The 434,437-nt window shown below is 50.4% G+C and overlaps 13 protein-coding genes, 5 long non-coding RNA genes and 1 pseudogene across 50 annotated transcripts; 9 read left to right on the top strand and 10 right to left on the bottom strand.

Moving 5' to 3' along the window:
- The first annotated feature begins 11,150 nt into the window (after positions 1–11,150).
- Positions 11,151–30,235, top strand: LOC122672955 (annotated as a pseudogene).
- A 4,822-nt stretch (positions 30,236–35,057) lies between these two features.
- Positions 35,058–50,629, bottom strand: LOC122710048 (liprin-alpha-1-like). The gene is made up of 8 exons (XM_043927492.1): positions 50,589–50,629; positions 44,572–44,673; positions 43,937–44,101; positions 43,118–43,287; positions 41,092–41,323; positions 36,219–36,370; positions 35,211–35,380; positions 35,058–35,098 (listed from the first exon to the last, which is right to left on the bottom strand). The coding sequence occupies exons 3-8, from the start codon at positions 44,045–44,047 to the stop codon at positions 35,058–35,060; spliced, it is 876 nt and encodes a 291-aa protein (XP_043783427.1). The 5' UTR covers positions 44,048–44,101; positions 44,572–44,673; positions 50,589–50,629.
- Positions 50,630–50,654: 25 nt separating this feature from the next.
- On the bottom strand, positions 50,655–68,538 carry LOC122672970. The gene is made up of 4 exons (XR_006334548.1): positions 68,402–68,538; positions 55,142–55,194; positions 53,922–53,973; positions 50,655–50,687 (listed from the first exon to the last, which is right to left on the bottom strand). It is a non-coding gene; the product is annotated as an uncharacterized LOC122672970 (long non-coding RNA).
- Positions 68,539–96,363: 27,825 nt separating this feature from the next.
- On the bottom strand, positions 96,364–108,281 carry LOC122710271 (tumor necrosis factor receptor superfamily member 10A-like). Of its 13 annotated transcripts, none has more exons than XR_006345893.1 (10): positions 107,934–108,277; positions 103,779–103,878; positions 103,089–103,202; positions 101,967–102,078; positions 101,059–101,132; positions 100,873–100,971; positions 100,443–100,579; positions 99,808–99,868; positions 98,592–98,658; positions 96,364–96,704 (listed from the first exon to the last, which is right to left on the bottom strand). XR_006345893.1 is itself a non-coding variant. In XM_043927960.1 (10 exons), the coding sequence occupies exons 1-10, from the start codon at positions 108,114–108,116 to the stop codon at positions 96,658–96,660; spliced, it is 1,122 nt and encodes a 373-aa protein (XP_043783895.1). In that variant the 5' UTR covers positions 108,117–108,277; the 3' UTR covers positions 96,364–96,657. The 13 variants fall into 13 exon arrangements, 7 of the variants coding, with proteins under 7 accessions (XP_043783895.1, XP_043783896.1, XP_043783901.1 ...); XR_006345896.1 differs by having other exon boundaries at positions 100,426–100,451; positions 107,934–108,275; XM_043927960.1 differs by having other exon boundaries at positions 98,592–98,786.
- A 14,651-nt stretch (positions 108,282–122,932) lies between these two features.
- On the top strand, positions 122,933–129,012 carry LOC122672947 (translation initiation factor IF-2-like). Of its 2 annotated transcripts, XM_043870458.1 has the most exons (4): positions 122,933–123,555; positions 126,658–126,720; positions 128,739–128,826; positions 128,962–129,012. In XM_043870458.1, coding segments are annotated over exons 1-4 (663 nt in total). In that variant the 5' UTR covers positions 122,933–123,044; the 3' UTR covers positions 128,963–129,012. The 2 variants fall into 2 exon arrangements, with proteins under 2 accessions (XP_043726393.1, XP_043726394.1); XM_043870459.1 differs by lacking the exons at positions 128,739–128,826; positions 128,962–129,012 and adding an exon at positions 128,698–128,726.
- Positions 129,013–140,053: 11,041 nt separating this feature from the next.
- On the bottom strand, positions 140,054–162,738 carry LOC122672949 (liprin-alpha-1-like). Its single transcript, XM_043870462.1, has 10 exons — positions 162,689–162,738; positions 161,469–161,520; positions 158,135–158,233; positions 152,072–152,173; positions 151,437–151,601; positions 150,620–150,789; positions 148,587–148,818; positions 143,738–143,889; positions 142,750–142,898; positions 140,054–141,369 (listed from the first exon to the last, which is right to left on the bottom strand). Exons 5-10 carry the CDS (start codon positions 151,545–151,547, stop codon positions 141,317–141,319), a joined length of 867 nt encoding a protein of 288 aa, XP_043726397.1. The 5' UTR covers positions 151,548–151,601; positions 152,072–152,173; positions 158,135–158,233; positions 161,469–161,520; positions 162,689–162,738; the 3' UTR covers positions 140,054–141,316.
- A 14,012-nt stretch (positions 162,739–176,750) lies between these two features.
- On the top strand, positions 176,751–264,585 carry LOC122710277. Its single transcript, XM_043927986.1, has 8 exons — positions 176,751–177,034; positions 179,385–179,547; positions 182,926–183,022; positions 255,214–255,299; positions 255,435–255,508; positions 256,821–256,950; positions 259,376–259,486; positions 263,179–264,585. The coding sequence occupies exons 1-8, from the start codon at positions 176,751–176,753 to the stop codon at positions 263,206–263,208; spliced, it is 975 nt and encodes a 324-aa protein (XP_043783921.1). The 3' UTR covers positions 263,209–264,585.
- LOC122710280 (tumor necrosis factor receptor superfamily member 10A-like) lies at positions 202,837–227,227 on the bottom strand. 10 transcript variants are annotated; one of them, XM_043927995.1, is made up of 10 exons: positions 226,961–227,227; positions 211,971–212,070; positions 211,281–211,394; positions 210,159–210,270; positions 209,265–209,338; positions 209,079–209,177; positions 208,632–208,785; positions 208,013–208,073; positions 206,798–206,864; positions 202,837–204,917 (listed from the first exon to the last, which is right to left on the bottom strand). In XM_043927995.1, the coding sequence occupies exons 1-8, from the start codon at positions 227,129–227,131 to the stop codon at positions 208,061–208,063; spliced, it is 837 nt and encodes a 278-aa protein (XP_043783930.1). In that variant the 5' UTR covers positions 227,132–227,227; the 3' UTR covers positions 202,837–204,917; positions 206,798–206,864; positions 208,013–208,060. The 10 variants fall into 10 exon arrangements, with proteins under 10 accessions (XP_043783930.1, XP_043783926.1, XP_043783925.1 ...); XM_043927991.1 differs by having other exon boundaries at positions 208,649–208,785; XM_043927990.1 differs by having other exon boundaries at positions 208,632–208,777.
- LOC122672967 lies at positions 211,071–217,212 on the top strand. Its single transcript, XR_006334545.1, has 3 exons — positions 211,071–211,301; positions 214,897–215,050; positions 217,159–217,212. It is a non-coding gene; the product is annotated as an uncharacterized LOC122672967 (long non-coding RNA).
- LOC122672948 lies at positions 230,657–246,447 on the top strand. Its single transcript, XM_043870461.1, has 5 exons — positions 230,657–230,804; positions 237,173–237,260; positions 237,399–237,472; positions 241,298–241,408; positions 245,041–246,447. Exons 1-5 carry the CDS (start codon positions 230,686–230,688, stop codon positions 245,300–245,302), a joined length of 654 nt encoding a protein of 217 aa, XP_043726396.1. The 5' UTR covers positions 230,657–230,685; the 3' UTR covers positions 245,303–246,447.
- LOC122672941 lies at positions 247,975–249,206 on the top strand. Its single transcript, XM_043870453.1, has 2 exons — positions 247,975–248,093; positions 248,621–249,206. Exons 1-2 carry the CDS (start codon positions 247,975–247,977, stop codon positions 249,204–249,206), a joined length of 705 nt encoding a protein of 234 aa, XP_043726388.1.
- Positions 249,457–252,113, bottom strand: LOC122672956 (liprin-alpha-1-like). The gene is made up of 3 exons (XM_043870476.1): positions 251,927–252,113; positions 250,918–251,087; positions 249,457–249,569 (listed from the first exon to the last, which is right to left on the bottom strand). Exons 1-3 carry the CDS (start codon positions 252,076–252,078, stop codon positions 249,514–249,516), a joined length of 378 nt encoding a protein of 125 aa, XP_043726411.1. The 5' UTR covers positions 252,079–252,113; the 3' UTR covers positions 249,457–249,513.
- Positions 264,586–265,706: 1,121 nt separating the features above from the next.
- Positions 265,707–287,994, bottom strand: LOC122672953 (liprin-alpha-1-like). Its single transcript, XM_043870474.1, has 9 exons — positions 287,947–287,994; positions 286,734–286,785; positions 277,378–277,479; positions 276,746–276,910; positions 275,898–276,091; positions 273,870–274,098; positions 269,015–269,166; positions 268,006–268,175; positions 265,707–266,633 (listed from the first exon to the last, which is right to left on the bottom strand). Exons 4-9 carry the CDS (start codon positions 276,854–276,856, stop codon positions 266,578–266,580), a joined length of 912 nt encoding a protein of 303 aa, XP_043726409.1. The 5' UTR covers positions 276,857–276,910; positions 277,378–277,479; positions 286,734–286,785; positions 287,947–287,994; the 3' UTR covers positions 265,707–266,577.
- Positions 287,995–292,328: 4,334 nt separating this feature from the next.
- On the top strand, positions 292,329–375,593 carry LOC122710047. The gene is made up of 10 exons (XM_043927491.1): positions 292,329–292,387; positions 293,606–293,737; positions 294,596–294,659; positions 304,163–304,533; positions 306,891–307,053; positions 312,461–312,589; positions 366,450–366,523; positions 367,833–367,962; positions 370,465–370,575; positions 374,190–375,593. The coding sequence occupies exons 1-10, from the start codon at positions 292,329–292,331 to the stop codon at positions 374,217–374,219; spliced, it is 1,263 nt and encodes a 420-aa protein (XP_043783426.1). The 3' UTR covers positions 374,220–375,593.
- On the bottom strand, positions 331,224–356,610 carry LOC122710276 (tumor necrosis factor receptor superfamily member 10A-like). 11 transcript variants are annotated; one of them, XM_043927979.1, is made up of 10 exons: positions 356,120–356,610; positions 339,624–339,723; positions 338,934–339,047; positions 337,812–337,920; positions 336,917–336,990; positions 336,733–336,831; positions 336,286–336,311; positions 335,667–335,727; positions 334,443–334,637; positions 331,224–332,560 (listed from the first exon to the last, which is right to left on the bottom strand). In XM_043927979.1, exons 1-10 carry the CDS (start codon positions 356,288–356,290, stop codon positions 332,514–332,516), a joined length of 996 nt encoding a protein of 331 aa, XP_043783914.1. In that variant the 5' UTR covers positions 356,291–356,610; the 3' UTR covers positions 331,224–332,513. The 11 variants fall into 11 exon arrangements, 7 of the variants coding, with proteins under 7 accessions (XP_043783914.1, XP_043783913.1, XP_043783917.1 ...); XM_043927978.1 differs by having other exon boundaries at positions 337,812–337,923; positions 356,120–356,595; XM_043927982.1 differs by having other exon boundaries at positions 334,443–334,553; positions 337,812–337,923; positions 356,120–356,577.
- Positions 338,726–343,010, top strand: LOC122672968. The gene is made up of 2 exons (XR_006334546.1): positions 338,726–338,954; positions 342,541–343,010. It is a non-coding gene; the product is annotated as an uncharacterized LOC122672968 (long non-coding RNA).
- Positions 359,942–366,272, top strand: LOC122672961. The gene is made up of 3 exons (XR_006334539.1): positions 359,942–360,106; positions 364,157–364,263; positions 366,193–366,272. It is a non-coding gene; the product is annotated as an uncharacterized LOC122672961 (long non-coding RNA).
- A 2,440-nt stretch (positions 375,594–378,033) lies between the features above and the next one.
- LOC122710279 (liprin-alpha-1-like) lies at positions 378,034–395,782 on the bottom strand. The gene is made up of 9 exons (XM_043927989.1): positions 395,742–395,782; positions 389,699–389,800; positions 389,064–389,228; positions 388,243–388,412; positions 386,196–386,427; positions 384,105–384,134; positions 381,345–381,496; positions 380,357–380,505; positions 378,034–378,977 (listed from the first exon to the last, which is right to left on the bottom strand). The coding sequence occupies exons 3-9, from the start codon at positions 389,172–389,174 to the stop codon at positions 378,925–378,927; spliced, it is 897 nt and encodes a 298-aa protein (XP_043783924.1). The 5' UTR covers positions 389,175–389,228; positions 389,699–389,800; positions 395,742–395,782; the 3' UTR covers positions 378,034–378,924.
- Positions 395,783–395,805: 23 nt separating this feature from the next.
- Positions 395,806–416,708, bottom strand: LOC122672964. The gene is made up of 4 exons (XR_006334543.1): positions 416,528–416,708; positions 400,280–400,333; positions 399,064–399,115; positions 395,806–395,840 (listed from the first exon to the last, which is right to left on the bottom strand). It is a non-coding gene; the product is annotated as an uncharacterized LOC122672964 (long non-coding RNA).
- Positions 416,709–434,437: the final 17,729 nt, after the last annotated feature.

Genomic DNA, 434,437 nt, shown 5'->3' with positions numbered 1-434,437 from the left:
GAGGCCCGAGGGTGCTGGGGGCCTCCACGGCATCCTGTGTGCACCCCTCCCCGGCTCACGGTCCAGCTGTGGGGAGCGTGTGTACACGGCAGGGACACACAGACGGCTCCAGAGCACCGTTGGGAGGCCTGGGCTGGACATCTGACCACTTCCCCCTCTGTGCCCTCGGCTTCCTCAGCACCAAGGATAACCCCACCGCAGGAGGGCCTCTGAGGCCACGGCTGCTCTGTGGGAGGGGTCGTGTTCGCCTCGAATGTGCTCAAGGCACGTGATGCCCAGTCAGTCCCTAATGACCGGGCGCACTCTTGGCAGCCCTGGGGCCTGCCTGCTCTTCCTGTTGGCACCGGGGTCCCGTGTGGGTGTGACCTGGAAGGCTGGTTCCAGGCTGGATCGGTCTGCTCAGGTGACCGACGTGCCCTCAGGAGGGACAGCATCTGGCGCGGGGTGAGCCTCATCCTCCTTCTCCTGATCGGCACCAGGACCGCCCTCTGTCCAGTCTCCGAGGTGGAAGACAGCGACCCTTTCTCGGTCACCTGAACGTGTCATCTCACGAGAGTCTGGCTTGATGATATCTGCTGAGTGATCCAGGAGGGCCGGGGGGACAGTCCCCCTGCGGTCTTTCCCCGACCTCTGGCCGCATCACCGGGTTCACTTTAATACTCGTGGACGAGGGGGCAGGCTGGGACCACCACTGGGGTCTGACCCTGCCTTGCTCACGTCCTCCCTCCACCTGGACGGCTCCCAGAGGGGACAGGAAAGTGCTCAGTCCCTGGGCAAGGGTCGGCAGGGAGGCATTTCTGCACCGTGGTTCCTGCTGACCACATCTGCACCGCCCGGGAGGAGCTGCTGCAGTTACTCGGGCGCGGTCACATGGGGCGCTGGCATAAGCATGCCTTCGACACATCCTGGACATGGTACCCTGACTGTCTCCAGTGAGCCTGGACGCAGAACGTGCTGTCTGAACGAGCTGGGGCCGCAGGACTGGTTGGGGCGGATTTACCCCTCAGCTCTTGGCACAGGGTCTGGCTCCCAAGGCCTGGCTTGTTGAAGGAATAAAAGACATGTATTCATTCACAGGCCTACATTGATGATGAGTTGGTAGATTACTCAGATCCAGCCTCTCGTGGAAAACAATTAAAAAAAAAAAATAGTGTCACTCACTAAAGTTGCCGAAGACCTGAGAAGACCCAGAGGAGCAACTGCCCAAGATAGGGAGTCTAACAGAAGACCCTTCCCTCCAGATGGATTTGGACTCCCAGGAGACGACACTTTCAGGTGACTCAGAAAGGGCCTCCCTCCTCCAGACCCGGGAATTACAAGGAAGGTGGTGCTGGTGCCAAGTAGGACAAGGAACGGGTGAGGACCCCAGTGAGTCCAGGCATGTCAGCCTGTGACCTTGGCTCAATGTGTTCCTATCCATAACGCCCTCAGATGAGTGGAGAATGCAAGTGCCAAGTCTTTCTGGATAAGGGCACCTTCTTCCCAGGGTTGCGAACTACCCCACGGGTTGTGGAAGGGTGGTGGCCAGTGGGGAAAGTGTCAGGACCACCAGGATGAAAGACGGCTAGAGGAGAACCAGCAGAAGTGACCCCTTCAACTTTGGGATCCTGAGAGGATTAGATGGATAATAAATCTAATAAACTGGTTAAGCTCTCCTCGTTTACAGAAATAAACCTCAAGATAGAAAGGTCCTTCAAAGGACAGGAAACCATTAAAAAAAAATGACACAGCCAACTTAGAAAAGAACCAAACAGAACGTGCAGAAATAAAAAAGTGTCATAACGAGAAGCAAAAATAGTAGACACTTTAGAAGACCCTTGACCTCTTCAGGAAAGGGAGACACGTGGGCACAGAGCAGGAGCAAGCTGATAACGTATGCAGCCCCCTGCCCACCCCCTGCTCTCCAGGAAGAAAACCCAACCCTGATCTGTAGCTGGATCATGTGCCAATTTCCACGGTGTAAATACTCCCGCCGTGGCCTGATTCATGTACTAAAGGGTTTACACCTGGCTGGCAGAGTTCCCGAGGAGCCAGAAAGAGCTGACTCTGGCACACAGCCGGCCTAGAGACATGGGAGGACATCAGAACCGCAACCTGAAGGGCACAGATTTCAGCCCGACTACCTGGGACCCGGGCGGAGCTGTCCTTGACGAACTTTAAAGACAACAGTCTTAAAACATGTCCAGAATTCACTTTATAACAAGTACACTTCCATAAAACCAAGAGAGGCCCAAAGGAAGCCAGGTGGGGTGTATAAAAGCCTTAGTGCTTAAGACTCAAGAGACATAAAAACTTTAGGGCCAAAGAAGTGAATGTGTAATGGTGCAATTATGAATATAAATATGAATAGCTTTGGGACTAGACAACGGCCCCTGACACCTCACTGTAGAAGAGGCTCATGGCAGAGGCACTGAGCCTGGGGGTAGGAGTGAGATGGGGGCTGAAGACCACATTTTGTTGTTGTTCAGTCACTAAGTCACGTCCGACTCTTTGAGACTCCATCGATGCAACACACCAGGCTTCCCTGTCCTTCACCATCTCCCAGAGCTTACTCAAATTCATGTCCATGGAGTCAGTGATGCCATCCAACCATCTCATCCTCTGATGCCCCCTTTTCCTCCTGCCCTCAATCTTTCCCAGCATCAGGGTCTTTTCCAATGAGTCAGCTCTTCACATCAGTTGGTCAAAGTATTGGAGCTTCAGCTTCAGGCATCAGTCCTTCCAGTGAATATTCAGGGTTGATTTCCTTTAGGATTGACTGGTTTGATGTCCTTGCAGTCCAAGAGACTCTCAAGAGTCTTCTCCAACACCACAGTTCAAAAGCATCAATTCTTTGGCACTCAGCCCTCTCTACAGTCCAGTTTTCACGGTTCAGGGCAGAGTCTCACGTGAGGACCCAGCACCCAGGTTCAAGTGCTGGCTCTGCCCCTGTGGGGCCCAAGGCCCTGGATCTCCTTGCCCCGCCTCTCAGAGCCTCAGTTCCTTCCCTCGGTAAAGGGATCTGACCCCTGTACCACAATCCGGGTCAGGATGCCCACACAGGGTGGGGTGGGGATGGGGGTCTGCGTCCGGGACGACAAGTCCCTGAGAACATCTGGTGCTGCACTGTCCTTACATATGGAGCTGCTGAAATTAGACTTCAGGTGCCTCAAAGTCGAGAACCCCCACCCCGATGTCCAGGCTATGAGGAGGGACCACCGCCCCCCAACTCCATGCTCATCACCACACTGAGCCAAGTCTGGGAACACACTCAGACACCAGCTCATGCCCACAAGGCCTCAACTGGAAACGGCAAGAAACATGCCCTTCCCCCCACCCCGTGTCCACGGCAGCCCTGCCCACCCCCAGCAGGGAGGATGTGCCATCACCTCCATTCCTCAGACAGAAAAACTGAGGTCCCGAGTGGGGAAACCACTTGCCTGAGGCTGCTCAGCCCCCAGGAAGTGGCCGGGCTGGGTCTGGACCCACACCCGTGGCCTCAGAGTGGCTGGGCGGGGTCTGAGCCGGCCTGGGAGCTCAGGTACCCTCACCGCCTACCCGGCGGTCCTAGAGTCTGGTGTTGAGGCAGCTCCCATCCTCCAACAGGCAGCTCCTCGCTTGCTTTTCTAAAACCAACATCCACAAAACCAGGAAAGAGATGCCGCTGTGGCTCACACCATCTCCGGGGAGGAACGGGGAGAAACTGCAGCCCGCCAGCCTTGAGGTATGGTGGCGAGCCCCGAACGGCCACATGAAAGCAAACTGACCTTGTACGGTTCACGTGTCTGCAGCCTTAACAATTCTGCCAAAACCGGAGTCAAGCTCAACATCAGGGCAGTGCGGGCCTCTGTCACCTCTGGTACGCAGCTGGGATTTTCCTGTGTGGCCTTCTCGGCAATGACCAATGGACATAAATAATGCCCTGGCTTTGAGGTTGGACTTGAAAAATGCTGATGGATTTCAGGTACAAGGAAACATGTTGGCCCACAAGCTGCTCTTGTCCGTTTCCTGGGAACCCTGGCCATCGGAGGGACAGGGCAGTGGGGGATGGGCGGAAGAGGCGCTCCTGCAGAAGGAAGGCCTGGGCCGCCTGCCTCCAGGACCCTTCTCCCACCATTTCCATCCTCTCTGCTGTCCCAGGGGTCTCTGACATGACACCCCTCCTGGACCCTCATGTGTGAAACTGACTTAGGGGGCCGTCTTCTGGATCAAGCTGTCAGATCATAATTCGATAACGAGGGCGCCTCTTGTGGGTGGCTGGGGAAGCAGTTTTTAAGCTGAGTTCCTCTGGGCCCACGGTGCCTGGCAGAGGGTGGGGGCAAGTGGGTCACCTCTGGTCACAGCCAGTCGGACAGGCTCAGCCTCCATCCGTTCTGTATGCGAAGTTATGAGCACGATTCTTCCAGACCCACCAGTCCCCGCTCTGCTGGGTGCCTGGCCCGGGGCACCCAGTGTGTGTGCGGGTCTCTGTCTGGGCTACCTCTGGGGCACCAGACAGGGGATCGGGGACTTGTGTGGACACTGCAGGGGCGGGGGGGCTTCCTTGGGGAAGCTTCTGACGGCTCCTGGGAAACAGGCCTGCACGCTCCTTGCACCTCCAAGCATGGACCAGGGTCAGCAGTTTATACACCCTGGGAGCAGGTGAGAAGCCCAGTGTGGGGCACTCCTAGACCTGCTAACTCAGAACCTGCATCCTGATGACCTCAGGGGCTTCCATGCACAACCCGGAACCCTCTACCGAGGCAGCCAGGTCAAGGCTTGGTCCCCGCCAGAGCACCTGCCCTGCTCAGCCCTCCAACCACGAGCCATGCCTCCCCTACCCAAGGCTGTACTCGAGGGTTCCTGCATGAACTTCCCCCACTCCTGGGATAACCGCTCATGTGTAATGTCTCAGCTTTGTTGCGGGATGAATGGTGCCCTCCAAAAGAGACACCCACACCTCAATTCCTCATATCTGCGAGGAGGGCTTTATTCGGAAATGGGGTCTTTGCAGATGAAATCAAGTTAGATAAGGTTACAGAGGATTAGGTGGGCCTTATGCAGAGTGACGGGTGTCTTTATAAGAGGCTGAAGAAACACAGAGAGGAGGCCGTGTGAGGGGGAAGTGGATGCTGGGGGGCTGTGGCCACAAAGCCAGGAATGCCTGGAGCCCCCGAAACTGGAAGAGCCGGGAGTGACGCTCCCCCAGAGCCCGGGTCGGGGTCCTGGTCCTGTTGACCCTCGGCTTTAGACTTCTGGCCCCCAGAACTGGGAGAGAGTCGATTCGTATTGTTTTAAGCCTCCCCGTCAACCCAGTTTGTGGATGTCGGTATCAGAAGCCCCACCTGGGGCACTCAATGTTCCGTGTCCCTAAAATCCACCAATTGATCACGACCTCAGCCAGGCTGGTCTTCCCCCGGTCATCACGGGATGTCTTCTCAACAACAAACCTCCTGACTCAGGAGAAAGGCTCGTGCTGCACACAGGGGCCTCACCTGTGTGGGGCTCACAGCCCATGTTGCCCCGGAGTGGCTCAGCCTCACACACTCGCTGGCCCAGGGGGAGCAAAGGGGGTCACACACCTCTGCGCCCCTGTGACCTCCACACCCTGCCTGGTCACAACTGCAGACGACCAGGCCAGCAGACATCTCAGGAGGACGGACTTCACCTGCCCCCATTCCTCTTGCTTCACTGTCCTTTTGCATCCCCCCATCCCTGCTCCTGGGCTTCCCTGGGGCCTCTCTTGCGATTTAGCCGGTAAAGAATCTGCCTGCAATGCCGGAGACCTGGGTCTGATCCTTGTGTTGGCAAGATCCCCTGGTGAAGGGAAAGGCAACCCACTCCAGTATTCTGGCCTGGAGAATTCCATCGACTCTATAAGTATAGTCTATGGGGTTGCAGAGTTGGACATGACCGAGCAACTTTCATTTCATTCATCCCTGCTCCTGGTCAAGCCTGTCCAGCTGTCCCTCACGTTGGGGTCCAAGGAACACTGGTGAAATCTGAGGACATTTTTGGTTGTATTTAGGAATGCTGCAAGATATCAAATGCCAGCAATCCCAAAGCTGAGAAATCCCACTTTAAGACTCTTCATCTTTTGGGGGTCATTGCTCGAGTATCCAATTGGAGTCCATGGATTTCTTTCTCCCTGGGGAAGACGCATAAGCCCCAAATTTGTTTCAAAATGGGCAAGGTGATGTGGCTGGGCTCTCTCCTAGACTATCTTGTTCTCCAAACCCTCTCATTTCTTGTAATCAGAGCACCCCAGGAATGAGTCATCCCGGGCATCTGTCCGCTAATGGTGCTGGCTGGACCTGCTCACACCCCGCACGCTGCCTGTGCCCGGCAGCCCCTGAATAGAGCAGGGGAAGGCAACAGGCTTCCTGGGGCCTGACTCATCTCAGGGGAAAGCTTGGGGCTGCAGCGGCCATGGAAAAGTCAGTTATGATCTGAAGACACCACAGGAAGGTGGCCCATGCTCAGCGCCCGCTTTTTGAAATCTTGAACCATTTAGTTGATGCCACGGTAACAGTTTTATCTAAAAAAGGCCCAATCAGGGACTTCCCTGGTGGCCCAGCAGTTAACACTCTGCCTTCCTATGTAGGGAGTGTGGGTTCAGTCCCTGGTTGGGGAACTAAGATCCCTGCAAGCCTCGAGGTGTGGCCCCCCCAATTTTTGTTTAAAAAAGGTCCAATCAACTGCTGAGAAAATTTTAAGGCTATAGAACCAAATTATCACTGAAATTTGGGGTCACTGTGATGTTGTGATCTGTACTAATAATAAGAAATGTATTTTTGGTCTTTGTCCCCCACTCCTGGCACAGAGCTCCTCACTCTGGGAATTTCCTAAGTGGGGAGAGCAGTCAAGGTGTCTCTTGGTAGGTGAATGAGGTGACTGTTCCGAGAGTGCCTCCTTTCGAAAGGCGGGCATTGCTTGCCAGGGTAACGAAGCACATGGTTAGAGGATTGGAACTTCCAGTTCCTCCCCCACACCACCTCCCCCCACCATGTCTGGGAAAGCCAGAAGGGCTTCTGCTTGAAGCGATCACCACCAGCCAGTGATTTAATCAATTGTGCCTGTGTGATGACTCCTCCATAAAATCCCCCAAACAGGGTTTGGACAGCTTCTGGGTTGATGAACACATGCAGATTTGGGGAAAGCGGGGCTTGGAGAGCTTGAAGTTCCGTGCCTCCCCTCCACAGAGCCTGTCCTGCGCATCCCCTTCCATCTGCTGTTCCTGAGTTTATTACCTTTAACATTAAAGCTGTGACCTAGTAGGCAACATGTTTCTCTGAGTTCCCTGACCACTCGACAAATGAATAGAACCCAAAGACGTCAGAACCTCTGAATGGGTAGCCGGTGGGTCTAGGTGCAGGTGACAATCTGGGCTTGCAAATGATGGCTGGAGTGGTGGGAGGGTCTTGTAGGGCTGGGCCTTTAACCTGTGGGGTCTGGCACTACCCCCAGATAGGCAGTGTCCACATTGAGTTAAGTTGCAGGACCCCCAGCTGCTGTCAGAGAAGTGCTGGGTCGTGCCGGGGAAACAATGCATGCATGTTGGAACCGGGAGAAGCCTCGTCACTTATTAGGACGACTCGATCTTTTCTGGTGGCCATAACCAATGTCTTTATGCTTCATGTTTATTTCAAAGTCAGAAGTTTTAAAAAAGATATGTGTGGCGAAGGATTTGATTGGACTTGGAAAGGCTCTTCTTTCTCCTTTGTGAGCACGGCCATTCCATTATTTTATGAGCAATAATGATAGATGACTGAATATTCACATCACCAGTGAGAATTTCCCAAGTACCAGATGCTAAGTGAAGCACTTTAGCATAAGCCAGGGATGTAATGACTTGTTTCCCAGGTGGCTCAGCAGAAAAGAACCTGCCAGGCAATGTAGGACCTGGAGGGGACCTGGGTTCAAACCTGGGTCGGGAAGATCCCCTGGCGGAGGAAATGGCAACCCATTTCAGTATTCTTGCCTGAAAAATTCCACGGATAGAGGATCTTGGGGGCTACAGTCCACAGGGCTGCAAAGAGTCGGACACGAATGAGCACCTGAACACGCACAGAGTCATGCAAATAGTGTTGGTGTCTCTGTTTGACAAATGCTGAAGCTTCACTGCTGTTGTAGTTCAGTCCTCCGATTCTGTCTGATTCTTTGCGACCCCATGGACTATATACTCCATGGAATTCTCTAGGCCAGAATATTGGAGTGGGTAGTGTTTCCCTTCTCCAGGGGATTTTCCTGACTCCCCACATATTGTAAGACTAAACTTAAGAATTCTTGTTTTTTATTTCATTTCTGAAAGGACCGTGTAGGTACTTTCAAGAGGTCTTCTGCAAAACAAAGCCCTTTCGGCAAATGTGGTCATGATATCCAGGTAGGCTTTGCTGTTGTCAGTGTCACATCTCAGCCAGAAGGCAGATTCTGAGCTATTCCTCTGGCAGAAACAAATTCACAAAATAAACCAAGAAAGACAGCGGGAAAAACAAACCACACCAACAACTGGAAACGCGTTCCTCCTGAGACAAAGCTAGAGAAAATCCCAATATCCTTGTGGCCCAAAAACCCTCTTGGAAATGAATATTCAGTAAGGAAGGGATGAAACATCTCAAGTTGGAAGGAGAGGCAATGCCCATGGCCAGTCTTGTCTAGAGACAGCCTGAGCGCTCAGATGAAGACACACGCCAATGTAAACCCTTTGCACACAGCAGTGATGGTCATCACCATAGTTAGTGTTTAGTCTGATGACAACCTTCCCCGGGCACCACATAAGGGAGCAGACCTGGTTCTCTTCCTCTGCCCCCACACCATTCACTCATGAAGTCAGATCAGGTGCTATCGTGCCCTGCCTGCCTAGCTGGCTCGTCCATGAGCTGTGACCACCTCCAGGGCAGGACTCCGCCTTCTCTTCTCTGTGCGCCGTGAACCTACACACAGTGGGCCTTCAAAACCTCAGGACACTCACCCCACCCCCACTATAGCCAGAACCCTCCCCAGGCATTAAAACAGCTGTGGAGTCACTTTGGCCCAAGCCCTGGTTACGGATCCCTGGAGCCTACTATAGCCTCTACAGCGTGAATAATCAGGTCCTTTATACACAGATTCCCAGCTGTCAGAGCTGAGCTTTGGATTCATTGTCAGCTCTGTCCCTCCTGTGGCAGCCAGGTGGGCCGCGAAGCAGACAACGGAGCTCATGAGCTGAATTTCAAGGGAGGCATTGAATGGACAGCGATGGATGCAACCTGTTGCAAACTGAGGGAGGTTCCCTGCATGTCTCAGAAAAGGCCTCTGGTGTGCAAGTGTGGAGCAGGGCCCCCACAGTGCAAAGGAAACAGAGGTACTCAGGGGCAAAGGCTCTTGGCCTCTCCTGTAGCAGCTCCAGTTGGTACCTCGTGAACAGTGGACAGCCAATGTGGTCACCTGAGCGTGACACTTATTCCCTCACAAAGCAAGAGAAAGGGGGCAGGGTGTGGGAGTACCCAGAGGGTGTGGTGGGGAGGATGAAGGGACGTGTTCTTCCTCTCTTCAGTGCAAACTGCTTCTGTGAGTCTCGGAGCTGCCAGAGGGCAGTTACCAAATCGGGTCCCCACAGCATCCAGGGTGGGCTGGGAGCCTTAGCCCTTGTCACATGAACAAGCCACACCACATGGCTTCCCTGAGTTCTCACAGCAGAATCTGGGGGTTTTGTCTGGGTACACACTTCCTTGCTGTAGCTGTGTTACCCACTGCTTTGAGCCCCACTTTTCTTTTCTAGAAAAAGGGCATCAATTGCGACCTTAGCAGGTTGCTACCTTACTCCTGTGAAGACTAATTAGGGAAATCCTACAAAGAATAGCTGGCCTTCAGAGATATCAATGAATAGCTGGCCTTAAGACATACTGGGCTTCTCTGATAGCTCAGCTGGTAAAGAATCCTCCTGCCATGCAGGAGACCCGGTGTGATTTCTGGGTCGGGAATCCTGATTGGCTGCAGAAGGGACAGGCTACCCACTCCAGTATTCATGGGCATCTCTGGTGGCTTCATGGTGGCTCAGCTGGTAAAGAATCTGATTGCAATGCGGGGGACCTGGGTTCATTCCCTGGACTGGGAAGATCCCCTGAAGAAGGGAAAGGCTACCCACTCCAGTATTCTGGCCTGGAGAATTCCATGGATTGTATAGCCCATGAGGTCGCAAGAGTCGGACACGAATGACGGACTTCCACTTCACTTTCAAGAGATATGACCTTGGAGAAGGAAATGGCACCACACTCCAGTAGTCTTGCTGGGAAATCCCATGGACAGGAGCCTGGCGGGCTATGGTCCGTGGGGTCGCAAAGGGTCAGACACGACTGAGGGAAGAGCAGGCGCTTGCCAGAGGCCCCGGCGCTTTTGATGGCAGAGCCAGGACTGTGGCTGAGGACTGCCAGCTCCCAGGCCTCTCTCACCAGATAGGAGCGTGGAAAACTAGAATCTAAAATAGCCTGAGGGCTTTCCTGGCAGCTCAGTGGTAAAGAATCGCCCCCCTGCCAAAGCAGGGGACACGAGTTCCACCCCTGGTCTGGGAAGACCCCAGATGGCAGGCCAGCTGAGTCCATGCATCACAGCCTCTGGGTCGGTGCTCTGGAGCGTGGGAGCCACAGTACTGAGGTCTGTGGGCACCAGAACCCGTGCTCTGCAACAAGAGGAGCCACCGCAGTGAGAAGCCTACGCCCCCCTAACTGGAGAGCAGCCCCTGCTCGCATCAGCTAGAGAAAAGCCCACACAGCATGAAGACCCTGCACAACCACAAATAAATAAACTCATTGAAAAAACGCAAAAAAAAAAAAAAGAGAGAGATATGACCTGAATTCAGATTAAACTGGAGTCTCCAAGTGTCATCTGGCATTTCTTCCCTGAATCAGCCAAAACCCACACAGTTGCATTTCCAGGGTCAACACTTAGCCAGCGGGGCAGAAAACCCAGCGTGGTTCAAACAAGCTGACAGACAAGCAGCAGAGGACTCACGGGCAGATGGCTTCCCTCCGGTTTCAGGTGGAGTTCTGGGACCACAGCAGGAACCAGCGCTGTCAACCCCTGGGCTCAGCAGCGCCCTCATTCTCAGGCCGGCGGCTCTGCCCTGACCTGCGCAGGAAGGCCACCAACTGCCCCAGGCTGACCTCACGCCCCTCCCACTGCTGTAGCCAGACCTCACCCAGCCCCATCCCTTCCGGCAGAATTAGAGCTCGTCTTCCGGAGCGGCGGGCGCAGCGGGCGCGGCTGGTGCGGCGGTGGCTGGGCAGTGTCGAGCCGGGCCAGATGGACCCTGGGCGTCGGTGAGTGACCTCGGCCTCCGCCGGGTGGAGGGACGGGCTTGTTCCTCAGCTGCGGTCCCTGGGCGCCCCCAGGTCCCGAAATGGAAAGAAAGCGGCGGTTTCTTCGCATTTCCGCTGGCGGTTTAGCGCGCGGGTGGGGAGCGGGGGCGAGGCTTCCCCGGGCTGGGGGCGGAGGTCAGAGAAGGGGCTGGGCGGGCCGGGGGCTGAGGGAAGGGCCCGGGCTTGAGGGAGCGGGCCGGGATTGAGGGACGGGGGCCCAGGGCTCTGGGGAAGGGACCGGGGGGCTAAGGGGAAGGGGCCGGGCCTGAGGGAAGGGGACCGAGGGACTGAGGGAAGTGGAGGAACAAGGGCCTGAGCGAAGGGGCCGGGGGCTGAGAGAAGAGTAGGGGAACGAGGAGCTGAGGGGAAGGGAAGGAGCCGGGGGCTGAGGGAAGGGGAGGAGCCGGGGGCTGAGAGAAGGGGACTGGGGGGCTGAGGGACGTGGATGGGCCGGGAACTGAGGGGACGGGACCAGGCCTGAAGGAAGTCCTGGGGAGGGGAATGAGGTCGGAGAAAGGGGGGCGGGCTGGGGGAACGGAAAGGGGCAGGGCCTGAGGGGTCAGGGTGCGCGGTCCTTAGGTGGCTGGGGTGGAGGGTCCGGGGTCTGAGGGGAGGATGCCCGGGCTCCTGAGAGGAAGGGGCCAGAGAGTTGAGGAGGGCGTCTAGGATAGGAGAGGGGCCCTCCAGGAGGGGTGCAGGACCCGGGATTCGGAAGGAAGGGGTGGGGGAGAGGCCGGGCCCTAAGTGTTCGGGGAAGGGGGCCAAGGGCCCAGAGGGTCCCGGGAAGAACGGGGAGCCCTGGGGAGGGGGTCCAGAACCTGGAGGGTTAGAGGGAGGGGGCGGAGCGCCTAGAGGGTCTAGGGAAAGAGAGGAGCCCTCCGGGAAGGAGAGGGTCACGACTTGGGAGGTCAAGAGGCGGACGGCCGAGGGGGAGGGGCCGGGGTCTCACGAAGGCCGGGCGGGCGGCTCCCTCCCAGCTCTGGGGCCCACACCAGCGGGGAGATGTTGCAGCCAGGTCAGTGGAAAGGCAGCGACCGACGCGGCTGCAGAGTGGAGCGGCTCTGGTTGGGAACAGCCCCTCAGGGTGCGGGATGGGAGTCACCTGGAAGGGAATCACTCTCATTGGAGCTTGGTGCCCCTAGAGAGGGTCTGTGTCAAGGGGGACACGGCTTCCTCCCCCTGGAATCTGTTCGAGTCTGGCCCGGAGGAGCGAGTGTGAGGAACGCACTTCCCACTGGGCAGAGCTCTGAGGTGTCACGGGCCAGCGCGCCCCGCTGGGCTCTTCAGCGACCTGGCCCCCTAACTCGGTAGGGGCTTAACCTGCGGGGGCCGACCACGTGATTCGCCCCGCCGCCCCGCTGGCCGGCGCTGGGCAGAGCCTGACAGCGGGTGAGTCGGGGAGCTGGTGCCTGAGGCTGGCCCGCGCCTCTCTGGGTGGAAAGTGTTCCCAGACCCGAGATGGCAAGGGTGTGCGGGGTTGTCTTTGATGCTCTGCTCCATACCCCCCTCAGTAACTGGCAGTGTGTCCCCCATGACCTTTTCCTTGAAGCATTGTGAGAAGCAGACTGTCAAAAAGTTCACTTGCATGGAGTCCTTGGTGATTCTGATCTTTGGTCGGTGCAGTGCAGCAGGGGCTGGGCAAGCGCCTGGCTGAGAGAGAACGTTGGGAGCCCTGGGGTCTGCCCTGTATTGCAGTGGGCTGCGTCCTGGGGCCCTTGTCCATCAGAGGTCCTGTCTTTGACTGTGCAGGAGGCAGGGGTGGGAGGGGAGTCCTCTGGGTCACGGTGGTGTGGAGAGTGGGCCGTGTGAGACCTGTTTCCTCTGCTACACTGGAGAGGGTGGACACGTGGACGGCTAACTCGGTGTTGGTGGTTTCATCACCTCAGAAACCTTATCGTGTTCCTTATCGTAGAAATGGGCCTGTAGAATGTATGGTCTTGTGTGTCCGGCTTATTCACTTAGCGTGGACGATTTGTAAAGCGTTGTCCGTGTTGTAGTGAATGTCAGTACTTCACTCCTTTTGTCGTCAGATGTTAGTAACATTCCATGGATTGGATAGACCACCTGCTGCGTGTCCATCACTTCACAAGGACATTGGGTTCTTTTCACTTTGGGCTGTTGGGAGTGATGCTCTGTGAACAAGTTTTCTCTATACCTAGGAATGGAGTTGCTGGGATCTGTGGCACCTCTGTGTTTTAACCTTTTGAAGAACTGCCCGATTCTTTGATTTTCCATTTCCACCACCAGCCTAAGAGCCTTCTGATTTCTGCACACCCTCACCAAACTTGTTTTCTGTTTTTTGGACTATAGCCACCCTGGAACATGTGGAGTGGTGGAAGACACCGATTGGCCAGGTCCCGGTCATGTGACCATACGCTCTAGAGCACGTGTGAGCTGCTCCTGGTGGGTCAGCGGTGGAGATAGCAGCAGCACACCGCACTGGAGCCTGGACCAGAGAGAAGGTTCTTGCCAGGTAGGCTCCATTCCTGCTGTGGGGGGTTCGTAGTTATCACTTGTGATTCTGCATCCCCCGGGCCCTCCGTGCAGGCCCCGCTGTGAGATCTGGAAAGGTGGTGGCTTCCCTCGTTGACACAGAACTAGTGTTTTGTTGTCCTGGTCCTCGTCCTTGTCCAGTCCCATTTGACCCCCAGGCTGTACCGTTGAGCCTCACCCACGGGATCGGGAGAGCCCAGTTCTAAAGGAGTTTCATGCAAGGAGAGGCTCCCTGGACCCGAGTGCGGCCCGCCACATTCGTGGAAGTGGAAGTGGAGCCGGGCCCCTAGGAGCTGAGGGCGCGGTGGTGGCTGGGCAGTGTGGAGCCTGGCCAGACCAACCCTGGGCGTCTGCGAGCGGTTTCCTGGCATTTGCGCTGGTGGTTTCGCGCAGCTTCCCCGGGCTGGGGGCGGAGGTCAGAGAAGGGGATGGGCGGGCCCGGGGCTGAGGCAAGGGCCCGGGCTTGAGGAAGCAGGCCAGGCCGGGATTGAGGGAAGGGGGCCTGGGGCTCTGGGGAAGGGACTGGGGTGGGGGCGGTGGGGGGGGGCTGAGGGGAAGGGGCCGGGCCTCAGGGAAGTGGAGGAGCCTGCGCTTGGGCAGAGCCTGAAGGCGGCTGAGTCAGGGAGCGGGTGCAGGAGGCTGGCCCGCGCCTCTCGGGGTGGAAAGTGTTCCCAGACCCAAGATGGCAAGGGTGTGCGGGGTTGTCTTTGATGCTCTGCTCCATACCCCCGTCAGTAACTGGCAGTGTGTCCCCCATGACCTTTTCCTTGAAGCATTGTGAGAAACAGACTGTAAAAAAAAAGTTCACTTGCATGGAGTCCTTGGTGATTCTGATCTTTGGTCCGTGCAGTGCAGCAGGGGCTGGGCAAGCGCCTGGCTGAGAGAGAACGTTGGGAGCCCTGGGGTCTGCCCTGTGTTGCAGTGGGCTGCGTCCTGGGGCCCTTGTCCATCAGAGGTCTTGTGTTTGACTGTGCAGGAGGCAGGGGTGGGAGGGGAGTCCTCTGGGTAACGGTAGTGTGGAGAGTGGGCCGTGTGAGACCTGTTTCCTCTGCTACACTGGAGAGGGTGGGCACGTGGACGGCTAACTCGGTGTTGGTGGTTTCATCACCTCAGAAACCTTATCGTGTTCCTTATCGTAGAAATGGGCCTGTAGAATGTATGGTCTTGTGTGTCCGGCTTATTCACTTAGCGTGGACGATTTGTAAAGCGTTGTCCGTGTTGTAGTGAATGTCAGTACTTCACTCCTTTTGTCGTCAGATGTTAGTAACATTCCATGGATTGGATAGACCACCTGCTGCGTGTCCATCACTTCACAAGGACATTGGGTTCTTTTCACTTTGGGCTGTTGGGAGTGATGCTCTGTGAACAAGTTTTCTCTATACCTAGGAATGGAGTTGCTGGGATCTGTGGCACCTCTGTGTTTTAACCTTTTGAAGAACTGCCCGATTCTTTGATTTTCCATTTCCACCACCAGCCTAAGAGCCTTCTGATTTCTGCACACCCTCACCAAACTTGTTTTCTGTTTTTTGGACTATAGCCACCCTGGAACATGTGGAGTGGTGGAAGACACCGATTGGCCAGGTCCCGGTCATGTGACCATACGCTCTAGAGCACGTGTGAGCTGCTCCTGGTGGGTCAGCGGTGGAGATAGCAGCAGCACACCGCACTGGAGCCTGGACCAGAGAGAAGGTTCTTGCCAGGTAGGCTCCATTCCTGCTGTGGGGGGTTCGTAGTTATCACTTGTGATTCTGCATCCCCCGGGCCCTCCGTGCAGGCCCCGCTGTGAGATCTGGAAAGGTGGTGGCTTCCCTCGTTGACACAGAACTAGTGTTTTGTTGTCCTGGTCCTCGTCCTTGTCCAGTCCCATTTGACCCCCAGGCTGTACCGTTGAGCCTCACCCACGGGATCGGGAGAGCCCAGTTCTAAAGGAGTTTCATGCAAGGAGAGGCTCCCTGGACCCGAGTGCGGCCCGCCACATTCGTGGAAGTGGAAGTGGAGCCGGGCCCCTAGGAGCTGAGGGCGCGGTGGTGGCTGGGCAGTGTGGAGCCTGGCCAGACCAACCCTGGGCGTCTGCGAGCGGTTTCCTGGCATTTGCGCTGGTGGTTTCGCGCAGCTTCCCCGGGCTGGGGGCGGAGGTCAGAGAAGGGGATGGGCGGGCCCGGGGCTGAGGCAAGGGCCCGGGCTTGAGGAAGCAGGCCAGGCCGGGATTGAGGGAAGGGGGCCTGGGGCTCTGGGGAAGGGACTGGGGTGGGGGCGGTGGGGGGGGGCTGAGGGGAAGGGGCCGGGCCTCAGGGAAGTGGAGGAGCCTGCGCTTGGGCAGAGCCTGAAGGCGGCTGAGTCAGGGAGCGGGTGCAGGAGGCTGGCCCGCGCCTCTCGGGGTGGAAAGTGTTCCCAGACCCAAGATGGCAAGGGTGTGCGGGGTTGTCTTTGATGCTCTGCTCCATACCCCCGTCAGTAACTGGCAGTGTGTCCCCCATGACCTTTTCCTTGAAGCATTGTGAGAAACAGACTGTAAAAAAAAAGTTCACTTGCATGGAGTCCTTGGTGATTCTGATCTTTGGTCCGTGCAGTGCAGCAGGGGCTGGGCAAGCGCCTGGCTGAGAGAGAACGTTGGGAGCCCTGGGGTCTGCCCTGTGTTGCAGTGGGCTGCGTCCTGGGGCCCTTGTCCATCAGAGGTCTTGTGTTTGACTGTGCAGGAGGCAGGGGTGGGAGGGGAGTCCTCTGGGTAACGGTAGTGTGGAGAGTGGGCCGTGTGAGACCTGTTTCCTCTGCTACACTGGAGAGGGTGGGCACGTGGACGGTCCGCTAACTCGGTGTTGGTGGTTTCATCACCTCAGAAACCTTATCATATTCCCTCACCCCCCAACACTAGGCAACACTATCTACTTTGTCTCGCTGTAGACTTACCAGATCTGGCCACTGATAGAAATGGGCCTGTGTAATGTATGGTCTTCTGTGTCCGGCTTCTTCACTTAGCGTGGACGATTTGCAAAGCCTTGTCCCTGTTGTAGTGGATGTCAGTACTTCACTCCGTTTATCGTCAGATATTAGTAACATTCCTTTGAATGGATAGACCACCTGCTGCGTGTCCATCACTTCACAAGGACATTGGGTTCTTTTCACTTTGGGCTGTTGGGAGTGATGCTCTGTGAACAAGTTTTTTATATTCCTAGGAATGGAGTTGCTGGGATCTGTGGTACCTCTGTGTGTTAACCCTTTGAAGAACTGCCAGATTCTTTGATTTTCCATTTCCACCACCAGCATAAGAGCCTTCTGATTTCTGCATACCCTCACCAAACTTGTTTTCTGTTTTTTGAAAGGTAGCTACCCTAAAACGTGTGCAGTGGTATCTCAAAAGTCGGCTTTGATTTGCATTCCCTTGATGGTTAGTGATACTGTCTGTTCACAAGCTTATCATCCATTTATATGTCTTTGGAAAAATGTCTGTTCAGATCCTTTCCCCTTTTCAAAATGTGGTTAACTGTCCCTTTTATTATTGACTAGTAAGAATTCTTTATATATTCTGGGTAGATGATTTGAAAATATTTTCTCTCATTCTGTAAATAGTGTTGATTTTGATGGGTATCTTTTGAAGCCAAAAGTTTAAAATTTTGTCCAGTTTGTTTTTTTCTGTTTTCACTTGTGCTTTTAGTGACGGCAAAGCATCTAAGGTCTGTTGTCGAATTCAAGGTGATGAAAATCTGTGCTTATGTTTTTTTTTTCTAAGAATATAATAGTTTTACTTCAGACACTTAGGTTTTTTGCTCCATTTTTTTCCAGTTAATTTTTGTGTGTGGTGTGAGGTAGGGTTCTAGAGGCATTATCTTCAGATTTGAAAAAAAACAAAACCAAAACAGGCCTTTAATTTTTCAAAGAGTTGTTTTCATGATTTTTTTAATTAAAAATATTGAGAGGGAATAGATTATTATAGATTTGAGCCTATCACTAGCTACCCTTGCAAGATTTTCATAGATGCTGGATGATAACTGCAGTACCCAGAATGTACTAAGCAACCTACACAAGTTAAGATTTCTAAAGGCAGAGTTGAGGAAGGCCAGCAGAGCATCTTCTGTCTGGTTGCTAATGCATGCCAGGCCACACGTCAGCACATACGGTGTATGCCTGTGACGAGTCTGGTCCTGGGGAACAAGGGGATTCTAGGCATCTGTCATGTCTAGCAGTGCAGTGTCTAGTCAGGGCTATCCTGTGGTCTTAGGGAAGAGGTGCTTAGCTGGTGGCTCGGAGAATTGGAGTGTTGGTCTTTTGAAGTAACCGTACCTGTTCATTAGAGACACAGCTTGCTGCTCTTTTGCTCCCCGAGTCACCATTCTTCACATTCCGGTAGCAGTCACTGCTCTGAGTTCTAGCTCAGTCATGTCACCATCCCTTTCGGGAGTGCTTCTCATACGTACATCTATATGAAAGTGTGAGAATGGTAGTCACTCAGTCATGTCCGAATCTGTGGCCCCATGGACTGTAGCCCGCGAGGCTCCTCTATCCATGGAATTTTGCCTGCAAAAATATTGGAGTGGGTTGCCTTCATTTTTCTGGGGACTCTTCCCCATCCAGGGATTGAACCTGGGTCTCCTGCATTGCAGGCAGCTTCTTTACTGTCTGAGGCACCAAGGAAGCCATATATGTATATATATATATATACACACACACACACACACACATACACACATATACACATACACCCAGAGTAATAGAATTGTATCGCAGAATAAATTAGGATGAACCAGAAATGGAAAGCTCTCAGCATTTTAGCAAACAAATATGTACACTAGCCATTGAAGCAATGATTTCTGTTTGCATTAAGAAGAAACTTCATACAGTTGTAAATCTTATGGAACTTCTTTATTTCCTGTAGTTTCTCACTGTGGCTGAAAGTTAGTTGAAGTCTTTGGTTAGGGAAATGCAAATTTCTTTACAAAACCTTGTTATGTTAGGGAGGATTTCAGAGGTATTCTAAAAGGATCTCAACCCACAAAGATTTGCCCAGGGTGCCTGTCAGCACATATCCTTCTGAGCTTTTTACTCTTAATCGTCTTACAGACAGAAACTCTCCCCAGTGCCTGGGAATTCCTCATTGGATTACTGAGTTTTCAGCAGAGTTTTGTGAGTGTCTGACATCTGCACCTGGAGAAGAAAGGTTTGTGCACCGTGAGCGTGCTCATAATGCTCCACTGGGCAGGCAGGGAAACGCCTTTGACAAGGAACGTAACGGGTGTTTCTCACTGGGTTTGCAGAGATAGGGACGATAACTTTCTGGGAGGAAATTTTCTTGTTTGAAAGATAAAGTCAATTTTGGTGTTGCCTGTGGTCTAGAAAGCAGAGGGGATTCCACAGGACTCTGGAGTGGAGGACTCGGGGCACCTCCCCCCGGGCAACCACCTGGCCCCTTCTTCCTGTTCCATGGGGGAGTGGAGAGCCTGTGGCCATGACGCGGGGGAAAACCGGCCAGTGCTCAGCTGCCCATGAGTGAGGCTGGCTTCTGGAGGGACGGGTGGAGAGTGGACCCTGGGACTTCTGTGCCGCCAGCATGGAGAAGACACAGGCCAGGACGCGGGTTTCACCTTGTCCTTGGGTGGGGAGTGCATCTCGCTGGAGACCCTGTCCTTCTGCATGACCGACCGTCCCCTCACTGGCTGAGGAGACCACTAGGCCACCGGAGTCCTGTGGGTGGGCAGCCCCTTCTCAGGCCAGTGTGGTACCATGGGCAGTCTTGACTTGGGGAGGCAGAGGCTTAGGGCAGAGCACTTGGCTTTCAGGCAACTGTGTCTCCATGTGTGAATAGGCACGCTGGTTATGCCTGCCGGTGCTGAGCCGGTCTGTCGGTTCCTGAAGATTGTGTCCAAAGCAGTTTGTGTCTGGGCGCTTCCTGCCTTGCTTCACCTAATCAGAGGGGAGCAAGGGTCCCGATGGGACAGTGTCCAGGGGACTGCGTTGATCCTGCCCACCTGGTGGCACATGCTTCCCTACCCAGCTGACGTGGCAGGAGTCCAATCTGGGAATCAGAGCTGTTCCCCTCGATCCATCCCTGCCACCACCTTGGGCTTGTGACCTAGCAGAGCTGGGGACGCAGGTCGACCTGCCTGGGGGAGTCTCAGGCCTGCGAAGGGCTCCCGTCCTGTTTGGATCCACACAGAGCACAGAGCATATGGCCCCACCAAGTGAGACTGGCAGTGTCCTCAGCTCAGACACCAGGATGGGGGCTTCTGGTTGCGTGCATACAAGCCTTCAGTTTCTTCCTGGCCTGTGTGCAGTTTTATGAGTACTTCTGGGGAGAGTGAACCTTTCTTCTGGTCACTTTCTTTTGAAGTCCTGAAAGGCTAGATTTTGCCTTTGCAGTTATGCAAAGAGCAGCGTGGTCCGGCTGCGAGGCTGTGTCATTGTTGTCTGAGCCGATAAATTCCAGAGTTTCAGGGCTCTGCTGAGGAGGCAGGGCGGCCTGCCTCAGGGCTCCCCGGCACAGAAGTTGGCATTCTCTGTGTTCTGCGTTTCCCCAAGTAGATGGCAAAGCAGCCCTTGAATGATTTATTGACTTGTCAGAGTCTAAGTTAAGAAAATCATTGTAGGGTTTCCAGTAATTATTTTTGAGTCAAAATGGTGCTTTAAAAAAAAAAATTGTGATAAAATGCAGCAGACTTTACCATTGGCGACAGCGCATTCCCAGTGTTGGACAACACTGTTGTCAGGAGACTTAGTCGGGGAGGTTCCCATTGAGTGAAGTAGCACACGGGACTTTTTTTATTTTGCAGAAAATGTTCTCATTTGAGTTGTACCTAGGAGTATTTCTTCTGTGTTTCTGCCCTGTGACTGCTCTCATGTTAGGTTTCTTTTGATCCTTCTGGTGTCACTCAGGCATGGGGATTATGAGTGACCTTGTTTTATTTTAATGGTTGTGGCATGTAGGAATGTAGTGCCCTGACCAGGGATTGAACCTGGGCCCCCAGCATTGGGAGCGAGGAGTCTTAGCTGCTGGACCCCCAGGGATGTCCCATGAGTGGACCTCTTGAGCACATAGCTCTCTGCCCTCCCTGTGCTGTCCAGCGTTTTGGGGTCCCAGGCAGGGCATCTGTGTGGGTCTCTGGGCAGGGCTCTCCTGGCATCTGTGACCCTCAGCGCTGCTCTTCCAGATGTGGAAAGCCTCGGCAGGCCACACTGTGTCCATCAACCGGGACGACGGGGGAGCCGACAACTGGGAGTACCGACCCTGATTTCGTGGTAGGAGCCGCCAGTCTGCCCACCTTTCCCGTCTCCTGAAGTGGATCCTCCCAGGTTTTTGGGTGGATGGGTGGGTGGGGGGCTGTTTTACAATCCAGGGTGTGGGGTGTACTCCTTCTTTCTTTTCCTTTTCAGAATGACGTAAGTGAAAAAGAGCAGAGATGGGGGGCCAAGGCCGTGCCAGGATCTGGGCACCAGGAGCACATCACGTAAGAGACTTTCTCGATCTTTGTGTGACAGTGACATTCTAAAATGTGAACGGGTGAGGTGGGGCACGCTCCCCGCTGGGTAGCGCGAGTGCCCTGCTTCTGTGGGCTGGCCCTGCTTCTGCGTTGTCTGGTCCCTTGTTTACACAGTAGATAAAAATGAGGTCTGACATGTATATACGTAAGTGTTTGTGTACGTGCATGTGTAAAGATGTGCTCAGTGACTTTAAATCCTCATTGCCCGTGACTGCTGTACTTCTTACTCTCTAGTCTGGTTTTCAACCTTGTAGTTTTCATCCAGGAACACAGTCACTTAAGCTGTTCTCTCTGCGGAAGGGAGATTTCTAAAGCATGGGCTGTCTTTGAAGATCTGAGATCAAAAACACCCCCTCCTTAATGTGTATTATTTTGTTATAATGTGATTATTCTGTTGTTGTCAGTTGAATCCCATGAGCTGAATCCTGAACTTCATGTTCTCATGAAGGTCGAGATAGGAGACTGCACGAAGCAAGGATTGTCCCTGACTTGGCCCGTCTTAACTCGCCACCTCCAGGGTAGCTTGTTTTCTTGTTGGGAAGTGTAGATAGTCTTCTTCCCCAGCTCATCAGGGGCTTGGGAGGTGGCCAGTCCTGGTTGGTGTTCTAAGCCGTACGTCTGGGATTGCCATCCGGATGTGGAGTGAGGTGGCCCTCAGCTGCTTTGGGTGACAGCCGCCTGGCCTGCCCGGTTCTGGCTGCATCTTGTGATCTGTCCCGCTCTTCCTAGTGCTTAAAGTGAAAATGACTTTTACATCTTAAGTTCTGTAAGCCTCTCACTTCACCTTTGAATGGAAAGCCAGGGTGCTTCATGTTGAGAGAAACCATCTGAATATTCCACATCTCTTGGTTCCTGGCCTAGGGTCGTCCGGGTGCAATCCTGTTGACTTTGTCTCCCATTTGCGTCTGGTGATGTTTACGGAGCTGGCTCTCCCACTTCATGTCTGGTGAACCCCGAGGAGCTGTCCTCCATGTGGTGGAATGCTGTCCACATCGTAGCCCCAGGTTCTGTAGGGGCTTGGAGATGCCTCATTGTGTGTGTTCAGACTTGCTTTTTTCCCCATTAACCTGCTTCTGACTCTGAAAACTGCTGGAGTTGGGGGCAGCTGGAGGTGCAGTAAAGTGAACACAAGGGAGGCTGGGCTGGGGAGCCACCGGGGAACGACACCTCACAGATTGCAGAGATAACGTCCTTGTCTGTCCTCCCAGAAAGCACAGACGCGTGTCTTGGCTGTCTGTCTGACCGATTTGTTCGTCTTCCATCTCTTCCCTCCCAAGTATCCACAAGCTGTGGGAGAATGTGTTTCAAGAACACCAGACCCTCAGGGAGAAAGAGCTGGAAATGGGACCCAAAGCCTCTCCTGGCTACAGAGGGAAGTTTGGCGTGGAGCAGGACAGGATGGACAAGGTAAGTGCCGACCCACGTGGTGTCAGTCCTGGCGTGCTTGACCTCGCCAGGGTCAGCAGGGTCGTCTCTCAGCCCTCCCCTTCCGTTGAAAAGTTGGGAATCCACTTGTTGAGGACGAGATTTGCCAGAAGTAACTCTCTCAATTGATCTTAGCCGAGAAGGGCTGTGGTTTCTGGAAGCTCTCTTCAGATTCTGAGTTGCTGGGGAGGGAGGTGTTTTGGGAAGCCTGCAGCTGGAGATCAGGTCCTACCAGAGGCCAGCTCTGTGACCAGGACAGAGGCCCACAGGCAGCCAGACTGCTGGAATGGGCATCACGTGTAGTTCAGGCTGAAGCCTTAGTGGTTCCCATCTGCAGCCCAGAGCTGAGTTTCAGCACCTGGTTTCACGTTGAGGCTGGAAAGTCAGCCACCTAGCGTGCTGCTGTCCTTCGCACACTTGTTGACCTTCAGAGAGGACCCTGTCCTCCGGCGTCAAACCATGGCCCACCAGGGTGAGGACATGCAGGTCTCAGTAGGTGGGACTGAAGCTGTTAAGAGTGCAGCATCCTTTGCTGGTACTCAGAGAGGGGGCTGGATCAGCTGGGGGCTGTGTCCACCCTGCAGAGGGGACAATAGACTGGAGCAGGTGTGCTGCATCTGCAGTGAAGAGGGTGTGCGTTTCCCAGGCTGGGTAACTTGAGATGTCTGCCTTTACTCTGTGCTGAGGTGTAAGCTGGGGTCAGATTCCTCTGTAATTCCACCCCATCTGCCTTGTGTCTGGATCGCCCTCAGCCCAGAATGGCAGGGCTTGTCACACTGGTGAGCCAGCACCTGCTTGAGAGAGGGGCGCCTCTCATGACCAGAGCGTCATCCCTGCTTCCCGCAGTGCTCTGCCTGGTGCTGACTATCTCATAAATAGAGTCTCGTCAGTGTGAGAACAAGGCCAATCTGGGGGAGAAAGCTGTTATCATAAGAAAGTTGGGTGAATCGCTAAGCTTTCACTCTGGCCATATTTTTGGAACAGTTCTCCCTGACTTCTTGGTGATGAAGAGTCACGCTGGCGGATCCTTTGGGCATGCTGCTGCCTCCATGTTACCTTGCTGATGTTTTCTGGGTGAGACCCCTGAAGCTGCAGATGGGTAGTCTCTGCCACAGGTGTTTGGAGGCCACGGTGCTCCTGATCGGCTATTGGCTGTGGTCATCGAATCCAGCCTGGGAGGGAGAGAAAGTAACAGCTCCAGACTGGAAAGTAAATCCTGCTTTGCTCCCCGGCTGTGGAAGAACGCGCGCCCTGAGCTGCCTGCAGAGTTATCAGAGGTGGTGGTGACCCTGTGGGGGTTGGACCCTAAACGCTGCTGCTGAAGTTCCGGTTAAACAAGCAGGAGAGGAGTTGGTAGTGCGCTGGCAGGCCCCTCACTGTATTGAAGGAGGGGGCCAAGGTGGGGGTGATTCCCTGGGGAGGAGCTAGGCTGGACGAGCCGCCTCCTCTCCCGGCATTGGGTCATGCGTCAGTCATCTGTCCTGCATCCTCAGTGTCCATAAAGAGGACCGTGACCACTCTCCATTCTGCCGAGGGCGCCTGCTGCCTTACTCTGAGGGTCATGCCTGGGCGACTGGAGCAGTACGGGGCCGCTCAGTGTTCAGGGTGTAAATATTTTCAGCTTCCCGGCCACCACAGGGTCTCTGGTGGCTCCTGAAGTACCTGTATTGTCTTGACACGAAGTTAGATATAGATTTTCTGTAAATGAACAATGTTCAGAAACACCTGTATGTTCTTTGTATGTTATTTACAAAGAACCTAAGTGCTGGATGTGGGCCATGGGCCATGGCTTGCTGACCACACAGCGGGAGCTCGGGGTGGACTGCTCGGTGTGCATGTGGCCTTGAGAGGTCACCAGACCTGCTTCCCTGACGGGGGTGGCGGGACGGTGGCAGGCCCCACTGCACACCTGGGCGGGCTGGGTATGTGGCAGGTGTTGACACTGAACGGGCGGTGTGCCTGAAGCATGCCATCTGTATTGCAGTTTGTGCCCTGATTTCTGGGCCACGTGCTTTGACAGTGTCCCACCTGAAAAGGGTGATCACTGCCAGCAGTCTTCTTGGAAGTGGGCTTAGGAGTCGCTGGCAGGCTGCTGGCTCTGTGGTTGTGGTTGGGGCTGGCTTCCTGGTTCTTCACACCCAGGCACCTCAGAAGGCCCCCTGTGGCTGGGGTTCTTGGGAGACTTCTTGGGAGCCTGGTGTGGAGAGGGTTCAAACACCTGACTGGGGGGCCCTGGTGTTGTGATGCCCCATGGAGTTACCTCCCTCTGGGCTGGCTTCCACGTTGAGTGATTTTGTTTGCGTCACCCATGCCGACCAGAAGTGCAGGCTGCCTCAGGGTCGGGGGGCGCGTCCAGTGTGGCCATGCTGGTGGGTGTCTGATGCTTCACTTTTGCCCCTGTTTCAGTCAGCTGTTGGCCATGAGTATCAGTCAAAGCTCTCCAAGTGCTGCTTGCAGGTTGACTCCATCTGGGGGTTTGGAGGCAAGTTTGGTGTCCAGTTGGACAGAGTGGACCAGGTGAGTGAAGCGTTGTGAGTAGACAAGAATCGGGGTAGTGGTTTCCCCTTGGGGGTCAGGAAGGGAGCTCCTGGGTGCTGGCCGCATGCAAGTGCTTCATTACCAAAAATGTATCATGTGTGCCTGTCTCTGGCACATATGTGAAGCTCCCATGAGATGGTTTTAAAACATCAGGAGAGGACAGTGCTGGAATCCACCCCTGCTTCAAACTACCTCGGCTTTCTCACTGACCATGTAATCCCACCATGGAATTATCCATGACATGGCTTCTGTCTACACGGGGTATCCTGTGTTGAGCTTGCCGCCAACCCTACACAAGGGTGAGAGACGAACAACAGGGCGGTTAGGACAGATGTCAGGCAGCTACTGAGGTCTTCTCCTGCAGAGGTCTGTAGAAGAGCCTTGGTCAGAGACCTGCTTCTCAGGTACAACACCAGTCTCAGAAACCCAAACTCACTCTTTATCAAGCAAAGGGTTGGCATACGTTTTAAGTAGGGTATCCAGTAAATGAAGAGGTGTGTGCTAGTGGGATCTTAGAGTGGAGAAAACTGTGCCAGAACCTTGAGTCCATGAAAGAGAACAAGTTGACATGGATGAACTCACCACTCAGAGCCACCATAAGAAGTATATTAGTTAGCTTGCGCTGTGGAACAAACAAGCTCAGCACCTAGTGGCTTAAAATAATGTGTATTTATTATCTCAGGTTCTTTCAGTGGGGTCAGAAATTCAGAAATGGCTTAGCTGTGCAATTCTGGCTTGGGAGTCCCTTGTGAGGTTATCGTCAAGATGTCATGTAGGGCTTCAGGTATCTGAAGGTTGTTCTGGGACTGGAAGATCAGCCTGCAAGATAGCACACTCACAGGGCTGTTGGCGGAGCCTCAGCTCCTCACCACATGGACCTCTCCTCAGGCTGCTTGAGTGTCCTCACAGCATGGCAACTGGCTTCACCCAGGGCAGGAAGTGCGAGAGAGAGTGAGGAAGAGTCTGAAATGCCTCTGATGGCCCACTTTTCAGTAGTTACATGCTGTCATTGCTGCCTTATTCTATTCACTAGAAGCGAGTCCCTAAGCTTGGTCCATACTTAAGGAGTGGGAGATTGGGTTCCCTTCTGAGCAGAGGAATACCCCAGAACTTGAGGACATAACTTAAAACCACCACAGCAAAACTCCAGGGACAGCAGTATTCTGGGAGCTTCTTTCGGCTTAGACTTTATGACCAACTATGGGATGGTACCAACTGTTGCTAGCCCTCTCCCCCCTCCCCAGTCAGAAAGTGGCCTCAGCTGGCTGTGTCTACAGGGCCTAAGACTTCCGGGTGTCTGCCACCGTGTCCTCACTCTGGAGATCACACTCATTCTCTTCTAAGCATCTCACACCTGGAACCCGGCATCCTGGGCAACGCAGGGACCACACCCCATCCTCTCCCACAAGTCAACTCCAGCACAAGTTTTTAAATATTTACTTGGCCACGCTGAGTCTTAGCTGCATCGTGCTGGATCTTTTAGTCACAGCAAGTGGGAGCTTTAGTCGTGGCACGTGGGATCTAATTCCCCAAGGAGGGATCAAACCCAGGCCCTCTGCATTGGGAGCATGGGGTCTAAGCCACTGGAGCATCAGGGAAATCCCAGTAGCATCATTTGTTGAAGCAATAAGACAAAATGAGGCTTCGATTTTATAAAGTCTCAGCCAATTCTGATAAAGAGTGCCTGGTCACATTTGCTGAGTTTTTGGCAACTCGGCAGCATGTCAAAAAATTGGGCCCAATCACACGTATAGGCTCATTCTGTGATTTCCAGGACACAACAGTAAACATCAGTTCATGTTCAACAGGCCAAAAGAGAACAGCCTTTCTGTGGTTATCTACTGTTGCACAGTGAACCGCCCAGAACTTAGTGGCTGCAAACAGCCACCCATTATCTCTCATCAGGCTGTGGGTCGGGGGCTGACTGGGGCTAGATATGTGGTCGATCTCCAGTGGGGACAGTCCTGCATCCACAGTCAGCTGGTGGGTCAGCTGAGCTTGGCTGCTCAAGGGTAGCCATGGTTCATGATGGACAAGCTGGCTGCTGGCAGGGATGATGATGGGAGTCCTGTCCTCCAGCAGGCTGGCCTGGGATTGTTCACAGGGAAGTGGCCAGAGAGCAGTGCTCTCAAGGCCCTGTGAGGCTTGTCACTTTGCCTGTTTCTGTTGGCCAAGCCAAGTCACAAGGCCAGCCCAGAAGCTGCAGAAATACGCTGTGTCTCTTGACGGGAAATGTTGCAAAGTAGCGTGGCAAAGGGGGCAGCTACAGGCCAGGGCAGGAGAATCATGGCCTCCTACATTCCACCCCAGGTGTGGTCTTCTTGACTTGATGCTGAAGAAGAGACTGGATAGAACTCAACATCTTCCCACTGTTGTTATTGTTGTTCTATTGCTAAGTCGTTCTTACTCTTTGCAACCCCATGAACTGCAGCACCCCAGGCTTCCCTGTTCTTCACTATCTCCTAGAGTTTGCTCATGTCCATGGAGTCTGTGATGCTAGCTGACCATCTCATCCTCTGTCGCCCACTTCATTTGGATAGAACTGAACATCTTCCCACTAAAAAACTCTTTAAAAAACAAAAAGGACAGCTTTGAAACAGAGTTGGAAACATCTATTTCAAGCCAAGGGCCAAAATCACACTGAATAGTGATGTGTCACAAGTGGTCTCATTAAAGTCAGGGACAAGTCAAGGATGCTGTGATCACCTCTGTTAATTATCAATGCTCTGAAAGTTCTAGAATGTGCTATCGAACAAGAAAATTCAATAATAATTGTGATAGCTGAAAGAGGGAAATAAATTAGCCAGTGATTGAAGATGATATAATGGCCTACCTGAAAAACACAAAAGTATCAGCTGAAACATGGTAATAATAGAACAGCTCTGTCAGGGAGTCAGATGCTAACAACTCTCCAGAGTTATTGTTGGCAAAAGAATCAGTGTAATTCCTGGAAATCGCAGTGGAGAAAGGCTGCAATCAAAAAGAGTAAGATTGTGGGGGGAATAGAGATACTCTATGATTAAACTTAAGAGGAATAAGATACCAATCTGCACAAAAATGTAAAGTTCTACTGAGGAACGAAGGATGGAAGGAAGGGATCGGGGGAGGGAGGGAGGAAGTTTGTATAGATGCATGGATGGATGGATGAATGAACAGATGGATGATGGGTGGATAAGTGAACAGATGGGTGGATGGATTAATGAGTGGATGGGTGGATGGATGGATTGATGGGTGGTTAGATAGGTGGATGGATGGATGGGCGGTTGGACAGATGCATGGACAGATGGGTGGTTGGATAGATGGATGGATTGATAGACGGATGATGGATGGATGGGTGGATGAATGGATTAGTGAGTAGATAATAGTAGATGGATGGACAGATGACTGGCTGACTGGATGGATGGGTGGATGGATGGATGGATGAATTAGTGAGTGGATGGATGGATGGATTAGTGAGTAGATGGATGGATGAACAGATGGCTGGCTGGCTGGCTGGGTGGATGAACAGAGGATGGAATGAATAAACCAGGTGTTTACACTCCAATTCTAGAAACATATTCTACGAAATTAAGTAGGAGCTGGGCAATGATTGTTTTCTCCAGAACAGTGACAAGTGTTTGGAAACGGCCTAAGTGCTCATCAGTGAGGGGTGAGGTGCAATCTGTGGACACCCCACAAGGAACAGCCCTCACCCTCCTTCCTGCCACCTTCAGCAGCCGCCGCCCCAGGACTGACTCGTCTGTGTGTGTTTCCAGTTTCCCCGCACTAATGCTACAGGTGATTATACAGCGTCCAGAATACGACAAAGACATTTTGAACTCGATGCGATCTTTAATCTGTTTAAAGTTGTTGTATGGCCCCTAAGGTATTTTATTACAGACTTTTTAATTAGTGAAAAATTCATGAATACCATAGAGAAAATGTTTTAAAATTTAATGTTTCTTATATTTATGTAAACTTATGACTTTATTTATATACTGACTTTTTCTTGTATAGCCAGGCTATATATATCCTTTCAGATCAATTCATGTTCTGATACCTGATTTTAGTCTTTCAAATGAATGTACTGTAATGCTTGTCTGTATAAATCCTATGAACAAATATAGGGCTTTTGTAAATGATGCATTTATTGTAATTATTCTTGTTTAATTTTTAAATGATAAACCATGAGAGAAGGGGTTTTCCTGCAATTGTAAAATCATCATGACACGGTGTGCATTATCCTTCCAGAATGTAACTGAGCTCTCCAACACTCACCCTGAAATGAGCGAACTTAATTTCAACCAATTGTTCTATTTTAACGACTGACCTAATCTGTACTTTTTCTAGCAAGAAATGCTTTTTCTCTGCAGAGTGAAGCGATTTAAAAGTACTGGGTGTTGAATGTGAGCTTCTAGTGAAGTCTGGGCTGAAAGCATGACTAGAAGACGACTATGACAATCTCTCCTGTGACCTGGTCTCTGAGGACCCGGGTCCCTCTCTCCGCTGAGACTCTTCGGGGACGAATCGCGATGCCTTGCACCCGCTGCAGAGCTGGTGCGCTGGACGGTGAAGGAGCCACGTCCCACAGACAGACAGCGTAGTGTAGCTCTAACAAAGGCCTTAGTTTTCTTATGTAAACAATCTTTTTATCTGTAAACATGTTTAAAGAATGGACCTAGGCGTACATTTGTAGATTTTGATGACATAGCCATTTCAGATTGTATAAGCAGCAAATGTAACTTTTACTCTTTCAGGAGCACATTAAAAAAGCCAGCAAGAGATGCGTTCAGATCACAGTGCGTCATTTATTATGCAGTGATGTCTCAGTAGACAGAGACGGCATGTCTCTTTACATGTGGGTTCCACCTTTAATTTACTTGTACAATTCATTGTTACCATTCTGTTTTTCTACTAATCTTTGGTGAACTACCTGAATATGTGACTAAGTACGTACAGTCTACTTTTGAACTATTTTTATTACAGTATTATTGCTTTCTTTCAATAAAGTGCTGAAGGAAAATTTCCCACTGCCAATAGAGTGTGCCGAGGGTAAGCTGTACTCTGAGAACAGACCAGAGCTGGTAATGGGAGCCCGTGTCATCGGACATTGTTAAGAGAAACGGATGGATACAATGGAAAGGCTAGAAGGCGGAAGCATAGATGTCCCCAAAGGACGACCGACCTGGTATTCATGCTCTTGGCTCTGGAGACAAGAGGCTCCATCACTTCAGCATCTGCGGGGACAGGGCCCCTCTGCTGCGGAGGCGTGGGCAGTGGGCCGAGGATGGGAACAAAGTGTGGGTGTCAAGCCTCACCGTGGATCCCAGGGCGGGGTGGCCGAGGGCAACCCTGATGCGGACCCGAATGATGCACTAGGGAGTGTGCTTGTGCACGCCTGTGTGTGGGAGCTTTTTATGTTATTTTAGTCAACAGTCTTTATTATTCATATATCCATAGAATCAAGAATGTAGCAAGGGGAGGTGGGAGGGAGATTCAAGAGGGAGGAGACATACGTTCATCTATGGCTAATTCATATTGATGTATGGCAGAAATCAGATACTGCACAGCAATTATGCTTCAGAAAAAAAGAACACAGCAAGGTGGTCAGGAAAGTATGAAAAAAAGCTTTCTCACAGAGATTTATCATCACAACTCTGTGTATATCTGGGAGCAGGATGCCCACCATCATCAGGACTTCCCCCCAGAATCAGACCCTAGTCCAGCATCAGGCCCTCCTCAAGCATCAGACCTTCCCCCAGCATCAGGCCCTAGTCCAGCATCAGACCTTTCCAGAGCATCAGACCCTCCCCAAGCATCAGGCCCTAGTCCAGCATCAGACCCTACCCAGCATCAGACCCTCCCCCAGCATCACACCCTCCTCCACAGTCAGACCCTCCCCCAGCATCAGGCCCTATTCCAGCATCAGACCTTCCCCCAGCATCAGACCCTCGCCCAGCATCACACCCTGTCTCAGCATCAGGCCTTGTCCAGCATCAGACCCTACCTAGCATCATACCTTCCCCCAGCATCAGACCCTCCCCCAGCATCAGGTCCTAGTCCAATGTCAGACCCTCCCCCAGCATCAGATCTTACCCCAGCATCAGACCCTCCTCCACAGTCAGACCCTCCCCCAGCATCAGGCCCTAGTCCAGCATCAGACCCTCCCCCAGCATCAGGCACTCCTCCAGCATCAGACCTTCGCCCAGCATCAGGCCCTAGTCAGCATCAGAGGTTGCCCCCCAGCATCAGTCGTTTCCCCCAGCATGAGGCCCTAGTCCAGCATCAGACCCTAGTCCAGCATCAGACATTCCCCCCCAGCATCAGACCCTCGCCCAGCATCACACCCTGTCTCAGCATCAGGCCTTGTCCAGCATCAGACCCTACCTAGCATCATACCTTCCCCCAGCATCAGACCCTCCCCCAGCATCAGGTCCTAGTCCAACGTCAGACCCTCCCCCAGCATCAGATCTTACCCCAGCATCAGACCCTCCTCCAGAGTCAGACCCTCCCCCAGCATCAGGCCCTAGTCCAGCATCAGACCCTCCTCCAGAGTCAGACCCTCCCCCAGCATGAGGCCCTAGTCCAGCATCAGACCCTCCCCCAGCATCAGATCCTAGTCCAGAGTCAGGCCCTCCCCCAGCATCAGGCACTCCTCCAGCATCAGACCTTCGCCCAGCATCAGGCCCTAGTCAGCATCAGAGGTTGCCCCCCAGCATCAGTCATTTCCCCCAGCATGAGGCCCTAGTCCAGCATCAGACCCTAGTCCAGCATCAGACATTCCCCCCCAGCATCAGACCCTAGTCCAGCATCAGGCCCTCCCCCAGCATCAGGCACTCCTCCAGCATCAGACCCTCGCCCAGCATCAGGCCCTAGTCCAGCATCAGAGGTTGCCCCCCAGCATCAGTCGTTTCCCCCCAGCATGAGGCCCTAGTCCAGCATCAGACCCTAGTCCAGCATCAGACATGCCCCCCTAGCATCAGGCCCTAGTCCAGCATGAGGCCCTAGTCCAGCATCAGACATTCCCCCCAGCATCAGGCCCTAGTCCAGTATCAGGCCCTAGTCCGGCATCAGACCCTCGCCCAGCATCAGGCCCTCCCCCAGCATCAGGCCCTAGTCCAGCATCAGGCCCTAGTCCAGCATCAGACATTCCCCCCCAGCATCAGGCCCTAGTCCAGCGTCAGGCCCTAGTCCAGCATCAGACATTCCCCCCCAGCATCAGACCCTAGTCCAGCGTCAGGCCCTCCCACAGCATCAGACCCTCCCCCAGAATCAGACCCTCCCCCAGCATCAGGCACTCCTCCAGCATCAGACCCTCGCCCAGCATCAGGCCCTAGTCCAGCATCAGAGGTTGCCCCCCAGCATCAGTCGTTTCCCCCCAGCATGAGGCCCTAGTCCAGTATCCGGCCCTCCGCCAGCATCAGACCCTCGCCCAGCTTCAGGCCCTCCCCCAGCATCAGGCCCTAGTCCAGCATCAGGCCCTCCTCCAGCATCAGACCCTCCCCAGCATCAGGCCCTGCCCCCAGCATTAGGCCCTCCTCCAACATCAGGCCCTAGTCCAGAATCAGACCTTCCCCAGCATTAGATCCTCCCCCAGGATCAGATCCTAGTCCAGCATCAGATGTTCCCCACAATCATCAGGCCCTAGTCCAGCATCATACCTTCCCCCAGAATCAGACCTTCCCACAGCGACAGGGACCTCCCGCATCAGACCCTCCCCCAGCATGAGACCCTAGTCCAGCATCAGGCCCTCCCCCAGCATGAGACCCTAGTCCAGCATCAGGCCCTCCCCCACCCTCCGACCCTCCCCCGGCCTCAGGCCGTTCCCCACTATCAGGCCCCCCACCTCCAGTATGAGGCGTGGCAGCTCCACTTGTCTGATGCTCCTGAGCACACTCAGGCAGCCCCAGAGCCGCAGGACAATGGCTCTTGCAGGAGGTGCGTCTCCAGGAAGCACCTGCGGAGCAGCAGCAGCTGGGCTCTGTTTCAGGTCAAGGAGAGGCGAAGGGGCACTTTTGCAGGAGGCAGCCGTGGCTGTGGGCACGCTCCCCGACTCTGCTTCCTCCCCGTGGGGGCTCTGCTCTCCTGCTCTCTCACAGGCCCCAGGACTGTGTCCTTCCAGAGTCACAGTCGCCTTGATATCTCAAGCCCAAGTCCTGAGTTGCATCCCAGTCTGGTGTGGTGGAGGGCTGGGAACACCCAAGCTCAAGGGCTGAAAGGATCCCAGGGGGACAGTCGGGCCCCAGCGGGCGGCGGGGCAGGGGATGACGGTGGCCGCCCACAGACGGCCCCGCAGCAGCACTGGAAGGACAGCAGTGATGCCTTAGCTCACTCGGGACGCTGCCCGGCCTAACACTCAGAGATGTTACCGCCAGCAGTTCTGGGGACGCAGGAAGCCCGGTGAGTGACACCACGCCACATGGGCTGTGTGCGTGGGCACTGCTGACCATGGCCTCGGTTTTCATTCTGGTTCCAACTGTCCCTCCAAGGGTTGACAGGCTCCTCTTCCGAATGGCACAGATGTTTTCTTTATGTGGGTGAATGCATCCCTGCTTGTTTCTGTCGGCAATGTTGTCCCTCATCGTGTGTTTTCCTCGTTACAAACTGTACTTGCTGCTCTTCCAGTTTAAATTAGGAGCAGCCCTTATTTCCTGCATTTTCTAGTTGTCAGGTTTCATTGGGGCTTTCCAGGTGGCTCTAGTGGTAAAGATCCTGCCTGCCAATGCAAGAGATAATGAGAGATGTGGGTTCGGTCCCTGGGTCGAGAAGATGGCCTGGAGGAGGGCATGACAACCCACTCCAGTATTCTTGCCTGGAGAATCCCATGGACAGAGGAGCTAGTGGGCTACAGTCCCTGGGGTCGCAAAGAATCAGACACGACTGAAGCAGGTTAGCACACACCCAGGCTTTAGTTCAGTCACTCAGTTGTGTCTGACTCTTTGCCACTCTGTGGACTGCAGCACTCCAGGCTTTCCTGTCCTTCACTATCTCCTAGAGTTTGCTCAAACTCATGTCTATTCAATCAGTGATGCCATAGAACCATCTCATTCCTGTTGCATCCACCAGAGAGGTGGCTGGGGCTCGGCAAAGTGCATGGTCCCACTGCGTGGGTGTGAAGCTGCCCTCACCACTCCCTGACCGCGTGACCATCACTGTGTCTTCCTCTGTAAATCGGGAGGTGGCAGCACCTGCTTGGGAACGGGCACATCCAGCATCTGGTATATAATCAATGCACCACCATCTCAGCGTTGTATTTATTTATAAGAGGGATAGCATTTAATAACCTGCTCCTTTTTCTCTCTTGTCACTTAACTGTGGTCCAGACCACATCTGGTTTACTTACCGCTGTAAATCCCACACCCAGCACAAACAAGACACTCACACATATCTGCCTGAAGAGACATGAACATACTCTGTCCTCAAGGAGATGAAGCCGAGCGAGATGGGGCCTGATGATAACACTGTGTGATGAGGAGACCCGAGGAGGACCTGTGTGGCTGTGGGGTGGGGTGGGGACATGGGCAGAACCCCTGAGAGCTCCTGGGGATGGGGAAGTTAGCAGGAAGGAGGAGGAGGGCCTGTTCCTTGCAGGGTGTCCACAGATTGTACCTCACCCCTCACTGAGGAGCACTTGGGCCGTTTCCAAACACTTGTCAGTGTTCTGGGGGAAACAATCATTGCCCAGCTCCTAATCAATCAACTTCACAGAATATGTTTCTAGCACTGGAGTATAAACATTTGCTTTCTTCATTCCATCCTCCGTTCATCCACCCATCCAGCCAGCCATTTGTTCATCCATCCATCCACTCACTAGTCCATCCATCCATCCACCCACCCACCCACTCATTAACTCATCCGATCATCTCGGACCCACCGAGAAGACAGACGCCTCCTCCGCTCCTGCTCCCAGAAGGACCCCGAGCGTGAGTGACAGGAGCCTCATGGGGCAGCGGGGGAGACACAGAAGGGACATGCCTGCAGGCCCTCCTCCTCTGAACGGGGAAGCACCCACCTGGTCCTAAGGCCTCCTTGCCGGGGTGTCCAGGCCGGCCCCTTTCCTTCTTGCCAAACAAGCGGCCGATGGAGCACCTGATGCCGTTCTTCTTTGGGGCTTTGTCCATGGAGTCCTGGCTGCTGCTGCTGCTGGGGTTGCCCCCGGGGCCGTCCTGAGAGTCCGTCGAGCTTTGGGGAGAGAAAACGCCCTTTAACCAACGCCCTCATGCAAACACATACCCCTCCCCAAGACCGACTGATAGAACCGGCCACCAGCAACACCCGTGCCTCCACCTCGAGCAGACAGTGGCGTCTGCTTCACCAACCACACTCCACACGAGCAATGGGGGCTCCCGGCCACAGACATCGGCCCCAGGAAGCTGAGAGTCTCTGACTGGAGCTGCCCCCGAGGAGGGCTTGACTCCAGGCCAGCCGGTGCAGAGGGCGCTCCAACCCTCCCTCAGGGTCACCGCTTGACAGGTGACGAGGCTCCCAGAGAAGTCGAGCTCCCCCGCTCTGGGCAGCTCCCCCTGCCTCCCCCAGGGTGACCGTCCCCGGCCGTGGCAGGAGAGCGACGGTCACCGTGCAGGGCTGCTGGTCAGGAGACCACTCGTGCCCTCCGTCGGGGGCTTCCTGGCTCAGGCCGGGAGTTCAGCAGGTGGTGGTCGAATGAGGGCAGTGTCAGCCACAGGAGGGGACAGAGTCTCCTGAGAGGAGACCCTTGAGGAAAAGGGAGGGACCCTCAAGAGCGAACCTGAGAGGCACGGGGCCATCACCATCAGGAATGTGCCCCAGATGGGCAGACCTCTAGCAGGAGCAGGAAGAAAGCTCCCACAGGATTCTATCAGCAGAGATGGACATTTTCTAAAATCACTGAGGTCCCTGAGCTCTTCTCCCCCAGCATCTGAAGTTCACCACTAAACACAGACACCGCATCCAGTGCGATTCCTTTAAAACCATCCTTCCACCTCTTTCAAGACAAGAGGCGCAGGGCTCCTGAAACTGACGAGGCGCGCAGGCCCCTTACTTGCGGGCGTCCCTGACGTCCTCAGGGCTGGCCGCGCACAGCGCCCCCGTCTGCACCTGCTCCAGCCGAAGAGACTCAGGCGAGGCAGGGCTCGAGGTTTCACAATTGATGGTGTTCTTGTCATTTTGCACCTCTTCCCGTAGAGCTGGCATCTGAGGGAATGAGCTAAGTGTAAAATTGGCTAACAAGAGACTGTGTCAAAAAAGGCAATCATACAGGCTTTACATTATAACCACAAACATATTTGAAAATCTATTAGCTATGCTATCCGCCAAGTACAAAAAAATGCCTTGTACTAGCTTAATGCCATCTTAAAGGACTGTCTTGTAGAGAAGCCGGGCGTGGGGCAGTGAGAGCACCTGACTGAGTGCAGAGACCCCGGACAGGAGCCTCCCTGCAGCGGGGCTCCGCCCTCCCTGGAATGTGGCGACCAGATGGCCCCGCCGGGCAGGACAGCAGAGCGACGCCAGCCCCATGAACCCTGCATGGCACCAACTGCCCTGATGAAAGGACTGTGCTCATCGCCAGATGCTGCTCAGAAGCACCACTAGCAAGGGTAAGGAACCTCTCAGCAAGCCTTCCAGACCTTTCTGTTTGAAGGAGAAAAGGAAACAGCTTGTACCACCACCCAAGATCATTTGTAGTGATGATGCAGGTTACTGGAACCCGTGACACCAAGTGAAACACAGGAAAGGCACCTAACCCGGCATGCGAACACCATGTGTCTGGCTCGTATTTCTCTGTAACACACGACTGGGGCTACACAGTGAAGTGCTTACACGCAATTCCAGTGTAATTTACTCACTGCGGTCTACATAAAGCACCCCTAGGTCTTCACTCAGAGATGATCTTGTAGCCACCTAGAGGGGTGGGATGGGGAGGGAAATGGGAGGGAGGTTCAAAAGGGAAGGGATATATGTATACCTATGGCTAATTCATGTTGAGGTTTGACAGAAAAGAACAAAATTCTGTAAAGCAATTATCCTCAATTAAAAAATAAACTAACTAAAACAACAAAAAAAAGATGATCTCTCCTGGAGTCCCAGCTTTCCCGCTGGTCCTGGGTGTGAGGACAGGAAAGACAGTGGTGGCAACAGTGTGGGGAACAGATTAACCCCTTCAGGGTCCAGACAGGTCTCACTTACACATTTGGGTTGTGGTTAAGCCAGGGGAAATCTGTAGAAACTTGCACGGCAAGTAATTTTATAAACAATGAGTGTGTTGTTTTATCCAACTAACCTGTGCCTTTTGAATGGGATTCTGTAAGAATACTGATCCACTGCAGCCCCACAGGAGCTTGGTGACAACAAAGTAACTTAGTGCAAAATACAGCTGAGCCCGTTTAACAGCGGCTGGATAAACTGCACCCTCCCCTGATCTCTAACAAGAACGCTCAGGCAACAAAAGGCTACAGAGGCTAGAAATTATCCCCACAGAACTGAACAGGGGTCAATCTCAAATTCAAGTTACAATAAGCCTTTATAAAAATCAGAAAACAAACAAACAAACAAAAAAATCAGAAAACAACACACAACAGAGTGGGGAAGTGACACGCCTGGGTTGACTGTGGACTCAGGGCAGACAAACACCTGCCTCAAAGTCAGGGGCCGCGGCCAGCTTCTTCCCCGGGCCTCCTCCTGAGGAAGGGCTCTGGGCCCCCAGCCTGGCCGCCCTCCCCGGGAGGGAGGCCCGCCCTCCCCCAGGTGGAAGCCCGCCCCCCTGGTGCCCACGTGACTAGGATGGGCAGGACCGTGTCCTCACTGAACAGGAGGGCAGAGCAGGCCACCAGCCCCAGGGTGATGGAGCAGCTCCGCTGTGCCCAGCAGAAGGGCTCCCGGGCACTGAGCTGCCTGAACTGGAGCGCGGCTGCCCGAGACCTGCGGGAAGGTCCCAGGAGTGGTCGGTCACTGGGCTGGGAGCGGGAGAGGGACAAGGACAGCCAGCCCTCTGGGCACTGGACTCCAACAACAGGGGCTCATCCAAGGGACCAGAGGGGAGAGGCAGCGAGCTCCCTCCTGGTGCTCCCTCCATCAGGGACGCTGTGAGGGACACGAGAGCCTCTGGAGGAAAGCGGGCTGGACGGCCCCACGGTTAAGTGTCCAGGCTCTGATCAGACGAGTCCGCACTGCACTGCTGGGTGTGTGAGCCTGGGCACGGGGCCCGGCCTCTCTAAGCCTCAGTGTCCACGTCTGCTGAATAGGGATAACTGCAGCCTGGACCTCACCTGGGTGTCTGCGGGGTTAGATGACAGGCTCGGAAAGCACTCGACACCGTGCCTGGCGGGCAGAGTCTCCTGCACACTGCTACCCCCGTCATTAGAGGGCTTCCCCCAAGTCTAATACCTATGGCTCTGATTCAGTCATTGCTTTTAAGAAAACACTAAGTGGAAATTCCATGGTGGTCCAGACGTTAGGACTTGGCACTTTCACTGCCGGGACACCGGTCTGATCCCTGATTGGGGAATTAAGATCCCATAAGCTGTGCAACATGGCCAAAAAAATAAAATTTTCAAAATAATAAATACTACTATGTCTATTATAAATAAGCATGAGATGATTAGAAAGCAAACAAGTGGCAGAAAGGGAAACTGTTACAATTGTCTCAACGAATGATCTTTTTCCAACAGAACCATCAGCATATTTTAAGTGGTGGGTGAGTTTCAAAACTTCCATTAAAACGTCAATTATTCACCAGTACATAACCACACAGTGTTCCGTCACCTGACTCGATAAGCACTCTTTAACACTTCACAGAGAAACAAAGCCGTGCTAAATTACTAAATAGTTTACCTTTCGACGATGCTTCCTTAAATCACTAGGCTGATAGATGCATGCAAAGAAATGGAGAGAAACCAGGTTGATTGTGACTTTGAAGCTAAAAATTCAAGAATCAGTATAGGCAAATACAGGAAAGCAAAAATGATGGCAAACCTATAAGTGACATTAAGACTTAGAGAACAGTAGCTGGAAACAGAACATTTTTTTTTTTTGACCAGAGAAGTTAAATAAGCTATTCAAGATTTACTAGAGAAACACTATAAATTATGACTCAGGAAGGTACTAGTCTGATACAACATCGTGATTTATTAAAGCAGAGCATCCTGTACATCAAAGGGCCTCCACAGCTGTCTGTTCTCAGCCAAACTTCTCTATAACCTATTTCTCTTAATAAAAAGCATGTTATACTTTAAAACAGTAATTTAACTGATGAGGAAGTTACCATAATACCTATTTTAACACTGAACATTTCTCACCACCTATTGGACATTAATGTAAAATCCTTACCTAGAATTTGACTTAAAACTTCTGAAAATAAATTCATTAAAGCAGGTACCCTACGAAAATGTGTAAGAATGAAAGCTAGCATAATAGCAGGTGGAGTCTTCACATTTGATGAACCATAGAAGATACTTTGTAAAAGAGTCTAGTAGAGACATTAACCATGCAAAAGCTGATGAGATTTACAGTCTTAAATACAAGCACCAACACGGAAAGGAGATTGTGTCAAAAGCCCATTAATTCTACACTTAGGGGATCATTTCTTTATGTAAGCATACTCTCATTTATAAATTGCACAGGTTATGTAGTGTATGATCCATCTACATTATGCTTGTAACTGCATAGTGATACAATAATTCAAACTTGCTGCTATGGGGGAAAAACACCATTTAATGAGCCATGAAGAAAAGCACAAACACGACTAAAGGGACACACGCTGTGGACTCAGCACTGCAGAGACCAGAGCAAGTGGGAGGATGGGAGGGGAGATGGATGGGGAAACTACAGCCTGGGGTGGGGGGGACGGGAGGCTGGGGTCTGGATTGACGACGGCTAAACAGACAACAGGATGAGACAGGAAATCCAAACCAATGATGAAAGCAGACACACCGTCAGAGAACTCCAACAACAAGGACAAAATGTACACAATTGTTCTTTTACAAATACTCGGAAAGAAATCAAGCATGAAACCTCAGAGAAATCGTCAAGAATTTTAAATACCAACTAATTAGCCAAAGACGCAAATTATAAAAAGTGTGTCAAAAGACCACAAAATGGACTAGTTACCACTTCATATGCATCTAAAATGATTCACACTTAATTTAATGATATGCTGACTAACAATGCAGCTAACGTGAAATGGGTGGTAACAGAAAAAGGTGATAATACAAGAGCAGGTACAAAGCAGAGTGTTGTAAACGTGATTTCACGGGGTAAACAGCAACGCACTCAGATACCTAAGCTACACACGCAAGAAAGCTTGACCATGCGCTTTAGAGCCGCACACTCTGTCACCAAAAGCCCTAGGTCGTCATCCCGTTTTCAGACTCGGGAGAGTGAGGAAGCCCGACTTCTTCCCTGGGGCCCTGGGGCACCGGGCTTTGAACCTGGTTTCACACGCAGAGCGGGCCTGAGTGCGCGGCCAGGTCCATCAGCAAGCAGACCAGTTTAGATTTTTGGTTTTCTTCCCACCGCATGCCATGCACCGTGCAGCCAGGCATCCCCAGTGGAAAATGTGCTGCACGGTTTTCACACGCCATGAGAACTGCCATGAGAACTTTCACAAAGCTGTCTGCTCCCTGAGAACAGAAACTTTCCTGCAGCTGCTGCGCCCAGCACAGGCCAGGCCCAACGTCACAGAGGCAGGCTCTGGCTGAGCTCATGATGACGTGCTAAGCCAGTGGTCCAAATATCAAGACTAATTGGTTGCTGTGCGATTACGGAATGATTAAAGACTAGGTAGTTTTAAAAATCATAGACCTCTGAGTGTGGCAAATGTACCTGATTTTCTTCTGGAGAAAAAAACCAAAAACAAACAAAAAAAGAAAACCAGTGTGCTGGAGGAGGGACGCGGCAGGGAGGAGGCAGACACATACCAGAGGCATGGTGCCCAGCCGGTCTATGTTCCGCGCTGGCCTTCGACGCCTCATTCGGGGCGTGGCGGGCACACTGCTGGGCGGGCAGGAGCTGGCAAGCGAGGAGGCAAAATACAGGTCGAGGGAGCTCACTGATTTAAAACGACGAAGGCTGCCTGAGCTCGCCTTGCCCACCCTGCTCTCAGTCTCCTTGGCCCGCTGCTCCGTGGTCTCCTTCTCTTCTTGGATCCACCTAAGAGAGAGCAAAACTCGTCACCTGCCTTTGTCAGCACAGGAACGTGTCTGGACAACACATTTGGGCTTGCATTCTGTGTCATGATTAGCAAATTCCAGCAACAGTTGCTCAATTAACATCGCAGCAAAAAGGTTCGACTTTCCCTCTTTTGAATATTCTCAAACTTAGTATAACTTAGCATTGAGTCTTACAAACTGGCCCCTGATCATTCACGTTTGATTTGACTCATTTACTCTAACATTCTGACGGGGCCTGGGTGGCGACTCTCTCCCTGTGAGGAGACAGCTGAAGTGGACAACCTTCAACATCCCTGCTCTCAGGGCTGAGGTGCACATCAGAGCCTCGAGTCTTTTCCACTGGGAATCAGGAACTCTGCACCATCAAAACAGCGATTCACGAACAAGCTTGACCTTATAAACACAAGTCTCCACACCAGATGAAGTGCTGAGTTGATTTTTTTTTTTTAAGGGTGTATATGTACCAACACATCACTTGATGAAGTGCTCCCCCAGCTTTGTGTGAGTTTCTGGATTCATGTCAATGTGCCGCATTCACCTAGAATTCACGGTGACTGGTCTTCTCCCCTAATGTGTCATGGATGATTTTATATAGCAGTTTAAATACTAGATTATGCATATAAAATGATTTGTTAAAAAAAATACAAGATTCTTGCAGGTCGTAACCTCTCCAGTTTCACTACTTATATGTCCGGAAAGATTTTCACTGGTGACAAGTTGAAGGACAGAATTTACCACTTACATCAAGTCAACATATTGCATAAGGAAAAATCACTTTTACCTGACAACGTGCTGTAAAAATAGAAACATTAATATGTAACCATTCCATATTTCCTGCGGGGACGGGGAAAGACAACCTTTCTGAGCTCGTCTGTGCTCAAACACGGCCCAGAAAGCAGTCTGTGTCGGCGCCAAAAGTGCAGGCGGCACCACCTGCGTTTGCTGGTTGTGCCGCTCACCCCTGCCTTCCCCCTGAACCCCCCGCGCTCGGCCAACAGGAACGGGCACCTTGACCTGGGCTGACGTGACGAGAACAATCTGAGCAGCAGCTCTGCCGGGTCCTGCGCAGGGTCACCGACCCGCGGCCACTCTGAACGGAACCTCAGGACAGGAGGCACGGCTGTGCGGGTATGGCCGAGGCAGGCCTCGGGGCCCCCGGCCGCCTGGCTGCACCCAGACCCATGGCCCCCTGCTCACCACGAGGCGGGCCTTCGGATTCTATCCCGCTTTGTAAACTGTTATAACTGCCAAGACGGTGTCTAGAGAAAACATCTTAAACATACTGATGAGTTGAGAAAAACTCAAACACATGTCCTTGGACCAGTGCTTTACAACAAGCCAATCTTCACACTGTGCTAAGTTAAAAAGGGAAATGCGGATCTGAGGGGAATTTGCCAACCCCAAACCTCAGCTTTTCTGTTCCAGGTGCTTCTCACCAGAGCGTGGGAGGCTCCGAGGGACACGAGGGTGAACCCTCAGTGCTGGTGGGTTCACGGGCCACAGAGGACACCACCTCGGCACGTCTCCCACCTTGGGGCTCAGAGCTGTGGGGGGACACCCCACAAGACCCCCGGCCCACAGAGTGCTGACACCAGCTGTGGACAGAACGCCCTGGCTGACTCAGCTCTCTCATCAAGGGCGATCTCAGAACTGAAAATCCTTGAAGCAGGCCTGTAGTCAGTGTTCTCACCATGGAACACTCAGACTTCTCCTAGGAGAAGACAGCTCCTCGGAGAAGCCCAGTTTCTGGGGAGCTGAGTTCGGGCACACCCACCAGATCTCTTCATTGATGCTGTCCAGCTGCTCCTGAAGCATCTGCCCGCTGGGCGGCAGCTGAGCAGCCGAGCTGAGGAGGGTGACCCCGTCGCCCTCGCCGTCAGACACGCCTTCGTCTCTTTCGAAGGCCTGGGCCACGGTGGCCGGCACGCGGGCCTGCTGTCTCAACTGAAATAAAAGGGGCCGAGTCACTGTGTGTTGATCTGGGCATATATGTTAGTGCACTTCTTACTGTATACTCACCTGATGACATGGCCACTGTAACAGAATACACCGAGTGTCTCATTGATCTCAACGTCAAGAGAATCTGCTTATTCACAGCTTTAAACTCTCAGTTTGAGAGGGAAAAAATGTTATCCTAAAACCATTCTATTACCCAGTTTTTAATTGCAAATTGATAGCCAGAAGATAATAAATCTTGAGACATTTATGCCAACTAATACTTTTAACTGGGGGCTTCCCAGGTGGCTCAGTGGTAAAGAATCCGCCTGCCAATTCGAGAGGGCAGGTTGGATCCCTGGGTTGGGAAGATCCCCTGGAGTAGAAGATGGCCACCCACTCCACTATTCTTGCCTGGGAAGTCCCAGGAAGAGAGGATGTGTTGGACTATAGTCCACAGGGTTGTATAAGACTCGGATAAGGCTGAGTGTGTACTCAGGCAATGCTGTTAAACCATATAAAACTCTGACTTCTTACAGAAAAACTGTATTTACAAGAATTCAAGAAGCTCAAAAGTCAACTAGTTCCATAAATACGTGCATCATCCACCTGACCAGGCAGCAAGTGTACAAATGCAGGCCGGCCGGGTGGCTGGTACCTTCTCGTCCAGGGCCTTGTGGTGCTCAAATAGAAACTTCAGCGCCCTGAGCACCTCCACCTCGCTGATCATGCCGGCTGGGGACTGCGCCTGCTGCTTGTCCGCCGTCATCCGGAGGGATGGTACATACCGGGAAACGAGGAGCTCCAGGTGTTCCAGCAGCAGCTGCAGGGAGGGGTCAAAGGAGCACCTTCAACCTCACACTTGAATTCAGGGCTGAGAACTCCTCTCAGCCTCACGCTAAAGCCAAAACCATGCTAAGGCACGTCGGAATCCCGCCAGTTCAGTCTAAAGTTAGAGTGGACTTCCCCAGTGGCCCAGGAGTTAAGACTCCACACTTCTGCAGGGCTCATGGGTTTTAATCCCTGGTCGGGGATCTAAGATCCCACATAAACTGTAGCATGGCCAAAAATGGAAGTTAAGAGAACTCCCCCCTCAAATGTACTAAAATTACATTCGCTCTCATCATAAATTTGAAGCAAACTATGAGAACCCCAAGCTGATCCACCTCGGTCTGCCCAGTGGGAAGATGTGAAAAATGACTTGAAAACCAGACAGACTTTAAAGACAGCAACACGGAGCCCAGCGGTGAGCCCCGCGGGCACAGGTCAGCACGGGAGACTCCGCCTACTGACCCTGGTGTTGTTCCTCTCTGCTCTCAGCTGAGCAACTTCTTCTTCTCTGGCAAGAAGCTGCTCCCTGCACACCTTCAGTTCTTCATTATATGTTCCCAACTCCTAGAAAACAGTTAAATGAGGAGGTAACTAAATGCAAACACAAGTGAAAAAGAGAGCGAGACCGTGAAGGCTGACCCTATCAAGTCTCTCCAGGCTCCACACAAAGGATCTCCCTGCCCCTCTGGAGAAAAGGGGGTCCGCTGACCCCAAGACCACACAGACAAGCACAACTCAGACTGGCCTTCAACCTCCACCTCGACCTGGCAGGCACGCGGAGAAGAGAACCTGGAATCCAGCCTGCCTTCTCCAGACCCAGGGAAGTCTGAGAAACTTTCCTAAACATAAACCAAACAACAAAATGGATAACAGATTCTTAAACGACACGCAGACAAGTGACCTAGGACCCCTGAGGAGAGTGAAGAAGAAAGGGAAGATCTACAAGGCCACCAGGTTTTGGAGTGTTCCTCTGGGAAAGAGGCTGATGGCACACCAAGGCCATCTGCTAGCCTGACTCCACTGAAATCACGAAGTCATTCAATAAACTGGCTAAAATGTTAAATTTGTGTTATATGTATTTTATCACAATTTGTGTGCACGCGGGGCCATCCACGTGGTGAACTTGCTCAAACCGTACCACAACGAGACTTTCATTCTTCCATTTTTCTTTGCACAAGTAAAAAAACCCTGGCTTACACATCCCCCACTACATACTGGGTATTCAGCACTTAGAACACTGCCCAACACTTGTAAGAGGCATGTAGTAGACATGTGAAGCCATGAGGGTATATGTTATACACGTAAGCAGTAGGTACTCATTATTAACATGCTGGACACACTGGTCTGTGCTTTGTAAGACGGGAGACATTAAGGGGCTTAGCCTCTCTCCTTCAAGGACTGACTCTCTAGCTCGATCCAGATGCCCCAGAGACTGTTCCAGCCAGTGTATCCCTTCTTGTGGGGCCCCCGCCCATCCTCCACGCAGCACCTGCACAACCTCTAACAAAGTCAACCTGCTGGGGTCGATCCTGCCCACGAAAGCCAAAACGCCCTGGCCGGCAGGGCCCACGGCCATGCTAAGAAATGAAACACAACCCCAACGCTTCACCGAGTGAGGGCCAATCCGACGGGCCCAGTCCCTGGCTGCTCTCACCTCAGGACACTCTGCCTCCAGGACTTGGGTCGAGGCCAACTTCTTCGTCTTCTTGGCCTTTGCCTTGGGGTTGCAGCATTGGAAAAGCGCCCATAGGCGGGCCCTTCTGCGACCCATCCTCGTGGATGGGGGCAGCCCCCCACTCGGGGGCAACCGCTGTTTCCCAGGCAGTTAGCTCAGCACCTGAGGTATCACCACTGATCTCACACTACAACCGCCGATCTCACACTCCGCTCTCACACACCACTCTCACACACCGCTCTCTCACACCGCTCTCACACACCGCTCTCTCACACACCGCTCTCACACCCTCCGCTCTCACACACCGCTCTCACACACCGCTCTCTCACACACCACTCTCACACACACCGCTCTCACACACCGCTCTCTCACACTATGACCACCAGCACCAGCGTCTCAAGAAGAAATGGCACGAAGGCTCTGCCTCCAGCACATCTCCCAGGAGCCCGGAACCTGGAACCCACTCCGTCACAAGGGGCTCCGTGGTAACAGGGGGGCTGGGCTCAGGCCCACCATCAAGGGTGCAGAGAGGGGGGAGGGGCTGCCGAAAAGACGGCAGGTGAGTGTGGGGTGCGGGAGAAGGAAGGCCGTGCCCACCGCTCAGGCCCAACGTCAAACATGACCCTGCAATGTACTGGGTCACAGTCGAACCGAACAGTATACACTGCTTCAGAAACCACCACCGCTAGGAATGAGCACATCTTCTAAGGGGGCTTCTGCCCCCTCCACCCCCGAAACAAGCGTCCAGTGAGGCTACTGAAAGGGCACCCCTGAACTCAAGGGCACCCCTGAACTCAATAGCATCCCCAGAACCCATCCCGGTGAGGATGCTGGCTGCCGCGCTGGCTGCCCCTCACTCTCACCCTGAGCTTGGTCATTGCCATTTACTTCTCCAGGGGATCTTCCCAAGCCAGGGATCGAACCTGGGTCATCCGTATTGTACACAAACACTTTACCATCTGAGCCATGAGGGATCTACTAGCGTGTAAGATGAGTGCAAACATGCGGTAGTTTGAGCATTCTTTGGGATTGACTTTCTTTGGGATTGGAATGAAAACTCACCTTTTCCAGTCCTGTGGCCACTGCTGAGTTTTCCAAATTTGCTGGCATATTGAGTGCAGCACTTTCACAGCATCATCTTCCAGGATTTGAAATAGCCCAACTGGAATTCCATCACCTCCACTAGCTTTGTTCGTTCGTAGTGATGCTTTCTAAGGCCCACCTGACTTCACATTCCAGGATGTCTGGCTCTAGGTGAGCGATCACACCAGGGTGATTATCTGGGTCGTGAAGATCTTTTTTGTACAGTGCTTCTGTGTATTCTTGCCACCTCTTCTTAATATCTTCAGCTTCTGCTAGGTCCATACCATTTCTGTCCTTTATTGAACCCATCTTTTCATGAAATGTTCCCTTGGTATCTCTCATTTTCTTGAAGAGATCTCTAGTCTTTCCCATTCTGTTGTTTTCCTCTATTTCTTTGCATTGCTCACTGAGGAAGGCTTTCTTATCTCTCCTTGCTATTCTTTGGAACTCTGCATTCAAATGGGAACATCTTTCCTTTTCTCCTTTTTCACTTCTCTTCTTTTCACAGCTATTTGTAAGGCCTCCTCAGACAACCATTTTGCCTTTTTGCATTTCTTTTCCATGGGGATGGTCTTGATCCCTGTCTCCTGTACAGTGTCACAAGCCTCCATCCATAGTTCATCAGGCACTCTGTCTATCAGATCTAGTCCCTTCAATCTATTTCTCACTTCCACTGTACAGTCATAAGGGATTTGATTTAGGTCATACCTGAATGGTCTAGTGGTTTTCCCTACTTTCTTCAATATAAGTCTAAATTTGGCAGTAAAGAGTCCTTAGGCAGCCACAATCCAAGATGTCAAACTAAAGGGAAGCTCAGTGAGGGAGCTGGAGTCTGAGAGGGCTGCTCCTTCCCTCAGGGCATCTGAATAAAGCTGACTCTGCGAAGAAAAGGCAGGGAGAAAGTCAAGCAGAGGGGACTGGCTAACACAACTCTGGATGGTCCCTTGGGCTGGGAAGACAAAAATTCGAGTGCAGGCCTGACATGTCAGTTCGGGTGTTAGAGATCAAGCTCCCCAAGAAAAGGGAGGCACAGAAAACGTACCCAACACTCTGCCCAAATCGGCTGAGCGCTGAGTATCCATCACCTCTTGGTGCTCAGAAGACAGACGGTGGGCTTCAGGACCTGACAAGAAGGGGGGCCCTGGGAGGCACCCCAGACTTCCAGACAGAGATGCTAGAGGGCTCCTCCCTGGGGTAAGGGGGGGAAAGTGGGTGATGGCTGCTGAGACTCACCTTACAAGGACCCCCCAGCCTCAAGGCACTCAGGCCCTGAGTGAACAGAGAGCTCTGTCCCCACTAGAGGTCTGCATCAGAAGAAACTCTGGAGAAGACAGCATCACCAGAACCTCTAGGGTTTTCCAGACATAATGTCCAACATGCAACCAAAAAAGCAAAAGAGGGTGTGACAACAAACAGGACCAAGAGAAAAAGAACTGAAACTGATCCAGAGGTGTCAGATGTATATCAGCATATCACAGGTATGCTAGAGGTATCAGATGCAAACTTCACCAGTTCAAAAATATACCTGACAAAAGGAAAAATTTCTGAGAATCAAAACCGATGCTAGAACTTTAAAATAACAGTGACCGAATTTAAGAACTCAGTCTCTGGTCTTAACATCAAATTGGACACAGCTGAAGAGAGGATCAGTGAACTGAAGGATGGATCAGTTAAAAATATATATATAAGAGGGGAAAAAGTTTAGAACATATGGAAGGAGCCCGCTTGTTAAACTATGTTGTTAAAAACTATAAATGAGGCCCCTCATGGGGGAGAAAAGACAGAAAGGGGAATAAGAAATGCCTCCAGGGGTTGAAACTAAAGAGCCTCTTAATGAAAGTGAAAGAGGAGAGTGAGAAAGCTTGCATAAAACTCAACATTCAAAAAATGAAGATCATGGCATCCGGCGCCATCACTTCATGGCAAATAAATGGGGAAAGAATGGAAACAGTGACAGACTTTATTTTCTTGGGCTCCAAAATGACTGCAGATGGTGAAATTAAAAGACTCTTGCTCCTTGGAAGGAAAGCTATGACAAACCTAGACAGCACATTAAAAAGCAGAGACATTACTTTGCCGACAAAGGTTCATTTAGTCAAAGCTATGGTTTTTCCAGTAGTCATGTATGGATGGGAGAGTTGGCCCGGGAAGAAGGCTGAACGCCAAAGAATCAATGCTTCTGAACTGTGGTGTTGGAGAAGACTCTTGAGAGCCCTGTGGACTGCAAGGAGATCCTAAAGCAAATCAGTCCTGAATATTCATTGGAAAGACGGATGCTGAAGCTCCAATACTTTGGCCACCTGATACGAAGAACTGACTCTTTGGAAAAGAACCTGATGCTGGGGAAGACTGAAGGCAGGAGGAGAAGGGGATGACAGAGGATGAGACGGTTGGATGGCATCACCGACTCGACGGACATGAGCTTGGGCAGGATCCAGGAGTTGGTGATGGACGGGGAGGCATGGTGCGCTGCAGTCCATGGGGTCGCAAAGGATCAGACACGGAGTGACTGAACTGACTGACAGGGGCGGGGGCAAGAGTTGGCTGGAGAATCAGACCATTGACTCAAAAATGAAAACCACACATTGGTTTCAGCAGCTCTGTGGGTGCCTAAGGCAAGAAGAAAATATTCAAGTGCTCAGAGGAAAAAGGCGAGGCTTTTAATGGCACAGCAACCCTGAGGGCTGACATTTCAAGAACAAGGAAGTCAGGAGATAATGGACTGGTGCCTGTGAAATGCTGAAAAACAAATACCAACCAACCTGGAATTCTATACCCAACAAAAACACTCTTCCAAAGTGAAAGCAAAATAAAGACTTTTAGGGCAAATGGAAATGAGACAGCTCATCACCCACAGACACGAACTAAAAAATATTAAGGCAGTTCTTTGGGAGAAAGAAAAGTAGTCTGTGACGGAAATATAAAAAAACAAGTAAAGACCAACAGTGAGGTAACAGTGAGGGTAAATATTAACTCTACGATGATGATAATGCCAAAAATATACCTAAAATTTTAAAGGATAACAGTGACAAGGAGGAAACAGTCGTGTCAGGGAGGCAGTAAAAGTACTAAGTTAGACTTGAATGTAGAACACACGCTGTATCTGCGAATGTACACCCGATCACCTGACAGAGGCGTACAGACCTAGAAACACACTTCATCCTTCTAACAGAAGGCACGAGACAAGGACACAGAATAGGTGGGACGAGCAGAAAACAAACAGCAACGTGGTACCTACACACTGAAATATCAAAATTATAAACAGAGCAAATACTCTCATTGAAAGATAAAAAGGGTCAAACTGATTAAAATTAAAACCATACACTATTCACAGAGGTACGTGTTAAGATGGAAGACCACAGACAGGTGAAAGTAAAAGATACCCAGCAAACAAGGACAGAAAACTGATGTGGCAATATCACTGTCCAATAGTGTCTAAAGTAAGAAGCATTACTAGCAATAAAAAGAAGCATCTCATACTGATACAAGTTCAGTCTAGCAAGATGAGGATTCTAAATTTGATTGTCCCTAATAACATAACCTCTCCACCATGACCCGTCCGTCCTGGGTGGCCCCACACAGCACGGCGTAGTTTCATTGAGTTAGACAAGACTGTGGTCCATGTGATCAGATCGGCTAGTTTTCTCTGATTATGGCTTCAGGGTGTCTGCCCTTTCATGCCCTCTCACAACACCTACCATCTTACTTGGGTTTCGCTTACCTTGGACGTGGGATATCTCTTTATGGCTGCTCCAGCAAAGCGCAGCCGCTGCTCCTTACCTCGGACGAGGGGTATCTCCTCGTGACAGAATGTGGTCCACTGGAGAAGGGAATGGCAAACCACTTCAGTATTCTTGCCGTGAGAACCCCATGAACAGTATGAAAAGACAAAATGATAGGATACTGAAAGAGGAACTCCCCAGGTCGGTAGGTGCCTAATATGCTACTGGAGATCAGTGGAGGAATAACTCCACAAAGAATGAAGGAATGGAGGCAAAGCAAAAACAAGACACAGTTGTGGATGTGACTGGTGACAGAAGCAAGGTCCGATGCTGTAAAGAGCAATATTGCATAGGAACCTGGAATGTGAGGTCCATGAATCAAGGCAAATTGGAAGTGGTCAAACAGGAGATGGCAAGAGTGAATGTCAACATTCTAGGAATCAGCAAACTGAAATGGACAGGAATGGGTGAATTTAACTCAGATGACCATTATATCTACTACTGTGGCAGGAATCCCTTAGAAGAAATGGAGTAGCCATCATGGTCAACAAAAGAGTCCAAAATGTAGCACTTGGATGCAATCTCAAAAATGACAGAATGATCTCTGTTTGTTTCCAAGGCAAACCATTCAATATCACGGTAATCGAAACCTAGGCCCCAACCAGTAACACTGTAGAAGCTGAAGCTGAATGGTTCTATGAAGACCTACAAGACCTTTTAGAACTAACAGCCAAAAAAGATGTCCTTTTCATTATAGGGGACTGGAATTCAAAAGTAGGAAGTCAAGAAACACCTGAAGTAACAGGCAAATGTGGCCTTGGAGTACGGAATGAAGCAGGGCAAAGGCTAATAGAGTTCTGCCAAGAGAACGCACTGCTCACAGCAATCACCCTCTTCCAACAACACAAGAGAAGAGACTACACACGGACATCACCAGATGGTCAACACGGAAATCAGATTGTTTGTATTCTTTGCAGTCAAAGATGGAGAAGCTCTGTACAGTCAGCAAAAACAAGAGCAGGAGCTGACTGTGGCTCAGACCATGAACTCCTTATTGCCAAATTCAGAGTGAAATTGAAGAAAGTAGGGAAAACCACTAGACCATTCAGGTATGACCTAAATCAAATCCCTTATGACTATATAGTGGAAGTGAGAAATAGATTGAAGGGACTAGATCTGATAGACAGAGTGCCTGATGAACTATGGATAGAGGTTCGTGACACTGTACAGGAGACAGGGATCAAGACCATCCCCATGGAAAAGAAATGCAGAAAGGCAAAATGGTTGTCTGAGGAGGCCTTACAAATAGCTGTGAAAAGAAGAGAAGTGAAAGCAAAGGAGAAAAGGAAAGATGTTCCCATTTGAATGCAGAGTTCCAAAGAATAGCAAGGAGAGATAAGAAAGCCTTCCTCAGTGAGCAATGCAAAGAAATAGAGGAAAACAACAGAATGGGAAAGACTAGAGATCTCTTCAAGAAAATGAGAGATACCAAGGGAACATTTCATGAAAAGATGGGTTCAATAAAGGACAGAAATGGTATGGACCTAGCAGAAGCTGAAGATATTAAGAAGAGGTGGCAAGAATACACAGAGGAACTGTAGAAAAAAGATCTTCACAATCCAGATAATGATGATGGTGTGATCGCTCACCTAGAGCCAGACATCCTGGAATGTGAAGTCAGGTGGGCCTTACAAAGCATCACTACGAACGAACAAAGCTAGTGGAGGTGATGGAATTCCAGTTGGGCTATTTCAAATCCTGGAAGACGACGCTGTGAAAGTGCTGCACTCAATATGCCAGCAAATTTGGAAAACTCAGCAGTGGCCACAGGACTGGAAAAGGTCAGTTTTCATTCCAATCCCAAAGAAAGGCAATCCTAAAGAATGCTCAAACTACCGCACGTTTGCACTCATCCGACACGCTAGTAAAGTAATGCTCAAAATTCTCCAATCAGGCTTCAGAAATACGTGAACCGTGAAGTTCCAGATATTCAAGTTGGTTTTAGAAAAGGCAGAAGAACCAGAGATCAAATTGCGAACATCCTCTGGATCATCGAAAAAGCAAGAGAGTTCCAGAAAAACATCTGTTTCTGGTTTATTGACTATGCCAAAGCCTTTGACTGTGTGGATCACAATAAACTGTGGAAAATTCTGAAAGAGATGGGAATACCAGACCACCTGACCCACCTCCTGAGAAACCTATATGCAGGTCAGGAAGCAACAGTTAGAACTGGACATAGACCAACAGACTGGTTCCACATAGGAAAAGGAGTATGTCAAGGCTGTATATTGTCACCCTGCTTATTTAACTTATATGCAGAGTACACCATGAGAAACGCTTGGCTGAAAGAAGCACAGGCTGGAATCAAGACTGCCAGGAGAAATATCAATAACCTCAGATATGCAGATGACACCACCCTTAATGCAGAAAGTGAAGAGGAACTAATGAGCCTCTTGATGAAACTGAAAGAGGAGAGTGAAAAAGTTGGCTGAAAGCTCAACATTCAGAAAACTAAGATCATGACATCTGGTCCCATCACTTCATGGGAAATAGATGGGGAAAGAGTGGAAGCAGTGTCAGACTTTATTTTGGGGGGCTCCAAAATCACTGCAGATAGTGACTGCAGCCATGAAATTAAAGGACGCTTACTCCTTGGGTGGAAAGTTGTGGCCAACCTAGACAGCATATTACAAAGCAGAGACATTACTTTGCCAACAAAGGTCCATCTAGACAAGGCTCTGGTTTTTCCAGTGGTCATGTATGGATGTGAGAGTTGGGACTGTGAAGAAAGCTGAGCACCGAAGAATTGATGCTTTTGAACTGTGGTGTTGGCAAAGACTCTTGAGAGTCCCTTGGACTACAAGGAGATCCAACCAGTCCATCCTGAAGGAGATCAGTCCTGGGTATTCATTGGAAGGACTCATGCTGAAGCTGAAACTCCAGTACTTTGGCCATCTCATATGAAGAGTTGACTCATTGGAAAAGACCCTGATGCTAGGAGGGATTGGGGGCAGGAGGAGAAGGGGACGACAGAGGATGAGATGTCTGGATGGCATCACTGACTCGATGGCCATGAGTTTGTGTAAATTCGGGAAGTTGGTGATGGAGAGGGAGGCCTGGAGTGCTGTGATTCATGGGGTCGCAAAGAGTCAGAGACGACTGAGTAACTGAACTGAACTGAATAATATAACCTCAAAATATCAATACATAAATACTGACAGAAATAGAAAAGGACTAACAGCCAAGTTTATAATCGCAGTGGGAGACGATAAAGACACATCTGTCATGGAACTGGGCTCCCTGGGACGTAGTCACCTGCACCCATGAAGTACCTGAAATGCGGCTGGCTCTACAATGCGATGTGCTGCAAGCGTGAAACACACACTGGAGTTTAAAGACGTAGCATGAAAAAAAGAACAGAAAAATATTTCGTTAGGTTTTATCATGTTGATTATACACTGAAATGATAATCTTTTGGGTGTGATAAAATAAAATATATTACAGATAATTTCACCTACTTCTGCTTACTCAGCATGGCTACCGAAATCTGAATTGAGAAACCTGACCTAACTGATATGCATGAAACACTGCATTCCCCCTGATACATATTATTTTCTAGAGCCCAAGGAACATATAAGAAAATGAATATATATTGGGCCATTAGGAAAGGTTGAATTATTTCAAAGGACTGAAATAATGCAGAGTATACTTAGGGATTGCAATGGGGTGACGATTTATGTGCCCTCAAACTTCACCCTGCACGTGGAGATGATACTAGGCGGCACAGATTCTGGGAGGCGTCAGGTCAGGAGGGAATGGGCCCCGTGCTGGGAGGACAGAGAGAAGCAGGCAGTCTAGGAACCAGGAAACAGGCCTCACCAGACGTGGCACCTGCTGGTGATCTTGGGACTTCCCAGCCTGCAGTACTATAAGAAACAACTTTCTGTTGTTTAGCAGCTAGTCTATGGTATTTGTAACAGTAGCCGAAAAAGACTAAGATGGGGCTCTTCATGGAATTAAGCTAGGAATCATAAAAGGGTCACTAGAAAAACCTCCCCAGACATTGCGATGTTAAATGACATACTTCTTGAAGAATTTCATGAATAATAATTTTTAAAAACACAATGAAAATTAGAAGAGACTTTTCCATAAAAGAGAATGAAAATCTGCCTCATTCAAACTTGTGGGACGCAGCGAACTGTGTTTAGAGGGTAACTTAAAGCCTTAAACACATATACTGGAAAAGAAGGAAGGCTAAAAATCAATTAAGCCTCTAGCCTAAGAAACCAGAAAAAAAGCATAGCACATGAAACACAAGGCAGATGGAAGAAAAAGGAGCAGAAAATAAGGAAACAGAAAGCAAATATGAAATTTTTTAAGCAAAGCCAACTTTTGGCAGTCCTTTTGAAAGGACTGATAAAAATGAAAAAGCCCTAGAGAAGCTGATTAAGAAAAAGAGACAGAGCACAAATCACCAGTATCAAGGTTTTTTAAAAGGGGAGACAACACGTCTTGCAGATAAGAAAGATACCATGAACCACAGTTCACTTACTATTGGAGAGTCTGCTGGCTCGATCAATTCCTAGCAGGGGGGAAATGCTTTACCTAAACAGATCCGAGAAGACATACAAAATCAGAAATTTTTATTTGCATGAAAAATATTAAATCTGAAATAAAAGCCTCCCCACAATGAGACCAACAGTTGTTGCCAATCAATTCTTCCAAAAATCGAGGGAAGAAAACAGCAGTCTCACAGGAACTCTCGGGGTAAACAAGGAATACTCTCCACCTTGTTTTATAAGACTAGCATAACCGTGATACTAAACCCAACAAGGAAAAGAAGTACAAGAAGGTCAAATTACTGACTCTGAGGATAGATGAAATAATCCTAAATAAAACACTAACAAATACAGTCCAATAAAAGGAGAATATATTGAGATCAGGTTGGGATGGTTTTACAATCACAAAATTTTTTTAAAGTTAAATCACCATATAAAAGAAAAATCACCTGTTTCAAAATCTGCAGAAAATAAACTGAAGAAAATTTAGTGTAATAATTTTAGTTCATGACTAAGAAAAAAGTCATAGCAAACTAACAGGAGAATTTACATATTTTTATAAAAATATCTACGAAAAAGCTAATACCATAGGTGATGGTGAAATACTGAAAGCTTTTCCTCTGATAATTGTCAGGAAACCTCTGGCCCTTATTAATTAAGAGGAGAGGCATGCCTTTCCTGGGGCCAAGGAATCCAGGCACTTCCTTTGTTAGTTTCTCATTATGGTGATAAGTACCCTCTTCTGTCTTTGGTAGGGATCACCCTGTGTTTTGTAGCCTGGAATTTTAATCTTTATCTTTGCTGAGAATAACTACTTTGTTAGACAGTATATATGCGCATGCCATGTTGATTAAAACAGCTTTGCCCCATCAGAGCTTTGGTCCCCGAGTCTTTCTTTCTTTTTTTTTCTCTCTCTCTCTCTCTCTTTCTGGCTGATTCCCTGGAGCCCAGAAGCAACCCAGGGAATGTTAGCCTCTTTGCTTCCTTCCCTGTCTCATCGCCGACTCTGGACCACCAGGTTCCGGTCCATTAAAGGACCAACAAATAATGGCAAAGAGACAAGGATACTTGTTCTCACTACTTCTGTTCACCACTGTACTGGAGATCCTCGTCCGTACAAGAAAAAGAAAAGGGTTATCACAATTGGAAAGGGGGGGAAAAGCACTTATTTGCAGACATAATTGTGTATACATAAAAAAATACAATAAGAATTATTTGAAATAAATGGATTGAAGAAGTGAATATAGAAGTCACTTCTCTCTCTATATATTAAGCATTTGTAACTGCACTGAAAATATCAAGATATCTAATTAAAAATGTACAAGACACAGAGCAAACTATAAACTTCTAAGATAAATTAAAGAAGATCTAAAAAAATGGAGAGCTATATACATACATTGTATTCATGGATTATGCTGCTGCTGCTGCTAAGTCGCTTCAGTCGTGTCCGACGCTGTGCGACCGCATAGACGGCAGCCCACCGGGCTCCGCTGTCCCTGGGATTCTCCAGGCAAGAACACTGGACTGGGTTGCCATTTCCTTCTCCAATGTGTGAAAGTGAAGTCACTCAGTCGTGTCCGACTCTCAGCGACCCCATGGACTGCAGCCTACCAGGCTCCTCCGTCCATAGGATTTTCCAAGCAAGAGTACTGGGGTGGGTTGCCATTGCCTTCTCCATGGATTATAAGAACAACATTAAGATACACACACAGAGTTCACTGTGTGAGGCGATGCGTGTGTTGGGCAATCATTCCATGACGTCTATGGGCATCAAGTCATCACAATGTAGACTTGAATACACACAAACCGTATCTGTCAATGACTCCTTAGTGAAGCTGGGGTTCTAAAATCAGCTCCTGGCACCTGGTAGCTGGCAGGTGTGGAAACCCGGGTTCACGTGCAGGCTATACACACTCTTAATCACAGGTGAGACCTGAAGCAACCCAGCAACTCTCCATTTTTCTTTTTTTGTCTGTTCCCCTTGCCATTTGTGTTTAACAGACTCTCAGTATCGAGTCACCAGGGTCAATGCAGCAATAATCTTTCCCCATCTAAGGCATGCACATGTACCACCAGCAGACTTCCCAATTGCCCCGAGATAACTGGGGTGCCGCATGACAAAAAAGCAAGGAAACGCGACATTCGCCGGGACAGAGCTGCCCGACGGCAGTGCGGACTATGGTCCACCAAGGGGACCCCCAGGGGCTAGGAGCCCACACTGGGCCCCCCAGCTTGAGGCCACACTTCCCTTTCCACCATTCTGAAGGTCCTGGCAGAAGAAAGCCAGGCCATGGAAGGGGGGTGGTGTGGCCAGGCCGTGGGACTCAGGGCAGGACTGACTTGGGTCTGTGCTGGGCTCCAGATCAAGTTACCACCACGCCGGTCCCCTCCCCGAGCCAGATGCCCCAGAGCGGAAGCTTCTGTCCAGACGGGCCCCTTGGGTGGGGAGTCTGGAGGCCACAGAACCGCAGGGACCTCGAGCCTTGGCATGGACATGTGGAGAGCCAAGGGGCTCGGGGAAGGGACAGGGTCAGGGTCCTTGCAATGGACTGCCACCAAAGGCTGGACAAAGACAAGAAATAAAACAAATGTCACACCTTAATGTTGCTAAAGAGCCAAGAAGGCCCAGAACAGTGACCCGGACTGTGCCGTCCAAGGTGCGGAGGGGACGGGGAGGCTCACCCAGCACAGACTGGACGGGGTTAAACCTCCACTCCCGGCTCAACTCACAGGAACGGAGACCCCACAACAGTCGTTCCCGGCACTTTCCTTTGAGAAGGAAGAAGGGAATCACAGAACAAGCAAAGACGTCCCCGTGGGGGATTCCTGGTGCTCGAGGACCCCAGGGCCCCTCTTCGTCCCCTCGGCTGCCTGAGCCTGCGTGTTGTATATCATGGTCACCCGTCTCCGCTGAAGGGCGGGCTCCGAGGTTGTTGGAAGGTTGGCCTCAGCGAGGCTGAGCATGGGGTCCCTAGCTGCCCCCAGAGGGCTTCTGGGCAGCACACCTCCCCAGCCCACCCTGACCCCACAGCTGCCGCCCACCCCAGAAGGCCCCCTCACTGCCATCAGGGAATTAGGGGGTGCCGAGAGCTGAGGCCCGAGGGTGCTGGGGGCCTCCACGGCATCGTGTGTGCACCCCTCCCCGGCTCACGGTCCAGCTGTGGGGAGCGTGTGTACACGGCAGGGACACACAGACGGCTCCAGAGCACCGCCCGGCCAGGAGGCCCCGGAGCCCCGGGGGGAGGCCTCGGCCGGACGTCTGACCACTTCCCCCTCTGTGCCCTCGGCTTCCTCAGCACCAAGGATAACCCCACCACGGGAGGGCCTCTGAGGCCACGGCTGCTCTGCGGGAGGGGTCGTGTTCGCCTCGAATGTGCTCAAGGCACGTGATGCCCGGTCAGTCCCTAATGACCGGGCACACTCTTGGCAGCCCTGGGGCCTGCCTGCTCTTCCTGTTGGCACCGGGGTCCCTTGTGGGTGTGAGCTGGAAGTCTGGTTCCAGGCTGGATCGGTCTGCTCAGGTGACCGACGTGCCCCCAGGAGGGACAGCGTCTGGCACGGGGTGGGCCTCATCATGCTTCTCCTGATCGGCACCAGGACCGCCCTCCTTCCAGTCCCAGAGGTGGAAGACAGGGGCCCTTTCTCGGTCACCTGAACGTGTCATCTCATGGGAGTCCAGTTTGATGATATCTGGAGTGATCCAGGAGGGCCAGGGGGACAGTCACCCCGCGGTCTTTCCCCGACCTCTGGCCGCATCACCAGCTTCACTTTAATACTCGTGGACGAGGGGGCAGGCTGGGACCGCCACTGGGGTCTGACCCTGGCTTTCTCATGCCCGCCCTCCACCTGGACGACTCCCAGAGGGGACAGGAAAGTGCTCAGTCCCTGGGCAAGGGTCGGCAGGGAGGCATTTCTGCACCGTGGTTCCTGCTGACCACATCTGCACCGCCCGGGAGGAGCTGCTGCAGTTACTCGAGTGCGGTCACATGGGGCGCTGGCATAAGCATGCCTTCGACACATCCTGGACATGGTACCCTGACTGTCTCCAGTGAGCCTGGACACAGAACGCGCTGTCTGAACGAGCTGGGGCCGCAGGACCGGCTGGGGCGGATTTACCCCTCAGCTCTTGGCACAGGGTCTGGCTCCCAAGGCCTGGCTTGTTGAAGGAATAAAAGACATGTATTCATTCACAGGCCTACGCTGATGATGAGTGGGTAGATTACTCAGATCCAGCCTCTCATGGAAAACAATTAAAAAAAAAAAAAAGTATCACTCACTAAAGTTGCCGAAGACCTGAGAAGACCCAGAGGAGCAACTGCCCAAGATGGGGAGTCTAACAGAAGACCCTTCCCTCCGGATGGATTTGGACTCCCAGGAGACGACACTTTCAGATGACCCAGAAAGGGCCTCCCTCCTCCAGACCCGAGAATTACAAGGAAGGTGGTGCTGGTGCCAAGCAGGAGAAGGAGTGGGTGAGGACCCCAGTGAGTCCAGGTATATCAGCCTGTGACCTTGGCTCAATGTGGTCCTATCCATAACGCCCTCAGATGAGTGGAGAATGCAAGTGCCAAGTCTTTCTGGATAAGGGCAACTTCTTCCTAGGCTTGGGAACTGCCCCACGGGTTATGGAAGGGTGGTGGCCAGTGGGGAAGAGCGCCAGGCCCACCAGGATGAAAGACAGCTAGAGGAGAACCAGCAGAAGTGACCCCCTCAGCTTGGGATTCTGAGAGGATTAGATGGATAATAAAACTAATAAAGCTCTCCTTGTTTACAGAAATAAACCTCAAGATAGAAAGGTCCTTCAAAGGACAGGAAGCCATTAAAAAATGGACACAGCCAACTTGGAAAAGAACCAAACAGAACGTGCAGAAATAAAAAAGTGTCATAACGAGAAGCGAAAATAGAAGACACTTTTGAAGACCTTGACATCTTCAGGAAAGGGAGACATGTGGGCACAGAGCAGGAGCATGATGATAACGTATGCAGCCCCCTGCCCACTCCCTGCTCTCCAGGAAGAAAACCCAACCCTGATCTGTAACTGGATCATGTGCCAATTTCCATGGTGTAAATACTCCCGCCGTGGCCTGATTCATGTACTAAAGGGTTTACACCTGGCTGGCAGAGTTCCCAAGGAGCCAGAAAGAGCTGACTCTGGCACACAGCCGGCCTAGAGACATGGGAAGACATCGGAACCGCAACCTGAAGGGCACAGATTTCAGCCTGTCTACCTGGGACACAGGCGGAGCTGTCCTTGAGGAACTTTAAAGACAAGAGTCTTAAAACATGTCCAGAATTCACTTTATAACAAGTACACTTCCATAAAACCAAGAGAGGCCCAAAGGAAGCCAGGTGGGGTGTATAAAAGCCTTAGCGTTTAAGACTCAAGAGACATAAAAACTTTACAGCCAAAGAAATGAATGTGTAATGGTGGAATTGTGAATATAGATATGAATAGCTTTGGGACTAGACAACAGCCCCTGACACCTCACTGTAGAAGAGGCTCATGACACAGGCACTAAGCCTGGGGGTAGGAGTGAGATGGGGGCTGAAGACCACATTTTGTTGTTGTTCAGTCACTAAGTCACGTCCGACTCTTTGAGACTCCATCAATGCAACACACCAGGCTTCCCTGTCCTTCACCATCTCCCAGAGCTTACTCAAATTCATGTCCATGGAGTCAGTGATGCCATCCAACCATCTCATCCTCTGATGCCCCCTTTTCCTCCTGCCCTCAATCTTTCCCAGCATCAGGGTCTTTGCCAATGAGTCAGCTCTTCACATCAGTTGGTCAAAGTATTGGAGCTTCAGCTTCAGGCATCAGTCCTTCCAGTGAATATTCAGGGTTGATTTCCTTTAGGATTGACTGGTTTGATGTCCTTGCAGTCCAAGAGACTCTCAAGAGTCTTCTCCAACACCACAGTTCAAAAGCATCAATTCTTTGGCACTCAGCCCTCTCTACAGTCCAGTTTTCACGGTTCAGGGCAGAGCCTGATGTGAGGACCCAGCACCCAGGTTTAAGTGCTGGCTCTGCAGGCCCTGGATCTCCTTGCCCCGCCTCTCAGAGCCTCAGTTCCTTCCCTCGGTAAAGGGATCTGACCCCTGTACCACAATCCGGGTCAGGATGCCCACACAGGGTGGGGTGGGGATGGGGGTCTGCGTCCGGGATGACAAGTCCCTGAGAACATCTGGTGCTGCACTGTCCTTACATATGGAGCTGCTGAAATTAGACTTCAGGTGCCTCAAAGTCGAGAAGCCCCACCCCGATGTCCAGGCTATGAGGAGGGACCACCGCCCCCAAACTCCATGCTCATCACCACACTGAGCCAAGTCTGGGAATGCACTCGGACACCAGCTCATACCCACAAGGCCTCAACTGGAAACGGCAAGAAACATGCCCTTCCCCCCACCCCGTATCCACGGCAGCCCTGCCCAACCCCCCAGCGGGGAGGACATGCCATCACCTCCATTCTACAGACGGAAAAACTGAGGTCCCGAGTGGGGAAGCCACTTGCCTGAGGCTGCGCAGTCCCCAGGAAGTAGCTGGGCTGGGTCTGGACCCACACACGTGGCCTCAGAGTGGCTGGGCGGGGTCTGAGCCTGCCTGGGAGCTCAGGTACCCTCACTGCGTAACCGGGGGTCCTGGAGTCTGCTGTTGAGGTGGCTCCCATCTTCCAACAGGCAGCTCCTCGCTTGCTTTTCTAAAACCAACATCCACAAAGCCGGGAAAGAGATGCCGCTGTGGCTCACGCCAGCTTCGGGGAGGAATGAGGAGAAACTGCAGCCCGCCAGCCTTGGGGTACGGTGGCGAGCCCCAAACGGCCACATGAAAGCAAACTGACCTTGTACGGTTCACGTGTCTGCAGCCTTAACAATTCTGCCAAAACCGGAGTCAAGTTCAAAATCAGGGCAGCGCGGGCCTCTGTCACCTCTGGTACACAGCTGGGATTTTCCTGTGTGGCCTTATCGGCAATGACCACTGGACATAAATAATGCCCTGGCTTTGAGGTTGGACTTGAAAAATGCTGATGGGTTTCAGGTACAAGGAAACATGTTGGCCCACAAGCTGCTCTTGTCCGTTTCCTGGGAACCCTGGCCATCGGAGGGACAGGGCAGTGGGGGATGGGCGGAAGAGGCGCTCCTGCAGAAGGAAGGCCTGGGCTGCCTGCCTCCAGGATCCTTCTCCCACCATTTCCATCCTCTCTGCGTCCCAGGGGGTCTCTGACATGACACCCCTCCTGGACCCTGATGTGTGAAACTGACTTAGGGGGCCGTCTTCTGGATCAAGGTGTCAGATCCTAATTCGACAACCAGGGCCCCTCTTGTGGGTAGCTGGGGAAGCAGTTTTTAAGCTGAGTTCCTCTGGGCCCACGGTGCCTGGCAGAGGGTGGGGTCAAGTGGGTCACCTCTGGTCACAGCCAGTCGGCCAGGCTCAGCCTCCATCTGTTCTGTATGCGAAGTTATGAGCACGATTCTTCCAGACCCACCAGTCCCCGCTCTGCTGGGTGCCTGGCCCGGGGCACCCAGTGTGTGTGCGGGTCTCTGTCTGGGCTACCTCTGGGGCACCAGACAGGGGATCGGGGACTTGTGTGGACACTGCAGAGGCGGGGGGGCTTCCTTGGGGAAGCTTCTGACGGCTCCTGGGAAACAGGCCTGCACGCTCCTTGCACCTCCAAGCATGGACCAGGGTCAGCAGTTTATACATCCTGGGAGCAGGTGAGAAGCCCAGTGTGGGGCACTCCTAGACCTGCTAACTCAGAACCTGCATCCTGATGACCTCAGGGGCTTCCGTGCACCCCCCGGAACCCTCTACCGAGGCAGCCAGGTCAAGGCTTGGTCCCCGCCAGAGCACCTGCCCTGCTCAGCCCTCCAACCACGAACCATGCCTCCCCCACCCATGGCTGTACTCGAGGGGACGCGTGTGAACTCCCCCCACTACTGGGATAACTGCTCATGTGTAAAGTCTCAGCTTTGTTGCGGGATGAATGGTGCCCTCCAAAAGAGACACCCACACCCCAACTCCCCATATCTGCGAGGAGGGCTTTATTCAGAAATGGGGTCTTTGCAGATGAAATCAAGTTAGATAAGGTTACAGAGGATTAGGTGGGCCTTATGCAGAGTGACGGGTGTCTTTATAAGAGGCTGAAGAAACACAGAGAGGAGGCCGTGTGAGGGGGAAGTGGATGCTGGGGGGCTGTGGCCACAAAGCCAGGAATGCCTGGAGCCCCCGAAACTGGAAGAGCCGGGAGTGACGCTCCCCCAGAGCCCGGGTCGGGGTCCTGGTCCTGTTGACCCTCGGCTTTAGACTTCTGGCCCCCAGAACTGGGAGAGAGTCGATTCGTATTGTTTTAAGCCTCCCCGTCAACCCAGTTTGTGGATGTCGGTATCAGAAGCCCCACCTGGGGCACTCAATGTTCCGTGTCCCTAAAATCCACCAATTGATCACGACCTCAGCCAGGCTGGTCTTCCCCCGGTCATCACGGGATGTCTTCTCAACAACAAACCTCCTGACTCAGGAGAAAGGCTCGTGCTGCACACAGGGGCCTCACCTGTGTGGGGCTCGAAGCCCATGTTGCCCCGGAGCGGCTCAGCCTCACACACTCGCTGGCCCAGGGGGAGCAAAGGGGGTCACACACCTCTGCGCCCCTGTGACCTCCACACCCTGCCTGGTCACAACTGCAGACGACCAGGCCAGCAGACATCTCAGGAGGACGGACTTCACCTGCCCCCATTCCTCTTGCTTCACTGTCCTTTTGCATCCCCCCCATCCCTGCTCCTGGGCTTCCCTGGGGCCTCTCTTGCGATTTAGCCGGTAAAGAATCTGCCTGCAATGCCGGAGACCTGGGTCTGATCCTTGTGTTGGCAAGATCCCCTGGTGAAGGGAAAGGCAACCCACTCCAGTATTCTGGCCTGGAGAATTCCATCGACTCTATAAGTATAGTCTATGGGGTCGCAAATAGTTGGACATGACCGAGCAACTTTTCTTTCACTCATCCCTGCTCCTGGTCAAGCCTGTCCAGCTGGCTCTCATGTTGGGGTCCGGGGGACACTGGTGACATCTGAGGACATTGCTGGTTGTATTTAGGAATGCTGCAAGATATCAAATGCCAGCAATGCCAAGGCTGAGAAATCCCACTTTAAGACTCTTCATAATTGGGGGTTATTGTTTGAGTATCCAATGGAATCCATGGATTTCTTTCTCCCTGGGGAAGACGCATAAGCCCCAAATTCGTTTCAAAATGGGCAAGGTGGTGGGGCTGGGCTCTCTCCTAGGCTATCTTGTTCTCCAAACCCTCTCACTTCTTGTAATCAGAGCACCCCAGGAATGAGTCATCCCGGGCATCTGTCCGCTAATGGTGCTGGCTGGACCCGCGCAAACCTCGCACGCTGCCTGTGCCCGGCAGCCCCTGAATAGAGCAGGGGAAGGCAACAGGCTTCCTGGGGCCTGACTCATCTCAGGGGAAAGCTTGGGGCTGCAGCGGCCATGGAAATGCTGGTTATGATCTGAAGACACCACAGGAAGATGGCCCATGCTCAGCGCCAGCTTTTTGAAATCTTGAACCATTTAGTTTATGCAGCGGTAACAGTTTCATATAAAAAAAGGCCCAATCAGGGACTTCCCTGGTGGCCCAGCAGTTAACACTCTGCCTTCCTATGCAGGGAGTGTGGGTTCAGTCCCTGGTTGGGGAACTAACATCCCTACAAGCCTCGAGGTGTGGCCCCCCATTTTTTTTTTTAAAAAAGGTCCAATCAACTGCTGAAAAACTTTTAAGGCTATAGAACCAAATTATCACTGAAATTTGGGGTCACTGTGATGTTGTGATTTGTACTGATAACAAGAAAGATATTTTTGGTCTTTGTCCCCCACTCCTGGCACAGAGCTCCTAACTCTGGGAATTTCCTAAGTGGGGAGAGCAGTCAAGGTGTCTCTTGGTAGGTGAATGAGGTGACTGTTCCGAGAGTGCCTCCATTCGAAAGGGGGGCATTGCTTGCCAGGGTAACAAAGCACATGGTTAGTGGATTGGAACTTCCAGCCCCTCCCCCACACCACCTCCCCCCACCACGTCTGGGAAAGCCAGAAGGGCTTCTGGTTGAAGCAATCACCAACAGCCAGTGATTTAATCAACTGTGCTTGTGTGATGACTCCTCCATAAAAACCCCCAAACAGGGTCTGGACAGCTTCTGGGTTGATGAACACATGCAGATTTGGGGAAAGTGGGGCTTGGAGAGCTTGAAGTTCTGTGCCTCCCCTCCACACAGCCTGTCTTGTGCATCCCCTTCCATCTGCTGTTCCTGAGTTTATTACCTTTAACATTAAAGCTGTGACCTAGTAGGCAACATGTTTCTCTGAGTTCCCTGACCACTTGACAAATGAATAGAACCCAAAGTCGTTAGAACCTCTGAATGGGTAGCTGGTGGGTCTAGGTGCAGGTGACAATCTGGGCTTGCAAATGATGGCTGGAGTGGTGGGAGGGTCTTGTAGGGCTGGGCCTTTAACCTGTGGGGTCTGGCACTACCCCCAGATAGGCAGTGTCCACACTGAGTTAAGTTGCAGGACCCCCAGCTGCTGTCAGAGAAGTGCTGGGTCGTGCCGGGGAAACAATGCATGCATGTTGGAACCGGGAGAAGCCTCGTCACTTATTAGGACGACTTGATCTTTTCTGGTGGCCATAACCAATGTCTTTATGCTTCATGTTTATTTCAAAGTCAGAAGTTTTAAAAAAGATATGTGTGGCGAAGGATTTGATTGGACTTGGAAAGGCTCTTCTTTCTCCTTTGTGAGCATGGCCATTCCATTATTTTTTGAGCAATAATGATAGATGACTGAATATTCACATCACCAGTGAGAATTTCCCGAGTACCAGACGCTAAGTGAAGCACTTTAGCATAAGCCAGGGATGTAATGACTTGTTTCCCAGGTGGCTCAGCAGAAAAGAACCCGCCAGGCAATGTAGGACCTGGAGGGGACCCGGGTTCAAACCTGGGTCAGGAAGATCCCCTGGCGGAGGAAATGGCAACCCATTTCAGTATTCTTGCCTGAAAAATTCCACGGATAGAGGATCTTGGGGGCTACAGTCCACAGGGCTGCAAAGAGTCGGACACGAATGAGCACCTGAACACGCACAGAGTCATGCAAATAGTGTTGGTGTCTCTGTTTGACAAATGCTGAAGCTTCACTGCTGTTGTAGTTCAGTCCTCCGATTCTGTCTGATTCTTTGCGACCCCATGGACTATATACTCCATGGAATTCTCTAGGCCAGAATATTGGAGTGGGTAGTGTTTCCCTTCTCCAGGGGATTTTCCTGACTCCCCACATATTGTAAGACTAAACTTAAGAATTCTTGTTTTTTATTTCATTTCTGAAAGGACCGTGTAGGTACTTTCAAGAGGTCTTCTGCAAAACAAAGCCCTTTCGGCCAATGTGGTCATGATATCCAGGTAGGCTTTGCTGTTGTCAGTGTCACATCTCAGCCAGAAGGCAGATTCTGAGCTATTCCTCTGGCAGAAACAAAGTCACAAAATAAACCAAGAAAGACAGCGGGAAAAACAAACCACGCCAACAACTGGAAACGCGTTCCTCCTGAGACAAAGCTAGAGAAAATCCCAATATCCTTGTGGCCCAAAAACCCTCTTGGAAATGAATGTTCAGTAAGGAAGGGATGAAACATCTCAAGTTGGAAGGAGAGGCAATGCCCATGGCCAGTCTTGTCTAGAGACAGCCTGAGCGCTCAGATGAAGACACACGCCAATGTAAACCCTTTGCACACAGCAGTGATGGTCATCACCATAGTTAGTGTTTAGTCTGATGACAACCTTCCCCGGGCACCACATAAGGGAGCAGACCTGGTTCTCTTCCTCTGCCCCCACACCATTCACTCATGAAGTCAGACCAGGTGCTATCGTGCCCTGCCTGCCTGGCTGGCTCGTCCATGAGCTGTGACCACCTCCAGGGCAGGACTCCGCCTTCTCTTCTCTGTGCGCCGTGAACCTACACACAGTGGGCCTTCAGAACCTCAGGACACTCACCCCACCCCACTATAGCCAGAACCCTCCCCAGGCATTAAAACAGCTGTGGAGTCACTTTGGCCCAAGCCCTGGTTACAGATCCCTGGAGCCTACTACAGCCTCTACAGCGTGAATAATCAGGTCCTTTATACACAGATTCCCAGCTGTCAGATCTGAGCTTTGGATTCATTGTCAGCTCTGTCCCTCCTGTGGCAGCCAGGTGGGCCGTGAAGCAGACAACGGAGCTCATGAGCTGAATTTCAAGGGAGGCATTGAATGGACAGCGATGGATGCAACCTGTTGCAAACTGAGGGAGGTTCCCTGCATGTCTCAGAAAAGGCCTCTGGTGTGCAAGTGTGGAGCAGGACCCCCACAGTGCAAAGGAAACAGAGGTACTCAGGGGCAAAGGCTCTTGGCCTCTCCTGTAGCAGCTCTAGTTGGTAACTCGTGAACAGTGGACAGCCAATGTGGTCACCTGAGCGTCACTCTTATTCCCTCACAAAGCAAGAGAAAGGGGGCAGGGTGTGGGAGTACCCAGAGGGTGTGGTGGGGAGGATGAAGGGACGTGTTCTTCCTCTCTTCAGTGCAAACTGCTTCTGTGAGTCTCGGAGCTGCCAGAGGGCAGTTACCAAATCGGGTCCCCACAGCATCCAGGGTGGGCTGGGAGCCTTAGCCCTTGTCACATGAACAAGCCACACCACATGGCTTCCCTGAGTTCTCACAGCAGAATCTGGGGGTTTTGTCTGGGTACACACTTCCTTGCTGTAGCTGTGTTACCCACTGCTTTGAGCCCCACTTTTCTTTTCTAGAAAAAGGGCATCAATTGCGACCTTAGCAGGTTGCTACCTTACTCCTGTGAAGACTAATTAGGGAAATCCTACAAAGAATAGCTGGCCTTCAGAGATATCAATGAATAGCTGGCCTTAAGAGATACTGGGCTTCTCTGATAGCTCAGCTGGTAAAGAATTCTAGCTCGCCGCAGCTAGAGAAAAGCCCACACAGCATGAAGACCCTGCACAACCACAAATAAATAAACTCATTGAAAAAACGCAAAAAAAAAAAAAAAAAAAGAGAGAGAGAGATATGACCTGAATTCAGATTAAACTGGAGTCTCCAAGTGTCATCTGGCATTTCTTCCCTGAATCAGCCAAAACCCACACAGTTGCATTTCCAGGGTCAACACTTAGCCAGCGGGGCAGAAAACCCAGCCTGGTTCAAACAAGCTGACAGACAAGCAGCAGAGGACTCACGGGCAGACGGCTTCCCTCCGGTTTCAGGTGGAGCTCCGGGACCACAGCAGGAACCAGCGCTGTCAACCCCTGGGCTCAGCAGCGCCCTCATTCTCAGGCCGGCCGCTCTGCCCTGACCTGCGCAGGAAGGCCACCAACTGCCCCAGGCTGACCTCACGCCCCTCCCACTGCTGTAGCCTGACCTCACCCAGCCCCACCCCTTCCGGCAGAACCAGAGCTCCTCTTCTGGAGCGGCGGGCGCAGCGGGCGCGGCTGGTGCGGCGGTGGCTGGGCAGTGTCGAGCCGGGCCAGATGGACCCTGGGTGTCGGTGAGTGACCTCGGCCTCCGCCGGGTGGAGGGACGGGCTTGTTCCTCAGCTGCGGTCCCTGGGCGCCCCCAGGTCCCGAAATGGAAAGAAAGCGGCGGTTTCTTCGCATTTCCGCTGGCGGTTTAGCGCGCGGGTGGGGAGCGGGGGCGAGGCTTCCCCGGGCTGGGGGCGGAGGTCAGAGAAGGGGCTGGGCGGGCCGGGGGCTGAGGGAAGGGCCCGGGCTTGAGGGAGCGGGCCGGGATTGAGGGACGGGGGCCCGGGGCTCTGGGGAAGGGACCGGGGGGCTAAGGGGAAGGGGCCGGGCCTGAGGGAAGGGGACCGAGGGACTGAGGGAAGTGGAGGAACAGGGGGCTGAGCGAAGGGGCCGGGGGCTGAGAGAAGAGTAGGGGAACGAGGAGCTGAGGGGAAGGGAAGGAGCCGGGGGCTGAGGGAAGGGGAGGAGCCGGGGGCTGAGAGAAGGGGACTGGGGGGCTGAGGGACGTGGATGGGCCGGGAACTGAGTGGACGGGACCAGGCCTGAAGGAAGTCCTGGGGAGGGGAATGAGGTTGGAGAAAGGGGGGCGGGCTGGGGGAACGGAAAGGGGCAGAGCCTGAGGTGTAAGGGTGCGCGGTCCTTAGGTGGCTGGGGCGGAGGGTCCGGGGTCTGAGGGGAGGATGCCCGGGCTCCTGGGAGGAAGGGGCCAGAGAGTTGAGGAGGGCGTCTAGGATAGGAGAGGGGCCCTCCAGGAGGGGTGCAGGACCCAGGGTTCGGGAGGAAGGGGTGGGGGAGACGCCGGGCCCTAAGTGTTCGGGGAAGGGGGCCAAGGGCCCAGAGGGTCCCGGGAAGAACGGGGAGCCCTGGGGAGGGGGTCCAGAACCTGGAGGGTTAGAGGGAGGGGGCGGAGCGCCTAGAGGGTCTAGGGAAAGAGAGGAGCCCTCCCGGAAGGAGAGGGTCACGACTTGGGAGGTCAAGAGGCGGATGGCCGAGGGGGAGGGGCCGGGGTCTCACGAAGGCCGGGCGGGCGGCTCCCTCCCAGCTCTGGGGCCCACACCGGCGGGGAGATGTTGCAGCCAGGTCAGTGGAAAGGCAGCGACCGACGCGGCTGCAGAGTGGAGCGGCTCTGGTTGGGAACAGCCCCTCAGGGTGCGGGATGGGAGTCACCTGGAAGGGAATCACTCTCATTGGAGCTTGGTGCCCCTAGAGAGGGTCTGTGTCAAGGGGGACACGGCTTCCTCCCCCTGGAATCTGTTCGAGTCTGGCCCGGAGGAGCGAGTGTGAGGAACGCACTTCCCACTGGGCAGAGCTCTGAGGTGTCACGGGCCAGCGCGCCCCGCTGGGCTCTTCGGCGACCTGGCCCCCGAGCTCGGTAGGGGCTTAACCTGCCGGGGCCGACCACGTGATTCGCCCCGCCGCCCCGCTGGCCGGCGCTGGGCAGAGCCTGACAGCGGGTGAGTCGGGGAGCTGGTGCCTGAGGCTGGCCCGCGCCTCTCCGGGTGGAAAGTGTTCCCAGACCCGAGATGGCAAGGGTGTGCGGGGTTGTCTTTGATGCTCTGCTCCATACCCCCGTCAGTAACTGGCAGTGTGTCCCCCATGACCTTTTCCTTGAAGCATTGTGAGAAGCAGACTGTCAAAAAGTTCACTTGCATGGAGTCCTTGGTGATTCTGATCTTTGGTCGGTGCAGTGCAGCAGGGGCTGGGCAAGCGCCTGGCTGAGAGAGAACTTTGGGAGCCCTGGGGTCTGCCCTGTGTTGTAGTGGGCCGCGTCCTTGGGCCCTTGTCCATCAGAGGTCCTGTCTTTGACTGTGCAGGAGGCAGGGGTGGGAGGGGAGTCCTCTGGGTCACGGTGGTGTGGAGAGTGGGCCGTGTGAGACCTGTTTCCTCTGCTACACTGGAGAGGATGGGCACGTGGACGGCTAACTCGGTGTTGGTGGTTTCATCACCTCAGAAACCTTATCGTGTTCCTTATCGTAGAAATGGGCCTGTAGAATGTATGGTCTTGTGTGTCCGGCTTATTCACTTAGCGTGGACGATTTGTAAAGCGTTGTCCGTGTTGTAGTGGATGTCAGTACTTCACTCCTTTTGTCGTCAGATGTTAGTAACATTCCATGGATTGGATAGACCACCTGCTGCGTGTCTATCACTTCACAAGGACATTGGGTTCTTTTCACTTTGGGCTGTTGGGAGTGATGCTCTGTGAACAAGTTTTCTCTATACCTAGGAATGGAGTTGCTGGGATCTGTGGCACCTCTGTGTTTTAACCTTTTGAAGAACTGCCCGATTCTTTGATTTTCCATTTCCACCACCAGCCTAAGAGCCTTCTGATTTCTGCACACCCTCACCAAACTTGTTTTCTGTTTTTTGGACTATAGCCACCCTGGAACATGTGGAGTGGTGGAAGACACCGATTGGCCAGGTCCCGGTCATGTGACCATACGCTCTAGAGCACGTGTGAGCTGCTCCTGGTGGATCAACGGTGGAGATAGCAGCAGCACACCGCACTGGAGCCCGGACCAGAGAGAAGGTTCTTGCCAGGTAGGCTCCATTCCTGCTGTGGGGGGTTCGGAGTTATCACTTGTGATTCTGCATCCCCCGGGCCCTCGGTGCAGGCCCCGCTGTGAGATCTGGAAAGGTGGTGGCTTCCCTCGTTGACACAGAACTAGTGTTTTGTTGTCCTGGTCCTCGTCCTTGTCCAGTCCCATTTGACCCCCAGGCTGTACCGTTGAGCCTCACCCGCGGGATCGGGAGAGCCCAGTTCTAAAGGAGTTTCATGCAAGGAGAGGCTCCCTGGACCCGAGTGCGGCCCGCCCCATTCGTGGAAGCGGAAGTGGAGCGGGGCCCCTGGGAGCTGAGGGCGCGGTGGTGGCTGGGCAGTGTGGAGCCTGGCCAGACCGACCCTGGGCGTCTGCGAGCGGTTTCCTGGCATTTGCGCTGGCGGTTTCGCGCAGCTTCCCCGGGCTGGGGGCGGAGGTCAGAGAAGGGGATGGGCGGGCCGGGGGCTGAGGCAAGGGCCCGGGCTTGAGGAAGCAGGCCAGGCCGGGATTGAGGGACGGGGGCCTGGGGCTCTGGGGAAGGGACTGGGGTGGGGGCAGTGGGGGCGAGCTGAGGGGAAGGGGCCGGGCCTGAGGGAAGTGGAGGAGCCTGCACTGGGCAGAGCCTGATGGCTGCTGAGTCAGGGAGCGGGTGCCGGAGGCTGGCCCGCGCCTCTCGGGGTGGAAACTGTTCCCAGACCCAAGATGGCAAGGGTGTGCGGGGTTGTCTTTGATGCTCTGCTCCATACCCCCATCAGTAACTGGCAGTGTGTCCCCCATGACCTTTTCCTTGAAGCATTGTGAGAAGCAGACTGTAAAAAAAAAGTTCACTTGCATGGAGTCCTTGGTGATTCTGATCTTTGGTCCGTGCAGTGCAGCAGGGGCTGGGCAAGCGCCTGGCTGAGAGAGAACGTTGGGAGCCCTGGGGTCTGCCCTGTGTTGCAGTGGGCTGCGTCCTGGGGCCCTTGTCCATCAGAGGTCTTGTCTTTGACTGTGCAGGAGGCAGGGGTGGGAGGGGAGTCCTCTGGGTAACGGTAGTGTGGAGAGTGGGCCGTGTGAGACCTGTTTCCTCTGCTACACTGGAGAGGGTGGGCACGTGGACGGTCCGCTAACTCGGTGTTGGTGGTTTCATCACCTCAGAAACCTTATCATATTCCCTCACCCCCCAACACTAGGCGACACTATCTACTTTGTCTCGCTGTAGACTTACCAGATCTGGCCACTGATAGAAATGGGCCTGTGTAATGTATGGTCTTCTGTGTCCGGCTTCTTCACTTAGCGTGGACGATTTGCAAAGCCTTGTCCCTGATGTGGTGGATGTCAGTACTTCACTCCGTTTATCGTCAGATATTAGTAACATTCCTTTGAATGGATAGACCACCTGCTGCGTGTCCATCACTTCACAAGGACATTGGGTTCTTTTCACTTTGGGCTGTTGGGAGTGATGCTCTGTGAACAAGTTTTTTATATTCCTAGGAATGGAGTTGCTGGGATCTGTGGTACCTCTGTGTGTTAACCCTTTGAAGAACTGCCAGATTCTTTGATTTTCCATTTCCACCACCAGCATAAGAGCCTTCTGATTTCTGCACACCCTCACCAAACTTGTTTTCTGTTTTCTGAAAGGTAGCTACCCTAAAACTTGTGCAGTGGTATCTCAAAAGTCAGCTTTGATTTGCATTCCCTTGATGGTTAGTGATACTGTCTGTTCACAAGCTTATCATCCATTTATATGTCTTTGGAAAAATGTCTGTTCAGATCCTTTCCCCTTTTCAAAATGTGGTTAACTGTCCCTTTTATTATTGACTTGTAAGAATTCTTTATATATTCTGGGTAGATGATTTGAAAATATTTTCTCATTCTGTAAATAGTGTTGATTTTGATGGGTATCTTTTGAAGCCAAAAGTTTAAAATTTTGTCCAGTTTGTTTTTTTCTGTTTTCACTTGTGCTTTTAGTGACGGCAAAGCATCTAAGGTCTGTTGTCGAATTCAAGGTGATGAAAATCTGTGCTTATGTTTTTTTTTTCTAAGAATATAATAGTTTTACTTCAGACACTTAGGTTTTTTGCTCCATTTTTTTCCAGTTAATTTTTGTGTGTGGTGTGAGGTAGGGTTCTAGAGGCATTATCTTTGGATTTAAAAAAAAACAAAACCAAAACAGGCCTTTAATTTTTCAAAGAGTTGTTTTCATGATGTTTTTAATTAAAAATATTGAGAGGGAATAGATTATTATAGATTTGAGCCTATCACTAGCTACCCTTGCAAGATTTTCATAGATGCTGGATGATAACTGCAGTACCCAGAATGTACTAAGCAACCTACACAAGTTAAGATTTCTAAAGGCAGAGTTGAGGAAGGCCAGCAGAGCATCATCTGTCTGGTTGCTAATGCATGCCAGGCCACACGTCAGCACATACGGTGTATGCCTGTGACGAGTCTGGTCCTGGGGAACAAGGGGATTCTAGGCATCTGTCATGTCTAGCAGTGCAGTGTCTAGTCAGGGCTATCCTGTCGTCTTAGGGAAGAGGTGCTTAGCTGGTGGCCCGGAGAATTGGAGTGTTGGTCTTATGAAGTAACCGTACCTGTTCATTAGAGACGCAGCTTGCTTCTCTTTTGCTCCCCGAGTCACCATTCTTCACATTCCGATAGCAGTCACTACTCTGAGTTCTAGCTCAGTCATGTCACCATCCCTTTGGGGAGTGCTTCTCATACGTACATCTATATGAAAGTGTGAGAATGGTAGTCAGTCAGTCATGTCCGAATCTGTGACCCCATGGACTGTAGCCCGCGAGGCTCCTCTATCCATGGAATTTTGCATGCAAAAATACTGGAGTGGGTTGCCATTCATTTTTCTGGGGACTCTTCCCCATCCAGGGATAGAACCTGGGTCTCCTGCATTGCAGGCAGCTTCTTTACTGTCTGAGCCACCAGGGAAGCCATATATATATATATATGTATATATATATATATACATATATATATGTATATATATATATACACACACACACATACATACACACATATACACATACACCCAGAGTAAAAGAATTGTATCGCAGAATAAATTAGGATGAACCAGAAATGGAAAGCTCTCAGCATTTTAGCAAACAAATATGTACACTAGCCATTGAAGCAATGATTTCTGTTTGCATTAAGAAGAAACTTCATACAGTTGTAAATCTTATGAAACTTCTTTATTTCCTGTAGTTTCTCACTGTGGCTGAAAGTTAGTTGAAGTCTTTGGTTAGGGAAATGCAAATTTCTTTACAAAAGCTTGTTATGTTGGGGAGGATTTCAGAGGTATTCTAAAAGGATCTCAACCCACAAAGATTTGCCCAGGGTGCCTGTCAGCATATATCCTTCTGAGCTTTTTAGTCTTAATCGTTTTACAGACAGAAACTCTCCCCAGTGCCTGGGAATTCCTCATTGGATTACTGAGTTTTCAGCAGAGTTTTGTGAGTGTCTCACATCTGCACCTGGAGAAGAAAGGTTTGTGCACCGTGAGCGTGCTCATATGCTCCACTGGGCAGGCAGGGAAACGCCTTTGACAAGGAACGTAATGGGTGTTTCTCACTGGGTTTGCAGAGATAGGGACGATAACTTTCTGGGAGGAAATTTTCCTGTTTGAAAGATAAAGTCAATTTTGGTGTTGCCTGTGGTCTAGAAAGCAGAGGGGATTCCACAGGACTCTGGAGTGGAGGACTCGGGGCACCTCCCCCCGGGCAACCACCTGGCCCCTTCTTCCTGTTCCATGGGGGAGTGGGGAGCCTGTGGCCATGACGCGGGGGAAAACCGGCCAGTGCTCAGCAGCCCACGAGTGAGGCTGGCTTCTGGAGGGACGGGTGGAGAGTGGACCCTGGGACTTCTGTGCCGCCAGCAAGGAGAAGACACAGGCCAGGACGCGGGTTTCACCTTATCCTTGGGTGGGGAGTGCATCTCGCTGGAGACCCTGTCCTTCTGCATGACCGACCGTCCCCTCACTGGCTGAGGAGACCACTAGGCCACCGGAGTCCTGTGGGTGAGCAGCCCCTTCTCAGGCCAGTGTGGTACCACGGGCAGTCTTGACTTGGGGAGGCAGAGGCTTAGGGCAGAGCATTTGGCTTTCAGGCAACTGTGTCTCCATGTGTGAATAGGCACGCTGGTTATGCCTGCCGGTGCTGAGCCGGTCTGTAGGTTCCCGAAGATTGTGTCCAAAGCAGTTTGTGTCTGGGCGCTTCCTGCCTTGCTTCACCTAATCAGAGGGGAGCAAGGGTCCCGATGGGACAGTGTCCAGGGGACTGCGTTGATCCTGCCCACCTGGTGGCACATGCTTCCCTACCCAGCTGACGTGGCAGGAGTCCAATCTGGGAATCAGAGCTGTTCCCCTCGATCCATCCCCGCCACCACCTTGGACTTGTGACCTAGCAGAGCTGGGGGTGCAGGTCGACCTGCCTGGGGGAGTCTCAGGCCTGCGAAGGGCTCCCGTCCTCTTTGGATCCACACAGAGCACAGAGCATGTGGCCCCACCAAGTGAGACTGGCAGTGTCCTCAGCTCAGACACCAGGATGGGGGCTTCTGGTTGCATGCAAACAAGCCTTCAGTTTCTTCCTGGCCTGTGTGCAGTTTTATGAGTACTTCTGGGGAGAGTGAAACCTTTCTTCTGGTCACTTTCTTTTGAAGTTCTGAAAGGCTAGATTTTGCCTTTGCAGTTATGCAAAGAGCAGCGTGGTCCGGCTGCGAGGCTGTGTCATTGTTGTCTGAGCCGATAAATTCCAGAGTTTCAGGGCTCTGCTGAGGAGGCAGGGCGGCACAGAAGTTGGCATTCTCTGTGTTCTGCGTTTCCCCAAGTAGATGGCAAAGCAGCCCTTGAATGATTTATTGACTTGTCAGAGTCTAAGTTAAGAAAATCATTGTAGGGTTTCCAGTAATTATTTTTGAGTCAAAATGGTGCTTTAAAAAAAAAATTGTGGGGGCCCCGCCCCCGCCCGCTGTGCGCGCGCTGGCCGGGCAGCATGGCGGCGGCGGCGGGCGCCCCAAAAAAAAAAAAAAAAAAAAAAAAAAATTGTGATAAAATGCAGCAGACTTTACCATTGGCGACAGCGCATTCCCAGTGTTGGACAACACTGTTGTCAGGAGACTTAGTCGGGGAGGTTCCCATTGAGTGAAGTAGCACACGGGACTTTTTTTATTTTGCAGAAAATGTTCTCATTTGAGTTGTAGCTAGGAGTATTTCTTCTGTGTTTCTGCCCTGTGACTGCTCTCATGTTAGGTTTCTTTTGATCCTTCTGGTGTCACTCAGGCACGGGGATTAAGAGTGACCTTTTTTCTTTTAATGGTTGTGGCATGTAGGAATGTATTGCCCTGACCTGGGATTGAACCTGGGCCCCCAGCATTGGGAGCGAGGAGTGTTAGCTGCTGGACCCCCAGGGATGTCCCATGAGTGGCCCTCTTGAGCACATAGCTCTCTGCCCTCCCTGTGTTGTCCAGGGTTTTGGGGTCCCGGGCAGGGCATCTGTGTGGGTCTCTGGGCAGGGCTCTCCTGGCGTCTGTGACCCTCAGCGGTGCTCTTCCAGATGTGGAAAGCCTTGGGCGGCCACACTGTTTCCATCACCCCGGACAACGGGGGAGCCGACAACTGGGAGGACCGACCGTGATTTTGTGGTAGGAGCCTCCAGTCTGCCCACCTTTCCCGTCTCCTCAAGTAGATACTCCCAGGTTTTTGGGTGGGTGGGTGGGGGGCTGTTTTACAATCCAGGGTGTGGGGTGTCCTCGTTCTTTCTTTTCCTTTTCAGAATGACGTAAGTGAAAAAGAGCAGAGATGGGGGGCATGTCTTGGCTGTCTGTCTGACGGATTTGTTCGTCTTCCATCTCTTCACTCCGAAATATCCACAAATTGCGGGAGAATGTGTTTCAAGAACACCAGACCCTCAGGGAGAAAGAGGTGGAAATGGGACCCAAAGCCTCGCACGGCTACGGAGGGAAGTTTGGCGTGGAGCAGGACAGGATGGACAAGGTAAGTGCCGACCCACGTGGTGTCAGTCCTGGCGTGCTTGACCTCGCCAGGGTCAGCAGGGTCGTCTCTCAGCCCTCCCCTTCCATTGAAAAGTTGGGAATCCACTTGTTGAGGGCAAGATTTGCCAGAAGTAACTCTCTCTCAATTGACCTTAGCCGAGAAGGGCTGTGGTTTCTGGAAGCTCTCTTCAGATTCTGAGTTGCTGGGGAGGGAGGTCTTTTGGGAAGCCTAAAGCTGGAGATCAGGTCCTACCAGAGGCCAGCTCTGTGACCAGGACAGAGGCCCACAGCCAGCCAGCCAGACTGCTGGCACGGGCGTCACGTGTAGTTCAGGCTGAAGCCTTAGTGGTTCCCATCTGCAGCCCAGAGCCGAGTTTCAGCGCCTGGTTTCACGTCGAGGCTGGAAAGTCAGCCACCTAGCGTGCTGCTGTCCTTCGCACACTTGTTGACCTTCAGAGAGGACCCTGTCCTCCGGTGTCAAATCGTGGCCCACCAGGGTGAGGACAGGCAGGTCTAAGTAGGTGGGACTGAAGCTGTTAAGAGTGCAGCATCCTTTGCTGGTACTCAGAGAGGGGGCTGGATCAGCTGGGGGCTGTGTCCGCCCTGCAGAGGGGACAATAGACTGGAGCAGGTGTGCTGCATCTGCAGTGAAGAGGGTGTGCGTTTCCCAGGCTGGGTAACTTGAGATGTCTGCCTTTACTCTGTGCTGAGGTATCAGCTGGGGTCAGATTCCTCTGTAATTCCACCCCATCTGCCTTGTTTCCGGTCAGGCTCAGCCCGGAATGATAGGGCTTGTCACACTGGTGAGCCAGCACCTGCTTGAGAGAGGGGCGCCTCTCATGACCAGAGCGTCATCCCTGCTTCCCACAGTGCTCTGCCTGGTGCTGACTATCTCATAAATAGAGTCTCGTCAGTGTGAGACCAAGGCCAATCTGGGGGAGAAAGCTGTTTTGATCAGAAAGTTGGGCGAATCGCTAAGCTTTCACTCTGGCCATGTTTTTGGAACAGTTCTGACTTCTTGGTGATGAAGAGTCACGCTGGCGGTTCCTTTGGGCATGCTGCTGCCTCAGTGTTACCTTGCTGATGTTTTCTGGGTGAGACCCCTGAAGCTGCAGATGGGTGGTCTCTGCCACAAGTTTTTGGAGGCCGCAGTGCTCCAGATCGGCTGTTGGCTGTGGTCATCGAATCCAGCCTGGGAGGGAGAGAAAGTAACACCTCCAGACTGGAAAGGAAATTCTGCTTTGCTCCCTGGATGTGGAAGAACACGCGCCCTGAGCTGCCTGCAGAGTTGTCAGAGGTGGTGGTGACCCTGTGGGGGTTGGACCCTAAACCCTGCTGCTGAAGTTCCGGATAAACAAGCAGGAGGGGAGTTGGTAGTGCGCTGGCAGGCCCCTCACTGTATTGAAGGAGGGGGCCAAGGTGGGGGTGATTCCCTGGGGAGGAGCTAGGCTGGACGAGCCGCCTCCTCGCCCGGCATTGGGTCATGCGTCAGTCATCTGTCCTGCATCCTCAGTGTCCACAAAGAGGTCCGTGACCACTCTCCATTCTGCCGAGGGCGCCTGCTGCCTTACTCTGAGGGTCATGCCTGGGCGACTGGAGCAGCACGGGGCCGCTCAGCATTCGGGGTGTAAATATTTTCAGCTTCCCGGCCACCATAGGGTCTCAGGTGGCTCCCGGCCACCACAGGGTCTCAGGAGGCCCTCCTCCAGTGTCAGGCCCTCACCCAGCATCAGGCCCTAGCCCAGCATCAGACCCTCACCCAGCATGAGACCCTCCCTCCGTGTCAGGCCTTAATCCAGCATCAGACCATACCCAGCATCAGACCCTCCCCCAGCATCAGGCCCTAGTCCAGCATCAGACCCTAGTCCATAATCAGACCTTCCCCCAGCATGACACCCTCCTCCAGAGTCAGACCCGCCCCCAGCATCAGGCCCTAGTCCAGCATCAGACCCTCCCCCAGCATCAGACCCTTCCTCAGTGTCAGGCCCTAGTCCACAGCATCAGGCCCTCCTCCAGCATCAGAGCCTCCCCCAGTGTCAGTTCCTCACCTAGCATCAGATCTTACCAGCATCAGGCCCTCCCCCAGCATCTCACCCTAGTCCAGCATCAGGCCCTCGTCCAGCATCCGGCCCTACTCCAGCGTCAGGCCCTCACCCAGCATCAGACCTCAGTGCAGGATCAGAGGTTGCCCCCCAGCATCAGTCGTTTCCCCCCAGCATCAGGCCCTAGTCCAGCATCAGGCCCTAGTCCAGAATCAGACCCTCCCCCAGCATCAGACACTCCACCAGCATCAGGCCCTAGTCCAGCATCAGGCCCTCCCCCACCCTCAGACCCTCCCCCAGCATGAGACCCTAGTCCAGCATCAGGCCCTCCCCCACCCTCAGACCCTCCCCCGGCCTCAGGCTGTTCCCCACTATCAGGCCCCCCACCTCCAGTATGAGGCGTGGCAGCTCCACTTGTCTGATGCTCCTGAGCACACTCAGGCAGCCCCAGAGCCGCAGGACAATGGCTCTTGCAGGAGGTGCGTCTCCAGGAAGCACCTGCGGAGCAGCAGCAGCTGGGGTCTGTTTCAGGTCAAGGAGAGGCGAAGGGGCACTTGTGCAGGAGGCAGCCGTGGCTGTGGGCACGTTCCCCGACTCTGCTTCCTCCCTGTGGGGGCTCTGCTCTTCTGCTCTCTCACGGGCCCCAGGACTGTGTCCTTCCAGATTCACAGTCGCCTTGATATCTCAAGCCCAAGCCCTGAGTTGCGTCCCAGTCTGGTGTGGTGGAGGGCTGGGAACACCCAAGCTCAAGGGCTGAAAGGATCCCAGGGGGACAGTCGGGCCCCAGCGGGCGGCGGGGCAGGGGATGACGGTGGCCGCCCACAGAGGGCCCCGCAGCAGCACTGGAAGGACAGCAGCGATGCCTTAGCTCCCTCGGGACGCTGCCGGCCTAACACTCAGAGATGTTACCGTCAGCAGCTCTGGCGACGCAGGAAGCCCGGTGAGTGACACCACGCCACATGGGCTGTGTGCGTGGGCACTGCTGACCATGGCCTCGGTTTTCATTCTGGTTCCAACTGTCCCTCCAAGGGTTGACAGGCTCCTCTTCCGAATGGCACAGATGTTTTCTTTATGTGGGTGAATGCATCCCTGCTTGTTTCTGTCGGCACTGTTGTCCCTCATTGAGTGTTTTCCTCGTTACAACCTGTACTTGCTGCTCTTCCAGTTTAAATTAGGAGCAGCCCTTATTTTCTGCATTTTCTAGTTGTCAGTGTTCACTGTGGCTTTCCAGGTGGCTCTAGCGGTAAAGATCCTGCCTGCTAATGCAAGAGATAATGAGAGATGTGGGTTCGGTCCCTGGATCGAGAAGATGGCCTGGAGGAGGGCATGACAACCCACTCCAGTATTCTTGCCTGGAGAATCCCATGGACAGAGGAGCTAGTGGGCGACATTCCCCGGGGTCGCAGAGTGAGACACGACTGAAGCAGGTTAGCACACACTCAGGCTTTAGGTCAGTCACTCGGTTGTGTCCGACTCTTTGCCACTGTGTGGACTGCAGCACTCCAGGCTTTCCTGTCCTTCACTATCTCCTGGAGTTTGCTCAAACTCATGTCCATTCAATCAGTGATGCCATAGAACCATCTCATTCCTGTTGCATCCACCAGAGAGGTGGCTGGGGCTCGGCAAAGTGCATGGTCCCACTGCGTGGGTGTGAAGCTGCCCTCACCACTCTCTGACCGCGTGACCATCACTGTGTCTTCCTCTGTAAATCGGGAGGTGGCAGCACCTGCTTGGGAACGGGCACATCCAGCATCTGGTATATAATCAATGCACCACCATCTCAGCGTTGTATTTATTAATAAGAGGGATGGCATTTAATAACCTGCTCCTTTTTCTCTCTTGTCACTTAACTGTGGTCCAGACCACATCTGGTTTACATACCCCTGTAATTCCCACACCGAGCACAAACAAGACACTCAACAAATTTCTGGCTGAAGAGGCAGGAATATATCCTGTCCTCAAGGAGATGAAGGCAAGCGAGCGAGATGGGGCCTGATGATAACACTGTGTGATGAGGAGACCCCAGGAAGACGTGTGTCGCTGTGGTGTGGCATGGGGGGCATGGGCAGAACCCCTGAGAGCTCCTGGGGACGGGGAAGGTGGCAGGAAGGAGGAGGAGGGCTGTTCCTTGCCGGGTGTCCATAGATTGTACCTCACCCCTCACTGATGAGCACTTGGGCCATTTCCAAACACTTGTCAGTGTTCTGGGGGAAACAATCATTGCCCAGCTCCTACTCAATCAACTTCACAGAATATGTTTCTAGCACTGGAGTATAAACATATGCTTTCTTCATTCCATCCTCCGTTCATCCACCTATCCAGCCAGCCATCTGTTCATCCATCCATCCACTCACTAATCCATCCATCCATCCACTCACAAATTCCATCCACCCATCGAGCCAGCCATCGGTTCATCAATCCATCCACTCACTAATCTATCCATCCATCCACCCACCTACCCACTCATTAACTCATCCGATCATCTCGGACCCACCGAGAAGACAGACGCCTCCTCCGCTCCTGCTCCCAGGAGGACCCCGAGCGTGAGTGACAGGAGCCTTATGGGGCAGCGGGGGAGACACAGAAGGGACATGCCTGCAGGCCCTCGTCCTCTGAACGGGGAAGCACCCACCTGGTTCTAAGGCCTCCTTGCCGGGGTGTCCAGGCCGGCCCCTTTCCTTCTTGCCAAACAAGTGGCCGATGGAGCAACTGATGCCCTTCTTCTTTGGGGCTTTGTCCATGGAGTCCTGGCTGCTGTTGATGCTGGGGTTGCCCCCGGGGCCGTCCTGAGCGTCCGTCGAGCTTTGGGGAGAGAAAACGCCCTTTAACCAGCGCCCTCATGCAAACACACACCCCTCCCCAAGACCGACTGATAGAACCGGCCACCAGCAACACCCGTGCCTCCACCTCGAGCAGACAGTGGCGTCTGCTTCACCAACCACACTGCACACGAGCAATGGGGGCTCCCAGCCACAGACATCGGCCCCAGGAAGCTGAGAGTCTCCGACTGGAGCTGCCCCCGAGGAGGGCTTGACTCCAGGCCAGCCGGTGCAGAGGGCGCTCCGACCCTCCCTCAGGGTCACCGCTTGTCAGGTGACGAGGCTCCCAGAGAAGTCGAGCTCCCCCGCTCTGGGCAGCTCCCCCTGCCTTCCACAGGGTGACCGTCCTCGGCCGTGGCAGGAGAGCGACAGTCACTGTGCAGGGCTGCTGGTCAGGAGACCACTCGTGCCCTCCGTCCAGGGCTTCCTGGCTCAGGCCGGGAGTTCAGCAGGTGGTGGTCGAATGAGGACAGTGTCAGCCACAGGAGGGAACAGAGTCTCCTGAGAGGAGACCCTTGAGGAAAAGGGAGGGACCCTCAAGAGCGAACCTGAGAGGCACGGGGCCATCACCATCAGGAACGCGCCCCAGACGGGGAGACCTCTAGCAAGAGCAGGAAGAAAGCTCCCACAGGAGTCAATCCGCAGAGATGGACACTTTCTAAAATCACTGAGGTCCGTGAGCTCTTTTCCCCCAGCATCTGAAGTTCACCACTAAACACAGGCACCGCATCCAGTGTAATTCCTTTAAAATCATCCTTCCAACTCTTTCAAGACAAGAGGCGCAGGGCTCCTGAAACTGATAAGGCGCGCAAGCCCCTTACTTGCAGGCGTCCCTGAGGTCCTCGGGGCTGGCCGCGCACAGCGCCCCCGTGTGCAGCTGCTCCAGCCGAAGAGACTCAGGCGAGGCAGGGCTCGAGGTTTCACACTTGATTGTGGACTTGGCAGTTTGCACCTCTTCCCGTAGAGGTGGCATCTGAGGGAATGAGCTAAGTGTAAAATTGGCTAACAAGAGACTGTGTCAAAAAAGGCAATCATACAGGCCTTACATTATAACCACAAACATATTTGAAAATCTATTAGCTATGCTATCCGCCAAGTACAAAAAAAGGCCTTGTACTAGCTTAATGCCATCTTAAAGGACTGTCTTGTAGAGAAGCGGGGCATGGGGCAGCGAGAGCACCTGACTGAGTGCAGAGACCCCGGACGGGAACCTCCCTGCAGCGGGGCTCCGCCCTGCCTGGAATGCGGCGACCAGATGGCCCCGCCGGGCAGGACAGCAGAGCGACGCCAGCCCCATGAACCCTGCATGGCACCAACTGCCCTGATGAAAGGACTGTGCTCATCGCCAGATGCTGCTCAGAAGTACCACTAGCAAGGGTAAGGAACCTCTCAGCAAGCCTTCCAGACCTTTCTGTTTGAAGGAGAAAAGGAAACAGCTTGTACCACCACCCAAAATCCTTTGTAGTGATCATGCAGGTTACTGGAACCCGTGACACCAAGTGAAACACAGGGAGGTACCTAACCCGGCATGCGAACACCATGTGTCTGGCTCTTACTTCTCTGTAACACACGAGTGGGGCTACACAGTGAAGTGCTTACACGCAGTTCCAGTGTAATTTGCTCACTGTGGTCTACATAAAGCACCCCTAGGTCTTCACTCAGAGATGATCTTGTAGCAACCTAGAGCGGTGGGATGGGGAGGGAAATGGGAGGGAGGTTCAAAAGGGAAGGGATATATGTATACCTATGGCTAATTCATGTTGAGATTTGACAGAAAAGAACAAAATTTTGTAAAGCAATTATCCTTCCATTAAAAAATAAACTAATTAAAAGGAAAAAAAAGATGATCTCTCCTGGAGTCCCAGCTTTTCCGCTGGTCCCGCGTGTAAGGACAGGAAAGACAGTGGTGGCAACAGTGTGGGGAGCAGATTAACCCCTTCAGGGTCCAGACAGGTCTCACTTACACATTTGGGTTGTGGTTAAGCCAGGGGAAGTCTGTAGAAACATGCATCTGCCTCAAAGTCAGGGACCGCAGCCGGCCCCTTCCCCGGGCCTCCTCCTGAGGAAGGGCTCTGGGCCCCCAGCCTGGCCGCCCTCCCCCAGGAGGGAAGCCCGCCCTCCCCCAGGAAGGAAGCCCGCCCCCCTGGTGCCCAGGTGACTAGGATGGGCAGGACCGTGTCCTCACTTAACAGGAGGGTAGAGCAGGCCAGAAAGCCGGTGAGCGGCACACCCAGGCCACCAGCCCCAGGCTGACGGAGCAGCTCCGCTGTGCCCAGCAGAAGGGCTCCCGGGCACTGAGCTGCCTAAACTGGAGCGCGGCTGCCCGAGACCTGCGGGAAGGTCCCAGGAGTGGTCGGTCACTGGGCTGGGAGCGGGAGAGGGACAAGGACGGCCAGCCCTCGGGGCACTGGACTCCAACAACAGGCGCTCATCCGAGGTACCAAAGGGGAGAGGAAGCGAGCTCCCTCCTGCCGCTCCCTCCATCAGGGACGCTGTGAGGGACACGAGAGCCTCTGGAGGAAAGCGGGCTGGACGGCCCCACGGTTAAGTGTCCAGGCTCTGATCAGATGAGTCTGCACCGCACTGCTGGGTTTGTGAGCCTGGGCACGGGGCCCGGCCTCTCTAAGCCTCAATGTCCACGTCTGCTGAATGGGGATAACTGCAGCCTGGACCTCACCTGGGTGTCTGCAGGATTAGATGACAGGCTCGGAAAGCACTCGACACGGTGCCTGGCGGGCAGAGTCTCCTGCACACTGCTACCCCCGTCCTTAGAGGGCTTCCCCCAAATCTAATACCTATGGCTCTGATTCAGTCATTGCTTTTAAGAAAACACTAAGCGGAAATTCCATGGTGGTCCAGACGTTAGGACTTGGCACTTTCACTGCCGGGACACCGGTCTGATCCCTGGTTGGGGAACTACGATCCCATAAGCTGTGCAGCATGGCCACAAAAATAAAATTTTCAAAATAATAAATACTACTATGTCTATTATAAATAAGCATGAGATGATTAGAAAGCAAACAAGTGGCAGAAAGGGAAACTGTTACAATTGTCTCAACAAATGACCTTTTTCCAACAGAACCATCAGCATATTTTAAGTGGTGGGTGAGTTTCAAAACTTCCATTAAAACGTCAATTATTCACCAGTACATAACCACACAGTGTTCATTCACGTGACTCGATAAGCACTCTTTAACACTTCACAGAGAAACAAAGCCGTGCTAAATTACTAAATAGTTTACCTTTCGACGATGCTTCCTTAAATCACTAGGCTGATAGATGCATGCAAAGAAATGGAGAGAAACCAGGTTGATTGTGACTTTGAAGCTAAAAATTCAAGAATCAGTATAGGCAAATACAGGAAAGCAAAAATGATGGCAAACCTATAAGTGACATTAAGACTTAGAGAACAGTAGCTGGAAACAAAACATTTTTTTTTTTTTGACCACAGAAGTTAAATAAGCTATTCAAGATTTACTAGAGAAACACTATAAATTATGACTCAGGAAGATACGAGTCTGATACAACATCGTGATTTATTAAAGCAGAGCATCCTGTACATCAAAGGGCCTCAACAGCTGTCTGTTCTCAGCCAAACTTCTCTATAACCTATTTCTCTTAATAAAAAGCATGTTATACTTTGAAATAGTAATTTAACTGATGAGGAAGTTACCATAATACCTATTTTAACACTGAACAAATCTCACCACCTATTGGACATTAATGTAAAATCCTTACCTAGAATTTGATTTAAAACTTCTGAAAATAAATTCATTAAAGCAGGTACCCTATAAAAATGTGTAAGAATGAAAGCTAGCATAATTGCAAGTGAAGTCTTCACATTTTATGAACCATAGAAGATACTTTGTAAGAGTCTAGTAGAGACATTAAGCATGCAAAAGCTGATGAGATTTACAGTCTTAAATACAAGCACCAACACAGAAAGGAGATTGTGTCAAAAGCCCATTAATTCTACACTTAGAGGATCATTTCTTTATGTAAGCATAATCTCATTTATAAATTGCACAGGTTATATAGTGTATGATCCATCTACATTATGCTTGTAACTGCATAGTGATACAATAATTCAAACTTACTGCTATGGGGGGAAAACACCATTTAATGAGCCATGAAGAAAAGCACAAACACGACTAAAGGGACACACGCTGTGGACACAGCACTGCTGAGACCAGAGCAAGTGGTTTCTCCCAACAAACCAAATGCTTGTAAGCAAGCATTACCTTGAACAATGCTAATTTTTTTAGACAGGTACCAATCTTTTTTTTTTAATTTCGCTTATTTATTTTTGGCTGTGCTGGATCTTATTGCTATGCTCAGGCTTTCTCTAGATACAATGCACGGGCTTCTCACTGCTGTGGATTCTCTTGTTTTGGAGCGTGGGCTGCAGGGCGTGTGGGCTTCAGTAGCTGTGGCACCCCGGCCTAGTTGCCCCATGGCATGTGGGATATCCCTGGACCAAGGATGGAACCTGTGTCCCCTGCATTGGCAGGTGGACGCTTAACCACAGGCCCAACATTGAAGTCCTAAAAAAAAAAAAAAATTTTTTTTTTGAAAGGGGAATTCCAGGCAGTTTCTACATTTACAGTAATCACAGTGATTCAGCAGTAAGAGTGAATTTATTCAATGGTCCCATACACTGAGCATCCAATGTATATGACTTTAATCCTCATTTGTTGTTATTCAGTCACTCAGTTGTGTCCGACTCTGTGACCCCATGCACCACAGCATGCCAGGCTTCCCTGTCCTTCACTATCGCCCAGAGTCTGCTCCACTGAGTCGGTGATGCCATCCAACCATCTCATCCTCTGTCACTCCCTTCTTCTCCTGCCCTCAATCTTTCCCAGCATCAGGGTTTTTTCCAATGAATCAGTTCTTCCCATCAGTTGGCCAAAATCCTTGTTGTCCAAAGGGACTCTCATGAGTCTTCCCCAGCACCTCAAATGATCTAAAAAAATAATTAATTTGAAATTATTGCCATTTTAACCATCTCCTGAACGTGCCTTGCTTTATTTTAGAAAACTAATTTCCAGATTTCCTGCTTTTGCTTAGAAGAAGGTAAGAGTTACATAAGCATCCATCTTGAGTAGGCTGGCAGAAATGCATCCTGGCCCAGGTCTCTAGCTTGGAACTGGGGTTTGTGCTGTGGGGTGAGAAGGTGGAGCTCTGCAGAGCCTTTGTGTAATTGTGGCTTTCTAGGGTAGTCATGGGTCTAGAGCAAGCTTGACTTTCGGCCAGAGCACCTCATGTTATTGTCAACTATTATAAAAGGAAATGAAAGGGAATAAGATGTAGTGTTCTGGTGCTATACTCTGTTTTTTAAAAGCAGGATAGTTATGCAGAGTCTTTGAGCACAGCAAAAAGGTTTTTTTATTTATTTATTTTTTCCTCCTTCTATTTATAACCAGATCAAATTCTTGAGAAATTTAGGTAAGGGGCCAAAGTTGAGGTTAATTGGTGTTAAATCCAGGAGAATTGGAGGAAGCCAGGAAGATGGAAGAAGAAGTGGATGGGGCTGCAGTCAATAAAATGGGCACCCTTCTCCTGCATCACACCCCTCTGAAGCGTAACCCGTGGCACTTTGTCTTCAGTGAGTCCCTCCCGCTAGCCCCGTGAGGCCGGGAGAGTGACAGCTTTGCCCACTGGGCACAGGGCTGGTTGGCCCAGGTAACCTGTCCTGTGTTAAGAAATTGGGCCTGCAGCCCAGCACACAGGGCACCAGACCCATCCATTCTGCGTGTTCTGGCAAAAGTGGCTGAGGATCACAGTCCAACAAATACAAAGCTGCTTCTGATTCCAGACTCACTCCTGAGTGCATTTTGTCTCAGATTGCATAATAAACATTCTTTTGTTTAACAAATTGTTTTGCATCATCACTTCTGAACCATGTTAATGATATCGTATCTGACATAGCAATAGAGTTTGGTTTTTTGTTTTTATTTTCACTCAAGCAGGGTTCTGTCTTCAAAGAAGACAGAAGAATGACCTGAGAAGTGTCACTCTTTTGGAGGCCAACGCTAAGGTGAAGGATATTGCAATATCCAGGGAGAGGAGAACTCTAGAAGGTGAACTTCAATAAGGTACTTTTGAGCATATTTTCCATGGGATTTTAGTAGGTGGCAAAGATCCCAATATGGAGAAGGAATGGCAACCCACTCCAGTATTCTTGCCTGGGAAATCTCATGGACAGAGGAGCCTGGTGGCCTACAGTCCATGACATCACAAAGAGTCAGACACAACTTAGCAACTGAACAACAACAATCCACAATCAGGCAGATTGTGATTTGGGGAAACACTGCTTGAGGGAAATGTAGAATAAAATGGAGAGTGAAGTGACCTAGCAATATGGAGCATAGAGTTTTGGAAGAAATTAAAAGTGTGTAGAATAATAGTTGCAAATATTCAAACAATAAAGTCTGTGGCCAAAGGAAAGAAAGAAAAAGATCCAAATAAAGAAAAGCAAGTATTTGTAAAAACACTGAAAGATCAGGCCTCTGAAATTCAGGTGACAGTGATGCTCACTGAGAGTTGTAAGCTACAAGGTCTTCATCACAGAAATCTTCCTATCACCGGGGTGTATGTGGAAGGAGAAAAGCCCATGGGGATATTGCCTTACATGAATTGGGGGAATCTTAGGTTGTTTTTACGGCAGTGCCAATTAGTAGAGGCCCATACTCCACAGGCGATTTCTCAACAATACTTGGTTCACATGACTGTTCAGATTGCCTAGGGAATGAGCTATCTGTCCAGAAGGGACGTCATCCACCAAGATGTGGCTGCTAGGAACTGTATCACTGAGGACACACTTCAAGTTAAGATCACAGACAATGCTGTCTCCAGAGACTTGTTCCCCATGGACTATCATTGCCTGGGGGACAGTGAAAACAGGTGGGTTCGGTGGACGGCCCTTGAAAGTCTGGTTAATAATGAGTTCTCCAGTGCCAGTGACCTGTGGGCCTTCAGAGTGATGCTGTGGGAACTAGCTTTTGACTCTGGGCCAAATGCCCTACGTGGACGTGGACGCCTTTGACATGGTTGCGTGCCCTAAAAGATGGTTACTGCACTGTGCTGAGGAACTGTGCTGTGATGGCTTGTTGCTGGCCCTTTGATCCAGAAGAGAGATCCCAGTTCTAGCAACTGGTCATGTATAGCCACCTCTGCCTTGTCCTAATGATTACAGATGAGTCACTAATTGCACCCCATGTTCAGCTATATATCTTGAAAGAAAAAGATCAAAGAATGTGTGCACCTGCCTTAAAACCACCACAGGTAAATACTGTTAATCTTGTCTTTTCCTCTTAACATTTTTAAACACTTTTCTTTTTATTACATTTTTTCTTTTAATTATTTTGGTACAATGTTACTTTTGATAACTCCCTAACATACTGTGTGGGTCTAACACCAGTAGCTTAACCAGAATCCCGTTGGGAGCATTTAAATTATTTTGAAGTTTTTGACATTTGAATAATACTACAAAAACATTTTGTCACATAAATGTCTATATGTGTGTTCGTCACTCAGTTGTGTCCGACTCTTTGCAACCCATGAACTGTAGCTTGCCAGGCTGCTCTGTCCATGGGATTCTCCAGACAAGAACATTGGAATGGGTTGCCATTCCCTTCTCCAGGGGATCTTCCCAACCCAGGGACTGAACCCAGGTCTCCTGCATTGCAGGCAGATTCCTCACCATCTGAGCCACTGGAGAAGCCCAAATGTCTCTATAATCCATGATTATTTAACAAGGCTAATGGGTAGACTGAAATGGTCATTAGTGTGGAAATGGTTTCAGCAACTCAGAGAATGGAGCAAAAGCCAAGTGCTTAATAAGACATTGTCTGGACACTGCAGGAAGGGAAAGGTGGAAATCCTGGGAAGTGGTTTGAATCAGGAAGATTCCAGACTCCTATGGGATCGTAGCATGATGGAGGACAGAGACAGCTGTCAATCCAGAGACCTTTTGCTGTGATTCAGCAGGGAGAGCATGAGGTGTGCCCAAGGGGACAGAAAAGACAAACCGGAGGAAGAGTAGTCAAGTGCTGAGACAAGAGTAAAACCCGAGTCTGAGGAGTCAAGAAAAACAGGGAAAGATGAGTCAGGACCCAGGAAAGGGATGAGTGAAAAGTCACTTCATGGTTTTGTGGAAATCTGCTCCAAAACCTGAGTTTTGTATTTTCTATTTGTCCAACGCAAACTACTGGGAGATGTCAAAAAACCTTTCAAAGTTTATGTATGTAATGAAATTCCATAGAGGGAATGTTTAACATCCAGGCAGAGAGGCTGCGTGCACCCTGCTTATCTTGACTACTGGGGGCAAATTTCCGGCCTTTAATCCTATTATTTTCAATTAATCAAATGGACATGACATTTTTCAGATTTGCTTAAAGTTTTAAGTTTTTTCAGCAAAGATTGTGGGCAACTTTGCTTAAAGGCTGTTTGAATGGTTAACAGGACTTCCCAGGTGGTGCTAGTGGTAAAGAACCCTGCCTGTCAATGCAGGAGATCTAAGAGATGCCTGTTCAATCTCTGGGTCAAGAAGATCCTCTGGAAGAGAGCACGGCAATCCACTCCAGTATTCTTGCCTGGCGAATCCCATGAATAGAGAAGCCTGGTGGGTTAAGGTCCATAAGGTTGCAAAGAGTTAGACATGACTGAAGCGACTTAGCATGCAACAAGCACAAATGATTGACACGCCTTAGAAGGGAGAGGTTGGCTACTGCCCTGTAGGGACTAGAGGTTGTCCCCTGCCCATCAGGGCCATGTAGTCACATTCTAGGCTTCTTTCCTCCAAAAGAGACTTTGTTTCTATTCCAGAAGAAAATACAGGATCTTTCTTACTGAGGAGGAGAGCAGGGGTAGATGTGTCAGCCATCTACTTAAGCTCTGGGTTTCATAACCTGGAATTTATGCATAAACCCCACTGCACACACAGGTACATGTGCCTCTACCCTCTCCCCCCGTGGGGTACCAGGGCGAAGTTTACTCAGCAACGAAACACTCTGATCCTTGATCCAGAGATCTCACAACGGGATGGTATGTGTACAGTTGGCTAGCATGTACGTTTGTATACATACATATACACTTGTATACTGGTATATACATGCTACCCAGGTATACATGCACACTCATAAAGACTCACATAAATAACTGTGGTAACTTGTTAACTCGCAAGTAGGATCTCAGACCTGTCAACGTTTCAGAGAAAATACCAAGAAATGGATCAACAGAAGCAGTGGGATATCTCAAGATCAGGGTCAAAGGATGGTGACTTGCCCCCCACCCCCCACCCCCCCCCCCGCGCCCAGTCACTCACTTGCTCTGATGAAACAAGCTGCTATGTTTTGTGCAGCCCTATGGAGAGGCCCGGGCTTCCCTGGTGGCACTGGGGGTAAAGAACCTGCTTGCCATTGCTAGAGACCTAAGAGATGCCAGTTCAGTTCCTCAATCGGAAAGATCCCCTGGAGGAAGGCATGGCAACCCACACCAGTATTCTTGCCTGGAGAATTCCTTGGGCGGGGGGGCCTGGCATAGGGTCGCAAAGGGTCGGACACAGCTGAAGCGACTTAGCATGTACATACACACGTGGAGAGGACTGGGCTTCCCTGGTGGCTCAGCCGTGAAGGATCCGTCCGCCAGTGCAGGAGACTTGGGTGTGATCCCTAGGTTGGGAAGATCTGGAGACGGAAATAGCAACCCACTCCAGTATTCTTGCCTGAAGAATTCCATGGACATAGGAGCCTGGTAGGCTACAGTCCATGGGGTTACAAAGAGTCTGACATGACTGAGTGACTAATATTAAACAGAGTGACTAATAATAAATGGAGAGGCCCACATCACAATAAACAATAAATGGAGATGGCCACATCACAGGGACAAAGGACAGCCTCCTGCCATCTGCCCCCAAGAACTGAATCCAGCCCCTACCTCTTGTGTAAGCTTGGAAGCACAGGTATCTTTTCCATTCCTCACAGCCCCAGTCTGGTGAGACTTAGTATCAGAGAACCAAACTACACTGAACCATTAGAAATGGTGATGTAATAAAGGCTGTGACAAACCTAGATGCCATATTAGAAAGCAGAGACATCACCTTGCTGACAAAGATCCGTCTGGTCAACACTATAGTATTTCCAGTAGTCATGTACGGATGTGAAAGTAGGACCGTAAAGAAGGCTGAGCACCGAAGAACTGATGCTTTTTACCGTGGTGTTGGAGAAGACTCTTGAGAGTCCCTTGGACAGCAAGGAGATCAAGCCAGTCAATCTTGAAAGATATCAACCCTGAATATTCATTGGAAGGACTGAGGCTGAAGCTCCAATACTTTGGCCACCTGATGGGAAGAGCCGACTCACTTGAAAAGACTGATGCTGGGAAAGATTGAAGGCATGAAAAGAAGTGGTTGACAGGGTGAGATGGTTGGATGGCATCACCAACTCAGTGGACATGAGTTAGAGCAAACTCTGCGAGATGGTGAAGGAGAGGGAAGTCTGGCATGCTGCAGTCCATGGGATCACAAAGAGTCGGACGTGACTGAGTGAACAAGAATAAGGCTGTAGTTTTAAAACACTAAGTTTTCGGGTGATTTCCACTAATACGTGCTCTTACCTATCCTGCAGAACTGCTCAGACGCATCCCATATGTGAAATGTTAGTTGCTCAGTCATGTTCGACTCCTTGTGACCCCATGGACTGGGACTTGCCAGGCAACACTGCTTTTCAAGTATTTAAAGTAATTATAAATTCACCTCTTCCTCCTGATTTGTGATTAAAATATTTTTCTTCCCACTCCTGATGTAATATGTAATCGCTCCCAGGCAGGAGTGGGGGCAGTCAAGGGGGTGTGCAGATCTGCACTAGCACCTTTGCTCCAGGGAAGGGGACAGGGGTGGGACCACAGGGCTCCCCCAGGAAATCTAGGTGGGTGGGGGATCCTACCCTAAGGTCCAGGGGAAGGGAGTTGGGTCTCCATGAGGTTGCAGGGCTGAGCCACCAGACCCACTGTGATGAGGATGCAGAAAGGACAGCAGGGACAGAAGGGGAAGGTGGCCCCTTAGTGGCAGGAGGCTCACAAGTGAGGGGCCACAGAAGAACCCCAGCAAGCCGGGCGCCACCAGCCCTTCCCAACAGCTCTCAGAGCCGGTCTGCACGTCCAGGGAGCCCAGCAGGCCCAGACAGGACTCAGGGACACCACAGGAGGGAGGCCGTGCAGGACCCGGCCAGGCTGGGGCCCCTCTCCCAGGGGAAGAGCAGGGAGGAGGTGGCCGGAGGAGGGGCTGAGTTCCAGGCCCCCAGGACTCTGGCACCTGGAAGTCTTGAGTCAGAGCAGGAGACACACCCATGCAGGATGAGCCTGAGGCATAAAGGGGAGCGGGAAGGAGCGGGTCACACAAGAACACACCGCTGTGCCCTTCACTCAGAGCTGCTCCAGAGAACCAGAGGATGGGGAAAACACACACACGCAGATGCCTCTTGTTATGTAAAATTACATATTTAATTTGGTCACAAATTCATAAAACTACATTTATAGAAAACTTTATAATTTCATAATTTTAATAGTTCTTATACTTGTTATAACATTCCACATTTGTCAAAATGTATAAAACTATATAAAATTATAATATTTGTATATAACAGCACATGTTTAATTTGGTCAAAGTCATAAAATTGCATATTTACATAAAATTGAAAAATTTTTATGTAACTGCCATTTATTTTGGTCACAAATTCATCCAATTGCTTATTTATATAAAATTTTTATATAACATTGCATATTTGACCACAAATTCTCCAAATTGCATATTTATAGAAAATTGCAAAATTTGTATATAACATTGAATATTCAATTTGGTTCAAAATCATAAAATTGCACGTTTACCTAAAATTATACAATTTCTATATGACATTGCATATTTAATTTGGTCACATTCATTACTGGGGAGGAACCTGAACAGGCATCCAGTCTTCAAGTAAACTTTAAATTGTCACACTTGCATTGGCATAAAGTAGTAATGCTTCCCGGATGGCTCAGCAGGCAAAGAACTCGCCTGCAATGCAGGAGACACAGGACACGCGAGTTCGATCCCTGGATCGGGAAGATCCCCTGGAGTAGGAAATGGCAAGTCACTCCAGTATTCTTGCCTGGAGAATCAATCCCATGGACAGAGGAGTCTGGTAGGCTATAGTTCACGGGGTCGCAGAGTCGGACACGACTGAGCGACTAAGCACCCACAGGAAAGTAACAAAGGAGTCAAGTTTCACGTTTCTTGAAGATTCTCAGTAGTAAAACACACAAGAAACGTGTACAAATGAATATACATGACAAATACTGACAAGGCTGATACTTTAGATGGGCACTCAAGGAAGTCTTCTGAGAAAGGGACAAGTGACCTAACACTTGACTACTTTTTTAAACGGTTTTACAAATGGACATGCTTTTTGTAGTATATAGGTGACAGTTTCAAATTTTATGGTATCTTTTATTTCAGCTGTGCAGACTCTTCACTGCAGCACACGGGCTTCTCTAGTCGTGATGTGCAGGCTCTACAGCACGTGGGCTCAGTAGTTGCAGAGCACGTGCTTAGCTGTGGCATGTGGGATCTCAGCTCCCCAACCAGAGATTGAACCCGGGCTCCTTGCACTGGGAGTGCAGAGTCTTAACCACTGAACCACCAGGGAAGTCCCAAGAATTCGTTTCTATCTCCTTCTGGGGATGAAGGCAGAGTGTCCTCACAGAAGAAACAGCAAAGACAGGAAACACCTGACTTCCAGGAAAGGGAGGGACATCAGGGCCAGAGGGATGTAGCACAAAGACCATGGGGATCAGCCCTTCTAAAAACACAGGGGAACTCCACACACTGGATCCATTTGTGCCTAAATTTTAGGCAATTACAATTTTGACCACACCAGTCACATCAACCTTAGGGAAGACAACATACAAGCCTTGAGATGGATTAGACCAAAAACCCCCTGAGAATTGCTTCTGCCATTAAATTATCCTGCAGTGATTGGAATACTATGGAGAAGGTTTAGCAGAAGTAAAAAAATACACAACTTTTTTAATTAAAAAAAAAGACAAAACCCTAATATAGTAGGCATTTTAGGTCAGTTTTCACAGTATTTAAGAATCAGCATTTCTGTGTCTTTCCTGCAGAAGGTCAAAGCTTACAGAGGGGCTGAGATCCTTAATTAGCCAATTCAAACACAAAAAGGCAATTCTGGGCTCAGAGCACCAGTATCAAGGGGGACCCATCTAGTGCTGAGCAAGCCAACACTGAACATAACCCAGGAGCCCGTCCATTCTTCCTCCCAGAAACCATGGCAGATCCCTGTCCTCTCTTCCTTGAGCCCAGATGGAATGAAGGTCGGTGATAAGACCAGACGTGACACAGAAACTATCAGACACTCATATCTAACCCACGCCCCACCCTGACTTCCCAGGTGAGCAACAGGAAGCCCAGGGGATCACAGCCCCGCTCACGGACACCAGACGGCGCTGCGCGGGCGTGCCACTTCTCCCGCTCTGCTCACCTGTCAACATCTCCCTATAAAAAGTACGAATATTCACACAACTATAAAGTTGCCATGTTTAAAGCCTGGACCCTGTAGAAGTCGCCAGGCAATCCCCAGCTGGTCAAATTCCCCCAGCAGTGGGCTTGCTCTCCTTTGTTGTTGCTGTTTTGTAGGTTTTTGTTTGTTTGTTTGTTTTTGCCTCGTGGCTTATGGGATCTTACTTCCTGACCAGGGATTGAACTCAGGGCTCTCAGTGCAGAGTCCTACCCACTGAACAGCCAGGGAATGCCCTCCTTTTGTATTTCTAATTGCTTTGGATTGCCAGTGCTCAACCAGGTAGCCCACATAAACAGCCTAGAAATTATATTTCCAAAACGTTGTTCAACACATATAACTATGTGCACAAACATAAAAGTACAAAGACATACAAGATGTTTGCACTTTAATGATGTATATTACAAGTTACGGGGCTTCCCTGGTGGCTCAGATGGTAAAGAGTCTGCCTGTAGTGCAGGAGACCCAGGTTCCATCCCTGGGTAGGGAAGATCCCCTGGAGAAGGAAATGGGAACCCACTCCAGTATTCTTGCCTGGAGAAACCCCATGGACAGAGGAGCCTGGTGGGCTACAGTCCATGGGGTCGCAAAGAGTTGGACATGACTCAGTGACTAACGCTTTCATTATAAGTTAACGTCATTGAATGCATACATACAAACATGAATGGCAAATTTCAAACAAATACAAATAAAACGTAGAAGTCTTATTAGGAGTGTGTCCTGAAGGGAAAGATTGAGGTCCTCAAACGCTTAGGGCACAGCACAGCCTGTCTCACTTTCTTCATAAACATGTTAATACTTTCCTGAGTTCAGCAGGCGCTCTTGAATTGTCTCTTTTGTCAGTCTTTGCCCCAGCATTTCCAAGCATCCAGCACGGTGTTGACTGAGGTCTCCTGTCCCTTCTTGGTGACTGGCAGCATTTCACACGCGGCATCCGGAGAACCCCAGGCCTATTCTCTGGCCACAAGGATCTCATTTCATGTGAGGCCCATCTGCCTCAGCAGCAAATCACAGAAGTCACAAGGGAGAGATAGCTGCAGAGTCACTGAAGAACAGCTTCAGGCCTAGGTTGGGGGAAAGTCACAGAGACAGAGTTGGAACGGGCTTTCACAAAGTCAGAGGACCCTCAAGTCAGGCCTAGACTTCAGGGTGGGAACCTGAGGCGCTCCCCCTGCTGGTAGGCCTGCTGCTCTGCGCCCCTGACCTGCTTCCCAGCAGCAGAGAAACAAGCCACACCGGCACTGGGCATTGGGCTTCGCCAGCCCCCAGGGCAGTGGGGGGCAGTCCAGGTCAGCAGAGAGTCCTGCCCTAAGCAGGGGATGAGGGCCCATCTGGAAGAGAAGACTGCTGTCACAGAGGGAGAAGGCATCTGTGATAGGAGACAGGGTGGGCACGCGAGGGGCAACAGACCCCAGAGGAGGGCACCTGCCTGCCTCAGGAGGGGGAGGGTCCCTGGCTGCCGCCCCTGCACCGGGGACAAAGCAAAGGCCTGGAGGGAGGAAGGTCTCCGGCCTCACACCCCGCTCAGCCTCACTGCCTGACACTGTGGTAGAGCTGGATGGGGACAGACTCTGAGCAAGAATTTAACCATAAAATGGAGCAAACACCACCCGCCTCATGGACTGTGCTGTGGATTCAATGCTGTGTGTGTGAAATGCTGTGCACCCCACCATCCACAGTACATAAGGAGGGCACCCAACACAAGTTTATATTCTGTACCAGCTACACTGAAAACATGAAAAATAACAATACTCGTTTTCATTACATACGGTACTAACTCAAAGTATTCTAAACAAATTTCATTTCAGTATGTAATATAGACAGCTAATGGGAAGTTGCTTTATAACACAGAGAGCTCAATCCAGTGCTCTGTGATAACCTAAGGGAGGTGGGATGGGGGCGCTGGAAGGAGGCTCAAGAGGGTGGGGATATATGTACCCCCATGGCTGGTTCATGTTGCTCTACAGAAGAAACCAGCATAACACCGTGAAGCGATCATCCTCCAATCAAAAGTAAGTTAAAATTTTCACTGCAATATGTAGTCTTAGTCACTCGGCTGTGTGTCCGAGTCTGTCACTTCATGGACTGCAGCCCGCCAGGCTCTGTCCATGAGATTCTCCAGGCAAGAATACTGGAGTGGGTTGCCATTCCCTTCTCCAGGGGATCTTCCCGACCCAGGGACTGAACCCTGTTCTCTTGCATTACAGGCAAATTCTTTACCATTTGAGCCAGCAGGGAAGCCCGTCAACATGTAATCAATATGCAAAAAAAAAACAAAAAACAAAACTGTTAACGAGACAAATTACAGTCCTTTTCTCTGCCAACTCCTTGAACTACAGTATTGACTTATATACTACAGCTCATCAGATTTAGCCACAGTTCAGGTGCTCCACGGGGCTTCCCAAGTGGTGCCATCGGCAAAGAACCTGCTTGCTAATGCAGGAGATGTAAGATGTGGGTTCGATCCCTGGGTTGGAATGATCCTTGGAGGAGGGCATGGTAACCCACTCCAGTATTCTTGCCTGGAGAATGCCATGGACTGAGGAGCCTGGCAGGCTATAGTCCATGGGGTTACAAAGAGTCAGACATGATTAAAGCGACTTAGCATGCATGGACAGGTGCTCCACAGCCTCCCTGGGCCAGTGGGTGTCCCGCTGGACAGCACAACCTCTCAGATGTCTCAGAGTGGGTCAACCTGGCCCTCAGCAACCAGGGAGGAGAGAGGATGGTGGAGGAGGGAAGGACAGGGAGGTGTTAGGGGCCACTGTTAGAGGACAGAGGGGTGCAGGGTGGGAAAAAGAGGAGGGGGCAGGGAGGGAATTAGAGTCTTGATGGTCCAGGGACAAGCCATCCCTTCTCTGAGTGCCCTAACAGCTATTAGGAGACAGAAATTAGGACACTGTCCCTCCTCCCTCCTCTCCTGATCCACTGCCCGGGAAAAAAGCACTCACTTTCTGTGGCGTCTGTTGGAACCAGCAGCCATCTTCTCCCCTGAGATCCTTCAGATGCTGCTGGTTTCTGTAAAACACAATGGAGAGCAGCCTTGGTCTTCATCGAGGGCCCTAGATTACAGAGCTGAGCCTCGTAAACATGGTTCTGAAATTCTGGCACAGGCAGCCATAAGCAAAACAAAACCAATGCAGGATCTTTGAAGGGAGCAGACATAAGAGTCATTATTATATATATGATTCTATTCTTATGAAACTCTAATGGTTCAACAATAATACTTAAATGTGAATGTATGGACAGATGAGTGTTAAAAATTATGACAATAAATTCTATACTGAATTATGAGTTGGATAAACTCATGAGGTTAAAGAACACTGTAATACAAAGATACAACCTCAACAAGAAATGAGCAATTTACCAAGGAAAAACACACATGGAGTTGAGGTATTATAAAACTCTTAAAAGGCTAACTCTTTTTATAAGAAACATATAGAATATCTAAAAGATCTCAATTCCTCCTAGATTAATTTATAAATTAAGGTAACACTCAAAAACCTCAAAACTACTGAAATGATACGACCCAAAACTGTAAATGTCTCTGTGTGTGTGTGTGTGTGTGTGTATGTATACATATATAGTATATCTATATTTAGTCACTCAGTCATGTCTGACTCTGCAACCCCATGGACTGTAGCCTGCTGGGCTCCTCTGTCCATGGGGATTCTCCAGGCAAGAATACTGGAGTGGGTTGCCATGCCCTCCTCATATGTATGTGTGTATATATATATATACACACACACATATATACATAGTGAAAATACTATATGTTGAAAAAGAAATTTTACTTCAAGTAGATTCAACTTCATAATACTTTTGAAATAAATGTGAAATTCCTACTATGATGAGGAATGGCTTAAAAGTATGTAACAGTCACACAGAAAAATATGCAGCTCTGACCCCATCACTGGGTCAGGCATGGGAGGCGTGAGCACCCTTCGGCTGTGCTGTTCTAGACGAGGGATCTGGTGACAGGACGACAGATGAGAAACAGCATCAGCGCTGCCAGTGGGCCAGAACAGGGGGTGGGCTCCCTGCTTTCCACGCCCTGGTCTTCCTCCATCACCACCTCCCCAGAGGACAGGAGACCTGACCAGCATTGCCTCTCCCTGTCTCTGCCACAGTCCCAAGCAAGCAGGAGGGCCAGAGCCGCACACTCACCACCAGACTCTCTGCTTGCTTCATCTTGGGACTGGGCATTGTCTTCTGTCAGCTTCTTTTCCTGCCAAGGGACCAGAATGGAAAGTGAATCTCCACTGGTCAGCCTGTTGTTGTGGGCATGGTCCAGAGCCCCAGATCCTCGTGGGGGACATAAGCGCCAGGAAAGGGCCTTGAGAAAACAAGGCGCTGACCCAGGCGTCACAAACCCCTACAGCGTCTGGGGGGACACAGTAGGTTCTGCCTTCCCACCTACCCCTGTGCTGTGCCCCCCAAGTGGGCATAGACTCAGCACATCTGGGCTCTGCTGATGGCACCCAGACTCTGGTGTGATGCTAAAGGGAACTGGGCACCCCTGCCTGACACCCCGCATGCCCCAGGGTGACAGAGTGAGGGTGTCTCAAACAGCAAGGACAGGGCCAGTGCTGCCAACCAGCCTTAGGACAGGCTCAGCAGGCCAGTCTCCCTCCTACATTCAGCCTAGAGCCCCCAGGCCAGCTGAGAGAGTCAGGGACAACGCTATAGGACAAACCAGGGACCAGGTCCACCCTGGGCTTTGCTGTGGGGCGGAAGCAGTTACTGAGGGTCTGATGCCGCCAGATGCTGGAGAAACCGACTCGCCTTGTGGCAGCACTCACCAAAGCAACCTCGGAGAGAAGAGACGCCACTGAGTGGTGGGGAGGGCCCTCTGGCCGCACCTCCCTCCCCAGGGACAGACACTGAACAAAGAGCCCCGGGCCTGTGACTGCAAGCGGGACACCCCGAGTCTGGAGAACTCAGGGAGGAGAAGAGAAGGGAGAAAATGAAGTAAAATGAAACCCATGTGAAATCTGTGCAGTGCTCCTGAACCACCCTCTTCTGCCTCCTCCCACCAGACTCGGCCAGGGGGAAGAGGGGACTGTCAGCTGAGTTGGGGGCCCGATGTGATCACGGTTTTGTAGGACCAGGTGAGGTGGGAGGAGGAGGGGTTTCCTGGGGAACAAGATCAGAGACAAGCCAGGAGGAACAGGAGGATTGGGGAGACGGAGGAGGGAGCCAGCACCTCCTCCTTCCCTTCTAGAACCTCACCTTTAGAGAAGCAACATACAACACATCCTATTAGGACAAAGGTGATTACAACTGTGATTCCAAGTCCAGTGAAAATGTTAGTCACCAGCGGTGAAGTGCCTGAGGAGGGACAGGGAGTGATGGGTAGTCTCCGGCTCATGGTTGCTAGCTCTCCAGGAACTGGGGCCTCCCCATGGGCCAGGGTACCTGATTCTTGGTCCACACACTTGACATTGCTCCAGGGCGTACAGTTCATGACCATGACCTTCCCATCAGGGCACCTGGGTACAGACACAGAGGGACCCATCAGGGACAGCTGGCTGGATGAGGAGAAAGAGGGGGCAGCCTTCTGTCCTGGGTCCCCTGACAAGACAGTAGAGGGGGTACAGGCTCCTGCTGTCTGCAGGGGAGGGGCCCCTCACACCCCCTCACTGGGCAGGAGAAGAATGCAGGACTGTGTACTGCGGCCCCCGGCTCCTGTTGATTGATCAGAGCTGTCCTTCAGGAGCTGGGCTTCCTCTGCAAGGCCCGCCCTGGCCTCCCTGGGCTGCATGGGAAGCTCTGGGGGTGTGGGGGGGGGGGTTGGAGGGGTGCCTCATCCAGGTCAAGGGTCAGAAGGGTGTGGGCACAAGTTTGACTCATCCTCCAGTCAAACTTGAATACGAGGCCCTCTCATCCACCTGTTGACTCTTCCTACCGATGTCAGCCAACACTGGAGCATCAGAGGATAGTGAATTACTATCGGCCCGAGTCCCCGAATAGGAAAGATTCAGGTGCTACTGGGGAACAAGGGCTGGGTGTGAGACCTGTGGACTTGGCTCCAGTTTTATAGGAACGTTGAAGGAGCACACACGTGGCCTCATTATGACTTCTGTCTGCTGTCAGCACTTCGGTCTTTCCAGGCCATGCCCGAGGAGACGTGGGAAGGGGCCGCTGGGAAAGCCGTGCAGGACAAACGGTGGTGGTGGGGAGCGCTGCTGCAGGCTCAGGAGACCCCGCAGGCACAGAGGAGCTCTGAGAGGTGGGAGGCGCTTCACGGAAGCAGAGAGAGAAAGGGGTACAAGGAAACTGGAGACTCCTGTGGGTTGGAAGCCCCCTAGGCTCCTGTGTCTCACCCGGTGCTGCATTTTTGACAGAATTCAGGTGCATCTTCTCCACGGAAAGTGCCAGGTTTGCACTGACACTCAGTGTCCTTGCTGGAGGTGCAGCGATTTTTTTCTTCTTCTTCTAGAGACCAAAGATAAGGTTTTGAGGGTGTGTTTCCCTAATATGTCTCTCAACCCTTCTTCACCACTCAGAGCTCCATCCACTCAGTTTAAGAAGTAATTGGGAGGGCTTCCTGGGTGGTCCAGTGGTTAAGAATCCGCCTGTCAAAGCAGGGGACACAGGTTCCCTCCTTGGTCTGGGAAGACCCCATGTGCTGCGGGGCAGCTAAGCCCGTGTGCCCCCACTACTGATCCTGCGCTCTGGGGCCTGTACACCACGGTCAGAGGCCACAAGGAGTAGCCCCCCACCACAACTGGAGAAGGCCCTTGATCCGCAAGAAAGACCAAGAACAGCCAAAAATAAATGAATTAATCTTTTTTTAAAGTAATTTGGGGGCCATTTTCTGCAGCAACACACACAGCCCATCCATAGAACAGCCACTGTTCATGTGTCACCAATAGAGGCATACAAAAGGGACTGTGCATCATTACGGATTGCATCAGGGTTGAGAAGAAAAATGTTTTAGATCACAAATGAGGAGCAAGAAGTGGGGTGGGGTGAGGTGTAATCTGAGACACTGTAGATGGAGAGGAACCCTTGGGTGATGTCCCAATGGGTGATGCCCTGCTGGAGAGGCAGAGGGACCTCAGGTCATGAAGGCTGAGACAGGCTGAGATCCCAGAGCAGAGGGCATGGCGCTCACAGGAGCCTGGCCCAGGATCAGACACATCACACAGCTCAAACCCAGCCCTGCCCCATGCCCCCAGCCCTTCTGTCTGCACTGTTACCATCCAGCTCCCTCCACCAAGGGACATGTTATTCCCCTCTTTCCAGCTGATGTTCTGAAAGACTTCCCTACCAGTTGGAATGCGTTATGCAAATAACTTCTGTTTTCATTTATTTTGCTGACCTAAGGCAGGATGAAGACCTAGCTGGACTGGAAATCAGGTTTCTGACTCCTCATCCCATTTAAATTCCATCTCATCACCCAGCACCTTAACTGCAGGCATGGGGGACCACAGGTTCTGTACCTGATTTGCAATTCGTGCAAGGTAAGCAAGAAGGGAGGGTGTTTGAATGATTGGTGTAGTCTGTCCCATCGGTGCAAGGGGCACAACCTCCACTGACTTCTTCCATATAGAATCCTGGGAAGGAAGGGAAAAGCTGGTGAGTAAATCCCCGCAGGATTCCCTGAGGCTGGCAGTGTGGCTGGGGAGGCCTCTTTTGGCCATCTGTGGAATCCACAAGGGGAACTCTCCTCAACCAGGCTTTCATCTTTTGATTCTTCATCTACCACATACCCTAGACCAGTACTGCCAACAGACATATGTTACAAGCCACACATCCAAGTCACATTCATAGCTGGCACATTCAACAGTAAAAAGAAAGGTCAGGGGCTTCGCTGGTGGCTCAGTGGTAAAGAATCTGCCTGCCTATGCATAATACATGGGTTCGATCCCTGGTCCGGGAAGATCCCACGTGCTGCGGAGCAGCTAAGCCCAATGTGTCACAAATACCGAGCCTGTGCTCTACAGCTCGGGGATCCACAACTACGGAGCACACATGCTGCAACTACTGAAGCCCCTGCACCCGACCGCCGGTGCTCTGCAACAAGAGAAGCCACCCCAGTGAGAAGCTCAAGTAGCAACAGAGCCTCAGCATGGCCAAAAAAAAGTACAGAGACATGAAGACAAGGGTTGGAGACCAGCCTTAGAATCTACCTGGTGGACGTAAGTTCTGTTGGCGGATCCATTCCAGTGGGGCTGATAACTGCTGGGGAACTTCATCCTTCCTTATAGACATGGCTGAAGCAGGTTTGACCTATGGGGACAAAGCAGGGACAGGCATGAGTGGCTTCCACACTCTCACCCCTACTAGGATCCACCCCACATTTCCTTGACCACTACCTGCAAAATGAAACAGAACCGGGACCTTTCTTCCCAGCTCTAAACTCTCATTCTTTTCATGTTTGTCCTTTGGCCTTTTGTGCTAGCAAGGAACTTACACTGAAGTTTTTTCCCCTGTATTCTTTCCTCTTAAAATATGTTTATTCCAGAAAGTATGTGCTCAGATGCATCCAATTCTTTGCAACCCCATGGACTGTAGCCCATCAGGCTCCTCTGTCCATGGGGTTCTCCCAGCAAGAATTTTGGAGTGAGTTGCCATTTCCTCCTCCAGGGGATCTTCCCGACCCAGGGATCGAACTTCAGTCTCTTGCGTCTCCTGTGTTGGCAGGCTGTTTTTTTTTTACCACTAGCACCACCTGGGAAGCCCAGAACGTATGGGCAAGAAAAACTTTTTTTATAAAAATACAGAAACCACACAGATCCCCTTGATTAGAGAAAACATTCATTATTTTTTGTCTTCACTTCTTCTATTTGACCATATGTGTGAATACTCTCAGGCTTTCTCTCTCTTTCTCACATGTGTGTGCAGACACACACACACACACATTTTCACAAATGAGCGTTCTGCCATGCATACAATTTTTCATAATCAGGATATAGGATCACATATTGAGTAATGAATTTGTGGCTTTAATGCAACAAGCTGTCCCAAAAAGGAAGCTGTCAGTGTTCCACAAAACACAAGAGTCACATGAAGAAAGAAGAAATAGCAATACAGGGTTTTCAGCCAAGTCTCTGTGCTACAAATGACACAATGGAGCCAGTCAAAAATCACTGGAGTCTGAGGATTTGACCCGGATTAATGTGTTGATGATAGTGTTCTGATGTTCAGAATTGTATTCTCATTTGTCCTAATTTGTGGGAAATATACATCCAAGTGTCCATTCATGGGATCTGTCATGTCAGCAGCTATGTTTCAGATGATACAGGAAACAAAGGGTTTTGTATAGTTTTGTAAGTTTAATCTGGGAGTGATTTAAAGTAGAAAGTGACATTAAGAGAAAAAAAAAAAAATGGAAACAGCTTATGTTGAGCCCAGTTCAACTGCCTGGATCTCAACAAGATAAAATGCAACCTGTTAAATATTTGGGGACAGCTAAGCTCATATGAACAGTATGAAAAGGCAAAAAGATAGGATACTGAAAGAGGAACTCCCCAGGTCGGTAGGTGCCCAGTATGCTACTGGAGATCAGTGGAGAAATAACTCCAGAGAGAATGAAGGGATGGAGCCAAAGCAAAAACAACACCCAGCTGTGGATGTGACTGGTGATAGAAGCAAGGTCCGATGCTGTAAAGAGCAATATAGCATAGGAACCTGGAATGTGAGGTCCATGAATCAAGGCAAATTGGAAGTGGTCAAACAGGAGATAGCAAGAGTAAATGTCGACATTCTAGGAATCAGTGAACTAAAATGGACAGGAATGGGTGAATTTAACTCAGATGACCATTATATCTACTACTGTGGCAGGAATCCCTTAGAAGAAATGGAGCAGCCATCATGGTCAACAAAAGAGTCCGAAATGCAGTATTTGGATGCAATCTCAAAAATGACAGAATGATCTCTGTTCGTTTCCAAGGCAAACCATTCAATATCACAGTAATCCAAGCCTATGCCCCAACCAGCAACACTGAAGAAGCTGAAGTTGAATGGATTTAGGAAGACCTACAAGACCTTTTAAAACTAACACCCAAAAAAGATGTCCTTTTCATCATTGGGGACTGGAATGCAAAAGTAGGAAGTCAAGAAACACCTGGAGTAACAGGCAAATTTGGCCTTGGAGTATGGAATGAAGCAGGGCAAAGGCTAATAGAGTTCTGCAAACAGAACGCACTGGTCACAGGAAACACCCTCTTCCAACAACACAAGAGAAAACTCTACACATGGACATCACCAGATGGTCAACACCACACTCAGATTGATTATATTCTTTGCAGCCAAAGATGGAGAAGCTCTGTACAGTCAGCAAAAACCAGACCGGCAGCTGACTGTGGCTCAGATCAGGAACTCCTTACTGCCAAATTCAGACTTAAATTGAAGAAAGTAGGGAAAACCACTAGACCATTCAGGTACGACCTAAATCAAATACCTTATGACTATACAGTGGAAGTGAGGCTTTCTCTAGTTGTGGCGAGTGGAGGATACTCTTGATTTTCATGTGTAGGCTTCTCATTGCAGTGGCTTCTCTTGCTGTGGAGCATAGACTCTAGGTGCACAGGCTTTGGTAGTTGCAGTGGAGGCTCAGTAGTTGTAGCACATGGGCTCAGTTGCTCCCAGGCATGTGGGATCCACCCAGACCAGAGAATGAACTGGTGTCTCTCACATTTCCAGGAGCTTCTTAACCCCTGGACCACCAGGGAAGCCCCCACACTGTTAATATAGTGAAAAACACTGATTGATTTTCAGATGTTAATCCAACACTTATTCCTGAGATTAACCCCATTTGGTCATGGTATGTTTTCTTCTTTAAATCTTCCTGAATGTAGTTTACTGTTTGCTTTGTAAAGGAATTTTGCCTCTGTTTTTAGGAAGGGTATTTAAAAGTCATTTTTTCTTCTTTTCAAATGTTGCCGTTAGGTTTAGGTATTAGGGTTATGTTGGCCTTAGAAGAACTAGTGAAGAACTCCTGTTGTCTGAAAGAATTTGTGTAAAGATTTGTGTTAGTTCTTTGATTGTCTGTATTTTTGTGCCCTGCCCTGTGCCCTAACCTGGGTCTCCTGGCTATCCACTCCCAGTCTCAGCAATCTCATGGAGCCTCGAAACACTCTACTGGAATGAAGAATCGGAAGCGTGGCCCCATGGCATCCCAGCTTTACTTCTGAGACCAAAGCGCTGAAGTTCAGTGCGGCGAGGGTGCCGGAAATGGGGCGCCATCATGGCCTCTTGGTGTGAGTTAAAAATGGCCCAGGCTTCTTTGGGAGAACAGTTTGTCATTGTCTAGACAAAAGTGTAGAATTATCTAACCCACTGGCCCAGCAATTCCACTTCTGAGTTACCCAACAGACAATGCGCATGGCTACACTGGATACTTGACAGGCACCCAGACCCATTCATCAAGTAGTGTTCAACATGAGTCCTACCTATTACAAACCGATACTTTAAAAACAAATTCTATACTTCTTGTGAATATAAAATGCTATTTCTTTCCAGATTTTTTGGTACTAATTCATTCAGTGAAAGATGCATATTTTCACAATTCCTGTAACTTTGTCAGACCCTTAATTTTTTTTTTTGAACATATAAGCAACTTTGAAAAGAGCCTCAAACAATTCAAGAAAGCGGTGCCAAGTGTGCACATTTTTCCCCATTGTGAGTTTCTTAAAAATGCACACTCAGGGACGGGGGAGCCTGGTGGGCTGCCGTCTAAGGGGTGGCACAGAGTTGGACACTACTGAAGCGACTTAGCAGCAGCGGTGAACCACACCCAGAGCCTCCAACTCCCCTCTGAGAGAAAGTGGTGAGAATCTGGCCCAAGCTGAGTCATTGGTGGTTTCTATTCATAAAGTGCAAGGAGATGAAGGCAATTTTGAGGTTGTTCTCCTTTCAGAGAAAAGGAAATGTAAGGGTGCTTAAGGCAGTAGATGGGGGAAGATGGGGCCTACACTGTTAATGATTTACAAAGGACACGTTTTAGACGACAAATGCAGTGCAAAATAGAAAAAGAGAGAAAGAGAGAAAGAAAAGAGTGAGGAGGGTCGGCAGAGGGAAAAGGGAAGGGAAAGGAAAGAAATGACGATCTGATGCCAGCTGGGCCTGGGGCCAATCCAGAGGTCAGGCTCTCCAAGGAGCCAGCTCTTCTGGGCAGCAAGTAGATGCCAAGGATCCGCACTCCTCTAGCGCCCCCCACCAACGCGCCGCGCACTTGGACTTGCCCGGGGGTCCTGCCGGGATCTGCCCAGGCAGGTGCCCCGGGGCCTTTTCCGGGCCTCCAAGAGCGCCTTTTGGAGCCAGGACTCGCGGCGGGAACTCACCAACAGCAAGACACCCAAGACGACGAAGATGAGAGCCCAGGGGCCCCGGAGCCGAGGCCTGGGGCCCTGGGTGCACCCTCCCCGGGAGCGCGAGGCGGCCGGTGTCCTCGGTCTCCACTGCCAGGTGCGGGCGGGCAGCGTTCGCTGTCCAGGTTGCCGCGGGGTGACAGCCGCCAGAGCCATCAGAAATGAAAGTGTGTTTCGTGGGGCGCGAGATCGCCTCTAGGAGGTGCGCGGAGCCGAGCTCTGCTATTTAATCTGAGCCTGCTTCTACGTTTATACCACCCCGCCCTGGGATTGCGCCACCCGGGGTGGCGAATGAACCAGTGCCTGCTGATGTAATCATTACCACTTCCAGCCAATCACGCGTGGCCCAGGAGAGGAGCCGGGACCCCTAAGTCTCCTTGGTGCGGAAGGGGAACTTCCGCCAGCTAAAATCCTGTGGATGCAGTTTTTCATTCAGCGCCAGCCTGGTCTGTGGCTTTGGGAGGCGGGGACAGGGCACCTCCCTCGTGCTCTGTGTGATCTGGCCAGTGAGACTCAGAATCTGCATTCCAGGCAGGTCCTAACTCTGCCCTTTGCAGGTCAAATGCCCCACGGGTTGACAAAAATGAATGAACCACCTGTCTTCCAATTACCGCCTTCTGCCCACTCCCAGCTTCTGCTCCTCCCCGCACCCCCGCTTCACTGACCAGGGCCCCAAGGAGGCCAGAGAACATGGACAGCCAAGAAGGAGATCCACGAGGTGCCCTGTACTGTACTGTAGGGGAGTGATGGGTCAGTTAGGAAACCTTGAATTGTTAGAAAAATCAGTAGGTTGCCAGACTCACTTGCACTTTCTGAGATTTAAGTACTGAGGAAATGAGACAGACCTGGTGAACCTTTTTGCCCTGGGCCTATATCATATAAATAGTGTTAATAATCACTTTACTATGGAATTACAAATAAGTATTTATTTAAAGGCAAAGAATTGTTTAGTTGCTAAGTCATGGCCAACTCTTTTGCAACTCCATGGACTGCAGGCCCTCCAGGCTCCTCTGTATGGGATTTCTCATGCAAGAATACTGGAGTGGGTTGCCATTCCCTTCTCCAGTGGATCTTCCCAACTCAAGGATGGAACTCAAGTCTCCTGCATTGGCAGGTGGATTCTTTACCACTGAGTCACCAGGGAAGCTCCCAAGGGCAAGAGATACACACCATATGTTCCTGTTGTGAACTCTACTTTTCAAAGATCTTAAGTATCATAAGCATGGTTTATAAGTTTACTTTTGTCACTTTTATTTTATAAACCTGAAGTTCTACCCAACAGAACATTTTGGAGCCTAGTGAATAAATCCCTGCCCCAATATAAGTGGCATCCAGGAGAAAGAAGGTGGCCTGGCTGTGACTATGTAGTTGAAACACTTTATTTGCAGATGAATGTATCCACCAAGTCCTATTTTATGTTCATGACTCTGAATGTCTCTGATTTCACAAACTGGGGTCACCATTCACATTGAGGCAATACATTACTTCCTGTCATCAGGCTCAGAGAAGGGTCCAAGTCACCCCGGACTGTCCCATGTCCCTAGTTTGCCAGGATCAAGAAGTTACCAAATCAGGACTTTCCTGGTGCTTCAGTGGTTAATAATCTGCCTTCCAATGCAGGGATCTCAGGTTTGATCCCTGATAGGGGGAACTAAGATCTCACATGCCTCAAGCTACTGAGCTGGCGCACCCCCAACTACTGAGCCCCACCCTCTACAACAAGAGAGTGCATGCACTACAAGGAAGGAAACCCACAGGATGGAAGGAAGATCACCCCTGCCGGAACAAAGACCCAAGGCAGACAAATAAATAAGTACTGGCATTAAATAAAATCTATTTTTAAAAAGGTACCAAACTGCCTTTGATGGTGCCTAAAAAGGTAGCATTCACTCCTCAGGGTTCCCAGTATCTTCTACTCTTCCTCTCACTTCCCAGAGGGTCTCTGATATGTGTGGGCTCTTCCCACGGACTCCATAGTGCTGTTCCCAAGCCCAAGTCTGTCCCCATACTGCACTGGTGCTGGGCTCTCTATCCTATGAGGGTGTAGTACTTAGGACAGCAAGACAAGTACAAATAGTTTGTTTTTTTTAAAAAAAAGGTTCCATCCAACTCTGTTAGAGCACCTTTCAGATTTAGTCATGCAACAGAAAAGAGAAAGGAACCCTTATTATGAAAACCTCTTCCACTGAAAGGAATAATCTCACAGGTGAGCCTGGTTCAAAAACGAGTTAAATCCCTCTCTGCCTTTGCTTTCCATCCCTCATCACTTTGCTCCACAGGCCTGCTTCCTGTCAGAATGTTGCAGGCTGGAAACAAGGGCTCCTGCCCTGGGCTGCCCAGCAACCCTGGGAGGTGTTCTGGAAGTTGCCCCCTCAGAAGCCTGGTGGGGGCCCAGGGTGGGGAAGAGCTTTCCTACCTGTTGTTTGTCACAGCAGTTCCCCCCAGCCAGACCCTGTATTCAATTGTTTTTTCTTTGTTTAAATTGTGGACCAGAATACCAACGTGTCCACTGAGAGCTCTGAGTTCTGATCATCCAGAGTCAATAAATCCCCGTGTGACTTGAGGACAGTCTGGGGTTTTGTTTGTTTGGAAAAACGTTTTTAATTAATTAATTCATTTCTGGCTATGCCGGGTCTTCATCGCTGCACACTGGCTTTTCTCTAGTTGTGGAGAGTGGGGGCTACTCTCTGGTCCTGGTGGGTGGGCTTCTCATTGCCGTGGCTTCTCTTGTGGAGTACAGGCTCCAGAGCGCAGGCCTCAGAAGTTGTGTTGCAGGAGCTTCGTTGCCCCAAAACAGATGGAATCTTCCCGGAGCAGGGATCGAATCCCTGTCCCTGCTTGGCCAAGCAGATTCTTAACCCCTGGACCACCAGGGAAGTCCCAGAAAGTTTTTTGTTTGTTTCATTTTATTTTTTGGCTGCCTTATGGCATGTGGGAACTTAGTTCCCTGACCAGGGAGCAAACTTGTGCCCCTGCAGTAGAAGGACAGAGTCCTAACCACTGGACCACCGGGGAATCCCCATGTTTTGTTTTTAATTTAAAAATTAAAAAAAAAAATGTACACTTTGTCCCTTGACCCCTGAGGCCTGAGGCAGGTCTTTTGGTAACAGTCCAGCTAGGGGAGGGGGGAATCCAAGCTGGTCCTGGGGAGGGGAGCTGCCAGAGAGAACCCAAGGCAGACTGGATGCAACTGATGATTCTGGCTGGTGGAAGTCCTGTGTGCCCCCAGCCTCATCACCTACCATGGCATGGAGAACCAAGAGGAAGCAAGAGACATATTAAGCAGCCCCCCAGAACCCTCCCCAGTCCCTGCGCTAAAGCCTGCAGTCATGAGTGCATGAGTCTTGAGTCTGTTAACTCTTAGTTCACATCCAGGCCTTTTTTCTTTTCTTTTTGCCTTTTGATCTTCTTCACCCATTTCTCCCACCCCACCCAGCTGCCTCCTACCACTGGCAGCCATCAATTTCTTCCCTCTATCTCTGAGCTTGATTTTTTTTTTTAAGATTTCACATATAATAGAGATTATATTGTATTCGCTTTCTCTGTCCTGTTTATTTCACTTGGCATAATGCCCTCAAGGCTGATCCATGTTGTCACAGATGTGTCTTCTTCAATGTCTTATTTTCAATATACATATCTTTCACCTCCTTGGTTAAATCTATTCCTAGGAATTTTATTCTTTTTGATGCAATTGTAAATGACATTATTTCCTTAATTTCTCTTTCTGCTGGTTTATTATTAATATAAAAGATATACAATCGGTTTTTTAATACTGATTTTGTATCCTGTAGCTTTACTGAATTCATTTATTCTAAGAGTTTTTGATGGAGCCTTGAGGGTTTTCTGTATATAATATCATGTATCTGAGAATAGTGACAGTTTTACTTCTTTGTTTCCTATTTGGATGCCTTTTATCTCTTTTCCTTGCCTAATTCCTCTGGCTAGGACTTGTAGTACTATGTGGGTAAACGTTGTGAGAGTGGGGTATCCTTGTCTTGTTCCTGATCTTAGAGGAAAAGTTTTCAGATTTCCTGTGAATTATGCCACGCAGAGAACTTCCAGATAAGGAAGACACCTCTAGATCAGCAAAGGGTGCTTCTTATTGCCCTTTAATTAAAATCAAAAAACATTAAACAAGATTCAAATACCACTCGGCTTCTCTCAGACCTCTCTTGTGAAGGAGTTATACTTTCAAAAGCCCAGTCACGTGGGATCCTCCCCTTTTGAGGAAGGACCCAAAGAAGACATGAAAGTGAATCCACTTTGGAGGGTGCAGTCATTGTAACCGCCGTTACTCTTTCTCCTGGGGCAGTTGAGAATGGTATGGGCGACGTCATGTGTCACCCCATCACCTTGTTGGGGCATCTTTTCATGGGCAGATTTCTCCCTGTCCTTAGCTACAGTCAAGAGCCAAACAGGACAGTGTTGGAGAGAGATTTCTCATAGGAACCTTTATGTATTATCTGATTGTTGCAATAATGGTATATTTATTTTCTACAATAGTTAGTGTTAGTTGCAGTCTTGCTAAACTTTTTGTAACCCTATGGACTATAGCCTGCCAGGCTCCTCTGTCTATGGCATTTCCCAGTCAAGAATACTGCAGTGTGTTGCCTTTCCCTCCTCTTGGGGATCTTCCTGACCCTGCATTGAACCCAGGTCTCCTGCATTGCAGGCAGATTCTTTACCATCTGAGCCACCAGGGAAACCAGGAAATGCAGGTCCCTGCTTTGCGCTACAGACCAGGGCCTACAGGATGGGGGTGAGCTTTGTCTGGACCACTTCTCTTCCACGGGGTCTTCCCTCCCTCTGCTGATGACATTCCCCCTCTGAGGATGTCATGCTCCCTCTGAAGGTGTGAATACTCTGCCAGGGTCTGCCCTCATTCACCTGCAGAATTCTGAAGAGCTCTGTACTGACCTGCCCCTGTCCCGGCCCCAACATAAAACCCTCTGACTTCTCAAAGTCCTGGGCCTGACTTTTCTCCATCATGGGGCAGAACAAGTACATGGAATCAGTTGTGAGCAACCCTGACATCATAACTCCCCCAATCTCCAGACCGAAATGAACGAACTGTTGGTAAAAACCAAAACAGTGCATGGGTATTTTTATACGTGTGTGTGTGTGTGTGTATATGTGTGGAGAAAAAAAATACCTCTCTAGGTTAACCCAGATAATCTATTTCTTCTAGGAAGCCTCATGTTCTAGTAAGAACATGATCAAGAACCTAATATAATCTATTTTCAAATATATTCACAAGCTCTTGGCTCTCAGGATGCTGGTGATTGAGGTTTTTGGGAGAGAGGGTGGTTGAAGGGCTCCAACATAACAACGGATACTTGCCGTCTTGGGAATGCACTTATCTTCTCACGGTTATCTTCCTAACTGTCAGAGACAGCCCCACAGGAGCTGTAGTGTCCATGTTGGGGTGGGGAGATTGGGGAAAAAGTGAAATGTCAGGAAAAAAGGTGCAGAGCTGGAGAATGGGAGTTTCCTATTGTGAGATGTCACAGGACATCTGGTGCTGGTTGGGAGGAACAGGGGGATGGCTGAGCAGGAGCAGACTGGAGGAGAGGAGAGAGGGCGCTGGAGGACGGCGGGGATTACAACGGCAGGTTGCGCTCCCGTGGCATCAGGGTGCAGCGGAGGGGCAGCCCCTGGGAGTGGATACAGCCCTGTACTCAGCACCGTGGCTTTGGGAAGGGGACAGAAGCCTGACCGTGGAGCCTCCCAGGAACTCAAAGGGAGAAGAGCTAGGGCCTAAGGTCCAGGAGAGAAAGAAAACGGGTCTCTGTGAGGTTGCAGCGCTGAGTCACCAGGCCCACTGAGAAGGATACAGAAAGGCCAGTGGGGACAGAAAGAGAAGGTGGCCCCGGAGTGTCACGAGGCTCACAGGTGAGGGGCCACAGAAGGACCGCAGCAAGCAAGACACCTTCCCGACAGCTCTGTCACAGCCAGTCTGCACCTCCAGGGAGCCCAGCAGGCCCAGGTGCAGCCCAGAGACACCACAGCGGGGAGGCTGTGCAGGAGCCCGGCCAGGCTGGGGCCCCTCTCCCAGGGGAAGGGCAGGGAGGAGGTGACGGAGGAGGGGCTGAATTCCAGTCTCCAAGAATCCTGGGGCCTGGGAAACCTGGTGCCTGGGAATCCTGAGTCTGGCAGGAGACACGCCCATGCAGGATGAGCCTGAGGCATAAAGAGGGGAAGGAAGGAGTGGATCACCCAGCAAGGACAGACAGCCCTGCCCCTGCACCACTCACAGCTTCTCCAGAGGAGACTGCAAGGAGGGGAGGGAAGTACACACAGGCTTCTCTTTATATAAAGTTATGTGTTTTGGTCATGGATTCATGAATATACGAGTCTTTTCTAGCTAGTGCATAATGCAGCTATTTCTTGTATTGTTTGATAATATCAACAAACTCTTCAAACGGATCTCCAACTGTTTCCCTTTCCAGGAGAAGAGAGAAACCAGGGACTCTGTGCTTTCTTTAGGAAATGCACATGCAGAGGCCATCTGTCCTGTGTTCTTTTGTCCTATCTTCAAGCTCACCGATCCTTTCTACTACCTGTCAATTGCACAGTTAAACACGTGTAGTGTGGATTTTTCACTTCAGCTATTTGACTTTTCAGCCCTACAATTTTGTTTTGATTCCTTTTGATAGTTTCTATTTTTATAGACCATTCCCTGAGTAATCCTCACTTCTTAAGTATCTGCTCCAGCTTTGATAACTATGCAGCTAAGTAGCCATCATCCAGTCAAGACACAGAACACTCCCAGCACCCCACACAGTCTCTTCTGCCCCAGTAGGCCTTTCCCACCCACCCCATCAGGAGACAGGCACTCCATCCCAGGATATATGTGACTCAAATGAGGAATATATATGAGAGCACTTCGGAAAATAGAAGTAATAGTTATTCCACAAGTGCGGAGACGCTTTGCACCATCATCAGTAGTCTAAATAAGGAAATGAAAGCATGCGATAGTCTCCAGGGAAGGTGAAAAGATAAAATTAAGTACCAATTTTGATTTTTTCAAACCATCTCAAAACTTGAGGCTGCATCCACAATGATAAGAATTTCTACATGAAACTAGGATCCCAACCTCATTCTTTTCTTAAAATTTACTTTAGGACTTCCCTGGGAGCACAATGGATCAGAATCTGCCTGCCAATGCAGGGGACACAGGTTCCATCTCTGGGGCAGGAAGATCTCACATGCTGTGGAACGACTAAGCCCATGCACCACAGCTACTGAGCCAGAGCTCTAGAGCCTTCGAACTGCAACTAAGGAGCCCCAGTGCCGGAACTACTGAGGCCGCGTGCCCAGCGCCCGTGCTCCGTGACAAGAGGAGCCACTGCAATGAGAAGCCCCCGCACCGCTCTGAAGAGCAGCCCCTGCTCACTGCAACTAGAAAAAGCCCGCATGCAGCAATGAAGACCTGCTGCAGCCAGAAATAAACATCAATAAATGAATCACATGAAAAGTTTTCTTCACAGGAAAAATGAAACAAAGGCCCACAACATCAGACCGAAAGTACCGCATTCTAGGAACCAAAGCCAGATGCACCTGTGCCCAAGTGTGTGTGTGTGGGTGGGTCACAGTAAAAATACACTGGTATATTTACAAGGACAAAATATGCTTGGTGGGTTGGCCCAGATTCTACTCTTCTGGAAAGTCACCTACTAACGTCATCAGCAAACATACATGGTTTTATTTTCAAACATGCTCAGTGTGATAATTTTGAAAAAAATCAGAAATTTTTAGTTTTAGGAGGATTATTACTCAATATTATAACAGCCACACAGCGGAATACATGCAGCTTTTATTCAATCATTCAACAACCATAAGAGCACCCACTCTGTGCTGCCTGCTTTAGGTTTCAGGAATATATTGACAGCTAGTGAAAACAAGACAGGGAATAAGTAGCGTAACATCTTTTAGAGCAACCAGTCTACCACAGCTGGCTTCCTTCCCCTCCATGAACCTGGTCTCCCTCCTTCAACACTTCCTCCTGGGGCAGGAGATGGGAGCAGAATGGCCTTTTCCTGTATCTACTGCAGTCCTGGGCAAGCAGAAGGACCAGGGCCCCACAAGGTCCATCACAGCTCATCAGCACGGACTCTGGTGTTTCTCTAGCCTTACGTTCATCACTTTCTGTTCTAATCTGTATTATCTCCTTCCTCTGTTTACTCTACCTTTAGTATGTTCATTTTCTAGTGTCTCACTGTATAGTATTAGGTTATCGATTTGAGATTTTCCCTCTTCCTTAATGCAGTCATTTACAGGCATAAATTTCTTTCTGCGTTTTCAGCTGCTTTAGCTACATCCCATAAGTTTTGGCATGTGGTATCTTCAGTTTCATTCACCTCAAAAGACTTTACAGTTTCTTTTTTGATATCTTCTTTGACTAACTGGTTATTTGAGAGTGTGTTGTTTAAATTTTATCATAGCTATGAAGTTCCCCAGTTCCTTCCTGTTTGTGATTTCTAATTTCATTCCACTGTGGTGGGAGGCTATGTGTTCTATTATGGCTCTCCTTTTAAATTTATTTATTTTATGAGCTAGTATATGGTTTATTCTGGAGAATGTTCCAGGTACACTTGAGAAGCATGTATTTTGTTGTTGACTAGAGTATTCTACAGATGTCTGCTAGGTCTAATTGTTTTATAATGTTGTTCAAGTCTACTATTTTCTTGTTGATCTTCTTTCTAGTTCATTATGAATCCTTACAGATTAAGGAAATCACATTTCTAAGTGTGTTTTGTGTTCTGAGTACTTTTTTCTAGTTTGTTTTTATCTTTGTCACAGTTTCTTCCATTTGGCATTCTTAATATTTATACAGCCTTTAGGCAAGTTTTATAGTTTGTTGTCATACTGAAGAAGGTCTTCCCCTCTCCAGAGTGGTAAGACATTTTTTCTCATATTTTTGCAGTACTTTTCTGGTTTCATATATTATGATTAATTCATTGATCCACCTAGTTTTAATTATCCAATAAGAAGAGCATAAGGAAGAAACATCATCATTTTTCAGAAGTCATCCTAGTTGTTGTATCATCATTACTGAAGAGTTAATTTTTTATCATTGACAGGAAGTGTCATCATCATAACACATTATTAAGGAAAGGTTTTTTTTTTTTTTTTTTTTTTTTAAGGAAAGGTTTTAAAGGTTGGGTTTTTTTTCATTACTAACAAATATGAATTAGATATGAGAGAGAGAGAGATCCTGCAAGGAAGAGTGAGGTATTCTGAAGGAGGAAAGCCCAGGAGGTGAAGGTCAAGCCTAGGGACATGGGGTCCCGGGTTGTGACAGCTCTTCCAAGTCTTCAGCTCAGTTCCAGATCACAGAACCCCCTTCCTTAGGGTCACTGACCCTCTACAGGTCGGACCCATTTTCCCTCTTGTTTTCCCGCCAGGGCCCAATGGCATGAGCTTTGTTTGAAGGCTCTTCCCTCATCACTATTTCTGTGCCTCTTTGTGTCTCCCAAGGACTAGGAGCTCGTTGAGAACAGGAATTAGGACTTCCTTCTCTAAGTTCTAGAGGCCCAGGTGGTGCTGTTCAATAGAGTAATCACCAGGTCTTTATGGGAATGGAGCACTTCAAACAGCTTCTCTGAATCAAGAAGTGTTGCAAGTGAAAAATACATTCTGAATTTCAAAGACAGTATTTAAGAAAAGAAAGTCCATCAATGTTTTATATTGATTGTTGTTGTTTAGCCACTAAGTCATGTCCAACTGTTTGCGACCCCATGGACTGTAGGCTGCCAGGCTCCTCTATGGGATTTTCCAGGAAGAATGCTGGAGTAGGTTGCCGTTTCCTCCTCCTTGGGATCTTCCCTGGCCAGGGATCTAACCTGTGTCTCCTGCATTGGCAGACAGATTCTTTACTGCTGAACCACTGGGGAATCCTGATAAATGTTACTACCCTTTTTCATTTTCATTAAAGGGTGATATGATAGACCTTGGATTTCATTGATTTTTGCTTTATGTATTTTTAAAGCTCTTTTATTAGGCACAATATATTTATGGTTAAGATGTCTTCCTGATGAATTGACACTTTTAACACTATAAATGGTACCTTTTAAAAAATCTTTGGTAACATCAGGTGAAAACTTGAAATAGTCTTCTCTGGACCTGGGCAGTCCCTCAGCATTGACATTCAGTTACCTCTGTTCTGTCCGCAGCCTGCCGGTCACATTTCCCACCACCCAGATCAATACCCCCATGCCCCTCAGAGCAGGACCAAACACTAGCATTAGTGCAGGCATCTTAGACCCCACAGCACCCACGCATTCAGGGGGAGTCCTGTCTGCAGCCTGCTGAGGAGCCCTGTGCAGGGGCTGTGGGCCCCCGGGACAAGGCAAGGTCCTTTGTTTCCTCGGGGCAGTTCTGGCCACAGGAACCTGAGGCAGAGACAGCGATTCCCATAAAGTCGTCAGGGTGACAGAGTCTGGAAAGGCTGCAAGGCAGATGTGACAAAACTCCCAGTGGCAGGGAACAGGCGTGGACATGTCGGGAAAAGTCCACAGAGCCAGGATCACAGACAAGGACGAAGTCAAAGTAACGGGGTGTGTAATCTCCATTACACACTGTTTGAGAAGGGACAGCTAGACAAGCCTAGGACCAGGTCGGAGAACGCGGGCTCTTCTCCCTCTGGGCCCGGATCGGCCCTGCCAGGCCCTGACCCTGATCCTTCCCTCCATTCAGCCCACGGTACTTCTCGGTCGGACATCCCCGGGCCGCAGCTGACTCCGGCGTGCACACCGCTCGAGGAGGCTGGTGCCCTCCGTCCCCGCTGCCCCTTTCGGCCGGGCAGCGTTCGCTGTCGAGGTCCCCGCAGGTTGATGGCAGGCACAGTCCTGAGGAATCTTAGCGGTCGTCCGTGGAACTTGGAAAGCCGGCCTCTGATGGCCAGACGTCGGAGCTCTTAGGTATACCTCCGCTCCCGCGCACTGTACCCACGCTTTCGGAGGAAGCAGGCGGCGGTGGCCCCTCCTTGTCTTCCTCAGGGTGTTGCTCAATCAGTGCAGGGAAAGTAAGAAGCTCCGTCTTCATCTCACCCGCGAGTTCAGCGCAGCCTGAGTGCGTGCTCAGTCGCTCGGTCGTGTTCGACTCTTTGCTGACCCCACGGACTGCAGCCCACCAGGCTTCTCTGTCCATGGGCTTTCCTAGACAAGAATACTGGAGTGGGTTGCCGTTTCCTCCTCCAGGGGATCTCCCCGATCCAGGGATGGAACCCTCCTCTCCTGCATCTCTTGCATTGGCAAGAGGATTCTTTACCACGGAGCCACCTGGGAAGTCCGATGCACGCAGAGTTGGCATTAAAGGTTCTTCCTGAACCGGATCCCTTCTCAGGGGCAACGACCCTCCTGAGCTACCACTGGCCCTCCGACTGGCCCGCCTTCGGCCCGCTCTCAGCTTCGGTTCCTCCCAGGCTCATTGACAGTATGGGTGCACAGGTACCCCTGCCTCCAGAGTCACGTGGCAGCTCTGTCCCCGTGGAAAGTTGTTGAATCAGAGGTTTGCTCTTAGCATCTTAGTGGCCAGGTGCCTGCCTGGAGCAGATCCTCAGTGAACAGGTGGGTGGACAGAATGAAGGTCACAGAGATGGCCATCGGTGGGTCTGAATTCAAGTCACAAATAGGCTTCGGATCTCCTCCATCACTACCTGTGATGCGTTGCGGTAATGCCAGGGTCCACGTCTGACTTTCACACGCCGGACTTCAGACTATCTCCTCTCGACCCTACTGCTCTTGCAGCCAGGCAAGCTAGAAGAATCCACTCCATTCAGCCTTTCTTGGAGATTTTTCTTCCCTGTAGATTCTTTAAAGCCTTTGGAAAACAGAACTGCTGGAGGCTAATTGGCATACAAAACCAAAAGGGCCAGGAGAAGGAGGCCCCCACGTGGGTCAGGCGTGTCCAGCTGTCCCTAAACATCGCGCTCTGCTGGACTTAGGTTGTGGGGAGTGCAGTGTTGGGTGAGCGGCACAAGGCTGGGTCCTACTTACAGGGCGACTGTGGGCTGCGGGCTGAGCAGGGGAGCCGCCAGCCAGGAGTCTCCGGCCCCACCCTTTGTGTCAGTTTTGAGAGGCCGGTGTGGTAGTAATTAAAATTCCTTTTTCTTCCATATGTTTATCCAGTTGTTCCAACTTCATTTATTGAAGACTTTCTTTTCTCATTGAATAATATTACTGCCTTTGTTGAAATTCAGTTGACCATGTACATGTTCCATTTCTGGACTCTATATTGTGTTCCATGGATCTATTCATTTTCTATCCTGTGCCAATACCACGTTGCCTTGATTGTGTGCGTATGTGTCAGCCCTGTTCCCCTCTTAGCGACCCCATGGACCGGAGTCTGCCAGACTCCTCTGTCTGTGGATTTCCCAGGCAAGAATACCGGCATGGGTTGCCATTTCCTCCTCTAGCAGATTTTCCGACCCAGGCAGATTCTTCACCACTGAGCCAACTGTGAAGCTTGTTGTCTTGATTACTGTATGTTTATAGTGACTGTGGAAATCAGGTAGTTTAAGTCCTCCAATTGTTCTTTTTTCCCTCCTTTGTTTGTGTTTCCATATAAGTTTTATATAAATTAAAAATATTTAATTTAAAAAGTCCTGCTGGGATTTTAATTGATATCGCATTGAAAGTGATGATTGACACAAATTGACATTTTAACAATACTGAGTCTGCAATCAATGAGATGGTTTTATTTTAGACCTTTCTTACCTAATTAATCTTGACAACATTTTGTAAGCTTTCTGTGTACAGATTGTATACATCTTTTGTAAATGCATTTCCAAATGGTTTTGATGCTACTTTCAGTGGAATGGTTGAGATTATTGGTTTTTATTTTCAACCCATGTGTCCCAGAGAGTGGGACATGACTGACTGAACATGTTTTAGACAACTTATAATTTCAGCTTGCTTTTTTCCAGGTGGAGAATCTCAGCCTTATAATTGACATGTTTATTCTAGTTACATCCATTGTTGTATATGGCTTGCCACAATTTCTTCATTTTGCCTTTGTTTTTTAAAAATATTTTCACTGGGTATAAATGAGCAATGACTCAACAGGTTTCTTTTACCACTTTAATTCTTAGCTCCATTGTTTAAGTCCGTTGTCATTCATTGGTCTTTTGAATGCAAAAAGAAAATTTTTATGCACAAAATTTTCTCTTTGTTACTATGATGTGTCCAGGTGGTGTTTTCTTTATATTTATGTTTCCTTGGGGTTTTCTAAGCTTTTTGAAATTGTAAGTTGGTGTTTTGCACTACATTTGAGAGAATTACAGCCATTTTTTTCCTCATTTTTTCAGTTATTTCTTTTCAGTCTTCAATTCCAAATATATTCCATGGTGTTGTCCCAAAGGTCACCAAGACTGTTCCCTGTTTTCTTTCCGTTGTTTTAACCTCTGCTCTTCAGATCTATCAAATCTCTCTTCAGTTTCACTCATTATTTCTTCTGCAGTGTTCAAACTCTGTTAGTGACATTCAAGTGAATTTTTAATTCCAGATAATGGAATTTTCTGTTCTAAAATTTCCTTTTGTTTCTTGTTTTATAGTTATCACTTCTATGCTGAGATATCCTAGCTTCTGTTCATTTTATTAGTTTTCTACAGACCAAACATATATTTTAAAGCTCCCAAAAGAGATTCTATTGGGAATTAGAGGTAAGGACCAGTAAAAATTTATAAATTTTACCTGGAAGGAAGAGATATGTAATGAGAAGTATTGATAACAGAAAATGTTACAATCCCTCTGTCCATGGGATTCTCCAAACAAAAATACTGGAGTGGGTTGCCATGTCCTTCTGGAGCGGATCTTCCCAACCCAGGGATTGAACCTGAGTCTTCTGCATTGCAGGCAGATTCTTTACTGTCTGAACCACCAGGAAAGTCGACACAGAAGGTATTATACCTTATTTACGAAGAAGTCTAAAGGGAAACCCAAAGACAATAGAGAATAGATAAACGAGCACAAAAGGGAATTTTAGTCTCTGACAGCAACCGCTACGGTAAACCCTTTCTCCTAGCCAGACAAAAATAAAACCTCACTCTAAAGACCTAGTTAGCTCAGTTCCTTTCACAGGTACATCATGTCTAACTTTAAGCAAAAAATTATATGGCACACTAAAAGACCAAAAACAAAAACACTCATTGTGTTTTAAGAGATAGAGCCAGCACCAGAATGAAACACAGACATGGTGGAGATGTTGGTATGATCACATCGGGAATTTAAAACAACTAGGAATAATATGCTAATGATTCTAATAGAAAAGTGGGCAACATGCAAGAACAGATAGGAAATGGAAGCAGGGAGATGAGTAACAAAAACCCCCACAATGTAACAGAAATAAAAGATGCTTTTCATGTGCAGGTCAGCGGGACGTGCCGGCAGGGACGGAGCTCGGAGACCCGAATGCTGCTAGCCCCATTCGCGGAACGGGAAGTGGGGCGGTGCCCCTTAGAGCGCGGCTGGCGCGGCGGTGGCTTGGCTGTGTGGAGCCGGGCCAGACCGACCCCGGGCGTCGTTGAGCGAGCTCGACAGCCGCCGGAGGGAGGAACGGGCGGGTTCCTCAGCTGCGGTCCCCGGGGCGCCTCTAGGTCCAGAAACGGAAAGAACGTGGCGGTTTCGTCGCATTTCCGCTCGCGGTTTCGCGCGCGGGGGGAGCGCGGGCGAGGCTTCCCCGGACTGGGGGCAGAGGTCAGAGAAGGGGCTGGGCGGGCCGGGGGCTGAGGGAAGGGCCCGGGCTTGAGGAAGCGGGCCGGGATTGAGGGACGGGGGCCCAGGGCTGGGGGAAAGGGACCGGGGGTGCTGAGGGGAAGGGGCCGGGCCTGAGGGAAGGGCCCCAGGGACTGAGGGAAGTGGAGGAGCCGGGGGCTGAGAGAAGAGTAGGGGACCGCGAGCTGGGGGTAGGGGAAGGAGCCGGGGGCTGAGGGAAGGGAAGGAGCCCGGGGCTGAGAGAAGGGGACCGGGGGACTGAGGGAAGGGGACCGGGGGACTGAGGGACGGGGACCGCGGGACTGAGGGACGTGGATGGGCCGGGGACGAGGGGAAGCGGCCAGGCCTGAGGGAAGTCCTAGGGAGGGGAATGAGGTCGGAGAAGGGGAGCGGGCTGCGGGAAGGGGAAGGGGCAGAGCTTGAGGGGTCAGGTCGCGCGGTCCTGAGGGGGGCTGGGGAGGAGGGTCCGTGGTGTGAGGGGAGGATGCCCGGGATCTGGGAGGAAGGGGCCAGAGAGTTGAGGGGGGCGTCTAGCATAGGAGAGGGGCCCTCCAGGAGGGGTGCAGGACCTTGGGGTCGGGAGGAAGGGGTGGGGGAGAGGCCGGGCCCCAAGTGTTCGGGAAGGGGGCCAAGGGCCCAGAGGGTCCCGGGAAGAGCGGGGAGCCCCGGGGAGGCGTCCAGGACTGGAGGGTTAGGGGGAGGGGGCGGAGAGCCTACAGGGTCTAGGGAAAGAGAGGAGCCCTACCGGAAGAAGAGGGTCCCGGACTCGGGAGGTCAAGGGGCGGAGGGCCGAGGGGGAGGGGCCGGGGTCTCGCGAAGGCCGGGCAGGCGGCTCCCTCCCAGCTCCCGGGCCCGCACCGACGTGGAGATGTTGCAGCCAGGTCAGTCAGTGGAAAGGCAGCGATCGTCGCGGCGGCAGAGTGGAGCGGCTTTGGATTGGGAACAATCCCTCAGGGTGCGGGCTGGAGTCACCTGGAAGGGAGTCAGTCTCGTGGGAGCTTAGTGCCCCTGCAGAGGGTCTGGGGCGAGGGGGACAGGGCTTCCTCACCCTGGAATCTGTCCGCCTCTCGCCCCGGGGAGCGGGTGTGAGGAACGCACTTCCTGTTGGGCAGAGCTCCGAGGTGTCCCGGTTGAGCGCGCCCCGCTGGGCTCTGTGGCGACCTGGCCCCCGAGCTCGGTAGTGGCTAAACCCGCCAGGGCCGACCTCGTGATTTGCCCCGCCGCCCCGCTGGCTGGCGCTGGGCAGAGCCTGACTGCGGTTGAGGCAACAAGCTGATGCCTGAGGCTGGCCCGCGCCTCTCGTGTTGGAAAGTGTTCCCAGACGGGAGAGAGGAAGGGTGTGCAGGATTGTCCTTGATGCTCTGCTCTATACCCCCCTCAGTAACTGGTAGTGTGTCCCCCACGACCTTTTCTTTGATGCATTTGAGTGACAGATCTGTAAAAAACTTCACTTGCATGGGGTCATTGGTGAGTCAGGCCTTTGGTCCGTGCAGTGCAGCAGGCACTGGGTAAGCGCCTGGTTGAGAGAGAAAGTTGGGAGCCCTGGGGTCTGCCCTGTGTTGCAGTGGGCTGGGTCCTGGGGCCCTTGTCCATCAGAGGTCTTGTCTTTGACTGTGCAGGAGGCAGGGGTGTGGGGGGAGTCCTCTGGGTAATGGTGGTGTGGAGAGAGGGCCTGCGAGACCTGTTTCCTCTGCTACACTGGAGAGGGTGGGCAAGTGGACTGCTGGCTAACTCAGCGTTAGTGGTTTCATCACCTCAGAAACTTTATCATGTTCCCTCACACCCCAACACTAGGCAACACTATCTACTTTTTCTCGCTGTAGACTTACCAGATCTGGCCACTCATAGAAATGGGCCTGTATAATGTATGGTCTTCCGTGTCCGGCTTCTTCACTTAGCGTAAGATTTTTAAAGAGTTGTCCATGTTGTAGTAGGTGTCAGTACTTCACTCCTTTTATCTTCAGATATTAGTAACATTCCATTGAATGGATAGACCACCTGCTGCATGTCTATCACTTCACAAGGATAGTGGGTTATCTTCACTTTGGACTGTTAGGAGTGATGCTCTGTGAACAAGTTTTCTATATACCTAGGAATGGAGTTGCTGGGATATGTGGCACCTCTGTGTTTTAACCTTTGGAAGAACTGCCAGATTCTTTGATTTTCCATTTCCACCACCAGCATAAGAGCCTTCTGATTTCTGCACACCCTCACCAAACTTGTTTTCTGTTTTTTGGAATGTAGCTACCCTAGAACGGGTGGAGTGGTATCTCAAAAGTCGGCTTTGATTTGCATTCCCTTGATGGTTAATGATACTGTCTTTTCACAAGCTTATCATCCATTTATATGTCTTTGGAGAAATGTCTGTTCAGATCCTTTCCCCATTTAAAAATGTGGTTAACTGTCCCTTTTATTATTGACTTGTAAGAATTCTTTATATATTCTGGATAGATGATTTGAAAATAGTGTCTCTCATTCCATAAATAGTGTTCACTTTGATGGGTGTCTTTTGAAGCAAAAAATTGAAAATTTTGTCCAATTTGTTTTTTTCTGTTTTCACTTGTGCTTTTGGTGTCACGTCTAAGGTCTGTTGTTGAATTCAAGGTGATGAAAATCTATGCTTATGTTTTTTTTTCTAAGAATTTAATAGTTTTAGTTCAGACACTTAGCTTTTTGATCCATTTTTTCCAGTTAATTTTTGTGTGTGGTGTGAGGTAGGGTTTTAGAGGCATTATCTTCGGATTAAAAAAAAAAAAAAACAAAATAAAACAGGCTTTTAATTTTTTAAAGAGTTGTTTTCATGATTTTTTTAATTAAAAATATTGAGAGGGAATAGATTATTATAGATTTGGGCCTATCACTAGCTACCCTTGCAAGATTTTCATAGATGCTGGATGATAACTGCAGTACCCAGAATGTACTAAGCAACCTACACAAGTTAAGATTTCTAAAGGCAGAGTTGAGGAAGGCCAGCAGAGCATCTTCTGTCTGGTTGCTAATGCACGCCAGGCCACACGTCAGCACATACGGTGTATGCCTGTGACGAGTCTGGTCCTGGGGAACAAGGGGATTCTAGGCATCTGTAATGTCTAGCAGTGCGGTGTCTAGTCAGGGCTATCCTGTCGTCTTAGGGAAGAGGTGCTGAGCTGGTGGCTCGGAAAATTGGAGTGTTGGTCTTATGAAGTAACCGTACCTGTTCATTAGAGACGCAGCTTGCTTCTCCTTTGCTCCCCGAGTCACCATTCTTCCCGTTCCGATAGCAGTCACTGCTCTGAGTTCTAGCCCAGTCATGTCACCATCCCTTTGGGGAGTGCTTCTCATATATACATCTATATGAAAGTGTGAGAATGCTAGTCACTCAGTCATGTGCGACTCTGTGACCCCATGGACTATAGCCTGCCAGGCTCCTCTATCCATGGAAATTTGCCTGCAAAAATATTGGAGTGGGTTGCCATTCATTTTTCTGGGAACTCTTCCCCATCTAGGGATTGAACCTGGGTCTCCTGCATTTCAGGCAGCTTCTTTACTGTCTGAGCCACCGGGGAAGCCATATATATATATGTATATGTATATGTATATATATATATATATATATACACATACATACACACATATACACACACACCCAGAGTAATAGAACTGTATCGCAGAATAAATTAGGATGAACCAGAAATGGAAAGCTCTCAGGATTTTAGCAAACAAATATGTACACTAGCCATTGAAGCAATGATTTCTGTTTGCATTAAGAAGAAACTTCATACAGTTGTAAATCTTATGGAACTTCTTTATTTCCTGTAGTTTCTCACTGTGGCTGAAAGTTAGCTGAAGTCTTTGGTTAGGGAAATGCAAATTTCTTTATAAAACCTTGTTATGTTGGGGAGGATTTCAGAGGTATTCTAAAAGGATCTCAACCCACAAAGATTTGCCCAGGGTGCCTGTCAGCACATATCCTTCTGAACTTTTTAATCTTAATTGTTTTACAGACAGAAGCTCTCCCCAGTGGCTGGGAATTCCTCATTGGATTACTGAATTTTCAACAGACTTTTGTGAGTGTCTCACATCTGCACCTGGCGAAGAAAGGTTTGTGCACCGTGAGCGTGCTCATATGCTCCACTGGGCAGGCAGGGAAACCCCTTGGATAAGGAACGTGACGGGTGTTTTCACACTGGGTTTGCAGAGATAGGGACGATAACTTTCTGGGAGGAAATTTTCTTGTTTGAAAGATAAAGTCAATTTTGGTGTTGCCTGTGGTCTAGAAAGCAGAGGGGATTCCACAGGACTCTGGAGTGGAGGACTTGGGCCACCTCCCCCTGGGCAGCCACCTGGCCCCTTCTTCCTGTTCCATGGGGGGTGGGGAGCCTGTGGCCATGACGCTGGGGCGAACTGGCCAGTGCTCACCTGCCCACGAGTGAGGCTGGCTTCCGGAGAGACGGGTGGAGATTGGGCCCGGCGACTTCTGTGCCGCCATCAAAGAGAAGCCACAGGCCAGGACGCGGCTTTCACCTTCGCCTTGGGTGGGGAGTGCATCTCCTGGAGACCCTGTCCTTCTGCATGACCGACCGTCCCCTCACTGGCTGAGGAGACCACTAGGCAACCGGAGTCCTGTGGGTGGGCAGCCCCTTCTCAGGCCAGTGTGGTACCACGGGCAGTCTTGACTTGGGGAGGCAGAGGCTTAGGGCAGAGCCTTTGGCTTTCGGGGAACTGTGTCTCCATCTGTGAACAGGCACGCTGGTTATGCCTGCCGGTGCTGAGCCGGTCTGTCGGTTCCCAAAGGTTGTGTCCAAAGCAGTTTGTGTCTGGGCGCTTCCTGCCTTGCTTCACCTAGTCAGAGGGGAGCAAGGGTCCCGGTGGGACAGTGTCCAGGGGACTGCATTGATCCTGCCCACCTGGTGGCACATGCTTCCCTGCCCAAGTGACGTGGCAGGAGTCCAGTCTGGGAATCAGAGCTGTTCCCCTCGATCCATCCCTGCCACCACCTTGGACTTGTGAACTAGCAGTGCTGGGGGCGCAGGTGGACCTGCCTGGTGGAGTCTCAGGCCTGGGAAGGGCTCCCGTCCTGTTTGGATCCACACAGAGCACAGAGCATGTGGCCCCACCAAGTGAGACTGGCGGTGTCCTCAGCTCAGACACCAGGGTGTGGGCTTCTGGTTGCGTGCAAACAAGCCTTCAGTTTCTTCCTGGCCTGTGTGCAGTTTTAGGAGTACTTCTGGGGAGAATGAAACCATTCTTCTCGTCACTTTCTTTTGAAGTTCTGAAAGGCTAGATTTTGCCTTTGCAGTTATGCAAAGAGCAGCGTGGTCCGGCTGCGAGGCTGTGTCATTGTTCTCTGAGCTGATAAATTCCAGAGTTTCAGGGGTCTGCTGAGGAGGCTGGGCGGCCTGCCTCAGGGCTCCCCGGCACAGAAGTTGGCATTCTCTGTGTTCTGCGTTTCCCCAAGTAGATGGCAAAGCAGCCCTTGAATGATTTATTGACTTGTCAGAGTCTAAGTTAAGAAAATCATTGTAGGGTTTCCAGTAATTATTTTTAAGTCAAAATGGTGCTGTAAAACAAAATTGTGATAAAATACAGCAGACTTTATCATTGGTGACAGCGCATTCCCAGTGTTGGACAACACTGTTGTCAAGAGACTTAGTCGGAGAGGTTCCCATTGAGTGAAGTAGCACACGGGACTTATTTTATTTTCCAGAAAATGTTCTCATTTGAGTTGTACCTAGGAGTATTTCTTCTGTGTTTTTGCCATGTGACTGCTCTCATGTTAGGTTTATTTTGATGCTTCTGGTGTCACTCATGCATGGGGATTATGAGTGACCTTTTTTTATTTTAATATTTGTGGCATGTAGGAATCTAGTGCCCTGACCAGGGATTGAATCTGGGCCCGCAGCATTGGGAGCAAGGAGTCTTAGCTGCTGGACCCCCAGGGATGTCCCATGAGTGGACCTCTTGAGCACATAGCTCCCTGCCCTCCCTGTGCTGTCCAGGGTTTTGGGGTCCCGGGCAGAGCATCTGTGTGGGTCTCTGGGCAGGGCTCTCCTGGCATCTGTGACCCTCAGCGCTGCTCTTCCAGATGTGGAAAGCCTCGGCAGGCCACACTGTGTCCATCAACCGGGACGACGGGGGAGCCGACAACTGGGAGTACCGACCCTGATTTCGTGGTAGGAGCCGCCAGTCTGCCCACCTTTCCCGTCTCCTCAAGTGGATCCTCCCAGGTTTTTGGGTGGATGGGTGGGTGGGGGGCTGTTTTACAATCCAGGGTGTGGGGTGTACTCCTTCTTTCTTTTCCTTTTCAGAATGACGTAAGTGAAAAAGAGCAGAGATGGGGGGCCAAGGCCGTGCCAGGATCTGGGCACCAGGAGCACATCACGTAAGAGACTTTCTCGATCTTTGTGTGACAGTGACATTCTAAAATGTGAAGGGGTGAGGTGGGGCACGCTCCCCGCTGGGTAGCGCGAGTGCCCTGCTTCTGTGGGCTGGCCCTGCTTCTGCGTTGTCTGGTCCCTTGTTTACACAGTAGATAAAAATGAGGTCTGACATGTATATACGTAAGTGTTTGTGTACGTGCATGTGTAAAGATGTGCTCAGTGACTTTAAATCCTCATTGCCCGTGACTGCTGTACTTCTTACTCTCTAGTCTGCTTTTCAACCTTGTAGTTTTCATCCAGGAACACAGTCACTTAAGCTGTTCTCTCTGCGGAAGGGAGATTTCTAAAGCATGGGCTGTCTTTGAAGACCTGAGATCAAAAACACCCCCTCCTTAATGTGTATTATTTTGTTATAATGTGATTATTCTGTTGTTGTCAGTTGAATCCCATGAGCTGAATCCTGAACTTCATGTTCTCATGAAGGTCGAGATAGGAGACTGCACGAAGCAAGGATTGTCCCTGACTTGGCCCGTCTTAACTCGCCACCTCCAGGGTAGCTTGTTTTCTTGTTGGGAAGTGTAGATAGCCTTCTTCCCCAGCTCATCAGGGGCTTGGGAGGTGGCCAGTCCTGGTTGGTGTTCTAAGCCGTACATCTGGGATTGCCATCCGGATGTGGAGTGAGGTGGCCCTCAGCTGCCCTGGGTGACAGCTGCCTGGCCTGCCCGGTTCTGGCTGCATCTTGTGATCTGTCCCGCTCTTCCTAGTGCTTAAAGTGAAAATGACTTTTACATCTTAAGTTCTGTAAGCCTCTCACTTCACCTTTGAATGGAAAGCCAGGGTGCTTCATGTTGAGAGAAACCGTCTGAATATTCCACATCTCTTGGTTCCTGGCCTAGGGTCGTCCGGGTGCAATCCTGTTGGCTTTGTCTCCCATTTGCGTCTGGTGATGTTTACGGAGCTGGCTCTCCCACTTCATGTCTGGTGAACCCCGAGGAGCTGTCCTCCATGTGGTGGAATGCTGTCCACATCGTAGCCCCAGGTTCTGTAGGGGCTTGGAGATGCCTCATTGTGTGTGTTCAGACTTGCTTTTTTCCCCATTAACCTGCTTCTGACTCTGAAAACTGCTGGAGTTGGGGGCAGCTGGAGGTGCAGTAAAGTGAACACAAGGGAGGCTGGGCTGGGGAGCCACCGGGGAACGACACCTCACAGATTGCAGAGATAACGTCCTTGTCTGTCCTCCCAGAAAGCACAGACGCATGTCTTGGCTGGCTGTCTGACCGATTTGTTCGTCTTCCATCTCTTCCCTCCCAAGTATCCACAAGCTGTGGGAGAATGTGTTTCAAGAACACCAGACCCTCAGGGAGAAAGAGCTGGAAATGGGACCCAAAGCCTCGCGCAGCTACAGAGGGAAATTTGGCGTGGAGCAGGACAGGATGGACAAGGTAAGGGCCGACCCATGTGGTGTCAGTCCTGGCGTGCTTGACCTCGCCAGGGTCAGCAGGGTCATCTCTCAGCCCTCCCCTTCCATTGAAAAGTTGGGAATCCACTTGTTGAGGACGAGATTTGCCAGACGGAAGTCTCTCTCAATTGACCTTAGCCGAGAAGGGCTGTGGTTTCTGGAAGCTCTTCAGATTCTGAGTTGCTGGGGAGGGAGGTGTTTTGGGAAGCCTGCAGCTGGAGATCAGGTCCTACCAGAGGCCAGCTCTGTGACCAGGACAGAGGCCCACAGGCAGCCAGACTGCTGGAATGGGCGTCACGTGTAGTTCAGGCTGAAGCCTTAGTGGTTCCCATCTGCAGCCCAGAGCTGAGTTTCAGCACCTTGTTTCACGTCGAGGCTGGAAAGTCAGCCACCTAGCGTGCTGCTGTCCTTCGCACACTTGTTGACCTTCAGAGAGGACCCTGTCCTCCGGCGTCAAACCATGGCCCACCAGGGTGAGGACATGCAGGTCTCAGTAGGTGGGACTGAAGCTGTTAACAGTGCAGCATCCTTTGCTGGTACTCAGAGAGGGGGCTGGATCAGCTGGGGGCTGTGTCCGCCCTGCAGAGGGGACAATAGACTGGGGCAGGTGTGCTGCATCTGCAGTGAAGCGGGTGCGCGTTTCCCAGGCTGGGTAACTTGAGATGTCTGCCTTTACTCTGTGCTGAGGTGTAAGCTGGGGTCAGATTCCTCTGTAATTCCACCCCATCTGCCTTGTGTCTGGATCGCCCTCAGCCCAGAATGGCAGGGCTTGTCACACTGGTGAGCCAGCACCTGCTTGAGAGAGGGGCGCCTCTCATGACCGGAGCGTCATCCCTGCTTCCCGCAGTGCTCTGCCTGGTGCTGACTATCTCATAAATAGAGTCTCGTCAGTGTGAGAACAAGGCCAATCTGGGGGAGAAAGCTGTTATCATAAGAAAGTTGGGCGAATCGCTAAGCTTTCACTCTGGCCATATTTTTGGAACAGTTCTCCCTGACTTCTTGGTGATGAAGAGTCACGCTGGCGGATCCTTTGGGCATGCTGCTGCCTCCATGTTACCTTGCTGATGTTTTCTGGGTGAGACCCCTGAAGCTGCAGATGGGTAGTCTCTGCCACAGGTGTTTGGAGGCCACGGTGCTCCTGATCGGCTATTGGCTGTGGTCATCGAATCCAGCCTGGGAGGGAGAGAAAGTAACAGCTCCAGACTGGAAAGTAAATCCTGCTTTGCTCCCCGGCTGTGGAAGAACGCGCGCCCTGAGCTGCCTGCAGAGTTATCAGAGGTGGTGGTGACCCTGTGGGGGTTGGACCCTAAACGCTGCTGCTGAAGTTCCGGATAAACAAGCAGGAGAGGAGTTGGTAGTGCGCTGGCAGGCCCCTCACTGTATTGAAGGAGGGGGCCAAGGTGGGGGTGATTCCCTGGGGAGGAGCTAGGCTGGACGAGCCGCCTCCTCTCCCAGCATTGGGTCATGCGTCAGTCATCTGTCCTGCATCCTCAGTGTCCATAAAGAGGACCGTGACCACTCTCCATTCTGCCGAGGGCGCCTGCTGCCTTACTCTGAGGGTCATGCCTGGGCGACTGGAGCAGTACGGGGCTGCTCAGTGTTCAGGATGTAAATATTTTTAGCTTCCCGGCCACCACAGGGTCTCTGGTGGCTCCTGAAGTACCTGTATTGTCTTGACACGAAGTTAGATATAGATTTTCTGTAAATGAACAATGTTCAGAAACACCTGTATGTTCTTTGTATGTTATTTACAAAGAACCTCAGTGCTGGATGTGGGCCATGGGCCATGGCTTGCTGACCACACAGCGGGAGCTCGGGGTGGACTGCTCGGTGTGCATGTGGCCTTGAGAGGTCACCAGACCTGCTTCCCTGACGGGGGTGGCGGGACGGTGGCAGGCCCCACTGCACACCTGGGCGGGCTGGGTGTGTGGCAGGTGTTGACACTGAACGTGCGGTGTGCCTGAAGCATGCCATCTGTATTGCAGTTTGTGCCCTGATTTCTGGGCCACGTGCTTTGACAGTGTCCCACCTGAAAAGGGTGATCACTGCCAGCAGTCTTCTTGGAAGTGGGCTTAGGAGTCGCTGGCAGGCTGCTGGCTCTGTGGTTCTGGTTGGGGCTGGCTTCCTGGTTCTTCACACCCAGGCACCTCAGAAGGCCCCCTGTGGCTGGGGTTCTTGGGAGACTTCTTGGGAGCCTGGTGTGGAGAGGGTTCAAACACCTGACTGGGGGGCCCTGGTGTTGTGATGCCCCATGGAGTTACCTCCCTCTGGGCCGGCTTCCACGTTGAGTGATTTTGTTTGCGTCACCCATGCCGCCCAGAAGTGCAGGCTGCCTCAGGGTCGGGGGGCGGGTCCAGTGTGGCCATGCTGGTGGGTGTCTGATGCTTCACTTTTGCCCCTGTTTCAGTCAGCTGTTGGCCATGAGTATCAGTCAAAGCTCTCCAAGTGCTGCTTGCAGGTTGACTCCATCTGGGGGTTTGGAGGCAAGTTTGGTGTCCAGTTGGCCAGAGTGGACCAGGTGAGTGAAGCGTTGTGAGTAGACAAGAATCGGGGTAGTGGTTTCCCCTTGGGGGTCAGGAAGGGAGCTCCTGGGTGCTGGCCACATGCAAGTGCTTCATTACCAAAAATGTGTCATGTGTGCCTGTCTCTGGCACATATGTGAAGCTCCCATGAGATGGTTTTAAAACATCAGGAGAGGACAGTGCTGGAATCCACCCCTGCTTCAAACTACCTCGGCTTTCTCACTGACCATGTAATCCCACCATGGAATTATCCATGACATGGCTTCTGTCTACACGGGGTATCCTGTGTTGAGCTTGCCGCCAACCCTACACAAGGGTGAGAGATGAACAACAGGGCGGTTAGGACAGATGTCAGGCAGCTACTGAGGTCTTCTCCTGCAGAGGTCTGTAGAAGAGCCTTGGTCAGAGACCTGCTTCTCAGGTACAACACCAGTCTCAGAAACCCAAACTCACTCTTTATCAAGCAAAGGGTTGGCATACGTTTTAAGTAGGGTATCCAGTAAATGAAGAGGTGTGTGCTAGTGGGATCTTAGAGTGGAGAAAACTGTGCCAGAACCTTGAGTCCATGAAAGAGAACAAGTTGACATGGATGAACTCACCACTCAGAGCCACCATAAGAAGTATATTAGTTAGCTTGCGCTGTGGAACAAACAACCTCAGCACCTAGTGGCTTAAAATAATGTGTATTTATTATCTCAGGTTCTTTCAGTGGGGTCAGAAATTCAGAAATGGCTTAGCTGTGCAATTCTGGCTTGGGAGTCCCTTGTGAGGTTATCGTCAAGATGTCATGTAGGGCTTCAGGTATCTGAAGGTTGTTCTGGGACTGGAAGATCAGCCTGCAAGATAGCACACTCACAGGGCTGTTGGCGGAGCCTCAGCTCCTCACCACATGGACCTCTCCTCAGGCTGCTTGAATGTCCTCACAGCATGGCAGCTGGCTTCACCCAGGGCAGGAAGTGCGAGAGAGAGTGAGGAAGAGTCTGAAATGCCTCTGATGGCCCACTTTTCAGTAGTTACATGCTGTCATTTCTGCCTTATTCTATTCACTAGAAGCGAGTCCCTAAGCTTGGTCCATACTTAAGGAGTGGGAGATTGGGTTCCCTTCTGAGCAGAGGAATACCCCAGAACTTGAGGACATAACTTAAAACCACCACAACAAAACTCCAGGGACAGCAGTATTCTGGGAGCTTCTTTCGGCTTAGACTTTATGACCAACTACGGGATGGTACCAACTGTTGCTAGCCCTCTCCCCCCTCCCCAGTCAGAAAGTGGCCTCAGCTTTCTACAGTGTCTACAGGGCCTAAGACTTCCGGGTGTCTGCCACCGTGTCCTCACTCTGGAGATCACACTCATTCTCTTCTAAGCATCTCACACCTGGAACCCGGCATCCTGGGCAACGCAGGGACCATACCCCATCCTCTCCCACAAGTCAACTCCAGCACCAGTTTTTAAATATTTACTTGGCCACGCTGAGTCTTAGCTGCATCGTGCTGGATCTTTTAGTCACAGCAAGTGGGAGCTTTAGTCGTGGCACGTGGGATCTAATTCCCCAAGGAGGGATCAAACCCAGGCCCTCTGCATTGGGAGCATGGGGTCTAAGCCACTGGAGCATCAGGGAAATCCCAGTAGCATCATTTGTTGAAGCAATAAGACAAAATGAGGCTTTGATTTTATAAAGTCTCAGCCAATTCTGATAAAGAGTGCCTGGTCACATTTGCTGAGTTTTTGGCAACTCGGCCGCATGTCAAAAAATTGGGCCCAATCACACGTACAGGCTCATTCTATGATTTCCAGGACACAACAGTAAACATCAGTTCATGTTCAACAGGCCAAAAGAGAACAGCCTTTCTGTGGTTATCTACTGTTGCACAGTGAACCGCCCAGAACTTAGTGGCTGCAAACAGCCACCCATTATCTCTCATCAGGCTGTGGGTCGGGGGCTGACTGGGGCTAGATGTGTGATCGATCTCCAGTGGAGACAGTCCTGCATCCACAGTCAGCTGGTGGGTCAGCTGAGCTTGGCTGCTCAAGGGTAGCCATGGTTCATGATGGACAAGCTGGCTGCTGGCAGGGATGATGATGGGAGTCCTGTCCTCCAGCAGGCTGGCCTGGGATTGTTCACAGGGAAGTGGCCAGAGAGCAGTGCTCTCAAGGCCCTGTGAGGCTTGTCACTTTGCCTCTTTCTGTTGGCCAAGCCAAGTCACAAGGCCAGCCCAGAAGCTGCAGAAATACGCTGTGTCTCTTGACGGGAAATGTTGCAAAGTAGCGTGGCAAAGGGGGCAGCTACAGGCCAGGGCAGGAGAATCATGGCCTCCTACATTCCACTCCACGTGTGGTCTTCTTGACTTGATGCTGAAGAAGAGACTGGATAGAACTCAACATCTTCCCACTGTTGTTATTGTTGTTCCATTGCTAAGTCGTTCTTACTCTTTGCAACCCCATGAACTGCAGCACCCCAGGCTTCCCTGTTCTTCACTATCTCCTAGAGTTTGCTCAAACTCATGTCCATTGAGTCTGTGATGCTAGCTGACCATCTCATCCTCTGTTGCCCACTTCATTTGGATAGAACTGAACATCTTCCCACTAAAAAACTCTTTAAAAACCAAAAAGGACAGCTTTGAAACAGAGTTGGAAACATCTATTTCAAGCCAAGGGCCAAAATCACACTGAATAGTGATGTGTCACAAGTGGTCTCAAAGTCAGGGACAAGTCAAGGATGCTGTGATCACCTCTGTTAATTATCAATGCTCTGAAAGTTCTAGAATGTGCTATTGAACAAGAAAATTCAATAATAATTGTGATAGCTGAAAGAGGGAAATAAATTAGCCAGTGATTGAAGATGATATAATGGCCTACCTGAAAAACACAAAAGTATCAGCTGAAACATGGTAATAATAGAACAGAACAGCTCTGTCAGGGAGTCAGATGCTAACAACTCTCCAGAGTTATTTTTGGCAAAAGAATCAGTGTAATTCCTGGAAATTGCAGTGGAGAAAGGATGCAATCAGAAAGAGCAAGGTTGGGGGGGGGAATAGAAATACCCTATGATTAAACTTAAGAGGAATAAGATACCAATCTGCACAAAAATGTAAAGTTCTGAGGAACGAAGGATGGAAGGAAGGGATCGGGGGAGGGAGGAAGGAAGTTTGTAAAGATGGATGGATGGATGGATAAATGAACAGATGGATGATGGATGGGTAAATGAACAGATGGATGGATGGATTAATGAGTGGATGGGTGGATGGATGGATGGGTGGTTAGATAGGTGGATGGATGGATGGGTGGTTGGATAGATGCATGGACAGATGGGTGGTTGGATAGATGGATAGATTGATAGACAGATGGATGATGGATGGATGGGTGGATGAATGGATTAGTGAGTAGATAATAGTAGATGGATGGACAGATGACTGGCTGACTGGATGGATGGGTGGATGGATGGATGAATGAATTAGTGAGTGGATGGATGGATGGATTACTGAGTAGATGGATGGATGAACAGATGCCTGGCTGGCTGGCTGGATGGGTGGATGAACAGAGGATGGAATGAATAAAGCACGTGTTTACACTCCAATTCTAGAAACATATTCTAGGAAATTAAGTAGGAGCTGGGCGATGATTGTTTTCTCCAGAACAGTGACAAGTGTTTGGAAACGGCCTCAGTGCTATCAGTGAGTGGTGAGGTGCAATCTGTGGATACCCCACAAGGAACAGCCCTCCCCCTCCTTCCTGCCACCTTCAGCAGCCGCCGCCCCAGGACTGACTCGTCTGTGTGTGTGTTTCCAGTTTACCCGCACTAATGCTACAGGTGATTATACAGTGTCCAGAATACGACAAAGACGACATTTTGAACTCGATGCGATCTTTAATCTGTTTAAAGTTGTTGTATGGCCCCTAAGGTATTTTATTACAGACTTTTTAATTAGTGAAAAATTCATGAATACCATAGAGAAAATGTTTTAAAATTTAATGTTTCTTCTATTTATGTAAACTTATGAATTCATTTATATACTTTTTCTTGTATAGCCAGGCTATAAATATCCTTTCAGATCAATTCATGTTCTGATATCTGATTTTAGTCTTTCAAATGAATGTACTGTAATGCTTGTCTGTATAAATCCTATGAACAAATATAGGGCTTTTGTAAATGATGCATTTATTGTAATTATTCTTGTTTAATTTTTAAATGATAAACCATGAGAGAAGGGGTTTTCCTGCAATTGTAAAATCATCATGACACGGTATGCATTATCCTTCCAGAATGTAACTGAGCTCTCCAACACTCACCCTGAAATGAGCGAACTTAATTTCAACCAATTGTTCTATTTTAACGACTGACCTAAACTGTACTTTTTCTAGCAAGAAATGCTTTTTCTCTGCAGAGTGAAGCGATTTAAAAGTACTGGGTGTTGAATGTGAGCTTCTAGTGAAGCTTGGGCTGAAAGCATGGCTAGAAGACGACTATGACAATCTCTCCCATGACCTGGTCTCTGAGGACCCGGGTCCCTCTCTCCACTGAGACTCTTCGGGGACCAGTCGCAATGCGCTGCACCCGCTGCAGAGCCGGTGCGCTGGACGGTGAAGGAGCCACGTCCGGACAGACAGACAGCGTAGAGCAGCTCTGACAAAGGCTTTAGTTTTCTTATGTAAAGCATCTTTTTATATCTGTAAACATGTTTAAAGAATGGACCTAGGCGTACATTTGTAGATTTTGATGACATAGCCATTTTGGATTGTATAAGCAGCAAATGTAACTTTTACTTTTCCAGGAGCACATTACAAAAGCCAGCAAGAGATGCGTTCAGATCACAGTGCGTTATTTATTATGCAGTGATGTCTCAGTAGACAGAGACGGCATGTCTCTTTACATGTGGGCTCCACCTTTAATTTACTTGTACAATTCATTGTTACCATTCTGTTTTTCTACTAATCTTTGGTGAACTTCCTGAATATGTGACAAAGTACGTACAGTCTACTTTTGAACTATTTTTATCACAGTATTATTTATTGCTTTCTTTCAATAAAGTACTGAAGGAAAATTTCCCACTGCCAATAGAGTGTGCCGAGGGTAAGCTGTACTCTGAGAACAGACCAGAGCTGGTAATGGGAGCCCGTGTCATCGGACATTGTTAAGAGAAACGGATGGATACAATGGAAAGGCTAGAAGGCCGAAGCATAGATGTCCCCAAAGGACGACCGACCTGGTATTCATACTCTTGGCTCTGGAGGCAAGAGGCTCCATCACTTCAGCACCTGCGGGGACAGGGCCCCTCTGCTGCGGAGGCGTGGGCAGCGGGCCGAAGATGGGAACAAAGTGTGGGTGTCAAGGCTCACCGTGGATCCCAGGGCGGGGTGGCCGAGGGCAACCCTGATGCGGACCCGAATGATGCACTAGGGAGTGTGCGTGTGCACGCCTGTGTGTGGGAGCTTTTTATGTTATTTTAGTCAACAGTCTTTATTATTCATATATCCATAGAAACAAGAATGTAGCAAGGGGAGGTGGGAGGGAGATTCAAGAGGGAGGAGACATACGTTCATCTATGGCTAATTCATATTGATGTATGGCAGAAATCAGATACTGCACAGCAATTATGCTTCAGAAAAAAAGAACACAGCAAGTTGGTCAGGAAATTATGAAAAAAAGCTTTCTCACAGAGATTTATAATCACAACTCTGTGTATCTGGGAGCAGGCTGCCCACCATCATCAGGACTTCCCCCCAGCATCAGACCTTCCCCCAGCATCAGTCCCTAGTCTAGCATCAGACCTTTCCAGAGCATCAGACCCTCCCCCAGCATGAGACCCTAGTCCAGCATCAGGCCCTCCTCAAGCATCAGACCTTCCCCCAGCATCAGGCCCTAGTCTAGCATCAGACCTTTCCAGAGCATCAGACCCTCCCCAAGCATCAGGCCCTAGTCCAGCATCAGACCCTACCCAGCATCAGACCTTCCCCCAGCATCAGACCCTACCCAGCATCAGACCCTCCCTCAGCGTCAGGCCCTAGTCCAGCATCAGACCTTCCCCCAGCAACAGACCCTCCCCCAGCATCAGACCCTAGTCTAGCATCAGACCCTCCCTCAGCGTCAGGCCCTAGTCCAGCATCAGGCCCTCCCCAAGCATCAGGCCCTCCTCCAGCGTCAGACCCTCCCCCAGCATCAGGCCCTAGTCCAGCATCAGACTTTCCCCCAGCATCAGACCCTCCCCCAGCATCACACCCTGTCTCAGCATCAGGCCTTGTCCAGCATGAGACCCTACCCAGCATCAGACCTTCCCCCAGCATCACACCCTCCTCCAGAGTCAGACCCTCCCCCAGCATCAGGCCCTAGTCCAACATCAGGCCCTAGTCCAGCATCAGACATTCCCCCCAGCATCAGACCCTAGTCCAGCGTCAGACCCTCGTCCAGCATCAGACATTCCCCCCAGCATCAGACCCTAGTCCAGCATCAGACCTTCCCCCAGCATCAGACCCTCCCCCAGAATCAGACCCTCCCCCAGCATCAGGCACTCCTCCAGCATCAGACCCTCGCCCAGCATCAGGCCCTAGTCCAGCATCAGAGGTTGCCCCCCAGCATCAGTCGTTTCCCCCCAGCATGAGGCCCTAGTACAGCATCAGGCCCTCGGCCAGCATCAGACATTCCCCCCCAGCATCAGGCCCTAGTCCAGCATCAGACATTCCCCCCAGCATCAGGCCCTAGCCCAGTATCAGGCCCTCCTCCAGCATCAGACCGTCACCCAGCATCAGGCCCTCCCCCAGCATCAGGTCCTAGTCCAGCATCAGACCCTCCCTAGCATCAGGCCCTCCCCCCAGCATTAGGCCCTCCTCCAGCATCAGGCCCTAGTCCAGAATCAGACCTTCCCCAGCATTAGACCCTCCCACAGGATCAGACCCTAGCCCAGCATCAGACACTTGCCCAACAACAGGACCTTCCCCAGCATCAGACCCTAGTCCAGCATCAGATATTCCCCCCCAGCATCAGGCCCTAGTCCAGTATCAGGCCCTCCTCCAGCATCAGACCCTCGCCCAGGATCAGGCCCTCCCCCAGCATCAGGCCCTAGTCTAGCATCAGACCCTCCCCAGCATCAGGCCCTCCCCCCAGCATTAGGCCCTCCTCCAGCATCAGGCCCTAGTCCAGAATCAGACCTTCCCCAGCATTAGACCCTCCCCCAGGATCAGACCCTAGTCCAGCATCAGACACCTGCCCAACAACAGGCCCTTCCGCAGCATCAGACCCTAGCCCAGCATCAGATGTTTCCCACAATCATCAGGCCCTAGTCCAGCATCATACCTTCCTCCAGAATCAGACCTTCCCGCAGCGTCAGGCACCTCCCGCATCAGACCCTCCCCCAGCATGAGACCCTAGTCCAGCATCAGGCCCTCCCCCACCTTCAGACCCTCCCCCAGCATAAGGCCCTAGTCCAGCATCAGGCCCTCCCCCACCCTCAGACCCTCCCCCGGCCTCAGGCCGTTCCCCACTATCAGGCCCCCCACCTCCAGTATGAGGCGTGGCAGCTCCACTTGTCTGATGCTCCTGAGCACACTCAGGCAGCCCCAGAGCCGCAGGACAATAGCTCTTGCAGGAGGTGCATCTCCAGGAATCACCTGCGGAGCAGCAGCAGCTGGGGTCTGTTTCAGGTCAAGGAGAGGTGAAGGGGCACTTTTGCAGGAGGCAGCCGTGGCTGTGGGCACGCTCCCTGACTCTGCCTCCTCCCCGTGGGGTCTCTGCTCTCCTGCTCTCTCACGGGCCCCAGGACTGTGTCCTTCCAGAGTCATAGTCGCCTTGATATCTCAAGCCCAAGTCCTGAGGTACGTCCCAGTCTGGTGTGGTGGAGGGCTGGGAACACCCAAGCTCAAGGGCTGAAAGGATCCCAGGGGGACAGTCGGGCCCCAGCGGGCGGTGGGGCAGGGGATGAGGGTGGCCGCCCACAGAGGGCCCCGCAGCAGCACTGGAAGGACAGCAGCGATGCCTTAGCTCACTCGGGGATGCTGCCAGCCTAGCACTCAGAGATGTTACCGCCAGCAGCTCTGGGGACGCAGGAAGCCCGGTGAGTGACACCACGCCACATGGGCTGTGTGCGTGGGCACTGCTGACCATGGCCTCGGTTTTCATTCTGGTTCCAACTGTCCCTCCAAGGGTTGACAGGCTCCTCTTCCGAATGGCACAGATGTTTTCTTTATGTGGGTAAACGCATCCTTGCTAGTTTCTGTCGGCACTGTTGTCCCTTATCGTGTGTTTTCCTCTTTACAACCTGTACTTGCTGCTCTTCCAGTTTAAATTAGGAGCAGTCCTTATTTTCTGCATTTCCTAGTCAGTGTTCACTGGGGCTTTCCAGGTGGCTCTAGAGGTAAAGATCCTGCCTGCCAATGCAAGAGATAATGAGAGATGTGGGTTCGGTCCCTGGGTCGAGAAGATGGCCTGGAGGAGGGCATGACAACCCACTCCAGTATTCTTGCCTGGAGAATCCCATGGACAGAGGAGCTAGTGGGCTACAGTCCCTGGCGTCGCAAAGAGTCAGACACAACTGAAGCAGGTTAGCACACACTCAGGCTTTAGTTCAGTCACTCAGTTGTGTCCGACTCTTTGCCACTGCGTGGACTGCAGCACTCCAGGCTTTCCTGTCTTCACTATCTCCTGGAGTTTGCTCAAACTCATGTCCATTCATCAATGATGCCATAGAACCATCTCATTCCTGTTGCATCCACCAGAGAGGTGGCTGGGGCTCGGCAAAGTGCATGGTCCCACTGCGTGGGTGTGAAGCTGCCCTCACCACTCCCTGACCGCGTGACCATCACTGTGTCTTCCTCTGTAAATCGGGAGGTGGCAGCACCTGCTTGGGAAGGGGCACATCCAGCATCCGGTATAAAATCAATGCACCACCATCTCAGCGTTGTATTTATTAACCTGCATTTAATAACCTGCTCCTTTCTCTCTTGTCACTTAACTGTGGTCCAGACCACAACTGGTTTACTTACCCCTGAAAATCCCACACCCAGCACAAACAAGACACACACATATCTGCCTGAAGAGGCATGAACATACCCTGTCCTCAAGGAGATGAAGCCGAGCGAGATGGGGCCTGATGATAACACTGTGTGATGAGGAGACCCCAGGAGGACCAGTGTGGCTGTGGGGTGAGGTGGGGGGCATGGGCAGAACCCCTGAGAGCTCCTGGGGATGGGGAAGGTAGCAGGGAGGAGGAGGAGGGCCTGTTCCTTGCAGGGTGTCCACAGATCGTACCTCACCCCTCACTGATGAGCACTTGGGCCGTTTCCAAACACTTGTCAGTGTTCTGGGGGAAACAATCATTGCCAGCTCCTACTCAATCAACTTCACAGAATATGTTTCTAGCACTGGAGTATAAACATTTGCTTTCTTCATTCCATCCTCCGTTCATCCACCTATCCAGCCAGCCATCTGTTCATCCATCCATCCACTCACTAATCCATCCATCCATCCACTCACAAATTCCATCTACCCATCGAGCCAGCCATTGGTTCATCGATCCATCCACTCACTAATCGATCCATCCATCCATCCACCCACCCACTCATTAACTCATCTGATCATCTCGGATCCACCGAGAAGACAGACGCCTCCTCCGCTCCTGCTCCCAGGAGGACCCCGAGCGTGAGTGACAGGAGCCTCATGGGGCAGCGGGGGAGACACAGAAGGGACATGCCTGCAGGCCCTCCTCCTCTGAACGGGGAAGCACCCACCTGGTCCTAAGCCCTCCTTACCGGGGTGTCCAGGCCGACCCCTTTCCTTCTTGCCAAACAAGCGGCCGATGGAGCACCTGATGCCGTTCTTCTTTGGGGCTTTGTCCATGGAGTCCTGGCTGCTGCTGCTGCTGGGGTTGCCCCCGGGGCCGTCCTGAGAGTCCGTCGAGCTTTGGGGAGAGAAAACGCCCTTTAACCAGCGCCCTCATGCAAACACACACCCCTCCCTAAGACCGACTGATAGAACTGGCCACCAGCAACACCCGTGCCTCCACCTCGAGCAGACAGTGGCGTCTGCTTCACCAACCACACTCCACACGAGCAATGGGGGCTCCCGGCCACAGACATCCACCCCAGGAAGCTGAGTGTCTCTGACTGGAGCTGCCCCCGAGGAGGGCTTGACTCCAGGCCAGCCGGTGCAGAGGGCGCTCCGACCCTCCCTCAGGGTTGCCGCTCAGCAGGTGATGAGGCTCCCAGAGAAGGTGAGCTCCCCCGCTCTGGGCAGCTCCCCCTGCCTCCCGCAGGGTGACCGTCCCTGGCCGTGGCAGGAGAGCGACGGTCACCGTGCAGGGCTGCTGCTCAGGAGACCACTCGTGCCCTCCGTCGGGGGCTTCCTGGCTCAGGCCGGGAGTTCAGCAGGTGGTGGTCTGAATGAGGACAGTGTCAGCCACAGGAGGGGACAGAGTCTCCTGAGAGGAGACCCTTGAGGAAAAGGGAGGGACCCTCAAGAGCGAACCTGAGAGGCACGGGGCCATCACCATCAGGAACGCGTCCCGGACGGGCAGACCTCTAGCAAGAGCAGGAAGAAAGCTCCCACAGGAGTCAATCCGCAGAGATGGACATTTTCTAAAATCACTGAGGTCCCTGAGCTCTTCTCCCCCAGCATCTGAAGTTCACCACTAAACACAGGCACCGCATCCAGTGCGATTCCTTTAAAACCATTCTTCCACCTCTTTCAAGACAAGAGGCGCAGGGCTCCTGAAACTGACGAGGCGCACAGGCCCCTTACTTGCGGGTGTCCCTGATGTCCTCGGGGCTAGCCGCGCGAAGCGTCCTTGTGTGCAGCTGCTCCAGCCGAAGGGACTCAGGCGAGGCAGGGCTCGAGGTTTCAGAAGTGATGGTTGTCTTGTCATTTTGCACCTCTTCCCGTAGAGCTGGCATCTGAGGGAATGAGCTAAGTGTAAAATTGGCTAACAAGAGACTGTGTCAAAAAAGGCAATCATACAGGCCTTACATTATAAGCACAAACATATTTGAAAATCTATTAGCCATGCTATCCGCCAAGTATAAAAAAATGCCTTGTACTAGCTTAATGCCATCTTAAAGGACTGTCTTGTAGAGAAGCGGGGCATGGGGCAGCGAGAGCACATGACTGAGTGCAGAGACCCCGGACCGGAGCCTCCCTGCAGCGGGGCTCCACCCTGCCTGGAATGCGGCGACCAGATGGCCCCGCCGGGCAGGACAGCAGAGCGACGCCAGCCCCATGAACCCTGCATGGCACCAACTGCCCTGATGAAAGGACTGTGCTCATCGCCAGATGCTGCTCAGAAGCACCACGAGCAACGGTAAGGAACCTCTCAGCAAGCCTTCCAGACCTTTCTGTTTGAAGGAGAAAAGGAAACAGCTTGTACCACCACCCAAGATCATTTGTAGTGATGATGCAGGTTACTGGAACCCGTGACACCAAGTGAAGCACAGGAAAGGCACCTAACCCGGCATGCGAACACCATGTGTCTGGCTTGTATTTCTCTGTAACACACGACTGGGGCTACACAGTGAAGTGCTTACACGCAGTCCAGTGTAATTTGCTCACTGTGGTCTACATAAAGCACCCCTAGGTCTTCACTAAGAGATGATCTTGTAGCCACCTAGAGCGGTGGGATTGGGAGGGAAATGGGAGGGAGGTTCAAAAGGGAAGGGGTATATGTATACCTATGGCTAATTCATGTTGAGGTTTGACAGAAAAGAACAAAATTCTGTAAAGCAATTATCCTCAATTAAAAAATAAACTAACTAAAACAACAAAAAAAAGATGATCTCTCCTGGAGTCCCAGCTTTCCCGCTGGTCCTGGGTGTGAGGACAGGAAAGACAGTGGTGGCAACAGTGTGGGGAACAGATTAACCCCTTCAGGGTCCAGACAGGTCTCACTTACACATTTGGGTTGTGGTTAAGCCAGGGGAAGTCTATAGAAACTTGCACGGCAAGTAATTTTATAAACAATGAGTGTGTTGTTTTATCCAACTAACCTGTGCCTTTTGAATGGGATTCTGTAAAGAATACTGATCCACTGCAGCCCCACAGAAGCTTGGTGACAACAAAGTGACTTAGTGCCAAATACAGCTGAGCCCGTTTAACAGCGGCTGGATAAACTGCACCCTCCCCTGATCTCTAACAAGAACCCTCAGGCAACAGAAGGCTACAGAGGCTAGAAATTATCCCCACAGAACTGAACAGGGGTCAATCTCAAATTCAAGTTGCAATAAGCCTTTATAAAAATCAGAAAACAACACAGAACAGAGCGGGGAAGTGACACGCCTGGGTTGACTGTGGACTCAGGGGAGACAAACACCTGCCTCAAAGTCAGGGGCCGCGGCCAGCCCCTTCCCCGGGCCTCCTCCTGAGGAAGGGCTCTGGGCCCCCAGCCTGGCCGCCCTCACCCGGGAGGGAAGCCCGCCCTCCCCCAGGTGGAGCCTGCCCCGCTGGTGCCCACGTAACTAGGATGGGCAGGACCGTGTCCTCACTTAACAGGAGGGCAGAGCAGGCCACCAGCCCCAGGCTGACGGAGCAGCTCCGCTGTGCCCAGCAGAAGGGCTCCCAGGCACTGAGCAGCCTGAACTGGAGCGCGGCTGCCCGAGACCTGCGGGAAGGTCCCAGGAGTGGTCGGTCAGTGGGCTGGGAGCGGGAGAGGGACAAGGACGGCCAGCCCTCGGGGCACTGGACTCCAACAACAGGGGCTCATCCGAGGGACCAGAGGGGAGAGGAAGCGAGCTCCCTCCTGGTGCTCCCTCCATCAGGGACGCTGTGAGGGACACGAGAGCCTCTGGAGGAAAGCGGGCTGGACGGCCCCACGGTTAAGTGTCCAGGCTCTGATCAGACGAGTCCGCACTGCACTGCTGGGTGTGTGAGCCTGGGCACGGGGCCCGGCCTCTCTAAGCCTCAGTGTCCACGTCTGCTGAATGGGGATAACTGCAGCCTGGACCTCACCTGGGTGTCTGCGGGATTAGATGACAGGCTCGGAAACCACTCGACACGGTACCTGGCTGGCAGAGTCTCCTGCACACTGCTACCCCCGTCCTTAGAGGGCTTCCCCCAAGTCTAATACCTATGGCTCTGATTCAGTCATTGCTTTTAAGAAAACACTAAGCGGAAATTCCATGGTGGTCCAGACGTTAGGACCTGGCACTTTCACTGCCAGGACACCGGTCTGATCCCTGATTGGGGAATTAAGATCCCATAAGCTGTGCAACATGGCCAAAGAAATAAAATTTTCAAAATAATAAATACTACTATGTCTATTATAAATAAGCGCGAGATGATTAGAAAGCAAACAAGTGGCAGAAAGGGAAACTGTTACAATTGTCTCAACGAATGACCTTTTTCCAACAGAACCATCAGCATATTTTAAGTGGTGGGTGAGTTTCAAAACTTCCATTAAAACGTCAATTATTCACCAGTACATAACCACACAGTGTTCCGTCACCTGACTCGATAAGCACTCTTTAACACTTCACAGAGAAACAAAGCCATGCTAAATTAGTAAATAGTTTACCTTTCGACGATGCTTCCTTAAATCACTAGGCTGATAGATGCATGCAAAGAAATGGAGAGAAACCAGGTTGATTGTGACTTTGAAGCTAAAAATTCAAGAATCAGTATAGGCAAATACAGGAAAGCAAAAATGATGGCAAACCTATAAGTGACATTAAGACTTAGAACAGTAGCTGGAAACAGAACATTTTTTTTTTTGACCACAGAAGTTAAATAAGCTATTCAAGATTTACTAGAGAAACACTATAAATTATTACTCAGGAAGATACGAGTCTGATACAACATCGTGATTTATTAAAGCAGAGCATCCTGTACATCAAAGGGCCTCAACAGCTGTCTGTTCTCAGCCAAACTTCTCTATAACCTATTTCTCTTAATAAAAAACATGTTATACTTTAAAACAGTAATTTAACTGATGAGGAAGTTACCAAAATACCTATTTTAACACTGAACATTTCTCACCACCTATTGGACATTAATGTAAAATCCTTACCTAGAATTTGATTTAAAACTTCTGAAAATAAATTCATTAAAGCACGTACCCTATGAAAATGTGTAAGAATGAAAGCTAGCATAATAGCAGGTGGAGTCTTCACATTTGATGAACCATAGAAGATACTTTGTAAAAGAGTCTAGTAGAGACATTAACCATGCAAAAGCTGATGAGATTTACAGTCTTAAATACAAGCACCAACACAGAAAGGAGATTGTGTCAAAAGCCCATTAATTCGACACTTAGAGGATCATTTCTTTATGTAAGCATACTCTCATTTATAAATTGCACAGGTTATGTAGTGTATGATCCATCTACATTATGCTTGTAACTGCATAGTGATACAATAATTCAAACTTACTGCTATGGGGGAAAAACACCATTTAATGAGCCATGAAGAAAAGCACAAACACGACTAAAGGGACACACGCTGTGGACACAGCACTGCTGAGACCAGAGCAAGTGGGAGGACGGGAGGGGAGATGGATGGGGAAACTTCAGCCTGGGGTGGGGGGACGGGAGGCTGGGGTCTGGATTGATGACGGCTAAACAGACAACAGGATGAGACAGGAAATCCAAACCAACGATGAAAGCAGACACACCGTCAGAGAACTCCAACAACAAGGACAAAATATACACAACTGTTCTTTTACAAATACTCGGAAAGAAATCAAGCATGAAACCACAGAGAAATCGTCAAGAATTTTAAATATCAACTAATTAGCCAAAGACGCAAATTATAAAAAGTGTGTCAAAAGACCACAAAATGGACTAGTTACCACTTCACACGCATCTAAAATGATTCACACTTAATTTAATGATATGCTGACTAACAATGCAGCTAACGTGAAATGGGTGGTAAGAGAAAAAAGTGATAATACATGTGCAGTTACAAAGCAGAGGGCTGTAAACGTGATTTCATGGGATAAACAGCAGTGCACTCAGAAACCTAAGCTACACACGCAAGAAAGCTGGACCATGCGCTTTAGAGCCGCACACTCTGTCACCAAAAGCCCTAGGTCGTCATCCCGTTTTCAGACTCGGGAGAGTGAGGAAGCCCGACTTCTTCCCTGGGGCCCTGGGGCACCGGGCTTTGAACCTGGTTTCACACGCAGAGCGGGCCTGAGTGCGCGGCCAGGTCCATCAGCAAGCAGACCAGTTTAGATTTTTGGTTTTCTTCCCACCGCATGCCCTGCACCATGCAGCCAGGCATCCCCAGTGGAAAATGTGCTGCACGGTTTTCACACGCCATGACAACTGCCATGAGAACTTTCACAAAGTTGTCTGCTCCCTGAGAACAGAAACTTTTCTGCAGCTGCTGCGCCCAGCACAGGCCAGGCCCAGCATTACAGAGGCAGGCTCTGGCTGAGCTCATGATGACGAGCTAAGCCGGTGGTCCAAATATCAATACTAACTGGTCACTGTGCGATTACGGAATGATTAAAGACTAGGTACTTTTAAAAATCATAGACCTCTGAGTGTGGCAAATGTACCTGATTTTCTTCTGGATAAAAAGAGAAAAAAACCAAAAACAAACAAAAAAAGAAATCCAGTGTGCTGGAGGAGGGACACGGCAGGGAGGAGGCAGACACATACCAGAGGCATGGTGCCCAGCCGGTCTATGTTCCGCGCTGGCCTTCGACGCCTCATTCGGGGCGTGGCGGGCACACTGCTGGGCGGGCAGGAGCTGGCAAGCGAGGAGGCAAAATACAGGTCGAGGGAGCTCACTGATTTAAAACGACGAAGGCTGCCTGAGCTCGCCTTGCCCACCCTGCTCTCAGTCTCCTTGGCCCGCTGCTCCGTGGTCTCCTTCTCTTCTTGGATCCACCTAAGAGAGAGCAAAACTCGTCACCTGCCTTTGTCAGCACAGGAATGTGTCTGGACAACAAATTTGGGCTTGCATTCTGTGTCATGATTAGCAAATTCCAGGAACAGTTGCTCAATTAACATCGCAGCAAAAAGGTTCGACTTTCCCTCTTTTGAATATTCTCAAACTTAGTATAACTTAGCATTGAGTCTTACAAACTTGCCCCTGATCATTCACGTTTGATTTGACTCATTTACTCTAACATTCTGACGGGGCCTGGGTGGCGACTCTCTCCCCGTGAGGAGACACCTGAAACTGACAACCTTCAGCATCCCTGCTCTCAGGGCTGAGGTGCACGTCAGAGCCTCGAGTCTTTTCCACTGGGAATCAGGAACTCTGCACCATCAAAACAGTGATTCACGAACAAGCTTGACCTTCTAAACACAAGTCTCCAGACCAGATGAAGTGCTGTGTTGATCTTTTTTTTTTTTTTTTAAGGGTGTATATGTACCAACACATCACTTGATGAAGTTCTCCCCCAGGTTTGTGTGAGTTTCTGGATTCATGTCAATGTGCCGCATTCACCTAGAATTTACGGTGACGGCTCTTCTCCCCTAATGTGTCATGGATGATTTTATATAGCAGTTTAAATCCTAGATTATGCATATAAAATGATTTTTTAAAAAAGATACACGATTCTTGCAGGTCGTAACCTCTCCAGTTTCACTACTTATATGTCCTGAAAGATTTTCACTGGTGACAAGTTGAAGGACAGAATTTACCACTTACATCAAGTCAACATATTGCATAAGGAAAAATCACTTTTACCTGACAACGTGCTGTAAAAATAGAAACATTAATATGTAACCATTCCATATTTCCTGCTGGGACGGGGAAAGACAACCTTTCTGAGCTCGTCTGTGCTCAAACACGGCCCAGAAAGCAGTCTGTGTCGGCGCCAAAACTGCAGGCGGCACCACCTGCGTTTGCTGGTTGTGCTGCTCACCCCTGCCTTCCGCCTGAACCCCCCGCGCTCGGCCAACAGGAACGGGCACCTCGGCCTGGGCTGACGTGACGAGAACAATCCGAGCAGCAGCTCTGCCGGGTCCTGCACAGGGTCACCGGCCCGCGGCCACTCTGAACGGAACCTCAGGACAGGAGGCACGGCTGTGCGGGTGTGGCCCAGGCAGGCCTCGGGGCCCCCGGCCACCCGGCTGCACCCAGACCCAGGGCTCCCTGCTCACCACGAGGCGGGCCTTCGGATTCTATCCCGCTTTGTAAACTGTTATAACTGCCAAGACGGTGTCTAAAGAAAACATCTTAAACATACTGATGAGTTGAGAAAAACTCAAACACATGTCTTGGACCAGTGTTTTACAACAAGCCAATCTTCACACTGTGCTAAGTTAAAAAGGGAAATGCAGATCTGAGTGGGAATTTGCCAACCCCAAACCTCAGCTTTTCTGTTCCAGGTGGCTTTTCACCAGAACGTGGGAGGCTCCGAGGTACACGAGGGTGAACCCTCAGTGCTGGTGGGTTCACAGGCCACAGAGGACACCACCTCGGCACGTCTCCCACCTTGGGGCTCAGAGCTGGGGGGGGACACCCCACAACACCCCCCGCCCACAGAGTGCTGACACCAGCTGTGGACAGAACGCCCTGGCTGACTCAGCTCTCTCATCAAGGGCGATCTCAGAAGCGAAAATCCTTGAAGCAGGCCTGTAGTCAGTGTTCTCACCATGGAACACTCAGACTTCTCCTAGGACAAGACAGCTCCTCGGAGAAGCCCAGTTTCTGGGGAGCTGAGTTCGGGCACACCCACCGGATCTCTTCATTGATGCTGTCCAGCTGCTCCTGAAGCATCTGCCCGCTGGGCGGCAGCTGAGCAGCCGAGCTGAGGAGGGTGACCCCGTCGCCCTCGCCGTCAGACACGCCTTCGTCTCTCTCGAAGGCCTGGGCCACGGTGGCCGGCACGCGGGCCTGCTGTCTCAACTGAAATAAAAGGGGCCGAGTCACTGTGTGTTGATGTGGGCATATACGTTAGTGCACTTCTTACTGTATACTCACCTGATGACATGGCCACTGTAACAGAATACACCGAGTGTCTCTCATTGATCTCAACGTCAAGAGAATCTGCTTATTCACAGCTTTAAACTCTCAGTTTGAGAGGGAAAAAATGTTATCCTAAAACCATTCTATTACCCAGTTTTTAACTGCAAATTGATAGCCAGAAGATAATAAATCTTGAGACATTTATGCCAACTAATACTTTTAACTGGGGGCTTCCCAGGTGGGTGGTAAAGAATCCGCCTGCCAATTCGAGAGGGCAGGTTGGATCCTGGGGTCGGGAAGATCCCCTGGAGTAGAAGATGGCCACCCACTCCAGTATTCTTGCCTGGGAAGTCCCAGGAAGAGAGGATGTGTTGGACTACAGTCCACAGGGTTGTATAAGACTCGGATAAGGCTGAGTGTGTACTCAGGCAATGCTGTTAAACCATATAAAACTCTGACTTCTTACAGAAAAACTGTATTTACAAGAATTCAAGAAGCTCAAAAGTCCACTAGTTCCATAAATACGTGCATCATCCACCTGACCAGGCAGCAAGTGTACAAATGCAGGCCGGCCGGGTGGCTGGTACCTTCTCGTCCAGGGCCTTGTGGTGCTCAAATAGAAACTTCAGCGCCCTGAGCACCTCCACCTCGCTGATCATGCCGGCTGGGGACTGCGCCTGCTGCTTGTCCGCCGTCATCCGGAGGGATGGTACATACCGGGAAACGAGGAGCTCCAGGTGTTCCAGCAGCAGCTGCAGGGAGGGGTCAAAGGAGCACCTTCAACCTCACACTTGAATTCAGGGCCGAGAACTCCTCTCAGCCTCACGCTAAAGTCAAAACCATGCTAAGGCACGTCGGAATCCCGCCAGTTCAGTCTAAAGTTAGAGTGGACTTCCCCAGTGGCCCAGGAGTTAAGACTCCACACTTCTGCAGGGCTCATGGGTTTTAATCCCTGGTCGGGGATCTAAGATCCCACATAAACTGTAGCATGGCCAAAAATGGAAGTTAAGAGAACTCCCCCCTCAAATGTACTAAAATTACATTCGCTCTCATCATAAATTTGAAGCAAACTATGAGAACCCCAAGCTGATCCACCTCGGTCTGCCCAGTGGGAAGATGTGAAAAATGACTTGAAAACCAGACAGACTTTAAAGACAGCAACACGGAGCCCAGCGGTGAGCCCCGCGGGCACAGGTCAGCACGGGAGACTCCGCCTACTGACCCTGGTGTTGTTCCTCTCTGCTCTCAGCTGAGCAACTTCTTCTTCTCTGGCAAGAAGCTGCTCCCTGCACACCTTCAGTTCTTCATTATATGTTCCCAACTCCTAGAAAACAGTTAAATGAGGAGGTAACTAAATGCAAACACAAGTGAAAAAGACAGCGAGACCGTGAAGGCTGACCCTATCAAGTCTCTCCAGGCTCCACACAAAGGATCTCCCTGCCCCTCCGGAGAAAAGGGGGTCCGCTGACCCCAAGACCACACAGACCAGCACAACTCAGACTGGCCTTCAACCTCCGCCTCGACCTGGCAGGCACGCGGAGAAGAGAACCAGGAATCCAGCCTGCCTTCTCCAGACCCAGGGAAGTCTGAGAAACTTTCCTAAACATAAACCAAACAACAAAATGGATAACAGATTCTTAAACGACACGCAGACAAGTGACCTAGGACCCCTGGGGAGAGTGAAGAAGAAAGGGAAGATCTACAAGGCCACCAGGTTTTGGAGTGTTCCTCTGGGAAAGAGGCTGATGGCACACCAAGGCCATCTGCTAGCCTGACTCCACTGAAATCACCCAGTCATTCAATAAACTGGCTAAAATGTTAAATTGGTGTTATATGTATTTTATCACAATTTGTGTGCACGCGGGGCCATCCACGTGGTGAACTTGCTCAAACCGAACCACAACGAGACTTTCATTCTTCCATTTTTCTTTGCACAAGTAAAAAAACCCTGGCTTACACATCCCCCACTACATACTGGGTATTCAGCACCTAGAACACTGCCCAACACTTGTAAGAGGCATGTAGTAGACATGTGAAGCCATGAGGGTATATGTTACACACGTAAGCAATAGGTACCCATTATTAACATGCTGGACACACTGGTCTGTGCTTTGTAAGACGGGAGACATTAAGGGGCTTAGCCTCTCTCCTTCAAGGACTGACTCTCTAGCTCGATCCAGATGCCCCAGAGACTGTTCCAGCCACTGTATCCCTTCTTGTGGGGCCCCCGCCCATCCTCCACGCAGCACCTGCACAACCTCTAACAAAGTCAACCTGCTGGGGTCGATCCTGCGCACGAAGGCCAAAACGCCCTGGCCGGCAGGGCCCATGGCCATGCTAACAAATGAAACACAACCCCAACGCTTCATCAGGTGAGGGCCAATCCGACGGGCCCAGTCCCTGGCTGCTCTCACCTCAGGACACTCTCCCTCCAGGACTTGGGTCGAGGCCAACTTCTTCGTCTTCTTGGCCTTTGCCTTGGGGTTGCAGCATTGGAAAAGCGCCCATAGGCGGGCCCTTCTGCGACCCATCCTCGTGGATGGGGGCAGCCCCCCACTCGGGGGCAACCGCTGTTTCCCAGGCAGTTACCTCAGCACCTGAGCTATCACCACCGATCTCACACTACAACCGCCGATCTCACACTCCGCTCTCACACACCGCTCTCACACACCGCTCTCTCACACACCGCTCTCACACACTCTGCTCTCTCACACACCGCTCTCACACACACCGATCTCACACACCGCTCTCACACACTCTGCTCTCTCACACACACCGCTCTCACACACCGCTCTCACACACCACTCTCACACACCACTCTCACACACACCGCTCTCTCACACTATGACCACCAGCACCAGTGTCTCAAGAAGAAATGGCACGAAGGCTCTGCCTCCAGCACGTCTCCCAGGAGCCCGGAACCTGGAACCCACTCCGTCACAAGGGGCTCCGTGGTAACAGGGGGGCTGGGCTCAGGCCCACCATCAAGGGTGCAGAGAGGGGGGAGGGGCTGCCGAAAAGACGGCAGGTGAGTGTGGGGTGCGGGAGAAGGAAGGCCGTGCCCACCGCTCAGGCCCAACGTCAAACATGACCCTGCAATGTACTGGGTCACAGTCGAACCGAACAGTATACACTGCTTCAGAAACCACCACTGCTAGGAATGAGCACATCTTCTAAGGGGGCTTCTGCCCCCTCCACCCCTGAAACAAGCCTCCAATGAGGCTACTGAAAGGGCACCCCTGACGTCAAGGGCACCCCTGAACTCAATAGCGTCCCCAGAACCCATCCCGGTGAGGATGCTGGCTGCTGCACTGGCTGCCCCTCACTCTCACCCTGAGCTTGGTCATTGCCATTTACTTCTCCAGGGGATCTTCCCAACCCAGGGATCGAACCCGGGTCATCTGTATTGTACACAAACACTTTACCATCTGAGCCATGAGGGATCTACTAGCGTGTCAGATGAGTGCAAACATGCGGTAGTTTGAGCATTCTTTGGGATTGACTTTCTTTGGGATTGGAATGAAAACTGACCTTTTCCAGTCCTGTGGCCACTGCTGAGTTTTCCAAATTTGCTGGCATATTGAGTGCAGCACTTTCACAGCATCATCTTCCAGGATTTGAAATAGCCCAACTGGAATTCCATCACCTCCACTAGCTTTGTTCGTTCATAGTGATGCTTTCTAAGGCCCACCTGACTTCACATTCCAGGATATCTGGCTCTAGGTGAGCGATCACACCATGGTGATTATCTGGGTCGTGAAGATCATTTTTGTACAGTGCTTCTGTGTATTCTTGCCACCTCTTCTTAATATCTTCTGCTTTTGCTGGGTCCATACCATTTCTGTCCTTTATCGAACCCATTTTTGCATCAAATGTTCCCTTGGTATCTCTCATTTTCTTGAAGAGATCTCTAGTCTTTCCCATTCTGTTGTTTTCCTCTATTTCTTTGCATTGCTCACTGAGGAAGGCTTTCTTATCTCTCCTTGCTATTCTTTGGAACTCTGCATTCAAATGGGAACATCTTTCCTTTTCTCCTTTTTCACTTCTCTTCTTTTCACAGCTATTTGTAAGGCCTCCTCAGACAACCATTTTGCCTTTCTGCATTTCTTTTCCATGGGGATGGTCTTGATCCCTGTCTCCTGTACAGTGTCACGAACCTCCATCCATAGTTCATCAGGCACTCTGTCTATCTGATCTAGTCCCTTCAATCTATTTCTCACTTCCACTATATAGTCATAAGGGATTTGATTTAGGTCATACCTGAATGGTCTAGTGGTTTTCCCTACTTTCTTCAATTTAAGTCTGAATTTGGCAGTAAAGAGTCCTTAGGCAGTCACAATCCAAGATATCAAAATAAGGAAAGCTCAGTGAGTGAGCTGGAGTCTGAGAGGGCTGCTCCTTCCCTCGGGGCATCTGAATAAAGCTGACTCTGCGAAGAAAAGGCAGGGAGAAAGTCAAGCAGAGGGGACTGGCTAACACAGCTCTGGATGGTCCCTTGGGCTGGGAAGACAAAAATTCGAGTGCAGGCCTGACATGTCAGTCCGGATGTTAGAGATCAAGCTCTCCAAGAAAAGGGAGGCACAGAAAATGTACCCAACACTCTGCCCAAATCGGCTGAGCGCTGAGTATCCATCACCTCGTGGTGCTCAGAAGACAGATGGTGGGCTTCAGGACCTGGCAAGAAGGGGGGCCCTGGGAGGCACCCCAGACTTCCAGACGGAGATGCTGGAGGGCTCCTCCCTGGGGTCAGGGAGGGAAAGTGGGTGATGGCTGCTGAGACTCAGCTTACAAGGACCCCCCAGCCTCAAGGCACTCAGGCCCTGAGTGAACAGAGAGCTCTGTCCCCACTAGAGGTCTGCATCAGAAGAAACTCTGGAGAAGACAGCATCACCAGAACCTCTAGGGTTTTCCAAACATAATGTCCAACATGCAACCAAAGAAGCAAAAAAGGGTGTGACAACAAACAGCACCAAGAGAAAAAGAAGTGAAACAGATCCAGAGGTGTCAGTTGTATATCAGCATATCACAGGTATGCTAGAGGTATCAGATGCAAACTTCACCAGTTCAAAAATATACCTGACAAAAGGAAAAATTTCTGAGAATCAAAACCGATGCTAGAACTTTAAAATAACAGTGACTGAATTTAAGAACTCAGTCTCTGGTCTTAACATCAAATTGGACACAGCTGAAGAGAGGATCAGTGAACTGAAGGATGGATTGGTTAAAAATATATATATAAGAGGGAAAAAAGTTTAGAACATATGGAAGGAGCCTGCTTGTTAAACTATGTTGTTAAAAACTATAAATGAGGCCCCTCAAGGGAGAGAAAAGACAGAAAGGGGAATAAGAAATGCCTCCAGGGGTTGAAACTAAAGAGCCTCTTAATGAAAGTGAAAGAGGAGAGTGAGAAAGCTGGCATAAAACTCAACATTCAAAAAATGAACGTCATGCCATCTGGCTCCATCACTTCCTGGCAAATAAATGGGGAAACAATGGAAACAGTGACAGACTGTATTTTCTTGGGCTCCCAAATGACTGCAGATGGTGACATTAAAAGACGCTAGCTCCTTGGAAGGAAAGCTATGACCAACCTAGACAGCACATTAAAAAGCAGAGACATTACTTTGCCAACAAAGGTTCATTTAGTCAAAGCTATGGTTTTTCCAGTAGTCATGTATGGATGTGAGAGTTGGCCCGGAAGAAGGCTGAACGCCAAAGAATCAATGCTTCTGAACTGTGGTGTTGGAGAAGACTCTTGAGAGCCCTGTGGACTGCAAGGAGATCCAACCAGTCCATCCTAAAGCAAATCAGTCCTGAATATTCATTGGAAAGACGGATGCTGAAGCTCCAATACTTTGGCCACCTGATACGAAGAACTGACTCTTTGGAAAAGAACCTGATGCTGGGGAAGACTGAAGGCAGGAGGAGAAGGGGATGACAGAGGATGAGACGGTTGGATGGCATCACCGACTCGATGGACATGAGCTTGGGCAGGATCCAGGAGTTGGTGATGGACGGGGAGGCATGGTGCGCTGCAGTCCATGGGGTTGCAAAGGGTCAGACACGGAGTGACTGAACTGACTGACAGGGGCGGGGGCAAGAGTTGGCTGGAGAATCAGACCATTGACTCAAAAATGAAAACCACACATTGGTTTCAGCAGCTCTGCGGGTGCCTAAGGCAAGAAGAAAATATTCAAGCGCTCAGAGGAAAAAGGCGAGGCTTTTAGTGGCACAGCAACCCTGAGGGCTGACATTTCAAGAACAAGGAAGTCAGGAGATAATGGACTGGCGCCTGTGAAATGCTGAAAAACAAATACCAACCAATCTGGAATTCTATACCCAACAAAAACACCCTTCCAAAGTGAAAGCAAAATAAAGACTTTTAGGGCAAATGGAAATGAGACAGCTCATCACCTGCAGACACGAACTAAAAAATATTAAGGCAGTTCTTTGGGAGAAAGAAAAGTAGTCTCTGACGGAAGTATAAAAAACAAGTAAAGACCAACAGTGAGGTAACAGTGAGGGTAAATATTAACTCTATGATGATGATAATGCCAAAAATATACCTAAAATTTTAAAGGATAACAGTGACAAGGAGGAAACAGTCGTGTCAGGGAGGCAGTAAAAATACTGTTAGACTTGAATGTAGAACACACGCTGTATCTGCGAATGTACACCCGATCACCTGACAGAGGCGTACAGACCTAGAAACACACTTCATCCTTCTAACAGAAGGCACGAGAGAATGACACAGAATAGGTGGGACGAGCAGAAAACAAACAGCAACATGGTACCTACACACTGAAATATCAAAATTACAAACAGAGCAAATACTCTCATTGAAAGATAAAAAGGGTCAAACTGATTAAAATTAAAACCATACACTATTCACAGAGGTACATGGAAAGATGGAAGACCACAGACAGGTGAAAGTAAAAGATACCCAGGCAAACAAGGACAGAAAACTGATGTGGCAATATCACTGTCCAATAGTGTCTAAAGTAAGAAGCATTACTAGCAATAAAAAGGAGCATCTCATACTGATACAAATTCAGTCCAGCAAGAAGATGAAGATTCTAAATTTGATTGTCCCTAATAACATAACCTCTCCACCATGACCCGTCCGTCCTGGGTGGCCCCACACAGCACGGCGTAGTTTCATTGAGTTAGACAAGACTGTGGTCCATGTGATCAGATCGGCTAGTTTTCTCTGATTATGGCTTCAGGGTGTCTGCCCTTTCATGCCCTCTCGCAACACCTACCGTCTTACTTGGGTTTCGCTTACCTTGGACGTGGGGTATCTCTTTATGGCTGCTCCAGCAAAGCGCAGCCGCTGCTCCTTCCCTTGGACGAGGGGTATCTCCTCGTGACAGAATGTGGTCCACTGGAGAAGGGAATGGCAAACCACTTCAGTATTCTTGCCGTGAGAACCCCATGAACAGTATGAAAAGACAAAATGATAGGATACTGAAAGAGGAACTCCCCAGGTCGGTAGGTGCCTAATATGCTACTGGAGATCAGTGGAGGAATAACTCCACAAAGAATGAAGGAATGGAGGCAAAGCAAAAACAAGACACAGTTGTGGATGTGACTGGTGACAGAAGCAAGGTCCGATGCTGTAAAGAGCAATATTGCATAGGAACCTGGAATGTGAGGTCCATGAATCAAGGCAAATTGGAAGTGGTCAAACAGGAGATGGCAAGAGTGAATGTCAACATTGTACAAATCAGCGAACTGAAATGGACAGGAATGGGTGAATTTAACTCAGATGACCATTATATCTACTACTGTGGGCAGGAATCCCTTAGAAGAAATGGAGTAGCCATCATGGTCAACAAAAGAGTCCAAAATGTAGCACTTGGATGCAATCTCAAAAATGACAGAATGATCTCTGTTTGTTTCCAAGGCAAACCATTCAATATCACGGTAATCGAAACCTAGGCCCCAACCAGTAACACTGTAGAAGCTGAAGCTGAATGGTTCTATGAAGACCTACAAGACCTTTTAGAACTAACAGCCAAAAAAGATGTCCTTTTCATTATAGGGGACTGGAATTCAAAAGTAGGAAGTCAAGAAACACCTGAAGTAACAGGCAAATTTGGCCTTGGAGTACGGAATGAAGCAGGGCAAAGGCTAATAGAGTTCTGCCAAGAGAACGCACTGATCACAGCAATCACCCTCTTCCAACAACACAAGAGAAGAGACTACACACGGACATCACCAGATGGTCAACACCGAAATCAGATTGTTTGTATTCTTTGCAGCCAAAGATGGAGAAGCTCTGTACAGTCAGCAAAAACAAGAGCAGGAGCTGACTGTGGCTCAGACCATGAACTCCTTATTGCCAAATTCAGAGTGAAATTGAAGAAAGTAGGGAAAACCACTAGACCATTCAGGTATGACCTAAATCAAATCCCTTATGACTATATAGTGGAAGTGAGAAATAGATTGAAGGGACTAGATCTGATAGACAGAGTGCCTGATGAACTATGGATAGAGGTTCGTGACACTGTACAGGAGACAGGGATCAAGACCATCCCCATGGAAAAGAAATGCAGAAAGGCAAAATGGTTGTCTGAGGAGGCCTTACAAATAGCTGTGAAAAGAAGAGAAGTGAAAGCAAAGGAGAAAAGGAAAGATGTTCCCATTTGAATGCAGAGTTCCAAAGAATAGCAAGGAGAGATAAGAAAGCCTTCCTCAGTGAGCAATGCAAAGAAATAGAGGAAAACAACAGAATGGGAAAGACTAGAGATCTCTTCAAGAAAATGAGAGATACCAAGGGAACATTTCATGAAAAGATGGGTTCAATAAAGGACAGAAATGGTATGGACCTAGCAGAAGCTGAAGATATTAAGAAGAGGTGGCAAGAATACACAGAGGAACTGTAGAAAAAAGATCTTCACAATCCAGATAATGATGATGGTGTGATCGCTCACCTAGAGCCAGACATCCTGGAATGTGAAGTCAGGTGGGCCTTACAAAGCATCACTACGAACGAACAAAGCTAGTGGAGGTGATGGAATTCCAGTTGGGCTATTTCAAATCCTGGAAGACGACGCTGTGAAAGTGCTGCACTCAATATGCCAGCAAATTTGGAAAACTCAGCAGTGGCCACAGGACTGGAAAAGGTCAGTTTTCATTCCAATCCCAAAGAAAGGCAATCCTAAAGAATGCTCAAACTACCGCACGTTTGCACTCATCTGACACGCTAGTAAAGTAATGCTCAAAATTCTCCAATCAGGCTTCAGAAATACGTGAACCGTGAACTTCCAGATATTCAAGTTGGTTTTAGAAAAGGCAGAAGAACCAGAGATCAAATTGCGAACATCCTCTGGATCATCGAAAAAGCAAGAGAGTTCCAGAAAAACATCTGTTTCTGGTTTATTGACTATGCCAAAGCCTTTGACTGTGTGGATCACAATAAACTGTGGAAAATTCTGAAAGAGATGGGAATACCAGACCACCTGACCCACCTCCTGAGAAACCTATATGCAGGTCAGGAAGCAACGGTTAGAACTGGACATAGACCAACAGACTGGTTCCACATAGGAAAAGGAGTATGTCAAGGCTGTATATTGTCACCCTGCTTATTTAACTTATATGCAGAGTACACCATGAGAAACGCTTGGCTGAAAGAAGCACAGGCTGGAATCAAGACTGCCAGGAGATATATCAATAACCTCAGATATGCAGATGACACCACCCTTAATGCAGAAAGTGAAGAGGAACTAATGAGCCTCTTGATGAAACTGAAAGAGGAGAGTGAAAAAGTTGGCTGAAAGCTCAACATTCAGAAAACTAAGATCATGGTATCTGGTCCCATCACTTCATGGGAAATAGATGGGGAAAGAGTGGAAGCAGTGTCAGACTTTATTTTGGGGGGCTCCAAAATCACTGCAGATAGTGACTGCAGCCATGAAATTAAAGGACGCTTACTCCTTGGGTGGAAAGTTGTGGCCAACCTAGACAGCATATTACAAAGCAGAGCCATTACTTTGCCAACAAAGGTCCATCTAGACAAGGCTCTGGTTTTTCCAGTGGTCATGTATGGATGTGAGAGTTGGGACTGTGAAGAAAGCTGAGCACCGAAGAATTGATGCTTTTGAACTGTGGTGTTGGCAAAGACTCTTGAGAGTCCCTTGGACTACAAGGAGATTCAACCAGTCCATCCTGAAGGAGATCAGTCCTGGGTATTCATTGGAAGGACTGATGCTGAAGCTGAAACTCCAGTACTTTGGCCATCTCATATGAAGAGTTGACTCATTGGAAAAGACCCTGATGCTAGGAGGGATTGGGGGCAGGAGGAGAAGGGGACGACAGAGGATGAGATGTCTGGATGGCATCACTGACTCGATGGCCATGAGTTTGTGTAAATTCGGGAAGTTGGTGATGGAGAGGGAGGCCTGGAGTGCTGTGATTCATGGGGTCGCAAAGAGTCAGAGACGACTGAGTAACTGAACTGAACTGAATAATATAACCTCAAAATATCAATACATAAATACTGACAGAAAGAGAAAAGGACTAACAGCCAAGTTTATAATCGCAGTGGGAGACGATAAAGACACATCTGTCATGGAACTGGGCTCCCTGGGACATAGTCACCTGCACCCATGAAGTACCTGAAATGCGGCTGGCTCTACAATGCGATGTGCTGCAAGCGTGAAACACACACTGGAGTTTAAAGACGTAGCATGAAAAAAAGAACAGAAAAATATTTCGTTAGGTTTTATCATGTTGATTATACACTGAAATGATAATCTTTTGGGTGTGATAAAATAAAATATATTACAGATAATTTCACCTACTTCTGCTTACTCAGCATGGCTACCGAAATCTGAATTGAGAAACCTGACCTAACTGATATGCATGAAACACTGCATTCCCCCTGATACATATTATTTTCTAGAGCCCAAGGAACATATAAGAAAATGAATATATATTGGGCCATTAGGAAAGGTTGAATTATTTCAAAGGACTGAAATAATGCAGAGTATACTTAGGGATTGCAATGGGGTGACGATTTATGTGCCCTCAAACTTCACCCTGCACGTGGAGATGATACTAGGCGGCACAGATTCTGGGAGGCATCAGGTCAGGAGGGAATGGGCCCCGTGCTGGGAGGACAGAGAGAAGCAGGCAGTCTAGGAACCAGGAAACAGGCCTCACCAGACGTGGCACCTGCTGGTGATCTTGGGACTTCCCAGCCTGCAGTACTATAAGAAGCAACTTTCTGTTGTTTAGCAGCTAGTCTATGGTATTTGTAACAGTAGCCGAAAAAGACTAAGATGGGGCTCTTCATGGAATTAAGCTAGGAATCATAAAAGGGTCACTAGAAAAACCTCCCCAGACATTGCGATGTTAAATGACATACTTCTTGAAGAATTTCATGAATAATAATTTTTAAAAACACAATGAAAATTAGAAGAGACTTTTCCATAAAAGATAATGAAAATCTGCCTCATTCAAACTTGTGGGACGCAGCGAACTGTGTTTAGAGGGTAACGTAAAGCCTTAAACACATATACTGGAAAAGAAGGAAGGCTAAAAATCAATTAAGCCTCTAGCCTAAGAAACCAGAAAAAAAGCATAGCACATGAAACACAAGGCAGATGGAAGAAAAAGGAGCAGAAAATAAGGAAACAGAAAGCAAATATGAAATTTTTTAAGCAAAGCCAACTTTTGGCAGTCCTTTTGAAAGGACTGATAAAAATGAAAAAGCCCTAGAGAAGCTGATTAAGAAAAAGAGACAGAGCACAAATCACCAGTATCAAGGTTTTTTAAAAGGGGAGACAACACGTCTTGCAGATAAGAAAGATACCATGAACCACAGTTCACTTACTATTGGAGAGTCTGCTGGCCTCGATCAATTCCTAGCAGGGGGGAAATGCTTTACCTAAACAGATCCGAGAAGACATACAAAATCAGAAATTTTTATTTGCATGAAAAATATTAAATCTGAAATAAAAGCCTCCCCACAATGAGACCAACAGTTGTTGCCAATCAATTCTTCCAAAAATCAAGGGAAGAAAACAGCAGTCTCACAGGAACTCTCGGGGTAAACAAGGAATACTCTCCACCTTGTTTTATAAGACTAGCATAACCGTGATACTAAACCCAACAAGGAAAAGAAGTACAAGAAGGTCAAATTACTGACTCTGAGGACAGATGAAATAATCCTAAATAAAACACTAACAAATACAGTCCAATAAAAGGAGAATATATTGAGATCAGGTTGGGATGGTTTTACAATCACAAAATTTTTTTAAAGTTAAATCACCATATAAAAGAAAAATCACCTGTTTCAAAATCTGCAGAAAATAAACTGAAGAAAATTTAGTGTAATAATTTTAGTTCATGACTAAGAAAAAAGTCATAGCAAACTAACAGGAGAATTTACATATTTTTATAAAAATATCTACGAAGAAGCTAATACCATAGGTGATGGTGAAATACTGAAAGCTTTTCCTCTGATAATTGTCAGGAAACCTCTGGCCCTTATTAATTAAGAGGAGAGGCACGCCTTTCCTGGGGCCAAGGAATCCAGGCACTTCCTTTGTTAGTTTCTCATTATGGTGATAAGTACCCTCTTCTGTCTTTGGTAGGGATCACCCTGTGTTTTGTAGCCTGGAATTTTAATCTTTATCTTTGCTGAGAATAACTACTTTGTTAGACAGTATATATGCGCATGCCATGTTGATTAAAACAGCTTTGCCCCATCAGAGCTTTGGTCCCCGAGTCTTTCTTTCTTTTTTTTTCTCTCTATCTCTCTCTTTCTGGCTGATTCCCTGGAGCCCAGAAGCAACCCAGGGAATGTTAGCCTCTTTGCTTCCTTCCCTGTCTCATCGTCGACACCGGACCACCAGGTTCCGGTCCATTAAAGGACCAACACATAATGGCAAAGAGACAAGGATACTTGTTCTCACTACTTCTGTTCACCACTGTACTGGAGATCCTCGCCCGTACAAGAAAAAGAAAAGGGTTATCACAATTGGAAAGGGGGGGAAAAGCACTTATTTGCAGACATAATTGTGTATACATAAAAAAATACAATAAGAATTATTTGAAATAAATGGATTGAAGAAGTGAATATAGAAGTCACTTCTCTCTATATATATTAAGCATTTGTAACTGCACTGAAAATATCAAGATATCTAATTAAAAATGTACAAGACACAGAGCAAACTATAAACTTCTAAGATAAATTAAAGAAGATCTAAAAAAATGGAGAGCTATATACATACATTGTATTCATGGATTATGCTGCTGCTGCTGCTAAGTCGCTTCAGTCGTGTCCGACGCTGTGCGACCGCATAGACGGCAGCCCACCGGGCTCCGCTGTCCCTGGGATTCTCCAGGCAAGAACACTGGACTGGGTTGCCATTTCCTTCTCCAATGTGTGAAAGTGAAGTCACTCAGTCGTGTCCGACTCTCAGCGACCCCATGGACTGCAGCCTACCAGGCTCCTCCGTCCATAGGATTTTCCAAGCAAGAGTACTGGGGTGGGTTGCCATTGCCTTCTCCATGGATTATAAGAACAACATTAAGATACACACACAGAGTTCACTGTGTGAGGCGATGCGTGTGTTGGGCAATCATTCCATGACGTCTATGGGCATCAAGTCATCACAATGTAGACTTGAATACACACAAACCGTATCTGTCAATGACTCCTTAGTGAAGCTGGGGTTCTAAAATCAGCTCCTGGCACCTGGTAGCTGGCAGGTGTGGAAACCCGGGTTCACGTGCAGGCTATACACACTCTTAATCACAGGTGAGACCTGAAGCAACCCAGCAACTCTCCATTTTTCTTTTTTTGTCTGTTCCCCTTGCCATTTGTGTTTAACAGACTCTCAGTATCGAGTCACCAGGGTCAATGCAGCAATAATCTTTCCCCATCTAAGGCATGCACATGTACCACCAGCAGACTTCCCAATTGCCCCGAGATAACTGGGGTGCCGCATGACAAAAAAGCAAGGAAACGCGACATTCGCCGGGACAGAGCTGCCCGACGGCAGTGCGGACTATGGTCCACCAAGGGGACCCCCAGGGGCTAGGAGCCCACACTGGGCCCCCCAGCTTGAGGCCACACTTCCCTTTCCACCATTCTGAAGGTCCTGGCAGAAGAAAGCCAGGCCATGGAAGGGGGGTGGTGTGGCCAGGCCGTGGGACTCAGGGCAGGACTGACTTGGGTCTGTGCTGGGCTCCAGGTCAAGTTACCACCACGCCGGTCCCCTCCCCGAGCCAGATGCCCCAGAGTGGAGGCTTCTGTCCAGACCGGCCCCTTGGGTGGGGAGTCTGGAGGCCACAGAACCGCAGGGACCTCGAGCCTTGGCATGGACGTGTGGAGAGCCAAGGGGCTCGGGGAAGGGACAGGGTCAGGGTCCTTGCAATGGACTGCCACCAAAGGCTGGACAAAGACAAGAAATAAAACAAATGTCACACCTTAATGTTGCTAAAGAGCCAAGAAGGCCCAGAACAGTGACCCGGACTGTGCCGTCCAAGGTGCAGAGGGGATGGGGAGGCTCGCCCAGCACAGACTGGACGGGGTTAAACCTCCACTCCCGGCTCAACTCACAGGAACGGAGACCCCACTACAGTCGTTCCCAGCACTTTCCTTTGAGAAGGAAGAAGGGAATCACAGAACAAGCAAAGACGTCCCCGTGGGGGATTCCTGGTGCTCGAGGACGCCAGGGCCCCTCTTCGTCCCCTCGGCTGCCTGAGCCTGCGTGTTGTATATCATGGTCACCCGTCTCCGCTGAAGGGCAGGCTCCGAGGTTGTTGGAAGGTTGGCCTCAGCGAGGCTGAGCATGGGGTCCCTAGCTGCCCCCAGAGGGCTTCCGGGCAGCACACCTCCCCAGCCCACCCTGACCCCACAGCTGCCGCCCACCACAGAAGGCCCCCTCACTGCCATCAGGGAATTAGGGGGTGCCGAGAGCTGAGGCCCGAGGGTGCTGGGGGCCTCCACGGCATCGTGTGTGCACCCCTCCCCGGCTCACGGTCCAGCTGTGGGGAGCGTGTGTACACGGCAGGGACACACAGACGGCTCCAGAGCACCGCCCGGCCAGGAGGCCCCGGAGCCCCGGGGGGAGGCCTGGGCCGGACGTCTGACCACTTCCCCCTCTGTGCCCTCGGCTTCCTCAGCACCAAGGATAACCCCACCGCGGGAGGGCCTCTGAGGCCACGGCTGCTCTGCGGGAGGGGTCGTGTTCGCCTCGAATGTGCTCAAGGCACGTGATGCCCGGTCAGTCCCTAATGACCGGGCGCACTCTTGGCAGCCCTGGGGCCTGCCTGCTCTTCCTGTTGGCACCGGGGTCCCTTGTGGGTGTGAGCTGGAAGTCTGGTTGCAGGCTGGATCGGTCTGCTCAGGTGACCGACGTGCCCCCAGGAGGGACAGCATCTGGCGTGAGGTGGGCCTCATCCTCCTTCTCCTGATCGGCACCAGGACCGCCCTCCGTCCAGTCTCAGAGGTGGAAGACAGGGGCCCTTTCTCGGTCACCTGAACGTGTCATCTCACAGGAGACCAGCTTGATGATATCTGCTGAGTGATCCAGGAGGGCCGGGGGGACAGTCCCCCTGCGGTCTTTCCCCGACCTCTGGCCGCATCACCGGGTTCACTTTAATACTCGTGGACGAGGGGGCAGGCTGGGACCGCCACTGGGGTCTGACCCTGGCTTTCTCATGCCCGCCCTCCACCTGGACGGCTCCCAGAGGGGACAGGAAAGTGCTCAGTCCCTGGGCAAGGGTCGGCAGGGAGGCATTTCTGCACCGTGGTTCCTGCTGACCACATCTGCACCGCCCGGGAGGAGCTGCTGCGGTTACTCGGGCATGGTAACATGGGGCGCTGGCATAAGCATGCCTTCGACACATCCTGGACATGGTACCCTGACTGTCTCCAGTGAGCCTGGACGCAGAACGCGCTGTCTGAACGAGCTGGGGCCGCAGGACTGGCTGGGGCGGATTTACCCCACAGCTCTTGGCACAGGGTCTGGATCCCAAGGCCTGGCTTGTTGAAGGAATAAAAGACATGTATTCATTCACAGGCCTACGTTGATGATGAGTGGGTAGATTACTCAGATCCAGCCTCTCATGGAAAACAATTAAAAAAAAAAAAAAAAAGTATCACTCACTAAAGTTGCCGAAGACCTGAGAAGACCCAGAGGAGCAACTGCCCAAGATGGGGAGTCTAACAGAAGACCCTTCCCTCCGGATGGATTTGGACTCCCAGGAGACGACACTTTCAGATGACCCAGAAAGGGCCTCCCTCCTCCAGACCCGAGAATTACAAGGAAGGTGGTGCTGGTGCCAAGCAGGAGAAGGAGCGGGTGAGGACCCCAGTGAGTCCAGGCATGTCAGCCTGTGACCTTGGCTCAATGTGTTCCTATCCATAACGCCCTCAGATGAGTGGAGAATGCAAGTGCCAAGTCTTTCTGGATAAGGGCAACTTCTTCCTAGGCTTGGGAACTGCCCCACGGGTTATGGAAGGGTGGTGGCCAGTGGGGAAGAGCGCCAGGCCCACCAGGATGAAAGACAGCTAGAGGAGAACCAGCAGAAGTGACCCCCTCAGCTTGGGATTCTGAGAGGATTAGATGGATAATAAAACTAATAAAGCTCTCCTTGTTTACAGAAATAAACCTCAAGATAGAAAGGTCCTTCAAAGGACAGGAAACCATTAAAAAATGGACACAGCCAACTTGGAAAAGAACCAAACAGAACGTGCAGAAATAAAAAAGTTTCATAACGAGAAGCGAAAATAGAAGACACTTTTGAAGACCTTGACATCTGCAGGAAAGGGAGACACGTGGGCACAGAGCTGGAGCATGATGATAACGTATGCAGCCCCCTGCCCACTCCCTGCTCTCCAGGAAGAAAACCCAACCCTGATCTGTAGGTGGATCATGTGCCAATTTCCATGGTGTAAATACTCCCGCCGTGGCCTGATTCATGTACCAAAGGGTTTACACCTGGCTGGCAGAGTTCCCGAGGAGCCAGAAAGAGCTGACTCTGGCACACAGCCGGCCTAGAGACATGGGAGGACGTCAGAACCGCAACCTGAAGGGCACAGATTTCAGCCCGACTACCTGGGACCCGGGCGGAGCTGTCCTTGAGGAACTTTAAAGACAAGAGTCTTAAAACATGTCCAGAATTCACTTTATAACAAGTACACTTCCATAAAACCAAGAGAGGCCCAAAGGAAGCCAGGTGGGGTGTATAAAAGCCTTAGCGTTTAAGACTCAAGAGACATAAAAACTTTAGGGCCAAAGAAGTGAATGTGTAATGGTGGAATTGTGAATATAGATATGAATAGCTTTGGGACTAGACAACGGCCCCTGACACCTCACTGTAGAAGAGGCTCATGGCAGAGGCACTGAGCCTGGGGGTAGGAGTGAGATGGGGGCTGAAGACCACATTTTGTTGTTGTTCAGTCACTAAGTCACGTCCGACTCTTTGAGACTCCATCGACTGCAACACACCAGGCTTCCCTGTCCTTCACCATCTCCCAGAGCTTACTCAAACTCATGTCCATGGAGTCAGTGATGCCATCCAACCATCTCATCCTCTGACGCCCCCTTTTCCTCCTGCCCTCAATCTTTCCCAGCATCAGGGTCTTTTCCAATGAGTCAGCTCTTCACATCAGTTGGTCAAAGTATTGGAGCTTCGGCTTCAGACATCAGTCCTTCCAGTGAATATTCAGGGTTGATTTCCTTTAGGATTGACTGGTTTGATGTCCTTGCAGTCCAAGAGACTCTCAAGAGTCTTCTCCAACACCACAGTTCAAAAGCATCAATTCTTTGGCACTCAGCCCTCTCGACAGTCCAGTTTTCACGGTTCAGGGCAGAGCCTGATATGAGGACCCAGCACCCAGGTTTAAGTGCTGGCTCTGCCCCTGTGGGACCCAGGGCCCTGGATCTCCTTGCCCCGCCTCTCAGAGCCTCAGTTCCTTCCCTCGGTAAAGGGATCTGACCCCTGTACCACAATCCGGGTCAGGATGCCCACACAGGGTGGGGTGGGGATGGGGGTCTGCGTCCGGGACGACAAGTCCCTGAGAACATCTGGTGCTGCACTGTCCTTACATATGGAGCTGCTGAAATTAGACTTCAGGTGCCTCAAAGTCGAGAACCCCCACCCCGATGTCCAGGCTATGAGGAGGGACCACCTCCCCCCAACTCCATGCTCATCACCACACTGAGCCAAGTCTGGGAACGCACTTGGACACCAGCTCATGCCCACAAGGCCTCAACTGGAAACGGCAAGAAACATGCCCTTCCCCCCACCCCGTGTCCACGGCAGCCCTGTCCAACCCCCCAGCAGGGAGGACATGCCATCACCTCCATTCTACAGACGGAAAAACTGAGGTCCCGAGTGGGGAAGCCACTTGCCTGAGGCTGCGCAGCCTCCAGGAAGTAGCCGGGCTGGGTCTGGACCCACACACGTGGCCTCAGAGTGGCTGGGCGGGGTCTGAGCCTGCCTGGGAGCTCAGGTACCCTCACCGCCTAACCGGGGGTCCTGGAGTCTGCTGTTGAGGTGGCTCCCATCTTCCAACAGGCAGCTCCTCGCTTGCTTTTCAAAAACCAACATCCACAAAGCCGGGAAAGAGATGCCGCTGTGGCTCACGCCAGCTCCGGGGAGGAATGAGGAGAAACTGCAGCCCGCCAGCCTTGGGGTATGGTGGCGAGCCCCAAACGGCCACATGAAAGCAAACTGACCTTGTACGGTTCACGTGTCTGCAGCGTTAACAATTCTGCCAAAACCGGAGTCAAGTTCAAAATCAGGGCAGCGCGGGCCTCTGTCACCTCTGGTACACAGCTGGGATTTTCCTGTGTGGCCTTCTCGGCAATGACCACTGGACATAAATAATGCCCTGGCTTTGAGGTTGGACTTGAAAAATGCTGACGGGTTTCAGGTACAAGGAAACATGTTGGCCCACAAGCTGCTCTTGTCCGTTTCCTGGGAACCCTGGCCATCGGAGGGACAGGGCAGTGGGGGATGGGCGGAAGAGGCGCTCCTGCAGAAGGAAGGCCTGGGCCGCCTGCCTCCAGGACCCTTCTCCCACCATTTCCATCCTCTCTGCTGTCCCAGGGGTCTCTGACATGACACCCCTCCTGGACCCTGATGTGTGAAACTGACTTAGGGGGCCGTCTTCTGGATCAAGGTGTCAGATCCTAATTCGACAACCAGGGCCCCTCTTGTGGGTGGCTGGGGAAGCAGTTTTTAAGCTGAGTTCCTCTGAGCCCACGGTGCCTGGCAGAGGGTGGGGTCAAGTGGGTGACCTCTGGTCACAGCCAGTAGGCCAGGCTCAGCCTCCATCCGTTCTGTATGCGAAGTTATGAGCACGATTCTTCCAGACCCACCAGTACCCGCTCTGCTGGGTGCCTGGCCCGGGGCACCCAGTGTGTGTGCGGGTCTCTGTCTGGGCTACCTCTGGGGCACCAGACAGGGGATCGGGAACTTGTGTGGACACTGCAGGGGCGGGGGGGCTTCCTTGGGGAAGCTTCTGACGGCTCCTGGGAAACAGGCCTGCACGCTCCTTGCACCTCCAAGCATGGACCAGGGTCAGCAGTTTATACACCCTGGGAGCAGGTGAGAAGCCCAGTGTGGGGCACTCCTAGACCTGCTAATTCAGAACCTGCATCCTGATGACCTCAGGGGCTTCCATGCACCCCCCGGAACCCTCTACCGAGGCAGCCAGGCCAAGGCTTGGTCCCCGCCAGAGCACCTGCCCTGCTCAGCCCTCCAACCACGAGCCATGCCTCCCCCACCCATGGCTGTACTCGAGGCGTCCCGTGTGAACTCCCCCCACTCCTGGGATAACTGCTCATGTGTAAAGTCTCAGCTTTCTTGCGGGATGAATGGTGCCCTCCAAAAGAGATACCCACACCCCAACTCCCCATATCTGCGAGGAGGGCTTTATTCAGAAATGGGGTCTTTGCAGATGAAATCAAGTTAGATAAGGTTACAGAGGATTAGGTGGGCCTTATGCAGAGTGATGGGTGTCTTTATAAGAGGCTGAAGAAACACAGAGAGGAGGCCGAGTGAGGGGGAAGCAGACGCTGGGGGGCTGTGGCCACAAAGCCAGGAATGCCTGGAGACCCCGAAGCTGGAAGAGCCGGGACTGACATTGCCCCAGAGCCCGGGTCGGGGTCCGGGTCCTGTTGACCCTCGACTTTAGACTTCTGGCCCCCAGAACTGGGAGAGAATCGATTAGTATTGTTTTAAGCCTCCCCCACCCCGACCCCAGTTTGTGGATGTCGGTATCAGAAGCCCCACCTGGGGCACTCAATGTTCCGTGTCCCTAAAATCCACCAATTGATCACGACCTCAGCCAGGCTGGTCTTCCCCCGGTCATCACGGGATGTCTTCTCAACAATAAACCTCCTGACTCGGGAGAAAGGCTCGTGCTGCACACAGCGGCCTCACCTGTGTGGGGCTCGAAGCCCATGTTGCCCCGGAGCGGCTCAGCCTCACACACTCGCTGGCCAAGGGGGAGCCAAGGGGGTCACACACCTCTGCGCCCCTGTGACCTCCACAACCTGCCTGGTCACAACTGCAGACGACCAGGCCAGCAGACATCTCAGGAGGACGGACTTCACCTGCCCCCATTCCTCTTGCTTCACTGTCCTTTTGCATCCCCCCATCCCTGCTCCTGGGCTTCCCTTGGGCCTCTCTTACCATTTAGCCGGTAAAGAATCTGCCTGCAATGCGGGAGACCTGGGTCCGATCCTTGCGTTGGCAAGATCCCCTGGTGAAGGGAAAGGCATCCCACTCCAGTATTCTGGCCTGGAGAATTCCATCGACTCTATAAGTATAGTCCATGGAGTCGCAAAGAGTTGGACATGACCGAGCAACTTTCATTTCATTCATCCCTGTTCCTGGTCAAGCCTGTCCAGCTGGCCCTCATGTTGGGGTCCGGGGGACACTGGTGACATCTGAGGACATTTCTGGTTGTATTTAGGAATGCTGCAAGATATCAAATGCCAGCAACGCCAAGGCTGAGAAATCCCACTTTAAGACTCTTCATAATTGGGGGTTATTGTTTGAGTATCCAATTGGAGTCCATGGATTTCTTTCTCCCTGGGGAAGACGCATAAGCCCCAAATTCGTTTCAAAATGGGCAAGGTGGTGGGGCTGGGCTCTCTCCTAGGCTATCTTGTTCTCCAAACCCTCTCACTTCTTGTAATCAGAGCACCCCAGGAATAAGTCATCCCGGGCATCTGTCCACTAATAGTGCTGGCTGGACTCGCGCACACCCCACACGCTGCCTGTGCCCGGCAGCCCCTGAATAGAGCAGGGGAAGGCAACAGGCTTCCTGGGGCCTGACTCATCTCAGGGGAAAGCTTGGGGCTGCAGCGGCCATGGAAAAGTCGGTTATGATCTGAAGACACCACAGGAAGATGGCCCATGCTCAGCGCCAGCTTTTTGAAATCCTGAACCATTTAGATTATGCAGCGGTAACAGTTTCATCTAAAAAAAGGCCCAATCAGGGACTTCCCTGGTGGCCCAGCAGTTAACACTCTGCCTTCCTATGCAGGGAGTGTGGGTTCAGTCCCTGGTTGGGGAACTAAGATCCCTACAAGCCTCGAGGGCCCCCAATTTTTTTTTTAAAAAAGGTCCAATCAACTGCTGAAAAACTTTTAAGGCTATAGAACCAAATTATCACTGAAATTTGGGGTCACCGTGATGTTGTGATTTGTACTGATAATAAGAAATGTATTTTTGGTCTTTGTCCCCCACTCCTGGCACAGAGCTCCTAACTCTGGGAATTTCCGAAGTGGGGAGAGCAGTCAAGGTGTCTCTTGGTAGGTGAATGAGGTGACTGTTCCGAGAGTGCCTCCATTCGAAAGGGGGGCATTGCTTGCCAGGGTAACGAAGCACATGGTTAGTGGATTGGAACTTCCAGCCCCTCCCCCACACCACCTCCCCCCACCAAGTCTGTGAAAGCCAGAAGGGCTTCTGGTTGAAGCAATCACCAACAGCCAGTGATTTAATCAACTGTGCTTGTGTGATGACTCCTCCATAAAAACCCCCAAACAGGGTCTGGACAGCTTCTGGGTTGATGAACACATGCAGATTTGGGGAAAGCGGGGCTTGGAGAGCTAGAAGTTCTGTGCCTCCCCTCCACACAGCCTGTCTTGTGCATCCCCTTCCATCTGCTGTTTCTGAGTTTATTACCTTTAACATTAAAGCTGTGACCTAGTAGGCAACATGTTTCTCTGAGTTCCCTGACCACTTGACAAATGAATAGAACCCAAAGACGTTAGAACCTCTGAATGGGTAGCCGGTGGGTCTAGGTGCAGGTGACAATCTGGGCTTGCAAATGATGGCTGGAGTGGTGGGAGGGTCTTGTAGGGCTGGGCCTTTAACCTGTGGGGTCTGGCACTACCCCCAGATAGGCAGTGTCCACATTGAGTTAAGTTGCAGGACCCCCAGCTGCTGTCAGAGAAGTGCTGGGTCGTGCCGGGGAAACAATGCATGCATGCTGGAACCGGGAGAAGCCTCGTCACGTATTAGGACGACTCGATCTTTTCTGGTGGCCATAACCAATGTCTTTATGCTTCATGTTTATTTCAAAGTCAGAAGTTTTAAAAAAGATATGTGTGGCGAAGGATTTGATTGGACTTGGAAAGGCTCTTCTTTCTCCTTTGTGAGCACGGCCATTCCATTATTTTATGAGCAATAATGATAGATGACTGAATATTCACATCACCAGTGAGAATTTCCCGAGTACCAGACGCTAAGTGAAACACTTTAGCATAAGCCAGGGATGTAATGACTTGTTTCCCAGGTGGCTCAGCAGAAAAGAACCTGCCAGGCAATGTAGGACCTGGAGGGGACCCGGGTTCAAACCCTGGGTCGGGAAGATCCCCTGGCGGAGGAAATGGCAACCCATTTCAGTATTCTTGCCTGAAAAATTCCACGGATAGAGGATCTTGGGGGCTACAGTCCACAGGGCTGCAAAGAGTCGGACACGAATGAGCACCTGAACACGCACAGAGTCATGCAAATAGTGTTGGTGTCTCTGTTCGACAAATGCTGAAGCTTCACTGCTGTTGTAGTTCAGTCCTCCGATTCTGTCTGATTCTTTGCGACCCCATGGACTATATACTCCATGGAATTCTCTAGGCCAGAATATTGGAGTGGGTAGTGTTTCCCTTCTCCAGGGGATTTTCCTGACTCCCCACATATTGTAAGACTAAACTTAAGAATTCTTGTTTTTTATTTCATTTCTGAAAGGACCGTGTAGGTACTTTCAAGAGGTCTTCTGCAAAACAAAGCCCTTTCAGCAAATGTGGTCATGATATCCAGGTAGGCTTTGCTGTTGTCAGTGTCACATCTCAGCCAGAAGGCAGATTCTGAGCTATTCCTCTGGCAGAAACAAATTCACAAAATAAACCAAGAAAGACAGCGGGAAAAACAAACCACACCAACAACTGGAAACGCGTTCCTCCTGAGACAAAGCTAGAGAAAATCCCAATATCCTTGTGGCCCAAAAACCCTCTTGGAAATGAATGTTCAGTAAGGAAGGGATGAAACATCTCAAGTTGGAAGGAGAGGCAATGCCCATGGCCAGTCTTGTCTAGAGACAGCCTGAGTGCTCAGATGAAGACACACGCCAATGTAAACCCTTTGCACACAGCAGTGATGGTCATCACCATAGTTAGTGTTTAGTCTGATGACAACCTTCCCCGGGCACCACATAAGGGAGCAGACCTGGTTCTCTTCCTCTGCCCCCACACCATTCACTCATGAAGTCAGACCAGGTGCTATCGTGCCCTGCCTGCCTGGCTGGCTCGTCCATGAGCTGTGACCACCTCCAGGGCAGGACTCCGCCTTCTCTTCTCTGTGCGCCATGAACCTACACACAGTGGGCCTTCAGAACCTCAGGACACTCACCCCACCCCCACTATAGCCAGAACCCTCCCCAGGCATTAAAACAGCTGTTTGGCCCAAGCCCTGGTTACGGATCCCTGGAGCGTATTGCAGCCTCTACAGCGTGAATAATCAGGTCCTTTATACACAGATTCCCAGCTGTCAGATCTGAGCTTTGGATTCATTGTCAGCTCTGTCCCTCCTGTGGCAGCCAGGTGGGCCGCGAAGCAGACCACGGAGCTCATGAGCTGAATTTCAAGGGAGGCATTGAATGGACAGCGATCGATGCAACCTGTTGCAAACTGAGGGAGGTTCCCTGCATGTCTCAGAAAAGGCCTCTGGTGTGCAAGTGTGGAGCAGGGCCCCCACAGTGCAAAGGAAACAGAGGTACTCAGGGGCAAAGGCTCTTGGCCTCTCCTGTAGCAGCTCCAGTTGGTACCTCGTGAACAGTGGACAGCCAATGTGGTCACCTGAGCATGACACTTATTCCCTCACAAAGCAAGAGAAAGGGGGCAGGGTGTGGGAGTACCCAGAGGGTGTGGTGGGGAGGATGAAGGGACGTGTTCTTCCTCTCTTCAGTGCAAACTGCTTCTGTGAGTCTCAGAGCTGCCAGAGGACAGTTACCAAATCGGGTCCCCACAGCATCCAGGGTGGGCTGGGAGCCTTAGCCCTTGTCACATGAACAAGCCACACCACATGGCTTCCCTGAGTTCTACTAGCAGAATCTGGGGGTTTTGTCTAGGTACACACTTCTTTGCTGTAGCTGTGTTACCCACTCCTTTGAGCCCCACTTTTCTTTTCTAGAAAACGGGCATCAATTGCGACCTTAGCAGGTTGCTACCTTAATCCTGTGAAGACTAATTAGGGAAATCCTACAAAGAATAGCTGGCCTTCAGAGATATCAATGAATAGCTGGCCTTAAGAGATACTGGGCTTCTCTGATAGCTCAGCTGGTAAAGAATTCTCCTGCCATGCAGGAGACCCGGTGTGATTCCTGGGTGGGAATCCTGATCCACTGCAGAAGGGACAGGCGACCCACTCCAGTATTCATGGGCATCTCTGGTGGCTTCATGGTGGCTCAGCTGGTAAAGAATCTGATTGCAATGCGGGGGACCTGGGTTCATTCCCTGGACTGGGAAGATCCCCTGAAGAAGGGAAAGGCTACCCACTCCAGTATTCTGGCCTGGAGAATTCCATGGATTGTATAGCCCATGAGGTCGCAAGAGTCGGACACGAATGACGGACTTCCACTTCACTTTCAAGAGATATGACCTTGGAGAAGGAAATGGCACCACACTCCAGTAGTCTTGCTGGGAAATCCCATGGACAGGAGCCTGGCGGGCTATGGTCCGTGGGGTCGCAAAGGGTCAGACACGACTGAGGGAGGAGCAGGCGCTTGCCAGAGGCCCCGGCGCTTTTGATGGCAGAGCCAGGACTGTGGCTGAGGACTGCCAGCTCCCAGGCCTCTCTCACCAGATAGGAGCGTGGAAAACTAGAATCTAAAATAGCCTGAGGGCTTTCCTGGCAGCTCAGTGGTAAAGAATCGCCCCCCTGCCAAAGCAGGGGACGCGAGTTCCACCCCTGGTCTGGGAAGACCCCAGATGGCAGACCAGCTGAGTCCATGCATCACAGCCTCTGGGTCGGTGCTCTGGAGCGTGGGAGCCACAGTACTGAGGTCTGTGGGCACCAGAACCCGTGCTCTGCAACAAGAGGAGCCACCGCAGTGAGAAGCCTATGCCCCCCCAACTGGAGAGCAGCCCCTGCTTGCCGCAGCTAGAGAAAAGCCCACACAGCATGAAGACTCTGCACAACCACAAATAAATAAACTCATTGAAAAAACGCAAAAAAAAAGAAAAAAGAGATATGATCTGAATTCAGATTAAACTGGAGTCTCCAAGTGTCATCTGGCATTTCTTCCCTGAATCAGCCAAAACCCACACAGTTGCATTTCCAGGGTCAACACTTAGCCAGCGGGGCAGAAAACCCAGCGTGGTTCAAACAAGCTGACAGACAAGCAGCAGAGGACTCATGGGCAGATGGCTTCCCTCCGGTTTCAGGTGGAGCTCCGGGACCACAGCAGGAACCAGCGCTGCCAACCCCTGGGCTCAGCAGCGCCCTCATTCTCAGGCCGGCGGCTCTGCCCTGACCTGCGCAGGAAGGCCACCAACTGCCCCAGGCTGACCTCACGCCCCTCCCACTGCTGTAGCCTGACCTCACCCAGCCCCATCCCTTCCGGCAGAACCACAGCTCGTCTTCCAGAGCGGCGGGCGCGGCGGTGGCTGAGCAGTGTCGAGCAGGGCCAGATCGACCCTGGGTGTCGGTGAGTGACCTCGGCCTCCGCCGGGTGGAGGGACGGGCTTGTTCCTCAGCTGCGGTCCCTGGGCGCCCCCAGGTCCCGAAATGGAAAGAAAGCGGCGGTTTCTTCGCATTTCCGCTGGCGGTTTAGCGCGCGGGGGGGGGAGCAGGGGCGAGGCTTCCCCGGGCTGGGGGCGGAGGTCAGAGAAGGGGCTGGGCGGGCCGGGGGCTGAGGGAAGGGCCCGGGCTTGAGGGAGCGGGCCGGGATTGAGGGACGGGGGACCAGGGCTCTGGGGAAGGGACCGGGGGGCTAAGGGGAAGGGGCCGGGCCTGAGGGAAGGGGACCGAGGGACTGAGGGAAGTGGAGGAACAGGGGGCTGAGCGAAGGGGCCGGGGGCTGAGAGAAGAGTAGGGGAACGAGGAGCTGAGGGGAAGGGAAGGAGCCGGGGGCTGAGGGAAGGGGAGGAGCCGGGGGCTGAGAGAAGGGGACTGGGGGGCTGAGGGACGTGGATGGGCCGGGAACTGAGGGGACGGGACCAAGCCTGAAGGAAGTCCTGGGGAGGGGAATGAGGTTGGAGAAAGGGGGGCGGGCTGGGGGAACGGAAAGGGGCAGAGCCTGAGGGGTCAGGGTGCGCGGTCCTTAGGTGGCTGGGGCGGAGGGTCCGGGGTCTGAGGGGAGGATGCCCGGGCTCCTGAGAGGAAGGGGCCAGAGAGTTGAGGAGGGCGTCTAGGATAGGAGAGGGGCCCTCCAGGAGGGGTGGAGGAGCTGGGGTTCGGGAGGAAGGGGTGGGGGAGAGGCCGGGCCCTAAGTGTTCGGGGAAGGGGGCCAAGGGCCCAGAGGGTCCCGGGAAGAACGGGGAGCCCTGGGGAGGGGGTCCAGAACCTGGAGGGTTAGAGGGAGGGGGCGGAGCGCCTAGAGGGTCTAGGGAAAGAGAGGAGCCCTCCCGGAAGGAGAGGGTCACGACTTGGGAGGTCAAGGGGCGGACGGCCGAGGGGGAGGGGCCGGGGTCTCACGAAGGCCGGGCGGGCGGCTCCCTCCCAGCTCTGGGGCCCACACCGGCGGGGAGATGTTGCAGCCAGGTCAGTGGAAAGGCAGCGACCGACGCGGCTGCAGAGTGGAGCGGCTCTGGTTGGGAACAGCCCCTCAGGGTGCGGGATGGGATTCACCTGGAAGGGAATCACTCTCATTGGAGCTTGGTTCCCCTAGAGAGGGTCTGTGTCAAGGGGGACACAGCTTCCTCCCCCTGGAATCTGTTCGAGTCTGGCCCAGAGGAGCGAGTGTGAGGAACGCACTTCCCACTGGGCAGAGCTCTGAGGTGTCACGGGCCAGCGCGCCCCGCTGGGCTCTTCAGCGACCTGGCCCCCGAGCTCGGTAGGGGCTTAACCTGCCGGGGCCGACCACGTAATTCGCCCCGCCGCCCCGCTGGCCGGCGCTGGGCAGAGCCTGACAGCAGGTGAGTAGGGGAGCTGGTGCCGGAGGCTGGCCCGCGCCTCTCCGGGTGGAAAGTGTTCCCAGACCCGAGATGGCAAGGGTGTGCGGGGTTGTCTTTGATGCTCTGCTCCATACCCCCCTCAGTAATTGGCAGTGTGTCCCCCATGACCTTTTCCTTGAAGCATTATGAGAAGCAGACTGTCAAAAAGTTCACTTGCATGGAGTCCTTGGTGATTGTGATCTTTGGTCAGTGCAGTGCAGCAGGGGCTGGGCAAGCGCCTGGCTGAGAGAGAACGTTGGGAGCCCTGGGGTCTGCCCTGTGTTGTAGTGGGCTGCGTCCTGGGGCCCTTGTCCATCAGAGGTCCTGTCTTTGACTGTGCAGGAGGCAGGGGTGGGAGGGGAGTCCTCTGGGTCACGGTGGTGTGGAGAGTGGGCCGTGTGAGACCTGTTTCCTCTGCTACACTGGAGAGGATGGGCACGTGGACGGCTAACTCGGTGTTGGTGGTTTCATCACCTCAGAAACCTTATCGTGTTCCTTATCGTAGAAATGGGCCTGTAGAATGTATGGTCTTGTGTGTCCGGCTTCTTCACTTAGCGTGGACGATTTGTAAAGCGTTGTCCGTGTTGTAGTGGATGTCAGTACTTCACTCCTTTTGTCGTCAGATGTTAGTAACATTCCATGGATTGGATAGACCACCTGCTGCGTGTCTATCACTTCACAAGGATATTGGGTTCTTTTCACTTTGGGCTGTTGGGAGTGATGCTCTGTGAACAAGTTTTCTCTATACCTAGGAATGGAGTTGCTGGGATCTGTGGCACCTCTGTGTGTTAACCTTTTGAAGAACTGCCCGATTCTTTGATTTTCCATTTCCACCACCAGCCTAAGAGCCTTCTGATTTCTGCACACCCTCACCAAACTTGTTTTCTGTTTTTTGGACTATAGCCACCCTGGAACATGTGGAGTGGTGGAAGACACCGATTGGCCAGGTCCCGGTCATGTGACCATACGCTCTAGAGCACGTGTGAGCTGCTCCTGGTGGATCAGCGGTGGAGATAGCAGCAGTACACCGCACTGGAGCCCGGACCAGAGAGAAGGTTCTTGCCAGGTAGGCTCCATTCCTGCTGTGGGGGGTTCGGAGTTATCACTTGTGATTCTGCATCCCCCGGGCCCTCGGTGCAGGCCCCGCTGTGAGATCTGGAAAGGTGGTGGCTTCCCTCGTTGACACAGAACTAGTGTTTTGTTGTCCTGGTCCTCGTCCTTGTCCAGTCCCATTTGACCCCCAGGCTGTACCGTTGAGCCTCACCCACGGGATCGGGAGAGCCCAGTTCTAAAGGAGTTTCATGCAAGGTGAGGCTCCCTGGACCCGAGTGCGGCCCGCCCCATTCGTGGAAGCGGAAGTGGAGCGGGGCCCCTGGGAGCTGAGGGCGCAGTGGTGGCTGGGCAGTGTGGAGCCTGGCCAGACCAACCCTGGGCGTCTGCGAGCGGTTTCGTGGCATTTGCGGTGGCGGTTTTGCGCGGCCTCCCCGGGCTGGGGGCGGAGGTCAGAGAAGGGGATGGGCGGGCCGGGGGCTGAGGCAAGGGCCCGGGCTTGAGGAAGCAGGCCAGGCCGGGATTGAGGGACGGGGGCCTGGGGCTCTGGGGAAGGGACTGGGGTGGGGGCAGTGGGGGCGAGCTGAGGGGAAGGGGCCGGGCCTGAGGGAAGTGGAGGAGCCTGCACTGGGCAGAGCCTGATGGCGGCTGAGTCAGGGAGCGGGTGCCGGAGGCTGGCCCACGCCTCTCGGGGTGGAAAGTGTTCCCAGACCCAAGATGGCAAGGGTGTGCGGGGTTGTCTTTGATGCTCTGCTCCATACCCCCATCAGTAACTGGCAGTGTGTCCCCCATGACCTTTTCCTTGAAGCATTGTGAGAAGCAGACTGTAAAAAAAAAGTTCACTTGCATGGAGTCCTTGGTGATTGTGATCTTTGGTCCGTGCAGTGCAGCAGGGGCTGGGCAAGCGCCTGGCTGAGAGAGAACGTTGGGAGCCCTGGGGTCTGCCCTGTGTTGCAGTGGGCTGCGTCCTGGGGCCCTTGTCCATCAGAGGTCTTGTCTTTGACTGTGCAGGAGGCAGGGGTGGGAGGGGAGTCCTCTGGGTAACGGTAGTGTGGAGAGTGGGCCGTGTGAGACCTGTTTCCTCTGCTACACTGGAGAGGGTGGGCACGTGGACGGTCCGCTAACTCGGTGTTGGTGGTTTCATCACCTCAGAAACCTTATCATATTCCCTCACCCCCCAACACTAGGCAACACTATCTACTTTGTCTCGCTGTAGACTTACCAGATCTGGCCACTGATAGAAATGGGCCTGTGTAATGTATGGTCTTCTGTGTCCGGCTTCTTCACTTAGCGTGGACGATTTGCAAAGCCTTGTCCCTGTTGTAGTGGATGTCAGTACTTCACTCCGTTTATCGTCAGATATTAGTAACATTCCTTTGAATAGATAGACCACCTGCTGCGTGTCCATCACTTCACAAGGACATTGGGTTCTTTTCACTTTGGGCTGTTGGGAGTGATGCTCTGTGAACAAGTTTTTTATATTCCTAGGAATGGAGTTGCTGGGATCTGTGGTACCTCTGTGTGTTAACCCTTTGAAGAACTGCCAGATTCTTTGATTTTCCATTTCCACCACCAGCATAAGAGCCTTCTGATTTCTGCACACCCTCACCAAACTTGTTTTCTGTTTTCTGAAAGGTAGCTACCCTAAAACTTGTGCAGTCGTATCTCAAAAGTCGGCTTTGATTTGCATCCCCTTGATGGTTAGTGATACTGTCTGTTCACAAGCTTATCATCCATTTATATGTCTTTGGAAAAATGTCTGTTCAGATCCTTTCCCCTTTTCAAAATGTGGTTAACTGTCCCTTTTATTATTGACTTGTAAGAATTCTTTATATATTCTGGGTAGATGATTTGAAAATATTTTCTCATTCTGTAAATAGTGTTGATTTTGATGGGTATCTTTTGAAGCCAAAAGTTTAAAATTTTGTCCAGTTTGTTTTTTTCTGTTTTCACTTGTGCTTTTAGTGACGGCAAAGCATCTAAGGTCTGTTGTCGAATTCAAGGTGATGAAAATCTGTGCTTATGTTTTTTTTTTCTAAGAATATAATAGTTTTACTTCAGACACTTAGGTTTTTTGCTCCATTTTTTTCCAGTTAATTTTTGTGTGTGGTGTGAGGTAGGGTTCTAGAGGCATTATCTTCGGATTTAAAAAAAAACAAAAACAAAACAGGCCTTTAATTTTTCAAAGAGTTGTTTTCATGATGTTTTTAATTAAAAATATTGAGAGGGAATAGATTATTATAGATTTGAGCCTATCACTAGCTACCCTTGCAAGATTTTCATAGATGCTGGATGATAACTGCAGTACCCAGAATGTACTAAGCAACCTACACAAGTTAAGATTTCTAAAGGCAGAGTTGAGGAAGGCCAGCAGAGCATCATCTGTCTGGTTGCTAATGCATGCCAGGCCACACGTCAGCACATACGGTGTATGCCTGTGACGAGTCTGGTCCTGGGGAACAAGGGGATTCTAGGCATCTGTCATGTCTAGCAGCAGTGCAGTGTCTAGTCAGGGCTATCCTGTCGTCTTAGGGAAGAGGTGCTTAGCTGGTGGCCCGGAGAATTGGAGTGTTGGTCTTATGAAGTAACCGTACCTGTTCATTAGAGACGCAGCTTGCTTCTCTTTTGCTCCCCGAGTCACCATTCTTCACATTCCGATAGCAGTCACTACTCTGAGTTCTAGCTCAGTCATGTCACCATCCCTTTGGGGAGTGCTTCTCATACGTACATCTATATGAAAGTGTGAGAATGGTAGTCAGTCAGTCATGTCCGAATCTGTGACCCCATGGACTGTAGCCCGCGAGGCTCCTCTATCCATGGAATTTTGCATGCAAAAATACTGGAGTGGGTTGCCATTCATTTTTCTGGGGACTCTTCCCCATCCAGGGATAGAACCTGGGTCTCCTGCATTGCAGGCAGCTTCTTTACTGTCTGAGCCACCAGGGAAGCCATATATATATATATATATATATATACATATATGTATATATATATATATACACACACACACATACATACACACATATACACATACACCCAGAGTAAAAGAATTGTATCGCAGAATAAATTAGGATGAACCAGAAATGGAAAGCTCTCAGCATTTTAGCAAACAAATATGTACACTAGCCATTGAAGCAATGATTTCTGTTTGCATTAAGAAGAAACTTCATACAGTTGTAAATCTTATGAAACTTCTTTATTTCCTGTAGTTTCTCACTGTGGCTGAAAGTTAGTTGAAGTCTTTGGTTAGGGAAATGCAAATTTCTTTACAAAAGCTTGTTATGTTGGGGAGGATTTCAGAGGTATTCTAAAAGGATCTCAACCCACAAAGATTTGCCCAGGGTGCCTGTCAGCACATATCCTTCTGAGCTTTTTAGTCTTAATCGTTTTACAGACAGAAACTCTCCCCAGTGCCTGGGAATTCCTCATTGGATTACTGAGTTTTCAGCAGAGTTTTGTGAGTGTCTCACATCTGCACCTGGAGAAGAAAGGTTTGTGCACTGTGAGCGTGCTCATATGCTCCACTGGGCAGGCAGGGAAACGCCTTTGACAAGGAACGTAACGGGTGTTTCTCACTGGGTTTGCAGAGATAGGGACGATAACTTTCTGGGAGGAAATTTTCCTGTTTGAAAGATAAAGTCAATTTTGGTGTTGCCTGTGGTCTAGAAAGCAGAGGGGATTCCACAGGACTCTGGAGTGGAGGACTCGGGGCACCTCCCCCCGGGCAACCACCTGGCCCCTTCTTCCTGTTCCATGGGGGAGTGGGGAGCCTGTGGCCATGACGCGGGGGCGAACCGGCCAGTGCTCAGCAGCCCACGAGTGAGGCTGGCTTCTGGAGGGACGGGTGGAGAGTGGACCCTGGGACTTCTGTGCCGCCAGCAAGGAGAAGACACAGGCCAGGACGCGGCTTTCACCTTATCCTTGGGTGGGGAGTGCATCTCGCTGGAGACCCTGTCCTTCTGCATGACCGACTGTCCCCTCACTGGCTGAGGAGACCACTAGGCCACCGGAGTCCTGTGGGTGGGCAGCCCCTTCTCAGGCCAGTGTGGTACCACGGGCAGTCTTGACTTGGGGAGGCAGAGGCTTAGGGCAGAGCATTTGGCTTTCAGGCAACTGTGTCTCCATGTGTGAATAGGCACGCTGGTTATGCCTGCCGGTGCTGAGCCGGTCTGTCGGTTCCCGAAGATTGTGTCCAAAGCAGTTTGTGTCTGGGCGCTTCCTGCCTTGCTTCACCTAATCAGAGGGGAGCAAGGGTCCCGATGGGACAGTGTCCAGGGGACTGCGTTGATCCTGCCCACCTGGTGGCACATGCTTCCCTACCCAGCTGACGTGGCAGGAGTCCAATCTGGGAATCAGAGCTGTTCCCCTCGATCCATCCCCGCCACCACCTTGGACTTGTGACCTAGCAGAGCTGGGGGCGCAGGTCGACCTGCCTGGGGGAGTCTCAGGCCTGCGAAGGGCTCCCGTCCTCTTTGGATCCACACAGAGCACAGAGCATATGGCCCCACCAAGTGAGACTGGCAGTGTCCTCAGCTCAGACACCAGGATGGGGGCTTCTGGTTGCGTGCATACAAGCCTCAGTTTCTTCCTGGCCTGTGTGCAGTTTTATGAGTACTTCTGGGGAGAGTGAAACCTTTCTTCTGGTCACTTTCTTTTGAAGTCCTGAAAGGCTAGATTTTGCCTTTGCAGTTATGCAAAGAGCAGCGTGGTCCGGCTGCAAGGCTGTGTCATTGTTGTCTGAGCCGATAAATTCCAGAGTTTCAGGGCTCTGCTGAGGAGGCAGGGCGGCACAGAAGTTGGCATTCTCTGTGTTCTGCGTTTCCCCAAGTAGATGGCAAAGCAGCCCTTGAATGATTTATTGACTTGTCAGAGTCTAAGTTAAGAAAATCATTGTAGGGTTTCCAGTAATTATTTTTGAGTCAAAATGGTGCTTTAAAAAAAAAATTGTGATAAAATGCAGCAGACTTTACCATTGGCGACAGCGCATTCCCAGTGTTGGACAACACTGTTGTCAGGAGACTTAGTCGGGGAGGTTCCCATTGAGTGAAGTAGCACTCGGGACTTTTTTTATTTTGCAGAAAATGTTCTCATTTGAGTTGTAGCTAGGAGTATTTCTTCTGTGTTTGTGCCCTGTGACTGCTCTCATGTTAGGTTTCTTTTGATCCTTCCGGTGTCACTCAGGCACAGGGATTAAGAGTGACCTTTTTTCTTTTAATGGTTGTGGCATGTAGGAATGTATTGCCCTGACCTGGGATTGAACCTGGGCCCCCAGCATTGGGAGCAAGGAGTCTTAGCTGCTGGACCCCCAGGGATGTCCCATGAGTGGACCTCTTGAGCACATAGCTCTCTGCCCTCCCTGTGTTGTCCAGGGTTTTGGGGTCCCGGGCAGGGCATCTGTGTGGGTCTCTGGGCAGGGCTCTCCTGGCGTCTGTGACCCTCAGCGGTGCTCTTCCAGATGTGGAAAGCCTTGGGCGGCCACACTGTTTCCATCACCCCGGACAACGGGGGAGCCGACAACTGGGAGGACCGACCGTGATTTTGTGGTAGGAGCCTCCAGTCTGCCCACCTTTCCCGTCTCCTCAAGTAGATACTCCCAGGTTTTTGGGTGGGTGGGTGGGGGGCTGTTTTACAATCCAGGGTGTGGGGTGTCCTCGTTCTTTCTTTTCCTTTTCAGAATGACGTAAGTGAAAAAGAGCAGAGATGGGGGGCATGTCTTGGCTGTCTGTCTGACGGATTTGTTCGTCTTCCATCTCTTCACTCCGAAATATCCACAAATTGCGGGAGAATGTGTTTCAAGAACACCAGACCCTCAGGGAGAAAGAGGTGGAAATGGGACCCAAAGCCTCGCACGGCTACGGAGGGAAGTTTGGCGTGGAGCAGGACAGGATGGACAAGGTAAGTGCCGACCCACGTGGTGTCAGTCCTGGCGTGCTTGACCTCGCCAGGGTCAGCAGGGTCGTCTCTCAGCCCTCCCCTTCCATTGAAAAGTTGGGAATCCACTTGTTGAGGGCAAGATTTGCCAGAAGTAACTCTCTCTCAATTGACCTTAGCTGAGAAGGGCTGTGGTTTCTGGAAGCTCTTCAGATTCTGAGTTGCTGGGGAGGGAGGTCTTTTGGGAAGCCTAAAGCTGGAGATCAGGTCCTACCAGAGGCCAGCTCTGTGACCAGGACAGAGGCCCACAGCCAGCCAGCCAGACTGCTGGCACGGGCGTCACGTGTAGTTCAGGCTGAAGCTTTAGTGGTTCCCATCTGCAGCCCAGAGCCGAGTTTCAGCGCCTGGTTTCACGTCGAGGCTGGAAAGTCAGCCACCTAGCGTGCTGCTGTCCTTCGCACACTTGGTGACCTTCAGAGAGGACCCTGTCCTCCGGTGTCAAACCGTGGCCCACCAGGGTGAGGACAGGCAGGTCTAAGTAGGTGGGACTGAAGCTGTTAAGAGTGCAGCATCCTTTGCTGGTACTCAGAGAGGGGGCTGGATCAGCTGGGGGCTGTGTCCGCCCTGCAGAGGGGACAATAGACTGGAGCAGGTGTGCTGCATCTGCAGTGAAGAGGGTGTGCGTTTCCCAGGCTGGGTAACTTGAGATGTCTGCCTTTACTCTGTGCTGAGGTGTAAGCTGGGGTCAGATTCCTCTGTAATTCCACCCCATCTGCCTTGTTTCCGGTCAGGCTCAGCCCGGAATGATAGGGCTTGTCACACTGGTGAGCCACCACCTGCTTGAGAGAGGGGCGCCTCTCATGACCAGAGCATCATCCCTGCTTCCCGCAGTGCTCTGCCTGGTGCTGACTATCTCATAAATAGAGTCTCGTCAGTGTGAGACCAAGGCCAATCTGGGGGACAAAGCTGTTTTGATCAGAAAGTTGGGCGAATCGCTAAGCTTTCACTCTGGCCATGTTTTTGGAACAGTTCTGACTTCTTGGTGATGAAGAGTCACGCTGGCGGTTCCTTTGGGCATGCTGCTGCCTCAGTGTTACCTTGCTGATGTTTTCTGGGTGAGACCCCTGAAGCTGCAGATGGGTGGTCTCTGCCACAAGTTTTTGGAGGCCGCAGTGCTCCAGATCGGCTGTTGGCTGTGGTCATCGAATCCAGCCTGGGAGGGAGAGAAAGTAACTGCTCCAGACTGGAAAGGAAATTCTGCTTTGCTCCCCGGCTGTGGAAGAACGCATGCCCTCAGCTGCCTGCAGAGTTGTCAGAGGTGGTGGTGACCCTGTGGGGGTTGGACCCTAAACCCTGCTGCTGAAGTTCCGGATAAACAAGCAGGAGGGGAGTTGGTAGTGCGCTGGCAGGCCCCTCACTGTATTGAAGGAGGGGGCCAAGGTGGGGGTGATTCCCTGGGGAGGAGCTAGGCTGGACGAGCCGCCTCCTCGCCCGGCATTGGGTCATGCGTCAGTCATCTGTCCTGCATCCTCAGTGTCCACAAAGAGGTCCGTGACCACTCTCCATTCTGCCGAGGGCGCCTGCTGCCTTACTCTGAGGGTCATGCCTGGGCGACTGGAGCAGCACGGGGCCGCTCAGCATTCGGGGTGTAAATATTTTCAGCTTCCCGGCCACCACAGGGTCTCAGGTGGCTCCCGGCCACCACAGGGTCTCAGGAGGCCCTCCTCCAGTGTCAGGCCCTCACCCAGCATCAGGCCCTAGCCCAGCATCAGACCCTCACCCAGCATGAGACCCTCCCTCCGTGTCAGGCCTTAGTCCAGCATCAGACCATACCCAGCATCAGACCCTCCCGCAGCATCAGGCCCTAGTCCAGCATCAGACCCTAGTCCATAATCAGACCTTCCCCCAGCATGACACCCTCCTCCAGAGTCAGACGCGCCCCCAGCATCAGGCCCTAGTCCAGCATCAGACCCTCCCCCAGCATCAGACCCTTCCTCAGAGTCAGGCCCTAGTCCACAGCATCAGGCCCTCCTCCAGCATCAGAGCCTCCCCCAGTGTCAGTTCCTCACCTAGCATCAGATCTTACCAGCATCAGGCCCTCCCCCAGCATCACACCCTAGTCCAGCATCAGGCCCTCGTCCAGCATCCGGCCCTACTCCAGCGTCAGGCCCTCACCCAGCATCAGACCTCAGTGCAGGATCAGAGGTTGCCCCCCAGCATCAGTCGTTTCCCCCCAGCATAAGGCCCTAGTCCAGCATCAGGCCCTAGTCCAGAATCAGACCCTCCCCCAGCATCAGACACTCCACCAGCATCAGGCCCTAGTCCAGCATCAGGCCCTAGTCCAGCATCAGACCCTCCCCCAGCATGAGACCCTAGTCCATCATCAGGCCCTCCCCCACCCTCCGACCCTCCCCCGGCCTCAGGCTGTTCCCCACTATCAGGCCCCCCACCTCCAGTATGAGGCGTGGCAGCTCCACTTGTCTAATGCTCCTGAGCACACTCAGGCAGCCCCAGAGCCGCAGGACAATGGCTCTTGCAGGAGGTGCATCTCCAGGAAGCACCTGCGGAGCAGCAGCAGCTGGGGTCTGTTTCAGGTCAAGGAGAGGCGAAGGGGCACTTGTGCAGGAGGCAGCCGTGGCTGTGGGCACGTTCCCCGACTCTGCTTCCTCCCCGTGGGGGCTCTGCTCTCCTGCTCTCTCACGGGCCCCAGGACTGTGTCCTTCCAGATTCACAGTCGCCTTTATATCTCAATCCCAAGTCCTGAGTTGCCGTCCCAGTCTGGTGTGGTGGAGGGCTGGGAACACCCAAGCTCAAGGGCTGAAAGGATCCCAGGGGGACAGTCGGGCCCCAGCGGGCGGCGGGGCAGGGGATGACGGTGGCCGCCCAGAGAGGGCCCCGCAGCAGCACTGGAAGGACAGCAGCGATGCCTTAGCTCACTCGGGACGCTGCCGGCCTAACACTCAGAGATGTTACCGTCAGCAGCTCTGGTGACGCAGGAAGCCCGGTGAGTGACACCACGCCACATGGGCTGTGTGCGTGGGCACTGCTGACCATGGCCTCAGTTTTCATTCTGGTTCCAACTGTCCCTCCAAGGGTTGACAGGCTCCTCTTCCGAATGGCACAGATGTTTTCTTTATGTGGGTGAACGCATCCCTGCTTGTTTCTGTCGGCACTGTTGTCCCTCATCGTGTGTTTTCCTCGTTACAACCTGTACTTGCTGCTCTTCCAGTTTAAATTAGGAGCAGCCCTTATTTTCTGCATTTTCTAGTTGTCAGTGTTCACTGTGGCTTTCCAGGTGGCTCTAGCGGTAAAGATCCTGCCTGCTAACGCAAGAGATAATGAGAGATGTGGGTTCGGTCCCTGGATCGAGAAGATGGCCTGGAGGAGGGCATGACAACCCACTCCAGTATTCTTGCCTGGAGAATCCCATGGACAGAGGAGCTAGTGGGCTACATTCCCCGGGGTCGCAGAGTGAGACACGACTGAAGCAGGTTAGCACACACTCAGGCTTTAGGTCAGTCACTCAGTTGTGTCCGACTCTTTGCCACTGTGTGGACTGCAGCACTCCAGGCTTTCCTGTCCTTCACTATCACCTGGAGTTTGCTCAAACTCATGTCCATTCAATCAGTGATGCCATAGAACCATCTCATTCCTGTTGCATCCACCAGAGAGGTGGCTGGGGCTCGGCAAAGTGCATGGTCCCACTGCGTGGGTGTGAAGCTGCCCTCACCACTCTCTGACCGCGTGACCATCACTGTGTCTTCCTCTGTAAATCGGGAGGTGGCAGCACCTGCTTGGGAACGGGCACATCCAGCATCTGGTATATAATCAATGCACCACCATCTCAGCGTTGTATTTATTAATAAGAGGGATGGCATTTAATAACCTGCTCCTTTTTCTCTCTTGTCACTTAACTGTGGTCCAGACCACATCTGGTTTACATACCCCTGTAATTCCCACACCGAGCACAAACAAGACACTCAACAAATTTCTGGCTGAAGAGGCAGGAATATATCCTGTCCTCAAGGAGATGAAGCCAAGCGAGCGAGATGGGGCCTGATGATAACACTGTGTGATGAGGAGACCCCAGGAAGACGTGTGTCGCTGTGGTGTGGCATGGGGGGCATGGGCAGAACCCCTGAGAGCTCCTGGGGACGGGGAAGGTGGCAGGAAGGAGGAGGAGGGCTGTTCCTTGCCGGGTGTCCATAGATTGTACCTCACCCCTCACTGATGAGCACTTGGGCCATTTCCAAACACTTGTCAGTGTTCTGGGGGAAACAATCATTGCCCAGCTCCTACTCAATCAACTTCACAGAATATGTTTCTAGCACTGGAGTATAAACATATGCTTTCTTCATTCCATCCTCCGTTCATCCACCTATCCAGCCAGCCATTTGTTCATCCATCCATCCACTCACTAATCCATCCATCCATCCACTCACAAATTCCATCCACCCATCGAGCCAGCCATCGGTTCATCGATCCATCCACTCACTAATCTATCCATCCATCCACCCACCTACCCACTCATTAACTCATCTGATCATCTCGGACCCACCGAGAAGACAGACGCCTCCTCCGCTCCTGCTCCCAGGAGGACCCCAAGCGTGAGTGACAGGAGCCTCATGGGGCAGCGGGGGAGACACAGAAGGGACATGCCTGCAGGCCCTCCTCCTCTGAACGGGGAAGCACCCACCTGGTCCTAAGGCCTCCTTGCCGGGGTGTCCAGGCCGGCCCCTTTCCTTCTTGCCAAACAAGTGGCCGATGGAGCACCTGATGCCCTTCTTCTTTGGGGCTTTGTCCATGGAGTCCTGGCTGCTGTTGATGCTGGGGTTGCCCCCGGGGCCGTCCTGAGAGTCCGTCGAGCTTTGGGGAGAGAAAACGCCCTTTAACCAGCGCCCTCATGCAAACACACACCCCTCCCCAAGACCGACTGATAGAACCGGCCACCAGCAACACCCGTGCCTCCACCTCGAGCAGACAGTGGCGTCTGCTTCACCAACCACACTGCACACGAGCAATGGGGGCTCCCAGCCACAGACATCCGCCCCAGGAAGCTGAGAGTCTCCGACTGGAGCTGCCCCCGAGGAGGGCTTGACTCCAGGCCAGCCGGTGCAGAGGGCGCTCCGACCCTCCCTCAGGGTCACCGCTTGTCAGGTGATGAGGCTCCCAGAGAAGTCGAGCTCCCCAGCTCTGGGCAGCTCCCCCTGCCTTCCACAGGGTGACCGTCCCCGGCCGTGGCAGGAGAGCGACAGTCACCGTGCAGGGCTGCTGGTCAGGAGACCACTCGTGCCCTCCGTCGGGGGCTTCCTGGCTCAGGCCGGGAGTTCAGCAGGTGGTGGTCGAATGAGGACAGTGTCAGCCACAGGAGGGAACAGAGTCTCCTGAGAGGAGACCCTTGAGGAAAAGGGAGGGACCCTCAAGAGCGAACCTGAGAGGCACGGGGCCATCACCATCAGGAACGCGCCCCAGACGGGGAGACCTCTAGCAAGAGCTGGAAGAAAGCTCCCACAGGAGTCAATCCGCAGAGATAGACACTTTCTAAAATCACTGAGGTCCGTGAGCTCTTTTCCCCCAGCATCTGAAGTTCACCACTAAACACAGGCACCGCATCCAGTGTAATTCCTTTAAAATCATCCTTCCAACTCTTTCAAGACAAGAGGCGCAGGGCTCCTGAAACTGACGAGGCGCGCAGGCCACTTACTTGCGGGCGTCCCTGACGTCCTCGGGGCTGGCCGCGCACAGCGCCCCCGTGTGCAGCTGCTCCAGCCGAAGAGACTCAGGCGAGGCAGGGCTCGAGGTTTCACACTTGATGGTGGACTTGGCAGTTTGCACCTCTTCCCATAGAGGTGGCATCTGAGGGAATGAGCTAAGTGTAAAATTGGCTAACAAGAGACTGTGTCAAAAAAGGCAATCATACAGGCCTTACATTATAACCACAAACATATTTGAAAATCTATTAGCTATGCTATCCGCCAAGTACAAAAAAAGGCCTTGTACTAGCTTAATGCCATCTTAAAGGACTGTCTTGTAGAGAAGCGGGGCGTGGGGCAGTGAGAGCACCTGACTGAGTGCAGAGACCCCGGACGGGAACCTCCCTGCAGCGGGGCTCCGCCCTCCCTGGAATGCGGCAACCAGATGGCCCCGCCGGGCAGGACAGCAGAGCAACGCCAGCCCCATGAACCCTGCATGGCACCAACTGCCCTGATGAAAGGACTGTGCTCATCGCCAGATGCTGCTCAGAAGTACCACTAGCAAGGGTAAGGAACCTCTCAGCAAGCCTTCCAGACCTTTCTGTTTGAAGGAGAAAAGGAAACAGCTTGTACCACCACCCAAAATCCTTTGTAGTGATGATGCAGGTTACTGGAACCCGTGACACCAAGTGAAACACAGGGAGGTACCTAACCCGGCATGCGAACACCATGTGTCTGGCTCTTACTTCTCTGTAACACACGAGTGGGGCTACACAGTGAAGTGCTTACACGCAGTTCCAGTGTAATTTGCTCACTGTGGTCTACATAAAGCACCCCTAGGTCTTCACTCAGAGATGATCTTGTAGCAACCTAGAGCGGTGGGATGGGGAGGGAAATGGGAGGGAGGTTCAAAAGGGAAGGGATATATGTATACCTATGGCTAATTCATGTTGAGGTTTGACAGAAAAGAACAAAATTTTGTAAAGCAATTATCCTTCCATTAAAAAATAAACTAATTAAAAGGAAAAAAAAGATGATCTCTCCTGGAGTCCCAGCTTTTCCGCTGGTCCCGGGTGTGAGGACAGGAAAGACAGTGGTGGCAACAGTGTGGGGAACAAATTAACCCCTTCAGGGTCCAGACAGGTCTCACTTACACATTTGGGTTTTGGTTAAGCCAGGGGAAGTCTGTAGAAACATGCATCTGCCTCAAAGCCAGGGACCGCAGCCGGCCCCTTCCCCGGGCCTCCTCCTGAGGAAGGGCTCTGGGCCCCCAGCCTGGCCGCCCTCCCCCAGGAGGGAAGCCTGCCCTCCCCCAGGAAGGAAGCCCGCCCCCCTGGTGCCCAGGTGACTAGGATGGGCAGGACCGTGTCCTCACTTAACAGGAGGGCAGAGCAGGCCAGAAAGCCGGTGAGCGGCACACCCAGGCCACCAGCCCCAGGCTGACGGAGCAGCTCCGCTGTGCCCAGCAGAAGGGCTCCGGGGCACTGAGCTGCCTCAACTGGAGCGCGGCTGCCCGAGACCTGCGGGAAGGTCCCAGGAGTGGTCGGTCACTGGGCTGGGAGCGGGAGAGGGACAAGGACGGCCAGCCCTCGGGGCACTGGACTCCAACAACAGGGGCTCATCCGAGGGACCAAAGGGGAGAGGAAGCGAGCTCCCTCCTGCCGCTCCCTCCATCAGGGACGCTGTGAGGGACACGAGAGCCTCTGGAGGAAAGCGGGCTGGACGGCCCCACGGTTAAGTGTCCAGGCTCTGATCAGACGAGTCCGCACCGCACTGCTGGGTTTGTGAGCCTGGGCACGGGGCCCGGCCTCTCTAAGCCTCAATGTCCACGTCTGCTGAATGGGGATAACTGCAGCCTGGACCTCACCTGGGTGTCTGCAGGATTAGATGACAGGCTCGGAAAGCACTCGACACGGTGCCTGGCGGGCAGAGTCTCCTGCACACTGCTACCCCCGTCCTTAGAGGGCTTCCCCCAAATCTAATACCTATGGCTCTGATTCAGTCATTGCTTTTAAGAAAACACTAAGCGGAAATTCCATGGTGGTCCAGACGTTAGGACTTGGCACTTTCACTGCCGGGACACCGGTCTGATCCCTGGTTGGGGAACTACGATCCCATAAGCTGTGCAGCATGGCCACAAAAATAAAATTTTCAAAATAATAAATACTACTATGTCTATTATACATAAGCATGAGATGATTAGAAAGCAAACAAGTGGCAGAAAGGGAAACTGTTACAATTGTCTCAACAAATGACCTTTTTCCAACAGAACCATCAGCATATTTTAAGTGGTGGGTGAGTTTCAAAACTGCCATTAAAACATCAATTATTCACCAGTACATAACCACACAGTGTTCATTCACGTGACTCGATAAGCACTCTTTAACACTTCACAGAGAAACAAAGCCGTGCTAAATTACTAAATAGTTTACCTTTCGACGATGCTTCCTTAAATCACTAGGCTGATAGATGCATGCAAAGAAATGGGGAGAAACCAGGTTGATTTTGACTTTGAAGCTAAAAATTCAAGAATCAGTATAGGCAAATACAGGAAAGCAAAAATGATGGCAAACCTATAAGTGAGATTAAGACTTAGAGAACAGTAGCTGGAAACAAAACATTTTTTTTTTTTTGACCACAGAAGTTAAATAAGCTATTCAAGATTTACTAGAGAAACACTATAAATTATGACTCAGGAAGATACGAGTCTGATACAACATCGTGATTTATTAAAGCAGAGCATCCTGTACAACAAAGGGCCTCCACAGCTGTCTGTTCTCAGCCAAACTTCTCTATAACCTATTTCTCTTAATAAAAAGCATGTTATACTTTGAAATAGTAATTTAACTGATGAGGAAGTTACCATAATACCTATTTTAACACTGAACAAATCTAACCACCTATTGGACATTAATGTAAAATCCTTACCTAGAATTTGATTTAAAACTTCTGAAAATAAATTCATTAAAGCAGGTACCCTATAAAAATGTGTAAGAATGAAAGCTAGCATAATTGCAAGTGAAGTCTTCACATTTTATGAACCATAGAAGATACTTTGTAAGAGTCTAGTAGAGACATTAAGCATGCAAAAGCTGATGAGATTTACAGTCTTAAATACAAGCACCAACACAGAAAGGAGATTGTGTCAAAAGCCCATTAATTCTACACTTAGAGGATCATTTCTTTATGTAAGCATAATCTCATTTATAAATTGCACAGGTTATGTAGTGTATGATCCATCTACATTATGCTTGTAACTGCATAGTGATACAATAATTCAAACTTACTGCTATGGGGGAAAAACACCATTTAATGAGCCATGAAGAAAAGCACAAACACGACTAAAGGGACACACGCTGTGGACACAGCACTGCTGAGACCAGAGCAAGTGGTTTCTCCCAACAAACCAAATGCTTGTAAGCAAGCATTACCTTGAACAATGCTAATTTTTTTAGACAGGTACCAATCTTTTTTTTTTAATTTCGCTTATTTATTTTTGGCTGTGCTGGATCTTATTGCTATGCTCAGGCTTTCTCTAGATACAATGCACGGGCTTCTCACTGATGTGGATTCTCTTGTTTTGGAGCGTGGGCTGCAGGGCGTGTGGGCTTCAGTAGCTGTGGCACACTGGCCTAGTTGCCCCATGGCATGTGGGATATCCCTGGACCAAGGATGGAACCTGTGTGCCCTGCATTGGCAGGTGGACGCTTAACCACAGGCCCAACATTGAAGTCCTAAAAAAAAAAAAAAAAATTTTTTTTGAAAGGGGAATTCCAGGCAGTTTCTACATTTACAGTAATCACAGTGATTCAGCAGTAACAGTGAATTTATTCAATGGTCCCATACACTGAGCATCCAATGTATATGACTTTAATCCTCATTTGTTGTTATTCAGTCACTCAGTTGTGTCCGACTCTGTGACCCCATGCACCACAGCATGCCAGGCTTCCCTGTCCTTCACTATCGCCCAGAGTCTGCTCCACTGAGTCGGTGATGCCATCCAACCATCTCATCCTCTGTCACTCCCTTCTTCTCCTGCCCTCAATCTTTCCCAGCATCAGGGTTTTTTCCAATGAATCAGTTCTTCCCATCAGTTGGCCAAAATCCTTGTTGTCCAAAGGGACTCTCATGAGTCTTCCCCAGCACCTCAAATGATCTAAAAAAATAATTAATTTGAAATTATTGCCATTTTAACCATCTCCTGAACGTGCCTTGCTTTATTTTAGAAAACTAATTTCCAGATTTCCTGCTTTTGCTTAGAAGAAGGTAAGAGTTACATAAGCATCCATCTTGAGTAGGCTGGCAGAAATGCATCCTGGCCCAGGTCTCTAGCTTGGAACTGGGGTTTGTGCTGTGGGGTGAGAAGGTGGAGCTCTGCAGAGCCTTTGTGTAATTGTGGCTTTATTGGGTAGTCATGGGTCTAGAGCAAGCTTGACTTTCGGCCAGAGCACCTCATGTTATTTTCAACTATTATAAAAGGAAATGAAAGGGAATAAGATGTAGTGTTCTGGTGCTATACTCTGTTTTTTAAAAGCAGGATAGTTATGCAGAGTCTTAGAGCACAGAAAAAGGTTTTGTTATTTATTTATTTTTTCCTCCTTCTATTTATAACCAGATCAAATTCTTGAGAAATTTAGGTAAGGGGCCAAAGTTGAGGTTAATTGGTGTTAAATCCAGGAGAATTGGAGGAAGCCAGGAAGATGGAAGAAGAAGTGGATGGGGCTGCAGTCAATAAAATGGGCACCCTTCTCCTGCATCACACCCCTCTGAAGCGTAACCCGTGGCACTTTGTCTTCAGTGAGTCCCTCCCGCTAGCCCCGTGAGGCCGGGAGAGTGACAGCTTTGCCCACTGGGCACAGGGCTGGTTGGCCCAGGTAACCTGTCCTGTGTTAAGAAATTGGGCCTGCAGCCCAGCACACAGGGCACCAGACCCATCCATTCTGCGTGTTCTGGCAAAAGTGGCTGAGGATCACAGTCCAACAAATACAAAGCTGCTTCTGATTCCAGACTCACTCCTGAGTGCATCTTGTCTCAGATTGCATAATAAACATTCTTTTGTTTAACAAATTGTTTTGCATCATCACTTCTGAACCATGTTAATGATATCGTATCTGACATAGCAATAGAGTTTGGTTTTTTGTTTTTATTTTCACTCAAGCAGGGTTCTGTCTTCAAAGAAGACAGAAGAATGACCTGAGAAGTGTCACTCTTTTGGAGGCCAACGCTAAGGTGAAGGATATTGCAATATCCAGGGAGAGGAGAACTCTAAAAGGTGAACTTCAATAAGGTACTTTTGAGCATATTTTCCATGGGATTTTAGTAGGTGGCAAAGATCCCAATATGGAGAAGGAATGGCAACCCACTCCAGTATCTTGCCTGGGAAATCTCATGGACAGAGGAGCCTGGTGGCCTACAGTCCATGACATCACAAAGAGTCAGACACAACTTAGCAACTGAACAACAACAATCCACAATCAGGCAGATTGTGATTTGGGGAAACACTGCTTGAGGGAAATGTAGAATAAAATGGAGAGTGAAGTGACCTAGCAATATGGAGCATAGAGTTTTGGAAGAAATTAAAAGTGTGTAGAATAATAGTTGCAAATATTCAAACAATAAAGTCTGTGGCCAAAGGAAAGAAAGAAAAAGATCCAAATAAAGAAAAGCAAGTATTTGTAAAAACACTGAAAGATCAGGCCTCTGAAATTCAGGTGACAGTGATGCTCACTGAGAGTTGTAAGCTACAAGGTCTTCATCACAGAAATCTTCCTATCACCGGGGTGTATGTGGAAGGAGAAAAGCCCATGGGGATATTGCCTTACATGAATTGGGGGAATCTTAGGTTGTTTTTACGGCACTGCCAATTAGTAGAGGCCCATACTCCACAGGCGATTTCTCAACAATACTTGGTTCACATGACTGTTCAGATTGCCTAGGGAATGAGCTATCTGTCCAGAAGGGACGTCATCCACCAAGATGTGGCTGCTAGGAACTGTATCACTGAGGACACACTTCAAGTTAAGATCACAGACAATGCTGTCTCCAGAGACTTGTTCCCCATGGACTATCATTGCCTGGGGGACAGTGAAAACAGGTGGGTTCGGTGGACGGCCCTTGAAAGTCTGGTTAATAATGAGTTCTCCAGTGCCAGTGACCTGTGGGCCTTCAGAGTGATGCTATGGGAACTAGCTTTTGACTCTGGGCCAAATGCCCTACGTGGACGTGGACGCCTTTGACATGGTTGCGTGCCCTAAAAGATGGTTACTGCACTGTGCTGAGGAACTGTGCTGTGATGGCTTGTTGCTGGCCCTTTGATCCAGAAGAGAGATCCCAGTTCTAGCGACTGGTCATGTATAGCCACCTCTGCCTTGTCCTAATGATTACAGATGAGTCACTAATTGCACCCCATGTTCAGCTATATATCTTGAAAGAAAAAGATCAAAGAATGTGTGCACCTGCCTTAAAACCACCACAGGTAAATACTGTTAATCTTGTCTTTTCCTCTTAACATTTTTAAACACTTTTCTTTTTATTACATTTTTTCTTTTAATTATTTTGGTACAATGTTACTTTTGATAACTCCCTAACATACTGTGTGGGTCTAACACCAGTAGCTTAACCAGAATCCCGTTGGGAGCATTTAAATTATTTTGAAGTTTTTGACATTTGAATAATACTACAAAAACATTTTGTCACATAAATGTCTATATGTGTGTTCGTCACTCAGTTGTGTCCGACTCTTTGCAACCCATGAACTGTAGCTTGCCAGGCTGCTCTGTCCATGGGATTCTCCAGACAAGAACATTGGAATGGGTTGCCATTCCCTTCTCCACGGGATCTTCCCAACCCAGGGACTGAACCCAGGTCTCCTGCATTGGAGGCAGATTCCTCACCATCTGAGCCACTGGAGAAGCCCAAATGTCTCTATAATCCATGATTATTTAACAAGGCTAATGGGTAGACTAAAATTTTCATTAGTGTGGAAATGGTGTCAGCAACTCAGAGAATGGAGCAAAAGCCAAGTGCTTAATAAGACATTGTCTGGACACTGCAGGAAGGGAAAGGTGGAAATCCTGGGAAGTGGTTTGAATCAGGAAGATTCCAGACTCCTATGGGATCGTAGCATGATGGAGGACAGAGACAGCTGTCAAATCCAGAGACCTTTTGCTGTGATTCAGCAGGGAGAGCATGAGGTGTGCCCAAGGGGACAGAAAAGACAAACCGGAGGAAGAGTAGTCAAGTGCTGAGACAAGAGTAAAACCCGAGTCTGAGGAGTCAAAAAAAACAGGGAAAGATGAGTCAGGACCCAGGAAACGGATGAGTGAAAAGTCACTTCATGGTTTTGTGGAAATCTGCTCCAAAACCTGAGTTTTGTATTTTCTATTTGTCCAACGCAAACTACTGGGAGATGTCAAAAAACCTTTAAAAGTTTATGTATGTAATGAAATTCCATAGAGGGAATGTTTAACATCCAGGCAGAGAGGCTGCGTGCACCCTGCTTATCTTGACTACTGGGGGCAAATTTCCGGACTTTAATCCTATTATTTTCAATTAATCAAATGGACATGACATTTTTCAGATTTGCTTAAAGTTTTAAGTTTTTTCAGCAAAGATTGTGGGCAACTTTGCTTAAAGGCTGTTTGAATGGTTAACAGGACTTCCCAGGTGGTGCTAGTGGTAAAGAACCCTGCCTGTCAATGCAGGAGATCTAAGAGATGCCTGTTCAATCTCTGGGTCAAGAAGATCCTCTGGAAGAGAGCACGGCAATCCACTCCACTATTCTTGCCTGGCGAATCCCATGAATAGAGAAGCCTGGTGGGTTATGGTCCATAAGGTTGCAAAGAGTTAGACATGACTGAAGCGACTTAGCATGCAACAAGCACAAATGATTGACACGCCTTAGAAGGGAGAGGTTGGCTACTGCCCTGTAGGGACTAGAGGTTGTCCCCTGCCCATCAGGGCCATGTAGTCACATTCTAGGCTTCTTTCCTCCAAAAGAGACTTTGTTTCTATTCCAGAAGAAAATACAGGATCTTTCTTACTGAGGAGGAGAGCAGGGGTAGATGTGTCAGCCATCTATTTAAGTTCTGAGTTTCATAACCTGGAATTTATGCATAAACCCCACTGCACACACAGGTACATGTGCCTCTACCCTCTCCCCCCATGGGGAACCAGGGCGAAGTTTACTCAGCAACGAAACAGTCTGATCCTTGATCCAGAGATCTCACAACGGGATGGTATGTGTACAGTTCTCTAGCATGTACGTTTGTATACATACATATACACTTGTATACTGGTATATACATGCTACCCAGGTATACATGCACACTCATAAAGACTCACATAAATAACTGTGGTAACTTGTTAACTCGCAAGTAGGATCTCAGACCTGTCAACGTTTCAGAGAAAATACCAAGAAATGGATCAACAGAAGCAGTGGGATGTCTCAAGATCAGGGTCAAAGGATGGTGACTTGCCCCCCACCCCCCACCCCCCCCCGCGCCCAGTCACTCACTTGCTCTGATGAAACAAGCTGCTATGTTTTGTGCAGCCCTATGGAGAGGCCCGGGCTTCCCTGGTGGCACTGGGGGTAAAGAACCTGCTTGCCATTGCTAGAGACCTAAGAGATGCCAGTTCAGTTCCTCAATCGGAAAGATCCCCTGGAGGAAGGCATGGCAACCCACACCAGTATTCTTGCCTGGAGAATTCCTTGGGCGGGGTGGCCTGGCATAGGGTCGCAAAGGGTCGGACACAGCTGAAGCGACTTAGCATGTACATACACACGTGGAGAGGACTGGGCTTCCCTGGTGGCTCAGCCGTGAAGGATCCGTCCGCCAGTGCAGGAGACTTGGGTGTGATCCCTAGGTTGGGAAGATCTGGAGACGGAAATAGCAACCCACTCCAGTATTCTTGCCTGAAGAATTCCATGGACATAGGAGCCTGGTAGGCTACAGTCCATGGGGTTACAAAGAGTCTGACATGACTGAGTGACTAATATTAAACAGAGTGACTAATAATAAATGGAGAGGCCCACATCACAATAAACAATAAATGGAGATGGCCACATCACAGGGACAAAGGACAGCCTCCTGCCATCTGCCCCCAAGAACTGAATCCAGCCCCTACCTCTTGTGTAAGCTTGGAAGCACAGGTATCTTTTCCATTCCTCACAGCCCCAGTCTGGTGAGACTCAGTATCAGAGAACCAAACTACACTGAACCATTAGAAATGGTGATGTAATAAAGGCTGTGACAAACCTAGATGCCATATTAGAAAGCAGAGACATCACCTTGCTGACAAAGATCCGTCTGGTCAACACTATAGTATTTCCAGTAGTCATGTACGGATGTGAAAGTAGGACCATAAAGAAGGCTGAGCACCGAAGAACTGATGCTGTTTACCGTGGTGTTGGAGAAGACTCTTGAGAGTCCCTTGGACAGCAAGGAGATCAAGCCAGTCAATCTTGAAAGATATCAACCCTGAATATTCATTGGAAGGACTGAGGCTGAAGCTCCAATACTTTGGCCACCTGATGGGAAGAGCCAACTCACTTGAAAAGACTGATGCTGGGAAAGATTGAAGGCATGAAAAGAAGTGGTTGACAGGGTGAGATGGTTGGATGGCATCACCAACTCAGTGGACAGGAGTTAGAGCAAACTCTGCGAGATGGTGAAGGAGAGGGAAGTCTGGCATGCTGCAGTCCATGGGATCACAAAGAGTCAGACGTGACTGAGTGAACAAGAATAAGGCTGTAGTTTTAAAACACTAAGTTTTCGGGTGATTTCCACTAATACGTGCTCTTACCTATCCTGCAGAACTGCTCAGACGCATCCCATATGTGAAATGTTAGTTGTCAGTCATGTTCGACTCCTTGTGACCCCATGGACTGGGACTTGCCAGGCAACACTGCTTTTCAAGTATTTAAAGTAATTATAAATTCACCTCTTCCTCCTGATTTGTGATTAAAATATTTTTCTTCCCACTCCTGATGTAATATGGAGTTGCTCCCAGGCAGGAGTGGGGGCAGTCAAGGGGGTGTGCAGATCTGCACTAGCACCTTTGCTCCAGGGAAGGGGACAGGGGTGGGACCACAGGGCTCCCCCAGGAAATCTAGGTGGGTGGGGGATCCTACCCTAAGGTCCAGGGGAAGGGAGTTGGGTCTCCATGAGGTTGCAGGGCTGAGCCACCAGACCCACTGTGATGAGGATGCAGAAAGGACAGCAGGGACAGAAGGGGAAGGTGGCCCCTTAGTGGCAGGAGGCTCACAAGTGAGGGGCCACAGAAGAACCCCAGCAAGCCGGGCGCCACCAGCCCTTCCCAACAGCTCTCAGAGCCGGTCTGCACGTCCAGGGAGCCCAGCAGGCCCAGACAGGACTCAGGGACACCACAGGAGGGAGGCCGTGCAGGACCCGGCCAGGCTGGGGCCCCTCACCCAGGGGAAGAGCAGGGAGGAGGTGGCCGGAGGAGGGGCTGAGTTCCAGGCCCCCAGGACTCTGGCACCTGGAAGTCTTGAGTCAGAGCAGGAGACACACCCATGCAGGATGAGCCTGAGGCATAAAGGGGAGCGGGAAGGAGCGGGTCACACAAGAACACACCGCTGTGCCCTTCACTCAGAGCTGCTCCAGAGAACCAGAGGATGGGGAAAACACACACACGCAGATGCCTCTTGTTATGTAAAATTACATATTTAATTTGGTCACAAATTCATAAAACTATATTTATAGAAAACTTTATAATTTCATAATTTTAATAGTTCTTATACTTGTTATAACATTCCACATTTGTCAAAATGTATAAAACTATATAAAATTATAATATTTGTATATAACAGCACATGTTTAATTTGGTCAAAGTCATAAAATTGCATATTTACATAAAATTGAAAAATTTTTATGTAACTGCCATTTATTTTGGTCACAAATTCATCCAATTGCTTATTTATATAAAATTTTTATATAACATTGCATATTTGACCACAAATTCTTCAAATTGCATATTTATAGAAAATTGCAAAATTTGTATATAACATTGAATATTCAATTTGGTTCAAAATCATAAAATTGCACGTTTACCTAAAATTATACAATTTCTATATGACATTGCATATTTAATTTGGTCACATTCATTACTGGGGAGGAACCTCAACAGGCATCCAGTCTTCAAGTAAACTTTAAATTGTCACACTTGCATTGGCATAAAGCAGTAATGCTTCCCGGATGGCTCAGCAGGCAAAGAACTCGCCTGCAATGCAGGAGACACAGGACACGCGAGTTCGATCCCTGGATCGGGAAGATCCCCTGGAGTAGGAAATGGCAAGTCACTCCAGTATTCTTGCCTGGAGAATCAATCCCATGGACAGAGGAGTCTGGTAGGCTATAGTTCACGGGGTCGCAGAGTCGGACACGACTGAGCGACTAAGCACCCACAGGAAAGTAACAAAGGAGTCAAGTTTCACGTTTCTTGAAGATTCTCAGTAGTAAAACACACAAGAAACGTGTACAAATGAATATACATGACAAATACTGACAAGGCTGATACTTTAGATGGGCACTCAAGGAAGTCTTCTGAGAAAGGGACAAGTGACCTAACACTTGACTACTTTTTTAAACGGTTTTACAAATGGACATTCTTTTTGTAGTATATAGGTGACAGTTTCAAATTTTATGGTATCTTTTATTTCAGCTGTGCAGACTCTTCAGTGCAGCACACGGGCTTCTCTAGTGATGTGCAGGCTCTACAGCACGTGGGCTCAGTAGTTGCAGAGCACGTGCTTAGCTGTGGTACGTGGGATCTCAGCTCCCCAACCAGAGATTGAACCCGGGCTCCTTGCACTGGGAGTGCAGAGTCTTAACCACTGAACCACCAGGGAAGTCCCAAGAATTCGTTTCTATCTCCTTCTGGGGATGAAGGCAGAGTGTCCTCACAGAAGAAACAGCAAAGACAGGAAACACCTGACTTCCAGGAAAGGGAGGGACATCAGGGCCAGAGGGATGTAGCACAAAGACCATGGGGATCAGCCCTTCTAAAAACACAGGGGAACTCCACACACTGGATCCATTTGTGCCTAAATTTTAGGCAATTACAATTTTGACCACACCAGTCACATCAACCTTAGGGAAGACAACATACAAGCCTTGAGATGGATTAGACCAAAAACCCCCTGAGAATTGCTTCTGCGATTAAATTATCCTGCAGTGATTGGAATACTATGGAGAAGGTTTAGCAGAAGTAAAAAAAATACACAACTTTTTTAATTAAAAAAAAAGACAAAACCCTAATATAGTAGGCATTTTAGGTCAGTTTTCACAGTATTTAAGAATCAGCATTTCTGTGTCTTTCCTGCAGAAGGTCAAAGCTTACAGAGGGGCTGAGATCCTTAATTAGCCAATTCAAACACAGAAAGGCAATTCTGGGCTCAGAGCACCAGTATCAAGGGGGACCCATCTAGTGCTGAGCAAGCCAACACTGAACATAACCCAGGAGCCCGTCCATTCTTCCTCCCAGAAACCATGGCAGATCCCTGTCCTCTCTTCCTTGAGCCCAGATGGAATGAAGGTCTGTGATAAGACCAGACGTGACACAGAAACTATCAGACACTCATATCTAACCCACGCCCCACCCTGACTTCCCAGGTGAGCAACAGGAAGCCCAGGGGATCACAGCCCCGCTCACAGACACCAGACGGCGCTGCGCGGGCGTGCCACTTCTCCCGCTCTGCTCACCTGTCAACATCTCCCTGTAAAAAGTTCGAATATTCACACAACTATAAGGTTGCCATGTTTAAAGCCTGGACCCTGTAGAAGTCGCCAGGCAATCCCCAACTGGTCAAATTCCCCCAGCAGTGGGCTTGCTCTCCTTTGTTGTTGCTGTTTTGTAGGTTCTTGTTTGCTTGTTTGTTTTTGCCTCATGGCTTATGGGATCTTACTTCCTGACCAGGGATTGAACTCAGGGCTCTCAGCGCAGAGTCCTACCCACTGAACAGCCAGGGAATGCCCTCCTTTTGTATTTCTAATTGCTTTGGATTGCCAGTGCTCAACCAGGTAGCCCACATAAACAGCCTAGAAATTATATTTCCAAAACGTTCTTCAACACATATAAATATGTGCACAAACATAAAAGTACAAAGACATACAAGATGTTTGCACTTTAATGATGTATATTACAAGTTACGGGGCTTCCCTGGTGGCTCAGATGGTAAAGAGTCTGCCTGTAGTGCAGGAGACCCAGGTTCCATCCCTGGGTAGGGAAGATCCCCTGGAGAAGGAAATGGGAACCCACTCCAGTATTCTTGCCTGGAGAAACCCCATGGACAGAGGAGCCTGGTGGGCTACAGTCCATGGGGTCGCAAAGAGCTGGACATGACTCAGTGACTAACGCTTTCATTATAAGTTAACGTCATTGAATGCATACATACTAACATGAATGGCAAATTTCAAACAAATACAAATAAAACGTAGAAGTCTTATTAGGAGTGTGTCCTGAAGGGAAAGATTGAGGTCCTCAAACGCTTAGGGCACAGCACAGCCTGTCTCACTTTCTTCATAAACATGTTAATACTTTCCTGAGTTCAGCAGGCGCTCTTGAATTGTCTCTTTTGTCAGTCTTTGCCCCAGCATTTCCAAGCATCCAGCAAGGTGTTGACTGAGGTCTCCTGTCCCTTCTTGGTGACTGGCAGCATTTCACACGCGGCATCCGGAGAAACCCAGGCCTATTCTCTGGCCACAAGGATCTCATTTCATGTGAGGCCCATCTGCCTCAGCAGCAAATCACAGAAGTCACAAGGAAGAGATAGCTGCAGAGTCACTGAAGAACAGCTTCAGGCCTAGGTTGGGGGAAAGTCACAGAGACAGAGTTGGAACGGGCTTTCACAAAGTCAGAGGACCCTCAAGTCAGGCCTAGACTTCAGGGTGGGAACCTGAGGCGCTCCCCCTGCTGGTAGGCCTGCTGCTCTGCGCCCCTGACCTGCTTCCCAGCAGCAGAGAAACAAGCCACACCGGCACTGGGCATTGGGCTTCGCCAGCCCCCAGGGCCGTGGGGGGCAGTCCAGGTCAGCAGAGAGTCCTGCCCTAAGCAGGGGATGAGGGCCCATCTGGAAGAGAAGACTGCTGTCACAGAGGGAGAAGGCATCTGTGATAGGAGACAGGGTGGGCACGCGAGGGGCAACAGACCTCAGAGGAGGGAACCTGCCTGCCTCAGGAGGGGGAGGGCCCCTGGCTGCCGCCTCTGCACTGGGGACAAAGCAAAGGCCTGGAGGGAGGAAGGTCTCTGGCCTCACACCCCGCTCAGCCTCACTGCCTGACACTGTGGTAGAGCTGGATGGGGACAGACTCTGAGCAAGAATTTAACCATAAAATGGAGCAAACACCACCCGCCTCATGGACTGTGCTGTGGATTCAATGCTGTGTGTGTGAAATGCTGTGCACCCCACCATCCACAGTACATAAGGAGGGCACCCAACACAAGTTTATATTCTGTACCAGCTACACTGAAAACATGAAAAATAACAATACTCGTTTTCATTACATACGGTACTAACTCAAAGTATTCTAAACAAATTTCATTTCAGTATGTAATATAGACAGCTAATGGGAAGTTGCTTTATAACACAGAGAGCTCAATCCAGTGCTCTGTGATAACCTAAGGGAGGTGGGATGGGGGCGCTGGAAGGAGGCTCAAGAGGGTGGGGATATATGTACCCCCATGGCTGGTTCATGTTGCTCTACAGAAGAAACCAGCATAACACCGTGAAGCGATCATCCTCCAATCAAAAGTAAGTTAAAATTTTCACTGCAATATGTAGTCTTAGTCACTCGGCTGTGTGTCCGAGTCTGTCACTTCATGGACTGCAGCCCGCCAGGCTCTGTCCATGAGATTCTCCAGGCAAGAATACTGGAGTGGGTTGCCATTCCGTTCTCCAGGGGATCTTCCCGACCCAGGGACTGAACCCTGTTCTCTTGCATTACAGGCAAATTCTTTACCATTTGAGCCAGCAGGGAAGCCCGTCAACATGTAATCAATATGCAAAAAAAAAAAAAAACTGTTAACGAGACAAATTACAGTCCTTTTCTCTGCCAACTCCTTGAACTACAGTATTGACTTATATACTACAGCTCATCAGATTTAGCCACAGTTCAGGTGCTCCACGGGGCTTCCCAAGTGGTGCCATCGGCAAAGAACCTGCTTGCTAATGCAGGAGATGTAAGATGTGGGTTCGATCCCTGGGTTGGAATGATCCTTGGAGGAGGGCATGGTAACCCACTCCAGTATTCTTGCCTGGAGAATGCCATGGACTGAGGAGCCTGGCAGGCTATAGTCCATGGGGTTACAAAGAGTCAGACATGATTAAAGCGACTTAGCATGCATGGACAGGTGCTCCACAGCCTCCCTGGACCAGTGGGTGTCCCGCTGGACAGCACAACCTCTCAGATGTCTCAGAGTGGGTCAACCTGGCCCTGAGCAACCAGGGAGGAGAGAGGATGGTGGAGGAGGGAAGGACAGGGAGGTGTTAGGGGCCACTGTGAGAGGACAGAGGGGTGCAGGGTGGGAAAAAGAGGAGGGGGCAGGGAGGGAATTAGAGTCTTGATGGTCCAGGGACAAGCCATCCCTTCTCTGAGTGCCCTAACAGCTATTAGGAGACAGAAATTAGGACACTGTCCCTCCTCCCTCCTCTCCTGATCCACTGCCCGGGTAAAAAGCACTCACTTTCTGTGGCGTCTGTTGGAACCAGCAGCCATCTTCTCCCCTGAGATCCTTCAGATGCTGCTGGTTTCTGTAAAACACAATGGAGAGCAGCCTTGGTCTTCATCGAGGGCCCTAGATTACAGAGCTGAGCCTCGTAAACATGGTTCTGAAATTCTGGCACAGGCAGCCATAAGCAAAACAAAACCAATGCAGGATCTTTGAAGGGAGCAGACATAAGAGTCATTAGTTTATATATGATTCTATTCTTATGAAACTCTAATGGTTCAACAATAATACTTAAATGTGAATGTATGGACGGATGAGTGTTAAAAATTATGACAATAAATTCTATAATGAATTATGAGTTGGATAAACTCATGAGGTTAAAGAACACTGTAATACAAAGATACAACCTCAACAAGAAATGAGCAATTTACCAAGGAAAAACACACATGGAGTTGAGGTATTATAAAACTCTTAAAAGGCTAACTCTTTTTATAAGAAACATATAGAATATCTAAAAGATCTCAATTCCTCCTAGATTAATTTATAAATTAAGGTAACACTCAAAAACCTCAAAACTACTGAAATGATACGACCCAAAACTGTAAATGTCTCTGTGTGTGTGTGTTTGTGTGTATGTATACATAAATAGTATATATATATTTAGTCACTCAGGCATGTCTGACTCTGCAACCCCATGGACTGTAGCCTGCTGGGCTCCTCTGTCCATGGGGATTCTCCAGGCAAGAATACTGGACTGGGTTGCCATGCCCTCCTCATATGTATGTGTGTATATATATATATACACACACACACATATATACATAGTGAAAATACTATATGTTGAAAAAGAAATTTTACTTCAAGTAGATTCAACTTAATAATACTTTTGAAATAAATGTGAAATTCCTACTATGATGAGGAATGGCTTAAAAGTATGTAACAGTCACACAGAAAAATATGCAGCTCTGACCCCATCACTGGGTCAGGCATGGGAGGCGTGAGCACCCTTCGGCTGCATGTTCTAGACGAGGGATCTGGTGACAGGACGACAGATGAGAAACAGCATCAGCGCTGCCAGTGGGCCAGAACAGGGGGTGGGCTCCCTGCTCTCCACGCCCTGGTCTCCCTCCATCACCACCTCCCCAGAGGACAGGAGACCTGACCAGCATTGCCTCTCCCTGTCTCTGCCACAGTCCCAAGCAAGCAGAAGGGCCAGAGCCGCACACTCACCACCAGACTCTCTGCTTGCTTCATCTTGGGACTGGGCATTGTCTTCTGTCAGCTTCTTTTCCTGCCAAGGGACCAGAATGGAAAGTGAATCTCCACTGGTCAGCCTGTTGTTGTGGGCATGGTCCAGAGCCCCAGGTCCTCTTGGGGGACATAAGCGCCAGGAAAGGGCCTTGAGAAAACAAGGCGCTGACCCAGGCGTCACAAACCCCTACAGCGTCTGGGGGGACACAGTGGGTTCTGCCTTCCCACCTACCCCTGTGCTGTGCCCCCCAAGTGGGCATAGACTCAGCACATCTGGGCTCTGCTGATGGCACCCAGACTCTGGTGTGATGCTAAAGGGAACTGGGCACCCCTGCCTGACACCCCGCATGCCCCAGGGTGACAGAGTGAGGGTGTCTCAAACAGCAAGGACAGGGCCAGTGCTGCCAACCAGCCTTAGGACAGCGCTCAGCAGGCCAGTCTCCCTCCTACATTCAGCCTAGAGCCCCCAGGCCAGCTGAGAGAGTCAGGGGCAATGCTATAGGACAAACCAGGGACCAGGTCCACCCTGGGCTTTGCTGTGGGGCGGAAGCAGTTACTGAGGGTCTGATGCCGCCAGATGCTGGAGAAACCGACTCGCCTTGTGGCAGCACTCACCAAAGCAACCTCGAAGAGAAGAGACGCCACTGAGTGGTGGGGAGGGCCCTCTGGCCGCACCTCCCTCCCCAGGGACAGACACTGAACAAAGAGCCCCGGGCCTGTGACTGCAAGCGGGACACCCCGAGTCTGGAGAACTCAGGGAGGAGAAGAGAAGGGAGAAAATGAAGTAAAATGAAACCCATGTGAAATCTGTGCAGTGCTCCTGAACCACCCTCTTCTGCCTCCTCCCACCAGACTCGGCCAGGGGGAAGAGGGGATCGTCAGCTGAGTTGGGGGCCCGATGTGATCACGGTTTTGTAGGACCAGGTGAGGTGGGAGGAGGAGGGGTTTCCTGGGGAACAAGATCAGAGACAAGCCAGGAGGAACAGGAGGATTGGGGAGATGGAGGAGGGAGCCAGCACCTCCTCCTTCCCTTCTAGAACCTCACCTTTAGAGAAGCAACATACAACACATCTGATTAGGACAAAGGTGATTACAACTGTGATTCCAAGTCCAGTGAAAATGTTAGTCACCAGCGGTGAAGTGCCTGAGGAGGGACAGGGAGTGATGGGTAGTCTCCGGCTCATGGTTGCTAGCTCTCCAGGAACTGGGGCCTCCCCATGGGCCAGGGTACCTGATTCTTGGTCCACACACTTGACGTTGCTCCAGGGTGTACAGTTCATGACCATGACCTTCCCATCAGGGCACCTGGGTACAGACACAGGGAGACCCATCAGGGACAGCTGGCTGGATGAGGAGAAAGAGGGGGCAGCCTTCTGTCCTGGGTCCCCTGACAAGACAGTAGAGGGGGTACAGGCTCCTGCTGTCTGCAGGGGAGGGGCCCCTCACACCCCCTCACTGGGCAGGAGAAGAATGCAGGACTGTGTACTGCGGCCCCCGGGCTCCTGCTGAGTGATCAGAGCTGTCCTTCAGGAGCTGGGCTTCCTCTGCAAGGCCCGCCCTGGCCTCCCTGGGCTGCCCGGGAAGCTCTGGGGGCAGGGGGGTGCCTCATCCAGGTCAAGGGTCAGAAGGGTGTGGGCACAACTTTGACTCATCCTCCAGTCAAACTTGAATACGAGGCCCTCTCATCCACCTGTTGACTCTTCCTACCGATCTCAGCCAACACTGGAGCATCAGAGGATAGTGAATTACTATCGGCCCGAGTCCCCGAATAGGAAAGATTCAGGTGCTACTGGGGAACAAGGGCTGGGTGTGAGACCTGTGGACTTGGCTCCAGTTTTATAGGAACGTTGAAGGAGCACACACGTGGCCTCATTATGACTTCTGTCTGCTGTCAGCACTTCGGTCTTTCCAGGCCATGCCCGAGGAGACGTGGGAAGGGGCCGCTGGGAAAGCCGTGCAGGACAAACGGTGGTGGTGGGGAGCGCTGCTGCAGGCTCGGGAGACCCCACAGGCACAGAGGAGCTCTGAGAGGTGGGAGGCGCTTCAGGGAAGCAGAGAGAGAAAGGGGTACAAGGAAACTGGAGTCTCCTGTGGGTTGGAAGCCCCCTAGGCTCCTGTGTCTCACCCGGCGCTGCATTTTTGACAGAATTCAGGTGCATCTTCTCCACGGAAAGTGCCGGGTTTGCACTGACACTCAGTGTCCTTGCTGGAGGTGCAGCGGTTTTTTTCTTCTTCTTCTAGAGACCAAAGATAAGGTTTTGAGGGTGTGTTTCCCTAATATGTTTCTCAACCCTTCTTCACCACTCAGAGCTCCATCCACTCAGTTTAAGAAGTAATTGGGAGGGCTTCCTGGGTGGTCCAATGGTTAAGAATCCGCCTGTCAAAGCAGGGGACACAGGTTCCCTCCTTGGTCTGGGAAGACCCCACGTGCTGCGGGGCAGCTAAGCCCGTGTGCCCCCACTACTGATCCTGCGCTCTGGGGCCTGTACACCACGGTCAGAGGCCACAAGGAGTAGCCCCCCACCACAACTGGAGAAGGCCCTTGTTCCGCAAGAAAGACCCGGAACAGCCAAAAATAAATGAATTAATCTTTTTTTAAAGTAATCTGGGGGCCATTTTCTGCAGCAACACACACAGACCATCCATAGAACAGCCACTGTTCATGTGTCACCAATAGAGGCATACAAAAGGGACTGTGCATCATTACGGATTGCATCAGGGTTGAGAAGAAAAATGTTTTAGATCACAAATGAGGAGCAAGAAGTGGGGTGGGGTGAGGTGTAATCTGAGACACTGTAGATGGAGAGGAACCCTTGGGTGATGTCCCAATGGGTGATGCCCTGCTGGAGAGGCAGAGGGACCTCAGGTCATGAAGGCTGAGACAGGCTGAGACCCCAGAGCAGAGGGCATGGCGCTCACAGGAGCCTGGCCCAGGATCAGACACATCACACAGTTCAAACCCAGCCCTGCCCCACTCCCCCAGGCCTTCTGTCTGCACTGTTACCATCCAGCTCCCTCCACCAAGGGACATGTTATTCCCCTCTTTCCAGCTGATGTTCTGAAAGACTTCCCTACCAGTTGGAATGCGTTATGCAAATAACTTCTGTTTTCATTTATTTTGCTGACCTAAGGCAGGATGAAGACCTAGCTGGACTGGAAATCAGGTTTCTGACTCCTCATCCCATTTAAATCCCATCTCATCACCCAGCACCTTAACTGCAGGCATGGGGGACCACAGGTTCTGTACCTGATTTGCAAGTCGTGCAAGGTAAGCAAGAAGGGAGGGTGTTTGAATGATTGGTGTAGTCTGTCCCATCGGTGCAAGGGGCACAACCTCCACTGACTTCTTCCATATAGAATCCTGGGAAGGAAGGGAAAAGCTGGTGAGTAAATCCCCGCAGGATTCCCTGAGGCTGGCAGTGTGGCTGGGGAGGCCTCTTTTGGCCATCTGTGGAATCCACAAGGGGAACTCTCCTCAACCGGGCTTTCATCTTTTGATTCTTCATCTACCACATACCCTAGACCAGTACTGCCAACAGACATATGTTACAAGCCACACATCCAAGTCACATTCATAGCTGGCACATTCAATAGTAAACAGAAAGGTCAGGGGCTTTGCTGGTGGCTCAGTGGCAAAGAATCTGCCTGCCTGTGCATAATACATGGGTTCGATCCCTGGTCCGGGAAGATCCCACGTGCTGCGGAGCAGCTAAGCCCAATGTGTCACAAATACCGAGCCTGTGCTCTACAGCTCGGGGATCCACAACTACGGAGCACACATGCTGCAACTACTGAAGCCCCTGCACCCGAGCGCCGGTGCTCTGCAACAAGAGAAGCCACCCCAGTGAGAAGCTCAAGTAGCAACAGAGCCTCAGCATAGCCAAAAATAAGTACAGAGACATGAAGACAAGGGTTGGAGACCAGCCTTAGAATCTACCTGGTGGACATAAGTTCTGTTGGCGGATCCATTCCAGTGGGGCTGATAACTGCTGGGGAACTTCATCCTTCCTTATAGAAATGGCTGAAGCAGGTTTGACCTATGGGGACAAAGCAGGGACAGGCATGAGTGGCTTCCACACTCTCACCCCTACTAGGATCCACCCCACATTTCCTTGACCACTACCTGCAAAGTGAAACAGACCTGGGACCTTTCTTCCCAGCTCTAAACTCTCATTCTTTTCATGTTTGTCCTTTGGCCTTTTGTGCTAGCAAGGAACTTACACTGAAGTTTTTTCCCCTGTATTCTTTCCTCTTAAAATATGTTTATTCCAGAAAGTATGTGCTCAGATGCATCCAATTCTTTGCAACCCCATGGACTGTAGCCCATCAGACTCCTCTGTCCATGGGATTCTCCCAGCAAGAATTTTGGAGTGAGTTGCCATTTCCTCCTCCAGGGGATCTTCCCGACCCAGGGATCAAACTTCAGTCTCTTGCGTCTCCTGTGTTGGCAGGCTGGTTTTTTTACCACTAGCACCACCTGGGAAGCCCAGAAAGTATGGGCAAGAAAAAGTTTTTGTTATACAAATACAGAAACCACACAGAGCCCCTTGATTAGAGAAAACATCCATTATTTTGTGTCTTGACTTCTTCTATTTGACCATATGTGTGAATACTCTCAGGCTTTCTCTCTCTTTCTCACATGTGTGTGCACATACAAACACACATTTTCACAAATGAGGGTTCTGCCATGCATACAATTTTTCACAATCAGGATATAGAATCACATATTGAGTAATGAATTTGTGGCCTTAATCCAACAAGCTGTCCCCAAAAGGAAGCTGTCAGTGTTCCACAAAATACAAGAATCACATGGAGAAAGAAGAAATAGCAATACAGGGTTTTCAGCCAAGTCTCTGTGCTACAAATGACACAATGGAGCCAGTCAAAAATCACTGGAGTCTGAGGATTTGACCAGGATTAATGTGTTGATGATAGTGTTCTGATGTTCAGGATTGTACTGTCAATTGGGGGGAGACTGTTCTAATTTGTGGGAAATATACATTCAAGTGTCCATTCATGGGATCTGTCATGTCAGCAGCTATGTTTCAGATGATACAGGAAACAAAGGGTTTTGTATAGTTTTGTAACTTTAATCTGGGAGTGATTTAAAGTAGAAAGTGACATTAAGAGAGAAAAAAAAAAAAAGGAAACAGCTTATGTTGAGCCCAGTTCAACTGCCTGGATCTAAACAAGATAAAATGCAACCTGTTAAATATTTGGGGACAGCTAAGCTCATATGAACAGTATGAAAAGGCAAAATGATAGGATACTGAAAGAGGAACTCCCCAGGTCGGTAGGTGCCCAGTATTGTACTGGAGATCAGTGGAGAAATAACTCCAGAAAGAATGAAGGAATGGAGCCAAAGCAAAAACAAGACACAGTTGTGGATGTGACTGGTGATAGAAGCAAGGTCCGATGCTGTAAAGAGCAATATAGCACAGGAACCTGGAATGTGAGGTCCATGAATCAAGGCAAATTGGAAGTGGTCAAATAGGAGATAGCAAGAGTAAATGTTGACATTCTAGGAATCAGCGAACTAAAATGGACAGGAATGGGTGAATTTAACTCAGATGACCATTATATCTACTACTGTGGCAGGAATCCCTTAGAAGAAATGGAGCAGCCATCATTGTCAACAAAAGAGTCCGAAAATGCAGTACTTGGATGCAATCTCAAAAATGACAGAATGATCTCTCTTCGTTTCCAAGGCAAACCATTCAATATCACAGTAATCCAAGCCTATGCCCCAACCAGTAACGCTGAAGAAGCTGAAGTGTATGGTTCTATGAAGACCTACAAGACCTTTTAGAACTAACACCCAAAAAAGATGTCCTTTTCATCACTGGGGACTGGAATGCAAAAGTAGGAAGTCAAGAAACACCTGGAGTAACAGGCAAATTTGGCCTTGGAGTATGGAATGAAGCAGGGCAAAGACTAATAGAGTTCTGCCAAGAGAACGCACTGGTCACAGGAAATACCCTCTTCCAACAACACAAGAGAAAACTCTACACATGGACATCACCAGATGGTCAACACCGAACTCAGATTGATTATATTCTTTGCAGCCAAAGATGGAGAAGCTCTGTACAGTCAGCAAAAACCAGACCGGCAGCTGACTGTGGCTCAGATCAGGAACTCCTTATTGCCAAATTCAGACTTAAATTGAAGAAAGTAGGGAAAACCACTAGACCATTCAGGTATGACCTAAATCAAATCCCTTATGACTATACAGTGGAAGTGAGGCTTTCTCTAGTTGTGGCGAGTGGAGGATACTCTTGACTTTCATGTGTAGGCTTCTCATTGCAGTGGCTTCTCTTGCTGTGGAGCATAGACTCTAGGTGCACAGGCTTCGGTAGTTGCAGTGGAGGCTCAGTAGTTGTAGCACATGGGCTCAGTTGCTCCCAGGCATGTGGGATCCTCCCAGACCAGAGAATGAACTAGTGTCTCTCACATTGCCAGGAGCTTCTTAACCACTGGACCACCAGGGAAGCCCCCACACTGTTAATATAGTGAAAAACACTGATTGATTTTCAGATGTTAATCCAACACTTATTCCTGAGATTAACCCCATTTGGTCATGGTATGTTTTCTTCTTTAAATCTTCCTGAATGTAGTTTACTGTTTGCTTTGTAAAGGAATTTTGCCTCTGTTTTTAGGAAGGGTATTTAAAAGTATTTTTTTCTTCTTTTCAAATGTTGCCGTTAGGTTTAGGTATTAGGGTTATGTTGACCTTAGAAGAACTAGTGAAGAACTCCTGTTTTCTGAAAGAATTTGTGTAAAGATTTGTGTTAGTTCTTTGATTGTCTGTATTTTTGTGCCCTGCCCTGTGACCTAACCTGGGTCTCCTGGCTATCCACTCCCAGTCTCAGCAATCTCATGGAGCCTCGAAACACTCTACTGGAATGAAGAATCGGAAGCGTGGCCCCATGGCATCCCAGCTTTACTTCTGAGACCAAAGCGCTGAAGTTCAGTGCGGCGAGGGTGCTGGGAAACGGGGCGCCATCATGGCCTCCTGGTGTGAGTTAAAAATGGCCCAGGCTTCTTTGGGAGAACAGTTTGTCATTGTCTAGACAAAAGTGTAGAATTATCTAACCCACTGACCCAGCAATTCCACTTCTGAGTTACCCAACAGACAATGCACATGGCTACACTGGATACTCGACAGGCACCCAGACCCATTCATCAACAGTGTTCAACATGAGTCCTACCTATTACAAACCGATACTTTAAAAACGAATTCTATACTTCTTGTGAATACAAAATGCTATTTCTCTCCAGATTTTTTGGTACTAATTCATTCAATGAAAGATGCATATTTTCACAATTCCTGTAACTTTGTCAGACCCTTAATTTTTTTTCTTTGAACATATAAGCAACTTTGAAAAGAGCCTCAAACAATGCAAAAAAGTGGTGCCAAGTGTGCACATTTTTCCCCATTGTGAGTTTCTTAAAAATGCACACTCAGGGACGGGGGAGCCTGGGCCTGGTGGGCTGCCGTCTAAGGGGTCGCACAGAGTTGGACACGACTGAAGCGACTTAGCAGCAGTGGTGAACCACACCCAGAGCCTCCAACTCCCCTCTGAAAGGAAGTGGTGAGAATCTGGCCCAAGCTGAGTTGATTGGTGGTTTCTATTCATAAAGTGCAAGGAGCTGGAAGCAATTTTGAGGTTGTTCTCCTTTCAGAGAAAAGGAAATGTAAGGGTGCTTAAGGCAGTGGTGGGGGGAAGATGGGGCCTACACTGTTAATGATTTACAAAGGACACGTTTTAGAAGATAAATGCAGTGCAAAATAGCAAAAGAGAGAAAGAAAAGAAGGAGGGTCGGCAGAGGGAAAAGGGAAGGGAAAGGAAAGAAATGACGATCTGATGCCAGCTGGGCCTGGGGCCAATCCAGAGGTCAGGCTCTCCAAGGAGCCAGCTCTTCTGGGCAGCAAGTAGATGCCAAGGAATCGCACTCCTCTAGCGCCCCCCACCAACACGCCGCGCACTTGGACTTGCCCGGGGGTCCTGCCGGGATTTGCCCAGGCAAGTGCCCCCGGGCCTTTTCCGGGCCACCAAGAGAGCCTTTTGGAGCCAGGACTCTCGGCGGGAACTCACCAACAGCAAGACACCCAAGACGACGAAGATGACAGCCCAGGGGCCCCGGAGCCAGGCATGGGGCCCTGGGTGCACCCTCCCCGGGAGGGCGAGCCAGCCGGTGTCCTCTGTCCCCGCTGCCCGGTGCGGTCGGGCAGTGTTCGCTGTCCAGGTTGCCGCGGGGTGACAGCCCCCAGAGCCATCAGAAATGAAAGTGTGTTTCGTGGGGCGCGAGATCGCCTCTAGGAGGTGCGCAGAGCCGAGCTCTGCTATTTAATCTGAGCCTGCTTCTACATGTATACCACCCCGCCCTGGGATTGCGCCACCCGGGGTAGCGAATGAACCAGTGCCTGCTGATGTAATCATTACCACTTCCAGCCAATCACGCGTGGCTCAGGAGAGGAGCCGGGACCCCTAAGTCTCCTTGGTGCCCAAGGGGAACTTCCGCCAGCTAATACCCTGTGGATGCAGTTTCTCATTCAGCGCCAGCCTGGTCTGTGGCTTTGGGAGGCGGGAATAGGGCACCTCCCACGTGCTCTGTGTGATCTGGCCAGTGAGACTCAGAATCTGCATTCCAGGCAGGTCCTAACTCTGCCCTTTGCAGGTCAAATGCCCCATGGGTTGAAAAAAATGAATGAACGACCTGTCTTCTAATTACCGCCTTCTGCCCACTCCCAGCTTCTGCTCCTCCACGCCCCGCTCCCCAGGCTCCCCACCCCACCCGCCTTCATTGACCAGGGCCCCAAGGAGGCCAGACAACATGGACAGCCAAGAAGGAGATCCAAGAGGTGCCCTGTACTGTACTGTAGGGGAGTGATGGGTCAATTAGGAAACCTTGAATTGTTAGAAAAATCAGTAGGTTGCCAGACTCACTTGCACTTTCTGAGATTTAAGTACTTAGGAAATGAGACAGACGTGGTGAACCTTTTTGCCCTGGGCCTGTATCATATAAATAGTGTTAATAATCACTTTACTATGGAATTACAAATAAGTATTTATTTAAAGGCAAAGGATCATTTAGTTGCTAACTCATGGCCAACTCTTTTGCAGCTCCATGGACTGTGGCCCGCCAGGCTCCTCTGTCTATGGGATTTCTCATGCAAGAATACTGGAGCAGGTTCCCTTCTCCAGGGGATCTTCCTGACCCAAGGATGGAACTCAAGTCTCCTGCATTGGCAGGTGGATTCTTTACCACTGAGTCACCAGGGAAGCTCCCAAGGGCAAAGGCTACACATCATATTTTCCTGTTGTGAACTCTACTTTTCAAAGATCTTAAGTATCATTAGCATGGTTTATAAGTTTACTTTTGTCACTTTTATTTTATAAACCTGAAGTTCTACCCAAGAGAACATTTTGGAGCCTGGTGAATAAATCCCCACCCCAATATAAGTGGCATCCAGGAGAAAGAAGGTGGCCTGGCTGTGACTATGTAGTTGAAACACTTTATTTGCAGATGAATGTATCCACCAAGTTCTATTTTATGTTCATGACTCTGAATGTCTCTGATTTCACAAACTGGGGTCACCATTCACATTGAGGCAATACATTACTTCCTGTCATTGGGCTCAGAGAAGGGTCCAAGTCACCCTGGACTGTCCCATCTCCCTAGTTTGCCAGGACCAAGAAGTTACCAAATCAGGACTTTCCTGGTGCTTCAGTGGTTAGTAATCTGCCTTCCAATGCAGGGATCTCAGGTTTGATCCCTGATAGGGGGAACTAAGATCCCACATGCCTCAAGCTACTGAGCTGGCGCACCCCCAACTACTGAGCTCCACCCTCTACAACAAGAGAGTGCATGCACTACAAGGAAGGAAACCCACAGGATGGATGGAAGATCACCCCTGCCGGAACAAAGACCCAAGGCAGACAAATAAATAAGTACTGGCATTAAATAAAATCTATCTTTAAAAAGGTACCAAACCGCCTTTGATGGTGCCTAAAAAGGTAGCATTCACTCCTCAGGGTTCCCAGTATCTTCTTCTACTCTTCCTCTCACTTCCCAGAGGGTCTCTGATATGTGTGGGCTCTTCCCACTGACTCCATAGTGCTGTTCCCAAGCCCAAGTCTGTCCCCCATACTGCACTGATGCTGGGCTCTCTATCCTATGAGGGTGTGAGTACTTAGGACAGCAAGACAAGTACAAATAGTTGTTTTTTTAAAAAGGGTTCCATCAAAGTCTGTTACAGCACCTTTCAGATTTAGTCATGCAACAGAAAAGAGAAAGGAACCCTTATTATGAAAATCTCTTCCACCGAAAGGAATAATCTCACAGGTGAGCCTGGTTCAAAAACGAATTAAATCCCTCTCTGCCTTTGCTTTCCATCCCTCATCACTTTGCTCCACAGGCCTGCTTCCTGTCAGAATGTTGCAGGCTGGAAACAAGGGCTCCTGCCCTGGGCTGCCCAGCAACCCTGGGAGGTGTTCTGGAAGTTGCCCCCTCAGAAGCCTGGTGGGGGCCCAGGGTGGGGAAGAGCTTTCCTATGTGTTGTTTGTCACAGCAGTTCCCCCCAGCCAGACCCTGTATGCAATTGTCTTTTCTTTGTTTAAATTGTGGACCAGAATACCAACGTGTCCACTGAGAGCTCTGAGTTCTGATCATCCAGAGTCAATAAATCCCCATGTGACTTGAGGACAGTCTGGGGTTTTGTTTGGAAAAACGTTTTTAATTAATTAATTCATTTCTGGCTATGCTGGGTCTTCATCGCTGCACACTGGCTTTTCTCTAGTTGTGGAGAGTGGGGGCTACTCTCTGGTCCTGGTGGGTGGGCTTCTCATTGCCGTGGCTTCTCTTGTGGAGCACAGGCTCCAGAGCGCAGGCCTCAGAAGTTGTCTTGCAGGAGCTTCGTTGCCCCGAAGCATATGGAATCTTCCCGGAGCAGGGATCGAATCCCTGTCCCTGCTTTGCCAAGCAGATTCTTAACCCCTGGACCACCAGGGAAGTCCCAGAAAGTTTTTTGTTTGTTTCATTTTATTTTTTGGCTGCCTTATGGCATGTGGGAACTTAGTTCCCTGACCAGGGAGCAAACTTGTGCCCCTGCAGTGGAAGGACAGAGTCCTAACCACTGGACCACCAGGGAATCCCCGTGTTTTGTTTTTAATTTAAAAATTAAAAAAAAAAATGTACACTTTTCCCTTGACCCCTGAGGCCTGAGGCAGGTCTTTTGGTAATTGTCCAACTAGGGGAGGGGGGAGTCCACGCTGGTCCTGGGGAGGGGAGCTGCCAGAGAGAACCCAAGGCAGACTGGATGCAACTGATGATTCGGGCTGGTGGAGGTCCTGTGTGCCCCCAGCCTCATCACCTACCATGGCATGGAGAACCAAGAGGAAGCAAGAGACATGTCAAGCAGCTCCCCAGACCCTCCCCAGTCCCTGCGCTAAAGCCTGCAGTCATGAGTGCATGAGTCTTGAGTCTTGAGTCTGTTAACTCTTAGTTTACATCCAGGCCTTTTTTCTTTTCTTTTTGCCTTTTGATCCTCTTCACCCATTTCTCGCATCCCACCCCGCTGCCCCCTACCTCTGGCAGCCATCAATTTCTTCCCTCTATCTCTGAACTTGATTTTTTTTTTTGAAGATTTCACATATAATACAGATTATATTGTATTCACTTTCTGTGTCCTGTTTATTTCACTTAGCATAATGCCCTCAAGGCCCATCCATGTTGTCACAGATGTGTCTTCTTCAATGTCTTATTTTCAATATACGTATCTTTCACCCCCTTGGTTAAATCTATTCCTAGGAATTTTATTCTTTTTGATGCAATTGTAAATGACATTATTTCCTTAATTTCTCTTTCTGCTGGCTTATTATTAATATAAAAGAAATACAATAGGTTTTTTTATGCTGATTTTGTATCCTGTAGCTTTACTGAATTCATTTATTCTAAGAGTTTTTGATGGAGCCTTGAGGGTTTTCTGTATATAATATCATGTATCTGAGAATAGTGACAGTTTTACTTCTTTGTTTCCTATTTGGATGCCTTTTATCTCTTTTCCTTGCCTAATTCCTCTGGCTAGGACTTGTAGTACTATGTGGATAAACGTGAGAGTGGGGCATCCTTGTCTTGTTCCTGATCTTAGAGGAAAAGTTTTCAGATTTCCTGTGAATTATGCCACGCAGAGAACTTCCAGATAAGGAAGACACCTCTAGATCAGCAAAGAGTACTTCTTATTGCCCTTTAGTTAAAATCAAAAAACATTAAACAAGATTCACATACCACTTGGCTTCTCTCAGACCTCTCTTGTGAAGGAGTTATACTTTCAAAAGCCCAGTCACGTGGGATCCTCCCCTTTTGAGGAAGGACCCAAAGAAGACATGAAAGTGAATCCACTTTGGAGGGTGCAGTCATTGTAACCGCCGTTACTCTTTCTCCTGGGGCAGTTGAGAATGGTATGGGTGACGTCATGTGTCACCCCATCACCTTTTTGGGGCATCTTTTCATGGGCAGATTTCTCCCTGTCCTTATCTACAGTCAAGAGCCAAACAGGACAGTGTTGGAGAGAGATTTCTCATAGGAACCTTTATGTATTATCTGATTGTTGCAATAATGGTATATTTATTTTCTACAATAGTTAGTGTTAGTTGCAGTCTTGCTAAACTCTTTGCAACGCTATGGACTATAGCCTGCCAGGCTCCTCTGTCTATGGATTTTCCAGTCAAGAATACTGCAGTGTGTTGCCTTTCCCTCCTCTTGGGGATCTTCCTGACCCAGGCATTGAACCCAGGTCTCCTGCATTGCAGGCAGATTCTTTACCATCTGAGCCACCAGGGAAACCAGGAAATGCAGGTCCCTGCTTTGCGCTACAGACCAGGGCCTACAGGATGGGGGTGAGCTTTGTCTGGACCACTTCTCTTCCACGGGGTCTTCCCTCCCTCTGCTGACGACATTCCCCCTCTGAGGATGTCATGCTCCCTCTGAAGGTGTGAATACTCTGCCAGGGTCTGCCCTCATTCACCTGCAGAATTCTGAAGAGCTCTGTACTGACCTGCCCCTGTCCCGGCCCCAACATAAAACCCTCTGACTTCTCAAAGTCCTGGGCCTGACTTTTCTCCATCATGGGGCAGAACAAGTACATGGAATCAGTTGTGAGCAACCCTGACATCATAACTCCCCCAGTCTCCAGACCGAAATGAACGAACTGTTGGTAAAAACAAAAACAGTGTATGGGTATTTTTATGTGTGTGTGTGTATGTGGAGAAAAAAAATACCTCTCTTGGTTAACCCAGATAATCTATTTCTTCTAGGAAGCCTCATGTTCTAGTAAGAACATGATCAAGAACCTAATATAATCTATTTTCAAATATATTCACAAGCTCTTGGCTCTCAGGATGCTGGTGATTGAGGTTTTTGGGAGAGAGGGTGGTTGAAGGGCTCCAACATAACAACGGATACTTGCCGTCTTGGGAATGCACTTATCTTCTCACGGTTATCTTCCTAACTGTCAGAGACAGCCCCACAGGAGCTGTAGTGTCCATGTTGGGGTGGGGAGATTGGGGAAAAAGTGAAATGTCAGGAAAAAAGGTGCAGAGCTGGAGAATGGGAGTTTCCTATTGTGAGATGTCACAGGACAACTGGTGCTGGTTTGGAGGAACAGGGGGATGGCTGAGCAGGAGCAGACTGGAGGAGAGGAGAGACGGCGCTGGAGGACGGCGGGGATTACAACGGCAGGTTGTGCTCCCGTGGCATCAGGGTGCAGCGGAGGGGCAGCCCCTGGGAGTGGATACAGCCCTGTACTCAGCACCGTGGCTTTGGGAAGGGGACAGAAGCCTGACCGTGGAGCCTCCCAGGAATTCAAAGGGAGAAGAGCTAGGGCCTAAGGTCCAGGAGAGAAAGAAAACGGGTCTCTCTGCGGTTGAAGGGCTGAATCACCAAGCCCACTGAGAAGGATACAGAAAGGCCAGTGGGGACAGAAAGAGAAGGTGGCCCCGGAGTGTCACGAGGCTCACAGGTGAGGGGCCACAGAAGGACCGCAGCAAGCAAGACACCTTCCCGACAGCTCTGTCACAGCCAGTCTGCACCTCCAGGGAGCGCAGCAGGCCCAGGTGCAGCCCAGAGACACCACAGCGGGGAGGCTGTGCAGGAGCCGGGCCAGGCTGGGGCCCCTCTCCCAGGGGAAGGGCAGGGAGGAGGTGATGGAGGAGGGGCTGAATTCCAGTCTCCAAGAAACCTGGTGCCTGGGAATCCTGAGTCGGGCAGGAGACACGCCCATGCAGGATGAGCCTGAGGCATAAAGAGGGGAAGGAAGGAGTGGGTCACCCAGCAAGGACAGACAGCCCTGCCCCTGCACCACTCACAGCTTCTCCAGAGGAGACTGCAAGGAGGGGAGGGAAGTACACACAGGCTTCTCTTTATATAAAGTTATGTGTTTTGGTCATGGATTCATGAATATACGAGTCTTTTCTAGCTAGTGGATAATGCAGCTATTTCTTGTATTGTTTGATAATACAAACAAACTCTTCAAACGGATCTCCAACTGTTTCCCTTTCCAGGAGAAGAGAGAAACCAGGGACTCTGTGCTTTCTTTAGGAAATGCACATGCAGAGGCCATCTGTCCTGTGTTCTTTTGACCTATCTTCAAGCTCACCGATCCTTTCTACTACCTGTCAATTGCACAGTTAAACACGTGTAGTGTGGATTTTTCACTTCAGCTATTTGACTTTTCAGCCCTACAATTTTGTTTTGATTCCTTTTGATAGTTTCTATTTTTATAGACCATTCCCTGAGTAATCCTCACTTCTTAAGTATCTGCTCCAGCTTTGATAACTATGCAGCTGAGTAGCCATCATCCAGTCAAGACACAGAATACTCCCAGCACCCGACACAGTCTCTTCTGCCCCAGTAGGCCTTTCCCACCCACCCCATCAGGAGACAGGCACTCCATCCCAGGATATATGTGACTGAAATGAGGAATATATATGAGGGCACTTGGGAAAATAGAAGTAATAGTTATTCCACAAATGCGGAGACGCTTTGCACCATCATCAGTAGTCTAAATAAAGAAATGAAAGCATGCGATAGTCTCCAGGGAAGGTGAAAAGATAAAATTAAGTACCAATTTTGATTTTTTGAAACCATCTCAAAACTGGAGGCTGCATCCACAATGATAAGAATTTCTACATGAAACTAGGATCCCAACCTCATTCTTTTCTTAAAATTTACTTTAGGACTTCCCTGGGAGCACCATGGATCAGAATCTGCCTGCCAATGCAGGGGACACAGGTTCCATCTCTGGGGCAGGAAGATCTCACATGCTGTGGAACGACTAAGCCCATGCACCACAACTACTGAGCCAGAGCTCTAGAGCCCTCGAACTGCAACTAAGGAGCCCCAGTGCGGGAACTACTGAGGCCACGTGCCCAGCGCCCGTGCTCCGTGACAAGAGGAGCCACTGCAATGAGAAGCCCCCGCACCGCACTGAAGAGCAGCCCCTGCTCACTGCAACTAGAAAAAGCCCGCATGCAGCAATGAAGACCTACTGCAGCCAGAAATAAACATCAATAAATGAATCATATGAAAAGTTTTCTTCACAGGAAAAATGAAACAAAGGCCCACAACATCAGACCGAAAGTACCGAATTCTAGGAACCAAAGCCAGACGCACCTGTGCCCAAGTGTGTGTGTGTGGGTGGGTCACAGTAAAAATACACTGGTATATTTACAAGGACAAAATATGCTTGGTGGGCTGGCCCAGATTCTACTCTTCTAGAAAGTCACCTACTAACGTCATCAGCAAACATACATGGTTTTATTTTCAAATATGCTCAGTGTAATAATTTTGAAAAAAATCAGAAATTTTTAGTTTTAGGAGGATTATTACTAAATATTATAACAGCCACACAGTGGAATACATGCAGCTTTTATTCAATCAGTCAACAACCACAGGAGCACCCACTCTGTGCTGCCTGCTGTAGGTTTCAGGAATATATTGACAGCTAGTGAAAACAAGACAGGGAATAAGTAGCATTACATCTTTTAGAGCAACCAGTCTACCACAGCTGGCTTCCTTCCCCTCCATGAACCTGGTCTCCCTCCTTTACCACTTCCTCCTGGGGCAGGAGATGGGACCAGAATGGCCTTTTCCTGTATCTACTGCAGTCCTGGGCAAGCAGAAGGACCAGGGCCCCACAAGGTCCATCACAGCTCATCAGCACGGACTCTGGTGTTTCTCTAGCCTTACGTTCATTACTTTCTGTTCTAATCTGTATTATCTCCTTCCTCTGTTTACTCTACCTTTAGTATGTTCATTTTCTAGTGTCTCACTGTATAGTATTAGGTTATCGATTTGAGATTTTCCCTCTTCCTTAATGCAGTCATTTACAGGCATAAATTTCTTTCTACATTTTCAGCTGCTTTAGTTTTGTTTAGTTTAGTTTAGTTTTTCCCATAAGTTTTGGCATGTGGTATCTTCAGTTTCATTCAGCTCAAAAGACTTTACAGTTTCTTTTTTGATATCTTCTTTGACTAACTGGTTATTTGAGAGTGTGTTGTTTAAATTTTATCATAGCTATGAAGTTCCCCAGTTCCTTCCTGTTTGTGATTTCTAATTTCATTCCACTGTGGTGGTAGGCTATGTGTTCTATTATGGCTCTCCTTTTAAATTTATTTATTTTATGAGCTAGTATATGGTTTATTCTGGAGAATGTTCCAGGTACACTTGAGAAGCATGTATTTTGTTGTTGACTAGAGTATTCTACAGATGTCTGCTAGGTCTAATTGTTTTATAATGTTGTTCAAGTCTACTATTTTCTTGTTGATCTTCTTTCTGGTTCATTATGAATCCTTACAGATTAAGGAAATCACATTTATAAGTGTGTTTTGTGTTCTGAGTACTTTTTTCGAGTTTGTTTTTATCTTTGTCACGATTTCTTCCATTTGGCTTTCTTAATATTTACACAGCCTTTAGGCAAGTTTTATAGTTTGTTGTCATACTGAAGAAGGTCTTCCCCTCTCCAGAGTGGTAAGACATTTTTTCTCATATTTTTGCAGTACTTTTCTGGTTTCATATATCATGATTAATTCATTGATCCACCTAGTTTTAATTATCCAATAAGAAGAGCATAAGGAAGAAACATCATCATTTTTCAGAAGTCATCCTAGTTGTTGTATCATCATAATTGAAGAGTTAATTTTTTATCATTGACAGGAAGTGTCATCATCATAACACATTATTAAGGAAAGGTTTTAAAGGTTGGGTTTTTTTTCATTACTAACAAATATGAATTAGATATGAGAGAGAGAGATCCTGCAAGGAAGAGTGAGGTATTCTGAAGGAGGAAAGCCCAGGAGGTGAAGGTCAAGCCTAGGGACATGGGGTCCCCGGTTGTGACAGCTCTTCCAAGTCTTCAGCTCAGTTCCAGATCACAGAACCCCCTTCCTTAGGGTCACTGACCCTCCACAGGTCGGACCCATTTTTCCTCTTGTTTTCCCGCCAGGGCCCAATGGCATGAGCTTTGTTTGAAGGCTCTTCCCTCATCACTATTTCCGTGCCTCTTTGTGTCTCCCAAGGACGACGAGCTCCTTGAGAACAGGAATTAGGATTTCCTTCTCTAAGTTCTAGAGGCCCAGGTGGTGCTGTTCAATAGAGTAATCACCAGGTCTTTATGGGAATGGAGCACTTCAAACAGCTTCTCTGAATCAAGAAGTGTTGCAAGTGAAAAATACATTCTGAATTTCAAAGACAGTATTTAAGAAAAGAAAGTCCGTCAATGTTTTATATTGATTGTTGTTGTTTAGTCACTAAGTCATGTCCAACTGTTTGCGACCCCATGGACTGTAGGCTGCCAGGCTCCTCTGTGGGATTTTCCAGGAAGAATGCTGGAGTAGCTTGCCGTTTCCTCCTCCAGGGGATCTTCCCTGGCCAGGGATCTAACCTGTGTCTCCTGCATTGGCAGACAGATTCTTTACTGCTGAACCACTGGGGAATCCCGATAAATGTTACTACCCTTTTTCATTTTCATTAAAGGGTGATATGATAGCCCTTGGATTTCATTGATTTTTGCTTTACGTATTTTTAAAGCTCTTTTATTAGGCACAATATATTTATGGTTAAGATGTCTTCCTGATGAATTGACACTTTTAACACTATAAATGGTACCTTTTAAAAAATCTTTGGTAACATCAGGTGAAAACTTGAAATAGTCTTCTCTGGACCTGGGCAGTCCCTCAGCATTGACATTCAGTTACCTCTGTTCTGTCCGCAGCCTGCAGGTCACATTTCCCACCACCCAGATCAATACCCCCATGCCCCTCAGAGCAGGACCAAACACTAGCATTAGTGCAGCCATCTTAGACCCCACAGCACCCACGCATTCAGGGGCAGTCCTGTCTGCAGCCTGCTGAGGAGCCCTGTGCAGGGGCTGTGGGCCCCCGGGACAAGGCAAGGTCCTTTGTTTCCTCCGGGTAGTTCTGGCCACAGGAACCTGAGGCAGAGACAGCGATTCCCGTAAAGTCGTCAGGGTGACAGAGTCTGGAAAGGGTGCAAGGCAGATGTGACAAAACTCCCAGTGGCAGGGAACAGGCGTGGACATGTCGGGAAAAGTCCACAGAGCCAGGATCACAGACAAGGACGAAGTCAAAGTAACGGGGTGTGTAATCTCCATTACACACTGTTTGAGAAGGGACGGCTAGACAAGCCTAGGACCGGATAGGAGAACGCGGGCTCTTCTCCCTCTGGGCCCGGGTCGGCCCTGCCAGGCCCTGACCCTGCTCCTTCCCTCCATTCAGCCCACAGTAGGTCTCGCTGGGACATCCCCCGGCCGCAGCTGACCCCGGCGTGCACACCGCCAGGTCTTTTCCCGCTGCCATTTACCGGCCACCCGGCGCGCCTTCCGGAGCCAGTACCCGCGATCGTACTCACCCACGACACGACACCCATGACGAAGACGAGGTACCCGAACCGAAGTTTGAGGCCACCGGAGCGCCCTGCGCCGGCGCTCGAGGAGGCCGGTGCCCTCCGTCCCCGCTGCCCCTTGCGGCCGGGCAGCGTTCGCTGTCGAGGTCCCCGCAGGTTGATGGCAGGCACAGTCATGAGGAATCTTAGCGGTCGTCCGTGGAACTTGGAAAGCCGGCCTGTGATGGCCAGACGTCGGAGCTTTTCGGTATACCCTCGCTCCCGCGCACTGTACCCACGCTTTCGGAGGAAGCAGGAGGCGGTGGCCCCGCCTTGTCTTCCTCAGGGTATTGCTCAGTCAGTGCAGGGAAAGTAAGAAGCTCCGTCTTCATCTCATCCGCGCGTTCAGCGCAGCCTGAGTGCGTGCTCAGTCGCTCGGTCGTGTTCGACTCTTTGCTGACCCCACGCACTGCAGCCCACTAGGCTTCTCTGTCCATGGGCTTTCCTAGACAAGAATACTGGAATGGGTTGCCGTTTCCTCCTCCAGGGGATCTCCCCGATCCAGGGATGGAACCCTCCTCTCCTGCATCTCTTGCATTGGCAAGAGGATTCTTTACCACGGAGCCACCTGGGAAGTCCGATGCACGCAGAGTTGGCATTAAAGGTTCTTCCTGAACCGGATCCCTTCTCAGAGGCAACGACCCTCCTGAGCTACCACTGGCCCTCCGACTGGCCCGCCTTCGGCCGGCTCTCAGCTTCTGTTCCTCCCAGGCTCATTGACAGTATGGGTGCACAGGTAGCCCTGCCTCCAGAGTCACGTGGCAGCTCTGTCCCCGTGGAAAGTTGTTGAATCAGAGGTTTGCTCTTAGCATCTTAGTAGCCAGGTGCCTGGCTGGAGCAGATCCTCAGTGAACAGGTGGGTGGACAGAATGAAGGTCACAGAGACGGCCATCGGTAGGTCTGAATTCAAGTCACAAATAGGCTTCAGATCTCCTCCATCACTACCTGTGATGCGTTGCGGTAATGCCAGGGTCCACGTCTGACTTTCACACGCCGGACTTCAGACTATCTCCTCTGGACCCTACTGCTCTTGCAGCCAGGCAAGCTAGAGGAATCCACTCCATTCAGCCTTTCTTGGAGATTTTTCTTCCCTGTAGATTCTTTAAAGCCTTTGGAAAACAGAACTGCTGGAGGCTAATTGGCATACAAAACCAAACTGGGCCAGGAGAAGGAGGCCCCCACGTGGGTCAGGCGGGTCCAGCTGTCCCTAAACATCCGCGTTCTGCTGGACTTAGGTTGTGGGGAGTCCAGTATTGGGTAAGCGGCACAAGGCTGGGTCCTACTTACAGGGCGACTGTGGGCTGCGGACTGAGCAGGGGAGCCGCCAGCCAGGAGTCTCCGGCCCCACCCTTTGTATCAGTTTTGAGAGGCCTGGTGTGGTAGTAATTAAAATTCCTTTTTCTTCCATGTGTTTATCCAGTTGTTCCAACTTCATTTATTGAAGGCTTTCTTTTCTCATTGAATAATATTACTGCCTTTGTTGAAATTCAATTGACCATGTACATGTTCCATTTCTGGACTCTATATTGTGTTCCATGGATCTATTCATTTTCTATCCTGTGCCAATACCACGTTGCCTTGATTGTGTGCGTATGTGTCAGCCCTGTTCCCCTCTTAGCGACCCCATGGACCGGAGTCTGCCAGACTCCTCTGTCTGTGGATTTCCCAGGCAAGAATACCGGCGTGGGTTGCCATTTCCTCCTCTAGCAGATTTTCCGACCCAGGCAGATTCTTCACCACTGAGCCACCTGGGAAGCTTGTTGTCTTGATTACTGTATGTTTATAGTGACTGTGGAAATCAGGTAGTTTAAGTCCTCCAATTGTTCTTTTTTCCCTCCTTTGTTGGTGTTTCCATATAAGTTTTATATAAATTAAAAATATTTAATTTAAAAAGTCCTGCTGGGACTTTAATCGCTATTGCATTGAAAGTGATGATTGACAAGAATTGACATTTTAACAATACTGAGTCTGCAATCAATGAGATGGTTTTATTTTAGACCTTTCTTACTTAATCTTGACAACATTTTGTAAGCTTTCTGTGTACAGATTGTATACATCTTTTGTAAATGCATTTCCAAATGTTTTTGATGCTACTTTCAGTGGAATGGTTGAGATTATTGGTTTTTATTTTCAATCCATGGGTCCCAGAGAGTGGGACATGACTGACTGAGCATGTTTTAGACAACTTATAATTTCAGCTTGCCTTTTTCCAGGTGGAGAATCTCAGCCTTATAATTGACATGTTTATTCTAGTTACAGCCATTGTTGTATATGATTTGCCACAATTTCTTCATTTTGCCTTTGTTTTTTAAAAATATTTTCACTGGGTATAAATGAGTAATGAGTCAACAGGTTTCTTATACCACTTTAATTCTTAGCTCCATTGTTTAAGTCCGTTGTCATTCATTGGTCTTTTGAATGCAAAAAGAAAATTTTTATGCACAAAATTTTCTCTTTGTTACTATGATGTGTCCAGGTGGTGTTTTCTTTATATTTATGTTTCCTTGGGGTTTTCTAAGCCTTTTGAAATTGTAAGTTGGTGTTTTGCACTACATTTGAGAGAATTACAGCCATTTTTTTCCTCATTTTTTCAGTTATTTAAGTCTTCAATTCCAAATATATTCCATGGTGTTGTCCCGAAGGTCACCAAGACTGTTCCCTGTTTTCTTTCAGTTGTTTTAACCTCTGCTCTTCAGATCTATCAAATCTCTCTTCAATTTCACTCATTATTTCTTCTGCAGTGTTCAAACTCTGTTAGTAATATTCAAGTGAATTTTTAATTTCAGATAATGAAGTTTTCTGTTCTAAAATTTCCTTTTGGTTCTTGTTTTATAGTTATCACTTCTATGCTGAGATATCCTAGCTTCTGTTCATTTTATTAGTTTTCTACAGACCAAACATATATTTTAAAGCTCCCAAAAGAGATTCTATTGGGAATTAGAGTTAAGAACCAGTAAAAATATATAAACTTTACCTGGAAGGAAGAGATATGTAATGAGAAGTATCGATAACAGAAAATGTTACAATCCCTCTGTCCATGGGATTCTCCAAACAAAAATACTGGAGTGGGTTGCCATGTCCTTCTGGAGCGGATCTTCCCAACCCAGGGATTGAACCTGAGTCTTCTGCATTGCAGGCAGATTCTTTACTGTCTGAACCACCAGGAAAGCCGACACAGAAGGTATTATACCTTATTTATGAAGAAGTCTAAAGGGAAACCCAAAGACAATAGAGAATAGATAAACGAGCACAATAAGGGAATTTTAGTCTCTGATAGCCACCACTAAGGTAAACCCTTTCTCCTAGCCAGACAAAAATAAAACCTCACCCTAAAGTCCTAGTTAGCTCAGTTCCTTTAACAGGTACCTCATGTCTAACTTTAAGCAAAAAATTATATGGCATACTAAAAGACCAAAAACAAAAACACTCATTGTGTTTTAAGAGATACAGCCAGGACCAGAATGAGACACAGATATGGTGGACATGTTGGAATGATCACATCGGGAATTTAAAACAACTAGAAATAATATGCTAATGATTCTAATAGAAAAGTGGGCAACATGCAAGAAAAGATAGGAAATGGAAGCAGGGAGATGAGTAACAAAAAAACCCACAATGTAACAGAAAAAAAAAGATGGTTTTCATGTGCAGGTCAGCGGGACGTGCCGGCAGGGACGAGCTCCGAGACCGGAATGCTGCCCGCCCCATTCGCGGAACCGGAAGTGGAGCGGGGCCCCTGGGAGCGGCGGGCGCGGCGGGCGCGGCGGTGGCCGGGCAGTGTCGAGCCGGGCCAGACCCACCCCGGGCGTCGGTGAGCGAGCTCGGCCTCCGCCGGGCGGAGGAACGGGCGGGTTCCTCAGCTGCGGTCCCCGGGCGCCTCTAGGTCCAGGAACGGAAAGGAAGCGGCGGTTTCGTCGCATTTCCGCTCGCGGTTTCGCGCGCCGGGGAAGCGCGGGCGAGGCTTCCCCGGACTGGGGGCGGAGGTCAGAGAAGGGGCTGGGCGGGCCGGGGGCTGAGGGAAGGGCCCGGGCTTGAGGAAGCGGGCCGGGATTGAGGGACGGGGGCCCGGGGCTGAGGGGAAAGGGCCGGGCCTGAGGGAAGGGGAACGGAGGACTGAGGGAAGTGGAGGAGCCGGGAGCTGAGCTAAGGGGCCGGGGGCTGAGGGAAGGTAGGGGACCGAGGAGCTGAGGGGAAGGGAAGGAGCCGGGGGCTGAGAGAAGGGGACCGGGAGACTGAGGGTCGGGGATGGGCTGGGGGCGGAGGGGAAGGGGTCAGACCCGAGGGAAGGGGTCCGGGGGACTGAGGGAAGTGGCGGAGCCGGGGGCTGAGAGAAGAGTAGGGGACCCAGGAGCTGGGGGTAGGGGAAGGAGCCGGGGGCTGAGAGAAGGGGACCGGGGGACTGAGAGAAGGGGACCTGGGGACTGAGGGACGGGGACCGGGGGATTGAGGGACGGGGACCGGGGGACAGAGGGACGTGGGTGGGCCGGGGCCGAGGGGAGGGGGCCAGGCCTGAGGGAAGTCCTGGGGAGGGGAATGAGGTCGGAGAAGAGGGGCGGGCTGGGGGAAGGGGAAGGGGCAGAGCTTGAGGGGTCAGGTCGCGCGGTCCTGAGGGGGCTGGGGAGGAGGGTCCGTGGTGTGAGGGGAGGATGCCCGGGATCTGGGAGGAAGGGGCCAGAGAGTTGAGGGGGGCGTCTAGCATAGGAGAGGGGCCCTCCAGGAGGGGTGCAGGACCTTGGGGTCGGGAGGAAGGGGTTGGGGAGAGGCCGGGCCCCAAGTGTTCGGGAAGGGGGCCAAGGGCCCAGAGGATCCCGGGAAGAGCGGGGAGCCCCGGGGAGGCATCCAGGACTGGAGGGTTAGGGGGAGGGGGCGGAGAGCCTACAGGGTCTAGGGAAAGAGAGGAGCCCTCCCGGAAAGAGAGGGTCCCGGACTTGGGAGGTCAAGGGGCGTAGGGCCGAGGGCGGGGGGAGCCGGGGTCTCCCGAAGGCCGGGCGGGCGGCTCCCTCCCAGCTCCCGGGCCCACACCAACGGGGAGATGTTGCAGCCAAGTCAGTGGAAAGGCAGCTACCGGCGCGGCGGCAGAGTGGAGCGGCTTTGGATTGGGAACAACCCCTCAGGGTGCGGGCTGGGAGTCACCTGGAAGGGAGTCAGTCTCTTGGGAGCTTGGTGCCCCTGCAGAGGGTCTGGGGCGAGGGGGACAGGGCTTCCTCCCCCCGGAATCTGTCCGCGTCTGGCCCGGGGGAGCGGGGGTGAGGAACGCACTTCCCGCTGGGCAGAGCTCCGAGGTGTCCCGGTTGAGCGCGCCCCGCTGGCTCTGCGGCGACCTGGCCCCCGAGCTCGTTAGTGGCTTAACCCGCCGGTGCCGACCGCGTGATTCGCCCCGCCGCCCCGCTGGCCGGCGCTGGACAGAGCCTGATGGCTGTTGAGTCAGGGAGCTGATGCCTGAGGCTGGCCCGCGCCTCTCGGGGTGGAAAGTGTTCCCAGACCTGAGAGAGGAAGGGTGTGTGGGGGTGTCCTTGATGCTGTGCTCCATACCCCCCTCAGTAACTGGCAGTGTGGCCCCCATGACCTTTTCTTTGAAGCATTTTGAGTGACAGATCTGTAAAAAACTTCACTTGCATGGGGTCATTGGTGAGTCAGGTCTTTGGTCCCTGCAGTGCAGCAGGCGCTGGGTAAGAGCCTGGTTGAGAGAGAACATTGGGAGCCCTGGGGTCTGCCCTGTGTTGCAGTGGGCTGCGTCCTGGGGCCCTTGTCCATCAGAGGTCTTGTCTTTGACTGTGCAGGAGGCAGGGGTGTGGGGGGAGTCCTCTGGGTAATGGTGGTGTGGAGAGTGGGCCGTGTGAGACCTGTTTCCTCTGCTACACTGGAGAGGGTGGGCAAGTGGACGGCTGGCTAACTCGGTGTTGGTGGTTTCATCAGCTCAGAAACCTTATCGTGTTCCCTCACCCCCACTAGGCAACCACTAGTCTACTTTTTCTCGCTGTAGACTTACCAGATCTGGCCACTCATAGAAATGGGCCTGTATAATGTATGGTCTTCTGTGTCTGGCTTCTTCACTTAGCGTAAGATTTTTAAAGAGTTGTCCATGTTGTAGTAGGTGTCAGTAGTTCATTCCTTTTATCTTCAGATATTAGTAACATTCCATTAAATGGATAGACCACCTGCTGCGTGTCTATCACTTCACAAGGATAGTGGGTTCTTTTCACTTTGGGCTGTTGGGAGTGATGCTCTGTGAACAAGTTTTCTATATACCTAGGAATGGAGTTGCTGGGATATGTGGCACCTCTGTGTTTTAACCTTTTGAAGAACTGCCAGATTCTTTGATTTTCCATTTCCACCACCAGCATAAGAGCCTTCTGATTTCTGCACACCCTCACCAAACTTCTTTTCTGTGTTTTGGAATGTAGCTACCCTAGAACGTGTGGAGTGGTATCTCAAAAGTTGGCTTTGATTTGCATTCCCTTGATGGTTAATGATACTGTCTTTTCACAAGCTTATCATCCATTTATGTGTCTTTGGAGAAATGTCTGTTCAGATCCTTTCCCCATTTAAAAATGTGGTTAACTGTCCCTTTTATTATTGACTTGTAACAATTCTTTATATATTCTGGATAGAGGATTTGAAAATAGTGTCTCTCATTCTGTAAATAGTGTTCATTTTGATGGCTGTCTTTTGAAGCCAAAAGTTTAAAATTTTGTCCAATTTGTTTTTTTCTGTTTTCACTTGTGCTTTTGGTGAAGGCAAAGCATCTAAGGTCTGTTGTCGAATTCAAGGTGATGAAAATCTATGCTTATGTTTTTTTTTCTAAGAATTTAATAGTTTTACTTCAGACACTTAGGTTTTTTGATCCATTTTTTCCAGTTAATTTTTGTGTGTGGTGTGAGGTAGGGTTCTAGAGGCATTATCTTCGGATTTAAAAAAAAACAAAACCAAAACAGGCCTTTAATTTTTCAAAGAGTTGTTTTCATGATGTTTTTAATTAAAAATATTGAGAGGGAATAGATTATAGATTTGAGCCTATCACTAGCTACCCTTGGCAAGATTTTCATAGATGCTAGATGATAACTGCAGTACCCAGAATGTACTAAGCAACCTACACAAGTTAAGATTTCTAAAGGCAGAGTTGAGGAAGGCCAGCAGAGCATCATCTGTCTGGTTGCTAATGCATGCCAGGCCACACGTCAGCACAGACGGTGTATGCCTGTGACGAGTCTGGTCCTGGGGAACAAGGGGATTCTAGGCATCTGTAATGTCTAGCAGTGCGGTGTCTAGTCAGGGCTATCCTGTGGTCTTAGGGAAGAGGTGCTGAGCTGGTGGCTCGGAGAATTGGAGTGTTGGTCTTATGAAGTAACCGTACCTGTTCATTAGAGACGCAGCTTGCTGCTCTTTTGCTCCCCGAGTCACCATTCTTCACGTTCCGGTAGCAGTCACTGCTCTGAGTTCTAGCCCAGTCATGTCACCATCCCTTTGGGGAGTGCTTCTCATATATACATCTATATGAAAGTGTGAGAATGCTAGTCAGTCATGTCCGACTCTGTGACCCCATGGACTATAGCCCGCCAGGCTCCTCTATCCATGGAATTTTGCCTGCAAAAATACTGGAGTGGGTTGCCATTCATTTTTCTGGGGACTCTTACCCATGCAGGGATAGAACCTGGGTCTCCTGCATTGCAGGCAGCTTCTTTACTGTCTGAGCCACCGGGGAAGCCATATATATATATATATATATGTATATACACATGCATACACACATATACACAGACACCCAGAGTAATAGAATTGTATCGCAGAATAAATTAGGATGAACCAGAAATGGAAAGCTGTCAGCATTTTAGCAAACAAATATGTACACTAGCCATTGAAGCAATGATTTCTGTTTGCATTAAGAAGAAACTTCATACAGTTGTAAATCTTATGGAACTTCTTTATTTCCTGCAGTTTCTCACTGTGGCTGAGAGTTAGTTGAAGTCTTTGGTTAGGGAAATGCAAATTTCTTTACAAAACCCTGTTATGTTGGGGAGGATTTCAGAGGTATTCTAAAAGGACCTCAACCCACAAAGATTTGCCCAGGGTGCCTGTCAGCACATATCCTTCTGAGCTTTTTACTCTTAATCTTTTTACAGACAGAAACTCTCCCCAGTGCCTGAGAATTCCTCATTGGATTACTGAGTTTTCAGCAGAGTTTTGTGAGTGTATCACATCTGCACCATGAGCATGTTCATATGCTCCACTGGGCAGGCAGGGAAACCCCTTGGACAAGGAATGTGACGGGTGTTTTCTCACTGGGTTTGCAGACATAGGGACGATAACTTTCTGGGAGGAAATTTTCTTGTTTGAAAGATAAAGTCAATTTTGGTGTTGCCTGTGGTCTAGAAAGCAGAGGGGATTCCACAGGACTCTGGAGTGGAGGACTCGGGGCACCTCTCCCCGGGCAGCCACCTGGCCCCTTCTTCCTGTTCCATGGGGTGTGGGGAGCCTGTGGCCATGACACTGGGGCGAACCAGCCAGTGCTCAGCTGCCCACGAGTGAGGCTGGCTTCCGGAGAGACGGGTGGAGAGTGGGCCCTGCAACGTCTGTGCCGCCAGCATGGAGAAGCCACAGGCCAGGACGCGGCTTTCACCTTGTCCTTGGGTGGGGACTGCATCTCGCTGGAGACCCTGTCCTTCTGCATGACCGACCGTCCCCTCACTGGCTGAGGAGACCACTAGGCCACCGGAGTCCTGTGGGTGGGCAGCCCCTTCTCAGGCCAGTGTGGTACCATGGGCAGTCTTGACTTGGGGAGGCAGAGGCTAAGGGCAGAGCATTCGGCTTTCAGGCAACTGTGTCTCCATGTGTGAACAGGCACGCTGGTTATGCCTGCCGGTGCTGAGCCGGTCTGTCGGTTCCCGAAGATTGTGTCCAAAGCAGTTTGTGTCTGGGCGCTTCCTGCCTTGCTTCACCTAATCAGAAGGGAGCAAGGGTCCCAGTGGGACAGTATCCAGGGAACTGCGTTGATCCTGCCCACCTGGTGGCACATGCTTCCCTACCCAGCTGACGTGGCAGGAGTCCAATCTGGGAATCAGAGCTGTTCCCCTCGATCCATTCCCGCCACCACCTTGGACTTGTGACCTAGCAGAGCTGGGGGCGCAGGTCGACCTGCCTGGGGGAGTCTCAGGCCTGCGAAGGGCTCCCGTCCTCTTTGGATCCACACAGAGCACAGAGCATGTGGCCCCACCAAGTGAGACTGGCAGTGTCCTCAGCTCAGACACCAGGATGGGGGCTTCTGGTTGCGTGCAAACAAGCCTTCAGTTTCTTCCTGGCCTGTGTGCAGTTTTATGAGTACTTCTGGGGAGAGTGAAACCTTTCTTCTGGTCACTTTCTTTTGAAGTTCTGAAAGGCTAGATTTTGCCTTTGCAGTTATGCAGAGAGCAGCGTGGTCCGGCTGTGAGGCTGTGTCATTGTTGTCTGAGCCAATAAATTCCAGAGTTTCAGGGCTCTGCTGAGGAGGCAGGGCGGCCTGCCTCAGGGCTGCCCAGCACAGAAGTTGGCATTCTCTGTGTTCTGCGTTTCCCCAAGTAGATGGCAAAGCAGCCCTTGAATGATTTATTGACTTGTCAGAGTCTAAGTTAAGAAAATCATTGTAGGGTTTCCAGTAATTATTTTTGAGTCAAAATGGTGCTTTAAAAAAAAAATTGTGATAAAATGCAGCAGACTTTACCATTGGCGACAGCGCATTCCCAGTGTTGGACAACACTGTTGTCAGGAGACTTAGTCGGGGAGGTTCCCATTGAGTGAAGTAGCACACGGGACTTTTTTTATTTTGCAGAAAATGTTCTCATTTGAGTTGTAGCTAGGAGTATTTCTTCTGTGTTTGTGCCCTGTGACTGCTCTCATGTTAGGTTTCTTTTGATCCTTCTGGTGTCACTCAGGCACGGGGATTATGAGTGACCTTTTTTCTTTTAATGGTTGTGGCATGTAGGAATGTAGTGCCCTGACCAGGGATTGAACCTGGGCCCCCAGCATTGGGAGCGAGGAGTCTTAGCTGCTGGACCCCCAGGGATGTCCCATGAGTGGACCTCTTGAGCACATAGCTCTCTGCCCTCCCTGTGTTGTCCAGGGTTTTGGGGTGCCGGGCAGGGCATCTGTGTGTGTCTCTGGGCAGGGCTCTCCTGGCGTCTGTGACCCTCAGCGCTGCTCTTCCAGATGTGGAAAGCCTCGGCCGGCCACACTGTGTCCATCACCCCGGACGACAGGGGAGCCGACAACTGGGAGGACCGACCATGATTTTGTGGTAGGAGCCGCCAGTCTGCCCACCTTTCCTGTCTCCTGAAGTGGATCCTCCCAGGTTTTTGAGTGGGTGGGTGGGTGGGGGGCTGTTTTACAATCCAGGGTGTGGGGTGTACTCGTTTTTTTTTCTTTTCCTTTTCAGAATGATGTAAGTGAAAAAGAGCAGAGATGGGGGGCCAAGGCCATGCCAGGATCTGGGCACCAGGAACACATCAAGTAAGAGACTTTCTCGATCTTTGTGTGAAAGTGACATTCTGAAATGTGAAGGGGTGAGGTGGGGCACGCTCCCCGCTGGGTAGCGTGAGTGCCCTGCTTCTGTGGGCTGGCCCTGCTTCTGTGTTGTCTGGTCCCTTATTTACACAGTAGATAAAAATGAGGTCTGACATGTACATGCATAAGTGTTTGTGTACGTGCATGTGTAAAGATGTGCTCAGTGACTTTAAATCCTCATTGCCCGTGACTGCTGTACTTCTTACTCTCCAGTCTGGTTTTCAACCTTGTAGTTTTCATGCAGGAACACAGTCACTTAAGCTGTTCTCTCTGTGGAAGGGAGATTTCTAAAGCATGGGCTGTCTTTGAAGACCTGAGATCAAAAACACCCCCTCCTTAATGTGTATTATACTGTTATAATGTTGTTATTCTCTTGTTGTCAGTTGAATCCCGTGAGCTGACTCCTGAACTTCATGTTCTCATGAAGGTCGAGATAGGAGACTGTACAAAGCTCGGATTGTCGCTGGCTTGACCCATCTTAACTCGCCACCTCCGGGGCAGCTTGTTTTCTTGTTGGGAGGTATAGATAGTCTTCTTCCCCAGCTCATCAGGGGCTTGGGAGGTGGCCAGTCCAGGTTGGTATTCTAAGCCGTACATCTGGGCTTGTCATCCGGATGTGGAGTAAGGTGGCCCTTGGCTGCCCTGGGTGAGAGCTGCCTGGCCTGCCCGGTTCTGGCTGCATCTTGTGATCTGTCCCGCTCTTCCTAGCGCTTAAAGTGAAAATGGCTTTTACATCTTAAGTTCTGAAAGCCTCTCATTTCACCTTTCAATGGAAAGCTGGGGTGCTTCCTGTTGAGAGAAACTGTCTGAATATTCCACATCTCTTGGTTCCTGGCCTAGGGTCGTCCGGGTGCAAGCCTGTTGGCTTTGTCTGCCATTTGCCTCTGGTGATGTTTACGGTGCTGGCTCTCCCAGTTCATGTGTCTGGTGAACCCCAGGAGCTGCCCTCCACGTGATGGAATTCTGTCCTCGTCGTAGCCCCAAGTGCTGTAGGGGCTTGGAGATGCCTCATTGTGTGTGTTCAGACTTGCTTTTTTCCCCATTAACCTGCATCTGACTCTGAAAACTGCTGGAGTACGGGGCAGCTGGAGGTGCAGTAAAGTGAACACAAGGGAGGCCGGGCTGGGGAGCCACCGGGGAACGACACCTCACAGATTGCAGAGATGATGTCCTTGTCTGTCCTCCCAGAAAGCACAGACGCATGTCTTGGCTGTCTGTGTGACCGATTTGTTCGTCTTCCATCTCTTCCCTCCCAAGTATCCACAAGTTCTCCCTCAGGGAGAAAGAGCTGGAAATGGGACCCAAAGCCTCGCGCAGCTACAGAGGGAAATTTGGCGTGGAGCAGGACAGGAAGGACAAGGTAAGGGCCGACCCATGTGGTGTCAGTCCTGGCGTGCTTGACCTCGCCAGGGTCAGCAGGGTCATCTCTCAGCCCTCCCCTTCCATTGAAAAGTTGGGAATCCACTTGTTGAGGACGAGATTTTCCAGACGGAAGTCTCTCTCAATTGACCTTAGCCGAGAAGGGCTGTGCTTTCTGGAAGCTCTTCAGATTCTGAGTTGCTGGGGAGGGAGGTGTTTTGGGAAGGCTGCAGCTGGAGATCAGGTCCTACCAGAGGCCAGCTCTGTGACCAGGACAGAGGCCCACAGGCAGCCAGACTGCTGGCATGGGCGTCACGTGTAGTTCAGGCTGCAGCCTTAGTGGTTCCCATCTGCAGCCCAGAGCCGAGTTTCAGCGCCTGGTTTCACGTCGAGGCTGGAAAGTCAGCCACCTAGCTTGCTGCTGTCCTTCGCACACTTGGTGACCTTCAGAGAGGACCCTGTCCTCTGGCGTCAAACCGTGGCCCACCAGGCTGAGGACAGGCAGGTCTAAGTAGGTGGGACTGAAGCTGTTAACAGTGCAGCATCCTTTGCTGGTACTCAGAGAGGGGGCTGGATCAGCTGGGGGCTGTGTCAGCCTTGCAGAGGGGACAATAGACTGGAGCAGGTGTGCTGCATCTGCAGTGAAGCGGGTGGGCGTTTCCCAGGCTGGGTAACTTGAGATGTCTGCCTTTACTCTGTGCTGAGGTATCAGCTGGGGTCAGATTCCTCTGTAATTCCACCCCATCTGCCTTGTGTCTGGATCGGCCTCAGCCCGGAATGACAGGGCTTGTCACACTGGTGAGCCACCACCTGCTTGAGAGAGGGGCGCCCCTCATGACCAGAGCGTCATCCCTGCTTCCTGCAGTGCTCTGCCTGGTGCTGACTATCTCATAAACAGAGTCTCGTCATTGTGAGACCAAGGCCAATCTGGGGGACAAAGCTGTTTTGATCAGAAAGTTGGGCGAATCGCTAAGCTTTCACCTGGCCATATTTTTGGAACAGTTCTCTCTGACTTCTTGGTGATGAAGACTCATGCTGGCGGTTCCTTTGGGCATGCTGCTGCCTCCATGTTACCTTGCTGATGTTTTCTGGGTGAGACCCCTGAAGCTGCAGATGGGTGGTCTCTGCCACAGGTTTTTGGAGGCCGCAGTGCTCCAGATCGGCTATTGGCTGTGGGCATCGAATCCAGCCTGGGAGCGAGAGAAAGTAACAGCTCCAGACTGGAAAATAAATCCTGCTTTGCTCCCTGGCTGTGGAAGAACGCACGCCCTCAGCTGCCTGCAGAGTTGTCAGAGGTGGTGGTGACCCTGTGGGGGTTGGACCCTAAACGCTGCCGCTGAAGTTCCGGATAAACAAGCAGGAGAGGAGTTGGTAGTGCGCTGGCAGGCACCTCACTGTGTTGAAGGAGGGGGCCAAGGTGGGGGTGATTCCCTGGGGAGGAGCTAGGCTGGACGAGCCGCCTCCTCGCCCGGCATTGGGTCATGCGTCAGTCATCTGTCCTGCATCCTCAGTGTCCACAAAGAGGTCCGTGACCACTCTCCATTCTGCCGAGGGCGCCTGCTGCCTTACTGTGAGGGTTATGCCTGAGCGACTGGAGCACCACGGGGCCGCTCAGCGTTCAGGATGTAAATATTTTTAGCTTCCCGGCCACCACAGGGTCTCTGGTGGCTCCTGAACTACCTGTATTGTCTTGACACGAAGTTAGATATAGATTTTCTGTAAATGAACAATGTTCAAAAACACCTGTATGTTCTTTGTATGTTATTTACAAAGAGCCTCAGTGCTGGATGTGGGCCATGGGCCATGGCTTGCTGACCACACAGCGGGAGCTCGGGGTGGACTGCTCGGTGTGCATGTGGCCTTGAGAGGTCACCAGACCCGCTTCCCTGACTGGGGGCTGGCGGGGCGGTGGCAGGCCCCACTGCACACCTGGGCGGGCTGGGTGTGTGGCAGGTGTTGACACTGAACGGGCGGTGTGCCTGAAGCATGCCATCTGTATTGCAGTTTGTGCCCTGATTTCTGGGCCACGTGCTTTGACAGTGTCCCACCTGAAAAGGGTGTTCACTGCCAGCAGTCTTCTTGGAAGTGGGCTTAGGAGTTGCTGGCAGGCTGCTGGCTCTGTGGTTCTGGTTGGGGCTGGCTTTCTGGTCCTTCACACCCAGGCACCTCAGAAGGCCCCCTATGGCTGGGGTTCTTGGGAGACTTCTGGGGAGCTTGGTGTGGAGAGGGTTCAAACACCTGACTGGGGGGCCCTGGTGTTGTGATGCCCCGTGGAGTTACCTCCCTCTGGGCCGGCTTCCACGTTGAGTGATTTTGTTTGCCTCACCCATGCCTCAGGCTGCCTCAGGGTCGGGGGCCGGGTCTAGTGTGGCCATGCTGGTGTCTGATGCTTCACTTTTGCCCCTGTTACAGTCAGCTGTCGGCCATGAGTATCAGTCAAAGCTCTCCAAGTGCTGCTTGCAGGTTGACTCCATCTGGGGGTTTGGAGGCAAGTTTGGTGTCCAGTTGGCCAGAGTGGACCAGGTGAGTGAAGCGTTGTGAGCAGACAAGAATCGGGGTAGTGGTTTCCCCTTGGGGGTCAGGAAGGGGGCTCCTGGGTGCTGGCCGCATGCAAGTGCTTCATTACCAAAAATGTATCATGTGTGCCTGTCTCTGGCACGTGTGTGAAGCTCCCATGAGATGGTTTTAAGACATCAGGAGAGGACCGTGCTGGAACCCACCCCTGCTTCAAACTACCTCGGCTTTCTCACTGACCATGTAATCCCACCATGGAATTATCCGTGACATGGCTTCTGTGTACACGTGGTATCCTGTGTTGAGCTTGCCGCCAAACCCTACACAAGGGTGAGAGACCAACAGCAGGGCGGTTAGGACAGATGTCAGGCAGCTTCTGAGGTCTTCTCCTGCAGAGGTCTGTAGAAGAGCCTTGGTCAGAGACCTGCTTCTCAGGTACAACACCAGTCTCAGAAACCCAAACTCACTCTTTATCAAGCAGAGGGTTGGCATACGTTTTAAGTAGGGTATCCAGTAAACGAAGAGGTCTGGGCTAGTGGGATCTTAGAGTGGAGAAAACTGTGCCAGAACCTTGAGTCCATGAAAGAGAACAAGTTGACATGGATGAACTCACCACTCAGAGCCACCATAAGAAGTATATTAGTTAGCTTGCGCTGTGAAACAAACAACCTCAGCACCTAGTGGCTTAAAATAATGTGTATTTATTATCTCAGGTTTTTTCAGTGGGGTCAGAAATTCAGAAATGGCTTAGCTGTGCAATTTTGGCTTGGGAGTCCCTTGTGAGGTTATCGTCAAGATGTCATGTAGGGCTGCAGGTATCTGAAGGTTGTTCTGGGACTGGAAGATCAGCCTGCAAGATAGCACACTCACAAGGCTGTTGGCGGAGCCTCAGCTCCTCACCACATGGACCTCTCCTCAGGCTGCTTGAGTGTCCTGACAGCATGGCAGCTGGCTTCACCCAGGGCAGGAAGTGCGAGAGAGAGTGAGGAAGAGTCTGAAATGCCTCTGATGGCCCACTTTTCAGTAGTTACATGCTGTCATTTCTGCCTTATTCTATTCACTGGAAGCGAGTCCCTAAGCTCGGTCCATACTTAAGGAGCAGGAGATTGGGTTCCCTTCTGAGCAGAGGAATACCCCAAAACTTGAGGACATAACTTAAAACCACCACAGCAAAACTCCAGGGACAGCAGTATTCTGGGAGCTTCTTTCGACTTAGACCTTATGACCAACTACGGGATGGTACCAACTGTTGCTAGCCCTCTCCCCGCTCCCCAGTCAGAAAGTGGCCTCAGCTGGCTGTGTCTACAGGACCTAAGACTTCCGGGTGTCTGCCACCGTGTCCTCACTCTGGAGATCACACTCATTCTCTTCTAAGCATCTCACACCTGGAACCCGGCATCCTGGGCAACCCAGTGACCACACCCCATCCTCTCCCACAAGTGAACTCCAGCACCAGTTTTTAAATATTTATTTGGGCACGCTGAGTCTTAGCTGCATCGTGCTGGATCTTTTAGTCACAGCACGTGGGATCTTTAGTCGTGGCACGTGGGATCTAATTCCCCGAGGAGGGATCAAACCCAGGCCCTCTGCATTGGGAGCATGGGGTCTTAGCCACTGGAGCATCAGGGAAATCCCAGTAGCATCATTTCTTGAAGCAATAAGACAAAATGAGGCTTCGATTTTATAAAGTCTCAGCCAATTCTGATCAAGAGTGCCTGGTCACATTTGCTGAGTTTTTGGCAACTCGGCAGCATGTCAAAAAATTGGGCCCAATCACACGTACAGGCTCATTCTATGATTTCCAGGACACAACAGTAAACATCAGTTCATGTTCAACAGGCCAAAAGAGAACAGCCTTTCTGTGGTTATCTACTGTTGCACAGTGAACCGCCCAGAACTTAGTGGCTGCAAACAGCCACCCATTATCTCTCATCAGGCTGTGGGTCGGGGGCTGACTGGGGCTAGATGTGTGGTCGATCTCCAGTGGGGACAGTCCTGCATCCACAGTCAGCTGGTGGGTCAGCTGAGCTTGGCTGCTCAAGGGTAGCCATGGTTCATGATGGACAAGCTGGCTGCTGGCAAGGATGATGATGGGAGTCCTGCCCTCCAGCAGGCTGGCCTGGGATTGTTCACAGGGAAGTGGCCAGAGAGCAATGCTCTCAAGGCCCTGTGAGGCTTGTCACTTTGCCTGTTTCTGTTGGCCAAGCCAAGTCACAAGGCCAGCCCAGAAGCTGCAGAAATACGCTGTGTCTCTTGACGGGAAATGTTGCAAAGTAGCGTGGCAAAGGGGGCAGCTACAGGCCAGGGCAGGAGAATCATGGCCTCCTACATTCCACCCCACATGTGGTCTTCTTGACTTGATGCTGAAGAAGAGACTGGATAGAACTCAACATCTTCCCACTGTTGTTATTGTTGTTCTATTGCTAAGTTGTTCTTACTCTTTGCAACCCCATGAACTGCAGCACCCCAGGCTTCCTTGTTCTTCACTATCTCCTACAGTTTGCTCATGTCCATGGAGCCTGTGATGCCACCTGACCATCTCATCCTCTGTCGCCCACTTCATTTGGATAGAACTGAACATCTTCCCACTAAAAAACTCTTTAAAAACCAAAAAGGACAGCTTTGAAACAGAGTTGGAAACATCTATTTCAAGCCAAGGGCCAAAATCACACTGAATAGTGATGTGTCACAAGTGGTCTCATTAAAGTCAGTGACAAGTCAAGGATGCTGTGATCACCTCTGTTAATTATCAATGCTCTGAAAGTTCTAGAATGTGCTATCGAACAAGAAAAATCAATAATAATTGTGATAGCTGAAAGAGGGAAATAAATTAGCCAGTGATTGAAGATGATATAATGGCCTACCTGAAAAACACAAAAGTATCAGCTGAAACATGGTAATAATAGAACAGCTCTGTCAGGGAGTCAGATGCTAACAACTCTCCAGAGTCATTGTTGGCAAAAGAATCAGTGTAATTCCTGGACATTGCCGTGGAGAAAGGCTGCAGTCAGAAAGAGCAAGGTTGTGGGGGGAATAGAGATACCCTATGATTAAACTTAAGAGGAATAAGATACCAATCTGCACAAAAATGTAAAGTTCTACTGAGGAACGAAGGATGGAAGGAAGGGATCAGGGGAGGGAGGGAGGAAGTTCGTATAGATGGATGGATGGATGGATAAATGAACAGATGGATGATGGATGGATAAATGAACAGATGGATGGATGGATGAATGCGTGGATGGGTGGATGGATGGATGGGTGGTTAGACAGGTAGATGGATGGATGGGTGGTTGGATAGATGCATGGACAGATGGTGGTTGGATAGATGGATGGATTGATAGACGGATGGATGGATGGGTGGATGAATGGATTAATGAGTAGGTAATAGTAGATGGATGGACAGATGACTGGCTGACTGGATGGATGGGTGGATGGATGGATGGATGAATTAATGAGTGGATGGATGGATGGATTTGTGAGTAGATGGATGGATGAACAGATGGCTGGCTGGCTGGCTGGCTGGCTGGCTAGGTGGATGAACAGAGGATGGAATGAATAATGTTTACATATGTTTACACTCCAATTCTAGAAACATATTCTGCGAAATTAAGTAGGAGCTGGGCGATGATTATTTTCTCCAGAACAGTGACAAGTGTTTGGAAACGGCCTAAGTGCTCATCAGTGAGGGGTGAGGTGCAATCTGTGGACACCCCACAAGGAACAGCCCTCCCCCTCCTTCCTGCCACCTTCAGCAGCCACCGCCCCAGGACTGACTCGTCTGTGTGTGTTTCCAGTTTCCCCGCACTAATGCTACAGGTGATTATACAGCGTCCAGAATACGACAAAGACATTTTGAACTCGATGCGATCTTTAATCTGTTTAAAGTTGTTGTATGGCCCCTAAGGTATTTTATTACAGACTTTTTAATTAGTGAAAAATTCATGAATACCATAGAGAAAATGTTTTAAAATTTAATGTTTCTTATATTTATGTAAACTTATGACTTTATTTATATACTTACTTTTTCTTGTATAGCCAGGCTATATATATCCTTTCAGATCAATTCATGTTCTGATACCTGATTTTAGTCTTTCAAATGAATGTACTGTAATGCTTGTCTGTATAAATCCTATGAACAAATATAGGGCTTTTGTAAATGATGCATTTATTGTATTATTCTTGTTTAATTTTTAAATGATAAACCATGAGAGAAGGGGTTTTCCTGCAATTGTAAAATCATCATGACACGGTGTGCATTATCCTTCCAGAATGTAACCGAGCTCTCCAACACTCACCCTGAAATGAGCGAACTTAATTTCAACCAATTGTTCTATTTTAACGGCTGACCTAAACTGTACTTTTTCTAGCAAGAAATGCTTTTTCTCTGCAGAGTGAAGCGATTTAAAAGTACTGGGTGTTGAATGTGAGCTTCTAGTGAAGTCTGGGCTGAAAGCATGAGTAGAAGACGACTATGACAATCTCTCCCGTGACCTGGTCTCTGAGGACCCGGGTCCCTCTCTCCGCTGAGACTCTTCAGGGAACAATCGCGATGCCCTGCACCCGCTGCAGAGCCGGTGCGCTGGACGGTGAAGGAGCCACGTCCCACAGACAGACAGCGTAGAGAAGCTCTAACAAAGCCCTTAGTTTTCTTATGTAAACAATCTTTTTATCTGTAAACATGTTTAAAGAATGGAGCTAGGCGTACATTTGTAGATTTTGATGACATAGCCATTTCGGATTGTATAAGCAGCAAATGTAACTTTTACTCTTTCAGGAGCACATTAAAAAAGCCAGCAAGAGATGCGTTCAGATCACAGTGCGTCATTTATTATGCAGTGATATCTCAGTAGACAGAGACGGCATGTCTCTTTACATGTGGGTTCCACCTTTAATTTACTTGTACAATTCATTGTTACCATTCTGTTTTTCTACTAATCTTTGGTGAACTTCCTGAATATGTGACAAAGTACGTACAGTCTACTTTTGAACTATTTTTATCACAGTATTATTTATTGCTTTCTTTCAATAAAGTACTGAAGGAAAATTTCCCACTGCCAATAGAGTGTGCCGAGGGTAAGCTGTACTCTGAGAACAGACCAGAGCTGGTAATGGGAGCCCGTGTCATCGGACATTGTTAAGAGAAACGGATGGATACAATGGAAAGGCTAGAAGGCGGAAGCATAGATGTCCCCAAAGGACGACCGACCTGGTATTCATGCTCTTGGCTCTGGAGACAAGAGGCTCCATCACTTCAGCATCTGCGGGGACAGGGCCCCTCTGCTGCGGAGGCGTGGGCAGCGGGCCGAGGATGGGAACAAAGTGCGGGTGTCAAGCCTCACCGTGGATCCCAGGGCGGGGTGGCCGAGGGCAACCCTGATGCGGACCCGAATGATGCACTAGGGAGTGTGCGTGTGCATGCCTGTGTGTGGGAGCTTTTTATGTTATTTTAGTCAACAGTCTTTATTCATATATCCATAGAAACAAGAATGTAGCAAGGGGAGGTGGGAGGGAGATTCAAGAGGGAGGAGACATACGTTCATCTATGGCTAATTCATATTGATGTATGGCAGAAATCAGATACTGCACAGCAATTATGCTTCAGAAAAAAAGAACACAGCAAGGTGGTCAGGAAAGTATGAAGAAAAGCTTTCTCACAGAGATTTATAATCACAACTCTGTGTATATCTGGGAGCAGGCTGCCCACCATCATCATGACTTCCCCCCAGCATCAGACCCTAGTCCAGCATCAGGCCCTCCTCAAGCATCAGACCTTCCCCCAGCATCAGGCCCTAGTCTAGCATCAGACCTTTCCAGAGCATCAGACCCTAGTCCAGCATCAGACCCTCCCCCAGCATCACACCCTGTCTCAGCATCAGGCCTTGTCCAGCATCAGACCCTACCCAGCATCAGACCTTCCCCCAGCATCACACCCTCCTCCAGAGTCAGACCCTCCCCCAGCATCAGGCCCTATTCCAGCATCAGACCTTCCCCCAGGATCAGACCCTCCCCCAGCATCACACCCTGTCTCAGCATCAGGCCTTGTCCAGCATCAGACCCTACCCAGCATCATGCCTTCCCCCAACATCAGACCCTCCCCCAGCATCAGGCCCTAGTCCAGCGTCAGACCCTCCCCCAGCATCAGATCTTACCCCAGCATCACACCCTCCTCCAGAGTCAGACCCTCCCCCAGCATCAGGCCCTAGTCCAGCATCAGACCCTCCCCAGCATCAGATCCTAGTCCAGAGTCAGGCCCTCCCCCAGCATCAGACCCTCCCCCTGAATCAGACCCTCCCCCAGCATCAGGCACTCCTCCAGCATCAGAACTTAGCCCAGCATCAGGCCCTAGTTCAGCATCAGAGGTTGCCCCCCAGCATCAGTCATTTCCCCCAGCATGAGGCCCTAGTCCAGCATCAGACCCTAGTCCTGCATCAGACATTCCCCCCCAGCATCAGACCCTAGTCCAGCATCAGGCCCTCCCCCAGCATCAGGCCCTAGTCCAGCATCAGACATTCCCCCCCAGCATCAGGCCCTAGTCCAGTATCAGGCCCTAGTCCAACATCAGACCCTCGCCCAGCATGAGGCACTCCTCCAGCATCAGACCCTCGCCCAGCATCAGGCCCTACTCCAGCATCAGAGGTTGCCCCCCAGCATCAGTCGTTTCCCCCCAGCATGAGGCCCTAGTCCAGCATCAGACATTCCCCCCCAGCATCAGGCCCTAGTCCAGTATCAGGCCCTAGTCCAGCATCAGACCCTCCCCCAGCATCAGGCCCTCCCCCAGCATCAGGCACTCCTCCAGCATCAGACCCTCGCCCAGCATCAGGCCCTAGTCCAGCATCAGAGGTTGCCCCCCAGCATCAGTCGTTTCCCCCCAGCATGAGGCCCTAGTCCAGTATCAGGCCCTCCGCCAGCATCAGACCCTCGCCCAGCATCAGGCCCTCCCCCAGCATCAGGCCCTAGTCCAGCATCAGGCCCTCCTCCAGCATCAGACCCTTCCCAGCATCAGGCCCTGCCCCCAGCATTAGGCCCTCCTCCAACATCAGGCCCTAGTCCAGAATCAGACCTTCCCCAGCATTAGACCCTCCCCCAGGATCAGATTCTAGTCCAGCATCAGATGTTCCCCACAATCATCAGGCCCTAGTCCAGCATCATACCTTCCCCCAGAATCAGACCTTCCCACAGCGACAGGCACCTCCCGCATCAGACCCTCCCGCAGCATGAGACCCTAGTCCAGCATCAGGCCCTCCCCCACCCTCAGACCCTCCCCTGGCCTCAGGCCGTTCCCCACTATCAGGCCCCCCACCTCCAGTATGAGGCGTGGCAGCTCCACTTGTCTGATGCTCCTGAGCACACTCAGGCAGCCCCAGAGCAGCAGGACAATGGCTCTTGCAGGAGGTGCATCTCCAGGAAGCACCTGCGGAGCAGCAGCAGCTGGGCTCTGTTTCAGGTCAAGGAGAGGCGAAGGGGCACTTGTGCAGGAGGCAGCCGTGGCTGTGGGCACGCTCCCCGACTCTGCTTCCTCCCCGTGGGGGCTCTGCTCTCCTGCTCTCTCACGGGCCCCAGGACTGTGTCCTTCCAGATTCACAGTCGCCTTGATATCTCAAGCCCAAGTCCTGAGTTGCGTCCCAGTCTGGTGTGGTGGAGGGCTGGGAACACCCAAGCTCAAGGGCTGAAAGGATCCCAGGGGGACAGTCGGGCCCCAGCGGGCGGCCGGGCAGGGGATGAGGGTGGCCGCCCACAGAGGGCCCCGCAGCAGCACTGGAAGGACAGCAGCGATGCCTTAGCTCACTCGGGACGCTGCCCGGCCTAGCGCTCAGAGATGTTACCGCCAGCGGCTCTGGGGATGCAGGAAGCCCGGTGAGTGACACCACGCCACATGGGCTGTGTGCGTGGGCACTGCTGACCATGGCCTCGGTTTTCATTCTGGTTCCAACTGTCCCTCCAAGGGCTGACGGGCTCCTCTTCCGAATGGCACAGATGTTTTCTTTATGTGGGTGAACGCATCCCTGCTTGTTTCTGTCGGCACTGTTGTCCCTCATCGTGTGTTTTCCTCGTTACAACCTGTACTTGCTGCTCTTCCAGTTTAAATTAGGAGCAGCCCTTATTTTCTGCATTTTCTAGTTGTCAGTGTTCATTGGGGCTTTCCAGGTGGCTCTAGTGGTAAAGATCCTGCCTGCCAAAGCAAGAGATAATGAGAGATGTGGGTTCGGTCCCTGGGTCGAGAAGATGGCCTGGAGGAGGGCATGACAACCCACTCCAGTATTCTTGCCTGGAGAATCCCATGGACAGAGGAGCTAGTGGGCTACAGTCCCTGGGGTCGCAAAGAGTCAGACACAACTGAAGCAGGTTAGCACACACCCAGGCTTTAGTTCAGTCACTCAGTGTGTCCGACTCTTTGCCACTGTGTGGACTGCAGCACTCCAGGCTTTCCTGTCCTTCACTATCTCCTGGAGTTTGCTCAAACTCATGTCCATTCAATCAGTGATGCCATAGAACCATCTCATTCCTGTTGCATCCACCAGAGAGGTGGCTGGGGCTCGGCAAAGTACATGGTCCCACTGCGTGGGTGTGAAGCTGCCCTCACCACTCCCTGACCGCGTAACCATCACTGTGTCTTCCTCTGTAAATGGGGAGGTGGCAGCACCTGCTTGGGAACGGGCACATCCAGCATCTGGTATATGATCAATGCACCACCATCTCAGCGTTGTATTTATTTATAAGAGGGATAGCATTTAATAACCTGCTCCTTTTTCTCTCTTGTCACTTAACTGTGGTCCAGATCACATCTGGTTTACTTACCCCTGTAAATCCCACACCCAGCACAAACAAGACACTCACACATATCTGCCTGAAGAGGCATGAACATACTCTGTCCTCAAGGAGATGAAGCCGAGCGAGATGGGGCCTGATGATAACAATGTGTGATGAGGAGACCCGAGGAAGACTTGTGTGGCTGTGGGGTGGGGTGGGGGCATGGGCAGAACCCCTGAGAGCTCCTGGGGATGGGGAAGGTGGCAGGAAGGAGGAGGAGGGGCTGTTCCTTGCGGGGTGTCCACATATCGTACCTCACCCCTCACTGATGAGCACTTGGGCCGTTTCCAAACACTTGTCAGTGTTCTGGGGGAAACAATCATTGCCCAGCTCCTACTCAATCAACTTCACAGAATATGTTTCTAGCACTGGAGTATAAACATTTGCTTTCTTCATTCCATCCTCCGTTCATCCACCTATCCAGCCAGCCATCTGTTCATCCATCCATCCACTCACAAATTCCATCCACCCATCGAGCCAGCCATTTGTTCATCCATCCATCCACTCACTAGTCCATCCATCCATCCACCCACCCACCCACTCATTAACTCATACGATCATCTCGGACCCACCGAGAAGACAGACGCCTCCTCCGCTCCTGCTCCCAGGAGGACCCCGAGCGTGAGTGACAGGAGCCTCATGGGGCAGCGGGGGAGACACAGAAGGGACATGCCTGCAGGCCCTCCTCCTCTGAATGGGGAAGCACCCACCTGGTCCTAAGGCCTCCTTGCCGGGGTGTCCAGGCCGGCCCCTTTCCTTCTTGCCAAACAAGCGGCCGATGGAGCACCTGATGCCCTTCTTCTTTGGGGCTTTGTCCATGGAGTCCTGGCTGCTGTTGATGCTGGGGTTGCCCCCGGGGCCGTGCTGAGAGTCCGTCGAGCTTTGGGGAGAGAAAACGCCCTTTAACCAGCGCCCTCATGCAAACACACACCCCTACCCATGACCGACTGATAGAACCGGCCACCAGCAACACCCGTGCCTCCACCTCGAGCAGACAGTGGCGTCTGCTTCACCAACCACACTCCACACGAGCAATGGGGGCTCCCGGCCACAGACATCGGCCCCAGGAAGCTGAGAGTCTCTGACTGGAGCTGCCCCCGAGGAGGGCTTGACTCCAGGCCAGCCAGTGCAGAGGGCGCTCCGACCCTCCCTCAGGGTTGCCGCTCAGCAGGTGACGAGGCTCCCAGAGCAGGCGAGCTCCCCTGCTCTGGGCAGCTCCCCCTGCCTTCCACAGGGTGACCGTCCCCGGCCGTGGCAGGAGAGCGACGGTCACCGTGCAGGGCTGCTGGTCAGGAGACCACTCGTGCCCTCCGTCGGGGGCTTCCTGGCTCAGGCCGGGAGTTCAGCAGGTGGTGGTCTGAATGAGGACAGTGTCAGCCACAGGAGGGGACAGAGTCTCCTGAGAGGAGACCCTTGAGGAAAAGGGAGGGACCCTCATGAGCAAATCTGAGAGGCACGGGGCCATCACCATCAGGAACGCGCCCCAGACGGGGAGACCTCTAGCAAGAGCAGGAAGAAAGCTCCCACAGGAGTCAATCCGCAGAGATGGACACTTTCTAAAATCACTGAGGTCCCTGAGCTCTTCTCCCCCAGCATCTGAAGTTCACCACTGAACACAGGCACCACATCCAGTGCAATTCCTTTAAAATCATCCTTCCACCTCTTTCAAGACAAGAGGCACAGGGCTCCTGAAACTGACGAGGCGCGCAGGCCCCTTACTTGCGGGTGTCCCTGAGGTCCTCGGGGCTGGCCGCGCACAGCGCCCCCGTCTGCACCTGCTCTAGCCGAAGGGACCGCGGCGAGGCAGGGCTCGAGGTTTCAGATTTGATGGTGGACTTGGCAGTTTGCACCTCCTCCCGTAGAGCTGGCATCTGAGGGAATGAGCTAAGTGTAAAATTGGCTAACAAGAGACTGTGTCAAAAAAGGCAATCATACAGGCTTTACATTATAACCACAAACATATTTGAAAATCGATTAGCTATGCTATCCGCCAAGTACAAAAAATGCCTTGTACTAGCTTAATGCCATCTTAAAGGACTGTCTTGTAGAGAAGCGGGGCGTGGGGCAGTGAGAGCACCTGACTGAGTGCAGAGACCCCGGACAGGAGCCTCCCTGCAGCGGGGCTCCGCCCTCCCTGGAATGCGGCAACCAGATGGCCCCGCCAGGCAGGACAGCAGAGCGACGCCAGCCCCATGAACCCTGCATGGCACCAACTGCCCTGATGAAAGGACTGTGCTCATCGCCAGATGCTGCTCAGAAGCACCACTAGCAAGGGTAAGGAACCTCTCAGCAAGCCTTCCAGACCTTTCTGTTTGAAGGAGAAAAGGAAACAGCTTGTACCACCACCCAAGATCATTTGTAGTGATGATGCAGGTTACTGGAACCCGTGACACCAAGTGAAACACAGGAAAGGCACCTAACCCGGCATTCGAACACCATGTGTCTGGCTCATATTTCTCTGTAACATACGACTGGGGCTACACAGTGAGGTGCTTACACGCAATTCAGTGTAATTTACTCACTGTGGTCTACATAAAGCACCCCTAGGTCTTCACTCAGAGATGATCTTGTAGTAACCTAGAGCGGTGGGATGGGGAGGGAAATGGGAGGGAGGTCCAAAAGGGAAGGGATATATGTATACCTATGGCTAATTCATGTTGAGGTTGAACAGAAAAGAACAAAATTCTGTAAAGCAATTATCCTCAATTAAAAAATAAACTAATTAAAACAACAAAAAAAAGATGATCTCTCCTGGAGTCCCAGCTTTTCCGCTGGTCCTGGGTGTGAGGACAAGAAAGAAAGTGGTGGCAACAGTGTGGGGAACAGATTAACCCCTTCAGGGTCCAGACAGGTCTCACTGACACATTTGGGTTGTGGTTAAGCCAGGGGAAGTCTGTAGAAACATGCACGGCAAGTATTTTTATAAACAACGAGTGTGTTGTTTTAACCAACTAACCTGTGCCTTTTGAATGGGATTCTGTAAAGAATACTGATCCACTGCAGCCCCACAGGAGCTTGGAGACAACAAAGTGACTTAGTGCAAAATACAGCTGAGCCTGTTTAACAGCGGCTGGATAAACTGCACCCTCCCCTGATCTCTAACAAGAAGCCTCAGGCAACAGAAGGCTACAGAGGCTAGAAATTATCCCCACGGAACCGAACAGGGGTCAATCTCAAATTCAAGTTACAATAAGCCTTTATAAAAATCAGAAAACAACACAGAACAGAGCGGGGAAGTGACATGCCTGGGTTGACCATGGACTCAGGGGAGACAAACACCTGCCTCAAAGCCAGGGTCCGCGGCCAGCCCCTTCCCCGGGCCTCCTCCTGAGGAAGGGCTCTGGGCCCCCAGCCTGGCTGCCCTCCCCCGGGAGGGAAGCCCGCCCTCCTGGTGCCCACGTGACTAGGATGGGCAGGACCGTGTCCTCACTTAACAGGAGGGCAGAGCAGGCCACCAGCCCCAGGCTGACGGAGCAGCTCCGCTGTGTCCAGCAGAAGGGCGCCCGCGCACTGAGCAGCCTGAACTGGAGAGTGGCTGCCCGAGTCCTGCGGGAAGGTCTCAGGAGTGGGCGGTCAGTGGGCTGGGAGCGGGAGAGGGACAAGGACGGCCAGCCCTCAGGGCACTGGACTCCAACAACAGGGCTCATCCGAGGGACCAGAGGGGAGAGGCAGCGAGCTCCCTCCTACTGCTCCCTCCATCAGGGATGCTGTGAGGCACGCTGGTTATGCCTGCCGGTGCTGAGCCGGTCTGTCGGTTCCCGAAGATTGTGTCCAAAGCAGTTTGTGTTCGGCGCTTCCTGCTTTGCTTCACCTAGTCAGAGGGGGTGGGACAGTGTCCAGGGGACTGCGGTGGTCCTGCCCACCTGGTTGCACATGCTTCCCTGCCCAGGTGAAGTGGCAGGAGTCCAATCTGGGAATCAGAGCTATTCCCCTCGATCCATCCCCGCCACCACCTTAGAGTTGTGACCTAGCAGAGCTGGGGGCGCAGGTCGACCTACCTGGGGGAGTCTCAGGCCTGCGAAGGGCTCCCGTTCTGTTTGGATCCACACAGAGCATGGAGCATGTGGCCCCACCAAGTGAGACTGGCGGTGTCCTCAGCTCAGACACCAGGATGGGGGCTTCTGTTGCGTGCAAACAAGCCTTCAGTTTCTTCCTGGCCTGTGTGCAGTTTTATGAGTACTTCTGGGGAGAATGAAACCATTCTTCTCATCACTTTCTTTTGAAGTCCTGAAAGGCTAGATTTTGCCTTTGCAGTTATGCAAAGAGCAGTGTGGTCCGGCTGCGAGGCTGTGTCATAGTTGTCTGAGCCGATAAATTCCAGAGTTTCAGGGCTCTGCTGAGGAGGCAGGGCGGCCTGCCTCGGGGCTGCCCGGCACAGAAGTTGGCATTCTCTGTGTTCTGCGTTTCCCCAAGTAGATGGCAAAGCAGCCCTTGAATGATTTATTGACTTGGCAAGAGTCTAAGTTAAGAAAATCATTGTAGGGTTTCCAGTAATTATTTTTAAGTCAAAATGGTGCTTTAAAAAAAATTGTGATAAAATACAGCAAACTTTACCATTGGCGACAGACCATTCCCAGTGTTGGACAACACTGTTGTCAGGAGACTTAGTCGGGGAGGTTCCCATTGAGTGAAGTAGCACACAGGACTTTTTTATTTTGCAGAAAATTTTCTCATTTGAGTTGTACTAGGAGTATTTCTTCTGTGTTTCTGCCCTGTGACTGCTCTCATGTTAGGTTTCTTCTGATCTTTCCGGTATCACTCAGGCATGGGGATTATGAGTGACCTTTTTTTTCCCTCTCCGGGGATTGAACCTGGGCCCCCAGCATTGGGAGCAAGGAGTCTTAGCTGCTGAACCCCCAGGGAAGTCCCATGAGTGGACCTCTTGAGCATGTAGCTCCCTGCCTTCCCTGTGCTGTCCAGGGTTTTGGGATCCCGGGCAGAGCATCTGTGTGGGTCTCTGGGCAGGGCTCTCCTGGCATCTGTGACGCTCAGTGCTGCTCTTCCAAATGTGGAAAGCCTCGGCCGGACACAGTGTCCATCACCCCGGACGATCGGGGAGCCAACACCTGGGAGGACCGACCCCGATGTCGTGGTAGGAGCCGCCACTCTGCCCGCCTTTCCCGTCTCCTGAAGTGGATCCTCCCAGGTTTTTGGGTGGGTGGGTGGGTGGGGGGCTGTTCTACAATCCAGGGTGTGGGGTGTACTCGTTCTTTCTTTTCCTTTTCAGAATGACGTAAGTGAAAAAGAGCAGAGATGGGGGGCCAAGGCCGTGCCAGGATCTGGGCACCAGGAACACATCAATTAAGAGACTTTCTCGATCTTTGTGTGAAAGTGACATTCTGAAATGTGAAGGGGTGAGGTGGGGCACGCTCCCCGCTGCGTAGCGCGAGTGCCCTGCTTTCTGTGGGCTGGCCCTGCTTCTGTGTCGTCTGGTCCCTTGTTTACACAGTAGATAAAAATGAGGTCTGACATGTACATGCGTAAGTGTTTGTGTACGTGCGTGTGTAAAGATGTGCTCAGTGACTTTAAATCCTCATTGCCCGTGACTCCTGTACTTCTTACTCTCCAGTCTGGTTTTCAACCTTGTAGTTTTCATGCAGGAACACAGTCACTTAAGCTGTTCTCTCTGTGGAAGGGAGATTTCTAAAGCATGGGCTGTCTTTGAAGACCTGAGATCAAAAACACCCCCTCCTTAATGTGTATTATTCTGTTATAATGTTATAATTCTGTTGTTGTCAGTTGAATCCCGTGAGCTGAATCCTGAACTTCATGTTCTCATGAAGGTAAAGATAGGAGACTGCACGAAGCAAGGATTGTCCCTGACTTGGCCCGTCTTAACTTGCCACCTCCGGGGTAGCTTGTTTTCTTTTTGGGAAGTGTAGGTAGTCTTCTTCCCAGCTCCTCAGGGGCTTGGGAGGTGGCCAGTCCTGGTTGGTGTTCTAAGCCATACATCTGGGATTGTCATCCGGATGTGGAGTGAGGTGGCCCTCGGCTGCCTTGGGTGACAGCTGCCTGGCCTGCCCGGTTTGGGCTGCATCTTGTGATCTGTCCCGCTGCTCCTAGCGCTTAAAGTGAAAATGACTTTTACATCTTAAGTTCTGTAAGCCTCTCACTTCACCTTTGAATGGAAAGCCGGGGTGCTTCATGTTGAGAGAAACCGTCTGAATATTCCACATCTCTTGGTTCCTGGCCTAGGGTCGTCCGGGTGCAAGCCTGTTGGCTTTGTGTCCCATTTGCCTCTGGTGACGTTTATCAAGCTGCCTCTCCCGGTTCATGTGTTTGGTGAACCGCGAGGAGCTGTCCTCCACGGAGTGGAATGCTGTCCACGTCGTAGCCCCAGGTGCTATAGGGGCTTGGAGATGCCTCATTGTGTGTGTTCAGACTTTCTTTTTTTCCCATTAACCTGCTTCTGATTCTGAAAACTGCTGGAGTTGGGGGGAGCTGGAGGTGCAGTAAAGTGAACACAAGGGAGGCCGGGCTGGGGAGCTACCGGGGAATGACACCTCACAGATTGCAGAGATAACATCCTTGTCTCTCCTCCCAGAAACCACAGACACATGTCTTGGCTGTCTGTGTGACCGATTTGTTCATCTTCCATCTCTTCCCTCCCAAGTATCCACAAGTTGCGGGAGAATGTGTTTCAAGAACACCAGACCCTCAGGGAGAAAGAGCTGGAAATGGGACCCAAAGCCTCGCACAGCTACAGAGGGAAGTTTGGCGTGGAGCAGGACAGGATGGACAAGGTAAGTGCCGACCCACGTGGTGTCAGTCCTGGCGTGCTTGACCTCGCCAGGGTCAGCAGGGTCGTCTCTCAGCCCTCCCCTTCCATTGAAAAGTTGGGAATCCACTTGTTGAGGACGAGATTTGCCAGACGGAAGTCTCTCTCAATTGACCTTAGCCGAGAAGGGCTGTGCTTTCTGGAAGCTCTTCAGATTCTGAGTTGCTGGGGAGGGAGGTGTTTTGGGAAGGCTGCAGCTGGAGATCAGGTCCTACCAGAGGCCAGCTCTGTGACCAGGACAGAGGCCCACAGGCAGCCAGACTGCTGGCATGGGCGTCACGTGTAGTTCAGGCTGCAGCCTTAGTGGTTCCCATCTGCAGCCCAGAGCTGAGTTTCAGCACCTGGTTTCACGTCGAGGCTGGAAAGTCAGCCACCTAGCGTGCTCCTGTCCTTCGCACACTTGGTGACCTTCAGACAGGACCCTGTCCTCTGGCGTCAAACCGTGGCCCACCAGGCTGAGGACAGGCAGGTCTCAGTAGGTGGGACTGAAGCTGTTAACAGTGCAGCATCCTTTGCTGGTACTCAGAGAGGGGGCTGGATCAGCTGGGGGCTGTGTCCGCCCTGCAGAGAGGACAATAGACTGGAGCAGGTGTGCTGCATCTGCAGTGAAGCGGGTGGGCGTTTCCCAGGCTGGGTAACTTGAGATGTCTGCCTTTACTCTGTGCTGAGGTATCAGCTGGGGTCAGATTCCTCTGTAATTCCACCCCATCTGCCTTGTGTCTGGATCGGCCTCAGCCCGGAATGACAGGGCTTGTCACACTGGTGAGCCACCACCTGCTTGAGAGAGGGGCGCCTCTCATGACCAGAGCGTCATCCCTGCTTCCCGCAGTGCTCTGCCTGGTGCTGACTATCTCATAAATAGAGTCTCGTCATTGTGAGACCAAGGCCAATCTGGGGGACAAAGCTGTTTTGATCAGAAAGTTGGGTGAATCGCTAAGCTTTCACCTGGCCATATTTTTGGAACAGTTCTCTCTGACTTCTTGGTGATGAAGAGTCACGCTGGCGGTTCCTTTGGGCATGCTGCTGCCTCCATGTTACCTTGCTGATGTTTTCTGGGTGAGACCCCTGAAGCTGCAGATGGGTGGTCTCTGCCACAGGTTTTTGGAGGCCGCAGTGCTCCAGATCGGCTATTGGCTGTGGGCATCGAATCCAGCCTGGGAGCGAGAGAAAGTAACAGCTCCAGACTGGAAAATAAATCCTGCTTTGCTCCCCGGCTGTGGAAGAACGCATGCCCTCAGCTGCCTGCAGAGTTGTCAGAGGTGGTGGTGACCCTGTGGGGGTTGGACCCTAAACACTGCCGCTGAAGTTCCGGATAAACAAGCAGGAGAGGAGTTGGTAGTGCGCTGGCAGGCACCTCACTGTGTTGAAGGAGGGGGCCAAGGTGGGGGTGATTCCCTGGGGAGGAGCTAGGCTGGACGAGCCGCCTCCTCGCCCGGCATTGGGTCATGCGTCAGTCATCTGTCCTGCATCCTCAGTGTCCACAAAGAGGTCCGTGACCACTCTCCATTCTGCCGAGGGCGCCTGCTGCCTTACTGTGAGGGTCATGCCTGGGCGACTGGAGCAGCACGGGGCCGCTCAGCATTCGGCGTGTAAATATTTTTAGCTTCCCGGCCACCACAGGGTCTCTGGTGGCTCCTGAACTACCTGTATTGTCTTGACAGGAAGTTAGACATAGATTTTCTGTAAAGGAACAATGTTCAGAAACACCTGTATGCTCTTTGTATGTTATTTACAAAGAACCTCAGTGCTGGATGTGGGCCATGGGCCATGGCTTGCTGACCACACAGCGGGAGCTCGGGGTGGACTGCTCGGTGTGCATGTGGCCTTGAGAGGTCACCAGACCCGCTTCCCTGACTGGGGGGTGGCGGGACGGTGGCAGACCCCACTGCACACCTGGGCGGGCTGGGTGTGTGGCAGGTGTTGACACTGAACGTGCGGTGTGCCTGAAGCATGCCATCTGTATTGCAGTTTGTGCCCTGATTTCTGGGCCACGTGCTTTGACAGTGTCCCACCTGAAAAGGGTGATCACTGCCAGCAGTCTTCCTGGAAGTGGGCTTAGGAGTCGCTGGCAGGCTGCTGGCTCTGTGGTTCTGGTTGGGGCTGGCTTCCTGGTTCTTCACACCCAGGCACCTCAGAAGGCCCCCTGTGGCTGGGGTTCTTGGGAGACTTCTGGGGAGCCTGGTGTGGAGAGGGTTCAAACACCTGACTGGGGGGCCCTGGTGTTGTGATGCCCCATGGAGTTACCTCCCTCTGGGCCGGCTTCCACGTTGAGTGATTTTGTTTGCGTCACCCATGCCGACCAGAAGTGCAGGCTGCCTCAGGGTCGGGGGGCGGGTCCAGTGTGGCCATGCTGGTGGGTGTCTGATGCTTCACTTTTGCCCCTGTTTCAGTCAGCTGTCGGCCATGAGTATCAGTCAAAGCTCTCCAAGTGCTGCTTGCAGGTTGACTCCATCTGGGGGTTTGGAGGCGAGTTTGGTGTCCAGTTGGACAGAGTGGACCAGGTGAGTGAAGCGTTGTGAGTAGACAAGAATCGGGGTAGTGGTTTCCCCTTGGGGGTCAGGAAGGGGGCTCCTGGGTGCTGGCCGCATGCAAGTGCTTCATTACCAAAAGTGTATCTTGTGTGCCTATCTCTGGCACGTGTGTGAAGTTCCCATGAGATGGTTTTAAGACATCAGGAGAGGACCGTGCTGGAACCCACCCCTGCTTCAAACTACCTCGGCTTTCTCACTGACCATGTAATCCCACCATGGAATTATCCGTGACATGGCTTCTGTGTACACGTGGTATCCTGTGTTGAGCTTGCCGCCAAACCCTACACAAGGGTGAGAGACCAACAGCAGGGCGGTTAGGACAGATGTCAGGCAGCTTCTGAGGTCTTCTCCTGCAGAGGTCTGTAGAAGAGCCTTGGTCAGAGACCTGCTTCTCAGGTACAACACCAGTCTCAGAAACCCAAACTCACTCTTTATCAAGCAAAGGGTTGGCATACGTTTTAAGTAGGGTATCCAGTAAAGGAAGAGGTCTGTGCTAGTGGGATCTTAGAGTGGAGAAAACTGTGCCAGAATCTTGAGTCCATGAAAGAGAACAAGTTGACATGGATGAACTCACCACTCAGAGCCACCATAAGAAGTACATTAGTTAGCTTGCGCTGTGGAACAAACAAGCTCAGCACCTAGTGGCTTAAAATAATGTGTATTTATTATCTCAGGTTCTTTCAGTGGGGTCAGAAATTCAGAAATGGCTTAGCTGTGCAATTCTGGCTTGGGAGTCCCTTGTGAGGTTATCGTCAAGATGTCATGTAGGGCTGCAGGTATCTGAAGGTTGTTCTGGGACTGGAAGATCAGCCTGCAAGATAGCACACTCACAGGGCTGTTGGCGGAGCCTCAGCTCCTCACCACATGGACCTCTCCTCAGGCTGCTTGAGTGTCCTCACAGCATGGCAACTGGCTTCACCCAGGGCAGGAAGTGCGAGAGAGAGTGAGGAAGAGTCTGAAATGCCTCTGATGGCCCACTTTTCAGTAGTTACATGCTGTCATTTCTGCCTTATTCTATTCATTAGAAGCGAGTCCCTAAGCTCGGTCCATACTTAAGGAGCAGGAGATTGGGTTCCCTTCTGAGCAGAGGAATACCCCAAAACTTGAGGACATAACTTAAAACCACCACCACAAAAATCCAGGGACAGCAGTATTCTGGGAGCTTCTTTCAGCTTAGACCTTATGACCAACTACGGGATGTTACCAACTGTTGCTAGCCCTCTCCCCGCTCCCCAGTCAGAAAGTGGCCTCAGCTGGCTGTGTCTACAGGGCCTAAGACTTCCGGGTGTCTGCCACCGTGTCCTCACTCTGGAGATCACACTCATTCTCTTCTAAGCATCTCACACCTGGAACCCGGCATCCTGGGCAACCCAGCGACCACACCCCATCCTCTCCCAGAAGTCAACTCCAGCACCAGTTTTTAAATATTTATTTGGGCACGCTGAGTCTTAGCTGCATCGTGCTGGATCTTTTAGTCACAGCATGTGGGATCTTTAGTTGTGGCATGTGGGATCTAATTTCCCGAGCAGGGATCAAACCCAGGCCCTCTGCATTGGGAGCATGGGGTCTTAGCCACTGGAGCATCAGGGAAATCCCAGTACCATCATTTTTTGAAGCAATAAGACAAAATGAGGCTTCGATTTTATAAAGTCTCAGCCAATTCTGATCAAGAGTGCCTGGTCACATTTGCTGAGTTTTTGGCAACTCGGCCGCGTGTCAAAAAATTGGGCCCAATCACACGTACAGGCTCATTCTATGATTTCCAGGACACAACAGTAAACATCAGTTCATGTTCAACAGGCCAAAAGAGAACAGCCTTTCTGTGGTTATCTACTGTTGCACAGTGAACCACCTAGAACTTAGTGGCTGCAAACAGCCACCCATTATCTCTCATCAGGCTGTGGGTCGGGGGCTGACTGGAGCTAGATGTGTGGTCGATCTCCAGTGGGGACAGTCCTGCATCCACAGTCAGCTGGTGGGTCAGCTGAGCTTGGCTGCTCAAGGGTAGCCATGGTTCATGATGGACAAGCTGGCTGCTGGCAGGGATGATGATGGGAGTCCTGTCCTCCAGCAGGCTGGCCTGGGATTGTTCACAGGGAAGTGGCCAAAGAGCAGTGCTCTCAAGGCCCTGTGAGGCTTGTCACTTTGCCTGTTTCTGTTGGCCAAGCCAAGTCACAAGGCCAGCCCAGAAGCTGCAGAAATACGCTGTGTCTCTTGACGGGAAATGTTGCAAAGTAGCGTGGCAAAGGGGGCAGCTACAGGCCAGGGCAGGAGAATCATGGCCTCCTACATTCCACCCCACGTGTGGTCTTCTTGACTTGATGCTGAAGAAGAGACTGGATAGAACTCAACATCTTCCCACTGTTGTTATTTTTATTCTATTGCTAAGTCATTCTTACTCTTTGCAACCCCATGAACTGCAGCACCCCAGGCTTCCTTGTTCTTCACTATCTCCTACAGTTTGCTCATGTCCATGGAGTCTGTGATGCCACCTGACCACCTCATCCTCTGTTGCCCACTTCATTTGGATAGAACTGAACATCTTCCCACTAAAAAACTCTTTAAAAACCAAAAAGGACAGCTTTGAAACAGAGTTGGAAACATCTATTTCAAGCCAAGGGCCAAAATCACACTGAATAGTGATGTGTCACAAGTGGTCTCATTAAAGTCAGGGACAAGTCAAGAATGCTGTGATCACCTCTGTTAATTATCAATGCTCTGAAAGTTCTAGAATGTGCTATCGAACAAGAAAAATCAATAATAATTGTGATAGCTGAAAGAGGAAATTAAATTAGCCAGTGATTGGAGATTATATAATGGCCTACCTGAAAAACACAAAAGTATCAGCTGAAACATGGTAATAATAGAACAGCTCTGTCACGGAGTCAGATGCTAACAACTCTCCAGAGTTATTGTTGGCAAAAGAATCAGTGTGTAATTCCTGGAAATTGCAGTGGAGAAAGGATGCAATCAGAAAGAGCAAGGTTGTGGGGGGAATAGAGATACCCTATGATTAAACTTAAGAGGAATAAGATACCAATCTGCACAAAAATGTAAAGTTCTGAGGAACGAAAGATGGAAGGAAGGGATCAGGGGAGGGAGGAAGGAAGTTTGTATAGATGGATGGATGGATGGATAAATGAACAGATGGATGATGGATGGATAAATGAACAGATGGATGATGGATGGATAAATGAACAGATGGATGATGGATGGATAAATGAACAGATGGATGATGGATGGATAAATGAACAGATGGATGGATGGATTAATGCGTGGATGGATGGAAGGGTGGTTAGACAGGTAGATGGATGGATGGGTGGTTGGATAGATGCATGGACAGATGGTGGTTGGATAGATGGATGGATTGATAGACGGATGGATGGATGGGTGGATGAATGGATTAATGAGTAGATAATAGTAGATGGATGGACAGATGACTGGCTGACTGGATGGATGGGTGGATGGATGGATGGATGAATTAGTGAGTGGATGGATGGATGGATTAGTGAGTAGATGGATGGATGAACAGATGGCTGGCTGGCTGGCTAGGTGGATGAACAGAGGATGGAATGAATAATGTTTACATATGTTTACACTCCAATTCTAGAAACATATTCTAGGAAATTAAGTAGGAGCTGGGCGATGATTGTTTTCTCCAGAACAGTGACAAGTGTTTGGAAACGGCCTAAGTGCTATCAGTGAGGGGTGAGGTGCAATCTGTGGACACCCCACAAGGAACAGCCCTCCCCCTCCTTCCTGCCACCTTCAGCAGCCACCGCCCCAGGACTGACTCGTCTGTGTGTGTTTCCAGTTTCCCCGCACTAATGCTACAGGTGATTATACAGCGTCCAGAATACGACAAAGACATTTTGAACTCGATGCGATCTTTAATCTGTTTAAAGTTGTTGTATGGCCCCTAAGGTATTTTATTACAGACTTTTTAATTAGTGAAAAATTCATGAATACCATAGAGAAAATGTTTTAAAATTTAATGTTTCTTCTATTTATGTAAACTTATGACTTTATTTATATACTGACTTTTTCTTGTATAGCCAGGCTATATATATCCTTTCAGATCAATTCATGTTCTGATACCTGATTTTAGTCTTTCAAATGAATGTACTGTAATGCTTGTCTGTATAAATCCTATGAACAAATATAGGGCTTTTGTAAATGATGCATTTATTGTAATTATTCTTGTTTAATTTTTAAATGATAAACCATGAGAGAAGGGGTTTTCCTGCAATTGTAAAATCATCATGACACGGTGTGCATTATCCTTCCAGAATGTAACCGAGCTCTCCAACACTCACTCTGAAATGAGCGAACTTACTTTCAACCAATTGTTCTATTTTAACGACTGACCTAAACTGTACTTTTTCTAGCAAGAAATGCTTTTTCTCTGCAGAGTGAAGCGATTTAAAAGTACTGGGTGTTGAATGTGAGCTTCTAGTGAAGTCTGGGCTGAAAGCATGAGTAGAAGACGACTATGACAATCTCTCCCGTGACCTGGTCTCTGAGGACCCGGGTCCCTCTCTCCGCTGAGACTCTTCGGGGAACAATCGCGATGCCCTGCACCCGCTGCAGAGCCGGTGCGCTGGACGGTGAAGGAACCACGTCCCACAGACAGACAGCGTAGAGCAGCTCTAACAAAGGCCTTAGTTTTCTTATGTAAAGCATCTTTTTATCTGTAAACATGTTTAAAGAATGGAGCTAGGCGTACATTTGTAGATTTTGATGACATAGCCATTTCGGATTGTATAAGCAGCAAATGTAACTTTTACTCTTTCAGGAGCACATTAAAAAAGCCAGCAAGAGATGCGTTCAGATCACAGTGCGTCATTTATTATGCAGTGATATCTCAGTAGACAGAGATGGCACGTCTCTTTACATGTGGGCTCCACCTTTAATTTACTTGTACAATTCATTGTTACCATTCTGTTTTTCTACTAATCTTTGGTGAACTTCCTGAATATGTGACAAAGTACGTACAGTCTACTTTTGAACTATTTTTATCACAGTATTATTTATTGCTTTCTTTCAATAAAGTACTGAAGGAAAATTTCCCACTGCCAATAGAGTGTGCCGAGGGTAAGCTGTACTCTGAGAACAGACCAGAGCTGGTAATGGGAGCCCGTGTCATCGGACATTGTTAAGAGAAACGGATGGATACAATGGAAAGGCTAGAAGGCGGAAGCATAGATGTCCCCAAAGGACGACCGACCTGGTATTCATGCTCTTGGCTCTGGAGACAAGAGGCTCCATCACTTCAGCATCTGCGGGGACAGGGCCCCTCTGCTGCGGAGGCGTGGGCAGCGGGCCGAGGATGGGAACAAAGTGCGGGGGTCAAGGCTCACCGTGGATCCCAGGGCGGGGTGGCCGAGGGCAACCCTGATGCGGACCCGAATGATGCACTAGGGAGTGTGCGTGTGCACGCCTGTGTGTGGGAGCTTTTTATGTTATTTTAGTCAACAGTCTTTATTCATATATCCATAGAAACAAGAATGTAGCAAGGGGAGGTGGGAGGGAGATTCAAGAGGGAGGAGACATACGTTCATCTATGGCTAATTCATATTGGTGTATGGCAGAAATCAAGCCGATACTGCACAGCAATTATGCTTCAGAAAAAAAGAACACACCAAGGTGGTCAGGAAAGTATGCAAAAAAGCTTTCTCACAGAGATTTATAATCACAACTCTGTGTATATCTGGGAGCAGGCTGCCCACCATCATCAGGACTTCCCCCCAGCATCAGACGTTCCCCCCCAGCATCAGACCCTAGTCCAGCATCAGACCCTCCCCCAGCATCAGATCCTAGTCCAGAGTCAGGCCCTCCGCCAGCATCAGACCCTCGCCCAGCATCAGGCCCTCCACCAGCATCAGGCACTCCTCCAGCATCAGACCCTCGCTCAGCATCAGGCCCTAGTCCAGCATCAGACATTCCCCCCCAGCATCAGGCCCTAGTCCAGCATCAGGCCCTAGTCCAGCATCAGACATTCCCCCCCAGCATCAGGCCCTAGTCCAGTATCAGGCCCTAGTCCAACATCAGACCCTCGCCCAGCATCAGGCCCTACTCCAGCATCAGAGGTTGCCCCCCAGCATCAGTCGTTTCCCCCCAGCATGAGGCCCTAGTCCAGAATCAGACAGTCCCCCCCAGCATCAGGCCCTAGTCCAGCATCAGGCCCTCCCCCACCCTCAGACCCTCCCCCGGCCTCAGGCCGTTCCCCACTATCAGGCCCCCCACCTCCAGTATGAGGCGTGGCAGCTCCACTTGTCTGATGCTCCTGAGCACACTCAGGCAGCCCCAGAGCCGCAGGACAATGGCTCTTGCAGGAGGTGCATCTCCAGGAAGCACCTGCGGAGCAGCAGCAGCTGGGCTCTGTTTCAGGTCAAGGAGAGGCGAAGGGGCACTTGTGCAGGAGGCAGCCGTGGCTGTGGGCACGCTCCCCGACTCTGCTTCCTCCCCGTGGGGGCTCTGCTCTCCTGCTCTCTCACGGGCCCCAGGACTGTGTCCTTCCAGATTCACAGTCGCCTTGATATCTCAAGCCCAAGTCCTGAGTTGCGTCCCAGTCTGGTGTGGTGGAGGGCTGGGAACACCCAAGCTCAAGGGCTGAAAGGATCCCAGGGGGACAGTCGGGCCCCAGCGGGGGCCAGGGCTGGGGATGACGGTGGCCGCCCACAGAGGGCCCCGCAGCAGTACTGGAAGGACAGCCGCGATTCCTTGGCTCACTCGGGGACGCTGCCCGGCCTAGCGCTCAGAGATGTTACCGCCAGCAGCTCTGGGGACGCAGGAAGCCCGGTGAGTGACACCACGCCACATGGGCTGTGTGCGTGGGCACTGCTGACCATGGCCTCAGTTTTCATTCCGGTTCCAACTGTCCCTCCAAGGGTTGACGGGCCCCTCTTCCGAATGGCACAGATGTTTTCTTTATGTGGGTGAACACATCCCTGCTTGTTTCTGTCAGCACTGTTGTCCCTCATCGTGTGTTTTCCTCGTTACAACCTGTACTTGCTGCTCTTCCAGTTTAAATTAGGAGCAGTCCTTATTTCCTGCATTTTCTAGTTGTCAGGGTTCATTGGGGCTTTCCAGGTGGCTCTAGTGGTAAAGATCCTGCCTGCCAATGCAAGAGATAATGAGAGATGTGGGTTCGGTCCCTGGGTCGAGAAGATGGCCTGGAGGAGGGCATGACAGCCCACTCCAGTATTCTTGCCTGGAGAATCCCATGGACAGAGGAGCTAGTGGGCTACAGTCCCTGGGGTCGCAAAGAGTCAGACACAACTGAAGCAGGTTAGCACACATCCAGGCTTTAGTTCAGTCACTCAGTTCTGTCCGACTCTTTGCCACTGTGTGGACTGCAGCACTCCAGGCTTTCCTGTCCTTTACTATCTCCTGGAGTTTGCTCAAGCTCATGTCCATTCAATCAGTGATGGCATAGAACCATCTCATTCCTGTTGCATCCACCAGAGAGGTGGCTGGGGCTCGGCAAAGTACATGGTCCCACTGCCTGGGTGTGAAGCTGCCCTCACCACTCCCTGACCGCGTGACCATCACTGTGTCTTCCTCTGTAAATGGGGAGGTGGCAGCACCTGCTTGGGAACGGGCACATCCAGCATCTGGTATATGATCAATGCACCACCATCTCAGCGTTGTATTTATTTATAAGAGGGATAGCATTTAATAACCTGCTCCTTTTTCTCTCTTGTCACTTAACTGTGGTCCAGACCACATCTGGTTTAATTACCCTGTAAATCCCACACCCAGCACAAACAAGACACTCACACATATCTGCCTGAAGAGGCATGAACATACTCTGTCCTCAAGCAGATGAAGCCGAGCGAGATGGGGCCTGATGATAAAACTGTGTGATGAGGAGACCCGAGGAGGACCTGTGTGGCTGTGGGGTGGGGTGGGGACATGGGCAGAACCCCTGAGAGCTCCTGGGGTTGGGGAAGTTAGCAGGAAGGAGGAGGAGGGCCTGTTCCTTGCAGGGTGTCCACAGATTGTACCTCACCCCTCACTGATGAACACTTGGGCCGTTTCCAAACACTTGTCAGTGTTCTGGGGGAAACAATCATTGCCTAGCTCCTACTCAATCAACTGCACAGAATATGTTTCTAGCACTGGAGTATAAACATCTGCTTTATTCATTCCATCCTCCGTTCATCCACCTATCCAGCCAGCCATCTGTTCATCCATCCATCCACTCACTAATCCATCCATCCATCCACTCACAAATTCCATCCACCCATCGAGCCAGCCATCGGTTCATCAATCCATCCACTCACTAATCTATCCATCCATCCACCCACCTACCCACTCATTAACTCATCCGATCATCTCGGACCCACCGAGAAGACAGACGCCTCCTCCGCTCCTGCTCCCAGGAGGACCCCGAGCGTGAGTGACAGGAGCCTCATGGGGCAGCGGGGGAGACACAGAAGGGACATGCCTGCAGGCCCTCCTCCTCTGAACGGGGAAGCACCCACCTGGTCCTAAGGCCTCCTTGCCGGGGTGTCCAGGCCGGCCCCTTTCCTTCTTGCCAAACAAGCGGCCGATGGAGCACCTGATGCCCTTCTTCTTTGGGGCTTTGTCCATGGAGTCCTGGCTGCTGTTGATGCTGGGGTTGCCCCCGGGGCCGTCCTGAGGGTCCGTCGAGCTTTGGGGAGAGAAAACGCCCTTTAACCAGCGCCCTCATGCAAACACACACCCCTCCCCAAGACCGACTGATAGAACCGGCCACCAGCAACACCCGTGCCTCCACCTCGAGCAGACAGTGGCGTCTGCTTCACCAACCACACTCCACACGAGCAATGGGGGCTCCCGGCCACAGACATCGGCCCCAGGAAGCTGAGAGTCTCCGACTGGAGCTGCCCCCGAGGAGGGCTTGACTCCAGGCCAGCCAGTGCAGAGGGCGCTCCGACCCTCCCTCAGGGACACCGCTTGTCAGGTGACGAGGCTCCCAGAGAAGTCGAGCTCCCCCGCTCTGGGCAGCTCCCCGCGCCTCCCGCAGGGTGACCGTCCCCGGCCGTGGCAGGAGAGAGACAGTCACCATGCAGGGCTGCTGGTCAGGAGACCACTCGTGCCCTCTGTCGGGGGCTTCCTGGCTCAGGCCGGGAGTTCAGCAGGTGGTGGTCTGAATGAGGACAGTGTCAGCCACAGGAGGGGACAGAGTCTCCTGAGAGGAGACCCTTGAGGAAAAGGGAGGGACCCTCAAGAGCGAACCTGAGAGGCACGGGGCCATCACCATCAGGAATGCGCCCCAGATGGGCAGACCTCTAGCAAGAGCAGGAAGAAAGCTCCCACAGGAGTCTATCCGCAGAGATGGACATTTTCTAAAATCACTGAGGTCCCTGAGCTCTTCTCCCCCAGCATCTGAAGTTCACCACTAAACACACACACTGCATGCAGTGCGATTCCTTTAAAACCATTCTTCCACCTCTTTCAAGACAAGAGGCGCAGGGCTCCTGAAACTGACGAGGTGCCCAGGCCCCTTACTTGCGGGCGTCCCTGACGTCCTCGGGGCTGGCCGCGCACAGCGCCCCCGTGTGCAGCTGCTCCAGCCGAAGGGACTCAGGCGAGGTAGGGCTCGAGGTTTCACACTTGATGGTGTTCTTGTCATTTTGCACCTCTTCCCGTAGAGCTGGCATCTGAGGGAATGAGCTAAGTGTAAAATTGGCTAACAAGAGACTGTGTCAAAAAAGGCAATCATACAGGCCTTACATTATAAGCACAAACATATTTGAAAATCTATTAGCTATGCTATCCGCCAAGTACAAAAAAATGCCTTGTACTCGCTTAATGCCATCTTAAAGGACTGTCTTGTAGAGAAGCGGGGCGTGGGGCAGTGAGAGCACCTGACTGAGTGCAGAGACCCCGGACAGGAGCCTCCCTGCAGCGGGGCTCCCACCCTCCCTGGAATGCGGCAACCAGATGGCCCCGCCAGGCAGGACAGCAGAGCGACGCCAGCCCCATGAACCCTGCATGGCACGAACTGCCCTGATGAAAGGACTGTGCTCATCGCCAGATGCTGCTCAGAAGCACCACTAGCAAGGGTAAGGAACCTCTCAGCAAGCCTTCCAGACCTTTCTGTTTGAAGGAGAAAAGGAAACAGCTTGTACCACCACCCAAGATCATTTGTAGTGATGATGCAGGTTACTGGAACCCGTGACATCAAGTGAAACACAGGGAGGTACCTAACCCGGCATGCGAACACCATGTGTCTGGCTCGTATTTCTCTGTAACACACGACTGGGGCTACACAGTGAGGTGCTTACACGCAATTCAGTGTAATTTGCTCACTGTGGTCTACATAAAGCACCCCTAGGTCTTCACTAAGAGATGATCTTGTAGCAACCTAGAGCGGTGGGATGGGGAGGGAAATGGGAGGGAGGTCCAAAAGGGAAGGGATATATGTATACCTATGGCCAATTCATGTTGAGGTTTGACAGAAAAGAACAAAATTCTGTAAAGCAATTATCCTTCCATTAAAAAATAAACTAATTAAAAGGAAAAAAAAGATGATCTCTCCTGGAGTCCCAGCTTTTCCGCTGGTCCCGGGTGTGAGGAAAGGAAAGACAGTGGTGGCAACAGTGTGGGGAACAGATTAACCCCTTCAGGGTCCAGACAGGTCTCACTTACACATTTGGGTCTGTGGTTAAGCCAGGGGAAGTCCGTAGAAACATGCACGGCAAGTATTTTTATAAACAACGAGTGTGTTGTTTTAACCAACTAACCTGTGCCTTTGGAACGGATTCTGTAAAGAATACTGATCCACTGCAGCCCCACAGAAGCTTGGTGACAACAAAGGGACTCAGTGCAAAATACAGCTGAGCCCGTTTAACAGCGGCTGGATAAACTGCACCCTCCCCTGATCTCTAACAAGAACCCTCAGGCAACAGAAGGCTACAGAGGCTAGAAATTATCCCCACAGAACTGAACAGGGGTCAATCTCAAATTCAAGTTACAATAAGCATTTATAAAAATCAGAAAACAACACAGAACAGAGCGGGGAAGTGACACGCCTGGGTTGACTGTGGACTCAGGGGAGACAAACACCTGCCTCAAAGTCAGGGACCGCGGCCAGCCCCTTCCCCGGGCCTCCTCCTGAGGAAGGGCTCTGGGCCCCCAGCCTGGCCGCCCTCCTTCAGGAGGGAAGCCCGCCCCCCTGGTGCCCACGTGACTAGGATGGGCAGGACCGTGTCCTCACGTAACAGGAGGGCAGAGCAGGTCACAGAGCCGGTGAGCGGCACACCCAGGCCACCAGCCCCAGGCTGACGGAGCAGCTCCGCTGTGCCCAGCAGAAGGGCTCCGGGGCACTGAGCTGCCTCAACTGGAGCGCGGCTGCCCGAGACCTGCGGGAAGGTCCCCAGAGTGGTCGGTCACTGGGCTGGGAGCGGGAGAGGGACAAGGACAGCCAGCCCTCGGGGCACTGGATCCAACAACAGGCGCTCATCCAAGGGACCAGAGGGGAGAGGAAGCGAGCTCCCTCCTGCCGCTCCCTCCATCAGGGACGCTGTGAGGGACACGAGAGCCTCTGGAGGAAAGCGGGCTGGACAGCCCCACGGTTAAGTGTCCAGGCTCTGATCAGACGAGTCTGCACCGCACTGCTGGGTGTGTGAGCCTGGGCACGGGGCCCGGCCTCTCTAAGCCTCAGTGTCCACGTCTGCTGAATGGGGATAACAGCAGCCTGGACCTCACCTGGGTGTCTGCAGGATTAGATGACAGGCTCGTAAACCACTCGACACGGTGCCTGGCGGGCAGAGTCTCCTGCACACTGCTACCCCCGTCATTAGAGGGCTTCCCCCAAATCTAACACCTATGGCTCTGATTCACTCATTGCTTTTAAGAAAACACTAAGTGGAAATTCCATGGTGGTCCAGACGTGAGGACTTGGCACTTTCGCTGCCGGGACACAGGTTTGATCCCTGGTTGGGGAATTAAGATCCCATAAGCTGTGCAGCATGGCCAAAAAAAAAATTTTTTTAAACATAATAAATACTACTATGTCTATTATAAATAAGCATGAGATGATTAGAAAGCAAACAAGTGGCAGAAAGGGAAACCGTTACAATTGTCTCAACGAATGACCGATTTCCAACAGAACCATCAGCATATTTTAAGTGGTGGGTGAGTTTCAAAACTGCCATTAAAACGTCAATTATTCACCAGTACATAACCATACAGTGTTCATTCACGTGACTCGATAAGCACTCTTTAACACTTCACAGAGAAACAAAGCCATGCTAAATTACTAAATAGTTTACCTTTCGATGATGCTTCCTTAATTAACTAGGCTGATAGATGCATGCAAAGAAATGGAGAGAAACCAGGTTGATTGGGACTTTGAAGCTAAAAATGCAAGAATCAGTATAGGCAAATACAGGAAAGCAAAAATGATGGCAAACCTATAAGTGACATTAAGACTTAGAGAACAGTAGCTGGAAACAGAACTTTTTTTTTTGACCACAGAAGTTAAATAAGCTATTCAAGATTTACTAGAGAAACACTATAAATTATTACTCAGGAAGATACAATTCTGTTACAACATCGTGATTTATTAAAGCAGAGCATTCTGTACAACAAAGGGCCTCAACAGCTGTCTGTTCTCAGCCAAACTTCTCTATAACTTATTTCTCTTAATAAAAAACATGTTATACTTTCAAATAGTAATTTAACTGATGAGGAAGTTACCATAATACCTATTTTAACACTGAACAAATCTCACCACCTATTGGACATTAATGTAAAATCCTTACCTAGAATTTGATTTAAAACTTCTGAAAATAAATTCATTAAAGCAGGTACCCTATAAAAATGTGTAAGAATGAAAGCTAGCATAATAGCAGGTGGAGTCTTCACATTTGATGAACCATAGAAGATACTTTGTAAAAGAGTCTAGTAGAGACATTAACCATGCAAAAGCTGATGAGATTTACAGTCTTAAATACAAGCACCAACACAGAAAGGAGATTGTGTCAAAAGCCGATTAATTCTACACTTAGAGGATCATTTCTTTATGTAAGCATACTCTCATTTATAACTTGCACAGGTTATGTAGTGTATGATCCATCTACATTATGCTTGTAACTGCATAGTGATACAATAATTCAAACTTACTGCTATGGGGGAAAAACACCATTTAATGAGCCATGAAGAAAAACACAAACACGACTAAAGGGACACACGCTGTGGACACAGCACTGCAGAGACCAGAGCAAGTGGGAGGACGGGAGGGGAGATGGATGGGGAAACTACAGCCTGGGGTTGGGGGGACGGGAGGCTGGGGTCTGGATTGACGACGGCTAAACAGACAACAGGATGAGACAGGAAATCCAAACCAACGATGAAAGCAGACACACCGTCAGAGAACTCCAACAACAAGGACAAAATATACACAACTGTTCTTTTACAAATACTCGGAAAGAAATCAAGCACGAAACCACAGAGAAATCATCAAGAATTTTAAATATCAACTAATTAGCCAAAGACGCAAATTATAAAGTGTGTCAAAAGACCACAAAATGGACTAGTTACCACTTCACATGCATCTAAAATGATTCACACTTAATTTAATGATATGCTGACCAACAATGCAGCTAACATGAAATGGGTGGTAACAGAAAAAAGTGATAATACATGTGCAGGTACAAAGCAGAGGGTTGTAAACGTGATTTCATGAGGTAAACAGCAATGCACTCAGAAACCTAAGCTACACACGCAAGAAAGCTGGAACATGCGCTTTAGAGCCGCACACTCTGTCACCAAAAGCCCTAGGTCGTCATCCCGTTTTCAGACTCGGGAGAGTGAGGAAGCCCAACTTCTTCCCTGGGGCTCTCGGGCCCCGGGCTTTGAACGTGGTTTCACACGCAGAGCGGGCCTGAGTGCGCGGCCAGGTCCATCAGCAAGCAGACCAGTTTAGATTTTTGGTTTTCTTCCCACCGCATGCCATGCACCGTGCAGCCAGGCATCCCCAGTGGAAAATGTGCTGCACGGTTTTCACACGCCATGAGAACTGCCATGAGAACTTTCACAAAGTTGTCTGCTCCCTGAGAACAGAAATTTTCCTGCAGCTGCTGTGCCCAGCACAGGCCAGGCCCAGCTTTACAGAGGCAGGCTCTGGCTGAGCTCATGATGACGTGCTAAGCCGGTGGTCCAAATATCAAGACTAACTGGTCACTGTGCGATTATGGAATGATTAAAGACTAGGCAGTTTTAAAAATCATAGACCTCTGAGTGTGGAAAATGTACCTGATTTTCTTCTGGGTAAAAAGACAAGAAAACAAAAAACAAACAAAAAAAGAAAACCAGTATGCTGGGGGAGGGACGTGGCAGGGAGGAGGCAGACACATACCAGAGGCATGGTGCCCAGCCGGTCTATGTTCCGCGCTGGCCTTCGACGCCTCATTCGGGGCGTGGCGGGCACACTGCTGGGCGGGCAGGAGCTGGCAAGCGAGGAGGCGAAATACAGGTCGAGGGAGCTCACTGATTTAAAACGACGAAGGCTGCCTGAGCTCGCCTTGCCCACCCTGCTCTCAGTCTCCTTGGCCCGCTGCTCGGTGTTCTCCTCTTCTTGGATCCACCTAAAAGAGAGCAAAACTCGTCACCTGCCTTTGTCAGCACAGGAACGTGTCTGGACAACAAATTTGGGCTTGCATTCTGTGTCATGATTAGCAAATTCCAGCAACAGTTGCTCAATTAACATCGCAGCAAAAAGGTTCGACTTTCCCTCTTTTGAATATTCTCAAACTTAGTATAACTTAGCATTGAGTCTTACAAACTGGCCCCTGATCATTCACGTTTGATTTGACTCATTTACTCTAACATTCTGACGGGGCCTGGGTGGCGACTCTCTCCCTGTGAGGAGACAGCTGAAGTGGACAACCTTCAGCATCCCTGCTCTCAGGGCTGAGGTGCACATCAGGGCCTCGAGTCTTTTCCACTGGGAATCAGGAACTCTGCACCATCAAAACAGCGATTCACAAACAAGCTTGACTTTCTAAACACAAATCTCCAGACCAGATGAAGTGCTGAGTTGATCTTTTTTGTTTTAAGGGTGTATATGTACCAACACATCACTTGATGAAGTTCTCCCCCAGGTTTGTGAGAGTTTCTGGATTCATGTCAATGTGCCGCATTCACCTAGAATTTACGGTGACGGCTCTTCTCCCCTAATGTGTCATGGATGATTTTATATAGCAGTTTAAGTATTAGATTATGCATATAAAATGATTTTTTAAAAAAAATACAAGATTCTTGCAGGTCGTAACCTCTCCAGTTTCACTACTTATATGTCCTGAAAGATTTTCACTGGTGACAAATTGAAGGACAGAATTTACCACTTACATCAAGTCAACATATTGCATAAGGAAAAATCACTTTTACCTGACAACGTGCTGTAAAAATAGAAACATTAATATGTAACCATTCCATATTTCCTGCGGGGACGGGGAAAGACAACCTTTCTGAGCTCGTCTGTGCTCAAACACGGCCCAGAAAGCAGTCTGTGTCGGCGCCAAAACTGCAGGCGGCACCACCTGCGTTTGCTGGTTGTGCCGCTCACCCCTGCCTTCCGCCTGAACCCCCCGCGCTCGGCCAACAGGAACGGGCACCTCGGCCTGGGCTGACGTGACGAGAACAATCCGAGCAGCAGCTCTGGCGGGTCCTGTGCAGGGTCACCGGCCCGCGGCCACTCTGAACGGAACCTCAGGACAGGAGGCACGGCTGTGCGGGTGTGGCCCAGGCAGGCCTCGGGGTCCCGGGCCGCCCGGCTGCACCCAGACCCAGGGACCCTGCACACCACGAGGCGGGCCTTCGGATTCTATCCCGCTTTGTAAACTGTTATAACTGCCAAGACGGTGTCTAAAGAAAACATCTTAAACATACTGATGAGTTGAGAAAAACTCAAACACATGTCCTTGGACCAGTGTCTTACAAGAAGCCAATCTTCACACTGTGTTAAGTTAAAAAGGAAACTGCGGATCTGAGGGGAATTTGCCAACCCCAAACCTCAGCTTTTCTGTTCCAGGTGCTTCTCACCAGAGCGTGGGAGGCTCCGAGGGACACACGAGGGCGAACCCTCAGTGCTGGTGGGTTCACGGGCCACAGAGGACACCACCTCGGCACGTCTCCCACCTTGGGGCTCAGAGATGGGGGGGGGGGACACCCCACAACACCCCCCGCCCACAGAGTGCTGACACCAGCTGTGGACAGAACGCCCTGGCTGACTCAGCTCTCTCATCAAGGGCGATCTCAGAACTGAAAATCCTTGAAGCAGGCCTGTGGTCAGTGTTCTCACCATGGAACACTCAGACTTCTTCTAGGACAAGACAGCTCCTCAGAGAAGCCCAGTTTCTGGGGAGCTGAGTTTGGGCACACCCACCGGATCTCTTGGTTGGTGGCGTCCAGCTTCTCCTGAAGAATCGCAGGAAGAGTCCTGGCATCAGCCTGCCCACTGGGCGGCAGCTGAGCAGCCGAGCTGAGGAGGGTGACCCCGTCGCCCTCGCTGTCAGACACGCCTTCGTCTCTTTCGAAGGCCTGGGCCACGGTGGCCGGCACGCGGGCCTGCTGTCTCAACTGAAATAAAAGGGGCCGAGTCACTGTGTGTTGATGTGGGCATAAACGTAAGTGCACTTCTTACTGTATACTCACCTGATGACATGGCCACTGTAACAGAATACACCGAGTGTCTCTCATTGATCTCAACGACAATGATCTCAATCTGCTTATTCACAGCTTTAAACTCTCAGTTGGAGAGGGAAAAAATGTTATCCTAAAACCATTCTATTACCCAGTTTTTAATTGCAAATTGATAGCCAGAAGATAATAAATCTTGAGACATTTATGCCAACTAATACTTTTAACTGGGGGCTTCCCAGGTGGCTCAGTGGTAAAGAATTCGCCTGCCAATTCGAGAGGGCAGGTTGGATCCCTGGGTCGGGAAGATCCCCTGGAGTAGAAGATGGCCACCCACTCCAGTATTCTTGCCTGGGAAGTCGCAGGAAGAGAGGATGCGTTGGGCTACAGTCCCCAGGGTTGCAAAGACTCGGATAAGACTGAGCGTGTACTCAGGCAATGCTGTTAAACCATATAAAACACTGACTTCTTACAGAAAAACTGTATTTACAAGAATTCAAGAAGCTCAAAAGTCAACTAGTTCCATAAATACGTGCATCATCCACCTGACCAGGCAGCAAGTGTACAAATGCAGGCCGGCCGGGTGGCTGGTACCTTCTCGTCCAGGGCCTTGTGGTGCTCAAATAGAAACTTCAGCGCCCTGAGCACCTCCACCTCGCTGGTCATGCCGGCTGGGGACCGCGCCTGCTGCTTGTCCGCCGTCATCCGGAGGGACGGCCCGTACCGGGAAACGAGGAGCTCCAGGTGTTCCAGCAGCAGCTGCAGGGAGGGGTCAAAGGAGCACCTTCAACCTCACACTTGAATTCAGGGCCGAGAACTCCTCTCAGCCTCACGCTAAAGCCGAAACCATGCTAAGGCACGTCGGAATCCCGCCAGTTCAGTCTAAAGTTAGAGTGGACTTCCCCAGTGGCCCAGGAGTTAAGACTCCACACTTCTGCAGGGCTCATGGGTTTTAATCCCTGGTTGGGGATCTAAGATCCCACATAAACTGTAGCATGGCCAAAAATGGAAGTTAAGAGAAGTCCCCGCTCAAAACTAAAATTACATTCGCTCTCATCATAAATTTGAAGCAAACTATGAGAACCCCAAACTGATCCACCTCGGTCTGCCCAGTGGGAAGATGTGAAAAATGACTTGAAAACCAGACAGACTTTAAAGACAGCAACACGGAGCCCAGCGGTGAGCCCCGCGGGCACAGGTCAACACGGGAGACTCTGCCTACTGACCCTGGTGTTGTTCCTCTCTGCTTTCAGGTGAGCAATTTCTTCTTCTCTGGCAAGAAGCTGCTCCCTGCACACCTTCAGTTGTTGATGAGATGTTGCCAACTCCTAGAAAACAGTTAAATGAGGAAGTAACTAAATGCAAACACAAGTGAAAAAGAGAGCGAGACCGTGAAGGCTGACCCTATCAAGTCTCTTCAGGCTCCACACAAAGGATCTCCCTGCCCCTCCGGAGAAAAGAGGGTCCGCTGACCCCAAGACCACACAGACAAGCACAACTCAGACTGGCCTTCAACCTCCATCTCGACCTGGCAGGCACGCGGAGAAGAGAACCCGGAATCCAGCCTGCCTTCTCCAGGCCCAGGGAAGTCTGAGAAACTTTCCTAAACATAAACCAAACAACAAAATGGATAAACAGATTCTTAAACGACACGCAGACAAGTGACCTAGGACCCCTGGGGAGAGTGAAGAAGAAAGGGAAGATCTACAAGGCCACCAAGTTTTGGAGTGTTCCTCTGGGAAAGAGGCTGATGGCACACCAAGGCCATCTGTTAGCCTGATTCTACTGAAGTCACCCAGTCATTCAATAAACTGGCTAAAATGTTAAATTTGTGTTATATGTATTTTATCACAATTTGTGTGCACGCGGGGCCATCCACGTGGTGAACTTGCTCAAACCAAACCACAATGAGACATTCATTCTTCTATTTTTCTTTGCACAAGTAAAAAAACCCTGGATTACACATCCCCCACTACATACTGGGTATTCAGCACCTAGAACACTGCCCAACACTTGTAAGAGGCATGTAGTAGACATGTGAAGCCATGAGGGTATATGTTATACACGTAAGCAGTAGGTACTCATTATTAACATGCTGGACACACTGGTCTGTGCTTTGTAAGACGGGAGACGTAAGGGGCTTAGCCTCTCTGCTTCAAGGACTGACTCTCTAGCTCGATCCAGATGCCCCAGAGACTGTTCCAGCCACTGTATCCCTTCTTGTGGGGCCCCCGCCCATCCTCCACGCAGCACCTGCACAACCTCTAACAAAGTCAACCTGCTGGGGTCAATCCTGCGCACGAAGGCCAAAACGCCCGGGCCGGCAGGGCCCACAGCCATGCTAACAAATGAAACACAACCCCAACGCTTCACCGAGTGAGGGCCAATCCGACGGGCCCAGTCCCTGGCTGCTCTCACCTCAGGACACTCTGCCTCCAGGACTTGGGTCGAGGCCAACTTCTTCGTCTTCTTGGCCTTTGCCTTGGGGTTGCAGCATTGGAAAAGCGCCCATAGGCGGGCCCTTCTGCGACCCATCCTCGTGGATGGGGGCAGCCCCCCACTCGGGGGCAACCGCTGTTTCCCAGGCAGTTACCTCAGCACCTGAGCTATCACCACTGATCTCACACTACAACCGCTGATTTCACACTCCGCTCTCACACACCGCTCTCACACACTGCTCTCACACACCGCTCTCTCACACCGCTCTCTCACACACCGCTCTCACACACCGCTCTCTCACACCGCTCTCTCACACACCGCTCTCACACACCGCTCTCACACACCGCTCTCACACACCGCTCTCTCACACCGCTCTCACACACCACTCTCTCACACTATGACCACCAGCACCAGCGTCTCAAGAAGAAATGGCACGAAGGCTCTGCCTCCAGCACGTCTCCCAGGAGCCCGGAACCTGGAACCCACTCCGTCACAAGGGGCTCCGTGGTAACAGGGGGGCTGGGCTCAGGCCCACCATCAAGGGTGCAGAGAGGGGGAGGGGCTGCCGAAAAGACGGCAGGTGAGTGTGGGGTGCGGGAGAAGGAAGGCCGTGCCCACCGCTCAGGCCCAACGTCAAACATGACCCTGCAATGTACTGGGTCACAGTCGAACCGAACAGTATACACTGCTTCAGAAACCACCACCGCTAGGAATGAGCACATCTTCTCAGGGGGCTTCTGCCCGCTCCACCCCTGAAACAAGCCTCCAGTGAGGCTACTGAAAGGGCACCCCTGAACTCAAGGGAGTCCCCAGAACCCATCCCGGTGAGGAGGACTCACCGCGCTGGCTGCCCCTCACTCTCACCCTGAGCTTGGTCATTGCCATTTACTTCTCCAGGGGATCTTCCCAACCCAGGGATCGAACCCGGGTCATCTGTATTGTACACAAACACTTTACCATCTGAGCCATGAGGGATCTACTAGCGTGTCAGATGAGTGCAAACATGCGGTAGTTTGAGCATTCTTTGGGATTGACTTTCTTTGGGATTGGAATGAAAACTGACCTTTTCCAGTCCTGTGGCCACTGCTGAGTTTTCCAAATTTGCTGGCATATTGAGTGCAGCACTTTCACAGCATCATCTTCCAGGATTTGAAATAGCCCAACTGGAATTCCATCACCTCCACTAGCTTTGTTCGTTCATAGTGATGCTTTCTAAGGCCCACCTGACTTCACATTCTAGGATGTCTGGCTCTAGGTGAGCGATCACACCATGGTGATTATCTGGGTCGTGAAGATCATTTTTGTACAGTGCTTCTGTGTATTCTTGCCAGCTCTTCTTAATATCTTCTGCTTTTGCTGGGTCCATACCATTTCTGTCCTTTATCGAACCCATTTTTGCATCAAATGTTCCCTTGGTATCTCTCATTTTCTTGAAGAGATCTCTAGTCTTTCCCATTCTGTTGTTTTCCTCTATTTCTTTGCATTGCTCACTGAGGAAGGCTTTCTTATCTCTCCTTGCTATTCTTTGGAACTCTGCATTCAAATGGGAACATCTTTCCTTTTCTCCTTTTTCACTTCTCTTCTTTTCACAGCTATTTGTAAGGCCTCCTCAGACAACCATTTTGCCTTTCTGCATTTCTTTTCCATGGGGATGGTCTTGATCCCTGCCTCCTGTACAGTGTCACGAACCTCCATCCATAGTTCATCAGGCACTCTGTCTATCTGATCTAGTCCCTTCAATCTATTTCTCACTTCCACTATATAGTCATAAGGGATTTGATTTAGGTCATACCTGAATGGTCTAGTGGTTTTCCCTACTTTCTTCAATTTAAGTCTGAATTTGGCAGTAAAGAGTCCTTAGGCAGTCACAATCCAAGATATCAAAATAAGGAAAGCTCAGTGAGGGAGCTGGAGTCTGAGAGGGCTGCTCCTTCCCTCGGGGCATCTGAATAAAGCTGACTCTGCGAAGAAAAGGCAGGGAAAAAGTCAAGCAGAGGGGACTGGCTAACACAGCTCTGGATGGTCCCTTGGGCTGGGAAGACAAAAATTCGAGTGCAGGCCTGACATGTCAGTCCGGATGTTAGAGAACAAGCTCTCCAAGAAAAGGGAGGCACAGAAAATGTACCCAACACTCTGCCCAAATCGGCTGAGCGCTGAGTATCCATCACCTCGTGGTGCTCAGAAGACAGACGGTGGGCTTCAGGACCTGCCAAGAAGGGGGGTCCTGGGAGGCACCCCAGACTTCCAGACGGAGATGCTGGAGGGCTCCTCCCTGGGGTCAGGGAGGGAAAGTGGGTGATGGCTGCTGAGACTCAGCTTACAAGGACCCCCCAGCCTCAAGGCACTCAGGCCCTGAGTGAACAGAGAGCTCTGTCCCCACTAGAGGTCTGCATCAGAAGAAACTCTGGAGAAGACAGCATCACCAGAACCTCTAGGGTTTTCCAAACATAATGTCCAACATGCAACCAAAGAAGCAAAAGAGGGTGTGACAACAAACAGCACCAAGAGAAATAGAACTGAAACAGATCCAGAGGTGTCAGTTGTATATCAGCATATCACAGGTATGCTAGAGGTATCAGATGCAAACTTCACCAGTTCAAAAATATACCTGACAAAAGGAAAAATTTCTGAGAATCAAAACCGATGCTAGAACTTTAAAATAACAGTGACCAAATTTAAGAACTCAGTCTCTGGTCTTAACATCAAATTGGACACAGCTGAAGAGAGGATCAGTGAACTGAAGGATGGATTGGTTAAAAATATATATATAAGAGGGAAAAAAGTTTAGAACATATGGAAGGAGCCCGCTTGTTAAACTATGTTGTTAAAAACTATAAATGAGGCCCCTCAAGGGAGAGAAAAGACAGAAAGGGGAATAAGAAATGCCTCCAGGGGTTGAAACTAAAGAGCCTCTTAATGAAAGTGAAAGAGGAGAGTGAGAAAGCTTGCATAAAACTCAACATTCAAAAAATGAACGTCATGCCATCTGGCTCCATCACTTCCTGGCAAATAAATGGGGAAACAATGGAAACAGTGACAGACTGTATTTTCTTGGGCTCCCAAATGACTGCAGATGGTGACATTAAAAGACGCTAGCTCCTTGGAAGGAAAGCTATGACCAACCTAGACAGCACATTAAAAAGCAGAGACATTACTTTGCCAACAAAGGTTCATTTAGTCAAAGCTATGGTTTTTCCAGTAGTCATGTATGGATGTGAGAGTTGGCCCGGAAGAAGGCTGAACGCCAAAGAATCAATGCTTCTGAACTGTGGTGTTGGAGAAGACTCTTGAGAGCCCTGTGGACTGCAAGGAGATCCAACCAGTCCATCCTAAAGCAAATCAGTCCTGAATATTCATTGGAAAGACGGATGCTGAAGCTCCAATACTTTGACCACCTGATACGAAGAACTGACTCTTTGGAAAAGAACCTGATGCTGGGGAAGACTGAAGGCAGGAGGAGAAGGGGATGACAGAGGATGAGACGGTTGGATGGCATCACCGACTCGGTGGACATGAGCTTGGGCAGGATCCAGGAGTTGGTGATGGACAGGGAGGCATGGTGCGCTGCAGTCCATTGGGTCGCAAAGGGTCAGACACGGAGTGACTGACTGACTGACAGGGGTGGGGGCAAGAGTTGGCTGGAGAATCAGACCATTGACTCAAAAATGAAAACCACACATTGGTTTCAGCAGCTCTGTGGGTGCCTGAGGCAAGAAGAAAATATTCAAGCACTCAGGGGAAAAAGGCGAGGCTTTCAATGGCACAGCAACCCTGAGGGCTGACATTTCAAGAACAAGGAAGTCAGGAGATAATGGACTGGCGCCTGTGAAATGCTGAAAAACAAATACCAACCAACCTGGAATTCTATACCCAACAAAAACACCCTTCCAAAGTGAAAGCAAAATAAAGACTTTTAGGGCAAATGGAAATGAGACAGCTCATCACCCACAGACACGAACTAAAAAATATTAAGGCAGTTCTTTGGTAGAAAGAAAAGTAGTCTCTGACGGAAGTATAAAAAACAAGTAAAGACCAACAGTGAGGTAACAGTGAGGGTAAATATTAACTCTACGATGATGATAATGCCAAAAATATACCTAAAATTTTAAAGGATAACAGTGACAAGGAGGAAACAGTCGTGTCAGGGAGGCAGTAAAAATACTAAGTTAGACTTGAATGTAGAACACACGCTGTATCTGCGAATGTACACCCGATCACCTGACAGAGGCGTACAGACCTAGAAAAACACTTCATCCTTCTAACAGAAGGCACGAGACAAGGACACAGAATAGGTGGGACGAGCAGAAAACAAACAGCAACATGGTACCTACACACTGAAATATCAAAATTATAAACAGAGCAAATACTCTCATTGAAAGATAAAAAGGGTCAACCTGATTAAAATTAAAACCATACACTATTCACAGAGGTACGTGTTAAGATGGAAGACCACAGACAGGTGAAAGTAAAAGATACCCAGGCAAACAAGGACAGAAAACTGATGTGGCAATATCACTGTCCAATAGTGTCTAAAGTAAGAAGCATTACTAGCAATAAAAAGGAGCATCTCATACTGATACAAGTTCAGTCCAGCAAGAAGATGAAGATTCTAAATTTGATTGTCCCTAATAACATAACCTCTCCACCATGACCCGTCCGTCCTGGGTGGCCCCACACAGCACGGCGTAGTTTCATTGAGTTAGACAAGACTGTGGTCCATGTGATCAGATCGGCTAGTTTTCTCTGATTATGGCTTCAGGGTGTCTGCCCTTTCATGCCCTCTCACAACACCTACCATCTTACTTGGGTTTCGCTTACCTTGGACGTGGGGTATCTCTTTATGGCTGTTCCAGCAAAGCGCAGCCGCTGCTCCTTACCTCGGACGAGGGGTATCTCCTCGTGACAGAATGTGGTCCACTGGAGAAGGGAATGGCAAACCACTTCAGTATTCTTGCCGTGAGAACCCCATGAACAGTATGAAAAGGCAAAATGATAGGATACTGAAACAGGAACTCCCCAGGTCGGTAGGTGCCTAGTATGCTACTGGAGATCAGTGGAGAAATAACTCCACAAAGAATGAAGGGATGGAGCCAAAGCAAAAACAAGACACATTTGTGGATGTGACTGGTGACAGAAGCAAGGTCCGATGCTGTAAAGAGCAATATTGCATAGGAACCTGGAATGTGAGGTCCATGAATCAAGGCAAATTGGAAGTGGTCAAACAGGAGATGGCAAGAGTGAATGTCAACATTCTAGGAATCAGCAAACTGAAATGGACAGGAATGGGTGAATTTAACTCAGATGACCATTATATCTACTACTGTGGGCAGGAATCCCTTAGAAGAAATGGAGTAGCCATCATGGTCAACAAAAGAGTCCAAAATGTAGCACTTGGATGCAATCTCATACATGACAGAATGATCTCTGTTCGTTTCCAAGGCAAACCATTCAATATCACGGTAATCGAAACCTATGCCCCAACCAGTAATGTTGAAGAAGCTGAAGTTGAACGGTTCTGTGTAGACCCAGAAGACCTTTTAGAACTAACACCCAAAAAGGATGTCCTTTTCATTATAGGGGACTGGAATGCAAAAGTAGGAAGTCAAGAAACACCTGAAGTAACAGGCAAATTTGGCCTTGGAGTACGGAATGAAGCAGGGCAAAGGCTAATAGAGTTCTGCCAAGAGAACGCACTGGTCACAGGAAACACCCTCTTCCAACAACACAAGAGAAGTGTCTACACATGGACATCACCAGATGGTCAACACCGAAATCAGATTGTTTATATTCTTTGCAGCCAAAGATGGAGAAGCTCTGTACAGTCAGCAAAAACAAGACCAGGAGCTGACTGTGGCTCAGACCATGAACTCCTTATTGCCAAATTCAGAGTGAAATTGAAGAAAGTAGGGAAAACCACTAGACCATTCAGGTATGACCTAAATCAAATCCCTTATGGCTATACAGTGGAAGTGAGAAATAGATTGAAGGGACTAGATCTGATAGAGTGCCTGATGAACTATGGATGGAGGTTCCTGACACTGTACAGGAGACAGGGATCAAGACCATCCCCATGGAAAAGAAATGCAGAAAGGCAAAATGGTTGTCTGAGGAGGCCTTACAAATAGCTGTGAAAAGAAGAGAAGTGAAAAGCAAAGGAGAAAAGGAAAGATATTCCCATTTGAATGCAGAGTTCCAAAGAATAGCAAGGAGAGATAAGAAAGCCTTCCTCAGTGATCAATGCAAAGAAATAGAGGAAAACAACAGAATGGGAAAGAATAAAGATCTCTTCAAGAAAATGAGACACCAAGGGAACATTTCATGCAAAGATGGGTTCGATAAAGGACCGAAATGGTATGGACCTAACAGAAGCAGAAGATATTAAGAAGAGGTGGCAAGAATACAGAGAAGAACTGGAGAAAAAAGATCTTCATGATCCAGATAATCACCATGGTGTGATCGCTCACCTAGAGCCAGACATCCTGGAATGTGAAGTCAGGTGGGCCTTAGAAAGCATCACTATGAACAAAGCTAGTGGAGGTGACGGAATTCCAGTTGGGCTATTTCAAATTCTGGAAGATGATGCTGTGAAAGTGCTGCACTCAATATGCCAGCAAATTTGGAAAACTCAGCAGTGGCCACAGGACTGGAAAAGGTCAGTTTTCATTCCAATCCCAAAGAAAGTCAATCCCAAAGAATGCTCAAACTATCGCACGATTGCACTCATCTCACACGCTAGTAAAGTAATGCTCAAAATTCTCCAAGCCAGGCTTCAGCAATACGTGAACCGTGAAATTCCAGATATTCAAGTTGGTTTTAGAAAAGGCAGAGGAAGAAGAGATCAAATTGCCAACATCCTCTGGATCATCGAAAAAGCAAGGGAGTTCCAGAAAAACATCTGTTTCTGCTTTATTGACTATGCCAAAGCCTTTGACTGTGTGGATCACAATAAACTGTGGAGAATTCTGAAAGAGATGGGAATACCAAGTCACCTGACCTACCTCCTGAGAAACCTGTATGCAGGTCAGGAAGCAACAGTTAGAACTGGATGTGGAACAACAGACTGGTTCCAAATAGGAAAAGGAGTATGTCAAGGCTGTATATTGTCACCCTGCTTATTTAACTTATATGCAGAGTACACCATGAGAAACGCTTGGCTGAAAGAAGCACAGGCTGGAATCAAGATTGCCGGGAGAAATATCAATAACCTCAGATATGCAGATGACACCACCCTTAATGCAGAAAGTGAAGAGGAACTAAAGAGCCTCTGGATGAAAGTGAAAGAGGAGAGTGAAAAAGTTGGCTGAAAGCTCAACATCAGAAGACTAAGATCATGGTATCTGGTCCCATCACTTCATGGGAAATAGATGGGGAAACAGTGGAAGCAGTGTCAGACTTTATTTTGGGGGGCTCCAATATCACTGCAGATGGTGATTGCAACCATGAAATTAAAGGATGCTTACTCCTTGGGTGCAAAGTTGTGACCAACCTAGACAGCATATTACAAAGCAGAGCCATTACTTTGCCAACAAAGGTCCATCTAGACAAGGCTATGGTTTTTCCAGTGGTCATGTATGGATGTGAGAGTTGGGACTGTGAAGAAAGCTGAGCACTGAAGAATTGATGCTTTTGAACTGTGGTGTTGGCGAAGACTCTTGAGAGTCCCTTGGACTACAAGGAGATTCAACCAGTCCATCCTGAAGGAGATCAGTCCTGGGTATTCATTGGAAGGACTGATATTGAAGCTGAAACTCCAGTACTTTGGCCACCTCATGCAAAGAGTTGACTCACTGGAAAAGACCCTGATACTGGGAGGGATTCGGGGCAGGAGGAGAAGGGGACGACAGAGGATGAGATGTCTGGATGGCATCACTGACTCGATGGCCATGAGTCTGAGTAAACTCCGGGAGTTAGTGATGGAGAGGGAGGCCTGGAGTGCTGTGATTCATGGGGTCGCAAAGAGTCAGAGACGACTGAGTAACTGAACTGAACTGAATAATATAACCTCAAAATATCAATACATAAATACTGACAGAAAGAGAAAAGGACTAACAGCCACGTTCATAATCGCAGTGGGAGACGATAAAGACACATCTGTCATGGAACTGGGCTCCCTGGGACATAGTCACCTGCACCCATGAAGTACCTGAAATGCGGCTGGCTCTACAATGCGATGTGCTGCAAGCGTGAAACACACACTGGAGTTTAAAGACGTAGCATGAAAAAAAGAACAGAAAAATATTTCGTTAGGTTTTATCATGTTGATTATACACTGAAATGATAATCTTTTGGGTGTGATAAAATAAAATATATTACAGATAATTTCACCTACTTCTGCTTACTCAACATGGCTATCGAAATCTGAATTGACAAACCTGACCTAACTGATATGCACGAAAACACTGCATTCCCCCTGATACATATTATTTTCTAGAGCCCAAGGAACATATAAGAAAATGAATATATATTGGGCCATTAGGAAAGGTTGAATTATTTCAAAGGACTGAGATAATGCAGGGTATACTTAGGGATTGCAATGGGATGACGATTTATGTGCCCTCAAACTTCACCCTGCACGTGGAGATGATACTAGGCGGCACAGATTCTGGGAGGCGTCAGGTCAGGAGGGAATGGGCCCCGTGCTGGGAGGACAGAGAGAAGCAGGCAGTCTAGGAACCAGGAAACAGGCCTCACCAGACGTGGCACCTGCTGGTGATCTTGGGACTTCCCAGCCTGCAGTACTATAAGAAACAACTTTCTGTTGTTTAGCAGCTAGTCTATGGTATTTGTAACAGTAGCCCAAAAAGACTAAGATGGGGCTCTTCAAGGAATTAAGCTAGGAATCATAAAAGGGTCACTAGAAAAACCTCCCCAGACATTGGGAAGTTACATGACATACTTCTTGAAGAATTTCATGAATAAAAATTTTTAAAAACACAATGAAAATTAGAAGAGACTTTTCCATAAAAGATAATGAAAATCTGCCTTATTCAAACTTGTGGGACGCAGCGAACTGTGTTTAGAGGGTTACTTAAAGCCTTAAACACATATACTGGAAACGAAGGAAGGCTAAAAATCAATTAAGCCTCTAGCCCAAGAAACCAGAAAAAAAGTATAGCAAATGAAACACAAGGCAGATGGAAGAAAAAGGAGCAGAAAATCAGGAAACAAAAAGCCAATATGAAATTTTTTAAGCAAAGCCAAAAGTTGGCTCTTTGAAAGGACTGATAAAAATGAAAAACCCCTAGAGAAACTGATTAAGAAAAAGAGAGCACAAATCACCAGTATCAAGGTTTTTTAAAAGGGGAGACAACACATCTTGCAGATAAGAAAGATATTATGAAGCACAGTTCACTTACTATTGGAGAGTCTGCTGGCCTCGATCAATTCCTAGCAGAGGGGATATGCTTTACCTAAACAGATCCGAGAAGACATACAAAATCAGAAATTTTTATTTGCATGAAAAAAATTAAATCTGAAATAAAAGCCTCCCCACAATGAAACCAACAGGTGTTGCCAATCAATTCTTCCAAAAATCGAGGGAAGAAAACAGCAATCTCCCAGGAACTCTCGGGGTAAACAAGAAATATTCTCCACCTTGTTTTGTAAGACCAGCATAAGCGTGATACTAAAACTAACAAGGAAAAGAAGTACAAGAAGGTCAAATTACTGACTCTGAGGATAGATGAAATAATCCTAAATAAAACACTAACAAATACAGTCCAATAAAAGGAGAATATATCGAGATCAGGTTGGGATGGTTTTTTTTTTTTTTTTGGGATGGTTTTACAATCACAAAATTTTTTTAAAGTTAAATTACCAGATAAAAGAACAATCACCTGACTGTTTCAAAATCTGCAGAAAATAAACTGAAGAAAATTTAATGTAATAATTTCAGTTCATGACTAAGAAAAAAGTCATAGCAAACTAACAGGAGAATTTACATATTTTGATAAAAATATCTACAAAAAAGCTAATACCGTAGGTGATGGTGAAATACTGAAAGCTTTTCCTCTGATAATTGTCAGGAAACCTCTGGCCTTTATTAATTAAGAGGAGAGGCACATCTTTCCTGGGGCTGAGGAATCCAGGCATTTCTTTTTTTAGTTTCTGATTATGGTGATAAGTATCCTCTTCTCTCTTTGGTAAGGATCGCCTTGTGTCTGGTAGGGATCGCCTTGTGTCTGGAATTTTAATCTTTATCTTTGCTGAGAATAACTACTTTGTAAGACAGTATATATGCGCATGCCATGTGGATTAAAACAGCTTTGCTCCATCAGAGCTTTGGTCCCCGTGTCTTTCTTTCTTTCTTTTTTTTCTCTCTCTCTCTCTCTGGCTGATTCCCTGGAGCTCGGAAGCCCGCTATGTAACCCAGGGAATGTTAGCCTCTTTACTTCCTTCCCTCTCTCATCGCCGACTCTGGACCACCAGGTTCCGCCATTAAAGGACCAACAGATAATGGCAAAGAGACAAGGACACTGGTTCTCACTACTTCTGTTCACCACTGTACTGGAGATCCTCGCCCATACAACAAGGCAAGAAAAAGAAAAGGCTTATCACAGTTGGAAAGGGGGGGAAAAGCACTTATCTGCAGACATAATTGTGTATACATAAAAAAATACAATAAGAATTATTTGAAATAAATGGATTGAAGAAGTGAATATAGAAGTCAGTTCTATCTCTATATATTAGGCATTTATAATTGCACTGAAAATATCAAGATATCTAATTAAAAATTAGATAGAGCAATTAGACACAGAGCAAACTATAAACTTCTAAGATAACTTAAAGAAGATCTAAAAAAATGGAGAGCTACATATATACATTGTATTCATGGATTATGCTGCTGCTGCTGCTAAGTCGCTTCAGTCGTGTCCGACGCTGTGCGACCGCATAGACGGCCGCCTACCAGGCTCCGCCATCCCTGGGATTCTCCAGGCAAGAACACTGGACTGGGTTGCCATTTCCTTCTCCAACGTGTGAAAGTGAAGTCACTCAGTCGTGTCCGACTCTCAGCGACCCCATGGACTGCAGCCTACCAGGTTCCTCCGTCCATAGGATTTTCCAAGCAAGAGTACTGGAGTGGGTTGCCATTGCCTTCTCCATGGATTATAAGAACAACATTAAGATACACACACACACACACACACAGAGTTAACTATGTCACGCGATGCGTGTGTTGGGCAATCATTCCATGACGTCTATGGGCATCAAGTCATCACAATGTAGACTTGAAATACACACAAACCATATCTGTCAATGACTCCTTAGTGAAGCTGGGGTTCTAAAATCAGCTCCTGGCACCTGGTAGCTGGCAGGTGTGGAAACCCGGGGTCACGTGCAGGCTATACATACACTTAATCACAGGTGAGACCTGAAGCAACTCAGCAACTCTCCATTTTTCTTTTTTCTCTGTTCCCCTTGCCATTTGTGTTTAACAGACTCTCAGTATCGAGTGAGCAGGGTCAATGCAGCAATAATCTTTCCCCATCTAAGGCATGCACATGTAACACCAGCAGTCTTCCCAATCGCCCCAAGATAACTGGGGTGCCGCATCACAAAAAAGCAAGGAAACACGACATTCCCCGGGACAGAGCTGCCCGACGGCAGTGGGGACTATGGTCCACCAAGGGGACCCCCAGGGGCTAGGAGCCCACACTGGGCCCCCCAGCTTGAGGCCACACTTGCCTTTCCACCATTCTGAAGGTCCTGGCAGAAGAAAGCCAGGCCATGGAAGGGGGGTGGTGTGGCCAGGCCGTGGGACTCAGGGCAGGACTGATTTGGGTCTGTGCTGGGCTCCACGTCCAGTCACTACCTGTGAAGTGTACAAAGTTCTTGGGATCACTGTAGGTTTGTGGCAAAAAGCAATGGAGCCAAAGCCACGTAGGATGGCTTTTCAGGAAAAAACCTCACTGAGGATTCACTCAGCGCCAGCCTCGGGCCCTAGTGAGATGCAGACTCCTGGTCATCCATGGCTATGTCTGCAGCCCGCCAGGGCAAGGGGAGCCTCCTGGACACCGGGTGCCACGTGGGGTTCTTCCCCCACTTTGAGTGAAGGGCTGCACCCGCCTGGATGACCCCGGCTTATCCCTCCACCTCTGATGCGGAGGCCCCCGTGCCTCCCATGACCGGAGGATTCAGCCTCTGCCGGGGCCTCCGTGTCACTGCACAGGCCTTGTCCACGCGGCCCCAGCAGGCAGGGTGAGGCCTGTGTGGAGCCTCCCAGGTCGCTGGCCTCGCTGTCCACATCGGGGCCGTGCAGGAGCACCACGTGTCCACTGAATGAGTGGATGAGGGCCCTAACAATGACAGTGATGACGACGACAAGGAGGAGGTGAAGGGGGCTGAGATCCAAGTGTCAGTCCCTGATTCAGGCCTCTGTGCGTATGAACTCATTTAACCTCATGACAAGGTTGTGTGCGTATGGCGGGGGGGGCGGCGGGGATGGCAGGTCCTGCCACTGTTCTCACCTCGGAGCCGGCAAGTTCACTCTCGGTGTCCAGGGGCGGCTACAGCCACTGGCCACAGACTGGACAGCTTTAACACACATTCATCCTCCCCAAGTTCCACCGTCAGAAACTGTGATCAACGTGTGGGCAGGCCTGAACTCCCTCGAGAGGCTCCAGGGGAGGGTCCCTCTGGCCTGGTCCAGCCCGTGGGGTCCCCAGGCCTCCCTGGGCTTGTGGCCACATCACCCCAACCTCTGCGTCTATCTGCGCAAACCTTCTGCCCTGGGTGGCTCTGTGCTTCAGATCCCCCCTCTTCTCTTCCAAAGACACCCGTCATTAAATTTAGGGTCCACAAGCATCCCAGGTGATCTGGTGCAGAGGTCAGTAACTTACTTCCATCTGCTGAGACCTTTCACCGGAATAAGTCACCTTTGCAGGCTGCAGAAGGATAGACGGCTTTCGGGGCCACCACTCAGCCCACCACACTTGTCATAAAGCCACAGGGGAGAGCCTCACTGGGCTTGGTGCAGGGAGCTTCGAAGAAGCAGGACTCTAGGACCTCAGTCCCAAGGCTGCCTCAAGAAGACAGCTAGGGTCAGGACACTCGGGCACAGCGACCAGATAAGCAGGGCTCAGAGGTATGCTGGAGGGCTTGGGGCTCACCTGCAGGGAGCCTGGAGCCTGCCATGACGGCCCAGGGCCGGGGGACGCAGCACACAGGTTTGGGAATGCACACATCCCAGCACAGACAAGGGGAGGCAGGCCCGGGGGCTCAGGCCAGGGGAGCCCAGATCGTCCTGCTGCCCTCAAGGGGCAGGTCAGAAGGGCACAGGAGGGAGCCGTGGTTTCAGCGACCTGTGTCGCAGTCGGTCTGCTCCTGTGTTGTCTCTGAGAGTGACTCAGCCTCTGTGAGCCCACCTTTTGCTCCTCTGCAAAATTCGCCATTCGTGACTTGCTTCACAGGTGGGGGGAGTTCCTGGTGCTCTCAGCACCCCCGCCCAACCTGGTGGCTGAGGCTTGCTGCCTCTCCATGACCTTGAGGCCGCTAAGACCACCCCTGCACAGACTCTCTTTGCAAAGAAGCTGGAAGGTGCTTCACCTGCCCTAGGAAGACCTCTAGCCTGGGGGCTCCTGGGCAGGGCTGACCACATGGCGCGCTAGGAATGACCGTGGATGGCCCCATACGGCCAACCCGTCTTTCCTGTTAGAGCCCAGGTTTATTTTTTGTGCTCTGCTCAGCCGCACGCAAAGACCCAAAGTACATTCCCCCGAGTCCGTGGAGATTTCTCTCGATGGTGGTCAAGAAGCAGTGCCGGGCCGGCATCGCTGGGAAACACGCTCCGCTGTTTACGTGAGCGACAGGGTCTCTCCCAGAAAAACAGCTGGCAGGATCGGGAAAGGGTCGTGGGACTCAGTGAACACACGGGATGTCCTCATTCTTACACACATGGGAGGATTTAAACCCTGGCGCCCAGCCTGACAGCAGTCTGCTCCTGGTGCGAAGAAACTGAGAGACGCCGGTCCCCTCCCCTAGCCAGACGCCCCAGAGCGGAGGCTTCTGTCCAGACCGGCCCCTTGGGTGGGGAGTCTGGAGGCCACAGAACCGCAGGGGCCTCGAGCCTTGGCATGGACGTGTGGAGAGCCAAGGGGCCCGGGGAAGGGACAGAGTCAGGGTCCTTGCAATGGACTGCCACCAAAGGCTGGACAAAGACAAGAAATAAAACAAATGTCACACCTAATGTTGCTAAAGAGCCAAGAAGGCCCAGAACAGTGACCCGGACTGTGCCGTCCAAGGTGCAGAGGGGATGGGGAGGCTCACCCAGCACAGACTGGACGGGGTTAAACCTCCACTCCCGGCTCAACTCACAGGAACGGAGACCCCACCACAGTCGTTCCCGGCACTTTCCTTTGAGAAGGAAGAAGGGAATCACAGAACAAGCAAAGACGGCCCCGTGAGGGATTCCTGGTGCTCGAGGACGCCAGGGCCCCTCTTCGTCCCCTCGGCTGCCTGAGCCTGTGTGTTGTATATCATGGTCACCCATCTCCGCTGAAGGGCAGGCTCCGAGGCTGTTGGAAGGTTGGCCTCAGCGAGGCTGAGCATGGGGTCCCTAGCTGCCCCCAGAGGGCTTCCGGGCAGCACACCTCCCCAGCCCACCCTGACCCCACAGCTGCTGCCCACCCCAGAGGGCCCCCTCACTGCCATCAGGGAATTAGGGGGTGCCAAGAGCTGAGGCCCGAGGGTGCTGGGGGCCTCCACGGCATCGTGTGTGCACCCCTCCCCGGCTCACGGTCCAGCTGGGGGGAGCGTGTGTACACGGCAGGGACACACAGACGGCTCCAGAGCACCGCCCGGCCAGGAGGCCCCGGAGCCCCGGGGGAAGGCCTGGGCCGGACGTCTGACCGCTTCCCCGCCTCTGTGCCCTCGGCTTCCTCAGCCCCAAGGATAACCCCACCGCAGGAGGGCCTCTGAGGCCACGGCTGCTCTGCGGGAGGGGTCGTGTTCGCCTCGAATGTGCTCAAGGCACGTGATGCCCGGTCAGTCCCTAATGACCGGGCGCACTCTTGGCAGCCCTGGGGCCTGCCTGCTCTTCCTGTTGGCACCGGGGTCCCTTGTGGGTGTGAGCTGGAAGTCTGGTTCCAGGCTGGATCGGTCTGCTCAGGTGACCGACGTGCCCCCAGGAGGGACAGCGTCTGGCACGGGGTGGGCCTCATCATGCTTCTCCTGATCGGCACCAGGACCGCCCTCCTTCCAGTCCCAGAGGTGGAAGACAGGGGCCCTTTCTCGGTCACCTGAACGTGTCATCTCACAGGAGTCCAGCTTGATGATATCTGCTGAGTGATCCAGGAGGGCCGGGGGGACAGTCCCCCTGCGGTCTTTCCCCGACCTCTGGCCGCATCACCGGCTTCACTTTAATACTCGTGGACGAGGGGGCAGGCTGGGACCGCCACTGGGGTCTGACCCTGGCTTTCTCATGCCCGCCCTCCACCTGGACGACTCCCAGAGGGGACAGGAAAGTGCTCAGTCCCTGGGCAAGGGTCGGCAGGGAGGCATTTCTGCACCGTGGTTCCTGCTGACCACATCTGCACCGCCCGGGAGGAGCTGCTGAGGTTACTCGGGCGCGGTCACATGGGGCGCTGGCATAAGCATGCCTTCGACACATCCTGGACACGGTACCCTGACTGTCTCCAGTGAGCCTGGACACAGAACGTGCTGTCTGAACGAGCTGGGGCCGCAGGACTGGCTGGGGCAGATTTACCCCTCAACTCTTGGCACAGGGTCTGGCTCCCAAGGCCTGGCTTGTTGAAGGAATAAAAGACATGTATTCAGTCACAGGCCTACTTTGATGATGAGTGGGTAGATTACTCAGATCCAGCCTCTCGTGGAAAACAATTAAAAAAAAAAATAGTGTCACTCACTAAAGTTGCCGAAGACCTGAGAAGACCCAGAGGAGCAACTGCCCAGATGGGGAGTCTAACAGAAGACACCTCCCTCCGGATGGAGCTGGACTCCCAGGAGATGACACTTTCAGGTGACCCAGAAAGGGCCTCCCTCCTCCAGACCCGGGAATTACAAGGAAGGTGGTGCTGGTGCCAAGCAGGAGAAGGAACGGGTTAGGACCCCAGTGAGTCCAGGCACGTCAGCCTGTGACCTTGGCTCAATGTGTTCCTATCCATAACGCCCTCAGATGAGTGGAGAATGCAAGTGCCAAGTCTTTCTGGATAAGGGCACCTTCTTCCCAGGCTTGGGAACTACCCCACGGGTTGTGGAAGGGTGGTGGCCAGTGGGGAAAGTGCCAGGCCCACCAGGATGAAAGACAGCTAGAGGAGAACCAGCAGAAGTGACCCCTTCAACTTTGGGATCCTGAGAGGATTAGATGGATAATAAATCTAATAAACTGGTTAAGCTCTCCTTGTTTACAGAAATAAACCTCAAGATAGAAAGGTCCTTCAAAGGACAGGAACCATTAAAAAAAAAATGACACAGCCAACTTGGAAAAGAACCAAACAGAACGTGCAGAAATAAAAAAGTGTCATAACGAGAAGCAAAAATAGTAGACACTTTTGAAGACCCTTGACCTCTTCAGGAAAGGGAGACACGTGGGCACAGAGAAGGAGCATGCTGATAACGTATGCAGCCCCCTGCCCACTCCCTGCTCTCCAGGAAGAAAACCCAACCCTGATCTGTAGCTGGATCATGTGCCAATTTCCATGGTGTAAATACTCCCGCCGTGGCCTGATTCATGTACCAAAGGGTTTACACCTGGCTGGCAGAGTTCCCGAGGAGCCAGAAAGACCTGACTCTGGCACACAACCGGCCTAGAGACATGGGAGGACGTCAGAACCGCAACCTGAAGGGCACAGATTTCAGCCCGACTACCTGGGACCCGGGCGGAGCTGTCCTTGACGAACTTTAAAGACAAGAGTCTTAAAACATGTCCAGAATTCACTTTATAACAAGTACACTTCCATAAAACAAAGAGAGGCCCAAAGGAAGCCAGGTGGGCTGTATAAAAGCCTTAGTGCTTAAGACTCAAGAGACATAAAAACTTTAGGGCCAAAGAAGTGAATGTGTAATGGTGCAATTATGAATATAAATATGAATAGCTTTGGGACTAGACAACGGCCCCTGACACCTCACTGTAGAAGAGGCTCATGGCAGAGGCACTGAGCCTGGGGGTAGGAGTGAGATGGGGGCTGAAGACCACATTTTGTTGTTGTTCAGTCACTAAGTCACGTCCGACTCTTTGAGACTCCATCGATGCAACACACCAGGCTTCCCTGTCCTTCACCATCTCCCAGAGCTTACTCAAACTCATGTCCATAGAGTCAGTGATGCCATCCAACCATCTCATCCTCTGACGCCCCCTTTTCCTCCTGCCCTCAATCTTTCCCAGCATCAGGGTCTTTTCCAATGAGTCAGCTCTTCACATCAGTTGGTCAAAGTATTGGAGCTTCAACTTCAGGCATCAGTCCTTCCAGTGAATATTCAGGGTTGATTTCCTTTAGGATTGACTGGTTTGATGTCCTTGCAGTCCAAGAGACTCTCAAGAGTCTTCTCCAACACCACAGTTCAAAAGCATCAATTCTTTGGCACTCAACCCTCTCTACAGTCCAGTTCTCACGGTTCAGGGCAGAGTCTCACGTGAGGACCCAGCACCCAAGTTCAAGTGCTGGCTCTGCCCCTGTGGGGCCCAAGGCCCTCGATCTCCTTGCCCCGCCTCTCAGAGCCTCAGTTCCTTCCCTCAGTAAAGGGATCTGACCCCTGTACCACAATCCGGGTCAGGATGCCCACACAGGGTGGGGTGGGGATGGGGGTCTGCGTCCGGGACGACAAGTCCCTGAGAACATCTGGTGCTGCACTGTCCTTACATATGGAGCTGCTGAAATTAGACTTCAGGTGCCTCAAAGTCAAGAACCCCCACCCCGATGTCCAGGCTATGAGGAGGGACCACCGCCCCCCAACTCCATGCTCATCACCACACTGAGCCAAGTCTGGGAACGCACTCGGACACCAGCTCATGCCCACAAGGCCTCAACTGGAAACGGCAAGAAACATGCCCTTCCCCCCACCCCGTGTCCACGGCAGCCCTGCCCACCCCCCAGCAGGGAGGATGTGCCATCACCTCCATTCCTCAGACAGAAAAACTGAGGTCCCGAGTGGGGAAACCACTTGCCTGAGACTGCTCAGCCCCCAGGAAGTGGCCGGGCTGGCTCTGGACCCACACACGTGGCCTCAGAGTGGCTGGGCGGGGTCTGAGCCGGCCTGGGAGCTCAGGTACCCTCACCGCCTACCCGGGGGTCCTAGAGTCTGTTGTTGAGGCAGGTCCCATCCTCTAACAGGCAGCTCCTCGCTTGCTTTTCTAAAACCAACATCCACAAAACCAGGAAAGAGATGTCGCTGTGGCTCACACCATCTCCGGGGAGGAACGGGGAGAAACTGCAGCCCGCCAGCCTTGGGGTATGGTGACGAGCCCCGATCGGCCACATGAAAGCAAACTGACCTTGTACGGTTCACATGTCTGCAGCCTTAAAAATTCTGCCAAAACCGGAGTCAAGTTCAACATCAGGGCACTGCGGGCCTCTGTCACCTCTGGTACGCAGCTGGGATTTTCCTGTGTGGCCTTCTCGGCAATGACCAATGGACATAAATAATGCCCTGGCTTTGAGGTTGGACTTGAAAAATGCTGATGGATTTCAGGTACAAGGAAACATGTTGGCCCACAAGCTGCTCTTGTCCATTTCCTGGGAACCCTGGCCATCAGAGGGACAGGGCAGTGGGGGATGGGCGGAAGAGGCGCGCCTGCAGAAGGAAGGCCTGGGCCGCCTGCCTCCAGGACCCTTCTCCCACCATTTCCATCCTCTCTGCTGTCCAGGGGTCTCTGACATGACACCCCTCCTGGACCCTGATGTGTGAAACTGACTTAGGGGGCCGTCTTCTGGATCAAGGTGTCAGATCATAATTCGACAACCAGGGCCCCTCTTGTGGGTGGCTGGGGAAGCAATTTTTAGGCTGAGTTCCTCTGGGCCCACGGTGCCTGGCGGAGGGTGGGGGGCAAGTGGGTCACCTCTGGTCACTGCCAGTCGGCCAGGCTCAACCTCCATCCATTATGTATGCGAAGTTATGAGCACGTTTCTTCCAGACCCAGCAGTCCCCGCTCTGCTGGGTCCCTGGCTCGGGGCACCCAGTGTGTGTGCGGGTCTCTGTCTGGGCTACCTCTGGAGCACCAGACAGGGGATCGGGGACTTGTGTGGACACTGCAGGGGCAGGGGGGCTTCCTTGGGGAAGCTTCTGACGGCTCCTGGGAAACAGGCCTGCACGCTCCTTGCACCTCCAAGCATGGACCAGGGTCAGCAGTTTATACACCCTGGGAGCAGGTGAGAAGCCCAGTGTGGGGCACTCCTAGACCTGCTAACTCACAACCTGCATCCTGATGTCCTCAGGGGCTTCCGTGCACACCCCGGAACCCCGCACCGAGGCAGCCAGGCCAAGGCTTGGTCCCCGCCAGACCACCTGCCCTGCTCAGCCCTCCAACCACGAGCCATGCCTCCCCTACCCAAGGCTGTACTCGAGGGGTCCCGCGTGAACTCTCCCCACTCCTGGGATAACCTCTCATGTGTAAAGTCTCAGCTTTGTTGCGGGATGAATGGTGCCCTCCAAAAGAGACACCCACACCTCAACTCCTCATATCTGTGAGGAGGGCTTTATTCGGAAATGGGGTCTTTGCAGATGAAATCAAGTTAGATAAGGTTACAGAGGATTAGGTGGGCCTTATGCAGAGTGACGGGTGTCTTTATAAGAGGCTGAAGAAACACAGAGAGGAGGCTGTGTGAGGGGGAAGCGGACGCTGGGGGGCTGTGGCCACAAAGCCAGGAATGCCTGGAGCCCCCGAAACTGGAAGAGCCGGGAGTGACGCTCCCCCAGAGCCCGGGTCGGGGTCCTGGTCCTGTTGACCCTCGGCTTTAGACTTCTGGCCCCCAGAACTGGGAGAGAGTCGATTCGTATTGTTTTAAGCCTCCCCGCCAACCCAGGTTGTGGATGTCGGTATCAGAAGCCCCACCTGGGACACCCAATGTTCCGTGTCCCTAAAATCCACCAATTGATCACGACCTCAGCCAGGCTGGTCTTCCCCCGGTCATCACGGGATGTCTTCTCAATAACAAACCTCCTGACTTGGGAGAAAGGCTTGTGCTGCACACAGGGGCCTCGCCTGTGTGGGGCTCAAAGCCCATGTTGCCTCGGAGCGGCTCAGCCTCACACACTCGCTGGCCCAGGGGGAGCAAAGCGGGTCACACACCTCTGCGCCCCTGTGACCTCCACACCCTGCCTGGTCACAACTGCAGACGACCAGGCCAGCAGACATTTCAGGAGGGCGGACTTGCTCATCTGCCCCCATTCCTCTTGCTTCACTGTCCTTTTGCATCCCCCCATCCCTGCTCCTGGGCTTCCCTCGGGCCTCTCTTGCGATTAAGCCGGTAAAGAATCTGCCTGCAATGCCGGAGACCTGGGTCTGATCCTTGTGTTGGCAAGATCCCCTGGTGAAGGGAAAGGCAACCCACTCCAGTATTCTGGCCTGGAGAATTCCATCGACTCTATAAGTATAGTCTATGGGGTCGCAAATAGTTGGACATGACTGAGCAACTTTCATTTCATTCATCCCTGCTCCTGGTCAAGCCTGTCCAGCTGGCCCTCATGTTGGGGTCCAAGGAACACTGGTGAAATCTGAGGACATTTTTGGTTGTATTTAGGAATGCTGCAAGATATCAAATGCCAGCAATCCCAAAGCTGAGAAATCCCACTTTAAGACTCTTCATCTTTTGGGGGTCATTGCTTGAGTATCCAATTGGAGTTCATGGATTTCTTTCTCCCTGGGGAAGACGCATAAGCCCCAAATTTGTTTCAAAATGGGCAAGGTGATGTGGCTGGGCTCTCTCCTAGGCTATCTTGTTCTCCAAACCCTCTCACTTCTTGTAATCAGAGCACCCCAGGAATGAGTCATCCCGGGCATCTGTCCGCTAATGGTGCTGGCTGGACCCGCGCATACCCCGCACGCTGCCTGTGCCCGGCAGCCCCTGAATAGAGCAGGGGAAGGCAACAGGCTTCCTGGGGCCTGACTCATCTCAGGGGAAAGCTTGGGGCTGCAGCGGCCATGGAAAAGTCAGTTATGATCTGAAGACACCACAGGAAGATGGCCCATGCTCAGCGCCAGCTTTTTGAAATCTTGAACCATTTAGTTTATGCCACGGTAACAGTTTTATCTAAAAAAGGCCCAATCAGGGACTTCCCTGGTGGCCCAGCAGTTAACACTCTGCCTTCCTATGCAGGGAGTGTGGGTTCAGTCCCTGGTTGGGGAACTAAGATCCCTGCAAGCCTCGAGGTGTGGCCCCCCCAATTTTTGTTTAAAAAAGGTCCAATCAACTGCTGAGAAAATTTTAAGGCTATAGAACCAAATTATCACTGAAATTTGGGGTCACTGTGATGTTGTGATCTGTACTAATAATAAGAAATGTATTTTTGGTCTTTGTCCCCCACTCCTGGCACAGAGCTCCTCACTCTGGGAATTTCCTAAGTGGGGAGAGCAGTCAAGGTGTCTCTTGGTAGGTGAATGAGTGCCTCCTTTCGAAAGGCGGGCATTGCTTGCCAGGGTAACGAAGCACATGGTTAGAGGATTGGAACTTCCAGTTCCTCCCCCACACCACCTCCCCCCACCATGTCTGGGAAAGCCAGAAGGGCTTCTGGTTGAAGCGATCACCAACAGCCAGTGATTTAATCAATTGTGCCTGTGTGATGACTCCTCCATAAAGTCCCCCAAACAGGGTTTGGACAGCTTCTGGGTTGATGAACACATGCAGATTTGGGGAAAGCGGGGCTTGGAGAGCTTGAAGTTCCGTGCCTCCCCTCCACACAGCCTGTCCTGTGCATCCCCTTCCATCTGCTGTTCCTGAGTTTATTACCTTTAACATTAAAGCTGTGACCTAGTAGGCAACATGTTTCTCTGAGTTCCCTGACCACTTGACAAATGAATAGAACCCAAAGACGTCAGAACCTCTGAATGGGTAGCCGGTGGGTCGAGGTGCAGGTGACAATCTGGGCTTGCAAATGATGGCTAGAGTGGTGGGAGGGTCTTGTAGGGCTGGGCCTTTAACCTGTGGGGTCTGGCACTACCCCCAGATAGGCAGTGTCCACATTGAGTTAAGTTGCAGGACCCCCACCTGCTGTCAGAGAAGTGCTGGGTCGTGCCGGGGAAACAATGCATGCATGTTGGAACCGGGAGAAGCCTCGTCACCTATTAGTATGACTCGATATTTTCTGGTGGCCATAACCAATGTCTTTATGCTTCATGTTTATTTCAAAGTCAGAAGTTTTAAAAAAGATGTGTGGCGAAGGATTTGATTGGACTTGGAAAGGCTCTTCTTTCTCCTTTGTGAGCACGGCCATTCCATTATTTTATGAGCAATAATGATAGATGACTGAATATTCACATCACCAGTGAGAATTTCCCGAGTACCAGACGCTAAGTGAAGCACTTTAGCATAAGCCAGGGATGTAATGACTTGTTTCCCAGGTGGCTCAGCAGAAAAGAACCTGCCAGGCAATGTAGGACCTGGAGGGGACCCAGGTTCAAACCTGGGTCGGGAAGATCCCCTGGCGGAGGAAATGGCAACCCATTTCAGTATTCTTGCCTGAAAAATTCCACGGATAGAGGATCTTGGGGGCTACAGTCCACAGGGCTGCAAAGAGTCGGACACGAATGAGCACCTGAACATGCACAGAGTCATGCAAATAGTGTTGGTGTCTCTGTTTGACAAATGCTGAAGCTTCACTGCTGTTGTAGTTCAGTCCTCCGATTCTGTCTGATTCTTTGCGACCCCATGGACTATATACTCCATGGAATTCTCTAGGCCAGAATATTGGAGTGGGTAGTGTTTCCCTTCTCCAGGGGATTTTCCTGACTCCCCACATATTGTAAGACTAAACTTAAGAATTCTTGTTTTTTATTTCATTTCTGAAAGGACCGTGTAGGTACTTTCAAGAGGTCTTCTGCAAAACAAAGCCCTTTCGGCAAATGTGGTCATGATATCCAGGTAGGCTTTGCTGTTGTCAGTGTCACATCTCAGCCAGAAGGCAGATTCTGAGCTATTCCTCTGGCAGAAACAAATTCACAAAATAAACCAAGAAAGACAGCGGGAAAAACAAACCACACCAACAACTGGAAACGCGTTCCTCCTGAGACAAAGCTAGAGAAAATCCCAATATCCTTGTGGCCCAAAAACCCTCTTGGAAATGAATGTTCAGTAAGGAAGGGATGAAACATCTCAAGTTGGAAGGAGAGGCAATGCCCATGGCCAGTCTTGTCTAGAGACAGCCTGAGCGCTCAGATGAAGACACACGCCAATGTAAACCCTTTGCACACAGCAGTGATGGTCATCACCATAGTTAGTGTTTAGTCTGATGACAACCTTCCCCGGGCACCACATAAGGGAGCAGACCTGGTTCTCTTCCTCTGCCCCCACACCATTCACTCATGAAGTCAGATCAGGTGCTATCGTGCCCTGCCTGCCTGGCTGGCTCGTCCATGAGCTGTGACCACCTCCAGGGCAGGACTCCGCCTTCTCTTCTCTGTGCGCCGTGAACCTACACACAGTGGGCCTTCAGAACCTCAGGACACTCACCCCACCCCCACTATAGCCAGAACCCTCCCCAGGCATTAAAACAGCTGTGGAGTCACTTTGGCCCAAGCCCTGGTTACGGATCCCTGGAGCCTACTATAGCCTCTACAGCGTGAATAATCAAGTCCTTTATACACAGATTCCCAGCTGTCAGAGCTGAGCTTTGGATTCATTGTCAGCTCTGTCCCTCCTGTGGCAGCCAGGTGGGCCGCGAAGCAGACAACGGAGCTCATGAGCTGAATTTCAAGGGAGGCATTGAATGGACAGCGATCGATGCAACCTGTTGCAAACTGAGGGAGGTTCCCTGCATGTCTCAGAAAAGGCCTCTGGTGTGCAAGTGTGGAGCAGGGCCCCCACAGTGCAAAGGAAACAGAGGTACTCAGGGGCAAAGGCTCTTGGCCTCTCCTGTAGCAGCTCCAGTTGGTACCTCGTGAACAGTGGACAGCCAATGTGGTCACCTGAGCGTCACTCTTATTCCCTCACAAAGCAAGAGAAAGGGGGCAGGGTGTGGGAGTACCCAGAGGGTGTGGTGGGGAGGATGAAGGGACGTGTTCTTCCTCTCTTCAGTGCAAACTGCTTCTGTGAGTCTCAGAGCTGCCAGAGGGCAGTTACCAAATCGGGTCCCCACAGCATCCAGGGTGGGCTGGGAGCCTTAGCCCTTGTCACATGAACAAGCCACACCACATGGCTTCCCTGAGTTCTCACAGCAGAATCTGGGGGTTTTGTCTAGGTACACACTTCCTTGCTATAGCTGTGTTACCCACTCCTTTGAGCCCCACTTTTCTTTTCTAGAAAAAGGGCATCAATTGCGACCTTAGCACGTTGCTACCTTACTCCTGTGAAGACTAATTAGGGAAATCCTACAAAGAATAGCTGGCCTTCAGAGATATCAATGAATAGCTGGCCTTAAGAGATACTGGGTTTCTCTGATAGCTCAGCTGGTAAAGAATTCTCCTGCCATGCAGGAGACCCGGTGTGATTCCTGGGTCGGAATCCTGATTGGCTGCAGAAGGGACAGGCTACCCACTCCAGTATTCATGGGCATCTCTGGTGGCTTCATGGTGGCTCAGCTGGTAAAGAATCTGATTGCAATGCGGGGGACCTGGGTTCATTCCCTGGACTGGGAAGATCCCCTGAAGAAGGGAAAGGCTACCCACTCCAGTATTCTGGCCTGGAGAATTCCATGGATTGTATAGCCCATGAGGTCGCAAGAGTCGGACACGAATGACGGACTTCCACTTCACTTTCAAGAGATATGACCTTGGAGAAGGAAATGGCACCACACTCCAGTAGTCTTGCTGGGAAATCCCATGGACAGGAGCCTGGCGGGCTATGGTCCGTGGGGTCGCAAAGGGTCAGACACGACTGAGGGAGGAGCAGGCGCTTGCCAGAGGCCCCGGCGCTTTTGATGGCAGAGCCAGGACTGTGGCTGAGGACTGCCAGCTCCCAGGCCTCTCTCACCAGATAGGAGCGTGGAAAACTAGCATCTACAATAGCCTGAGGGCTTTCCTGGCAGCTCAGTGGTAAAGAATCGCCCCCCTGCCAAAGCAGGGGTCGCGAGTTCCACCCCTGGTCTGGGAAGACCCCAGATGGCAGACCAGCTGAGTCCATGCATCACAGCCTCTGGGTCGGTGCTCTGGAGCCTGGGAGCCACAGTACTGAGGTCTGTGGGCACCAGAACCCGTGCTCTGCAACAAGAGGAGCCACCGCAGTGAGAAGCCTACGCCCCCCCAACTGGAGAGCAGCCCCTGCTCGCATCAGCTAGAGAAAAGCCCACACAGCATGAAGACCCTGCACAACCACAAATAAATAAACTCATTGAAAAAACGCAAAAAAAAAAAAAAAAGAGAGATATGACCTGAATTCAGATTAAACTGGAGTCTCCAAGTGTCATCTGGCATTTCTTCCCTGAATCAGCCAAAACCCACACAGTTGCATTTCCAGGGTCAACACTTAGCCAGCGGGGCAGAAAACCCAGCGTGGTTCAAACAAGCTGCCAGACAAGCAGCAGAGGACTCACGGGCAGACGGCTTCCCTCCGGTTTCAGGTGGAGCTCCGGGACCACAGCAGGAACCAGCGCTGCCAACCCCTGGGCTCAGCAGCGCCCTCATTCTCAGGCCGGCGGCTCTGCCCTGACCTGCGCAGGAAGGCCACCAACTGCCCCAGGCTGACCTCACGCCCCTCCCACTGCTGTAGCCAGACCTCACCCAGCCCCACCCCTTCTGGCAGAACCAGAGCTCCTCTTCCGGAGCGGCGGGCGCAGCGGGCGCGGCCGGTGCGGCGGTGGCTGGGCAGTGTCGAGCCGGGCCAGATGGACCCTGGGCGTCGGTGAGTGACCTCGGCCTCCGCCGGGTGGAGGGACGGGCTTGTTCCTCAGCTGCGGTCCCTGGGCGCCCCCAGGTCCCGAAATGCAAAGAAAGCGGCGGTTTCTTCGCATTTCCGCTGGCGGTTTAGCGCGCGGCGGGGGAGCGGGGGCGAGGCTTCCCCGGGCTGGGGGCGGAGGTCAGAGAAGGGGCTGGGCGGGCCGGGAGCTGAGGGAAGGGCCCGGGCTTGAGGGAGCGGGCCGGGATTGAGGGACGGGGGCCCGGGGCTCTGGGGAAGGGACCGGGGGGCTAAGGGGAAGGGGCCGGGCCTGAGGCAAGGGGACCGAGGGACTGAGGGAAGTGGGAAGTGGAGGAACAGGGGTCTGAGCGAAGGGGCCGGGGGCTGAGAGAAGAGTAGGGGAACGAGGAGCTGAGGGGAAGGGAAGGAGCCGGGGGCTGAGGGAAGGGGAGGGGCCGGGGGCTGAGAGAAGGGGACTGGGGGGCTGAGGGACGTGGATGGGCCGGGAACTGAGGGGACGGGACCAGGCCTGAAGGAAGTCCTGGGGAGGGGAATGAGGTTGGAGAAAGGGGGGCGGGCTGGGGGAACGGAAAGGGGCAGAGCCTGAGGGGTCAGGGTGCGCGGTCCTTAGGTGGCTGGGGCGGAGGGTCCGGGGTCTGAGGGGAGGATGCCCGGGCTCCTGAGAGGAAGGGGCCAGAGAGTTGAGTAGGGCGTCTAGGATAGGAGAGGGGCCCTCCAGGAGGGGTGCAGGACCTGGGGTTCGGGAGGAAGGGGTGGGGGAGAGGCCGGGCCCTAAGTGTTCGGGGAAGGGGGCCAAGGGCCCAGAGGGTCCCGGGAAGAACGGGGAGCCCTGGGGAGGGGGTCCAGAACCTGGAGGGTTAGAGGGAGGGGGCGGAGCGCCTAGAGGGTCTAGGGAAAAAGAGGAGCCCTCCCGGAAGGAGAGGGTCACGACTTGGGAGGTCAAGGGGCTGACGGCCGAGGGGGAGGGGCCGGGGTCTCACGAAGGCTGGGCGGGCGGCTCCCTCCCAACTCTGGGGCCCACACCGGCTGGGAGATGTTGCAGCCAGGTCAGTGGAAAGGCAGCGACCGACGCGGCTGCAGAGTGGAGCGGCTCTAGTTGGGAACAGCCCCTCAGGGTGCGGGATGGGAGTCACCTGGAAGGGAATCACTCTCATTGGAGCTTGGTGCCCCTAGAAAGGGTCTGTGTCAAGGGGGACACGGCTTCCTCCCCCTGGAATCTGTTCGAGTCTGGCCCGGAGGAGCGAGTGTGAGGAACGCACTTCCCACTGGGCAGAGCTCTGAGGTGTCACGGGCCAGCGCGCCCCGCTGGGCTCTTCAGCGACCTGGCCCCCGAGCTCGGTAGGGGCTTAACCTGCCGGGGCCGACCACGTGATTCGCCCCGCCGCCCCGCTGGCCGGCGCTGGGCAGAGCCTGACAGCGGGTGAGTCGGGGAGCTGGTGCCTGAGGCTGGCCCGCGCCTCTCCGGGTGGAAAGTGTTCCCAGACCTGAGATGGCAAGGGTGTGCGGGGTTGTCTTTGATGCTCTGCTCCATACCCCCCTCAGTAACTGGCAGTGTGTCCCCCATGACCTTTTCCTTGAAGCATTATGAGAAGCAGACTGTCAAAAACTTCACTTGCATGGAGTCCTTGGTGATTCTGATCTTTGGTCCATGCAGTGCAGCAGGAGCTGGGCAAGCGCCTGGCTGAGAGAGAACGTTGGGAGCCCTGGGGTCTGCCCTGTGTTGCAGTGGGCTGCGTCCTGGGGCCCTTGTCCATCAGAGGTCCTGTCTTTGACTATGCAGGAGGCAGGGGTGGGAGGGGAGTCCTCTGGGTCACGGTGGTGTGGAGAGTGGGCCATGTGAGACCTGTTTCCTCTGCTACACTGGAGAGGGTGGGCACGTGGACGGCTAACTCGGTGTTGGTGGTTTCATCACCTCAGAAACCTTATCGTGTTCCTTATCGTAGAAATGGGCCTGTAGAATGTATGGTCTTGTGTGTCCGGCTTCTTCACTTAGCGTGGACGATTTGTAAAGCGTTGTCCGTGTTGTAGTGGATGTCAGTACTTCACTCCTTTTGTCGTCAGATGTTAGTAACATTCCATGGATTGGATAGACCACCTGCTGCATGTCTATCACTTCACAAGGACATTGGGTTCTTTTCACTTTGGGCTGTTGGGAGTGATGCTCTGTGAACAAGTTTTCTCTATACCTAGGAATGGAGTTGCTGGGATCTGTGGCACCTCTGTGTTTTAAAACTTTTGAAGAACTGCCTGATTCTTTGATTTTCCATTTCCACCACCAGCCTAAGAGCCTTCTGATTTCTGCACACCCTCACCAAACTTGTTTTCTGTTTTTTGGACTATAGCCACCCTGGAACATTTGGAGTGGTGGAAGACACCGATTGGCCAGGTCCCGGTCATGTGACCATACGCTCTAGAGCACGTGTGAGCTGCTCCTGGTGGATCAGAGGTGGAGATAGCAGCAGCACACCACACTGGAGCCCGGACCAGAGAGAAGGTTCTTGCCAGGTAGGCTCCATTCCTGCTCTGGGGGGTTCGGAGTTATCACTTGTGATTCTGCATCCCCCGGGCCCTCGGTGCAGGCCCCGCTGTGAGATCTGGAAAGGTGGTGGCTTCCCTCGTTGACACAGAACTAGTGTTTTGTTGTCCTGGTCCTCGTCCTTGTCCAGTCCCATTTGACCCCCAGGCTGTACCGTTGAGCCTCACCCATGGGATCGGGAGAGCCCAGTTCTAAAGGAGTTTCATGCAAGGAGAGGCTCCCTGGACCTGAGTGCGGCCCGCCCCATTCGTGGAAGCGGAAGTGGAGCGGGGCCCCTGGGAGCTGAGGGCGCGGTGGTGGCTGGGCAGTGTGGAGCCTGGCCAGAGCAACCCTGGGCGTCTGCTAGCGGTTTCGTGGCATTTGCGCTGGCGGTTTCGCGCGGCTTCCCCAGGCTGGGGGCGGAGGTCAGAGAAGGGGATGGGCGGGCCGGGGGCTGAGGCAAGGGCCCGGGCTTGAGGAAGCAGGCCAGGCCGGGATTGAGGGACGGGGGCCTGGGGCTCTGGGGAAGGGACTGGGGTGGGGGCAGTGGGGGCGAGCTGAGGGGAAGGGGCCGGGCCTGAGGGAAGTGGAGGAGCCTGCGCTGGGCAGAGCCTGACGGCGGCTGAGTCAGGGAGCGGGTGCCGGAGGCTGGCCGGCGCCTCTCGGGGTGGAAAGTGTTCCCAGACCCAAGATGGCAAGGGTGTGCGGGGTTGTCTTTGATGCTCTGCTCCATACCCCCGTCAGTAACTGGCAGTGTGTCCCCCATGACCTTTTCCTTGAAGCATTGTGAGAAACAGACTATAAAAAAAAGTTCACTTGCATGGAGTCCTTGGTGATTCTGATCTTTGGTCCGTGCAGTGCAGCAGGGGCTGGGCAAGCGCCTGGCTGAGAGAGAACGTTGGGAGCCCTGGGGTCTGCCCTGTGTTGCAGTGGGCTGCGTCCTGGGGCCCTTGTCCATCAGACCATCAGAGGTCCTGTCTTTGACTGTGCAGGAGGCAGGGGTGGGAGGGGAGTCCTCTGGGTCACGGTAGTGTGGAGAGTGGGCCATGTGAGACCTATTTCCTCTGCTACACTGGAGAGGGTGGGCACGTGGACGGTCCACTAACTCGGTGTTGGTGGTTTCATCACCTCAGAAACCTTATCATATTCCCTCACCCCCCAACACTAGGCAACACTATCTATTTTGTCTCGCTGTAGACTTACCAGATCTGGCCACTGATAGAAATGGGCCTGTGTAATGTATGGTCTTCTGTGTCCGGCTTCTTCACTTAGCGTGGACGATTTGCAAAGCCTTGTCCCTGTTGTAGTGGATGTCAGTACTTCACTCCGTTTATCGTCAGATATTACTAACATTCCTTTGAATGGATAGACCACCTGCTGCGTGTCCATCACTTCACAAGGACATTGGGTTCTTTTCACTTTGGGCTGTTGGGAGTGATGCTCTGTGAACAAGTTTTTTATATTCCTAGGAATGGAGTTGCTGGGATCTGTGGTACCTCTGTGTGTTAACCCTTTGAAGAACTGCCAGATTCTTTGATTTTCCATTTCCACCACCAGCATAAGAGCCTTCTGATTTCTGCACACCCTCACCAAACTTGTTTTCTGTTTTTTGAAAGGTAGCTACCCTAAAACGTGTGCAGTGGTATCTCAAAAGTCGGCTTTGATTTGCATTCCCTTGATGGTTAGTGATACTGTCTGTTCACAAGCTTATCATCCATTTATATGTCTTTGGAAAAATGTCTGTTCAGATCCTTTCCCCTTTTCAAAATGTGGTTAACTGTCCCTTTTATTATTGACTTGTAAGAATTCTTTATATATTCTGGGTAGATGATTTGAAAATATTTTCTCTCATTCTGTAAATAGTGTTGATTTTGATGGGTATCTTTTGAAGCCAAAAGTTTAAAATTTTGTCCAGTTTGTTTTTTTCTGTTTTCACTTGTGCTTTTAGTGACGGCAAAGCATCTAAGGTCTGTTGTCGAATTCAAGGTGATGAAAATCTGTGCTTATGTTTTTTTTATTCTAAGAATATAATAGTTTTACTTCAGACACTTAGGTTTTTTGATCCATTTTTTTCCAGTTAATTTTTGTGTGTGGTGTGAGGTAGGGTTCTAGAGGCATTATCTTCGGATTGGAAAAAAAACAAAACCAAAACAGGCCTTTAATTTTTCAAAGAGTTGTTTTCATGATTTTTTTAATTAAAAATATTGAGAGGGAATAGATTATTATAGATTTGAGCCTATCACTAGCTACCCTTGCAAGATTTTCATAGATGCTGGATGATAACTGCAGTACCCAGAATGTACTAAGCAACCTACACAAGTTAAGATTTCTAAAGGCAGAGTTGAGGAAGGCCAGCAGAGCATCTTCTGTCTGGTTGCTAATGCATGCCAGGCCACACGTCAGCACATACGGTGTATGCCTGTGACGAGTCTGGTCCTGGGGAACAAGGGGATTCTAGGCATCTGTCATGTCTAGCAGTGCAGTGTCTAGTCAGGGCTATCCTGTGGTCTTAGGGAAGAGGTGCTTAGCTGGTGGCCCGGAGAATTGGAGTGTTGGTCTTTTGCAGTAACCGTACCTGTTCATTAGAGACGCAGCTTGCTGCTCTTTTGCTCCCCGAGTCACCATTCTTCACATTCCGATAGCAGTCACTACTCTGAGTTCTAGCTCAGTCATGTCACCATCCCTTTGGGGAGTGCTTCTCATACATACATCTATATGAAAGTGTGAGAATGCTAGTCAGTCAGTCATGTCCGAATCTGTGGCCCCATGGACTGTAGCCCGCGAGGCTCCTCTGTCCATGGAATTTTGCCTGCAAAAATATTGGAGTGGGTTGCCTTCATTTTTCTGGGGACTCTTCCCCATCCAGGGATAGAACCTGGGTCTCCTGCATTGCAGGCAGCTTCTTTACTGTCTGAGCCACCAGGGAAGCCATATATATATATATATATATATATATGTATACAAACACACATACATACACACATATACACATACACCCAGAGTAATAGAATTGTATCGCAGAATAAATTAGGATGAACAAGAAATGGAAAGCTCTCAGCATTTTAGCAAACAAATATGTACACTAGCCATTGAAGCAATGATTTCTGTTTGCATTAAGAAGAAACTTCATACAGTTGTAAATCTTATGGAACTTCTTTATTTCCTGTAGTTTCTCACTGTGGCTGAAAGTTAGTTGAAGTCTTTGGTTAGGGAAATGCAAATTTCTTTACAAAAGCTTGTTATGTTGGGGAGGATTTCAGAGGTATTCTAAAAGGATCTCAGCACACAAAGATTTGCCCAGGGTGCCTGTCAGCACATATCCTTCTGAGCTTTTTACTCTTAATCGTTTTACAGACAGAAACTCTCCCCAGTGCCTGGGAATTCCTCATTGGATTACTGAGTTTTCAGCAGAGTTTTGTGAGTGTCTCACATCTGCACCTGGAGAAGAAAGGTTTGTGCACCGTGAGCGTGCTCATATGCTCCACTGGGCAGGCAGGGAAACGCCTTTGACAAGGAACGTAACGGGTGTTTCTCACTGGGTTTGCAGAGATAGGGACGATAACTTTCTGGAAGGAAATTTTCCTGTTTGAAAGATAAAGTCAATTTTGGTGTTGCCTGTGGTCTAGAAAGCAGAGGGGATTCCACAGGACTCTGGAGTGGAGGACTCGGGGCACCTCCCCCCGGGCAACCACCTGGCCCCTTCTTCCTGTTCCATGGGGGAGTGGGGAGCCTGTGGCCATGATGCAGGGGAAAACCGGCCAGTGCTCAGCAGCCCACGAGTGAGCCTGGCTTCTGGAGGGACGGGTGGAGAGTGGACCCTGGGACTTCTGTGCCGCCAGCAAGGAGAAGACACAGGTCAGGACGCGGGTTTCACCTTGTCCTTGGGTGGGGAGTGCATCTCGCTGGAGACCCTGTCCTTCTGCATGACTGACCGTCCCCTCACTGGCTGAGGAGACCACTAGGCCACCGGAGTCCTGTGGGTGGGCAGCCCCTTCTCAGGCCAGTGTGGTACCACGGGCAGTCTTGACTTGGGGAGGCAGAGGCTTAGGGCAGAGCATTTGGCTTTCAGGCAACTGTGTCTCCATGTGTGAAGAGGCACGCTGGTTATGCCTGCCGGTGCTGAGCCGGTCTGTCGGTTCCCGAAGATTGTGTCCAAAGCAGTTTGTGTCTGGGCGCTTCCTGCCTTGCTTCACCTAATCAGAGGGGAGCAAGGGTCCCGATGGGACAGTGTCCAGGGGACTGCGTTGATCCTGCCCACCTGGTGGCACATGCTTCCCTACCCAGCTGACGTGGCAGGAGTCCAATCTGGGAATCAGAGCTGTTCCCCTCGATCCATCCCCGCCACCACCTTAGAGTTGTGACCTAGCAGAGCTGGGGGCGCAGGTCGACCTGCCTGGGGGAGTCTCAGGCCTGGGAAGGGCTCCCGTCCTGTTTGGATCCACACAGAGCACAGAGCATATGGCCCCACCAAGTGAGACTGGCAGTGTCCTCAGCTCAGACACCAGGATGGGGTCTTCTGGTTGCATGCAAACAAGCCTTCAGTTTCTTCCTGGCCTGTGTGCAGTTTTATGAGTACTTCTGGGGAGAGTGAAACCTTTCTTCTGGTCACTTTCTTTTGAAGTTCTGAAAGGCTAGATTTTGCCTTTGCAGTTATGCAAAGAGCAGCGTGGTCCGGCTGCAAGGCTGTGTCATTGTTGTCTGAGCCGATAAATTCCAGAGTTTCAGGGCTCTGCTGAGGAGGCAGGGCGGCCTGCCTCAGGGCTGCCCGGCACAGAAGTTGGCATTCTCTGTGTTCTGCGTTTCCCCAAGTAGATGGCAAAGCAGCCCTTGAATGATTTATTGACTTGTCAAGAGTCTAAGTTAAGAAAATCATTGTAGGGTTTCCAGTAATTATTTTTGAGTCAAAATGGTGCTTTAAAAAAAAAATTGTGATAAAATGCAGCAGACTTTACCATTGGCGACAGCACATTCCCAGTGTTGGACAACACTGTTGTCAGGAGACTTAGTCGGGGAGGTTCCCATTGAGTGAAGTAGCACACGGGACTTTTTTTATTTTGCAGAAAATTTTCTCATTTGAGTTGTAGCTAGGAGTATTTCTTCTGTGTTTGTGCCCTGTGACTGCTCTCATGTTAGGTTTCTTTTGATCCTTCTGGTGTCACTCAGGCACGGGGATTAAGAGTGACCTTGTTTTCTTTTAATGGTTGTGGCATGTAGGAATGTAGTGCCCTGACCAGGGATTGAACCTGGGCCCCCAGCATTGGGAGCAAGGAGTCTCAGCTGCTGGACCCCCAGGGATGTCCCATGAGTGGACCTCTTGAGCACATAGCTCCCTGCCCTCCCTGTGCTGTCCAGGGTTTTGGGGTCCCGGGCAGGGCATCTGTGTGGGTCTCTGGGCAGGGCTCTCCTGGCGTCTGTGACCCTCAGCGGTGCTCTTCCAGATGTGGAAAGCCTCGGGCGGCCACACTGTTTCCATCACCCCGGACAACGGGGGAGCCGACAACTGGGAGGACCGACCGTGATTTTGTGGTAGGAGCCTCCAGTCTGCCCACCTTTCCCGTCTCCTCAAGTAGATACTCCCAGGTTTTTGGGTGGGTGGGTGGGGGGGCTGTTTTACAATCCAGGGTGTGGGGTGTCCTCGTTCTTTCTTTTCCTTTTCAGAATGACGTAAGTGAAAAAGAGCAGAGATGGGGGGCATGTCTTGGCTGTCTGTCTGACGGATTTGTTCGTCTTCCATCTCTTCACTCCGAAATATCCACAAATTGCGGGAGAATGTGTTTCAAGAACACCAGACCCTCAGGGAGAAAGAGGTGGAAATGGGACCCAAAGCCTCGCACGGCTACAGAGGGAAGTTTGGCGTGGAGCAGGACAGGATGGACAAGGTAAGTGCCGACCCACGTGGTGTCAGTCCTGGCGTCCTTGACCTCGCCAGGGTCAGCAGGGTCGTCTCTCAGCCCTCCCCTTCCATTGAAAAGTTGGGAATCCACTTGTTGAGGGCAAGATTTGCCAGAAGTAACTCTCTCTCAATTGACCTTAGCTGAGAAGGGCTGTGGTTTCTGGAAGCTCTTCAGATTCTGAGTTGCTGGGGAGGGAGGTGTTTTGGGAAGGCTGCAGCTGGAGATCAGGTCCTACCAGAGGCCAGCTCTGTGACCAGGACAGAGGCCCACAGCCAGCCAGCCAGACTGCTGGCACGGGCGTCACGTGTAGTTCAGGCTGCAGCCTTAGTGGTTCCCATCTTCAGCCCAGAGCCGAGTTTCAGCGCCTGGTTTCACGTCGAGGCTGGAAAGTCAGCCACCTAGCGTGCTGCTGTCCTTCGCACACTTGGTGACCTTCAGAGAGGACCCTGTCCTCCGGTGTCAAACCGTGGCCCACCAGGGTGAGGACAGGCAGGTCTAAGTAGGTGGGACTGAAGCTGTTAACAGTGCAGCATCCTTTGCTGGTACTCAGAGAGGGGGCTGGATCACCTGGGGGCTGTGTCCGCCCTGCAGAGGGGACAATAGACTGGAGCAGGTGTGCTGCATCTGCAGTGAAGAGGGTGTGCGTTTCCCAGGCTGGGTAACTTGAGATGTCTGCCTTTACTCTGTGCTGAGGTGTAAGCTGGGGTCAGATTCCTCTGTAATTCCACCCCATCTGCCTTGTTTCCGGTCAGGCTCAGCCCGGAATGACAGGGCTTGTCACACTGGTGAGCCACCACCTGCTTGAGAGAGGGGCGCCTCTCATGACCAGAGCATCATCCCTGCTTCCCGCAGTGCTCTGCCTGGTGCTGACTATCTCATAAATAGAGTCTCGTCAGTGTGAGACCAAGGCCAATCTGGGGGACAAAGCTGTTTTGATCAGAAAGTTGGGCGAATCGCTAAGCTTTCACTCTGGCCATGTTTTTGGAACAGTTCTGACTTCTTGGTGATGAAGAGTCACGCTGGCGGTTCCTTTGGGCATGCTGCTGCCTCAGTGTTACCTTGCTGATGTTTTCTGGGTGAGACCCCTGAAGCTGCAGATGGGTGGTCTCTGCCACAAGTTTTTGGAGGCCGCAGTGCTCCAGATCAGCTGTTGGCTGTGGTCATCGAATCCAGCCTGGGAGGGAGAGAAAGTAACAGCTCCAGACTGGAAAGGAAATTCTGCTTTGCTCCCTGGCTGTGGAAGAACATGCGCCCTGAGCTGCCTGCAGAGTTGTCAGAGGTGGTGGTGACCCTGTGGGGGTTGGACCCTAAACCCTGCTGCTGAAGTTCCGGATAAACAAGCAGGAGGGGAGTTGGTAGTGCGCTGGCAGGCCCCTCACTGTATTGAAGGAGGGGGCCAAGGTGGGGGTGATTCCCTGGGGAGGAGCTAGGCTGGACGAGCCGCCTCCTCGCCCGGCATTGGGTCATGCGTCAGTCATCTGTCCTGCATCCTCAGTGTCCACAAAGAGGTCCGTGACCACTCTCCATTCTGCCGAGGGCGCCTGCTGCCTTACTCTGAGGGTCATGCCTGGGCGACTGGAGCAGCACGGGGCCGCTCAGCATTCGGGGTGTAAATATTTTCAGCTTCCCGGCCACCACAGGGTCTCAGGTGGCTCCCGGCCACCACAGGGTCTCAGGAGGCCCTCCTCCAGTGTCAGGCCCTCACCCAGCATCAGGCCCTAGCCCAGCATCAGACCCTCACCCAGCATGAGACCCTCCCTCCGTGTCAGGCCTTAGTCCAGCATCAGACCATACCCAGCATCAGACCCTCCCCCAGCATCAGGCCCTAGTCCAGCATCAGACCCTAGTCCATAATCAGACCTTCCCCCAGCATGACACCCTCCTCCAGAGTCAGACCCGCCCCCAGCATCAGGCCCTAGTCCAGCATCAGACCCTCCCCCAGCATCAGACCCTTCCTCAGTGTCAGGCCCTAGTCCACAGCATCAGGCCCTCCTCCAGCATCAGAGCCTCCCCCAGTGTCAGTTCCTCACCTAGCATCAGATCTTACCAGCATCAGGCCCTCCCCCAGCATCAGACCCTTCCTCAGTGTCAGGCCCTAGTCCACAGCATCAGGCCCTCCTCCAGCATCAGAGCCTCCCCCAGTGTCAGTTCCTCACCTAGCATCAGATCTTACCAGCATCAGGCCCTCCCCCAGCATCACACCCTAGTCCAGCATCAGGCCCTCGTCCAGCATCCGGCCCTACTCCAGCGTCAGGCCCTCACCCAGCATCAGACCTCAGTGCAGGATCAGAGGTTGCCCCCCAGCATCAGTCGTTTCCCCCCAGCATAAGGCCCTAGTCCAGCATCAGACCCTCCCCCAGCATCAGACACTCCACCAGCATCAGGCCCTACTACAGCATCAGACCCTAGTCCAGCATCAGACCTTCCCGCAACATGAGACCCTAGTCCAGCATCAGGCCCTCCCCCACCCTCAGACCCTCCCCCGGCCTCAGGCCGTTCCCCACTATCAGGCCCCCCACCTCCAGTATGAGGCGTGGCAGCTCCACTTGTCTGATGCTCCTGAGCACACTCAGGCAGCCCCAGAGCCGCAGGACAATGGCTCTTGCAGGAGGTGCATCTCCAGGAAGCACCTGCGGAGCAGCAGCAGCTGGGCTCTGTTTCAGGTCAAGGAGAGGCGAAGGGGCACTTTTGCAGGAGGCAGCCGTGGCTGTGGGCATGTTCCCCGACTCTGCTTCCTCCCCATGGGGGCTCTGCTCTCCTGCTCTCTCACGGGCCCCAGGACTGTGTCCTTCCAGATTCACAGTCGCCTTGATATCTCAAGCCCAAGTCCTGAGTTGCGTCCCAGTCTGGTGTGGTGGAGGGCTGGGAACACCCAAGCTCAAGGGCTGAAAGGATCCCAGGGGGACAGTCGGGCCCCAGCGGGCGGCGGGGCAGGGGATGACAGTGGCCGCCCACAGAGGGCCGCGCAGCAGCACTGAAAGGACAGCAGCGATGCCTTAGCTCACTCAGGACGCTGCCGGCCTAACACTCAGAGATGTTACCGTCAGCAGCTCTGGCGACGCAGGAAGCCCGGTGAGTGACACCACGCCACATGGGCTGTGTGCGTGGGCACTGCTGACCATGGCTTCGGTTTTCATTCTGGTTCCAACTGTCCCTCCAAGGGTTGACAGGCTCCTCTTCCGAATGGCACAGATGTTTTCTTTATGTGGGTGAATGCATCCCTGCTTGTTTCTGTCGGCACTGTTGTCCCTCATTGTGTGTTTTCCTCGTTACAACCTGTACTTGCTGCTCTTCCAGTTTAAATTAGGAGCAGCCCTTATTTTCTGCATTTTCTAGTTGTCAGTGTTCACTGTGGCTTTCCAGGTGGCTCTAGCGGTAAAGATCCTGCCTGCTAATGCAAGAGATAATGAGAGATGTGGCTTCGGTCCCTGGATCGAGAAGATGGCCTGGAGGAGGGCATGACAACCCACTCCAGTATTCTTGCCTGGAGAATCCCATGGACAGAGGAGCTAGTGGGCTACATTCCCCGGGGTCCCAGAGTGAGACACGACTGAAGCAGGTTAGCACACACTCAGGCTTTAGGTCAGTCACTCAGTTGTGTCCGACTCTTTGCCACTGTGTGGACTGCAGCACTCCAGGCTTTCCTGTCCTTCACTATCTTCTGGAGTTTGCTCAAACTCATGTCCATTCAATCAGTGATGCCATAGAACCATCTCATTCCTGTTGCATCCACCAGAGAGGTGGCTGGGGCTCGGCAAAGTGCATGGTCCCACTGCGTGGGTGTGAAGCTGCCCTCACCACTCTCTGACCGCGTGACCATCACTGTGTCTTCCTCTGTAAATCGGGAGGTGGCAGCACCTGCTTGGGAACGGGCACATCCAGCATCTGGTATATAATCAATGCACCACCATCTCAGCGTTGTATTTATTAATAAGAGGGATGGCATTTAATAACCTGCTCCTTTTTCTCTCTTGTCACTTAACTGTGGTCCAGACCACATCTGGTTTACATACCCCTGTAATTCCCACACCGAGCACAAACAAGACACTCAACAAATTTCTGGCTGAAGAGGCAGGAATATATCCTGTCCTCAAGGAGATGAAGCCAAGCGAGCGAGATGGGGCCTGATGATAACACTGTGTGATGAGGAGACCCCAGGAAGACGTGTGTCGCTGTGGTGTGGCGTGGGGGGCATGGGCAGAACCCCTGAGAGCTCCTGGGGACGGGGAAGGTGGCAGGAAGGAGGAGGAGGGCTGTTCCTTGCCGGGTGTCCATAGATTGTACCTCACCCCTCACTGATGAGCACTTGGGCCATTTCCAAACACTTGTCAGTGTTCTGGGGGAAACAATCATTGCCCAGCTCCTACTCAATCAACTTCACAGAATATGTTTCTAGCACTGGAGTATAAACATTTGCTTTCTTCATTCCATCCTCCGTTCATCCACCTATCCAGCCAGCCATCTGTTCATCCATCCATCCACTCACTAATCCATCCATCCATCCACTCACAAATTCCATCCACCCATCGAGCCAGCCATCGGTTCATCAGTCCATCCACTCACTAATCTCTCCATCCATCCACCCACCCACCCACTCATTAACTCATCCGATCATCTCGGACCCACCGAGAAGACAGACGCCTCCTCCGCTCCTGCTCCCAGGAGGACCCCGAGCGTGAGTGACAGGAGCCTCATGGGGCAGCGGGGGAGACACAGAAGGGACATGCCTGCAGGCCCTCCTCCTCTGAACGGGGAAGCACCCACCTGGTCCTAAGGCCTCCTTACCGGGGTGTCCAGGCCGGCCCCTTTCCTTCTTGCCAAACAAGCGGCCGATGGAGCACCTGATGCCCTTCTTCTTTGGGGCTTTGTCCATGGAGTCCTGGCTGCTGTTGATGCTGGGGTTGCCCCCGGGGCCGTCCTGAGAGTCCGTCGAGCTTTGGGGAGAGAAAACGCCCTTTAACCAGCGCCCTCATGCAAACACACACCCCTCCCCAAGACCGACTGATAGAACCGGCCACCAGCAACACCCGTGCCTCCACCTCGAGCAGACAGTGGCGTCTGCTTCACCAACCACACTGCACACGAGCAATGGGGGCTCCCAGCCACAGACATCCGCCCCAGGAAGCTGAGAGTCTCCGACTGGAGCTGCCCCCGAGGAGGGCTTGACTCCAGGCCAGCCGGTGCAGAGGGCGCTCCGACCCTCCCTCAGGGTCACCGCTTGTCAGGTGACGAGGCTCCCAGAGAAGTCGAGCTCCACCGCTCTGGGCAGCTCCCCCTGCCTCCCGCAGGGTGACCGTCCCTGGCCGTGGCAGGAGAGCGACAGTCACCGTGCAGGGCTGCTGGTCAGGAGACCACTCGTGCCCTCCGTCGAGGGCTTCCTGGCTCAGGCCGGGAGTTCAGCAGGTGGTGGTCGAATGAGGACAGTGTCAGCCACAGGAGGGAACAGAGTCTCCTGAGAGGAGACCCTTGAGGAAAAGGGAGGGACCCTCAAGAGCGAACCTGAGAGGCACGGGGCCATCACCATCAGGAACGCGCCCCAGACGGGGAGACCTCTAGCAAGAGCAGGAAGAAAGCTCCCACAGGAGTCAATCCGCAGAGATGGACACTTTCTAAAATCACTGAGGTCCGTGAGCTCTTTTCCCCCAGCATCTGAAGTTAACCACTAAACACAGGCACCGCATCCAGTGTAATTCCTTTAAAATCATCCTTCCAACTCTTTCAAGACAGGAGGCGCAGGGCTCCTGAAACTGATAAGGCACGCAGGCCCCTTACTTGCGGGCGTCCCTGACGTCCTCGTGGCTGGCCGCGCACAGCGCCCCTGTGTGCAGCTGCTCCAGCCGAAGAGACTCAGGCGAGGCAGGGCTCGAGGTTTCACACTTGATGGTGGACTTGGCAGTTTGCACCTCTTCCCGTAGAGCTGGCATCTGAGGGAATGAGCTAAGTGTAAAATTGGCTAACAAGAGACTGTGTCAAAAAAGGCAATCATACAGGCCTTACATTATAACCACAAACATATTTGAAAATCTATTAGCTATGCTATCCGCCAAGTACAAAAAAATGCCTTGTACTAGCTTAATGCCATCTTAAAGGACTGTCTTGTAGAGAAGCGGGGCTTGGGGCAGCGAGAGCACCTGACTGAGTGCAGAGACCCCGGACGGGAACCTCCCTGCAGCGGGGCTCCGCCCTCCCTGGAATGCGGCGACCAGATGGCCCCGCCGGGCAGGACAGCAGAGCGACGCCAGCCCCATGAACCCTGCATGGCACCAACTGCCCTGATGAAAGGACTGTGCTCATCGCCAGATGCTGCTCAGAAGCACCACTAGCAAGGGTAAGGAACCTCTCAGCAAGCCTTCCAGACCTTTCTGTTTGAAGGAGAAAAGGAAACAGCTTGTACCACCACCCAAGATCATTTGTAGTGATGATGCAGGTTACTGGAACCCGTGACACCAAGTGAAACACAGGGAGGTACCTAACCCGGCATGTGAACACCATGTGTCTGGCTCTTACTTCTCTGTAACACACGAGTGGGGCTACACAGTGAAGTGCTTACACGCAGTTCCAGTGTAATTTGCTCACTGTGGTCTACATAAAGCACCCCTAGGTCTTCACTCAGAGATGATCTTGTAGCAACCTAGAGCGGTGGGATGGGGAGGGAAATGGGAAGGAGGTTCAAAAGGGAAGGGGTATATGTATACCTATGGCTAATTCATGTTGAGGTTTGACAGAAAAGAACAAAATTTTGTAAAGCAATTATCCTTCCATTAAAAAATAAACTAATTAAAAGGAAAAAAAAGATGATCTCTCCTGGAGTCCCAGCTTTTCCGCTGGTCCCGGGTGTAAGGAAAGGAAAGACAGTGGTGGCAACAGTGTGGGGAACAGATTAACCCCTCAGGGTCCAGACAGGTCTCACTTACACATTTGGGCTGTGGTTAAGCCAGGGGAAGTCTGTAGAAACATGCATCTGCCTCAAAGTCAGGGACCGCAGCCGGCCCCTTCCCCGGGCCTCCTCCTGAGGAAGGGCTCTGGGCCCCCAGCCTGGCCGCCCTCCCCCAGGAGGGAAGCCCGCCCTCCCCCAGGAAGGAAGCCCGCCCCCCTGGTGCCCAGGTGACTAGGATGGGCAGGACCGTGTCCTCACGTAACAGGAGGGCAGAGCAGGCCAGAAAGCCGGTGAGCGGCACACCCAGGCCACCAGCCCCAGGCTGACGGAGCAGCTCCGCTGTGCCCAGCAGAAGGGCTCCGGGGCACTGAGCTGCCTCAACTGGAGCGCGGCTGCCCGAGACCTGCGGGAAGGTCCCCAGAGTGGTCGGTCACTGGGCTGGGAGCGGGAGAGGGACAAGGACGGCCAGCCCTCGGGGCACTGGACTCCAACGACAGGCGCTCATCCGAGGTACCAAAGGGGAGAGGAAGCGAGCTCCCTCCTGCCGCTCCTTCCATCAGGGACGCTGTGAGGGACACGAGAGCCTCTGGAGGAAAGCGGGCTGGACGGCCCCACGGTTAAGTGTCCAGGCTCTGATCAGACGAGTCCGCACCGCACTGCTGGGTTTGTGAGCCTGGGCACGGGGCCCGGCCTCTCTAAGCCTCAATGTCCACGTCTGCTGAATAGGGATAACTGCAGCCTGGACCTCACCTGGGTGTCTGCAGGATTAGATGACAGGCTCGGAAACCACTCGACACGGTGCCTGGCGGGCAGAGTCTCCTGCACACTGCTACCCCCGTCATTAGAGGGCTTCCCCCAAATCTAATACCTATGGCTCTGATTCAGTCATTGCTTTTAAGAAAACACTAAGCGGAAATTCCATGGTGGTCCAGACGTGAGGACTTGGCACTTTCACTGCCGGGACACCGGTCGGATCCCTGGTTGGGGAACTACGATCCCATAAGCTGTGCAGCATGGCCAAAAAAATAAAATTTTCAAAATAATAAATACTACTATGTCTATTATAAATAAGCATGAGATGATTAGAAAGCAAACAAGTGGCAGAAAGGGAAACTGTTACAATTGTCTCAACAAATGACCTTTTTCCAACAGAACCATCAGCATATTTTAAGTGGTGGGTGAGTTTCAAAACTGCCATTAAAACGTCAATTATTCACCAGTACATAACCACACAGTGTTCATTCACGTGACTCGATAAGCACTCTTTAACACTTCACAGAGAAACAAAGCCGTGCTAAATTACTAAATAGTTTACCTTTCGACGATGCTTCCTTAAATCACTAGGCTGATAGATGCATGCAAAGAAATGGAGAGAAACCAGGTTGATTGTGACTTTGAAGCTAAAAATTCAAGAATCAGTATAGGCAAATACAAGAAAGCAAAAATGATGGCAAACCTATAAGTGACATTAAGACTTAGAGAACAGTAGCTGGAAACAAAACATTTTTTTTTTTTTTGACCACAGAAGTTAAATAAGCTATTCAAGATTTACTAGAGAAACACTATAAATTATGACTCAGGAAGATAGGAGTCTGATACAACATCGTGATTTATTAAAGCAGAGCATCCTGTACATCAAAGGGCCTCAACAGCTGTCTGTTCTCAGCCAAACTTCTCTATAACCTATTTCTCTTAATAAAAAGCATGTTATACTTTGAAATAGAAATTTAACTGATGAGGAAGTTACCATAATACCTATTTTAACACTGAACAAATCTCACCACCTATTGGACATTAATGTAAAATCCTTACCTAGAATTTGATTTAAAACTTCTGAAAATAAATTCATTAAAGCAGGTACCCTATAAAAATGTGTAAGAATGAAAGCTAGCATAATTGCAAGTGAAGTCTTCACATTTTATGAACCATAGAAGATACTTTGTAAGAGTCTAGTAGAGACATTAAGCATGCAAAAGCTGATGAGATTTACAGTCTTAAATACAAGCACCAACACAGAAAGGAGATTGTGTCAAAAGCCCATTAATTCGACACTTAGAGGATCATTTCTTTACATAAGCATAATCTCATTTATAAATTGCACAGGTTATGTAGTGTATGATCCATCTACATTATGCTTGTAACTGCATAGTGATACAATAATTCAAACTTACTGCTATGGGGGAAAAACACCATTTAATGAGCCATGAAGAAAAGCACAAACACGACTAAAGGGACACACGCTGTGGACACAGCACTGCTGAGACCAGAGCAAGTGGTTTCTCCCTACAAACCAAATGCTTGTAAGCAAGCATTACCTTGAACAATGCTAATTTTTTTAGACAGGTACCAATCTTTTTTTTTTAATTTCGCTTATTTATTTTTGGCTGTGCTGGATCTTATTGCTATGCTCAGGCTTTCTCTAGATACAATGCAGGGGCTTCTCACTGCTGTGGATTCTCTTGTTTTGGAGCGTGGGCTGCAGGGCGTGTGGGCTTCAGTAGCTGTGGCACACTGGCCTAGTTGCCCCATGGCATGTGGGATATCCCTGGACCAAGGATGGAACCTGTGTCCCCTGCATTGGCAGGTGGACGCTTAACCACAGGCCCAACATTGAAGTCCTAAAAAAAAAAAAAAAAATTTTTTTTTTGAAAGGGGAATTCCAGGCAGTTTCTACATTTACAGTAATCACAGTGATTCAGCAGTAACAGTGAATTTATTCAATGGTCCCATACACTGAGCATCCAATGTATATGACTTTAATCCTCATTTGTTGTTATTCAGTCACTCAGTTGTGTCCGACTCTGTGACCCCATGCACCACAGCATGCCAGGCTTCCCTGTCCTTCACTATCGCCCAGAGTCTGCTCCACTGAGTTGGTGATGCCATCCAACCATCTCATCCTCTGTCACTCCCTTCTTCTCCTGCCCTCAATCTTTCCCAGCATCAGGGTTTTTTCCAATGAATCAGTTCTTCCCATCAGTTGGTCAAAATCCTTGTTGTCCAAAGGGACTCTCATGAGTCTTCCCCAGCACCTCAAATTATCTAAAAAAATAATTAATTTGAAATTATTGACATTTTAACCATCTCCTGAACGTGCCTTGCTTTATTTTAGAAAACTAATTTCCAGATTTCCTGCTTTTGCTTAGAAGAAGGTAAGAGTTACATAAGCATCCATCTTGAGTAGGCTGGCAGAAATGCATCCTGGCCCAGGTCTCTAGCTTGGAACTGGGGTTTGTGCTGTGGGGTGAGAAGGTGGAGCTCTGCAGAGCCTTTGTGTAATTGTGGCTTTATTGGGTAGTCATGGGTCTAGAGCAAGCTTGACTTTTGGCCAGAGCACCTCATGTTATTTTCAACTATTATAAAAGGAAATGAAAGGGAATAAGATGTAGTGTTCTGGTGCTATACTCTGTTTTTTAAAAGCAGGATAGTTATGCAGAGTCTTTGAGCACAGAAAAAGGTTTTGTTATTTATTTATTTTTTCCTCCTACTATTTATAACCAGATCAAATTCTTGAGAAATTTAGGTAAGGGGCCAAAGTTGAGGTTAATTGGTGTTAAATCCAGGAGAATTGGAGGAAGCCAGGAAGATGGAAGAAGAAGTGGATGGGGCTGCAGTCAATAAAATGGGCACCCTTCTCCTGCATCACACCCCTCTGAAGCGTAACCCGTGGCACTTTGACTTCAGTGAGTCCCTCCCGCTAGCCCCGTGAGGCCGGGAGAGTGACAGCTTTGCCCACTGGGCACAGGGCTGGTTGGCCAAGGTAACCTGTCCTGTGTTAAGAAATTGGGCCTGCAGCCCAGAACACAGGGCACCAGACCCATCCATTCTGCGTGTTCTGGCAAAAGTGGCTGAGGATCACAGTCCAACAAATACAAAGCTGCTTCTGATTCCAGACTCACTCCTGAGTGCATTTTGTCTCAGATTGCATAATAAACATTCTTTTGTTTAACAAATTGTTTTGCATCATCACTTCTGAACCATGTTAATGATATCGTATCTGACATAGCAATAGAGTTTGGTTTTTTGTTTTTATTTTCACTCAAGCAGGGTTCTGTCTTCAAAGAAGACAGAAGAATGACCTGAGAAGTGTCACTCTTTTGGAGGCCAACGCTAAGGTGAAGGATATTGCAATATCCAGGGAGAGGAGAACTCTAAAAGGTGAACTTCAGTAAGGTACTTTTGAGCATATTTTCCATGGGATTTTAGTAGGTGACAAAGATCCCAATATGGAGAAGGAATGGCAACCCACTCCAGTATTCTTGCCTGGGAAATCTCATGGACAGAGGAGCCTGGTGGCCTACAGTCCATGGCATCACAAAGAGTCAGACACAACTTAGCAACTGAACAACAACAATCCACAATCAGGCAGATTGTGATGTGGGGAAACACTGCTTGAGGGAAATGTAGAATAAAATGGAGAGTGAAGTGACCTAGCAATATGGAGCATAGAGTTTTGGAAGAAATTAAAAGTATGTAGAATAATAGTTGCAAATATTCAAACAATAAAGTCTGTGGCCAAAGGAAAGAAAGAAAAAGATCCAAATAAAGAAAAGCAAGTATTTGTAAAAACACTGAAAGATCAGGCCTCTGAAATTCAGGTGACAGTGATGCTCACTGAGAGTTGTAAGCTACAAGGTCTTCATCACAGAAATCTTCCTATCACCGGGGTGTATGTGGAAGGAGAAAAGCCCATGGGGATATTGCCTTACATGAACTGGGGGAATCTTAGGTTGTTTTTACGGCAGTGCCAGTTAGTAGAGGCCCATACTCCACAGGCGGTTTCTCAACAATACTTGGTTCACATGACTGTTCAGATTGCCTAGGGAATGAGCTATCTGTCCAGAAGGGACGTCATCCACCAAGATGTGGCTGCTAGGAACTGTATCACTGAGGACACACTTCAAGTTAAGATCACAGACAATGCTGTCTCCAGAGACTTGTTCCCCATGGACTATCATTGCCTGGGGGACAGTGAAAACAGGTGGGTTCGGTGGACGGCCCTTGAAAGTCTGGTTAATAATGAGTTCTCCAGTGCCAGTGACCTGTGGGCCTTCAGAGTGATGCTGTGGGAACTAGCTTTTGACTCTGGGCCAAATGCCCTACGTGGACATGGCCGCCTTTGACATGGTTGCGTGCCCTAAAAGATGGTTACTGCACTGTGCTGAGGAACTGTTTGCTGTGATGGCTTGTTGCTGGCCCTTTGATCCAGAAGAGAGATCCCAGTTCTAGCGACTGGTCATGTATAGCCACCTCTGCCTTGTCCTAATGATTACAGATGAGTCACTAATTGCACCCCATGTTCAGCTATATATCTTGAAAGAAAAAGATCAAAGAATGTGTGCACCTGCCTTAAAACCGCCACAGGTAAATACTGTTAATCTTGTCTTTTCCTCTTAACATTTTTAAACACTTTTCTTTTTATTACATTTTTTCTTTTAATTATTTTGCTACAATGTTACTTTTGATAACTCCCTAACATACTGTATGGGTCTAACACCAGTAGCTTAACCAGAATCCCGTTGGGAGCATTTAAATTATTTTGAAGTTTTTGACATTTGAATAATACTACAAAAACATTTTGTCACATAAATGTCTATATGTGTGTTCGTCACTCAGTTGTGTCCGACTCTTTGCAACCCATGAACTGTAGCTTGCCAGGCTGCTCTGTCCATGGGATTCTCCAGACAAGAACATTGGAATGGGTTGCCATCCCCTTCTCCAGGGGATCTTCCCAACCCAGGGATTGAACCCAGGTCTCCTGCATTGCAGGCAGATTCCTCACCATGTGAGCCACTGGAGAAGCCCAAATGTCTCTATAATCCATGATTATTTAACAAGGCTAATGGGTAGACTAAAATGGTCATTAGTGTGGAAATGGTTTCAGCAACTCAGAGAATGGAGCAAAAGCCAAGTGCTTAATAAGACATTGTCTGGACACTCTGCAGGAAGGGAAAGGTGGAAATCCTGGGAAGTGGTTTGAATCAGGAAGATTCCAGACTCCTATGGGATCGTAGCATAAGGGAGGACAGAGACAGCTGTCAAAGCCAGAGACCTTTTGCTGTGATTCATCAGGGAGAGAATGAGGTGTGCCCAAGGGGACAGAAAAGACAAACCAGAGGAAGAGTAGTCAAGTGCTGAGACGAGAGTAAAACCCGAGTCTGAGGAGTCAAGAAAAACAGGGAAAGATGAGTCAGGACCCAGGAAAGGGATGAGTGAAAAGTCACTTCATGTTTTTGTGGAAATCTGTTCCAAAAACTGAGTTTTGTATTTTCTATTTGTCCAATGCAAACTATTGGGAGATGTCAAAAAACCTTTAAAAGTTTATGTATGTAATGAAATTCCATAGAGGGAATGTTTAACATCCAGGCAGAGAGACTGTGTGCACCCTGCTTATCTTGACTACTGGGGACAAATTTCCGGCCTTTAATCCTATTATTTTCAATTAATCAAATGGACATGACATTTTTCAGAGTTGCTTAAAGTTTAAGTTTTTTCAGCAAAGATTGTGTGCAACTTTGCTTAAAGGCTGTTTGAATGGTTAACAGGACTTCCCAGGTGGTGCTAGTGGTAAAGAACCCTGCCTGTCAATGCAGGAGATCTAAGAGATGCCTGTTCGGTCTCTGGGTCAAGACGATCCTCTGGAAGAGAGCACGGCAATCCACTCCAGTATTCTTGCCTGGCGAATCCCATGAATAGAGAAGCCTGGTGGGTTAAGGTCCGTAAGGTTGCAAAGAGTTAGACATGACTGAAGCGACTTAGCATGCAACAAGCACAAATGATTGACACGCCTTAGAAGGGAGAGGTTGGCTACTGCCCTGTAGGGGACTAGAGGTTGTCCCCTGCCCTTCAGGGATGTGTAGTCACATTCTAGGCTTCTTTCCTCCAAAAGAGACTTTGTTTCTATTCCAGAAGAAAATACAGGATCTTTCTTACTGAGGAGGAGAGCAGGGGTAGATGTGTCAGCCATCTATTTAAGCTCTGAGTTTCATAACCTGGAATTTATGCATAAACCCCACTGCACACACAGGTACATGTGCCTCTACCCTCTCCCCCCATGGGGAACCAGGGCGAAGTTTACTCAGCAACGAAACAGTCTGATCCTTGATCCAGAGATCTCACAACGGGATGGTATGTGTACAGTTCTCTAGCATGTACGTTTGTATATATACAGATACACTTGTATACTGGTATATACATGCTACCCAGGTATACATGCACACTCATAAAGACTCACATAAATAACTGTGGTAACTTGCTAACTCGCAAGTAGGATCTCAGACCTGTCAGCATTTCAGAGAAAATACCAAGAAATGGATCAACAGAAGCAGTGGGATGTCTCAAGATCAGGGTCAAAAGATGGTGACTTGCCCCCCCACCCCCACCCCGCGCCCAGTCACTCACTTGCTCTGATGAAACAAGCTGCTATGTTTTGTGTAGCCCTATGGAGAGGCCCGGGCTTCCCTGGTGGCACTGGGGGTAAAGAACCTGCTTGCCATTGCTAGAGACCTAAGAGATGCCAGTTCAGTTCCTCAATCGGAAAGATCCCCTGGAGGAAGGCATGGCAACCCACACCAGTATTCTTGCCTGGAGAATTCCATGGACAGAGGGGGCCTGGCATAGTGTCACAAAGGGTCGGACACAGCTGAAGAGACTTAGCATGTACATACACACGTGGAGAGGACTGGGCTTCCCCGGTGGTTCAGCCGTGAAGAATCCGTCCGCCAGTGCAGGAGACTTGGGTGTGATCCCTAGGTTGGGAAGAGCTGGAGAAGGAAATAGCAACCCATTCCAGTATTCTTGCCTGAAGAATTCCACGGACATAGGAGCCTGGTAGGCTACAGTCCATGGGGTTACAAACAGTCTGACATGACTGAGTGACTAATATTAAACAGAGTGACTAATAATAAATGGAGAGGGCCACATCACAATAAACAATAAATGGAGATGCCCACATCACAGGGACAAAGGACAGCCTCCTGCCATCTGCCCCCAAGAACTGAATCCAGCCCCTACCTCTTGTGTAAGCTCGGAAGCACAGGTATCTTTTCCATTCCATTCCTCACAGCCCCAGTCTGGTGAGACTCAGTATCAGAGAACCAAACTACACTGAACCATTAGAAATGGTGATGTAATAAAGGCTGTGACAAACCTAGATGCCATATTAGAAAGCAGAGACATCACTTTGCTGACAAAGATCCGTCTGGTCAACACTATAGTATTTCCAGTAGTCATGTACGGATGTGAAAGTAGGACCATAAAGAAGGCTGGGCACCGAAGAACTGATGCTTTTTAACCGTGGTGTTGGAGAAGACTCTTGAGAGTCCCTTGGACAGCAAGGAGATCAAGCCAGTCAATCTTGAAAGATATCAACCCTGAATATTCATTGGAAGGACTGAGGCTGAAGCTCCAATACTTTGGCCACCTGATGGGAAGAGCCGACTCACTTGAAAAGACTGATGCTGGGAAAGATTGAAGGCATGAAAAGAAGTGGTTGACAGGGTGAGATGGTTGGATGGCATCACCAACTCAGTGGACAGGAGTTAGAGCAAACTCTGCGAGATGGTGAAGGAGAGGGAAGTCTGGCATGCTGCAGTCCATGGGATCACAAAGAGTCGGACGTGACTGAGTGAACAAGAATAAGGCTGTAGTTTTAAAACACTAAGTTTTCGGGTGATTTCCACTAATACGTGCTCTTACCTATCCTGCAGAACTGCTCAGACGCATCCCATATGTGAAATGTTACTTGCTCAGTCATGTTCAACTCCTTGTGACCCCATGGACTGAGAGTTGCCAAGCAACACTGCTTTTCAAGTATTTAAAGTAATTATAAATTCACCTCTTCCTCCTGATTTGTGATTAAAATATTTTTCTTCCCAGTCCTGATGTAATATGGAGTCGCTCCCAGGCAGGAGTGGGGGCAGTCAAGGGGGTGTGCAGATCTGCACTAGCACCTTTGCTCCGGGGAAGGGGACAGGGGTGGGACCACGGGGCTCCCCCAGGAAATCTAGGTGGGTGGGGGATCCTACCCTAAGGTCCAGGGGAAGGGAGTTGGGTCTCCATGAGGTTGCAGGGCTGAGCCACCAGACCCACTGTGATGAGGATGCAGAAAGGACAGCAGGGACAGAAGGGGAAGGTGGCCCCGTAGTGGCAGGGGGCTCACAAGTGAGGGGCCACAGAAGAAGCCCAGCAAGCCGGGCGCCACCAGCCCTTCCCAACAGCTCTCAGAGCCGGTCTGCACGTCCAGGGAGTCCAGCAGGCCCAGACAGGACTCAGAGACACCACAGGAGGGAGGCCGTGCAGGACCCGGCCAGGCTGGGGCCCCTCTCCCAGGGGAAGAGCAGGGAGGAGGTGGGCGGAGGAGGGGCTGAGTTCCAGGCCCCCAGGACTCTGGCACCTGGAAGTCTTCAGTCAGAGCAGGAGACACCCCCATGCAGGATGAGCCTGAGGCATAAAGGGGAGCGGGAAGGAGCGGGTCACACAAGAACACACCGCTGTGCCCTTCACTCAGAACTGCTCCAGAGAACCAGAGGATGGGGAAAAAACACGCACACGCAGATGCCTCTTGTTATGTAAAATTACATATTTAATTTGGTCACAAATTCATAAAACTGTATATTTATAGAAAACTTTATAATTTCATAATTTTAATAGTTCTTATACTTGTTATAACATTCCACATTTGCCAAAATGTATAAAACTATATAAAATTATAATATTTGTATATAACAGCACATGTTTAATTTGGTCACAGTCATAAAATTGCATATTTACATAAAATTGCAAATTTTCTATGTAACTGCCATTTATTTTGGTCACAAATTCATCCAATTGCTTATTTATATAAAATTTGTATATAACATTGCATATTTGACCACAAATTCTTCAAATTGCATATTTATAGAAAATTGCAAAATTTGTATATAACATTGAATATTCAATTTGGCTCAAAATCATAAAATTGCACATTTACATAAAATTATAAAATTTCTGTATGACATTGCACATTTAATTTGGTCACACTCATTACTGGGGAGGAACCTGAAGAGGCATCCAGTCTTCAAGTAAACTTTAAATTGTCACACTTGCATTGGCATAAAGCAGTAATGCTTCCCGGATGGCTCAGCAGGCAAAGAACTCGCCTGCAATGCAGGAGACACAGGACACGCGAGTTCGATCCCTGGATCGGGAAGATCCCCTGGAGTAGGAAATGGCAACTCACTCCAGTATTCTTGCCTGGAGAATCAATCCCATGGACAGAGGAGTCTGGTAGGCTATAGTTCACGGGGTCGCAGAGTCGGACACGACTGAGCGACTAAGCACCCACAGGAAAGTAACAAAGGAGTCAAGTTTCACGTTTCTTGAAGACTCTCACTAGTAAAACACACAAGAAACATGTACAAATGAATATACATGACAAATACTGACAAGGCTGATACTTTAGATGGGCACTCAAGGAAGTCTTCTGAGAAAGGGACAAGTGACCTAACACTTGACTACTTTTTTAAACGGTTTTACAAATGGACATGGTTTTTGTAGTATATAGGTGACAGTTTCAAATTTTATGGTATCTTATTTATTTCAGCTGTGCAGACTCTTCAGTGCAGCACACGGGCTTCTCTAGTCGTGATGTGCAGGCTCTACAGCACGTGGGCTCAGTAGTTGCAGAGCACGTGCTTAGCTGTGGTACGTGGGATCTCAGCTCCCCAACCAGAGATTGAACCCGGGCTCCTTGCATTGGGAGTGCAGAGTCTTAACCACTGAACCACCAGGGAAGTCCCAAGAATTCGTTTCTATCTCCTTCTGGGGATGAAGGCAGAGTGTCCTCACAGAAGAAACAGCAAAGACAGGAAACACCTGACTTCCAGGAAAGGGAGGGACATCAGGGCCAGAGGGATGTAGCACAAAGACCATGGGGATCAGCCCTTCTAAAAACACAGGGGAACTCCACACACTGGATCCATTTGTACCTAAATTTTAGGCAATTCCAGTTTTGACCACACCAGTCATGTCAACCTTAGGGAAGACAACACACAAGCCTTGAGATGGATTAGACCAAAAACCCCCTGAGAATTGCTTCTGCCATTAAATTATCCTGCAGTGATTGGAATACTATGGAGAAGGTTTAGCAGAAGTAAAAAAAAAAACACAACTTTTTTAATTAAAAAAAAAGACAAAACCCTATATAGTAGGCATTTTAGGTCAGTTCTCACAGTATTGAAGAATCAGCATTTCTGTGTCTTTCCTGCAGAAGGTCAAAGCTTACAGAGGGGCTGAGATCCTTAATTAGCCAATTCAAACACAGAAAGGCAATTCTGGGCTCAGAGCACCAGTATCAAGGGGGACCCATCTAGTGCTGAGCAAGCCAACACTGAACATAACCCAGGAGCCCGTCCATTCTTCCTCGCAGAAACCATGGCAGATCCCTGTCCTCTCTTCCTTGAGCCCAGATGGAATGAAGGTCGGTGATAAGACCAGACGTGACACAGAAACTATCAGACACTCATATCTAACCCACGCCCCACCCTGACTTCCCAGGTGAGCAACAGGAAGCCCAGGGGATCACAGCCCCGCTCACGGACACCAGACGGCGCTGCGCGGGCGTGCCACTTCTCCCGCTCTGCTCACCTGTCAACATCTCCCTATAAAAAGTACGAATATTCACACAACTATAAAGTTGGCCATGTTTAAAGCCTGGACCCTGTAGAAGTCGCCAGGCAATCCCCAGCTGGTCAAATTCCCCCAGCAGTGGGCTTGCTCTCCTTTGTTGTTGCTGTTTTGTAGGTTCTTGTTTGTTTGTTTGTTTTTGCCTCATGGCTTATGGGATCTTACTTCCTGACCAGGGATTGAACTCAGGGCTCTCAGTGCAGAGTCCTACCCACTGAACAGCCAGGGAATGCCCTCCTTTTGTATTTCTAATTGCTTTGGATTGCCAGTGCTCAACCAGGTAGCCCACATAAACAGCCTAAAAATTATATTTCCAAAACGTTGTTCAACACATATAAATATGTGCACAAACATAAAAGTACAAAGACATACAAGATGTTTGCACTTTAATGATGTATATTACAAGTTACGGGGCTTCCCTGGTGGCTCAGTTGGTAAGAAGTCTGCCTGCAGTGCAGGAGACCCAGGTTCCATCCCTGGGTAGGGAAGATCCCCTGGAGAAGGAAATGGGAACCCACTCCAGTATTCTTGCCTGGAGAAACCCCATGGACAGAGGAGCCTGGTGGGCTACAGTCCATGGGGTCGCAAAGAGTTGGACATGACTCAGTGACTAACGCTTTCATTATAAGTTAACGTCATTGAATGCATACATACTAACATGAATGGCAAATTTCAAACAAATACAAATAAAAAGTAGAAGTCTTATCAGGAGTGTGTCCTGAAGGGAAAGATTGAGGTCCTCAAACGCTTAGGGCACAGCACAGCCTGTCTCACTTTCTTCATAAACATGTTAATACTTTCCTGAGTTCAGCAGGCGCTCTTGAATTGTCTCTTTTGTCAGTCTTTGCCCCAGCATTTCCAAGCATCCAGCAAGGTGTTGACTGAGGTCTCCTGTCCCTTCTTGGTGACTGGCAGCATTTCACACACGGCATCCGGAGAACCCCAGGCCTATTCTCTGGCCACAAGGATCTCATTTCATGTGAGGCCCATCTGCCTCAACAGCAAATCACAGAAGTCACAAGGGAGAGATAGCTGCAAAGTCACTGAAGAACAGCTTCAGGCCTAGGTTGGGGGAAAGTCACAGAGACAGAGTTGGAACGGGCTTTCACAAAGTCAGAGGACCCTCAAGTCAGGCCTAGACTTCAGGGTGGGAACCTGAGGCGCTCCCCCTGCTGGTAGGCCTGCTGCTCTGCGCCCCTGACCTGCTTCCCAGCAGCAGAGAAACAAGCCACACCGGCACTGGGCATTGGGCTTCGCCAGCCCCCAGGGCAGTGGGGGGCAGTCCAGGTCAGCAGAGAGTCCTGCCCTAAGCAGGGGATGAGGGCCCATCTGGAAGAGAAGACTGCTGTCACAGAGGGAGAAGGCATCTGTGATAGGAGACAGGGTGGGACAGCGAGGGGCAACAGACCTCAGAGGAGGGCACCTGCCTGCCTCAGGAGGGGGAGGTCCCCTGGCTGCCGCCTCTGCACTGGGGACAAAGCAAAGGCCTGGAGGGAGGAAGGTCTCTGGCCTCACACCCCGCTCAGCCTCACTGCCTGACACTGTGGTAGAGCTGGATGGGGACAGACTCTGAGCAAGAATTTAACCATAAAATGGAGCAAACACCACCCGCCTCATGGACTGTGTTGTGGATTCAATGCTGTGTGTGTGAAATGCTGTGCACCCCACCATCCACAGTACATAAGGAGGGCACCCAACACAAGTTTATATTCTGTAACAGCTACACTGAAAACATGAAAAATAACAATACTCGTTTTCATTACATACGGTACTAACTCAAAGTATTCTAAACAAATTTCATTTCAGTATGTAATATAGACAGCTAATGGGAAGTTGCTTTATAACACAGAGAGCTCAATCCAGTGGTCTGTGATAACCTAAGGGAGGTGGGATGGGGGCACTGGAAGGAGGCTCAAGAGGGTGGGGATATATGTACCCCCATGGCTGGTTCATGTTGCTCTACAGAAGAAACTAGCATAACACCGTGAAGCGATCATCCTCCAATCAAAAGTAAGTTAAAATTTTCACTGCAATATGTAGTCTTAGTCACTCGGCTGTGTGTCCGAGTCTGTCACTTCATGGACTGCAGCCCGCCAGGCTCTGTCCATGAGATTCTCCAGGCAAGAATACTGGAGTGGGTTGCCATTCCCTTCTCCAGGGGATCTTCCCGACCCAGGGACTGAACTCTGTTCTCTTGCATTACAGGCAAATTCTTTACCATTTGAGCCAGCAGGGAAGCCCGTCAACATGTAATCAATATGCAAAAAAAAAAAAAAAAACTGTTAACAAGACAAATTACAGTCCTTTTCTCTGCCAACTCCTTGAACTACAGTATTGACTTATACACTACAGCTCATCAGATTTAGCCACAGTTCAGGTGCTCCACGGGGCTTCCCAAGTGGTGCCATCGGCAAAGAACCTGCTTGCTAATGCAGGAGATGTAAGATGTGGGTTCGATCCCTGGGTTGGAATGATCCTTGGAGGAGGGCATGGTAACCCACTCCAGTATTCTTGCCTGGAGAATGCCATGGACTGAGGAGCCTGGCAGGCTATAGTCCATGGGGTTACAAAGAGTCAGACATGATTAAAGCGACTTAGCATGCATGGACAGGTGCTCCACAGCCTCCCTGGGCCAGTGGGTGTCCCGCTGGACAGCACAACCTCTCAGATGTCTCAGAGTGGGTCAACCTGGCCCTGAGCAACCAGGGAGGAGAGAGGATGGTGGAGGAGGGAAGGACAGGGAGGTGTTAGGGGCCACTGTTAGAAGACAGAGGGGTGCAGGGTGGGAAAAAGAGGAGGGGGCAGGGAGGGAATTAGAGTCTTGATTGTCCAGGGACAAGCCATCCCTTCTCTGAGTGCCCTAACAGCTATTAGGAGACAGAAATTAGGACACTGTCCCTCCTCCCTCCTCTCCTGATCCACTGCCCGGGAAAAAAACACTCACTTTCTGTGGCGTCTGTTGGAACCAGCAGCCATCTTCTCCCCTGAGATCCTTCAGATGCTGCTGGTTTCTGTAAAACACAGTGGAGAGCAGCCTTGGTCTTCATCGAGGGCCCTAGATTACAGAGCTGAGCCTCGTAAACATGGTTCTGAAATTCTGGCACAGGCAGCCATAAGCAAAACAAAACCAATGCAGGATCTTTGAAGGGAGCAGACATAAGAGTCATTATTTTATATATGATTCTATTCTTATGAAACTCTAATGGTTCAACAATAATACTTAAATGTGAATGTATGGACGGATGAGTGTTAAAAATTATGACAATAAATTCTATAGTGAATTATGAGTTGGATAAACTCATGAGGTTAAAGAACACTGTAATACAAAGATACAACCTCAACAAGAAATGAGCAATTTACCAAGGAAAAACACACATGGAGTTGAGGTATTATAAAACTCTTAAAAGGCTAACTCTTTTTATAAGAAACATATAGAATATCTAAAAGATCTCAATTCCTCCTAGATTAATTTATAAATTAAGGTAACACTCAAAAACCTCAAAACTACTGAAATGATACGACCCAAAACTGTAAATGTCTCTGTGTGTGTGTGTGTGTGTGTGTGTATGTATACATATATAGTATATGTATATTTAGTCACTCAGTCATGTCTGACTCTGCAACCCCATGGACTGTAGCCTGCTGGGCTCCTCTGTCCATGGGGATTCTCCAGGCAAGAATACTGGAGTGGGTTGCCATGCCCTCCTCATATGTATGTGTGTATATATATATATATATACACACACACACATATATACATAGTGAAAATACTATATGTTGACAAAGAAATTTTACTTCAAGTAGATTCAACTTAATAATACTTTTGAAATAAATGTGAAATTCCTACTATGATGAGGAATGGCTTAAAAGTATGTAACAGTCACACAGAAAAATATGCAGCTCTGACCCCATCACTGGGTCAGGCATGGGAGGCGTGAGCACCCTTCGGCTGCGCGGTTCTAGACGAGGGATCTGGTGACAGGACGACAGATGAGAAGCAGCATCAGCGCTGCCAGTGGGCCAGAACAGGGGGTGGGCTCCCTGCTCTCCACGCCCTGGTCTTCCTCCATCACCACCTCCCCAGAGGAGAGGAGACCTGACCAGCATTGCCTCTCCCTGTCTCTGCCACAGTCCCAAGCAAGCAGAAGGGCCAGAGCCGCACACTCACCACCAGACTCTCTGCTTGCTTCATCTTGGGACTGGGCATTGTCTTCTGTCAGCTTCTTTTCCTGCCAAGGGACCAGAATGGAAAGTTAATCTCCACTGGTCAGCCTGTTGTTGTGGGCATGGTCCAGAGCCCCAGGTCCTCTTGGGGGACATAAGCGCCAGGAAAGGGCCTTGAGAAAACAAGGCGCTGACCCAGGCGTCACAAACCCCTACAGCGTCTTGGGGGACACAGTGGGTTCTGCCTTCCCACCTACCCCTGTGCTGTGCCCCCCAAGTGGGCATAGACTCAGCACATCTGGGCTCTGCTGATGGCACCCAGACTCTGGTGTGATGCTAAAGGGAACTGGGCACCCCTGCCTGACACCCCACATGCCCCAGGGTTACAAAGTGAGGGTGTCTCAAACAGCAAGGACAGGGCCAGCGCTGCCAACCAGCTTTAGGACAGCGCTCAGCAGGCCAGTCTCCCTCCTACATTCAGCGTAGAGCCCCCAGGCCAGTTGAGAGAGTCAGGGACAACGCTATAGGACAAACCAGGGACCAGGTCCACCCTGGGCTTTGCTGTGGGGCGGAAGCAGTTACTGAGGGTCTGATGCCGCCAGATGCTGGAGAAGCCGACTCGCCTTGTGGCAGCACTCACCAAAGCAAACTAGAAGAGAAGAGACGCCACTGAGTGGTGGGGAGGGCCCTCTGGCCGCACCTCCCTCCCCAGGGACAGACACTGAACAAAGAGCCCCGGGCCTGTGACTGCAAGCGGGACACCCCGAGTCTGGAGAACTCAGGGAGGAGAAGAGAAGGGAGAAAATGAAGTAAAATGAAACCCATGTGAAATCTGTGCAGTGCTCCTGAACCACCCTCTTCTGCCTCCTCCCACCAGACTCGGCCAGGGGGAAGAGGGGATCGTCAGCTGAGTTGGGGGCCCGATGTGATCACGGTTTTGTAGGACCAGGTGAGGTGGGAGGAGGAGGGGTTTCCTGGGGAACAAGATCAGAGACAAGCCAGGAGGAACAAGAGGATTGGGGAGATGGAGGAGGGAGCCAGCACCTCCTCCTTCCCTTCTAGAACCTCACCTTTAGAGAAGCAACATACAACACATCTGATTAGGACAAAGGTGATTACAACTGTGATTCCAAGTCCAGTGAAAATGTTAGTCACCAGCGGTGAAGTGCCTGAGAAGAGAGGGAGTGATGGGTAGTCTCCGGCTCATGGTTGCTAGCTCTCCAGGAACCGGGGCCTCCCCATGGGCCAGGGTACCTGATTCTTGGTCCACACACTTGACATTGCTCCAGGGCGTACAGTTCATGACCATGACCTTCCCATCAGGGCACCTGGGTACAGACACAGGGGGACCCATCAGGGACAGCTGGCTGGATGAGGAGAAAGAGGGGGCAGCCTTCTGTCCTGGGTCCCCTGACAAGACAGTAGAGGGGGTACAGGCTCCTGCTGTCTGCAGGGGAGGGGCCCCTCACACCCCCTCACTGGGCAGGAGAAGAATGCAGGACTGTGTACTGCGGCCCCCGGGCTCCTGCTGAGTGATGAGAGCTGTCCTTCAGGAGCTGGGCTTCCTCTGCAAGGCCCGCCCTGGCCTCCCTGGGCTGCCCGGGAAGCTCTGGGGGCAGGGGGGGTGCCTCATCCAGGTCAAGGGTCAGAAGGGTGTGGGCACAAGTTTGACTCATCCTCCAGTCAAACTTGAATACGAGGCCCTCTCATCCACCTGTTGACTCTTCCTACCGATCTCAGCCAACACTGGAGCATCAGAGGATAGTGAATTACTATCGGCCCTAGTCCCCGAATAGGAAAGATTCAGGTGCTACTGGGGAACAAGGGCTGGGTGTGAGACCTGTGGACTTGGCTCCAGTTTTATAGGAACGTTGAAGGAGCACACACATGGCCTCATTATGACTTCTGTCTGCTGTCAGCACTTTGGTCTTTCCAGGCCATGCCCGAGGAGACATGGGAAGGGGCCGCTGGGAAAGCCGTGCAGGACAAACGGTGGTGGTGGGGAGCGCTGCTGCAGGCTCGGGAGACCCCACAGGCACAGAGGAGCTCTGAGAGGTGGGAGGCGCTTCAGGGAAGCAGAGAGAGAAAGGGGTACAAGGAAACTGGAGTCTCCTGTGGGTTGGAAGCCCCCTAGGCTCCTGTGTCTCACCCGGCGCTGCATTTTTGACAGAATTCAGGTGCATCTTCTCCACGGAAAGTGCCGGGTTTGCACTGACACTCAGTGTCCTTGCTGGAGGTGCAGCGGTTTTTTTCTTCTTCTTCTAGAGACCAAAGATAAGGTTTTGAGGGTGTGTTTCCCTAATATGTTTCTCAACCCTTCTTCACCACTCAGAGCTCCATCCACTCAGTTTAAGAAGTAATTCAGAGGGCTTCCTGGGTGGTCCAGTGGTTAAGAATCCGCCTGTCAAAGCAGGGGACACAGGTTCCCTCCCTGGTCTGGGAAGACCCCACGTGCTGCGGGGCAGCTAAGCCCGTGTGCCCCCACTACTGATCCTGCGCTCTGGGTCCTGTACACCACGGTCAGAGGCCACAAGGAGTAGCCCCCCACCACAACTGGAGAAGGCCCTTGATCCGCAAGAAAGACCCGGAACAGCCAAAAATAAATGAATTAATCTTTTTTTAAAGTAATTTGGGGGCCATTTTCTGTAGCAACACACACAGCCCATCCATAGAACAGCCACTGTTCATGTGTCACCAATAGAGGCATACAAAAGGGACTGTGCATCCTTACGGATTGCATCAGGGTTGAGAAGAAAAATGTTTTAGATCACAAATGAGGAGCAAGAAGTGGGGTGGGGTGAGGTGTAATCTGAGACACTGTAGATGGAGAGGAACCCTTGGGTGATGTCCCAATGGGTGATGCCCTGCTGGAGAGGCAGAGGGACCTCAGGTCATGAAGGCTGAGACAGGCTGAGACCCCAGAGCAGAGGGCATGGCGCTCACAGGAGCCTGGCCCAGGATCAGACACATCACACAGCTCAAACCCAGCCCTGCCCCACTCCCCCAGGCCTTCTGTCTGCACTGTTACCATCCAGCTCCCTCCACCAAGGGACATGTTATTCCCCTCTTTCCAGCTGATGTTCTGAAAGACTTCCCTGCCAGTTGGAATGCGTTATGCAAATAACTTCTGTTTTCATTTATTTTGCTGACCTAAGGCAGGATGAAGACCTAGCTGGACTGGAAATCAGGTTTCTGACTCCTCATCCCATTTAAATCCCATCTCATCACCCAGCACCTTAACTGCAGGCATGGGGGACCACAGGTTCTGTACCTGATTTGCAAGTCGTGCAAGGTAAGCAAGAAGGGAGGGTGTTTGAATGATTGGTGTAGTCTGTCCCATCGGTGCAAGGGGCACAACCTCCACTGACTTCTTCCATATAGAATCCTGGGAAGGAAGGGAAAAGCTGGTGAGTAAATCCCCGCAGGATTCCCTGAGGCTGGCAGTGTGGCTGGGGAGGCCTCTTTTGGCCATCTGTGGAATCCACAAGGGGAACTCTCCTCAACCAGGCTTTCATCTTTTGATTCTTCATCTACCACATACCCTAGACCAGTACTGCCAACAGACATATATTACAAGCCACACATCCAAGTCACATTCATAGCTGGCACATTCAACAGTAAAAAGCAAGGTCAGGGGCTTCCCTGGTGGCTCAGTGGTAAAGAATCTGCCTGCCTATGCAGAATACATGGGTTTGATCCCTGGTCCGGGAAGATCCCACGTGCTGCGGAGCAGCTAAGCCCAATGTGTCACAAATACCGAGCCTGTGCTCTACAGCTCGGGGATCCACAACTACGGAGCACACATGCTGCAACTACTGAAGCCCCTGCACCCGCGCGCCGGTGCTCTGCAACAAGAGAAGCCACCCCAGTGAGAAGCTCAAGTAGCAACAGAGCCTCAGCATAGCCAAAAATAAGTACAGAGACATGAAGACAAGTGTTGGAGACCAGCCTTAGAATCTACCTGGTGGACATAAGTTCTGTTGGCGGATCCATTCCAGTGGGGCTGATAACTGCTGGGGAACTTCATCCTTCCTTATAGACATGGCTGAAGCAGGTTTGACCTATGGGGACAAAGCAGGGACAGGCATGAGTGGCTTCCACACTCTCACCCCTACTAGGATCCACCCCACATTTCCTTGACCACTACCTGCAAAGTGAAACAGACCTGGGACCTTTCTTCCCAGCTCTAAACTCTCATTCTTTTCATGTTTGTCCTTTGGCCTTTTGTGCTAGCAAGGAACTTACACTGAAGTTTTTTCCCCTGTATTCTTTCCTCTTAAAATATGTTTATTCCAGAAAGTATGTGCTCAGATCCATCCAATTCTTTGCAACCCCATGGACTGTAGCCCATCAGACTCCTCTGTCCATGGGATTCTCCCAGCAAGAATTTTGGAGTGAGTTGCCATTTCCTCCTCCAGGGGATCTTCCCGACCCAGGGATCAAACTTCAGTCTCTTGCGTCTCCTGTGTTGGCAGGCTGGTTTTTTTTACCACTAGCACTACCTGGGAAGCCCAGAAAGTATGGGCAAGAAAAACTTTTTTTATAACAATACAGAAACCACACAGATCCCCTTGATTAGAGAAAACATTCATTATTTTGTGTCTTGACTTCTTCTATTTGACCATATGTGTGAATACTCTCAGGCTTTCTCTCTCTTTCTCACATGTGTGTGCAGACACACACACACACATTTTCACAAATGAGCGTTCTGCCATGCATACAATTTTTCATAATCAGGATATAGAATCACATATTGAGTAATGAATTTGTGGCCTTAATCCAACAAGCTGTCCCAAAAAGGAAGCTGTCAGTGTTCCACAAAACACAAGAGTCACATGAAGAAAGAAGAAATAGCAATACAGCCAAGTCTCTGTGCTACAAATGACACAATGGAGCCAGTCAAAAATCACTGGAGTCTGAGGATTTGACCCGGATTAATGTGTTGATGATAGTGTTCTGATGTTCAGAATTGTATTCTCATTTGGGGGGAGACTGTCCTAATTTGTGGGAAATATACATCCAAGTGTCCATTCACGGGATCTGTCATGTCAGCAGCTATGTTTCAGATGATACAGGAAACAAAGGGTTTTGTATAGTTTTGTAACTTTAATCTGGGAGTGATTTAAAGTAGAAAGTGACATTAAGAGAAAAAAAAAAAAAATGGAAACAGCTTATGTTGAGCCCAGTTCAACTGCCTGGATCTAAACAATATAAAATGCAACCTGTTAAATATTTGGGGACAGCTAAGCTCATATGAACAGTATGAAAAGGCAAAAAGATAGGATACTGAAAGAGGAACTCCCCAGGTCGGTAGGTGCCCAGTATGCTACTGGAGATCAGTGGAGAAATAACTCCAGAGAGAATGAACGGATGGAGCCAAAGCAAAAACAACACCCAGCTGTGGATGTGACTGGTGATAGAAGCAAGGTCTGATGCTGTAAAGAGCAATATAGCATAGGAACCTGGAATGTGAGGTCCATGAATCAAGGCAAATTGGAAGTGGTCAAACAGGAGATAGCAAGAGTAAATGTCGACATTCTAGGAATCAGCGAACTAAAATGGACAGGAATGGGTGAATTTAACTCAGATGACCATTATATCTACTACTGTGGCAGGAATCCCTTAGAAGAAATGGAGCAGCCATCATGGTCAACAAAAGGGTCCGAAATGCAGTACTTGGATGCAATCTCAAAAATGACAGAATGATCTCTGTTTGTTTCCAAGGCAAACCATTCAATATCACAGTAATCCAAGCCTATGCCCCAACCAGCAACACTGAAGAAGCTGAAGTTGAATGGTTTTAGGAAGACCTACAAGACCTTTTAGAACTAACACCCAAAAAAGATGTCCTTTTCATCATAGGGGACTGGAATGCAAAAGTAGGAAGTCAAGAAACACCTGGAGTAACAGGCAAATTTGGCCTTGGAGTATGGAATGAAGCAGGGCAAAGACTAATAGAGTTCTGCCAAGAGAACGCACTGGTCACAGGAAACACCCTCTTCCAACAACACAAGAGACTCTACACATGGACATCACCAGATGGTCAATACCGAACTCAGATTGATTATATTCTTTGCAGCCAAAGATGGAGAAGCTCTGTACAGTCAGCAAAAACAAGACCGGAAGCTGACTGTGGCTCAAATCAGGACCTCCTTACTGCCAAATTCAGACTTAAATTGAAGAAAGTAGAGAAAACCACTAGACCATTCAGGTATGACCTAAATGAAATCCCTTATGACTATACAGTGGAAGTGAGGCTTTCTCTAGTTGTGGCGAGTGGAGGATACTCTTGACTTTCATGTGTAGGCTTCTCATTGCAGTGGCTTCTCTTGCTGTGGAGCATAGACTCTAGGTGCACAGGCTTCGGCAGTTGCAGTGGGGGCTCAGTAGTTGTAGCACATGGGCTCAGTTGCTCCCAGGCATGTGGGATCCTCCCAGACCAGAGAATGAACTAGTGTCTCTCACATTGCCAGGAGCTTCTTAACCACTGGACCACCAGGGAAGCACCCACACTGTTAATATAGTGAAAAACACTGATTGATTTTCAGATGTTAATCCAACACTTATTCCTGAGATTAACCCCATTTGGTCATGGTATGTTTTCTTCTTTAAATCTTCCTGAATGTAGTTTACTGTTTGCTTTGTAAAGGAATTTTGCCTCTGTTTTTAGGAAGGGTATTTAAAAGTATTTTTTTTCTTCTTTTCAAATGTTGCCGTTAGGTTTAGGTATTAGGGTTATGTTGGCCTTAGAAGAACTAGTGAAGAACTCCTGTTGTCTGAAAGAATTTGTGTAAAGATTTGTGTTAGTTCTTTGATTGTCTGTATTTTTGTGCCCTGCCCTGTGACCTAACCTGGGTCTCCTGGCTATCCACTCCCAGTCTCAGCAATCTCATGGAGCCTCGAAACACTCTACTGGAATGAAGAATCGGAAGCGTGGCCCCATGGCATCCCAGCTTTACTTCTGAGACCAAAGCGCTGAAGTTCAGTGTGGCGAGGGTGCCGGGAAATGGGGCGCCATCATGGCCTCCTGGTGTGAGTTAAAAATGGCCCAGGCTTCTTTGGGAGAACAGTTTGTCATTGTCTAGACAAAAGTGTAGAATTATCTAACCCACTGACCCAGCAATTCCACTTCTGAGTTACCCAACAGACAATGCACATGGCTACACTGGATACTCGACAGGCACCCAGACCCATTCATCAACAGTGTTCAACATGAGTCCTACCTATTACAAACCGATACTTTAAAAACGAATTCTATACTTCTTGTGAATACAAAATGCTATTTCTTTCCAGATTTTTTGGTACTAATTCATTCAATGAAAGATGCATATTTTCACAATTCCTGTAACTTTGTCAGACCCTTAATTTTTTTTTCTTTGAACATATAAGCAACTTTGAAAAGAGCCTCAAACAATTCAAGAAAGCGGTGCCAAGTGTGCACATTTTTCCCCATTGTGAGTTTCTTAAAAATGCACACTCAGGGACGGGGGAGCCTGGTGGGCTGCCGTCTAAGGAATCGCACAGAGTTGGACACTACTGAAGCGACTTAGCAGCAGCGGTGAACCACACCCAGAGCCTCCAACTCCCCTCTGAAAGAAAGTGGTGAGAATCTGGCCCAAGCTGAGTCATTGGTGGTTTCTATTCATAAAGTGCAAGGAGCTGAAGGCAATTTTGAGGTTGTTCTCCTTTCAGAGAAAAGGAAATGTAAGGGTGCTTAAGGCAGTAGATAGGGGAAGATGGGGCCTACACTGTTAATGATTTACAAAGGACACGTTTTAGACGACAAATGCAGTGCAAAATAGAAAAAGAGAGAAAGAGAGAAAGAAAAGAGTGAGGAGGGTCGGCAGAGGGAAAAGGGAAGGGAAAGGAAAGAAATGACGATCTGATGCCAGCTGGGCCTGGGGCCAATCCAGAGGTCAGGCTCTCCAAGGAGCCAGCTCTTCTGGGCAGCAAGTAGATGCCAAGGATCCGCACTCCTCTAGCGCCCCCCACCAACACGCCGAGCACTTGGACTTGCCCGGGGGTCCTGCCGGGATTTGCCCAGGCAGGTGCCCCGGGGCCTTTTCCGGGCCTCCAAGAGCGCCTTTTGGAGCCAGGACTCGTGGCGGGAACTCACCAACAGCAAGACACCCAAGACGACGAAGATGAGAGCCCAGGGGCCCCGGAGCCGAGGCCTGGGGCCCTGGGTGCACCCTCCCCGGGAGCGCGAGGCGGCCGGTGTCCTGTCTCCGCTGCCAGGTGCGGTCGGGCAGCGTTCGCTGTCCAGGTTGCCGCGGGGTGACAGCCGCCAGAGCCATCAGAAATGAAAGTGTGTTTCGTGGGGCGCGAGATCGCCTCTAGGAGGTGCGCGGAGTGGAGCTCTGCTATTTAATCTGAGCCTGCTTCTACTTTTATACCACCCCGCCCTGGGATTGAGCCACCCGGGGTAGCGAATGAACCAGTGCCTGCTGATGTAATCATTACCACTTCCAGCCAATCACGCGTGGCTCAGGAGAGGAGCCGGGACCCCTAAGTCTCCTTGGTGCGGAAGGGGAACTTCCGCCAGCTAAAATCCTGTGGATGCGGTTTTTCATTCAGCGCCAGCCTGGTCTGTGGCTTTGGGAGGCGGGGACAGGGCACCTCCCACGTGCTCTGTGTGATCTGGCCAGTGAGACTCAGAATCTGCATTCCAGGCAGGTCCTAACTCTGCCCTTTGCAGGTCAAATGCCCCACGGGTTGACAAAAATGAATGAACCACCTGTCTTCTAATTACCGCCTTCTGCCCACTCCCAGCTTCTGCTCCTCCCCGCACCCCCGCTTCATTGACCAGGGCCCCAAGGAGGCCAGAGAACATGGACAGCCAAGAAGGAGATCCAAGAGGTGCCCTGTACTGTACTGTAGGGGAGTGATGGGTCAATTAGGAAACCTTGAATTGTTAGAAAAATCAGTAGGTTGCCAGACTCACTTGCACTTTCTGAGATTTAAGTACTTAGGAAATGAGACAGACCTGGTGAACCTTTTTGCCCTGGGCCTATATCATATAAATAGTGTTAATAATCACTTTACTATAGAATTACAAATAAGTATTTATTTAAAGGCAAAGAATTGTTTAGTTGCTAAGTCATGGCCAACTCTTTTGCAACTCCATGGACTGCAGGCCCTCCAGGCTCCTCTGTATGGGATTTCTCATGCAAGAATACTGGAGTGGGTTGCCATTCCCTTCTCCAGGGGATCTTCCCAACCCAAGGATGGAACTCAAGTCTCCTGCATTGGCAGGTGGATTCTTTACCACTGAGTCACCAGGGAAGCTCCCAAGGGCAAGAGATACACACCATATTTTCCTGTTGTGAACTCTACTTTTCAAAGATCTTAAGTATCATAAGCATGGTTTATAAGTTTACTTTTGTCACTTTTATTTTATAAACCTGAAGTTCTACCCAACAGAACATTTTGGAGCCTAGTGAATAAATCCCTGCCCCAATATAAGTGGCATCCAGGAGAAAGAAGGTGGCCTGGCTGTGACTATGTAGTTGAAACACTTCATTTGCAGATGAATGTATCCACCAAGTTCTATTTTATGTTCATGACTCTGAATGTCTCTGATTTCACAAACTGGGGTCACCATTCACATTGAGGCAATACATTACTTCCTGTCATCAGGCTCAGAGAAGGGTCCAAGTCACCCCGGACTGTCCCATGTCCCTAGTTTGCCAGGATCAAGAAGTTACCAAATCAGGACTTTCCTGGTGCTTCAGTGGTTAATAATCTGCCTTCCAATGCAGGGATCTCAGGTTTGATCCCTGATAGGGGGAACTAAGATCTCACATGCCTCAAGCTACTGAGCTGGCGCACCCCCAACTACTGAGCTCCACCCTCTACAACAAGAGAGTGCATGCACAAGGAAGGAAACCCACAGGATGGAAGGAAGATCACCCCTGCCGGAACAAAGACCCAAGGCAGACAAATAAATAAGTACTGGCATTAAATAAAATCTATTTTTAAAAAGGTACCAAACTGCCTTTGATGGTGCCTAAAAAGGTAGCATTCACTCCTCAGGGTTCCCAGTATCTTCTACTCTTCCTCTCACTTCCCAGAGGGTCTCTGATATGTGTGGGCTCTTCCCACGGACTCCATAGTGCTGTTCCCAAGCCCAAGTCTGTCCCCCATACTGCACTGGTGCTGGGCTCTCTATCCTATGAGGGTGTAGTACTTAGGACAGCAAGACAAGTACAAATAGTTTGTTTTTTTTAAAAAAAAGGTTCCATCAAAGTCTGTTAGAGCACCTTTCAGATTTAGTCATGCAACAGAAAAGAGAAAGGAACCCTTATTATGAAAACCTCTTCCACTGAAAGGAATAATCTCACAGGTGAGCCTGGTTCAAAAACGAGTTAAATCCCTCTCTGCCTTTGCTTTCCATCCCTCATCACTTTGCTCCACAGGCCTGCTTCCTGTCAGAATGTTGCAGGCTGGAAACAAGGGCTCCTGCCCTGGGCTGCCCAGCAACCCTGGGAGGTGTTCTGGAAGTTGCCCCCTCAGAAGCCTGGTGGGGGCCCAGGGTGGGGAAGAGCTTTCCTACATGTTGTTTGTCACAGCAGATCCCCCCAGCCAGACCCTGTATTCAATTGTTTTTTCTTTGTTTAAATTGTAGACCAGAATACCAACGTATCCACTGAGAGCTCTGAGTTCTGATCATCCAGAGTCAATAAATCCCCGTGTGACTTGAGGACAGTCTGGGGTTTTGTTTGTTTGGAAAAACGTTTTTAATTAATTCATTCATTTCTGGCTATGCTGGGTCTTCATCGCTGCACACTGGCTTTTCTCTAGTTGTGGAGAGCGGGGGCTACTCTCTGGTCCTGGTGGGTGGGCTTCTCATTGCCGTGGCTTCTCTTGTGGAGCACAGGCTCCAGAGCGCAGGCCTCAGAAGTTGTGTTGCAGGAGCTTCGTTGCCCCAAAACAGATGGAATCTTACCGGAGCAGGGATCGAATCCCTGTCCCTGCTTGGCCAAGCAGATTCTTAACCCCTGGACCACCAGGGAAGTCCCAGAAAGTTTTTTGTTTGTTTCATTTTATTTTTTGGCTGCCTTATGGCATGTGGGAACTTAGTTCCCTGACCAGGGAGCAAACTTGTACCCCTGCAGTGGAAGGACAGAGTCCTAACCACTGGACCACCGGGGAATCCCCGTGTTTTGTTTTTAATTTAAAAATTTTAAAAAAAAAAAATGTACACTTTGTCCCTTGACCCCTGAGGCCTGAGGCAGGTCTTTTGGTAACAGTCCAGCTAGGGGAGGGGGGAATCCAAGCTGGTCCTGGGGAGGGGAGCTGCCAGAGAGAACCCAAGGCAGACTGGATGCAACTGATGATTCGGGCTGGTGGAGGTCCTGTGTGCCCCCAGCCTCATCACCTACCATGGCATGGAGAACCAAGAGGAAGCAAGAGACATATTAAGCAGCCCCCCAGAACCCTCCCCAGTCCCTGCGCTAAAGCCTGCAGTCATGAGTGCATGAGTCTTGAGTCTTGAGTCTGTTAACTCTTAGTTCACATCCAGGCCTTTTTTCTTTTCTTTTTGCCTTTTGATCTTCTTCACCCATTTCTCCCACCCCACCCCGCTGCCTCCTACCACTGGCAGCCATCAATTTCTTCCCTCTATCTCTGAGCTTGATTTTTTTTTTTAAGATTTCACATATAATAGAGATTATATTGTATTCGCTTTCTCTGTCCTGTTTATTTCACTTGGCATAATGCCCTCAAGGCCGATCCATGTTGTCACAGATGTGTCTTCTTCAATGTCTTATTTTCAATATACATATCTTTCACCTCCTTGGTTAAATCTATTCCTAGGAATTTTATTCCTTTTGATGCAATTGTAAATGACATTATTTCCTTAATTTCTCTTTCTGCTGGTTTATTATTAATATAAAAGATATACAATCGGTTTTTTAATACTGATTTTGTATCCTGTAGCTTTACTGAATTCATTTATTCTAAGAGTTTTTGATGGAGCCTTGAGGGTTTTCTGTATATAATATCATGTATCTGAGAATAGTGACAGTTTTACTTCTTTGTTTCCTATTTGGATGCCTTTTATCTCTTTTCCTTGCCTAATTCTTCTGGCTAGGACTTGTAGTACTATGTGGATAAACATTGTGAGAGTGGGGCATCCTTGTCTTGTTCCTGATCTTAGAGGAAAAGTTTTCAGATTTCCTGTGAATTATGCCACGCAGAGAACTTCCAGATAAGGAAGACACCTCTAGATCAGCAAAGGGTGCTTCTTATTGCCCTTTAATTAAAATCAAATAACATTAAACAAGATTCAAATACCACTCGGCTTCTCTCAGACCTCTCTTGTGAAGGAGTTATACTTTCAAAAGCCCAGTCACGTGGGATCCTCCCCTTTTGAGGAAGGACCCAAAGAAGACATGAAAGTGAATCCACTTTGGAGGGTGCAGTCATTGTAACCGCCATTACTCTTTCTCCTGGGGCAGTTGAGAATGGTATGGGCGACGTCATGTGTCACCCCATCACCTTGTTGGGGCATCTTTTCATGGGCAGATTTCTCCCTGTCCTTAGCTACAGTCAAGAGCCAAACAGGACAGTGTTGGAGAGAGATTTCTCATAGGAACCTTTATGTATTATCTGATTGTTGCAATAATGGTATATTTATTTTCTACAATAGTTAGTGTTAGTTGCAGTCTTGCTAAACTTTTTGTAACCCTATGGACTATAGCCTGCCAGGCTCCTCTGTCTATGGGATTTCCCAGTCAAGAATACTGCAGTGTGTTGCCTTTCCCTCCTCTTGGGGATCTTCCTGACCCTGCATTGAACCCAGGTCTCCTGCATTGCAGGCAGATTCTTTACCATCTGAGCCACCAGGGAAACCAGGAAATGCAGGTCCCTGCTTTGTGCTACAGACCAGGGCCTACAGGATGGGGGTGAGCTTTGTCTGGACCACTTCTCTTCCACGGGGTCTTCCCTCCCTCTGCTGATGACATTCCCCCTCTGAGGATGTCATGCTCCCTCTGAAGGTGTGAATACTCTGCCAGGGTCTGCCCTCATTCACCTGCAGAATTCTGAAGAGCTCTGTACTGACCTGCCCCTGTCCCGGCCCCAACATAAAACCCTCTGACTTCTCAAAGTCCTGGGCCTGACTTTTCTCCATCATGGGGCAGAACAAGTACATGGAATCAGTTGTGAGCAACCCTGACATCATAACTCCCCCAATCTCCAGACCGAAATGAACGAACTGTTGGTAAAAACCAAAACAGTGCATGGGTATTTTTATACGTGTGTGTGTGTGTGTGTGTGTGTGTGTGTGTGTGTGTAGAAAAAAAAATACCTCTCTAGGTTAACCCAGATAATCTATTTCTTCTAGGAAGCCTCATGTTCTAGTAAGAACATGATCAAGAACCTAATATAATCTATTTTCAAATATATTCACAAGCTCTTGGCTCTCAGGATGCTGGTGATTGAGGTTTTTGGGAGAGATGGTGGTTGAAGGGCTCCAACATAACAACGGATACTTGCCGTCTTGGGAATGCACTTATCTTCTCACGGTTATCTTCCTAACTGTCAGAGACAGCCCCACAGGAGCTGTAGTGTCCATGTTGGGGTAGGGAGATTGGGGAAAAAGTGAAATGTCAGGAAAAAAGGTGCAGAGCTGGAGAATGGGAGTTTCCTATTGTGAGATGTCACAGGACATCTGGTGCTGGTTGGGAGGAACAGGGGGATGGCTGAGCAGGAGCAGACTGGAGGAGAGGAGAGAGGGCGCTGGAGGACGGCGGGGATTACAACGGCAGGTTGCGCTCCCGTGGCATCAGGGTGCAGCAGAGGGGCAGCCCCTGGGAATGGATACAGCCCTGTACTCAGCACCGTGGCTTTGGGAAGGGGACAGAAGCCTGACCGTGGAGCCTCCCAGGAACTCAAAGGGAGAAGAGCTAGGGCCTAAGGTCCAGGAGAGAAAGAAAACGGGTCTCTGTGAGGTTGCAGCGCTGAGTCACCAGGCCCACTGAGAAGGATACAGAAAGGCCAGTGGGGACAGAAAGAGAAGGTGGCCCCGGAGTGTCACGAGGCTCACAGGTGAGGGGCCACAGAAGGACCGCAGCAAGCAAGACACCTTCCCGACAGCTCTGTCACAGCCAGTCTGCACCTCCAGGGAGCCCAGCAGGCCCAGGTGCAGCCCAGAGACACCACAGCGGGGAGGCTGTGCAGGAGCCGGGCCAGGCTGGGGCCCCTCTCCCAGGGGAAGGGCAGGGAGGAGCTGACGGAGGAGGGGCTGAATTCCAGTCTCCAAGAAACCTGGGGCCTGGGAAACCTGGTGCCTGGGAATCCTGAGTCTGGCAGGAGACACGCCCATGCAGGATGAGCCTGAGGCATAAAGAGGGGAAGGAAGGAGTGGATCACCCAGCAAGGACAGACAGCCCTGCCCCTGCACCACTCACAGCTTCTCCAGAGGAGACTGCAAGGAGGGGAGGGAAGTACACACAGGCTTCTCTTTATATAAAGTTATGTGTTTTGGTCATGGATTCATGAATATACGAGTCTTTTCTAGCTAGTGCATAATGCAGCTATTTCTTGTATTGTTTGATAATATCAACAAACTCTTCAAACGGATCTCCAACTGTTTCCCTTTCCAGGAGAAGAGAGAAACCAGGGACTCTGTGCTTTCTTTAGGAAATGCACATGCAGAGGCCATCTGTCCTGTGTTCTTTTGTCCTATCTTCAAGCTCACCGATCCTTTCTACTACCTGTCAATTGCACAGTTAAACACTTGTAGTGTGGATTTTTCACTTCAGCTATTTGACTTTTCAGCCCTACAATTTTGTTTTGATTCCTTTTGATAGTTTCTATTTTTATAGACCATTCCCTGAGTAATCCTCACTTCTTAAGTATCTGCTCCAGCTTTGATAACTATGCAGCTAAGTAGCCATCATCCAGTCAAGACACAGAACACTCCCAGCACCCCACACAGTCTCTTCTGCCCCAGTAGGCCTTTCCCACCCACCCCATCAGGAGACAGGCACTCCATCCCAGGATATATGTGACTCAAATGAGGAATATATATGAGAGCACTTCGGAAAATAGAAGTAATAGTTATTCCACAAGTGCGGAGACGCTTTGCACCATCATCAGTAGTCTAAATAAGGAAATGAAAGCATGCGATAGTCTCCAGGGAAGGTGAAAAGATAAAATTAAGTACCAATTTTGATTTTTTCAAACCATCTCAAAACTTGAGGCTGCATCACAATGATAAGAATTTCTACATGAAACTAGGATCCCAACCTCATTCTTTTCTTAAAATTTACTTTAGGACTTCCCTGGGAGCACCATGGATCAGAATCTGCCTGCCAATGCAGGGGACACAGGTTCCATCTCTGGGGCAGGAAGATCTCACATGCTGTGGAACGACTAAGCCCATGCACCACAACTACTGAGCCAGAGCTCTAGAGCCCTCAGACTGCAACTAAGGAGCCCCAGTGCGGGAACTACTGAGGCCGCGTGCCCAGCGCCCGTGCTCCGTGACAAGAGGAGCCACTGCAATGAGAAGCCCCCGCACCGCACTGAAGAGCAGCCCCTGCTCACTGCAACTAGAAAAAGCCCGCATGCAGCAATGAAGACCTGCTGCAGCCAGAAATAAACATCAATAAATGAATCACATGAAAATTTTTTTTCACAGGAAAAATGAAACAAAGGCCCACAACATCAGACCGAAAGTACCGCATTCTAGGAACCAAAGCCAGATGCACCGTGCCCAAGTGTGTGTGTGTAGGTGGGTCACAGTAAAAATACACTGGTACATTTACAAGGACAAAATATGCTTGGTGGGTTGGCCCAGATTCTACTCTTCTAGAAAGTCACCTACTAACGTCATCAGCAAACATACATGGTTTTATTTTCAAATATGCTCAGTGTAATAATTTTGAAAAAAATCAGAAATTTTTAGTTTTAGGAGGATTATTACTAAATATTATAACAGCCACACAGTGGAATACATGCAGCTTTTATTCAATCAGTCAACAACCACAGGAGCACCCACTCTGTGCTGCCTGCTGTAGGTTTCAGGAATATATTGACAGCTAGTGAAAACAAGACAGGGAATAAGTAGCATTACATCTTTTAGAGCAACCAGTCTACCACAGCTGGCTTCCTTCCCCTCCATGAACCTGGTCTCCCTCCTTCACCACTTCCTCCTGGGGCAGGAGATGGGACCAGAATGGCCTTTTCCTGTATCTACTGCAGTCCTGGGCAAGCAGAAGGACCAGGGCCCCACAAGGTCCATCACAGCTCATCAGCACGGACTCTGGTGTTTCTCTAGCCTTACTTTCATTACTTTCTGTTCTAATCTGTATTATCTCCTTCCTCTGTTTACTCTACCTTTAGTATGTTCATTTTCTACTGTCTCACTGTATAGTATTAGGTTATCAATTTGAGATTTTCCCTCTTCCTTAATGCAGTCATTTACAGGCATAAATTTCTTTCTACGTTTTCAGCTGCTTTAGCTACATCCCATAAGTTTTGGCATGTGGTATCTTCAGTTTCATTCACCTCAAAAGACTTTACAGTTTCTTTTTTGATATCTTCTTTGACTAACTGGTTATTTGAGAGTGTGTTGTTTAAATTTTATCATAGCTATGAAGTTCCCCAGTTCCTTCCTGTTTGTGATTTCCAATTTCATTCCACTGTGGTGGGAGGCTATGTGTTCTATTATGGCTCTCCTTTTAAATTTATTTATTTTATGAGCTAGTATATGGTTTATTCTGGAGAATGTTCCAGGTACACTTGAGAAGCATGTATTTTGTTGTTGACTAGAGTATTCTACAGATGTCTGCTAGGTCTAATTGTTTTATAATGTTGTTCAAGTCTACTATTTTCTTGTTGATCTTCTTTCTAGTTCATTATGAATCCTTACAGATTAAGGAAATCACATTTCTAAGTGTGATTTGTGTTCTGAGTACTTTTTTCGAGTTTGTTTTTATCTTTGTCACGATTTCTTCCATTTGGCTTTCTTAATATTTACACAGCCTTTAGGCAAGTTTTATAGTTTGTTGTCATACTGAAGAAGGTCTTCCCCTCTCCAGAGTGGTAACACATTTTTTCTCATATTTTTGCAGTACTTTTCTGGTTTCATATATTATGATGAATTCATTGATCCACCTAGTTTTAATTATCCAATAAGAAGAGCATAAGGGAGAAACATCATCATTTTTCAGAAGTCATCCTAGTTGTTGTATCATCATTACTGAAGAGTTAATTTTTTATCATTGACAGGAAGTGTCATCATCATAACACATTATTAAGGAAAGGTTTTAAAGGTTGGGTTTTTTTTCATTACTAACAAATATGAATTAGATATGAAAGAGAGAGAGATCCTGCAAGGAAGAGTGAGGTATTCTGAAGGAGGAAAGCCCAGGAGGTGAAGGTCAAGCCTAGGGACATGGGGTCCCCGGTTGTGACAGCTCTTCCAAGTCTTCAGCTCAGTTCCAGATCACAGAACCCCCTTCCTTAGGGTCACTGACCCTCTACAGGTCGGACCCATTTTTCCTCTTGTTTTCCCGCCAGGGCCCAATGGCATGAGCTTTGTTTGAAGGCTCTTCCCTCATCACTATTTCTGTGCCTCTTTGTGTCTCCCAAGGACTAGGAGCTCGTTGAGAACAGGAATTAGGACTTCCTTCTCTAAGTTCTAGAGGCCCAGGTGGTGCTGTTCAATAGAGTAATCACCAGGTCTTTATGGGAATGGAGCACTTCAAACAGCTTCTCTGAATCAAGAAGTGTTGCAAGTGAAAAATACATTCTGAATTTCAAAGACAGTATTTAAGAAAAGAAAGTCCATCAATGTTTTATATTGATTGTTGTTTAGTCACTAAGTCATGTCCAACTGTTTGCAACCCCATGGACTGTAGGCTGCCAGGCTCCTCTATGGGATTTTCCAGGAAGAATGCTGGAGTAGGTTGCCATTTCCCCCTCCAGGGGATCTTCCCTGGCCAGGGATCTAACCTGTGTCTCCTGCATTGGCAGACAGATTCTTTACTGCTGAACCACTTGGGAAGCCCGATAATGTTACTACCCTTTTTCATTTTCATTAAAGGGTGATATGATAGCCCTTGGATTTCATTGATTTTTGCTTTATGTATTTTTAAAGCTGTTTTATTAGGCACAATATATTTATGGTTAAGATGTCTTCCTGATGAATTGACACTTTTAACACTATAAATGGTACCTTTTAAAAAATCTTTGGTAACATCAGGTGAAAACTTGAAATAGTCTTCTCTGGACCTGGGCAGTCCCTCAGCATTGACATTCAGTTACCTCTGTTCTGTCCGCAGCCTGCCGGTCACATTTCCCACCACCCAGATCAATACCCCCATGCCCCTCAGAGCAGGACCAAACACTAGCATTAGTGCAGGCATCTTAGACCCCACAGCACCCACGCATTCAGGGGGAGTCCTGTCTGCAGCCTGCTGAGGAGCCCTGTGCAGGGGCTGTGGGCCCCAGGGACAAGGCAAGGTCCTTTGTTTCCTCGGGGCAGTTCTGGCCACAGGAACCTGAGGCAGACAGCGATTCCTGTAAAGTCGTCAGGGTGAAAGAGTCTGGAAAGGCTGCAAGGCAGATGTGACAAAACTCCCAGTGGCAGGGAACAGGCGTGGACATGTCGGGAAAAGTCCACAGAGCCAGGATCACAGACAAGGACGAAGTCAAAGTAACGGGGTGTGTAATCTCCACTGCACGCTGTTTGAGAGACAAACACTGGGGTGTACCGGGGTGCGGTGGAGACGTGAGACTCTGCCATTCACAGACCTGTGGTGTGTGTGTGTGGAGGGTGGGTTGGGGGCGTGAGAGAGAGAGAGAGACAGACAGAGGAGGGAGACAGGAGGGCTGCTGTAGAGCAGCAGCGTGGGACAGAAGACAGAGGGAAAGGAGGCAACTTCGCTGGCGGTTCAGTGGTTAGGATGCCACACTTTCACCGCAGGGGTCAAGGTTGATTGAGCCTGGGCCAATTCAAAGAAAGGAACTGAGAATGGAAGATGAGGTGTGGAAGTGTGTTCAGTTCGCCTCAGGATTTTGTCCCCTTTGCCCCAAGCTGGTGAGGTTCAGAGATGAGTCACGAGTGGGGATTTCTTTCTGTGCTTCTTACCACTTACTTCCCGAAAATGATGCAGTACTGTTCGCTGGGTTTGCAGAGTCTAGATGGACCTTGCTGCATGCCCATGTTACTTTCCCGAGCTGATGCAACTGTTTTAGGGTCTAGTTTGATTTTCACTCTCCCTTGATAGGCCAACCAAAACAACACTACTTTTTCCTCCCTAGGGACAAATGGGCCCTAAAAGCTGCACCGTTACTTTTTTTTTTGAACAAAAGATTCTTTAAATTCCATAGTGCTTTACAATTTTCAAGCGATTCACACACGTGATTTCCTATAATCTCACAATAACTCTTCTTTTCCCCTCATCCCTATCTTGCCCCTCCCTGCTTCCCTCTCCCCACTGGTAACCACCAGGTTATTCTCTGTATCCTTGAGTCTGCTGCTTCTTTTGTGTTACTCACTAGTTGTAATTTTTATATTGCACGTGTAAGTGGAAGTAACGTGTAAGTAACATCATACAGGGTTTCTCTTTTACTCTAAACCTCATCAGCTGTGACAAAGCCATAGCGTCAGACTTGTTCTCAAGGTCTTCCTGTGGTCTGAGACCTGTTTCTTCTAAGATTTGTGTGGGTGTAGGTAGTTGTTTTTATAAGTAAAAAGACAGCTAGGTTAACAAGAAACCCTTCCGCCTGGAGTTCAGGGCAGCCATTAAATAGTTTTTTCAGGGTGCCTGACACACCTGTTTCAGACTCAAAACAGAAATCAAAATAACAGCTTCAGACCCATTCCTCCTAAACTAGACAGAGCCCCTGAGGCCAGCCGCCTGATTTGGGGGGATTTACCCTGTAAGCCACGTGGGTTGCTGCCAGAGAAAGTGCCTGGAAGGAATTTGCAAAATGACCGACAGCAGTGGAGAAGGGGTGCTGAATGCAAGGGAGGGTGGGAAAGCTCCTTTTCTGTAAAAACCGAGGGGAAGAATAGTTGCGAAGAGCGTGTTCTAGAATGTCAATATAAAAGGGGAGGGGAGGGAGGGAAAGGAAGAAGGAAGAGGGGAGGGAGGTGGGGGAAGGAAGAAGGAAGACGGGAGGGAGGTGGGGGAAGGAAGGGGAGCGCAGAGGCTTGCAAAGGAGTTTTCCATTCCTTTTCCTTTGGAATTTACTTCTGGGACAGCTAGACCAGCCTAGGACCGGGTCGGAGAACGCGGGCTCTTCTCCCTCTGGGCCCGGGTCGGCCCTGCCAGGCCCTGACCCTGCTCCTTCCCTCCATTCAGCCCACGGTAGGTCTCGGTCGGACATCCCCCGGCCTCAGCTGACCCCGGCGTGCACACCGCCGGGTCTTTTCCCGCTGCCATTTACCGGCCACCCGGCGCGCCTTCCCGAGCCAGTACCCGCGATGGTACTCACCCACGACACGACACCCATGACGAAGACGAGGTACCCGAACCGAAGTTTGAGGCCACCGGAGCGCCCTGCGGCGGCGCTCGAGGAGGCCGGTGCCCTCCGTCCCCGCTGCCCCTTGCGGCCGGGCAGCGTTCGCTGTCGAGGTCCCCGCAGGTTGATGGCAGGCACAGTCATGAGGAGTCTTAGCGGTCGTCCGTGGAACTTGGAAAGCCGGCCTCTGATGGCCAGACGTCGGAGCTTTTCGGTATACCCTCGCTCCCGCGCACTGTACCCACGCTTTCGGAGGAAGCAGGCGGCGGTGGCCCCGCCTTGTCTTCCTCAGGGTGTTGCTCAATCAGTGCAGGGAAAGGAAGAAGCTCCTTCTTCATCTCACCCGCGAGTTCAGCGCAGCCTGAGTGCGTGCTCAGTCGCTCGGGTCGTGTTCGACTCTTTGCTGACCCCACGGACTGCAGCCCACCAGGCTTCTCTGTCCATGGGCTTTCCTAGACAAGAATACTGGAGTGGGTAGCCGTTTCCTCCTCCAGGGGATCTCCCCGATCCAGGGATGGAACCCTCCTCTCCTGCATCTCTTGCATTGGCAAGAGGATTCTTTACCACGGAGCCACCTGGGAAGTCCGATGCACGCAGAGTTGGCATTAAAGGTTCTTCCTGAACCGGATCCCTTCTCAGGGGCAACGACCCTCCTGAGCTACCACTGGCCCTCCGACTGGCCCGCCTTCGGCCCGCTCTCAGCTTCGGTTCCTCCCAGGCTCATTGACAGTATGGGTGCACAGGTAGCCCTGCCTCCAGAGTCACGTGGCAGCTCTGTCCCCGTGGAAAGTTGTTGAATCAGAGGTTTGCTCTTAGCATCTTAGTGGCCAGGTGCCTGCCTGGAGCAGATCCTCAGTGAACAGGTGGGTGGACAGAATGAAGGTCACAGAGATGGCCATCGGTGGGTCTGAATTCAAGTCACAAATAGGCTTCGGATCTCCTCCATCACTACCTGTGATGCGTTGCGGTAATGCCAGGGTCCACGTCTGACTTTCACATGCCGGACTTCAGACTATCTCCTCTCGACCCTACTGCTCTTGCAGCCAGGCAAGCTAGAAGAATCCACTCCATTCAGCCTTTCTTGGAGATTTTTCTTCCCTGTAGATTCTTTAAAGCCTTTGGAAAACAGAACTGCTGGAGGCTAATTGGCATACGAAACCATAGGGGCCAGGAGAAGGAGGCCCCCACGTGGGTCAGGCGCGTCCAGCTGTCCCTAAACATCGCGCTCTGCTGGACTTAGGTTGTGGGGAGTCCAGTGTTGGGTGAGCTGCACAAGGCTGGGTCCTACTTACAGGGCGACTGTGGGCTGCGGACTGAGCAGGGGAGCCGCCAGCCGGGAGCCTCGGGCCCTACCCTTTGTATCAGTTTTGAGAGGCCGGTGTGGTAGTAATTAAAATTCCTTTTTCTTCCATGTGTTTATCCAGTTGTTCCAACATCATTTATTGAAAAGACTTTCTTTTCCCATTGAATAATAGTACTGCCTTTGTTGAAATTCAGTTGACCATGTACATGTTCCATTTCTGGACTCTATATTGTGTTCCATGGATCTACTCATTTTCTATCCTGTGCCAATACCACGTTGCCTTGATTGTGTGCGTATGTGTCAGCCCTGTTCCCCTCTTAGCGACCCCATGGACCGGAGTCTGCCAGACTCCTCTGTCTGTGGATTTCCTAGGCAAGAATACCGGCGTGGGTTGCCATTTCCTCCTCTAGCAGATTTTCCGACCCAGGCAGATTCTTCACCACTGAGCCACCTGGGAAGCTTGTTGTCTTGATTACTGTATCTTTATAGTGACTGTGGAAATCAGGTAGTTTAAGTCCTCCAATTGTTCTTTTTTCCCTCCTTTGTTTGTGTTTCCATATAAGTTTTATATAAATTAAAAATATTTAATTTAAAAAGTCCTGCTGGGATTTTAATTGATATCGCATTGAAAGTGATGATTGACACAAATTGACATTTTAACAATACTGAGTCTGCAATCAATGAGATGGTTTTATTTTAGACCTTTCTTACTTAATCTTGACAACATTTTGTAAGCTTTCTGTGTACAGATTGTATACATCTTTTGTAAATGCATTTCCAAATGTTTTTGATGCTACTTTCAGTGGAATGGTTGAGATTATTGGTTTTTATTTTCAACCCATGTGTCCCAGAGAGTGGGACATGACTGACTGAGCATGTTTTAGACAACTTATAATTTCAGCTTGCCGTTTTCCAGGTGGAGAATCTCAGCCTTATAATTGACATGTTTATTCTAGTTACATCCATTGTTGTATATGGTTTGCCACAATTTCTTCATTTTGCCTTTGTTTTTTAAAAATATTTTCACTGGGTATAAATGAGCAATGACTCAACAGGTTTCTTTTACCACTTTAATTCTTAGCTCCATTGTTTAAGTCCGTTGTCATTCATTGGTCTTTTGAATGCAAAAATAAAATTTTTATGCACAAAATTTTCTCTTTGTTACTATGATGTGTCCAGGTGGTGTTTTCTTTATATTTATCTTTCCTTGGGGTTTTCTAAGCCTTTTGAAATTGTAAGTTGGTGTTTTGCACTACATTTGAGAAAATTACAGCCATTTTTTTTCCTCATTTTTTCAGTTATTTCTTTTAAGTCTTCAATTCCAAATATATTCCATGGTGTTGTCCCGAAGGTCACCAAGACTGTTCCCTGTTTTCTTTCCGTTGTTTTAATCTCTGTTCTTCAGATCTATCAAATCTCTCTTCAATTTCACTCATTATTTCTTCTGCAGTGTTCAAACTCTGTTAATAACATTCAAGGGAATTTTTAATTTCAGATAATGGAATTTTCTGTTCTAAAATTTCCTTTTGGTTCTTGTTTTATAGTTATCACTTCTATGCTGAGATATCCTAGCTTCTGTTCATTTTATTAGTTTTCTACAGACCAAACATATATTTTAAAGCTCCCAAAAGAGATTCTATTGGGAATTAGAGGTAAGAACCAGTAAAAATATATAAACTTTACCTGGAAGGAAGAGATATGTAATGAGAAGTATCAATAACAGAAAATGTTACAATCCCTCTGTCCATGGGATTCTCCAAACAAAAATACTGGAGTGGGTTGCCATGTCCTTCTGGAGCGGATCTTCCCAACCCAGGGATTGAACCTGAGTCTTCTGCATTGCAGGCAGATTCTTTACTGTCTGAACCACCAGGAAAGTCGACACAGAAGGTATTATACCTTATTTACGAAAAGTCTAAAGGGAAACCCAGAACAATAGAGAATAGATAAACGAGCACAATAAGGGAATTTTAGTCTCTGACAGCAACCGCTTCGGTAAACCCTTTCTCCTAGCCAGACAAAAATAAAACCTCACCCTAAAGACCTAGTTAGCTCAGTTCCTTTCACAGGTACATCATGTCTAACTTTAAGCAAAAAATTATATGGCACACTAAAACCCAAAAACAAAAACACTCATTGTGTTTTAAGAGAGAGAGCCAGCACCAGAATGACACACAGATATGGTGGAGATGTTGGAATGATCACACCGGGAATTTAAAACAACTAGGAATAATATGCTAATGATTCTAATAGAAAAGTGGGCAACATGCAAGAACAGATAGGAAATGGAAGCAGGGAGATGAGTAACAAAAAACTCCACAATGTAACAGAAATAAAAGATGCTTTTCATGTGCAGGTCAGCGGGACGTGCCGGCAGGGACGGAGCTCGGAGACCCGAATGCTGCCCGCCCCATTCGCGGAACCGGAAGTGGAGCCCGGCGGTGGCTGGGCAGTGTCCAGCCGGGCCAGACCGACCCCGGGCGTCGGTGAGCGAGCTCGGCCTCCGCCGGGCGGAGGAACGGGCGGGTTCCTCAGCTGCGGTCCACGGGAGCCTCTAAGTCCAGTAACGGAAAGAAAGCGGCGGTTTCGTCGCATTTCCGCTGGCGGTTTCGCGCGCGGGGGGAGCGCGGGCGAGGCTTCCCCGGACTGGGGCGGAGGTCAAAGAAGGGGATGGGCGGGCCAGGGGCTGAGGGGAAGGGGCCGGGCCTGAGGGAAGGGGACCGGGGGACTGAGGGAAGTGGAGGAGCCGGGGGCTGAGCGAAGGGGCCGGAGACTGAGAGAAGATAGGGGACCAAGAAGCTGAGGGGATGGGGAGGAGCCGGGGGCTGAGAGAAGGGGACCGGGAGACTGAGGGACGTGGATGGGCCGGGGGCAGAGGCGAAGGGGCCAGGCCTGAGGGAAAGGGTCCGGGGGACTGAGGGAAGTGGCGGAGCCGGGGCCTGAGAGAAGAGTAGGGGATCGAGGAGCTGGGGGTAGGGGAAGGAGCAGGGGGCTGAGAGAAGGGGACCGGGGGACTGAGGAACGTGAATGGGACAGGGCCGAGGGGAAGCGGCCAGGCCTGAGGGAAGTCCTGGGGAGGGGAATGAGGTCGGAGAAGGGGGGCGGGCTGGGGGAAGGGGAAGGGGCAGAGCTTGAGGGGTCAGGTCGCGCGGTCCTGAGGGGGCTGGGGAGGAGGGTCCGTGGTGTGAGGGGAGGATGCCCGGGATCTGGGAGGAACGGGCCAGAGAGTTGAGAGGGGCGTCTAGCATAGGAGAGGGGCCCTCCAGGAGGGCTGCAGGACCTTGGGGTCGGGAGGAAGGGGTGGGGGAGAGGCCGGGCCCCAAGTGTTCGGGAAGGGGGCCAAGGGCCCAGAGGGTCCCGGGAAGAGCGGGGAGCCCCGGGGAGGCGTCCAGGACTGGAGGGTTAGGGGGAGGGTGCGGAGAGCCTAGAGGGTCTAGGGAAACAGAGGAACCCTAGAAGGAGGGGGTCCGGACTCGGGAGGTCCAAGGGGCGGAGGGCCGAGGGGGAGCCGGCGGGCGGCTCCCTCCCAGCTCCCTCCCAGCTCCCGGGCCCACACCGACGGGGAGATATTGCAGCCAGGTCAGTGGAAAGGCAGCTACCGGCGCGGCGGCAGAGTGGAGCAGCTCTGGATTGGGAACAGCCCCTCAGGGTGCGGGCTGGGAGTCACCTGGAAGGGAGTCAGTCTCTTGGGAGCTTAGTGCCCCTGCAGAGGGTCTGGGGCGAGGGGGACAGGGCTTCCTCTCCCTGGAATCTGTCCGCGTCTGGCCCGGGAGAGCGGGGGTGAGGAACGCACTTCCCGCTGGGCAGAGCTCCGAGGTGACCCGGTTGAGCGCGCCCCGCTGGGCTCTGCGGCGACCTGGCCCCCGAGCTCGGTAGGGGCTTAACCCGCCGGTGCCGACCGCGTGATTCGCCCCGCCGCCCCGCCGGCCGGCGCTGGGCAGAGCCTGACGGCGGTTGAGTCAGGGAGCTGATGCCTGAGGCTGGCCCGCGCCTCTCGGGATGGAAAGTGTTCCCAGACCCGAAAGAGGAAGGGTGGGCGGGGTTGTCCTTGATACTCTGCTCCATACCCGCCTCAGTAACTGGTAGTGTGTCCCCCACGACCTTTTCTTTGAAGCATTTTGAGTGACAGATCTGTAAAAAAACTTCACTTGCATGGAGTCATTGGTGAGTCAGGTCTTTGGTCCGTGCAGTGCAGCAGGCGTTGGGAAAGCACCTGGTTGAGAGAGAACGTTGGGAGCCCTGGGGTCTGCCCTGTGTTGCAGTGGGCTGCGCCGTCCTGAGGTCCTTGTCCATCAGAGGTCTTGTCTTTGACTGTGCAGGAGGCAGGGGTGTGGGGGGAGTCCTCTGGGTAATGGTGGTGTGGAGAGAGGGCCGTGTGAGACCTGTTTCCTCTGCTACACTGGAGAGGGTGGGCAAGTGAATGGCTGGCTAACGCGGGGTTGGTGGTTTCATCACCTCAGAAACCTTATCATGTTCCCTCACCCCCCAACAGTAGGCAACACTATCTGCTTTTTCTCGCTGTAGACTTACCAGATCTGGCCACTCATAGAAATGGGCCTGTATAATGTATGGTCTTCTGTGTCCGGCTTCTTCACTTAGCGTAAGATTTTTAAAGAGTTGTTCATGTTGTAGTAGGTGTCAGTACTTCACTCCTTTTATCTTCAGATATTAGTAACATTCCATTGAATGGATAGAGCACCTGCTGCATGTCTATCACTTCACAAGGATAGTGGGTTCTTTTCACTTTGGACTGTTGGGAGTGATGCTCTGTGAACAAGTTTTCTATATACCTAGGAATGGAGTTGCTGGGATATGTGGCACCTCTGTGTTTTAACCTTTGGAAGAACTGCCAGATTCTTTGATTTTCCATTTCCACCACCAGCATAAGAGCCTTCTGATTTCTGCACACCCTCACCAAACTTGTTTTCTGTTTTTTGGAATGTAGCTACCCTAGAACGGGTGGAGTGGTATCTCAAAAGTCGGCTTTGATTTGCATTCCCTTGATGGTTAATGATACTGTCTTTTCACAAGCTTATCATCCATTTATGTGTCTTTAGAGAAATGTCTGTTCGGATCCTTTCCCCATTTAAAAATGTGGTTAACTGTCCCTTTTATTATTGACTTGTAAGAATTCTTTATATATTCTGGATAGATGATTTGAAAATAATGTCTCTCATTCTGTAAATAGTGTTCATTTTGATGGGTGTCTTTTGAAGCCAAAAGTTTAAAATTTTGTCCAGTTTGTTTTTTTCTGTTTTCACTTGTGCTTTTGGTGAAGGCAAAGCATCTAAGGTCTGTTGTCGAATTCAAGGTGGTGAAAATCTATGCTTATGTTTTTTTTTTCTAAGAATTTAATAGTTTTACTTCAGACACTTAGGTTTTTTGATCCATTTTTTCCAGTTAATTTTTGTGTGTGGTGTGAGGTAGGGTTCTAGAGGCATTATCTTCGGATTGAAAAAAAACAAAACCAAAACAGGCCTTTAATTTTTCAAAGTTGTTCTCATGATTTTTTTGATTAAAAATATTGAGAGGGAATAGATTATTATAGATTTGAGCCTATCAATAGCTAACATTGGCAAGATTTTCATAGATGCTGGATGACAACTGCAGTACCCAGAATGTACTAAGCAACCTACACAAGTTAGGATTTCTAATGGCAGAATTGAGGAAGGCCAGCAGAGCATCATCTGTCTGGTTGCTAATGCATGCCAGGCCACATGTCAGCACAGACAGTGTATACCTGTGACTAATCTGATCCTGGGGAACAAGGGGATTCTAGGCATCTGTAATGTTAGTCGGTGTCTAGTCAGGGCTATCATGTGGTCTTAGGGAAGAGGTGCTGAGCTGGTGGCTCGGAGAATTGGAGTGTTGGTCTTATGAAGTAACCGTACCTGTTCATTAGAGACACAGCTTGCTTCTCTTTTGCTCCCCGAGTCACCATTCTTCACATTCCGATAGCAGTCACTGCTCTGAGTTCTAGCCCAGTCATGTCACCATCCCTTTGGGGAGTGCTTCTCATACGTACATCTATATGAAAGTGTGAGAATGCTAGTCAGTCAGTCATGTGCGACTCTGTGACCCCATGGACTATAGCCTGCCAGGCTCCTCTATCCATGGAATTTTGCCTGCAAAAATATTGGAGTGGGTGGCCATTCATTTTTCTGGGGACTCTTCCCCATCCAGGGATTGAACCTGGGTCTCCTGCATTGCAGGCAGCTTCTTTACTGTCTGAGCCACCAGGGAAGCCATATATATATATGTGTGTGTACATATATATACATACATACACACACACACACCCAGAGTAATAGAATTGTATCGCAGAATAAATTAGGATGAACCAGAAATGCAAAGCTCTCAGGATTTTAGCAAACAAAAATGTACACTAACCATTGAAGCAATGATTTCTGTTTGCATTAAGAAGAAACTTCATACAGTTGTAAATCTTATGGAACTTCTTTATTTCCTGTAGTTTCTCACTCTGGCTGAAAGTTAGTTGAAGTCTTTGGTTATTTCCTGTAGTTTCTCACTGTGGCTGAAAGTTAGTTGAAGTCTGTGGTTAGGGAAATACAAATTTCTTTACAAAACCTTGTTATGTTGGGGAGGATTTCAGAGGTATTCTAAAAGGATCTCAGCACACAAAGATTTGCCCAGGGTGCCTGTCAGCACATATCCTTCTGAGCTTTTTACTCTTAATCTTTTTACAGACAGAAACTCTCCCCAGTGCCTGGGAATTCTTCTTGGATTACTGCGTTTTCAGCAGAGTTTTGTGAGCGTCTCACATCTGCACCTGGAGAAGAAAGGTTTGTGCACGGTGAGCGTGCTCATATGCTCCACTGGGCAGGCAGGGAAACCCCTTTGACAAGGAACGCAAGGGGTGTTTTCTCACTGGGTTTGCAGAGATAGGGATGATAACTTTCTGGGAGGAAATTTTCTTGTTTGAAAGATAAAGTCAATTTTGGTGTTGCCTGTGGTCTAGAAAGCAGAGGGGATTCCACAGGACTCTGGAGTGGAGGACTCGGGGCACCTCCCCCCGGGCAGCCACCTGGGCCCTTCTTCCTGTTCCATGGCGGGGTGGGGAGCCTGTGGCCATGACGCTGGGGCAAACCGGCCAGTGCTCACCTGCCCACGAGTGAGGCTGGCTTCCGAAGAGACGGGTGGAGAGTGGGCCCGGCGGCTTCTGTGCTGCCAGCGTGGAGAAGCCACAGGCCAGGACGCGGCTTTCACCTTGTCCTTGAGTGCGGAGTGCATCTCACTGGAGACCCTGTCCTTCTGCATGACCGACTGTCCCCTCAGTGGCTGAGGAGACCACTAGGCACCGGAGTCCTGAGGGTGGGCAGCCCCTTCTCAGGCCAGTGTGGTACCACGGGCAGTCTTGACTTGGGGAGGCAGAGGCTTAGGGCAGAGCATTTGGCTTTCGGGGAACTGTGTCTCCATGTGTGAAGAGGCACGCTGGTTATGCCTGCCGGTGCTGAGCCGGTCTGTGGGTTCCCAAAGGTTGTGTCCAAAGCAGTTTGTGTCTGGGTGCTTCCTGCCTTGCTTACCTAGTCAGAGGGGAGCAAGGGTCCCGGTGGGACAGTGTCCAGGGGACTGCGTTGATCCTGCCCACCTGGTGGCACATGCTTCCCTACCCAGCTGATGTGGCAGGAGTCCAATCTGGGAATCAGAGCTGTTCCCCTCGATCCATCCCTGCCACCATCTTGGACTTGTGGCCTATAGGAGCTGGGGGCTCAGGTGGAGCTGCCTGGGGGAGTCTCAGGCCTGCGAAGGGCTCCCGTCCTGTTTGGATCCACACAGAGCACAGAGCATGTGGCCCCACCAAGTGAGACTGGCAGTGTCCTCAGCTCAGAAACCAGGGTTGGGGCTTCTGGTTGCGTGCAAACAGCCTTCAGTTTCTTCCTGGCCTGTGTGCAGTTTTATGAGTACTTCTGGGTAGAATGAAACCATTCTTCTCGTTGCTTTTTTTTGAAGTTCTGAAAGGCTAGATTTTGCCTTTGCAGTTATGCAAACAGCAGCGTGGTCCGGCTGCGAGGCTGTGTCATTGTTGCCTGAGCCAATAAATTCCAGTGTTTCAGGTGTCTGTTGAGGAGGCAGGGCGGCCTGCCTCAGGGATGCCTGGCACAGAAATCGATATTCTCTGTGTCTGTGTTTCCCCAAGTAGATGGCAAACCAGCCCTTAAATCATTTATTGACTTGTTAGAGTCTAATTTAAGAAAATCATTGTAGGGTTTCCAGTAATTATTTTTGAGTCAAAATGGTGCTTTAAAAAAAAATTGTGATAAAATGCAGCAGACTTTTCCGTTGGCGACGGCGCATTCCCAGTGTTGGACAACACTGTTGTCAGGAGACCTAGTCGGGGAGGTTCCCATTGAGTGAAATAGCACAGGGGACTTTTTTTATTTTGCAGAAAATTTTCTCATTTGAGTTGTAGCTAGGAGTATTTCTTCTGTGTTTCTGCCCTGTGACTGCTCTCATGTTAGGTTTCTTTTGATCCTTCTGGTGTCACTCAGGCACGGGGATTATGAGTGACCTTTTTTTATTTTAATGGTTGTGGCATGTAGGAATCTAGTGTCCTGACCAGGGATTGAATCTGGGCCCCCAGCATTGGGAGCAAGGAGTCTTAGCTGCTGGACCCCCAGGATGTCCCATGAATGGTCCTCTTGAGCACATAGCTCCCTGCCCTCCCTGTGCTGTCCAGGGTTTTGGGGTCCCGGGCAGAGCATCTGTGTGGTTCTCTGGGCAGGGCTCTCCTGGCGTCTATCTCAGCGCTGCTCTTCCAGATGTGGAAAGCCTCGGCCGTCCACACTGTGTCCATCACCCCGGACGGGGGTGCCGACACCTGGGAGGACTGCCCCCGATTTTGTGGTAGGCGCCGCCAGTCTGCCCACCTTTCCCGTCTCCTGAGGTGGATCCTCCCAGGTTTTTGGGTGGGTGGGTGGGTGGGGGGCTGTTTTACAATCCAGGGTGTGGGGTGTACTCGTTCTTTCTTTTCCTTTTCAGAATGATGTAAGTGAAAAAGAGCAGAGATGGGGGGCCAAGGCCGTGCCATTATCTGGGCACCAGGAACACATCAATTAAGAGACTTTCTCGATCTTTGTGTGACAGTGACATTCTGAAATGTGAAGGGGTGAGGTGGGGCTCGCTCCCCGCTGGGTAGCGCGAGTGCCCTGCTTCTGTGGACTGGCCCTGCTTCTGTGTTGTCTGGTCCCTTGTTTACACAGTAGATAAAAATGAGGTCTGACATGTACATGCGTAAGTGTTTGTGTACGTGCATGTGTAAAGTGCTCAGTGACTTTAAATCCTCATTGCCCGTGACTGCTGTACTTCTTACTCTCCAGTCTGGTTTTCAACCTTGTAGTTTTCATCGAGAAACACAGTCACTTAAGCTGTTCTCTCTGCGGAAGGGAGATTTCTAAAGCATGGGCTGTCTTTGAAGACCTGAGATCAAAAACACCCCCTCCTTAATGTGTATTATTTTGATATAATGTGGTTATTCTGTTGTTTTCAGTTGAATACCGTGAGCTGAATCCTGTACTTCATGTTCTCATGAAGGTAAAGATAGGAGGCTGTACGAAGCAAGGATTGTCCCTGACTTGGCCCGTCTTAACTCGCCAACTCCGGGGTAGCTTGTTTTCTTGTAGGGAAGTGTAGATAGCCTTCTTCCCCAGCACATCAGGGGCTTGGGAGGTGGCCAGTCCTGGTTGGTGTTCTAAGCCGTACATCTGGGCTTGTCATCCGGATGTGGAGTGAGCTGGCCCTCGGCTGCCCTGGGTGACAGCTGCCTGGCCTGCCCGGTTCTGGCTGCATCTTGTGATCTGTCCCGCTGCTCCTAGCGCTTAAAGTGAAAATAACTTTGACATCTTAAGTTCTGTAAGCCTCTCACTTCACCTTTGAATGGAAAGCCGGGGTGCTTCATGTTGAGAGAAACCGTCTGAATATTCCACATCTCTTGGTTCCTGGCCTAGGGTCGTCCGGGTGCAAGCCTGTTGGCTTTGTGTCCCATTTGCCTCTGGTGACGTTTATCGAGCTGACTCTCCCGGTTCATGTGTCTGGTGAACCCCGAGGAGCTGTCCTCCATGTGGTGGAATGCTGTCCACGTCGTAGCCCCAGCTGCTGTAGGGGCTTGGAGATGCCTCATTGTGTGTGTTCATACTTGCTTTCTTTGCCATTAACCTGCATCTGACTCTGAAAACTGCTGGAGTTGGGGGCAGCTGGAGGTGCAGTAAAGTGAACACAAGGGAGGCCGGGCTGGGGAGCCACCGGGGAATGACACCTCACAGATTGCAGACATGACTTCCTTGTCTGTCCTCCCAGAAAGCACAGACGCATGTTTTGGCTGTCTGTGTGACCGATTTGTTCGTCTTCCATCTCTTCCCTCCCAAGTATCCACAAATTGCGGGAGAATGTGTTTCAAGAACACAAGACCCTCAGGGAGAAAGAGCTGGAAATGGGACCCAAAGCCTCGCACAGCTACGGACGGAAGTTTGGCGTGGAGCAGGACAGGATGGACAAGGTAAGTGCCTACCCACGTGGTGTCAGTCCTGGCGTGCTTGACCTCGCCAGGGTCAGCAGGGTCGTCTCTCAGCCCTCCCCTTCCGTTGAAAAGTTGGGAATCCACTTGTTGAGGGCAAGATTTGCCAGAAGTAACTCTCTCTCAATTGACCTTAGCCGAGAAGGGCTGTGGTTTCTGGAAGCTTTCTTCAGATTCTGAGTTGCTGGGGAGGGAGGTGGTTTGGGAAGGCTGCAGTTGGAGATCAGGTCCTACCAGAGGCCAGCTCTGTGACCAGGACAGAGGCCCACAGGCAGCCAGACTGCTGGCATGGGCGTCATGTGTTGTTCAGGCTGCAGCCTTAGTGGTTCCCATCTGCAGCCCAGAGCCGAGTTTCAGCGCCTGGTTTCACGTCGAGGCTGGAAAGTCAGCCACCTAGCGTGCTGCTGTCCTTCGCACACTTGGTGACCTTCAGAGAGGACCCTGTCCTCCAGCGTCAAACTGTGGCCCACCAGGCTGAGGACAGGCAGGTCTAAGTAGGTGGGACTGAAGCTGTTAACAGTGCAGCATCCTTTGCTGGTACTCAGGGAGGGGGCTGGATCAGCTGGGGGCTGTGTCCGCCCTGCAGAGAGGACAATAGACTGGAGCAGGTGTGCTGCATCTGCAGTAAAGCGGGTACACGTTTCCCAGGCTGGGTAACTTGAGATGTCTGCCTTTACTCTGTGCTGAGGTATCAGCTGGGGTCAGATTTCTCTAATTCCACCCCATCTGCCTTGTGTCTGGATCGGCCTCAGCCCAGAATGACAGGGCTTGTCACACTGGTGAGCCAGCACCTGCTTGAGAGAGGGGCGCCTCTCATGACCAGAGCATCATCCCTGCTTCCCGCAGTGCTCTGCCTGGTGCTGACTATCTCATAAATAGAGTCTCGTCAGTGTGAGACCAAGGCCAATCTGGGGGAGAAAGCTGTTATCATCAGAAAGTTGGGAGACTCGCTAAGCTTTCACTCTGGCCATATTTTTGGAACAGTCCTCCCTGACTTCTTGGTGATGAAGAGTCACGCTGGTGGATCCTTTGGGCATGCTGCTGCCTCCATGTTACCTTGCTGATGTTTTCTGGATGAGACCCCTGAAGCTGCAGATGGGTGGTCTCTCCCACAAGTTTTTGGAAGCCGTGCTGCTCCAGATCGGCTATTGGCTGTGGGCATCGAATCCAGCCTGGGAGGGAGAGAAAGTAACAGCTCCAGACTGGAAAGTAAATCCTGGTTTACTCCCCGGCTGTGGAAGAATGCGCGCCCTCAGCTGCCTGCAGAGTTGTCAGAGGTGGTGGTGACCCTGTGGGGGTTGGACCCTAAACGCTGCCGCTGAAGTTCCGGATAAACAAGCAGGAGAGGAGTCGGTAGTGTGCTGGCAGGCCCCTCACTGTATTGAAGGAGGGGGCCAAGGTGACGGTGATTCCCTGGGGAGGAGCCAGGCTGGACGAGCCGCCTCCTCGCCCGGCCCCTCACTGTATTGAAGGAGGGGGCCAAGGTGGGGGTGATTCCCTGGGGAGGAGCTAGGCTGGACGAGCCACCTCCTCGCCCGGCATTGGGTCATGCGTCAGTCATCTGTCCTGCATCCTCAGTGTCCACAAAGAGGTCCGTGACCACTCTCCATTCTGCCGAGGGCGCCTGCTGCCTTACTGTGAGGGTGATGCCTGGGCGACTGGAGCAGCACAGGGCCGCTCAGTGTTCGGCGTGTAAATATTTTTAGCTTCCCGGCCACCACAGGGTCTCTGGTGGCTCCTGAAGTACCTGTATTGTCTTGACACGAAGTTAGACATAGATTTTCTGTAAAGGAACAATGTTCAGAAATATCTGTATGTTATTTACAAAGAACCTCAGTGCTGGATGTGGGCCATGGGCCATGGCTTGCTGACCACACAGCGGGAGCTCGGGGTGGACTGCTCGGTGTGCATGTGGCCTTGAGAGGTCACCAGACCCGCTTCCCTGACTGGGGGGTGGCGGGACGGTGGCAGGCCCCACTGCACACCTGGGTGGGCTGGGTGTGTGGCAGGTGTTGACACTGAATGTGCGGTGTGCCTGAAGCATGCCATCTGTATTGCAGTTTGTGCCCTGATTTCTGGGCCACGTGCTTTGACAGTGTCCCACCTGAAAAGGGTGATCACTGCCAGCAGTCTTCCTGGAAGTGGGCTTAGGAGTCCCTGGCAGGCTGCTGGCTCTGTGGTTCTGGTTGGGGCTGGCTTCCTGGTTCTTCACACCCAGGCACCTCAGAAGGCCCCCTGTGGCTGGGGTTCTTGGGAGACTTCTGGGGAGCCTGGTGTGGAGAGGGTTCAGGAACACCTGACTGGGGGGCCCCAGTGTTGTGATGCCCCATGGAGTTACCTCCCTCTGGGCCGGCTTCCACGTTGAGTGATTTTGTTTGCGTCACCCATGCCGACCAGAAGTGCAGGCTGCCTCAGGGTCGGGGGGCGGGTCCAGTGTGGCCATGCTGGTGGGCGTCTGATGCTTCACTTTTGCCCCTGTTTCAGTCAGCTGTCGGCCTTGAGTATCAGTCAAAGCTGTCCAAGTGCTGCTTGCAGGTTGACTCCATCTGGGGGTTTGGAGGCAAGTTTGGTGTCCAGTTGGCCAGAGTGGACCAGGTGAGTGAAGCATTGTGAGTAGACAAGAATCGGGGTAGTGGTTTCCCCTTGGGGGTCAGGAAGGGGGCTCCTGGGTGCTGGCCGCATGCAAGTGCTTCATTACCAAAAATATATCGTGTGTGCCTGTCTCTGGCACATGTGTGAAGCTCCCATGAGATGGTTTTAAGACATCAGGAGAGGACCGTGCTGGAACCCACCCCTGCTTCAAACTACCTCGGCTTTCTCACTGACCATGTAATCCCACCATGGAATTATCCATGACATGGCTTCTGTCTACACGGGGTATCCTGTGTTGAGCTTGCCGCCAACCCTACACAAGGGTGAGAGACCAACAGCAGGGCGGTTAGGACAGATGTCAGGCAGCTACTGAGGTCTTCTCCTGCAGAGGTCTGTAGAAGAGCCTTGGTCAGAGACCTGCTTCTCAGGTACAACACCAGCCCCAGAAACCCAAACTCACTCTTTATCAAGCAAAGGGTTGGCATACGTTTTAAGTAGGTATCCAGTAAACGAAGAGGTCTGTGCTAGTGGGATCTTAGAGTGGAGAAAACTATGCCAGAACTTTGAGTCCATGAAAGAGAACAAGTTGACATGGATGAACTCACCACTCAGAGCCACCATAAGAAGTATATTAGTTAGCTTGCGCTGTGGAACAAACAACCTCAGAAGCTAGTGGCTTAAAATAATGTGTATTTATTATCTCAGGTTCTTTCAGTGGGGTCAGAAATTCAGAAATGGCTTAGCTGTGCAATTCTGGCTTGGGAGTCCCTTGTGAGGTTATCGTCAAGATGTCATGTAGGGCTTCAGGTATCTGAAGGTTGTTCTGGGACTGGAAGATCAGCCTGCAAGATAGCACACTCACAGGGCTGTTGGCGGAGCCTCAGCTCCTCACCACATGGACCTCTCCTCAGGCTGCTTGAGTGTCCTCACAGTGTGGCAACTGGCTTCACCCAGGGCAGGAAGTCCGAGAGAGAGTGAGGAAGAGTCTGAAATGCCTCTGATGGCCCACTTTTCAGTAGTTACATGCTGTCATTTCTGCCTTATTCTATTCATTAGAAGCGAGTCACTAAGCTCGGTCCATACTTAAGGAGCAGGAGATTGGGTTCCCTTCTGAGCAGAGGAATACCCCAAAACTTGAGGACATAATTTAAAACCACCACAGCAAAACTCCAGGGACAGCAGTATTCTGGGAGCTTCTTTCGACTTAGACCTTATGACCAACTACGGGATGGTACCAACTGTTGCTAGCCCTCTCCCCCCTCCCCAGTCAGAAAGTGGCCTCAGCTGGCTGTGTCTACAGGGCCTAAGACTTCCGGGTGTCTGCCACCGTGTCCTCACTCTGGAGATCACACTCATTCTCTTCTAAGCATCTCACACCTGGAACCCGGCATCCTGGGCAACCCAGCGACCACACCCCATCCTCTCCCACAAGTCAACTCCAGCACCAGTTTTTAAATATTTATTTGGGCATGCTGAGTCTTAGCTGCATCGTGCTGGATCTTTTAGTCACAGCCCGTGGGATCTTTAGTCATCGCACGTGGGATCTAATTCCCCGAGCAGGGATCAAACCCAGGCCCTCTGCATTGGGAGCATGGGGTCTTAGCCACTGGAGCATCAGGGAAATCCCAGTAGCATCATTTTTTGAAGCAATAAGACAAAATGAGGCTTTGATTTTATAAAGTCTCAGCCAATTCTGATCAAGAGTGCCTGGTCACATTTGCTGAGTTTTTGGCAACTCGGCAGCATGTCAAAAAATTGGGCCCAATCACACGTATAGGCTCATTCTATGATTTCCAGGACACAACAGTAAACATCAGTTCATGTTCAACAGGCCAAAAGAGAACAGCCTTTCTGTGGTTATCTACTGTTGCACAGAGAACCGCCCAGAACTTAGTGGCTGCAAACAGCCACCCATTATCTCTCATCAGGCTGTGGGTCGGGGGCTGACTGGGGCTAGATGTGTGGTCGATCTCCAGTGGGGACAGTCCTGCATCCACAGTCAGCTGGTGGGTCAGCTGAGCTTGGCTGCTCAAGGGTAGCCATGGTTCATGATGGACAAGCTGGCTGCTGGCAGGGATGATGATGGGAGTCCTGTCCTCCAGCAGGCTGGCCTGGGATTGTTCACAGGGAAGTGGCCAGAGAGCAGTGCTCTCAAGGCCCTGTGAGGCTTGTCACTTTGCCTGTTTCTATTGGCCAAGCCAAGTCACAAGGCCAGCCCAGAAGCTGCAGAAATACACTGTGTCTCTTGACGGGAAATGTTGCAAAGTAGCGTGGCAAAGGGGGCAGCTACAGGCCAGGGCAGGAGAATCATGGCCTCCTACATTCCACCCCACATGTGGTCTTCTTGACTTGATGCTGAAGAATAGATTGGATAGAACTCAACATCTTCCCAATGTTGTTATTGTTGTTCTATTGCTAAGTCGTTCTTACTCTTTGCAACCCCATGAACTGCAGCACCCCAGGCTTCCCTGTTCTTCACTATCTCCTAGAGTTTGCTCATGTCCATGGAGTCTGTGATGCCACCTGACCACCTCATCCTCTGTTGCCTACTTCATTTGGATAGAACTGAACATCTTCCCACTAAAAAACTCTTTCAAAACCAAAAAGGACAGCTTTGAAACAGAGTTGGAAACATCTATTTCAAGCCAAGGGCCAAAATCACACTGAATAGTGATGTGTCACAAGTGGTCTCATTAAAGTCAGGGACAAGTCAAGGATGCTGTGATCACCTCTGTTAATTATCAATGCTCTGAAAGTTCTAGAATGTGCTATCGAACAAGAAAATTCAATAATAATTGTGATAGCTGAAAGAGGGAAATAAATTAGCCAGTGATTGAAGATGATATAATGGCCTACCTGAAAAACACAAAAGTATCAGCTGAAACATGGTAATAATAGAACAGCTCTGTCAGGGAGTCAAATGCTAACAACTCTCTAGAATTATTGTTGGCAAAAGAATCAGTGTAATTCCTGGAAATTGCAGTGGAGAAAGGATGCAATCAGAAAGAGCAAGGTTGTGGGGGGAATAGAGATACCCTATGATTAAACTTAAGAGGAATAAGATACCAATCTGCACAAAAATGTAAAGTTCTACTGAGGAACGAAGGATGGAAGGAAGGGATCAGGGGAGGGAGGGAGGAAGTTTGTATAGATGGATGGATGGATGGATAAATGAACAGATGGATGATGGATGGATAAATGAACAGATGGATGGATGGATTAATGCGTGGATGGATGGAAGGGTGGTGAGACAGGTAGATGGATGGATGCGTGGTTGGATAGATGCATGGACAGATGGTGGTTGGATAGATGGATGGATTGATACACAGATGGATGGATGGATGGGTGGATGAATGGATTAATGAGTAGATAATAGTAGATGGATGGACAGATGACTGGCTGACTGGATGGATGGGTGGATGGATGGATGGATGAATTAGTGAGTGGATGGATGGATGGATTTGTGAGTAGATGGATGGATGAACAGATGGCTGGCTGGCTGGCTAGGTGGATGAACAGAGGATGGAATGAATAATGTTTACATATGTTTACACTCCAATTCTAGAAACATCTTCTAGGAAATTAAGTAGGAGCTGGGCGATGATTGTTTTCTCCAGAACAGTGACAAGTGTTTGGAAACGGCCTAAGTGCTCATCAGTGAGGGGTGAGGTGCAATCTGTGGACACCCCACAAGGAACAGCCCTTCCCCTCCTTCCTGCCACCTTCAGCAGCCGCCGCCCCAGGACTGACTCGTCTGTGTGTGTTTCCAGTTTACCCGCACTAATGCTACAGGTGATTATACAGCGTCCAGAATACGACAAAGACATTTTGAACTCGATGCGATCTTTAATCTGTTTAAAGTTGTTGTATGGCCCCTAAGGTATTTTATTACAGACTTTTTAATTAGTGAAAAATTCATGAATACCATAGAGAAAATGTTTTAAAATTTAATGTTTCTTATATTTATGTAAACTTATGACTTTATTTATATACTGACTTTTTCTTGTATAGCCAGGCTATATATATCCTTTCAGATCAATTCATGTTCTGATACGTGATTTTAGTCTTTCAAATGAATGTACTGTAATGCTTGTCTGTATAAATCCTATGAACAAATATAGGGCTTTTGTAAATGATGCATTTATTGTAATTATTCTTGTTTAATTTTTAAATGATAAACCATGAGAGAAGGGGTTTTCCTGCAATTGTAAAATCATCATGACACGGTGTGCATTATCCTTCCAGAATGTAACCGAGCTCTCCAACACTCACTCTGAAATGAGCGAACTTACTTTCAACCAATTGTTCTATTTTAACGACTGACCTAAACTGTACTTTTTCTAGCAAGAAATGCTTTTTCTCTGCAGAGTGAAGCGATTTAAAAGTACTGGGTGTTGAATGTGAGCTTCTAGTGAAGTCTGGGCTGAAAGGATGAGTAGAAGACGACTATGACAATCTCTCCCGTGACCTGGTCTCTGAGGACCCGGGTCCCTCTCTCCGCTGAGACTCTTCGGGGACCAATCGCGATGCCCTGCACCCGCTGCAGAGCCGGTGCGCTGGACGGTGAAGGAGCCACGTCCCACAGACAGCGTAGAGCAGCTCTAACAAAGGCCTTAGTTTTCTTATGTAAAGCATCTTTTTATCTGTAAACATGTTTAAAGAATGGACCTAGGCGTACATTTGTAGATTTTGATGACATAGCCATTTTGGATTGTATAAGCAGCAAATGTAACTTTTACTCTTTCAGGAGCACATTAAAAAAGCCAGCAAGAGATGCGTTCAGATCACAGTGCGTCATTTATTATGCAGTGATATCTCAGTAGACAGAGACAGCACGTCTCTTTACATGTGGGTTCCACCTTTAATTTACTTGTACAATTCATTGTTACCATTCTGTTTTTCTACTAATCTTTGGTGAACTTCCTGAATATGTGACAAAGTACGTACAGTCTACTTTTGAACTATTTTTATCACAGTATTATTTATTGCTTTCTTTCAATAAAGTACTGAAGGAAAATTTCCCACTGCCAATAGAGTGTGCCGAGGGTAAGCTGTACTCTGAGAACAGACCAGAGCTGGTAATGGGAGCCCGTGTCATCGGACATTGTTAAGAGAAACGGATGGATACAATGGAAAGGCTAGAAGGCCGAAGCATAGATGTCCCCAAAGGACGACCGACCTGGTATTCATACTCTTGGCTCTGGAGGCAAGAGGCTCCATCACTTCAGCACCTGCGGGGACAGGGCCCCTCTGCTGCGGAGGCGTGGGCAGCGGGCCGAGGATGGGAACAAAGTGTGGGTGTCAAGGCTCACCGTGGATCCCAGGGCGGGGTGGCCGAGGGCAACCCTGATGCGGACCCGAATGATGCACTAGGGAGTGTGCGTGTGCACGCCTGTGTGTGGGAGCTTTTTATGTTATTTTAGTCAACAGTCTTTATTATTCATATATCCATAGAAACAAGAATGTAGCAAGGGGAGGTGGGAGGGAGATTCAAGAGGGAGGAGACATACGTTCATCTATGGCTAATTCATATTGATGTATGGCAGAAATCAGATACTGCACAGCAATTATGCTTCAGAAAAAAAGAACACAGCAAGTTGGTCAGGAAATTATGAAAAAAAGCTTTCTCACAGAGATTTATAATCACAACTCTGTGTATCTGGGAGCAGGATGCCCACCATCATCAGGACTTCCCCCCAGCATCAGACCTTCCCCCAGCATCAGGCCCTAGTCTAGCATCAGACCTTTCCAGAGCATCAGACCCTCCCCCAGCATGAGACCCTAGTCCAGCATCAGGCCCTCCTCAAGCATCAGACCTTCCCCCAGCATCAGGCCCTAGTCTAGCATCAGACCTTTCCAGAGCATCAGACCCTCCCCAAGCATCAGGCCCTAGTCCAGCATCAGACCCTACCCAGCATCAGACCTTCCCCCAGCATCAGACCCTAGTCTAGCATCAGACCCTACCCAGCATCAGACCCTCCCTCAGCGTCAGGCCCTAGTCCAGCATCAGACCTTCCCCCAGCAACAGACCCTCCCCCAGCATCAGACCCTAGTCTAGCATCAGACCCTCCCTCAGCGTCAGGCCCTAGTCCAGCATCAGGCCCTCCCCAAGCATCAGGCCCTCCTCCAGCGTCAGACCCTCCCCCAGCATCAGGCCCTAGTCCAGCATCAGACTTTCCCCCAGCATCAGACCCTCCCCCAGCATCACACCCTGTCTCAGCATCAGGCCTTGTCCAGCATGAGACCCTACCCAGCATCAGACCTTCCCCCAGCATCACACCCTCCTCCAGAGTCAGACCCTCCCCCAGCATCAGGCCCTAGTCCAGCATCAGACCTTCCCCCAGCATCAGACCCTCCCCCAGCATCAGGCCCTAGTCCAACATCAGGCCCTAGTCCAGCATCAGACATTCCCCCCAGCATCAGACCCTAGTCCAGCGTCAGACCCTAGTCCAGCATCAGACATTCCCCCCAGCATCAGACCCTAGTCCAGCATCAGACCTTCCCCCAGCATCAGACCCTCCCCCAGAATCAGACCCTCCCCCAGCATCAGGCACTCCTCCAGCATCAGACCCTCGCCCAGCATCAGGCCCTAGTCCAGCATCAGAGGTTGCCCCCCAGCATCAGTCGTTTCCCCCCAGCATGAGGCCCTAGTACAGCATCAGGCCCTCGGCCAGCATCAGACATTCCCCCCCAGCATCAGGCCCTAGTCCAGCATCAGACATTCCCCCCAGCATCAGGCCCTAGCCCAGTATCAGGCCCTCCTCCAGCATCAGACCGTCACCCAGCATCAGGCCCTCCCCCAGCATCAGGTCCTAGTCCAGCATCAGACCCTCCCTAGCATCAGGCCCTCCCCCCAGCATTAGGCCCTCCTCCAGCATCAGGCCCTAGTCCAGAATCAGACCTTCCCCAGCATTAGACCCTCCCACAGGATCAGACCCTAGCCCAGCATCAGACACTTGCCCAACAACAGGACCTTCCCCAGCATCAGACCCTAGTCCAGCATCAGATATTCCCCCCCAGCATCAGGCCCTAGTCCAGTATCAGGCCCTCCTCCAGCATCAGACCCTCGCCCAGGATCAGGCCCTCCCCCAGCATCAGGCCCTAGTCTAGCATCAGACCCTCCCCAGCATCAGGCCCTCCCCCCAGCATTAGGCCCTCCTCCAGCATCAGGCCCTAGTCCAGAATCAGACCTTCCCCAGCATTAGACCCTCCCCCAGGATCAGACCCTAGTCCAGCATCAGACACCTGCCCAACAACAGGCCCTTCCGCAGCATCAGACCCTAGCCCAGCATCAGATGTTTCCCACAATCATCAGGCCCTAGTCCAGCATCATACCTTCCTCCAGAATCAGACCTTCCCGCAGCGTCAGGCACCTCCCGCATCAGACCCTCCCCCAGCATGAGACCCTAGTCCAGCATCAGGCCCCCCCCCACCTTCAGACCCTCCCCCAGCATAAGGCCCTAGTCCAGCATCAGGCCCTCCCCCACCCTCAGACCCTCCCCCGGCCTCAGGCCGTTCCCCACTATCAGGCCCCCCACCTCCAGTATGAGGCGTGGCAGCTCCACTTGTCTGATGCTCCTGAGCACACTCAGGCAGCCCCAGAGCCGCAGGACAATAGCTCTTGCAGGAGGTGCATCTCCAGGAATCACCTGCGGAGCAGCAGCAGCTGGGGTCTGTTTCAGGTCAAGGAGAGGTGAAGGGGCACTTTTGCAGGAGGCAGCCGTGGCTGTGGGCACGCTCCCTGACTCTGCCTCCTCCCCGTGGGGTCTCTGCTCTCCTGCTCTCTCACGGGCCCCAGGACTGTGTCCTTCCAGAGTCATAGTCGCCTTGATATCTCAAGCCCAAGTCCTGAGGTACGTCCCAGTCTGGTGTGGTGGAGGGCTGGGAACACCCAAGCTCAAGGGCTGAAAGGATCCCAGGGGGACAGTCGGGCCCCAGCGGGCGGTGGGGCAGGGGATGAGGGTGGCCGCCCACAGAGGGCCCCGCAGCAGCACTGGAAGGACAGCAGCGATGCCTTAGCTCACTCGGGGACGCTGCCAGCCTAGCACTCAGAGATGTTACCGCCAGCAGCTCTGGGGACGCAGGAAGCCCGGTGAGTGACACCACGCCACATGGGCTGTGTGCGTGGGCACTGCTGACCATGGCCTCGGTTTTCATTCTGGTTCCAACTGTCCCTCCAAGGGTTGACAGGCTCCTCTTCCGAATGGCACAGATGTTTTCTTTATGTGGGTAAACGCATCCTTGCTAGTTTCTGTCGGCACTGTTGTCCCTTATCGTGTGTTTTCCTCTTTACAACCTGTACTTGCTGCTCTTCCAGTTTAAATTAGGAGCAGTCCTTATTTTCTGCATTTCCTAGTCAGTGTTCACTGGGGCTTTCCAGGTGGCTCTAGAGGTAAAGATCCTGCCTGCCAATGCAAGAGATAATGAGAGATGTGGGTTCGGTCCCTGGGTCGAGAAGATGGCCTGGAGGAGGGCATGACAACCCACTCCAGTATTCTTGCCTGGAGAATCCCATGGACAGAGGAGCTAGTGGGCTACAGTCCCTGGCGTCGCAAAGAGTCAGACACAACTGAAGCAGGTTAGCACACACTCAGGCTTTAGTTCAGTCACTCAGTTGTGTCCGACTCTTTGCCACTGCGTGGACTGCAGCACTCCAGGCTTTCCTGTCTTCACTATCTCCTGGAGTTTGCTCAAACTCATGTCCATTCATCAATGATGCCATAGAACCATCTCATTCCTGTTGCATCCACCAGAGAGGTGGCTGGGGCTCGGCAAAGTGCATGGTCCCACTGCGTGGGTGTGAAGCTGCCCTCACCACTCCCTGACCGCGTGACCATCACTGTGTCTTCCTCTGTAAATCGGGAGGTGGCAGCACCTGCTTGGGAAGGGGCACATCCAGCATCCGGTATAAAATCAATGCACCACCATCTCAGCGTTGTATTTATTAACCTGCATTTAATAACCTGCTCCTTTCTCTCTTGTCACTTAACTGTGGTCCAGACCACAACTGGTTTACTTACCCCTGAAAATCCCACACCCAGCACAAACAAGACACACACATATCTGCCTGAAGAGGCATGAACATACCCTGTCCTCAAGGAGATGAAGCCGAGCGAGATGGGGCCTGATGATAACACTGTGTGATGAGGAGACCCCAGGAGGACCAGTGTGGCTGTGGGGTGAGGTGGGGGGCATGGGCAGAACCCCTGAGAGCTCCTGGGGATGGGGAAGGTAGCAGGGAGGAGGAGGAGGGCCTGTTCCTTGCAGGGTGTCCACAGATCGTACCTCACCCCTCACTGATGAGCACTTGGGCCGTTTCCAAACATTGTCAGTGTTCTGGGGGAAGCAATCATTGCCAGCTCCTACTCAATCAACTTCACAGAATATGTTTCTAGCACTGGAGTATAAACATTTGCTTTCTTCATTCCATCCTCCGTTCATCCACCTATCCAGCCAGCCATCTGTTCATCCATCCATCCACTCACTAATCCATCCATCCATCCACTCACAAATTCCATCTACCCATCGAGCCAGCCATTGGTTCATCGATCCATCCACTCACTAATCGATCCATCCATCCATCCACCCACCCACTCATTAACTCATCTGATCATCTCGGATCCACCGAGAAGACAGACGCCTCCTCCGCTCCTGCTCCCAGGAGGACCCCGAGCGTGAGTGACAGGAGCCTCATGGGGCAGCGGGGGAGACACAGAAGGGACATGCCTGCAGGCCCTCCTCCTCTGAACGGGGAAGCACCCACCTGGTCCTAAGCCCTCCTTACCGGGGTGTCCAGGCCGACCCCTTTCCTTCTTGCCAAACAAGCGGCCGATGGAGCACCTGATGCCGTTCTTCTTTGGGGCTTTGTCCATGGAGTCCTGGCTGCTGCTGCTGCTGGGGTTGCCCCCGGGGCCGTCCTGAGAGTCCGTCGAGCTTTGGGGAGAGAAAACGCCCTTTAACCAGCGCCCTCATGCAAACACACACCCCTCCCTAAGACCGACTGATAGAACTGGCCACCAGCAACACCCGTGCCTCCACCTCGAGCAGACAGTGGCGTCTGCTTCACCAACCACACTCCACACGAGCAATGGGGGCTCCCGGCCACAGACATCCACCCCAGGAAGCTGAGTGTCTCTGACTGGAGCTGCCCCCGAGGAGGGCTTGACTCCAGGCCAGCCGGTGCAGAGGGCGCTCCGACCCTCCCTCAGGGTTGCCGCTCAGCAGGTGATGAGGCTCCCAGAGAAGGTGAGCTCCCCCGCTCTGGGCAGCTCCCCCTGCCTCCCGCAGGGTGACCGTCCCTGGCCGTGGCAGGAGAGCGACGGTCACCGTGCAGGGCTGCTGCTCAGGAGACCACTCGTGCCCTCCGTCGGGGGCTTCCTGGCTCAGGCCGGGAGTTCAGCAGGTGGTGGTCTGAATGAGGACAGTGTCAGCCACAGGAGGGGACAGAGTCTCCTGAGAGGAGACCCTTGAGGAAAAGGGAGGGACCCTCAAGAGCGAACCTGAGAGGCACGGGGCCATCACCATCAGGAACGCGTCCCGGACGGGCAGACCTCTAGCAAGAGCAGGAAGAAAGCTCCCACAGGAGTCAATCCGCAGAGATGGACATTTTCTAAAATCACTGAGGTCCCTGAGCTCTTCTCCCCCAGCATCTGAAGTTCACCACTAAACACAGGCACCGCATCCAGTGCGATTCCTTTAAAACCATTCTTCCACCTCTTTCAAGACAAGAGGCGCAGGGCTCCTGAAACTGACGAGGCGCACAGGCCCCTTACTTGCGGGCGTCCCTGATGTCCTCGGGGCTAGCCGCGCGAAGCGTCCTTGTGTGCAGCTGCTCCAGCCGAAGGGACTCAGGCGAGGCAGGGCTCGAGGTTTCAGAAGTGATGGTTGTCTTGTCATTTTGCACCTCTTCCCGTAGAGCTGGCATCTGAGGGAATGAGCTAAGTGTAAAATTGGCTAACAAGAGACTGTGTCAAAAAAGGCAATCATACAGGCCTTACATTATAAGCACAAACATATTTGAAAATCTATTAGCCATGCTATCCGCCAAGTATAAAAAAATGCCTTGTACTAGCTTAATGCCATCTTAAAGGACTGTCTTGTAGAGAAGCGGGGCATGGGGCAGCGAGAGCACATGACTGAGTGCAGAGACCCCGGACCGGAGCCTCCCTGCAGCGGGGCTCCGCCCTGCCTGGAATGCGGCGACCAGATGGCCCCGCCGGGCAGGAGAGCAGAGCGACGCCAGCCCCATGAACCCTGCATGGCACCAACTGCCCTGATGAAAGGACTGTGCTCATCGCCAGATGCTGCTCAGAAGCACCACTAGCAAGGGTAAGGAACCTCTCAGCAAGCCTTCCAGACCTTTCTGTTTGAAGGAGAAAAGGAAACAGCTTGTACCACCACCCAAGATCATTTGTAGTGATGATGCAGGTTACTGGAACCCGTGACATCAAGTGAAACACAGGGAGGTACCTAACCCGGCATGCGAACACCATGTGTCTGGCTCGTATTTCTCTGTAACACACGACTGGGGCTACACAGTGAAGTGCTTACACGCACTCCAGTGTAATTTACTCACTGTGGTCTACATAAAGCACCCCTAGGTCTTCACTAAGAGGTGATCTTGTAGCCACCTAGAGCGGTGGGATTGGGAGGGAAATGGGAGGGAGGTTCAAAAGGGAAGGGGTATATGTATACCTATGGCTAATTCATGTTGAGGTTTGACAGAAAAGAACAAAATTCTGTAAAGCAATTATCCTCAATTAAAAAATAAACTAACTAAAACAACAAAAAAAAAGATGATCTCTCCTGGAGTCCCAGCTTTCCCGCTTGTCTTGGGTGTGAGGACAGGAAAGACAGTGGTGGCAACAGTGTGGGGAACAGATTAACCCCTTCAGGGTCCAGACAGGTCTCACTTACACATTTGGGTTGTGGTTAAGCCAGGGGAAGTCTGTAGAAACTTGCACGGCAAGTAATTTTATAAACAATGAGTGTGTTGTTTTATCCAACTAACCTATGCCTTTTGAATGGGATTCTGTAAAGAATACTGATCCACTGCAGCCCCACAGGAGCTTGGAGACAACAAAGTGACTTAGTGCAAAATACAGCTGAGCCCGTTTAACAGCGGCTGGATAAACTGCACCCTCCCCTGATCTCTAACAAGAACCCTCAGGCAACAGAAGGCTACAGAGGCTAGAAATTATCCCCACAGAACTGAACAGGGGTCAATCTCAAATTCAAGTTACAATAAGCCATTATAAAAATCAGAAAACAACACAGAACAGAGCGGGGAAGTGACACGCCTGGGTTGACTGTGGACTCAGGGGAGACAAACACCTGCCTCAAAGTCAGGGGCCACGGCCAGCCCCTTCCCCGGGCCTCCTCCTGAGGAAGGGCTCTGGGCCCCCAGCCTGGCCGCCCTCACCCGGGAGGGAAGCCCGCCCTCCCCCAGGTGGAGACTGCCCCGCTGGTGCCCACGTAACTAGGATGGGCAGGACCGTGTCCTCACTTAACAGGAGGGCAGAGCAGGCCACCAGCCCCAGGCTGACGGAGCAGCTCCGCTGTGCCCAGCAGAAGGGCTCCCGGGCACTGAGCTGCCTGAACTGGAGCGCGGCTGCCCGAGACCTGCGGGAAGGTCCCAGGAGTGGTTGGTCAGTGGGCTGGGAGCGGGAGAGGGACAAGGACGGCCAGCCCTCGGGGCACTGGACTCCAACAACAGGGGCTCATCCGAGGGACCAGAGGGGAGAGGAAGCGAGCTCCCTCCTGTGCTCCCTCCATCAGGGACGTTGTGAGGGACACGAGAGCCTCTGGAGGAAAGCGGGCTGGACAGCCCCACGGTTAAGTGTCCAGGCTCTGATCAGACGAGTCCGCACTGCACTGCTGGGTTTGTGAGCCTGGGCACGGGGCCCGGCCTCTCTAAGCCTCAGTGTCCACGTCTGCTGAATGGGGATAACTGCAGCCTGGACCTCACCTGGGTGTCTGCGGGATTAGATGACAGGCTCGGAAAGCACTCGACACCGTGCCTGGCGGGCAGAGTCTCCTGCACACTGCTACCCCCGTCATTAGAGGGCTTCCCCCAAGTCTAATACCTATGGCTCTGATTCAGTCATTGCTTTTAAGAAAACACTAAGCGGAAATTCCATGGTGGTCCAGACGTTAGGACCTGGCACTTTCACTGCCAGGACACCGGTCTGATCCCTGATTGGGGAATTAAGATCCCATAAGCTGTGCAACATGGCCAAAGAAATAAAATTTTCAAAATAATAAATACTACTATGTCTATTATAAATAAGCATGAGATGATTAGAAAGCAAACAAGTGGGAGAAAGGGAAACTGTTACAATTGTCTCAACGAATGACCTTTTTCCAACAGAACCATCAGCATATTTTAAGTGGTGGGTCAGTTTCAAAACTTCCATTAAAACGTCAATTATTCACCAGTACATAACCACACAGTGTTCCGTCACCTGACTCGATAAGCACTCTTTAACACTTCACAGAGAAACAAAGCCGTGCTAAATTAGTAAATAGTTTACCTTTCGACGATGCTTCCTTAAATCACTAGGCTGATAGATGCATGCAAAGAAATGGAGAGAAACCAGGTTGATTGTGACTTTGAAGCTAAAAATTCAAGAATCAGTATAGGCAAATACAGGAAAGCAAAAATGATGGCAAACCTATAAGTGACATTAAGACTTAGAGAACAGTAGCTGGAAACAGAACATTTTTTTTTTTTGACCACAGAAGTTAAATAAGCTATTCAAGATTTACTAGAAAAACACTATAAATTATGACTCAGGAAGATACGAGTCTGATACAACATCGTGATTTATTAAAGCAGAGCATCCTGTACAACAAAGGGCCTCAACAGCTGTCTGTTCTCAGCCAAACTTCTCTATAACCTATTTCTCTTAATAAAAAGCATGTTACACTTTAAAACAGTAATTTAACTGATGAGGAAGTTACCAAAATACCTATTTTAACACTGAACATTTCTCACCACCTATTGGACATTAATGTAAAATCCTTACCTAGAATTTGATTTAAAACTTCTGAAAATAAATTCATTAAAGCACGTACCCTATGAAAATGTGTAAGAATGAAAGCTAGCATAATAGCAGGTGGAGTCTTCACATTTGATGAACCATAGAAGATACTTTGTAAAAGAGTCTAGTAGAGACATTAACCATGCAAAAGCTGATGAGATTTACAGTCTTAAATACAAGCACCAACACAGAAAGGAGATTGTGTCAAAAGCCCATTAATTCGACACTTAGAGGATCATTTCTTTATGTAAGCATACTCTCATTTATAAATTGCACAGGTTATGTAGTGTATGATCCATCTACATTATGCTTGTAACTGCATAGTGATACAATAATTCAAACTTACTGCTATGGGGGAAAAACACCATTTAATGAGCCATGAAGAAAAGCACAAACACGACTAAAGGGACACACGCTGTGGACACAGCACTGCTGAGACCAGAGCAAGTGGGAGGACGGGAGGGGAGATGGATGGGGAAACTTCAGCCTGGGGTGGGGGGACGGGAGGCTGGGGTCTAGATTGACGACGGCTAAACAGACAACAGGATGAGACAGGAAATCCAAACCAACGATGAAAGCAGACACACCGTCAGAGAACTCCAACAACAAGGACAAAATATACACAACTGTTCTTTTACAAATACTCGGAAAGAAATCAAGCACGAAACCACAGAGAAATCGTCAAGAATTTTAAATATCAACTAATTAGCCAAAGACGCAAATTATAAAAAGTGTGTCAAAAGACCACAAAATGGACTAGTTACCACTTCACATGCATCTAAAATGATTCACACTTAATTTAATGATATGCTGACTAACAATGCAGCTAACGTGAAATGGGTGGTAAGAGAGAAAAGTGATAATACATGTGCAGTTACAAAGTAGAGGGCTGTAAACGTGATTTCATGGGATAAACAGCAGTGCACTCAGAAACCTAAGCTACACACGCAAGAAAGCTGGACCATGCGCTTTAGAGCCCCACACTCTGTCACCAAAAGCCCTAGGTCGTCATCCCGTTTTCAGACTCGGGAGAGTGAGGAAGCCCGACTTCTTCCCTGGGGCCCTGGGGCACCGGGCTTTGAACCTGGTTTCACACGCAGAGCGGGCCTGAGTGCGCGGCCAGGTCCATCAGCAAGCAGACCAGTTTAGATTTTTGGTTTTCTTCCCACCGCATGCCCTGCACCGTGCAGCCAGGCATCCCCAGTGGAAAATGTGCTGCACGGTTTTCACACGCCATGACAACTGCCATGAGAACTTTCACAAAGTTGTCTGCTCCCTGAGAACAGAAACTTTTCTGCAGCTGCTGCGCCCAGCACAGGCCAGGCCCAGCATTACAGAGGCAGGCTCTGGCTGAGCTCATGATGACGAGCTAAGCCGGTGGTCCAAATATCAATACTAACTGGTCACTGTGCGATTACGGAATGATTAAAGACTAGGTACTTTTAAAAATCATAGACCTCTGAGTGTGGCAAATGTACCTGATTTTCTTCTGGATAAAAAGAGAAAAAAACCAAAAACAAACAAAAAAAGAAATCCAGTGTGCTGGAGGAGGGACGCGGCAGGGAGGAGGCAGACACATACCAGAGGCATGGTGCCCAGCCGGTCTATGTTCCGCGCTGGCCTTCGACGCCTCATTCGGGGCGTGGCGGGCACACTGCTGGGCGGGCAGGAGCTGGCAAGCGAGGAGGCAAAATACAGGTCGAGGGAGCTCACTGATTTAAAACGACGAAGGCTGCCTGAGCTCGCCTTGCCCACCCTGTTCTCAGTCTCCTTGGCCCGCTGCTCCGTGGTCTCCTTCTCTTCTTGGATCCACCTAAGAGAGAGCAAAACTCGTCACCTGCCTTTGTCAGCACAGGAACGTGTCTGGACAACAAATTTGGGCTTGCATTCTGTGTCATGATTAGCAAATTCCAGCAACAGTTGCTCAATTAACATCGCAGCAAAAAGGTTTGACTTTCCCTCTTTTGAATATTCTCAAACTTAGTATAACTTAGCATTGAGTCTTACAAACTGGCCCCTGATCATTCACGTTTGATTTGACTCATTTACTCTAACATTCTGACGGGGCCTGGGTGGCGACTCTCTCCCCGTGAGGAGACACCTGAAACTGACAACCTTCACCATCCCTGCTCTCAGGGCTGAGGTGCACGTCAGAGCCTCGAGTCTTTTCCACTGGGAATCAGGAACTCTGCACCATCAAAACAGTGATTCACGAACAAGCTTGACCTTCTAAACACAAGTCTCCAGACCAGATGAAGTGCTGTGTTGATCTTTTTTTTTTTTTTTTTTTTTTTTTAAGGGTGTATATGTACCAACACATCACTTGATGAAGTTCTCCCCCAGGTTTGTGTGAGTTTCTGGATTCATGTCAATGTGCCGCATTCACCTACAATTCACGGTTACTGCTCTTCTCCCCTAATGTGTCATGGATGATTTTATATAGCAGTTTAAATCCTAGATTATGCATATAAAATGACTTTTTTAAAAAAATATAAGATTCTTGCAGGTGGTAACCTCTCCAGTTTCACTACTTATATGTCCTGAAAGATTTTCACTGGTGACAAATTGAAGGACAGAATTTACCACTTACATCAAGTCAACATATTGCATAAGGAAAAATCACTTTTACCTGACAACGTGCTGTAAAAATAGAAACATTAATATGTAACCATTCCATATTTCCTGCGGGGACGGGGAAAGACAACCTTTCTGAGCTCGTCTGTGCTCAAACACGGCCCAGAAAGCAGTCTGTGTCGGCGCCAAAACTGCAGGCGGCACCACCTGCGTTTGCTGGTTGTGCCGCTCACCCCTGCCTTCCGCCTGAACCCCCCGCGCTCGGCCAACAGGAACGGGCACCTCGGCCTGGGCTGACGTGACGAGAACAATCCGAGCAGCAGCTCTGCCGGGTCCTGCGCAGGGTCACCGGCCCGCGGCCACTCTGCACGGAACCTCAGGACAGGAGGCACGGCTGTGCGGGTGTGGCCCAGGCAGGCCTCGGGGCCCCCGGCCGCCCGGCTGCACCCAGACCCAGGGCCCCCTGCTCACCACGAGGCGGGCCTTCGGATTCTATCCCGCTTTGTAAACTGTTATAACTGCCAAGACGGTGTCTAAAGAAAACATCTTAAACATACTGATGAGTTGAGAAAAACTCAAACACATGTCCTTGGACCAGTGTTTTACAACAAGCCAATCTTCACACTGTGCTAAGTTAAAAAGGGAAATGCAGATCTGAGTGGGAATTTGCCAACCCCAAACCTCAGCTTTTCTGTTCCAGGTGCTTCTCACCAGAACGTGGGAGGCTCCGAGGGACACGAGGGTAAACCCTCAGTGCTGGTGGGTTCACGGGCCACAGAGGACACCACCTCGGCACATCTCCCACCTTGGGGCTCAGAGCTGTGGGGGGACACCCCACAACACCCCCCGCACCCCCCACAGAGTGCTGACACCAGCTGTGGACAGAACGCCCTGGCTGACTCAGCTCTCTCATCAAGGGCGATCTCAGAACCGAAAATCCTTGAAGCAGGCCTGTAGTCAGTGTTCTCACCATGGAACACTCAGACTTCTCCTAGGAGAAGACAGCTCCTCGGAGAAGCCCAGTTTCTGGGGAGCTGAGTTTGGGCACACCCACCGGATCTCTTCATTGATGGTGTCCAGCTGCTCCTGAAGCATCTGCCCGCTGGGCGGCAGCTGAGCAGCCGAGCTGAGGAGGGTGACCCCGTCGCCCTCGCCGTTAGACACGCCTTCGTCTCTTTCGAAGGCCTGGGCCACGGTGGCCGGCACGCGGGCCTGCTGTCTCAACTGAAATAGAAGGGGCCGAGTCACTGTGTGTTGATCTGGGCATATACGTTAGTGCACTTCTTCCTGTATACTCACCTGATGACATGGCCACTGTAACAGAATACACCGAGTGTCTCTCATTGATCTCAACGTCAAGAGAATCTGCTTATTCACAGCTTTAAACTCTCAGTTTGAGAGGGAAAAAATGTTATCCTAAAACCATTCTATTACCCAGTTTTTAACTGCAAATTGATAGCCAGAAGATAATAAATCTTGAGACATTTATGCCAACTAATACTTTTAACTGGGGGCTTCCCAGGTGGCTCAGTGGTAAAGAATCCGCCTGCCAATTCGAGAGGGCAGGTTGGATCCCGGGGTCGGGAAGATCCCCTGGAGTAGAAGATGGCCACCCACTCCAGTATTCTTGCCTGGGAAGTCCCAGGAAGAGAGGATGTGTTGGACTACAGTCCACAGGGTTGTATAAGACTCGGATAAGGCTGAGTGTGTACTCAGGCAATGCTGTTAAACCATATAAAACTCTGACTTCTTACAGAAAAACTGTATTTACAAGAATTCAAGAAGCTCAAAAGTCCACTAGTTCCATAAATACGTGCATCATCCACCTGACCAGGCAGCAAGTGTACAAATGCAGGCCGGCCGGGTGGCTGGTACCTTCTCGTCCAGGGCCTTGTGGTGCTCAAATAGAAACTTCAGCGCCCTGAGCACCTCCACCTCGCTGATCATGCCGGCTGGGGACCGCGCCTGCTGCTTGTCCGCCGTCATCCGGAGGGATGGTACGTATCGGGAAACGAGGAGCTCCAGGTGTTCCAGCAGCAGCTGCAGGGAGGGGCCAAAGGAGCACCTTCAACCTCACACTTGAATTCAGGGCCGAGAACTCCTCTCAGCCTCACGCTAAAGTCAAAACCATGCTAAGGCACGTCGGAATCCCGCCAGTTCAGTCTAAAGTTAGAGTGGACTTCCCCAGTGGCCGAGGAGTTAAGACTCCACACTTCTGCAGGGCTCATGGGTTTTAATCCCTGGTCCGGGATCTAAGATCCCACATAAACTGTAGCATGGCCAAAAATGGAAGTTAAGAGAACTCCCCCCTCAAATGTACTAAAATTACATTGGCTCTCATCATAAATTTGAAGCAAACTATGAGAACCCCAAGCTGATCCACCTCGGTCTGCCCAGTGGGAAGATGTGAAAAATGACTTGAAAACCAGACAGACTTTAAAGACAGCAACACGGAGCCCAGCGGTGAGCCCCGCGGGCACAGGTCAGCACGGGAGACTCCGCCTACTGACCCTGGTGTTGTTCCTCTCTGCTCTCAGCTGAGCAACTTCTTCTTCTCTGGCAAGAAGCTGCTCCCTGCACACCTTCAGTTCTTCATTATATGTTCCCAACTCCTAGAAAACAGTTAAATGAGGAGGTAACTAAATGCAAACACAAGTGAAAAAGACAGCGAGACCGTGAAGGCTGACCCTATCAAGTCTCTCCAGGCTCCACACAAAGGATCTCCCTGCCCCTCCGGAGAAAAGGGGGTCCGCTGACCCCAAGACCACACAGACAAGCACAACTCAGACTGGCCTTCAACCTCCACCTCGACCTGGCAGGCACGCGGAGAAGAGAACCAGGAATCCAGCCTGCCTTCTCCAGACCCAGGGAAGTCTGAGAAACTTTCCTAAACATAAACCAAACAACAAAATGGATAACAGATTCTTAAACGACACGCAGACAAGTGACCTAGGACCCCTGAGGAGAGTGAAGAAGAAAGGGAAGATCTACAAGGCCACCAGGTTTTGGAGTGTTCCTCTGGGAAAGAGGCTGATGGCACACCAAGGCCATCTGCTAGCCTGACTCCACTGAAATCACCCAGTCATTCAATAAACTGGCTAAAATGTTAAATTGGTGTTATATGTATTTTATCACAATTTGTGTGCACGCGGGGCCATCCACGTGGTGAACTTGCTCAAACCGTACCACAACGAGACTTTCATTCTTCCATTTTTCTTTGCACAAGTAAAAAAACCCTGGCTTACACATCCCCCACTACATACTGGGTATTCAGCACCTAGAACACTGCCCAACACTTGTAAGAGGCAAGTAGTAGACATGTGAAGCCATGAGGGTATATGTTACACACGTAAGCAATAGGTACCCATTATTAACATGCTGGACACACTGGTGTGTGCTTTGTAAGACGGGAGACATTAAGGGGCTTAGCCTCTCTGCTTCAAGGACTGACTCTCTAGCTCGATCCAGATGCCCCAGAGACTGTTCCAGCCACTGTATCCCTTCTTGTGGGGCCCCCGCCCATCCTCCACGCAGCACCTGCACAACCTCTAACAAAGTCAACCTGCTGGGGTCGATCCTGCGCACGAAGGCCAAAACGCCCTGGCCGGCAGGGCCCATGGCCATGCTAACAAATGAAACACAACCCCAACGCTTCATCAGGTGAGGGCCAATCCGATGGGCCCAGTCCCTGGCTGCTCTCACCTCAGGACACTCTGCCTCCAGGACTTGGGTCGAGGCCAACTTCTTCGTCTTCTTGGCCTTTGCCTTGGGGTTGCAGCATTGGAAAAGCGCCCATAGGCGGGCCCTTCTGCGACCCATACTCGTGGATGGGGGCAGCCCCCCACTCGGGGGCAACCGCTGTTTCCCAGGCAGTTACCTCAGCACCTCAGCTATCACCACTGATCTCACACTACAACCGCCGATCTCACACTCCGCTCTCACACACCGCTCTCACACACTCTGCTCTCTCACACACCGATCTCACACACCGCTCTCACACACACCGATCTCACACACCGCTCTCACACACTCTGCTCTCACACACACCGCTCTCACACACCGCTCTCACACACCGCTCTCTCACACACCGCTCTCACACACCACTCTCTCACACTATGACCACCAGCACCAGTGTCTCAAGAAGAAATGGCACGAAGGCTCTGCCTCCAGCACGTCTCCCAGGAGCCCGGAACCTGGAACCCACTCCGTCACAAGGGGCTCCGTGGTAACAGGGGGGCTGGGCTCAGGCCCACCATCAAGGGTGCAGAGAGGGGGGAGGGGCTGCCGAAAAGACGGCAGGTGAGTGTGGGGTGCGGGAGAAGGAAGGCCGTGCCCACCGCTCAGGCCCAACGTCAAACATGACCCTGCAATGTACTGGGTCACAGTCGAACCGAACAGTATAAACTGCTTCAGAAACCACCACCGCTAGGAATGAGCACATCTTCTAAGGGGGCTTCTGCCCGCTCCACCCCTGAAACAAGCCTCCAGTGAGGCTACTGAAAGGGCACCCCTGAACTCAAGGGCACCCCTGAACTCAATAGCGTCCCCAGAACCCATGCCAGTGAGGATGCTGGCTGCCGCACTGGCTGCCCCTCACTCTCACCCTGAGCTTGGTCATTGCCATTTACTTCTCCAGGGGATCTTCCCAACCCAGGGATCAAACCCGGGTCATCCGTATTGTACACAAACACTTTACCATCTGAGCCATGAGGGATCTACTAGCGTGTCAGATGAGTGCAAACATGCGGTAGTTTGAGCATTCTTTGGGATTGACTTTCTTTGGGATTGGAATGAAAACGGACCTTTTCCAGTCCTGTGGCCACTGCTGAGTTTTCCAAATTTGCTGGCATATTGAGTGCAGCACTTTCACAGCATCATCTTCCAGGATTTGAAATAGCCTAACTGGAATTCCATCACCTCCACTAGCTTTGTTCATAGTGATGCTTTCTAAGGCCCACCTGACTTCACATTCCAGGATGTCTGGCTCTAGGTGAGCGATCACACCATGGTGATCATCTGGATCATGAAGATTTTTTTTCTCCAGTTCTTCTGTGTATTCTTGCCACCTCTTCTTAATATCTTCTGCTTCTGTTAGGTCCATACCATTTCGGTCCTTTATCGAACCCATCTTTGCATGAAATGTTCCCTTGGTATCTCTCATTTTCTTGAAGAGATCTCTAGTCTTTCCCATTCTGTTGTTTTCCTCTATTTCTTTGCATTGATCACTGAGGAAGGCTTTCTTATCTCTCCTTGCTATTCTTTGGAACTCTGCATTCAAATGGGAATATCTTTCCTTTTCTCCTTTGCTTTTCACTTCTCTTCTTTTCACAGCTATTTGTAAGGCCTACTCAGACAACCATTTTGCCTTTTTGCATTTCTTTTCCATGGGGATGGTCTTGATCCCTGTCTCCTGTACAGTGTCAGGAACCTCCATCCATAGTTCATCAGGCACTCTATCAGATCTAGTCCCTTCAATCTATTTCTCACTTCCACTGTATAGCCATAAGGGATTTGATTTAGGTCATACCTGAATGGTCTAGGGGTTTTCCCTACTTTCTTCAATTTAAGTCTGAATTTGGCAGTAAAGAGTCCTTAGGCAGTCACAATCCAAGATATCAAAATAAGGAAAGCTCAGTGAGGGAGCTGGAGTCTGAGAGGGCTGCTCCTTCCCTCGGGGCATCTGAATAAAGCTGACTCTGCGAAGAAAAGGCAGGGAGAAAGTCAAGCAGAGGGGACTGGCTAACACAGCTCTGGATGGTCCCTTGGGCTGGGAAGACAAAAATTCGAGTGCAGGCCTGACATGTCAGTCCGGATGTTAGAGATCAAGCTCCCCAAGAAAAGGGAGGCACAGAAAATGTGCCCAACACTCTGCCCAAATCGGCTGAGCGCTGAGTATCCATCACCTCTTGGTGCTCAGAAGACAGACGGTGGGCTTCAGGACCTGCCAAGAAGGGGGGTCCTGGGAGGCACCCCAGACTTCCAGACGGAGATGCTGGAGGGCTCCTCCCTGGGGTCAGGGAGGGAAAGTGGGTGATGGCTGCTGAGACTCAGCTTACAAGGACCCCCCAGCCTCAAGGCACTCAGGCCCTGAGTGAACAGAGAGCTCTGTCCCCACTAGAGGTCTGCATCAGAAGAAACTCTGGAGAAGACAGCATCACCAGAACCTCTAGGGTTTTCCAAACATAATGTCCAACATGCAACCAAAGAAGCAAAAGAGGGTGTGACAACAAACAGCACCAAGAGAAATAGAACTGAAACAGATCCAGAGGTGTCAGTTGTATATCAGCATATCACAGGTATGCTAGAGGTATCAGATGCAAACTTCACCAGTTCAAAAATATACCTGACAAAAGGAAAAATTTCTGAGAATCAAAACCGATGCTAGAACTTTAAAATAACAGTGACCGAATTTAAGAACTCAGTCTCTGGTCTTAACATCAAATTGGACACAGCTGAAGAGAGGATCAGTGAACTGAAGGATGGATTGGTTAAAAATATATATATAAGAGGGAAAAAAGTTTAGAACATATGGAAGGAGCCCGCTTGTTAAACTATGTTGTTAAAAACTATAAATGAGGCCCCTCATGGGAGAGAAAAGACAGAAAGGGGAATAAGAAATGCCTCCAGGGGTTGAAACTAAAGAGCCTCTTAATGAAAGTGAAAGAGGAGAGTGAGAAAGCTTGCATAAAACTCAACATTCAAAAAATGAAGATCATGGCATCCGGCTCCATCACTTCCTGGCAAATAAATGGGGAAACAATGGAAACAGTGACAGACTGTATTTTCTTGGGCTCCAAAATGACTGCAGATGGTGACATTAAAAGACGCTAGCTCCTTGGAAGGAAAGCTATGACCAACCTAGACAGCACATTAAAAAGCAGAGACATTACTTTGCCGACAAAGGTTCATTTAGTCAAAGCTATGGTTTTTCCAGTAGTCATGTATGGATGTGAGAGTTGGCCCGGAAGAAGGCTGAACGCCAAAGAATCAATGCTTCTGAACTGTGGTGTTGGAGAAGACTCTTGAGAGCCCTGTGGACTGCAAGGAGATCCAACCAGTCCATCCTAAAGCAAATCAGTCCTGAATATTCATTGGAAAGACGGATGCTGAAGCTCCAATACTTTGGCCACCTGATACGAAGAACTGACTCTTTGGAAAAGAACCTGATGCTGGGGAAGACTGAAGGCAGGAGGAGAAGGGGATGACAGAGGATGAGACGGTTGGATGGCATGACCGACTCGATGGACATGAGCTTGGGCAGGATCCAGGAGTTGGTGATGGACGGGGAGGCATGGTGCGCTGCAGTCCATGGGGTCGCAAAGGGTCAGACACGGAGTGACTGACTGACTGACAGGGGCGGGGGCAAGAGTTGGCTGGAGAATCAGACCATTGACTCAAAAATGAAAACCACACATTGGTTTCAGCAGCTCTGCGGGTGCCTAAGGCAAGAAGAAAATATTCAAGGGCTCAGAGGAAAAAGGCGAGGCTTTTAATGGCACAGCAACCCTGAGGGCTGACATTTCAAGAACAAGGAAGTCAGGAGATAATGGACTGGCGCCTGTGAAATGCTGAAAAACAAATACCAACCAACCTGGAATTCTATACCCAACAAAAACACCCTTCCAAAGTGAAAGCAAACTAAAGACTTATAGGGCAAATGGAAATGAGACAGCTCATCACCCACAGACACGAACTAAAAAATATTAAGGCAGTTCTTTGGGAGAAAGAAAAGTAGTCTCTGACGGAAGTATAAAAAACAAGTAAAGACCAACAGTGAGGTAACAGTGAGGGTAAATATTAACTCTATGATGATGATAATGCCAAAAATATACCTAAAATTTTAAAGGATAACAGTGACAAGGAGGAAACAGTCGTGTCAGGGAGGCAGTAAAAATACTAAGTTAGACTTGAATGTAGAACACACGCTGTATCTGCGAATGTACACCCGATCACCTGACAGAGGCGTACAGACCTAGAAAAACACTTCATCCTTCTAACAGAAGGCACGAGACAAGGACACAGAATAGGTGGGACGAGCAGAAAACAAACAGCAACATGGTACCTACACACTGAAATATCAAAATTATAAACAGAGCAAATACTCTCATTGAAAGATAAAAAGGGTCAACCTGATTAAAATTAAAACCATACACTATTCACAGAGGTACGTGTTAAGATGGAAGACCACAGACAGGTGAAAGTAAAAGATACCCAGGCAAACAAGGACAGAAAACTGATGTGGCAATATCAGTGTCCAATAGTGTCTAAAGTAAGAAGCATTACTAGCAATAAAAAGGAGCATCTCATACTGATACAAGTTCAGTCCAGCAAGAAGATGAAGATTCTAAATTTGATTGTCCCTAATAACATAACCTCTCCACCATGACCCGTCCGTCCTGGGTGGCCCCACACAGCACGGCGTAGTTTCATTGAGTTAGACAAGACTGTGGTCCATGTGATCAGATCGGCTAGTTTTCTCTGATTATGGCTTCAGGGTGTCTGCCCTTTCATGCCCTCTCACAACACCTACCATCTTACTTGGGTTTCGCTTACCTTGGACGTGGGATATCTCTTTATGGCTGCTCCAGCAAAGCGCAGCCGCTGCTCCTTACCTCGGACGAGGGGTATCTCCTCGTGACAGAATGTGGTCCACTGGAGAAGGGAATGGCAAACCACTTCAGTATTCTTGCCGTGAGAACCCCATGAACAGTATGAAAAGGCAAAATGATAGGATACTGAAAGAGGAACTCCCCAGGTCGATAGGTGCCTAGTATGCTACTGGAGATCAGTGGAGAAATAACTCCAGAAAGAATGAAGGGATGGAGCCAAAGCAAAAACAAGACACATTTGTGGATGTGACTGGTGACAGAAGCAAGGTCCGATGCTGTAAAGAGCAATATAGCATAGGAACCTGGAATGTGAGGTCCATGAATCAAGGCAAATTGGAAGTGGTCAAACAGGAGATGGCAAGAGTGAATGTCAACATTCTAGGAATCAGCAAACTGAAATGGACAGGAATGGGTGAATTTAACTCAGATGACCATTATATCTACTACTGTGGGCAGGAATCCCTTAGAAGAAATGGACTAGCCATCATGGTCAACAAAAGAGTCCAAAATGTAGCACTTGGATGCAATCTCAAACATGACAGAATGATCTCTGTTCGTTTCCAAGGCAAACCATTCAATATCACGGTAATCGAAACCTATGCCCCAACCAGTAACGCTGAAGAAGCTGAAGTTGAACGGTTCTGTGTAGACCCAGAAGACCTTTTAGAACTAACACCCAAAAAGGATGTCCTTTTCATTATAGGGGACTGGAATGCAAAAGTAGGAAGTCAAGAAACACCTGAAGTAACAGGCAAATTTGGCCTTGGAGTACGGAATGAAGCAGGGCAAAGGCTAATAGAGTTCTGCCAAGAGAACGCACTGGTCACAGGAAACACCCTCTTCCAACAACACAAGAGAAAACTCTACACATGGACATCACCAGATGGTCAACACCGAAATCAGATTGTTTATATTCTTTGCAGCCAAAGATGGAGAAGCTCTGTACAGTCAGCAAAAACAAGACCAGGACCTGACTGTGGCTCAGACCATGAACTCCTTATTGCCAAATTCAGAGTGAAATTGAAGAAAGTAGGGAAAACCCCTAGACCATTCAGGTATGACCTAAATCAAATCCCTTATGGCTATACAGTGGAAGTGAGAAATAGATTGAAGGGACTAGATCTGATAGAGTGCCTGATGAACTATGGATGGAGGTTCCTGACACTGTACAGGAGACAGGGATCAAGACCATCCCCATGGAAAAGAAATGCAGAAAGGCAAAATGGTTGTCTGAGGAGGCCTTACAAATAGCTGTGAAAAGAAGAGAAGTGAAAAGCAAAGGAGAAAAGGAAAGATATTCCCATTTGAATGCAGAGTTCCAAAGAATAGCAAGGAGAGATAAGAAAGCCTTCCTCAGTGATCAATGCAAAGAAATAGAGGAAAACAACAGAATGGGAAAGAATAAAGATCTCTTCAAGAAAATGAGAGATACCAAGGGAACATTTCATGCAAAGATGGGTTCGATAAAGGACCGAAATGGTATGGACCTAACAGAAGCAGAAGATATTAAGAAGAGGTGGCAAGAATACACAGAAGAACTGGAGAAAAAAAATCTTCATGATCCAGATGATCACCATGGTGTGATCGCTCACCTAGAGCCAGACATCCTGGAATGTGAAGTCAGGTGGGCCTTAGAAAGCATCACTATGAACAAAGCTAGTGGAGGTGATGGAATTCCAGTTGGGCTATTTCAAATCCTGGAAGATGATGCTGTGAAAGTGCTGCACTCAATATGCCAGCAAATTTGGAAAACTCAGCAGTGGCCACAGGACTGGAAAAGGTCCGTTTTCATTCCAATCCCAAAGAAAGTCAATCCCAAAGAATGCTCAAACTATCGCACGATTGCACTCATCTCACACGCTAGTAAAGTTATGCTCAAAATTCTCCAAGCCAGGCTTCAGCGATACGTGAACCGTGAAATTCCAGATATTCAAGTTGGTTTTAGAAAAGGGAACCAGAGATCAAATTGCCAACATCCTCTGAATCATTGAAAAAGCAAGGGAGTTCCAGAAAAACATCTTTTTCTGCTTTATTGACTATGCCAAAGCCTTTGACTGTGTGGATCACAATAAACTGTGGAGAATTCTGAAAGAGATGGGAATACCAAGTCACCTGACCTACCTCCTGAGAAACCTGTATGCAGGTCAGGAAGCAACAGTTAGAACTGGATGTGGAACAACAGACTGGTTCCAAATAGGAAAAGGAGTATGTCAAGGCTGTATATTGTCACCCTGCTTATTTAACTTATATGCAGAGTACACCATGAGAAACGCTTGGCTGAAAGAAGCACAGGCTGGAATCAAGATTGCCGGGAGAAATATCAATAACCTCAGATATGCAGATGACACTGCCCTTAATGCAGAAAGTGAAGAGGAACTAAAGAGCCTCTGGATGAAAGTGAAAGAGGAGAGTGAAAAAGTTGGCTGAAAGCTCAACATTCAGAAAAGTAAGATCATGGCATTCAGTCCATTTACTTCATGGGAAATAGATGGGGAACCAGTGGAAGCAGTGTCAGACTTTATTTTGGGGGGCTCCAATATCACTGCAGATGGTGATTGCAACCATGAAATTAAAGGACGCTTACTCCTTGGGTGGAAAGTTGTGACCAACCTAGACAGCATATTACAAAGCAGAGCCATTACTTTGCCAACAAAGGTCCATCTAGACAAGGCTATGGTTTTTCCAGTGGTCATGTATGGATGTGAGAGTTGGACTGTGAAGAAAGCTGAGCACTGAAGAATTGATGCTTTTGAACTGTGGTGTTGGCGAAGACTCTTGAGAGTCCCTTGGACTACAAGGAGATTCAACCAGTCCATCCTGAAGGAGATCAGTCCTGGGTGTTCACTGGAAGGACTCATGCTGAAGCTGAAACTCCAGTATTTTGGCCATCTCATGCAAAGAGTTGACTCATTGGAAAAGACCCTGATGCTGGGAGGGATTGGGGGCAGGAGGAGAAGGGGACGACACAGGATGAGATGTCTGGATGGCATCACTGACTCGATGGCCATGAGTTTGAGTAAACTCCGGGAGTTGGTGATGGAGAAGGAGGCCTGGCGTGCTGTGACTCATGGGGTCGCAAAGAGTCGGAGACGACTGAGTAACTGAACTGAACTGAATAATATAACCTCAAAATATCAATACATAAATACTGACAGAAAGAGAAAAGGACTAACAGCCAAGTTCATAATCGCAGTGGGAGACGATAAAGACACATCTGTCATGGAACTGGGCTCCCTGGGACGTAGTCACCTGCACCCATGAAGTACCTGAAATGCGGCTGGCTCTACAATGCGATGTGCTGCAAGCGTGAAACACACACTGGAGTTTAAAGACGTAGCATGAAAAAAAGAACAGAAAATATTTCGTTAGGTTTTATCATGTTGATTATACACTGAAATGATAATCTTTTGGGTGTGATAAAATAAAATATATTACAGATAATTTCACCTACTTCTGCTTACTCAGTGTGGCTACCGAAATCTGAATTGACAAACCTGACCTAACTGATATGCACGAAACACTGCATTCCCCCTGATACATATTATTTTCTAGAGCCCAAGGAACATATAAGAAAATGAATATATTTTGGGCCATTAGGAAAGGTTGAATTATTTCAAAGGACTGAGATAATGCAGGGTATACTTAGGGATTGCAATGGGATGACGATTTATGTGCCCTCAAACTTCACCCTGCACGTGGAGATGATACTAGGCGGCACAGATTCTGGGAGGCGTCAGGTCAGGAGGGAATGGGCCCCATGCTGGGAGGACAGAGAGAAGCAGGCAGTCTAGGAACCAGGAAACAGGCCTCACCAGACGTGGCACCTGCTGGTGATCTTGGGACTTCCCAGCCTGCAGTACTATAAGAAACAACTTTCTGTTGTTTAGCAGCTAGTCTATGGTATTTGTAACAGTAGCCCAAAAAGACTAAGATGGGGCTCTTCATGGAATTAAGCTAGGAATCATAAAAGGGTCACTAGAAAAACCTTCCCAGACATTGGGAAGTTACATGACATACTTCTTGAGGAATTTCATGAATAATAATTTTTAAAAACACAATGAAAATTAGAAGAGACTTTTCCATAAAAGATAATGAAAATCTGCCTTATTCAAACTTGTGGGACGCAGTGAACTGTGTTTAGAGGGTTACTTAAAGCCTTAAACACATATACTGGAAAAGAAGGAAGGCTAAAAATCAATTAAGCCTCTAGCCCAAGAAACCAGAAAAAAAGTATAGCAAATGAAACACAAGGCAGATGGAAGAAAAAGGAGCAGAAAATAAGGAAACAAAAAGCAAATATGAAAATTTTTAAAACAAAGCCAAAAGTTGGCTCTTTGAAAGGACTGATAAAAATGAAAAGCCCCTAGAGAAACTGATTAAGAAAAAGAGACAGAGCACAAATCTCCAGTATCAAGATTTTTTAAAAGGGGAGACAACACATCTTGCAGATAAGAAAGAAATTATGAACCACAGTTCACTTACTATTGGAGAGTCTGCTGGCCTCCATCAATACCTAGCAGGGGGGAAATGCTTTACCTAAACAGATCCGAGAAGACATACAAAATCAGAAATTTTTATTTGCATGAAAAAAATTAAATCTGAAATAAAAGCCTCCCCACAATGAAACCAACAGGTGTTGCCAATCAATTCTTCTGAAAATCGAGGGAAGAAGACAGCAATCTCCCAGGAACTCTCGGGGTAAACAAGGAATACTCTCCACCTTGTTTTATAAGACTAGCATAACCGTGATACTAAACCCAACAAGGAAAAGAAGTACAAGAAGGTCAAATTACTGACTCTGAGGATAGATGAAATCATCCTAAATAAAACACTAACAAATACAGTCCAATAAAAGGAGAATATATTGAGATCAGGTTGGGATGGTTTTACAATCACAAAATTTTTTTAAAGTTAAATCACCATATAAAAGAAAAATCACCTGACTGTTTCAAAATCTGCAGAAAATAAACTGAAGAAAATTTAATGTAATAATTTCAGTTCATGACTAAGAAAAAAGTCATAGCAAACTAACAGGAGAATTTACATATTTTGATAAAAATATCTACGAAAAAGCTAATACCATAGGTGATGGTGAAATACTGAAAGCTTTTCCTCTGATAATTGTCAGGAAACCTCTGGCCCTTATTAATTCCTGAGGAGAGGCACACCTTTCCTGGGGCTGAGGAATCCAGGCATTTCTTTTGTTAGTTTCTGATTATGGTGATAAGTACCCTCTTCTCTCTTTGGTAGGGATCGCCTTGTGTTTTTTAAGTCTGGAATTTTAAACTTTATCTTTGCTGAGAATAACTACTTTCTAAGACAGTATATATGCGCATGCCATGTTGATTAAAACAGCTTTGCTCCATCAGCGCTTTGGTCCCCGTGTCTTTCTTTCTTTCTTTCTTTTTTTTCCCTCTCTCTCTCTTTCTGGCTGATTCCCTGGAGCGTGGAAGCCGGCTACGTAACCCAGGGAATGTTAGCCTCTTTACTTCCTTCCCTCTCTCATCGACTCCGGACCACCAAGTTCCACTCCATTAAAGGACCAAGAGATAATGGCAAAGAGACAAGGACACTGGTTCTCACTACTTCTGTTCACCACTGTACTGGAGATCCTCGCCCGTACAACAAGGCAAGAAAAAGAAAAGGCTTATCACAGTTGGAAAGGGGGGGGAAAGCACTTATTTGCAGACATAATTGTGTATACATAAAAAAATACAATAAGAATTATTTGAAATAAATGGATTGAAGAAGTGAATATAGAAGTCAGTTCTATCTCTATATATTAGGCATTTATAATTGCACTGAAAATATCAAGATATCTAATTAAAAATGTACAAGACACAGAGCAAACTATAAACTTCTAAGATAAATTAAAGAAGATCTAAAAAAATGGAGAGCTACATATATACATTGTATTCATGGATTATGCTGCTGCTGCTGCTAAGTCGCTTCAGTCGTGTCCGACGCTGTGCGACCGCATAGACGGCCGCCCACCAGGCTCCGCCATCCCTGGGATTCTCCAGGCAAGAACACTGGACTGGGTTGCCATTTCCTTCTCCAATGTGTGAAAGTGAAGTCACTCAGTCGTGTCCGACTCTCAGTGACCCCATGGACTGCAGCCTACCAGGTTCCTCCGTCCATAGGATTTTCCAAGCAAGAGTACTGGAGTGGGTTGCCATTGCCTTCTCCATGAATTATAAGAACATTAAGATACACACACACACAGAGTTAACTGTGTCAGGCGATGCGTATGTTGGGCAATCATTCCATGACGTCTATGGGCATCAAGTCATCACAATGTAGACTTGAATACACACAAACCGTATCTGTCAATGACTCCTTTGTGAAGCTGGGGTTCTAAAATCAGCGCCTGGCACCTGGTAGCTGGCAGGTGTGGAAACCCGGGTTCACGTGCAGACTGTACACACTCTTAATCACAGGTGAGACCTGAGGCAACCCAGCAACTCTCCATTTTTCTTTTTTCTCTGTTCCCCTTGCCATTTGTGTTTAACAGACTCTCAGTATCGAGTGAGCAGGGTCAATGCAGCAATAATCTTTCCCCATCTAAGGCATGCACATGTAACACCAGCAGTCTTCCCAATCGCCCCGAGATAACTGGGGTGCCGCATGACAAAAAAGCAAGGAAACACGACATTCGCCGAGACAGAGCTGCCCGACGGCAGTGGGGACTATGGTCCACCAAGGGGACCCCCAGGGACTAGGAGCCCACACTGGGCCCCCCAGCTTGAGGCCACACTTCCCTTTCCACCATTCTGAAGGTCCTGGCAGAAGAAAGCCAGACCACGGAAGGGGGGTGGTGTGGCCAGGCCGTGGGACTCAGGGCAGGACTGACTTGGGTCTGTGCTGGGCTCCACGTCCAGTCACTACCCTTGAAGTGTACAAAGTTCTTGGGATCACTGTAGGTTTGTGGCAAAAAGCAATGGAGCCAAAGCCACGTAGGATGGCTTTTCAGGAAAAAACCTCACTGAGGATTCACTCAGCGCCAGCCTCGGGCCCTAGTGAGATGCAGACTCCTGGTCATCCATGGCTATGTCTGCAGCCCGCCAGGGCAAGGGGAGCCTCCTGGACACCGGGTGCCATGTGGGGTTCTTAGCCCACTTTGAGTGAAGGGCTGCACCCGCCTGGATGACCCCGGCTTATCCCTCTACCTCTGATGCGGAGGCCCCCATGCCTCCCATGACCGGAGGATCCAGCCTCTCCCGGGGCCTCCGTGTCACTGCACAGGCCTTGTCCACGCAGCCCCAGCAGGCAGGGTGAGGCCTGTGTGGAGCCTCCCAGGTCGCTGGCCTCGCTGTCCACATCGGGGCCGTGCAGGAGCACCACGTGTCCACTGAACGAGTGGATGAGGGCCCTAACAATGACAGTGATGACGATGACAAGGAGGAGGTGAAGGGGGCTGAGATCCAAGTGTCAGTCCCTGATTCAGGCCTCTGTGCGTATGAACTCATTTAACCTCATGACAAGGTTGTGTGCGTATGGCGGGGCGGGGGGGGGGGGGGGGGGGGGGAATGGCAGGTCCTGCCACTGTTCTCACCTCGGAGCCGGCAAGTTCACTCTTGGTGTTCAGGGGCGGCTACAGCCACTGGCCACAGACTGGACAGCTTTAACACACATTCATCCTCCCCAAGTTCCACCGTCAGAAACCTGTGACCAACGTGTGGGCAGGACTGAACTCCCTCGAGAGGCTCCAGGGGAGGGTCCCTCTGGCCTGGTCCAGCCCGTGGGGTTCCCAGGCCTCCCTGGGCTTGTGGCCACATCACCCCAACCTCTGCGTCTATCTGCGCAAACCTTCTGCCCTGGGTGGCTCTGTGCTTCAGATCCCCCCTCTTCTCTTCCAAAGACACCCGTCATTAAATTTAGGGTCCACAAGCATCCCAGGTGCTCTGGTGCAGAGGTCAGTAACTTACTTCCATCTGCTGAGACCTTTCACCGGAATAAGTCACCTTTGCAGGCTGCAGGATAGACGGCTTTCGGGGCCACCACTCAGCCCACCACACTTGTCATAAAGCCACAGGGTAGAGCCTCACTGGGCTTGGTGCAGGGAGCTTCGAAGAAGCAGGACTCTAGGACCTCAGTCCCAAGGCTGCCTCAAGAAGACAGCTAGGGTCAGGACACTCGGGCACAGCGACCAGATAAGCAGGGCTCAGAGGTATGCTGGAGGGCTTGGGGCTCACCTGCAGGGAGCCTGGAGCCTGCCATGACGGCCCAGGGCCGGGGGACGCAGCACACAGGTTTGGGAATGCACACATCCCATCATGGACGAGGGGAGGCAGGCCCGGGGGCTCAGGCCAGGGGAGCCCAGATCGTCCTGCTGCCCTCAAGGGGCAGGTCAGAAGGGCACAGGAGGGAGCCGTGGTTTCAGCGACCTGTGTCGCAGTCGGTCTGCTCCTGTGTTGTCTCTGAGAGTGACTCAGCCTCTGTGAGCCCACCTTTTGCTCCTCTGCAAAATTCGCCATTCGTGACTTGCTTCACAGGTGGGGGGAGTTCCTGGTGCTCTCAGCACCCCCACCCAACCTGGTGGCTGAGGCTTGCTGCCTCGCCATGACCTTGAGGCCGCTAAGACCACCCCTGCACAGACTCTCTTTGCAAAGAAGCTGGAAGGTGCTTCACCTGCCCTAGGAAGACCTCTAGCCTGGGGGCTCCTGGGCAGGGCTGACCACATGGCGCGCTAGGAATGACCGTGGATGGCCCCATACGGCCAACCCCGTCTTTCCTGTTACAGCCCAGGTTTATTTTTTGTGCTCTGCTCAGCCGCACGCAAAGACCCAAAGTACATTCCCCCGAGTCCGTGGAGATTTCTCTCGATGGTGGTCAAGAAGCAGTGCCGGGCCGGCATCGCTGGGAAACACGCTCCGCTGTTTACGTGAGCGACAGGGTCCCTCCCAGAAAAACAGCTGGCAGGATCGGGAAAGGGTCGTGGGACTCAGTGAACACACGGGATGTCCTCATTCTTACACACATGGGAGGATTTAAACCCTGGCGCCCAGCCTGACAGCAGTCTGCTCCGGGTGCGAAGAAACTGAGAGACGCCGGTCCCCTCCCCTAGCCGGACGCCCCAGAGGGGAGGCTTCTGTCCAGACCGGCCCCTTGGGTGGGGAGTCTGGAGGCCACAGAACCGCAGGGGCCTCGAGCCTTGGCGTGGGCGTGTGGAGAGCCAAGGGGCCCGGGGAAGGGACAGAGTTAGGGTCCTTGCAATGGACTGCCACCAAAGGCTGGACAAAGACAAGAAATAAAACAAATGTCACACCTTAATGTTGCTAAAGAGCCAAGAAGGCCCAGAACAGTGACCCGGACTGTGCCGTCCAAGGTGCAGAGGGGATGGGGAGGCTCACCCAGCACAGACTGGACGGGGTTAAACCTCCACTCCCGGCTCAACTCACAGGAACGGAGACCCCACCACAGTTGTTCCCGGCACTTTCCTTTGAGAAGGAAGAAGGGAATCACAGAACAAGCAAAGACGTCCCCATGGGGGATTCCTGGTGCTCGAGGACGCCAGGGCCCCTCTTCGTCCCCTCGGCTGCCTGAGCCTGCGTGTTGTACATGACGGTCACCCGTCTCCGCTGAAGGGCGGGCTCCGAGGTTGTTGGAAGGTTGGCCTCAGCGAGGCTGAGCATGGGGTCCCTAGCTGCCCCCAGAGGGCTTCCGGGCAGCACACCTCCCCAGCCCACCCTGACCCCACAGCTGCCGCCCACCCCAGAGGGCCCCCTCACTGCCATCAGGGAATTAGGGGGTGCCGAGAGCTGAGGCCCGAGGGTGCTAGGGGCCTCCACGGCATCCTGTGTGTGCACCCCTCCCCGGCTCACGGTCCAGCTGTGGGGAGCGTGTGTACACACGGCAGGGACACACAGACGGCTCCAGAGCACCGCCCGGCCAGGAGGCCCCGGAGCCCCGGGGGAAGGCCTGTGCCAGACATCTGACCGCCTCCCCGCCTCTGTGCCCTCGGATTCCTCAGCCCCAAGGATAACCCCACCGCAGGAGGGCCTCTGAGGCCACGGCTGCTCTGCGGGAGGGGTCGTGTTCGCCTCGAATGTGCTCAAGGCACGTGATGCCCGGTCAGTCCCTAATGACCGGGCGCACTCTTGGCAGCCCTGGGGCCTGCCTGCTCTTCCTGTTGGCACCGGGGTCCCTTGTGGGTGTGAGCTGGAAGTCTGGTTCCAGGCTGGATCGGTCTGCTCAGGTGACCGACGTGCCCCCAGGAGGGACAGCGTCTGGCACGGGGTGGGCCTCATCATGCTTCTCCTGATCGGCACCAGGACCGCCCTCCTTCCAGTCCCAGAGGTGGAAGACAGGGGCCCTTTCTCGGTCACCTGAACGTGTCATCTCACAGGAGTCCAGCTTGATGATATCTGGAGTGATCCAGGAGGGCCGGGGGGACAGTCCCCCTGCGGTCTTTCCCCGACCTCTGGCCGCATCACCGGCTTTACTTTAATACTCGTGGACGAGGGGGCAGGCTGGGACCGCCACTGGGGTCTGACCCTGGCTTTCTCAAGCCCGCCCTCCACCTGGACGACTCCCAGAGGGGACAGGAAAGTGCTCAGTCCCTGGGCAAGGGTCGGCAGGGAGGCATTTCTGCACCGTGGTTCCTGCTGACCACATCTGCACCGCCCGGGAGGAGCTGCTGCAGTTACTCGGGCGCGGTCACATGGGGCGCTGGCATAAGCATGCCTTCGACACATCCTGGACATGGTACCCTGACTGTCTCCAGTGAGCCTGGACGCAGAACGCGCTGTCTGAACGAGCTGGGGCCGCAGGACTGGCGGGCGGATTTACCCCTCAGCTCTTGGCACAGGGTCTGGCTCCCAAGGCCTGGCTTGTTGAAGGAATAAAAGACATGTATTCATTCACAGGCCTACGTTGATGATGAGTGGGTAGATTACTCAGATCCAGCCTCTCATGGAAAACAATTAAAAAAAAAAAAAAAGTATCACTCACTAAAGTTGCCGAAGACCTGAGAAGACCCAGAGGAGCAACTGCCCAAGATGGGGAGTCTAACAGAAGACCCTTCCCTCCGGATGGATTTGGACTCCCAGGAGACGACACTTTCAGATGACCCAGAAAGGGCCTCCCTCCTCCAGACCCGAGAATTACAAGGAAGGTGGTGCTGGTGCCAAGCAGGAGAAGGAGCGGGTGAGGACCCCAGTGAGTCCAGGCATGTCAGCCTGTGACCTTGGCTCAATGTGTTCCTATCCATAACGCCCTCAGATGAGTGGAGAATGCAAGTGCCAAGTCTTTCTGGATAAGGGCAACTTCTTCCTAGGCTTGGGAACTGCACCACGAGTTATGGAAGGGTGGTGGTCAGTGGGGAAGAGCGCCAGGCCCACCAGGATGAAAGACAGCTAGAGGAGAACCAGCAGAAGTGACCCCCTCAGCTTGGGATTCTGAGAGGATTAGATGGATAATAAAACTAATAAAGCTCTCCTTGTTTACAGAAATAAACCTCAAGATAGAAAGGTCCTTCAAAGGACAGGAAACCATTAAAAAATGGACACAGCCAACTTGGAAAAGAACCAAACAGAACGTGCAGAAATAAAAAAGTGTCATAACGAGAAGCGAAAATAGAAGACACTTTTGAAGACCTTGACATCTTCAGGAAAGGGAGACACGTGGGCACAGAGCTGGAGCATGATGATAACGTATGCAGCCCCCTGCCCACTCCCTGCTCTCCAGGAAGAAAACCCAACCCTGATCTGTAGCTGGATCATGTGCCAATTTCCATGGTGTAAATACTCCCGCCGTGGCCTGATTCATGTACCAAAGGGTTTACACCTGGCTGGCAGAGTTCCCGAGGAGCCAGAAAGAGCTGACTCTGGCACACAGCCGGCCTAGAGACATGGGAAGACATCAGAACCGCAACCTGAAGGGCACAGATTTCAGCCTGTCTACCTGGGACCCAGGCGGAGCTGTCCTTGAGGAACTTTAAAGACAAGAGTCTTAAAACATGTCCAGAATTCACTTTATAACAAGTACACTTCCATAAAACCAAGAGAGGCCCAAAGGAAGCCAGGTGGGGTGCATAAAAGCCTTAGCGTTTAAGACTCAAGAGACATAAAAATTTTACAGCCAAAGAAATGAATGTGTAATGGTGGAATTGTGAATATAGATATGAATAGCTTTGGGACTAGACAACAGCCCCTGACACCTCACTGTAGGAGAGGTTCATGACACAGGCACTAAGCCTGGGGGTAGGAGTGAGATGGGGGCTGAAGACCACATTTTGTTGTTGTTCAGTCACTAAGTCACGTCCGACTCTTTGAGACTCCATCGACTGCAACACACCAGGCTTCCCTGTCCTTCACCATCTCCCAGAGCTTACTCAAACTCATGTCCATGGAGTCAGTGATGCCATCCAACCATCTCATCCTCTGACGCCCCCTTTTCCTCCTGCCCTCAATCTTTCCCAGCATCAGGGTCTTTTCCAATGAGTCAGCTCTTCACATCAGTTGGTCAAAGTATTGGAGCTTCGGCTTCAGACATCAGTCCTTCCAGTGAATATTCAGGGTTGATTTCCTTTAGGATTGACTGGTTTGATGTCCTTGCAGTCCAAGAGACTCTCAAGAGTCTTCTCCAACACCACAGTTCAAAAGCATCAATTCTTTGGCACTCAGCCCTCTCTACAGTCCAGTTTTCACGGTTCAGGGCAGAGCCTGATGTGAGGACCCAGCACCCAGGTTTAAGTGCTGGCTCTGCCCCTGTGGGACCCAGGGCCCTGGATCTCCTTGCCCCGCCTCTCAGAGCCTCAGTTCCTTCCCTCGGTAAAGGGATCTGACCCCTGTACCACAATCCGGGTCAGGATGCCCACACAGGGTGGGGTGGGGATGGGGGTCTGCGTCCAGGACGACAAGTCCCTGAGAACATCTGGTGCTGCACTGTCCTTACATATGGAGCTGCTGAAATTAGACTTCAGGTGCCTCAAAGTCGAGAACCCCCACCCCAATGTCCAGGCTATGAGGAGGGACCACAGCCCCCCAACTCCATGCTCATCACCACACTGAGCCAAGTCTGGGAACGCACTCGGACACCAGCTCATGCCCACAAGGCCTCAACTGGAAACGGCAAGAAACATGCCCTTCCCCCCACCCCGTGTCCACGGCAGCCCTGCCAACCCCCCAGCAGGGAGGACATGCCATCACCTCCATTCTACAGGTGGAAAAACTGAGGTCCCGAGTGGGGAAGCCACTTGCCTGAGGCTGCGCAGCCCCCAGGAAGTAGCCGGGCTGGGTCTGGACCCACACACGTGGCCTCAGAGTGGCTGGGCGGGGTCTGAGCCTGCCTGGGAGCTCAGGTACCCTCACCGCGTAACCAGGGGTCCTGGAGTCTGCTGTTGCGGTGGCTCCCATCTTCCAACAGGCAGCTCCTCGCTTGCTTTTCAAAAACCAACATCCACAAAGCTGGGAAAGAGATGCCGCTGTGGCTCATGCCAGCTTCGGGGAGGTATGAGGAGAAACTGCAGCCCGCCAGCCTTGGGGTACGGTGGCGAGCCCCGAACGGCCACATGAAAGCAAACTGACCTTGTACGGTTCACGTGTCTGCAGCCTTAACAATTCTGCCAAAACCGGAGTCAAGTTCAAAATCAGGGCAGTGCAGGCCTCTGTCACCTCTGGTACACAGCTGGGATTTTCCTGTGTGGCCTTATCGGCAATGACCAATGGACATAAATAATGCCCTGGCTTTGAGGTTGGACTTGAAAAATGCTGATGGGTTTCAAGTACAAGGAAACATGTTGGCCCACAATCTGCTGCTCTTGTCCGTTTCCTGGGAACCCTGGCCATCGGAGGGACAGGGCAGTGGGGGATGGGCGGAAGAGGCGCTCCTGCAGAAGGAAGACCTGGGCCACCTGCCTCCAGGACCCTTCTCCCACCATTTCCATCCTCTCTGCTGTCCCAGGGGTCTGTGACATGACACCCCTCCTGGACCCTGATGTGTGAAACTGACTTAGGGGGCCGTCTTCTGGATCAAGGTGTCAGATCCTAATTCGACAACCAGGGCCCCTCTTGTGGGTGGCTGGGGAAGCAGTTTTTAAGCTGAGTTCCTCTGGGCCCATGGTGCCTGGCAGAGGGTGGGGTCAAGTGGGTCACCTCTGGTCACAGCCAGTCGGCCAGGCTCAGCCTTCATCCGTTCTGTATGCGAAGTTATGAGCACGATTCTTCCAGACCCACCAGTCCCCGCTCTGCTGGGTGCCTGGCCCGGGGCACCCAGTGTGTGTGCGGGTCTCTGTCTGGGCTACCTCTGGGGCACCAGACAGGGGATCGGGAACTTGTGTGGACACTGCAGGGGCGGGGGGGCTTCCTTGGGGAAGCTTCTGACGGCTCCTGGGAAACAGGCCTGCACGCTCCTTGCACCTCCAAGCATGGACCAGGGTCAGCAGTTTATACACCCTGGGAGCAGGTGAGAAGCCCAGTGTGGGGCACTCCTAGACCTGCTAACTCAGAACCTGCATCCTGATGACCTCAGGGGCTTCCATGCACCCGCCGGAACCCTCTACCGAGGCAGCCAGGTCAAGGCTTGGTCCCCGCCAGAGCACCTGCCCTGCTCAGCCCTCCAACCACAAGCCATGCCTCCCCCACCCATGGCTGTACTCGAGGGGACGCGTGTGAACTCCCCCCACTACTGGGATAACTGCTTATGTGTAAAGTCTCAGCTTTCTTGTGGGATGAATGGTGCCCTCCAAAAGAGACACCCACACCCCAACTCCCCATATCTGCGAGGAGGGCTTTATTCAGAAATGGGGTCTTTGCAGATGAAATCAAGTTAGATAAGGTTACAGAGGATTAGGTGGGCCTTATGCAGAGTGATGGGTGTCTTTATAAGAGGTGGAGAGACACACAGAGAGGAGGCCGAGTGAGGGGGAAGCAGACGCTGGGGGGATGTGGCCACAAAGCCAGGAATGCCTGGAGACCCCGAAGCTGGAAGAGCCAGGAGTGACGTTGCCCCAGAGCCCGGGTCGGGGTCCGGGTCCTGTTGACCCTCGACTTTAGACTTCTGGCCCCCAGAACTGGGAGAGAATCGATTCGTATTGTTTTAAGCCTCCCCCGCCCCGACCCCAGTTTGTGGATGTCGGTATCAGAAGCCCCACCTGGGGCACTCAATGTTCCGTGTCCCTAAAATCCACCAATTGATCACGACCTCAGCCAGGCCGGTCTTCCCCCGGTCATCACGGGATGTCTTCTCAACAGTAAACCTCCTGACTCGGGAGAAAGGCTCGTGCTGCACACAGCGGCCTCACCTGTGTGGGGCTCGAAGCCCATGTTGCCCCGGAGCGGCTCAGCCTCACACACTTGCCGGCCAAGGGGGAGCAAAGGGGGTCACACACCTCTGCGCCCCTGTGACCTCCACACCCTGCCTGGTCACAACTGCAGACGACCAGGCCAGCAGACATCTCAGGAGGACGGACTTCACCTGCCCCCATTCCTCTTGCTTCACTGTCCTTTTGCATCCCCCCATCCCTGCTCCTGGGCTTCCCTTGGGCCTCTCTTGCGATTTAGCCGGTAAAGAATCTGCCTGCAATGCGGGAGACCTGGGTCCGATCCTTGCGTTGGCAAGATCCCCTGGTGAAGGGAAAGGCCACCCACTCCAGTATTCTGGCCTGGAGAATTCCATCGACTCTATAAGTATAGTCCATGGAGTCGCAAAGAGTTGGACATGACCGAGCAACTTTCATTTCATTCATCCCTGCTCCTGGTCAAGCCTGTCCAGTTGGCCCTCATGTTGGGGTCCGGGGGACACTGGTGACATCTGAGGACATTTCTGGTTGTATTTAGGAATGCTGCAAGATATCAAATGCCAGCAATGCCAAGGCTGAGAAATCCCACTTTAAGACTCTTCATAATTGGGGGTTATTGTTTGAGTATCCAATTGGAGTCCATGGATTTCTTTCTCCCTGGGGAAGACGCATAAGCCCCAAATTCGTTTCAAAATGGGCAAGGTGGTGGGGCTGGGCTCTCTCCTAGGCTATCTTGTTCTCCAAACCCTCTCACTTCTTGTAATCAGAGCACCCCAGGAATAAGTCATCCCGGGCATCTGTCCACTAATAGTGCTGGCTGGACTCGCGCACACCCCGCACGCTGCCTGTGCCCGGCAGCCCCTGAATAGAGTAGGGGAAGGCAACAGGCTTCCTGGGGCCTGACTCATCTCAGGGGAAAGCTTGGGGCTGCAGCGGCCATGGAAAAGTCAGTTATGATCTGAAGACACCACAGGAAGATGGCCCATGCTCAGCGCCAGCTTTTTGAAATCCTGAACCATTTAGTTGATGCCACCGTAACATTTTATCTAAAAAAGGCCCAATCAGGGACTTCCCTGGTGACCCAGCAGTTAACACTCTGCCTTCCTATGCAGGGAGTGTGGGTTCAGTCCCTGGTTGGGGAACTAAGATCCCTGCAAGCTTCGAGGTGTGGCCCCTCAATTTTTTTTTTAAAAAGGTCCAATCAACTGCTGAAAAACTTTTAAGGCTATAGAACCAAATTATCACTGAAATTTGGGGTCACTGTGATGTTGTGATTTGTACTGATAATAAGAAAGATATTTTTGATCTTTGTCCCCCACTCCTGGCACAGAGCTCCTAACTCTGGGAATTTCCTAAGTGGGGAGAGCAGTCAAGGTGTCTCTTGGTAGGTGAATGAGGTGACTGTTCCGAGAGTGCCTCCTTTCGAAAGGGGGGCATTGCTTGCCAGGGTAATGAAGCATATCGTTAGAGGATTGGAACTTCCAGTCCCTCCCCCACACCACCTCCCCCCACCACGTCTGGGAGCAATCACCAACAGCCAGTGATTTAATCAACTGTGCTTGTGTGATGACTCCTCCATAAAAAGCCCCAAACAGGGTCTGGACAGCTTCTGGATTGATGAACACATGCAGATTTGGGGAAAGCGGGGCTTGGAGAGCTTGAAGTTCCGTGCCTCCCCTCCACACAGCCTGTCTTGTGCATCCCCTTCCATCTGCTGTTCCTGACTTTATTACCTTTAACATTAAAGCTGTGACCTAGTAGGCAACATGTTTCTCTGAGTTCCCTGACCACTTGACAAATGAATAGAACCCAAAGACGTTAGAACCTCTGAATGGGTAGCTGGTGGGTCTAGGTGCAGGTGACAATCTGGGCTTGCAAATGATGGCTGGAGTGGTGGGAGGGTCTTGTAGGGCTGGGCCTTTAACCTGTGGGGTCTGGCACTACCCCCAGATAGGCAGTGTCCACATTGAGTTAAGTTGCAGGACCCCCAGCTGCTGTCAGAAAAGTGCTGGGTCGTGCCGGGGAAACAATGCATGCATGTTGGAACCGGGAGAAGCCTCGTCACTTATTAGGACGACTCGATATTTTCTGGTGGCCATAACCAATGTCTTTATGCTTCATGTTTATTTCAAAGTCAGAAGTTTTAAAAAAGATGTGTGGCGAAGGATTTGACTGGACTTGGAAAGGCTCTTCTTTCTCCTTTGTGAGCACGGCCATTCCATTATTTTATGAGCAATAATGATAGATGACTGAATATTCACATCACCAGTGAGAATTTCCCGAGTACCAGACGCTAAGTGAAGCACTTTAGCATAAGCCAGGGATGTAATGACTTGTTTCCCGGGTGGCTCAGCAGAAAAGAACCCGCCAGGCAATGTAGGACCTGGAGGGGACCCGGGTTCAAACCCTGGGTCGGGAAGATCCCCTGGCGGAGGAAATGGCAACCCATTTCAGTATTCTTGCCTGAAAAATTCCACGGATAGAGGATCTTGGGGGCTACAGTCCACAGGGCTGCAAAGAGTCGGACACGAATGAGCACCTGAACATGCACAGAGTCATGCAAATAGTGTTGGTGTCTCTGTTTGACAAATGCTGAAGCTTCACTGCTGTTGTAGTTCAGTCCTCTGATTCTGTCTGATTCTTTGTGACCCCATGGACTATATACTCCATGGAATTCTCTAGGCCAGAATATTGGAGTGGGTAGTGTTTCCCTTCTCCAGGGGATTTTCCTGACTCCCCACATATTGTAAGACTAAACTTGAGAATTCTTTTTTTTAATTTCATTTCAAATAGCCTTTGGGTATCTGAAAGGACCCTGTAGGTACTTTCAAGAGGTCTTTTGCAAAACAAAGCCGTTTCGGCAAATGTGGTCATGATGTCCAGGTAGGCTTTGCTGTTGTAAGTGTCACATCTCAGCCAGAAGGCAGATTCTGAGCTATTCTTCTGGCAGAAACAAATTCACAAAATAAACCAAGAAAGACAGCGGGAAAAACAAACCACACCAACAACTGGAAACGCGTTCCTCCTGAGACAAAGCTAGAGAAAATCCCAATATCCTTGTGGCCCAAAAACCCTCTTGGAAATGAATGTTCAGGAAGGAAGAGATGAAACATGCCAAGTTCGAAGGAGAGGCAATGCCCACGGCCAATCTTGTCTAGAGACAGCCTGAGCGCTCAGATGAAGACACAGGCCATGTAAACCCTTTGCACACAGCAGTGATGGTCATCACCATAGTTAGTGTTTAGTCTGATGACAACCTTCCCCAGGCACCACATAAGGGAGCAGACCTGGTTCTCTTCCTCTGTCTCCACACCATTCACTCATGAAGTCAGATCAGGTGCTATCGTGCCCTGCCTGCCTGGCTGGCTCATCCATGAGCTGTGACCACCTCCAGGGCAGGACTCCGCCTTCTCTTCTCTGTGCAACGTGAACCTACACACAGTGGGCCTTCAGAACCTCAGGACACTCACCCCACCCCCACTATAGCCAGAACCCTCCCCAGGCATTAAAACAGCTGTGGAGTCACTTTGGCCCAAGCCCTGGTTACGGATCCCTGGAGCCTACTACAGCCTCTACAGCGTGAATAATCAGGTCCTTTATACACAGATTCCCAGCTGTCAGATCTGAGCTTTGGATTCATTGTCAGCTCTGTTCCTCCTGTGGCAGCCAGGTGGGCCGCGAAGCAGACAACGGAGCTCATGAGCTGAATTTCAAGGGAGGCATTGAATGGACAGCGATCGATGCAACCTGTTGCAAACTGAGGGAGGTTCCCTGCATGTCTCAGAAAAGGCCTCTGGTGTGCAAGTGTGGAGCAGGACCCCCACAGTGCAAAGGAAAGAGAGGTACTCAGGGGCAAAGGCTCTTGGCCTCTCCTGTAGCAGCTCCAGTTGGTACCTCGTGAACAGTGGACAGCCAATGTGGTCACCTGAGCGTGACACTTATTCCCTCACAAAGCAAGAGAAAGGGGGCAGGGTGTGGGAGCACCCAGAGGGTGTGGTGGGGAGGATGAAGGGACGTGTTCTTCCTCTCTTCAGTGCAAACTGCTTCTGTGAGTCTCAGAGCTGCCAGAGGGCAGTTACCAAATCGGGTCCCCACAGCATCCAGGGTGGGCTGGGAGCCTTAGCCCTTGTCACATGAACAAGCCACACCACATGGCTTCCCTGAGTTCTCACAGCAGAATCTGGGGGTTTTGTCTAGGTACACACTTCCTTGCTGTAGCTGTGTTACCCACTCCTTTGAGCCCCACTTTTCTTTTCTAGAAAAAGGGCACCAATTGCGACCTTAGCAGGTTGCTACCTTAATCCTGTGAAGACTAATTAGGGAAATCCTACAAAGAATAGCTGGCCTTCAGAGATATCAATGAATAGCTGGCCTTAAGAGATACTGGGCTTCTCTGTTAGCTCAGCTGGTAAAGAATTCTCCTGCCATGCAGGAGACCCGGTGTGATTCCTGGGTCGGAATCCTGATTGGCTGCAGAAGGGACAGGCGACCCACTCCAGTATTCATGGGCATCTCTGGTGGCTTCATGGTGGCTCAGCTGGTAAAGAATCTGATTGCAATGCGGGGGACCTGGGTTCATTCCCTGGACTGGGAAGATCCCCTGAAGAAGGGAAAGGCTACGCACTCCAGTATTCTGGCCTGGAGAATTCCATGGATTGTCTAGCCCATGAGGTCGCAAGAGTCAGACACGAATGACGGACTTTCACTTCACTTTCAAGAGATATGACCTTGGAGAAGGAAATGGTACCACACTCCAGTAGTCTTGCCTGGGAAATCCCATGGACAGGAGCCTGGCGGGCTTCGGTCCGTAGGGTCGCAAAGGGTCAGACACGACTGAGGGAGTAACAGGCGCTTGCCAGAGGCCCCAGGGCTTTTGATGGCAGAGCCAGGACTGTGGCTGAGGACTGCCAGCTCCCAGGCCTCTCTCACCAGATAGGAGCGTGGAAAACTAGAATCTAAAATAGCCTGAGGGCTTTCCTGGCAGCTCAGTGGTAAAGAATCCCCCCCCCTGCCAAAGCAAGGGACGGGAGTTCCACCCTGGTCTGGGAAGACCCCAGATGGCAGACCAGCTGAGTCCATGCATCACAGCCTCTGGGTCGGCGCTCTGGAGCGTGGGAGCCACAGTACTGAGGTCTGTGGGCACCAGAACCCGTGCTCTGCAACAAGAGGAGCCACCGCAGTGACAAGCCTACGCCCCCCCAACTGGAGAGCAGCCCCTGCTCGCCGCAGCTAGAGAAAAGCCCACACAGCATGAAGACCCTGCACAACCACAAATAAATAAACTCATTGAGAAAACGCAAAAAAAACAAAAAAAAAAGAGATATGACTTGAATCCAGATTAAACTGGAGTCTCCAAGTGTCATCTGGCATTTCTTCCCTGAATCAGCCAAAACCCACACAGTTGCATTTCCAGGGTCAACACTTAGCCAGCGGGGCAGAAAACCCAGCCTGGTTCAAACAAGCTGACAGACAAGCAGCAGAGGACTCACGGGCAGACGGCTTCCCTCAGGTTTCAGGTGGAGCTCAGGGACCACAGCAGGAACCAGCGCTGTCAACCCCTGGGCTCAGCAGCGCCCTCATTCTCAGGCCGGCGGCTCTGCCCTGACCTGCGCAGGAAGGCCACCAACTGCCCCAGGCTGACCTCACGCCCCTCCCACTGCTGTAGCCTGACCTCACCCAGCCCCACCCCTTCCGGCAGTACCTGAGCTCGTCTTCCGGAGCGGCGGGCGCGGCGGGCGCGGCGGTGGCTGGGCAGTGTCGAGCAGGGCCAGATGGACCCTGGGCGTCGGTGAGTGACCTCGGCCTCCGCCGGGTGGAGGGACGGGCTTGTTCCTCAGCTGCGGTCCCTGGGCGCCCCCAGGTCCCGAAATGGAAAGAAAGCGGCGGTTTCTTCGCATTTCCCCTGGCGGTTTCGCGCGCGGGGGGAGCGCGGGCGAGGCTTCCCCGGGCTGGGGGCGGAGGTCAGAGAAGGGGATGGGCGGGCCGGGGGCTGAGGGAAGGGCCCGGGCTGGAGGGAGCGGGCCGGGATTGAGGGACGGGGGCTCTGGGGAAGGGACGGGGGGGCTGAGGGGAAGGGGCCGGGCCTGAGGGAAGGGGACCGAGGGACTGAGGGAAGTGGAGGAACAGGGGGCTGAGAGAAGAGTAGGGGAAGGAGGAGCTGAGGGGAAGGGAAGGAGCCGGGGGCTGAGGGAAGGGGAGGAGCCGGGGGCTGAGAGAAGGGGACTGGGGGGCTGAGGGACGTGGATGGGCCGGGAACTGAGGGGACGGTACCAGGCCTGAAGGAAGTCCTGGGGAGGGGAATGAGGTTGGAGAAAGGGGGGCGGGCTGGGGGAAAGGAAATGGGCGGGGCCTGAGGGGTCAGGGTGCGCGGTCCTTAGGTGGCTGGGGCGGAGGGTCCGGGGTCTGAGGGGAGGATGCCCGGGCTCCTGAGAGGAAGGGGCCAGAGAGTTGAGGAGGGCGTCTAGGATAGGAGAGGAGCCCTCCAGGAGGGGTGCAGGACCTGGGGTTCGGGAGGAAGGGGTGGGGGAGAGGCCGGGCCCCAAGTGTTCGGGGAAGGGGCCTAAGGGCCCAGAGGGTCCCGGGAAGAACGGGAAGCCCCGGGGAGGGGGTCCAGAACCTGGAGGGTTAGGGGGAGGGGGCGGAGCGCCTAGAGGGTCTAGGGAAAGAGAGGAGCCCTCCCGGAAGGAGAGGGTCACGACTTGGGAGGTCAAGGGGCGGACGGCCGAGGGGGAGGGGCCGGGGTCTCCCGAAGGCCGGGCGGGCGGCTCCCTCCCAGCTCTGGGGCCCACACCGGCGGGGAGATGTTGCAGCCAGGTCAGTGGAAAGGCAGCGACCGGAGCGGCGGCAGAGTGGGGCAGCTCTGGATTGGGAACAGCCCCTCGGGGTGCGGGCTGGGAGTCACCTGGAAGGGAGTCACTCTCGTGGGAGCTTAGTGCCCCTGCAGAGGGTTGGGGCCAGAGGGACAGGGCTTCCTCTGCCTGGAATCTGTCCTCGTCTGGCCCGGGGGAGCGGGGGTGAGGAACGCACTTCCCGCTGGGCAGAGCTCCGAGGTGTCCCGGGCGAGCGCGGCCTGCTGGCTCTGCAGCGACCTGGCCCCCGAGCTCGGTAGTGGCTTAACCCGCCGGGGCCGACCGCGTGATTCGCCCCGCCGCCCGCTGGCCGGCGCTGGGCAGAGCCTGACGGCGGCCGAGTCAGGGAGCTGATGCCTGAGGCTGGCCCGCGCCTCTCGGTGTGGAAAGTGTTCCCAGACCCGAGAGAGGAAGGGTGTGCGGGGTTGTCTTTGATTCTCTGCTCCATACCCCCCTCAGTAACTGGCAGTGTGTCCCCCATGACCTTTTCCTTGAAGCATTGTGAGAAACAGACTGTCAAAAACTTCACTTGCATGGAGTCCTTGGTGATTCTGATCTTTGGTCCGTGCAGTGCAGCAGGGGCTGGGCAAGCGCCTGGTTGAGAGAGAAAGTTAGGATCCCTGGGGTCTGCCCTGTGTTGCAGTGGGCTGCGTCCTGGGGCCCTTGTCCATCAGAGGTCCTGTCTTTGACTGTGCAGGAGGCAGGGGTGTGGGGGGAGTCCTCTGGGTAATGGTGGTGTGGAGAGTGGGCCGTGTGAGACCTGTTTCCTCTGCTACACTGGAGAGGGTGGGCACGTGGACTGCTAACTCAGCGTTGGTGGTTTCATCCGCTCTGAAACCTTATCGTGTTCCCTCACCCCCACTAGGCAACCACTAGTCTACTTTTTCTCGCTGTAGACTTACCACATCTGGCCACTCATAGAAATGGGCCTGTATAATGTATGGGCTTCTGTGTCTGGCTTCTTCACTTAGCGTAGGATTTTAAAAGAGTTGTCCCTGTTGTGGTGGATGTCAGTACTTCACTCCTTTTATTGTCAGATGTTAGTAACATTCCATTGATTGGATAGACCACCTGCTGCGTGTCTATCTCTTCACAAGGATATTGGGTTCTTTTCACTTTGGACTGTTAGGAGTGATGCTCTGTGAACAAGTTTTCTATATACCTAGGAATGGAGTTGCTGGGATCTGTGGCACCTCTGTGTTTTAACCTTTTGAAGAACTGCCCGATTCTTTGATTTTCCATTTCCACCACCAGCATAAGAGCCTTCTGATTTCTGCACACCCTCACCAAACTTGTTTTCTGTTTTTTGGAATATAGCCACCCTAGAACATGTGGAGTGGTGTCCCAAAAGTCGGGTTTGATTTGCATTCCCTTAATGGTTAATGATACTGTCTTTTCAGAAGCTTATCACCCATTTGTATGTCTTTGGAGAAATGTCTGTTTAGATCCTTTCCCCATTTAAAAATGTGGTTAATTGTCCTTTTTATTATTGACTTGTAAGAGTTCTTTATATATTCTGGATAGATGATTTGAAAATAATGTCTCTCATTCCATAAATAATGTTAACTTTGATGGGTGTCTTTTGAAGCCAAAAGTTTAAAATTTTGTGCAATTTGTTTTTTTCTGTTTTCACTTGTGCTTTTGGTGAAGGCAAAGCATCTAAAGTCTGTTGTCGAATTAAAGGTGATGAAAATCTATGCTTATTTTTTTTTTCTAAGAATTTAATACTTTTAGTTCAGACACTTAGGTTTTTTGATCCATTTTTTCCAGTTAATTTTTGTGTGTGGTGTGAGGTAGGGGTCCAGAGACATTATCTTTGGATTAAAAAAAAAAAAAAAAGCCTTTAATTTTTCAAAGAGTTGTTTTCATGATTTTTTTAATTAAAAATATTGAGAGGGAATAGATTATTATAGATTTGAGCCTATCACTAGCTACCCTTGGCAAGATTTTCATAGATGCTGGATGATAACTGTGGTACCCAGAATGTACTAAGCAACGTACAGAAGTTAGGATTTCTAAAGGCAGAGTTGAGGAAGGCCAGCAGAGCATCATCTGTCTGGTTGCTAATGAATGCCAGGCCACACATCAGCACTGACGGTGTATTCCTGTGACGAGTCTGGTCCTGGGGAACAAGGGGTTCTATTCATCTGTAATGTCTAGCAGTGCGGTGTCTAGTGAGGGCTATCCTGTGGTCTTAGGGAAGAGGTGCTGAGCTGGTGGCTCGGAGAATTGAAGTGTTGGTCTTATGAAGTAACCGTACCTGTTCATTAGAGACACAGCTTGCTTCTCTTTTGCTCCCCAAGTCACCATTCTTCACTTTCCGATAGCAGTCACTGCTCTGAGTTCTAGCCCAGTCATGTCACCATCTCTTTAGGGAGTGCCTCTCATATATACATCTATATGAAAGTGTCAGAATGCTAGTCAGTCATGTCCGAAACTGTGGCCCCATGGACTGTAGCCCGCCAGGCTCCTCTATCCATGGAAATTTGCCTGCAAAAATATTGGAGTGGGTTGCCATTCATTTTTCTGGGGACTCTTCCCCATCCAGGGATTGAACCTGGGTCTCCCACATTGCAGGCAGCTTCTTTACTGTCTGAGCCACTGGGGCAGCCATATGTATATATGTATGTGTGTGTGTGTTTGTGTATATATATATATACACATACATATACACATATACACACACACCCAGAATAATAGAATTTTATTGCAGAATAAATTAGGATTAACCAGAAATGGAAAGCTCTCAGGATTTTAGCAAACAAAAATGTACACTAGCCATTGAAGCAATGATTTCTGTTTGCATTAAGAAGAAACTTCATACAGTTGTAAATCTTATGGAACCTCTTTATTTCCTGTAGTTTCTCACTGTGGCTGAAAGTTAGTTGAAGTCTTTGGTTAGGGAAATACAAATTTCTTTACAAAACCTTGTTATGTCGGGGAGGATTTCAGACGTATTCTAAAAGGATCTCAGCACATAAAGATTTGCCCAGGGTGTCTGTCAGCACATATCCTTCTGAAGTTTTACTCTTAATCTTTTTACAGACAGAAACTCTCCCCAGTGCCTGGGAATTCCTCATTGGATTACTGCGTTTTTAGCAGAGTTTTGTGAGCGTCTCAAATCTGCACCTGGAGAAGAAAGGTTTGTGCACCGTGAGCGTGCTCATATGCTCCACTGGGCAGGCAGGGAAGCCCCTTTGACAAGGAATGCGAGAGGTGTTTTCTCACTGGGTTTGCAGAGATAGGGAGGATAACTTTCTGGGAGGAAATTTTCTTGTTTGAAACATAAAGTCAATTTTGGTGTTGCCGGTGGTCTAGGAAGCGCTTGGGATTCCACAGCACTCTGGAGTGGAGGACTCCGGGCACCTCCCCCCGGGCAGCCACCTGGCCCCTTCTTCCTGTTCCATGGCGGGGTAGGGAGCCCGTGGCCATGAGGCTGGGGCGAACTGGCCAGTGCTCACCTGCCCACGAGTGAGGCTGGCTTCCGGAGAGACGGGTGGAGAGTGAGCCCTGCGACTTCTGTGCCACCAGTGGAGAAGCCACAGGCTAGGACGCGGCTTTCACCTTGTCCTTGAGTGTGGAGTGCGTCTCACTGGAGACCCTGTCCTTCTGCATGACCGACCGTCCCCTCACTGGCTGAGGAGACCACTAGGCAACTGGAGTCCTGTGGGTGGGCAGCCCCTTCTCAGGCCAGTGTGGTACCACGGGCAGCCTTGACTTGGGGAGGCAGAGGCTTAGGGCAGAACATTTGGCTATCGGGGAACTGTGTCTCCATGTGTGAACAGGCACGCTGGTTATGCCTGCCGGTGCTGAGCTGGTCTGTCGGTTCCCGAAGTTTGTGTTCAAAGCAGTTTGTGTTCGGCGCTTCCTGCTTTGCTTCACCTAGTCAGAGGGGAGCAAGGGTCCCGATGGGACAGTGTCCAGGAGACTGCGTTGATCCTGCCCACCTGGTGGCACATGCTTCCCTACCCAGCTGACGTGGCAGGAGTCCAATCTGGGAATCAGAGCTGTTCCCCTCGATCCATTCCCGCCACCACCTTGGACTTGTGACCTAGCAGAGCTGGGGGCGCAGGTGGACCTGCCTGGGGGAGTCTCAGGCCTGCGATGGGCTCCCGTCCTGTTTGGATCCACACAGAGCACAGAGCATGTGGCCCCACCAAGTGAGACTGGCGGTGTCCTCAGCTCAGACACCAGGGTGTGGGCTTCTGGTTGCGTGCAAACAAGCCTTCAGTTTCTTCCTGGCCTGTGTGCAGTTTTATGAGTACTGGGAGAATGAAACCGTTCTTCTCATCACTTTCTTTTGAAGTCCTGAAAGGCTGGATTTTGCCTTTGCAGTTATGCAAAGAGCAGCGTGGTCCAGCTGTGAGGCTGTGTCATTGTTGTCTGAGCCGATAAATTCCAGAGTTTCAGGGCTCTGCTGAGGAGGCAGGGCGGCCTGCCTCAGGGCTCCCTGGCACAGAAGTTGGCATTCTCTCTGTTCTGCGTTTCCCCAAGTAGATGGCAAAGCAGCCCTTGAATGATTTATTGACTTGTCAGAGTCTAAGTTAAGAAAATCATTGTAGGGTTTCCAGTAATTATTTTTAAGTCAAAATGGGTGCTTTAAAAACAATTGTGACAAAATACAGCAAACTTTACCATTGGCGACAGTCCATTCCCAGTGTTGGACAACACTGTTGTCAGGAGACTTAGTCGGGGAGGTTCCCATTGAGTGAAGTAGCACACGGGACTTTTTTTATTTTGCAGAAAATGTTCTCATTTGAGTTGTAGCTAGGAGTATTTCTTCTGTGTTTCTGCCCTGTGACTGCTCTCATGTTAGGTTTCTTCTGATCTTTCCGGTATCACTCAGGCATGGGGATTATGAGTGACCTTTTTTTCCCTCTCCGGGGATTGAACCTGGGCCCGCAGCATTGGGAGCAAGGAGTCTTAGCTGCTGAACCCCCAGGGAAGTCCCATGAGTGGACCTCTTGATCATGTAGCTCCCTGCCTTCCCTGAGCTGTCCAGGGTTTTGGGGTCCCGGGCAGAGCATCTGTGTGGGTCTCTGGGCAGGGCTCTCCTGGCGTCTGTGACGCTCAGTGCTGCTCTTCCAGATGTGGAAAGCCTCGGCTGAACACAGTGTCCATCACCCCGAACAATCGGGGAGCCGACACCTGGGAGGACCGACCCCGATTTCGTGGTAGGAGCCGCCACTCTGCCCGCCTCTCCCATCTCCTGAAGTGGATCCTCCGAGGTTTTTGGGTGGGTGGGCGGGTGGGTGGGGGGCTGTTTTACAACCCAGGGTGTGGGGTGTACTCGTTCTTCCTTATCCTTTTCAGAATGACGTAAGTGAAAAAGAGCAGAGACGGGGGGCCAAGGCCGTGCCAGGGTCTGGGCACCAGGAACACATCAAGTAAGAGACTTTCTCGATCTTTGTGTGACAGTGACATTCTGAAATGTGAAGGGGTGAGGTGGGGCACGCTCCCTGCTGGGTAGTGCGAGTGACCTGCTTCTGTGGGCTGGCCCTGCTTCTGCGTTGTCTGGTCCCTTGTTTACACAGTAGATAAAAATGAGGTCTGACATGTATATACGTAAGTGTTTGTGTACGTGCATGTGTAAAGACGTGCTTAGTGACTTTAAATTCTCATTGCCCGTGACTGCTGTACTTCTTACTCTCCAGTCTGGTTTTCAACCTTGTAGTTTTCATCCAGGAACACAGTCACTTAAGCTGTTCTCTCTGCAGAAGGGAGATTTCTAAAGCATGGGCTGTCTTTGAAGACCTGAGATTAAAAACACCCCCTCCTTAATGTGTATTATTTTGGTATAATGTGATTATTCTGTTGTTGTCAGTTGAAACCCCTGAGCTAAATCGTGAACTTCATGTTCTCATGAAGGTCGAGATCGGAGACTGTACAAAGCACGGATTGTCCCTGACTTGACCCATCTTAACTCGCCACCTCCGGGGCAGCTTGTTTTCTTGTTGGGAAGTATAGATAGTCTTCTTCCCCAGCACATCAGGGTCTTGGGAGGTGGCCAGTCCAGGTTGGTGTTCTAAGCCGTACATGTGGGATTGTCATCTGGATGTGGAGTGAGGTGGCCCTCGGCTTCCCTGGGTGACAGCTGCCTGGCCTGCCCGGTTCTGGCTGCATCTTGTGATCTGTCCCGCTCTTCCTAGCGCTTAAAGTGAAAATGGCTTTTACATCTTAAGTTCTGAAAGCCTCTCACTTCACCTTAGAATGGAAAGCCGGGCTTTGTCTGCCATTTGCCTCTGGTGATGTTTACGGTGCTCGCTCTCCCAGTTCATTTGTCTGGTGAACCCCAGGAGCTGTCCTCCACGTGGTGGAATGCTGTCCACGTCATAGCCCCAAGTGCTGTAGGGGCTTGGGGATGCCTCACTGTGTGTGTTCAGACTTGCTTTTGTCCCCATTAACCTGCCTCTGCCTCTGAAAACTGCTGGAGTTGGGGGCAGCTGGAGGTGCAGTAAAGTGAACACAAGGGAGGCCGGGCTGGGGAGCCACCGGGGAACGACACCTCACAGATTGCAGAGATAACGTCCTTGTCTGTCCTCCCAGAAAGCACAGACGCATGTCTTGGCTGTCTGTGTGACCGATTTGTTCGTCTTCCATCTCTTCCCTCCCAAGTATCCCCCAGCTGTGGGAGAATGTGTTTCAAGAACACCAGACCCTCAGGAAGAAAGAGATGGAAATGGGACCCAAAGCCTCGCACGGCTACGGAGGGAAGTTTGGTGTGGAGCAGGACAGGATGGACAAGGTAAGTGCCTACCCAAGTGATGTCAGTCCTGGCCTGCTTGACCTCGCCAGGGTCAGCAGGGTCGTCTCTCAGCCCTCCCCTTCCACTGAAAAGTTGGGAACACTTGTTGAGGACGAGATTTGCCAGAAGTAACTCTCTCTCAATTGATCTTAGCCGAGAAGGGCTGTGGTTTCTGGAAGCTCTCTTCAGATTCTGAGTTGCTGGGGAGGGAGGTGTTTTGGGAAGCCTGCAGCTGGAGATCAGGTCCTACCAGAGGCCAGCTCTGTGACCGGGACAGAGGCCCACAGGCAGCCAGACTGCTGGCATGGGCGTCACGTGTAGTTCAGGCTGCAGCCTTAGTGGTTCCCATCTGCAGCCCAGAGCCGAGTTTCAGCGCCTGGTTTCACGTCGAGGCTGGAAAGTCAGCCACCTAGCGTGCTGCTGTCCTTCGCACACTTGTTGACCTTCAGAGAGGACCCTGTCCTCTGGCGTCAAACCGTGGCCCACCAGGCTGAGGACAGGCAGGTCTAAGTAGGTGGGACTGAAGCTGTTAACAGTGCAGCATCCTTTGCTGGTACTCAGGGAGGGGGCTGGATCAGCTGGGGGCTGTGTCCACCCTGCAGAGGGGACAATAGACTGGAGCAGGTGTGCTGCATCTGCAGTGAAGCGGGTGCGCGTTTCCCAGGCTGGGTAACTTGAGATGTCTGCCTTTACTCTGTGCTGAGGTGTAAGCTGGGGTCAGATTCCTCTGTAATTCCACCCCATCCACCTTGTTTCCGGATCAGGCTCAGCCCGGAATGACAGGGCTTGTCACACTGGTGAGCCAGCACCTGCTTGAGAGAGGGGTGCCCCCCACGACCAGAGCGTCATCCCTGCTTCCCGCAGTGTTCTGCCTGGTGCTGACTGTCTAATGAATATAGTCTCGTCAGTGTAAGAGCAAGGCCAATCTGGGGGAGAAAGCTGTTTTGATCAGAAAGTTGGGAGACTCGCTAAGCTTTTATTCTGGCCATATTTTTGGAACCGTTCTCTCTGACTTCTTAGTGATGAAGAGTGTATGGCTGCTATTGGGCTTCCCAGGTGGTGCTAGAGGTAAAGAACCTGCCCATGCAGGAGGTACCAGAGACTCAGGTTCGGTCCCTGGGACAGGAAGATCCCCTGGAGGAGGAAAGAGCAAACCACTCCAGAATTCTTGCCTGGAAAATCCCATGAATAGAGGAACCTAGCAGACTGTGTTCCATAGGGTCACAAAGAGTCGGAACAACAAAGTGACTTAGCACGCATCCACTCATGACTATTATTTCTAATTATTGAAGTCCTTGATGAAGGCTGCCAGAGTGTTGGGTGGGACAAATGGAAGCAGGGGTTAGTTCACTCAAGAACAAGCCAGAACCATCAACTCACTCTTAATGTCCTTTTCTCAAACCCACTACTTTCCTCTTTCAGGCTATTTACATTTAATATCTAAAACCCAACCAAGGGGGTAGCTGGGAAATCAATAGAACAGAGTCGATGGCAGTAAAATGGACCCCAAACTTGTATGTTTCCTTAATTTTTAACCAGTGTGTCAAGACAATTCAATGAGGTAAGCAGATTATTTTCAACTAATGGTGATGGAACTTCTCTGGTGGTACAGTGGATGAGAATCTGCCTGCCACTGCAGGGGACACCAGTTCAGTCCCTGGTGCAGGAAGATTCCACATGCCGCAGGGCAACGAAGCCCATGCACCACAGCTACTGAGCCCAAGCTCTAAAGCCCACAAGCCACAACTGCTGAGCCCGAGTGCTGCAACTACTGAACCCTGTGTGCCTAGAGCCTTGCTCTGCAACAAGAGAAGTCACCGCAGTGAGAAGCCCGTGCATCACAACAGAGTAGCCCCCACTCAGCACAGCTGAAGAAAGCCCATGCAGCAGAAAAAGAGCCAATGCAACCAAAAATGAATGAACAAGTGGTGATAAAACAATGGCTGTCAACATAGGGACAACGGCGTAAGAACCACTATAGTATATCATACTTAAAAATCAATTTGCAAAAAAAAAAAAAAAAATCAATTTGCAGCAAATCATTACCCACTCCTGAAGACTAAGCCAGTGAAGGTTCTTGAGAAAAGCCTAAGAGACTACATTTGCAACTTGACATTGGCTAAGTATTCTTAATAGAAAAATTGATAATTTAATTTGTCATGGTTTGTTTTAAAAAATACGTATTATCATAAAATTTATTGTGTTAACCAGTTTTAAATGCACAGTTCAGTACTATTGGGCTTCCCTGGTGGCTCAGACAGTAAAGAATTTACCTGCAATGCAGGAGACTGATTAGAGCCCTGGGTTGGGAAGATCCCCTGGAGAAGGAAATGGCAATCCACTCCAGTATTCTTGCCTGGAGAATCCCATGGACAAAGGAGCCTGGCGGGCTGCAGTGCATGGGGTCGCAGAGTCAGACATGACTGATAGACTTACACTTTCACTTTACTTGTTCAGTACTATTAAGTGTACCCACATACCCACATCCAGCATTTTTTCATCTTACAGAACTGAAACAACAACTTCCCATTTCCCCTCCCTGCAGTCCTTGACAATCACCGTTCTATTTTTCACTTCTGTGAATTTGGCTCCTGTGGTTACTTCATATAAGTGGAATCACACGGTAGTTGTATTTCTGTGACTGGCTTATTTTACTCAACATAATGTCCTCAAGGTTAATCCATATTATAATATGTGCCAGGACTTCCTTCCTTTTTACAGCTGAGTAATAGTCCATTGTATGGGTAAACCACATTGTGTTCGTTCTCTTATCCCTTGATGGACGCTTGGATTGCGTCTACCTCTTACTGTGAATAAGGCTTTCATGAACATGGGTGTGTAAATATTTCTTTGAGGCCGTGCTTTCAGTTCTTTTGTATATATACCCAGAAATGGACTTGCTGGATCATATGGTAATTCTATTTTTATTTTTTTGAGGAACTGCCATACTTTAACCATAGAGGCTGCACCATTTTATATTTTCAACAACAGTGCATAAGCATTCCAGTTTCTCCACATCTTCACCAGCACTTGTTTTTTCCTTTTTCATAGTAGCCAACCTAACTGGTGTGAGGGGATATCTCATTGCGGTGTTGATTCGAATTTCCCTTATGATTTGTGATGTTTCCCTAACTATTCGTGAATCTTCCATAGCCATTTTAATCATAGTTGTCAAAAGCTGATAATAGACCAAGCATCTATCCACAGATACTAGATAAACAATTTGGTGGAATTGGAGTATATTTATTCAAGGAAATACCATTTATCAATAAAAGGGAAGTAATACTAATACATAAAACAGCACAGACAAATCTTCTCATGGTGAGTGAAAGCGGGCTTGCACTGAAGGACTTATTTAAAATTCTGGTGTTGACAAAACCAATTCATGAAAAAATAATTGCCTCTAGGGGTGGTTTTCCAGAGTAGAATCTGGGAATGGACACAAGGGAATATTCTGTGGTAATGCTAATGTTTTGTGATCTAGAGAGGATTTGTCAACACAAATCCTCTGGCTTCCCTGGTGGCTTAGCTGTAAGGAATCCGCCTGCAATGCAAGAGATGCAGGTGTGATTCCTGGGTGGGGAAGATCCCCCTGAAGTAGGAAATGGCAACCCACTCCAGTATTCTTCCTGGGAAAATTCCATGGACAGAGGAGCCTCATGGGCTGCAGACCATGGGGTTGCAGAAGAGTTGGACACAACTCAGTGACTGAGCATGCACAGAGGATTTGGGTTACACAAACGTACATATTTATTAAAACTCATTGAATAGTGCACTTAAGAATCATGCATTTCACTGTTTCTAAATTATAGCATTTAAGAACTGTAAACTAATATTGAATTCAAGTGACTTTTCATAATACATCCTTCAAATCCAAAGATTAGTATCAACACATTCCTATCTGATCCTCAGACACCATACAGTTTTGTGAGGTGACATCATGTCAGGCACCCCTTTAAACCAGAAGTTCATTACTTAATGTGTGATCCTGTGTCCTGAGATTTTTTTTGAAGGAATATGCAAGTATATAATCAATAAAGGTTAAAATGTAAAACTGAGAGACAGAGTACATACATATGTTCAGATAGTTTTTAGTAAGATTAAATATTAATGATGTTATCTCTAGGTGAGGGAATCTACATTCTTATTTATGAAATAAAATTTTTTATTGTGCAATTTTCTGGAATAAATATGGTTTATTTTACAATAGGAGAAAAGTACACAGGGGAGATTGTCAGGTGTTTGTTAATTGGTAAGTCCCAAAAAGCCAAGGGACAAACAGCATATAATTGTTATATCTTCCTATTGAATTGACTCTTTTATCATTATGTAATGACCTTCTTTGTCCGTTTTGACCATTTTCAACTGAAATTCTATTTTGTGTGATGTAAAGTATAGTCAGCCCTGTTGTCTTGGTTATAATTCACATAGAATATTTTTTCCATTCCTTCACTTTCATCCTCTATTTCAGCCTTAAGTCTAAAGTGGGTCGTTGGAGATGATCTTGTTTCTTTGATTCATTCCTCCTCTCTATGTCTTTTTATTGGTGAGTTTCATCCATTTGCTTTTGAAATAATTATTGATAAGTAATGGCTTAATACAGCCATGTTGTTGATTGTTTTCTTTCTATTTTGTGGTTCTTTGGTTCTTCTTTTCCTTTCTTACTGTTTTCCTTTGTGGTTTGATGAAATTTTTTGTAGTGATAGGCTTTGATTGCTTTCTCTTTATATTTTTGGATCTGCTCTTTTTTTCATTGTGATTATCATGAGACTTCCATCAGTATTAGTGGAGGAGACTTCTAAGATTTTCTTTTGCCCTTATAAATAATCTTAGTGAAACTGGAAACTAAAGTTTGGGTGAGGAACTGAGAAGACAGCATATAGGGGTCTCCAAAACACATCCAAGTGAAAAAAAAAATTCAGTGTGTTTCCAATTAGCCCTGTTCCTTTTTCAGCCTCACACCATTATTTTAGGGTCTCTGAAGTCCCAAGTATGAAGAGAATGGCACTAATGTTTGAGTGGCTTCTCCTTTTTAGTTTTGTAGGGGAGTATTTTAGGATGGCCTTGCACTACTTGTGTGTGTGTGTGTGTGCGCGTGCATGTGTATATCTTTTTGTGTGTGTGTCTGTGTTCCTAATTTGACCCTTCCAAAACTATCAGTAGGATGTTTGTTTAGGATGAAAACTCATAGAAATTCTCTTAAATATAAAATCTTTTCTAAATCAGAGGATCTACTCTTTGGCCACAGTTGTTCCCAAAGATAGCCTAAAAGAAAAAAATTTAAGTTGCTGCAGGGTAGCAAAAATGAAGCTCTGGGCCCTCCACAAAAATAAGATGCCTTCAATCAAGGACTCACTAATCTCTAATCCTGAGTGAATGATGCTGAGACTGGAAGTCGCAGCATGAGGAAGATAATGAGGTAAACAAGAACTGGGATTTTGACAATCCCATGAAAGCCAGCAACCGCCAGTAAGAACATTAGGCTTGTGTGTTTCTTGTCTCAGGTCCCCTGCCTCGCAGTTGGTCCCTTCTAGACTCATACCCAACAAATCTGCGAATGTCAGGTAGAAAACCAGAGAGAATGCTATTTCCAAAACCATCCCCTAAGGATATAAAATCAAGGTGGAGAGAGAATCTCATGTGGTTTTACTAATGATCTAGAGCAATTTGTCTACAAGGAGGCCTAGCTGGTAAAGACCACAATGTCACGTGTCTATGAGGTCAGTTTGAGCCATTGGCTTATAAAACTGTATTAACCTGCTCAGGCTATCATAACAAAATATCACAGACTGGATGACTCTAATAAATTATTTCTTATAGTTCTGAAGGCTGAGAAAGTCAGCAACAAGGTTCTAGAAGATTAATTTCCTGGTGAGGGTTCTCTTTCTGACTGCTAAAGTTGCACCTGTAAGAGTGTTGTCTCAAATGGGAAACTCCCTGGGAGAGGGAATCTGGCAGCTGTATTTTCTGATAAGGACATTCAGATAAGAATTATTTCTGCATCTGCTATGACAGATATTTTCCATTTAAAGTAATCATTTTTCCACCCTTATGGACTGTTGGCCCCTTCACCTCTTTCTTCCTCATACCTATAGGCATGTTTCATTCTCTCTAAAGGGATAAGGACCTCAGTTACAATGTTGGTGAGGTTTTTTCCACATCATTAAGCAATTCTCTGACATCAACTGAGTGTCTTACCTTTAACTCAATTTTTAAAAGAGTCGGATAACACTGAGTGACTTACCCCTACCCCTACCCAAAGAGACCATCAGATTCCACAGGCTAGTGTCTCGGGCCTATGTGCCTGCCTTCTGCTTCAGACAATTCCACATGACCAGTTTACATAAAAGGCAATAACTCAGGGGAAAAAATGGAAGAGTTGCACTGGGCAGGACAAGTGGGAAGGTGCACAGCACTTCTGTGCTCTCCCAGCACCCCACTTTCCCACCACCTCTAGGTGTTCATGAGCCCAGAGGCCCTCTGAACCTTGCTTTTCTGTTTTTTGGTTTTTTTTTGAGGCTTCATTACTTAGGAATGATTGATTAAACTATTGATCATCCATGATTAAATTCAGTCTATAATCCTGCCCTCCTAGAGGGGGAAGATGGGGTGGTATTGAAAATTTCCAATCTCCTGGCAACCAGTTTCCCTCCTCAGGTGGCCTAGGAGTTTTCCAAAAGTCACCTTTTTTTCTGCCTTTGTTTTCTTATATTTATTTATTTTTGGTGGTGCCACACGGCATGTGGGGTCTTAGTTCCCTGACTGAGGACTGAACCCTCACCTCCTGCATTGGAGCCACTGGACTACCAGGGAAGTCCCTACACATCACCTTTTTAAAAACATAACAAAAGACACCTGCATGGCTCTCATGACTAAGGAAATTCATCACTTAGGGTTTTAAGGAGCTCTGTGCCAGAAACTGGAATGAAGCTCAAACACGTATTTCTTAATATAAAGCACAGTATCATACTCTTCTAGCTGAACCACTGCAAGAAAGCCTTTCTTTTTTTTTTTTTTAGCTTTAAGAATATTTGTTTATTTTGCCTATGCTGGGTCTTAGTTGCTACAGGCCGGCTTTCTCTAGTGGTGGTGAGCGGGGGCTGCTCTCTAGCTGTGGAGCATGGGCATCTCATTGTGGTGGCTTCTCTTGTTGTTGAGCTCAGACTCTAGGGCTGTCCGGGAAAGTCTTTTCTCTTGACAGTTGTCCCTCTTCTTCACTTACTCTGATCCTGTTGGATCTGAAATCTGCCCAATTCAAGTCACTTCCCAGGAGTCAAACCCTCCCCATGCCTCCAAGAGAGTGTTCAGGCAATGTCAGGTGGTTTTTGCTTCATTTCCCTGGGTCACCAAACTTTCTTACACCAATGACCATTTTACTCTATCCTACTAGTCTAAACAATTAACCAAAGGAAATCATCATAGATGATAAAAACATTTATGTACAAAAATGTTTCTTGAAGCATTATGTAAAATATCAAGCACATTGCAAGAATCCCTATAGGATTCCGGTTGAGTAAATGACAGTTTACCCATAGAGTGTAATCTCAGAGAGTTATTAACATAATGTTGTAGCAAGATAATTAATGATACAAAGCATAATCAAAATATGGCAAGAGGAATACATGAGATGATGAGAGTATTTATTTTGTGGTTTTGAGAAGTCCAAAATTTTGGGCTCCTTCTCTCTTAAAATGGTTCCAGCTGAGTATAAGCTAAAATCGTAACTTGCCTGTCATGAATAGGCTAGAATAGAAGTGGCAGTATATGCCCCCAAGGACTAGTCATAAAAAGCATCATGGCTTCTTCTTCTTCTCTCTCGGATCACTCTCTCCAGGGTGGCCAGCTGCCCTGACCTGAGGATATTCAAGCAATCCTTTGGACAAGTGCTGGCAGCAAATGACCAAGTCCTCCTGCCAGGAGCCAGCAAGCAATGGAGGCGTCTTCAGTAGCCCTGTGATGAACCATCTGGGCATAGAGCCTCCAGCCCCAGTCAGTCTTTCAGCTGACTACAGTCCAGTGACCACTTGACCACAACCCATGAGACACTGAGCCAGAACTACCCAGTTAAGCCGTTCCCAATTCCCAATCCACAAAAGCAATCAGATTATGAATGCTTGTATTTTTAAGCTTCAACATTCTCAGGAGATGTCTAGGCAGCAATAGCTAACTATTACAGTGACCATGAAGCAATGAGGACCATCAAGTCACCCAATTTCACTTTTTCCCTCTCATCTCTGTCCCTCCCTTGTATCCATTCATCTGTGTCTAAAAAAATCCTTAGGGACTTCCCTAATGGTGCAGTGGATAAGAATTCTGCCGTTGCAGGGGACACGGGTTTGATCTATGATCTGGGAAGATTCCACATACCTCGGTGTAACTAAGCCTACACTCGCAATTAGTGAGCCTGTGCTCTAGAGCCCACAAGCAACAACTACCAAGCCAATGTGGTGCAACTACTGAAGCCTGTGTACCTAGAGCCTGTGCTCTGCAACAAGAGGAACCACCGCTCATGCATCACAATGAAGAGTGGCCCCTGCTCATCACAACTAGAGAAAGCCCGTGCAAAGCAACCAAGGCCCAGTGCAGCCAAGAATATAGAAAGAAAATTTAAATTTTTTAAATGCACTAATGTGCTGAGAGTGCTGTATCTAAGATGATGGAAGAACAGTGAGGTTTCTATATATATGTATCATTTTCATCTTCTGCAGCAAATACGTCTAACAGAACATAATAAATATTATTTTAAAATTACAATGTTTGACCTTGTTTATAAGAGAGGCCTTTTTAATATGATAAAATTTACTTAAATGTAATTATTTCTCCCAAAAAACCAAATGCTTGTAAGCAAGCCTTACCTTGATCAATGCTAACTTTTTTTAGACATGTACCAATCTTTTTTTTTTAATTTCACTTATTTATTTTTGGCTGCACTGGATCTTATTGCTATGCTCAGGCTTTCTCTAGATACAATGCAGGGGCTTCTCACTGATGTGGATTCTCTTGTTTTGGAGCGTGGGCTGCAGGGCGTGTGGGCTTTAGTAGTTGTGGCACACCAGCCTAGTTGCCCCATGGCATGTGGGATATCCCTGAACCAAGGATGGAACCTGTGTCCCCTCATTGGCAGGTGGACGCTTAACCACAGGCCCAACATTGAAGTCCTAAAAAAAACTTTTTTTTTTAAAGGGAAATTCCAGCCAGTTTCTACATTTACAGTAATCACAGTGATTCAGCAGTAACAGTGAATTTATTCAATGGTCCCATACACTGGGTATCCAATGTACATGACTTTAATCCTCATTTGTTGTTGTTCAGTCACTCACTTGTGTCCAACTCTGTGACCCCATGCCCCACAGCATGCCAGGCTTCCCTGTCCTTCACTATCAACCAGAGTCTGCTCAAACTCATGTCCACTGAGTCGGTGATGCCATCCAACCATCTCATCCTCTGTCATTCCCTTCTCCTCCTGCCCTCAATCTTTCCCAGCATCAGGGTCTTTTCCAATGAATCAGTTCTTCCCATCAGTTGGCCAAAATCCTTGTTGTCCAAGGGACTCTCAAGAGTCTTCTCCAGCACCTCAAATGATCTAGAAAAATAATCATTATGAAATTATTGCCATTTTAACCATCTCCTGAACGTGCCTTGCTTTAATTTAGATAACTAATTTCCAGATTTCCTGCTTTTGCTTAGAAGAAGGTAAGAGTTACATAAGCATCCATCTTGAGTAGGCTGACCAAGAAATGCATCCTGGCCCAGGTCTCTAGCTTGGAACTGGGGTTTGTGCCATGGGGTGAGAAGGTGGAGCTCTG

Source organism: Cervus elaphus, chromosome 16 (assembly GCF_910594005.1).
Source record: "Cervus elaphus chromosome 16, mCerEla1.1, whole genome shotgun sequence".
In the NCBI taxonomy this organism is placed as follows: Eukaryota; Metazoa; Chordata; class Mammalia; order Artiodactyla; family Cervidae; genus Cervus; species Cervus elaphus.
The sequence above is the reverse complement of the archived record's forward strand: the minus strand, read 5'-3'. Positions and strand labels throughout refer to the sequence as shown.

What these genes read in the sequence shown, in the direction of transcription:
- LOC122710048 (XM_043927492.1), bottom strand. Translation starts at nt 44,047, where the DNA reads ATGACGGCGGACAAGCAGCAGGCGCAGTCCCCAGCCGGCATGATCAGC. An exon ending in AGCATCAATGAAGAGATCTG is followed by an intron (nt 41,324 to 43,117) that starts GTGGGTGTGCCC and finishes GCTCTCTCTTAG; the next exon opens with GTGGATCCAAGAAGAGAAGG. An exon ending in CAAGGAGGCCTTAGGACCAG is followed by an intron (nt 35,099 to 35,210) that starts GTGGGTGCTTCC and finishes TTCTGGGAGCAG; the next exon opens with GAGCGGAGGAGGCGTCTGTC.
- LOC122710271 (XM_043927960.1), bottom strand. Translation starts at nt 108,116, where the DNA reads ATGGCTCTGGCGGCTGTCACCCCGCGGCAACCTGGACAGCGAACGCTG. An exon ending in GTGTGTGGACCAAGAATCAG is followed by an intron (nt 100,972 to 101,058) that starts GTACCCTGGCCC and finishes GTCCCTCCTCAG; the next exon opens with GCACTTCACCGCTGGTGACT. An exon ending in TCCAACAGACGCCACAGAAA is followed by an intron (nt 96,705 to 98,591) that starts GTGAGTGCTTTT and finishes CCCCCAACCTAG; the next exon opens with GCCTGAAGCTGTTCTTCAGT.
- LOC122672947 (XM_043870458.1), top strand. Translation starts at nt 123,045, where the DNA reads ATGAGGTCGGAGAAGGGGAGCGGGCTGCGGGAAGGGGAAGGGGCAGAG. An exon ending in CGTGGAGATGTTGCAGCCAG is followed by an intron (nt 123,556 to 126,657) that starts GTCAGTCAGTGG and finishes ATTGTTTTACAG; the next exon opens with ACAGAAGCTCTCCCCAGTGG. An exon ending in TGAATTTTCAACAGACTTTT is followed by an intron (nt 126,721 to 128,738) that starts GTGAGTGTCTCA and finishes CTGCTCTTCCAG; the next exon opens with ATGTGGAAAGCCTCGGCAGG.
- LOC122672949 (XM_043870462.1), bottom strand. Translation starts at nt 151,547, where the DNA reads ATGACGGCGGACAAGCAGCAGGCGCAGTCCCCAGCCGGCATGATCAGC. An exon ending in AGCATCAATGAAGAGATCCG is followed by an intron (nt 148,819 to 150,619) that starts GTGGGTGTGCCC and finishes GCTCTCTCTTAG; the next exon opens with GTGGATCCAAGAAGAGAAGG. An exon ending in GACATCAGGGACACCCGCAA is followed by an intron (nt 142,899 to 143,737) that starts GTAAGGGGCCTG and finishes CTCTCCCCAAAG; the next exon opens with CTCGACGGACTCTCAGGACG.
- LOC122710277 (XM_043927986.1), top strand. Translation starts at nt 176,751, where the DNA reads ATGGCTTCCCTCCGGTTTCAGGTGGAGCTCCGGGACCACAGCAGGAAC. An exon ending in AGAGAGAAGGTTCTTGCCAG is followed by an intron (nt 179,548 to 182,925) that starts GTAGGCTCCATT and finishes ATCGTTTTACAG; the next exon opens with ACAGAAACTCTCCCCAGTGC. An exon ending in AGTTGGACAGAGTGGACCAG is followed by an intron (nt 259,487 to 263,178) that starts GTGAGTGAAGCG and finishes TGTTTTCTCCAG; the next exon opens with AACAGTGACAAGTGTTTGGA.
- LOC122710280 (XM_043927990.1), bottom strand. Translation starts at nt 227,131, where the DNA reads ATGACTGTGCCTGCCATCAACCTGCGGGGACCTCGACAGCGAACGCTG. An exon ending in ACAGAACTTATGTCCACCAG is followed by an intron (nt 211,395 to 211,970) that starts GTAGATTCTAAG and finishes CTTCCTTCCCAG; the next exon opens with GATTCTATATGGAAGAAGTC. An exon ending in TTGGTGAGTGCTGCCACAAG is followed by an intron (nt 208,074 to 208,631) that starts GCGAGTCGGTTT and finishes GTCCCTTGGCAG; the next exon opens with GAAAAGAAGCTGACAGAAGA.
- LOC122672948 (XM_043870461.1), top strand. Translation starts at nt 230,686, where the DNA reads ATGCTGCCCGCCCCATTCGCGGAACCGGAAGTGGAGCGGGGCCCCTGG. An exon ending in CAGACCCACCCCGGGCGTCG is followed by an intron (nt 230,805 to 237,172) that starts GTGAGCGAGCTC and finishes CTGCTCTTCCAG; the next exon opens with ATGTGGAAAGCCTCGGCCGG. An exon ending in AGTTGGCCAGAGTGGACCAG is followed by an intron (nt 241,409 to 245,040) that starts GTGAGTGAAGCG and finishes TATTTTCTCCAG; the next exon opens with AACAGTGACAAGTGTTTGGA.
- LOC122672941 (XM_043870453.1), top strand. Translation starts at nt 247,975, where the DNA reads ATGAGGCACTCCTCCAGCATCAGACCCTCGCCCAGCATCAGGCCCTAC. An exon ending in GCCCTAGTCCAGCATCAGAC is followed by an intron (nt 248,094 to 248,620) that starts ATTCCCCCCCAG and finishes GCAGCATGAGAC; the next exon opens with CCTAGTCCAGCATCAGGCCC.
- LOC122672956 (XM_043870476.1), bottom strand. Translation starts at nt 252,078, where the DNA reads ATGCCAGCTCTACGGGAGGAGGTGCAAACTGCCAAGTCCACCATCAAA. An exon ending in GACCTCAGGGACACCCGCAA is followed by an intron (nt 251,088 to 251,926) that starts GTAAGGGGCCTG and finishes CTCTCCCCAAAG; the next exon opens with CTCGACGGACTCTCAGCACG. An exon ending in CAAGGAGGCCTTAGGACCAG is followed by an intron (nt 249,570 to 250,917) that starts GTGGGTGCTTCC and finishes TTGCTTTGGCAG; the next exon opens with GCAGGATCTTTACCACTAGA.
- LOC122672953 (XM_043870474.1), bottom strand. Translation starts at nt 276,856, where the DNA reads ATGACGGCGGACAAGCAGCAGGCGCGGTCCCCAGCCGGCATGACCAGC. An exon ending in GGCTGGGCACCATGCCTCTG is followed by an intron (nt 269,167 to 273,869) that starts GTATGTGTCTGC and finishes TCATTCCCTCAG; the next exon opens with ATGCCAGCTCTACGGGAAGA. An exon ending in CAAGGAGGCCTTAGGACCAG is followed by an intron (nt 266,634 to 268,005) that starts GTGGGTGCTTCC and finishes TTGCATTGGCAG; the next exon opens with GCAGGATCTTTACCACTAGA.
- LOC122710047 (XM_043927491.1), top strand. Translation starts at nt 292,329, where the DNA reads ATGGTGGTCAAGAAGCAGTGCCGGGCCGGCATCGCTGGGAAACACGCT. An exon ending in GGACCGACCGTGATTTTGTG is followed by an intron (nt 312,590 to 366,449) that starts GTAGGAGCCTCC and finishes TTTCCTTTTCAG; the next exon opens with AATGATGTAAGTGAAAAAGA. An exon ending in AGCAGGACAGGATGGACAAG is followed by an intron (nt 367,963 to 370,464) that starts GTAAGTGCCTAC and finishes CCCCTGTTTCAG; the next exon opens with TCAGCTGTCGGCCTTGAGTA.
- LOC122710276 (XM_043927978.1), bottom strand. Translation starts at nt 356,290, where the DNA reads ATGACTGTGCCTGCCATCAACCTGCGGGGACCTCGACAGCGAACGCTG. An exon ending in ACAGAACTTATGTCCACCAG is followed by an intron (nt 339,048 to 339,623) that starts GTAGATTCTAAG and finishes CTTCCTTCCCAG; the next exon opens with GATTCTATATGGAAGAAGTC. An exon ending in TCCAACAGACGCCACAGAAA is followed by an intron (nt 332,561 to 334,442) that starts GTGAGTGTTTTT and finishes CCCCCAACCTAG; the next exon opens with GCCTGAAGCTGTTCTTCAGT.
- LOC122710279 (XM_043927989.1), bottom strand. Translation starts at nt 389,174, where the DNA reads ATGACGGCGGACAAGCAGCAGGCGCGGTCCCCAGCCGGCATGATCAGC. An exon ending in TAAGGAAGCATCGTCGAAAG is followed by an intron (nt 381,497 to 384,104) that starts GTAAACTATTTA and finishes TCATTCCCTCAG; the next exon opens with ATGCCAGCTCTACGGGAAGA. An exon ending in GACATCAGGGACGCCCGCAA is followed by an intron (nt 380,506 to 381,344) that starts GTAAGGGGCCTG and finishes CTCTCCCCAAAG; the next exon opens with CTCGACGGACTCTCAGGACG.